This window comes from Artibeus jamaicensis, unplaced genomic scaffold (genome assembly GCF_021234435.1).
Source record: "Artibeus jamaicensis isolate MK-2021 breed Jamaican fruit bat unplaced genomic scaffold, CSHL_Jam_final contig_519, whole genome shotgun sequence".
Classification (NCBI taxonomy): Eukaryota; Metazoa; Chordata; class Mammalia; order Chiroptera; family Phyllostomidae; genus Artibeus; species Artibeus jamaicensis.
Window position 1 is genome coordinate 12,827,120 of NW_026521871.1, and position 565,779 is coordinate 13,392,898.

Genomic DNA, 565,779 nt, shown 5'->3' on the forward strand with positions numbered 1-565,779 from the left:
TCAGATGTTGACACCAGAGAGCATGGGTTCAAATCCCAGCTCTGCCACTTACAAGAGGGGCGATTTTGGACAAATTATCTAACCGCAGTTTCCTTAGTTGTAAACGGGCGTGACAGAAGTCTCCCCTGGCGCCGCTGGAAGCGTACATTTACTTCGTTCAACTAAGGCCCTGAGAACAATGGCTACAAGAAGCACTGAGTCAGCTGTGGCTGCTGCTGGTCACCCCTGTGCATGCTGCGAGAGTGTCCTCTGGTCCCCGAACCTGTGGGAGGAGCTGTGTGGGGGTGCATTCAGGGCATTCAGAAGGCAGGGGCAGGCAGCAGCAGAGAACAGGGTGGGGGCGGGCGAACTGATGGGGGCTTCCTCCTGGCCTCCAGGTCTGCTCTGACTCCTGAGCCACTGTGAGGGGCAGTATCTCTCTAGGGTTGCCTCCCCGCCGCCCGCCCTTCCAAAGAGCAGCCAGCCTGGGAGGGACATAGCCTGTCTTTAATGAAAGTCTTCGGTGCTTTGACACAGGCGACCTCTTGGACAGAAAGGTGTGGCCTGGGCGGCAGGTCAGGATGCTGTCCTCCGAGGCGGGATAGGTACGCTACGGGTCTCAGAAGATGTCGGGGACAATATAGTCAGTGTGAACACCATCAATCAGTCCAGCCCCATTGTTGTGGACGAACCAGCAGGTCACCTCAACTCCATGCCGGGGATCCTTGCTGTAGTCTTTTTGCAAGCCTCTGGGGAGAGACGAGTCAGCTGGGGTCACCTTTTGGACCCAGCAGGGTACACCTCCCAGGAAGCCCATCCCACCCTTGTGATACCAGGAGGAAGGCCTGGATCAGCGAGAGGCAATGCCAAGGACAGAGATGCTAGGAGAGCGGCCCACCCACCTGGTGACCGTAAACTGATGGTTCTTCACCACCATTGTGGCATCTGTCTTTGTGGGGTCGGAGCCTGGGTGGAGGTTGGACACTTTATAATCAAAGGGGTGAAAGAATTGTCCTGCAAAGGCACGTTGGAGGCAGCAGTTACCAGGGGGCAGTGGGGGAGGGACGAGCCTTGCTCATGTGTTGCACTTAGTAGGTGCTCACTGGAGGTTTAGAGTCACTTGAACTTTTTTTCCCAAGGGCTTGACTGTTTCTGATAAATTTTGGCATCGAAGCCACTCGTTTAGTTCACCTGCTATAGAGAAGCAGATAATATTGTCAGGTGGTTGGTTATACCTCCTGTCGTTTGGGCCAATTTCAAGGGAGTGCGGCGGGGGGGGGGGGAGTTGGACGGGCAGGGCACGCAGAGAACAGCCTCGCGGGAGGCCGCGCAGAGAAGCGGAGTGGCGGTGACCACGCCCCCAGGAGTCCCGCGGGAGCCCGCTGGCTGGGCCTTTCTGTTTGCTCACAGGCTCACTCACACTTCGGTTTCACTGTGGTCTGACCGCAGCCTTTTTGAGGGACAAGACCCTTGCCAGGACAAGCCCTCTTTGGATCGCTACATCTTGGAGACCATGTTGGGGGTGGGCCTGTCGGGGCGCCCAGCCTGGCCAGTCCAGTGGCTTGGGTGCCCCACCCCCACAGCTCTGCCCGCCTGATGGGCCGTACCCAGCAGACCGTGTGTCCGTGCCGACATCCGGTGGCTTTCCAGCACGTAGAAGCCTAGGAAGTCCTGCTGGATGGAACTCCCCCTCCACACTCGGTGCAGGACCACCTCGAAGGTGCCTCCATCCTCCACAGTCACCACTAGGTTCCTCTTTCTGTTGATGGTCACCACCACCCTGCAGGGGCAGGTGGCCATGGGGACACGTGTGGCTGCAGGGCACCCCTCTTCATTTAGGTGCTCTTGTCCTCTGGGACCCAGCTCTCACGATCCCCTCGCCCTCACACCCAGATGATTGGGTGTTACCTGCTCTAAGCTCCTTCCCACAAGTTGCTACCACATTTGCAGCCCTCACAGTGTGCTAGGACCTGCACAAAGCCTTCCACGAAAACTGCATCATTCAGCACTCACTCTGATCCTGTGAGGACCAAGGCTCAGAGAGGTGAAGTAACTTGCTCTAGGTCACACAGCTATCAGCAGCAGAGCCAGGACTTGGACTCCAGCCTGTGTAATGCCAGGGTCTGTGTTCTCTGACTCCTCACATCACCTATGTCCTCCACACCAGACTCTGCCTACCTCTTCCAAAGCTCTGCTGCCCAGCACTGGGCTCTGCCGCTCAGAGGAGCTTGTTGAATGAGTGAAGGAGCCAATGAAAGAACAAAGACAAGGCATGCTAGGACAGGTGCTGAAAGAGAAGGCCAAGGAACTCCAGCATTCAGCAGAGAAAGAGACCAGGAGGGCTTCGTTTGGTGGAGGAGGGGGGGACTGTACAGGCGTCCAGAACATGTGTCCAGAAATGGAGGGAAATGGGACGGTCTGCAGAATTCTAAAAGTCTGCGCAGCCTAGCTGGACGCCACATTAACATCACTCGCTGACGTGGCTCAGGGTACCAGGGCCCAGCAGGCACAGGCAGCAGGGCTGGCTCTGGGGCTCTGTCTCGGCCCCCACCACACCTCCCCCTGCCTCCCTGCCCGGCCCCAGTCCCAGCCCAGCTACTCGTCCTGCCGCAGTGAAGCCTGGTCCTTCCAGGAGAACACGGGCCCGCCGGAGCCAGGGTTCAGCGTGATGTTCTGGGGAGTCACTTCCAGCTGAAAGTCTGTTGCGGGGTTTGCGATCCCCAGGCGCCCAAAGTATGTGCCCTCGTGTTGGCCAGGGCTCCTGGCCCGGTTGCCAATGAGCTGCCCATTCACCGAGAAGCCTGCAGTGGGGCGAGGGGCCGTCCAGGTCAGGGAGGGGCAGCTCTCGCTAGACACCCAGACTGACTTTGCTCAAGCCCCCTGCCCGGGAGATCCCCGCACCCCACACATGGCAGACCACCTTTAAGGGTCTTACCTCCCGAGGGGAGCCTTTGGGACTGGTTCAGGCCATGCACAACCCACCCTCCTCTGCCCCCCCACCACCCTGACCCGGACACGCTACCTCCCCAGTATGTAGCCCTCTGGTCTGGGCTCTGAAAGAGGCTTTGCAGGACTTGGCCCGCTCCCTCTCTGTGACCCCAGTCCCTGACACAGGGCAGCGCACAGTAGGTGCTGTAGACACATTTGTGAGGCCTCTTCCTAGAGGCCTCCTCAGACCTGAGCAGCCAGAAAGCCCTTCCTCATCTTCACCGTCCTAACTCAGCTGGTCTCATGTTCGGAAATTGTCATCTAAGAATTCAGTCACCTGTTTGTCTCCTCTAAACCCCATGAGGGCAGGGCCCTTGTCTCGGCTCCCTCTGCATCCCTGCCCCTGGCCTGTACTCGGCGAACTCTTGCAGCTGGGCTGACTGGGCTGGGAGGACAGAGTGACCGAGATGCAAAGGAAGCCTGGGTCTCCCATCGCCTGGGCTTTGCTGGGGAGACAAACTCTGGGCTCCGTCAGCCATGCTGGGGAGACAGGCAGGGCAGGACGGCTATATAATCTGTAGGACTCAGTACAAAATAAAAATGTTTAAAAATTGTTAAGAATGTTGGCCCTGGCCAGGTGGCTCAGTTGGTTAGAGTGTTGCTGCCATATGTCAAAACTGTGGGCTTGATCCCCCATCAGGGCAAATACAAGAAGCAATAAGCGAAGGTATAAGTAAGTGGAACAACAAATCAATGTCTTTCTCTCTCTCTCTTTCTCCCTCTCTCCCCCCTCTTCTCTCTCTCTTTCAAATCAATTAAAAAGTAGTTAATCAAGAAAAATTGTTAAGAATTTCAAGACAGCAACAAGGGACCATCAGACCGAGCAGGAGCCCTGCCCATGAAGCAGGCCCTGCACCCGGCCTCCGCAGGTGGGTGGAGCAAGAAAAAGGCAAGTCGAGGCCAGCCAGGAGACCTCGGGGGCACGGGGTGTAGGCAGTGGAGGCCCCAGCCACTGTCCTGTCCATGGCAGAATGTAGAGGGCAGGCAAGCCCAGGCCCTGCCCTGTCTGGCAGGTGGTGTGATGTCGCCGTACCTGTGTCGGGGTCCTGCACCAGACTCAGGACCACCCCAGGCTCTTCGTTGATGTTGAAGCACAGGGCGTCCTCTTGCTGGGGCACGTGGATGATGAAGTGGGGGTCATTGTCCACTGGCGGGACAGCATGGCATCCGTTAGACTGGGCATTGGGCAGATGGAGCCAGCCAGGGGCAGAGGTGCAGTGGGCAGCGGTGACCCTCAGACCCTCCCCAGGACTCACCACTGGTTATTGGTCTCTTCCGAGTACTGGAGTTGGTGTGAGTCGCATGGAGTGGCTGCTGCTCAGTCGACAGCACGAACGCTGGCCCACAAGAGCGAATGGCATTTAGAAGGAAGGTAGCTGGGCTTCCCTGGAGCAACTGGCTCCTTTTCCTGGGCCCCTCCCACCCCGAGGCCATGGGAGGGAGCGGAAATGGACACAGAACCCTTGATGCCTCTCGGGAGATGGAAAGAGACATTCGGCCCAGTGCAGTGAGCCGACCTGCTCTGTCTCCCTCCATGGGAACCTGGTTGGGCTGGTGGTAAAAGTGTCAGGGAGGCCAGGCCCACGTCAGGGTTCTGCCTGAGGAGTCCCACTGAGAGGCAGTGAGGAGAGCTGGGGCAGAGGAAGGAAGCCCTGGGCTGTCGTTTCCTCAACAGGCAAAACCTAAGGGCTTTGCTCCAGACTGAAGGCACTGCCTGAGGGACAGCGACACGTAGAGCAGAGAGGCAGAGATGTGTTCATCGAGATGGCTGCCACTTACACTGTCTTCTTCCCAGCATCTCTGTGGAGGACAACGACAGTGTCATCCTTGCCACCCCACACGAAAGGCACGTGCACCTCATTGTCCAAGTGCATCCCAGGTCCCCAGGTCTATCAGACCTGGGTCAGCCCTCTGCCTGGGGTCCCCGCCCACCCAGGGGCCTAGGCCTCCTCACAGACAGGTACTCACACAAGGGTCCCACTGGAGGCCAGTGTGAGGTTCAGGATGTGCAGGTTCCCTGCGCCCCCCCCCCCCCCCCCCCACACGAGGCAGCAACTAGTTTGTGGTGAAGTGGGCAAGGGCATCTTGGGGAAGGAGAGCCATGAGGGCCAGAGGCAGGGAGATGGGTGTGGGGAGTTGCTAGCTGGAGCACATGCCACTTGTTTAGCCACTAAAATCCCCATGAGAAAACCAACTTGATTTAAAAACTCACCCAAGGGCAGAGACTCTGGAGGGAGAGAAAGGAAGGAGAATTAAAGCCCAGGAGGCGTTCGGCCCTCAGAAGCCTCCCCTAGGCCCACAGCCTCCCCCTCTGCAGAGGCCATACCCTCTGGTGGCTTGTCAATGATGGGCCCCAGGCCGTCCTGGTCTGTCAGGCCCTTCACGGTCATGGAAGTCAGGGGAGTCACAAACTGATAGTTCAGTGCCATCTTCAGGGCCTTGGCTGACAGGTTGGCCTTCTCTTGCCCCTCCAACTTCGCCCTAGGAGACAGACGCCTGCTCCAAGCTCCGTGGCTTGGTGACAATGGGCTTGTACCCCCTCATCCTTTCACTCATTTGTTCACTCACTCATTCATCAAACATGTATTGAACAGCTGCAGTGTCCTTGTTCTGGGGCTGTCATCAAGAACCTCATGACTTAAAGACCTCCCACATAGAAAACCTGGAGATTGGGCAGGGTTGGGGGAGTTGCCTCAGAAATCACAGAGAATTTAACAGCTATGAAATTCTGGGCAAGGGGTCTCACCTCTCTGAGCCTCAGTTTGTTCATCTGTTAAATGGGGATAATGAGGATACCCCCCCCCCCGGATGTTGTGAGGATTAAATGAGCGAATATGGACACAGCAGCCCCACAGTAAAGGGTAGCCTCCCCCACGGCAGCTCAGCAGGGGCAGAGTGTGCTGTCCTATGGCCCCTGTGGGCCCTGCCCACACTATTGACGGACAGGTTGATACGAACTCAGTGAGCAAAGCAGGAGAGTGAATCTGAGGCTGAGGGGTACTCTGGGGTGGACAGTGCCTGCCGGGCGGCCACAGGGGTCAGTCATACCACTTGGCCAGCAGCTCCTGGATGGTGAGATAGGCCCAGAGACGTTCAACGTGGTTCTCCAGCATGTGGCCCCGCTCTTGGAGCAGTTTCTTCATCTCTTCCTCATCCACCAGGCAAGTTGTTTTGAATTCTTGGCCCCCCTGCCGGTTGTGATGGGAAGACAGACTGTGAGCTGTGCGGGGCACAACCGCTGGCTGGTGCTCCAGGCTCCAAGGGGCCCCACTCTTCTCTGGTCTCTGCAGCTTCCTTCTCAACAGCCCCCTTTCCTAAGCCTGCTCTCATCATCCTCATCCACCCATTCTTTCCACAAAAGCTTGCTGAACATCCTCTGTGAGCCAAGTCGGCCTAGGCCCTGGGGCATCCCAGAGATAGGAGAACCAGGCCCTGATCTCATGGACTCACTCTCCTTCAGGGATGCCAGCAAGCACTGGGCTGCTTCTGCCGTGTAGCTGTTTCCTCCAGGCCCTGCTTCTCCAAACACCTGCTATGTTCCCGGTGGGCTGCACCATTCATACTGCCACAGCACACAGATGTGCCTTCTCTCCCCAGCTACCCAGCTTCCTAAGGGCGTCCCATGTACCGGCCACTGCATAACCTCATTATGTGGATTATTTCACTTATTCCACATAGCTCTTCAATGTAGTATTACCCCCATGGTACAGAAAGGAAGCAGACCTAGAGAGCTGGACCCATTTGTTCAAGGTCACCCAGCTGGTCAGGGTGGAACCAGGGTCCAGCTCAGCTCTGCTCGCTCAAAGCCTGAGCTCTGCGCCCTCAACAACACTGCAGGGATGGAGTCCACGCCCTGTAGGGAAGGGGCCTGGTCTCACACACCCCGACCCCCAACACGCATAGGAACACATGGCATAAAGCCGAGTGCACAGGTGTTCCGCGAATGGTGTTCAAGTAAGAAGAAAGGGGCTTGGCCCCTTGCTCTCTCATGCCTTGAGGGGAATGGTGTGAGGAGTAACAGGTGGTCCATTTGGGGCCAAGGGACTACAATTAATCAAGGCCCTGTTCACTCCACCCCACCCTGTCCCTGAACACCTGTGCAGAGCAATGTCCTGGCCTGGGGTATGTGTGGCACAATGCAGGGGTGGGGACACTGCTCTGGGGCAAGAGGGGCCCCTTGGTGGGGCAGGAATGGGGAACAGTGTGGTTTTGGAGCCCTGGCTACTACACACCCTCTCCCACCCTACGCCCCCCACCATTTACCCCGTGGGCCCGCACGTCAGCCTTGAAGCTGCTCAGTTTGTGGTCGGCGACGCGTCCAGCTACCACAATCTCCGAACCTTCGTAGTACTGTTTATGTCTGTGCTGGGTCAGGGCAGAGACGGCGTCCTTGGGGTATTGCAACTCCACGTCCACCAGCAGGGGTTTGGCTACCTGGTCATAGAAACCCTGCAGGGGCACGAGATGCAGCTTCAGAACTCATGGGTTACCCTGGGCACCCAGTGGGAAACCCACTCACAGAGTAGGGTGTTGGGATCCACGCTTTATAGAAGGAATCATAGGCTCAGAAGGATTAAGTAACTGGTTCGAGGCACATACCTAATTTGAACCTATGCCACAGTTTTATCTACTCTAGGCTAATGGGCAGATGGCTGCCAAGGCAGGGCTCCTCATGGGCTGCCATTGGTGGTGCACTGGGGGATGGGGTGGGGTGGGGGAAGGAGGAGACCTGCAGCTGCTGGGTGGCATCGTGGTCCTCATAGATTCTCTGGGCCCGTCCATTGTTCTCCATGGACATGAGCTCTAGGAAGCTGAAGTCCACATTACGGCCAAAGCCCAAACTGTAGAGTGGGAACTTGCCCCGGATGGCGTCACGGACATTCTTGAGGATCTGGGAACGGTCCGTCACCCCTGCAGCCACATACCCGGGCAATGAGTGGATACTAGCTCACAAGCATGTGCAGCACCAGGGCACTTTGAGCACACTCCCCGGAGGCCAAGCCTCGAATCTTGGGCTCAACTTCCCACAGGCATCTTGCAGCAACGCCTCCTGCTGGCTAATCTGGCTTAGCAGTTGTTGCATAACAGCTCCTTGCCTATACATGGAGCCATCACGAGGAGATCTGATTCTCCTCTAAACCCTCCCATGGCTTCTTGCTGTGGCCTGTGAGGCCCTGCTCACCTTTCCACCCTTGTTTCCCCTATTCTGCATATGTCCGCAGTTCCTGGCAGGCCCTGCCAACGCACACATCATGTTTTCCTTAAGCCGCCCCCTCTCCCAGGGATCTCTTCCTGCTTCTCCTCTCCATCTGGACTGAGCTCAGCAGTCACCTCCTCCAGGAGGCTTTCTCAGAACGTTTCTGGGCCGGGTACTCCTCATCTGTGGTCCTGCAGCCTCCTGGCACCCTGTTTTTTCAGGGTCCTCGACAAAGCTCCTGTCCCTGAGTCTGCCCATGGACCCTGGGATCCCAAGGACAGAGACATGTCTTATTCTCTTGGTATTTCTACTTGGTCCCTAGCCCTGTACTTGGCACACAGTTGGTGCTGCATATATGCTTCATTCAACTCAACCCAGGAAGCCTGCCCATCCTCCTGGGCCCTGTGCAATGCTATGTCAGGGAGAGACTTCCCCAGTCTTTCAGCTCCAGACAGAAGTGTGCCTTGGAGCTCCGCCAGACTCTACGTACGGTGTGAACTCTGTTTCCAGATCAGTGTTTGTCTCTGCCCTTAGCCTTTCTGACCCCCCAGCAGTCCGCCCAACGCTTGGCTTTCCAAGTGCAGCTCAAACGCCTTCAGTAATGAAGAGATCAGTGCCTCCCGAGGTGGCCCTTGAGGTGCTCACCCTCCGTGGGCTCGCCATCTGTCAACATGATGAGAATCGGGGCGTGGTTGGTGAGTCCTGGCACGCTCCTCTGAGCTCCGTTCAAGATCTCAATTCCCCGGAGCAAACCTCCATTCAGGTTTGTGGCTGCAGAGGAGAGAAGGCAGACCAGCGTATGCTCTCATTCTTAGGGGAGAGAGACAACACCAAGGTGGCTGAGAACCTGCCCTTACACCCAGCGAGATGAAAGCGCCGCACGAAGTCCTGAGCTGCCTGCAGATTGGCGGCAGACGCCGGCACCAGTGAGCCACTCCACGACTGCACTTCAGACCCAAAAAGGACCAGGTCAAAGTAGTCCCCTGGCCGCATGTCCCCCAGGATTTTAAGGAGTGCCTCCTTGGTCTGCAAAGACAGGTCAGTCAGTGGAGGGACAGAGCCCCAGGACAGCGTTTTCTGTCAGCTCCAGATACCCATTTCAAAGGTCCCCAGAGGAGAGGTACATGGTGGACAAGCAGCAGGGGATGACCAGGTGGTGCCAGGAGAGGAATATTCTGCAGGGCCCTGGGGCTGTTTAGGTGAAGAGAGAATGGTACCAGGGTGGGAAGAAGAAATGACCGGGCGTTCGAGGGGGTTGGGATTCAGAAAGAGAACCCAGGGGGCTGAGTTCCTAAAACTCTGCTCATCCATCCCTGGCTGGGTAACTCAGTTGGTTAGAGAGTTGTCCTGATGTGCCAAGGTTGCAGGTTTGGTCTCTGGTCAGGGTACATACAAGAAGAAACCAACAAATGCATAAATAAGTAGAATAACAAATTGATGTTTCTCTCTCTAAAAATCAGTTTAAAAAAAAAACCTCTTCTTGCCTGACTATGGCTCTGCTGCACCACAAACGAGACACTTTAGAGCACAGCGAGCTGCGGCTGAGGCCCTGCTGCAAGATGCCTCCCCACGGGCCCCCTAATTACCCCCAGGTCCCATCTCCCAAGCTCCTCCTCACTGATAACAATGATGATGCCGTGGCCACTATTATTCCATTTTGCCACTGAGGAGAAGTGAATGCACTTGCCCACAGTTGCACAGGGAGGAAGTGGTTCATTCCAGAACCCCCAACCACTAGACTTCCCCGTTAAGTCACCTGCCTCTGATCAGGAGCAGAAGTCCCAACCCCAGATACCGGCGAAACCAGCACGATGTAGGTGACAGGGCTGAAGAAGCTTCCGATGGGTGAATTGCTTAAAGGCACGGTTTACCTGCTTCATTTTCTCGCCTTCCATGGAGGTGCTGATGTCAATCACAAAAACCAGGTTCTTGTTCATGTTTGTCAAGTTTTGGGGGGCAAAAAAGTGGGCAAAGTGGTTATTGGCGACCTGAAACACAAAGGAACAAGTGAGGCCTCTCTCACAAGCGCCCTCCCTGCCCACCCACTGAGTTTTGGGCCAGAAGCACCAGGCTCACCAGGAGGTCGCAGGACTTGTCTCGATTGACATCGTAGTTCACCCTGAATTCCCCATCCATCAAGGTAGTGGAGCATGTAGGGCAGGATTGCTGCTGGCCCACAGTGGGGCGGAAGAGCACCTGACCCTGGAATCATAAAGGTGTGCGGCATTACTGGTTTGTGCAGGTGCAAATAGGATGTTTGCAAAGATGACAACATGAGGAGTGTGTGTGTTACATGGGCATAGAAATGAGTTGGGTGGGCCTCACCCAGCTGCTGAGAGTAACACCTATGGATAGAAATAGAAAACAATTTCTTTGCTTATATGCTTCTGAATCTTTGGGATTTTCTTTAATGAGCATCACCACTTTGGGTACAAAACAATAGCAGAATGACAGTACGAGAGCATCAGTCCATTCAAACTACAGAGTGAAGAGGCAAGGCTATAGCAGTGTTCCTGGAAAATAGAACCAGTGGGGGAGTCAGAGAGCAGAGGGTGGGAGGAAGGACCGAGAGCAGGAGCCGAGGTCTGAACTGATTTCGTGTGGATGCCCAGGGAAATGAGGGATGGCTTTTACTTAATACTTCTCTATATTTCTGTACTTCACACATTTTCTTTAAGACTTTTTATTTTTAGTTTTTGTCTGTTTGTAAAAAAAAAAGATATGCTCTTCAAAAAAACTTGAGAAGAATTGTTAGGAAGACAAAGCCCCACCCTTTCACCCTCTGCTAAAAGCAAGCATGTTTGCTGAACCTCCCCCCCAAAACTGTAAGAAATGTTTCTTTTAAATGAATTACTATGAGTCACTATGAATGCTAGTTGAGAACTAAAGGGTTGGCTCCTGGCTTTAGCTGAGGGCAAGTTAGGAAGCAGGGCACTAACCGGGTATCACCCACCCATACGCCATGCTCCTCCAGGGCTGGGGAGGGCACAAGCAGCAGGCTTCTTCTATTCCTGCAAGTGGGTGATGAGTGACAAGTGGCAAGCGGCTGGGTGGGCCGAAGGCTGTTCAAACCTAATCGTGTTTCCAAGAACACTGGAGTTTGGAATCCTAACCTCGACAGCATCTGACGTTTGCTCATGTGCCCTGAATGCTTGCCTATGGGTGTGAGACAGGCAAAGAGGAAACAGCCTCAAGAAAGCCAGAAACTCACCCCAGACCACCCAGCCAACGTGGACGCCTTCCTTAACCCCAGCATGCAATTTTTTGCTAAGTTGCTCTGAACACCAGGAATGCCAAGTTCCCCTGAGATGCCAACCGGAAAACACCTGCCTCTCTCACCCCGATGAAAGCCTGAAGCCCCTCTCTGGGTCCCGGGCCAAGCTCGGATACTCCATAAGGGGTTGAGCCAGGCCGAGATGTCCTGGAGGGCCTGCCACCGCCCCCAGCCATTTCACACACCTTTTTGCCTGAGAAGGACTTCTTGATGAGTTGAGTCGCTATTTCCTTGGGTAGGAAGGAGGCCTGGGCATCCAGCTTGCTGATCCCTTGGGGCTCAAAAATGTCCACGTCGATCTGCAGCATTGAAGCAATTCCTGCGCCAAGGCTCCCATTTGGGCCATGATCAAGAGCCAAGAGCTCTCTCAACCAAGAGCCAACATGTGTCCTGGCCACCTACTGTGCGCAGTGTCCACCCAGCCCTCAGCAAAGGGCCTGGTTAAGTCATAGGCACTCAAAAAATATTCTCCATCGTGGTTCAATTCCCAGTCAGGGCACATGCCTGGGTTGCAGGCCAGTTCCCAGCAAGGGACACAAGAGAGGCAACCACACATTGATATTTCCCTCCCTCTTCCCTTCCCCTCTAAAGATAAATTTTTTAAAAATTAAAAAAAATTCTCCTAATGAAGATGTGCATGCTTGCACCCCTTAACTCAGCCACCACTGAGGTGCCAGAGACAATCAGAGTCCCTGAGGCTGCCCAGGACTCTCTGATTTACAGACTACCTGGACATTTATCATCTCTTGTGATCCTTGTGGCAGTCTTGGCACACACAGGAACCCCCGTTAACAGAGAAGCAAGCTGAGGCTCAGAGAGGAGGAGGTTAGAAGGTTCAGGAAGCCTCCTGTCCATGGAGAGACCATCAGAGCCCCCCCAAGGAGCCAGTCCCCTGCCCTGTATGCTCAGGTCCGGGATGGCACATGACGGGTTTCGAGCCAATGCTAGAGCCACAGTGAGGGGTAGGCAGGAGCTCTGCTCCCAAGACCATGCCCCTGAGTCTGTGGTCACCAGCAGTGTACCTCAAAATGATGCACCAGCTGCTTGGGCTTGACTTTGATGATGATGTCATACTGCATGAGCTTTCGCTTCAGCACCTCCTCATAGGTCAGCCGGAACATGGCCTTGCTCTGGGGTCCAATGGTGATGCGGATGGCGAACTGCTCCATCGTTCTCCCCGAGGCCCTGTTCATATCACCACAGGCAACAATGCAGACAAATATAAGTGACACGTGGGTCCTTGTCACCTAAAGTATGGGCCTCAGTATCAGTTTCCCTTATTTTAGTGCTTTTCTCCAGTATCTTTGGCCCTCACCCTAATCTTAGCTGGCAGGTCAGAGTGAGGGCCCCAAGGACAGGGCCCGAGGACAGGGCCCCACTTCTCCTGCAGGCTGGTCTGGGAGATAAGCAAGTCAACACCAGCCTTGTCCAGCACCCCCGTGCTGACGTTTGGGTCTGGGCAGTTTGCTCACTTCCCGTCGAGCTGGGGCTGCCCTCTACGGGAGGCCGCCTCGCAGCCCTCAGATCTGCGCTGAGCTCAGGACGCACCGGACAAGGCCAGCATTCTCTCCTGAGATGGCTGCTTTCCGGTACTGCTTCCACGCAATCGCTTTGTCCTTTATGTCTCCGATAAATGCTTTTCCGTTTGTTGTGCTGCAGGGAGGAAGAAGCCCTCAGGGGAAGTGCCCTTCCCTGATGACACAGGTCCTTCATATTGGAGGTGCTCCCAGCCCAGACCCTGAGAAAGCACTGTCCAGGTGAGCGCTCATGGGAGGGTGTCTCCTGCTGGTCTCCTTCTGCCCACAGAGTTGTTTGGAGGCCCCTTAGCAGTGAGGCAGGCAGCTATAGTCAGAGTCCAGCAAAAGCCGCGGGTGCTGGCCTTTGCTCCTTGGGCCCCAGGCTGAAAGCCTGGTCAGAGGTCCCAGTCTGCTGTCCACAATGGGAGCCCAGGACAAACCTACAGGACTAGTCCTCCCTCCAGAGCTAAAGTGGCCTGTGGCCCTTTGGGAAATGAGAAGATGGTCTACACTGTCCAGCCGCTCTGAGCTGTGGTCTTGCCTGGGCCCGGAGAATGGACAGTTCTGGGTGTGGGAGTCAGGCAGGGCACGCACATGGCAAAGTCACTGATGAAGGCTGTCTTGGGGATCTCCACATCGAAGCCCACTTCCTTGGCTTTGTCGGCAGTGTTGACCACTTGGCTGGTGATGACATAGTGGGCGAAGCGCGAGGTCACTTTGCAGTTGACTTTCAGACTCTGGATGATCACATCGTTGACAGTCTAAGGTGAGACGTGAGGGCGCTGTGGCCTGTGATGGGGACCTCTGAGCCACTGAAAGACCTTGTGTCATATTCGCGTCAGCACCCAGTCTCACTGGCACAAGGTACCTGAGGAACAGACCAGACCTCCCAGGGAGACCCATTGGTTCTCTCGGCCTGAGACTGAGCAATAGAGATGAGGTCAGGCAGGAGAGTCCCCACTTCCAGGACACAGGAGTCCCTCTACCCACAGCACTAACAGAAGGGCACCCCGCCCCGGGGGACAGGGAAAACGAGGCTGTAATGATGGCCCCACCACAGACTCCTTTGTGGAGACTCACTCACTGTGTCTACAGCCTGTCGCTTCTGTAAAACAAACCAGAGTCAATGTGAGTGTGAGTGCTCAGGGGACCACGGCTTTTTGTCAAGGGATAGGAGTGGAACACAGCCTGTGTCCTCTGCCCCTTGGCCCTGCTCTCCAGTCAGAGTTGGTCAAGGTGGGTGGAGGTGGCCTCAGCCCCCGACTTGAGGGTCTTGTGTCCCCCTCCCAGGCCTTGTCCAGGCCCAGCTGCCTGTTTCTGCCCGAGGGTTTATCCACATACCTCGCTACTTTTTGGCCTTTTGGGTGCACCCTGAGCGGGCATGGCCTGCAGGGTGAGGAGGGACACCAGGGACAAACGCAGCAGCACCCGCATCCCCATGGCACCGTCCATGGTCTCAAGGTTCCTGCTGACTTGTCACTTCACTCCAACCATCAGTCAATAAAGTGCTGGACAAACATGGATTAAACATTAGACAAGATGAGGGCAAATATAATTTGGGGGATCCGGAACTGACAGCGGGGGAGTCCCAGCTGAGCAAACTCCTGACGGACTCCAACTGTGCCCCTCTGCCTAGGACTGCGCTCAGACCGTGTGAATTGTGAAGACCCTGCTGCCCGTCTGAGCCTGAACATTGCACAGGGCAACCAACACCCATGACACGGTGACATGTGTCGAGAAATCACAGTTAAAATGCATTTCTAAACTTTCTTACATGTTACTTTAAAAAGTCTTCAAGCACCAAGAAACTTTTCAGACAGCCACACTTCAGCCCCGGAGGCCTGTGGCCTAGACAGCGTGTCTGCCCAGCCCCATTTCTGACGGCACCACCCCAGCAGTTCAGCCGGGGGCAGGCTGGGCAGTCGCTGGGGTGCGGAATGGGTGACCCACGCTTCAGGACAGTTGCTTCATCTCTCCAGTCCTTCTCGCTCAGATTTGGAAAGAAGAACAGAAGTAGCCCCATCATTACTCTTTCTGGGCAGGAGGTGACAATGAACACCACCTCTTCATAATGGAAGGCTGGTTATGTGCCAAGCAGTCCTCCAGCCCCTTTACTGTCTAACTCGATCCTCTTGGCATCCCCAAATGTTCCTGGTGTGGGGGCCTCTGAGCCTGGGAGAGACTTCCGTGTTGCACTGGGGCTCAGCACGGAGCTCTGCTGCAGGAGGCCAGCAAGTGACAGAGCAGGCATTCAAACCAAGATCTTTCAGACTCCAAAACCCAAGCCTATCAGGTGATAACAGAAATGTCCTCTGTGTTATTAGAAAGAAGGGAGAAGCAGAGTCAAAGACCCTTCCTTTACTTGCAATTTCTTAATTTTCATGCCCAAACACTTCTTGTCTCTTACAAGCCACAGCGCACTGCGCAGACATGACCCCTGGTCAGTCTATCCCAGGGCCCTGGGTGGAAAGTACTGGCTGCTGTGACCCTGATGTGGTGAGTGGGCCCAGGGGCCTCTTTGATCTCTATTTGCTTGGCCTGGACTTTGTGTCACAGAGCAGCTTCTGGGGAAGTGTTTATTGCACTCCAGCCGGAATGACCTTCTAGCCTGTTTTCCCGCCTTTGTAAAAGATAAGGTGGACCAACACTAAACGGCACATTTGAGGTTCTGTCTTCCTGTACCAGTATAGACTGAGCCCTGTGGTAGGTTGGGCACAGTGCCAAGCAGTGGGGCACCGCAATGCTGAAACTCAAGTGCCTCACTATGTCCAGGGAGCTGATGCTTTGGGAAAGGAGTCAGACAAGTCAGAGGAAGCCCAGTGAATCCAAGAGTGGTCAGAAGCTAAAGAGGAACATGGAGGACCAATGGAAATCTGGAAAGAGTGGAACTCATCTTCCACAGGGCTTAGGAGAAGGCTCCTGGAGGAGGTGTCCAGGAAATAGAGTGGCACTCAGGAAGAAGTAGATGGGAAGGGGGGGAGAGAAAAGTGGGTGGGTAAGTGTGAGGCATGCTCGGAGAAGGTGCAGCTGCCTATGTGATGGGAGCAGAGCCTGATGGGGCGGGTGGGGAAGAAGGGAGGGAGGTGGTCTGAGACCACCTGGTGCAGGGGTCTGAAAGTGGCCAGCCTTTTGGATGGGAAACACTAAAGTTACTTGAGCAGGGGTGTGGCAAGATCAAGATTGGGCTGTTGAGAGATGGACAGCACTGAGCCTGGTCCATGGAAGGTGCTGGAAACATGTTTGCGTGGACTGGGGAGGATACGGGATAGGAGGAGAGCTAACAGCGACTAGTGCCTGGCCGACTCCTCAGTCCTAATTCATTTACTGCTCATGACTACCTCCTAAGAAATAGATACTGTTATTATTTTCATGTTAGAGGAAAGGTTGACCTAAGCTGTAGATGTGGTTGGTGAGGAGAGGGGTGGACAGAAAGCAGCTGAGTTTGCTGAGGACTGAACCTGAGCACAGCAGCACAGCTACCCTCTCAGGGACTCACTCACTGTGTCTATAGGCAGTCACTTCTGTAAAGCAAACCAGTCAATGTGAGTGTGAGTGCTCAGGGGACCACGGCTTTTTGTCAAGGGATAGGAGTGGGACACAGCCTGTGTCCTCTGCCCCTTGGCCCTGCTCTCCAGTCAGAGTTGGTCAGGGTGGTTGGGGTTGGCCTCAGCCCCCGACTTGAGGGTCTTGTGTCCCCCTCCCAGGCCTTGTCCAGGCCCAGCTGCCTGTTTCTGCCCGAGGGTTTATCCACATACCTCGCTACTTTTTGGCCTTTTGGGTGCACCCTGAGCGGGCATGGCCTGCAGGGTGAGGAGGGACACCAGGGACAAACGCAGCAGCACCCGCATCCCCATGGCACCGTCCATGGTCTCAAGGTTCCTGCTGACTTGTCACTTCACTCCAACCATCAGTCAATAAAGTGCTGGACAAACATGGATTAAACATTAGACAAGATGAGGGCAAATGTTGTAATTTGGGGGATCTGGAACTGACAGTGGGGGATTCCCAGCTGAGCAATACTTCAGGACCCTCTCAGGTAGCTGTGCCACTGGTGCAACAGGACAGCACCCAGGACCAGACCTGCTCTCAGCTCTGCCCATATGGCCAACTGCCTGCTCGGTTTTCACAGAACCCCTCAATCTGAAATCATGCCCTTTCTCTCTCCTTCCTGCACCCCCACCACCGAGCCTGGTCTTGCCCCTCTTGCTGTCCACCCCAGTGAAGGCCACCACCATCCTTCCAGGTCTCCAAGTCAGAAAGCTTGGTGTAATTCTGATGCCGCCCTCCCCTAGACCCCCTACCCCAACCCTCCAAATATTTTTCTAGTCCACTTACTTCTCTTCAAATCTCCAGTTACCACTGAGTCTAAGCCACCCTTGTCTATCACCTAGAGATCTGTCCCTCCTACTTCCATTCTGCTCCGACAGACTATTCTATAGCAGCGATCAGAATCATCATTTAAAAAGCCAAACTGCTCTAGGCCTTTCCTTGTCTAACGCACTTCCAGGTCTTGAGTAGTCTGGCCCTGCTGACCCCTCCATGTCAACCCAGCCATCACCCCTCTAGTCCTCTCAGCTTCAACCATAGAAACTTCTTCCTGATCCATGTAGGCAGGTGCTTTTCTACCCATTCATTTATGAACCCTCAGTTTATCCACTCATATCGACTAGGTGCCAACCCCTGGATTTGGGGCATTGAAGCAGGTAGGCTGACTCAGTGTTCAGGGAGTTCACACTGAGGTGTGGAGGTGGAAACACAAAAGAAGTCCACTGGGCCTTAGCACAGGGTGCTCACTCTGACCGAAAAAGTTTTCCTTCAAACTTAAGCCCAAGCAATGCTTGTTTGGGGGGCAACCTCCTCCCCATGCCTAGGCTGGGCCCAGTGACCTTTCTGCACAGCATTGACCTCATTTAGCAAGAATAACTTGTTAGCATGCCTCACTGGTTAATGGCCATCTCCCTCTTTGACTGTACACCCCACAGGGGCAGGACTTTATCTTGCTCACTTTGTGCTTCCAGGGCAGGGCGCCAGCCTTACAAACATGTGGGTCCATACTAAATGTCTACAGAATGAATGATAGATTTTTTAAAAACATTTTATTTATTTATTTATTTATTTATTTATTTATTTATTTATTTATTTATTTTTTAGAGAGAGGGGAAGGGAAGGAGAAAGAGGAGAGAAGCATCAATGTGTGGTTGCCTCCCACATGCCCCCTACTGGGGACCTCACTGGCAGTCCAGGCATGTGCCCTGACTGGGAATCAGACCTGCAACCCTTTGATTTGCAGGCCTGCACTCAATCCACTGAGCCACACCAACCAGGTGAATGATAGACTTGATGAAGAGTGAGTTGGGGGAGGTAAAAAGCAGAGGGCAGAGCACAGATCTTGAGAAACTTCAAAATCTGAGGCCAATATGAGAAGTCAAAAGAGAATAGACGAGGCCCTGGCTGGTGTGGCTCAGTGGGTTGAGTGCCGAACTGAGAACCTAAAAGTCACCTGTTTGATTCCCAGTCAAGAGCACATGCTTGGGTTGGGGTTGCTGGTCAGCCCCCACTTGGGGGCGTATGAGAGGCAGCTGATAGATGTTTCTCTCCCTCTTCCTCCCTCCCTTCCCCTCTCTCTAAAAAATAATATAAATACAATTTAATGAGAGAGAAAGAGAGAGAGAGAGTAGAAGTGTATAAAGGGAGCATGAGAGCCAGGAAAATTCTAGAAACCAAGAAACAAGAGGATTCCCCAGAGGGGCAATGACTGCTGGGGGGAAGAGGATTGGATGAGGACTAAAATAAACTTCTAGACAATCTGAGTCATTCTCTGGGAAGCTTTCTTGGGGGCAGATGAGGCCAAGTGACTATGAGGGCTGGGGGACTTAGGAGCAAGCAAGCCCTAGAGCTTCTAAAATATTGTTTTGAGCTTAACTTCCCAGGGACTTGTTTTCTTTAACTGTAAAGTGAGGATGATATGAGCAACAGCCACACAGGGTTGATGTAAGCATTTAATGAACTAATGTACTTGCCTCCAGGAGGAGGCTGAGGATTAACTGGAACAGAGCATGAATTAACTTTCCTGGGTAATAGTATGCTCAATATTATATATTTTCAACAGGGTGATATTGCCCCCAACTGGAAAAAATTGGTTGTCAGATGTAGGCAGAAGAAATCTTATATTTCAAAGAGATGAAGTCAGGTCCTTGAGAAATACACTCCTGGATCCTACAACATAATATATCCCCATCAAAAGGACATAGGAAGGCTTTAACAATCGCAAGATTTGGAGGGGTGGGGAGGGGTGATGGTAAATGCTTCAGAAGGAGGCGTTGGCTGGAGCAAACAGTAAATTCTTGTGGCAGCTTTGAGGTTTCATAGGCAGGCCTTTAAGGGAGGGCCGGGGTCCTCCCAGGGACACTGCCTTAGGCTGTTAGAAGCCGTGCCAGAATTTGGTCAAGTCCCTTAGTGCAGGGGAATAGATGGAGTCATTACGCAGTTCTTCACATTTTGCAATACAAAAACTGAAGTGCAAAGTGAATTGGATACATTTGATTTACTTCGAAATGAGTGAAAAATAAGATGGGTTGCTGGATGCGCAGATAGACGTGTGACAAAGGGGTAAACAAACCAAATGTTACTTGTAATACAGAGTCTAGAGTCTGTCGCTACCTCCCACCCTCACTAGAATGTGAGCTCCAGGAGAGCAATGAGTTTGTCGACCTGGTACATGGTAGACAGCCAATACATATTTGTAAAGCGAATGGCGAATACTCATAAAGCGTTTAAAACAAGTACTCAATAAGCGGAAGCCTCCGTGCCCTTACTTATTTTGCCAGGAACCCGGAGGTTCGCGGCGGTGGAGCTGAGCCTGAGAGTGCACGCAGGGGCCAGTGGGGCCGCTCTGGCCGCCCCGTGCCTCTCTCTATGGCAGGTCCTCTGGAGGCAGCGGAACCACTCAGTGGAGCCTCCGGGACCTCCAGAGCATGCGCGGAGCTGCGCCGGCTGGGATCGCTATGGCAGCGGCGCCGCCTTGGGCCGAGTGTTCGCGCTCCAGCGCGGGCCAGGCCGTCTTTGCAGCCCGGGACACGGCTGCTTATCGGGCATGAACTGGGCCCCTCACTGTGGCCTGCTGCCCTGCCTTCCGCCGCCTTCGTTGCCGCACCCCGACTGTTGCCCCGCGCCGGGAACATGCCCCTGGACACCTACAGCTACCTGCAGGTCGTGGGCAGGGGCAGCTACGGGGAGGTGACGCTCGTGAGGCACCGGCGGGACGGCAGGCAGGTCGGCTGAGTTTAGGGGTCCATCTGGGGGCGTGGGGCACGTAGGGGTTCACCGAGGGTGCCATCCAAATGTTAGGCCCTGTGGTGGCTGAAGTGGGTTCACCTCGTATGACACTTCCTTTGGGCCAGTGTCCCACACCACCAAGACCAGGCCCTACCTTCCTGTAATATGCACCCTGGATGAATACCCTGTAGTTTTTCTTTGTAGTTTTATTGCTGTGCTTGATCTACGCTTTCTCCCTCACTCAGCGATCTCTTGAGATCATGCATTCCCAGGACCTAACACAGCGCCTGGCAAATACTACTACTTTAACAACAGGCCCCTCACTTGTGGCCTCAAGGCTATGGACTTCACTTAAAACTCAACTCCTCACCTTCCCCGCCAAACCTCTCAAGATCCTTATTTCAGGTAGTAGCACCACTAACCAGTTGCCCATGTTGGACACCTGGGGGTCATTCCTGACTCTCCTCTTACCCCCACTCCCATTCACCTGTCTACTCAGCTAGCAGGCTCTTCTCCCCCTCCACCGGTACTACCCCAAACCAGGACATCATTATCCCTAGAGAAACTATTGTCCAGGCTTCCCATTGGTCCTCCCTGGCACTAGACTCGCTCTTCTCCAATCCATCCCTTTCAGTGAAGTCTTAGGGATTGTTCTAAAACTTTTTATTTAATGTCACTCCTTTGCTTAAAGCACTTTATCCCAACCTCAGGATAATGAGCTAGTTCTTTAATGTAGTTTATAAATAGGGAGACTAATGTACTGTACAAACTGGGACAAGTTTGCAACTAAAAGGAGGTGCCATTAATTATGACACCAGTAGAGGGTCTGCTGCAGACAAGCTTAGAGATGTCTCCTTAAATTTAAGGCTTTCTCACCTATTCTGCCTTATTTCCTGTGCTGGTTTTTTAGAGTTGATTATGGGGTTCTAGCTGTAATAATAGCCCCTCACATTTCAGCAGTAGTTTACACTTTACAATGCATGTTTATATATGTGTTTGTTAAGTAATGAGTTGTATGGTCTTTTGATTGGTTGAGGGCATTGTATTAGGTATGAGAGGATATTGATAAAAGTAGGAATAATTTTGTATGTTGAGGATCAGTGAGTTTTAACCTTATTGGGCTATGGATCCCTTTGAGTACTTAATGCAACTCATGGATCTATTCTGTCTGTAGGAATTTTTGGTGACAGCCCCCCCACACCCTTCGCTCTAAGTCTAACCTGTAAAAAGCACTGTTAGTGATAACAAATGATTTTTTTACAATTTTGTGCTTTGTGAATAACAAAATGACTAGGTTATCGGACAGGTTCCAGAAGATTAGTTTTGAGGACAGTCAGGAGAACCCTAAATCCTTCCGAACCTATAGAACTGTATGTCTATTTGTGCATTGTAAAAATATGTGTTTTCTTTGTAGTATGTCATCAAAAAACTGAACCTCCGAAATGCCTCCAGCCGAGAGCGGCAAGCTGCTGAACAGGAAGCCCAGCTCTTGTCTCAGCTGAAACACCCCAATATTGTCACCTACAAGGAGTCATGGGAGGGAGGGGACGGTCTGCTGTACATTGTCATGGGCTTCTGCGAAGGAGGCGACCTGTACCGAAAGCTCAAGGAGCAGAAAGGGCAGCTTCTGCCTGAAAGTCAGGTGGTGGAGTGGTTCGTTCAGATTGCCATGGCTCTGCAGGTACTGTCCCCACTCTTAGCATCCTCCTGGTTCTGAGGGGGCGGGGATGGCAGGTGGGTTTTATGGAAATTCTGCCCCAAATGTGTATATGAAAAAAATGTGTTTTTTTAAAGTCATTTGTGAAGTAGACCCAGTCACCCATGTTGTATCATTGGAATGTTTCTGAATAAGGGATATGAAGTAGACATGGATTTCATGTCTAATTAGAGGGAAAGCCAGTTCTCTATTCTTTTTTCGTTTTTTTTTTTGTTTGATTTTTTAGATTTCATTTATTTATCTTTAGACAGAAGGGAAGAGAGGGAGAAAGAGAGGGAAACATCAATGTGTGGTTGTCTCTTGTGTGACCCCTATGGGGACCTGGCCCAAAACCTGGGCATGTGCCCTGACTGGAATCGAACTGATGACCCTTTGGTTCACAGGCTGGCACTCGATCCATTGAGTCACACCAGCCAGGGCTATCTTCTTTTTAGTATTTAAACCAAAGTTCATTTGAAGGGCCCTGAGTCTACAGAGAACAAAGAATGACCATGTTTGTTATTAGCCAGTCAGCTGTTTCAAACTGAAAGGTGGTTGGGCTAATTAGTATGCCTCAACTGTAGGGGTTTAGGCTTTAAACCTGTGGCATAGTGAGTGGAAATGCAAAACATGTTTGGGGTTAAATATACAGATATTCAAGAGTGAGACTGTTTATGAAATACTCTAGAACTGGGCAGATTTGTCCAGAATTAATTGACCTTGTAGTTTAAATTCTAGGATACTCTCTCTAAGTAAAAGTGAACTTGATATATTTGAAAATATTAATAAGCTGAAGATTTTATGAATCTGAGAGGAATGTGCACCTGACCTTGTGTAAGTTGTTTTCTCCTACCTTCAGGGGCAATTTGTAAGCATGTTTTTAAACTGGATCCATATAACAGTAAGTGGTATAATGGTCAGTGAACAATTGTGAAGGAAGCTGGGCAAATTAGTGCATGGAACTTAATTTTTTTAAATCTTTTTTAAAATCAGTGTCCACCTTTAACACCTGCTGTAGTCACAAGTGTTTGTTGGGGAGCTGCTGAGCACTTGGGGAACCCCAGGTGCTTAGGGTCTGTCTATGCTTAGTATTCTGTGGAATTGTCATGGGCCTATAAGTGAACTTTAGAGAGCTCGGGGGTGGCAGGGGAGCTGGTGGGGGTTGGGGTCAGGTGCACCCAGTCAGGCCACAGGGCAGCGTGTGGCTTTCTCTGGGTTTTCAGATAAGGCAGTTCTCTTAGTGGACATTGTGGTGATGTCCTTCAGGACTTGCAGGTGGGAGCATGGGTCACTGAGTACAGATACGGCAGCATCTGGGGAATGGGCGCCTGCCCCGGGCCCGGCGGGGTGGACTTCCACATCTTGGACTTGAACAGTGTATTCACCATTGTGGACTTGCCCAGCCCACTCTGCCCAGCACTGCCCACTCTACTCCCATCACTGCCGTCATGGTTGCCATTGCTGCCATTTGCTTGTATTTTTTTTAATGTTTGAAAATTTTATATTTACTGATTGATTTTAGAGAGAAAGGCAGGGGGAGAGAGATAGAGAAACACTGATTTGTTGTTCCATTTATTTATGCATTCATTGGTTCATTCCTGTATGTGCCCAGACCAGGGATTAAACCTGCAACCTTGACATACCTGGTAAGACGGTCTAACCAACTGAACTACCCAGCCAGGGCAATTTTTTTTTTAAGTTATTTATTTGAGAGAGAGGAAGGTAGGGAGAAAGAGAGGGAGAGAAACATCAATGTGAGAGAGAAATATCAGTCAGTGTCCCAGCTGGAGGGACAGACCACCTCTTAGACATGTGCCCTGACTGGAAATCCAACCAGCAGCCTTTCACTTTGCAGAACGATGCCCAAGCACCTGAGCCACACTGGTCAAGGAGGGGCAGTTTTTTTACTTTGGAAAGTTGTAAATTAGACTTTTTATTTACAGACTGTAAAACTGTAGTGTTTGATATGTAGGTAACTGAGCCTGTTTAACTCATGCAATTATTGATGGTATATAAGAAGTCAGGAATAAATGAGTAAGTAAGCATATTTATACTTAACGAAATTTTCTTTCTTTTTTCAGTATTTACATGAAAAACACATCCTTCACCGAGATCTAAAAACTCAAAATGTCTTCCTAACAAGAACAAACATCATCAAAGTGGGTGACCTAGGAATTGCCCGAGTGTTAGAGAGCCACTGTGACATGGCCAGCACCCTCATCGGCACACCCTACTACATGAGCCCTGAACTGTTCTCGAACAAACCCTACAACTATAAGGTAGGATTGGGCTGTGTGCCCAGCTCACCTGCTGTTGACAACAGGATTCATAATTTCAAAGCTCCTCAGAATAGTTATGTCAAAGAATTCTCTGTGAATTGGCTTAAGGAAAATGTCTTTTCTTTTTTAAGAGGAAAAATGTAAATAAGGTGTCCTGATATATAACCATTTACTATTTTTCTTTTCTAGTCTGATGTTTGGGCTCTGGGATGCTGTGTTTATGAAATGGCCACCCTGAAGCACGCTTTCAATGCAAAAGACATGAATTCTCTAGTTTACCGGATTATTGAAGGAAAGGTAAAGAATATTCTGAAACTAATTGTTTTTAATATTTGGACCAAGGTTAATTCAATGCAGCTTTGTAAGTAGCTGCTGGTAAAAGAGTAATCGTTGGTGTTGGGTGGACAATTAAAAATGCTGGGTCTACAAGGAGGAACACACCAAGGCACATCATCATTACATTAGCCAAGATTAAAATGAAGGAGAGAATCATAGAAGGAGCAAGAGATAAGGAGACAGTCACCTACAAAGGAGTTCCCATCAGACTGTCAGCGGATTTCTCAAAAATGACTTTACAGGCAAGAAGGGGCTGCAAAGAAGTATTCCAAGTCATGAATGCAAGGACCTACATCCAAGATTACTTTATCCAGCAAAGCTTTCATTTAGAATGGAAGGGCAGATAAAGTGCTTCCCAGATAAGGTCAAGTTAAAGGAGTTCATCATCACCACACCCTTATTATATGAAATGTTAAAGGGACTTATCTAAGAAAAAAAAGATAAAAAACATGTATAGTAAAATGACAGCAAACTCACAATTATTAACAACCACACCTAATACAAAAATAAAAACAGACTAAGCAAACAACTAGAACAGGACACAGAACCACAGAAATGGAGATTGCATGGAGAGTTATCAACAGGGAAGTGGGAGGAGGAGAGAGGGGGAAAAGGTACAGAGAATAAGTAGCATAGATGGTAGGTAGAAAATAGACAAGGGGAGGTTAAGAATAGTATAGGAAATGTAGAAGCCAAAGAACTTATATATACCACCCATGGACATGAACTAAAGGAGGGGAATGTGGGTGGGAGGGGGTGTGCAGGGTGGAAGGGAATGAAGGGGGGAAAATGGGACAACTGTAATAGCATAATCAATAAAATATTTTTTAAAAAGACAAAAAAATGCTGGGTCCCTTCTGTGGGTAAGGTAGAACTAGAGGAGAAAGGATTGATAATTTCTTAATATTAATTTATAAAAGTGGCTTAATGGCTCCAAAGGATTGGCTTTTTGAAAACCACTGCCTGTAGCCATAGGACTTGCAGGTGCCCTGAGAGATTATTGGTAGCTTTTCCTAAGCAGCTATGTTTCAATGAGCCCCACTTAAAATGTGTTCACTCTGGCTCTGTCTGGTGTGGCTCAGTTGACTGGGCACTGTTCAGCAAAGTGAAAGGTCACTGGTTTGATTCCTGGTCAGGACACATGGCTTTGGTTGTCTGTTTGGTCCCTGGTCAGGGCAAGGGGCAACCAACTGATGTTTCTCTTTCACATTGATGTGTCTTTCCCTTTCTTCCTCCCTTCCCCTCTCTCTAAAAATAAATAAATAAAAATCTTTAAAAAGATGAGTTCACTCTGTTGGAACTTGTTCCTTTGATAATCATCACAGTCACTAGTAACCAGTTAAGAACCGCAAAAAGCCCTGTGTGTAATATAGATGCCAGCGTGACCGAGTTTTTGCATTAGTTCCACGATGTTAGTTGCCTTCTGCAGTGTAAGGCGTCCACACACCAAGTCGGAGGCTATGAATCATCTACAGATTCTATTATTACACAAAGACTCGTTTAATTTTTTAGTTTGAGAAATACTGGAAAATATAAAAAGTAAAATTTGGCCGTGATTCTGTTTAAAGAATCAAACAAGAAATGAGTGAAATTCCCCTCTCCTATTCATTTTAATCCCTAGGAGATAACCATAGCTAACAATTTGGGGCATGGTATTCCCGGATTTTTCCTGTCTTATGCATGTATAGCTCTAGGTGAAGTAACTGAAATGGAATCAGACTGTACCCATTGTTAGACAACTCACTTTTTTGACTTAATGTATGAGGGACATCTTTCCAGGTTGCCACACAGCCTTTATTGTTTGAAGAGGCTGCCTAGTGTTTTATTAGGAAGCTATACCACAGTTTCCTACGAGTCCCCTGTGGGTGGACATTTAAGTTGTTTCTAGTTTTTCACTACTGTAAGAACAGTATTGCAATGAATATCCTGTTACATAACTCTTTAGGAACTTATACCCTTATTTTCTTTTTAAAAATCATTTAAAAAAATTTGTTTCCAATTACAGTTGACATACATTATATATTACTTTGAGGGGTACACCCCTGTTATTAGACATTACATAACTTACTAAGTTATCATCCTAATAAATCTCATACCCATCTGACATTGTACATAGTTATTAGAATAGTATTGACTATATTTCCTGTGCTGTACTTTACATCCCCATGACTATTCTGTAACTACCAATTTGTACTTCTTAAATCCCTTCATCTTTTCACCCATTCTGCCAATCTCCCTCCCATCTGGCAACTGTCAAAATATTCTCTGTATGTATGAGTCTGTTTCTGTTCTGCTTGTTGGTTTACTTTGTTTTTTAGATTTAACTGTTGATATGTATTTATTGCCATTTTATTGTTCATACTTTTTATATTTCTTCTTCTTAAAGAGACCCTTTAACATCTCATGTAATACTAGTTTGCTGGTGATGAACTCTTTTACTGTCTGGGAAGTTCTTTATAGGTACTTCTATTTTTTTTTTTTATTTTTAATTTTTAAAAGATTTTGTTTTTTTTTAGAGAGAGGAGAAGGGAGAGAGAACAAGAGGGAGAGAAACACGGAGGTGCAAGAGATACATCAATCAGTTGCCTCTTGCATGCCCCCAATGTGGGACCTGGCCCACACCCCAGGCATTTGCCCTGACTGGGAATTGAACCAGTGACCTTTCGGTCCACGGGCACTCAGTCCACTGAGCCACACCAGCCAGGGCTGTCCTTCTATGGTAAATTATGGCTTTGCAGGGTAGAGTAATCTTGGTTGTAGGTCTTTGCTTTTCATCACTTGGAATATTTCTTGGAATCTTGGCCTGCAAAGTGTCTGTTGAGAAATCAGCTCAACAGACACTTCAAACTGATGTGTCTAATGGGAGCTCCCTTGTGGATAACTAACTGCTTTTCTCTTGCTGCTTTTAAGATTCTCTCTTTATCTTTACCCTTTGGCATTTAAATTATGATGTGTCTTGGTGTGGACCTCTTTGAGTTCATCTTGTTTGGGACTTTCTGTGCTTCTTGGACTTGTATGATCATTTCCTTTACCAGGTTAGGGAAGTTTTCTGTCATTTTTTCAAATAGGTTTTAAATTTCTCTCTCTTCTCCTTTCAGCACCTCATGATGGGAATGTTGGTATGCTTGCAGTTGTCCCAGATGCTCCTTATACTGTCCTCATTTAAAAATATTTTTTTCTTTTTGCTGTTCTGATTGAGTACTTTTTGTTTCCTTATAGTCCAAATTGCTGATTTGATTCTCAGCTTCACTTACTCTACTGTTGATTCCCTATAAATTAGTCTTTATTTTAGTTAGTATATCCTTTTCTGACTGGTCCTTTATGTTGCTGAAGTTCTCACTAAGTTCATTGAGCATTGTTACAACCAGTGTTTTGAATTCTGCTTCTAGGAGATTGCTTGTCTCCATTTTGTTTAGTTCTATTTCTGGCGATTGGTTCTGCTCTTCCGTTTGGGACCATGTTTCTTTATCTCTACATTTTGGCAGCCTCCCTGTGTCTGTTTCTATGTGTTAGGTGGAGCTGCCCAGGCTTGGTAGAGTGGCCTAATGTATTGGGTTGGCCAAAAGGTCCGTTTAGTTTTTAGTTTTTTCCCTAAAATAAAAGACTTTTTTTTTTCATTTTCACCAGTAACTTTATTGATTTGGATGTTTCGAGTATGTTGGTTATCTCCTGCGTTGTATAACGTCGATTGTTCTCAATTAATGTTTCAATTTGATTGCTATGAATTCCTACTAGTCTGCTCAATCCTGGAGCATCATCCAGAGAGGATCTCCAGCATGAAACTTCACAAACCACTTTTGAGATGTTCAGTCAGTCACAGCACCTTCTCCATACACCGTACAAATCCTTTTTTGTGTTTCAGTTGTGCTTTTACCTTTTTTGAAATAATAAAGCATAATATGCTGAAATTTTAGCATGTTTTCTTCCATCTTCAGTATTAAAATGACTACACAAAAATCCATCAATTTTCATTTTTTAAAAATGCGTGCCACTATGACAGCTTTCACAATACAATCTAATAAAATTGTTTTAAATGCAGTTAAAGGCAACTAAATGCTACCGGAGCCACCTTACAGAAAAAACCAAGTGGATTTTTGGCCAGCCCAATAGTAGGTGTTCTGTAGTACGGTCCAGTGGCGTAGTCTCCTCGACCACCAAAGATGGGCACTTGAGGTGCACTCCCATGTGGGCTGTGTACACCCTTCTGTTGTAGTTGAGCATTGATTGCTGTTGGCAAGTCAGTGGGAGAGATTTACGCCCAGGGTGATCAGCTGCAGGGACTGGCTGTGACTGAGGACCTCTGACCACAGTGGATAGTCAGCTATGCAGGGGCCCACTCTACACAGCAGGACTTACTGCAGCAGGGCTCTGGTGCCCACTGAGTCTACCCTTGAGTGTGTCACTTGTGGAGGTGGTTGGGTGGTGTGCTTCAACTTGGTCTGAAGCTGTCCACTTGGTGCACTGGGTCTGGGGCCTCCTGGGAGATTCAGGCCAAGGTCAGCCGCCACCTCAGTTCTGCCCTGGTCCACGTGGCATGAGCTACAAAATGATGTTCAGATGAATGCTACTTGTTCTGGGCCTGGAGGTGCCCAGGCGAGGTCAAGCTGTGAACCAAGGTTGGCTGTTCCTAGTGCCAGGCCCGGGGGCACTCACTTATCGAGAGGTACAAGGCTTGCTGAGACCAGATGCTGCTTTTAAGAGATTTTAGGAAAATCTGAAGTATGAGCCAAGACAAGCAATTGGTATGGAAAAGCCACTGGAAACAACTTGGGTGGGCCCAAATATTGGGTGGGTGGGCCTCGGAATCACCAGGGTGGGGAAAACAATGTGGTCCAGGTTGATGGAGTCTAAAGTGGGGCTGCCTGCTGGCTCTGTGGCTCCGTGGAGTGAGGGCTCAGAAAATGGCCTCAGGCAGCACTTCTGTCCGGGGGAAAGCTGCACCCCCTAGCTCTTGCCCTGGTGCCAGACAATTCAGTTCCTCCTTGTTTGTCCCTGGTGCCTTTCATTCTGCTGCCCTGATGCTGGAGCTCAGAAGGAATTGCTTGGGACACTATTTCCCTCAGCCTCAATCCCCTCTTGTTGTTATAGCCAGAAGTTACCGGGACTTCTCTTCCTTGTACTGGAATCCTGGGCTTGGGTACTTGGGTGCAAGGGGGCTGGGACCCCTTGCTCCTTGGTTGGGTCCTCTGCTGCTGAGCCATCCCTCCTAATTTTAAACTGCCACACGTGGGTGGGGGACCAGGCTGCTCTGCATCTTTGCCCCTCCTATCAGTCTTGATGTGGCTTCTTTAATTCTCTAGTCCTGGAACTTCAATTCAGCCAGATTTGTGGGAGGAGGTGAGTATCGCCTTTATCATCTTGATCAGAACTCTCATGCCCTTATTTCTGAAGGAGGGAGTCATCAAATTGGGACTGCTGGTTTGAAGGATATACTTTCACAATCTGACAACGTGCTATTGTACCCAGACATCAGTATGCTTCCTGTAGACTAATGTACTGGTTATTTTATGCTCATGTGGATAAGGACTAAATACTAGAAAACTCTACCTTCATTTACTTTGCTTCACAAGACCATTAGTCTTAGTTGTGGTGTTATTTCTCTTTGTAGCTGCCACCAATGCCAAAAGATTATAGCCCAGAGCTGGCAGACATAATAAGAACAATGCTGAGCAAAAGGCCTGAAGAAAGACCCTCTGTGAGGAGCATCCTGAGGCAGCCTTACATAAAGCGCCAAATATCCTTATTTCTGGAGGCCACAAAGGCGTAAGATACTTCCCTTGCAAATAGCTGGGCTATGTAGATGGAATAAAAGAGGGTGGCTTTTGTAATTTTAATGTGCAAAATTTATGGTGAGTTTCTTTTACACATGAAGTGAAATTGCATGATTAGAACACAGACTGGGATTTGCTTAATTGCTAAAATCAGAAATGGAGAGAACCATTTAGAAAATCAGAGGGTGTCAAGGCATATTGAGTATGATTCACATGTGTTTTAGAAATCATATTAAAATGAAGGATCATCTAAGAAACCTATTATATTATTTACTATGTAATAGTCACATCTAAAATATAGTGCTCAGATATCTGAGGCCCTCATAAGCTCTTCTCTTTACTTACAACTTCTCAAGAGAAAAAATTCCTTTCTTTGACTTGGCAGGTCTTACCTTCACTAAACGGCTATCCAGAACCTAAGACTAAGGGCTAGACAAGGCCTTCATGCTCTCTGCCTTGTGACACGTAAAGTTGGGAGGCCGTGCTAAGGCCCCAGGGGATAGAGGACCATCTTTTTGTTTACTTGTCTCTAATTTTCCACCAAACAGAACTTGGGCCTTTCATCCACAGTGCTGGGCTTCACGCTTCTTTAGAATTTCCCAGAGGTTTAGCCCAGTTGTGGAAACGTCATACCAAAACAGTTGGGGATATTATTTCTATATACATTTATTCTGCGAGTCAAAATTGAATATACCAATCATTTTTACTCTCAGACTGAGCAAAGCAGTTGTGGTAATATTACAAACATTTGAAATTTGAGGGAAAAAAATTATCCTGGGCCCTGGCTGATACGGCTCAGTTGGTTTGCAGCATTGTCCATACACCAAAAGCTTGGGGGTTCAATTCCCAGTCAGGGCACACTTAGGTTGTAGGTTCAATCCATGTTCGGGGTGCATATGGGAGGCAACCAATCGATGTTTCTCACATCGATGCTTCTGTCTGTCTGTCTGTCTTTCCCTTCCTCTCTAAAATCAGTATACATGCTTGAAAAAAAGAAAATTATCCTTTCAAAATTATAATTTTAAAAGAAAAATGATCTCTTTTACCTTTAAAAGGAAAAGAAAATTGTCACTCTGTATGTAAGGCAATTTCTCACAGAGTCATATTTTGGGATAATTTTGTATGTATAGCAAAGCTGCAGAGATAGCGCAGCGACTTTCTGTATTCCCACCACCCAGTTCCTCCTACCACTACTGTGGTACATGTGTTGCTGCTAAGAACCCCACCCACATCATCAGTGCCTTACTGTTGACTAAGCTCCACCCTTACTCAGCTTGCCCTAGTTTTTCCACTAATGCCCTTTTTCTGTTCCAGGATTCAATCCAGGCTGTCATGTTACATTCGGTCCGCACGTCTCCTTACTCAGGTTGGGTCTGAGACAGCTTTAACGTTCTTTGTTTCTCATGACCTTGACTGTTTTTGAAGAGTGCTGGTCGAATGCTTTGTAGAGTGCCCCCTGGTTTTTGGAAGACTGTTCTCTATAAATGAAGCAGTTCTGTAAGGGGATGTTGTACATACGCGCATTTCCTCGTACACCTTTCATCTCCATTATATTGGTGATATAAAGATAAAAAGTTTCACTGTGTTCTTCATTATGTTGATAATATATTTGTCTTTTCTTCCTCATAAAGAAAAACCTCCAAAAATAATATGAAAAATGGTGACTCTAAATCCAGGCCTTTTTCTTCAGTGGTTTCTGGAAAGGCCGAAACAAACCATGGAGTAGTTGCCCACCAACCACACTCTTCTGAAGGCTCCAACACGTATGTAATGGTATGTTCCTTTTGAAAGCGTATGTGTTCTAGAAACTGCGTTAGAATGATAAATTATTTAAACAAGTTATTTTCTGTGAAATGATTAGGCTTTACTGGAGATTTTGTTGTGTAGTTAACTGTGTATCGCAGTGGGTGAAGGCGATTTCATTTATCCTACTTTATCCAAAGTGGGCTGTCAAACTGTTTGTGAAGTCAGAGCTGTAATAACTCTTGTAAGCATTTTTGTTACTGAGGTGAAATATTTGTAACAAAGTTAACCATTTTAAAGTGAACAGGCAGTTGCATTCCGCACATTCACAGTGTTGTGCACCTATCACCTCTACCTAGTGCCAAAACACTTTCACGTTCCCCAAGGGAAACCCCATACCCACTAAGGAGTCATCCTCGTTCCCATCCAGCCCCTGAAAACCAGCGCCAGTGGGTTACCTGTCTCTTATGGATTGGATTGGCCTATTTTAGATATTTCGTATACATGGAATCATGCAATGTGTGACATTTTGTGTCTTGGCTTTTTGCACTTATCCACATAACATGTGGCAATACTTCATTTATTTTATAAAGTATTGTGAATAATATATCATTGTAGGTGTATAACAGTTTGCTTATCCATTCATTTACTGGTGTATTTTGGGTGGTTTTTACTTTTTGGCTATTGCTATGAATATTTGTGTATAATTAATTTGTTTAAGCGCCTGTTTCAATTCTTTTGGGTATACAGCTAGGACTGGAAATGCTGTTCATATAGTAATTCTATTTTTAACTTTTTAAGGAACTACCACACTTTTGCATCTCAGTTTCTTTATTTTACATTCCCACTAGCAATCCACTAGAGTTGCATTTCCTCCATGACCTTGCCAACTCCTGTTACTCTTGTTTTTTGATTTAGCTCTCCTAGTGGATGTGAAGTGGTATCTCGTTGTAGTTTTGATTTGCAGTTTCCTGATGACTGATGACATAGAGTGTCTTTTTGCAAGCTTGTTGGCCTTCGTATGCCATCTCTAGGAAATGTCTACTAAGTCCTTTGTCCATTTTTAATTGAGTTTTTTGTTTTTTTTGTCATTAAGTTCTTAGAGTTCTTTCTCTGTTCTGGATACTAGACCCTTATAATGTACAAACATTAACTCCCATTCCATAGGTTACCTTTTCATTTTCTTGATAATGCCCTCTTATGCACAGAAGTTTTTTTTAAATTTTTATGAAGCCCAGTTTATCTCTTTTTCTCTTTTGTTGCATGAGCTTTTGGTGTCATCTCTAAGAGTTATTGCTGAATCCAAAGTCATGAACATGTATGGCTGTGTTTCCTTCTGGGAGTTTTACTTTTGGCTCTTATATTTAGGTTGTTGGTCTATTGTTAATTTTTTATTGTGTTAGAATATATATAACATAAAATTTGCCATTTTGAATCATTTTGAGTGTACAATTTAGTAGCCTTAATTATATTCCCAGTGTTGTGCAACCCATCATCGCTGTCTTCCAAAAACCCTTTTATCACTGCAAACAAAAACTCTGTGCCCATTAAGCAATAACTCTCCATTTTCCTACTCTCAGGCCTCATTAATCTCTGAATTTGCCTGTTCTGGTATCTTATATAAGTAGAACTATACAATATTTATTCTTTTGTGTCTGGCTCATTTCACTTAGTATGTTTTCAAGGTCTGTACATGTTGTAGCATGTATCAGAATCATTCCTTTCTATGTCTTTATAGCGTTCCACCGTATGTATACCACATTTTGTTTATCCATTCATCTGCTAACAGACATCTGGGTCCTTTCCTCCTTTTGGTCATTGCGAATAATGCTGCTATAAACACTGGTGCACAAATACGTGTTTGAGTCCCTGTTTTCAGTTCTTTGGGATATATACCTAGGATTGGGATTGCTGAGTCATATGGTAATTTTATGTTTAACTTTGTGAGGAACTTTTTGTTCCATTTTGAGCTCATTCTTTTCATGGTGTGAGGAGTGCTGTAATAACTTGGAAACATTTCACTCAGGTGGAAGACAAAGGCTTATCCCAGGAGAGACACATAGTCATTGGCCCCTTGAAGACACCTGCAAATCTGAAAGGCCACACCTGCAAACCAGACATGAGCAGTACCACAGAATCACTAGCTACAATCAGCAGAGTGAACATTGACATCTTACCTGCAGAAAGAGACCTGAGTGATGGGTTAGTTCAAGAGAATCAGCTAAGACACTTGGATGCCTCTAAGGAGCTAGAAGGTAAATGCAGTATTTCTCAAGTGAAGGAGAGGCTGCAGGATAACACTAAGTCCAGCACTCAGTCCGTAAACCTAATTCCTACATGCTCCTCTGATGATGTCACTGGGGAAAGAAAAGAAAAGCCTCTGCAGCCCCTAAACAAAGACCAAAAGCCAAAGGACCAGGTGAGTGACATGCATGAGGTGTTGGTTTCAGAGAGAAGACTGGAAAGTGCAGTTACGAAGGTGTGGGTTGTGTTGTTTGGCCGTGTTCTAGTTGTTGTTTTAGGAAAATCAGCTATTTAGTGTACCAGTTTGTTTATGTATGTATGTATGTATTTAAAATATTTACTTAGTTTTAGAGCGAGGGGAAGGGAAGGAGAAAGAGAGAGAGAAATTACTGATATGCTGTTGCCTCTCACACGCCCCGAGCTGGGGACCTGGCCTGCAACCCAGGCGTGTGTCCTGCCTGGGAATCGAACCGGCAACTTTTCAATTCACAGGCTGGCACTCAATCCCTTGAGCCACACCAGGCAGGGCAAGTGTACCAGTTTAAACATATCAGCAACCACAGGATAAGACCCGAGGTACTTGGTGGAAGCATGCCACCTGTGTGTTTGTTTCTTATTTCAGTATTGCCCTTCCTTAGTCCTCCTCGTGGAGGGGTAGTTCCAACAATTAGATAATATCTTCACTATTATTATTGTTATTATATATTGTTATTATTATATATTGTTATCTATCTAACAGATAGATAGCATTCCTTCTTGCTTTTGAAAAGTTGGATTGTTCTAATTTCTTAAGGAATTAAAAAAATATTTTATGTTTTGGAACCAAAGGGGAGGAAGAAGAGAAGAAGATAAGCAAAAGAACAAAAGGCTTTTGATATTGACACTATTCTGAGTAAATTTAATGGTTATCTTCTACCTGACTTCGGAGAGAAACCTAAATCAATTGAAGCATGGTAATAGCTGAGGATTAAAAAGAAAAACAGAAAATTTGATTAACTTTACCTTTTTATGTGTAAAATGTTTTAAAAATAGAGTTAATGATTTAATAGGTATATTGACTATATTTTTATGATCTAGGCTATATATATTTTTGAATTTGATATTGATACATATATTTAATGTAGCATCATTTATATAAACATTAAAACTTTTATTCATTTATATTCAAAATTTTTTTAATCCTCGGCTATTTATTTATTTATATCCTGAGGATATATTTATTGATTTTTTTTTTTTTTAGAGAGAGAGGAAGAGAGTGAGAGAGAAGGAAACATCGATGTGAGAGAGTAACATCAATTGACTTGTCTTTTGCATGTGCCCCAAATGGGTATGTGCCCTGACCAGGAATTGAACTGGTGACCTTTTGGTTTGCATGAGCCATACTGGTTGGGGCTAGTTTATCTTCTTATTGTTCAGTTATAAGAGTTCTTTATTCTAGATATCAGCCCCTCGTAAAATAAAAGATTTGAAAATATTCTTTTCACTTTCTTGATAGTGTTCTTTGAAGCACAAAAGTTTTTAATTTTTTTAATAATTGATTGAAGACCCATGAGGTTGAAATTTGAGGGAAGGAGAAATTTGGCTAGAAAATCCATGCTTGTTTTAATAGCCATGTAATCAGAATCTATGCAGAGGACATTTTCTGAAATAGTCTAATATAATCTGTATTTCATTATATGGTAGTGTCCTTAGGACAAAGTCTTGCCACCGAATGTTCTCTGCATCTGCAATTAAGCAAAGGGACAAATTGTATTTAAAGATCTGAAGGATATCAACACCACTATTTTTCTAACACAGAATTTTTTTCCCATAATGCCTGTGACCATTCTTTTTTCACTCAGTAGTACTTGAATTGCAAATAAATTCTTAAAAGAGGGAGAGTCCTTACCACAGAGTTTTAGTTATATCTTTGGAATGTGTCTCAGGTCCCTAAATACCATCTTCCTTCACTAACTGTTCTGAGATTTTAACCATGTGTTCTATTCTTTCTACCTAAGGCTTTGCTATAAATTAAGCAGAAATTCCTGGATAGATGTAACTCACATCTTTCTTTCTTCCTCCTTCTCTTATTTCTCTTCTATCCCTTTGTACCTCTGTTCCTGTCTCCTTCCCACCCAAAATATCAATAGGCTTCAGCATTTCTGGTTGAAGTGGGGACGGGGAACTTGAGGCACCTTTGGCATCCTTGCTCGTCCCTTGCCTACTCAAAGCCAGCAAAGCACCTATAAACTCAGGACAGCTCTGGGGCTCCCACTTGCCTACACAGGCATGGCGGGCAGGAGTCTTCCTCAGCTCTGCACAGTGCATGGAACACTGCCTGCTGCCTTCTAATTGCTCCCACAATGAGTTAAATCTAGACCTGCTGCCTGAGAATTATGGAATTTGAATCTCCTCCAACTGTGTTGAGCTGGCTAATGAGGAAGTAGTAATTCAAGTGGGAATAAACTTTTACTTTTAATAGTATGATGAAAAGTGCTGGACAGACATGGGTTCAAATCCTGACTTTGATTTCAGAGCTGTGGTGGGACTTTGGTCAAATCATCTGTCATAGCCTTAGTGACTTTATCTTAAAATAGGAATAATATTTCATTGGATTGCTGGGAGGAAAACATTTTTTAATCGTGATGAAATCCAATTTTGTCCATTTTGTTGTTGTTTCTTGTGCTTTTGATATCATGAATATTTATCCCTATGTTGTCTTCTATGAGTTTATAGTCTTAGTTCTGACATTAGGTCTGTGATTCATTTTGAGTTAATTTTTGTGTATGGTGTGAAGAAGGGATCCAACTGTGTTCTTTTGAATGCAAATATCCAAGTATCCTAGCACCATTTGTTCAAAGGTTATTCTTTCCCTATATCTTGGCACTTGGTGAAAATCAGTAGACCATAAATGTAATGGTTTGTTTCTAGACTGTCAGTTGTTTTTCACTGATTTGTATGTCTATCCTTAGGTCAGTAAAACACTGTCCTAAAATATTGCAACTTTGTAGAAAGTTTTGAAATTGAGAAGTTTGAGTCTTCCAATCTTATTCACATTTTTTTAGTATTGTTTTGGCTTTTTGGGGGATCCTTTGCATTTCTATATAAATTTTAAGATTAATTTGTCAATTTCAAAAAAAGGCTGGGATTTAATTGAATCTGAGCTTCTTTTGCAGAATATTGCTATCTTAATATACAGGGTAGGGCAAAATAGTTTTATAGTTGTGAGTATGGGAAACACAGTTTATTCTTATTAGTATTATGATTAGTATTTATTATTGTATTATGTTTCACATTGTACAAACAACTGTAAACCTACTTTTGCCCCACCCTGTATGTCTTCGAACACATTGGACATGGGATGTCTTTGAATTAACTGATTTATTTCTGTGTATTCTATTCCATTCGATAGTCTTATAAATGGAATTGTTTTCTTAAATTCATTTTCATGGAGTTCATTGCTTATGTATAAAAACACACTCAATTTTTGGATATTAACCTTGTGTCGTACTGTCTTACTGAACCCATTTATTGGTTCTAATAATTTTTTATAATGGACTCCTTACGATTTTTTTTTAAATATATTTTATTGATTATACCATTACAGTTGTTCTGTTTCCCCCCTTCATTCCCCTCTACCCTGCACACCTCCTCCCCTACCATTCCCCCCCTTTAGTTTATGACCACATGTCTCAAGTTCTTTAGATTCTGTATTTCCCATACTATTCTTGCCCTCCCCCTATCTATTTTCTACCTACGGTCTATGCTACTTATTTTCTGTACCTTCTCCCCCCTTCTCCTCCTCCCACTCCCCTGTTGCTAACCCTCCATGTGATCTTCATTTCTATGTTTCTGCTCCTGATCTAGCTGTCCTCTTAGTTTGCTTTTGTTTTAGGTGTGGTTATTAATAACTGTGAGTTTGCTGTCCTTTCACTGTTCATCTTTTTTATCTTATTTTTCTTAGGTAAGTCCCTTTAACATTTTATATAATAAGGGCTTGGTGATGATGAACTCCTTGAATTTGATCTTATCTGAGAAGCACTTAGGATTTTCTCAATATAAGATCATATCATCTGTGAATAGAGATAGTTTTGCTTTTTCCTTTCCAATCTGGATTGCTTTTATTTATTTTTCTTGCCTAATTGCTCTAGCTAGCACTGCTAGTACAGTGTTGAATAGGTGAGAGTGACATCCTTCTTTTGTTCCTGATCAAATTCATGTCATACATACATTAAGCTTTTAGAGCAGATTTTTTTGTCTGATAGAATTCTATGTCCAGCATTTCCTCTTTTGGTGTTATTGTTTTTAACAGTAGAGGAACTTTTTTTCAGGGCCAGTTGGATTTTACGGAGAAATTCTCTAAATCATTTGTTCTGTCACTCTTGTACTTGTATAAGCTTTATTTTGAACAGCCTGTGCTTATTCAGTAGAGAAATATTTACTTCACTCTTTAGAATTATGTCAGTCATTGTATTATCTTGGTATCCTTGTTCAGCTTGTTCATTATGCATCAATATTGTAAAATTTTAATCCTTTACTGTATGTTCTACGTAACATTAGGTATACTCTTAGAAGAATAAATTTAACTTTTTTTTTTTTTTTACCTATAGAAGCCAGAGGATTTGGATGACAGATGACGTATTTTTTTTTTAATTGTAAAAATCTTTAATTTAATGATATGTATGAGACCAAGCATCCCTGGCTGCTACAGGAGTGTAGTAAACAGGTATATTTAAGAAACAATTTTATTTTGAGCAGGGGCAGATCACATCTTAATGATAATGACAGTGACTCTTAGAAGCAATTTCACCCATATTAAAACCACATTGTTTGTTTTCCTTTCTAAAATGTACCGCATAGGCCCTGGCTGGTGTAGCTCAGTGGATTGAGCACAGGCCTGCAAACCAAAGGGTCACCAGTTCAATTCCCAGTCAGGGCACATGCCTGGGTTGTGGGCCAGGCTCCCAGTAGGGAGTGTGTGAGAGGCAACCATACATTTATGTTTCTCTCCCTCTATTTCTCCTTTCCTTCCCCTCTCTCTAAAAATAAAATAAATAAATAAATAAAAATTAAAAAGTAATTCAGACATCAGTAGTTTCAAGTTAATAAATGAGTAATTTTATTAAAATAATTCTATTTTTAATTCGGGAAAAGAAAAAAAGCCAGAAAATATGAATAACTAATTGATATTAAATTAAAATTTGTCCACACTGCAAATAAGCATTTACTTTGAGAATGGCAACTTTTTAAAATTTTCATTTATAATTTTAATAGTAGGTATGAAGGGTTCGGCTGTTTGGAAATTCAAAAGATTATTTTATTACTTTACATTATTGTATTTTTTAAAGGATCAAGTTGCTGGTGAATGTATTACTGAAAAAGAGGACAAAACCCACCCAGGTTTACCCGCAGTCAGCCCTGGGTCTGAAACTTCCCTGTCTCGGCAGCGACGGCAGAAGAAGAGAGAGCAGACTGAGCACAGTGGGGAACAGAGACAGGTTGGATGAGATCTCTTTGGAATAAGTCATTGTGCTGCTATTTGGGAAGTATACTTCAAGACACTTAATTCTGTTTAGAATGATTAACAGTTGCCAAAGAGGCAAACGAGCAATGCAGGGAACATTTAGAGAAGGATAATAATGGCAAGATAACTAGTTTTCATATGTCAGTGAGTTGGAAGCAGAGTAAGGATTTTGTCTTCCCCTGCGAAGATGGGCAGATCATTGTGAGAGTTAAAGGAATAGGGTAATGAGTAAGTATCTGATCCTCCCTCTTGTATTGATGAACAGTTTCTCCTTTATCATCTGCATAAAATCATGTTGACACTTCATTTCTTTTTTCCTTAAATGGAATATTACACTATTTCTTGAAGTAACTTTCATAGGCACCCTGTCATATGCTTCACTTTTGGCAGTTTCTTTTCCCCAAAGTGCAGCGTTTTGAAGTTTCTGAGAGCAAATCACTGTTGAATATGTAGGAAACATAATGATGGGGGGAACTTTGCAGGTGGGTTATCATTATCATGTGGAATTGATAATCTCCCCCTTTTAAAAATTATTTAAGTTCCAGGAGGCTCCACATCCACTTTTGCCTTCTCTTCCCACTGTTGGAAAAGTACACGTCACACCACCCGAAAAGGAGGCTGAAAACCAAAGTAGGGCAGCCACTGAGTCTGTGAGCAGTTCCAGAAGCAGTGAGATGTCATCATCAAAGGTTTGTGGGGGATACACATTGGCATTTTAAAAATCTTATAAAGCTTTTTTGGTTATAAATCCTGCATACATTGTGAAGTTTGATATTAAAGCATCTTTGCCCTGCTTTTTGCCAAACACTGGAAGGGATAGATTTGCGAATCTTAGCAGAAGTGCTGATTGAAATGGACAGATTCTAAAGTTCCAGAAATGGTCACTAGTGGTTAACCATGGAGACCAAGTAGATTCTAAATGGAGGAAATGCAAAATTCTCCAATTGCCCTTCCAAAAATGAATATGGTACTTCCCAGAAATGGGGCTGCTGTGATTGACCCTAGGTAGAAGCTATAACCCTGATGCAGACTGGTTTCAAATGGACACCCCTTTAAGACCCACGCAAGGCCTTTCCTATCGTGCTGGATGATACGTCCCACCTTGTAGGTGTTGTGAGCATAGTGAGTGGAAGTGGAAATAACTCTTGACTTTCTTTAAAAGGATCGACCATTATCAGCAAGAGAAAGGAGGCGACTAAAGCAGTCACAGGAAGCGGTGTTCCCCTCAGGTAAAGTTGTTCTCTTTTCTTCATCCACTGGAAGTTTTACTCATGGACATAAGCATTGGTTCTGACTGTGAGGTGCTAAGAATTTTCAAGCAATAGTAATACATTTGGGAAACCATTTTGGAAGAAATTTTGAAATTTCTTAGTCACTTAACTGCTTTAAAAACCAATCAGCATAGACTCTTGGATCTGGAACTTGTATTATCAGTGGAAGAGGATTTTAATAAGTGAGCAAGAGGGCTTTAAGTGACAGTAACTCCTGGGAAATTTCAGACAGGAAATCAAGTGTTTAATTTGTTTCCATTTCAGAGTCTGCTGGTAAAAGAAGCACTGTTTCTCAGGAACAGGGAGGGGAAGCTGGGAGAATGGTGGTGCCCAGGGCTGAGTGCTATGATCATTCCTATTACTGTTATCTAAAGGCAGTACTAGCAGTTTCCATTAATTGAACCTTTCTATGCCTCACGCACTGTGGTAAGCATTTCAAGGGCATTATCTGATTTTATATTTATAGTAACAGAGACAGGCAGCATTATCCCCATTTTGCAGCCCAGGGAACTGAAGCTCAGAGTAGTTAAGTATCTTATCTTGCTCCAGCTCACAGAGCGGGTAGCCCTAGAGCCAGGTTTGAAGTGAAGTGTCGGGGTACCAGAGTGATGATGATATGCTCTCTGAGTTACTGCTAGGCTGGCCCTTGCTGGTGTGTCTTCCATACCCAGTACAAAGCCCTCTTCTGTTGAGACCAGCCCACCTCAATCAAACCACTGCTGGCCTGGTCCCTCTTTCAGGCCCTTCAGTGAGGAGCACTTCTCCTAGTGCAGCGGGGCCAGGAAAGCCACAAGAAGAAAGCCAGCCCGCTTCTGCTCTATTGTTGTCTTCTGACCGATGCTTTGCTCAGGTACATCACTTAGTTCTAAGGGAAAAGGTGGACGTGTCTGCATCTGGCACATGTAATACAGTAAACCTTACAAATGCCAGCTCCAGTTATTTCCGGGATGGTGCTGGTGTAAGTTACCCTTTTTCACTCTTGGTAAGGGAAAGAGCTGGTCAGTAATTTAAAAAGATTATGTTTGCTTTGTTAAGGGAATTAATTTTTCAGGCACTCTTGTGAACAATTGGTAGCCTAGTTAAATATCTTTTTCAGGTAGTCTTTAAAACAAGACTTCCAAAGGGCTTCCACTAGGCAACACATTGCTGATTCTGCTGTTACTAATACACCCGCCTACCCGGCCACATCTTACTCTCACTTGGTTGTGTCCTGTTTGTCACAAAGATCTTACCTTCTCACCTAGGGATGATATGGGGGTCCCTTTGGTGGGTAAATGGGTAACTGCAAGGTATCCAACCATGCTCACCTTTCTATGTAATAATATCCTGGAGATAATTATCCATCTTTCTGTATTCTAGTTACTGACATTATTTCTAGGAACATATTGTTATTTAAAAAAAAAAAAAAAACCAACCCAGAAATTTCGCCCTGGCTGGTGTAGCTCAGTGGATTGAGCACAGGCCTTCGAACCAAAAGATCACAGTTCGATTCCCCGTCAGGGCACATGCCTGGGTTGCAGGCCAGTTCCCAGCAGGGGATGCACCAGAAGCAACCATACACTGATATTTCTCTCCTTCTCTCCTTTCCTTCCCTTCTGAAGATAAATAAAATTTTTTAAAAATAGAAATTTCCTGTCCTTGAAAGAAATGAAGATTTGTTTCTTTAACAGTATTTTATGATTTAGTTGCTGCATTAATCTTTTACCAAAGTTGTAGGTTTTTGCATAGTTATACCAAGTAATCCTTTAAGGCAGTTTAACAAAGAATCTCACATATCAACAAATTGAGGTTGCTTTTATTGAGGTGGCATTCTATTTAGTTTAAAATGCCAATATTTCTTATGGTACTAGCTGTCTGCCTAGGCATTGAAATACCAGGTTTGTTTACTCTTCTGTGGAAAGAAAATTTCTTAATAGTTGAGACTTTCCAGGGCCCTTGTAAAACTTCATCTTGATGTTCCTCAACCCTTGATGTTCCTTCACCTTGATGTTCCTTCACCTTGATGTTCATCAAGTTCAGGCTTGTGAACTTGATGGGTGAACTGGGATATCATTTGGGTAAAGTAACTTCAATTTGTATATCCATTGGCTTCTCCTTTAAATTGTTAAGTACACATTGTAGCTGGACATGGTATCTAAGGACTGTATCATGTATTGCATTCTGGTTGTGTGGTCATGTGGGATTGTTGTTTTTCCAAATATTACTAGAAAAGAAAACTCACCCGGTGTTTCTCTGAGGAGGAGTTAAGTTCCTCTACAAGTTCAACTGATAAGTCAGATGGGGATTCCAGAGAAGGGTGAGTTCTGTTTTCCTGTTTCCCTTCGTAAACTGTTTCTGTTTGGACTGATCATGAATGTGTGTCTATAGTAGCATTCAGACCTGCAGTGTTGGCATCAGTAACATTATAAAAGTGTTTGATATATGCTAGTGCTAAAGATATCTCTTCTAATGAACACATCTGATTTTCATTTAGGATTTTTATGAATGTCTTCCTTAGATTTTGGGGTTTATAGTTTTCCTCAGAATTGGAAGGATTTTTGACCACTAATTCTACAGATATTTTTGGGATCCCCCACCCCGCTTTCTTGAGGATTCAAATAACCTGTTTATTAGTTACTTAAAGTGGTCCCACAGCTCAGCAGTGGTATTATGTTTTTTATACTTTGTTTGATTTTTTTTCATAGATTCTGTTGCTATGTCTTTGAGTTTACTAATCTTCTGTGATGTCTAACCTGTTAATCCTATCCAGTGTGTTTAACACATTGTACTTTCCATTTCTAGAAGTTCAGTTTGGGCCTTTTTAATACCTTCCATGCCTCTCCTTAATATTTAATGCTCTTTTCTACTTTGGACATATGGAATATATTTATAATTTTATAATTATTATTTATAATAGCTTTAATGTCTTCATCTTCTAATTCTATTGTGTCACTTCTGGGTCTGTTTCTTTTACTTGCTTTTTTTTTCTCTTCACAAATGCGTGCTATTTTCCTGCTTCTTTGCATGTTTGGTATTTTTTTCTGGATTCCAGACATTGTCAATTTTCTCTTATTAGGAGGTGGTATTTTTTTTTTTATCCTCATCCAAGGACATGTTTTTTCATCGCTTTTAGAGAGAGAGGAAGGGGGAGAGGCTAGAAGAGAGGAAGGGGGAGAGAGAAACATCAAGTTGTTGCCTCCTGTACATTCCCAGATTGGGATTGGTAGGCGCCCAGACTGGGAATTGGACCTGCAACCTAGGTATGTGCTCTGACCGGGAATTAAACTGGCAACTTTCTGGTAATGGGATGACGCTCCAACCAACTGAGCTACACTGGCCAGGGCAGTATTTTTATACTTTAAAAAATATTCTTCAGCTTTGTAATTAATACAATATAATCGAATCACTTAGAAATAGCTGGGCAGAATTTATACCCAGAATTTGGGGCTTCCTCTTTCTGGCTCTCCCCTTTCCAAGATTCCTCCCTCATTTTCTAGTGGCAGTGGTTGTCTAGAAATGCGTCCTTTGGGTCTGAAGGCCAGAAAGACTGTGTTTTCTGTTGTACTTTAGTACTTATGGCCTTTCTTTAGGGTAAAAGGTGTTGACTTCCCTCCAGAATCTGCTTGCAGATCCTGTACACTCTCCAGTGCCTTCACATAGTTGATTTTTGTGTTATGTTCGGCATTTATATTTCTTACTTGTGGAAGGGTCTGTCTGCCAGAGATGACTTGGCCATTTGGAAGTAGAATTTCCTAGAGGTTATTTGATCATTTGGCATCTAATTTTTTTTATGAAGCCAATTAAATAACAAGGGGATTTTTTTTTTCCAGGAAAGGTCATTTGAGTGAAATAAGTGACTTGGTACAATTGATGACTCAGACCCTAAAGTTGGACTCCAAAGAGAGCTGTGAGGATCTCCCAGTACCAGATCCAGTGTCAGAATTTAAACTTCATCGGAAGTACCGGGACACATTGATACTTCATGGGAAAGTTGCAGAACAGGCAGAGGACCTCCGTTTTAAAGAGCTACCTTTCGGTGATCAGTTTATTCTTTTCTAGCAAACTGGAGAGCATGGGTTTATTGGCGAAATGTATCACACCAAGGAGCAGCTAATACTTGCCAATTTTTTATCTTTTTATTATTTAATTTGGAAATCTCCATAAAAGGTATATCTTGTTTTATGTAACAGTTGTGATCCTGAAAAGTTCCATTAAGTTGGTTTTTAAAAATAAATGTAAATAAATACATGTTTGGAATTTTTTACGTGGATTTTCCTCAAATTAGACAGTTTTGTTTTTTAGGTTTAGGAGGTGGTAATAAGACATAAAGCATAAAGTCATATACAGCCATACCTTGTTTTATTGTGCTTCACTTTATTGCACTTTGCAGATGTTGTATTTTTTATAAATTGAAGGCTTGTGGCAACCCTGCATTGAACAAGTCTATTGGTGCCATTTTTCCAACAGGCTTAGATGATGGTTAGCGTTTTTTAGCAATAAAGTATTTTTAATTAAGGTATATACATTGTTTTTTAAAGCATAATGCTATTTGCTTTAAATAGCACACTCAGTTGACCACAGTATAGTGTAAACAACTTTTATATGCCCTTGGAAACCCCCAAATTTGTGTGACTCACTTATTGTGGTAGTCTGGAACCAAACCTGCAATATCTCTGAGGTGTACTTGTATACATTTTAGTCATTAAAAATACATGACATCATTAAACTGAACTCTTGTCAAAGTTAAAAGGATCTTAACATGACAAGATTTTTTAAAAATTGCATTCTTCTTGCTGCAGTGCTGAAAGAATTCATTCTTTCCTGTCTTTGTTATTACTTTCTAGCTATCGTGCCAGGTTCTGAAAAGATCAGAAGAATAGTTGAAGTCTTGAGAGCTGATGTAGTCCAGGGCCTGGGGATTCAGCTTCTAGAGCAGGTGTATGAGCTTTTGGAAGAAGAGGATGAGTTGGAGAGAGAGGTGAGTGTCCTATTAGCTTTGTCTGTGGCTTATGCTATAGAATTTTTTAACAGCCTTTTGAAATATAATTAACATACCCTACATTTTACCCATTTAAAATTTGTAATTCAAAAAAATTTTAAAAATGACATATGGTACAAAAAAAAACCCCAAAATTAAAAATAAAGTGTACAATCCATTGGGTTTTAGTATATTCAAAGTTGTACCGCTGTCACCACAACCAATGTTAGAACATTTAATTACCCCCAAAAGAAACCTTGTACCCATTGGCAGTTGTTCCCTGTTATCCCCAAAGCCCTCCACCCCTAAGTAACCACTAATATTTCTGTCTCCATAGATTTACCTGTTCTGGATATTTCACTTAAATCAAATCATATAAAATATGTGGTCTTTTATGAATAGATTCTAGCATAATATATAATGCATGCATCATATACTTACTTCATTCTTTTATATAACCAAAAATAGTCCATTGCATGGCTATACCATGTTTTGTTTATCTGTTTGTCAGCTTATGGACATTTAGATTGCTTCTACTTTTTGGCTATTATGTCTAATGCTGCTTTGAACATTCATGTATAAATTTTTGTGTGGACATGTTTTCATTTTCCTTGGGTATGTACCTAGGATGGAAATTACTGTATCATATGGAAAGTCTATATTTAACATTTTGAAGAAGGGTCAGACTGTTTTCTGAAGTGGCTTTACCATTTTACATTCCCACTAGTAATAGGTGAGGGTTCTAATCCCTGTCAACGCTTGTTATTGTCATCATTTTGATTGTAGCCATTCTAGTGGGTGAGCTAATTCCTGATTGTGATGATCAGTCATAGCTCACAATATGCCAGTTACTCCCCACTAATCATTCGCATTATGTCGCGTCTGCTTTATGAAACTTTCAGAGTGGTAGAAGTGCCTGAACAAACATATTTTGACCATTTACTCTTTTTGGATATTTATGTTTCAGTTTTTTGACAGTAATAATAATAACAATAACAACAATAAAGTTGTAAATTCCTAGAAATATAGTTGCTTCTCTACCAATTTAATAATAACTAATATCTAACTGTTATTTTGACTTTTTCTTTTAACGTAATTTTAGACTAACAAAAAGAGTCATAAATATATTTTAGAATTTCCTTAATACTTCTTATCTATATTCCCCACTGTTACTATTCTACTACTTTTGCCTGTCATTCTCTTTCTCCATATTTATAATGACTTCTTTATCCATTTGTAAGGAAGTAGTGACATGATGTCCTTTTACTCATAAATTCTTTGGTGTGTTTCTTAAAAACAAGAATACTTCCTTGCATCACCACAGTAGATTATCAGGTTCTGATAATTAACATCAGCACAATACTATGATCTAATCTAAGTCTGTAGACCTTATTTGTTTTTTAAATTTTTATTTATTTTTAGAAAGAGGGGGAAGGAGGGAAAAAGAGAGGAAGAGAAATATTGATGTGTGAGAGAAGCATCAGTTGGTTGCCTCTTCACGCCCCCAGCTGGGGATGGGGCGGCAGGCAACCCAGACAGATGCTGACCGGAAATTGAACCAGTATTCTTTTTTTCAATGGATGGCACCCAGTCCACCGAGCCACACCAGTCAGGACTGTAGATGTTATTTAAATTTCACTAATTGTTACACTGATATCCTTTATAGCAAAAGAAAAAATATTTATTCTGGGATTTAATCAATTCAACTCAATCAGTATTCAATTCAACCAAGATTATACACTTTAAAAACCTTATTGAGATATAATTCATATACCGTACAATTCACCCATTTAAAGTATATATAAAGTGGTTTTTAGTTTATTCACAAATATATGCAACTATCACTATGGTTAATTTTAAATATTTTCATCTCATTACCAAGAAGCCTTAGCCTTGGCTGGTGTGGATCCATGGACTGAACACTGGACTGTGAACCAAAAGGTTGCCAGTTCCATTCCTACTCAGGGCACATGCCTGGGTTGTGGGCCAGGTCCCTGGTTGGGAGCGTTCGAGAGGCAACTGATCAATGTTTCTCTTGCACATGGATGTTTCTCTCCCTTTCTCCCTCCCTTCTCCTCTCTCTAAAAAATAAATAAAATCTTTAAAAAAAAAAAGAAAAAAGAAGCCTTATACCTTTAACTATAGGCCCTCTATTCTCTCTTCTCTCCAGACCTAAAGAACCACTATCCACTTCATGTCTCTATAGATTTGCATACTCTGGATGTTTCATTTAATGGAATCATACAAAACATAGGGTATTTTGTGACTGTCTACTTTCACTTAGCATAAGATTTTCAAGCTTTATCTGTGTGGTAGTATATGTCAGTTCTTCATTCCCTTTTATAGCTGAAAAGTATTCCATTGTATGGTGTCTCTCCTCATTCATGGTTTCATTTTCTGTGGTTTTAGTTACCCATGGTCAACTGTGGTCCTAAAATATTAAATGAAGAATTCCAGAAATAAATAATGCATACGTTTTAAATTGCACGCCATTCTGAATATTGTGATGAAATCTCACGCTGCCCTGCTCCCTTCCACCATAGATGTGAACCATCTCTTTGTCTAGCATATACACGCTTTACATACAGTACAATAAAATATTTTGAGAGAGATCACATTCATATAACTTTTATTACAGTATAGTTATTTTATTAGTTATCTAATTTTTTGTTAATCTCTTACTGTGCTTGATTTATAAGTTAAACTTTATTGTAAGTATGTATGTATAGGAAAAAACAGTATACATAGGGTTTGGTACTGTCTATGGTTTCAGACATCCACTGGGAGTCTTGGAACATATCCCTGGCAGATAAGGAGGTACTACTTTATCACATTTCATCTGTTCCTCAGTTGACAGACATTTGGTTTTCTACCTTCTGCCTATTATAAATAACGCTGGTATAAGCTTTTGTGTGGATTCATCTCTCTTGGATGCATAACTAGGAGTGGAACGCTGCATAATATGATAACTCGACATTAAATGTTTGAGAACCTTCCAGACTTGTTTCCAGAGCAGCTGCACCATTTCACATTTCTACCAGCAACATAAGAGGATTCCAGTTTCTCACATCCTGGCCAACACTTGTTGTTGTCTGACTTTCTGATAGCCATCTTAGTGGGTATTCATCATGGTTTTGATTTGCATTTTCAGGATGACTGATGATGTTGAGCATTGTTTCATGTACCACTTATTCATGTGTTTTCTTAGAGATAGGTATACTCAAATTCTTTGACCTTTTTTTAAAGGTTTTATTTATTTATTTTTTAGAAAGAGGGGACGGAAAGAAGAAAGAGGGAGAAACGTCGGTGTGTGGTTACCTCTTTCATGCCCCCTACTGGGAACCTGGCCAGCAGCCCAGGCATGTGCCCTGACAGAAACTGGCAATCCAGCCCTGGCTGGTGTAGCTCAGTGGATTGAGCACGGGCCTGTGAACCAGACAATCGCGGTTCGATTCCCAGTCAGGGCACATTCCTGGGTTGCAGACCGGTTCCCTGCAGGCCAGTTCCCAGCAGGGGATGCACGAAAGGCAACCATACATTGATGTTTCTCTCCCTCTCCTTCCCTTTCCCTCTAAAGATAAATAAATAAAATATTAAAAAAAAAAAAAGAAACTGGCAATCCTTTGGTTCACAGGCTCCATGCTCAATCCACTGAACTACACCAGCCAGGGCTGTCCTTTTAAATTGACTTATTTATCTTTTAATTATTGAGTTTTAAGAGTTCTATATATGTATTCTGGATACAGATCTCTTACCAAATATATGATTTGCAAATATTTTCTCTTATTTTGTGGGAATTGCAGAATGTCTTTTTATTTTCTTGATAATGTTCTTGGAAGCAAAAAGAATTTTTTTAATGAAGTCCAATTTATTTTCTTTTTCGTGTTCTTTCTTTCTGTGTGCTTTTGGTATCATCTAAGAATCCATTGCCTAACCCAAGGTCATGCTGTGTTAACACTATGTTTTCTTTCTAAAAGGTTAATAGTTTTAGACCTCATATATAGATCTTTGATGTATTTTGATGTGTTATGAAGTAAAGGTCCATCTTTATTGTTGTGCATATGGTTGTCCTACTATCTCACTGCCATTTGGCAAAAAGACTGTTCTGTGACATTGTCAAAGAAATTTATAGACACATGGGTTTAATTTTGGACACCCAATTCTGTTCCATTAATCTATATGTCATCCTTAAGTACCATACTGTATTGTTTACTATTGCTCAGTAGCAAGATTTGAAATTGGGATAGGTGAGTCCTCCAATTGTGTTACTGTTTTTTTAAGATTCTTTTGAGTATTCTGAGTCCCTTGCACTTCTATGAGTTTTGGAATTTGCTTGTCAAATTCTGCAAATAAGTCAGCTGGAATTCTCATAGAGGTTGTGTTGAATCTGCAGATCAATATTAAGACTTCTAGTCAAAGGGGGGGTGGGAAAAAATTAAAAAAAAAAGACTTCTGATCCATGAAAATGAAATAATTTCCCACTTATTTAGACCCTAAATGTCTTAAAACAATGTTTTGTTGTTTTTGGAGTGTAAGTTCTGCACATCTTTTGTTAAATTGGTTCCTAAGTATTTTATTCTGTTTGATGTTTTTGCATTTAGAATTATAGTCATTTGGGATTTTCACTGCAAATGCATAGAAATAAATTTGATTTTAAAAATAACAACCACGGTATCCTGCAATCTTGCTGAACTTGTTTATTAGGTCTAATAGCCTTTTTTTTTTTTTTGGTGTGAAGATATATGACCTTAGATTTCTAAACATAAGATAATGTTATCAGCAAATAGAGTTACTTTTACTTCTAATCTGGATGCCTTTAACTTTTTTTCTTGTGTAAGTGCCATGGCCAAAACCCCTAGTACAAAGTTGAATAGAAGTGGTGAGAGCAGACATCCTTGTCTTGTTCCTGATCTTAGAAGGAAGGCATCCTATCTTTCACCATTCAGTATGATGTTAACTGTGGGTTTCATGGATGCCCTTTATCAGGCTGAAGAATGTCCTTTCTATTCCTGGTTTGTTGAGTGTTCTTTATTATGAAAAGGTGTTGGGTTTGTCAAATACGTTCTCTCTATTTAGATAATCACGTGGTTTTTGTTTTTTATTCTATGGTGTGTTACATTAATTGGTTTTTGGATATTAAACCAGCCTTTCATTCCAGAGATATTGTGCATGGTCATTGCATATACTGCTTTTTATTTATTGTTTCTAGTATTCTGTTGAGGATTTTTGTGTCTGTATTCATAAGAAATGTTGGTCTTTAGGTTTTTGGGGGATATCTTTGAATGGTTTTGTTTGTCTCATGTCTTTTTTTCCTGTATTCCTTCTTTATTGCTTTTTTCCCTTTATGTGAATATTTTCTAATGTAGCATTTTAATTGCTGTTAAGATTTTTTTCACTAGGTATTTTTTAGTGCTTAGTGGATGCTCTAATGCTTATCATATACATCTTAAATGATCAGAATCAGCTTTATACTGACTTAATTCTACTGAGATATAAAAATGTTACTCCTTTCCTTCCCCTTTATTGTGATATTATGCATATCACACCTATATATTACAAATCCAACATTACCTTGTTATAATTATTACTTTATGTAACTATATGTCTCCTGAAGTCAAGAGAAGAAAGAAGGTATATATTTGTAGCTATTGTTACAATAACCTTTTTATTTATTATTCCCAGATCTCCTCATTTATTCCTATGGATTCAAGTTACTATCTGGAGTCATTTCCTTAAGTCTAATACATCTTTGCTCCCACTTAGCTTCTTTATGCTGTTATTAGCAAATATATTACATTTTATAGGTTGTAGACTTAACAATATATAATACACAAATTGTTTTTTTAATTGTAGTAAAATACATTCAACTTTTAATTTACTGTTTTAACCATTTGGTTTAGTGACATTAAATACATTCACATTGTTGTACAAATATATTACCATCATCCATCTCCAGAACTTTCATTTTGCAAAACTGAAATTCTGTACCCATTATTTTTATTTATCTTTTTCAAAATGGCTTTTATTTTTTAATCTTTTAAAACTTTTTTTATGCTATTATAGTTGTCCAGTATTTCCCCCTTTGCTCCTGTCTTCTTAGCCCGCCCCCCTCACTCCTACAGGCAATCCCCACACCATTGTTCATGTCTGTGGGTCACACATACGTGTTTTATTTAATCCCATCACCTTTCAACCAGTGCCCACCTCCCCCTCTCCTCCGACAGCTGTCTGTTCCATGTTTCCATGCCTCTGATTTTATCTTGCTCAATAGTTTATTTAGTTCATTAGATTCCAGTTATAAGTGAGATGATTTGGTATTTGTCTTTTATTGACAGGCTTATTTCACTTAGCTACTAGTGAAACTGTACCCATTAAAGAATTAACTCCCCATTTCCTCCTTGAGCTAGCCTCTGGCAACTACCATTCTAATTTCTGCCTCTGTGAATTTGATGCTCTAAGCATTGATGCAAAGTCTAAGCATAAAGACCAGAAAGGCCTGGATGGCTTTGCTGGTGAATTTTTCCAACCATCTAAGGAAAAAAATTACACAAATCCTATATAAATTCTTCCAGAAAATAGAAAAAGATGGGACATTTCCCAACTTGCCCCATAAGACCAGAGCAACCCTAAACCAAAACCCACCCAGCAAGGACACTACATGAAAAAACATAAGACAAATTATTCCTCGTGGATACCCCAGTCATGGAGTATTTTGTTGGAAGATTTTTGCATCCTTGGGTTTAAGGGATATTTGTCTGTTATTTTTCTTTTCCTACAGTGTCCCTGTCTGCCCTCCCTGCCAGGGCAGTGCTGGCCCCTGCCAGTAAATGAGCCAGGAAATGCTTCTTGCTTCTTAACCCTGAAAAGTTTGAGAAGGATTGGCATGAGCTCCCCTCCAAATGTTTGACAGAATTTACCAGCAAAGATCCAGGGCCTGGCCCTGTCAGTCTTCTTACTGGTTATGGGTGTATTCAGATTTTTTTATTCATAATCTATTCTTGGTAGGGTCTGTGTTTCTAAGAATCTCCTCATTTCATCTAGGTTATAAAATTTGTTAGCATACAATTGTTCACAGTACTCTTTTAAAATCCTTTTATTTCTGTGGCAGTAATGTCCCACTTCAATCTCAGATTTTAGTATAGTTGACACTCTGTATCCATAGGTTCTGCATCCACAGATGCAACTAATGTCAGATATAATATTAAAAAAGAGGTCACGTTACTGCTGATATGTACTATGTACAGACATTTTTCTTGTCATCATTCCCTAAACAATATAGTATAATAACGCTTTACATAGCATTTACTTTGTATTAAGTATTATAAGTAATCTAGAGATGATTAAAATATACAGGCAGATGTGTATAGGTTATATGCAAATACTACGTCATTTTATATGGGCCATGGATTTTGGTGTTCTTGGGGTCCTACTGAGGAAGGACTAATTTGAGTCTTTTTCTTAGTTTTGTCAATTTTGTTAATCTTTTTAAAGAACTTTTAGTTTTATTGATTTTTCTCTATTTTTCTATTTTTTATTTTATTTACCTGAGATCTAATTTTAATTGTTGCTTCCTTTTGGGTTTAGTTTTGTCTTTGTTTTTTACTTCTTGAGTTGTAATGTTAGGTTCTTGACTTGTGATTCTTTTCCTTCTTTAACATGTATTTACTGGTTTAAAAATTACCCGCTTAGCACTGTTTTTGCTGCATCTCTTAGTTTTGATATATTGTGTTGTCATTTGTATATATCTCTAAATGTTTTCTAGTTTTCCCCGTGATTTCTTTTCGATGTGTTGATTATTTGAATGTGTCGTTTTGTTTCCATAAGTTTGAATTTTTCAGTTTTCTTCCGTTACTGATTTCTCACTTCATTCTGTTCTGGTTGGAGAAGATACTTTGTATGATATCTTCCTTTTTAATCTATTTAGACTTAATTTGTGACCTAACATATATGGTCTCTCCTGGAAAATGTCCTATGTGCACTTGAGAAGAATGTGTACCCTGTTGTTGGATAGAGTGTTCTGTGTGTGTCTGTTAGAACTACAGTTGGCCCTTGAACAATAAGGTTAGGGACACTGAACCTCTCCCCCACAACACAAGCACAGGTACAAAAATTCATATGGACCTTTTGACTCCCACTAAACTTAAGTATAGTTGCCTCTTAGTTTCTACAGAGGACCAGTTCCAGGACCCCTCACAGATACTAAAATCTGAGGATGCTCAAGTCCCTTATATAAAATGGCATAGAACAATGCATACAGTTGGCCCTCCACATCCATGGATTCCCAACTGAGGATCGAAAATACTGTTTTTGATTCTCTTATGGTTGATTCTAAGAATGCAGAGGGCCCTGGGAATACAGAAGGCCAAATGTGTACTTATTTTTTTTTAAGTATATTTCATTGATTATATTATGGTTGTCTTGATTTTTACTCTCCTTTGTCCCCTCTACCCAGTACCCCCTTCATTCCACTAGTCTGCTCCCTTAGCTCATGTCCATGAGGTCATGCATGTAAGTTCTTTGGCTTCTCCATTTCCTATACTTTTCTGAACATCCCCCTGTCTATTTTGTACTAATTATGCTTCTTAATCCCTGTATCCTTGCCCTCCCCCCTCTCCACTGATAACCTTCTAAATGATCTCCATATCTATGATTCTGTTCTTGTTCTAGCTGTTTGCCTGGTCTGTTTTTGTTTTTGTTTTTTTAAATTCAATTGTTGTTAGTTTGTGAGTTGTCATTTTAATGTTCATAGTTTTGACTTTCTTCCTTTTCTTAAGTCCTTTTAACATTTCATATAATAAGGGCTTGGTGATGATGAACTCCTTTAGCTTTACCTTGTCTGGGAAGCACTTTATCTGCTCTTCAATTCTAAATGATAGCTTTGCTGGATAGAGTAATCTAGGTTGTAGGTCCTTGCTTTTCATCACTTTGAATACTTCTTGCCTGCAGAGTTTCTTGAGAAATCAGCTGATAGTCTTATGGGAACTCCTTTGTAGGTAACTGCCTTTCTCTTGTTGCTTCTAAGATTTTCTCTCTATCTTTAACCTTTGGCATTTTAATTATGATGTGTCTTTGTGTGGTCCTCTTTGGTACAAGTTTTTGGGACTCTGTGCTTCCTGGACTTTTATGTGTATTTCCTTCACCAAATTAGGGAAATTTTCTTTCATTATTTTTTCAAATAAGCTTTCAATTTCTTGCACTTCCTCTTCTTCTGGCATCCCTATGATTCAGATGTTGGCACTTTTGGAGATGTTCCAGAGCCTTCTTATTCTTTCCTTGTTTTTTTGAATTCTTGTTTCTTCATTCTGTTCTGGTTGATTGTTTATTCCTTCCTTATGTTCCAAATCATTGACTTGAACCCCAGCTTCTTTACTTCACTGTTGGTTCCCCGTGGATTTTTCTTTGCTCTTTAAAAAAACCTTTTAATTGTTGTTGCTTAATTACAATTGTTTCCATTTTACCCCATTGCTCTCCCCTGCCCTGTCCATCCTCCCCACTCCCTCAGTCAATCCCTACCCTGTTGTCCAGGTCCATGGGTCATTGATACTTGCTCTTTAACTATGCCCTTCTCCTTCTTCCTTCCCTTATTCCCCGTCCCATCCTCCCCTCTGGTTCCTGTCAGTTTGTTCCTTGTTTCCATGCCTGTGGTTCTGTTGTGTTCTTTTGTTTGTTTTGTTCAGTAGGTTTCCTGTTTTAGGAGACATCATATGGTATTTGTCTTTTGCTGTCTCGCTTATTTCACCTAGCATAATGCTCTCCAGTTCCACCCATGCTGTTGCAAAAGGTAGGAGTTCCCTCTTTCTTTCTGCTGTGCAGTATTCCATTGTGTAACTATACCACAGGTTTGTTGCCTGCCTTTCTGTCTGCACCTCTATGAAGAGGAGCAGCAAACAGCTATCTGTATACTGATCCCCGGTACTTGGAGGACAGAGTTCTAATTGCCTGGCTCCTACAGGCTGTGTGCAAAGTGCTCCGGGAACACTGCACAGCTTCCTGCTATCAGGGTGGAGGGTACTAAGAGCTGAAATTAATCACCATCACACCTTCCCCTGAATGCTGTAAGCCTTTCAGAGACTCTCCAGAGTTCAAAAATAGTTACATCAAGTAAATTCTGCTAGTACAATTTTTGCTATTTGAGATGTATTCCTATTACTTTCTCCTCTGCCATCTTCTACACATCTTACAGTGTACAGTTGCTTTTAAAATCAGTTTAGGGAAAAACAGAGAAGCAATATATGAATGGTTTGTGTGACATCAATGTAACCTGGCAGCCAAGGAGAGTGGACTGGAATGTGCATGTGTGAACAATGATGACTTCACTGTACTAGTCAGTGGGGGCAGTAGACACCTTTGAGTGATCATGGGTACTCTCTGGTTGTCTACCTTCAAAATGGCCGAGTGAGTAGAACAATGAATCTGTATCAATTTTGCATTAAGTTTGAACATTCCTCCACAGAAACTATGTGGATGATTCAGAAGGCAGCAGCTGTGGGCAGCTGGTGATTGGCAGCTTCATCATGAAAATATGCCCACTCATGCATAAAATCTCATGTATAGAGTTTTTTGGCAAAACATCAAATCATCCAGGTGACTCAGCCCCACTACAGTCCAGATTTGGCACCCTGTGACTTCTGGCTTTTCCCAAAATGAAAATCACCTTTGAAAAGGAAGAGATTTCAGAATGTCAGTGAGATTCAGGAAAATGTGATGGGGCAGCTGATGGAGATTGGGAGAACTGTGTGAGGTCCCAAGGTGCCTGCTTTGAAGGAGCCTGAGGCATCATTGTCCTATGTACAATGTTTCTTGTATCTTGTTATCTTCTTCAATAAATGTCTGTTTTTCATATTACATGGCTGGGTACCTTCTGGGCTGACCTTGTACATGTATATGTTTTTTTTTTTAAGATTTTATTTATTTGTCTTTAGAGGGGAAGGGAAGGAGAGAGGGAGAGAAATATCAATGTATGGTTGCCTCTTGTGGGTCCCCTGCTGGGAACTGGCCTGCAACCCAGGAATGTGCCCTGACTGGGAATCGAACTGCGATACTCTGGTTCGCAGGCCCGCACTCAATCCACTGAGCTACACTACATGTATATGGTTTTTTATTTACATAATTACCTTCATCGGTGCTGTTTGTCTTTTCATGTAATTTGAATTACTGCCTGGGGTGTCTTGCTTTCAGCTTGATGAACTGCTAGTAGTGCTCGTAAGGAGGGGCTGCTAGCCACAAATTACGTTTTTGTTTATCTGGAAATGTGTTTCGCCTTCATTTTGGCAAGATAGCTTTACTGGATATTTGATTGTTGGTTAACAGTTTTTTCTCTGAGCATTTCGAATGTTGTCCCACTGCCTTCTGACCTTCATTGTCTGTGATAAGTCAGCCGTGACTGTTATTTGGGTTCCCTTGGAAGTGATGTCATTTTCCTCTGTTTTCAAGATTTTCTCCTTGTCTTGGGCCTTTTGCTCTTTTGCTTTAATATGTGTGTGTGGGGGTCTCTTTGAGCTGATCCTGCTTGGAGTTCACGAGCTTCCTGGGGATTTAATGTATTTTCAGTAAGTTTAGATTTTCAGTGATCACCCTTTTAAATGTTTTTCTGCGCGTGTCTCTCCTCTCCCTGTGGAACTCCCATCACACGTGTTGGTGTGCTTAAAATGGTGTCACACATTTCTCTGGGGCTGTTTATTTTCTGCATTTTCTTCAGTCTGTTCTTTGCATTATATAATCTCTATTGGTCTATTTCTAAGTTTGCTTATTCTTCTTCATCAGTTCAAATATACTTTTGAGCCCCTCTGGTGAATCTTTTATTTGTTATTGCACTTTTTAACTGCAGAATTTCCATTTGGTTCTTATTATACTTTCTCTTCATCAGTAATCTTTATCTGACAGGACATTGTCATCATGTCTTTCTTTACTTCTATAATCGTGTTTTCTTAAGTTTTTGTGAACATGTTTATAATAGCTACTTTGTTGTCTTTTTCTGTTGAATCCAGCATCTGGTCGTTTTCACAGGCAGTTTCCCTTGGCCTACTTTTCCCCCCAGTGTGTGTATGGTGCTGTCTTGTTTCTTTGCATGTCTCAACTTTTTATTGAAAACTGGAAATTTGAGATATGTTTTTACAACTCTGAATACCTGCCTCCCTGGGAGTGAGGGTTGTTATTGTTACTTGTTTGTTTAGTGATTGGCTGGGTTATTTTAGTGCAATATATTTTCCCCTTCCCCCACCATGAAGCCTCTGATGTTGCCCCTCAGTAGGTGCAGCCTTGGGCATGTCCACAGGAACCTTGGAATGGCAGTGGGTTTGGGAGAGCTTTCTTTCTTTTCTTTTTTAAGAATTTATTTATTTATTTTTAGAGGGGAAGGAGAGATGGGGAGAAATATCAATGTATGTTTGCCTCTTGTGTGTCCCCTGCTGGGAACTGGCCTGCAACCCAGCCATGTGTCCTGACTAGGAATCGAACCGCATCTTTTGGTTCACAGGCCCGCACTCAATCCACTGAGCTGCGCCAGCCAGGACTGGGTTTGGGAGAGCTTTCTTGATACATTCCCTTTCTCTGACCTCATCCAGCTGTTAAGTTTTCTTAGTTACCAGCTGATTGCTCAGCCTTTTTCAACAATGCTCTGGGGGAGACATTGTGCTACAGACTGATCTGATCAAATTCAGGTTCTTTTGAAGGGATGTTTGAGATTTGTTCCGACCCCAGGAAGGCTCCTCCCAACTTCTTGTTTCTTTCTGTTAAAGTAGCCTACCATTTAACCGAGGTATCCAGTGAATGTACTCATCTCCCAGTTGCCATTCAGCACTACCTGTGCTTTTTGTTGTTGTTTTTGAGAGTACTTTTAGGCTTGAATTTTTGCGTCATCTGTTACAAATGAAGTCAGTTCATTTAGGAAAAGATTCCCCAGACAAAATCTCTGAGCAAACCTCTGAAGCTGGTGTGTGAGGGCAGTTACCAGGCTTGTTTCCAATAGATACCCTCACTTTAAAAGCTCAGGTGGGTGAAGGGGCTGGATTCCCTGGTCTTCAAAGTATGCTTCACCCAGCATGGAATCTTCACTTTTTGGTCTGGGGCAATTTTCTTGGAAAAAAAGTGGCTTTATTTGCTGTATGCCCACAGGACCATTTCCATAGACTTTAAATGGTTGGTTTTTAATCTTTTTCTTTTTTAAGAAGACTTCATTTATTTATTTTTAGAGAAGGGAAGGGAGGGTGAAAGAGAGGGAGAGAATTGTCTGCCTCTTGTATGCCTGCCCCCAACCCGGGGCCCAGCCAGCAACCCAGCATGTCCCCTGACTAGGAATCGAATCCACGGCCTTTTGATCTGCAGGACGATGCCCAACACAGTCAGGGTAAATGGTCGGTCTTAAAAATAAATTTCTTGTTTCACTGAGGGGTCTGCAGATCTCCGCATGCTGTCATGCCACATGTGGAACCAATTCGCTGTTATCTCCTTTAATCTGAAACAGTTGCTTAGTCTTTGTTTTTTATGACCTTGACTTTTTTTGACCATGACTTTTTATGACCTGAGGATGTGTTTATTGCCTTTAGAGAGGAAGAGAGATAGAAACATCAATGTGAGAAACATCAACCACCTCCGGGCCAGGGATTGAACCTTGCAACCTAGTTATGTGCTAATTGGGAATCAAACCCACAAACTTCTGGTTTGTGGGACAATGCTCCAACGAAGCCACCTAGCCAGGGCAGATCTTGACATTTTTAAAGAGTATAGACCATGTGCTTTATAAAATGCCTCTTAGTTTTGATTTGTCTGACCTCATGTAGATAACAGATTATGCATTTTTGACAGGAGCACCTCAGAACTGATATTATGTCCTTAGTACATTGTATGAGGAGATCCATAACATCTCTTGAGCTCATCTGTTAATTTCAGGCATTTCTTTTAACATAGTATCACATAGTAAATTTTCTTGATTTCGTCAAATTGAATTTTCTGTTAATTGGTTATTTATATTATTCTGTAAATACCTTTGCTGAATTATGTGTGCTTTTGTTTTATAAATTCTGATGTTCTAGTATTTTATTGATTCTAAGAGCTCTTTATATATTAATGGTATTCCTTCACATGTATGTTAAAAATATTTTCTCATTTGTTTGCTCTTTAATTTCTTAAAACTACATTTTAATATCTTGAAGTTCAAATTCTTATGTAAGTATACTATTAGTATTTACCCATATGATTTCTACCTTTGGTATCATGCTTAGGACAGCTATTCTAAGATTACATAAATCTTCTTTCTACTACATACTTTTCTTTTTGTTTTCCAAATAGGTACGTTTGCGGGAGCACATGGGTGAAAAGTATGCAACTTACAGTGTGAAAGCTCGCCAACTGAAATTTTTTGAAGAAAATGTGAATTTCTGAGAATTTATTATAATACACTGCCAGAACTGAAGACCTATATTCAAAGGTGTTTGGCTTAAACAAAAACAAACTTATAATGATGGCTGGAGGCTATTCACCAGCCTTGTATCTCTTTGGGTTTTTTTATTACTAGAAAAATAATGGGACAGAACAAATATGAAGCAAGCTCACAAAAGAAACTTTGGCTGTCTTGATCTTTTTGTGAGAAAAAATCCAAGACTTTGGTTGCTGTTTACTGAGCCTTAAACCACCAACTTTATATCTAGAACTTTATTTTTTTAAGGTACTAATTAGCTTGAATACTGGACCATATAGCATTGGATTGGAAGTTTTATATTCTACTGTAGTGATCAAAGCAACAGGAGAAATAAATGAAAGAATATGTTCAGTGATACTACTTGTCATTGTTAATAACTTTTAAGTAGTAGTTGGTAAATTATTTTGTAAAAAGTCAATTCAAGATCCTGGGATTAAATTTAAAGAATATGAACTTGTATCTAGTACTTGAGCAACTGAATTCCCTCTTTACATATTGAACATTTTATTTCCATGTAATATGCATGTCTTTGGGTATACTAATAGATATTTTGACTTTGTATTTACATGTTGGTTTTTTTTAGACTTATTTTTCCATCATTGAAAACATTTCTTAAATACTTATTCCTTTTCCAGTTAAGCAATTTGTATATAAAATCCAGCTCCTTTTAGTTATGTTGGACATATTTGTCTCCTGAAGTTTGTCTTCTTGTACATCAAGATACCAAGCTGTTTTTCCATGTTTTAAATGTATGCTTATATATTATTTATTTTACTAGTTGTTTATATAAGGGGTATTGCCCACCTAGGAAATAGTTTTTACAAAATAAGTCTTGAGTAGTCAATTTTCACTTGTGTATTCAAGGGGCTCTAAAAGTGAATTCTGCTCCAGACATGTTTTGTTTTTATAATTAAAAATGTATCTTCTTTGGAAATATATACACACATAAAATACTTTAATGAAATGTTCCCTCTCCGGTCACTTTCCTGAAGCTGGGAATATAGTGATGAATAAATTATTATTCCCTGCCCTTACCATGCTCATGGCCTAGTTTCTGAGACCTCTTATTTTTATTTTGAAAGGTTTGTTAGAATTCAACTATAAAACCATCTAGTCCTAATGCCCGCTTGGGGGTAGATCTTTGGCCAACTGTTTGTCTTCCTGAGCTATTCACCATTTCTTGCACATTTCAGAAATCAACATCTTTCTGGAAAGTCACTGATTTACTTAAGTTTCCTAACTTATTGGTATAAAGATTTACATATATTTTCTTAGAATGAAAAGATCTCCTGCATACTTTACTATTCCAATTTTATATATTTTTATTGTTTAAATATTCACTCAGTTTTCATCCTATTTTTTTTTGTTATTTTGTGGTTCTTTTTTCTTAAATACTTGATAATTTTTCAACTTTCTTATTTAATTATGAAACACATTTTTAAGACTGAATTTTCTTCTCAATATACCTTTGGCCACATTTCAGACTTAGATGACATTCTTGTCGTCATTAGTTTCTAAATAATTCTGGCTTTGACTTCTTAAATAAGTTTCTTAATTTCCACGTGTTCAGAGAACCAAGGAAATTCTGTCTCCTCACTCCAGCTACATTGCAGTTTTGTTACTGAATGAGCTGCAAGACCTCTTTCCTAAAATTGTTTTTCCTTGGGGCTCAGTGCATGTTCCATTACTGGAATAGCCAATAATGTGAGCATTCAATAGAGGTGAATTCCATTATGCACAATCACTATTAAATATTATACAAGTTTGTGTAAGGTGTGCTCAATAACATTTTATGATGGAAATGTTCTGTATCTGTGCTGTCTTAATATGGTAACCACCAGTCATACATAGCTTTTGAGCCCTTGAAATGTGACTAGTTTGAGGAACTCAATTTTTTAGTTTCAATTAAATGTAAATAGGCACATGTGACTAGTGGCACCACACTGGACAGTGTAGCTTTGTATCATTCATTCAGTAAATATTTGTTGTACACCTATGATGTGTCACATACTCTTGTAGGCACTGTGCAAATAGCAGTGAGTAAAACAAGCCCATGGAGCTTCATCTGTGGAGGACAATTAACAAATAAATACATGTTATGAAAAATAGAGCAAGCTAAATGGATATAGAATGATGGGGCATACCACTTTATCTTGATAGGATAGCAGGAAATTCTTCATTATATTGACATTTGGGTAGAGACCTGAACGAATGGAGAAAACAAGTCATGCACCTGAGGGAATGTTCCAAGTGCTGGGAACAAGTGCAAAAGTATTCCTATCAATCACCTGTCCACTTGATCTATCAAAATCTGAGAAGTATTGGTCTCCTATCAAAAGAGTGTAGCTTGACCCTGCATGTGGGGACATTCACAGCTCTTAGCACCTGGCCCAGCTTCTTTCAAAATGTCTACTGTTCATGAAATTCTGTGCAAGCTCAACTTGGAGGGTGATCACTCTACACCCCCAAATGCATACGATAGAGGTCAGTCAAAGCCTATACCAGCTTTGATGCTAACCAGGATGCTTTGAACATTGAAATGGCCATCAAGACCAAAGGTGTGGTTGAGCTCACCATTATCAACATTCTGAGTGACTGCAGCAATGAACAGAGACAGGATACTGCCTTCGCCTGCCAGAGAAGGACTGAAAAGGAACTGCATCTGTGCTGCTGTCAGCTTTGTCCAGCTACCTGGAAACAGTGATTTTGGGCCTATTAAAAACACCTGCACAGTATGATGTTTCCAAGCTGAGGACCCCCATGTAGGGGCTGGGGACTAATGAAGACTCTCATTGAGATCATCTGCTCAGACCAACCAGGAGCTACAGGAAATTAACAGTTTACAAGAAAATGTACAAGACTGACATGGAGAAGGACATTGTTTCCGACACATCTGGTGACTTCTGCAAGTTAATGGTTGTCCTTGGGAAGGGTAAAAGGGCCAAAGATGGCTCTGTCATTGATCATGAACTGATTTACCAAGATGCCTGGGATCTCCATGATGCTGGAGTAAACAGGAAAAGAACTGATGTTCCCAAGTGGATCAGCATCACGACTGAGTGGAGCATGTCACCTCCAGATAGTATTTGAAAGGTACGAGAACTACAGTCCTTATAACATGTTGGAGAGCATCAAGAAGGAAGTCAAGAGAGACCTGGAAAATGCTTTCCTGAACCTGGTCCAGGGCATCCAGAACAAGCCCATATTTTGTGACAGACTGTATGACTCTACGAAGGGCAAGGGGACATTCGATAAGATCTTGACCAGAATCATGATCTCCTACAGTGGACACGTTGAGAATCAGGTCCGAATTCAAGAAGTATGGCAAGTCCCTGTAGTATTACATCCAGCAAGACACCAAGGGTGACTACCAGAAAGTGCTGCCATACCTTTGTGATAGGGATGACTGAAGCCTGGAGTGGTGCTACTGTGCTTCCAGCTAACGATTCTAGAAAATCATTTTGTGCCTAACAGACCCTGTGCCTATCTCTGTGAGGATGATGTTAGTTAGCATTGCTCCTGTCCAGACCTTACTTCAGTTACCCCAGCATCGCTTGGCTTTCCCATCTAGTATCTCCTTTTAGCCAAAGAAATGAACCTTCCAAGGAGCTGGAAGTGAAATCCATGATGTGAAACATTTTGCCTCTTGTGTACTGTGTTGTAAACAAATGAATAAACTGAATTTTTACTTTTGAAACAAAAAGTGTAGCCTTGCCAAACTTTTATCAATAACATTCTTTGCTTTATGCATTTCACATCTTATTCAGTGCACGATTTACAACAGTGACATCTTGGCAGCTATGAAATGTTCCTCTTTGCCACATTCAATGCTTTCTGATACTAAATATAATTTTTTTCACTATTACCCCTCCTTTCTGCTTGCATTTGCCTAGTATCTTTGTCCTGTTTTCAACCACTGGATGTCATTTGAGAACATGAGGTAGCCTGATTTTCAACCCTACTTGGGAGCTCCTAACTGTTAAATTACCTTGTATTTATTGACATACTTGGTCTACATATTTGTCTTCTTACTTTTTCTTTTTTTAACTTTCCTGATTTTTGCCCTGGGTACATTTTAGTGGAGCACCATACCATACACCAAAAGGCTGCAGGTTCAGTGCCTAGTCAGGGCATATACCTAGGTTGCAGGTTCAGTCCCTGGTCAGGGTGCACATAGGAATCAACCTATCAATGTTTCTCCCTTCCTCTATCTCTATAAAAATAAAAATAAAAATAAATAAAAACTCATTTTCCAGTATGGATTAAGAAATAAACTTCCTGACTTGCTGTATTAATGTCTGCTCCCTTTTTTTTAAAACTACAGTTTGGAAGTCCTACACCCTGTTATTGAGAAATAGAATATTATCTGTAATAACCCTCCCATCCCTCACATAAAACCTTTAGATTGTTTTCTTTTCAGCCCTCTGGAAAACTTAAAAGGAATGTATAGCTTCATAGATTTTCACTTTAGTCCATCTTGGGTAAAGCATAATTAAATGATTCCTGCTTAAGAATAGACTTATTTTAGTCTGTTGTTAAACAGACTGTAGTATAGTTAAACAGACTACTAAATAGGATTTTACTACTAATACTGTAGTATTTGTAGTAAAAATACTACTTTATCACAAATTCACATTAGTAAATTTTTTCATTAGGTACTCGTTGTTAAGTAAGAATTGTATTAGGAACTGGAAGTTACCAAAAATATAAATGAGGCTTACTGACACTTTCAGAACCATGAACTTCTAGCTTCTGCTTTTACTAGCAGTCTTGCTCGCAAAATAATGAATAAGACTTTAGACATAGACTTGCACTATGAGTTTTAATTGAAAATATTAAAACAGCTTAACAAAATGAACTATAAAACTTTGATAATTAAATTTTACTATCATTTGAGTCATATGTTCATTACTTCTGTAGACCTGAAAGAAACTTTGCATATTTGTATTTTCTGTTTTCTATTTCAAACAAAGATTATGAAAGAGGTCTAAAATATATGTATGCCAAAGCTCAACTGAGAAGTGAAATATAAAGAGAACAAAATCTTTACACAGCTATACCATAGGTGGTTTTTTGGGTGTGAAAACTTAGCTCATCTCACACAATACAAAAGCAGGTGCAATAGTAAAGCTGAATCATTAAAACTCCCGGTCAATTATTTTTAGCATGCCTCTTAATTTTTCTTTCCCCTGGTTTCTTGTCTTCTGCACTTGAGTCTTGAACAGGTAACCACTTGAGGGGGTGCCGGCGATAAATGGGCCATGGAGGAAGTGTCAGCTGGGCCAGAACACAGAAAATGGACCAATTATAGCCATTGAACATTATGTATAATGCCTGGTTCCCAAATGACTTCTATACTAAAGGTAAAAACAACACACATTCCTATGAAAACTTGATGCCAATGCCCAGACAAGACACTTTAAGTGACAGGAACAAGCCTCACTGTTTGGACATACGGCTTTAAGAGCTAAAACAGTAGTAAGCATGGAGCAAAATCCTGCTAACTTTAACCCTGGGGTTGCTGCTTGTGGCAGCTGCCAAAAAATTAGTTGTATCCTTTTATACAGCTTACTTCAGCTAACACTATCAGGCATTCTACTTCTCCAGGATTAGCAAGGGGAAACTGATGGAAAGGATGAGTGAAAAGCTTGTGCTGGTTTTCATTAACAGGTGCAATCAAAACAATCCAATTCAGACAACCCAAGTTGCCACTAACATTCAAACACCCACAAACGTCTTACCAAACATGAAAAAGCAAATCCAGCCATAACTATATAGACAGTCCATCCGAACTGTTCTGCCACGTACCCGTAGATAAATCCAACTATCTAGAAACAAAATATAATAAATACAGTCAGGCTGGGGGTCGAGAGGAAGAAAACAGGTAAAGATCATGCAAAGCCAATACTTACTGCTGAAAAAAGAATAATTCCCTGAAACATCTGTTCAGCTAGCTTCTGGCCCTTGTAATCCTAGAGGTGAAGGAGAGCAAAGCAGGAATTGGTTCCACTACCGAAGAGATACAATTCCTGCCCTAGCCTCACAGGCTAGGCACAGGTCAATCCCGTCATCAGGGGATCCCCCAAGGACCTGGGCATGAAATGAAATGCTGGGTTTCCTGGGGGAACTGAAGCATCCTAATGTAGTACTGGCAGGGGGGATTCTCGCGGAGGAAGGGAGGAGAGACCCAGGAGACACAAACCGGGGACCAGTGCAAGATAAACTTTTGGGCCAGGAACCGCAACGGAGCTGGTCGGTCTCGACGCACGAGGGCTGCTAGGTGAGCGGCGCGCGAATGTTAGGACCAAGGTGAGCCGCACCCTCACCATTTGCGTGGGCAGCGAGCTCAGATGTTCCAACATGACTGGCCGAGAAGGTGGGCAGCGGAGGGCTGGCGTCCGGGAACGAGGCGAGGGCGACCGCGACTCAGAGTTTGGCGAGCGGTCCCGGGTACAGCTGGACGAGCCTGCCTTGCAGGGTAGTGCGAAGGCCGCAGCCCCGGAAACGGATGTCTCAGGCGGACCCGGATGGCCCAAGGCCCCGCCCCGCTCCATCGCTAGGTGCCCTGCGCTTACGGAGCCGGGTGGAGCCCGTCGCACTGCCCGCGGAGGCTGAAGTGGTGACCGCGGCGGCCGAGTCGAGGCATTGCGCGCCGGGGAAGAGTTCGCCGTCTGTGCTGTTGGGTGCTGTGAGCCGCACCCCAGGCTCCTCAAACTGTCCTAGACTGGGCCTCAGGGACTTAACGGCCATCGGCGCGTGCCCCGTCTCCATGGTGACGGGCTTTTTTTTGCGAGGACCCTGGCAGTGGGGCTGCCCCGTGGCGCCTGCTAGGTGTGACGCTGTAGATGCAGCTGGTGGGCTGAGGCTTGCGGAACTGCGTGGCTGCAGGGGACCCAGCGTGTTGGCCCGACTAGTCCGAAGAACAGGAAACGCGGGTGGCCCGGCGGCAGATTGGGCCTCGGGGCCTGCGGTCCCGGCGCTGAGCTGGCGGGGCGGAGCCGGCCGGGGCGCGGGTGGCGGCTCCTCCTCCGATTGCAGGTAAGGGAAGGAGCGGGGAGCGTCCTAAGGTCTACGGCTTGCCGGTACCCCGAGTCTCTCTGGGGCAGAGGGGAACCCTGGGAGCGTGACAGCCCCCGGTACCCCTAAGCGTAAGAGGGCCTTATTGACTCCTAGAATTTAGAAGGGACTACCCCAGGCCGTGTCCTCGAGAGAAAAGAATCCCCTCGGTCCTTGGCCATCCCTTGCTCCGGTGCGGCGAAAGTTCCCACCTCGAAGTCTCCAAGTTGGCCACCAGCATGTTCAAGCTGACTTCACTGGACCCTCCTGGTAGAAACCAGCCAAAAAGGTTGTGTCTGTCTCTCAGGGCCGGTCTCTGTGTCAAAAACATAGGCCCCTCCCCCGTTACTCTGAACGAAGGGGCTGCCCTTGTTTCGAAGAGAAACCATTCTGGAGAACCCCGGCCTGTGCGTCCCAGGAGGCTCTCTGACCTCTATGCGATGTGGTACGTAGGGTCAAAGACGGTAGGACTCAAGGTACCCCCAGGGTGCGTGAGTACATCAAATATCTGCTGGGATTGTGTTTTTCTTGTGTCTGGCTAACTGGAATAGCACAAACACATGTGCCTCTCGATTCACATACTACCTGTAAGTAATTGTTACTGGACATTGTTAACCTAAAACACTGCCCCTTCTACCATGAACTTAATGAGATTTACTTGAGTGAAGTAGTTTTCTCCAGTCTTGGTGGAAGTTGGCTACGAGCAGGCAGACGTTACAGCTTTGTCTGAGCACCTCCCAGTCTGCCAGCTTGCATAGATAAGGCTCAGCCCACAAATGCGATAGAAGCACCTGCTTTACAGTATATATTTGAGAGGAAGTTCATTGATATAATGCACTTTATATATCCTGCTGTAGAAGGAAAGATACAAAGAGTTAGATTATTCCTGGGGAGTCTGAATCATCTCCAAAATTTGTAATCTGACCTGTGATCCCCAGATTTTTAAACAATCCTTCAGTATATTTCTCCTGTTTTCAAAGACCTTGAGACATCAAGGAACTGATATGCACACTTAAAGGTGAAATTAATTTACTTTGATTTGAGAAATATGCTATATTCAAAAATGCTTTGTTAAATTTATAGCTTTTTGTAAATGTTAGGTTCTCTCATGGGAGAAGATGAAGTAAAAAAGAGTAAAAGTCTCAAATGTAGGATCACAGTAACCTGGTTGTTTAATATCTATTTTTAAGGAAGAGTTACCTAGAGATTATCATAGATTTCTAATAGTTTTAGTACCACCTACAGTTCTTGTTTCCATTGAGTTAATGAGATGAGTTGGGGAGCATAAAGCTGCAGAGAAGCAGCTATTTTTTTTCTTTTAGATTTTAATTTTTTAAGAATAGTACTCTAAAGCCCTGGCTGGTGTAGCTCAGTGGATTGAGCACGGGCCTGTGAACCAGAGGATCGCAGTTCGATTCCCAGTCAGGGCACATGCCTGGGTTGCAGGCAGGTTCCCTGCAGGCCAGTTCTCTGCAGGGGATGCACTAGAGGCAATCATACATTGATGTTTCTTTCCCTCTCTCCTTCCCCTCTAAAGATAAATAAATAAAAATTAAAAAAAAGAAGTGCATCCATCATAAAAAAAATAGTACTCTAAACTTTGTTGTTGTTTTAATATTTTTTGCATTCTAAACATTTGATAGCAAAATTGGATTTTGTTAATTTTTGTCATTGTTTCTTTGCTATAGTTTTAAATGAATGAGGAAAATGTTCTTATCCCCCCTTTCTTCCAGTTAAACGTGAATGAGACAACTCAGAACATGGATGCTTTGTACCAGTGAGGCCGACCTCACATTACTCTAATAGACAACTGACTACCTAATTTAACAAGCAGTTTTAAGTAGAAATTTATACTATACCCTCCACAGAGGCTAGACCCTAGGTAGAATTTCTTTTGCTTGTCGTCTAGAGGTGTATAATATATAAAGTTATCTTTTTTTTCAAGTTATTTGGAAGTATTTTATTATCATAGCTACCATAAAAAAATCAGGTTCCAAATTGGGTTCTTAGAAACTGTTAATTCAAAACAAGTTTTTGCAGAAAGTATGCACTTACTGTTTCTACCTGAATAAAAGTGTTTAGGTATTTTGTATTTACTGACTTTGGGGGCTTGATTTTGTTTTGTAGGCTTCATAACTAGTATTTACGTAAGACAGAAGAGAAAGATGTCATTCCGTAAAGGTAAGCTTTTTCCTCAAGTTATGTTTTTATTCCTGGCCAAAAAGTACAGAGATATAATTCAGGCTTTCCCCTCTGTGTTTCAGTTAACATCGTCATCCTGGTCCTGGCTGTTGTTTTCTTACTGGTTTTGCACCGTAACTTCCTTGGCCTGAGCAGTTTGCTAAAGAATGAGGTTTCAGGTATGTGAACGCTTGACATCTGTTGATGTGGGAGTTCCCGGTGTCCCACATCCTGAGTTGTATCACTAGGATAAAGGAAAAGAAAGCTTTCTTCTTGGCCTTACAAAAGCTCCTAATGGCTCTGGGATAAAGCATGGCGGTTCTCACTATCCTTTTGCAGCTTTCCCACTCCTGCCTCTTCTCCCTTCTGTGCAGTTGTTTGCTAAGGGTTTGATCTGACAGAAGATGCTTCATGAAATCAGAGGCCAGAGAGAAGCCTCCGTGAGCTACTGCTATTTGCTCACATTGCAGCAGCGCAGGGCTTCAGAAGGTGGGAACAGTTGAGTGTCACTGGTGTTTGATGCCTGCTGCGTTCACTAGAGGGTCAGTCTGGTTAATTTCCTTCACCTGTTACTTTCCTATAACCTGTGGAAGTGCATCAGCAGCACTCAAGTGTATATAGTAAAACAAAACCATAAAGCCTTGTCAACTAATGTTTTTTAAAGTTGTTTTATTATATAATTCCATTGCTAGTTATTTAAAATTATTTGTTCATACTGCTCCACATTGGTATTGAGGGATGTTTGAGGCTTCAGCATGTTTGTTAAAAATCATTTTTGGTTTGCCACACATCATAGTTGACCATAGCAAGAAAAAACTAATAGCTTCCCCTGACTTTTCCTGAGTGCTTTGATAGCGTATTTTACAGTGTAACAGTTTGTATATGTATGTGTGTGTATTTGTACATATGTATGTATATATATGAGGTGGGCAAAAGTAGGTTTAGAGTTGTGAGTACACAAGACACAAAAGTTTACTTTCATATTACTTATTGTTGTATTATTTTCCATATGAATGCCTACTTTTGCCTGCCCTTGTATGTACGTAAAGTAATACCTGCCCCTGGTAGGAATGTTTATTAGAAAAGATAGCACTCAAGCTCCATAAGGACATTTTGTTTACTGCTTTATCTCCTGTGCTTCTGAGTGGTGGCTGGTACATAGGAAGTGCTCAATAAAATATACACTGAATAAAATGATTATTGCTTAGAGATAACCATTATTAAAATTTTGACTTTAGTACCTTCCATTTCTTTTCCCTGTCTATGCTTTTTCTATAGTTGAAATTATACTATGTATAAACTGCACATATGACATGTTTTAAGTAGGTCACCATGACAGTAGAAACTCTTCATATGTAACTTGAATGCCACGTAGTTTGTTTCTACGGAAAAAAAGTCTTTTTGTACAATGACTTTTTGACCTTTTCATGGTAACCCCACAATAAGAAATGCATTACATACAGCATACAGATACATGTGTATGTGCTGCCTCTCTGCCTTTCACGGTGATGATTCATCTGTTTTATTCATGGCTATAATCCACTACTATTGCCTGGCACATAGCAGGCGCTCAGCGTTTAATGAATGATTGAATGAGTAAATGGACATATTATAAAAGGGAAAAATGGTTTACAAAGCAATATGTGTAGTTGCTGTGTGTAATGCATTCTGATATTTTCTAATTTAATGTTCTGTTTCAATTCAGGAACTCTTTCTACATAAATTCTGATCATGATGTTTTCATGTCTACTTATTGGACATTATTCATAGTCTGAAAAACTTTTTAGTTTGTTTCTAGGTGTTCACAATTGTAAATAAAATTGTAGCTTTTGATTCTCAGATTTTGTCCGTAAGAGAAGCAAGAGAAATTATTGGTCAAAGGCCATGTACCTGTTTAATGCTCTTGGTGCAAATTGCCAAAAATTGCTAGAAAGGTTCTGTTATATTCCTATCAGTAGTGTATGAAAATTTTGTTGACCTGTTTTTTTAAATTTATTAATTATTTTTTATTTTAAATGCTGCTTCTGCTTTTCCAAAAGCCTATAAAACATGATTTCTGGGCCCTATACTTCACATTGTAATGGGGGGAAGGATGACGTAGATCAGCATCATAATCATCACCTCTTTTCTAGTCTGGTGCTCTGTGTCGATGCCTTATAAGATTGTGTTTGTATCACAATACCTTTCTTATGTGTGCTCTTTGCAGATTCAGGAATTGTGGGGCTTCAGCCCATAGACTTTATCCCAAATGCTCCCCATCATGTGGTAGATTGGAGACAAGAGGAGATTCCTGTGGTTATTGCTGCATCTGAAGATAGGCTCGGGGGGACCATTGCAGCCATAAACAGCATTCAGCACAACACTCGCTCCAATGTCATTTTCTACATTGTTACACTCAACGGCACAGCAGACCATCTCCGGTGAGCTCTGCTTGCCTGATGCTTTTTCTAGAGGTTGCTCTTTAATATGTATTTTCTCTATACAGTTGAGATTATACCACATACAAACTGCACATGACATGTTTTTCCATGTTACTGTATTGGAAGCATGTCCCCACAATAACAGAAATGATACAAGGAACTTAAGATGTAAGTCAACTGGGTCACCACGTACACTGCTAACTCAAACTGGTAATTTTTTTTAGTAGTAAGGTTTTTTTCAATGAAAGAAGCAATATGTTGATTTACATCCTGTTACAAGTTTCTGTCTCATGAGTAGCTCTTGTCTAGAGTGGGAAGGGATGTGGGAACAATGGCAAGGTAGTGTGAAGACCTGGGCACAGACACTGATCCAGATTCTGGATGGAAGAACATTACTTAACTCTTCGGAGCCCTCATCTGTAAGTATGGGGTGAAGTGCCCAACTTAGAGGATTATTGTGTCAACTAAGTGAGAAAATATATTTTAAAATAACACTTAGTATATAATCCCTCACTAAATGGTTTTTACTGTTACAGTGATTAATAATAGAAACCTAATCTGAGGGACAGTCTCATCCATGCTTTAAAAATGCTTTAAGGTTTACGGTTTATTCCAAGAAACATCTTGTGTAACAGGTTAATAGTTGTCAAAGTTCTAAAACATTTCTGTCCTTGTGACTTTGTTTTGTGAGTTATTTTTTCATATTTTAAAAACAGTGCTGGCTGGTGTGGCTCAGTGGATTGAGAGCCAGCCTGCAAACCAAATGGTAACTGGTTCAGTTCCTGGTCAGAGCACATGCCTGGGTTGCAGGCCAGGTTCCCAGTTGGGGGTTTGAGAGGCAACCAATTCATGTTTGTCTCCCCTTCCTTCTTTTCCCTTCCCTTCTCTCTAAAAATAAGTAAATAACATCTTTTTTAAAACCCCACAAAACTTAGAAACGACCTAAAATAAATGACTACACAAATAACTGTCCATGAAGTGACTTGAAATGGACCTACAGAAAATGTACTTTAGGAAACAACTTTTGTTACAGGCAGTACATTAGACTTCGGTACAATAATTATTTGTCACAGTGGATTATGCTGTGGGTTAACTACCAGCTTTGTTGATAACTAGCTTTCACTACCATCCTACTTTGACTTTTCTTCACCCAAGTATTTGGAGGGTAAGAGTTGAATGGTATGCGTGGACACTGGAGTGAGTTTTTCTACAAGTTTAGTATCAGAAGAGTGATCAAAAGTGTGAGCCTGAGGGAAGTAGTACCTGCTACCATAGAATCTTGGCTCTGGGAGTACTCTCTTCAGATGTGGAAACCAAGGCTCAGAGAAGTGAAGGGGCTTGAACATACATATTTTCGTCCCTAGGGTTTCTCTTAGGAGGCATGAAAAATAAGGCTGTCGTTTTAGGACATGATTATTTAAAACTGAAATGTTTTATTTTCATTAGGTCTTGGCTCAGCAGCAGTACCCTGAAAAGCATCAGGTATAAAATTGTGATTTTTGACACTAAACTTTTGGAAGGGAAAGTAAAGGAGGATCCTGACCAGGGGGAATCCATAAAACCAGTGAGTTCCATGCATCCTTGTTTGTATGTGGGAGTGTTAGGAAATGACTGAGTATCTGGGTAACTGGGTACAGTGCAAGCAGTTTCCTGGGACCAAGCCTGGGCAATTTTAAGTGATCTTTGTCTGTCTTCTCCTGTGTGAGTACTGAGAGCATTCTGGGAGTTTCTAGTAAATACGAACAGAGAAGGTTGAATCCTCTGCCAATCCCTCTTTCTTTTTCTTGCAGTTAACCTTTGCAAGGTTCTACTTGCCTATTCTGGTTCCCAGTGCAAAGAAAGCCATATATATGGATGATGACATAATTGTGCAAGGTATCTAAGAATGTCATTCATTAACAGCGTTCTCTGTCTTGTGTGAGCTGTAGTGGTTGTCTTATTTATGGTATCCTGCAAAAGGTCATCCTAGGAATGAGTTGGAGGAATAAGGGATCTTGAGGCAAATGAAAACGTAAATCTTCTACCCTTTCAGGTGATATTCTTGCCCTCTACAATACACCACTGAAGCCAGGACATGCAGCTGCATTTTCAGAAGATTGTGATTCAGCCTCTACTAAAGTTATCATCCGTGGAGCTGGAAACCAGGTAAATTCCTTATTAGAGCCCTGTAGACACTCCCCTCCCTATAGAGCACATTAATGTGGAGAGGCAGCAAAATTGGGGGATTCTTTTTCTGAGGATTTGAGAGAGGAGAGGGAGAGAAACATACTGAGCCACAGCAGGCGAGGTAGGGAACTTCTTTTATGCTGCATTCCAGTCCTCAATTATTTCACCCCAAACCTTAAGCCCGTCTTCTAGAAGTTTTCTATTCTGCCTAACTTGGAATCCCAAATGTCACTTTTATTTGCTTTATATGTAGAGCCCTTCACTAATAATCAGGTAAGTCATAGTTTTTAATAACAGCTCTTTTCTTTACTGGCTGTCACATTAGAGCCATGTGCTGCATAACTGCTTCACATACCCATTGGTGGTCCTGTAAGATTATAATGGAACTGTACAGTGAGCACATAGTCATCTTAATGTCGAAGCATGACGTGTAACTCCTGAGTTCGTGATTAATGCTGGGTATAAACAAACTTACTGTGCACATTTAGGTACAGCATATACAATTATGAACAGTACATAGTACTGGATAATAACCATTACTGGTTTATGGACTTACCATGTGTATCATTAATAAAGTGTATTTTTACTTTTTGGGTATGCCTTTACAACCACAGCAGCCGCATACACCTGTTTACTGCACTCTTTATCACTTTCTCTTGTGCTTGATGTAATCATGTGTTTTTTAGTACAGTAACCTGCTCTGTAGGCTTCTAGGAGCAATAGGCTATATACACAGACTAGTTGTGTAGTAGGCCACTTCATCTAAGTGCATGCTGTAATGTTTGCACAATGCAATTGCCCAAAGATGTATTTCTCAGAGCATCTCCGTTAAGCGGTGCATGGCTGCATGTACCTATTCTGTTTGAAGCAGTGGACATACTACATATCCCATTTGTGTTTTTAGTACAATTATATTGGATACCTTGACTATAAAAAGGAAAGAATTCGTAAGCTTTCCATGAAAGCCAGCACCTGCTCATTTAATCCTGGAGTTTTTGTTGCCAACTTGACAGAATGGAAAAGACAGAATGTAACTAACCAGCTGGAAAAATGGATGAGACTCAACATAGAGTAAGTATAAAAGTGCCCTAGCTGTATTTCAACAGGAATTAGTCATGATTCTTCATTAACAGCTTGCATTTGTTATCTGTTCCAAGAGAGGGACTGTACAGCAGAACACTTGCTGGCAGCATCACAACACCCCCCCTGTTGATTGTATTTTATCAGCAGCACTCCACCATTGACCCAATGTGGAATGTCCGCCACCTTGGTAAGCAGAAGTAATTAACCAAAGGCGTAAGCTTAATAAAAGACTATCCTCAGGGTATATAATTTCCTTTTAAGTTTTCTTCACTTTGATGTTGCATTGTTGTGTCTGACTGGTACATCATTTGAGTCTCTTTCTTTCAATATAAGGCTCCAGTGCCGGAAAACGATATTCACCCCAGTTTGTAAAAGCTGCCAAATTACTCCATTGGAATGGACACTTTAAGCCATGGGGAAGAACTGCTTCATATACTGATGTCTGGGAGAAATGGTACATTCCTGACCCAACAGGCAAGTTTAGCCTAATCCGAAGACATATGGAAATTTCAGATACAAAGTAAAATATAATTTATGCTATAAGCCTTTCTCAGGAAATCCTGGAAGATAGTACGTGTGAGAAGTAGCAGGTGTGGCAACCCATGGAAAAAGGGACATTTCAACAGTATAAAGAGGACAAGTAGCACTGCCTGGCAGTCAGCTTCCGTGCTGGACTACGTCTGTCTCTAGTGTTTGCTTACTGCAGTGCTGAATGACCAGAGGTGATGAACTGATAAGGCTGGTACAGCCAGTTCAATACTGCTGCTTGATTTTAAGTTTGTAACCTGTGGCCCGATCTATAATAAAATGAAACCTACATTTTTCAATAGGTACCTGATTTATTTTTTGTGTCCAGGTAAATTACGTATTTCATGATATACATACTTACAAAATTTACACAGCTTTACAATAGAAACAGATGGTGTATCAAACACATAGAACAGTTTAAGCAGACTATTCAAGATGTTAAAAAGAAACCAAACCTAGCAGGACAAAGTTTCATTAGACATAGTCTGTATTGAAGTTATAAGCATCATCTTCCTCTTCAGGCACTCTATCCAAGACGTACGACTGCTCAGACTGTTCATCTATATTGGAGGAAAGAAAAGTGGGTGGTTTTTTTTGTTTTGTTTTTGGTTCTTTTTTAAGTAAGAACAATTCCATATCACACTGATTTGTTAGAGGACCCCTCCACCCAACTCACCTGCTTGAGCCTCCTCAGGCAGTGCTTCCCAGGCCTCTTTTGGAGGGGACATGTCTGAGCTCTTTTCCTGTATGACAATGAGAAAGTACTATATTAGTAGCCCTTGTGTCTGCTCATTAATCCAAATAATTATGTAAATGAAAAGGCCTCTGAAGATACACATAATGGAATTAAAAATAAAACTATGGAAGGCTTACATATCAAAATTGTTATGGAACTTTTTGTAATCTATTCTGAAATGTTTAATTTCTACCTTTACCCCCTTCTCATTTGTTGTACATTATAATATTGGAAAACTTAATTCAGTGTAAACAACTCAGAGACATCATACTTACATCAGCTTCTTCAACACTTTCCTGGTCATTGTTGATGTTTTCATAGTCTTCTCTGCCTTGCTGCTTCCTCTCTCTCTGTTTCGGCAATTCTTCAGGTATGTCCTTTTCCTCTATTATTCCATTTGTCAGACCAGAAGACTGGAAAAGGATGCTACTGGCTAAACAAGGGCTTCTGATGGCTAGGAAAGGAATACAGCACAAGTAAACAGACCTTAATAGGTCTGTCAACTGACGAAGACAGCAAACATAAGCCTTGCTTACCTTGTATACTGTGCACATTGTTCTTTTCCAGTTCTTCCAGATTAAAGCCCCATTTCATGTCTGCCACAACGTTTTCATTAAAGTGTGGAGAAAGAGTCCAAGATGTAGGGGGATGGCAATAGTAGCCTAAACAGCCACTGATATTAAAAACATGATTTGTCAAAAATCAGTTCCTTTATTTTCTGTGGTCATCAAATGCCAAGAGAAAGGAGCATTTGTCCACTTACCCTGTCCACTCTGACCACAGCAGTTTGGCAGCACCTTCCACATTTGGAGTTCCGCCTTTTTGGTGCAGTCCTCTTCTCTGAGCAAGCGAAGTAAAAAATTCTAAAGAGTTCTTAAAATCTGGGACAGTGAATTTCAGTACTACCTTAAAAGGAAAAAAGACAACTGTCATTCACCTGATGTGTTGTGGCTAAAAAATTGAAAATATTCTACTTAAAATGCTCACAATGAAAAAGAAAATGGGGTTCTCATGATAAGGAGGGTTCTTTTACCTGTCTAGTGTCAGCTTGGGACAGGATTGCGCTGGCAGCCTCCACTGGTTTTAGTACTTCAATACTTGCTGGACTTCTCAGAGCCAGTGCAGTGGGAGAGTTAAGTGGAGACACAATGAAACTTGGACTGTCTATGATTGTGATTTGTTTGTCCAGGGGGACAACCTGCATGCTCCTGGAACAAGATGGTAATTGGTGAGGGTGTCTACTTGCACAGAGGACGAGGGACAGAACATGAAGCTCAGGGTTGGATTGAACAAACTCAGCATAGTCTGTCAGATCCAGTTTATCATCATTTGCTTCATGTTTATCTAAAACCAGTAATCCCTCCCCTTCTATATACAAACATGTTACAGCTTACATACTACTGAACACATGCTGCTTCCTCTGCCAAATATACCTTCTCTTTTTTTAGAGAGAGGGGAAGGGAAGGAGAAAGGGAGAGAAACCTCAGTGTATGGTTGCTTCTCACATGGCAACCATACATTGGCTCACAATCCAGGCATGTACCCTGACTAAGAAACTGGCAACCCTCTGGCTCAGAGCCCATGCTCAATGCACTGAGTCACTCCAGCCAGGGCCAAAAACATCCTCTTGCAGCTGGCAGAATTCTGTTCATTTTAAAACCAGGTTCAAGCATTATTTCCTCTGAGGACGTTCCCCCTCTCTGAATCCATTTGCTTGTTTTTCAAACCAAACTGTGAGCAGCTATTCCAATCCCAGTTCTTTCCAAGCCTAGAATTGGCTTAACCTCTTCCTTTCACTAACACCTCTAAAGAAAAAATGGGAAATTGTCTTCCTTAATATCTCCAAAACAAAATCTCATCTGGGATGAAATATTACAATTATGGAACAACTCAGTTTACCTTGTAAGCCCCATGGATACACCTACATTACACATCCGTTCTTGTTTTAAGCTATTGATGATGCTGCTTTTCCCCACATTTGGGAAACCTACAAATGGTAAATTCACAGATAAAAAGAAAATTGTGGTTAGTGTTGGTTATTATTACATTTCCACTGGTTTTTTTTTTTTTTTACACTTGCCTGATGTTTAGAGCAAGATCAGAGTTGGATCTGAGTGTCTTCACTTTAACACTAAGACCAATCTTAGTATTCTCCTCATTTCTTGCACAAATAATGAGGTCAGGAAAAGATGATTAACTCAAATAAACCAAGAGCTTTAAGAAGCCAACTTCCTACAGAGCCCAGCTGGCACCCCCCCAAAAGGGGGGGTGCAATTATGTACAATTTGTGTTTACATTGTGTGTGTGTGCTTGGTAACATGGGCAAGAAAGCTAATATTTAAAACTAGTCATTTATTTAATCTTTCTTTTTGGTAAAGATTTTATTTGTGTTTAGAGAGGGGAAGGGAGAAAGAGAAACATCACTGTGGGATTGCCTCTCACACACCCCCCACCAGGGACCTGGCCTACAACCTAGCAATGTGCCGACTGGGAATCAAATAAGCGACACTGTGATTCACAGGCTGGAACTCAATCCACTGAGTCATACCAGTTAGGGGACAAGTCACTCATTTATTAACTACCCCATATATTTTCTTCTTTAAATTTTTTAAAATTGTTACTGATTTTAGAGAAAGGAATGGAGAAAGAAACATTGATTAATTGCCTTCTGCACTGACCCCAACTGGAGCCTGAACCTCCAACCCTTTGGTGCTCAGCATGATGCTCCAACCTACAGAGCCGCATCAGCCAGGGCAACCCCATACAACCGTTAACAGAAAAACTCTTGGCATATAAGAGATTAAGACATAAAATTGTGTTAAACTGAAACTCACCAATTACTCCAACGTGAATAGCTTTGCCACATGTCTCTTGAAAACCTCCAAGAAGTTTCCGAAGACCATCTTTCCCAACGCAGACTTCACTTCTGAATGGAGCTTTTCTCCTTATCTTCTTCACATTAAAATTACAAACAGTTTAACTACTTCTGACAACCCAACATACAATACTCAAGCATCTGGCTCCAAAGCCCAGCTATTTAAATGACCACACAACCACCTTTCAGATTATTTCTGGATGACATGAGAGTTGGAAGCTTATACACTCCCACTTTATAAACCAAGGTTTTGTGTAATTCATCATATTTCAGCCATCCAAAATCTGAAAGAAGCAAATTTCCCACAATGATAGTAAAGGGTACCTTGATTGTTTTCCCTTTGTTCTTCAGACTTGTTGAGGCTCTGAACACAACTGTTGGCAATTCCCTCTTCAAATAATTTAGCCAGTTCTCCAAATTCTCCTTTGGTACCAAATCTGATAGGGATTAGAAATAAAACACACATGTTCTAATTTGGTCATTCTATTGAGATGAATCCGCACATTTAATGAAACTATGGATTTTACCCTGGTTTGCTTTTTGTTTTTTTTTTTCCCCAAAAGGATTTATGTGGATGATAGAAAGTAAGCAAGCTCTTTACTACACTTAAGGGTTCAGTATGTATACTTCCATATTTTTTCAATCCCCTGTCCTGTTTATGCTTTCAGGACAAAGTCAAACTCTAGATTATTGCCTTAAGCCTTTACTTCCAGTATCTGCCGTTAGGTAGCAGCCATGTTTACTGACCACACAGTAATTATATATCCCATTGTTATTCTGCTTCGCAGGTCTCTATTCTGGGTTTTCCCATTCCTGCTGCTTAAACCCAGACATATTTAACTATGCATTTCATCTAAATATTGTCACATATCAACATTGTTCAGGTGGAGAACATTAGTCATCACTTATATGTAAAATGCAGGGTCTGTCACAAATAATACCCCCTTGTTATTAAAAAATCATAAGCATGTAATTCTGCAACATAGTATCACACTCAAGCGCACCTCAGGACATTTTAGGTGACATGTTCAAATTGCTATCCATCTCGAGCAAGACATCACGTACCCTTACCAACCACACTCAAACAGGCATTACTTCTGCTGCACCATGTATTTTGTACAGTTAAGCTATGAAAACTTACGTTCTTAAATAAGGTGCTAGGCATGGAATGCCAAAAACCTCCACCCCTCTGCCCAGCTGTCTCTGGAAAGAAGACAGCAAATGCACTGGCTTTATTGAGGTCAGAGTTGGATCTCTCAGTCTTCAGCGACAATCAGACTGTTCAGATGTTTTCCTCATACCTCACCAGTGCGCATGAAATACGAAGAGCATCCCTTTTGCTCACCTGACTTATTTAATACAAGTACCAGCTTTTTCTGTCCACTCAAGACAATGGCCTCTTCCACCTGAGGACACCTGCAACCAAGAGGATCTCTGGCATCCAATACTTCCAGCACAACATCTGAGGCTTCAATCACCTGCCAAAGTAAAACTATCAGGGAACTATCTTAGGACACCCTCCATACAAGTATACTGCTATTATCCACTTTGTAACAGGGTGAACTCAGAGTTGGATCTCACTTCTTCACTTTGGTATGAAGAATGTTCACATTCATCATTTCTCACAGCAAAGTAAAACACAGGTGTGCTCAGCAGTTCTCTGGCTGCTCATTAACACAGATTTCAAAAGTGTAAACACCCCCACTGTCTGAATATAAAACCCTCCCAGTGAATTAGGACCTGCCAAGAGCTGCTGAGAAGCATGGTCAAGTTCTATTCACAGGGGAGAGTGAGCTTGGGAAAACAGGTGCTGGGGTGGAAGTGCTGGGGATTAACTACACCAAGACATCCCCTTGAGTTCCTACCAAATACTTTACAGCAGGTACAGTACTGTTAAGAACAGACTGCACAGCACAAGGTGAGCAGCAGGCAAGTTAGCTGTTTCTCCTCTCTTCCATCTGTGGAAAAACTGTTTTCCACCAAATGGGTACCTGGTGCCAGAAAGGCTGGGGACTGCTGCTTTTGCGACCCTTATTTTAATTTACTTTCCTCTCTTAACAACCACTGGGTCAACATGTTACTTTAACACAAAGCATCACTTTTATAAATGATGTTTATGGGTTATTGTTCCTGTGTAAAAAGAAAAAGAAATAATAAGATTTTCTTCAGCCAAACAACAGAAAGGCTCTCAATAGAATAAACCTACTTGCTTAGCTCTTATGAATGGCTTTTTCCAGCTCAAATGAACTCTTCTTCATCTTTTGGTGTCAGAAAAAAGGACTCTCATCTTTTACTCCACTGAGCCAAATCAGCCAGGGCTAGGACTCTAGTCTTTTAAATATCACTATTACTTTTAGAAAACCTAGACTAAAATACCTTTTTAAGTTCCTGACAATACAACTTCTTCGGATTCTGTTTGCCAGGCTTGGCTTTGTTCTTAGCTGTGCATTGCTCAAATTCCTAAAGGATAAAGGTAAAGAAAAAAAGGACAAAATTACAAATTCAGCAGTTGTAGCCACTTTCTCCATTTTCCATGGCTGATTAGGGGTACTGCAATGGATATTTAAATAGCATCTGAACTCAATCCTTTTCTTCCCAAGAGGCACAGCATTCCTGCCCTGTTTATGAGCTTTTCTTCTACATTAGAATTCAATCTCTCAATCATACCTCCTTCACAGGCTCCATATTAGATGGCTCAACAACAGAGTTAGTTTTAAGTTTTCTTTTATTTTCCTGTTCCTTGTGCCTGTCAAGTTTCTGCTGCTGTTTTAGTTCTTCAAGCTGTATCCAAATCATAAGAGAAATGGGTGAGCCAAAGTGACTTAGTATTGTTATGTTAACTCACTTCAAAAAAAAACCCCCCCACACATCACTTGTTGAAAATTTCAGCTATTGTAGCTTACCCTCTGTTTCCTTAGTTCAGCTTCCCGAAGAAGAGCTTCCTTAAAGGGAGCACTGTTTGGAACTCCCAGGTCTTTCCTCCGTTTCTTGTGACCCCGTTTCTTAGCCTCCTTCCTCAATTTTCGATGGTGCTCCCGAACCTATTGTAATAGAAAGTTTTTTTTTTAAATCAGTTTACAAAAATACTAAACAGAATCTTTGTAAGAAATCAATCTGGCTGCAATTTTGTTATATGGGCAAAATGACCTAAAAAAATGGAACTTTAATTGTAATCACACAGATGCCTATTTATGTAAAAGACAGCAAGAAATGTTACTGGGAGACTCTTTTTGCAAAGCTTGTGAACATGATGATCAAAGTTTACATACTTTATTTCTGAATTACTCAGTTTTCCACACTGCACTCTTGATGACCAAGAGATGGTGCTGTCCCAGCCAGGTAAACTCAGTTGGTTAGTGTTATCTGGATATGCCAAGACTGTGGGTTTCATCCCTGGTCGTGGCACATCTAAGAATCAACCAATGACAAATTGATGTTTCTCTCTCTCTCTCCAATCAATTTTTAAAAAAAGAAAAGAGTTTGCACCACGGTCAGTATATGCAACCCCCATTTCCTGACATGAACTACAAGAATCCACACCACCTGTGGGAGGACATCAGTTTAGCATTATATTTGGTAGAGTTCTCCCAAGCACGAGGCTTACCTTTTTTTGGATTTTATACCGCTTATGGCAGGTCATGCGTTTACTTGCTTTCTTTAACTCTACAAGGAAACACATCACAAGAATAGACACAAATTCAGTTTAGTTGTTGGTGACTTTGCTCTAGAGTAAGGTCCCTTTTTAAGTAGTTATAAGCTCTCAAACATAATTTAATAATTTTGTGGGGAGCATAACAGAAATACACTCGCTACTCTCAAATCAGAGTTTGACTCAATAGATGGGAGAGTAGAGCCCAACCACCCTCCCTAACTCTTCCAATATCAGACTGGGATCGTACTCCGGAGTGCAAGAGACCCAAGACGACAGCCACTCCCTGTCAACCGCGAATCACGAGCGAAAAGTGGGTTTGAGAAGTGACTTTCAGGCCTCACTGGGGCCGGCCTAAACGTGGCCACATAACGGAAAAAAGGCGACCCTAAATCTACCAGACGCTGTTTCATCGCGAACTTTGGGGTCCCAATATTACCTTCTGTACCAGGGGCCCGCCATTAACATTGGGCCTTCCAACTCTCAGTTCTACGCGGGACCAGAACAATGGCTGACTGCTTACACGCAGGCCCCCATTACTTCAGAGCCCAAGCCTCGGCAGAATTCTCTGATGGGAAGCCCGTCCACCCCCAACTCCAGACACCACTCACTCGGCCGCTTCATAATGGAGGTGAGCCTAGCAGTTGCAGCAAGATCAGTGGATACGACCCCTCTCAGCCAGGACCACGTGTGAACTGAGGCCACCAGCGAGCGTCAGGCACTCACGCTGCCGCCGTAAAGCGCGCCGCCGTCGGCCCGCGTGCACGGGCACGCAGTGTCGCGCGGACCCGGGATCGCTTGGCGGCTCTAGGGTTGGTTTTGCGGCGGCACCGGGAGGGGTGAGGGAGGTGAGGGCGGCGAGGGCGGCGGGTGCTGGAGCGACGGCAGCGGTCGCGGCCGGAGGAGCAATAGCAGCAGCCGTGGCGGCCACAGGGCGGGGCGTGGCGGTCGGGGACCGCGGCCGGGGCTGCAGGCGGCGGAGCGGCTGGGTAAGGCCGGGCCTGGGACGGGCGGGGCCGTTCCTCTTCGGCCGGCTCCCGGGCCTTTGTGTGGGCCCGGGCGGGCGGGAGCAGCGGCGGAGGCCCCGCCCCGACTGTGGAGACGCGCCGGTCAGGCGAGGCGCGCGGGGCGGGGCAAGGCGGCGGGCGTCTCGACCGGCCCGGCTGCTTTGCCGCACCTGTCGGACGGGACAAAGGCGCGCCGCGGCCCGGAAACTCCCCGCGCCCCTCTTTCCCGCCTGGGGCGGCTGGCAGATTGCTCCTAGCTGGCAGCTGCAAAGCTGTCAGCGTTTCCCTTAGTTGCCTCCCCGCCCCTATACCAGTGACAGGTCGGGAAAGGAGGTCAGGGCCTTCTTTTTTGTTGTTGTTTCTTGATGGTTCAGACACAAACTCTAGTAGTGATTTTTTTAAAAACGTTTTCCGGATGACTGTTCAGAGCGAGTATTTTTATCAATGGGACTTGTAGTTATAGTAGACGCCAGGTAAATTTAAGTTTCTTATTTGCAGCACCACAAAGAGTTGAAGTTTTTAAACTGTACTTTTCTGGTTTTTTTAGTATTTTCCATCTCAAAGTTCTTTTACTTAAAGAAAAGCATAGTTTTGTCATTATAGGGTAAGTATTGGTGACTTAAAGGTGAAGAAAGATTGACAAAAATGTAAAAACCTGAAAAACAAGTGACACACAGTATAGTGGGTATAGAGAATATTAAAATAGCTAGAGAAACATGGTGGAGTAAAACATTTTTGTTAACTTATTTTAAAGTAGGTCTCAAAAATGATTTTTAGGGTTTTGTTTATTTAGAAGTGCACTCTTTCCCAAATATCAGTCAGAAGCAAACTGAATTCAATACAAATATGAGCGTAGTATATTTGCTTTATTACTTGTAAAACAGATAGTTCATATTTTATGATTCGAAAGAAGGTTGGAAAATATCTTTTGAAGGAGTGTTTCAAATTAAAACAGAAACGTGTGTGGGTAAATTGAAGTGTCTTGACCACATTCTTTGGCTTTGAGAGTGTCCAGAATACCTCAGATATTAATATTCTACCCAAATCCCCAGGATTAGTAAATTTTGGTGTAGCTATACGTTAGGCAATTATCAAGCCATCAAGCATTGTATGGAAAAATGTTGACTTGGAATAATCTTCCCTAAGTTAAAACACAGGCTGCAATACACACAGTTTGCTAAAGCTTTTGTTTTTTTTTTTTAAAAAAAAAAGGGCAACCGAGGCATAGAATAAATACTGAAAGTTGTGAAAGGCAATGTTAAGGGTGGTTTTTCTCTGGGAAGTAGGACTACAAGTGATTTTTTTCCTTTGAATCGTGTTTTCCATGGTTTTTGTTTTAAGCATGTATTACAGTATTAAGTGCCACTAGTAATACAGGAGAGTACTTAAAATTTATCAGTTGTCGAAATATAAGGGTTGGCTATACTGAGGAAATATTTTTCCGCTTAGGAGTTACAAAGTTATTCTTTACTGTAATTGATCATTGGTCACCAGACTTTTAAACATGTAACCATGTCTAAAATGTTAATTCAGCTTTGGAATCTACTTTCCTCTTTGTGGAAAAAGAGTTGCTGAAGGATGCTCATAGACTTTTTAAATTACACAAAACTTTTTAAAGTGTCCCATTATGTGCTCTTTTAATATATTTATTAAAAACATAAATTGATCACCCATACTATACCAAATATTATTCTATAAGTGAAAGCTACAAAATGAATAAAAACCTGTTACTGTGCCCAGGGAGCATGCAATTCTAAAATCAAAACTTAATATTTTTGTTGTGCTTTGAAGATTCAAAGTGATTTCACATAAATTTCACTGTCATAATAATCCAAGGGAGATATGTACACTTTATTGTGCTCATTTTAGAAATGAAGAAATGGATCTGAGAGGTCGTGACTCAAGCAATATCAAATAGATAATAGAACTGAGACTCTTGTCTGCTGAGCTCATGTTCTGTTACTGTTCCCACCCACCTGGCTACATTGCTTTTCTTGCCAAACTTCCAAATACATTTTTAAATGTGTTCTTTGGAATAAGAAAACATTAAAAGTTATCATTAAGTTGCATCTTTTTCTTACCAAAGTAAGTTAATGATTCAAGAAATTTGGATATTGCATGATCTAAGCTATGCACTTCTTCCAAATGATTTATTTTTTTTGTCATTTCTTTTTGAGTGGATTATTTATTAATGTAATTTTGACCTCTTGCCAAAATGGTTGAAGGCTTTTTTTTTTTTAACCTTTCTAAACCTGTGTATGGGATCTGCCCAATGCTGATAGGACTTTTGGAAAGAAATGTTGGGGGGAAAGGAGTTTTCCATACTTTGCTCACATGAGCCATTCTTGGTTTGTTCTAGCTTGCCAACACTTGGTGTCACATGTGAGCCCTCCACATGTGTTCACTCTCCATTCCAGCTCTGTGATTGAACTCTGCTCTCATTGACTGGGGGGCATTTGGGCAGGCATGCTTCATTCCTGGAATTGACAGTCATTCCATGTGAGTAAAGGGGAACCTCAGTGAGACATCTTTAAGCACGTGAAAAGCATTTGGTTTTAAAAGGGAAGAAATGTCAGGTGCTTTAAAGGCCTGAGCCTTTGTAGCCATTAGTTTCATTGGCACAAGAAAACATGGCTATTTTCTCCAGTTCTCTTGTCTTTCTTTAGCAGTTCTCCTTGAATGTTTTCTTTTAGTCTCCATATTTACTTCTGACCCTTCTTTTTCCCCCCCTTTCTCTGTCTTGTTCTTCTCTTTCAGTTTTGAATGTATTAACACTGAATCAGCACTTTTAAAGCCCTGCCTTCTCCCACTGGCTTCACTTGGCCTTCAGACATAATGAGGAGACTGGCTTTTCGAGGCGCTGGTTGTGCTCTGGTAAAGCTGGTAAATTACTGATCATCTACACCCTTTCCCTGTTCTGTTCTTCCTTGTCTTTTCCCTTCCGCCTTTCTCAAATTTTATTATCCTTTTCATAAAGACCCCCTCCTCATGTTTATCAAATTCACTTGTGTCTTTGTCGTAGGTTGTTTACAAAGGGTTGGTCCTTAGTTTGTTCACCTTAATGATAAACTGAGGACAGTTTATCAGCCTTTTATAAAACAAAAATCAACTAAACCTGGTTGTCCTTGGCCTAAGCCCTTTGACCTTTCAGCCAGTTGTAGCTGATTGCAAACGAATGCACTGTGTAACAATTAAAGTCTGGAGGAAGGAACATCTTCATGGTGGGCTATGTTTTCAAATACCATATAGACTGTTGAAAGAAGAGAGAGATAGGAGACTTGTTTTTTAGTTGCTTACCAGGATCATTTATTTGTTGGTATGTTTTGTTCCTACTTTCATTCCCTGGAGATCCCTAGTTTTCCTCTCCATACTATTGACAACCCATTTTTTGAGCTGCAGTGCCTTAGCTTCTGAAATTGAATGTTGGTGAGTGAAACTGGGATCAATATTTTCTTTTAGTGTTAGAGAAAGACCTTTAAAATCACAACATACTATTTGATACTGTTGTTAAAATGTGTACCCATTATAGGACCTTCCTAGTATATACCTTCCCCTGTAGATGTAGCAAATCATTCCAGTGATAACTTTTCTTATGTAATAGTCAAATGTATATATTTGTAAAGTTGTGCTAAGATTAGTTACTTAGCAACCTGCCTGAAACTGAAGGCAAATTTAGAAAGGTGAAGCAGGATCTAAACATTCACCTCTGAGGTGCTCTTCCAGATTATCTACTAAAAATTAAAGCTATGATTTCACAATTCGCAGGGATAGAATAACCTCATATAACTGAAAAGGAGGTTAGTCTGGAGTGACAGAAAAGTTGCAAAGCACAGTTTTGCTACTTTGGCACAGGTATGGCAAGTAACTTTAAGCGTTTTCCAGGAGTATGTCCTGTGAGTTCCTCTTTAATGAATGGAGAAAAGTCATTCTCAGTGTATTAATTTTAGGGTGCATCTAAAATGTTAGAAAGTTAATTGTCCTCTCCCCCTAAATTTTTGCACTACTCATTTGCCTCAGGCACAGATTCCTATTTTTCACTTCCTGGCCCACCTGGAAAATTATCGTAATTATAAGACACACTGGGGAAAACAGATAAGGCTGCTTACTCCAGAGGTGACTTCCTTGAGGCTTCTGTTCCCAAGGTTTGCCTAGCTTTCGCAGGGGCTGAGGGGTCAAAACTTCCAGTACACTGTTGTACAACTGCATGTGGGATTTCAAACTCCAGTCTAGACTAATTTTGAGGCCAGAACTGTTTGAATCATTTGAAATTGGTGGTATACAAATGAGAACACGTTTGCTGAATTTCTCCTATCCAAGTTGAAAGTTTAACATTTTGGTAAATGAAGGGACTAAAACAACAAGGTCTAGGACTTTCATTGAAAAATCTTCCAGTTAGTCAAGCTTCTTTGCCACAGTTAAACTATCTTCCTGAATGAACCAGAACCTTGGTAATTAGGTGGCCAGCTGAGGGCTTGGTGACAGAGTGTATAAATTTAAATATAAAAACATTGATAATTATTTCTTATAGAAGAAGTTGGATTCCATGGGTTCCAAAAGAAGAAGAGCAACCTCCCCTTCCAGTAGTGTCAGCGGGGACTTTGATGATGGGCACCATTCCGTGTCTACACCAGGCCCAAGCAGGAAAAGGAGGAGACTTTCCAATCTTCCAACTGTAGATCCTGTGAGTAACTTGGATCACACAGTTTCTGCCTTCTTTTCCTAGGATTCTGTATTCTGCTTTTAATGATAAGTGGTTAAAATGCAAGCTCTCTCTATTTCTTTTTCCTGTGGCTTGATGTTATTAACCTTGAAAAGTATATATTTACCTAGAAATCTTACAGTAATAGTATACTTTAATGTTATGAAATAATAAAGAATATCAGTATGTGCCATTATATAGTCACTTAAATAACTGTGCTTGTCCTGTACTGAGTACTGAAGGTTATTAGGATATGGCCATGTGTAAGACAAGCCAATTTTTCACATGGAACTAAGATTCTAGTATAGGGAAAGCAGAACGTAAACAGGTGAAGGAATAAATAATAAAATACCCTCAGCTAGTGATAAGAAAAGTTTGGGTGATTTGGGCTGTTTTGGCCCAAACTTCTAGGTTTCTCTGTGATGAGAAGGCACTGGCTCTGTGGAGCTCTGGGGAAGAATGTTCCAAGCAGGGGGACTGGGTCATGAATGAGTTTGGTGTGTTACGATTATAGAGAGATGGTCGAGAGGGAGGAGACTAGTAAAATATGCTGAGCCAGGGGGTGTGTAGTATATTCTACATACTCTGTGGGCAGTGTTAGAATTTATTTATTTATTTTAAGATCATATTTATTTTTAGAGAGAGGGGAAGGGAGGGAGAAAGAGAGGGAGAGAAATATCAATGTGTGGTTGCCTCTTACATGGCCCCCACTGGGGACCTGGCCCCCAACCCAGGCATGTGTCCTGACTGGAATTGAACTGGCAACCCTTTGGCTTGCAGCCCACACTCAGTCCACTGAGCTACAGCAGCCAGGGCAGTGTTAGAGTTTAGATTTTATTTTCTGAGTAGTGAGAAGCTTCAGTATTAGATGATTTTAAGCAAGAGAATAATATCACCTGATTTAGTTTAAACAAAAAAAGGAAAGAAAAAGTCACTAGTTGCATAAATCTGATAAAAGATACCAGGACATATATCAGTTAAATTTTATTTTTTATTTATTTTTTAATCCTCACCTGAAGATATGTTTGTTGCTTTTAGAGAGAGAGGAAGGGGGTGTTGAGAAAAAGGGGGAGAGAGAAACATCGATTGATTGCCTCCTGTATCTGTCCTGACTAGGGATTGAACCCACAACTTATGTTCTGGACCAGGAATTGAACTTTCAACTTTTTATTACTGGACAGTGCTCCAACCAGCTCAGCCACCCAGCCAGGGCAGTTAAATTATTTTAAATAAAGATACTGTCAGCATATTTCAGACTTGGGTTCCCAGTGGTAATTGGGGGCCTGGTCCTTTTACTTACCTACTGGCTTTTTATGAATATGTTTTTATTAAAGATTATGTAATATGCCTGCACTGGCTTTCTGCTCACTTTTCTTGTGATATTTCTCTTTTCCAATGTGTAGATTGCTGTGTGTCATGAACTCTACAACACCATCCGGGACTACAAAGATGAACAGGGCAGGCTTCTCTGTGAACTCTTCATTAGGGCACCAAAGCGAAGGTGAGTTGGAAGGTGAGTGGGAGGAATATAGTCTTGGGTCAGTGTTTTAAAGTATTTGATAATTGATTGTTTTTGAAAGGAAGGCTTAAATGACGGGTCAGATTTGTTTTAGTTGCCAAGATGTAGTAAGCATATTTAAATTTTTTCTTAAATTGTGGTTAAAAAATACACAATGTAAAATTTACAGTCTTAGCCATTTTAAGAATACAGTTCAATAAGTGTTAAGTATATTCACATTGTTGTACATATTGTAAAATTGAAACACTATACGCATCAAATAGCTCCCCATTTCTCTTCCTCCTACCCCCTTGCAACCACCATTGTACTTTTCTGTTTCCATAAATTTGACTACTTTCGAGTTCTCATATAAGTGGAATCATAAGTATAAGTATTTGCCTTTTGTGACTGGCTTATTTCACTTAGCATAATGCCCTCAAGATTCATCCATGTGACAGGAGTGCCCTCCTTTTTTTTAGGCTGAATAATATTCCATTATTTGGTTTATCCATTCATATGTTGATAAACACTTGAGTTGCATCTACCTCTTGGCTATTGTGAATAATGCTGCAGTGAACATGGATGTGTAAATACCTCTTCGAAATGCTGTTTTCAGTCCTTTCGGATATACTGTAGTATACCCAGAATTAGGATTGCTAGATCTATAGTAATTCTGTTTTTTGAGAACTCACCATACTCTTTTCCATAATTGTACCATTTTACATTCCCACCAGTAGTCTACAGGGCTGTAATTACTCTACATCTTTGCTACACTTGCAGTTTTATAGTCAGTTTGGAAATTAAAAAGTGTGAGTCCTTTGTGATGGTTAATTTATGTGTGAACTTGACCAGTCTTCCAACTTTGTTCTTTTTCAAGACAGTTTTGGCTATTTGGAGCTCTCCATGTGAATTTCAGGATTGATTTTTATTTTGTATCAGCAAAAAATGCTATTGGAATTTTGATAAGGATTGTGTTGAATCTGTAGATTGCTTTAGATAGTATCGGTGTCTTAACAGTATTTTCAATACATGAACGTGAGATATTTTTCCATTTATAGGTGTTTTATTTAATTTCTTACAGAAATGTAGTTTTTGGTGAATAAGTCACCTACTTAGGTTTATTCCTGAGTATTTTATTTTTTTTGATGCTGTTATAAATGGAATTATTTTCTTAATTTCTGTTTTGGATTGTTCATTATTAGTCTATAGAAATGCAACTGATTTTTTTATATATTGATTTTGTATACTGCTGACTTTGCTTATTCTAATGTGTGTGTGTGATCTTTAGAATTTTGCAGATAAGACCCTATCATCTGTAAACAGATAATTTTACTTCACAATTTGGTAGATGCTTATAATTTCTTTTCATTACATAATTGTTCTGACTGGGACTTCCACTATTATGTTGCAAGGAAATGTCAAGAGCAAGCATCCTAGACCAGTTCCTGACCTTAGAGGAAAAGTTTTCTGTCTTGCACCATTTTGAGAATGATTGATTGTAGCTATGGGTTTTTCAAATAAGGACTTTACTATATTGAGGTGGTTTTCATGGATATGTAATTTGTTGAGTGTTTTTATGGTGAAATGGTATTGAATTTTGTCAGATACTTTCTCTGTATTAATTGAGACCATCATGTCATTCATTATTTTCCTTCATTCTGTTAATAGATGCATTACTTTTATGAATTTGCATAGATTGAACCACGCTTGCATTGCAGGAATAAATCCCTCTTGGTCACAGTATACAACCCTTTTAATATGCTACTGAATTTATTTTGCTAATATTTTGAAGAGGATTTTTGCATCAATGTTCATAGGGATATTGATCTGTAATTTTCTTGTAGTGTCTTGATCTGGCTTTGATATCAGGGCATTGTTGGCCTCATGTAATAAGTAACTTTTCCCTCTTAAAATTTTTGAAAAAGTTTGAGATGGGTAGATTCTTCTTTAAACGTTTGGTGCAGTTCATTTGTAAAGTCATTACATCCAGGGATTTTCTTTGATTACTGATGCAATCTCCATACTAGTTATAGGTCTGCTCAGGTTTTCTGTTTCTTATAATCAGTTTTGGTAGGTTGTATGTTTGTAGGAATTTATTAATTTCTTATAGGTTATCCAATTTATTGGTATACAGTTGTTCATAATATTCTCTTATAATCCTTTTTATTTTTGTAGCATTGGTTGCAATGGTCCCTCTTTCTTTTCTGATTTTATTTTGCCTGGTTAGTCTCACTAAGGATATGTCAATTTTGTTTATCTTTTCAATACAACTGTCAGCTTAGCTGGCTTTTAAAATTCTTTTTCTATTCTCTGTTTCATTTATCTCTGCTTTTTATATTATTTCCTTACTCTCTCTTTGGGTTTATTTTGTTCTTTCTCTATTTCCTTCAAAGGAAAGCATAATTTTAAAAAATTAGCAGCTTTTCTACAGATTTAAAGAAACCACATGCATTCAGACTGGTAGGAGGGGTGGAGACATGAAATGGACTAGTTCCACATCCATATGTAGTAGATAAAAATTTGGGAGGGATATCTCTAGAGTGAGTAGTCCCAGCCCCATCCCAGGCCTCCCAGCCCAGGAAACCAGTGCCAGGAAGATAAGTCCCCATAACTTCTGGCCACAAAAACCAGTGGGGATTGAGTTGGTGGAAGAAACTTCTGGAGTCCCAAGCAGTTCAGACTTACCCTCTCTTAGGTCCAGCACCAGGGTAACAACTTGAAAGGCACCAGTGGCATAAAAGGAGAAACTAAAGTACCTATCATCAAGGCATGAGCTTGAGGACAGCTCTCTCCCAGACAGAAATGCAGACAGACTTCTCACTTTTCTGAGCCCTCCACCAAAAGAGCCACAAACCCAGCAAAAGGGTGCCATATCCGAGACTCCATCAACCTAAGTAAGCTCTGCCCTGGAGATCTGCTAAGACTCCATTTTACCCAATTTAGGGGCCCACCCAAGCTGTTATCAGTGACTTTTACTTATGAATGACTGGTCTTGGCTCTTGCTTCACAACTTCTGAATCCTCTTAAATAAGCAATAGCCAGCCTTGGTGACCCCTTAGACCTTATACCTCTTGCTAAGTGGCCCCAGGCCAGGCACTAGCAGCAGTTAGCCTATATTCACAGCTTGGCTTTCCTTGGGAACCTCCAAGTCAAGCACAAGTAGCAGCCATCTCACATTGCTTTATAACTCAGGCATGGTGGTCCTAGGCACAACAAAGGTGGAGGCTGATCTTAGCCTGTACCACTTGGAAGATCCCAGAACCTGTACACCAAGTACAAGCTACAGAACACATCAGAGCAATACCACCCTACCCTTGCACACCTGATCCTCCATGGTGGGCAGAGGTTGGTGGTCAGTGGACACAGACAGTCCTTGCAGCTGACTGGCCTGGGTAAATCCCTCTCTTTGAATTGCCAGCAACAATCAAGACTCAACTACAAAAGGAGGATGTACTCAGCATACACAAAGGGTATACCTATACTACCCAGCTTGGCTGATGGGGGAGACTGTGCCAACAGCCTTTACAGGACACTTAACTACATTAGGCCACACTACCAAGAGAGGGAGTCATAGTAGCTCTATCTCATACATAGAAACAAACCCAGGGAAGCTGCCAAAATGAGGAAACAAAGAACTATTGTCCAAATGAAAGAACAGATCAAAATTCCAGAAAAACACTTAAACAAAATGGAGACAAACCTATCAAATGCAGAGTTCAAAACACTGGTTATTAGCATGGTTAAGGAAATTAGTGAGGACCTAAACAGCATAAAAAATACTCAGTCAGAAACGAAGTATACACTGATTGAAGTAAAGAACAATTTACAGGTAAATAGCAGTAGAGTATATTAAGCTGAGAATCACATCAATGATTTGCAACATAAGGAAGCGAAAAACAACCAATCAGAGCAACAAGAAGAAGAAAGAATCCCAAACACAAGGATATTGTAAGCAGTCTCTGGGAAAACTTCAAGCTTTCCAACATTCACATCATATGGGTGCCATATGGAGAAGAGAAAGAGCAAGAAATTGGAAATCTATTTGAAAAAAATAATGAAAGGAAACTTCCTAATTTGGTGTAGGAAATAGACATGCAAGTCCGGGAAGCACAGAGAATCCCAAACAAGATGGATTCAAAGAGGCCCACTCCAAGACACATCATAATTAAAATTCCAAAGGTTAAAGAGAGACACTTAGAAGTAGTAAGAGAAAAGCAGTTAGTTATCTAAAGGAGAGTTCCCATAAGACTGTCAGCTGATTTCTCAAAAACTGCAGTCTAGAGGGGACTGGCAAGACATTCAAAGTCAAAAAAAGCAGGATCTACAGCCAAGATTGTTCTACCCAAAAAAGCTATCATTTAGAATTGAAGGGCAGATAAAGAGTTTCCCAAACAAAAAACTAAGGGACTTTGTCATCACCAAGCCATTATTATCTGAAATGTTAAATGGACTTATTTATGAAAAAAATGATCAAAACTATGAACAATAAAATGGCATTAAGTATGTATGTATAAACAATTGAATCTAAAAAACAAACTTAGCAAACAACAACAAAACAGAATCATGGATACGGAGAGTGTTTTGATGGTTGCCAGATGGTAGGGTGGTGTGGGGGAATGGATGAAGAGGTGAGGGAATTAGTAAGTACAAATAGGTAGTTACAGAACAGCCCTGGGGGTGTAAAGTACTGTGTAGGAAATGGAGTAGCCAAAGATCTTATACCCAGGGACATGAATGGTGATGGGATTGCCTGAGGGAATGGGGGTGCTTGGTGAAGAAGGACAAAGGGGGGAAAAATTGGAACAACTGTAATAGCATAATCAGTAAAATATAACTTAAAAATAGTCATCTCTAAGGTACCAGCATTGAAGTTGTAGCTATCATAATTAAGAGGGATTGATTTTTCAAAATGTGCAGAAAGGCCACAATGATTATTTTCACTTTCTTTTCCCCTTCTCTGTCTCTTCCCCGTCTCCGTCCCCTTCCCCTTCCTCTCTAAGAATCATTTAAAAACAATATATAAAAGAAAACGTACATGCATGTTATAGACAGAGTAGTGGCCCCCAAATATGTCCATGTTTTACGCCCCGGAACCTGTGAATATGTTGAATTACACTGCAAAAATAAATTGTTAATCAATTTACTTTTTAAAAATTTTATTATGCTATTATAGTAGTCCTGATTTTCCCCCTTGCTCCCCTTCACCCAGGCCACCTACTCCCTCAAGCAGTCCCCCAACCATTTTTCATGTCCATGGGTCATGTGTATAAGTTCTCTGGTTACTTTATTTCCTATACTGTACTTTATATCTCCATGGCTATGCTGTAACCACCTGTTTGTACTTCTTAATCTCCTCACCTCTTATCCTACTCCCTGCTATCTATCAACCATCTGGTAAGTAACTGCTTTTCTCTTGCTGCTTCTAAGTCTCTTTTTAACCTTTGGTGTCTTGGGGTGGACCTCTTTGCATCCGTCATAATTGGGCCTCTCTGTGCTTCCTGGGCTTGCATATCTGTTATTTCCTTCACCAAATTAGGGACATTTTCTTTCATTGTTTTTTTGTTTTTTTTTTTCAGATAGATTTTTATTTTCTTGCTCTCTCCTCCTTCTGGCACCCCTATGATTTGAGTGTTGGACCTCTTGACATTGTCCCAGAGGCTGTTTATACTATCCTTATTTTGGGGGATTCTTTTTTTTAATGTATTTTATTGACTATGCCATTATAGTTGTCCCATTTTCTCCCTTCATTCCCCTCCCCCCACATTCTCCCCTTTAGTTCATGTCCATGTGTCACCAGTTCTTTACATTTCCTACACTACTCTTGCCCTCCCCCTGTCTATTTTCTCCCCACCATCTATGCTACTTATTCTCTGTACCTTCTTCCCCCCTCTCCCCCACTCCCCTGTTGCTAACCCTCTATGTAATCTCCATTTCTGTGGCTGTGCTCCTGATCTAGCTGTCCTCTTAGTTTGCTTTTGTTTTAGGTGTGGTTATTAATAATTGCAAGTTTGCTGTCATTTTACTATACATGTTTTTTATCTTCTTTTTCTTAGATAAGTCCCTTTAACATTTCATATAATAAGGGCTTGGTGATGATGAACTCCTTGAACTTGACCTTATCTGGGAAGCCCTTTATCTGTCCTTCCATTCTAAATGAAAGCTTTGCTGGATAGATCAATCTTGGATGTAGGTCTTTGGATTTCATGACTTGGAATACTTCTTTCCAGCCCCTTGCCTGCAAGGTCTCTTTTGAGAAATCAGCTGTCAGTCTGATGGGAACTCCTTTGTAGGTGACTATCCTCTTATCTCTTGCTGCTTCTAGAATTTTTTCCTTCATTTTAATCTTGGGTAATGTAATTATGATGTGCCTTGGTGTGTTCCTCTTTGGGTCCACCTTCTTTGGGACTCTGAGCTTTCTGGATTTCCTGGAAGTCTATTTCCTTTGCCAGATTGGGGAAGTTCTCCTTTATTATTTGTTCAAATAAGTTTTCCACTTGTTGCTCTTCCCCTTCTGGTGCCCCTATAATTTGGATGTTGGAACATTTAAAGATGTCCTGGAGGTTCCTAATTTTTTTTGAATTCTTGTTTCTTCATTCTTTTCTGTTTGGTTGTTTCTTTCTTCCTCTGGTCCACTCCTTTGATTTTAGTCCCAGTTTTCTTCCCATCACTATTGGTTCCCTGTGCATTTTGCTTCATTTCACTTAGTGTTGCCTTTATTTTTTCATCTAATTTGCGACCAAAATCAACCAGTTCTATGAGCATCCTGATGACCGGTATTCTGAACTGTGTGTCCGATAGGTTGGCTATCTCTTTGTCACTTAGAAGTATTGGCTCTGGGGCTTTGAGCTGTTCTTCTGTTTGAGCCGTAACGTTTTGGTCTGTTTGTGCCTGTTATGTATGAGGGGCGGAGCCTAGGTATTCACCAGGGCAGGGTAATTTGGTGGCTGGGTTGTGACCCTGTATGTGTAGGTGGGGTCAGAGAGGGAGAGATGGCGTTTGTTGGGCTCTCTCTCGGATTTTTGGGCCTTCTCGGATTTCAGTCCCCTCTGCCGCTTTGCAGAAGCACATTGGGCCCTTCTGGTGCTGATTCCTGGGTGGGTGGGCTTGTGTTTGTTCTAGGACCCTGTGGGTCTCTCCAACGAACTCTTCTGTGAGGCTTCTGTGAGTCTCTCCCAGCACCTCAACCCCTGCAAGTTTTTTCAGTTGGTGCTTTTAAGCTTTATTTCCGGGTGCTGGGGCCCTGGGTTGCACAATCTGTCTCACAGCACGGTTTATCTGTGCGTGAATGTGTGTCCTCGGTCAGCCAACCACCTTGTGCACCTCACTGGGTTTGCTGGTTTCCTCCCTGCTCCTGAGTCCACTAACCACCGCCTTTTCCTGCCGGGACCCCTGTCTGCCAGCCTCGTATTCCACCCCTCTTACTGGTTTGGATGAATGGTTCATTGTTGTCGGACTCCAGTTCAATTTTTTGTCTGTTCTGGTTGTGTTTTTGTTTCTAAAAATTTGTTGTCCTTAAATTTGGTTGTGCAAGGAGGTAGAGTGTTTCCACCTATGCCTCCATCTTGGCCAGAAGTCTGGATTCTTTTTTCTTATTGTTCTGGTTGGTTGTTTTTTGCTTCCTTATGTTCCAAATCATTGATTTGATTCTTGGCTTCATCTACTCTACTGTTGTTTTCCTGAGAGTGTAAATTGTTCTTTATTTTAATTAGTGTCTCCTTTGTTCTGATTGGGTCTTTTTTATATTGCTGAGGTCCTCACTGAGTTTCTTGAGCATCCTTATAAACAGTGTCTTGAACTCTGCATCTGATAGATTGCTTATTTTCATTTTGTTTAGCTCTTTCTGGAGTTTTGATCTGTTCTTTCATTTGAGCCATATTTCTATGTCTCCTCGTTTTCACAGCCTCCCTGTGTTTGTTTCTATGTATTAGATAGAGCTGCTTTAACTCTGTGTCTTGGTAGTGTGGCATAATGTATGTAGTAGATATCCTGTAGAGTCCAGTGATACTGCCTCCCCTATCACCCAAGCAGGGTACTTGAGTGTGCTTCATGTGGGCTCAATACATTCTCCTCTTGTAGTTGAGCCTTGTTTGCTGTTGGCAGATCAATGGGAGGGATTTACCCAGGCCAGTCAGCTGCAAGGACTGGCTGTAACCACTGACTACCAACCTCTCTATACCCTCTCTTAAGGATCAGCTGTGTGGGCGCAGTGTGGTGGTGCTCTGAAGTGATCTGTAGCTGTCCACTGGGTGCACTGGCCCTCAGGTGTCCTAGGTGGTGCAGCCCAAGGTTTGCCCCCACCTGTGGTTTGTCTGGGTGCCCTGCCTGAGCTGTAAAGCAATCTAAGATAGCTGCTACTTATGCTGGGCTTGGAGATTTCTAGGGGAAGCCAAGCTATGAATCTAATCTGGCTGCCTCTAGGGCTCACTGAGGCCAACTTTTACTTGTTTGCTAGGATTTAGGAGCCAAGACAAGTCATTCTTATGTAAAAGCAGTTTGGGTAGTCCCATAAGTTGGGTGGGGCAGAGCCTCTGGGGATCCCCAAGGCTGGTCAAACAGTGTTAGCTAGGTTGATACGAATCTCAGATATGTTACCAGTTGTGTAGGGGGAGGGCTTAGTAAAGGGGCAGTGGCCTCTGCTCCCCTTGATTTCATGTATTTCAGTTTTTCCCTGTATACCACTGGTGCCTTTCAACCTGCTACCCCTGTCCTGGAGATCAGGAGTGAGTGTGAATAGGTGAGTCCATGTGTGTCTTCTTTAAGAGGAACTGCTTGGGGCTCCAGCAGTGTCTTCCACCGATTTTTGATTTTGCAGCCCAAAGTTGTGGAGACTTATCTTTCTGGTACTGGAACTGTGGGCCAGGGGGCCTGGTGTGAGTATCACAGACTCCTCACTCCTGAGCTATACCATGCAAATGTGGGATCAGCCCGTTCTATGTCTGTCCCTGTGGATAGATGTGATACCTTTAATTATATGTAGTTGTCAGACTTCCATTCAGCTTGATTTCTGACTTTCCTGAGTGATGGTTGTTCAATATTTTAGTTGTAATTTTGATGTGGTTGTGCAAAGAGCTGAGCCATATCTGCCTATTCTGCCATCCTGACTAGAAGTCTCCAAAATCCGGTTAATCAATTTACTTTGAATTGGAGAGATTATCTGGATTATCTAGATGGGCCTAATGTAATCACTAGAGTCCTTAAATAGGGAAGAGGGAAGCAGATGAGTTAAAGAGAGATTTGAAGATGCTATACTCCTGGCTTTGAAGATTAAGGAAGGGGCTACAAACCCAAGAATGTAGGCGGTCACTAGAAGCTAGAAGAAGCTAGACAATGGATTCTTCCATAGACCCTCTAGAAGAAATGCCAACACCTTGCTTTTTAGCCCAGTGACATCCATTTTGGACTTCTGTAGGATTAGTTTGTGTTGTTTTAGACCATTAGGTTTGTGGTCATTTTTTTTTTCACAGCAGCTATTGGAAACTAATAAAGTGAGCTAATTAAAAAATTAGTTCCATTTGTGATTGTTGATGCCATAGTGGGTAGCAAACAAGCTGCAGGTTGGGCTGAAGGCAAACTGCTCCCTTCAAAGAGCAGAACCACCAAGGATGTAATGTCACCATTCTGAATTAGAAGAAAGAGCCCTGTGACTTAATGATGGCCATAAATGAGGGACTTTTTAAAACATGAGGTAGCTATTTCCAGATTTCAGTTGGTTTATTATTAATAGTCTTTTAAAAGTTGTAATTTATTTAGCATATGATACTAAAAGGCTGTTATTGCTTAGCACATACTAGGCATAGTGCCAAGCACTTTTAGATGTTAATATTGTTTTAACTTGTATTATCACAGTTTATAGGTGAGAACTTGCTGAAGTTTTCAGAACCACTAAAAGATACCCAGAATTCAGACTCAAGTTTTTCTGATTCCGAAGCCTATGTCCTTAACCAATATGTTATATAGAGGAGCAACATCATACTAGAGTATGCAGAAACCCTCACAGACAGACTATCCCTCTGCTGCCTGCTTTCTGCCAGTAGGCTAGTGCTGGGGGGCAGAGGATACAAGTCTTAGGTGCTGGAATACTGTCTTCCAGTCTCCACGGTATAATGCCTATTAGCATGGCTGCCTTCTCCCAGTGCTGTGCTTCTGTAGAATCTCTGCCCTTCTGTGGAATGTGTGTGCTTTCTCATAGTATATGGGAAGTAGTGTTGCTCTGAGCTACACAATTTGAATCTCAGTTTGAAACTGCTTTTTGTTTTGTTTTGTTTTAATTTTATTTCTTTCTATTTCCTAGAGGGGAAAAGAAGGAGAGAGGGAGAGAAATATCAATGTATTTGATATTTCTCGTGCGTTCCCTGCTGGGAACTGGCCTGCAGCCCAGGCATGTGCCCTGACTGGGAATTGAACCACGATCCTTTGGTTCGCAGGCCTGCACTCAATCCACTGAACTACACCGGCCAGAGTGGAAGATTCATCTTTTTAAAAATTATTTATTGATTTGATTTTAGAGGAGAGGGAGAGAAACATCAATTGGCTGCTTTCTGTAAGGGACCTGACTGGGGACTGAACCTATAACCCAAGCCTGTGTCCTAACCAGGAATTGAACTGGCATCCTTCCAGTTTGTGGGACAATGCCCAACCAACTGAGCCACACCGGCTTGGGTTAGAAGATTCATTGTTACTGCAGATCTTTGCATCCTTAGCATATGATTCTTTTTTTCTTACTAAGTTGAGAATTTTTACCTTTTCACTTAAAAGAAGCACTTTACAGCTTCTTTCTGGTATATACCATTTGCTAGCATCACTACTCTTTAGCTTTGGAGCCATTAAGTAAAGTAAAGGTTACTTGACCGCAAGCACTATAATACTGCCGTAGTCTGTCTGATGGTAACTACATTGGGTACTAAGATGGAGCAGGGTGGCATGAACAGCATGCAACTTGAAACTTATTTCTGGAATTTTCCATTTAATATTTTCAGACTATGGTTTACCATGGTTAACTGAAACCGTGGGAAGCAAAACTGCAAATAAAGGACTACAGTACGTGCCCTACTTGGGTTCTCACTTGTCTACAGATAGTCACTCAAGCCTGAGAGGCTGTGGAGGTAAATGGTATTTAAAAACCAGGCCTTGGCAGGGAGCAGTGGACTGTGGCCCATCAGGCCCAGGTGGAGAGAACTATATTGGATATCAAATTAACAAGGTCCTAGTGCTCACTTTGAGAAGGTCTCTTGACGTCTTTGTTGGGTACTCACAGAGACCTTTATGTTCTTACAGGTTTTCTGAATAACAGATTGAGTACTCCTTTTATCCCCTCATACTTAATTTTATAGTTTATTCAAATTGTAAGTAGTTGATAAGGGTTTTAAAAAACTCAGTTTATTCTTCCTCTTCCTTCGGTAGACATGAGTACACCTGGTACCTTGGTCTTTCAATACTATTTACCATTAAAATAAACCATAGTTATTTGGGGAAATTTCTGATTTCAAGGGCAAATAGAGTAAAAGATGAGCTTGTAAGATCTTATGGTGCCAGAAAATAAGCAAGTGCTCCAAGGTTGATGGTAGCATGTGAAAAGGACATAGAATATAAAAGCCATGTTGAAAGGATTCCTACTGGCCAAAGCTGGAGCAGTTTGAGCATCAAAATAATTAATTATAGACTTCCGCCAAGATGGAGGCATAGGTGGATGTGCCGTGCCTTCTCACACAACCAAGTTTAGAGACAACTAAATATTAGCAACAGAAAACACAGCCAGAACACGGAAAATTGAACTTTTCGGAAGTCCGTTAACAACAAATTCTTCAGCCTGACCGGTAAGGGGCAAAACCAGCGGCTGGTGAAGTGGGGTTGCGCAGGAAAACTCGGTCAGACGGACTCAGACGAGCGGAATGCAGGCGCAGGGTTGGACCTAGTGAGCGACTGAGCGAGCAACCAGGCGAGCGACCACGGGGAAACAGAGGGGGAGCGGTGCTGCGTGTTGACTGTGGTCGCGCATTTGTGTGCGGGTGGACAGGCGAGGGAGTGGGCGGTTGGACCGGACCCAGGCGGGTCCCCGTGGCCAGCAGCAGTGGAGGGCGCTGCCATTTCCCTGCTCTGACCCCACCTCCACATACAGCGTCATAACCCAGTGACTCTGAGTGGCCCGGCCCTGGTGAACCACCTAAGGCGCTCCTCCTCACCCAGCTGTGAGAAACAGCAGAGGGGGTCGCCATTTCCCCACTCTGACCACGCCCCCACATATAGCGTCACAACCCAGCGACCTGGGAATCCAAGGCGCTGCTTCTCACACTTAAAGGGCCAGAACAGTCCAAAAATGGCTCAAGAAGATCTCAAAGCCCCAGAACCTATAGATCTAAGCGATGAAGAAATAGCAAAACTCTCAGACGCACAGTTTAAAACACTGGTCATCAGGATCCTCACAGAACTGGTTGATTATAGCCACAAATTAGACAAATATATGAAGGCGAAACTAATTGAAATGAATGGAATTGCACAGGACACCAATAGCAATGAAAAGGAAACTGGGACTCAAATCAATGGAATGGACCAGAAGAAAGCAAATAATGGCCAAACAGAAAAGAGTGAAGAAGCAAGAATTCAAAGAAATGAGGAGAGTCTTAGGAACCTCCAGGACATCTTTAAACGCTCCAACATCCGAATTATAGGGGTACCAGAAGGAGGAAAGGAACAGCCATGAGTGGAAAACTTATTTGAACAAATAATAAAGGAGAATTTCCCCAATCTGGCAGAGGAAATAGACTTCCAGGAAATCCAGGAAGCTCAGAGAGTCCCAAAGAAGTTGGACCCGAGAAGGAACACACCAAGGCACATCATCATTACATTAGCCAAGATTAAAATGAAGGAGAGAATCCTACAAGCAGCAAGAGATGAGGGGACAGTCACCTACAAAGGAGTTCCCATCAGACTGTCAGCTGATTTCTCAAAAGAGACCTTACAGGCAAGAAGGGGCTGGAAAGAGGTATTCCAAGTCATGAAATCCAAAGACCTACAACCAAGATTGCTCTATCCAGCAAAACTTTCATTTAGAATGGAAGGACAGATCTTATCTGCTTCTCAGATAAGATCAAATTCAAGGAGTTCATCATCACCAAGCCCTTATTATATGAAATGTTAAAGGGACTTACCTAAGAAAAAGAAGTTAAAGAAACATGAACAGTGAAAGGACAACAAACTCACAGTTATTAACAACCACACCTAAAACGAAAACAAACTAAAAGGACAGCTAGATCAGGAGTGGAAACATAGAAATGAAGATCTCAAGGAGGGTTAGCAACAGGGGAGTGGGAGGAGGAGATGGGGGGGAGAAGGTACAGAAAATAAGTAGCATAGACGGTAGATAGAAAATAGATGGGGGGGCAAGAATAGCATGGGAAATATAGAATCTAAAGGACTTGAGACACATGGTCATAAACTAAAGGGGGGGTAATGGTGGGGACAGGGGGGAGGGGGGAGGGGAATGAAGGGGGGAATAGAACAACTGTAACAGCATAATCAATAAAAAAAATTTAAAAAAAAATTCAAAATATAGAAATGAATAAAATACAAAAAAAAATGAACTATGAAAGGACAGCCAACTCACAGTTATTAACAACCATACCTACAACGAAAGCAAACTAAGAGGACAGCTAGATCAGGAGCGGAACCACGGAAATGGAGATCACGTGGAGAGTTAGCAACAGGGGAGTGGGAGAAGGAGAAGCGGGGAGAAGGTACAGAAAATAAGTAGCATAGACAGTAGATAGAAGATAGAAGGGGGGGCAAGAATAGCATGGGAAATATAGAATCTAAAGGACTTGAGACACATGGTCATAAACTAAAGGGGGGTAATGGTGGGGATGGGGGGGTAGGGTGGAGGGGAATGAAAGGGGGAATAGAACAACTGTAACAGCATAATCAATTAAAAAAATAAAAAATAATAATTATAGTAATGGTTTTTAACCCACTGAGTAAAACAGGAATCCATATTAATATAAATAAATGAATGAATTGATGAGGAATGGTCTTTTACATAGCCTGGAGGTATCTATCTGTAAAGTTCAAGGAGTAAAAGAGTAACTTGGTCAGTTGAGAAGCTGGCAAACAACACAATATTCATGTGATCAAAAGCAGCTTGAGAGCATATGCCACCTGAGAGGATACAGTGAGACAAATACCCCGTCATTTTTGTCATAATGCTGCCAAAGAAGCATAACATTAACTTGTCAGGAAATAAACCCTAATTAAGGGACATTCTGCATAATAACTGGCCTGTAATCTTCAAAAGTATTAAGATCATGAAAGTCGAGGAAAGACTAAGGAATTGTTTCAGAATGAAGGAAACTAAAGAAATATAACTAAATGCAACATGTGAGTTGAACTTTTTGCTATAAAGGACAATTTTGGAACAGTTGGAAACATGAGTGGAGTCTGCGGATTAGATGGTGGTTCTATATCAAAGTTAATTTCCTGATGTTGATAGTTGAACTGTGATCCTTGTGGAAAATATACATTAAACTACAGAAAAGAAGCATTCTTTGTACTAGTCTGCAACTTTTATGTCAGAATCAAAAGTTTTTAAAAATTAAATATGCATGTATGGCTATGATATGGTAGCCAAGATCCCAAGAGAGATTAAAGCCTTCATGACCATGACATTCTTTGTAAGTAATCTTTCTCTTTCACATTTAGAATGGAGTTAACTACCTATCCCCAAGGAAGAATTGAGAAAAATAGTCACTAGATCATTTTTTAGAAGGTCTGCTTGTATCATGGAACTTTGTTTGAAAAAAGCCAAAAAGGATAAAAATAAACATCCACGAACCCCAAACCCCACTTAAATTATTACTGTAACTACTGTTGAAGTTTTCTGTGTGTCCCTCACTGTTTCTCCCTTCCAGTCTGTGATCACTCTGCTGAATTTTGTGCTTATCATTCCCAAGGTGTTTTGTTTTTTTAATTTGGTCGTGTTTGGATATGTCTAATGTCCTTTTATCTGTGGTAAACTGCTTGTGCCAAGGGCCTCAGCTTTCTCTTTTGTAACTGTAGTAATTGATATTAAAGCAGTGTAGTATGTATTAGGCACTTGATAGTAGTTGGCAGAAAAAGTTCTTTGGTCACTAACTAAAGAGGCAGTTGATTTTGTAAGCTGGTAAAGAGCTTTGAAATACCTGTTTTCAGCCACTACTGAACAGCATGAAGTACAAATTTTTATTTGCAGAAGATACCTTGGACACAGTTTTAGTATGGGTGCCCCAAATCTTAAATATTTAGCATGTCAGAGACTATCACATATGTTAATTTAGGTTTTTATATCACTAACATATTTTGAAAAGAGTATGCACATGCATCTTGCTTTTGTTATTCCCTTCTAGTTTTATTAATAGCACTAAGTCTAGTGTGTTCTATCACTTGAAATATTGATATTACCACAGGTAATTTGAAATATCTTTTTATAGGCTTTGTATTAATACCTTTTTAAAAAATACATTACATTATAACAGAAATCAACCAGACTATTATGAAGTGGTTGCTCAGCCCATTGACTTGATGAAAATCCAACAGAAACTAAAAATGGAAGAGTATGATGATGTTAATCTGCTGACTGCTGACTTCCAGCTACTTTTTAACAATGCAAAGGCATATTATAAGGTAAGAAGGCATCAAATTTGGAAGGTGTCCAATTCGATAATTGTCTTTATCAACTTTGAAGGTAAGTAGTGGTTTCTCATTTGGTATGAATTTGCATTTCTTTTATTAGTAAAGAGACTGAACATTCATACGATTATGAACTATTCTTATTCTGTGTCTACTCAAACTTTTGTCTGTTTCTTTCTTGGGATTTTTCCCTTTTTTTTTTTAAAGATTTTACTTATTTATTTTTAGAGAGAGGGTAAGGAAGGGAGAAAGAAAGGGAGAGAAACATCAGTGAAACATCAATCAGTTGCCTCCCTATCACACTCCTAACTGGGGACCCAGCCCACACAACCCAGGCATGTGTCTGACAGGAAATCTTACTGGGAACCCCTCTGTGTGCAAGCGAGAACTCGGTAACTGAGCCACATCATCCAGCGCTCTTGGTTGCTCTTGGGCTGTTTTTCATTTTCATATTTCTAGGAATTTCTGGATTAGGTAGCGATCTTTTTGTTGTTGTCATTTTGTTATATATATGGCAAGTATCTTCTGCTGTGTCTTTTTACAGTACTTTTGGTGAAGAGAAGGTTTTTTTTCCCCTTGAGATTTTCTTTTCCTTCCCTTCCCTTCCCTTCCCTTCCCTTCCCTTCCCTTCCCTTCCCTTCCCTTCCCTTCCCCTTCCCTTCCCCTTCCCTTCCCCTTCCCTCCCTTCCCCTTCCTTCCTTCCCTTCCTTCCCTTCCCTTCCTTCCTTCCTTCCCTTCCCTTCCCTTCCCTTCCCCTTCCCTTCCCTTCCTTCCCTTCCCTTCCCTTCCCTTCCCTTCCCTTCCCTTCCTTCCCTTCCTTCCCTTCCCTTCCCTTCCCCTTCTCCCTTCCCTTCCCTTCCCTTCCCTCCCCTTCCCCTTCCCCTTCTCCCTTCCCCTTCCCTTCCCCTTCCTTCCCTTCCCCTTCCCCTTCCCTTCCCTTCCCTTCCCTCCCTCCCCTTCCCTTCCCTTCCCTTCCCTTCCCTTCCCCTTCCCTTCCCTTCCCTTCCCCTTCCCCTTCTCCTTCCCTTCCCCTTCCCCTCCCTTCCCCTTCCTTCCCCTTCCCTTTCCCTTTCCCTTCCTTTCCTTTTCTTTCCTTACATAGGGGAAGAGAGGGAGAGAAACATCAATGTGTGGTTGTCTCTTGTGCACCTCCTACTGGGAACCTGGCTCACAACCCAGGTGTGTGCCCCATCCAGGAATCAAACTGACGACCCTCTGGTTTGAAGGCTGATTCTCAGTCCACTAAGCCACACAAACCAGGGCAAGAGTTTTTTATTTTTTACTTTTATTTTATTTTGTACTTTTATTTTATTTTTTTTAAGATTTTATTTATTTATCTTTACAGGGGAAGGGAAGGAGAGAGGGAGAGAAATATCAATGTATGGTTGCCTCTTGTGTGTCCCCTGCTGGGAACTGGCCTGCAACCCAGGCATGTGCCCTGACTGGGAATCGAACCTTGGTTGCTTGGTTCCCAGGCCCGCACTCAATCCACTGAGCTACACCAGCCAGGGCAAGTTTTTTATTTTAACATACTCAAATGTATCAGACTTTAACTTTTTGCTTTATCCTTCTTTGTGTTTTGTTTTAGAAATTCGTCTTGCCCAAAGATTATAAAAATATATTTTCTTCTGAAAGTTTAATAATTTTGTCATTTACATCTAAGCCTTTAAAGCAACTGGCAGTGGTTTTTGTGTGTTCAATGATGTAGAGATACTATGTTTTTCACAGGTATAAGCAGTGCCTTGAAATGGCCATCTCCTCCACATTTGTCTACAATATTGGTGCCGTCATCATTTCCATGTGCTCATGGCTCTTTCTGACCTTTTTTCCTATTCCTTTTGTTCTGGCTAATTTATTGCTGGGCTGTTCTATCCCTACATCAATTACTATGGCTTTGTAATTCTTTATCTGTTAAGGAAAGCATGTTAGCTATTCCTGGCACTTTCCTTACACATTTTTGTTTTGGCCTTCTCTCTTTTACATTTTAATATTAGTGTTAAGTGAACAAGCTCAAAAAATTGCTGGAATTCTTACTGGAATTACATTGACTCTCTCTAGATCATATTTTTGAGAATTGATATAATCCTGATATAGATTATTCATCTATGAATTTTGTGTCTTCATTTATTTTTCTTTATTTTAGCAAAGCTTTAAATCTTCTTTCATAAAGATTCTTCAAAAATGTTAGCTTTATCCTTAAGACTGTGTTGTATACATAATTTTTATTTTATTTTTATTTTTTAAATTTAATTATTGTTCGAGTACATTTTTCTGTCTTTTACTCCTATCCCAGCCGACCCCCACATAATTTTTCTTTGAGATATAATTCATAAACTCTTTTAAAATCGAGAATTCAGGGGGTTTTAGTATAGTCACAAAGTCATGCAGCTGTTACCACTATCTAACCTCAGAGTATTTTCATTATCCCCAAAAGAAAACCATACCTATTAACAGGCACTTTCTATTGTCCCTCCTCCCAGAGGTGTCTTGCAACCATCAGTCTACTTTCTGTATGTATTTGCCTCTTCAGGACATTGGGTATGAAAGGGATCGTACACTGCTATATGGCCTTTGGTGACTAGCTTCTTTAGCTGAGCATAATATCTTTAAGATTCAACCATGTTGTAACATATACAGGGTGGGGCAAAAGTAAGTTGTGAGTACACAAAACACAGGATTTATTTTTGTGTCATTTATTAGTTATTATATTTTTTCCATTGGAACAAACTATAAACCTACTCTTTCCCCACCCTGTATTAGTACTTCATTACTTTTACTGACTGAATAATATTCTATTATATGGATATACCACATTTTGTTTATTCTTTTCCCAGTTAATAGACATTTGAATTTTTTCTACTTTTAGCTATAATGAATAGTGCTGCTATAAATGTTGTGAATATATAAAGAGTGCTATTCATTGGTATATTTAGCTTGTTAATTATGTTGCTAAACTTTTATATCCTAACTGATTTATCTGCATGAACTACTTACCAAGTGAGGTGTTTTAAAATCTCTCATTATAATGATGGGTTTGTCTGTTGATTTTTTTGCTTTATATATTTTAACACTGTGCAAACAGGAACATACAAGTTTAAAATTATGTTGCCTAGTAAGTGGGATTTTTTTAAGGCTCTATTTATTTATTTACTTTAGAGAGGGGGGCAGGGAGGGAGAAAGAGCAGGAGAGAAATATTGACACACAAAAGAAACATTGATGGGTTGCCTCTCACATGCCCCCAACCAGGGACCTGGCCCACAACACAGGCGTGTGTCCTGACTGGGAATCAGACTGAAGTGGCAACATTTTGGTTTGTGGGACAAGGCCCAACCCATTGATCCATACCAGTTGGGGTGTAAATGGGATTTTTTTGCATTATGTATTAGCTCTCTTTGTTTCTACTAATATCTTCTATTTGAGGTATGTTTTATCTGGTGTTAATATAGTTATACTAGCTTTATTTTTGTGTTTACCTAGTTTTTCCATTCTTTCAGCCTATTCATGTCCTTTTAATGCTGATATGTGTCTTGTAAACAGCATATATCTGAATTTCTATTAATCAGTTAATGATCTTTACTTTTGAACTGGACCTTTTCATGATCTCTTTATAGTTTTAGTGATGGCCATTATGTTTGAATGTATTCCTAACCATCTAAATTTCAACTATTTATCTCACTTTGTAACTTACTGTATTTTCTGTCTTGTTTTGGTTTCACTTTGGTTTCTTTTGTTTGTTTTTTTTCAAGTACATTTTGTTGATTAGACTATTACAGTTGTCCCATTCTATTTTCCCACTTTTATCCACCTCCACCTAGTACCCCATTTCTTCCAGCTTTGCCCCCCCACCTTAGTTTATGTCCATGGATCATATGTATAAGTTGTTTGGCTTTTCCATTTTCTATACTATTCTTAACCTCCTCCTGTCTATTTTGTACCTACCAATTAATTATACTTTTTATTCCCCCATTCTTCCCCTTCCCCCTCCCTATTTATCTCCCTCCCTATAATTTCCACTTCTGTGATTCTGTTCCTGTCCTACTGGTTTGCTTGGTTTGTTTGGTTTGTTTTTGGTTTTTTGGTTCAGTTTTTGATAGTTGTAAGTTTGTTGTCATTTTACTGTTCATAGTTTTGTTTTCTTTTTCTCATATAGTTCCCTTTAACATTTCATATAATAAGGGTTTGGTGATGGCGAACTCTGTTAACTTCACCTTACCTGGGAAGCACTTTTTCTGCCTTTCCATTCTAAATGATAGCTTTGCTGGATAGAGTAATCTTGGATGTAGGTCCTTGCCTTTCATGGCTCGGAACACTTCTTTCCAGCCCCTTCTTGCCTTCAAGGTTACTTTTGAGAAATAAGCCGATAGTCTTACGGGAACTCCTTTGTAGGTAACTCTCTGCTTTTCCCTTGCTGCTTTTAAAATTCTCTATCTTTAACCTTTGGCATTTTAGTTATGATGTGTCTTGGTGTGGTCCTCTTTGTGTCCATTTTTTGGGGGATGTGATCTGCTTTGTGTCCATCTCTGTGTTTCCTGGACTTCCATGTCTATTTTCTTCACCAAATTAGGGAAGTTTTTTCCTTATTTTTTCAAATAAGTTGTTAATTTCTTTCTCTTTGTCTTCTGGAACACCTGTGCTTCGAATGTTATTTCTTCTTGCTGCTCAGATTGAATGTTTTTTTCCTTCCTTATGTTCCAAATCTTTAATTTGATTCTTGACTTCAGCCACTCCACTATTGGTTACCCGTAAATTTTTCTTTATTTCACTTAGTGTAACCTTCATTTCTGCCAGTGTCTTTTTTATGCTATTTAAGTTCTCAGTGAGTTCCTCGAGTATCCTAATAACCAGTGTTTTGAACTCTTTATCTGATAGATGGCTTATCTTATCTTCATTTAGTTCTTTTTCTGGAGTTTTGATCTGTTCTTTCATTGGGTCATATTTCTTTGTCTCTTCATTTTGGCAGCCTCCCTGTGTTTGTTTCTATGTATTAGGTAGAGCTGCTTTGACTCCTTATCTTAGTAGATATTGTAGCCTTAGATACTTAGACTATCGTAGAAGGGCAACATCAGTTAGCTGGATGAGGCAGAGCCTTAGGTAATCCCCAGGGTGAGACAACCCATGTGAACAAGTTTGATGGAGTCTCCAATATGGTGTCTGTGCTCTGTGGCTCCATGTGGCAAAGGGCTCAGAAAGGAGATAATGCAGCTGCCTGGCCTCTGGAGTTTTGTCCAGGAGGAAGCTGTCCCCTGACAGTTGCCCTGATGCCAGATACTTCAATTTCTCCCTATATGACACTAGTGCCCTTCCAGCTGCTGCCCCAATGCTGGAGCCCGGAGGGAGTGAATTTGCATACATCCTAAGTCTGTTGTGACCTCTTTAAGAGGAGACACCCTAGAATCCTGCAGTTTCTTCCACCACTCCAACCCCCACTGGTTGTTACAACCAGAAATTATAGGGACTTATCTCCTGGTACTAGAATCCTGGGCTGGATGGTCTGGTATGGGATTAGAATTCCTCTCTCCCGAGGTATTCCTCCTGATTTTTATCTACCACACATGGGTGTGGGGCTGCCTATTCACATCTTTGTGTCTCCGCCCTTCCTACCTGTCTGGGCAAAGGTGATTTTAATTCCTTGGTTGTCAGACTTCATTCAAGTCAATTTTTTGGTGGTTCTGGGTGGTACTTGTTTGCATTTCAGCTGTAATTTTTGCTGTGGTTTTACGAGGAGGCGAGCCATGTTTACTTATGCCTTCATCTTGATGGAAAGTCCTTAAATACTTTTAAAAATCTTAGAAGTGATTATCAGAATAATCATTAGCTTTTATGTTTTTGACTTCTGTCCTTTAAATTGGGTCTTATCCTTTATTTTTAGTTGGTATACAATATAATATTTGTTTCAGGTGTACAATATAGTGATATCTCCATACCTTATAATGTGAGCACCCCACTAATTCTATTAATCTTCTGTCATTGTACAAACTTACCATAATATTACTGACTGTATTCCCCTTTACCTTTTCAGCAAATCCCCCATCCTCTCATCTTCTCCTCTGGTAACCATCCCTTTGACCTGTGTTTCTATGAGTTTGTTTTGTTTTTTAGATTCTACATATAAAAGAAACCATACAGCATTTGTCTTTGACTTGTTTTGCTTAGCAGAATACCCTCTAGGGCCCGTTGCAAATGTCAGTGGTTTCTTCCTTTTCATTGCTGTGTAATATTCCACTTTGTGTATACACCCACACATATTCCTCTAGGTTGCTTCCATATCTTGACTATTCTGAATAATGCTGAAATGAACATAGGGATGGATATATTTTCTTAAATTAGTGTTTTTGTTTTCTATGAATAAATAGAAGTGGAATTTTTGGGTTGTAGGTTAGATAAATTTTTAGGGTTTTTTAAAATTTTTTTGAGGAATCTCTATACGTTTTTTCATAGTGGCTACATCAGGTCTTACTCTTTGAATTATCTTTCTTAGTAATAATTAGTCTTAATTTAGCAAATTACTTTTCTCCTGTATAAGTCTTTCTGTATAAGATAAGGCATAGATAAATTAATATGATTTTAAAATGCCTTTAAAACATACAGTATTTCTTTTTTTTATCCTCACCCAGGGGCTTTTTTTTATTGCTTTTTTAGAGAGAGAGGAAGGGAAAGAAACATCAGTCTGAGACAGAAACACCCAATTTGCTGCTCCCTGTACGCAACCAGATTGGGGATGATACATGCCTAAACTGGGAAGTAAACTTGCAGCCCTTCATTTATGAGACAATGCTCCAACAACGGAGCCACATTGGTCAGGGCTACACTTAGTTCTTGAGACTAGTAAGTTGAGGCTCATGTATCTTTTAATCATAGGAAGTTTAAAATTTGTAAGATTTTTTGAAGTTGTCTTAGAATACCAGTCTTTGCTGGAATAAAATTTGATTTACAATAAAATAATAAAGTGATATTTTTTCCTCTTGTCTTTGCTAATGTACAGCCAGATTCTCCTGAATATAAAGCTGCTTGCAAACTATGGGATTTGTATCTTCGAACAAGAAATGAATTTGTTCAGAAAGGAGAAGCAGATGATGAAGATGATGATGAAGATGGGCAGGACAATCAAGGCACAGTGACTGAAGGAGTAAGTGTGCAGCTGGAACGAGTGATAGAGGTTTCCTCTGAGCTGTTACAGGCTTTCTTTATAATTGTGTTAGTAACTGGTAAGGAAAAGGGGCATAATATAGCTAAAGAGCCTCATGCAATTACAAGGACTCCTAAGAAATCCTGGACAGTGTGTCCCATGCGTAGTTGTTTTTATGAATTGCTCTTACATTAATGCATATATTTTGCTCAGTTTCTTTACAATTTTATTTTACTTTTTATTATTTTTTATAGATTTTATTTATCCATCTTTAGAGAGAGGGTAAGGGAGGGAGAGAAATATCAATGTGTGGTTGCCTCTGGAGCGCCCCCTACTAAGGACCTGGCCTGCAACCCAGGCATGTGTCCTGACCAGGAATTGAACCAATGACTTTGGTTCTCAGACCATCACTCAATCCACTGAGCTACACCAGCCAGAGTTAGTGTGCTCAGTTTTAAAGAGAGTGTCCATATCTTTAAGGACAGATTCAGTGTTCCTAGACTGATGTTACATGTAAGTGTAGTCTGTGTTGTGATTAAAAGTTGAAGAGTCAGTGGAATTACATTAGTTAGGTGTTTCTATTTTCGTAGGTTAAACTGAGTGCTGTTCTTAGAATGTGCCAATTGTGTTCCTGCCTCTGGAATTTTCCAATTGCTCTTGCTTCTGCTTAGAATGTGTTTCCTTTCACTTTTGCTGTCACTGGCTCTTTTTCATTATACTAATATCACTTAATGTCAGCCAGGAGAGGACTTTCTGGACCACTCTAAATTGTTTGCTCCCCACTCCTCGAAAAGAAGGTCCGTCTTTTGTGTTCTATGATCTTCTCTCTTCTATGATCTTCAGTCTTTACCACTGTATAACTTGGTGAAATAACCTGTTTATTGCAGTAGATTGCATGTTTACTTTCTGTCTTCCTCCATGTAGAATTATAGTTCACAAAAGATATCTTGTTCAGCTATTCCTGGCATTTAGACTATGCCTGACTTGTACATACTGATAAATTCTTGCAGAATAAACACATATGCTTGAAAAGAGGAAAAAGAATAATAAAGGGAATTATATATTTTTTCTTGCAGCTAAATAGTAAGATACCCAAAGCAGAGCATTTGCTCAGAGCATTTTCAGGAAAGAAAATTCAACACAGACGTGGTGGGTGAATTTCTCAAAACAAAACATAAGCTATTTAATATCAGCATTTATTTTTGGATTTCTCTCAAAATCTAGCTCCCAGGGAACTTGTCAATTTCTTTCTAGAAATTAAATGATTGGAATCAGATAGAAGGCAATTAACTAAGTATTCCTTGAAATTTTACTTTCTGATATTAATGTAGGAGCAGCAACTTAACCCATGCTTTCTTAGGCAGAACACTCCTTTCCTACAGGGGCTCAGGCTTATTATAGGCCTCCAGAGTTCTGTCAAAAATGAAAATGCCTACATCTAGGAATTGCCTGTGTTTCTTTTAGTAGGAAATTGGAATGATTTTGCACATACATATTTATATCTCCCAAGCTTCTTTCTAGCCTTAAGGTTCTCAAGAAGAAAGAAGGAATTTTCAAATTTCTCGTTTTTAGATTAAGAATGATGTCCTTGGAGTTTTCCCAATTGTGGGAATAGATTGTATGACCTCATTTATATACTCTGCTTCCTTTGTCGCCTGCAACACAAAGTAACTGATACAACTGGGAGGAGAGGAATCTTGGCTATAGAATATACCTCTCCTCTTTCTGAAGCTAACTCTGTGGTACCATGTTTAGCCAGGAAGTAAATGACTGAAACATGGCTATTTTAGTCTGCCTTCATCAGTGTTATGTTGGTTCTCTAAGCTTATGTGGTTGAGGACTCTCAACTAATCACATGTCTTATATGTTAAATATTTACTGTGTGCCCTTTTTTTGCCATACACTGTGGTAGGCCCAAGAGATTTGTTAAAGCCCTCCCTCTCTGTGGCATTAGTTTGGACCTTACTAGTGAGACTGTACTAAATAAAAAGAACTTCTGTTGAATTAGGACAAAAATAGTCATGCTTTTATGATTTAATACCTTAATCTTTATTTTATATGCACAAAACATGGTTTGGACTTGAAGTACCATTTAATATAAATTGACTGAGTCATCCCATTGCTAACTGCAGAGACTGGGCACCTTCTTTTTTGGGTATATACTTTCCCCATGTTAGCCATAGTGACTAAGGGAGGAATAAGGCAGTCATCAGGAGAGCAAGTGATGTACATCAGTTGACTTAATCTCCATTCACTTCTTTTTGTTTTTTATTTTTTATTTTATTTTTATTTTTTAGACAGAGGGGAAGGGAGGGAGAAAAAGAGGGGGAGAAACATCAGTGTGTGGCTGCCTCCCGTGCGCTCACATTGGGGAACTTGGCCTGCAACCCAGGCATGCGCCCCAACTGGGAATCGAACCAGCATCCCCTTGGTTTGCAGGCCAGTGCTCACCCCACTGAGCCACACCAGCCAGGGCTCCATTCAATTTTGATATAACTTTAATTCTGTTGTTAGGTCTGGCAGAGCACCATATGGTGAAAGTATGTGTTTCTCACTTTACATATGTAGTTTATTCTACCAGAATATGAAGACTTTAGTAGATGTGAACAACATATATAGAAATGACTGGGTATCATGGGCATGTTTTTCTGTCTCAGTTGCTCAGACTCTAAAAAGTTATACATATGGCCCTGGCTGGTGTAGCTCGGTGGATTGAGCTCGGGCTTGTGAACCAAAGGATTGCGGTTTGATTCCCAGTCAGGGCACATGCCTGGGTTGCAGGCCAGTTCCCAGCAGGGGACGCATGAGAGGCAACCATACATTAATATTTCTTTCTCTCCTTCCCTTCCCCTCTAAAGATAAATAAATAAAATCTGTAAAAAAAAAAGTTATACATGTGGCACTTGAACTTCACTGTTACAATATTTACTATGGATTAGAGTTTACTAAAAGGACCTGGTCCAAAGGATTTAATTACTGAAATTATATAAGGAGCCTCATTGGTTTCATATATGCCATTCTGAGAGTATAATCGCCACATTCAGCATCAGAGCATTTCTGCGGTGTTCTTAATACTCGTAGTTAAAATAAGTACTGTTTAGAAGTTGCTCTTTTGAGTTGGCTTTCAAATTTTAGAAACTATTTAATATCAGTGTTTATTTTTGGATTGCTTTCACAAAAGTACTTATTACTCCTCTTTCTTCTTGCTCCCAATTCCCTCTTCCCAGTCTTCTCCAAGTTACTTGAAGGAGATCCTGGAGCAGCTTCTTGAAGCCATAGTTGTAGCCACAAATCCATCAGGACATCTCATTAGTGAACTTTTTCAGAAACTGCCTTCTAAAGTGGTAAGTGATACAATTAAAGACAGTTGAATTAGTGTGATATTTTTTTTAAGTACTTCAAAAATTTTATTCTTAGTAAATACGGTACAGTTAATGGGAGGCATTGGAAGTAGCTGAGAGATCCTCCATGTGGTCCCCGCAGCACACGCATAGGATATGTTCTGTCATTTTACAGCCAGAGCATTATAGGTTTTGAAAAGTTTTTGAGTTTTAGTTTTTTGATTGGTAATTCTTTTTGTTTATTTTTATTGTCATGAAATATACATAACATAATATTACTATTTAACCATTTTAAGTGTACAGTTCAGTGGTATTAGGTACCTACATATTATTGTGCAGCCACTACCACCATCCGTCTTAAGAACTTTTCACCTTCCTATACCATAACGCTGTACCCATTAAAATATAACTCTGTTTCCCCCTCCCCGCCAATCTCTGCCACCAGTGTTCTGTTTTCTCTCTGAGTTTGACTGAGTACCTGATATAAGAGGAATCGCACAGTATATATCCTTTTGTGTCTGGCTTATTTCACTTAATGTAATGTTTCCAGGGTTCCTCCATGTTGTAGCATGTATCAGAATTTTTTTCCTTTATAAGGCTGAATAATACTATATTGTATGTACATTGTATATACAGTTCTTTTAAACCACATTTTGTTTATCCATTCATCTGTTGATGGACTTTTGGGTTGTTTCTAAAATGGGTGTTTCTAAATAATAAAATAAACACCTAAACTAAACCTTTTATTTATGAGACTAGAAACATCTTTGCTCAGGAGACAGAATGAGAAGAAGATAAATGAAGTCTTCCTCTCTTAGTTCTCCTTGAGTGTCTAGTGATGGAGAAGAGAGAGAGATCTAGTAAGAGAGATCTAGTAGGAGCATTTCTACCCCAAGGAGGAAGAGTTTTTCTAGATAGGTAAGACCCTTTAAAAGTGTTAGGGTCCCTTGTGGCTTTATACCCAAGAGGTAATTAACATATGAGCCTGTGGAATTGGAAAATTCCCACTTTTAAAAGTACTCCACTGTAGTGCTCATTTACTTTTGTGTATACCTCCCTACCCAGGACCTGAATTTCTTTTGTTTTATTTTTTTGTTGTTTTTTAAAAATTTTATTTATTTATCTTTAAAGAGGAAGGGAAAGAGAGAGGGAGAGAGAAACATCAATGTATGGTTGCCTCTCATGTGCCCCGTACTGGGAACTGGCCTGCAACCAAGGCATGTGCCCTGACTGGGAATCAAACCATCAACCCTTTGCTTCACAGGCCCATGCTCAATCTACTGAGCTAACTCCACCCAGGCTGAATTTCTTACACACAAGGAGAATGCCATGTTTTCTTTTGTGTCCCTGCCATGTAGTTGGAAACCAGCATGCCGTAAATGTGCAAGAAGTGCTTGTTGACCGACAAGTGGCATGCAGTTTTCCCCACTAGTCATCAACAAGACTTGTTATAAAGGTATGTCTTGAGTAGTTATAGGACAGTTATGGCATTAGATATAAACCATATGTAACCACCACTGCCCTAAGTGTGGATCTGATTAGAAAAATATAATGTTATATTGGACATAAGTTTAAAATTTCAAGAAAAGGGGAAAACTGTAAAACAATTCTTCAAAAAAATTAAAACACAGAATTACCATATGAGCCAGTAATTCTACTTGAGGTGTATGCCCAAAAGAAGTGAAGACAGGGTTTCAAAGAGGTATTTGAATGCCTATGTTCGTAGCAGTATTATTCACTCTAGCTAAAACATGGAAGAAGCTAAGTGTTCCTCAACAAATGACTGGATAAATAAAATGTGGTATACACACACAATGGAGTATTATTTGGACTTTTAAAGTTTTAAATGAAATTCTGATATGTACTAAAATAAGAAAGAACCCTAAATGCATTATGGTAAGTGAAATAAGGCAGACACAAAAGGACAAATATTGTATGATTCCTCTTAGAAGAGGTATTTAGGGTAGTCAAATTCATAGAGACAGAAAATAGAACTGCAATTTCCAGAGTCTGGCAGGAGGGGGGAAGTGGAGAGTTATTATTTAATGGGTGTGGATGTTCAGTTTGGGAAGATGAAAAGTTCTGGAGATGGATGATGGTGATGATTGTACCATAATGTGAATGTACTTAATGCCACTGAATGATTAAATGGTAAATCTTATATATATTTTACTATAATAAAAAAATCGTGAGAAATGAGTACAGTCTTTATTCAAGGTTTATTCTTACTCTGTAGGAGGGAATCAGTATATACTAGTCAAGCCACCAAGGGTGATTTGGAACAATAAAAATAGTACTGAGTTGACCAAAATATCCATTTAGTTTTTTCTATAAAATAAAAGACATTTTTCACTTTCACTAATAACTTCATTGATTTGGATATTTTGGGCATGTTGGCTATCTCCTGCATGGTACAGCATTGATTGTTCTCAGTTAATGTCTCAATTTGATCACTCTCAACTTCAGCTGTTCTACTTGACCATGGAGCATCATCCAGTGAGAAATCTCCAGCATGAAATTTCGCAGACCACTTTGACACATTCAGTCAGTCACAGTACCTTCTCCATACACTGTACAAGTATCTTCTGTGTTTCAGTTGAAGTTTTACCTTTCTTTAAATAGTAAAGCATAATATGCTGAAAATGTTGTTTTCCACCTTCAATATTAAAATGTCTACACAAAAATTCACTGATCTTTTAACATGCATGTTGATATGACAGCTATCACAATACAATCTAACAAAATTATTTCAAAGGAAGTTAAAGACAACTATGCACTACTAGAGCCATTTTACGGAAAAAAACAAATGAACTTCTTGGCCAACCCAGCAGTACCTGGTTGCCCCATTCCAGGAAAGCTTTCTGGGACATCATGCAGCAGCAGATGGTTGGGGAAAGCAGGTTCTCAATGGTCCCTCAGGGTGTAACATTTTGAAACACAACAAGGAGGGGAGGGCAGTTTTTACCTTTCCTTTGTAAGTTCCTCCAAGCCTGACAGGTGGGTTGGGAATATGTGGGCCAGCAGCTTGGATTACATTGTATCTAGCTTGGGTGGCTGTGCCATAATTTGTCTTCTACACTTTCTGAGAAGTAGAATATGAAGAGAGTGGATAGGAAAGGGGTTTGATCAGTGCAAAGAAAGGAATAATGAGGTTAAGAAAATAGAAGGGTAAGCCAAGGGATCAGATAAGGTGAAGCATCACAGAGATCATCCCTTCAGCCTGATTAATTGAGTGAAAACTGTGCCCTTCTGCTTTTTTGTCATTGTTGTTTGAGCTCCATGATTTGAACAGGCAGGAAGAACCTGGAGAACACAATCTGACTTTCTGTGACACCTCTCCCACCGGAGGAGACCAGCTTTTCTGGCCAACTGCAATTATTTCTTCCAGCGAACAAAAACTGTAGGAAAGGCTGAGGGAAATGCGTGCCCTTCAGCCTTCATGAAACTCTTCAAGGATATTCCTCTGACATGTTTAACTTTAAATATTGTGATAAGCTAATATTTTATAAGGAAAAAAAACTTTGTTTCTTAAACATAGTTTCGTTTAAAATTTGTAAGTGTTAAGTTAAACATGAAACTAACAAATCTTGCAACATAAGGTACTTAAAGGTACCTCAGAATTTTATTTGAAAGAGGATATAATAGTATTAGTTATATTGCAAAATTAAGAAAACTTCCAATAAATCTTTCAAAAAACATTCCTCTACTTCATTTCTAGGCATAGATATCTTAAGGACCTTTAATTTGTGCTCTGTGAATTTAGAATTTTTTAAAACATAAAGTGGTGCTTTATTAGTTGTATAATGATAGTTACCTAATCAATACTAACTATAAACTCCTACAACATGCTGTTGGGTAGTTCATGAAGCTAGTTAAACTCAAATTCTTTCTGCTTTAAATGTAACAAACAATATGCCGGTACAGCTGTATCTGTAGTTTCGAATCCCGCAAAGCTGCTTTAATTGATTAAGATTGTCAATGTCAGTGTGCTTCCTTGTTTTCTCATTAGCTGTTTTGTTGTCTTTTAGCAATATCCAGACTATTATGCAATAATTAAGGAACCTATAGATCTCAAGACCATTGCCCAGAGGATACAGGTATGAAGATGACCATATGTGATCACAGTGGTTTAGGGTAAATTGGCCTATAGCCTTTCCTAAGGGCTTTTAAAAAACAGAGGAACAGATGTCTCTGTAAGGGATTATTACATTAACATAATGTAAACAAATAAGAGTGGAATTACTGATTATAGCTTTGGAGGCAACAGCATAGCATTCCTTTTGCATGTTTTCTGTAGGGAAGAAAGTAAACTTTCATTGGCATGTTATATCTTGTTCTATTAGGACAGTAATTAAAAAACATTGATGGCGGACATTTTTAATTATGAAAAGTATATTGGCATTAAAGGCTTTGTTGCTTATTTTTATCTGCTTCCAAATAGTTTTAGGATATCTCAGAATAAAAAGTACCTACAACAGATAAAGCATTAGCTAAGTCAGGAACTCAACTCTTCAAGTGCCCCTACCTGTATTTCCAGCAATAACAGGCACCTGGACCTGCTAGATGCTTGCTCTGTTTTATATGCTTTATATATATCAGTTAATTAATCTTACAACTCCATGAGGTAGATATTATTATTCCCATTTCAGAGATGAGAAAACTGAAGCACAGAGATGGTAAGTCCCTTGCCCGAGTCATCAGCTAGTAACAAGAAGAGTTGGGATTTGAATTCAGGCAGTCTGACTAGTCTGTGCTCTTGACCCCTACACTGTTACCTCCTCTCCACAGAGTAGGTGCTCAGTAAATATTAACTGAGCAAATGAAAATGTATGAGAATTAAATATTGAATGTAAGGGGTTAAGGAAGGTATCGGAAGAATGAGCTAAATTATACCAAAAATCCAGTTTTTAGAGTTTGGTCTGGCATGGGCTATTTTCCTAGCTCTGCTTCTTATTAGCTATGTCAGTTTGGTTTGGCAACCTGCCTGCTTCCTCTGCTGTACACTGAGTGTAATATTACTGCTTCACAGAGTTGTAGAAGTTGGTGATAAGGTATGTGAAGCATTCCCAGAGCACCTATGGGCTATGGCCTTGGTCATTGTGAGTGACTGGTCCTCCTGGAGAATTTTGGGGGGCTCCTAGCAGATAAAGCAAAGAAGAAAATATTATGTTATGTAGTCTTACGGAGAATTGAGCCTGAAAGCACAGTGGTTCGCTAGGGGGAAGAAGCTTCCTTGGCAAGAAGCTTCTCTTATAAATTCTAAGAGAGTAGAAAATACTGACAACTGGAAGCATAGAAACATTTACACTGACTTATAATACAAATTCCCCAATGTATCACCTGTTTTTTTCAGGCAACTTAGTAGGTGCTACTAGGAGTGACTTAGTCTCCCAAACCTAAATCTCTGGCATTCGTAACATCTATCTCAGGGGAAGGTGTTTTCATAATACTGAAAATCAAATTGAATCTTTAAATACCTCTACCTCAACCCCATTCTTCTCTCTGTGACCTCTCACCTTATCTTGTTCTTTTTCCCTTTTGAAAGCCCCACAGAAGCAGCTCCTTTCACCATCAGCCTAACCAAGATCCTTGGTCTTTTATGCCTGAACAATTATAGTAGTCTTTCCTCCCTCTCTAGTGAGGCTTTCTAGTCCTTTCCTCATATTGCTTCCTAACCCTAGGTTTCTTCCTGTTATTCCACTACCCAGAGTCTCGTCATTAGCTTTCCTTTTTTGTCACTGGTTTTCTAATGCCTGCTTATGCAACTCACAGCTCCTTGAACCAGTTCACCAAAAACCAACTCTGCCTAATTTAAACAGAAAGGGAGTCCTTGAAAAGGGTATTAGATAGCTCATGGAATCATGGGCAAAGAAGGTGGGAGAGCTATGGGTAATAGAACTCAGGGCCATTATGGCACGGCTAAGGTCATATACAGTCTCTTTGTGTTATCATTGCTGTTACCACTGTCATTTGCCACTGTGGGCCCTGGATACCCACTGCTCTACTTCTAGACTCTCATCCAGGAATTAGGAATGCATTCCTTCCATTCCCTTGCTGTTATCTTTAGTCCTTCCAGACTCAGGCATGAATTCTTTCCCCTTGACCTGGCTGCCAGGCTGCTGGCAAACCCTCTGCTCACTTCTACCCTCTTTGTGGACGGTAGGTCCTTCCCTACTACTAGCTGGGATTTCCTCTAAATAAAAAGGATGCTCAGATGTTGAGTCCTTCATGTAAAATAACCAGTTCCTCTGTTTTTCCTGGCTTTCTGGATTCTGCCTCATTTTTCCCACCATACCTACGCAGCCTATGCTCATGATTCTACCCTTCCCCACCCTCTGACCCTCCTTTATCCTGTATTTGGTTTCTTTAGTCTTTCTAGAACCTGTTCATTTCTGTCTCCTTTTCAAGTGCACCTTTTTTTTGTTTGTTTGTTTTTTCAAGATTTTATTTTTAGAGAAGGGGAAGGGAGGGAGAAAGAGAGAAACATATATGTGAGAGAGAAACATATATGTGAGAGAGAAACATACATCTATCAGTCGCCTCTCTCACGGCTCCACCTGGAGACCCAGCCCGCAAACTATGCATGTGCCCTGACTGGGGATCGAACCAGCCATCTCTTAGTTCAGAGGCTAGTGCTCAGTCCACTGAGCCGCACCAGCCAGGACTCAGCCAGGGCTCAGCCAGGGCTCAGCCGGGGCTGATATGCACCTTTTGACTAGAGTGTCTTCTTCCTTCCTTTCCTTTGTAAATTGAGGCAATTATTAGTCTCCTGGTTTATTTTGTATTGAATAAGCTTTAAGATGTGGGTACGCACAAAATAATAACTTCGTTGCTAGACTGACTTTTTATTTTATTTGAAGTAGTCCATAAAATTAGAGGAGTTTTACTTCACACTATTAAGTCCACTTTAGTGAATTGATATTAATGAAGCACTTAAAACAGTGCTTGGCACCAGAGTAGATACTTTGTGTTTGCTAAGTAAAACAACCTTTACCTTATTTGATTTTCTTAAGAATTGTAAATTGTTCTCATGAAAATAATTTAGCTCTGGCTTTGTTATTTACCTCAAAAATTTGTTTGTAAATGGGCAATATTAATAGATTATAAAAGAGAAAATGACTTTACATGTTTGTTGTTCACATGTACTTTCCAATAAAATCTTGGAACATGTTGATAATTTAAACATATGCGGAATTCTTTCTTTTTAAATGTCATATTGGCCAACTTTCAGTAAGAGGAACTTGTGTATTTTGTTGTTTACTATAGAATGGAAGCTACAAGAGTATTCATGCAATGGCCAAAGATATAGATCTCCTAGCAAAAAATGCCAAAACTTATAATGAGCCTGGTTCTCAAGTATTCAAGGTTAGTTTCTTTATTATTGTTGTTTCATTGATAAGAGTAGATATCTTAATTTTTTTTTTTTTAAGATTTCATTTATTTATTTTTAGAGGGGAAGGGGAGAGGGTGAGAAACATCAATGTATGGTTGCCTCTCGTGCGTCCCCTGCTGGAAACTGGCCTGCAACCCAGGCATGTGCCCTGACTGGGAATCAAACCATCGACCCTTTGCTTCACAGGCCCGTGCTCAATCCACTGAGCTACACCAGCCAGAGCTAGATACCTTAATTTTTATATAACAACTTTATTGAGATAAAATTCATATACTGTACATTTCAGCCAAAGAATACAATTTAATGGCTTTTAGTATATTCACAGAGTTGTATAGCCATCACCACAAATTAGTGGTCAATCTTCATTTCCCCTCAAACTTCTCAGCCCTAGACAACCACCAATCTACTTTTGTCAATGAAAATTTTCTGATTCTGGACATTGCATGTAAATGGAATCATAATATGTGGTCCTTTGTGACTCTCTTGTTTTACTTATAATGTTTTCAAGGTATACATGTTGTAGCATGTGTCAGTACATCATTCTTTTCATTGTTGAGTAATATCCTATTATATGTATATGCCATGTTTATTTACCCATTCATCAGTTGCTAGAGATTTGAGTCGTTTCTACTTTTTGGCTATTATAAATAATGCTGCTATGAACATTCATGTATGATGTTTTATGGGGATATATTTTCGTTTTTTCATGATTACATACTTAGAATGGAATTGTTGAGCTACATGGTAACTATAGGAGGAACAGTTTTCCAAAGCAGCTGCGCCATTTTACATTCCCCCTAGTAATGTGGAAGTATAATTTTTCCACATCCTCACTAACACTTGTTTTCCATTTTTGTTTTATTTATTATAGCCATCCTTGTGGGTATGAAGTAGTGTCTCATTGTGGGTTTGATTAGCATTTCCTTAACAATTGCTGATGTGGACATCTTTTCATGTGCCATTTATATATCTTTGAAAAATGTCTACTCCGATCCTTAGCCTTTTTTTAATTGGGCTACCTTTGTTTTTATTATTGAGTTGTTAGAATTTTTTAGACAGTATGGACTAGTTACCGATATATGACAGACAAATATTTTCTCCCACTGCATGGATTTTCTTTTCACTTTTATGATAGTGTCCTTTAACACACAAGCATTCTAGGTTTTTTAATTTTGGTAGTTCAGTTTGTTTTTTTCTTTCTTTGGTTATTTGTGTTTTTAGTGCCCTATGAAGAAATCATTACCAATGTTGTAATAACTATGTATTACCTAGTTATTGGGAGGAATACTTTGTAAAGTATATGATTGTCTAACCACTATGCTGTACGTCTGAAACTAATACAAAATAATATTAAGGAAGAAAATTAAGTTGGTCTGGGATAAAAAAGAAAAAAAGAAACCATTACCTCAGCCAAGATGGCAAAGATGAACTTCTTTATAGTTTTAGTTTTACATTTAAGTCTTCAGTGAAATTTTAATTAATTTTTGAAACACACGGTAGGAGTTCACATTTATTCTTTTGCAGGGAATATTTGTTTGTCCTTACATCTTATGTTGAAAAGACTATTCTTTCCCCCATTGAACTGGTAGGGATTTATTTCTGGATTCAGTTCTCTTCCATTCATGTATATGTATATCTTTATGCTAGACAAGGGTTGGTTTCGATCCACTTTTTAGTTAAATATTCATTTAGTCCCTACATCTTTAAACCTCATAAACATAAAAAAGCAATCTGTGTAGTATAATGCACAATGTAAAATGACTGTTTCATTGCTTTGCAATTCCCTCATAGTTTTATAGTCTTATAATAAAATTTGTTGTATTAGAAATTTCTTGAATTAATAATACGAGGTCTGTCCAGAAGGTATCCAGCCGTATAATATAAAAAATAGAGATGTTTGTGGAAGAAGATACAAGATACAAGAAAAATTGTACCTAGGGCAATGATGCTTCAGTCCCTTACAAAGTAGGCACCTTGGGACTTCACACAGTTTTCCCAGTTGTCACCAGCTGCCCTATCATATTTCCCTGAATCTCATCCATAGTCTGAAATCTCTCTTTTCAAAAGGGGATTTTAGTTTTAGGAAAAGCCAGAAGTCACAGGACACCAAATCTGGGCTATAGAGTGGCAGAGTCATCTGGGTGATTTAATGTTTTGGCAAAAAATGCTGCAGAAGACATAATGCATGAGCAGATGTGTTGTTGTGATAAAGTTACCAGTCACCAGTTGCCCATAGCTGTGGCCTTCTAAATCATCTAAATCACAGGTGGCAAACACAAGGCCCGAGGCTGAATATGGCCCTCCACCTTGTTTTATCTGGCTCAGCACCTTGTTTCTACCTGGTGTCAGTGCCAAGCTCTCCCTTAACTACTGTTAGGGAATAGTTACATTTGTAAACTCCTAAAGTTACATTTGGCCTTTTGAAGGCAACCGCAAAGCTGATATGGCTTCTGGTAAAAATGAGTTTGACACCCCTGATCTAAATAGTTTCTGGAGGAATGTTCAAGCTCAATGCAAAATTAATGGAGATTTGTTGCTCTACTCGCTTAGTCATTTTGAATGTGACAGCCACACAGTACACATGCTCTCTCAACAGCTACTGCCACCACTGACTAGTACAGTGATGTTATCATTGTTCACTTATGCCCACTCCAATCCACTCTCCTTGGATGTCAGGTTACAGTGATGTTGCGTGAACTGTTCTCATTACATTAATAGTGGCTGGGCTTTTTCCAGGCAGACCTCATATACTCTCCATTTGATGCAGTATACCTATGGAGATGTTTTTCTCCACCGCTCAAAACAGTTTCTGAACTTATAAATTTTAATACCTTTAACTGTTTCTGCCTTTTTGTTTGTTTCATCTATTCCACATTAGCAAAACATTTCCCTTTGAGGATTTTTTTTACCTGGGGAAACAAAAAAATTCCTTTGGGGTGAGATTGGGTGAATAGGGAGGATGAGCCATGGAAGTCTTGCCATTTTTGATTAAAACCTGCTGAACACCCAGGTGGTATTGGCAGATGTATTCGTAAATCACCTATCAGGAAATGGGCAAAAGCTTTGAAAGAATCTTCCAAAAAAATTTCACTGAAGCCAAAATCAGCCTCTCACAGCAACACCAGCTGGTAGGTATACTGCTACAGATGGGTTCCCAGAACACTGATCTAGCAGGGGAAGCCTGTATTACAGTGGGCCTGCCCTCCAGAAGATAATTCTAGGGTTTTTTTGGGTCCCCCTTCTAGTATCATTGGGAATTTAGCACAGTGTTCAGAAAATCTTTTGGGAGTATAATATTTAGACTTCAGAATGTTGATTCAGATACAGTTGCTTTTGATTGTTAATTTTAACATTTATTTTTTCATCTTTTAAGAAACATTGAGTGAAAACAGGAATGAACTATGAAGTCCTTGTATTCTTAGTCCTTAATAGGACATTTTAGTGTGTAGTACCAATTGTTGTTGCAGTTAAGAACTTTGCTTTTTGGTGTGATTGTTTTCCCTAAACTAAATTATAAGAGAAAGAAAACTTTGGGTTTGATATATTAGTAAGCTGTTAATTTAAGCAAGTATATTCATTGTTAGTTTAAGTGAATAGTCTTTAATCTTAGAAGTGTATCATTGTTTCAATTTTAAGGCTAGTGTACACAGGTAGTGTTCATTGTATTTTCACCACTGTTTTTCCTTATTCATCACTAAATTTTTGTTTGTGTTTCTTGACTGCTTGTTAAAAAACTAGGCTTTTTAACTTTAATTATGTAGATGTTTTGGAAGCTTGTGGAAAGGTTAGAGAATGAAGCTTCATGGCTATTGAACAAAATGCTACTCCAAATGGAAGAACTACTGTAGAAAGTGCCCAGTGCATGATTGAGAGCATTTAAACTGTCCTTTTTTCTATACTTTTCATAAGCCAAGTAATTTTGTCTTGACAGGATGCAAATTCTATTAAAAAAATATTTTATATGAAAAAAGCAGAAATTGAACATGAAATGGCTAGGTCAAGCCTTCGAATGAGGTATGTTTAAAAATGTCTAAGATCCTTGTGCTTTTATTATTTGCCAAGTTTTCTAGCTAGTGAAATCATTGCAGTGGAAAACAAGAAATAGTTGCATTTCAAGATTATATTTACATTGATAATGTGAATCTGAAGAGAGTATGGATAACTCTTACCCAGAACCTTCATTGCAACTGAATGGCTTTATTTAAAAAGAAATAATTTTTAAGACTTAGCATCACTATATGTTCTTATTCCTTTTGATATGTTATATATAGTTGTATTTATATATGTTACACATAATCTATACAGTATATAATAAAGGCAATTTTATGATATTTATATATAATATGTAGTAATATATATTTATATTTACAGTAAGAATATTTAGCAAGGTGTCAGAAGGTCTGAAATCTTACCCTGGCTTTCCTTGTGCTTGGGCTATGACTGACTTCTAGGATTCTGTTTCCTCCTACCTGATATGGAAAGGTTGAATGGCTACTTTCAAAGCTCTCTTCTGACCCTGACATTTGCCTTGATGACCATAAGCTCTCTAGTACTAGCTGTGGTCCATTCTCTAAGTTTTGGAGCAAAGCCTGTTGCACAGTAGAGGCTCAGAAGTATTTGAGCATTTCTGTTTACGAAAGAAGAAAATGGTTGTTTCCTTTTTGTTTACCTGGCATTCTGATTTTAGCTGTCAGTTTTCTAAAGTTTTTTTAATCTTATGTCTGTGTAGGACTCCATCAAATTTGACTGCAGCCAGGCTGACAGGTTCCACGCATAGTAAAGGAAGCCTTGGTGAAGAGAGAAATCCCACTAGCAAGTATTACCGGTGAGAGAGAATGAATGTGTTTAGTCTGAGAGCTGACCAGTGTTTACAGGATAGGCATACTAGTATTTGATGGCTCTCTTGAGGTAATATTTTTGGGCACAGTTGGGTTATTATGAGAGTTTGTTATCAAAACCTTATTTAAATACCTCACTTAAAAGGTTGAAGTACTGCCCTGACTGGTAGCTCAGTTGGTTAGAGCATCGTCCCAATATGCCGTGGTTGCTTTTTTGATTCCTGGTCAGGGCCCATGCAAGAATCAACTGATGAATGCATGAATAAGTGGAACAACGAGTCATTGTCTCTGTTTCTCTTTCTCTCTCCCCCGCACCCCCCTCTCCCTTCTCTCTTTTTCTCTCTCCCCCTTCTCCTCTCTCCCCCTTCTGCTCTCTAAAATCAATAAAGAAAAGTTGAGGTACTATAGTAGGCCTGACCTCACCACTTAGAAAATGCTTAAGTGAAGTTGTTTGTTGGGTATGTTGAATATTACCAGTAAAACATGGTAAAATTTAAAAGGTTTTTTGCTCCTCATGGAATTTGTGTTCATTGTAAAATATGAGCATCTAAGAAGAGAATTAACCAGTAATTATGAATGAATCTTTATATTTCATAAAAGGAGGTAGTAGTGTTGCATTTATGTTAAAAACAAATTCCAAGTAGCCTACACTAGGCTTTCTAACACCACTCCTTTTCTAAGAGAAAAAAATTGGTACTGGATAAAAGTGATTATGGGGAATATAAAAGTACAACAATAAATTGAGAAGGCAGTTGAATACAGGTTCTTTTTTTTTTTTAATGCTTTGTTATCAGTTCCTATTTCCTATAAACTAACCTTATTATATCTTTCCATGTCTTCTAATTGTATGTTTTTCTTTATAGTAATAAAAGAGCAGTCCAAGGGGGTCGTTTATCAGCAATTACCATGGCACTTCAGTATGGCTCAGAAAGTGAAGAGGATGCTGCTTTAGCTGGTAGGCTTTAGGTTGAGACTACTTTCATGCTTTCTCAGTGGGTCCTTCTGATTAATGAAAATTGCAGTGACTTTGGTCTGGCTGGGAGTTTGTCGGTTTTTAGAGTACATGCTATTTTGTTGCATTTTGATTTTACTCTTTGGTTGGCATACTTATTAAAAGCTTATTGCTTTATTTTGTGTTAAAGTTTGTATTTGAGAAAATAAATACTTCTTTCAAAATAATTCGTTTGACAGCCTTAGCAGATCTTGGTTTCAAACCTCTCTGATAGTAAGACTAGTGATAACATCAGGAAACCCCAGAAGACATTCACATCATCTTAGATTTTCAGGCTTTTGACTTATAAGCTACAGCTTATGATTTAAAGGTAGGTGTAGATTATAATTAGAGCAGCATGGTAAATTATCACTTAAACAAGGGCATTGAGCACTAAAAATCCATGTAAAAATACACAGTTCGTTAAATAGCAACCTAAAGAATAGCTATATATATTTGATTTCATTGTCTGTCTTTTTCTTAAATGTGACAGAATTTTAAAATTTTACAGTAGGTTTATGTTTATATGTAGAGATAAAATTTGTTGAAATTATTCTGGTATATCTTTTCATTTTAATAATCAAGTGATCAACAGATTTTTTTCCAGCTGTATGTTATTTTGTACTAAACCTTCTATAGAAATTTCATAATTTACTATAGATTACTTAGCAGAGTATGAATTTAATTTTTCTATGCTTAACAACAAAATTAACTTTTTAATTTAAATTAGGCCTGGTATCAAAAATTTAAAAGAAGTATCTTATTATTACCTTTGTTTTTTGTTGATTATAAAAGTGACATGTTTAGGTTTCCTTCTAACAAGTGGTTACTTTATTAACCTTATAGTAACATAAGTAGAAGGAAAGCCATACCTTTTACAAAATTCCTTAAAAAGTATTTATTGACTTTTTCTAATAAATAGTACTGTTGTCACAAAAGGATTATTATTTAGTCACTTTAGCTATTAAGAAAAAGCCACCTAGCTGGGCGACTCAGTTGGTTAGAGTGTTGTCACAATGTGCCAAAGTTTCAGGTTCTGGTCAGGGCACATACAAAAATTAACCGATGAATGCATAAATAAGTGGAACAACAAATCTTTGTTTCTCTCTCCCCCCTCCTCTAAAATCAATAAATTTAAAAAAAAAAAGAAAAAGTAGATGCCAATCAATTACCTAATCCAAAGCCACAAAGATTTACACTTACTTTTTCTTCTAAGAATTTTATAATTTTAGATTTTATTTTTAGTTCTGAGAACTGTGCAAGGCTACCTGTTCTTTTGTTGGCCCAAGGCGTCTGTGAAAAGGCACAATTTAGTAAGAGAAATTATTCTGTAACCTTTTAAAAACTGTATAACTTACTATGTAACAGTTCTACTCTATTTCTTATATAACATTTCTCTAAGTAAACATACAATTATATTAAACGTTACTAACATCATCTTTAGTGAAGACTAGAGATTATTCTTTTTAAATAAGTCTTCTCAAACCTATAGTTTAACCTGGAAGGTTGTTAAAGAGCTTTTCACAATATTGTTCTTTTCCTTATAAATACCTTTTTTGTCTTCCTAGCTGCACGCTATGAAGAAGGAGAGTCGGAAGCAGAGAGCATTACTTCATTTATGGATGTTTCAAATCCTTTATATCAGCTTTATGACACAGTTAGGAGCTGTCGGAATAACCAAGGACAGCTAATAGCAGAACCTTTTTTCCATTTGCCTTCAAAGAAAAAATACCCTGATTATTATCAGCAAATTAAAATGCCCATATCACTACAACAGATCAGGTAAGACATCTTCTACATTACTTGCTATAAATCCATTTTCTTATGGTTGAGCCTGCACATGTATTTTCCTTCCTAAAATTGAAAAGGATATCAAAAGTAAAAATGTTGTAACACATATCTAGAGTACGCTTAAATATCACTCCTGTTGTGAAATAGAAAAATTTTAAATATGACAATTAGTCTTTTTTAAAAGGTTGTGTGTTTGTATGTATGCGTGTATGTATGTATGTATTAAAGAGAGGGGAAGGGGGGGAGAAAGAAAGGGAGAGACACCAGGTACCAAACCTGCAACCCAGGCATGTGACCTGAATGAGAATTGAACTCATGTCCTTTTGCTTTGCAAGACAATACCCAACCAACTGAGCCAAATCACTCAAACTGTGAGATACAAATTTGACTAAACACAAATGATATTCTTTGTGCTGCAAAGTGAAGAGGCAAATTGATGACAGGTGTTCTAGTTAGGCATTTTTGGGTCCGATTATGTATTATAAAAAGTCATCCAGCTCAAAATTTAACTGTTCATTTTTTTATAACTCAACTAAGCACAGAAATTTTTCTATGCCTTTTATTGATATTTTAATTACAATAATTTACCTGTGTTTAAAGTTTGTATCTGTAGTTGAACTCCCCTCTTCCCAGAACAATTTTAAACTGCTTTTGGAGAATTCATTAGCTGAAACAGTAACTGAAAGATGGTTCATCTCAGTTTTCCTTTTCTGTTTAGACAATGTTAAAGTGATTATTGGGAATTCAGCCAGACAATACTTAAACTACCACAGTATCATTAAAATAATAAGAAAGAAACCATGGCTGGTATGGTTTGGTGCATTGAGCATCAGCCTGCAAACCAAAGGGTTGCCAGTTCAATTCCTAGTTGGGCACATGCCTGGGTTGCAGGCCAGGTTCCCTGGTGTGGGACGTGCGAGAGGCAACCACACAGTGATATTTCTCTCCCTCTCTTTCACCCTTCCTTACCCTCTGTCTAAAAATAAATAAATAAAATGTTTTTAAAATACCAAGAAATAAGTAATCTTATAAAATATGTTTTGGAACTCCCACATGTGGGTTGGATTTAAGGAAGGTAAACATATCTTAATTGGGCATGATCAGATTAAGCTGGTATTTACATGATGTTTTCATGGCAGATAATTAAGCTTCCAACAGTAAGAATTAAAATTCTTGTATTTGCTGTATTCTAAGAAACAAGATTGTTTAAACAATGTATGTTTTACAGTTTTGGTTTTATAACTTCTGTTTTTATCATTTGATCAGTAAGATTTGTGGTGTTTTTATTTATTGCAAACTTCTGAGGTTTTCTACACAAGTAGGATATTAGAAAATCAGCTAATTTGGCCCTCTTAAAATAACATGGAAATTGAGGCTGTCATTCATAAGTAAATAGCCTAAAAATTTGTCTTTTATACTCTTCACCTTAGAAAAAAATAATGACAGTCTTGTAGATGTTGAGAGGTTCTTTTTTAAGTGAACATTTTCTGTGATTTGTATCTTTTCTCCCACTGTTTTTTTTTAATTCTAACAGTCTAATTAATTTAGTTCAGAAGAAGACAAATCCTCAGACTGCTCATTCACCTGCCTACAACTTTCTTTCAAGTTAGAATTTTCTAATATAAACCTTACTTTGTCAAGTCAGTAGTCCTGTACCTCTCCCAGTTTTTGAACTTTACTCTTACAGTTATCTGACACACAGGTAAGGGAGTACGAAGAATAGAAAAGTGGCTGAGGCTTAACTGATAGCACACTAGGGCTATGAAGGGTCAGCTTTTAGGATGTCTGATCTACCTTTTTTTCCAAGGACATATGCTGGGCTAGTGGTGCCTTACAGGAGCTGGGCTACCTTACATTGTGCTGTATAATGACCAGCAGGGAAATCTGGAACTGTGTTGTCTATAATGGTAGCCACTAGTTACATGTGACTGTTGAGCACTTGTAATATGAGTAGTAGAACTAAGGAATTAGATTTTAAATTTTATTTAGCTTTGATTTAAATAGCCACATATGGCTAATGGCTATTTGTGTTGTACCATAGAAGATGATCTTCCTGTACCAGGAAGATTTGTTGGCAGAAAGAAGATAGTTGAGTGTCACCAAAAACAACAAAAATGGAAGAGTGAGCATAAGCTGGACAGTGTGGCTCCATCTTTTATTTCCCATTCTGTTCTTCCCTTGACCCACTGTCCTGTCTGTTCTTTGTGTGTGTGACAACATCCAGCACATTACCCTTGGAAATGATAGAAATAAGTCTGAGGCTATAATTTAAACTGAGGGTGCTAGCTACATAAGCTGGTACTGAGAGGTGAGTTTGTGCTTAGTTGTTTTTTGCTTCAACCCAAAGACGTTCTATACTATAACATTCGTATCTCTTTAAGCGCTACATGGAATCTGCATATGACTTTGGTAAATTTTAAGTAAAACTTTACATGCAGAATGGATGATGTCATTCTAAAAAACAAGTTCAGAATTTCTGCATTTATTCTGTGAAGCTGTTTCAACATATTGTGGTTCTTAATAATGTCTTTGTGACTTGGATGAATAGTGTACAAGTGCTTTAATCAAAAGATTTAAAAATCTATCCTGTCTAAATTCATACAGAATTAGAGCAGACCAGGATTCTTTACTTGGTACAAAGTGTATAGGGATTTCATGAGAGTTGGTATTAGCAATAACAATAGTGTCTGAGAGAAATATCAGAATTTTTAATACTTTTAAGTAAAATAATGAAAAACTTCACTTGTAATTAGTTACAAATATTTGTATTGGAAGATTTCTTTCTTTCATTCACCATCCTTAGACCATTCTTTATTGTCCATATATAATACCACTGGTGGGGTGGGGGTATAAATAGTTTATTCTAAATGCTCCTTCATGGAATTGCCAGTACTACCTCTTTTCTTTAACTCTCATGAACTGGGATGGTCGCTGATTTTCAAAAATAAGTAGATTGTTGTGATCTTCGTTAAGGTAGTTTTAACCTTCCTGATTTTTGTCTCTTCGTAGGGTTTGCATGTTAGTCATTGACAGGATTTTCCCATTGGGTTTTTGCTAGTATATTTGCTTTGTAATTGACCACCTTATTAATAGGTCCTCTTATTACTTCTTACAGTGTTTTGTTTGTTCTTTTGGGTTTTTAGTTAAACTATCGTATTCCCTAAATATAACATTACTTTTGCTTTCTCACTTTGTATCTTGAAAATGTCACTTCCAGACCTCTAATCAGTACCACTAATGAAGATACCATACGTTGCTTATCAGGATTTTGGCACTGAACTTTGAGGAAGGGTGTTTATAATTTTCAAATGGGAAATTCTAGCCATATGTATGTCTTTCACAGAACAAAACTAAAGAACCAAGAATATGAAACTTTGGATCATTTGGAGTGTGATCTGAATTTAATGTTTGAAAATGCCAAACGCTATAATGTTCCCAATTCAGCCATATACAAGCGAGTTCTAAAATTGCAGCAAGTCATGCAGGTATGATATCTTGGTTTTGCTAAGTTGTCGTATGTATAACAAATAATTTTACACATTTTAAGAATATTTTTTAAGATGTATGATTTTCCCCAGCAGGATCATATCATTTATTTCAACCATAAGGACTGCTGAATATTTTTTAGAGTCATCAGGGCCCTGTAAAGTAGAAATACTTTAGCTTGGACCAGGTTAGCTTTGTGAGTGGAAGAAGCAGGGATTTGTCTCCAGGAAGTAATTTTAGTGTCCGTTGGAAATTTCCCTTCCATCATAGGCGATAATCTATTATTTAGGTTTTATTTTTTTGATTCTGCACTTTATCTCTATTGGGGTATCATTGGTTCTTGGAAAAGGGCATCTTAAGGCAAAATAATCATTGTACAGTGTCCCTGAGTTTATCAGATCCTTTCCAAGACCACACCTTGGAGGATATCTGAGGTCACAAGTCACTCAGGGGTTTTTAGACAAAAAGGCGTAAGATATGAAGTTAAAACTGTGTCTCTTGTCATTTTTGGTAGAGTCTTTCTGGAAAGTGAGTCTCAAAACAAGGAAGCAGCAAAAGCAATTTTAGATAACCCATAGACTCTTCACTTATTACAGTCAACATTATGATCAGTGTTGTGGATTTTAAGTATTTCCTTTTCAGTACTTTATATGTATTCCTGAAGTTTCCTGTGGTGTGCTTTCAGCTGTGTTTGGCAGAGGTCTTTAAAAATTCATGTGTTCAAAAGTAGATCTATGTTCACCTCTCATATTAAACTTTCTTTTAGCCACACTATTTCTTAAGAAGTCAAAGATAACAAACACCATCTTTGAGTTAGCTTTACTTAAATTAAATATGGCCACCAAAGTAGGATGCCCCTACCTACAACGTAACTTCCCTCAGTGTTTTTAACAAGTTGATGCTCTTTGTAGTACTTGATTCAGTTTGGCTAGTGTTGATTCCTCAATTCTCTGGATCCATTTTAAAAAAATATATTTTATTGATTATGTTATTACAGTTGCCCCACTTTTCCCCCTTTGTCCCCTTCCACCTGGTATCCCCCTTCCCTCCAGAAATCCCCCCCTTAGTTCATGTCCATGGGTTGTACATATAAGTTTTTTGGCTTCTCCATTTCCTATACTACTCTTAACATCCCCTGGTCTGTCTTGTACCTATAAATTATGGCATACTTTTTAATCCCTGCATCTTTTCTCCTATTCTCCCCTTTTCCCTTCCAGCTGATAACCCTCCAAATGATCTCCATACCTGTGATTCTGTTCCTTTTCTGTTTGTTTGCTTAGTAGTTGTTTTTTAGTCATTGATGTTGTTGTTTAAGATTCAGTTGTTAATAGTTGTGAATTTGTTGCCTATTACTGTTCATAGTTTTGATCTTCTTTTTCTTAGATAAGTCCCTTTGATGTTTCATATAATAAGGGCTCGGTGATGAGCTCCTTTAACTTGGCCTTATCTGGAAAGCACTTATTCTGCCCTTCCATTCTAAATAATAGCTTTGCTGGGTAGAATGGATCTAGGTTGTAGGTCCTTGCTTTTTATCACTTTGAATACTTCTTGCCATTCCCTTCTTGCCTGCAAAGTTCTTTCAAGAAATTAGCTGATAGTTTTATGGGTACTCCTTTGTAAGTAACTTTCTGCTTTTGCTGCTTTTAAAATTTATCTTTTACCTTTGGCATTTTAATTATGATGTGTCTTGGTGTGTTCCTTTTTGGGTCCAACTTGTTTGTAACTCTCAGTGTTTCCTGGTCTTGAATATCTATTTCCTTTATCAAATTAGGGAAGTTTTCTTTCATTATTTTTTCAAATAAGTTTTCAATTTCTTGGTCGTCTTCTTCTCCTTCTGGCATCCCTATGATTCAGATGTTGGCACATTTGGAGATGTCCCAGAGACTTATTCTATCCTCTTTTATTTGAATTCTTGTTTCTTCTTTCTGTTCTGGTTGAATGTTCACTTCTTTCTCATGTTCCATAACTTTGATTTGAATCCTGACTTCCTTCCCTTCACTGTTCATTTTCTGTAGATTTTTCTTTATTTCACGTAGTATAACTTTCAATTCTACCTTTATGTTGTTGCTATACTCAATGAGTTCTTTGAGCATCCTGATCACCATTGTTTTGAACTCTGCATCTGGAAGGTTGGCTATCTACATTTCATTTAGTTCTTTTTATGGAGTTTTGTTCTGTTCTTTCATTTGGGCAATATTTCTTTGTCTCCTCAATTTGGCAGCCTCCCTGTGTTTATTTCTGTGTATTAGGTAGAGCTGTTTTGAGTAGCTATAAAAGGTATCTGTAAATTATGTGGGGCAGAGCCTTAGGTAGTCACCAGGGTGGGGCAACCAGCTTCACTACTTTGTGACTCTTTGTGAGGGGGGAAGGCTGGTAGAGGGGACTCTGCTGCTGCCTGACTTCTGGGAGTTTGCCCAGCATTTGCCCCATTTCCAGTCTCTTAACTTACTCCCTTGTATGTGACTGATGACCTTCTAGCTATTGCCTCTGAATCCCAGACTGGGTGGGTTATGTATGTTTTAAGACAGTGTGGGTTCTTTAAGTGAAATTTTCTGAAAATCAGGCAGTTTCTTTTGCCGCTGATTTTTACAGCCAGAAATTATGGGGATTTACTCCCAGGCACTGGACTTCTGGGCTGTGCAGTCTGGCCTGGGGCTGGAATTGCTGGCTACCAAAGTATCCCTCCTGCTTTTTATCCACCTAGGGTATCCTTCCTGATTTTTATCCGCTACACATGTATGTAGGACCACCCATGTCCATTCCGCTGCCTCTGCACACCACACTGGGTCTCCTTGCCTCTCTGCCCCATCTCCGGCACTCCTACCTGTCTGGATGAATGTGGCATCTTTAAATCCTTGCTTGTCAGACTCTGATACAGTTCAATTTTCTGACAGTTCTGGGTGTTACTTGTTTTGGTGTTTAGTTGTGGTTCCTTTCTATAGTTGTATGAGGAGGCAAAGCATGTCTACACCTCCATCTTGACCACAAGTGGATCTGGTTTTTTAACTTACTTTTTTGTCGTTCAGGCTTTTGTTAAATTGTGTCATTTAAAATGTTTAATGGCTTTAATTTTTATAGGTCCTACATATTGTTGTATCTCTCTGTGTGAATTTGATATGTCTGCCTCTTAATATTCATATATTCTAGGAGTACTCAGAAAAGTGAACTTGACTCCCAGGATCTGCTCTGTTTTAGGCAAAGAAGAAGGAGCTTGCCAGAAGAGACGACATTGAGGATGGAGACAGCATGATTTCTTCAGCCACTTCTGATACTGGTAGTGCCAAAAGAAAAAGGTATGTGCTCTTCTCATAACTGGAGGTCATCTTCTCAGTGTTTCTTTATTTTGTTTTAAGTAAGTACAAAAAATGTTTTTTAATATACCAAGTATGAATTCTTTTATAAGCTTCAAATATTTGATAACATGCCTTTCAGATTTATTTGTAAACTACATTAATACTTTTTTATGCAAGTACCATACTGCTTTTGGAAGATACAGTTAAAAATGACAACTACTTACATAGGTTGGCAAAACATGTTCTTTTTTGTTGTCCTGGTTATTTTGTTTTAATGTGGTATTTTAATTAGTGCTACTTATATTTAATTTAGGTAATTTTTCATGGTGAATTATAAAAAATTTAGTACTCTTACTACAGTGAAGTAAGTCATTACTCTTACTCTTTGGTTTTTGCTTATTAATCTGATCTTTATTTGCCATTTTAAGGATGTCAGATTCTAAAATACCAAGTCATAACTTCTTGTGGTTCATAAAATGTTAAAGTAGATATTTGGTTTCCTTTGCTTTCTAATCTTTCCCTCAACTTCCCTAACCTTTTCTTCCTCTGATGAGTTTTATGGAAGGGGACTTTACTGTGAGATTCTGAAGCTGGACTTTCTATAAAGAATTATGCAAGACCATCTCTTTTGTCTGTGCCTTCCACATGGAATTTCTCTGGCTTGGTCTTTGTGGAACACTGTATTCTTCCTCATTCTTAACTTTCTCACCATCTTTTTAGCAGTAGTCAATCCGGGGGACATATTTTAGACAAGGAATAAGCTAATCATTAATAGCAGAGCTTGACAGATTGAAAGTTGAACGAAGAAGTCCTTAGTAATTATTGATACAATTCTATTCATGCATTAATAGGTCTACTAAGATGAGAGGATTAAAAAAGTGGTTTAGAAAAGAGATGCTGTCCTGTCTTACCCTCTTATAAATAGCATTTGGGGAAACATTTTTAGTTTTGAAAATAACCTTGTTTACTCTTTTATGTCTTGGTAACTAAATTGATTGGTGTACCCTGAGATGTGAGTCTCCTCCGTTACTGGTCTATGAATGTCATCCTTCCAAGTTCTTAATTCCTTGTTATACCAGGGACAACGGAGGAAAAAGTGAAAGCAGATCAGAGACATCAAATCAAGAACATCTTTGAGTGTAATTATATAACTCTACTACAGCATCACCTGTGTTTTCCAGATCAGTCACCAACAAAGATAAAAACTTCTCAGGCAAAAGAAGGTAATGGAGGCAAAAGTGATGGTACAATTAGTGCCAACACTGAATGAACAGAGAGATCTTACACTAGTTAAGTGTTTAAAAAAACAAACAGTTCCAAGGATGCATTAGCCCAAGCCAGATACTTTAAAATTACCTATCTCTGGCATGTTGTTTGTGGGAAAACCCAAGTAGATTAAACAAAAGCTATTACTCTAAAACCTACCATAAAAAGAAAACAGAGCATTAAATTCTTGAAATAATGAAATGCCACTTCAGACCTAATCTTTATGAACAGATTTCCTAGGAAGTATTTTGTATAACAAAGTAAAAAACAGGCATAAGAGAAGAACAAATACAGATCATAGCTAAAGCAGTAAAAGAACATATCCAGCTTTGAAATACAGGCATGAGTGGATGTTAAAGGGTTGAGAGAAGTCCTGTACTTTGGACTATGACAAAGGAAATAACATAATGAGCCTTTTAGAAGGTAGTTTAGAACTTTTGGTAATAAGAAATAGACTTCTCCAAAATTCAAGTAAACACAGAAGCCTAGTAAGTTAAGCTTGTCCATAGAAGTCAGGGCCAAGTTTTCCAAGTAATCACTTGACTTTACTCCTAAGTACTGTGTATGATTCTATCTTTGCTGTATTTTTTAACATTTAAGAGTCTGAGAGAAATTAATGTTGGTATGTTCTCTTCATTGTGGGAGTGCATTCTTCTCCCTCATTCCTCTACCCCCAAATCTACTTGCTGTCTTCCATGTTGAAATGTTCCAAGCATTCTTAATATCTTTTATCCTTTGGATTGAATAATCCTTTTTTTCTTGACCATATTTGGTTTATATATGACTCTCCAATGTTGCTTATTTTGTTTCTCTTCACATGTAATGTTTGTTTCTACTTTCCCAGGAACACTGTTGACAGTGAGATGTTGGGTCTCAGGAGGCTATCCAGGTGTGCAGTCCTTTTTTATGCATTAACATTTTTTAAAGTGTAAGCTTCTGTGGCATGGTCAGTAGTGCTGATTAGGTAGGTGACCAGTAAAGCCATAAGCATGTGAAATAATGGTTTTTATTTGAGTGCTAGTTGATTTTATGAATAAAGAAAGCAGTATAGTTTAGAAATATAGTTAGTGAAATAAAGTCAGTATTAGCCAAAATTTGTTACTAGATTGGCTGGGGGCAACAAGCCCCCTCACAAATCATTGTAGCTGTGCTTCTGCAGCAAAAGGTAGAAGGTGAGAATATGGTGGCATCGCCAGCATCCAGGGGCTAGTGGGTGTTGATCCCTTTCGGGGTGCCTTTTACAGATTAGGGTGGTGGAGGGATTAAAGTCAATGTTGACAATCCAAGTGATGTCTGTCTGTGTCGGCACCTATGATTGGGTTAGTGCTTCTTGAGCATGAACACATTTTCTCAGTATCTGATTTTGTTCATGTTTTATTTCTTTAAAAGCATCCATTATTTTGCATGTTACATATGATTTTAAAAACAGCTTATGAGTTGTCACGTTATAGTCCTGGTAATCATTGTGTGGTGCTTTATTTTTACCTTTGCTGTCTGGCATTCATGAAGTGTCAGTTGTTTGCAGAACACCAGACTCTGTTCGTATAGGTCATAAAGGAGAACTTTAGTCATCACCTGTACCTGCCAGGAACTTACTATCCAGGGAAAAAAAGCAGGCTGGTTGAAAATAAATGAAACTATGTGGAAACAATGTACTAAAACTAATTACATAAGATACACAATTGTGTTGTTGTATAGAAATGTATCATGCTCATGATTGCCCAAACAGCTTTAGGAAATACCATTTCTTTACCATGTTTTTCCTTGAAAGTTAGGTATTCTTAACGTATTTACATGTTATTACCATATGTAGTCCATCCTACAAAATTAGTTATCTTCTTTCTAATATTTTCCTTTAGAAAAGTTTTTCTGGTATTTTTTAAAGACCATCAGTTGTATTTCTTTTATATTCCTCATAGTGTATGGTACTAGCTTGGAGTAGTAATAGAAATAGAAACATGAGGCATCATGGAGTAGTATTATAACCCCAAGTTCTAGAACTTTACTGCACAGACTCAAATTACAGTTTTGGGGGGGGGGGGTTGCTTTGTTTTGCTTTGGTTTTAAGTCCTTACCCAAGAACATTTTTTCATTGCTTTGAATAAGAGAGAGAGAGAAATACAAACATCGATGCAAGAGAGAAGCATTGGTTGGTTACCTCACACACACCCGGACCGGGAATTGTACATGCTCAGACCAGGGATGAACTTGTAACCTTGGCATGTGCCCTGACCGGGAATCAAGCACACAACCCTTCAGTTATGGGACAGTGCTCCAACCAACTGAGCCACACAGGCCAGGGCCAAAGCCCAGTTCTTTTTAACTCTGATATGAGCCTCATCTCAATTTCCTCATCTGAACAAGGCGTTGATGACAGTACCTACCTAGAATTGCTACGAGGACCTGATTGGTTAATATGTTTAAAGTCCTTAGAACTGAGCTTGAATGCAGTAAGTACTCAATAGATGTAGCTCTGATTATTTTGTGGAAGTAGTTTCTGTTAACATCAGAATTTGAAATCAGTAGATTTTGTTTTTAGTTAGATGCTACTAGTCTGGGAAAACATGTTAGAAAAGATGAGTAAAGAAGTTTTATTTCTTGAAGTCTTGAAAATTAAATGTAGCAAGCTTCATAAAAGAAAGAACCATTGTATTAGCTTAACAGCAGTCACCACTGAAGCTCTAGGACCAAGGAGTTCAGTGGTGGGCTACCTTGAAGTCTATGAACAGAGTTGATTTTGATGAGAGAGGTTGTTGGTAAGCATTAACTTGGAGAAGAGAAGGGAGTGATAAAAGCAGCCTGGTGATTATCAGTTGATTCAAGCCTCAGTATTGATTACTCACTTTTTGTCCTTAGGTATTCTATACTTGACCTGTCTAAGCCTCTGTTTTTACATATGAAAAGTTGGGATAATAACTGTATCTGATTATCAAAGTTGTAGGATCAAATGAGAATGTGTAGATAGTTCCTAGCACAGTCACTGGCATGAGGTAGACGTGTTAGCTGTAACTGTAAATAGGACATGACACGTCTGTATGTATTGTATACAGATACATATATAATAAGTAATAGCTTTAGAGGAAGGATAACTAAGGACATTTGAGGAAGTGGTCAGCCACAAGGTGTGAGGGTCAGGAATAACACTATGGCATGAAAAAATGGAAAGTTCAGATCTAGAAGAGCTATGGAGGTTCTCTAAAACTTGGTGATAAACTAAGAGAAGCAAAAAATGGCAGTGATTCCAGTGTTTCTGGCTGGTTTTAAGGACCAGGAGGGTGGTGGTGGTGGTCTTGGAAAAACAGGGATTCACAACAGAGCCTCTGCTAGCTTATACTCTTTGTGCAAATTAGAAAAGCACCTGCATGTCAAGATACTTGACTTTTATTTGTTGGGAAATTGCTGTAATATACTGATACTAATACAGGACTGTTTGTGGCCCATCTCCTGTACAATTCTATAATTGTGTGTGTATTATAACATTTATGATCTGAATTGGCATCTCCTGAAGTGCACAATGATAAACAGCCCTCTTTTTGAACTCCCGTAAGATTTATTTTACTTTACTGTGGTCCAAGGTAGTGATAAAGATAAGGAGAATGAGTATCCCAGTTACAAAGTCTGGGATTTCATTTTATGCACCTTTCCCAAAATGAGGAAAATAAACAGTTTAGTTAATGACGTGAGAGGGAAGAATGGTAGGATGCATAGAGGGGTTCTAAAAAGACTTACCTGAAAAGCAAAGTGACATTGAAAACAGTAGCTAGAAAATATCAAGTAGGGAATATAATAGTTGTCTTTTTGTAACATAGTCTCATTTCAAAATGTATTTGAAGTTACTTTCAAAAGTCATGGATATAATAAAGTTTGGCATCTATATTGGGAAAGCATAAAGCAAATAAACCAACCACCTAATGTAATACGGTTGGTATAAGAGTAGAAATTTAGCTCTTCGTTTTTTCTGACAACCAGATTTAAAAGTAATGGCCCACTAGTCTCAATCTCAAAGGCCATTAAAGGATCTGGGAAAATGTAAACAAAATAATAGAACTGGATTTGTTCAGAAAAGATCCTAAGTGACCTTAGTAACAAAAGTTTTGTTTGCCTTAAGCACAATTAGATTTTACATTTTGAGTATGTTCCATTCAAAGCTGCCCAGTGTCAAGAGTTACTTGAGTTGGAAGACTAGACCACTTGCCATTCTGTTACTTTTTAGCATTTCCCCTAAAATTTAGTTAAAAGCTTTTTCCTTCTCTTTAAGAAATATCATAAAAATCTGCCCTGGACTCACTCAGATTAAAGTATTTGTAGTTTTATACTGAAAAGCCTAATGGTAACTTGGAATACTGTGCTGGAACTAGGAAGTGAACAGAGTTGATCTCCTTTTGGTCCAGGTAAGGGCCTCGATTGAATTCTGCTTGATATTCCTGTGAGGAGGGATTTCATTCTGAGTTGGTTATAGCTCAGATGTTGAAAACTGAATTCTTGAGTCTTCCTTTTGAAGTTCACCCACAAGTGAGACCTAAAGAAAACATATCTGACTTTAGTAGTTTTAAGTATTCCGTGATATCAAATTCAGGTTCTAAAATTTTTCTTTAGAGCCTTCCTGAAGGTTAAATTCATCTGTGTTATAATCTCTCCCTAGATGTGGAGCCCTGTGGTATTGGACCTTTACCCCGAGTTCCCCTTCATTTACCCACTTGCTAAGTCCTGACTGAGGGAATTCTTCCTCTCATGTCACTGCCCCACCATGCCTCTTTGGAGAAATAGTGTCCACTAAATAATTGCTATCGTGTAACAATCACTTTTTGACATAGAGACACAAAATATTGAGAAGAGGAAATGGCAGGAATGATCCGAAGTCACTAAAGGAAATGAACAGTCTGAGTTGGAGACACAGGTTTTGAGGATGATCTCAACCCTAGGAAACAGAGGTCCTTTTTCTCTTTTAATAGCACCATGATGCTAGAAAGATACACATTTCTGAAACAGTTTAAATTTTGACTTATGTATAAATATTTCTTTTCACATCTGTTAATTATTCAAGTTTTGTTTCTTTTCTTTTTTAAGCATATTTTGAACCTTGGAGAGAAAGTATCTGGCCTTTGGCTTCTCCATGACCCAGCAGTAGAGAGTGGTTGGAGGACCAGAGAGTGGATTAGGAGACCCATTGAACTATATAGTTTGCTTTAAGAGTGAACTTCCTTTCATTTATAATATAGGAAACAGATAAAAACTATTTATCTCTAAGTGCTATAGTATAGGCTCTTCGTGTCTCTCAAGAAAGTAAATTGTAAGTCATTTATTTTTATTACCTATCTGCCTGTTTACTTGTAGACTGCTGGTTTGAGTCTGGCTAGAATTTCTTTATCAGTGTCCTGAAGACATACATTGGGCCAGAAATCATATTGGTAGATTATCTCTTCTAATAATTCACTGGACAACTCACCTTGGGCAGGTCATTTAGCCTCTCTAAGCCAGCTTCCTTAACAATTAGGAGACTACCACATATGTCTTCTGGGCCCCTTTTTAAGTCAGGTTCTAGTTTGTGGTCCATTGTACTTTGTTCCATACTACTCGTTTCTGTTTCTTAGCATCATATCTTAATAGGGGGTTTTGGAGAACAAGATAGGGAATCACACTTGGAGATGAAAATTTACTCGAGCTCAGATGAACCACAGATCATTTATTCTTTAAGCTGGGTTGAGATTGTGGAATAATGCTGATGGAGGGAGGAAGTAGGGACTGACCCTGACAGGGTAAATGCAAGAGACTTGTACCTACTATAGATACTAGTCTGGCAGGAGCGTCACTTTGTTTTCTGGTAAACAGCATATACAGGTGTTCAGGATGGTCACCTTAAGAGATAGAACTCTTGCGTGTGTGCATTTGTTGGGGGTTTTGTTTGTTTTTCTTTTGTTTTTATTGAGGACTGTTTATAACAGTAGGGAATCCATAGTTTTATTTCAGTTTTGCTCTATTCTTAAAAACAAAAAGTATATTCACTTGATAATGAGATTTCATTTTTTTCTTTACCTGTCAGACAAGATCTTTTTTTAAGCATTGCACTTCATAAATATTCTAAACAGGTTTGTCTGGTGTTCATTGGCTGCTCCCACCATAGTCACCATGTTTGAATGATTTTGGAAATTTTCCTAATGTTTGCTTATGGCTTCCAGCATGTTAACTGTGTTTGTGGCATATGTAATCAATAAATTATAATCACTATGAAGCATCTGCTCACAAGCATAATTTGCTTCATTTCATGTTCATCCATGTGTTAAAAAAACTGAATCTGTTCTAATTTTTCTCCTTTTCTACCTCCACCCTCAACAGTAAAAAGAACATAAGAAAGCAGCGAATGAAAATCTTATTCAATGTCGTTCTTGAAGCTCGTGAGCCAGGTTCAGGCAGAAGACTTTGTGATCTATTTATGGTTAAACCATCTAAAAAGGACTATCCTGATTATTATAAAATCATTTTGGAGCCAATGGACTTGAAAATAATTGAGCATAACATCCGCAATGACAAATATGCAGGGGAAGAGGGAATGATAGAAGACATGAAGTTGATGTTCCGGAATGCCAGGCACTATAATGAGGAGGGCTCCCAGGTAAGGACATATAAGAATGCTGGGGTACACACAGCTTCTTTTGGGTGTTTGTGGAATAATGGATTTTGAGAGACCAGACCTAGAGATCTAACTTAGGTTATTCTTCTCAGTGACTAGCTTAATACTTTGTCATTTCTTAATTGTTGAAAATGGGAGAGAGTACATTATAAAGGTTAAAAGTTCATACTCTATAATCTGACATCCTAGATTTGAATTCTGCTCTGCCAATCCCGTGTAAGTAATTTATCTTTTTCTAAATTGAATATTTCTCATCAGTAAGTTTGGGGATAATAATAGTAACTACGTGCATCAGGATTGTTGTGGTATTTAAATGAGATAGTATATACAGAACATTGGGCCATTTGAATAAGCACTCATGAAAGCCAATGGTGTTAAAATATTATTATTATTATTATTATTATTACTATTCTCAGTAGCCATACATTTTCGAGGATAGATCTTAAAATGTTAGCATATATAAGAATGAGAATAGTCCCATATATATATACCTATAAATAATTGATTTTGTTAAGAAGTATCTTGATTTTCAGGATTTTTTTAATTTTGAAAATTTTTATTTTTTAAAGTATATTTTATTGATTATGCTAGTACAGTTGTCCCATTTTTTCCCTCTCCTTTATTCCACTCTGGCCTGCACCCCCTCTCTCACCAGCATTTCCCCACCTTAGTTCATGTCCACGGGTCATACATATAAGTTCTTTGGCTTCTCCATTTTCTGTACTATTCTTAACCTCCCCTTCTCTATTTTGTACATACTGTTTATGCTTCTCATTCGCTGTACCTTTTCCCCCATTCTCTCTCCCCTATAGATAACCCTCCCTGTGATGTCCATTTCTGTGATTCTGTTCCTGTTCTAGTTGTTTGCTTCATTTGTTCTTGTTTTTGCTTTAGGTGTGGTTGTTAATAATTGTGAATTTGCTCTCATTTTACTATACATGTTTTTTTATCTTCTTTTTCTTAGATAAGTCCCTTTAACATTTCATATAATAAGGGTTTGGTGATGATGAACTCATTTAATTTGACCTTATCTGGGAAGCACTTTATCTGCCCTTCCATTCTAAATGATAGTTTTGCTGGATAGAGCAATCTTGGATGTAGGTCTGTGGATTTCATGACTTGGAATACTTCTTTCCAGACCCTTCTTTCCTGCAAGGTTTCTTTTGAGAAATCAGCCAATAGTCTTTTATGGGAACTTCTTTGTAAGTAACTGTCTCCTTTTCTTTTGCTTCTTTTAAGATTCTCTCCTTGCCCTGGCTGGTGTAGTTCAGTGGATTGAGTGTGGGCCTGTGAAGCAAGCGGTCACTGGTTCAATTCCCAGTCAGGGCACATGCCTGAGTTGTAGGCCAGGTCCCCAGTAGGAACACATGACAGGCAACCACACATGATGATTCTCTCCCTCTCTTCCTTCTTCCCTTCTTTCTAAAAATAAATAAATGCAATCTTTAAAAAGGAAAAAAAGATTCTCTCCTTATCTTTAATCTTGTGTAATATAATTATGACATGCCTTGGTGTATGCTTCCTTGGGTCCAACTTCTTTGGGGCTCTGAGCTTCCTGGACTTCCTGGGAGTCTATTTTCTTTGCCAGATTGGGGAAGTTCTTCTTCATTTTTTTTCCAGGTAAGTTTTCAATTTGTTGCTCTTCCTCTTTCCCTTCTGACACCCCTATGATTCAGATATTGGCATGTTTAAAGTTGTCCCAGAGATTCCTAAGCCTGTCCTCACTTTTTTTTGAATTCTTGTTTTTTCATTCTCTTCTGGTTGAATGTCTATTTCTTCCTTCTGGTCCAAACTGTTGATTTCAGTTTTGATTTCCTTCCCTTCACTGTTGTAAAAATAAAGAAAAATATTCTTTATAAGATAAAGAAAATATATTCTTCTTTTTCTTTAAAATATTCTTTTAAAAATAAAGAATTTTTTCCTTCATTTCACATTGCATTACCTTCACTTTTTTCCTCTATTTTGAGACTGTACTCAACCATTTCTGTGAGCATCTTGATTACCAGTGTTTTGAACTCTGCATCTGATAGGTTGGCTATTTCTTCATCACTTAGTTCTGTTTGTAGAGTTTTGAACTGTTCTTTCATTTGGGCCATATTAATTTGTCTCAGCACACCTTTTAACATTGTAAGGGTGGAACCTGAGGTATTCACCAGGGCAGGGCAACCCATGTCTCTGCGTTGTGGCGATGTAGGTGGGGAAGGGGTCTGAAAGGGAACAGTGCTGCTTGCTTGGTTCTCAGCCAACTTTCAGTCACTTCCCTTGCTACTCACAGCAAATTGGACCCTTCTGGTGCTGATCCCCCAGTGGGTGGGGTTGTGTATGTCCTAGGACACTTTGGGTCTCTCCAACAAACTCTCCTGTGAGGCTGGGAGTTTCTCCCACTGCTGCAACCCCTACAGATTTTTTTCAGTCAGAGGTTTTGAGGCTTTATTTCCCTGCGTTGGAACCCTGGGTTGTGTGGTCTGTCTTGCTCCCCAGTGGTTCCTCCTGGTTTATCTGCACACAAATATGGGACTGCTAGTGCCGCCTTGCCTGCCCGGTCTTCTAGCTGCCGCCTTGCCATGTCCACCTGCCCATCTTTTCCCTTCCTACCTGCCTGGATGAATGTTCTTCTTTAATTCCTTGGTTGTGGGGCTTCCATACAGTTTGATTTTCTGGCATTTCTGCTTAATTTTTGTTTTTAAATTTATTGTTCTTCTGTAGGTTGTGTGAGGAGGCAAAGTGTATCTATCTACGCCTCCATCTTGGCTGGAAGTCTTGATTTCAGTTTTTTATCAGTATAGCTAAGATACATCCTTCTTTCTTTGATATTCTTCTGTTTCAAATCCCTTATCTACTTAATTTTTTTAATTGATGCATAATTGATATATAACATTGTATTAGTTTCAGGTTTATGTAACATAATGATCTGATATTTTTATGTATTGCAAAATGATTACTGCAGTAAATCTAGTTAACACTTGTTATCGTACATAGTTTCAATTTTCTTTTCTTGTGATGAGGACTTTTAAGATCTGTTCTCTAAGCAGCATTCAAATATGCAGTGTAGCATCATTAACTGTAGTCTCCATGCTATACATTACATCCTCATGACTTAACTTATTTTTTACCTGGAAGTTTGTTCCATTTCATCCCCTTCACCCATTTCACCTATCCCCACCTCTAGCAACCACCAGTCCATTCTCGGTATCTTATGAGTTTCTTTTTGCTGTGTGGTGTTGTTGTTTTTTTTTTAGATTACGCATGTAAGTGAAATCATACAGAATTTGTCTTTCTCTCTGACTTAATTTACTTAGCATAATGCCCTGAAGGTCCATCTATGCTGTCACAAATGGCAAGAACAGTACTCCTCTGTGTGTTTGTACACCACATTTTCTTTTTCCATTTATCTTTTGATGTACACTTAGGTTGTTTCCATATTTCGGCTGTTGTAAATAATGCTGTAGTTAACATGGATGGGAGTGCAAATATCTTTTCAAGTTTATCTACTTTAAATCTCCCAGAAATAAAATAACATTTTCAAATCATATTTTCTTTCTTCCACTATTACATTTGAATGTAAAATAAAGTAGGATGTTTGTGAGCAAAGAAATACTTATCTGTTTAAAGTTGATTTATACTGTCCTCAGTACCATTGGCTAGTGTGCTGTTTTCGCCACTTGGGAAAAAAGCCACCCTTAGGGGCAGGCAAAGAAAAGAGATCACATTCCCTCAGCCCTTCTGCTCTGGCAACAGACAGGAAAGACAGAGCCTCTGCTGGGGGAATGGGAGGCCATTAGGTATGTAACCTTGGTCTTGGCTACATATGCTACTCTGGAATCATTCATTCTTTAGAGAGAGCTCCTAAGCAGGAATTGTTGCTTTTCACAGATCAGATTCCTGACTGAATTCAGACTGATGCTAAATCCCATTTCATATGGGATTTGAGAACAATGTTTGAGGTATTGTTCTCCAATTATCAAATATTTTTTATTTTAATTGTTACTAACTGTGCTACTTTGAGGATCCAGTAAAATATTTATGAAGAAAAAACACATGTTAATGTTTTAAAACTTCTGTAGACACTTGGAATGATTCTGCTATAATAGTTCTCAAACTTTAACATGCATGTCAGCACATTAAAATCACTTGGAAAGCTTAAACAACAAACCAGTTGAGGCCTAGGCCCACCCCACAAAGATGTGATTTTGTTGCTTTTTAATGATCTCAAGGTTTATTTCCTTAGTACTATTCCAACCTGTGTTTTTAAAACTTTGTGACTGTGTACTATATTTAAATAGGAAGTATTTTAGAAAATAATTTTAAATATATTTATGGAATATAGGTGTACAATGATGCGCACATCCTGGAGAAGTTACTCAAGGATAAAAGGAAAGAACTGGGCCCACTGCCTGACGATGATGACATGGCTTCTCCCAAACTCAAACTGAGTAAGGCAGCTTCACAGTTCATTCTTCCATTTAGTGTATAAAGGATAGATTACTGATTTACTGAAATAATATTTAATTAATTGGTGAATATGTTTGAACTTGCACTCCAGCATCAAGTTTCTTCCCTCTCAATCATTCTCTTCCATATTTTAAGTAGTTAAACTGTGGAAAAGCATGTGGGAATAGAACATAATGTCAGCAGTTTTGTTTGCCTTCTTGAATGTAGTGGACATTTTGTAAATGTTATGACATAGGAATAGACAGAATAAAAATTTTTTTCCTACATATGATGCCTGGAAGATGCAGTGGCAGACTTGTTTGTGTATGTTTGCTCTTACTAGAATTCAAAACAAATCCCAGCAGCTTCTCCTAGACAGAATTTGAGAATGTAGAGATGTCCAGCCACTGTATTGCACTCAGCTGTCTTGAGTGTTGTGTGTGGATGGTGGTTTTGTTTAAAAATGTACAGGAAAAGAAAAAAGCAAAAATAATTACTACCATTGGACCAAACAAGGGGTTCCTGCCATGTTAAATCGTATAATAAACAAAGTAAATACCCAAAAATGATAGTGGTATTGTCAAATATTTTTTACAGCCATATTTACCAAAAAGGGGAAAAGAGATTCTACTTTTTATGTGAAATGACTATAAACTAAATTTTATAATAGCTGTGCGTATGACTGCTAAGTGATGAATTTTTTTTAGTTAAGGTATTTATCTTCTCATGGAATAGTAGTAAAAGCATACAGAAGGTTTGCAGAAAAGAAAATATTTTTTCTACTTTTTAGGGACACAGTGCCTTTTAAAACTAGAACTGGCCATGGCAGGGTAGCTTGGTTAGTTAGAGTGTCATCCCAATATACCGCAGTTGCTGGTTCGATCCGCTGTCAGGGCACATACAAGAATCAACCAATGAATATAAATAAGTGGAACAACAAATTGATGTTTCTTTCTCCTTTCTGTCTGTCTGTCTCTGTCTCCCTCCCTGTGTCCCTCTCTCTACCCCCCTTTCTCTCTAAAATCAATCAATAAAAATTTAAAACTAGAACAAATTCTTGAGTTAGAAACCTAAATATTATACTTTTTTATTACTGTATTTATCCTCACCTAAGGACCTGCTTACTGATTTTAGAGAGGGGGGAAGGGAGACAGAAAGGGAGAGAAACTTTAATGATAGAGAGGAACATTGATTATTGTATGCTCCTCAACCAGGACAGAACTTGCAACCTAGGCATGTGCCCTGACTTGGGTGTCAAACGCACAACCTTTCAGTTTGTGGGTTGACACTCAGTCAACTGAGCCACACTGGCCAGGGTGAAGTGTGGGGAAAGGAGATTTTAATGTTTAATCTTAACTTCCTTTTCATTTCTCCATTTTATATTTAAAAAATTTCAAACATAAACAAATAAGTAAAGAATGGTACAATGAACCCCTGCGTGCTATACCTGTTGCTCAGCATTATCAAGATTGTGTCATAACTTATTTCCTATATCCCACTTTTTCTCATTTTTAAATTCTAAATTACTTTAAAGAAAATCCAATTGTCATTTTATTTCTATGTAGTTCAGTTTGCATCTATAAAATATACAAATACAGTTGACCATTGGACAGCTTGAGGCTTGGGACACGTGCCTAAAATCCCCATTTAATTTAATTGAGCCCTCATATACAGATTCCCACTGCAGGATCAAAAATACTGTTTTTAATCTGGGGTTTGTTGAATCTGCAGACTTGAAACCTAGTGATACAGCCAGACAACACTGTTTATGGAAAAAAGTTTGTGTGTAAGTGGACCCTTGCAGTTCAAACTCATGTTGTTCAAGAGTCAACTGAATTTTCTTAAATAACCATGAAGTCATTATCACACCTAAGAAAATTAGCAGTTTCTTAGTTTCTGGGTCTCATCTAATAATCTGACAAATTTGTAAGACCGATTGTGTTACAAATATTATTTTTATGTTTGGTTTCTTCAGGTCAGAATCTAATTAAGTTCCTCAGACTATATTTGATAGTTATGCCTCTAAACTCATGATCTAGAGTAGTGCCCCTCCTTTTTTAATCGTCATGCCATTGATTCTTTAGGAACCAGGTCATTTTTTTCTACAGTTCCAAATTCTAGATTAGTCATTTTACTTCCTTGTGATTTTAGTTAACTTTTTCCTTTATTCCCCTTAGTTCTTATAAATGAAAGTTAATTCTAGCCCTGGCTGATGTGGTTCAGTGGATTGAGCACCAGCCTGTGAACCAAAGGGTCTCTGCTTTGATTCCTGGTCAGGGCACATGACTGGGTTGCAGGCTGGATCTCCAGTTGGGGGCGCATGAGAGGCAACCACACATTGATATTTCTCTTCCCTTCCCCTTTATTTATTTATAAAATAAAATATCTTAATTATTTATTAAGATAAATAAATAAATAAATTTTTTAAAAAAAAGAAAGAAAGTTAATTCTAAAGGCTTGACTGGATTCTGCTTTGGCTTGGCAAGGATTCTTTGTAATAGGTTTTCTACACTTATGTTGCATCACATCTTAGGGCATTGTCTGGTTGAGGTAGAATCCAAAGAAAGTTCACACATTGTATTTGAATGATACTTCTTTTTCTATAAATTCCCCTCCATCTCTCTTTTTATTTTTCCTTTGCAGTTTATTTATTGAAGAATGTAGGTTTGTACTGTAGTTTACCACAGTCTAGGTTTTGCTAATCGCATCCCTTTGCTGTATTTAACATGTTCTTTTCGATTTTTTATTTTCTGTAATTGGCGCAGGAGACTTGATCAGATTTAGATTTGATCCATGTCTCCTACCTTTGGCACACAACCCAACTTCAGAGGTGATACATTCATCCATCAGTTGGCACAGAATATCTGGTTGTTTCTATCCATTATGTTAACAGTTAACTGATGCTCAGCTATGGATTCATTAAAGATGTACAAAAATAGTGATGGTTACAGTATGTTAACATTCCCTGCTTAGTTACCAGCTGGAATACTTATATAGAGAAACTTTGCCTCATCCAATATTTGACTACCTGGCAATACAGTTTTTGGTTTGTTCGTTTGTTCTGGTTTTGGTGTTTTGTTTTGTTTTTGAAGGGATAAAAGCTAGATTTTGTTTCCTTTTATTTACCAGTTTTCAGAATGCAGCATTGTTTTACTAACATCTCCAACATTTACCCAATTGTTTGTTCATTTTTATTTATTATTAAGGACTACTAGATTTAAACATATTGCTTAATTTTAACCCATTGTAGTTGTTGTCCTTACTGTTTTTCATGTTGTCCCAGGCTGGCTGCTGTGTTCTTTTTTTTTTTTTTAAGATTTTATTTATTTATCTTTAGAGGGGAAGGGAAGGAGAGAGGGAGAGAAATATCAATGTATGGTTGCCTCTCGTGTGTCCCCTGCTGGGAACTGGCCTGCAACCCAGGCATGTGCCCTGACTGGGAATCAAACCGTGGTTGCTTGGTTCCCAGGCCCGCACTCAATCCACTGAGCTACACCGGCCAGGGCTATGCTGTGTTCTTTTGACATGACCATGTTAAGAAGTCATTGAAAGATTTTTGCATTGTCTAGTGTTTTAAGATATTCCAGGCTTGCCCTGACTGGTGAGGCTCAGTGGATTGAGTACCAGCCTGCAAACCACAGGGTCACTGGTTCGATTCCCAGTATGGCATATGCCTGGGTTGTGGGCCAGGCAGGGGGGCACGTAAGAGGCAACCACACATTGATGTTTCTCTCCCTCTCTTTCTCCCTCCCTTCCTCTCTCTCTAAAAATAAAATCTTAAAAAAATATATAAAAGATATTCTAGGCTCATCTTGTGCAGACTGGGAATCAGCCATTTTCCAAGGAGTTATTGACATTATTAGTATTTGAAATCAGTGTTTCAAAACTACAGTCTGTATAGTCAGAACTATTTAGGGATATACTGCTACTGGGTTGGTCATTGTTTCTAGGCTTTTCAATGGACTGACCTAGGAAAGTACGTGTACATATGCTTTATATTTAAAGATAAAACACATTATAAGTTCATACTGATACTCTCAGTTGAGACTTAAGGCTTAGATTATTAAGGCTACAAGGTTTTTTGTTTTGTTTGTTTGTTTTTAAAGATTTTATTTATTTATTTTTAGAGAGGGGAAGGAGAAAGAGGGAGAGAAGCATCAATGTGTGGTTGCCTCTCGAGTGCCCCCTACTGGGGACCTGGCCTGCAACCCAGGCATGTGCTCTGACTGGGTATAAAACCAGCGATCCTTTGGTTCTCAGTCTGGTGCTCACACTGAGCCACATCAGCCAGGGCAAGGCTTCAAGGTTTTGTTTTTGTTTTTTTCTTCAGTGTCCTCTCTTTTAACATTGGTATCTCTTTTTTCACACATGATGAAACTCCGTTCTCCAGAATACCACAGGTGATAGAATTAGAATGTCACATAAATAACTCATTTGCTTTATTCTACCTTATTCACAACTATCTCAACAGTACTTACCCTCTAACCAAAAATATGATTACTGACAGACAACAGCTTAAATCTTTTCCCAGTTCTTCTTTGTCAATAGGAAATATAAATTTAGGTTCATTTATTTCATTTTATTCGACTAACATTAAATCTCTTTTTTTTAGGTAGGAAAAGTGGTGTTTCTCCTAAAAAGTCAAAATACATGACTCCAATGCAGCAGAAACTAAATGAAGTCTATGAAGCTGTAAAGAACTATACAGATAAGAGGGGCCGCCGCCTCAGTGCCATATTTCTGAGACTTCCCTCCAGATCTGAGCTGCCGGACTATTATCTGACCATTAAAAAGCCTATGGACATGGAAAAAATTCGAAGTCATATGATGGCCAACAAATACCAAGACATAGACTCCATGGTTGAGGACTTTGTCATGATGTTTAATAATGCCTGTACATACAATGAGCCTGAGTCTTTGATCTACAAAGATGCCCTTGTCCTACACAAAGTCCTGCTTGAAACTCGGAGAGATCTGGAGGGAGATGAGGACTCTCATGTTCCAAATGTGACCATGCTGATTCAAGAGCTTATCCACAATCTTTTTGTGTCTGTCATGAGTCATCAGGATGATGAGGGAAGATGCTACAGTGATTCATTAGCAGAAATTCCTGCTGTGGACCCCAGCTTTCCAAACAGACCTCCTCTCACTTTTGACATAATTAGAAAGAATGTTGAAAATAATCGCTACCGGCGGCTTGATTTATTTCAAGAGCATATGTTTGAAGTATTAGAAAGGGCAAGAAGGATGAATCGGTAAGTTTTCAAAGCCATTTCTTTTTTTATGAACTGTGATATTTGATGTGAAGCATAAGAAAGAATTCTACTTTGGTGTACTATTTCAGCTTAGATACATATATGACTGCAGTTGGTGGAGTGCTACTTTGAATTCTAATTAACCAGAACTTCTAGAGAGAAAGCATCTAAATTATAAATTAGGAGTAATAAGAAGGAGTAAGACAAAATTGAAGATCTGTTGAAAAGAATAACTTAAAATACAGCCTTTCACAAAAGACTTTTTTAAAGGATAAAGTTTATAGTTACAAATAGTAACATGATTTCCCTTTGAAGGTTGAGTTCAGTTCAAGCATACTTTAGATAAATTAAAATAGTTCTAAGTTATTGATATTTTGAGATTAAACTGATTTAAATTTGGTCACCATTTCAGTGTACCTAAAAGCACTTTCTTATATGAAATTTCTCATTTTAAGTGCCTTCTGCAGACATTAAATGTTCTAAAAGAAGTAATCAAAGTTAAATTTCTATCAAGCTTAAATTCCCTTGTAATTTAGATTGTTGTATATCTTTGCCATACAACAGTAGTATACTCAGCTGTTAAAACAGTTTCAGTTCAGCAATTGCAGTTCTTCTTTGTGCTCTTGGAGTCACTTAGGGAAAAAATTAAAGATACAGACTCAACCTTCTTGAAGCTTAAAATCATCATGCTGAGAGCTAGACCTTCAGGCATTTGGCATGGGGTTATTCCATCTGGGGAGTCTGTGAAGCCTCCATTTGCTCTGGATCATGAAAAAAAATTAATAGTAATGTTTTCTGTTTCTCATAATCACGTGCTCTTTGTAAATCACCATGCTAAGCACTTCACATAGATAATCTCTGATCCTTGTAATAGCCAATCTAGGAAGTAATAATCTTCCCAGGTTGCATGTGAAGAAGTGCACAGAGAGAAGTTGCCCAGAGTCACACAAGTAGTAAGTGCGGTGGCTTATTTTGTTCCCCACTTGTAGAGGGGCTAGGACTGAGATAGTCACCAAGATATCAGTCATGGAGCACAGCCATGGATGATAAGGCTTGAGTTTGTGCTCTAAAAGCTTTAAGTCTGACAACTGGGATAGGACCTGTGCTTAAGGAAAAATACTACCAGTCATGAGACAACACATAGCAACTAGATATTAAGTAAAGATGTTGGAGGAAGGCACTCCACACTAGAGTTCTAAAAAGGCTTCAGGTATCAGGGAAAATAAGGAATGGGTGGGATTCACATAAGACAAGTGGTATGAGTAAAGGCATAGGGTCAGGAAATGAATATAATGTGTTCAAGGGACACACTAGGGAGGCCCTTGAATGACATATTTAGGAAATGGTCTCTTTATTCTTCAACAGTGGGAATAGATAAAGAGAAAGATGGATGGTGGAGAACATCTTGTAGTCAAAATCTGCATTCAGGCCTTGTCTGGTTTGGCTCAGTGTATTGAGTGCCAGCCTGTGAACCAAAGGGTCGCAGGTTTGATTCCCAGTCAGTGTACATACCTTGGTTGAAGGCCAGGTCCCCAGTAGGGGGTACATGAGAAGCAACCACACATCGATGTTTCTCTCCCTCCCTTCTCCCTTCCTTCCTCTTTCTAAAAACAAATAAATAAAAAAAATTTAAACACCCGCATTCATTGTATTTATTCAACAAATGTTTATTGAGCTGTCAGTTATGAGTATTATCTGGATGCATGAGATACACCAGTAGACAATATGGGTAGACCCTGATTTCAAGGAGCTTACACTTCTGTTCTTCTCAGTTTACTTAAAGACTGTTTAAGTCTAAAGTCACTTCCTGACCCATCCCCATTACATTTTGGTATTAGCTTTGTGAGTCTTCCAAAGTACATTTGTCTCTTAGATTATTAGCAGCTTTGTTTATTTGAAGATAGATTACATTTTTATTTTTAGAATTAACCAGACTTTTGCCCTCATTGGTGTGGCTCAGTGGATTGAGCACAGGCCTGTGAAGCAAAGGGTCACTGATTCGGTTCTTGGTCAGGACACTTTGCCTGGGTTGCAGGCCGGGTTCCAGGTGCTGGGCGAGTAAGAGGCAACCATGCATTAATGTTTCTTTCCCTTTCTTTTTCCTTCCCTTCCCCTCTCTCTAAAACTAGATAAACAAATTTTTTAAAAAGAATTAACCAGAGTTGTATACCTAGAAAATGAGCTTCTTTTTTCATTCTCCCATTGTTGACATGACTGGTGTTTGCTTTTGAGGCCTGGGAGATAGAGTGCAAAGCTTATTCATAGGAAATAGTGATTAGTTTCAGTCTCATGCCCACAGCTTTGTTGCAGAACATAAGGGAAGCCATTTTTTGTGAATGAATATCATACACAATAATTAAGAATAACCCATACGGCTGAGATGGAGATGCATCAGTTGAGTGAATGATAACCATGGCTTTATTTACTTTATTGCCAGTAATTTACTATATTGACAGCAGATGTCCCAAAAATACTAAGTTCATGCATTCCATGAAGTCCATACACAATACATTTTCACATTGATCTCTTAACAGTGTTCATGCTTCTTCACAACTTACCCCTACCCACCACTGCTTACCCATCATCACCTAGGACTTCATCACCTGAAATAGAAGGGATCTGAACAGTGAGGCATAGAAGAGAAAAGTTCACTCAGTTGATAGTGGTTTTTCTGTCAGTAGTATTCATTAATAGCACAGTGCTGACTCCTACCAGTTGACCTCTAGCTTTCCTAAGGTGTTGACAGTATTACTGGACTAAGTGTAAGTGCTATGACTCCCTTGCAGGTAAGGGGAAGCATAGGACAAAAAGGACAAGAGAAGCACTGATAGTTCTCCAGTAATCTTAGTTATTTTCTCCTGCTGAATGTCTGACTTATATGTAAGGATTACCCGCCAATTAAGGGGAATAAGAGTTATTTCTTTTTCCATCTTGAGTTTTTGTTCTTGCACAAGCAGGGAACACCTAGTCTCTTAGATTAACAAGTCCTTTGTATTACTTTGTTTAAAGAAACAAAACAGAAAGGATATGTGTGTCACATGTTTAACGCCTCTGTAAGAAACATCCATTACTGAACCACATAACATGATGGAATTCTAAATCTGCCCCCCTTTTTTTTCACTGTACCCTTGATTACCAAGAGTATGTTTTTACTTTTAATTTTGTATATAAAGTTGTAAGCTATTACAAAATGAGGTTTTCTTCTTTTTCTTTTTTAAATTTTATTGATTATGCCATTACAGTTGTTCTGTTCCCCCCTTCATTCCCCTCCATCCTGCACCCCCGCCCCCACCATTCCCCCTTTAGTTTATGACCATGTGTCTCAAGTTCTGTAGATTCTATATTTCCCATACTATTCTTGCCCTCCCCCATCTATTTTCTACCTACCATCTATGCTACTTATTTTCTGTACCTTCTCCCCCCTTCTCTTTCTCCCACTCCCCTGTTGCTAACCCTTCATGTGATCTTCATTTCTATGTTTCTGCTCCTGATCTAGCTGTCCTCTTAGTATGCTTTTGTTTTAGGTGTGGTTGTTAATAACTGTGAGTTTGCTGTCCTTTCACTGTTCATGTTTCTTTAACTTCTTTTTCTTAGATAAGTCCCTTTAACATTTCATATAATAAGGGCTTGGTGAGGATGAACTCCTTGAATTTGATCTTATCTGAGAAGCACTTTATCTGCCCTTCCATTCTAAATGAAAGCTTTTCTGGATAGATCAATCTTGGATGTAGGTCTTTGGATTTCATGACTTGGAATACTTCTTTCCAGCCCCTTCTTGCCTGTAAGGTCTCTTTTGAGAAATCCGCTGACAGTCTGATGGGAACTCCTTTGTAGGTGGCTGTCCCCTTATCTCTTGCTGCTTCTAGGATTCTCTCCTTCATTTTAATCTTGGCTAATGTAATGATGATGTGCTTTGGTGTGTTCCTTCTTGGGCCCAACTTCTTTGGGACTCTCTGAGCTTCCTGGATTTCCTGGAAGTCTATTTCCTTTGCCAGATTGGGGAAGTTCTCCTTCATTATTTGTTCAAATAAGCTTTCCACTTGTGGCTGTTCCTCTTCCCTTTCTGGTACCCCCTATAATTCGGATGTTGGAACGTTTAAAGATGTCCTGGAAGTTCCTAAGCCTCTCCTCATTTTTTTTTTTTTGAATTCTTGTTTCTTCATCTTTTTCTGTTTGGCCATTTTTTCTTCCTTCTGGTCCACTCCATTGATTTGAGTCCCAGTTTCCTTTTCATCACTATTGGTTTCCTGTGTATTTCCCTTCATTTCAATCAGTTTAGCCTTCATGTGTTCCTCTAATTTGTGGCTAAAATCAACCAGTTCTGTGAGCATCCTGATCACCAGTGTTTTGAACTGTGCATCTGAAAGTTTGGCAATTTCTTGTTCGCTTAGAGTTATGGGCTCTGGGACTTTGAGATCTTCTTGAGCCATTCTTGGTTTGTTCGTGCTCGTTAAGTATTAGGAGCAGAGCCTTAGGTGTTCACCAGGGCGGGGCCACCCAGGTTGCTGGGTTGTGATGCTGTATGTCGGGGTGGGGTCAAAGTGGGGAAATGGCAGCCTCCTCTGTTGCCTCTCGCCGCTGGGGCCTGCTTGGTCCCGTCTCACCACCCACTCCCTCACTGGTCTATCTGCGCACAAATGCGCGACCACAGTCAACCTGCCGCCCTGCGCCCTCACTGGTTCCACTGGTCGCTCACTGGGTCCGCCCGTTGCAATCCCACACCTGGGATCCACGCGCCTGAGTCCATCTGACCGAGTTTTCTTGTGCAGCCTCACTCCGCCTGCTGCTGGCTTTGCCCCTCTTACCGGCCAGGCTGAAGAATTTGTTGTTATCAGACTTCTGAAAAGTTCAATTTTCTGTGTTTCGGCTGTGTTTTCTGTGACTAATATTTTGTTGTCTCTAAACTTGGTTGTGAGAGAAAGCACGGCGTCTCCACCTATGCCGCCTCTATCTTGGCGGAAGTACAAAATGAGTTTTAATTTCTAGTGAACAGTCTTAAGATATTTCTGTTCATAAAACAGGCATCAAAATCGTGTTATTGGGATTTCTTCCCTTGGCCCGTTTTATTTTTATTGGTTTCCTACAAGTATTAGCATTTCTGTAACCTGCAAAGATTTTTAAAACCTTTCCAGAAACATCCATTTTAGTTGCTTTGGCAGTATTTTTAGATTTTCTTGCTAGTTTACCTTTGCTGATGAGGGGGAGCATTCTGGAGGCTTTCCCAAAGTCTATTGCTCTATAGTGGTGAGTATCAGCAGGTGCTGACTGGGCTTGCTCTGCCTGCCACACTCCCCCAACCAGAATGTCTGTGGAACTGCTGCTAGACTTTATCTGTGGTTACCTTTGTGAATAATTTTTCAGACCCTGGTGTTCTTAGTTAATAGAATTATATTTAAGCCTTCCTAAGACCACAGTGGATTGAGGTAGTAATAAAATTTCTACCAGTCCAGATTCTGAGGTTATTTTGTCCAGTCCTCTCATATAAAAAAAAAACTTTTAAAAGTTTTCAGTGTGACAGAGATAATTCTTTTCCATCTCTCTCTACGTTGCTCTCCATGGTTCCCCAGAATTACGAGGTTGTTTCTGGGAAACTAAAATGAGCAATAACCTGTAACCATTAGAGGATCCCTCGTGACTTGGCACTTTAGGTCAAATATTCTGAGTCCTACCAGCCTAGACAGCGATGATATACAAATCAAAAAAGAAGAAAAGGGACATTGCCTAAATCTTTTGTTAACTTTATATCAGGGGTCTCCAACCTCATGGCTATGGACCATATAGGTCCGTGGTCTGTTAGGAACCAAAGGTGAACTGGGAAGGAGCGGGGTAGGTGGTGAGTGAGCGAAGCTTTGCTCAAATTACTGCCTGAGTTCCACCTCTCCCCCACACCTGCCTTCACAGTCTGTGGGAAAATTTTCTCCCACAAAACCAGTCCCTGGTGCCAAAAAGGTTGGGGACCCCTGCTTTATATAATGTGTTGGTCCCTCAATTAAGAGAAAGTAAAAATCCAAAGATTAGATACAAGTAAGTATTGCAATTAGTATGGAGCTTTAGTATAGTCTTTGGTTCTAGTAGCCCCCTTCACTTGTGAAAATCAACCATTTCTCCCCTAGAAACTATATGAGACCTTTCTTTTAGATACATGAACTATAGAAGGAGCAAGTCTTCATGAAAATGAAACTGGTGGGCATGAGTCTTACCAAGAAAGAATGACTACAGATTCTGTTCTAAGGAATTTTAAAGAGATACCCTTCTTGGCACTGTGCAGAAGTAACATTGTATCAGTCAACATTAAAGGAGTATTGGGTAGAATTTAACATGTAATTGAAATGTTTAAAAGAAGCAATTTGTGCCATCTTGCAAAGTGACAGGTCACAGGTTCGATTCCTAGTTAAGGTACTTGCCTAGGTTGTGGATTTAGTCTGTGGTTGGGGCATGTATGAGAAGCAGCTGATCACTCTTTTTTTTTGAATTTCTTTCAAACACCAGTGTTTCTCTCCTTCTCTTTCTCACTCTCTTCCCCTCTATAAACAAATAAATAAAAATTTTTAATTTTCAAAAAGGAAGCAGCTCGTGTGTCTGATACTCTTGATGTTGTTATAGGACAGATTCTGAAATATATGAAGATGCGGTAGAACTTCAGCAGTTTTTTATTAAAATTCGTGATGAACTCTGCAAAAATGGAGAGATCCTTCTTTCACCAGCACTCAGCTATACAACAAAACATTTGCATAATGATGTGGAGAAAGAGAAAAAGGAAAAATTGCCAAAAGAAATAGAGGAAGATAAACTAAAACGAGAAGAAGAAAAAAGAGGTAGGTTTCTTTTCATTTTACTAAATATAAAGAAATATACTATACTCTTTTATAGCTAGCTTGTCTTATAATTAGCTGTGGAGAAGAATCTTTTTACAAATGAGGACTCAGAGTGTTGATGCTTTCAAAACAGACATGGTAAGATGTAAACTTTTTTTAAATCATTATCAGTTTGATCATCAGACTGGAAAAGACTGGAAGTTACATCTAACACAGCAGTTATTCTAATATTTCAGGAGCAGAGTTGGTTAATTCACAAGTGTGGGAGATTAATACTATGGGTAGATAAAAATCTAAGGGGCCCAGCTGAGGCTAGAAACCAGTCTCAGCTGTGATGCATCAAGGTTCTGCCCCCTTGTTCAGCAGCATGGCTCTCCTTATACAGACTGTAGGCCAGATAAGTAGATAATATTTTGGCTGAACCTGATAACTAGAAGGACATTTCTTTAAATTTTTAATTGTATCAATCTAAAATTTTTACTTTTTGTCATTTGTCAGAAGTTAGAAATACTTTGACAGTGGGGACTTTTATTAGAAATTTGGTCATTTCTGATAAAGTTCATATATATACCTAGAATATATGGCTTTTTTATAAGAGTTATACTAGTCTTCAGCATCGAATATGCTCCTTAGGGATTTTTTTTCCTTTAAGAAAAAAATTAATTTGAAACAAATTTTCTTAAGTAATGGCATATGCAAAAAAGAGGAGAAAGGAACCTGGTTGGTGAGAATAATAATTTTACCAGCATAGGGCTAGCTACAAAAACCAGCAGCTTTGTTCACAGAGGAGATATACTCATTCAGGATGGTGATGGGGGGGGCGGGGAGGAGGGTCTCTGTCTTTGCCAGTGAAAAGTGATCGATGTAGAAATGAATGGTGTAAACCTGCAGCTTAACTAGCCCAACGTGATAGTGAGGTGAGGTTGAGGAGTATCCTGAAACGTAACTGTAGAAGTGGTAAAATAAGCTGTCCACATAGTCTTAAGTGATTGGAAAACTATATATGTGCGAGGGAAATATGAGAACTGAATGAAAGATGAAACGCAAGGGATACTCAACAGTTGGTTACAACTTTGAATGCATTCCCCAAGCCACATACAAATTAATCATCAGAGGGTGATTTCTTGTAGATTTGAGGCACCTGAGTAGTCATCACCTAAATCATCTGTTAACCCTTAAGTATGCAGACTTAGGAGCAGCCCTTCATGTCATGTGGCTTAGTATACTTACAATGGAAGTCTCAAAGGAGAGAAGAGAAAGAAAAGGGGAGATAAGTATTTGAACATATAATGGCTGAAAACATCCCAAATTTCTTGAAAAGCATTAATCTTCAGCTCTAGGAACACCATTTAAGAAAACACAAAGAGAACCACATCTAAATACATTAAAATCAAACTGCTGAAAGAGAAAATTTCGAAAGCAGCAAAACAACTCATCATGTCTAAGAAAATAATAATAATATAGTAATGGCTCATAAGAAATAGTAGAAGCAAGAAAGCAGTGAATATTCAAAGCGCTGAAAAGTGAAAAAAACAGATCCAAAAATTGTCTATCCAGCAAAACTATTCTTCAGAAATTAAAGTGGAATAAGACATTTCTAGATAAACAAAAACAGAGAATTCACTGATGGCAGATCTTCCCTAAGAAATAATAAAGGAATAGCTTTGGGATAAAAGAAAATGCCCCCAGATGATAACGTGAATCCATAAGAAGTACTGAACTGTATTGGAAATGCCGAATATGTGGGTAAATAAATATAAAAGACTGTGTCTCCATTTTTCTACTTAATTTCTTTTAAAAACGTTAGATCATTTAAAACATTAGATTGTCTATGAACCAGAAAGTGGGCTCTCAACAATTATACTATTGTTTATAGCATTATAGCAGGTCCTCAAATAACACAATGTTAAATGTCATTTCATTACAATGCTGATGAGATAAAATAGGAATTTAACTCTTTATGTCAATTAGCCAATAGTGAAAATTTGTTATACATCATTTTGCTTAAAGTTGGTATCACCAATGCTGAGGACTTAATGTACGTGACAGTAACAGCACAAAGAGGTGGAGCTATATTGGATCCAAGTTTCAGTATTTAAGTAAGTCAATATTGACCTTAAGTAGATGGTCATAAGTTAAGGATGCATATTGTAATGTCATTAAAAAGTGTTAGCAGAGACTTCCGCCAAGATGGAGGCGTAGGTGGAAGCACTGTACCTTCTCACATGACCAAGTTTAAAAACAATAAAGTTTTAGTAACAAAAACACAGCCAAACCACAGAAAATTGAACTACATGGAAGTCTGACAACAATGACCCCCTCAGCCAAACCAGTAAGAGGGGCAGAGCCAGCAGCAGCACAGGGTCAGCAGGAAAGATCCACCGGACTGACCCGGGCGTGCGACCCAGGTGCATCAGCAGTTGTGGGCAGATCCCAGGTGTGGAGTAATGGGCAGACCCACTGAGGGCTAATAGTGGTCACACAGCAGATGGGCTGGTGAAGGAGCTAGCTAGCGGTAAGATGGACCACCCAGGCCTCAGCGGCAAGAAGCGGCAGAGGGAACCGCCATTGCCCCTCTCTGACCCCGCCCCCACATACAGCATCACAATCCAACAACCTGGGTGACCCCACCCTGGTAGACAACTAAGGCTCCGCTCCTCATACATAACAGGCAGAACAGATCAAAATATGGCTCAAGAACAACTCAGAGCCCCAGAGCCCATAAATTTAAGCAATAAAAAAATAGCCAAACTTTCAGAGGCACACTTCAAAACACTAATGATCAGGATGCTCACAGAACTGGTTGATTTTACTCACAAATTATAGAGTAACATATGAAGGCTAAACTAATTGAAATGAAGGGAAATACACAGGAAACCAATAGTAATGGAAAGGAAACTGGGACTCAAATCAATGGAGTGCACCAGAAGGAGGCAAAAATGGCCAAACAGAAAAAGATGAAGAAACAAGAATTCAAAAAAAAAAAATGAGGAGAGGCTTAGGAACTTCCAGGACATCTTTAAACGTTCCAACATCCGAATTATAGGGGGTACCAGAAAGGGAAGAGGAACAGCCACAAGTGGAAAGCTTATTTGAACAAATAATAAAGGAGAACTTCCCCAGTCTGGCAAAGGAAATAGACTTCCAGGAAATCCAGGAAGCTCAGAGAGTCCCAAAGAAGTTGGGCCCAAGAAGGAACACACCAAAGCACATCATCATTACATTAGCCAAGATTAAAATGAAGGAGAGAATCCTAGAAGCAGCAAGAGATAAGGGGACAGCCACCTACAAAGGAGTTCCCATCAGACTGTCAGCGGATTTCTCAAAAGAGACCTTACAGGCAAGAAGGGGCTGGAAAGAAGTATTCCAAGTCATGAAATCCAAAGACCTACATCCAAGATTGATCTATCCAGAAAAGCTTTCATTTAGAATGGAAGGGCAGATAAAGTGCTTCTCAGATAAGATCAAATTCAAGGAGTTCATCCTCACCAAGCCCTTATTATATGAAATGTTAAAGGGACTTATCTAAGAAAAAGAAGTTAAAGAAACATGAACAGTGAAAGGACAGCAAACTCACAGTTATTAACAACCACACCTAAAACAAAAGCATACTAAGAGGACAGCTAGATCAGGAGCAGAAACATAGAAATGAAGATCACATGGAGGGTTAGCAACAGGGGAGTGGGAGAAAGAGAAGGGGGGAGAAGGTACAGAAAATAAGTAGCATAGATGGTAGGTAGAAAATAGATGGGGGAGGGCAAGAATAGTATGGGAAATATAGAATCTAAAGAACTTGAGACACGTGTTCATAAACTAAAGGGGGAATGGTGGGGCAGGGAGTATGCAAGGTAGAGGGGAATGAAGGGGGATAAATTGAACAACTGTAATGGCAAAATTAATAAAATATATTTTTGAAAAAAGTGTTAGCAGAGAAAGTTAACACAGGAAATAAAATGATGCTCCAGAAATGTTGCTTAACATAAATGAAAGCAGTGAAGGAGGAAAAGAGCAAAAAGACAAAAGATATACTAAAACAAATAGCAAAATCGCATGCATTAATTCAGTCATATCAATAAATACCTTACATATTGTGAATAGGCTAAACACATCATTCAAAATGCATAGATAGACTATTAGACTATATTTTAAAAGATCCAACTATATGCTGTTTATCAAATTTTTTAAAGATTTTATTAGCCCTGGCTGGTGTAGCTCAGTGGATTGAGTGTGGGCCTGTGAATAAAAGGATTGCGGTTCAAATCCCAGTCAGGGCACATGCCTTGTTTGCCGGCCAGTTCCCAAAAAGGGGATGTGCAAGAGGCAACCATACATTGATATTTCTCTCCCTCTCTCTTTCCCTTCCCCTCTAAAGATAAATAAATAAAATCTTTAAAAAAAGATTTTATTAATTTATTTTTAGAAAGAAGGGTTGGATGGGAGAAAGAGAGAGGAACAGCAATGTGCAAGAGACCTCGTACACATCCCAGCCTGGGGACCTGGCCCACAGCCGAGGCTTGTACCCTGACTGGGAATCAAACCACTGACCTTTCAGTTCACAGGCTGGCACTCAATACACTGAGCCACACTAGCAAGGGCAAGAATCATTTTTGATTCAAAGATATAAATAGGTTTAAAGGAAAAGGAGGGGAAAAATACACCATGAAAATAGTGCCCACAGTGAATTTGAGTGGCTATATTGATATCAGAGAAATAGACTTTAAAAGAAGAAATATTACTAGAGATGAAGAGGGGCATTTCATAATGTTAAAAGGGTCAGACATTGGAGCATACAATATTTATAAATGTATATACACAGTGAAGGAGCTCAAAAGTACATGAAGCAAAAACTGACGGAATTGAAAAGAAAAATAGTTCAACAATTATAGGCCTGACTCCTTTCTCAGCAATCCATATACCAACTACACCAAAAATCAGCAAAAATATAGAAGATTGAATAGCATTGCTACAGATCAAATGTTTATGTACCTTGCTTCCCCCACCCCCAAATTCATGTTATAGCCTAATCTCCAGTGTTATGGTATTTGGAAGTATAGCTTTTAAGAGTTAATTAGGTTTGGATGTGGTCATGGGAACAGAGCCACCACAGTGGGATTAGTGCCGGTATAAAGGGATGATAAACAAGAATATAGCTGTTTATGAACCAGAAAGTGGGCTCTCAACACTTACCAAATCTACTGGAACCTTGATCTTAGATTTTCCAGCCTCCAGATCTTTAAAAAATGAATGTTTGTTGTTTAAATCACTCAGTATATGATGGATTCTTTTTTAGCAGCCTCAGTTGACTAAGACAAGGACTAGCAACCAGCTTGAGCTAACTGAAATGTAAAACACTGCACCCGGTGACTGCAGTGTACACATCATATCAAGCAGCATGACAAGTATTTAGGATAAATCATGTGCTAGGTCATAAAAGAAGTTTCAAAAAATTTAAAAAGATTGAAAGTATACCAGGTTTCTCCTCTGGACACTGTTGGATTGGATCAGAAATCAGCAACAGAAAAAATCTGGAAAATTCCCATATATATGGAAATTAAGTACACTTCTAAATAACACGTGAATGAAAGAAGACACCACAAGAGCAATTTTAAAAACCTTGAACTGAATGAAAATGAAACACCATGTTAAAATTTATGAGATATAGCTAAAGCAGTTCTTAGAAAAAGTTTATAGGTTGAAACACATGTATTAGAAAGAATAAAAATCTAAAATCTATGTTTCCACCTCAAGAAGTCAGAAGATTAAGAGCGAACCAAACCTGGAGAAAACAATAAAGATAAAAGGGGAAATTAATGAAAGAAAAAGAAAATGCTATTGCTGTAAAAGGCGTGACATTTAAAACCACCCATGTTCTTTCTACTGACAAAATTTTATATAGATATTCTTGGAATCCTGGCCAAGATGGAAGCATAGGTAGATAGATACACTGTGCCCCCTCATACAACCAAAAGAAGGACAAGAACAAATTTGAAAACAAAAAGCCAGAACTTCCAGAAAATCAAACTGTATGGAAGTCTGGCAACCAAGGAGTTAAAGAAACAATATTCATCGAGACCAGGAGGGGTGGAGATGGGCAGCTGAGGTGGAAAGGATGCATGGTAAGGCACTTGCTGGCAGACTGGGCAGTCCCTCATTTGCATGCTGACAAACCAGGAGGAACCACTGGGGAGCAAGATAGACCACACAACCCCAGGTTCCAATGCAGAGAAATAAAGCCTCAAACCCTCAGACTGAAAAAACCTATGGGAGTTGCAGCAGTGGGAGAAACTCCCACCCTCACAGGAGAGTTTGCTGGAGAGACCCAAAGTGTCCTAGAATATACACAAACCCACCTACCCGGGAATTGGCACCAGCCCAATTTGCTTGTGGGTAGCAGGGGAAATGGCTAAAGCAGGGTGAGAACTGAGCAAGCATCATCGTTCCCACTCTGACCCCTTTCCCATATACAGGGCCACAACACAGCCACATGGGTTGCCCTGCCCTGGTTAATACCTAAGGTTCCACCCCTTACTATGTAACAGGAGTGTGAGGACAAAAATATATATATATCAAATAAAATATATATTATATATAATATATAAATAATATAATATATATATGTAAATAAATATATATATATGGCTCAAATAAAAGAACAGACAAGAGCTCTAGAAAAAATACAACTACCATATTTTTAAGACCTTAAGACGCACCTAGAATTTAGAGGAGGAAAATAGGGGAGAATATTTGAAGCAAAAAATGTGGCAAAATATTTAATAACAAATAACATAATAGTTCACCAGTGTAAATGTAAACAGTATCAACATTAGCAACAATGATTTCTCCCAAATAGGGGGAGGGGTGTGTCTTATAGTCAGAAAAATGCATAAGTGGTGAAGAGATAGCCAACCTATCAGATGGAAAATTCAAAACTGGTAATCAGGAGGCTCACAGAAATGGTTGAATATGAGCACAAAATGGAGGGAAAAAGTGAAGGCTATGAAAAGTGAAATAAGGGAAAATATACAGGGAACCAACAGTGAAGAGAAGGAAATCAGGACTCAAATCAATGGTTTGAACCAGAAGAAAGAAATATTCATTCATCCAGAACAGAATGAAGAAACAATTCAAAAAAATGGAAAGGCTTAGGATAAACCTCTGGGACAACTTTAAACATTCCAACATCCTAATGATAGGAGAGCCAGAAGGAGAAGAGGAAAAGCAACAAATTGAAAACTTACTTGGAAAAATAATGAAGGAAAACTTTCCCAACAGGGCTAAGGAAATAGACATGCAAGTCCAGGAAGCACAGAGAATCCCAAACAAGTTGGACCACAAAAGCACACACCAAGGCACATCATAATTTCATTACCCAAGATTAAAGAGAAAGAGAAAATCTCAAAAGTAGCAAAAGAAAAGGAGATGGTTACCTACAAAGGTATTCCCATAAGACTGTCAGCTGATTTCTCAAAGGAAAACTTACAGGCAAGAAGGGGCTGGAAAGAAGTATTCCAAGTCATGAAAGGCAAGGACCTATGTTGAAGATTATGTTATCCAGCAAAGCTATCACTTAGAATGGAAGGAATGGAAGGGCAAATAAAGTGTTTCCCAGAGAAGGTCAAGTTAAAGGAGTCCATCATCACCAAACCCTTATTACATGAAATGTTAAAGGGACTTAAAAAAAAGAAGATTGAACCTGAACAGTAAAATGATAATGAGCTCACAACTATCAAAACTAAACCCCAAAAAACTAAGCAAACAACTAAAACAGGAACAGAGCCACATAAATGGAGATCATGTGGAGGGCTATCAATTGGGAGAAGGAGGAAGAATGGAGGAAAAGGTACAAGGAATAAGAAGCATAAAGGGTAGGTATAAAATAGACAGGTGGTTAAGAATAGTAAAGGAAATGGAGAAGCCAAAGAACTTACATGTATAACCCATGAACATTAACTGAGGGGAAGGGATTCTGTTGGGAGGATGGGTGAAGGGGGAGTGGGATCAAGGGGAGAAAAAATGAGACAGCGATTATAGCATAACCAATAAAATATACTTAAATAAAATATAGTGTTGAGGGCTAAATGTTTTCAATTGTAGCAAAAAGGAAACAGAGAAAGATTAGAAGACAAAGTTGAAGAAGTCTCTGAAGGAATAAAACAACAACAAATGGAAATAAAGAAAGGAAAAGATAACTAAAAGATTGTCCCAGGAGGCCCAGAATCCAAATAACTGCAGGACACAGTTGTGCTAAGTTTTCTGCCACTATACATATAAGAAGGGATCCCCTTTCTTCCACTTTCTAGTAACATTTTCTCTTTCTTCTGAGCCTTCAACTACAAAGTTGTTGATGTCCATTTCTCAATGAACAGTCTGTTTAAGGCATTGTAGGCTAATTTTTTTATCATGCTTCTCATAATTCTTTCAGTCTCTGCTTACTACCTAATTCCAAAGTCACTTCCATGTTTTTTAGATACTTGTTAAAATAAGATTACCAGATACCCAAATTTCATCTAAATATTAGCTCAAAAGTCCCACATCTCATTATTTGAATTATGTATGTGAGGCTCTGAGTGTGATCCATCCTGGGATACAATTCCTCTCTATTTGTGGACCTAAGAAACAAACAAAAGAGTAAGACTTGGGGACTTCCGCCAAGATGGAGGTTTAGCTGGATGTGCCTGCCTCCTCACACAACCAAGTTTAGGGACAACTAAATATTAGCATCACAAAACACAACCAGAACACGGAAAACTGAACTTTTCGGAAGTCCGCTAACAACAAATTCTTCAGCCTGACCGGTAAGGGGCGAAACCAGTGTCCGGTGAGGACTTACAAAGGAGGGCTCGGTCGGACCGGCGCGCGAATCCAGTCACGCGGGTTCCAAACCCAGGATTGGACCTGGTGAGCCGCCGAGCAGCCCACCGGGGGAGCGACACAGTGGGGAGGCGGTGGCCTGGTTGCGCGCGAGTGAGGGAGTGAGCGGTTGAACCAGCCCGGCGGCGGCAGCGGAGGCGGCGGCGGGGCGCCATTTCCCGCTCTGACCACGCCCCCACATACAGCGTCACAACCCAGCGACCTGGGACTCCAAGGCGCCGCTTGTCCCACTTAAAGGGCCAGAACAGACCAAAAATGTCGCAGGCAGAACTCAAAGCCCCAGAGATAAATCTAAATGACGAAGAAATAGCAAAACTCTCAGACGCACAGTTTAAAACACTGGTCATCACCTTTCTCACAGATTTGGTGGATTACAGCCACAAATTAGAGAAACATATGGAGGCTAAATTAAGGGAAATGAATGGAATTCCACAGGAATCCCATAGAGATGAAAAGGAAACTGGGACTCAAATCAATGCAATGGTCCAGAAGAAAGCAAATAATGGACAAGCAGAAAAGAGTCAAGGAGCAAGAATTCAAAGAAATGAGGAGAGTCTTAGGAACCTCCAGGACATCTTTAAACGCTCCAATATCCGAATTATAGGGGTACCAGAAGGGGGAAAGACACAACCACCAGTGGAAAAACTATTTGAACAAATAATAAAAGAAAATTTCCCCAATCTGGCAAAGGAAATAGACTTCCAAGAAATCCAAGAAGCCCAGAGAGTACCAAAAAAGTTGGACTCAAGAAGAAACACACCAAGGCATATTATAATTACATTAGCCAAAATTAAAATGAAGGAAAGAATCCTGGAAGCAGCAAGAGCTAAGGGGACAATCACCTACAAAGGAGTCCCCATCAGGCTGTCAGCAGATTTCTCAAAAGAGACCTTACAGGCAAGAAGGGGCTGGAAAGAAATATTCCAAGTCATGAAATCTAAAAACCTACAACCAAGATTGCTCTACCCAGCAAAACTTTCATTTAGAACGGAAGGACAGATAAGGTGCTTCTCAGATAAGACCAAATTCAAGGAGTTCATCATCACCAAGCCCTTATTATATGAAATGTTAAAGGGACTTATCTAAGAAAAAGAAGATAAAGAAACATGAACAGTGAAAGGACAACAAACCCACAGTTATTAACAACCACACCTAAAACGAAAGCAAACTAAAAGGACAGCTAGAGCAGGAGTGGAAACATAGAAATGAAGATCTCAAGGAGGGTTAGCAACAGGGGAATGGGAGGAGGAGATGGGGGGAGAAGGTACAGAAAACAGGTAGCATAGACAGTAGATAGAAAATAGATGGGGGGGGGGGCGAGAATAGTTTGGGAAATATAGAACCTAAAGGACTTGAGACGCATGGACATAAACTAAAGGGGGGTAATGGAGGGGTTGGGGGGGTAGGGTGGAGGGAAATGGAGGGGGGAATAGAACAACTGTAACAGCATAATCAATTCAAAAAAATAAATAAATTTAATTAAAAAAAAAAAAAGAAACAAACAAAAAAACAAGTTCTGTGCTCCAAAATACAGTGATGGGATATGCATAGGCTAAGGGAGACATTCCCATTCAAAAAGAGAAGTGAGGGACTTCCACCCAAGAGGGAGGCATAGGTAGACACACTGTTCCTCCTCCCACAACCAAAAGAAATATGACAATTTAAAACCAAAAAACAACCAGACTGACAGAAAATGGAATTGTATGGAAATCCAACAGCCAAGGAGTTAAAGAAGGTACATTCATCCAAACTGGTAGGAGGGGCTGGGTTGGGCAGCCAGGGCGGAGTTAGGCAGTCTGGGCAGAGAGGATGCGGGGCAAGGCAGGGGGGATGATGGACCTATCGGACCCATCAAGGTGGCAGATTGTGGAGCGGGGCAGGAAAGGCTGCAGCTGGAAGACAAGGTGGCCCCACATTCATGCATAGATAAACCAGGCAAAACAAAGGGGGAGCAGGAACTTCCAACCTCACAAGAAAGTTTGTTGGGGAGACCCACAGGGTCCTAGAACGTACACAAACCCACCCACCTGGGACTCAGCACCAGAAGGTCCCAATTTGCTTGGGGGGGGGGGAGTGGGGGAAGAGACTGAAATCGGGCAGAGAGCAGAGCAAGTGCCATTGTTCCCTCTTGGATCCCTTCCCCACATATAGCATCACAACCCAGCCACCAGATTACCCTGCCCTGGTGAATACCTAAGGTTCCGCCCCTTACTTCGGAAGAGGTGCATCAAGACAAAAAAAAAAGACCCAAATGAAAGAATAGATCAAAGCTCCAGAAAAAAATATAACTAAGTAATGAAGGGATAGCCAGCCTATCAGATGCACAGTTCAAAACACTAGTAATCAGAATGCTCACAGAATTGGTTGAGTAGGGGCACAAAATAGAGGGAAAAGTGAAGGTTATGAAAAGTGAAATAAAGGAAAATATACAGGGAATCAACAGGAAAGGGAAGGAAACTGGGACTCAAATGAATGGTGTGGACCAGAAGAAAGAAAGAAACATCCAATCAGAAAAAAATGAAGAAACAAGAATTCAAAAAAATGAGTGACTTGGCACCCTCCAGGACATCTTTATATGTTCCAACACCTGAATTAGAGGGGTGCCAGAAGAAGAGGAAGAACAGCAAATTGAAAACTTTTTGGGAAACATAATGAAGGAGAACTTCCCCAGTCTGGCAAAGGAAATAGACTTCCAGGAAATCCAGGAAGCTCAGAGAGTCCCAAAGAAGTTGGACCCAAGAAGGAACACACCAAGGCACATCATCATTACATTAGCCAAGATTAAAATGAAGGAGAGAATCCTAGAAGCAGCAACAGATAAGGGGACAGCCACCTACAAAGGAGTTCCCTTCAGACTGTCAGCTGATTTCTCAAAAGAGACCTTACAGGCAAGAAGGGGCTGGAAAGAAGTATTCCAAGTCATGAAATCCAAAGACCTACATCCAAGATTGCTCTATCCAGCAAAGCTTTCATTTAGAATGGAAGGGCAGATAAAGTGCTCCTTAGATAAGATCAAATTCAAGGAGTTCATCATCACCAGACCCTTATGATATGAAATGTTAAAGGAATTTATCCAAGAAAAAGAAGATAAAAAATATGTACAATGAAATGACCACAAATTCACAATTATTAACACCCACACCTAAAACAAAAGCAAACTAAGCAAACAACTAGAACAAGAACAGAATCACAGAAATGGAGATCACATGGAGAGTTAGCAACAGGGGAGGGAGAGAGAGGGGGGAAAGCATTTTCTATGCTACAGAAAATAAGTAGCATAGATGGTAGATAGAAAATAGACAGCGGGAGGGCAAGAATAGTATAGGAAATGTAGAAGCTAAAGAACTTAAGACACATGGACATGAACAAAAGTGGGAGAATGTGGGTGGGAGGGGTGTGCAGGGTGGAAGAGCATGAAGGGGGGCAATGGGACAACTGTAATAGCATAATCTAAGAAAAATGGAAGGGAAAAAGAGTGATCAATGGCAAGCAATTTTGAAATCTAGCCAGGTGGACTTCATTAGGTTTCAAAGCCTGGAAAATAGTCTTCTGTAGTTTAATACTCTGCAATCTGAATAATCCTTTTTCTTTAAAGATTGCATGTGTTTACAGCTGAGTTGTTTTATCAGCCCGTGTTCCTGCCTTAGAATTTGAGAAAGTTTAATTGCCCTCTTTCATTTTGTACTCTCTGTTCCCTTTCAGCTCAGTTAACAGTATTCCTACTGGCATAAAATTTTAAAGAACCTTGTAAATATGCTGCATATGTCAGAGGGATTCAGTTGATTAATCAACTACTAGATAACTTTTCCCCCCCAAAATTGAAAGCTTTAATAAAAGTATAAGGATCTGGTATACCAATGTTAGTGAGGGAATGGAGAAACTACCCCTTTCAATAAAATTGTGAGAGGCTTAAATCAGTATAGACTTTTAGGGGTCAATTTGTAATATACATTTAAAAAAAAATTTAAAATGCTTATTTTCAACTGTTCCATCCATGAAAAATTATCCTAAGTAAGTAGTCAAAGATGTGGGCAGAGCTTTTATTCTCAGAGAAAATGTTCATGATATATTAAGTGTATATGTATATAGTTTATTGTATATTATGTAATATATTTCCTCAGTTTTTAAGAGTCCATTAATTATGTCATATCCAGGTAATAACTATTAGGGAAAATTTTCAGCAACATTAAGATGAAGATAAAGTACATATGAGATTATCTCTAGGATTACATGGTTTACAAGTGACCTATTCTTTATACTTTATCATCCAGAATGACTATATTGAACATATATTACTATTATAATTTTTATTTTGTAGATTCTTTATTTAATGTGTTTACTTAAATTAATGGCAGTTAGTTGTAATAGACAACTTCCAGTAGAGGCTACTGGGAATGTGGATATTACACTATTTGTTTTTAATCCTGCCTTTAAGTGTCTGGAAAAGAATTAAATGTATTAGTATATATTGTTTGAATTCTCCATATGATTCCAGCATTCCTTTAATGAGAACCTCTTTGTCTTTTTACTTAAGAGGCTGAAAAGAGTGAAGATTCCTCAGGTGCTTCAGGCCTCTCAGGCTTAAATCGCACATACAGCCAGGACTGCAGCTTTAAGAACAGCATGTACCATGTTGGAGATTATGTCTATGTAGAGCCCGCAGAGGCCAACCTACAACCTCATATAGTCTGTATTGAGAGACTGTGGGAAGATTCTGCTGGTAAGTTCATATTAAATCAAAGGGCAGATTTGTGAGATGTGACTTTTATTCCTTGGCCCTCAGGGAAAAAAATTATAATTCATACATTTTACATCTTCTAACAATAATTGTTCTACAATATATAAAATAAGCACCCACTACATGAAAAACATAGGATCTATAGCACTATGGAGCATTGGCACAGTTTAGTCAAAAGAAATGCAACTTCTTAAAGTCTAGTTGATATTTATTCATTCAATATTTATTAAACACATGCCATAAGCCAAACTCTGTAGGTAGCAGAGAGTCAGAAAAACAAGACTCATGTTTTGCGCCTGGCAAAACTACTCCAATAAAAATCACAAATAAAAGATTATTATAGGGAGACATTTGCCCTGACTTAGAATTTTATTTCAAAAAGCTTCCTGGCCCTTGCTAGTATGGCTCAGTGAGTACCAGCCTGTGAACTAAAGGGTCACTGGTTCAATTCCCAGTCAGAGCACATGCCTTGGTTGCAGGCCAGGTCCCCAGTGGAGGGGCTAGGGAGAAGCAACCACACATTGATGTTTCTCTCCCTCTCTTTCTCACTCCTTTCCCCTCTCTCTAAAAATACATAAAATCTTTAAAACAAACAAAAAAAAGGTTTCCTAGAACAATTTCCTTTAACTTGAGACATGGACAATGAATAGAAATTAATGCAGCCCAAAGCAGGCAGAAATGTGATCCAGGCAATGCAGTTCTTTCAGCTGTTCATATTGGTAGGTTCAGGCCTTTTGCAAAGAATATGCGATTTCTGTTAATGATAATTCTTTCTCTCTCTTTCTTTATTTTTGAGGGGAAAAATGGTTATATGGCTGTTGGTTTTATCGGCCAAATGAAACATTCCATTTGGCTACACGAAAATTCCTAGAAAAAGAAGTTTTTAAGAGCGACTATTACAACAAAGTTCCTGTTAGTAAAATTCTAGGAAAATGTGTGGTCATGTTTGTCAAGGTAAGCAACTTATTAGTCCCAAGTATAAATCATTCCATGGGAATAAAATTTATAAACACACACAAAAAATATTTATAAAATTGGGAGCTCTGTTTTAAACTGTTTGGAAAAAATATTTTTAAAAGCTGTATATGAAGATTTAGGAAGAACTAGCCCTGGCTGGTGTAGCTCAGTGGATTGAGCACAGGCCTGTGAATAAAAGGATCACGGTTAGATTCCCAGTCAGGGCACATGCCTGGGTTGCAGGCCAGTTCCCAGCAGGGGATATATGAGAGGCAACCATACTTTGATGTTTCTCTCCCTCTCTCCTTACCTTCCCCTCTAAAGATAAATAAATAAAATCTTTAAAAATAAAAAATAAAGATTTAGGAAGAAATAAACTTGGAACATGAGGGTGAAAAACCATTTGCTGCCTATACAATGTAGCTATATGCAGTCAGCTTAATTTTTTTATATTTCCAGGGTAATTTTTAAAGATGACATTTTCTGAAAGGTCATTATAACTTGCTAGTGTGGTTTTCAGGTAATAAGTTGTGCTTTTGTGTATTTATCAGATGTAAGGACAGGAGCCCTGCCCATAGCTTTAAGGAACATTATAGCTATATGAAATGCTAATATATGTTCAAAGGGGCAATTGTTAGGTTAAATAAGTTAAATAGTATGTATTTAATAGAGTCATTCTGAATCAGAGAACTACTGCTAGATCTCTAGCCATTTACCATTTGTTGTTAACTGTTAGAAAGTCTAAACAGTTTAACTTTTATTTAGTTGGTGTTTATTTTTGGAATTTTCTTTTTTGTTCATTGATTTTCAGAAAATGCACCTAATTAATCTCATCATTATATCCCCCAGGAATACTTTAAATTATGTCCAGAAAACTTTCGAGATGAAGATGTTTTTGTCTGTGAATCACGGTATTCTGCCAAAACCAAATCTTTTAAGAAAATTAAACTGTGGACCATGCCCATCAGTTCGGTTAGGTTTGTCCCTCGGGATGTACCCTTGCCAGTGGTCCGAGTGGCCTCTGTATTTGCAAATGCAGATAAAGGGGATGATGAAAAGAACACAGACAACTCAGAAGACAATCGAACTGAAGACAATTTTAACTTGGAAAAGGTATGTAGATAGTAGCCACACAAAATAATTTTACATTTCAAAATAAATAATATAAAACCTTGGTCAAACAGAAAGAAGGGAACTATAAAGGAGAGACAAAATTTAATACTTGGTGTTAACTGGTGAGGCTCAGTAGGTTAGGCATCATCCTGCAAACTGCAAAGTTGCTGGTTTCATTCCCGGTCAGGGCACATGCCTGGGGTGCAGGGGAGGTCCCCGGAGCGGGGCATGTCAGAGGCAACCCATCAATGTTTCTTTCTCCCTTCGGCTCTCTCTAAAAATAAATAAATAAAATCTTATTTAAAAATTATGAAATAAAAAGAAATTATTATTTAGACAACAGAACAGTAGAATTTAAAAGTAAATCCAAGTGCTAATCCTCCGACAAGTCTAATGAAATAAATTACCAACCATTCTAATACAGAAAAAAGAAGGGAATTAAGCTCAGACATTTAAAATGTGTAAGAAATTAAAGACTTCTGTGTTTTTGTTAATAAATTTGAAAGTGTGAATAAAGTGAATAATTTTGTAAGATAATGCAAATTATTAAAGTAGAATCAGGAAGAGATATAACACATAAGTGGACAAGAACATGAAGAAATATTTTTAAATATCAAAGAGCTAACCCCAAAGAGGACTCAGACAAGATAATTTCATAGGTGGATTCTTTTAACCCTTTAAGGACCTATAATTATAATGCTTAAATTATTTCAGAGCATGGAAAACAAAGAAAACTTAAGTTTGTTTTACAAAGCCAGAATAATCTTGATTCCAAAGGCTAACAAAATAAAGAGCTACAGTTCAGTCTCACAAATACTGATGGAAAAAAAAAACTTGGGGAGAAAAATGTTTTTACAAGTGAAATCAAATTACCAAGTGCAGTTTATTCTCAGAAAGCAAGGAATTTTCAAAATTAGGACAACTCACTAATTTTATTATAGTAATAGATTAAAAGAGAAGTTTTTTAGCCCTGGCTGGCGTAGCTCAGTGGATTGAGCACGGGCCTGTGAACCAGAGTATCACGGTTCGAGTCCCAGTCAGGGCACATGCCTGGGTTGCAGGCCAGTTCCCAGCAGGGAACTCACAAGAGGCAACCACACATTGATGTTTCTCTCCCACTCTTTCCCCTTCCCTTCCCCTCTCTCTAAAAATAAATAAATAAAATACTTTAAAAAAAAGAGAAATTTTTTGATGAAGTACATTATGTGTTTAACATTTTAGATGTGTATTTCCTCAAACTGATTTTTTATTATATTTAATCTCTATTGTATTTTTCCCATTACCCTTTAGTCCCCTTACATCCCCCGGTCCCCCACAATTACCATACTATTGTCCATGCCCATGAGTCCTTTTTCCTTTTTGCTCAGTCAAGGAATATACATGAGTAAGGAGCTTGCTGTATATTTTTCTGAATGTAACAATGTAGTTAAAACAACAAAAGTAGTGAAAATATTGACAGAGGCAAGATTTTTTTTTTTTTGCAGATAATGGGGAGAAGATCTATTTATAAATCAGTAGCTTTCTTATGTAAACATAATCCATAAGCCTTTTAAAGGGAAAATGAAAACCATCAGTCTACTAAAGGACATAAAAGATGAATAGATTATTTTTGGAATGGACAAAATTATTCTAATGTTCTTATGAAAGAATAAATATGTATGTGACAGTCACCAGAAGAATAAAAGAAAATAATCTAAAAGCTTGACAGCATCTGAACTCTTGCTCCCCTGTATATGTCATTTAAAAAAATGTATGCTTTGCTGTGACAGATGTTACATTTTACAAAACTATACTTAAAAAATTGAGATACTAGCTCAGGACTGGTCAGTGAAAGAAATAAGCTTTTCACAATTAAATCCAGAATATAAACGTAGTATTTTAAACCAGCAGGAATGGATGGAATCAGATGATAGTAGAAAAGTTGGTAGCCATTTGGAAAAGAAAAGGGGGGGGAACCCATGTTCACTCTTCATATCCAAAATAACATATAAACATAAGAAAGAAACAGTACTAACTAAAAAGAAAGAGTACTAGTTTCTGACATAAGTATATTTATTGTGTTTACCTATAATTTTTTATTCATTTACAAGCTTTAGAATGGGTTCTTTCTATGCTATATGATATGAAACCCAGGAGCTATATAAGGAAAAAAGTTATTCTATTGATTTATAATTGAATATGTCAATTAGCTTAATAAAACAGTCTAAGGACTTCTATTTCTAATGTACAAAGATTTCTTTAGAGTCTAAGAAAAAAATAACACTAAAACAATGGTGACCAAGTAGATCACTTTTAGAAGGAAAGCAGCCAAAACACATAACAAAATGTGTTAATCTACTAGTTTTCAAAATGCCTAAGAGAGATTGGCAAGAATTCTAAAGAAATGAAGCCTGGTATGGGGCAATACACTCTCATCTTCCTTGATGACATTGCCTTTGACCCTGCAGTTTGATGACAGGGAATGTGCTTCCACATAGTACTCATAGGTATGCCAAAGGATTCTCTACAGGGAGTGACATTAGTCTAGTTGTAAAAGCAAAAGCCCTAGGCCAAACCCATGGTGCTCAATGAATAGGAATAAACCCAATAGTGTCCAAAGCCCATGGGCACTATTCAAGTGCCCATGAATAGGAATTAAGTTGTTGTACATCTATATAATGCAGGTTATAGCTGATGACGGGAATAAAGTAGGTCTATTGTAGTAACACTGAAAAATTTTCAAGTTAGTGAAGAAAGGTATTACAAACAGATTGCAGCATGAGACGTTCATTACTCAAGAAAACAAAAATGTGTGTTTATATATATTGCTATCTCAGGTTAGATCACAAAAGACTTTTGTTTTCTAAGTTTTACATGTGCTAATGTTTAAATTATTTCCAACAAATATATAATCAAGAAAGACAAAGTTTTAAAATTGATAATGTAAAAACTGGAAAAAATTGAATTCTTAGTGTTTTAGGAAAGAATGTCCATTTTCATGTGCTAATACTTGAATTTCTTACATTTTACCAATATATGTGAGAATCATAGAGACACTAATTTTAAAAGACGAAGAAATATCAGGGGAAGCTAATGTGAAATTAACTTAGATTTGTTATTTTTATTATTAGAATTTATAAGTCCCCAGGGTCCTCTCAGTATGAGTTACTGTTTTGTCTCATTATTTTGATATTGGATGACCAAGACAAGTCATTCTAGAAACCTTTTTAAAGACTAACTTTAGAAAACAACCCATTCCTAAAGTAAAAAGGAATTCTTTTGACTGTAGTTCATATACAATATTATATTGGTTTAAAGTGGGCAATATAGTGATTCAGCACTTACATAACTTGTTACTGTACAAAGTTACTATAATACTGTTGTATTTTCTATGCTGTACATTACATCCCATGGCTTGTTTATTTTACAACTGGAAGTTTGTACCTCTTAATCCCCTCATCTCTTCTTGCATCCCCTCTGGCAACTATCAGTTTGTCCTCTATGTCTGTGAGTCTGTTAGATTACACATGTAAGTGAAATCATGTGGTACATTTTTCTGTCTGACTTATTTAACTTAGCATAATACTCTCTAGGTCTATCCATGTTGTTGCAAATGACAAGTTTCCTTTTCTTATGGCTCAGTAGTATTCCTCTGTGTGTGCGTGTCATGTCTTCATTCATGTTTGGGTGGATACCTAGGTTGCTTTCGTATCTTGGCCATTGTAAATAATGCCTCAGTGAACACAGGGGTATGTGTTTCTTTCATATTAGTGTTTTTATTTGGACAGATATCCCGAAGTGGAGAATTGTTAGATTGTATGATATTTTTAAGTTTTAGAGAAACCTAAATACTGTTTTCCATAGCAGCTGCACCAATGTACAGCCCTACTAACAGTGCACAAGGTTTCTTTTTCTCCAACTCCTTGCTAATACTTGTTATTTGTTGTCTTTTTTATAGCTGTTCTAACAGGTGCGAGGTGATATCTCATTGTGGTTTTGATTTGCATTTCCTTTATGATAGTTGAGCATCTTTTTGTCTGTCTGCTGGCCATCTATATTTCTTCTTTGGAGAGATGTCTGTTCAGGTCTTCTGCTCCCTCCCCCTTTTTAAAATTTTCACCTGATAATAGAGAGGAAGGGGAGAGAGAGAGAGCAAGAGAGTAATATCAATTGATTGCTTCCTGTGGGCTCCCTGACCAGGGACTTGAACCTGCAACCTGGGTACGTGCCCTGAACAGGAATTGAACCCGCAACTCTTCTGTGTATGTGATGACACTCCAACCAGCTGAGCCACACTGACCAGGGCCTCTGCCCATTTTTTATTTGGATTGTTTGTTTTTATGTTGAGTTGTATGAGTTCTTTATAAATTTTGGATATTAACTTACCATATCACTTGCAAATATCTTTTCCCATTCATTAGGTTGCCTTCTTGTTTTGTGGTTTCCTTTGCAGCGTAAAGCCTTTTTGCTTTAATGTAGTCCCATTTGTTTATATTTGCTTTCATTGCCCCTTGCCCAAGGAGACACATAAGAAAAGTTATTGCTAAGAACGTTAAAGAGTTTACTTCCTATGTTTTCTTCTAGAAGTTTTATGGTTTCAAGTCTTACATTTCAGTCTTTACTCCATTTCCAGTTTATTTTTGTGTATGGTATATAGAAGTGGTCCAGTTTTATTTTTTACTTGTAGCTGTCTATTTTTTCCAACACATTTATTGAACAGACTGTTTTTTCCCCATTGTATATTCTTGGCCTCCTTTGTTGTAGATTAATTGACCAGAAAACGGTATTCTTAATCTCAGGGGTTACTTTCTGTACAGCTTCCATTCCTTCAAGTGCCCCTTCACTAGCATTTATATGGCACCTCTTTCATTTTTAAGGATTCCCCCCCCAAGACTATTTTAATATCATATTTCAAGTCTTTAAGATCAAAACATCGGGTTATTTGGTCATTCTAAAAAAGATTTTCTCTTTTTTTGAAGTTTCAAGTTTTCTCGGAGAGACAGGAAGATGCAGTAGAATATTTTGTGGTTCTAGAGTTTCCTGAGCTTTTAAAACACCTAGCACACTATGTTCATTATTTGCTAGGTTCTCAGTAAATGATCTTTTTTATTTTCATTAGTCCAAACTTTCTCTGTTTTGTTGCCCAGACTATAAAACAACAATGCGTAGAATTTGCTCCTTATATTCTATGATAGTGTGTGAATGAGGCTGCTTCTGAATGCTAAGTCTTCTCCAGTGTTTTTTTGCTAAAGGCTATGGGAATAGAGGGAGGAGAAAGAGGGGAAAATAGCATCCTAAAATAACATTTTATGAAAATTAACTAGAAATTTAAAATAGATACAATTACCATATGATTTCATTTATATATGGAATCTAATGAACAAACTGAACTAACAAGCAAATAAAGAGAAACTCAGAGAACAGGCTGAGAACTCTGGGGTGGGGGTTAGTTACTGGGTGGAAGGATTTAGCAAAAAGGGAAAAGAACTCATGGACATGGACAACAGTATAATAATTACGGGGGTAGAGGGTATAGTAGTATAAATGATAATGAAAAAATATAATAAAAAATAAAAGATATAATATTTGATAAGACTCAGTTTGATTTCAGTAGCCTAATCTTTTGTTTTTTCTTCATCAAAGCTTCTATTGTTATTTATTTCTTGTAAGTTAATATGAAGGAAAGTCTGTTTTTCTTTCTTACTTTTTCTGTCTACTCCTCGATTGTCAACTCTGTACCTTCAACCAGTTTCCTTTACAACAGGAGAAGGAAGATGTCCCTGTGGAAATGTCCAATGGGGAACCAGGTTGCCACTACTTTGAGCAGCTCCGTTATAATGACATGTGGCTGAAGGTTGGCGACTGTGTCTTCATTAAGTCCCATGGCCTTGTGCGTCCTCGTGTGGGCAGGTGAGTGTTATTGAAGTAGCGGGAATAAAGTTGGTTCTGAGAGATGTGGAGCCAGTAAAAAAAAATTCATCCCTCCCTGGCTGGTGTACCTCAGTGGATTGAGCATTGGTCAGCAAACCAAAGGGTTGCCAGTTCGATTCCCAGTGTAGGACACATGTCTGGGTTGCAGGCCAGGTCCCCAGTACAGGACGCATGAGAGGTAACCACACATTGATGGTTCTCTCTCTCTCTCTCTTTCCCCTCCTTTCCCCTCTCTTAAAAATAAATAATATCTTTTAAAAAATTCATCTCTCTTTAGAAGGAAGACAAAAAGTCTCTCCCCAGGTAACTTACCCAGCTTTCTCTCACACCCTAATTCCCCTGCTTTTGCGTCTAGTGATACTTCCTTCTTTATATTCCTTCACAAAATCTTTTTTTCTCTTCTCCTACCAATTACTGAACTCTCAACCCTGAAATCTCCCTGCCCACTTCATATGGTAAACTCCTTTAGCTTAAATTTGAAATGGTACGTCCCTAAGGGGAAACCTTCCATCCCCTCCAGGCTGGGTTAGGTCCCCCTGTTACACTCAGAACACCATGTATTTTCTTCTCCTTGGAGCACATATCACATTATCATATTCTCAGGTTCTGTATTGGACTGCAAATGCCCAAAGAGTAGAGACCCTCCCTTTTTGCTCTCCTTTGTATCCTCTATTTCAAACATAGTACCTGAAATATAGTAAGGGCTCAGATACTTGAATGAACAAATAAATGGATAGAAGTATGGCTGGATGACATAAAACAACAGTAAAGGAGTCAAAGACAGCACTGGGCAGTGCTTAGGAAGAGTAGTTGGTTATAAGAGATCTTGGTTTAAGTCCCAGCCCTGCTAGTTTCAAATTACTTGCAAATGATTTACCTCTTTGAGTCAGTTTCCTTGTATTTGTTTCAGCATTCACTAATCATTTATTATACACCTCCCATTTGTCAGAGTCTAAGGATACATAGTAAATAAAAGAGACAAATATCTTAGTCCCATTGATGTTTGTACTAGTAGGAAGATAAGGCTAAACATCATGAATAAGTAAAGTATATAATATATATCATGTTAAAATAATTTTTCCCTCAAATGAATAGCCAAATGTTCATTTCTCTTTTTCCAAGTCTCTTCTCATGTGCTTAAAGGGAGAAAAAAATCAAGGAAATTGTTTTTATCAAAACAACCAGTGAAACTCCTCTGTTTGTTAAGTTTTGGGATAATAGAATTTTTGTTAGATTAATCCTTCAAGAATGAAGCTCATTAAAATGTTATTTTAATGGAATTTCTCTCTTTTTTCCCCTCCTAAGAATTGAAAAGGTATGGGTCCGAGATGGAGCTGCATATTTTTATGGCCCCATCTTTATTCACCCAGAAGAGACAGAACATGAGCCCACAAAAATGTTCTACAAAAAAGAAGTGTTTCTAAGTAATCTAGAAGAAACCTGTCCCATGACATGTATTCTGGGTAGGTATTTATGCCATTTCATTTAATCACATTCATTCTACCACAGTTGATTAAATACTTCTGGGCTAGGCACTGTTGTAGATGCTAGGTATGCAGCAATAAACAAACTAAAGTCTCTACTCTTTTAGAGACTTCTAATGGGGTAGATGTTGGGGAGTCAGTAAATTAAAGTGAAATATATAGAACATCAGGTAGTAATTAGGACTATGAATGAGAATAAAGCAGAGGAAGGAGGATAGAGATTAATGTTGAGAGAAGATCTTGTTTTAGGTAGTGTACAGCCACCAAAAGTCTTTCTGATAGATGACATCTAAATAGAGCCCTAAAGGGTGTGAGGAAGAAAACCTTTTGAGTACCTGAGATTTCGCTCCTTTTAGGCACAATAAACACCAAATGCAAAGACTTTAAGGAAGAGTATCTGGGCATGTTTGAGACACAGTAAGCAAGCTGGGTAGCTGGAGCAAGGCAGGGGTGTGTGGGAGGGAATGAGCCTTCTGAGGTAGCTAAGCACCCAGTCATGGTAGGTCCTATAGACTGTAGAAATTGAGTTTAGAGAAGATAGGAAGTCCTGTGAGGGTCTGAGCAGAGAGGTGATGTGATCCCACATATGCATTAGAGGAATCACTATGGCTACAATTTGAGAATACGTCGTAAGAAGAGTGCCTCGGCCCGCGAGGCAGTCAACGGGGTCCGCCGATATACCTGTAACGGATGAAGGGGGATGGGACAGGAGGCGCGAAGAATGGCAGCAAGACAAAGGATTCTGATCAAGCTGCAAATTTTATTTCAAAATGGAGGGAGTTATATAGAGGAGGGCAGTGGAGGAAGTGCAGTGGATAGGTGGCTTCAAAGCGTGCTCTAGCCTGCAATTGGCCGGGGGGTGCATGGCGGGCGCGTGATCAAGGCACTGATTGGTGTGCCACCCGCATGTCCAGGAGGGGGAGTTCTATGGCTCCTAACCACAGCATCCTGTTATTCAGGTGCAACCTTCAGGTCGGATTGTATCAGCCTGTTTCAGGCTTATCCCAGCCCCCAACATCTCCTCCCTTATTTTTATTTTTAAGGTGAGGAGTGGACTTTAACCGGCTAGGGGAGGCAGAGGTCTGGCTCCTCCTGAGCTCGTCCCGAGCTCTGAAGCACCTTTTTCGGAGGAGAGGGTTGGGGTGCTGACCTCTATGCAAGCCGACTTGCCTTTTTATTGCTTTGAGGGCGAGGGAGAATGTAGATAGGGTAGACTTTAACCAGCTGGGGGAGGCAGAGGCCTGACTCCTCCTGGGCTCATTCTGAGCTTTAGGGTACCTTTTGGGAGGAGAGGAGTTGGGTACCAACCTCTTTGCAAGTCAGCTTACCTCTCAGGAGACTCGAAGTGGCCGTATGTACAGGCCTCTCCTTGCAGTGCTTTGCCTTGCACCCAGCGGTGTCTATCACAGCTACTTGGCTGTGAAGCATACCTTCGAGGGTTATGCTGCTCCCGCAGGAGGGGAACCTGGCAGGAATCGTGGGCTAGCACCCCAGCAGCTGTACGGCTCAGAGTCCGCTCCATGTTCTAGCATTTCTAATTGTTGATAGTGTACCTGAATAGGTCTTCCTAGTACACTGTTAAGTTGGTCTTTGATTAAGTTGGTTATACGTCTAAGAATCCAGGGAGCAAAGGAGAGGATGAGGGTGATTGAAACTAAAGGTCCTAAGAGGGGAAGGGGGTAGGGGAGAATTCCGTTAAGTCCACCCCAAAGGGTGTGTTCGGAAAGTTCTTTTCCTTTACAGACGCAGGGTTGTCCAAATAGGGCGAGGCAGGGGTTTTGGGGTGGTCCTTCTCGTCCTCCGTCTGTCTTTAGGTATGGGAGTGTTCCGAGTAGTATAATGATGTTTATTCGGTGCGTTCTGTTTCCTGTAATAGAAAGGAGAGAGAAGTCCCTCAGGGAGTATGGCTTATCCCTGGGCTTGATTAGATGCCGGAGCAGAGGCGAACATAGTCACAGAGCTCTCCTTGGCGATAGGGGCGGATGGCATTTTGGCAAGCGGGGTTGGCATTTTCATAAGCTAAGTGTTTAACGAAAGCGTTTTTTACTTTCGCCCGCGCCAAAGAGCCTCTCAGCTAATTCCTGTAAACGACTTATAAAATCACTGTATGGCTCATCTGGGCCTTGTCTTATTTTTTGCAAGAGAAGTGGTTGCGGTACCTTTTTGTGGAAGGTGCCTCCATGCTTTAAGACCCGCGGACTGGATTTGGGTTAAAAGTCCGGGGGGAAATTGAGCTTGTCTCTCATTGTTTTGATAGGGGGCGGAGCCAAGAAACTTAAGGATGCTCCAATTTTTAGAGGAGGATTTTCGCATATTGCGCTGGACAAACTGTTTAGCGGTGTCTTCATATTCGCTTTTCCAAAGAATAAAGTCACCTCCGCTCAGCGCTGCCTTTGCTAGAAAGAACCAATCATTGGGCGTGAGCCAGCGCTCACTAAGATTTTCAATTAGGGCAAGGGAAAAGGGAGCTGTGGGCCCATAGTGTGTTACAGCAGCTTTGACTTTTTCTAGTGTTTTAAGACTAAGTTTTTTATACGTGTGAAAATAAGCTTGGGGGGTCGTAGTGTCTCTTATACTGGGCTGTGCTTCATCTATATCAGAAGGGGAGCTGTCAGAGTCTTCGGGGTCATCACTGTCAGGAAGGGGGGTAGCTGCAGCCGCAGCTGAACTATCTACGTTCTCGGTCTTATCTGGGCGAGTCTGGGATCTAGTAACAGGGAATGCTAAAGTTTCGTGGGGAGGGGGACTGATCGTAAGAGCGGAGAGTTCATTGGCAATGGTTTTGATATCTCGGATGAAAGAGAGGGTTTCCTGAAGGAAAGGCTTTGGAAACGGAGTGAGTGCGGCGGTGGCCGCCAGCGGCAAAGCAGTGGGTGCCTTGCACGCCGCGGGCTGAATGGCGGAAGCGCTATGCACCGGAGGCGAAATGGCGGCGGCGGGTGCGTGAGAGGTACTATAAGGAGGCGGTTTGAATGGTGGAAGGACTGCCGCTACGAGCGGCGGCCAGTCGGGATTATTGTAGCGAGCGGCCTCGTACTCTAACTCTGCCTGTTCAGAGGGGTCTAACTGGTCGCCGGGGTCCTGGGAATTGGGGGGTGGAGCAGAGGAATAGAACTCCTGAAGGGGAGGGTACAGAGAAGGGACTTGAGGGTCTGCATCTATTCGGATGGAAACAGAAGGACAGTTTGAAGGCGCTCGTGAGGGAGGTCGCGAAAGCGAGTCAGCACGATCGGGAAGGCCGTGGACTGAGGGGGCTTTGGAGGGGGCCGGGGAGTGACTGCGGAGAATTTCTTGCCCCTCTTTGCAAAGGCGCTGTATGTCAGGGGAATTATTGTGGTTTTTAAGGATGTCTGTTATGAGGTTATAATAGTCAAAGGCAGTTATAGGGATAGTCTCGGGGCCAAAAACCTTATAATAATCATTTAGACAGTTGCCTACACGGCGCCAGACGCGGGAGTCAATGCTACCCTCCTGAGGAAACCATGGGCAGATTTTAAAAACGAAAGTGAAAAAGGAATTCAAATCTTTTTTACGAACTCTTATCTTGCGCACCTTGAGAGACTCTTTTAATTGAGCGACGAACAAATCACGTTGTGAGCATGCCTGTCCCATGGCTGGGTCTTACCTTTGAAATGCCGCTGTCGGGGAACGGGGGTCGTCAGGGAATGCCGGCGCGCGGTTGAGTAGTCGCGTGAGCCGGGCGAAAACGCTGCGATCGAAGGGGACAGCGGTCCGCACAGGCGATCAGCGGGGCCCCACGTTGGGCGCCAGTTGCCTCGGCCCGCGAGGCAGTCAACGGGGTCCGCCAACGGGGTCCGCCGATATACCTGTAACGGATGAAGGGGGATGGGACAGGAGGCGCGAAGAATGGCAGCAAGACAAAGGATTCTGATCAAGCTGCAAATTTTATTTCAAAATGGAGGGAGTTATATAGAGGAGGGCAGTGGAGGAAGTGCAGTGGATAGGTGGCTTCAAAGCGTGCTCTAGCCTGCAATTGGCCGGGGGGGTGCATGGCGGGCGCGTGATCAAGGCACTGATTGGTGTGCCACCCGCATGTCCAGGAGGGGGAGTTCTATGGCTCCTAACCACAGCATCCTGTTATTCAGGTGCAACCTTCAGGTCGGATTGTATCAGCCTGTTTCAGGCTTATCCCAGCCCCCAACAGAAGAGCAGTTAAAAGACTTTTATATTTTATAGTCTTTGTTGGACTCTTAACCCTAGTAATGTTATTGTCTCATTTCCAGAAATGTGAAGGACTCAAGTTTTGGTTTGTGTTCCATCTTCCTTGGTATTATAGTCACATTCTTTCTGCTTCTCAGATGTAGATGTATGCATCATACACTACCATCATTTTCAGCCTAGATTGTTTTTGGTGCTGTGAATTTTTTCAGACTTAGATGTGGTAAAAATGTCTGAATGGCCTGGTAGTTCAACACATTTTCTTCCTCCCACCCTGCAGAGAGGGAGCAAAGGCTAGTGAAATTAAAACCTTGAGATTTCTGCAGCAGAGAATATCTCCCTGGTAACTTGTGATTCATGTTAAAGCAGTGTCCTAGAGCCTTAACCAGCCTCTCCTTTGGTTAGAGCAACCATATCACTTAGTGCTTTTCAGTTTTTTTCTTAGTGGCTAATCTAGAGATTAGGTCTTACATTTATGACAATCTAGTTTGAATTAATACTAATTTAGCTTCATTAGTATACAGACAGTCTTCTCTACAGCTCCATTTCTCCTGCTTTGTGTTGTCAGGAATTACCTCTCTATAGGTTGTGTGCCCATTTACATAGATTTATATTGTAAGTATATCTACTTTATTTTTATTTTTTATTTTTCAGTTAGAGTTGATATACAATATTATGTTAGTTTCAGGTGTGCATCCCAGGGATCAGACATTATATAACGTACTAAGTGATCATCCCCAATAAATCTCATACCCATCGGACACCGTACATAGGTACTAGAATATTATTGACTGTATTCCCTATGGTATACTTTACATCCCCATGGCTGTTTCATAACTACCAATTCGTACATCTTAATCCCTTCATCTTTTTTACCTATTCCCCAAACCCCCCTACCATCTGGCAACCATTAAAATGTTCTCTTTATCTGTTTCTGTTCTGCTTGTTCATTTATTTTGTCTTTTAGATTCAGTTGTTGATAGATACATATTTATTGCCTTTTTATTGTTTATATTTTTCTTCTTCTTGAAGAAAACTCTTAAACATTTATGTCATACTGGTGTGATGGGGATGAACTCCTTTAACTTTTTCCTGTCTGGGAAGTTCTTCAAATGTCCTTCCATTCTAAATTATAGCTTTGCTGAGTAGAGTATTCTTGGTTGTAGATCCTTGCCTTTCATCACTTTGAATATTTCTTGGTACTCCTCTGGCCTGCAGAGTTTCTGCTTTGTTTGTTTTTTATATTTTATTGATTATGCTATTACAGTTGTACCATTTCCTCCCCTTCGTTCCCCCCAACCCTGCACACCCACTCACCCCCTCCCCCCTTTAGTCCACGTCAATGTGTCACAAGTTCTTTAGATTCTATATTTCCCATACTATTCTTGTCCACCCCCTGTCTATTTTCTACCTACCGTCTATGCTACTTATTGTCTGTACCTTCTACCCTCCCCCACTCCCCTGTTGCTAACTCTCCATGTGATCTCTATTTCTATGGTTCTGCTCCTGATCTAGCTGTCCTCTTAGTATGCTTTTGTTTTAGGTGTGGTTGTTAATAACTGTGAGTTTGCTGTCCTTTCACTGTTCATGTTTCTTTAACTTCTTTTTCTTAGATAAGTCCCTTTAACATTTCATATAATAAGGGCTTGGTGAGGATGAACTCCTTGAATTTGATCTTATCTGAGAAGCACTTTATCTGCCCTTCCATTCTAAATGAAAGCTTTTCTGGATAGATCAATCTTGGATGTAGGTCTTTGGATTTCATGACTTGGAATACTTCTTTCCAGCCCCTTCTTGCCTGTAAGGTCTCTTTTGAGAAATCTGCTGACAGTCTGATGGGAACTGCTTTGTAGGTGACTGTCCCCTTATCTCTTGCTGCTTGTAGGATTCTCTCCATTTTAATCTTGGCTAATGTGATTACGATGTACCTTGGTGTGTTCTTCCTTGGGTCCAACTTCTTTGGGACTCTCTCAGCTTCCTGGACTTCCTAGAAGTCTATTTCCTTTGCCAGATTGGGGGAGTTCTCCTTTATTATTTGTTGAAATAAGTTTTCCACTTGTGGCTGGTCTTCTTTCCCTTCTGGTACCCCTATAATTCAGATTTTGGAACATTTAAAGATGTCCTGGAGGTTCCTAAGCTTCTCCTCATTTTTTTGTTGTTCTTGTTTCTTCATTCTTTTTTGTTTGGTCGTTTTTTTGTTTCCTTCTGGTCCACTCCATTGAATTTAGTCCCAGTTTCCTTTCCATCACTGTTCGTTCCCTTCCCATCACTATTGGTTCCCTGTACATTTCCCTTCCTTTCACTTAGTGTAGCCTTCATTTGTTCATCTAATTTGTGACTAAAATCAACCAGTTCTGTGAGCATCCTGATCACCAGTGTTTTGAACTGTGCATCTGATAGATTGGCTATCTCTTGGTCACTTAGAAGTATTGGCTCTAGGGCTTTGAGCTGTTCTTTTTCTTGAACCATAATCTTTTGGTCCGTTTGTGCCTGTTATGTATGAGGGGCGGAGCCTTACGTGTTCACCAGGGCAGGGTGACCCAGTCGCTGGGTTGTGATGCTGTATGTGGGGGCGGGGTCAGAGAGGGGCAATGGCAGTTTTTTCTGCTCTGTCTTGGATTTTGATCCTCTCTGCTGCTTCCCTCAAGCAAATTGGGTCCTTCTGATTCTGTTTCCCAGATGTGTGGGCTTGTGCACCCTCCAGAACCCTTTGGGTCTCTCCAACAAGCTCTCTGTGAGCCTGGGAGCCTCTCCCAGTACCTCAGCCCCCAAAAGTTTTTCCAGTTGGTGCTTTTAGTCTTTATTTCCTGGCGCTGGGGCCCTGGGTTGCGTGGTCTATCTCACTGCTTGCTCCTTTGCCTGGTTTATCTGCGCACGAATGTGTGACTGCAGTCAGCCAGCCGCCTTGTGCCCTCACTGGGTCTGCCTGTTGCCACCCCATGCCTGGTATCTGCCAACTGCCGCCTTTGCTCCTGGGTCAGTCCGCCTGCTTTTTCCTGTGCAACTCCTCTCCGCCAGCTGCTGACTCTGCTGCTTTTACCAGTCTGGATGAATGGTTCATTGTTCTCAGACTTCGATACAGTTTAATTTTCTCTCTGTTTTGGTTGTGTTCTGGTTTTTAAATATTTGTTGTTCATAAACTTGGTTGTGTGAGGAGGTAGTGTTTCCACCTATGCCTCCATCTTGGCCAAAGTGTCTGTTGACAAATCAGCTAGCTGACTGTATTATGAAAGCTTCCTCGTAGGTAACTTAACTGCTTTTTTCTTGCTGCTTTTAAGATTCTCTCTTAAGTCTTTAACCTTTTGCATTTTAATTATGAGGTGTCTTGGTGTGGGCCTCTTTGGGTTCATTTTATTTGGAACTCTCTGCACTTTCTGGACTTTTATGTCTATTTCCCTCACTAGGTTAGGGAACTTCTCTGTCATTTTTTTTTTTTTTCAAATAGGTTTTCAGGTTTTTTCTCTCTTCTCTTCCCAGGACCCCTATGACACAAATGTTGGTATGCTTGAAGTTGTACCAGAGGCTCCTTATACGATCCTTATTTTTTTTGGAATTTTTTCTTTTTGCTGTTCTGATTGGGTGTTTTTGCTTCCTTATATTCCCAATCACTGTTTTGATTCTCAGCCTCATCCCCTTTGATGTTGATTGCCTTTAAGTTATTCTTCATTTAAGTTAGTGCATCCTTTATTTCTGACTGGTTCTTTTTTATTGATTCTATTTCCTTTTTTATGCTGTTGAAGTTCTAAGTTCATCTCTTCCCCTAAGTTTATTGAGCATCCTCATAACCAGTATTTTGAACTCTGCATCTGGTAGATTACTTGTCTCCATTTTGTTTAGTTCTTTGTCTGGAGTTTTGTTCTGTTCTTTCATTTTGGCCATGTTTCTTTCTCTCCTCATTTTGGCAGCCTCTTGTGTTTGTTTCTATGTAGTAGGTAGAGTTGTTGCATCTTTCAGGCTTGGCAGAGTGGACTTAGGTAGTAGGTGTCCTATGTGGGCTGCATACACCCTCCTGTGTAAATGAGCCTATCAGTGGGAGGGATTTACCCCCAGGCTGATCAGCTGCAAGGACTGGCTTTGACCACCATGGAGGATCAGCTGTGCAGGGGCCCACCCTAGGAAGCAGGACTTACTTCAGTGGGGCTCTGGTGCCTGCTGAGTCTGCTCCTTGACTGTGCTTCAGTGTGGTCTGATACTGTCTGCAGGGTGCTACTGGCTCTGGTGCTACTGGCTCTGGGGCTCCTGGGAGGGTTAGGCCAAAGTCAGCTGCAGCTTATGTTCTTCCTGGGCCTACCTGGCATGAGCTGCAAAGCAGTCTGCAGATGACTGATACTTGTGCTGGGCTCGGAAGTATCTGGGAGAGGCTGCAAACCAAGGCAGGATGCTGCTAGTGCTTGGCCTGGAGCCAGTAGCTGTTTGTTTGAGAGATTTTAGGAAAGTCTGAAGCATGAGCCAAGACAGGCCATTTTCATATGGAAAATACTGGAAACAACTTGGATGGGCCTGAAAGTTGAGTGGCGTGAAGTCTCAGGGAATCACCATAGCAGGGTGAACAGTGATAGCCAGGTTGGTAGAGGCTCAGATATGGTGCCCGCCTGCAGGTTCTGTGGGGGAAAGGTTCAAAAAAGAAAAAATGGCCTCTGCCAGCACTTCTGTTTGGAGAAAGCTGCTCCCCCAGCTCTTGCCTTGATACCAGACAATTCAGTTCCTTCCTGTATGTCTCTGGTGCCTTTGGAGCTCCTGCCCCAGCACTGAAACTCAGAGGGAGTTTGTCCAACTCTAAGTCCACACAGGTTCTTCAGCAGGACCTGCTTGGTACTCCAGAAGCTCTTCATCTCATTCAGCCACAGTCCCACTGGTTTTATAGCCAGAAGTTATGGGGACTTCTCTTCCTGACACTAAAACCGTGGACAAGGAGGCCTGGTATGAGGCAGGGACCCCTGACTCCTCAAGCGGTACTTGACAACTGAGACAACCCTCTCAATTTTTATCCATCACAGATGGATGTGGGACCAGGCCATTCCTCGTCTCCACCCCTCCTACCAGTCTTGATGTGGCTGCTGCTTTATATTCTCAGTTGTAGGACTTACTCCATCTAGATTTTGGGTAGTTCTGAATGATGGCAGTTCTGTAGCTTAGTTGTAATTTTGATGTGGTTGTTGGAAGATGAAAGTACTGCATTTACCTATGCTACCATCTTTATTGGAAAACCCATAAATTTCTAATTACTACTTTATGCATTTGTCTTTAAAATCATATTGGAGAATAAAAGAAGTTATAAATAAAAATATAACATTGGCTTTTATATTAACCTGTATAGTTACCTTTACTGGTGTTTTGAATTTTTTTTGTATGGCTTCAAGTTATTATCTAATGTTCTTTCATTTCAGCCTGAAGGACTCCCTTTAGCATTTCTTGTAAAGCAGCAAATATCTTCATATTTTGTTTATCTGGAAATGTCTTGATTCCTTTTTCATTTATGAAGAATACTTTTCCTGGATAAAGAATTCTTCATTGGCATTTTTTTTGTTTGAGGTTTTTTTTTCCATGTCTTTCATTAATTTTGAGGAGTTTTTACCACTGTTTCTTCAAATATTTTTTCTGCCTCTTTCTCTCCCTTTTCTCCTTCCAGGACTCTCATAGACTATTCATTTTTCTTTATTCTTCTTTCTGTCTCTCAGACTGGTAATTTCAGTTGACCTGTTTCAAGTTCACTGATTCTCCTGCCTATTCAAATCTGTTGAACCCCTCTAATTAATATTTCATTTTAGTTGTTGTACTTTTCAGCTCCAGAATTTCTATTTAGTGTTTACAGTTTCTGTTTCTTTATTGATATTATGTTTGGTAAGATATCATTCTGGGTTTCTTATTATCCTTGTTCTGGTTTTCTTTACCTCTTTGATATATTAAAATAAGTTGATCTAAAGTTTTTGTCTAGTAAGTCCAGTGTATGGACTTCCTTATGTAGAGTATCTGTTCATTTCTTTTTATCCTGTGAATAAACCATACTTTCTTCTTTCTTATTTTTTTTGTTAACTGAACAGTTCAAATATTATAATGCGATAACTCTAGAAATTAGATTCTTCCCCCTCCTCATGCTTTGTTAATACTACTTATTGTTGGTTATAGTTGCTTATTTAGTGACATGTAGTACAGGAGCCCCAAAACAGGGAGCCGCATAAATGTTTGTGATATTCCAAAAAAAACCCCAGTGGACATGCCATTTATTACTCATGTTACAGGGAAGTGCATCAATGGCAGTGGGTCAGTGTAAGAGAGACTGTACTTCCTCCAGTCTGAGGCTTTTTATAAGGGGTCCCAGATTAACAAGGCACATGTCCTACATGTGACTCTAAGCTGTATTACCTCATTGTATACTGGTAGAAGGAAAAGATCAAGAAGCAGTCACACGACAAGAAGCTGCTCCCAAATGAGATAAGGAGGGAGTTACAGTCCATTCCCAAAACAATACACATTCCTTCTGGCTCTGGGCCCCCTGGCCTGCCCTCATAATGGGTAGTGGGAGAACTACGTATTGACCCAGAAGTGACTTTCTAAACTATTTTTTTAAGATTACATGTATATATATATTTTTTAGAGAGGAGAGGGAAGAAGAAAGAAAGGGAAAGAAACATCAAAATGTGTGAGAGAAACATCGACTGGTTGCCTCTTCCGTGCCCCCATCTGAGGACCTGGCCCAAAGCCCAGTCATGTGCCCTAACCAGGAATCAAACCAGCAGCCTTTCCATTTGCAGGCCAATTGCTCAATCCACTGAGCCACATCAGCCATGGCTAAACTAGTTAAGACCATGTTCTTTGTTGTGTGTGGTCACTAAAGTCCTTGTTCTGCTAGCTTAGTGGCCAGCTAGTAATTTAACAGAGATTTTCTTAAATGTTTGGATAAAAACAAAAACAAAGACAAACAAAAAACCTAAACATTCCCTGTCTTTGCAACTGCATACTGTGTCTATGTTGCAGCACACCTTCAACACTCAGTGAAGGAGTTTACAACTCTGCCTTTGCCTTTACTTCCTACTTCCATGGGGCTTGACAGTCAGCCAAATCAAGAGTTTAGAGCCTTCTGAGGTCTTTTCTGAGCATGCACCCTGACTGTGACATGAGCATGGCTTTCTAGATTCTCAGGAATATTATGGAAGCTTTTCAAAACTCACTCCCCAGCTTTTTCTTCCCAGGCTTTCAGCATGTCTGCTCTTTGCCCCAACTGAAATTCTTTGCCACAGCTGATAGCAGCTGGTTCATTTGCTTTAAATGCTTTCAACAAAAGTACCAAAGTCACTTCTCTGTGTTTTGGAATTCCAAAAAGGAGAGAATTCCATGTCTGGCGAAATGAAGGCAAGCCTTCTGTGTTAATTCTTCAGGAAGCCACCCAAAAAGTCAAAACTTACAACCATAATACTTTGAGAACAAGAACTACCCTGCTCCTTCCAGCACCAGAAACACACTACGAACGCAGCTGCCATCTTCAAGAAGTCAGCTTGCCACTAAGCCAGAAAGGGACTGGGGTGCAGGTGTGGGCTGGTTAATATGCCACAAAGCTCTTGTGCTGGGTTTCGTTCACTTTTCTTCTCAAGCATTCATTTGATTGCTGTAAATTTTTGGCTATTTTCCAGAGTTTTGATAATGTTGATTCTATAGTTTCCACTAGCTTTTCTCAGCATTTCTGTGAAGGGATGTCCCTTGGATCTTCCTACTCCACAATTTTCACTTACATCACTTAGAGTAATTTCTTTTTTGTAGAATGTGTAGAATTTCTTTGTATTAGAATGTATTGCATTCTATAACTTGTCAATTAGTTTTATATCCAGGACTTCTTTCTCACCATGACACTACAAAAATGCTAATATATTCAGAAAGGTGATGTTACTCTTTAAGAAATTGGCCAGAACTAAAAAACTAGGTCTTCTCACTTCTACTTCTATACTGTAATTTGGACAGTTTTGAGTGTGAAAGTAGGTGCCAATAATACTAGTCAGGACAAGAGGCATACAGCGAGATCTGTGGTTACTTCATCTTGAGGTAACCCCCCAAAAAATGTACCTAGTAATTACAAAATGGGATTTTATCCCAATTTGGGGATTTCAGTATCCACTTCTCAAGGAAGGAAAAGATGTTTGGCACATTTTACTTTGACTTTTAAATGCAAAGAAACAGATTTTGTTTTAAATTTCTGTAGAAAAGAATAATTTTAAGTGTTTAAACTTTGAGGATTTATAATTTTGCTGTTAACTATGCACTGCTGAACGTAAATCTCATTTTTGTCTCTGAAACAAAAGCTTTAAAGATAATTAGGGAAGGTATAATTGTTTCATCTATGATATAGATCTGGTGGGTCTACTTCACTTAGGAGATTATCCTGTTTTTTTTTTTAACTGTTCTACATATGCTCTTTCTTAGTTCTGTTTATAGAGTTGTCTTCAGTAACTTAAATGGTAATCAAACGGCCAAAGAGAAGTTTCTTTTGGGAATGAACATGACCACACCTAGCAGAGTGCTTCTACCTTTAGGCATTTTGATGATAAAAATTTCCAGGAACTTGAGCTCCTGAAACATATAACTTCTCATATATTTGCAGATTCTGCTTTCTTCATAGTAGATTTATTTGATGCTCTGTTAACTGAAAAACTGCTATTAGTAAAGTGAGAAAAAAAAGATTTTTAAATATTAGGGAAAATAAAATTAATTTTTGCAAAGACATTTTAGGTACATAGAAGATCCAAGAGACATTCATATAAACTATTAGAATTAATAAATGAAAATGTCAAAATAATTTGTATTTCTATTTACATAGTTAGAAAGTTAAAATTAAAAAATATGCCATTTACGTTATATACCTAGTAATAAGTCTTTAAAAAGATGTATAAGACTCCTACACACACACAAGTGTAAGAAAATTATTGAGAGAAATTTAAGAATACCTAAAAATGAAGTGATCCATCATGTTTATAGCTGGAAGACTTTTTATGAAAATGTCAGTTCTCCCCAAATTTATCTATAGATTCATTGCAGTTTTCAGTCCAAATCTAGCAGGTTTTTATAATTTTTTATGCTTTAATTAAATGATGCTTTCTAAACTATTATCTCTCTCTGTCTTTTGAGGGCCAGTCAGGGCAGAGACACCACATCCATTCTGAGTCCACCAGTCATTTTTACTCTTTAGATGAGAGAATTTTTACTCTTTCTAAATCTTTATTTTTCCTTCTGTGAAATAATAGAAAATAGTAACCCTTCCTTCTCTGAATTGAAAAGCCTTTGGATTATGTTAGTAAAGTATTCTATAGGCCAAGGCAGTGATAGTAACTAGCAATTTTAAGCTTGTTCTGACCTGTTTTTACATGTTTTACGAGTTTTGCTAAAGTGTTAGTTGTAAACACTCCTATTAAGGGTCAAGAACAAACTAGGGATATCCTTATCACTCTTACTAACATTGTTCTGGAGGTACTAGTCTGTGCAGTTAGAAGTAAGAAAGAGAATTCTAAAATAAGTAAATTATTTATTTTTTTATCCTTACTCAAGGGCATGCCCATTGATTTTAGAGAGGGGAAGGAAGAAAGAGATGGAGAGGTGGGGTGAGAGAAACATTTATGTGAGAGAGAAAAACATCAATTGGTTTCCTCTCACACATAGCCTGACCAGGACTGAACCTGCAACCTATGCATGTACTCTGACTGGAAATCAAACCTCTGATCCTTCAGTCTATGGGAGGGTGCTCCAACCAACTGAGCCACATTGGCCAGGGCAGAAATTAAGTTGATGAAAATATAAAGGAATCAATTATGAAACCATGAATACGTAATAAAAGAAATAAGATGGTTGAGTATAAAAGTAATAATAGATCAATTTCCTTAAAAGATTCAATAATAATACCTTGAGATAAATTTAACAGTATCTGTGTTATATCTGTATAAAGAATGTTTTAAAATGCTACTTTTAATGTCTTTAAATGGGATCACTTGAACAAATTGAGAAGCATGCCATGTGCTTGACTAAGAAGTCTCAACATCATAGAGAGATTCATTCTCCCTAAATTAATTTTTAATGTAATCCCAATAGATAAACCAATGGGAATTTTCTTGTAATCAAGTTGGGATTAAGTAAACTGATTTTTTAAATCATATCAAAAAATAAAATAAAAATAATTATAGGTTGCGGGCTCGGTCCTATTCAGGATGTGAGAGTAAACCAGTATTTTTCTCACCTCAGTGTTTCTCTCACTGCTCCCTACTCTCTCTTCCTTCCCCTCTCTAAAATCAATGGGCATACCCTTGAGTGAGGATAAAAAAAAAAATTATGAAAAGCATAATGAATTGGGGGCGGTCCTATCCTTACCAGATAAGGTTATAAAACATTATAACACCATAATAATTAAAATTTATATGATATATGGGTAAACAGATTATTTGAACAGAATGGGAAGTTTAGCAGTAGATTCAGGTATAATTTAATTTATGATAAAGGTGGCATCCCAGATAAGTGGGAAAAGATAGAAAAAATAGCCATTTGGAAAAAATAAAATTGTATCCATTCCTTCCATCAACTTTAAAATATACTGAGATGAATTACAGGTTTAAATGAACATAAAATGAAGCAACAAAGATATCAAAGAAATAATGGGAAAGAAATTTTGATAACCTTTGACCTAAAACCCAGAACCCATACAAGACGTATAAATTCAATTACATAAAAGTTAAAATGTTTGCATAACCAAAACTGGCAGAAGCAAAGATGAATGACAGCTTTTTGTCTTTGAGAAAATATTTGCAGTGTATTTTATAGACAAGTACCAGATTTCCCTTGTATGTGAAGAGCTTTTATGAAACAATTAGTCTTGGCCAGTGTGGCTCAATTGGTTGAGTATCATCCTGTGAAGCAAAAGGTTGCTGGTTCAATTCCTGGTCAGGGCACATAGCTGGGTTGCAGGTTCTGTCCCCGGTTGGGGCATGTTTGAGAGGCAGCCAACAGATGTGTCTCTCTCACATGGATATTTTTCTCCCTCTCTTTATGCCTCCCTTACCCTTTCTCTAAAAAATAAGTAAAATATGGGGATGGTTACAGGGTGGAGGGGAATAAAAGGGAGAAAAAATGGGACAATTTTAATAGCAAAATCAATAAAATATATTAAAAATAATAAGACAAAATTAAAAATAAAATCTTTTTAAAAATTTACTTAGCAAATTGTCAAGGAGTCAGATTTCTGTTACTAGGTAACAAAAACATACAGAAACAACATTTACCCACTTTGTGTTGGGTTTATGCTATGGAAGGTAATTTGGTAATAATGACTATAAGAATTAGTGTTCATACCCTTTGACCCAGCTTTTGTACTTTTAGAAATGTACACCTCACATGTATTCCCCCATGTGCAGGTTAATATATGTCTTAAATTATTTAGATTAGCATTGTTTTGCTACAGTGGGAAAGCAAAAATTGGAAAACAACCTAAATATTCATCGGTAGGGAACTAGTTGGAACAATAATGTATTAATACCACTAGTCCTCAAGATATATTATTTGGCAACAAACTTAGGTGCAAAATAATATAAACAATATGCTGCCACTTGTAAGTTTTTTATTGTGATAAAATGCACATAACATAAACACATTAACTATTTTTTAGTGTACAATTCAGTGACATTAAATCCATTGACAGCAGTGTGTAACCACCATCACTATCCATTTCTAGAATTCATCATCATCCCAGATAGAAACTCTGAACCCATTAAGCAAAGACTACCCATTTCTCCTTCTCCCAACCCCTGGTAATATGTGTTCTACTTTTTGTGTCTATGAATTTTGCCTATTCTAGGTACCTCATATAAGTGGAATCATGAAATAGTTGTCCTTTTGTATCTGGCTTATTTCACTTAGCATAGCATTCTCAAGGTTAATTTATAGTATAGCATGTATCAGAATTTTATTCCTTTTTAAGGCCAATTATATTACGTGTATAATGTTTGATTAACTTATTCATCTGTTGGTGGACATATGGGTGATTTCTATCTCTTGGTCATTGTGAATAGTTCTGCTGTGGAGATTGGTGTAAATGTGTCTATATAAGTCCCTGCTTTCAGTTCATTTGGGTATTTATCTAGAAGTAGAATTGCTGAATTATATATACAACTGTGTTTAACTTTTTGAGAAATTGCCAAGCTGTTTTCCACAGCAGCTATACTATTTCACATTCCTACCAGGGTTCCAACTACTCCATGTCTTTGGCAACCCTTACTATTTTTCTTTCTTTTTAATGTAATGGCCATCCTGACAGGTTTGAAGTAGTATCTCACTGTGGTTTTCATTTGAATTTCCTTTATGATGAATGGTGTTGAGCATCTTTTTATGTGCTTATTGGCCATTTGGTTATCTTCTTCGGAGAAATGTCTATTCAAATTCTTTGCCTATTTTTTAATTAGGTTATTTGTCTTATTATCATTGAGTTGTAGGAGTTCTTTATATATTCTTGGTACTAAACTATTACCAGAGATACGATTTGCAAATATTTTATTCTATGTGTTGTCTTTTCACTTTCTTGATAGTTTCTTTTGAAGCACAGAGGTTTTTAATTTTGATAAAGTCCAGTTTATCCTTATTTGGTTGCTTGTGATTTTAATGTCACATCTGTGAAACCATTACCTAATAAAAGGTCACAAAGATTTACATCTTTGTTTTCTTTTAAGAGTTTTATAGTTGTAGCTTTTACATTTAGATCTTTGATCTATTTTGAGTTAACTTTTATATATGGTGTGAGGTAGGTTTCCAACTGTGTTCTTTTGCATGTGAGGTCCAGTTGTCCTGGCACTATCTGTTGACATTATTCTTTCCTCATTGAATTGTCTTGGTACCATTGTTGATCAATTGCCCACGAAAACACCATCATTTCAGTTTATTTCTATACTTTCAATTGTGTTCCATTGGCATTTATGTTTATCCTTATGCTTGTGTACACCCTTTAAATCTTCTGACTTTTGAATCAGGTGATTGTATTAATTTAAAAATAGTAAAAATTTTTAATAGTAAAAATAATTGCTAGCTATGACCACAGTTTGCTCTGACTTCTCTCCAATTTGCTCTTTCAGGAAAGTGTGCTGTGTTGTCATTCAAGGACTACCTCTCCTGCAGGCCAACTGAAATACCAGAAAATGATGTTCTGCTTTGTGAGAGCCGCTACAATGAGAGTGACAAGCAAATGAAGAAGTTCAAGGGACTGAAGAGGTTTTCACTCTCTGCTAAAGTAGTAGATGATGAAATTTATTACTTCAGGTAAAGCTTGAAAAACTTAGAAAGAAAGACCACTTAGCTCTTAATAGCAAAACTGATACCAAAATAGTATAGTGCAGGGTGGTTTTTTTTTTTGGGGGGGGGTGTCTATTTTTAATTAGGCTTTAAACTAGAGCAGTGCATTTTAAATAGAAAATATTGATTAATTTAGGTAAAGGTTAAAAGAAATCCTCATAATCTGCTGAGTTGTAGTAACTGCTGTCACGGTGTTATTGACATAGACTCCAGTAATTGTAATGTGGAGTCAGAAATCTTTGGTTCTGGTTCTTAGTCTATCTGTAAAGAAGAGATTGCACAGTTCCACAGATTATGGAAATTCTTTACACTGTATAGACAATTAGATCCCAACTTTCGACTGAGTACTTTTGTGGTTATCCAGCAGAATCCTTTAAAAAACAAGCATCTGTAAAAAGGTGACTTATAAATGTGACTTTATAAGTACATATTTAAGGTTTTTTCCTTCCTGACTTAGAGCGTACATTGCAGATTACAGGCAGTCATTTCTAGACATTAGGGCAGAACAGTGCTTTCTGACCAATCCTGGAGTAGTGTTAGGTGACTTTTTTTTTATGTCACTTCTTTTAGAAAACCAATTGTTCCTCAGAAGGAGCCCTCACCTTTGTTGGAAAAGAAGATCCAGTTACTAGAAGCTAAATTTGCTGAGCTAGAAGGTGGAGAGGATGATATTGAAGAGATGGGAGAGGAGGATAGTGAGGTCATTGAGCCTCCTTCTCTACCTCAACTTCAGACTCCCTTGGCCAGTGAGCTGGATCTCATGCCCTACACACCCCCACAGGTGAAGGTGACAAGTTTCTGTTACTTGTCTAATTCCTGGCTTTGGTTTGCAGCAGTCTTAAACCAAAGTAAGGAGACATCTCGCTACTACGTATGTGAGTTTCAACTTAGAATTCTGCAGGAAGGAACAGATTTTTTTTTTCTTGATGCCATTAATTATTTAAGATTTAATATGTTTTTTAAATTTCATAGATTGTTGTTTTTATTGGCAAATTTAGTTAAAATGCTCTCCTTGCCTTGTATTGAAGAAAAGCCATGAGGAACAGTATTGTTCTGTTACTCTATTTTTTATTTCCCCTATCTTTTTAGACTCTCGGTTTTTTTTTGAGAGGAGAATTTTTTTTTTTTAAGATTTTATTTATTTATCTTTAGAGGGGAAGGGAAGGAGAGAGGGAGAGAAACATCAATGTATGGTTGCCTTTCGTGCATCCCCTGCTGGGAACTGGCCTGCAGGGAACCGGCCTGCAACCCAGGCATGTGCCCTGACTGGGAATTGAACCGCGATTGTGTGGTTCGCAGGCCCGCACTCAATCCACTGAGCTACACCAGCCGGGGCATAGTCTCTCCTTCTTTAGAATCTTATTTTTGGTTGAGGTGATCCCTGTTGGTATTTTTTTCTCATTCAGAATTTTCTCAAGACTTAATTGTGAGGTCACCATTCAGATTACAGTCATGGAATTCGGTGAACTTCCTTTTTTTTTTTTTATATGGTAAGAAGCAAGGAAGAGCTTTATTTTAACCAATAAAATGACCACCTATAAACTGAACATGTCTATAAAACAGTAACTAGTGAATCAAATGTTCCTGGCTTCCAGGAACTTTGAGCAGTTAATCAAATACTATGTTCTGATGCACTCTAAGAACTTTCTGTCTTACAGTCTACCCCAAAGTCTGCCAAAGGCAGTGCAAAGAAGGAAGGCTCTAAGAGGAAAATTAACATGAGTGGCTACATCCTGTTCAGCAGTGAGATGAGAGCTGTGATTAAGGCCCAGCACCCAGACTACTCTTTTGGGGAGCTCAGCCGACTGGTGGGGACAGAATGGAGAAACCTTGAGACAGCCAAGAAAGCAGAATATGAAGGTAAATAGACTAGACACAACCATCTCAGCTTTCTAAGCAATGGGATGTTTTTAGGAATGCACGTGCACAGACAGGTTTTACTCTCTTTATTCTTACCACTTGCACATGAACTTTTGTTGGCGACTGTCTCAAATGTCTCCCATCCAGAAGTTTAAATACCAGCCTTGTCCTGACTGAGCAAGTGCTGCCCCTGACTTGGCCTCTAATCCTGGTGTGGGTTTTTCCCCCACCAAAAAAATATCTCTCAAACAAATATTTTGCTATTAAAAATTGCATGATTTTCTTCTTTCATTGAGTCGTGTAAGCTACCTGTGTTGAGCTGGAGAATGATTGTACTCGGATGTCAAATATCATTTTGGTTAAAATTCATCTGATGAGCCATAACAGGTCTTCTGTTATGGCTCTTGATAAGCCATATGTTTAAACTTCAGGCTGAAGCTTGGCTGAAGCACTTGGTTTCCTAGGCCAGTCCTGGCCTTTGCTGTATCTGCATTTACAGCTACTGTTAAGGCACTTGGGGGTCTCTTTTATGAAGCTCGACTGCCTTCATTTTCCTTTTACTCTGTAATTAAGTCATTTTGGGCCATGAGCTATATCATTCAAGGATTTGGTGATTCTTAGCCATTAGGGACAAATACTGGAGAGAGATTTCTTTTTGTTTGTTTGATTGTTTGTTTGTTTGTTTGTTTGTTTTTGCTGTCATTCATGGCTTTAATAAAAATAAGTAGTAAACATTAGATTAGTCAGGACTATTGCTTTGCAGCTGGGTTTTTCTTCCCATTTGGAATTGTATGTAATGGTTTATTTTGCCAGGTCAGAGCCATCTTTCAGTGATTGACCACAATGGCCAGCCATTACTCTTCTTGGCTGATTCCACATTCATCATTTCCCATCAAACATAAATTAATTGTTAAGGCTGCCTCCTTTATTAAAGTTCATGGAGTTTCAAAAAAACATGTTTTTTAAAAATTTCACTCTTTTTAATTATTATAATAGTTGATCATTATACAGTTATCTGATGGTTTTCCCCAAGGATTTTCTGCAGAACCCTAATCCTAAAAGATGCTCAACCAAAAAGCACTTGTGGCAAAATTAGTTTGAGAAGCACTTCAGACATTCTTTCTCTCGGAAACTTATAGTGCATATTTTTATATTAAAGTCTTTAAGACGTACAGTAAAGAACCTGTTTTTTTTTCACCTGGCATTTCCTAAAACATGACCAAGTATTCTTGTTAATACCTGTTAATATCCTAAAGAACCAAATTTTGCAGAACATACTTTGAGAAACCCTGGTCAGTTTCGTAAGAACCTAGAACATGGGAGAGCTTAAGTATTTCTGACCTTAATGAATGTTAAAACCAAATATATCACTCAGTTGGATAAGTGCTGGAAATGAAGTTTGCATGGGTCAGCATAAAACCTGGTCCAGAATAGGTAAAGCTAATACTACATAACTGGTTATTGAAAGTGTGGACAAGAGAGAAAAAAGTGTCTGGAGATAATGTAAAAGTAAAAATGTTGGAGCAGGGCTGAAGAGAGGGAGAAATGATGGCTTCTGGAAAATTCTCCCAAATTCAAAGGGGAGGCTGAAATTCAGTGAGAATGAGTTAATACGATTCAGTAGTGTCTGTCTGAGATACAAAATCTGAACTTTTGTTTTGACCCATTGAATTCAAAACCTGAAGTTTAAAGTTTGGCTGGTTTCATTTAATAATTTTCTTTTCCAAGACAGCCCAAGTGAACTCCCCAAGAAAGAGCTAACAGTAGCCAGTCCAGTAGTCAATTCATAGGTCTGAATTTTTCTATTTTCAACTCCTTTTTTTCCTCTCCCATTTTGCTGTGTCATTTGTGTGATGAAAATACTAGAATTTAATGTGGGGTGGGGTGGTCTAGATCACTGCTATCTCAAGGAAATAAATAGGTTGTTTAAATGGCTTTTAAGTAGGAACATGAGGAACACAGTCCCTCATGTTCATCGTACAGAGGATCTGTAAACTGGGACAGTGTTAGTGAGTGATGACAGGTCTTTGCAGGCAACTGTGTCGCAGCCAAAGATTTGACTTGACTTGAACATTCTTACATAAAGGAGGACTGGAGCTGTTGCTTCTTGATTCTCTTTAAAGCCATGTGACCTTGAGCTATTTTCCCCTTCTTAGATCAGCCAGTGATAGTTTGGAATTCTATGTTGGAGGGTCAATGTGTGGCATTTGGAGTGTGATACCAGGACAGGTTGCTGGTTCTCTCTGTATTCTTGGACAAGTCACTGCCTGTCTCCCAGCCTCAGTTTGCCCAGATGAAGAGTTGGAAGAATTTCCTATTTATGAATGGTGAAGCAAAATAAACTCTGTATTGTGGGAACTTTGGGAATACACATTTATAGAGTTCTCTAGTAAGGGTCCAGCCTGCCAGCTATCAAAAAGACTGGGAATGTGATCGTTGGGGCCACTGGCTATGGAGATGTAGGCAGAGTAGCTCTAAGGAGTGAGGGGTATAGCAAAGTGTGTTCCACAGCCCAGAACTGGCACAAGCAAATACTCCTCTTGTATTTCAAATGAAATAATAGTGAATTCTGGAATTTCCACTGATTTAGGGTGATTTATGGTTAGTATTGAACTGCTCAGCTTCAGGAAACCTGGTTCTGTCAGTACCTTGTCCATTGCTTCATATGCGTATATATAATTCCCTTATTTCAATGACTGTAGCCTGGAGTACCATGCATTTTTGCCCTTGGGGTTTATTAAACATGACCTCTTTGCTTCATTAGAATGTAGAAATTAGCATTTAATGTCCCTGAAATCTTGTGGAGGAGGCAGTGAGCTGCTTTTCCCTTACAGAGTTAATTTTCTTCAGCTGCTAAAACCCATGATACTGATAACAAGAGTCCTCATAGTTTAGTTAAATTGGGTGCAAGGAATCAGGAAAATATAGTAAGTAACAATTGTGCCAAAAAATTATAATGGGCCATGGAATTGCTTCACATTGAAATTATAAATAATTTGCAATGCTTTTAATACTAGAATGATGGTAGCGCTTCTCATCTTCAGGGTGCCTTGTGAGATTAACCATGTTGGTTATGCTGGTGACGTGTTTAAATAAAACCTGTGCTTTCTGAATGTGTGTTGCAGTCTTAACATTCTTGAAATCTTTGCAGACCAGTTCTCAAGATGGGATAGGAAAGCTGGACTCTAGTTTACCAAGTGAAATCAGCCCGACTCCTCCTGTGTTGAGACTAGTCATCTACTGTTCCTTCCATTGAGACAGAACTGTTGCCTGTGTTTTTTTTACTAGTCCTGTTGAATGCAATGGATGGTATTTTGAATTCCTGGGTTAAAAACAGAATTGAAAATCTGAAATGCCTTTACAGAGCGGGCAGCTAAAGTTGCTGAGCAGCAGGAGAGAGAGCGAGCAGCACAGCAACAGCAGCCGAGTGCTTCTCCCCGAGCAGGCACCCCTGTGGGGGCTCTCATGGGGGTGGTGCCACCACCAACACCAATGGGGATGCTCAATCAGCAGTTGACACCTGTTGCAGGTAAAAACAGGAGCTAAGACCATTTTTTTCCACTTTAAGAAATTCCTTCATTTTTTTTTTTCTCCAATGAGGAGTAGGCCACAGTCTCTAGGCTTTTCTATGACAGAGTCAAAGTTTGAAGTCATCCATGTTGTCCTTACATTGCCTTTCCCATATGGGCAATGCGTCCCCTCTGCCCCGGAAATGGGCATTGGGCCCAGTCCTGGGAATTGGTAGGGAACAGCTCTTCCCTAGCTGTGGGCATGGTCTAGTGCTGTTCTCAACCCCAGATTGCTCTTGATAGAGCATTACAGCAGAAAATATAAAGAGACCCTGAATTCTCTTCTGGAGAGACTTCCAAGAGAAAATACAAAACCTAGTTTTAGCTGATACTGATTTTCCCGTCTCATTCCAGTATTCAGTTTGCCTTGTTCTGCTGCAGCCATCCTTAAAAGACTGACCATTTAAAAGGATTTTTGACAATGAATTTCAAATCCTTTCTTGGTCACCAGTGTGCATGACTGCTAAGTTGAATACAAGTCCTTGTTCAATTCATTGTGCCCACTCTGTAATGCTTTTCTATTTAATTACATTAAACTGCATTTTCTGTTAGTATCCCAGTCACATATTTTTAAAAAAGAAAGAAAGAAAATGATGAATGTGGTTTGCTTGTGTATGTTGTCTCTGGTTCTGTTAGCCATACCAAACTTGGCTCTTCTCAAATCGGATATCATTGTCTGACATGTCTCCAGTGTGAAGCCTGCAGACCACTTCTCAGGTCCCTCCTTTGTGATTTCTCTAAGCCTGGGGAGGTTGATACAAGCCCCCTTCTTAAGCAAAAGCAGTCTGACCTTTTCGCAGGTAGTCTAACACTGTGTTGTTCAACGCAGGCTCATTGGGATGCTGTTTCTGTTTTTGCTTTTTTTGTATTTGCTTTTCGAGGAAGAGTAGCATAGAATAACTTTTGAATTGTCGCTCCTACCTTTCACGATGGCAAGATCTCAAACGCACTCACTGTCGCTGAACTTAGCAGTTGCACTCGCCAAAGCACATCTGAATCATGGCTTTTCAGTACTTTCAGTGTAACTGATGCTGATCTAACCAATCTCATAATCGCCTGCTGTATTCCATGGCCCATTTTGGTTAACAGTGTTCCATCCAAAGGTTTTTAGAAATCAGGCCTTGAACATGGGGACTTTGAAAGTTAGAATTCCCTTGTTGACATCCTGCTTTGTTGTATTTGATGCGTGATATTGTAGCACTGTGCCCTTGACTAAAAAGCCCAGGGACACATTAACAAAATGAATTCAAACAGCTAAAAACATAAAAAAGAGAAAAAAACAGCAGCTGCAGCATTTTAGCTCCCTGTTGGGAAATAACATCATAGAGCTCTGATGGGTGAGGAGGAAGGGACTCCCTTTTAGAAAGCCCCTGTTCCATTATTGTGTGCCGTCCAGACTTCTGGGCCATGGGAGTGAAGGGCAAGCATTCCCTGTAGTAACCAGTTCACAGTGGGAACGTGGTAGCTAACAGGGTGATTTTTTCATGGGTTGCACAGCCTTAGCCTTGTTACTGTCTGAGACCAGCTTTGCTTACAAGCATTGAAGCTCATTTGAACACATGTGACTGGGATAATAAATGACAAAGTACAGTTTAATGAAGACAAGTGTCATGTCTTTCAGTTCTTAATAATTTCCTAAACCACAGCCCGTGAAGGGTGCGTTCAGATGGGCTTTTGTAATTGAAAGCAAAGTCTTCTAACATTCTTAAATTCCCACATACTTATCCCTAAAAGCTATATCTGGTGGCGTGGTTAAAAGGCAGTTTGGCAACATTGGATCTCCTCATGTTCAAAGTGATGGTGTCTGTTCAAAAGTAGTTTTTACTCTCTGAAGTCTCGTTTGTGTGTGTGTGTGTGTGTTTTAATGAAATTCATAAACCTATTTCATGTATAGAGGTATTACTCTTTAAAATTTGTTTTATTGGTTTGTGTAATGGGAAGTTTTTCAGTCAGATGTGACTAATGAAGCTGAATCAACCGCAGAATTATCAACAATTGTGTAGCTTTAAGAGACTGAACTTTTATAAATATATACCTTTCAAATAAATCTTTAGGGAAAGGCAAAGAGTAAAATTCTTAGAATCTGGAGTTTTTCACTATTTCCCTGAGACCTTCTACAAGGTTTCCCCTCTTCTTCTACAAGAAGAAATATTTCTTCTACAAAGAATATTTTATAAAAATGGGGTTTGGCACCAGTCCCTCAACCCTCCCTTTGTGCAAGAAGTAGTGACCAAAGTGATTGCATTTTGGGGGGAGATCTTATGTTTTGTTCATTGTGATCATTTCAAATCCTAGAAAAGTCAAGTTGTTTTTCTTGATTAAAAAAATGTCCTGTGGCTTCAAAGGTCTTTTGATAGGTGAGTCTTTGACATTTTGAAATTATTTTCTTCTTCTCACTTCTCTTGCCAGAAATACTTGTTTCTTTAAACTCTTAACTAGCAGGCAGAAAATATTTTGTCATGTGAAGATGCACTTTGAAAATAAAGTAATAAAAGCCTCTGTTCACAGAAGTTCTGTACCTCATTTTAAATGCTCCCTGGTAAATGAAGGTTTATGTGAGGACATTTGTGAGCGTGGAGACAGTAGTGCCAATTGGCATTTTCTCATGTTACCAGAGCCTGATTCTCCAGCTGTTCTTCCCTAAGGTCTGTGTGCAAGCTATGAGTGACCTGGGCTTAGGTTTTCTTGGGAGGGTTTAGGTTTTTATATGTATTTTAACTTGTTTTCAGATCTAAAGATGAAACATCATACATTGTGATGCCTCTTAGTGGTTCGCCAGCTTAAGCTCGAGCACGATCCATTCTTACCAGCAGTGGTCGGGGCTAGAAGGGAGGAGGAGTGGCTGTAAAAGTCTTGAAAAATTCTTGCTGTCCTCCCCCAAGCTGGAGAAGCATGCTTTGTGATCCGGGCTGTGCGCCTCATTTCCCTCCATTCCAGTTTCCCCTCATGTGTATGCATGACAGGCATATGAGTGTGGGCAGAGTGGAATGATGGGGCTGTTGCTGTTTGATTAGAATCGCAGTCGCAGAACTGGTCACTCTGAACAGCTTGCAATAATTATGACATTGGGAAGACTGTTACTGGAACTGTTTATTTTTAACTGAAAACATGCAGCATATTTATCCCAGGGAAAATAACTACAAATAATAATTACTAAGTACTAATTCATCCAGAAATGTTGGGTTTCATATTTGTAACGTTTTATTTTGTTCATTATTGCAACAAAATAATTGCACTAATTGCCGTTATATCATGCAATACTAAGGGCGCTTTATTCATTAGTAATGCATGTGGGAGGTTTGTTATTACTTAGCTCATGTTGCATGTTAATGATGCATGTCTGAAATTTGTTGTGTCCTTCAAGGCATGATGGGTGGCTATCCGCCAGGCCTTCCACCTTTGCAGGGCCCAGTTGATGGCCTTGTTAGCATGGGCAGCATGCAGCCACTTCACCCTGGGGGGCCTCCACCCCACCATCTTCCGCCAGGTGTGCCCGGCCTCTCGGGCATCCCACCACCGGGTAAGAACTTCATCCTCATTCACTCATTAATCTCATCTTTGTGTTCTCTTTTTCCTCCCTCAGCCAGTTGTTCTAGGAGGCACTTGCTGCCCATTGTGGGCAGGTCTCCCTTCTCTGAGAATCCCAGGGATGGCAGCAACAGGGCCTGTCTTTTGTGTAGAGCAGGTGGCTCAGTATCTGTGCCCTTGGGCAACCAGCTGCCTAGCAGCAACACAGGACATGTGGCAGAGACCAGAGTTAGGAGACCAAGAGGCAGGAGGCATACTCTTAAAATCACAATTTGACATGTGCTAGAAAAGTCAGACACACACTAGAAAGTCACACCCTCTTTATCATTGAATAGATTTTCCCATTCACATGTAAAAGCACTTTCTGCTCCTGAGTATAGTGCTTCCTCTAATTCAATTCTCACCTCACAGAGTCCCCTGTATAGAGTCCCTACTCTATCTCCTGCTTCTGAAACAGCACTTCTGAGAGCATTGCAGAGTCACTAATGTAGAACTCTTTAGAAATCCTTCAGTCAGTCCTTCTAGGAACAAAAAGGAGGGAGCAAACAAATTCACACTGAACTTGTTTTCTATATATGAGTCCCCTAAGAAACATGACACAACATTTTAAAGAGCAGTATAGCCCACCCTACTAACTGTAGACACCTCTGTCTGTACAGAAGCTCAAAAGTTATTTCATATAGAAACATAGAGTCCAGAAATAGCTACCGTGTTACTTTATAATTAATTAGCAAGTTGAAAGATGGTTATGAAAGGAAAATAAAAAGTTTCCATATTAATTGCCATCATATTCAAAAGAACTAACCCTTAGCTGTAATCTAGTTGGAGGGAATGTGACCTTAAGACAACTTGGAATTGCATTTGGTCCATTATCCAAAATATCAGGTAAGACCCAGCCCAGATGATAAAATATAGCAACATTAGATTTGCTTACACCAGTATTGGACCTACTGATCCTAGGGTTATACAGAGTTCCAAACGATGCTTCAGAGTGTGCAGGGTGAGCAAACATGGTGTCTTGGCCTAGAGCCTCCACCCGCACTTTGTGAGAATTACTGGAGAGTGTTCGTAACTCCACAGAAGTGTTTGATCCAGTTGTGTATCCAGAGGGAATGTTTGTGGGAATATGTGCTTCATCATGGAAATGGTGGCATGTGTGAGTTACTGTTGCAACAAAAATCAGTCATAAAATGGGTGAGCTGGTGCGACAGATAGAATTGGCCTTGTTCTGTGTCTTCTCACTTTGGCATAGGGTGTCTGACTGAGTCAGCCAGACCAGGTTGGAGCTGACTTTTAGGCGCACGTAGGATTCAATGGGAGCCACATCTAAGGCCAGTATTCTCTAGGTAGCTGATATCTTTGGCAGGTTTTGGGGCACCACTGCTTGCCTTCCCCCCTTCAGATTTTAAATTACATTTGAAGGAAACAACACACCTGATTACAGTCAGGGAAATAGGGAAGAACCCATCTTAGTGTCTATACACACATTTCTGGTTAGGCTTTGAGGAGCAGAGAATTCAGTGAACTCCTCTGTTGAACTCTGGCCCACAGTCTCACCTGCTGCCCCCCAGCATGACATTTGTAAATAGAGGAGCAGAGAGCATCGCTGATTTGTTTGTGCTGCTCTACACAGATTGATACAGACAGGTCAGGGAGGCCCACTTTGTTGTGGAATCTAAGGCTGGTGAGTGAGTGGGAGGCGTAACAAATATCTAAAACTTCCTAGAAATAGCATTTATTAGTTTTGAACTTTAGAATAGTGGGCTGGTCCTACCTGGCAAAACATTAACATTTTGAATCTAGAGGAACTATAGAATCAGGTTAGCTCTTCTTGATCCTTTTATGCAGCCAGCAGGATTTGTTTAAAGTTTAAACAACAACTCACTAGGAATGGTTGTAGTTTGTTTGTTTTTGATGAACTGGATTTCTTGCCTCTTTCTTTGTTTTGAGAATAGTAAATGGATGGTCCTGAGGTTAAAATAACCCTAGATACTAAATTTAGGACACTTGGCCTATTCTCAGCTCGTACCAGTGAGACAGAAATTGTTTATGAGGCATCATAAACAATTAGAGAAGTTTATAAAATTATCATCAGATACATAAATACAGTAGGATCATAAAATCTTTTTCTTTCCCCTTGTCATTTTGTATTTGAAGTGATAGCAATGAGACCACTCTGCTTCCGATGTTCCCTTTTCAAAGTGCTGCTCTATCAGATGGAAGGGGCCTCTGTCAGTCAACATTAGTGACTCCAGTCAGAACCAGAGGTGCTGGTGGCCTGTGAGGGGACAGGAGACAGCAAGGATGTGCCTCCAGCCTCCACAAAGCTTATGTAACTGTGCACTTGCACAACCTCTCCCATGTCCTTAACTATCCTAGCACACTGCATACTACTGAGCCTGATTGAACACCATTACTGCTGAAGTTAAATACAGGCTTCAGTTACAGCAAAATGTGTTGTCAGAAGAAAAATACCTTGAAAATATAGGTGTATTCTGACTAAAGCTTACCTAGGGAGATAACAGAAGTTTTGCAGAGTTCAGATAATTTCCAAGCCCTGAATAATTAATGCACATCTCACAAGTTGCACTAGCATTATAAATTACCTAGAAAACAAAAGAATAGGGATTTTCTGTTTAAATGCTACATCCTTTTTAGAGTGTGTAGAGTTCCTATCCACAAAGACTCAAAGACAGAGGTCCATAGGCTTGCATTATAAATGGCATCATTTCTTATCAGACAGTAGTTTTTCAGCCATGTCAACCAGAGCCTCTAATTGAGACATTGCATTCTAAATTACAGGTGTGATGAATCAAGGGGTGACCCCTATGGTAGGGACTCCAGCACCAGGTGGAAGTTCATATGGACAGCAGGTGAGTCTCCCAGTTGGATTTTCTAGGACTGGACATTATCCTCTTTCTCAAAACATGTGCCAAGTATTTTTTCCCCTCACTATGTGGTCTGTGCTCTTTCAGGTAGGAGTTTTGGGGCCTCCAGGGCAACAGGCACCACCTCCATACCCTGGTCCACATCCAACCAGCCCCTCTGTCATACAGCAGCCAACAACGCCTATGTTTGTGGCTCCTCCACCCAAGACCCAACGGCTTCTCCACTCAGAGGCCTACCTGAAATACATTGAAGGACTCAGTGCTGAGTCCAACAGCATTAGCAAGTGGGACCAGACTCTGGCAGGTAAGGAGAATCCTTCTCAATAAGCCTTTACAAAATCCATGCTTTGTTGGGGTCCTCATGCAGCTATTGGCATATTTATAGCAGAGGGCAAATACCCATTTTTCTTACACAAGTTAAAATAAATGGTATGTTTAATAGAAGGGTTTGGAGCTTCTTTGTATATTAACATCACAGTTTGAAATGTATATTTGCTGCCCTGACCCATGTGGCTCAGTTGGACATTGTCCCTCAAAGCAAAAGGTCACCAGTTCAATACCCAGTCAGGGCACAGGCCTGGGTTGCTGGTTCAGTCTAAGGTCGAGATGTGTATGAGAGGCCAGTGATTATTGTTTCTTTCACATCGATGTTTCTCTCCCTTTCTTTCTGTCTCGCTCCCCCTCTCTAAAAAATAAATAAAACCTTTTTAAAATTTTTCTTCATGCCTTTAAATTTTAAAAAAAGAAAAAATTTTTTTGCTGAATTTCAAAGCTTAGTTTTTATAAACATCACCGTCATCTTTTTAAGTATATTCTGAATTTTTTTCAATTATTTTTTTAGGCAGGTTTGCACTAGCATAGATGTATTTGAATAAATTAAAAGTTACTTCACCTCAGTTTTTATTAACAGTATTAGAAAATATGTTTCTATTAAGCTATCAAGTTACTCATTCACTTCAACAGACAATATATTTTCAGCACAAACTAAAATAATTTGCTAAGTTTCTACTGATTTTTAATTTCTAAACCTAATTTGATTTCTTTTAAGAGTAGTACTTATGGGCCCTGGCTGGTGTAGCTCAGTGGATTGAGTGCGGGCCTGCAAACCATGCAATCGAGGTTCGATTCCCAGTCAGGGCACATGCCTGGGTTGCAGACCAGTTCCCTGCAGGCGAGTTCCCAGCAGGGGATGCACGAAAGGCAACCATACATTGATGTTTCTCTCCCTCTCTCCTTCCCTTCCCCTCTAAAGATAAATAAATAAAAATATTTTTTAAAAAAAGAGTAGTACTTATGTTTCCCCCTTTACCTTTTTAGGAATTTTTGTTAACATGGAAATAATCATTAAATATCAGGAGTACCTACAACAAAATATTAATGACCTAATCCTTTAGCTATTAAGCTCTTGTGTCCCCTTTGTAGAGAACTACATTATATTATGCAGTTCTTTTGTGAAGTCATTGTTATAAATTAGATGTCAGAAATAGAAAGCATCGCCCTGGCTGGTGTAGCTCAGTGGATTGAGCATGGGCCTGCAAACCAAAAGATTGCAGTTCAATTCCCTGTCGGGGCACATGCCTGGGTTGCAGGCCAGTTCCCAGCAGGGGCCATTTCCCAGCAGGGGATGCACCAGAAGCAACCATACATTGAAAGAAAAAAGAAAGAAATAGAAAGCATAAAACAAGACATCCTTGACTAAGTAGTTTCATACCAAAGTAAAATAGTTTTCTAAAAACCAAAATGTCTAATAAAATGATGTAAGAGATTTGCTTGGAAATATTCTGCAGTTAAAATTTATAATGTTTAATAAATAATAATAAATGTTTTTATGTTCTAATAAATCTATCAGATCTTAGGACTGAGGGGAAATTTGTTATTTTAAATTTCTGTTTATATTTCTTTGTCTGCACTTTTAATTTTCAGCTCGAAGACGTGATGTCCATTTGTCAAAAGAACAAGAGAGCCGCCTTCCCTGTCACTGGCTGAAAAGTAAAGGGGCCCACACCACCATGGCAGATGCCCTCTGGCGCCTTCGGGATTTGATGCTCCGAGACACTCTCAACATTCGCCAAGCATACAATCTAGAAAACCTTTAATCACATCTATTATATTTCTTTTATAGAAGCATAAAGAGTTTTGTGGAAGAGTAGCCATTTTAGTTACTAGGGGTCGGGGGAGGAACAAAGGATAATTTTTATTCCATTTTACTGTACATCACAAGGCCATTTTTATATAAGGACACTTTTAATAAGCTATTTCAATTTGTTTTTGTTATATTAAGTTGACTTTATCAAATACACAAAGATTTTTTGCATATGTTTCCTTTGTTTAAAACCAGTTTCATAATTGGTTGTATATGTACACTTGCAGTTTTATCTTTTTACTTGTTGCTGTGGAACTGAAACCATCAAAGGTTTTGTCTTGGATTGGGGTTTTTGGTTTTTGTTTTTATAAAAGAACAGTGATAAAAATACACACACACACACACGAGTTTACAGATTAGTTTAAGTTGACAATGAAATGTGAAGTTGGTCCTAGTTTACATCTTAGAGAGGGGAGTGTACTTGTCTGTTTCATGTGCCTGAATATATTAAGCCACTTGGGCAAAAAGTGAAGTGAAAGGTTGTTATTTAGGTTATTCGTGTTTGGCAGTCACGCACGTTTGCTGTTAACTCCAAGGCTCGCTGCAGAAATCGGAAGTCAGTGCTGTGCATCCTTCTGCAGCTGGTGCATCTCCCGGACCCTTGGAGGGAGAGAGTGCTTTTTCTTGTGCTGAGTTAGATTATCTATGGTGTCAGTTATTTTTACAGAAATGTGCACAACCCTGAATTATATTTAGTATTGGCAGGTAAGTTTTAAGGGTACTTTTGATCCATTGATAATAATATACGTTAGATGATTTAAAATTTTAAATCTCTTCCACTGAAAAACATTGAAGTTCATCTTGAAGAAAGTACTGAGGTGTCCATGGAGGTGATTTATTTTTAAACATAACACCTAACTAACATAGGGAAGGGAGTGCATAACCACATAGGAGCTGCATCAGAAGCATAATTGGAAAAGGGTAGATCGCCTGCATTTGCAAATGTTTTAGTATGCTTTGTTTCCTCGTCAGATGTGGCTGTTTTTTCTTCTAAGTTTCATCATTGTAATTTTCAACCAGAAATTTAAGACTTTCTAAAATATTTAAAATTTAGCTTATGGTTTTGAATTTCAAGAGAAAGGAATCATAATCTAAGAAAGTGCTCATGAAAAAGACCATTACAGATCCCAGACAGTTGTGTTTGATGACCCAGTCTTTCTTATATGACCCTAAAATAAAACATTTGGAGGCAGTGTGTGATGCTCAGTCAGGTAAAAATACTGTTCCATCAAACATGGAACAGTATTTTCTAGGCATGTTGGAAGCCCGCTTTATTGATTGTAACAAGGTGGTTACCATTGTGGACCTTCCAGTACTGTTTATAAGCTGAAAGAGTGACTCTCAGAGAATACCATTTTTCTTTTAGTCTGGTGTGAATCAATACCTGAATAGTTAATTACCATTCTTACTAAATCATGGGGGAAGAAGTGTAGAATGGAAAAAAATCTCTTGTATCTAGAGAGAAGGCCCTCGTAACTGAAAATTGCCTATAGTCAACCACTGGATCTCAGTTTGCATCAAGTATTTTAAATAATTCTGAATTTTTAAAAATGTATTGCAATAGTATGTCAGTACCTTATTGTTAAACTGAATCAGATAAATCTTCAGTTCCTGGTTATTTGGGCCATCGAATCATCATGAACTGTATAATACAATCAGATTATTTTATTTCTAGACATCCTTGAAATACACCAAAGAACCTGAAATTTAATTTTGGTTAAGTTATTTATTTATTTCATGCACCCATTTGATTTCCCTTTATAAGGTCTGGATGAGACTTCTTGGGAAGCCTCTAAAAACTTCACTGTGGGCCACGTGGGGCATCAGAAGCCAGAGCACTCCTCCTCCGGGCTCCTTCCCAGTGTCTAGACGTGCCGTAGAGACCGTAGAGCCAGCCAGGAGCCTCCCTAAGGCGGTGCGGAGCCGGGCCAGAGGGCCCCTGGGCGGGCCCTAATTAAGTTTTTCTTTAAAAAATAAAACTATTTATTTTAGAATCATGTCTTTCTGTATATTAACTTGGAGAATATTGATTAGTATTTAGGATATAAGATTTGAGGTCAGCCATCTTCCAAAAAAGAAAAACCAAAAAAAAAAAAGTCCTGATTTAAGAAAGTACAAGTTAACTGTTCTTTTTTTCATGAGTTTAGGAATTCTAGTGATATGGCTTAGAAAGCATAATGGCCTAAATATTTTGAAAACTAAGTTCATGTGGAAAAGAATTGTTTATGTTTGAGGGAAAAACCTAGAGGTTTAAAATAATATGTCAGACAACCGATTTAAAAGGCCTTGTTTTGTTTTTGAAACCCCCTTTCTCTTCCTATGAGGAAGAATTGAGAGGGGACAATTTGTTGTGTAAAATCTACATATTGGTGGCGTTAATTTTGGAGCTTGAACATTTTCAGACCTGATTAAAACTTGGCTTATTCTAATTTCTGTATCAAAAGAGTTTTAAGTGGTAACTAGTCTTATAACATGTATGTATCATATGTTTGTTCATCAAAAGCTTTTTAATCCAAATAAAAATGGAGTTTGCAAAGTGATTTGGATTAACCAGGTTTGGTTGTTCTGTTAAAGCTTGTGTCAGATACTAGTTTCAGGCAGGTTGAATTCCTGCAAGCTTTGATTTTATGCTGACAGTGATACAGCTGCTAACGTAGGGGAAGAGAGCTCCAGTGGAGAAGTCATTGATCCAGACACTGCTTCAGGGCTCAGGCTGCATTAACACAGAAGCTGAATGTAGTCACACTGCAATCTGACGTGCTCTGTGCCAAACCTGTCGGGCTGGCAGTCAAAGCAATTCCTAACATGTCCTCAGCATGGTCAGAAATGCAGGTTTAAGTTAAAATTGAAATTACCGATAGCAGAAGGTAATAAAAGCATGTCCTAGGCATAAAACAGTGTAACCAGTTTCAAATAGTCAGCTGTCTGGCCAGAAGAGGCAAGTGGCCCACGTATATCTTTAACATGCTTATAACGACCACACTTTTAATAGAGAGAGTTGGTAAAATCAACCAGCTGTTTTCCTCTAACATCACTTTGCAAATCCCTGTGGTTCTGTTCTCCTAAGAGTTTAGGGCTATACTACCATCTAGGCTCATGAGTATGTTTTGAATGATCACTGATGTATAAACATTCCAGCTAAACACTATGAGCAAACAAATACCTACTCCTAAGTATTACTGTGTTCTTAGGTCTGTGCTAGGTCAGCTGAAGGAAAGTTCAGAACCAGACTGTTTCTGTCTCCAAAATAGATGTGTTCATTGGACTGCATATAAAAATGGCAAATTTCACACATGTGTGAAGATTAAAGATGGATAATGTTCTAATAAGAAATTATATTGGAAAACAGTGTTCCAGGTGTTTTTTTTTTTCTTTAAAGAGGTTACTCAGTGTGGAAAAAAATTACAAAAAGATTAATGTGATTAAGTTTCAACGTCAGAGATTTAGACAAAGCTTCCAAAATAGGAAACTAGATGAACAAAATTATGTATGCCATTTAGGTACTTTATAAGCTCAGATTATCAAGTGAAGCTTCAAAGCCCACATTCTTTCCCCAACACTACAGTAAGGGTAGATTTCTAGCAAGCAATGCTAATCAGGCTTTTGTCATTCTAGACATTGGGGGGGGTTAAATTCTGAGTTATTAAATTTTTTGCCTTGACACTAGGAGGCACTGCAGTTTTATAATCCATGTATATACTAAGAGGAAGGACCTTTAAATTATTGAAGTTCCCAACTTAAATTGCTGTAGTGTTGGGTAGAGTAGAGTCATATTCCTTAGAAGGGCTAACAAGTTTTGTTTTGTTTTGTGGCAAACTTAAAAAGCTTGCAATTTAGCTAACAAAGATTAGTTCTTACAGCATCCAAACTAATGTGCTCTGAAAGTGTCTTCAACTTAGGACAGTAATTGCTTTGCTAGTCTCCTTGCCTTGAAGTCAGAAATTGCCCTGTCATCTTCAGAGGTTTGTTGTTCTTCAATAAATCAACACACTAATATATATTAAGAAGAAAACTCAGGGAAGGTTAACACAAATTTCAAGCTAGTGATTCTCTAGGATGGAGTCAAAAAGGTGGGCCAGGGAAGAAACCCACAGCAGACATAGAAGTTAGCTGCTGATTTTATTAACATTTAAAACTATTCTTTGTAAAAGGTGTGTATGTTAATAAATATTCTCTGTGGTATCATTATTAAACTTCTAGAACTGGGGAAGGGGGCACACGGAATAAGGCCATCTAATTAAGAGAATCATAGCACAATTTTAATTTCTTATGGAGCAGTCTAATCAGTAAAATGCCTGAGTTTTGGGGTTCCCCAGCAACTCCTGAGGTGATGGCAAGTGCACACGAAAACCACCTTCCTTTCCCTGGTGCTGTCTGTTGGTTATCACTGGTCTTCATACTCAGTCCAACTCTGGGGTGTGCCTCTGAGCTTGCTGTAGGTGGTGCTTTAGTGAGCTAGAGTAATCAGCGGCTCTTTATACTGAGTTGCTTCTAACATAAATGGACTAGCTTAAATTGGGGGTTGGGGGGAAGCCCCTGCAAAATTTAGGAAGAGATGTGATTGTGACAGATTGTTACTGGATAGGGGGCCTGGCCCCAAGTGGGTCAGCCTAGGGTCAGCCAGTAGTGTGTGGGTTCTTGACTTCATGTAGGAAGATTTCATGAGTCCAGGTGACTGTGAGGGTACATTTCTTACAGCTGGGAAGAGTGAAATAAGGGAGGACTTAGCATAGAAGCAACAGGACTCACTGGGAAATCAGAAAAGGAGGCCTTGGAGATGGGATTAGCCTGGGATGGGCTGCTGCTGCCCATTGCTCCCCTGGTTACCAGTCTCATCTCATGGGGACCCTTAGAATTTAGGAGATACATGCCTGCAGGGAAAGGAGAGGGAGAATGGAATGGCATGTGTTGCTCCCCAGAGTAAGAGCTGGTGCTGGGTCCTTTGTCTTCAGGGTTGTATTTCTCTTGTAGGCAGGAGAGACCTCTCTTTAGGGGAGGTCTTGGGGAGGTTTCAGCAGGATATCATCAGTCTTCCAGGTGTGCTGTTTCAGGGTCATGGTCTCCAGTGATTGGTCACTTCAGGGCAGTTTATTAGTCATTGCAGCTGGTCCTGGCATTGCACACCTGTTTGCTGCTTTTCTGGTCCTGGAGTTGACCTGTATCTGTAAATTGCTTGGCCATCTTGTTAAGCTATCTTTCTGCTTTACTGTTCCAGTTGTCCTGGCTTACTAGCCTATCTCAAGATAATTTGTTTCTTATTCATGAGAAGTAGAAACTATTTTGAAACTACTGTTCTTTAATATGTAGCTATTTTCTTACTTGAAGAAATGTAGGATTGGTTATCAAAGCATAGGAAGATGGCTTTGCTTTTTCTACCAGCTGACTCAAACTTATTCTGGGTCAAATTGGAAAATCTCTGCCAGTAGACTGAGCCTCTGATTTAGCGTAAATCTATAGTTGCTTTACACAGCGGAGTTTCAATTTCTTAGGCAAGGAGCAGTGTCTTTGTATTATGTAGCAGCTGTTTGAAACAAGGTCCTTCTCACACACGGGTGTGAAGCCTGTTGCCACCCCCCACCCAAAGGACGCCTAACCCTTGTATGTTAATGGAGCCAGTCAAGGGAAGGGACTGTAACTTTTTAAGAACTTGTAACTGTGATTAATGTCAGTCAGGAATTCCCATCACCCTAGTTTACAAAGTGGCTGCCGGCAGAAATGTCATCTGCATAATTATCCTGGTTACAATGATTCTGTCTCCAACAAAGTAAGATTTCTACTTAGATCTTTTAGATCCATGATTAAATCTGAATTCTGCAAAAAGTAAAAAACTAAATTACAAACAATTCAGACTGCACTTCAGAGCATCCTGATTGATCCTTGAATTGTTTGGAAAATAGTTCCTGGACTAGATTCAATGGGTAGGTATTTTTAGGAGGAAATAGTTTTTCCACAGGTGCTATTCCACAGTGACCTTGGAAATAAGTATTCAAAGTAGAGTTAGGAAAACTACAAAATTTCTTTGTTAGACAGCAGTTCTTTTTTGTTGTTGTTACAGCAGTTCTGTGTAAGAACAAAAGATCTGAAAAGTACATTATTTGTATTTTACAAATTGAGATTTTATTCTTGAAAAACTGCTCAAACTTTGGTTGAGAACAGAGGAGAGTTCATGACCTTTTTGCCCGGGGCTGCTTTCATTCCATGGAATGGTCTCAAAAAACAGCAGCTTTCCTAACGGAGAGGAAGTGGCATCAATTTGGGGGGTAGGAGAAAGTCTGTGACTTTATCTACTGAAGGTGGCCAAGATGGAGGGAAATGAACTAGGAAAACCTGCAACTTTACTAACCTGATGTTGCAGTCCTAGTTTGGACAACCAGCAGATCAGTCAGATTTAACTGGGAGAACCTAAAAATGAGGAAACCGTAGAAAGGCAACATAAGTCTCCCCCACATAGCTTGCTGCTGGAGAGCTACCAACACTCGTGGGGGAGAACCAAGCAATCAGGGCAGTGACAGATTGCAAATGGGCAAAGGAACTTTCCGAGATGAGAGTAGTTTCCTAAAACTAGATTTGAGTTTGAATTGGAACATTTACAATGACTGAATTTTGTACCTCAATGGAGCTGTTTAAAAAGTATCTTTGCTTATTAGAAAAAAACTACCATTAGTAGAATCAGAAGACAAACTATTCCTATATATTTGTTTTATATTATCACAAAATAATACTCAACACTTACTGAAGACCATTTTTAAAGATTTTTTGGGACTTACTGATTTGAGTCCTGGCTGGTGTGGCTCAGTGGATTGAGCGCTGACCTGCAAACCCAGGGGTTGCTGGTTCAATTCCCAGTTGGGGCAGCTGGGTTGTAGGCCAAGTCCCCAGTAGGGGGCACTTGAGAGACAACCACACATTAATGCTTCTCTCCCTTCCTTCCCCTCTGTCTGAAAATAATTTAAAAAATATTTGATTTGAGAGAGAGATGTTTATTTGTTGTTCCACTTATTTATGCATTCATTGGTTGATTCCTGTGTGTACCCTGACCAGAGACAGTACTTACAACCTTGGCATATCAGGACAGTGCTCTAACCAACTGAACTACCCAGCCAGGACCTGAAGATCATTATTAACCAAATATGTACTTTACTAGTTATTCTAGGTAGGATATTGGCTATTACATAATTATATTTTTCTTTTTGTAAGATCTGATTGTTGTATTCAACCATTAAAATGATACATCGTCTTTTATGAAAGACTGTCCATTTTTAAAACTTTCTATACACCAGAATGAATTTCAGTAAATTACAAGTTGTTGAATTACTTTTTAGCTGTCAAGCGTAATAGATGATCAAAAACAAATAAGAGCTAATAGCTGTGGGAATTAATAAATGTAAAGCTGTCTCTATGGCTAATATTTCACCTTTTATTGAAGGTAGTCAGAATCAAATTAACCTCAGATCAGGTCTTTGTATCAGACACAACTCTGGATCCCTCTCCTTGCCACATGTACAGAAATGCCATTTGCTGGCAACTACTGAATGCAAATCCCTGACTGATTAAATTGCTTAGAACTTATGCTGTTTCAAGTTTCTTTCTCTCCTAAGAATGTAGAGCACAAATTGCTGTAGTTCAGATAGACAACTGACAGAGATGTCACTTAAGTAGAAGACATGGGATGTAGTTTTCCAAGCAGGTTCACCTTCTCCAGCGCAAACCTGATAGACAGGTGAGTGCCATCCATCATCAGTGAATGGGAAAGGAGGGATTCGCTGGAATGTTAGCAGTGTGCTTTTTGGTGGTTGTGTAAATCACAGTTTACATTCAATGTTGTTTTGTATTAGTTTCAGGTGTATAGCACAGTGGCTGATCACACACTTCACGAAGTGCTCCCCCTGACAAGAAAATGAGTGTATTTTTTAATGAATGTATATTTTTAAAGAAGTTGAAACCAGTAAAATTTCACATTCACTTTATTGATTGCTGGCGTCCAGTCTCCGATGCACCTTCCAGCCTTCTCTGATGCTGCCTTTCTGATGCTTTTCGACGGTAGACGTCATCTGTATGCAACAAAAATTTACTTAGATTTTTAAGAAACTGAGGAATTAAAAATACTCAGAGCTGAGTAATTTAACCAATAGTCTAGGTCAGTCACTCTATTTGAATCTCAGTGGTAATGTTTAATTCAATAAACAGTTTAAAACGTGAGTTAAATAAGGCTGTTAATGGAGTTCTGGACTGCAATAGCAGGTGAGAGTCTTCAAAAATAGGATCATGTCCTAGCACATCTCTTGGCAATGTTTTAAGATTTTAAGGCTTCTCTTACCTCCTTATCCCCCACAATTTCTATTCTGAAATCATCCTTCCTAACTGAAACCTGGAGCTTAAAGGCACTTCCTGATCCGTGGCTCTCCACTGCTCCCTGCCCCACACCTGGGAACTCACAGTAGGGAGCTGAGGGCCGGTTCCTTGTTCTCTGCTGCTGCTTTTCCAGACTGCTGATTTGCCATTCTCCTCCTCTGGGGCTTATGCCATTTGCCATCTTCTCTGCACTGGCACCTGCTCTCCATCACTCCCTTTCAATCACTGAAAAGAGCATCTAGCTCAGGCTCCTTGACCCTGTCCTGTGCCACTGTCCCAGGCATCACCACCTCCCACAGGGATAGAGCACTAGCATCCTTCACCTCCCTGCCTCCTCCACACAACTTCCGCCACCCCCTGGGGGTCTGCCTCTGAAGTAATAGGTTCAATCTGCTCTGACCACACCCTCTAGTACCTTTCTAGCCCTCTGTCTTGGACCTTTACCAACTTCTTCCCCAGGCCTTGAGGACCCCCTAAGCCCCCTCTCCTCCTCTTCCTGCCCAAACCAGCTGAAATTCCCTCTCTGATCAATGTCAGCTTCTTGACACACCTTCAAAACCCCAACTACAGAATAACCTAACTTCCTTTTCCAAGCCTCACTGTTTTGCTTTGCACTGTGGGGCCAATGATGTGTCTGACTGGGTCCACTATGATACCAGACCATCCTGTTTCCTCTGCCCGGACCCTGACCCTTTCTTAACCACCCCCAAATGGCCATGAACCCTTACCTCCAGAGAAAAATCATCAGAAAAGTACTCTCCCGGCTAACTGCCAAGGGCTATTACGATTGCCATCCTCTGATCCCATTCTTTCCCATGCTCCCAAGGGCCAAGGTATGTCCAGCCTCCCTCCACCCTCTCTTTCCTGATCAGATTTGCCTATCTTCAAGTCTCTCCCCTGGTAGGGGAGAGGGGACTTACCTCCCATCTGCAGTCAGCTTTCTGAAATGCCTGTCTTCTGAGATAAACCCTCCTGGTTCCCCGGCTTGCCTCTCTCGATCACCCTTAAAATGCTGGGGTTTGACTGACTTTCATCCTCGTCTGCTTGTGAATGACCCACAAACCCAAATCTGTGGCCCAAATCTGCCTCCTCAGCTTCAGATCTGTATAATCGTCTCCACGTGCAAACCATCTGATCAGCACATCCAAATGGAGCCCGGGATGGTCCTACCCGTGTTTCCCCTGCCCCAGCTATCCTACCACTTGAAGCCTCCAATCCTTGTCTCCTGAGTCCACTCCATCACTGAGCCCTCCCTGTCAGGACGACCTCTTGGGTGTCTCTCAGCTCCATTGTTTCTTGGCATCCCTTCTGTCCCCACCAAAGACCAGGCCACCATCTCAAACCTGAGCAAACACACAGCCTGTGTTCCTGCTGGTCTCCTCTCCACGAGAAGCCATTCCCTACCTGTGTTAATCCACTGCCGCTTAAAACCTTTCAGTCCTTTGGGATTCATCCTCGGTTCTCCATTCTCTTTTGGACCTGCCCAGGCACCTTTCTAACCACTTCATCCCTCCCTCTGCTCACCTGTTTCAGCCCCTCAGACAGCAGCATACTTTCACACCCATGCCCCCATGTCTGCTCTTACCACTGGCATGAGGCACTTTCAACTTCACAAACATTCCCCTCATCTGACTGACACCACTCAATCTTCAGGGCCTACCTGACATGGTCACTCCTGGAAGCCTTCCCTGCACCATCTAGTCCAATTGAAGTGCCTCACCCAAGACTCCCACGTTCCCCCCACTTTCTCCTCAGAGCAACGGCCACACTCAATAGTAACTGTCTTCATGATCTGTCTCTCCTGTTAAGAGTTCTGGAGTGGAGGACCCTCTGCCTTGTTCATTATATCCTCTCATCAGTGCTCATTAAAAATTGATAAATGGATGAGCCTGGCGGGTGTGGCTCAGTGGATTGAGAGCCAGCCTGCAAACCAAAAGGTCGCTGGTTTGATTCCCTGTCAGGCCACACACATGCCTGGGTTGCAGGCCAGGTCCCCAGTTGGGGCATACAAGACAACCGGTTGATGTATATCTCATGATCAATGTTTCTCTCACACATTGATGTTTTTCTCCCTCTCTACCTACCTTCCTCTCTCTTTAAAAATAAAATCTTTGTAAAAGTTGATGACTGGATGGAGAGAAGGAATAAATATCTAAAGAGAGCACTAAGATAACTTTTTAAATGAGGGTTGGTAATTCACAAGTGATAGTGTTTCTGGAGGGACAAAGGCAGAAAGGGTCTAGGGGTTGGGGAAGTCTTCCCAGAAGACAAACTAGCCTGTCCAGAGCTAGTGCTCAGCAAAGCAATGTCAGGCATTCTGTTCACAGTGCTGGGCCCTGGTGCCAATGACTCTGCCTGTAAAGACTGTAGTAACTGGCTAAGTCAGGCAGACCAGCCCCCTCCAAGGGTTTGGACTGAAGAGTCCCAACAGGGAACTAGCCAGTTAACAGGAGTTTCCATGAATCCTCGGGATCCCACCCGCTTCTACCCTGCTGTGAGCAAGTCTGTTCCTTAGGCCCAATGTCCCCGGCAAGCTTGAGAGGAGCATGTCCTGAGTGAAGTCACTTGCCCTCCCCTCAACGTGTAGACAAGGTCTCAAGGTTGGACACCAAAGTGCCTTTGTTGCCCCGCCTACAAGAGAGCCCGGTAGGGCTTCAAGGGCCCGCCCAGTGAACAGAACCGCATTTGCCCTGCTGACCAGGTTGAAAGCAGTTCAGCGCTCTGAGTGGAATGAGTGGTCTGCAACTAGGAACGAGTGTCTGCCAGGAAAATAGGTCTTATGCCGCCTCTTGCCTTCCTGCAATGAAATGAGGCTGCTGCATCCCTACTTACAGAAGGTCTCCTGGCCCACGCGCACTTTAATCATGATCCACTCCATCGTTCCTCCCAGGACAAAAAAGAAGGGCAGAAACCTGTAGACGCCGAATCGCTGCTTTCCGGGCACCCGCTGCAAAATCCGCCTCACCTGGGCCCTGGAAAACATGCCCGACCGAGGTCGAGGAAAGGAGTCCGGCAGAACTAGGAACAACGGGAGCTGCCTCGGCTCCAGGACTGAGGCGCCCGGGTGGAGCCGAGACGTCCTGCCCGTCCTAGCCCAGCCCGGCGGTGGGACTTGCAGAGCGTTCGCCGACCTGCCAAAACGCCAGCGGGAAAGAGCTTCACAAGCAGCTAGCAGCTAGAGTGGCTCCACCAATCAGATCACGGTAGGGCATTAGGATTCGCCAGTAGCCAGCGGTGGAATGCGCGTGCTCTGTGAGACCCAGCCCGGCTTAGCTCGCGCACGCGCCTGGGCTGTGGAGGCCGGGCGGTGCAAGGGGGCGGGGCACCGACGTGGCGTTGCCCCGCGGGGTACCGTTGTCCGCCCCCTGTGCTGTTAGTTGCCGCGAGTTGGAAGCGGCCCCCCTTGCTCCGCCACCGCCATCTTTTTTCTTTAAGTCCCTCTAGAAGTGAGGGCCCTCTCCGATGGACTAAACCTGCACTGCACTATAATATAAACTGCAATTACGCAACTCCTTGTAGTTTTTTGAGGTCTTATTTCTAAAAATAAGAATTTGATATGCCATGTTGAAAGCTGAACCTTACCATTTTTACAACAAAAGTCTAGGTAAGCATCTGGAGACAACCCTAAAATTAATGTAAGGTATCCTGTATGGGGCACTTACCGTTATGCAAGGACTTGTACATGCTTTTTATGCATCATCTCATTCAATAATCACAAGAGCAGAATGATTTAAGAACGTGGCTCTTACCAAACCATATCCCTCCTCCACATATATTCCCTTAGTCTGTGCCTCAATTGCTACACAATATGGGGACCTTCCTGTGATACTGTTAGGATTTAGAGATAATAAAAATAAAGCACTTGACACAATGTCTGAACCATAGTAACTAATCAATTAAGATTAGCTGTAGCCCTGGCTGCTGTGGTTCAGTTAGTTGGAGCATTGGCCCATAACTGAAAGGCTACAGGTTCCATTCAATTCTGGTCACGACATATACCTAGGTTGCTGTTTTGAGCCCTGGTCAGGTGTTTATGATACCTGGTACCCACGCACCAACGCACACAGGAGGCAACCGATCCATGCTTCTCTCTTTCCCATCCTCTCTAAAAGCATTGAAAAAAATGTCCTCGAGTGAGGATTTTTTTAAAGGTCTAGCCATAATATGATGATGATGATGTATTGAGCCCTAGCTCTTTATATGTATTCCATAGCTTACTGAACCTTGCCTCTTTTTCATCATCTCCTTTTCTAATTAGAGAAGCTGAGATTAAGCCAGGTAGAAGCAGAAATCTCACTTGAGAGCCTTTGCTTTTGCTGAGTTGTGCTTGCTGATGTCTTTAATGGGCTGTCACCCCATTGCCTATGAGAAGGAAGACAACTATTAGACAATCTAAGAAAATCAAACTAAGAACCAATAAGAGTTTGACGACATGGACACAAAATCTACAAAAATAAGCTGGAAAATAATAGTGTAAGTATGGCCTTGGGAAATGGTCGTAGAGTCTGCAGCTGAGCAGCCCTGCCTGAGATGCTGCTCTGATAACCTGCCTCCTTGGAGGCCATCACATCCAACCCATTCACACACATCCATTTAGTGATCATTCCCATCTCTCTTGGTGACTTTGGGGGCCAGATACCACAATGCCCATCTCCTGCCCAGTTGAATTTTACGTATGGCTAGTTCCCCAGTTCCCACCTAGCTCAGGCCTTCAGGTAGACACATCCACCCACCCACCCACGGGCCCACCTTTGGGTTTCCACCCTGCATCAGCACCTGGCCCAGGGTTTTGCACATTGTAGGTCTTCATCCAGGGTACAGTGGATACTCCAATGTCCCATACCCTTAGGAAACAAAGTGTCCAGATGGCCAGCTCCCCATTAACAGGGCCCATCCGGGTTGATTAGGCCTCAGGGCCCAGTGGATGAACTGATACACATGCAGACTCAGAAAACGGATCTGAATAGAAGAAACAAAGGTGGAGAGTGGTTTAAAGCGTGAAAGACAAGTTTCGTTGGAAACTCTAGCGACGTTGCTTGAAGAGACGAAGGATGTCAAGAGAGGACCTGCAGGAGGAAGCCAAGATTGGGGCGAGTCGGTGCAGCCATTTGCTAAGGCCGGAACCTGGCAGGCTCATTGCCTCCTGACCCACCGCCCTAGAGCGCAAAGCCTAGTCTTCAGGCGCGGAGTTAAAACGGGTCATCTGGGTGAAGTACAGGGCGGAGACTGCCTCAGGGTCGCCGGTGCTGCGGGTCTCACCTCACGTGAGATGGCACCTGGGAGCGTGCAGTAAGGGCTCTTTATTCGCTGACCGCGTGGAATGGATCAGCTTCTGGTCTGCGGGCAGAGCTAGTCAGGGGCCGGAGGAGGGGAAAAGGACCCCACAGCATAGCTGGGGGAGGGGCGGAGGAGCTAAGGTCAGGAGGACTAGAGGTGGAGGAGGGGCGGAAAGACCCGGGCAAGGACGGGAAGAAAGTGGAATGGGGGCCGGGGTGAGCCCGCAGCGCCTCAGCCGTCTGGACCCTCGCCGGGACGGCCGTTCTTACACCCTCCGACCTCCCGGGAGCGGGACAGAAGGAGTCTCCATCGCCACCGTGGCGAGTAAAGGGGGCGCAGAGGACTCCGCCGAGAAGACTCGGGGGAGGGGGGAGCTGGGGAGCCCGTTCAGCCCAGTCTCGGGACCTCCCGCCCCCCCGGGCCAAGGGGCGCGCCCATTGGCCGACCGGGCTCCGCGCGCCGCGCCCATTGGCTAGCCGTGGTGAAGAGCACGCGGCCACCGTGGCGGGCTTGCAGTCGGAGGGTGGTGGACGGGCTGACCGGCCGAGGGCTCGGCGGGCGGCGCGCGGGCATGGTGGGTGCGGGGCTGCGGGCGGCCGCTCGGCGCTGGCTGCCGAGCCCAGGCCACGGTGGGCCGCGAGCCGCCTCGTCCTCGTCCTCCTGCTCTGGCTGCGGCCCCCCAGGTCCCGGCGCCCACTGCCCGGGCGCTCCACGCTCTGCGCCCGCCCTGGCACCCGCCTGTGGCGCCGAGCTCAGCTCGCACCTGTGGGCTCGTTACCAAGACATGCGGAGACTGGTGCACGGTGGGTGAGCCCGAGTGGGGCGGGCTCCGGGGGGGGAGGTGTCCCGCAAGGCAACCGACGCGCGCCCAGACGGTGGACAGAGACCTAGCGCCAGGGCACCGCCCCCGAGCGGTCCGGGTGCCGCTCTTCGGGGGTAGCGCCCCAGTGGGTCTCGCTGAGGCTCCGAAGGCCAGACGGCTCTCCGGGGGAGATTCCTTTGGATTATGAGCGGGAGGCCTCTGGGGACGCCCCGACGCCCGGAGCAGGAGAACGGGTGGTTTGTTCCCTGGCTCCGTCTACAGGAGCTGGGGGTTCCTGAAGCAGACGCCAGAATATGGGGCTCCCGCTGTCTTTCCTCGGGGTCTGGATCTCCGTGAAGTCGCGGTGGAAACGCCCCCAACCCCTTGTTCTCCTAGAGACCCTTAATTGGTGTGGTAATAATCAGGGACAAAGCTAGCTAGAAGCACTGGCCAGAACAGACCCCTGAGGACTGGCCTACGTTGGAGGACTCCGACTAGATTTCCAAGACACCTCTCGATTACTAAGCCCTGGAGGCAAGGAGCACTCCGACCTAGAGGGGAAGGAAAAGGGAGACCAAATAGCTCCAGCCCAGAAGGATTGCTGCATCCTTGGCCAGGGCATTCACTAAACCTCTTATAGCCTCTTTCCGTCTGCAAAATGGGCTGAGGAGGCCTAAAGCCTCCTCTCAGAGGGGCCAGGCTGAGGCAGAAGTATCTGCAGAAAACAGATGTGGTTGGGTCTTGGCCCTATCACTCTCCAGCTTGGTGTAGTGTCCAGCAAACCACACCTCAGACCCTCAGTGTGTTAGGGCAGCGATTTTCAACTGGCGCTCTGCAAGAATTTTTAAAGTATTTAATACCTGACTATTTAGTCTTGGGCACTGACCCCCTTTCCTTTAGATTGTCAAATTAAATGACAATAGCCATCTAGTGTCAATGAATCAAAATTGTACTTTTTTTTGAATTGATCAACAAAATTATTTTTTGGTGTGCCACAGAATTTTAGTAATTAGCTTATGTGTGCTGTGAGACAAAAAAAAAAAAGGTTGAAAATTGCTGCCGTAGAGTGTAAGACACGATCCTGGGGCTTCTGCTACAGGGTTGTGGAGATGACTCAGAAATACCCAGGCCTAGGAGGGTCAGAGGAGCTTGGGGGGGGGGGGAGTAACAGCTTTCATTGATGAGACAAAGTAGCCGGCTGGTCTGCAGTATCCGAGTGGACTGAACTGGAAACTCCATGCTAACTGTAGAAACCTGGGACTGGGAGGTGGACTGGACTTACCTCTTGAGGCTCTGAAGGCAAAATGGTTAAGACGCCTGAGGAATGATGATTTTGAAGCCTATGGGCCTCTGTCAGGATGTCACCACCTCACCCTCAGCAGAAAGGGTAGGCCTGGGATGCTGTTTAAGGAGATGTCTTTGCTTTGGACCTGGTTAAGACCCTCTGTGGAGCAGCTTGAGAAGCCTACCTAGTAGGTGTTGGGGGGAGGGATCTAGTGAGTTCTATTGGGCTTTCTCTCTCAGGGCCCACGTGGGTCTTCAGATATTCAAGAAGCCCCCCAAGCTCCTCTTGATGTGAAAAGGTCAAGGTCGTTTCCAGAATGCCAGGGTGAGTTCCAGAATGAGCCATCCTTCCTGGACCCTCTAACCCCAGCCAGCCTAACTCCTGTTCTGAAGGGAGGAGTGGGATTCTGGGCATTAAGGTGTGCTTTGAGCTAACACCTTTAGGCAAAACTTTGCTAGGGAAACAGGCCTTAAGCCAGCCCCTACCTGCCCCTCAGCAGAAGACTAGACTGAAAGACAAGTGGGGTGACCGAATTAAAATCTCACCTCCACTGCCTACTGTTGGATGGTTTGGAGCAAGTGACTTTACCTCCCTGAGCCCCAGTTTCTTCCTCTGTATGATAGAGGAGTAAGTGTGACCACTTCACAGGACTGGAGTAAGGACTGAACAAGATGAGCCTCTTAGGCACCTAGCAGCAGCTAGGAGGGTGGCACCCTCAAGTCAGCCTCATGGCTGTCATGGGAGGGGTTGGCCTTGGTTGCTGAAACTGGGGGCTAAGGAGGAGAAAGGAGGAGCGGGGGCTGGGCATTGAGACCAGTGAACTTGGAAGGCCAGTGTGGGTAAGGCGCGTTTTGCTCACCTGGCCCTGTGCACCACAACAGCCCTATAGAAGGGTGTGGGACCTTGAGGCCCCAGAGCTATGTTTCCTTTTCTTTTTTTTTTTTTTTTTTTCAGTCCAGAAGTGGGTTCAGGAGGCCAGGCCCTGTGGGCTGCTTCCTCATCCTGCTTTGTTCCTAGGAGAATTGTCCATCCCTGGGAACATCCTCAAGGGCAGAGGTGAAAGCCTGGACTTGGCCAGAACTCTGCCCCCAAGGAGCTGTATTGCCAAGCCAACCCCTCCCCTCCTGGGAACTACTGGATATGGCACCAAGAGTCACAGCTGATACCCAGGGACTCAGGACCATTTGGTGGGGAGGTGGGGGGAGAGCAAGGCCCAGCATCATATTGATCTCAGAAGCAGCTTCCTAAAAGGCTGAAGTCAGCTGTATCTCACGTGCATCCAAAGTGAGAAGTGTTTGCACCCAGGAATTGTCTTCAAAGCAGCTGCTTTGTGCTGCACCAGTGGAACCAGTCATACCTGTTCCCCCACCTACACCCTGCACTTGGCTCCAAAAGAAAGGGGGTAGGGGCAGAGCCTGGGAGCTCATCAGCAAGGGTCTGCCTCTGAGCACAGGCTGCCAGGTCTGACTGCATGGCCAAGGGCTTCTGCTTGGAGAACATGACAGACTGGCTGAAACAGGAATTCCCTAGAGGCTTGGGCTTCAGCCACAGGCTAGAGGTCTCAGGAACGGCGCCCAGGCTAGGCAGTGCCCTATTCACCTTGTCTTGCCTGCTCCCTGCTCCCTGCTCCCTGAGTGATGCAGAGAAATCAGAACATGGAAGAGACAGGCTCCAGAGGTGCATTGCCCTTTTAATCCTGCATTTGCCACAGGTGCAGAGTGGCAAGCTGCACAGAGCACAAGCCATAGGACCCTCTTAGTAATTCTGTAGGTTGGTACAATTATTATTCCCCCTTTAGGGACAAGGAAACAGGTGCAAAAGGTGAGGTGGCTTTCCTAAAGTCATGGCCATGAAAAGGGAAAAGGAGAGCTTGGTCTGGTCTCTCCGACTTAAAAACCTATGCCCTTTTCCCACCCACCTCCCCCACTGTACAGATGAGGAAACTAAGGCAGAAGAACTTGGCATCCCAGAGCCCACTCTGCACAGTCTCCCACTTGGCCCCTGTGGAACAGACAGGGGCTTAGAGCAATTACGACTGCATCCTCAGAAGGGAGCAGCCTGGGTAATGGCCCAAGACCCGACATCACACGTCCTGCCTGTCGTAATTAGCAATGTTCCCTGGCTAGAGGCAGCAAATGTCATTATGTGGGCTGGCAGGCAGCTTAAATCCTATTAGGCCTTGCTTCTAAGGCTGGCAGGTGCTCAAGAGCTGGGAGCATGAGTGGCAGAGGGCCTACCCAATACCTCCCACTTCATTAATGTTCCTGAGCCCAACCACAGCTTCAGGCAAAGAGGAAGGGGTCAGTACCTAGCCATGTAGCTGATGGGGCTTATGAGAGCCTGGAGGAGACACAGGCTTGGTGCACCTGGTAGGCTGCAAGTGATGGTGTATGTAACCCAGGGCCCCACAGGTCATTCCAGCCATTGCCAGCCCTGCCTAACCCCAACCATGTGACCCTGGGCAGATGACTTTTTTCTGAGCCTCTGCATTTGATTACATGAAGCATTGGGCTAAGAGTACCACGCTAGGGTGTTTTATGAGGCTCCCAGAGCTGGGCACCTGGAAAGTGCTCAGCAGCCATTTGTGGCTTCTGCGATCATCACCCTCACACTCACATCTTTCTGTAGATCTCCTGCCCCCCGAGGTGTGCAGTCTCCTGAACCCAGCAGCCATCTATGCCAACAATGAGATCAGCCTGCATGATGTCGAGGTCTACGGCTTCGACTATGACTACACACTGGCCCAGTATGCAGACTCACTGCACCCAGAGATCTTCAGTGCTGCCCGCGACATCCTGATTGAGCACTACAAGGTGAGGCTAGCCAGACTGGGTCCCCAGGCCCTGGGGGGCAGGTGGCTGAATTGATCCCTTGAGGCAGTTGCCCAGCCTGCAGGTGTGGCAGTGCGACTGGTTCAGGCCTGGTCTGCTTTCCCCCAACAGTACCCAGAGGGTATTCGGAAGTATGACTACAACCCCAGCTTTGCCATCCGTGGCCTCCACTATGACATTCAGAAGGTGAGTGGCTAGACCACCAACTTCCCCTGACCCCTTCTTACTGGTTGTGTATCAGCCCTTTTCTCAGTCCCCCATCACCAGTGGAGTGGTGGCCTCTCTCACCCTTGGCCTCTTAGCTGTAGCTTCTTGGCATGTAGATGATCCCCTCGATGCCTCCCATTTGGGGCTTTGGGATTGGAAGGTGGAAGAGGCTGCTCACGGTTGATGGCATACCCCTTCCTCACCGCCCATCCGCTCCCCTCGTGCCCCCAGAGTCTTCTGATGAAGATTGATGCCTTCCATTATGTGCAGCTGGGAACAGCCTACAGGTCAGTGCTGACTCTGCCCTGACCCCACTGTAGTCCACTCCTCCGGGTCTCCCCTCTCTTCCTCACCCTGCGCTTCAGCCTACGCTCAGGAACACTTTGGACTGATGACATCTGTGTGCCCATGCAGGGGCCTGCAGCCTGTGCCAGATGAGGAGGTGATCGACCTGTACGGGGGAACCCAGCACATCCCACTGTACCAAATGAGTGGCTTCTATGGCAAGGTACTCACTCTGCTATTGCCCAGGGCAGCCCACTCAGTGATCTCACTGTGGATGCTAGACACCTGGGAGGCCATGACCACACCTCTCGGCACAGGCTGCACCCCTCCACCAGTGTCCCAAGGCAGAGTCAGAGCCACCGGCCTCCAGAGCTGGGGTTCGTGGGGCTGGAAGGGTTGCTGAAGCAGTCACCCCCTCCCCAGGGTCCCTCCATCAAGCAGTTCATGGACATCTTCTCGCTGCCAGAGATGGCACTGCTGTCCTGCGTGGTGGATCACTTCTTGGGCCACGGCCTGGAGTTTGACCAAGCGCATCTCTACAAGGACGTAACGGTGAGGATGCTGGGCCTGCTTAGGGTGGCAGGGAAGGGGAAGTCCAGCGACATCAGGGCAGGCCCTCCTGGTTCCCACTGCACCCTCACTGTCCCTCCACCACCCTCAGGATGCCATTCGAGACGTGCACGTGAAGGGCCTTATGTACCAGTGGATCGAGCGGGACATGGGTAAGGGTGGACAGTAGCTACCTCAGCCTGCCCGGGCAGGATGCAGGACTGGCTCTCACAAACGCATCTCCCCCTGTCAGAGAAGTACATCCTGAGAGGGGAGGAGACGTATGCTGTCCTGAGCCGCCTGGTGGACCATGGGAAACAGCTGTTCCTCATCACCAACAGTCCTTTCAGTTTTGTGTGAGCCCCACCCCACCATGGGAGGAGGGAGTGGGGTGGGCACCAGGTAGGGGCAGGCTGGCCCCCCTCAGACCACCTGTCCTACCTCTGTCCCCTTTCTCCCCAGGGACAAGGGGATGCGGCACATGGTGGGTCCTGACTGGCGCCAGCTCTTTGATGTGGTCATCGTCCAGGCGGACAAGCCCAGCTTCTTCACTGACCCCCGCAAGTATGGGCCTGGCAAGGGCGATGGGGTCAGGGGTGGAGAATAGCCTCTGCTCACTGCCCTGTGTGCTTGGGGTGGGGGGTGCCCTCTTTCTGGCACGTGTCCCATGTGAGCAGGTGGGCCTTTGCAGAGTGGGATGGTACCCAGTTCATGGTCTTGCTGCAGGCTGGAAATCAAGCCCTTTATCCCCCACCCTAGGCCTTTCAGAAAACTTGACGAGAAGGGGTCGCTTCATTGGGACCGTATCACTCGCCTGGAAAAGGGCAAGATCTATCGGCAGGTGAGTGCCATCTGGGTGGGATTAGCACCGGAGTGGGTGGGGGGCACACAGTTAACCGAAGCCCCAGGGGGCAGCAGCGCACTTCCAGTGCACATCTGCTGTGAGTCTGTTCCCTCGGGCCGTGGGCCTGTGTCTGGGGCGCCAGGGAAGGACACAGGGCCCAGGCAGTGTCGAGGACTTGGCCTGTGGGTCAGGATGCCTGCATCTGAATTCTCACTCTACTCCTGGTTGGCAGAGGGAGCCTTGCCGAATTACTTAAAAGAGATAAATAACTTGAGCTGTCAGGGTCTTAGACTGGCCAGGCATTCACTAAGTGTCCGATAAATAGCAGTTATTACTTGAGGTTGAGCACTGCTGCAGCCAGACAAGCCTGTCTGGGGTCCCTGAGCTGAGCTGGGCGGCTGGCAGGAGTGGCTCGTGGGCCTCTAAGGAGACCTCTCCTGCTGGCCTGCTCGGAAGATGCGAAGGGGCGTGGTGGGCAGTCGCAGAGGTGGCTTTCAGCTAGAGGTGATTAGGCATTTGGCTCTGGACGGAATGCGGAAATCCCGGCTGAGCTGGTGAGCAAGGCATCTTGGGGGTAGGGCATCCAGAAGTGGGGGGAGGGAGGAAGCCAGCAGTTGGGCCAGTGGCTCAGCCACAGGGAGCAGCCTCAAGGTACCCCGTTGGGAGGCCTGCCCTGCAGGCAGTGCTTCCACCCCTGTACACTGCTCTGTCACCCACCCTGCTGCCCCCGAGGGCACAGACTCTTTCCCTTAGCTCTGAGGGTCACATTCTCCCTTGTCCTAGCATCTTGCCTGAGCCTGAGGAAGGTCATGCACCTTTGTGGGGAGCATGTGACTTCCTTTGGCAGCTTTCAGACTTTCCTTTGTGCCTGATATTCTGAAGGGTGTGTGTGTTTTCGGTCTCACTGGGTGCTTGTCTGTCTGCTCTCCCCCTTCTCCCCTCCCTTTCTGTGTCTCCTGTTGCTGGAACCTCATACTCCGTCCTTCCTGACTCAGCACCTGTACCTCAAGAATCTTTCTCTTGGTTCATTCAGGGCACATCCACTCTGCCTGTCATAACCTCCCTCTTCTGCAGGGCCCCCTGAACCTCAGCCTCTCCACCTGACCTAATTTCAACAACGAAGTCTCTCACAGCCGCCTGTGCCCCCACGGCTTTCATCTCCCTGGGCCTCTTGTGCACAGACTGCTGTAGTAACTCCTTTTTGCTGGATATCAGTTCTCCCCTGGGGTGTGGGCTCCTGTCCCAAAGCTGCTACACCTCCTGCTCTGAAACCAACCCACCCCCTACCCTGCCCCAAGTTTCTGCTTGCCTGGGAGCTTCCTCTGTTGTGTTTGAGCCTGGCTGAGTTTTTTTTCCTCCAGCTTTGGAGCAGGAGAAGCAGATTGCCTCGCAGTGAGGTCTGCCATTGGTCTGTTGGGTCCTTCTGGGCTCAGGCCAGGGAGGCCAGGAGGACCTCAGGGCCATGGGGTTGCTGCTGCAATTTGTTTTCCACAAAGAGTGGACATGGTTCCTAGCTTGGGGTGTGTATGAGCACACACAGGGAGCAGGGAGTGGAGACCCTAGAAGCACAGGGCACCGTGCCAGGCCTATAGGAGACCTTCCTGCAGCAGGCAGACCCCCTTTCTGAGAGTGAGGCAGAGGTAGCAAGGGCCAGAGCCCAGAGGGGACAGTGAGGCCACAGGAAAGGGCAGCCAGCATCCGGCCGAAAAGGCCTCACTCTTGGAATTGGGGAGAATGGGTAGGGAGCCAGGCACGCTTCTGGCAGCATGGGAACCCCCCCGGCACACGGGCTCAGTGGTGTCCCCCGCCTCCCCCAGGGAAACCTGTTTGACTTCCTGCGTCTGACAGAATGGCGCGGCCCCCGCGTGCTCTACTTCGGAGACCACCTCTACAGTGACCTGGCGGTAAGCAAGCACAAGACTGGGCCGTGGGGGGCCAAGCGGGGCCCCAGCTGGTGCTGAGCCTTGCCCCCCCCGCCCACCAGGACCTCATGCTGCGGCATGGCTGGCGCACAGGTGCCATCATCCCAGAGCTGGAGCGTGAGATCCGCATCATCAACACAGAGCAGTACATGCACTCGCTGACGTGGCAGCAGGCGCTCACGGGGCTGCTGGAGCGCATGCAGGTGCGGGGCTGGCCAAGATGTCCCCGGGGAGGGACCGGGCACCACCTGGGCATGCACATCCAGAGCACACCTTGTTTCCCCCAGACCTACCAGGATGCCGAGTCACGGCAGGTGCTGGCTGCCTGGATGAAGGAGCGGCAGGAGTTGAGGTGAGCAGTGTGAGGCCAGGGCAGGAGTTTCCCCCTCCGGCCCCGTCCTGTGTGGCCCCTCACGTGCCCCATGTCTCCCTCCCCAGGTGTATCACCAAGGCCCTGTTCAACGCACAGTTTGGGAGCATCTTCCGCACCTTCCACAACCCCACCTACTTCTCGAGGCGCCTTGTGCGCTTCTCCGACCTGTACATGGCATCCCTCAGCTGCCTGCTCAACTACCGCGTGGACTTCACCTTCTACCCACGCCGCACACCCCTGCAGCACGAGGCACCGCTCTGGATGGACCAGCTCTGCACCGGCTGCATGAAGACCCCCTTCCTTAGTGACATGGCCCACATCCGCTGAGGGCACCTTTATTGTCCAGGACAGGCCCCAGTCCCTCTTGCCCCGCCCACTCTGGGCATTTGTCCAAATGAGCAATAAAGTGGTCCTCCCCTGCTTCTGTCTTCCATGTGTCACTTGACTGCAAGGATCCTCTGGGTGTCAGGGAAGTCCTCCTCCAGTAGGGAGTCCTGCAGGGAGGACCATGTGTGGCTGGGTTGAGACCAGGCTGAGGACCCACTTCCCCATTCCCCCAACCCCTGCACTCACGTCAAAGGGCTCACAAAAGGCATCATGAGTGCCAAAGACTGGGTTGGGGACAGAGACCAGGGTTGGGCTGGTCCCTTCCTGCCATGGGGAGAAGTCATCATCTGCATCATCTTCTGCCTGAGAAGACAGGTGAGTGGTGAGCGACCTTGAGGAAGATCTGTGGACACCAGCCCCCAACCCGGCCCTACCTGGAAGACGGAGAAGCCGAAGCCAGTGGCCTTGCTGCGCGCTCGGAGGTACACGGCTCCAGCCACCAGACCCAGCAGTGCTCCAGCAGCTACCACACCTCCCACACCAGCTGCCACAGGTGGGGCCTCAGGTGCCACCACTGACCCCTGCAAACAAAGAACATCGAGGCCTAGTCAGGCCACCTCCTTGCCCCTTGTAGCTCTGCCTGCCTCCCCATCACCAACTCACGTGTTGTGGGGGTGCCAGGAGGGGGCTGGCCAGAGCATGGATGATGCCGTTGAAGGCCATGATGTCCCACACGACAACATGGCTAACCACAACTGTCCATGGAGCCTGTGGAGAAACCAGAGTCAGGCCGAGTGGGTGAGTGGGGCCAGAGTCAGTGGGGAGGGGCAACGGCCAGGCCTACCACAGGGGCTTGAGAACTGTTGTCAGGGCCCACATCACTGAAGACAAGGCTGAGGCCCAAGTGGGAAGGGAACGAGGTACTGTGGCTGGCATTGGCACTAAAGAAGGTAGTATTGGAGGCATGCAGTTCCAGGTCTGGGCCACTCAGTGTCTGTAGGTAAAGCAAAGGCTGCTCAGCCTGTTGGCCTGGGCCAGCCAGAGGGGAGCAGGCCATACCCACTGCTGGTTACCATGTTGTCCACAAAGCCTTCATTGACAGGGACAAAGAGTGTCTTGTAGGTGAGCTCATCATCCAGGAAGACCAGGAAGTCGAGACCTCGAGGAGTGGCGTTAGCATAGTCCAGCAGCATCTGGGAAGGTGGGAAGGCAGGGCAGTGAGCAGGCTCCCTCCCCAGAGGGAGCCACCACCTACCCTGTACCTTCTGGGCCCCTGCACACCCCGTAGAAGATGGAGAAGTTGGCTGTGGCAGCCAGTACATCAAGCAGCTTTCCATTGCATGTGCTGGTCCCATCGCCCACAAAGCCATCACGGCATCGGCAGGCCACATCTGCAGAAAAGGGGGTCCAGTGGGTTGGCGGGTCAGTGGGAAGGGGCGGAGCTGGAGAGTGAGGCATGTTGGGGGTGGCTGCACCTTGCATACGGTAGCAATAGGCATCCCAGCGCTGCGACAGGTTCTCCTGGGTGCCCAGGCTGACTACGCCCACCTGACCAGCACCACAGTCTGCCTCAGGGAAAACGACGGGGTGGGCAGCCGAGCCGTTGGCCAGCCAGCCCACAAGGCACCGGTGGAAGCCCAGCTGTAGGAGCAGGAGGGGATGTTGAGACCCAAGGCCCAAGTCAAGGGGTTCCCACAGGCCTGACTCCATGTTTCTGGGCCCCACACACCTGCTGGGCAGCAGAGAGCTGAGGAAGAGAAGCAAGGACAGCTCCCTGGGCCCCACATGCTGCCTCAGCCTCTGAGAAGTTCAGACCATAAGGGCCACTGGTGGCCTGGAGGTGGAAGACACCAGCCCGTTTCTCTGCAGAAAGGAGGGATGCACAGTCACTTGGGGACACTGAGGTAAGACAATGGGCACTGGGGCCAGGAAGGGAAGCGCACCCTGGAAGTGCAGGTCAGTGCACACGGCGTCCACATGACACGGTGGGGGCTGGCTCAGGCAGCGGTCCACTGGAGGCTCGGGCTCCTCCAGACAATGCAGCCCATCACCCACATAGCCAGCATGGCACACACAGCGCCGTGCATTCTGGGGCAAAAGAGCAGGTGGGTGCCCTTCAGTGACGGGGGATCCACTTTGTGGGACCTCCCCACCCAGCTGCTTGGCTCCCCTCCTGCTCACTGGGCCGGTGCTCAGGCAGTCAGCATGCTCACTGCAGCCCCCTCGGTGGCCATCTTCACAGGGGTTGCGGGCCCGGCAGGTCCAGCCATCACCCTCGTAGTCTGGCAGGCAGGCACAGGCAACCACAGTGCCTACCTGGCTGCAGTTGGCATGCTCACTGCAGCCGCCATGCCCTTTCCGGCACAGGTCCGCCACTGGGGCAGGGAGAGAGTGGTTGGACCAGGTGACAGGAGGGGAACGGGGTCTCCCACCTCATGTCCTCACCCACCTGCTCACCTGTACATGTGCGGCCATCCCCTTCATAGCCCAGGCTGCATTCACAGCTGTTGCCTGTGTGGCATACTGCCTGGGGTGCGCAGGCTGGGGCACACACAGGTTGCAGCTCTGCCCCCCACATATCAAGATTAGTAGCTGCCCTCCTGGATGCCCCCAGATCCCCTCCCACCCACCCTCAGTGCCTCCACCTGACACACAGGTGGGCCACGCACTGGTGTGTGCAGGGTGGGCATGAGCCCCAGGGTCACTCACCCAGCTGCACCTCACAGCGTGGCCCAGTCCAGCCTTCCTCACAGAAGCAGGAGCCAGAGCCCCCAAGGCCCTCATCACAGTGGCCATGAGAGGTACAGCGACAGGCTACAGAAAGGGACAAATTGGAGGATGGAGTTGGCACGTGGGCCAAGGGAGGCAGGGGGCAGGGCCAGGTGGGGTACAATTCACCTTGACAATGGGGCCCAAAGGCCCCTGGGGCACAGAGTTCACATGCTGTCCCAGCAAAGCCTGGATGACACCAACACTGCCCGTTGCCGCTCATGCCGTCCATGCACACGCCATGGTCATTACAGGGGTGGCTGGCACCCCCAGGGCACGCTAGGGGGGAGGGTGGGAGAAGTGAAGTTGGTCCAGGGGCTCTCAGCAGGGTCCCCCCACGCTCACTGGCACCCCCTCTTCCAAAAGCAGCAACACCCCCCAGTTCCCCATGCTGCTGAGGATCCTCTAGGGCCCCGTGCTCTGGAGAACACACAAATCCCACCACCCCGGGTTCTGTACCATCTCCACATGCACCCCACCTCTTAGAGCACTCTGTCCTAATGCTCTACCCTACCCCAGACCTGCCCAGCCCCTGCCCACCCATGACCTCTCGGAAACAATAGCCAGAGCTGTGCCCACAGTGGCCAGAGGAGCTAATCAGCAGTGTCTGCAACCTCAGGACGCTCACCTCGGCACTCACTGCCATAGTGACCTGGGCAGCAGCTGGGCTTCCAGGTGGTAGTGACACAGTTGCGGTGGCAGCCCCTGGCCCGACGTTGGGGATGGGCCCAGATGCTGCGCAGTCCCAAGGGGTACAATGTAGGGGACGTCCAGTACTTTGTGAGGTAGCGCCAGCACAACTGGGGGCTGCCCTGAGCCAAGAAGAGTTAGGCTACAAACAGCCTGAGCTTGGTGGACCCTGGGCCCTGCCCAAAGCCCACTCAGCTCTCAGACCCTTACCTGCTCACGTGAGCCCTCAGGACAGGGTGGCTCCCGGCCACAGATGCTGCAAATCTCCTGGAAGGAATGGAGGCCAATACAGCAAGTTCAAGTGTCTGAACAGTACAGACGGGCTCGGGCCCTTACCCTTGCACCTCTGACCTCCCTTACCAGCCACAGTCGCTGAGTCTCAAAGATGTCACAGCGGGCACCAAGGCCAGGTGGTTCCAGCAGCTGGTCAATGCCATAGGCCAGGCCACCCACGAAGGGCAAGTGCCGCTGCACAATTCGGGCATCATCCTCACCCACTGTGAGCTCACCCTATAGGCAGAGGATGTGGGATAAATGGGAATCACAGTTGCATAGAGCCCACCCCCCAGTGCCAGGGCCCCTGCCTCCTCCCCTCATTCACGCCTCCTCCCGGGACTCACCGGCCGGGCACGACTGCAGGAAAAGGAGATGGGGGTCCCATACATGGTGCGGAGTTGGCCCAGGTTGGGCAAGTCGGACGCCAGGGCCTGAGCAGACGAAGCCATGGTTGGAGCTGGATGGGCAGGTTGGGTGGCCATCAGTGGGGACCAGGGACTGGGGCACACCCACCTCTATGTTACGGATTATATGGCCCCGAAGAATGGCTGCTAGCTTGTCACGGTGGTCCTCATGATAGAGCCAGGCCTGGCGGTCAGGCGAAAGTGCTTGCAGGGCGGAGTCTGTGGGCCACAGCATTGTGAAGGGCCTGTGGGACGCATCTTGTAGCAGGGGCAGGAGACCAGCCGCCTGGTGTGGAGGAGCAGAGGCGGGGCAATCTCAGCCCAGTCGGACTGATGGGCAGGAAGGGGCTCCAGGGTCCAACCCAGGCAGCCTTCCCACCAGCTACACTCCTCTGTACCCATCCCAGGCAGCTGTGTGTGAACATGCATGCAGGGATAAACTTGCACACATCTTGAGTATTGTCAAGTATGTGGGCACAGATAGCACGCTCATCCTTGTGCTCACACTGGGAAGCCCATGCACACAAACATGGCCTGTGCCCACAGACGTGCACACTCACACAAGGGACAGGCTTGCGCAAGGGACAGGGTGTGCACAGACAGGTGAGTGTACACACAGTCCTACACACTCGTGCACATAGGCACACACACCACATAGGTTCACACGTGGGGGCAGTACCGTCAAAAGACTGCTGAAAATCTTGTAACCGAAGCTCTCTGCTGCGGCAGTGACGTTTCTCTAGGGAAAGGCACTGGTGAGCTGTGAGTTCAGATTGGGAGGGAGAATGTCAAGCCCCCGGCTTCCGCCTTCCAGGTCCTACCCGCGGGGTCTGGGCAGCGTCAGGCTCCCAGTGTAGCACGTCGGGCGGGAGCAGGACACGGTCAATGAAGTGCAGGATGCCGTTCACTGCCTGGTGGTCACTGCTCACCACGCGTGCGAAGTCATTGAGGTAGATGCTGCCCTGGGGGCGGGACATGGACGCATGGGGGCGGGGCCGAAAGTGAAGGAAACCAATTGGTGGCTGGTGAACTGTGGGTGGGACCTGAGGCAGGGGTGGAACTTTGATTGGGCAAGTCTGGGAACAGAAGGTGGGGCGGGGGGCATTTTTCTCTGTCTCTGCCTCAGTCTCTCCCTCCTTCCCTTTCCCTCACTCTCTTTCTCTGCAAGAAGCGGAGCACGTGCACATGCACGGGCCAGGAAGTCTTGAGCAGGGGAACAGGTCCATGGTAGTGCGCAGGGTTTAGGGCTGCACTCAACTCTGACTCGCCAAAGCCCGCCACCCCCAGGGGAAGTGAGAGGGTCTTAAATGCGTGGGGACAGGACACAGGCTTGCAGGGGAGGGAGTCGGGGCGGCGGGGGCTTGAGTCTGTGGGCCACTCATGTCCTCGCCAGGGCCTGGGCTCACCTCCCTTTCACTGAAGCGAAGAGGGTGCCCGGAAAGCGTGGTGACATAGCCTTCTTCTAGCAGATCCTGACTCCGCAGCTGCCGACAGCCGACCACGTGGTAGCGGAACACCAGCTGTTGATTGGCATGGATCCGGCCCAATTCATCCTGGAATGGAAGTCAGAAGTGTGGAGGGGGAGCCCCAACTGCCACTTCTGCTCACACAGTATCCATCCCTTCCAAGCCTTGTCCCTGGGGCCAGTTACCTGTGACAGGTTGGTCATTAGATCTGCATGCGGCACAAAGACTGTGAAAGGCCCATCTCCCTTGAGCTCACTGTATTTCTGGGGGAGAGGGGAAACGGCTGGAGTGGAAGAGGGGCAACCTGGGACAAACTTGTGGCATTAACAGATCTTCCAGGGAAGACCTGGATTCTGAGAAGTCCACACCAACCCCTGACCAAATAAGAGCACCAAGGCTAGGAGACAGGTGGAGCCTGCAGGCAGAGAGGCCCCGGGCTAGATAGACCAGGGAAATAGAGGCCAGCTGGCCACTCACCAGGAGGTGAACATTGAAGAATGAGGCATGCTTGTCCTGAAGAAGCTCCTGGGGGACGGGGGAATGAGGCTCAGCTCAGATTTGGGGTTGCCCCCATTCAGGGCCTGGTGCCTTTCCCAGCATCTGTGGCTCAAGGTCTGGCCAAGGCAGAGATGATGAAAGGAAAGCCAGGGGCATCTGAGCTAGGGTTAGGATTAGTGTCATGGATCATAGCTGGGTCAGGCCCTGGTGGAGTCAGGAGTCAGTCTCAGGGTCATGGTCAGGGCCAGGACCAGACTCAAACCTGGGGTCTTAACCAATATCATGTGTCAGACCCAAGCAGGGCATAGCCACGGTTGGGTCAGGGCTCCCACTGGGGTATCATTACCATGTTGACTCGGGCATGGCAGGTGAAACCATCACCCATGGTGTAGGCTGCATCACAGGTGCACGTCCTCTGGCCATCCCCTGTGCTTTTGCACACAGCGTGGCGGCTGCAGCCTCCATTATTCTGAGGCAGGGACAGGAGAGGGAGGCCTCAGTGGCACCCAGAACTCCTCTGCCCCAACCAACCCTATGGGAAGGGCCAGGAAGATCCCTGTCCAACCCCCAAAGCCCTGTTTTCTACTGATCAGCTATGCTTAAGCTTGTGGGGAGAGTGGCTCGCCCTTCAGAGGCTCTTAGAACCCTGCTAGGGACAAGGAAGGCTGGTACCTGCCTCAGTCTCCTCCCCCTGTGAAATGGAGTGGGGCTTGGGGCCTGACCTGGGAGCAGGGGTCCAGGAGCTCACAGGTCCGGATGCCATCCCCGCTGTAACCCTCACGGCAGCTGCAGGAGACCTGTTCCAAATCCTGATCAGTGGGGCTGCTGTGCACCGGAGTCCTGGACGGAAGGGGCACCCCTCCCAGGCCCGGTCACCCCCCTGCCCATGGGGGAATGGTACAGCCCCAGGATCCAACCCTGTTGCGCTGACCTGCTGGGGACCTGTGGGAATACATTCAGCGTGCACATGGCAGCCCCCGTGGTGGATAAGACAGCCGTTGGCTTCTGGGGCAAGAGACACTGGGATGAGGGGGGCCTAGGTAGCGCCTCCATTCACCTGTCCACCCAGGTGTTCACCCCCTACCCTCAGTGCCCTCAGGCTCTGCACCCCTGTGTGCCCCTCAGCCCTTCCTGGTCTGACTCAGGCCACTGAAATCAGACTCCTAGTCCCACATACACGGGGGGGGGGGACCCCAGCCTCACCCTGGCACAGCTCCCCATCACCCATGTAGCCATCCTGGCAGGTGCATGTCCGCTGCCCTGGCGCCACCTTGGTGCAGTTGGCATGGGGGGAGCAGCCCCCGTGGTCATGGGCACAAGGGTCCACCTCTAGGCAGACGATCCCAGAGAGTTGAAAGGAAAAGGTAAGGGAGAGAGTGGGGATGGGAGGAGGGCACGAAAGAGGAAAAGGTGAGAGGGAGGGCTTGGGCCCAGACTAGAACAGGGGTAAGGAGGGCTCTGTGGGACCTGGAGGGGTAAGGAGGGCTCTGTGGGAAAGCCACCCCAAAATGTCACGGGGAGCTCAGGGGATCTGTGGCTGGACCTGTGCAGTAGGTGCCGTTGCCTGAGTACCCTGCAGCACAGACGCAGGCCGGGGCTGCCGCTGAGTCCCCTACACAGCTGGGAGGGGTGACAGCAGTCAGCCGTGCCCATCCAGCCCTGCCCGCAACCCAGGCCCCCGCCCACTTGCCCACCTGCTCTAGGCTAAGCTCACTCACTTGGCATTAGGGTCACACTTCTTTGGGCAGTGAGGGCCAGCAATTTCTGGAGATGGGAGGATGGGATGGTTCAGGTCATTCAGACCCAGGAACTGCAGCCCCTGGGGTCACCTGCCTCCCCTTTGGGGCCACTCACTCTGGTCACAGTGTCGGCCCTGCCAGCCCACATTACAGACACAGCTTCCATCCCCTTGCAGCCCCTCTTGGCACAGCCCGTGGGCACAGTCACACACTGAGAGTGGACAAAGGAAGACAGGAGTTACCCATTGCCTCCGTCTTGCCCCCCGCTGTGGTGCCTCCATGACTGCCATCTGCGGCCAGGACGCCCGCCATTCCTGCTCCCTCCCCAGTCCTCACCTCCAGTGCAGTTGGGCCCGTAGCGGCCCAGCTCACACATCTCACAGGCCGTTCCGTGGAAGCCCTCGTGGCAGCGGCACTCCCCACTACCCAGGAGCCTGTCCTGGCACTGTCCGTGGCCCGAGCACGCCCCGCCCAGCCGCCCCGGGCACGGCTCACACAGCGTGCCGAAGAAGCCTGGGCAGCAGTCAGGCACCTGCGGGGAGGGGTTGCGAGGAGAGGCCCGCACAGGCCGGGACAAGCAAAATGTTGGCAGTGGGCAGGATATCTTGGGGCCACAAAGCCAAAGGATGAAGTGAGTTGGATTCAGGGAAAAGGAGACCACCGTCTACAACACTCTCCATGGCAGAGGTGAAACTCAAGCAGGGAAGGGCTGTGCCAGATCCCAGAGCAAGGCGTAGAGCTGGACACTGTTGCTGCCCCTGGGGCTCAGTGGATGGTGCCAGCTCTGGGCCTTTCTCCTTTTCCTGTTCCCCTCCCTGGGGGCATAACCACAGGAACCAACACTGGCCCCTCTGACCTCTGACCTCTGACCTTCCTCTTTTTCAGGACTTGCCCTAGTCCCAGCCTTGCCTCTGTCCTTGAAATCTAATCTGGGATCTCCCCAGGTCCCCCACTCCCACAGCCTTCATTCCGGTCAAAGAGTGGGGCGTAGAGACTCAGGGCAAACCTGGATCTTCTTGGCACACGTGTAAGAACAGCCCCGGGAAAAGGAATAGCCTGAGCTGTAGAGGCAGCTCTTCTTGGGTGTGTCCTGGAGATGGGAACAGGCGGGAGGGCTTAGCCAGGGGCTTGGGTGGGGCAGAGCAGTGACTGGGGAGACAGACAGACAGACTAGAGATTCCCGTGGGTAAGACTTGAGCAGGAGAGCAGATGGAGCAAGCTGGATGGAGACAGATAGACCAAGGAGGAGGGGTGGGCAGGACCCAGGCTTGGGCCACAGGGTTGCAGGCCTCCAAGCGCAAGTCTGAGTGAGGCCTGATGTGGGCAGACCTGGGCTCAGGCCTCCTGGCAACTACCAGGGATGTCAAGAGGCCTGCACCATTGCAGTTCCCCGTGCCTCGGCGGGCAGGGCCGGCCCGGAGGGTTGGACGTGTGGGGAGCAGTGAGGGCAGGAGAAGCAGAGGTGGAATTGTTCCAAGCCCAGCCTCACCTCCAGCTGGAAGCCCTGAGGGCAGCGGAATTTCCTGGTGCAGTTTACACATTTCTCCTGGGGGGGAGAGAGGACAGAGCGTCAGGTGGTCCTGGGAAGGAGTCCCCCAAACCCATCTTCCTTCAGGGCAGGCTGACAGCTCTCCTATCCCTGACCGAGTGCCCGTCCCACCCTCCCACACCTCCAAGGTCTGAACAGCCCGGCTGCCCTCCTCTGGCCCCAGTATCTCACCCTCAGGGCCTCAGCGTGGCTGTACAGGCAGCGGCTGGAGCCCACCGTCAGGACTCCGGACAGCCCGAGTAGTATGCGGCCAGGTGCCTCCAGCACTGGGCCTTCCAGTGGCACGTGGTTCACCTCAGGCTGGGAAGTGGGGCAGGAGGGTGAACCCAGCCCAGGCCACCCCACCCTCACCTCAGGGCTATCCCCCAGGGCTGGGGCTCGCTCCACAAATGGGGGCCTCCCCGGGGGCCAGTTCCTGGAGCAGAGGTTGGAGTCTCCAGGTGGAGGACAAGCGGCCTGCGAGAGCAGAGTGCCTGGGGGTGGGTCTCCTTGTCGTCACAAACCTGGCCACTATGGTTGTAGAAGACCAGCCAATGAGTGGGGCCCAGGAGGGAGTTTCGGTGTCCCCCCCTCCACAGGGCTTCCAAGGAGAGCGCCTCCCCCAGGATCACATGGTGTCGCACTGTGTCCTCATCCTGAGGGGAAGGAGAAGCTCAGGGGACTCCAGGTCTACCCAGAGCCCTGAACAGTGGCATTCTGCCCGCTGTGGCCCTTTGCACCCACCCTGCCCCTGCCCTGTCCCAGTGACCTCACCAGGCTGCTGCTGTTGCCCTGGGCCTCCAGAGAGCGATTTGTGGGCACAAAGATGGTATAGGCAGTGGCAGCCTCAATCTGGGACACCAGACCATGGTGCTAGGGACAGGGGGTCAGGGTCAGGGAAAGGCATAATTGCCCCCAGTCCTGACGCCGCCCTCTACTCTTGGGGAAGGGCGCCCCTGACCATGAACCTCTCCTCATGCCCTCACTTGCAGCAGCTCCCGAAAGAGGCGAAAGGCAGGCACCGAGTCCAGCTGCTGCAGCAGCCCCTGCCTGCCTGACGTGTCCTTCCTTGGAGGCAGTAGGACCTGTCACAGAGCATGATGGGGCCAGTCAGTACGTCACTGCCTCTTGTTCTGCTTAGAAGTTTTTCTGAGCACACTCCCCTCCAGCCTTACCTGGCTGAGGATATGTAGGACACCGTTGGTGGCGGGAAGGTCAGTCACGTCCAAGCTGGCGTTCTGCACCCAGATCCTCTGGAAGGCAGCAGGCAGAGCTCAGCCACAAGTGGACACAGGTAGACAATTAAAAGTGGGTGTGGCATCCACAGAGAGCCTGCTGGGCACACAGGCACCCACAGGTGGCCCCCAGCCTGGCCCAGACGCCCTCAGACTTGGGACTAACCAGACGGGCACACGGTCTCTCAGCAGGGCCCATGCGTGAGAAGGACAGTGTATGTGCACAGACAAAGAGGTGCAAGCAGCTCCTAGCAGGGAAGTCACCGCTGGTACAATGTCAGTGTCCAGCCCAGCAGCAAAACTGTCCCTGGCACATTCTCTGAGCCCAGCCCTGGACAGGACGAGGGGATCCCAATCTCACCCCCTGGAGTCCCCAGTCCAGGAAGCCTGCAGTCACTCAAGTTCCCTCCCATGCTCTGCATGGTCCACTCTGCTGTCCAGAGCTTGCCACATACCCCACTGATGTTGTGGATCTCCCAGCGTGTGGTGGGGCTCAGGGTGGCCACCTCCTGCCCGACCAGCCGGGCCAGGTCCTCCTCAGAGAAGGCGCCCTGGAGAAAATGGGCCCTGAGGGCACAGTTGGGGAGGTACCATGGGACCAGGTTAGTGTAACCTACAGAGACCCCTGGGTTGGGGCTCTACCCCCGGGTCGGACAAATGCCAGCTGGGAGCCTCTGGGGAGGGGCTAGACCTCTCACGGAAGCCCCCTCCCAGGGCCCCACCTGGGCTGCCCACCTGAGCAGTTGTGGCAACATCCTTGGCTGCAGCCAGAAGGCCTGGTCCTCGGGGCTCATCCTGCGGACAGCAGACTCGGAGGGCACCAGGGCTGTGACTCGGCTGTCGGCAGGAAGTCTGATGTCAGCTATCTGTGCACATGGTGTGTAGAGGGACAGGAGGAGGATGAAGGTAGCCATTATCCTGAGGTCATCTGCCCCCATCATCTCCAGCTCACGGAGATGTTCTGTGGCACCCCTGTGTCCAGGGAGGCCTCCTGGATTTGAGTCCTACCTTGATCCACTGGTAGAAGACAAAGAAGTGGGCATTTGCCCCCAACTCCTAAGGGGAGGGAAAGAGCTGAGGTCATGGGCTTTGGGACAAACCTGAACCTCCCTCCCCCCAGCCCTCAGCACTGCCTCTTCCCACCTGAGTTTCCCAAGCACAGGGAACCACTCACCTGGAAGATGTCTCCGTAGCAACTGAAGCCATCACCCTCATAGCCAGGGAGGCATGTGCAGACCCGCCGACCTCCCCCCACAGCCTGGCAGTTGGCCTGCAGTGGGGGTAGGGCAGAGAGACAGGGCCCTCCATTCAGCACCCATGTGGCAAGCTACATGGCACCCATCCTCCATCTCCCTTGTCACCTAGTGCCACGTCCTCTTCCAACCACGCTGTCTGACAAAGTCCGGGCATGGAGGATTCGAGTTCAAAGAATTCATCTCCCCAGAAGAGAACGTGGCATCCAAAATGGGTTAACAATTGGCTGTTTTATTTTAATTATTTTACTCTTGCTACTGAGTATGGACATTGTACTGTACTTACTTATTCCTGTGAACATCACCAAAGAGGAGGGAACAGTTTAGGGGAAAACATTAGCATTCCCCACGAAACTGCCTGAAAGGATGGAAAAATCTCCACAAATTTCCCTCTCCCTTATACAGGGGTACAACAGCCAGGGTAATATAATTATTAATCATAAGGGAAAACATGTCAAGTTGTATAAATTACCCTGGTTTGAGCAACTTAAGGCTATCAGGACCGCCATAGTGTACCAGAAATAAGAAAAACAAGTTATATATTTGTTTGGGTAATCAAAAGGTGGTGGAACTGTTCGACATTTATATTTCAGGTTCATTGATTCGCATAATTCCAATGAAGTTGTACAAAAGAATTTCTTGACCAGAGAACAAAGTTCCCTCTAATGAAATAGCCCCTAAATGTTTAGAAGTTGTTGGAGTAACAGCCCCTCCTTTACCTTGAACAGGAATATATATTAATTAGAATTTAGTAGACACAGAAACAGGGGAAGCTTGTCAGATACTATAAACTGAGCACGTAGATACAATTACCAAGGAGTTAGAGTCCGCAGTACATAGAGAAACATTTTAGACAGAAAGATAAATATAGCTTAGACATCACAAAGGCCTTATAATAAATTTCCTAACCTCTGCTCGGTCTAGCGTACCTTTTGCCCCATGCCAAATTTTAGACCTTTAATAAACAATAAAATATTCAAACTCTGTACATAGAGTTATTTCAAATTGTCTGATTAATAGTTCTCCTAGTCAAAACAATTTTTATATAATATAATTGAAACTATGGAAATTCTTGTACTTTTCCTGGTTACCAAAACTATGAAAATTCTTGTACTTTTCCTGGTTACCATTGTATTGATTTTTTCTGCTTAACTGATCATGCTATACACCTGCAAATGTTAATCACTACCTAAAATGAAAATATAAAAACCTGCTTGTACTTGCAATAAGCGGAACAGAGCTTCACTGTCCTTTGAGGCGTGTTGTCGTCTGTTACCCAGCGCCGACGCCTACCCTCACCTGTGGGACCCCTTGACCCGCTGCGGCCGGACCGTGGCAACCTAGCCTCCTGCTGCCTGGCTTTCCAACCACCTGTGCCCACCATCCGTCTCCATCCATCCAGTCTGCACTCACGTTGCCCCTTTGGAGTGCCCGGCCCTACTCTCCAGGATCACAGTGCATTTGACACTGGTCACCCACCCCACCGTGACAGATGGGTCACAGAAGTCCGAGTCTGTGGGAGCACCTAGGAGGCCCTGTACTCTCGGGAGAGGTCTGAGCTGAGAATGAGGAGCTAACCAGGGCAAAGGTGTGGCTCGGGGAAGCCTTCCAGAATACGCTGGTAGAGTGAGATCAGGGGACAGCAAGGAACTCAGAATGACTTTGCAGAGGAGCGTGGAGTGGGGGCGGTGGGGGCCAGGGCAGAAGAGGAGGCTGAGTGGGGGCTGGGCCTTAATATGAGTGAAAGCTCTATCCTGTGGGCAAGGGGTGGCATAGTTAGGATTTGGGGTTTAGAAAGAAGTCGCTCCTGACCAGAGACAGGGACACCCAGGAGGCACAGCCGAGGCCCACCCCAGACAGTCTTCCCAGGCTCTGAGCCCTCTCACCAGGTCGTGGCAGCCACCGTTGCCTGCCCGGCAGGGGTCGATGGGGCTGCACACATAGCCGTCCCCGGCAAATCCCAGCTTGCAGGTGCACCGGCTCTGAAAGGGTTGGGAGTGGAAGACTTCATCTCACAAGAAGCACCCATCACTTTCCTCCTCCACCCTCAGCTCTTGCTGGGCGCTGTCCCCTGGGGAAGCCTGCTCACACCCAGGGGAGCTCCTCCCAGCCCCAGCTTCAGAGAGCTGGTTCCAGATGGGGAGAGTGAGGCCGAGGGGCTCTTGGGGTGAGCCTGAGAGTGATGGTATCAGCAGGGATGCAACCAGGGAGAGTCTGCGTCCCTCTGCTCTCAGGCCTGGACCCTGCCAGGACTGCCGGTGTCAGTGGTGAGTGAGTGGTAAGTGGGCCAGTGTTTGCCAGGGGCAGCCCCAGGGATAGTAGCTCAGTCCCACTCTGACCCACTCAGTCCCACTCTGACCCACTCAGTCCCACTCTGACTCTTACATAGTTAGGATTTGGGGTTTGACTGACCCGGCTACCCTGCTTAGCAGCTCTGGTCCTTCCCCAATGTCCTTGGGCTTGGAGCCACTGCAGACAAGTGGCTGGTGAAATTCCCCAGATCTCAGCGCCCTTGTTTGCAAGTTGGGGGCATCCCGACCTGCTAACTCCAGTCCTCAGTTCTGAACTTGAAAGCTCCCAGTGGGGTTTGGAGCTCCAGCCCTCATGTCCATCTGAGCTCTCACTGCTAAGGCCCCAGGGGCTGGGGGCTCAGGCCATTGTGCGGTGGGAGGACTGGGAGCCCCAGGGGTTACTGCCCAGGCCTGGGCCATGAAGGAGCTGGTCCCGAAGCAGTGTGGCTTGGCCTCCCGATGGGCATATTAGATATTTTTAAATGCCAGCCAGTCCTCAGGGCTGAACATCTTATCACAGAAGTCTCCGGGTTCTGAGACCCTGTGACTGGCCTGAGAACTGCAACGTTCTAGAGCTGGAGTCTGGGAGTCTAAAGATTTTGAGATGCCACTGCCCTCTGGGGAGGGGTCTCTTCCTGCTTTGCCCAGCGGCAAATCCCTAACTCTAGGAGAAACTAGAATGGAACAGGTGCCTGGTAATACATAGGAAACCAAGGAGTGAATGGATGAACCAAGTGTCCGCAGACGATGGCCCAGTTAGAGCAAAGAACACATTGATTTGGTTACGAGAGTCCTTCATCCTGAGAGATGGGGGTCCCAGCCTCCTGACTTGAAAAAAGTGCTGCCTGGACTGGCCCTGGAGGGCGCTCTCCATGAAAGCTCCCGGGGCCTTCGCATGGCTTCCAGCACGTCTGGTGCTTCCAGGTTGTAGGGCTCAGCATTGCAGAACTGGATTCTCATTGGTGTCTGAGCATTCAGACCCCGAGCTTGAGTTCTCAGAGTGGACATTCCTGGAGTCGAGAGTAGCCCAGAATGGATGTTCCCCACCCACTGTCCCCAGGCCTGCTGCACCTTACCTGCCCAGGCCCCACATAGCTGCAGAGGGCATCAGCGTGGCAGCCACCTCGCCCATCCAGCTCACACTCATCAATGGCTATGCAGACACGGCCGTCTCCACTCCAGCCCTTATGGCATGTGCAGTTGTGGGTGCCCAGGGCCCCAGGGACACACTCGGCCTGTGGGAGCCACAGATCAATGGGTCAGGGCTGCAGGGTAGTGGGCAGAGGGCGGCGGGCAAAGAAGTCCCACCTCCCACCCCTGAGTCAGGACTTCAGGGAAGAGACAATGAGACTGACATTCTCTGAGCAGCCACCACGGTCTGGGTTGGAGCAGGGGTTGCTGGCTGTGCAGGAGAAGCCATCGCCCTTGAAGCCATCGAGACAGATACACCTGGGGGTCAGTGAAGGAGGGGCCTCCAGTGAACCTCTGGATAAGGCCAGAGGCTGAGCGGCGAGGTCACGGACAGCCAGAGAGGAAGCTTGAGCCCTCACCTGGTGATGTCCCCCTGGCTCACACAGCGGGCGTGCAGGTGGCAGTTCTGGGCCTGCTCTGTGGGCCCACAGCTCCCTGTGGACTCGTTGCAGAAGCGGCCGCTGAAGCCCGGGGCACATGTGCCGCTCTGGCACACCCCACCACTGCCTGGACGATTGTCACATAGACCGTGGACACAGCCGCAGTCTGTAGGGAGGAGGAGAGGGCAGGGAGACTCAGGCAGGGGCAGAGCTGGTTGGGAGCCAGGATGCAGCTGGGGCAGTGCTGGGCATGGGGCGGCCAGCAAGGGTTTGGCTTCAGGGTCACAAAATCAGAGGTCGTCCCAGACTCAATAGGCAGGCAGAGGAAATGAGAGGGGGACATTCGTTGCTTTCGGCCACCCCAGTCTAGCTGCCCCGCCCCCAAATCCACCATCAGGAAGTTCTCCGGTCTGTCTGACCTAATCCTGAATGCTTTAGATTAAACCACAGTTCTCTTCCCGGAATGGGTAAAGGAGACATCTATTTCTGTTCCCAGATTTTCATCCACTCCTGGGGTTTAACCCTTCCTCCTGGGGCTCTGCACCCCTTCCTCAGAGTCCCCAACCCCCTTTCCAAGCAGAACCTTCTTCCTCCCTGGCCGGGAGCCTGGGCCAAGACCACCCACCTTCCTGGCACTTGTCTCCGTGCTTGTTTGGGTTGGAGCAGATGTGGCAGGCAATGCCCTTGTAGCCTGGGAAGCAGAGGCAGGCCCCATTGCCTAGGACCCCGTCGCTGCACTGGCGATGGGCAGGAGGCAGGGTCAGTCGTGGGGCGGGGACTCTCCCCATCTCCTCCCCTAACACCCTGCTTAGGGAGGGGCTGACTGAGCTGCTCCCACCGCCTGGAAGAGCTCACCCTGGATCTTCCAAATCACCGATGCTGTCAAAACCTAGCCCCTCAAAGGGCATCCAGCCCTGGAGGCCTCAAGGGTGACTCCTGCTCAACCTAGAAACACACGACCCCTCTGGCCTTCCTCAGCCAGGCCCGGAATTAACCTTGATGTTAGAGTGGCAAAAGCTGACCACAAAAGAAAACTACTCATAAATAGCCCTTACAAAAGTAGATATAAAAACCTATGTAATTAATTATTTCTAACTAAAAGCAAAAATAATATGACCCAACTTCCACTGCCTGGATATGAGAAACCCGAGGCCGGACAGAGGCGGGCCTGGCTCACACACACAGCCAGTAGCTGGCCAGTTCGGGAGAAGTCCATCTCCCCCGCATCTCGCCCCAGGGCAGGAGGGCACTCACGTTGCCTTTGCCATAGCAGGGGTTGGAAAAGCCCCCAGGACACTGTGCGCAGTCGGGCCCAAAGAACCCTTTGCAGCAGTCGGGTTTCTGCAAGAGACAGAATGTGTCCGCAGGTCCATCTGGCACCACGTCACCCCACCACCCCAGCGCTCCCACTCCCTGGTCCCTTCTCAGGAGCAAGGGGGAGGGGGAGCCCCCTGGGGGATGCCTTTGCCACCATTAGGATGTGGGACTGCTCTCTGAGGCAGGCAGCCTGTTCAGCCCCAGCCTGGGGACCCAAAGGAGAAAGAAGTAGGTGCCCAGGTCATTGGGGACAGAGAGGCCTGTGCCCGGGCTCACCAGGAAGGTCTGGTTGCAGTAGTGAGCGCAGCCTTTCTTCAGGACGTTGAGCCCCGTAGGGTCATGGGTGTAGACACACTCCTCAGGAGAGATGTCCTGGGGTGGGCCGTGCCAAGCTGGTCAGCAGGTGCGGGGCCTGGGCTGACCCCCTTTGCCAGGCAGCCTTGGCCAAGGGTCCTCAGCCCCTTGGGTCCAGCACTCCCACCCTCAGCGGGACTGAGGGGTGCTGGACCTCCAGGTCCAACCTCGCCTCTCAGCCTCCCCCCACCCCAGTCCCATCCTGACCCCAGGCAGTCAGGGGTCAGCACTGAGGGCTGGGCCCAGGGACACTCACCAGCTTCACACTGTTGGAAGGGCAGGTGTTGGTGGTATTCAGGGCTTGGCAGTCCGCACAGGAGCCCTGCGCAGGGCATGGGGGTGGGGAGGGTGATCAGTACCAGTTTATTTATGCAGCCAGCCCTAAGAAATTGGCATGGAGCCAAGAGCGAGCTGGGGTCTGAGAGAGCATCAACAACAGGAGGGTCAGGAGATGGTGGCAGCAGAGAGAAGAGTGAGAACAAAGGCCCCGTGGTGGGAAGGAGCTTAATGTGAGAGTGTGAAAGTCCCAAGCCTGGGCAGGGAGGCTGCGGACAGGGCAGGCGGAAGATGCAAGAATATCTGGCAGGGAGATCAGCAGGGAAAGGATGTTGGCAAGTCCAGGCGGGTCTGTGGGGTCTGTGCCTGGGCTGCCAGCAGCCCACCCCCGGAAGATGACTCCTACGTGAGCAGCCCCAGGGGCTCAGGGAGGCCCAGGTGTGTGGCACGTGCTCACCACCACGATCTGGTGCTGCTCCTGGCTGCAGTGCTTGGGCAGGATGGGCAGGATGGTGGGGGGCAGCAGGATGCCCTCCAGCATGTGGATGACGCCATTGGCAGCCAGCACATCCATTCTGCGCAGCGGGACCCCCTCCGTTCCCAGCAGGATGCGCCCCTGTGTGTACAATCCACGCAGCCTGGCAGGCTCGGGCTGGCCCTGCCACCCCCTCCTCCACAGCTGGGAGACTCGAAGGGCTGGCCTACCCTGGACGTCCCCCCTCCTCTCCTCAGTGGCACTTCCTGCTCTGGCAGCACAGCTATAGCCTCCTGCCCTGACCCACATGCTTCCCCCACGTGGACCACTCCAGCCCTTGTGCTCTCCCTCCTCCCCCCCTGGGGCCCTCCCAGCCTTTCAGCCTCCAGGAGGATTTGATCTGTGCCTGCCTCCCGTATGACCCCGCCCTCCCAGGGCCTCCTTGCCACAGGGCTTGGAACTCGAAGGCAGGTCTGAAAGAGGCTGAATGCCTGACCACTCATTACTGCCCCTCCATAGGCCCATCCATTCCAGATGTTTCTGTATCTCACCTCCTCGGAGATATTCACAGCCAGGACCTGGTTTGCCATGGTGACAACCCGACCCTTGGAGATGAGTTTCTCAATGGTCAGCTGGGACAGAGGAGGGGTTGGCCTTAGGCTGGGCACCAGCCACACACCTTGGGGTACACCCAGTCCTGTCAGGTGATCCACAGCTACCGCCTACACCCCCAGGCTCTCTCATCTGGCTATAACAGTCCAGATGGGTGAGGAGAGAAGGAGCCTCTGGGCAGGCCGGTACCCACAGACAAAGCCCTCGTGCAAGCCGGCCCACTCTGGGAGGAAGGCCTCTCACCTGGCCATGGCCGTAGATGTGGTGCCGCACCAGCTCCTGCAGTTTGGACAGACCCTGGTGGGGAGAGAGAGCTTGGCTGCTGGAAGCCTGGTAGGGGAGGTGGAAGCCCTGGGCCCCCATGTCTCCAGCCCCTGCTGTCTGCCCACTTACTGTTGTGAAGAGGTAGATCAGGCGGCCGTCGCGCAAGTGGTCAACAGCCTCATTGCTTGGAGCGAAGACTGTGAAGGGCCCGGGCCCGTCCAGGATGGAGGGTAGCCCGCAGTTCTGTGGTGGTGGAAGGGGAGCTCAGGTCCACTCTGTGGCCAGCCCAAACCTGTAAGTGCTACCTGGGCCCTGCCGCCCCCCAGCCCGCAGGGAACCCCCACCTGGAATAGATGGTAGACATCAACACTGAACCTCAGGATGGTGATGGGCAAGTTCTATAATCGGAGCATAAGCCTGTGCTACTCCAAACCTCACATCATCATGGGACAGATTCTGGTTAATGGGGGGGTCCTGGCCCAAAAGATCAGATAGGCTGGGACCTTTCCCCCAAACTCACCTCCAGGATGGTTTCAAATCGGCTAAAGGCCTCTGTGGAGGCCAGGATCTGGCCGATGGTTTTCTGTAAAATGGGACAAGCAGTAGGACACAGAGAAGAGTCGGAGATGAGGCTGCTTCAGCTCCAGAGGGGGAAAGCTGTGGTCCAGCCCTGCCCAGAGCTACCCTTGCCACCCCTCTAAAGCCTGCAGGGTAAGAGGTCACCCAGTGGCACAGGGCGGAGGGAGAGGAGGACACGGTCTTACCTTGGGGTCACCAGGTAGAGCCGATGGGGGCTGCCACCGCAGGGCAGTCACCATGTGGAAGACACCGTTCGTTGCCGGGTAGTTGGTCTTTTGGATGGTGAATGTTTGCTGGGGCAGGTCTTTGTATTTGTAGGAGTACTTCTGCTGAGAAACGAGACCTCTGGCTCAGATTCTACGTGCCAGCCCCTACCCTGGAGCTGGGTCCGCCACGACTCCTTCAGCCCCCACAGTGAAGTTTCCCCCCTTTACCATGAAACGGTTGAAAGTGACCACGATCTCCTGCCCAGCCAGCGTCCACCACTTGCGTGTTTGCTGCGGGGCCACCAAGTCCTCCAGGAGGTGCTGCCCTGCAATGATGTGCTGTCTGCAGAGCTGCTGGGCAAGGGACGCCTGTGGGCACAAGGAGACCAGGTGCTGGGGGCCCCGGGCAGGTGGTCCTCCTCACGCCACCCTGCCCAAGCAACAGAGGGGACGAGACGCTCCCAAGCCGCAGCTGCCTGGAATGTCCACTGGGGACTCTCTCAGGCCCTGAAGCCCGGGGCAGGGTCCAGAAAGGAGGCAAAGCCTGCAGCCAGCTCCTCGGTGGGGCTGGGGGCTCACATTCATGGTCCAGGAGGTCCTGGAGGAGAGGGATGGCACCAGCACAGTGAACGGGCCCGACGTGGTGAGGATCTCCCGGCAGCCCTGGTCTGGGGGGACAGGAGAGGGTGCATCAGAATGGGTCTGGGGAGACCCTAAGGCATCGATCAGTCTTTGGGTTTGGAGAGTCATGCCGGGGAACCCTGGGCCCGGGTCTATGGCCCACCTCAGGGTCTGGGGCGCTAGCTCCCACCTCCACCATGCACCCCACCTCAGCCCACTCTGCTTGCATAACACCTGGGCAGAGAAAGAAGGTATCTCTGCAGAGTCCACCCCTCCCTCCCTGGTGGCAGTGCTGGGATCGAGGGGTAAGGTCACACACCCAGCATGGCGAGGGCGACTCTCAGTCCCAGCAGCACTGCCCTTATCGGGCTGGCCTTCTGTACCTCGTGGAGCAGGTGTCCGTAGCAGGCACGCCCATCCCCCACCTGGCCCTCCTTGCACACACAGCTGAGGGATGGGGAGAACTGGTTAGGGCAGGGGTGGGGCCAGTCTCTCCTCTCGGCCCACCCCACCTGCCTCTCATGGCCTTGAGCTGAAGGTGCACACGTGTGCACAACTGCCCCTGTCCAGTCTACCCTCTGCTCTGCCTCTGGTGCCCACTCCAAGGCTCAAGTGCCCACCTGGTCTTTCTGTCGGGGGTCACCTGGCAGGTGGCTGAGCGGTCACAGGAGAAGGGGAAGCAGTAGGCGATGCAGCCTGCAGAGGCGTTGCCGTTGATGCTGACCAGGCCTGGCTTACACGTGCAGGAGGCCTGGGCAGGGCCGGGAGGGTGACATCGTGTCTGTGAGGACTGCTGGGGTCCGCCACAGCCACAGAGCCCAGCTTGGCCCCCGCCACTGCCCTCAAGGAGAGGATGTCATTCTCTTCCCATTTTACAAATGGGGCAGCTGAAGCTCCCCGAAGGCCCTTGATTTGCCCAGGGTCCCAAGCCCATGTGGGTAGGTGGATGGAGGGGCGGGCCTGGCGCAGGCCCTGGCTCACCTTGCCCGGCCCCTGGTACAGACATACGGTGGAGTTGCTGGGGCAGCCGCCGTTGTTGGTGTTGCATGGGTCCCGGGGCAGACACACTGTCCCATCACCATGATAGTTCTCGGGGCAGCGGCACTGTGCCTTCCCCGTGGGGCTCACTGCGCACTGGGCCAGTGGGGAGCAGGGTGATGACCGGCAGGGGTCAGGGGCTGGCAGAGCAGAGAGAGAAAGCCCAAGTGAGCTTGGCTCCCGAGAGTCTGTCTTCTCCCCAGCTTCCATCAGAATGGCCCAAAGATGGGTGAGCGGGTTGATTTAGACCTTGGAGATGGGACCCTTCGCCTCCCTCAGGAACAGTTCTTCTTCCCTCTGAATGGCCAGATTGAACCTGACAGTTTAAAAGGACATCATCCCAGTACCTGTTTGCCCTGAGCTGGGTTCCCATCCTCTAGGGCACAGACTTACCTTGGCATGTGCTGCCCTGCTGGGTGTAGTGAGGCAGGCATCTGCAGGCGGGGTCTTCTGCGGAGCACTGGGAGTTGTGAGGACAGTGCAGGACCTGGCACGCAGGCAGCTCTGAGGGGAGAGGGGAGAGCACTGCAGTGGCAGAAGCCCTAGGTCACAAAGGGACACAGGAGCACAGATGCTTTGCCCAATTTGCTACGTGTATCTGGACAGGGCCTGGCCTTTGCTGGGCCTCTGGGCAGTGAAGGTCTCACATGAGACCTCTCCCTCCCTCTGACCAGCTGGGTGCCTCTCCTATTTGGAAGGAAGTCAGGCCCTGGCTGGTGTGACTCAGTGGATTGAGCACCAGACTGTGAACTGAATAGTCGCCAGATTAATCCCTGGTCAGGGCACGTGCCTGGGTTGCAGGCTAGGTTCCCAGTTGGGAGCACGTGAGAGGCAACAGATCGAAGTATTTCTCTCACATGGATGTTTTTCTCCCTCTCTTTCTCCCTACCTCCCCCTCTCTCTAAAAACAAATAAATAAAATCTTTAAGAGAAAAAGAAATTAGACGGCAGGCTGAGGTCTTGCTGAACCTACTGCCCAGGCTGCCCCCACAGCCCCGCTCACCTTGGTCACAGTGAGGTCCAGTGTACCCAGCAAAGCACTGGCAGCTTCCGTCCCCGAGTGGCCCGTGTCTGCACACACCATGCACACAACTGCACACTGGGAAGGATGCACAGGGACAGGTGAGACAGTAGCCTCACCCAGGGACCCATGGGGGTGAGTCCCTGCTCTCTACATTTCCAGAACTCAGCTCCAGCAGGCACAGCTTCAAGACCGCTGAGTGTGATGCAGGACTACAGGGGTTGCGGGGAGCCTGGGGAGGCCCCTGGCCCAGCTGAGGTGCAGTGGGGGCTGGAAGGCCCCCCATGAAGCCTCCTAGAACAGCAAGTGTAAGAGCTGGAGGTGTGATGAACAAAAGTCTGTGTCTCTAGAGGAGAAATGGAAGGCCGAGTGGCTTGGGAGAGCCTGGTGGGTGTTGGCTGCAGGGGGACACTTGCTCTGTCCTCCTGCCTGCTAGTGCTCACCTGACTGACAGTCGGGCCCGAACCGGTTGGGATCTTGGCACTCCTGGCAGGCTGAGCCACTGAAGTTTTCCTGGTGGAGGGACACACCCAGTCAGTGTGGTCCCTCTACTGTCCCCCTCCCTGGCCCTCCCCAGCCTACCTAGCTCTTACCTGGCACACGCAGGTCCCGTTCCTGTCTATGCCGTCCAAGCATGTCCCATGGCCGTTGCACGGGGTCTCTGCCCCTCCAGGGCACTCTGTGGATCCCCCAGAACTCAGCTGTGGTCTAAGAACTCCTGATTCATGCCTGACCCAGCAGCCCTGAGCAGCCCCAGAGGCAGCCCCTCCCCAGGGCAGCCAGAGCCAGGCAGCCAGCTGTGCTGGCTCTCAGTCAGTGCTCGCTAAGTGAAGAAGGTAAATGGCAATGTCGGCAGGTGCTGCAGAAGGGGAGCCCAGGGCTGTGGTTTGAGGAGCTAAGCAGGGACTCCCTCCCCCCTACCATAGCACTGGGACCCCCAGTAGCCAGGGCAGCAAGCCTTCTCCACCACGTCCTTCCAGCACTCCAGGCTGCAGCCCCTCATGGACATCAGAGAGTCCCCTAGCTGCACCTCGTAGCTGGGGATAAAGGATGGAAAGGGTGATGGGCAGGGTGACAGGCAGGGCTCCCACCCTGCAAACCCCACCCCAGCCTCCTGATGGGGGGTTCCAGGGTTCTCACTGCACCTCCCATCTATGTGCCAGGCCCAGAGTTGAGCACAGGGCCTGGCCATCGCAGCTGTTCAATAAACTCCAGCGGCCCCACCCCCTGCCCGTCCTCTGCCTGCCCTGCTGGAGGAGCCAACAGATGTGTGGAGAAGTGAGACCCTGCCCTCCCTGCCAGGCCAGCCAGGCTCTTCCTGGTCGCCTGACACCCCAGGGGATGCTCCTGGAAATGGGCAAAGATGGGGGTGGGGATCCACACCGGCAGTCCTCTATCTTCTCCGGGAACTCACGAAGCCAGCCCGAGGGACACACCCGCTTCTTGATGGCAGGGCACATGGTGCAGGGTGTGTGAGTGATAAACTTGGTTTTCACATCACAGCGTCTGGACCGCACCTGGGCCATGGACGGGGTTTGGAGTGAGGGGCCTGGGCCCTGTACCAACCCTGCCTCCGTCCTGATCACTGTAGGGCCTCTTGTCCCTCTCAGGCTTTGGGCTCCACCGGTCAGTGGGGATGTGATGAGGAAAGGAAGGCCCCCACATGGGGGAGAACTGTCTGCCACCAGCTGTGAATACCATGGCACGTACCTGTGTCCAGGGCCACACACCTTTGCCCAGGGCCCCACAGGCATGCCCAGAAATCTCAGAGCCTATGCTTCTGACACAAAGTGAATCCAGCCATTTTGTTCCACGTCAGCCGTTTCAGATGAGGAAACTGAACTCCCAGTGGGCAGCCCTTGCTCAGGGCTACCTGGTGACAGTGTGTGAACCCAGACCCTCCACCTAGAGCTCATTCTCATCTTTCATTTAAAAATAAACAGTAAATGGGCTTCTGGCCAAGATGGAGGTATAGGTAGAAACACTGTACCTCCTCACACAACCAAATTTAAAGACAACAAAGTTTTAGTAACAAAAACACAACCAAAACACAGAAAATTGAACTGTACAGAAGTCCAACAACAACGAACCATTCATTCAGACTGGTAAGAGGGGCGGAGTCAGTGGGTCTCTGAGGAAAAAGCAGCCAGACGACAGGTGCGTAGGCAGCGGTTGGCAGATCCCAGGCATGGGTGACACCGGGCAGACCCAGTGAGGGTGCAAGGAGGCTGGCTGACCCAGGTCACACATTTGCGCACAGATAAACCAGGCAAAAAAAAACCGAGCAGTGAGACAGACCACACGAATCAGGGCCCCCGTGCCGGCAATTAAGGCCTAAAAGCACCAATTGAAAAACCTTTCTGGGGTCTAGGTGCTGGGAGAGGCTCCCAGGCTCACAGAGAGTTCGTTGGAGAGACCCAAAGGGTTCTGGAGGGTGCACAAGCCCACACACCTGGGAACCAGCACCAGAAAGCCCCAATTTGCTTACAGAAAGCAGTGGAGGGGACCAAAATCCGAGAGAGATTGTGGAACAAGCACGATTACCCCTCTCTGACCCTGCCCCCACATACAGCATCACAACCCAGCGACTGGGTCGCCCTGCCCTGGTGAATATCTAAGGCTCTGTCCCTCAAACGTAACAGGTGCAGACAGACCAAGACATCATGGCTCAAGGAACAGCTCAAAGCCCCAGAGCCAATACTTCTGAGTGACTAGGAGATAGCCAACCTATCAGATGCACAGTTCAAAACACTGGTGATCAGAGACTTCCGCCAAGATGGAGGCATAGGTGGAGAAGCTGTGCTTTCTCTCACAACCAAGTTTAGAGACAACTAAATATTAGCAACAGAAAACGCAGCCAGAACACAGAAAATTGAACTTTTCGGAAGTCTGATAACAACAATTCTTCAGCCTGACCGGTAAGAGGGGCGAAATCAGCATCTGTCGGAGCCAGGTTGCACAGAAAAACTCGTCAGACGGACTCAGGCGCGTAGAACCCAGGCACAGGGTTGGACCTAGTAAGCGACTCAGTGAGCGACCTCGGGGAAACAGCGAGGGAGCAGGGCTGCCGGTTGACTGTAGTCACGCTTTCATGCGCAGATAGACAAGCGAGGGAGTGGGTGGTGAGACTACGAGACTGAGCAGGCTCCACGGCGAGCGGCAGCAGAGGGTACCGCCATTTCCCCGCTCTGACCCCACCTCCACATACAGCGTCATAACCCAGCCACTCTGAGTGGCCCCGCCCTGGTGAACCACCTAAGGCTCTGCTCCTCACCCAGCAGTGCAAAACAGCAGAGGGGGTCGCCATTTCCCCGCTCTGACCACGCCCCCACATACAGCGTCACAACCCAGCGACCTGAGAGTCCAAGGCTCCGCTACTCATACTTACGGAGTGAGAACAGACCAAAAATGGCTCAAGAAGATCTCAAAGCCCCAGAGCCTATAAATCTAAGCGATGAAGAAATAGCAAAACTCTCAGATGCACAGTTTAAAGAACTGGTGATCAGGATCCTCACAGAACTGGTTGATAATAGCCACAAGTTAGACAAACATATGAAGGCGAAACTAATTGAAATGAATGGAATTGCACAGGAAACCGATAGCGATGAAAAGGAAACTGGGACTCAAATCAATGGAGTGGACCAGAAGAAAGCAAATAATGGCCAAACAGAAAAGAGTGAAGAAGCAAGAATTCAAAGAAATGAGGAGAGTCTTAGGAACCTCCAGGACATCTTTAAACGCTCCAACATCCGAATTATAGGGGTACCAGAAGGAGGAAAGGAACAGCCATGAGTGGAAAACTTATTTGAACAAATAATAAAGGAGAATTTCCCCAATCTGGCAGAGGAAATAGACTTCCAGGAAATCCAGGAAGCTCAGAGAGTCCCAAAGAAGTTGGACCCGAGAAGGAACACACCAAGGCACATCATCATTACATTAGCCAAGATTAAAATGAAGGAGAGAATCCTACAAGCAGCAAGAGATGAGGGGACAGTCACCTACAAAGGAATTCCCATCAGACTGTCAGCAGATTTCTCAAAAGAGAACTTACAGGCAAGAAGGGGCTGGAAAGAGGTATTCCAAGTCATGAAATCCAAAGACCTACAACCAAGATTGCTCTATCCAGCAAAACTTTCATTTAGAATGGAAGGACAGATAAAGTGCTTCTCAGATAAGATCAAATTCAAGGAGTTCATCATCACCAAGCCCTTATTATATGAAATGTTAAAGGGACTTACCTAAGAAAAAGAAGTTAAAGAAACATGAACAGTGAAAGGACAACAAACTCACAGTTATTAACAACCACACCTAAAACGAAAACAAACTAAAAGGACAGCTAGATCAGGAGTGGAAACATAGAAATGAAGATCTCAAGGAGGGTTAGCAACAGGGGAGTGGGAGGAGGAGATGGGGGGAGAAGGTACAGAAAATAAGTAGCATAGACGGTAGATAGAAAATAGAAGGGGGGGCAAGAATAGCATGGGAAATATAGAATCTAAAGGACTTGAGACACATGGTCATAAACTAAAGGGGGGGTAATGGTGGGGACAGGGGGAGGGGGAGGGGAATGAAGGGGGGAATAGAACAACTGTAACAGCATAATCAATAAAAAATTTTAAAAAAGAAAAAAATTCAAAATATAGAAATGAATAAAATACAAAAAAAAAATGAACTATGAAAGGACAGCCAACTCACAGTTATTAACAACCATACCTACAACGAAAGCAAACTAAGAGGACAGCTAGATCAGGAGTGGAACCACGGAAATGGAGATCACGTGGAGAGTTAGCAACAGGGGAGTGGGAGAAGGAGAAGCGGGGAGAAGGTACAGAAAATAAGTAGCATAGACGGTAGGTAGAAAATAGATGGGGGGAGGGCAAGAATAGTATGGGAAATATAGAATCTAAAGAACTTGAGATGTCATAAACTAAAGGGGGGGAATGGTGGAGGTGGGGTGTGGAGGGGAAAGAAGGGAGAAATAGAGCAACTGTAATGGCATAATCAATAAAATATATTTTAAAAAATAAATAAAATAAAAATAAACAGTAAACAATGTGGCTGACACTGGGAGGGGCACATACCTGTGCCTACTCTGCTGAGCACATCTGCACTCTGCTGCCAAATGGCCCTCTCTGCAAGCCCAAGGGACCCAAGAGCCTGCCCCAGACCTGAAAGGCTGGCCCACACAGTCAGGAGCGTGTGAGGGTGTCTGCATGAGTTTGGGCCAAGCAGTCCTGTTCCTGGAGACCTGACCCCAGGCCTGGTGCACTGCCCCACTGGTTGGGACCCAGGGATCCACTGCTCATCATCAGATGGGCAGTGCTAGGATCTCGGGAGCTGAGAGGACCCAGGCTTGAGGCCTGGGCAACTTCCTGCAAGGGGTGACAGTTGAGTTGGGGCCTAAAGGACGCAGGAGACTTGGCTGGGACAGTGATCCTGGCCGAGGGGTCAGGAGAGGCAAATGGTGGGAAGGGGGAAGGAGCAAACGAACACATGTAACAAGACAGAGCAGCCAAGGAGAGGCTAGAGAGGGGCTGCTGACCAGGCCATGGAGTGAGGTAGAGCAGCCCTGTGAGACTCAGTTTGTGTTTTAAATGGGCCCTCTGGCTGCTGCTGAAGAAGAGAGATTGGGGTGAAGGAAGAGGTTGTCACCTGAGGATGCCAAGAAAGCCCTACCATCCCATTCACTGGCCTGCCATAGCTCCCACAAGTCCACTGGGACTACTTCTACAGCAACAAAGTCCCAATACCCTACAGCACTGTACCTTGGACAGACAGGAGCAAAACTCTTGGTTGTGGGTCGGGGGAAGGGCCATGGGAAGAAGGTGCATTTAATGGAGGAGAAGTACTTGGGGCATGGCCTAGAGAGCTAAGATGTTGTTATCTAGAGAATGCCGACCACACTGGTCCGAAGGGAGGGAGCCCAGGACACCTCTTTCCTAGAACCCAATATATGTGTGGCCTCTCAGCAGAAGGGGAGAAACGGTCTCTCGGCTGCTGTGATTTGGCCTTTTCCGCTCATGCCTCTGCGGTCTGCAGAGGGAAGTTGCTGTGAGCAGCCTCAGGCCAAGCTGTGGGCTACGAGTGTGGTCTCATTCTTCATCAGAGGCTCCGTCTTTGCTGAGCCAGGGAGCGGCTAGGAAGTTGGGCAACTCCAGGGTCAGGCAGCTGCTGGCTCAGGGCAGAGGCTCCGTGGGCGATGGGCTGCCCTGAGGGCCACCTGGCCAGCTAGCTGGGCACAGCTGCCAGCATAGTCACCACTGGCCCAGAGACCAGCTCTTAGAGGAATGCTGGTCAGCCCTGGAGAGGGGCTCAGGGGCTGTGAGAACGCACTCTCCTTACTCTTTTGATAGAGTGGTGGGCGAATTCCAGGCACAGGAGGAGGCCGGAGCCTTGTGTCCCATGGTGGACACTCATTCCTGGAGCATCTCTTTTATAAATGTGTGTGAAGTGGTGATGATTGGATGAGCCAGTAGGCAGTTCTGGGGCCACCCTACAGAACTCGGGCTCCCTCTGTGCGGCAGCCTATTCCCAGTCTCACTGCTGGGCCCACTGGGCAGGGTGCAGCTGGACCATGTCCAAGTGCTGAATCAGATTCCCTTTTTCTTGGGGGCACCTCAGGATCTGCCCGAGCCAGGCAGGTGCTGACCCCTCCCTGCCCAAATCCAGAGCTGATTTTGCACTGTCTGCTTCCCACGGAAATGCTGCTGGGGAAGTTGAGGAGATACGAGGCATTGGATCTGTTGTGAGAAGGTGGAAGGAATTCCCCCAAGCTGGGGTTCAGGGCCCAGAGCCTGAACTCCCTCAGAGGAAGGGACCCTCCTACTCGATTCCCTGCCCTAGATCAATGCCCCGCTGCCTTCAGGCCCCCGCTGGAGACCGAGGCTCTGTCGGCACAAGAGCACCCCTATCACAAAGGACGTGCTTGGTTAGACTATTGAATGGACAGGTGCTAAGACTCTCCTCTTCCAGGAAGCCTTCCATGCCTCTAGTGCCTGAATTTACCTGTGTTTCAGTCCAGCATCTGCCTGCCACTGGCCATGTGAACCAGAGGTTATCCCTTCCCCTTAGAGCCTCAGTTTCCTAACATTTACTGTGGTCCTCACACAACGTGGGGTGCTGCTAGGGTCGAGTGACTGAGAGTGTGTGCAAGGAGGCCAGCAGTAGGGTATCCCTGCCAATGAGAACCCCTGGGCCCCTCTCCCCGGGCCCAGGCTGGCTGAGCCCGAGCCCCAGCCCCAGAATGCAGGCTTAGAGATGGGCAGAACCATGGGGCTCTGACAAGGGAAACGTCGCTCCCAAAGCCCCTCCCTGACCCCTGTTTCCAGAACACTTGGAGGGAGCAAGTCTGAAATTCCCGTACACATGGGCAAACTGAAGCGGGGAGGGAGCAGGAACACGCCTGCAGGATCAGCTTGTAACCCTCTGCTACCAGTAACGCCGTCACTGTCACCTTTTCAAATACAGATCTGCCGCTCCCCAACCCCGACCTGGCCCTGAGCATGGCATGGTCTCTTTCCTTCCTCTTGGTCTCCAAGAGATCTCCAAGGGACCACAAGGAGTACAAGAGAAAAAGACCGAAGGTGGCAGGGTGCCCAGGGCCTGTCCTGGTTTTGCTTGGCAGTGGAATCCTAGGCAAACCCTTTCTCTCTTGGACCTGTCTGCCTGTTAGTGATATGGGGCAGCAGCAGTTACCCCAAGAATCAGGTGAACTTGGCCTCACAGGCGAGGGCACCCCGACCTGGAGACAGGCTCCAGCCGGGTGACTCCATCTCCATACTTAGGGTGGAAGGCTTTTCCAGACACTCCAGTGGGGACATCATCCCTTCTGTGGGGCCTGCAGAGGGGCAGCCTGGAGGGGCGCGCATGGACCTGCAGGCCCCACACCAGGACCCTCCTGCTGCTGGATGGAGTCGCAGGTGGTGACTGGAGCACCGCTCTGGAGCTGGACTGACCTGTTCTCAACATCCTGGGGCCTTGTCCTCCGGTGGAGAACCACAGGACCCACTGCCCAGGGGCTGAGGGCTGGAGGGGGCTCATACTGAGTGTACCAGGGCTGTGGGCTCAATAAATGGCAGTTCTTAGGGGTAAGGTTATTATCATTGGTGGCTGTCTACCCGGGGAAACTGGGGTCAGTAGACCTCATTCTGCCTCTGGGCACTCTTGGGGTTGGGCACAGGCACACACACCCTAGCACGTATAAGCCTGCGCCACGGGAGTCCCAGTTTGTCAGCCCTTCAAGGGTTGGAGGTGATCATACCTCTAATCCCCAGTCCAGGACCACATAGAAATCGGGCCTCGGTCTGGGCTGGGCAGCGGGATGGGCCCGGCTCAGTGCCGCTCACTCTCAGGTGGGGAGGCCTGAGGACGGCTGCCCACACCACGCCGCACCGCACTGCACCACACAGCACTGCGCGGCCTACCGCCTGGGTACAGTTAGAGGAGGGCAGGCTGCCACCCCTGCCACCCCAAGCAGCCATACACCGACCTCGGCCTAGGGAGATGGACACGACAGCCGGGTCCTCCGGACTGCTCAGGGAGGGTTAGACGTACCACGTGTCCCCAGAGCTGTGCCCGATCTGTGGACACTCCCTCCCTGCTCCCACCACTGGCCAGCAGGGCCTGAACACTTGGATAACCCCCTGCGACTGGCTCACACTCACCTTCTGCCCCCCGACGGTGCTGGAGCCTGCTAGGCAGAAGGCCAGGAGGCAGAGCAGGAGGAGGCCTGGGGACCCTGCCATGACTAGCGGCAGCTGGCGGGCGCACTGTCCAGCACGGAGCTGGGGCAGCCTGAGAGGGGAATGAGCTCCGGGAGGCAGGCACAGGGCGGGCAAGTGCGATGGGGGCGGGCACTTGCTTTAAAAGCAGCCTGGAGGCCCCGCCAGCTCACCCCACAGGAACCCGCCAGGATTTCCTCCTGCCTATCAGCAGCCTGCAGGCGGAAGGGAAGGTGCTGGCTACTGACCCCTGCATGGATGGCCTATGCCCTGCTTGGGGCTTCCTGACCCCAGGACCCTTCTCCTGGCATCACAGTCTCCAAGTCCACCATTAGCCACAAACCTGGGGTCTATCAGAGGTTGGGAAAAAATTCAAATGCAAATGCACACAACTCCCTTCCCCAAACCTCTGCAGAGGCTAATTGGGGACCGGGGAGGGGGTGCTCAGCCCCTGAATCAGGTCTGTCTGCTTCAAACTCCCACTGCTGAGGGCAAGACCAGGCCTCTGACTCTCTGCTGGGCTCTGTGCTGAGTGGACAGCAGACTGCTCCTCCTCTCACATGCCCCAGTTACCCCTCTGACTAGTCCGGCCCCAACCTTGTCTCTACATCTCCCTTCTCCGCCCCCGCCCACCCCAGGGCCTTCTCGGTGCTCTGCCTCCTGACCCATCTGCTCTCCACTCAGGAGCCCTGTGCACAGCTGTCCACACGAGGCCGGCCTCCGGCCTTCGCTGTCTCCCTCACTCTGCCCCAGCCACGTCAAGCAGCCACCCCTCCAGACTTTCTCTCAGGGACTGACCTCAAGGTCCAGTCTCGGGCCAAAGGTCATTAGCCTTCATCTCATCATAGTAGCACTGGCCACAAGCTGACCCTAGTTTATTTAATTTTCTGTCACCTGCTAGAATGTCAACTATGAGAGAACAGGGACAGTGTCTGTCCAGCACACACAGTAGATGCTCAATGCAGATTTGTGGAACAAATGAATGAAAGGGGGAATGTGGCTACTTTTACGACCTCTCTGTTACTGGTGGGCAAATGGGCCTGGAGCGGGTAGGTAACTTGTCTAAGGTTGCTCAGCTAAGCATCGTGAAGATCCAGTCCCAAGACTGCTGCCTGCAGAGTGCTCCGCCAACACCGCACAGCCCCTCCGCAACAGGTCAAGTCCTCACTGGACCCAGGCTGGGTGGACTGTTGACATGCTGGGCTGTGGGGCTGTATAGCCCAGGTGGCGAGGCCTGTGTGTGCCCTGCCTGGGTACGGTGCACCTGCCTCTGGTTGTCACTGTCCTGTTTACAGAGGGCCGAGGTAGATGGCCATTTGTAAGTGCCTTTGATAATGGCCTGACTGGGGGAAGCCTTGTCACATGCCCCCTCCTACATATCCTCAGCAGGCTCCCATTCCCCTTACCAGTTGGTGGGGCCACTGGGCTGGTCTGTCATCTGGCTAACGGGTTCAGTGGAGAGACCCTCTCTTTAGGGGCCCCCATAGCCCCAGTCTTCTAGAGGGTGATGGGCCCTCTAGGCCGAAATCCCCACCCAGCTGGCACCCAGGGAAAACTGAGAGCAGAAGCGGGCCTGGGAGCCGGCTTGGTCACTCCCCACTCACCTCCTCCCTAATCCTGCCCACAAGCCCTACACCTTGGGGACCTACGCCTTGGGGATGGAGGATCCTGACTGGACCAGGATGAGAGAAGGAGGCAGGAAGGGCTTAAGAACCCTGTTCTTGGGTTAGGAATGGGTTAAGTAAGGGTGGGCACAGCGTCTGGGTCCCAAGGAAGTCTTAGCTACATCAGCAGGGCTTCCTGAAGCAATCCCCACCTCCTAGGACATGAGCAAGCACAGGTGGGCACGGCCCTCCTCTCCACGATCCACACCTCAGGCCACTCCCCACTGGCTGCCCCCTGCAGCCATCTTGAAGAGACCCCCAAGACCCATGCGGCAAAGAATCTGAGACTCTAGGCCCTACCCTCACAACAGACTGCAGCCTTTGGTGGGGCTGGACCCAGGGGTGACGCCCGACCGGAGGCGGAGGGCGGTGAGCCTGTGTGCCAGGTGTGCCCAGAGGCTTGTGCTTTAGCTGCAGCCCCGCACGGCCCTGTCCAAAGGGCCTCACTCACACCTGCCCCCACCCCTCAGGTTCTAGTGCCACCCGCCCAACTTCTGGCCCTGGGAGAGACACTTCCTTTGCCTTCCATCCCCTCTGCCGCTCCCCTGACCCTTTCCCCTAACACCTCACCTTCCTGTGTCTCTCTACTTCAGGCCCCAGAGGATGCTGAATAAAAGACTCAGACTGTGCCAAACTCTACTTTATTGGAACGCGTAAAATAGGCAACAGAATTCATACCAGTGCTGGCAGCTCTAGGTCCCCAGGCCTGGGGGGCTCCTGCCCCCCCCAAAGCTCTCCCACTTGTCTGGACCAGAAGCCTCCACTCTGGAAAACTGCACAGGGTGGAAACTTCCAATGTGCATTTTGCTGCCAGCTTCATGGTTAGCAGCAAACACCCACAACAGCAACATCAATTAAGACTGGGCTTGACGTTTCAGGAAAAAACATGTGCAAGAGTAAACAGGACCCATGACACCATGTGCTGACAACAGTCCTAGACAGAAGATACGACACTGCTGTGCCTGGCCACACACCACCACGGGTAGACGACAGATCCACAGGAGGCCAGGGGCACATGGAGGGCCCTGAGGAGCCGGCCTTTTCACTCCTGGGACTAGAAAGAATCAACTGAACACGGACGTTCACATTCTCTGGGAGGACGGTCAAATGAAGATACAATGAGGAGGAGAAATCGCTTTTAAAAGAAGAGAGCAAGCCTGCTTTCCTGCGCTGAGTGGATGCCAGGCTGGCCACGGCGGGCAGCAAGAGCCAGCTGCAACCTGGGCTAGCCAGTGAGCTCAACAGGCAGCTCCCGGCCACACAAGGCTTCCCACTGGCGGGCCAAGAGTGAGATGAGCTTCTCACGGCTCTCGGCGCTGGGGACAAACACCTGCCACTGGACCTCATGGCCCTGGCCGGCTCTGGCCAGGCCGCCCGGCACCTCCCCGAAGTGGTCCAGGGTGACGCTGCCCATGAGATCATGGCCTTGCACATCATCAAAAACGAGGGTGAGAGCCTGCGGGTAGGTCTGGTAGCCCATGAGCACGCGGTCCAGGTCCCGGACGCGGCGGCCATCATCTAGCCGGTATCGGTCCTTCTGTGGCGGCTCTTTGGCAAACTCAGGCAGTGGGTAGTGGATGAAGTCCTCGTCCAGAAGGAAGATCTCGGTGCTGGTGAGCAGGAGCGTTTTGGGGCGCAGCATGCCCCTGCAGCGCCCAGGTGGTGGTGTGCCCACCTGGAAGGCCTGCACATACAGCAGGATGCTGAGTGCTGGTGCCTTCTCTGGGTCAGCCATCTTCTGGGCCACAGTGAACGTCAGGTCCCCGATCTCCTCCTCGCTGGGGTAGGTGAACTTGACACGGCTGGAGTGGATCAGCTCATAGTTCTCCATCTTCCCTGCAGAGAGAGATGCCACTAGGGCTGCAGCCTGGAACTGGTCTGTGGGGGGCTGGGAGTATCAGCAGCCCCGTGCCGCCCAGAGGCAGTGGCATGAGGTGCCGCCCGTCACAGGAGGGCGAGAGCACTGCAAGCTCCATGCCCAGCTGCAGACACACAGCCCTGCAGCCCAGAGCAGGGCAGACACTTGGGCTGCGTCTACCAGACGGTAGAGGGTTTGCTGGGATAGAGACTTTGCCATGGAAAACCCTAGCTGGTTAAGCCCGAGAGAGGAAAAAGTGAGAAAGAGAAGCAGAGAGGCACTCTAGGTGAGTTGCAGCCCTTGGGGTTGACGAGAAGGCCGATGGCCTGTCTACAGCCTGAGCCGGGCAAGGGTACCTGTGGTCTTGTTCCCAAACTCAGAGTAGAAGTCCTTGTCGACAGGCTCAGGTGAGGGCGTGCGTTCCAGGGAGGAAAGCACCGCCATGAGGTGCTGAAGGAAGCAGTGTGTCAGGTAACTGTCCCGAGTCAAGCAAGTCACCACTTGCATGGGGGAAGAACCTGTAGAAGGGGCTGGTCAGGGTTGCAGGCAGCTGCCCCCTCAAACCCTGCCCCTGAAGCTATCTCCAGTCTCTAGCAGGTCAACGTGGAGCTGAAGGCCACAGAGCCAGGGCCAGGAAGGCCCATGTGGGAAAGCAACACAGGGCCTGAGGATGTAGCCATCTCTCAGGCGGAAGGGCTGTGACATTTTTCTGGAAGGGGATACGGAGACATTAGAGAAAGAGCTTAGCTTTCTCTCTTCAGGAAGTGTGAGTCAGAAACATCCTGCCCTTGAGCACAGGGCCTGAGCTGCCTGTGCCCCTCCCACTCTGAGCCCCGGTGGTGGGTGAGTCCTGCACTCTCAGCAGTTCCTGAAGCTGCTTCCTCCCACAGTGAAATGGCTTGTGAGCACAGAGATAGCCCTGCCTGTGATAGTGCACCCACGCATGGAGGGTAGAAGCCCACTGGTACTGGCCTCCACCTAAAATAGGACGAAGCAGTGGTCACTCACCTGTCAACCGGAAATACTGGTCAAAAAGCCCAACGTTGACTGTCTGCAGGTCACTGAGTTTTAAAACAAAGCACTGGGAGATGTGGAAGGGACTGTTGTCGTAGTCAGTGTTTTTCTGATGCCAGAAATCTGTGGTGGAGAGAAGGGCAGTGATGGCCGTGCCAGGCGAGCATGAAGAGCCTGGGTGCACAGCTGAGTCCAGCAGAAATGGGTCCCCTTGGCTGGCCAGCTGCCGTGGAGCCACCACCACCCTCCACGCACACAAGGCCTCATGGGCAATGTATTCTAGGGTCTGAGCAGTGCCTGGCTCAGAAAGTCACCAAGGGCCTTCCACTGAGGCCCCAAGGAGCAGAGGCTGCTCAATACCTCCTCACGGCTTAGTGCCCAGGTGCCTGCTGGGCCCTGGTTGGCCTTAGGCCCCTCACAACAGAGCGGGGTGGGGGGAAGTGCTGTTTCACCCCTCCGACCCCATAAGATTCTCAGTTCTGTGCAGCTGAGTCACCGCTTCCTGAGGCCTCATGACTGGCTGTACGACGGAGCCCCTCTCAGGAGTGGGTTCCCAGCTCCCTGGACGGCAGCAGGCCCCGGTGCCTACCCTGCAGTGGCTCAGAGAAGTAGCGGCGGAGGCCGTCATGCAGCACAAAATACACGGCCTTGGTGGAGAGCAGCACACAAGCGGTCACCTCGAGCCCTGGGGTTTGGTAGAATACCACTGATGACCACATGAGGTGCCTCAGCTCCTCGTTCTCCACCTGGACACAAAGGGGCTGGGTTTGGGCCTGCAGGAAAGCAGGGCCAGGCAGAACATGCAGTTCTCTTCCAGACTGTGCCTGATAACAGACCTTTGGGCAGGGCACCCTGTTAGCTCCACCACCCTGGTGACATGCCCAGAGCCTGGGAAGGGAGACTTAGGACCATCACTGCATCTTGTCAATGGACTGACTTGGAAGCAGAGAGGACTTGAGGGGTGAAAGATGGGTGTGCAGTGGGGCCTGCCAGGGGCCCAAGGAGAGGAGTGGCGTGATAGGACAACTGACGAGAGGGCAGTCCAGGACCTCCCAACTAGGGCCCTCAAAGTTCTGAATAGCTGAAGCTGGCGGGGGGAAAGCTGGTACACGGAGGTCAGAGAATTGGAGGCTGCCCCCAATGTGAGCTCTGCCACACCCCCAGGACCAACTGTGCTACCTCTCCACACCAGCACCACCCAGCAAGACCCGCACCCAGGCCACTACCTCAGCAACGCTGCTGTGGAAGAACTCAATGATGGCGCTCCCGCGCAGGCTGGCAATGTGCCGGAGCGATGGGCAGGCAGGCAGGTGGGAGGGGATCTGATTCTCCTCTGAGGTGGCCTGGATCAGGTGCTCGCTTGGGTACTGCGCAGGGGCCTCAGCTTGTGCCAAGGCCTCCGCCGGGGCTGAGGCCTCCACTAAGGCTGGAGCCGGGGTCTCTGCTGGGGTCTCCTCTGAGCCTGAGGCCTCTGCCTGGGCCAGAGCTGGGACCTCCACTGGGGCCGGGACTGGCACCTCCTCTGGGCCTGGGGCTGGAGCTACAGCCTCTGCCCGAGTGTCCGGCGGACGCTGGTCACTGCTGCATCTCCCAATGCCCCAAGAAACACTACATTAAGATGTGGACCCAAATGGAGACTCATCATACGTGCAACTGCTGAGTGTGAGGAAAATGTGTGTCCCACACTCCACTTCTGGGGTCTCCTGGGATTTCATCATCTAGTTCTCAAAGGGAAGGGAAAACAGCAGGAAAAAAGTACTCAGGGCCTTTCTCTTGGGAGGGAGATGGGCAGATGGGAGCAAGATAGGCCATCTGGCACCTGAGGCTAGGAAGGTGGTAGCAGTGTTAGAAATGCCACTCGAGTCCAGAGCACGACCCCAGGTGCCCAGGGCTGGGGCCTGGGCACACTCAGGTCTGAGAATCAAAAGCTCAAATTGCCCCTCTGCCTTTGGGTCCTCCTCAGGTGGCTCAGGCTCCCCCTCCCCCTCCCCCCCCCAACCTGGCCATAAAGGCACATGGTCACGCTAAGTTTTCACTGGTCTGTTCTAAGCCCTAGATCAAAAATGCTCAGAACCCTTAAAGCCTGTGGATACTGTCTTATCAATTAGTCAGTCCAGCTATCAAGTCCGATGCCTGGGGCTCTGACCTTGCACTGGGCCACATGTCCCTGAGAAGCCTCTGGGCTGTCCTCCTGCTGGCACAGGGCAGATGTGTCTGTGAGAACAAAGCAAGGGCCTCTTTCTGCAGAGTCCCCACTGAGGGCAGGTTCCAGCCAGGCTTTGGGGTGGCAGGGAAATGTCACCAAAGCCGTAGCACAGGGGCAGGGAGATGAAGAGATGGCTGTGCAGGGCCACCTTGGGCACAAGCTGTTCTCCAGCACCTAGATATCCGGGGTTTCTGGAGGACATGGGATTTGAGCTGGGCACAAGAGGGGCACCCGATTCAGCCAAGAAGAGGTTGGAAGGCATCGGCTGGGGGGTGCAGGTGGGAGTGAGGGGCCGGGCTGAGAACACGGCCTCCACCGTCCACTAGCATGGAAGAGACGGTGAGCTGGGCTGTGTTTGGGGACAGAAGGGAGACAAATAAAAGGAAACACGGGTGCCCTTAAGGGCACAGGTCCCTCAAGCCCCAGGTGGAGGTGAGCTGTGGGTGTGACCGTGCCCCCAGGCTCCCTCCGCCCCAGCCCCAGGCAGCCCACAGGAAATCCCAGGGAGGAAGCCCAAGGAGAGCGAGGCTCAGGGAGCAGAAGTAGGGTAGAGAGGACAGTGAAAATGAACAGGACGGGGCTGCCAGCTGGCACTCCTTCCCTCTTGGTGCCTCCGTATCCCTCAGAAGAAATGGAGCTTTGCACAAGGTCACCACCCCTCCCACACACTCAGACCTCACCGCTCTAAGCCAACAGGTTCCTTCGGAAGGGACTCCCCAAACTACATGCAGAAAGAGGGCCCATCAGCAACCCAGGTCTTCCTGAAAAGGGCTGTGTGGCTCTCAACAGGGTCAGCCTTGGAGCTGGGTGTCAGGCAGGGGGCACCTAAAGCAGCCCCTGGGCCAGAGAGGGGTGGGTGGCTCGGCTCCTAGAGACTGTGCCGAGGCCTGGCGGAGCAGAGCTGAGGAGGCCGTACACGGTCAGGGGCCACCTCCCCAGCCTGTGCTGCATTGGTGGCAGGAGCCCAGGAACCCAGATTCAGCCACGCAGACCTAAGAGTGGCAAGGGACTCGGCCAGACTGTCCTTGTGAAAGGACAGCTTTCTTAGGCCTCTTCTGAAACCCTGGGAGAGGAGAAGCAGCCCAGTGCCAAGCCCAAGAGAGACAGGGACACTCTGAGGGTGGTCAGGAACTGAGAGGCAGCTGAGAAGCCGGGCTCACCCTGGGCCCACTCACACACTGCAGGTGCTCATGACGCGGTTTGGGGCGAGTGGTCTCAGACACAGCGATGTGGACTCCCTGGGCACATAGCAGCCTCATGCCCCTGGCCCCAAAACCTGTGTTCAGTCTCACCTGACCATGCCCTCAGAGGACTGGCCCCCAGTTGCAGGGGTCTTGGCGATGACCACGGTCTTCAAGTCCTGCAGCGAGGCCCGCAGCTGGTTGTAGATGCGTAGGAAGTGGAACTTCTCGTGGGGCAGCACGAAGATGGCGGTAACGAAGCGGTAGCCCACAAGCAGCTCCAGCACGTGGCCATCGGCAAAGGCACCCCGAGGCTGGGTGCAGCTGCGGGTGGGGTCCAGCAGCACCGTGGAGAGTGGTACTCGGCTGAGCTTGAAGCTGTTGCGGTTGCGACAGTTGTGCGTCCCGCGGTTGGGCATGGGGTTGAAGTCAGCCTTGATGACGTTGAGGTGCTGGGGTGTGAGCAGCAGCCAGTAGGGGATGGCAGCAGATTTGACGGCCTCAGAGGGTGCACAGCAGGAGCGTCGCACAGCTGAGCACAGCGTGCAGCTGGCCCACTCGATGTTGCCTGAGTAGTCCCCGGCAGCTGTCTGCACCATGCGCTTGTCACTGTAGACCAGGTAGACAGGGAAGCAGCCCTGGCTGCGCTCCTGGCAGCCGCCCGCCACCTTGTAGAAGGTGAGTAGCTGGCGGAGAAACTCCTGTAGGCTGGTGTGGCTGCCATAGAGCACGGGGCTACACAGCATGGCCATGTGCTGTGGGGCGAAGCATGAGCGCAAGTCAGCGTGGAACTCGTGCAGGTTGGCGGCATCCGAGATAATGAAGAGTGTGTTCTCGCTGTGCCGCACCTTGAGCACTAGACACAGCTCTGGCATGAGAAAGCCAAACTCAGTGAGGTCACCATGTGGAAAGCAGAAGACGAAGCGCAAGGATGAGAGGATGTGTTGGCTGCTGCCCCTTGACTCCTGGTGTGGGATCTCGAAAACAGCGATGCCGAAGTCGGTGAGCACGAGGCAGGCCGCAAACTGGCGGATGCTGCCCTGCACGTGGATCAGGAAGCACCAGAGCACCTTGAGGATGCGGATGTGCTCCAGTAGGAAGTCCTCGTCTGCACCCAGGGCCCACTCCAGGGCCAGGCGCTCCTCCTCACCCTCCTCTTCCTCTTCTTCCTCCTCTTCTTCCTCTCCCCGGCCTCCCTCGTTCTCTTCCTCCAGGTCCGGAGGCCCCATTTCAAAGTAGCGGTTCTCGGCAACATCCTCTTCTTCATTGTCGTCATCCTCGCCCTGCTCGCCCTGGCCCTCCTCCCGCTGGTTGGCTGCTTCAATCCAGGCAGGTAGCTGCCTCTCAATGGCCTGCCGGATGAGTGTGCTGAGGCGCTGGATGAAGTCCTGGTTGGTGGCTGTGTAGCCAATGCAGGTGAAGGGCAGAAAGATGATTTGGCCGGACCCAGGCACCACCTGGACCTCTGGCTCTGTGTGTTCCGGGCTGTGTGAGGAGAAGTCAGGTCAGTGACACGCTAGGCTGGACGTCCCACCTCTCAAGTTCGGGCCTACTGCTGCACCTGGTCCCAAACAACCAACTCATGGGTCTCCCAGGCCTGCTAAATAGCTGACCCTACTCCCAGGACAAGTGCCTCACTAGGGAACCGAAGTGCCTGAAGGCGAGGACCACCAGTTTCTTCAGAGTCCACATGCCCAAGTCTCAGATGACAGGTGTCCAGCGCAGTCCTGCCCACATCACACAGGTTCCCCAACAAAAGCACCACAAAACACTAGCCATCCCGCGCTGGCCCTGAGCCCCAGAGGCAGTGGGTGCTCCAGGGCATGCACTCGCCTGAGGACAACAGCTCCTGTTAGGGGCAGCAGCTCTTGGACCTTCGTATTTAAATTCGGGCTCCTCGCCCTGGCTGCTGTGGCTGAGTGGATTGAGTGCCAGTTTGTGAACCAAAGGGCCACTGGTTTGATTCCCAGTCAGGGCACATGCCTGGGTTACAGGCTGGGCCCCCAGTATGGGGCGCGTGAGAGGCAACCACACACTGATGTTTCCTTCTCTTCCTCTCTCCTTTCCCATCTCTCTAAAAACAAAATAAACTCGAGCTCCTCTTGGCCACTGCTGCCCTCATGAAAGTGTGTGCACTGGGGCTGGGAAACCTCCTGCCCAAAGGTTCAGAGTAAGCACTTCGGGCTCTGGGGGCAACCCATCCACATCATCTTTTTTTCCTATTTTTAAACAGCCCTTTAAGAATGAAACAATCATTCTTAGCTCCCATGCTGTGGACCAAACCAGCCTTGATCTGCCAACTCCTTGTGTAAGATAACTTATGTCAGGCAAAGTTCAGGGATTCGAATTTAGATGTGGGCCAGGACTCATCTCATCTGCGCTTAATTTAAAGGAAGAGATAGTTCTGCTGGACTTCTGTGAACAGATTTTTAACAAAATTCAACCGGTTACCACTAGCCCACACCCAAGTATATCAGAAGATCCAGATGGCCTTCTTAATCTCTTCCTTACCCGGTACCGCCAACTGCTCCAGGTATATCCCTGAAATCTTCAGAGGGTGCCTGATAGAGAAGGAAATATGGTCAGCCATTTCCTGGCAGCCATTCCCTGGCATTTATTGGTGATGGGCCCTGACCCAGGTACCCTGTTCTCCACCCCCCCCCCCCCGCCCCGCAAAAAGTTCTTCGCCATACCATGCTCCACTTTGGGGCAGATTCTGGGCCCCGAAGGCAGAGACGCCCAGTTATGCCACAAGTGAACAGCAGGGCTGATACTCCACTGGGTCTGTCTGCCCCTAGCCCACACTCCCAACTCCTAGGCCAAAGCCTCTTGTCACTCTGCAGCTCAGCTTCTGCCTCTAGGTCTGGCATCTGAGCGCTCCCTGTGCCACCCCACAGGGTCCACAGGAACAGCATGTCGACTGGGTAACTGGCTAGCAGAAGTCACAATAAACAGGGACTGCGCAGCTCCTAGCAAGGCCTTCCCAGAGATCTCTGAGCAACTGGGAGACCTAGGGCTAGGGAACGTCTTTCCTACTATGTGACCCCAGGGAGGGTGAAGGGAGAGAGTGCCAAGGAGTGCTGGGACAGGGCAAGGACTCTGCAAACTACTCAGGGTCACTGGCCATAACTCTGTTGCTGAACAGAGACAGGGCTGGAAAGAGGCCTAGGCAGCAAGCATGCTTCCCACACACATGGCAAATGAGCCACTCACAACACACTCGCCTTTCTCCTTTCTTCCCAGGACATGTGAAGAAGCTCCTGAACCCCCATCAATAGTCACAGAGAAGGTGCTGGAATTATACCGTGTCCCAAACTATCAGGGTAACATGCAGAAATGGGCAGAATGGCCCTGGGGTGCCAGGCAGCAGGGGAGAAACTCTTCCTGCTGGGTTTGGAATTCAAACGAGCCCCGTCCCCCTCGTCCCAGGACCTTCTGAACTGCCTTCCCTAGGGGAGTCCCTAGGACTAAAGGTCATCTGGTTTGGGCCCCCAGGGCCCACTGAAAGAGAACTGCCTATTCCCATTAATGGCGGGGGGGGGGGGGGGGGAGGCAGAGGGGGAGAGGGAGGGAGAGAGGGAAGAGGAGGGAGGGAGCAGGAGGCTGAACTGAACACAGATCCTTAACCACAAAGCAGAGTACACCAGGCACCGGCAGCATCTGCTACAACTCTAGCCAGGCCACCGCCTACTTCCATACAGCCTTAAAGAGCCGGCACAGAGGTAAGCAACCCATAGCAGTAGGGGGCAGGCATTACCTGTCCTGCAGGGATGGACTCCAAGGAATCAGAGCATCCCCTGGCAATGGACCGGTCCTCAGGAGTAAGACTGTCAGTGGACGAGAGGCTGCTGGCCAGGGCCTCCTCTTGTACAAACATGATTCCTGGAGAGACCAGGGGCAGGCGGGTGGGACAGCGGGGCAAGGAGAGCAGCCATTCAACAAACGGGGCTGGGCCCTCAGGATTCCAGCACGGTGGGGGCTAGTCAGACCCCTGAACCCAGCCACATGGATTACAGAATGAAATGTTAAAACTGAAACCTTAAACTAATTTGAAGAACAAATGACTGCTTATCTAATCTCAGGGTAGAGAGAGAGACTTACTGAACCTAAATTCCAAGGAAGAATTTGAAGTGTGATTACGTATAAACTAAACTTTTATAAGTAAAAAGAGAAACCTAAGATAAATCAAAATCAAATGAAATGAGAAAAAGTACCTGCAACATTTGACAAACATTTATATTTAATCTGTGAAACTCTGCTACAGATGACAAACACGGGGAGGGGTAAAGCTAAAAATCCCATTAGGAGACAGTGAAGCGGCAGACACATTCCACAGAAGAATGGCCAAGAGATACCAGAGGAGACAATGTTCACCCTCCTTCACAAATAATCACAGAAGCTGCCTGCAAGCTAGAGTAAGACACCAGTTTTGTCTCTCACTTTGGCAAAGTTGAGACTGACTGCATTGCCTGGACCTGGCCTAATTGGGTAGAGGCGGGCACTGGGGTGTGAGCTGGCCCACCTGTCGGGAGAGCAGTCTGGCAATATGTCCATCAAGAGCCTTAAATGTGTTCATTCCTAGAGCGTCTTCATAGCAAAATGACTAAATGCAGCCCTAGCCCACTCTGACATCTCCGCAGAGCTTCAGACACACAGGGCAGAGGGCCTCCAGGACAACCCATACCCAGTCCCTGTGGCCTGCTTGCCACAGGACACGTCCCACCGACCCTCCCCTGAACAGCACACATTGACATATGCACCCTGGAAACACAGGGTGTTTTAAACCCCTGCTGAAGCCGTTTTATGAATATAGTGTGTCTGGGCTCATTTCACAGAAACCTGGAGAAACCCAGGGCTCCCCTCCACAGCCTGGCTTTATCACATCGCCCCAGGTCCAGTGAAATGACTCAGAGCCCCCAGAGGTCAGACCCTAGTCTGGCTCAGCTGTTGCCTGGGAACAAGACGACTCATGTGGCCCAGGTCTTCTGCCCATGGGGTAGGCCGGCCAACAGCCCAAGCCCAGACCCCATTCCCCAGCACAAGTGAAGCAGCAAGGACTCTGCACAGGCAGGAAGGACAGCAAGCACACAGCAATGCATCAGCGAATTGTGCTCTCCGAGAAGCCTCCCCCTCCCTCACATGCTCAGATCCTACCCATCCTTTGAGGACTCCCTCGCACACCACCTCCGCTGCAAATTCCTCTAGATACACCTCTTCCTCTACAAAATGCCCCAGATCATTCTGCCCTGTTCGCCCTTGGGTATAGACCTCACTCCCCAAGAGGCTTCAAGTTCCTCAGGGGCACTGCCTTGGTCATCTTGAGACCTCTAGTAAGGACATGGGAGAGGGAAGCCCTTACTGCCCGCTCCCGATGAGCCAGGGACAGTGCCCAGTGCTTCCCCGGTGTGAGCTCATGTATGCCTCTACTATTTACCACAGTTCATCACGTCTAAGATGCGTAGAAATGGTGCCCTCTTGGTCTTAGCAGGTGTCCACGAAAGGTTTTCACATGACTCCATCACGAATACCAGCTGGCTGACAGCAACTGTGAGACACCACTGACTAAAGACTCATCTCAACTTCAGGGAAGTAACAAAGCAGAAATGTGTGCATCTTAGAACTGATGAAACGGTGTATACGCTTTATAATCGAGAAAACAGAGCTTCAGAGAGGCTGCAAGTTGCTTGAGGGAACACAGCCAAGGAAGCTGGGATGTAAACTTAGCTGGCTGACCCCCAGGAGCCCCTAATCACTAGTTTACAGCCCCCATCAGCTCCGCACCCTGCTTAGAGCCCGCCCTGGAATTTTACACATCAGCCCCTATCGGTCACAATCCTCCATGGTTCCAACAAGCTAACAACTCCCGAGACGACCACAGGCCTGGTGTTCACTGGACAGTTCCCTTTCAAGCAGCCCCTGACTGTCCAGTTTATTCACAAATACAGGCACCTTTAGGGAATCAGGCTGGGAGCAAAGCTGCTCCTACGCGGGAGAAATCCATGGCCATCTGGGCAAATCCAGCAGTACAGGACTAAAAACAAATATCTGTGGATTCCTCTATATTAGAGAGAAAGAAAAGCAACATTTTCTTGCCATTACCCCCCCCCCCCTGGGGTTGGAGCTGAGGCAATAAGGATAGGGATCGTCTTTCTGCCTCCTTCCTAGACTACAGTCAGTACAAAACAGAGGCACTCAAAGGATGGGGTAGGGGATACCAGGAAAGTGCTTACTCGGGGCCCAATCTTTGTTTCGCACAAAAAGGAAAGAGATGTGCACACAAATACATCCACTGCAGTTTTATTTATAAGAGGTGCAAATCTGTAGACAACATCTAAATGTCCAGAAGCTGGGAAAGAGGAACAGACTACAGTAAGCCACTTGGTGGTGTGTCCCCAGAAGTGGGGGGCAGTGAGGAAGTGAGGCTGAGGCCTGGGTCTGGCTGGTGCAAAGACTTCACCATCAAAGGGGTGGCGGCTGGGCGGGGGGTGCTGCCTGCAGCTGTAGCCCTGGGGGCAGATGCCTCACTACTCTGCCTGAGGTCTGTTCTTTACCAGCTTATTCTCTGCTTGCTGGCTCACTCACACAATCAATTCCATAAAGGCTGACTGAGACCCAGCTGGGCCCTGGCCTAGAGGACTTTGACCCCAGGGCAGGATATGGGGTCAGGGAAGCGTCTTCAGTGGGATACAAACTTCTCGCCCCCTTTATGTAAAAAAATAAAAATTTCTCGGTCAAGTGTTACAAAAACAAACTGACAACCCCTCTGGCCCCTAGCATCACTGCCCTTCTCAGGAGCGCTCTCCCACACCTCTCTTGTGGCCTTGGTGCACGGCCCTGCCCCTTCTTCCTACCCAGCCTTCCTCTCTTATGTGGTGGCTGCAGTGTTTTGCACCACAGCTTAATCTCCCTCTCATCCTCTGACGTTCGTCACATCCCCTGCTTTGCTAGCATAAATAACGCTGCAGTGAGCACTGATCTCCCCTTCCCATTGTCTTATCCCACCAAGATAAAATCCCTACCAATGGGGTTACCAGGTCAAGGTGTGGGAACGTTTTTGTGGCTCTTGAAACATAGGGTCAAACTGTTTTCCCAAGACCTCACACCAAGTTCTGCGTCTCCAGGAGCCCGGGTGGGCGGGCGGCGTTCCTTCCTGTGTGTCCCAAGCCTCGGCTCCACTTGGGACGGCACACCCTCCCCTCTTCTGTGGGGGCCAGGCCAGCAGACACTCTCATGGGACCTGCTTCACTCACTCATCTCCGAGGATGCCTGGGTTCAGAGGTGAAAGCCCTTTGAAAACTCTAAGACAGTGGGCGGGTGAAAGGGAGTGGTCTTCCATGGGTCCTGGGCAGCCTGTCCGGGTGCCACAAACAGTGTTTTGGGGCTGAGCCACAGAGATGAAGCGATGACAAAAGCACACTCCCCGTGCAGGGATCAGGGCAGCCAGCTCAGGAAAAGTAACAAGGCCTGGCTTCCCGTTAATAAGGAGCCAATCCACCCACACTGCCTGCAGGGGAGTGGGGTCCTAATGAGCCAGCAGCCCTGAGCCTGTTCAGAGAGCAGCCTCAGGGCCCCATTCCATACCCCGTGGCATCCTGAAGAAACTGGATGTGGGTGTCAGAATAATGGGGAGGGAGGCCCTACACTAAACAAACAGAGCGAAATCAGGCCAGGCACCCCCACCACGTACCACCCAGAGAGGAGCTGGCTTGCAGGCTACACACACCTTCCCTGAGTTTGAACCCTGTTGGGAGCAGGTGCCAGCATCTCCCCCCAACCCCAGCCCAGCCAGGGGGTCCAACAGGGCCTGTATGGCTCTGCTAGGCAGAAAGCCACATGTTTGATTACCTTGGTTGGAGAGGATGGGCTGGGGCAGGGAGGCGGAGGCGGGAGCCATGGTGGGAGGGGAGCTGCTGGGTCTGACGCAGGGGGCAGCAGAGAGCCGGCAGTCCTCACCAACCTAAGAGGGGTACTCAAGTCAGCCCAGGAGAGAAGGATCGAGAAGAACAGAACTTGACAAGCCAAGGATGAGGAGAAACCCAGAGGTTCTCACAAACACTGGGGATGGTGAGTCAGTCTCACCTAGTCCTTACAACTCTGTGTGGCAGGCACTATCACCACCACCACCTTACAGATGAGCACAGACAGGTGTGACTTGCCCAAGGTCATGCAGCCAGGGCTCAGTGGCTCTATGTACACCCACAGCCCAGGCCCACCGGAGCCAGCTGCTTCCTTGTTGGCTCTTTACCACTCCTCCCAACTCCCACACAAAGACCCACCTTCTTCTCTGGGTGGCCCAGCTTGGACTTGACCTCCTTGGCTTTCTGAATTGCTTTTAGCACTTCTACAGTATCCAGCTCCTTCTCTGTGGTCACTGTGTTGTCCAGACAGACCTACAGAGTTGAGAAATAGCTATGAGCCCAGGGGCTGGCCAGCATGGTGAGAGCAGACTGGCAGGAGTCCCGCCGGAGTGTGGGCCAGGCCCCCTAAGGCTCAACCCACTGGGAGGTGAACTCCTCAGCCCTGAAGGAAGTGACCGGGAGCTCCTCAGAGTGGCCCAGGCAAGCTCCACGCTGCCCGCTGGTTGCTGGGAATCCCTTTCCAAAAAAGTAAAGCAGAGCACAGGGCCCACTGAGGGGGCTGGGATGGGGGAAAGTAGGGACTTGAACAAACCCACCAATGACAGCAGAACTCAGATCAATGAAGAGCAACAGAGAAGGCCTTCTGGGTGAGGGAACCGGAGGACAAAGGCATGAGAAGTGGCACCCCTATCTGCAAATGTAGGAGGGGCTGTGGGCTGGCAGGCAGCATGGGACAGGCAGTGTGGTCAAATGAGGGAAGGTCCCAAGGGCCTGGAGCAAGGAGGGGAAGAGATGCCATCTTGTGAACACTGTCTTGGTGACACTCGGGGACAAAGAAATGGGGAGCAGGGAGGATGAGAGAAGAATGGAAACTTCCAGGTACCTTCTGGCCCAGGATTTGGGAGAATGGGGAAGAGGCCTGCTTGAGGCTGAGGAGACAGGTAAAACTGGCTAAAGACCCGTCTGGCTGGCATGGTGGCAGCTGGCCAGACGTGCTCAGCAGGCAGCAGATACTGGGCTAGGCTATTACGGCAAAGGTGGGTGCGCCCTTCGGGTTCATAGTCAGATTTCATGCCCAGCAGTTGTCTAGGAAACATGATTATTTTAAATTATTTCTGATCCTTGTCTACAATAATCAGTGTTATTTTAACAAGCTGAAGGTAGTCCCTCCACACTTAGTCTGTGCCTTCAAGACTCTTGGGGAGCCCTCCTGGGCCGCAGCTCTGACAGAGCAATGTGAGGGAATCTGATGGGGATCCATGGTGGCCTTGGGCCACTGGCAGGACAGGCTGCAGGGAGGGTGGGGGCGTTTTTTTCCTGGGGAGGCAGCAGACTTCCCAGAACTGAAAGGCATTTAGGGTGAGGAAGTTCCTCTGAGGCAGGCAAGGACTGGACATCACCCCTCGTTCTGCCTGTGAAGATGTGGATTTAGTTCAGACTGTCTCTTCGACCAAGCTAACACCCACCTCACCTTCGCCCCGGCAGCCTACCTCGGATGCTCGCTCTCCGAACTGAGCCAGCACCTTGGTCCGGTAGTCGGGGATGATGCTCAGAGGGTTGTTCAGCAGAGCCACGTGCTCCAGACACGGCAGGCTGCCTATGCTCCTGACCTCCTCCATCTGCAAAGCACGAATTCCATTCCCCGTCACTTCTTTTAACACTTCGGCAACATGACGACACATTTGATGGCCTCTTTGAGATCAAAGAATGCTTACCATTCTTTAAAGTGATAAACACCAAGGCACAGCCATCCCACAACCCTGAGGTCCTTTTGGAACATGGCTCACCTGTTCGATTCTGTTGTCGCTGAGATCCAGATTGACCAAGGAGTAGAGCTTGTGCAGGCCACTCAGACTCTCCAGAAGGTTACCTGCCAGGTTCAGAGTCTTGACGTTCCCTAGTTTAGTATGTACCCCTTCCAAGGAGGACAGCTTGTTGTAGGACAGGTCAAGGTGCACGAGGTTGTACAGGTGCTGTGGCAGCATTGAGAACAGGGTAGAGTATTTCAGGTCAAGGCTCCAAAGAAAGGGGACCGACATTAATGATATGATGGGCCTCCAACCTAAAATGGTCAGTTCCACAGGCCAGACCCACGGCCTCTGTCCATTATTGGGGGGGGACTCCCTCTTTCCACCTGCACTTGCCACAGCCCAGTGGCATCCCCTGCAGAGGCAGCGTAGACAACTGGGTAGGTGCGAAGTTTGAAAATGAGACTTGCATCTTCATGATGGAGGTGCATCATCTTCATCTCGCTTGCTTTGTATTTATGCATCTTTTCTAATTCTGGGGAACTACATCAACAATCACTCAGAGTGTCTCTGGGACCCTAAAGAAATAGCAGCAGCCCCTGCTCCTACAAACCTCAGTGACACCCAGATACCTTTCAAGTGACTATGAGAGAAAACTCCAGCGTATGGCCCGACTCCCAAGACTGAGTCAGCTTCCTGGACTCTCAGGGACCTGTAAGAAGGCCATAAGTGGTGATGGTCTCCAAAGACATTAATTACCTGCAGGTTGTCCACGGCTAGCACTCCATTGTGACTCAGGTCCAGGAACTCAAGCTTTGGAATCAGTTTCTTGCGGAAAAACAAGAACAAACCAACACTCGACATTATTCTAGGAAGCTGGACTCTACGCACCCCTGCACGTGGTGGACAGATACCCTGGGAATCTTCCTTCTGACCCTGGACTCCTGGGCTGGCCAACTCTGCAGGGCCACTGATGTGGCCCCTCCCAGCACCTACCCAGCAGCATGTCTACAGGAACACAAAGGGACTCCAGTGATGAGCACACACACCCATTTTTACGGAGTACTTGGCTTAGGAAGATGACAAATGGCAAGGTCCCAGAAAAGGAAGTCTGCTCACCTTTCTTCTCCCACCCTGCCCACCAAGAGGCACAAATACAGGAATCACACTACTTCCCAAATGTCATCTAGATGTCATTCTTCCAGGAGCACATGTGAACCTGTGGAGTGATTTTTCTACTTCACTCCTTGAGTGTGAATTTCATTATTCATTGTGTTTTTATATCAAATTTACATACAATTAATAGGCACTGTTTGATTCTAAGCACTATCTCACTTATTTTAAATAATCCCATTTTGAAATCAATTAAAAAATTGCAGGCAATGCACACAGCCCAGGTTTTCTGTGGTTCTTCCAGAAAAGCCAAGTTAAATACCCAACCTCAGCATTCAGAGAAGACCCTAGAGCCCCCTGCTGACAGCATACCACAGACTCATCAATCTTGGAGATGCTGTTGTGGCTCAGGTCTAGAGTGGTCAGTGCTTGCCACGTGGGGATGATGGCAGTCACGGGGCCTTCCAGGGCTCTGCCTTCTGGCTCCCACTCATCAAATTCCGAGGCTTCAGGAACGAGGACTTCCTGTGGAGGAACATCTGTTGAGCGCACTTGGGCCCTCACGCAACACTCACTGGGAATGCAATCATTGCAAAATTTCAGGAAGGGCTTGAGCATATTTAGCATGTGGAAGTGAACTTGCATTAAAGTTGGGCTTCAGCTCATATGCCTTTAAACAATTGTGAAATAACTGAAAAGCTTAGCAACATAACAGCTATTTGGTATATGTTACAGTCCTGCTTCACAAGCAAATACTTTCCAAGCTCACAAGGGCCTTTTGCCATCTATATGATGATGCCTTTTCTGGCTTAAATCTCAGAGGATAAAGGTCAGAATTCATGGTATTTCCAGGCAACTGTGCTTTCCAAGCTGGTGCTGTGGTCCTCACTGTGCCCTTTCAACTGTTACTTCACAGGGTTCAAACCCCACAGTCCTGAGGCAGCAGCACTAAGCACAGGGAAGGAATGCAGGTGTCCTCATTTTGACTTTCCACACCCACAAGACTTCTCTTGGTGGGTCATTTTTGTCCCCATGAGCCAGGCAGCATAAAGTGCTTCGGAGGGGCAAAGTTGCCTGGCACCCTTGCTCTTGAAACAAGCCTCTTTCTTTTAGCCAGTAAGCCTCAAATTTCACCAAGTCCAAATACTGATAAGACACCCTAAGCCACCAATTTTTAAAACATGCAGTACCTATTTAGTCAGGGGCAATGAACTCTTTTCCCTTAGATTGTCATTAAAAAGAAAAAAATGACAACAGCCAGCACAACGACAGTCGTCCAGTGTGAATGAATCAAAATGATACCTTTTGGGGGGGCAGAAAAATATTTTGTGGTGTCCTACAGAATTTCAGTGATTTGTTTATGTGTGCTATGAAATGAAAAGGTTGAAAAATCACTGGTCTAAGTTATAGAAGTAGCCACTATTTTTCTATAGAAGGGTTTTTTAAAAGAAAATTTTATTTATTTTTAGAGAGAGGAGAAAGGAAGAAGAAAGAGAGGGAGAGGAACATCAGTGTGTGGCTGCCTCTCATGCATCCCCAACTGGGAACCCAGCCCACAACCCAGGCATGTGCCCTGAATGGGAATTGAACCGGCGACCCTGTGGTTCACAGGCAGGCTCTCAATTTGCTGAGCCACACCAGCCAGGGCTGGAGAGGATTTTAATGTTACTAAGATGCATCCCAAACAGAAAAGACACCTTATGTTCTCCATTCGAATATTTCTGTTGCTCACATACAAACAACAGGGCCTAACACATCCACAACTTCATCTGTCTCATTCAAGTTCACTAAGAACGAGACATAAACAAGTGCTGAGTCAGGGTTTTTTAAGCTTAAAGAAACATTTATCCCAAACTAGCTAATAAATGTCCTGCCACTTGCCACTACTTAACAATTCATTCGTCAAATACCAGTGACTTTTCTTTTCAGGGGAGGGAACCCAGTTCCTTAAAATACCTTGTTTAATGTCATGGCTTTTGATGATGATGTAGAGACTAAAGCGTCCCAGGCGCTGCTAAGAGCTGGGGGGTCTCACATGAGTGTGTGGCTTCCCAGGCCCAGGCAACATCCAGCTTCTGCTTTCCGATATTGGCAGTACTCATACCCACCCTCGCCGGGGAGACCACCGCACAGGACCCTGCCCCACAGACAGTGTCCAGGCAAGAAACGGGGTGCTCACCTCCATTGAGGTTGCTGAGAAGCGGACACTCATTGTGGCTAAGGTGGGCTTTGATGCGACCAGTCCCCGGATGTGCTTGGCATCACAGTGGCTTATCTAGAACAAGGAACAGCTGTGTCTCAGGGCTGAACACAAAGGCCATGCTTGAGAAACAGATGCTGTAACAACATTTTTTATTATCCGTTATGGAGTCCCCTTTCATTTTTAAAATGGTAACAAAATTGGCATCACAAACCCAAGAGTTCAATGGTGAGTAATGCACAATATTCCCTGTTATGTGTGGGCATGCCAAGGGCAGAGAACTCTCAAAGCCCTCAGTCAGCCTGCCTTGGGAAAGACATCCAACTGGTTCTGCCCAACCCTTGGGATGACTTTTCACACTTCAACTCGAGCAACGAGGAGACCCAGAAGGGGCCAGGCACTGGTGCTCCATCCTGTTCACGACAAATGCTGCCCATGACAGGGGCAGAGACCTGCAGACCAGCCAAGAGCAGCAGTGGCCCCTCTTTCTCTGCCTTCAGGCTGGCCTTACTTACCTAGATGAAATCTGCCACTTACTGACAAACACAAAAGTAACAACATCTTACAATCAAGTCCAGGCACCCAACATCAGAAACACTTCTAGCTGCATGGTCACAAGCAAGATGATGCTTGTGCAGGACTCAGCCTTGCACTCCAGGGGCCCCGGGCCTTACTTCCACCTGATGAAGAGACTTGAATATTGACAGATCAAAAGGCAGCAGCTGCTCCTGAATGTTGCTGGTCCCAAAAGGTCCTTCTGTGCCAGAAACCTGCAGCCACAGATATGGCTTGATTCAGGGATGCTGTCACATGGCTCCACATCCATGTCACGGGGCAGCGCTACAGCAACTGCTACCCAACAAAGCTCTGCCTGGCTGTATGGCAGGATGGGCACTTACCCGGTCAACAAAGCAGGCTAAAGCCGAGGTATAGAGCAAAGGACACTGGGTCATGACTGCCCCCTAGTGCTCACAGCCAAGAACACCACAGCTGGCCTTCCTTGCTGGGATGGCCCAGCCAGCCAGTGAGCTGTTAGGTCCCATGCCCACAAATGAGCTGCCGCAGCTTTACCTTAAGGTACTTAAGGCGACAGGTGAAGTCCAGGATGTGCCCAAGGTCAGTCTTGGCGTCCCCGCTGGCACACGTGGGCTTTCCCTGCTGCAGCTGTTCGGTGACTGCATAGAGCTGCAGGGGCCTGATGGCAAAGACCTCACCGGCCCCCAGGAGCTGTTCTCCTGCAATAGCCATGCCCCACATGGAGGGTGAGTGTCCACCTCCAGCCCAGTCCCAGTCAAGTGGCCAGGGCATCTGCCCACCTGGCTAAGACTTAACAGGTACTTGGCAAATACCTGCTATGTGTGCTGCACTGCACCAGGACAAAACCACAGTCCTGGGCACACAGGAACAGTCGCCCTCCTGAACTCGCGGTGGGCTTAGGGCACACCCAGAACATGCGATTACAAAGGAGGGAAGGGCCATGGGAATGTGCAACTGGGGAGCCTCCCTGAAGTGAGTCTGTTAAAACCTGAAGTACTGAACAAAGATAAAGCTGATGCAAGGCAGCATTGTGGGCAACAGACCCATGATGCAACCTCCAATATGCAAATGTCTTAAGTTAGGTGGGGCCTAAGTTGCCAGCACACTGCAGGGCCTGGGAACAGGCAGAGGTTCTGAGCCAGGAAGATTGGCATTTGGTCCTCAATCTGCTCCTTTCAGCCATGTGCCCTCAAGCACATCATCCGGCTTCTCATCCTCAGTATCCTCACTGGCACCCCCTGGGTTGGGAGGTAGGCGGTAAGATGTTGAACACTTACAGAAAACACGTTACATGTTAGCTACTGTAACTATGCTCTCTGGCAGGGCTATGACCTATGCTCAGCTCCTGTTTGTCATCTGAACTCTTTCAGGTAAGGATAAACCAGATGCAAGAGGACATGATGCCATATACCTTCAAGAACTCTACCACAGGGCTTTGAACTAGATCCTGAGCTTGGGGTTAGCCCTCGAGATAGGAATCAGGGAGCCCTGTGGTGAAGTACCACAGCTCCTCAGACCTGGCTGCCTGCAGGGCAGGGGGCCGGACAGGCTTAGCTGTGGACCAGATCCAGGGCCTTGGGCAACCGTAGGGAGGTGAGTCCCAGCATTCATTTGGCACAGACCAACCGATGGAGTTCTGTGCCACCCTGTACCCCTGGCTCCCTAATAGGGTGGGCAAGTTGCACCCAGTATTTTGGGGACCCCTGACCACATACCTTTTTCGAAGAGCTCCTCAGCCAGAGCTGCAGTAATACCATTTATCTCCTGCAGAGAAAACAAAACCCAGTTAGGAAGTCCTCCTGTCCCATCACTGGGACTAGCGCACTCCCTATTTACCCCCTCTGCTATTGCAACACCAGCTCTCCATAAAGTTAGACAGAATAAAGGAGACAGTAAACCTGTAATGAAGTGCATAGAAAGGGAAATTAAATATTTCCAGTTATATAAACATTGAAAACGTCTCCTCAAAAGCAGAACAGAAACCAGACTAACACTGCAACTTTTAAGCTCACACGGGCGCTGGCTGACAGCACGAGACCCAGGAGGCTGGCAAAGTGCGGCTGTCAAGCATGGAAGCCAGCAGCTCCCAAAACTGGCCCTGGGAGAGCCTGGAGAGGGCATCATGGGAAGAAAGTCCTGTTTCTTCTGGAAAAGGGGCTCCCATGACCTTTGTGAGATAAAAGGCCTCCCAAAGCCCACCCTCCCTGACAGTGACCATTGCTACTTTCTTTCATGCTTCAAAGGCGTCTTAGGAGAGTGAGCACTTGCTTTCTTCCAGTGTTCAGTCCTTCAAGCCTTGCAACAGTGCCACATGGCCCCAGGGTCACGAGAAAGAGGGAGGAAAAGAGCTCTCTTTCAAATGTTATGATGGAAGAGGCACGACAAGGACAAGTCTTCAGTCAAGTTCTGAGGTCCTAATTCATGATGGGCAATGGCCTGAGTATTCTTGATGTGGTGGCTCACTCAATCTTATCAACACCCTATATGAGAAGACATCATTTGGGAACCTGTTTCTCAGATGAGTAAACTGAGCTGAGAGGTATTGTAACTCTCCAGTTCTGTGTAGCTAGAAACTAGCAAAGCCACACACCCAAGAACTTGGTCATGAAGCCTCTTCGTACACAACCAACAGCTGCAGCACTTTAGTGGCATAACCGTGAGGCTGGCAGGGCCCCTGGGTCCTCAGCCCCATATCCCGCAGGTAAGAATTTTAACTGACAGATGGCAGCCATCAGGACTTTTTATAAACAGGTCCAGATGGAGGTTGCACAATTGCCTTCCTAACTCTCTGCCACCAGGATATGCAAGTCACGTGTTTACAAGACTCGAAAAGCACCAGGTTACAGGAGACAGGGTGTCCCTCTCCTGTTTTTTCCTTCTCTTTGGCTTGTCTCTTTCTTACTTTGTATACATGTGCTGCAAATATCTTCCCCCTGTCTGCGTATGACTTTTCCTTTTGCTCATGGTGGTTCACTTTTGTGTTGTTTAATCTATGACTTTTTTCTTTGTAAATTCTGGGTTCTCTTCCCACGCCCAAAGATTATACAATAGTTTTCTAAAGTTTTCTTTTAGTACTTTATGATATCTTCTAAAAATGTGTTTATTTTTTTAATCTGCATGAAATGCAGTTCATATATAATGCGAGAATAACTTTGACATCCACTCATCCTCTCCAACAAATAGACAAAAAGCCAAAGAATGAGAAAACACAGCCCCAGCATCAGGGGGCTCACAGTCTGGAAAGATGCAGGGCCGAATGTGAAAGAGCCATCAGGGGGCCAGGGGCAGGCTGCAAGCCGGAGTGCCCCAGCTAGAGAGGGGAGGCTATCAGTTCACACTGGAGTTCAACTTTAGTTTCTTGCAACAACTTAAACTCAATTACATCTTTACATTTTCCTAGGCTGCTGTGAAGAACTGAAGACTAGGAAGAGCTTGAATCCAAAGGCTCCTTTCTCTTCCAACAGTTGAGAACCAAGCCCTGTCTCCAGATCTGCACCTACCCATTCCCCCTGCAGCCTGGAGAGCCTTGAGTCCTGAGCAGCTCCAAGCCCATCCCCACTGTTACTCATTCTGGGGCTCCTAGGTGGTCTCCCAGGGGCAAAGGATTCCCTGTCCCACATGCCCACTCACCCTGTGCTGGAGGGACTGAAAGTGCTTCAGGGTGCCACAAATGTCTGAATTGAAGTGTATATTTTTAAAGACACTCTTTCTACCTCAATGAAATTTTTATTAAAAAATATTATTAGCTGTGTTTAAAAACTATAACCCCCCCCAGCCAAATGTATCATAGACCAATTTGATCAGGTTCCTGCCAAGACCACGTGTTCTTGTGCAGCCTCAGGCAGCAGTGTGAGCTGCACGCAAACATGCCATGGACTAGTGGGGCTGTGGCTCTACGGCTACCGCGCTGATGAGCACATCTGTGCACACAGGATCCCCATAACCAGCCGCACCCTACTGCACACACGCTTGTACTCAAAGCATACCTCCAGGCTGGCCTGATGCCTCTACTTGGCACATGCTTTAGCCATGCACTCAATGGGGCGTAACAAAGGGCTCAGTTACACATCACTGTGTGGTTCTCTCTCACTCACACACACACACTGTACCCCTGTCTACGATGAGGCATTCTAGCAGGAATGAGGTAGTAAAAATTCCCCATTGAGGGATTCAAGCCTAAACTGACTGAAGAGAGCTCCAAGACTATGTAGCAAAGAAATGTTACCATTTACAGCCTTAGTACTTTACAACCAAAACAAACGATGGATGAGAATGCTAAGGGCTGATGCAAAGATAATAGTTCCATCGTAGCTCCTGATTTCAATTTTCAAAAAGTGTTTTTGTTCTAGCCAACTGGCTTTAAAATAAGAAAATTTAGGTGCCACCACTGAAAGGAACGGAGGCCCTTTCCTTACTAGGACAGGCTGTACTGGCTGGCACCTGCCACAGGTCATCAGTCTTTCAGGCCCTCTACCTTCACTGTGCCATCTCCTAAAATTCTCAAGAGCCAGGGTCATTACTCTCCAATTTACAAAAGAGGAACTGGGACACAGAGAGGTTAGATGCCTGACTTGGGAGCAGCTGGACTGTGAGAGAAACTTTGCTCTGCCTGCCTCTCAAGTCCACAGTTAGAAAGTCTCCCCCAAAATGGAGTGCTGGAATTCTCCCCAGGATTCTACTTTACTGAATTTGAAAACCTCTGCTCTATAGGGTTCTGGGATGAGTCTGGGGAAACAGCTATCTGAAGAGAAAGCACAGCAACAGGCCCAGTGCCCTCTCACTGCAACCCAGGACCGCACCAGACCCAGATTCTCCATCTCAGTCAGAACTGGCTGGGAAAGCAGAAGTGCTTTCTTTCCTTACCATTAAAATCCATAATACGAAAGAATGAAGTTGGACTCCTACCCCACACCATATACTACTCACAATGGATCAAAGACCTAAACATGAAAGCTAAAACAATACAATTCGTAGTAGTTGTATATCTTTGTAACCTTGGATTAAGTAAGGTATGATTACCAATGGGAAAAAAAAAGATAAAATAAACTTTACCAAAATCTAAAACTTTTGTTTCAAATAACACTATCAAGAAAATGAAAAGACAATCTACATAATGGAAGAAAATGTGTATCACATTTCTCGTAAGGGTCTACTATCCAAAATATATAAAGAATTACAGCCTGCCCTGGGTAGTGTGGATCAGTGGGTAGAGTGTCATTCTGCAAATAGAAAGGCTGCCGGTTTGATTCCCAGTCAGGGCACATGCCTGGGTTGTGTATTTAGTACCCAGTTGGGGGAATGTGAGAGGCAATGAATCAATGTTTCTCTCACAAATCAATGTTTCTTCCCCTCTCTTTCTCCCTCCCTTCAACTCTCTCTAAAAATAAATCAATAAAATATTTTAAAAAAAGAATTATAACACAACAACAAAAAAGACAGATAACCTGACTTTTAGAAGTGCAGAGGATTTGAATACATTTTTCCAAAGATATGTTAATGATCAATAAATACATGAAGGCTCAACATCATCAGTCATTAGGCAAGCAAAAATCAAAACCACAATGAGATAACACTTCATACCCACTAGGATGGCTATTAAAAAAATGAACAGTAACAGCATTGGCAAAGATGTGGAGTGATTCAGAACGTATACATTGCTGGTGAGAATGTAAAATGATGCCGCTGCTATGAAAAAAAATTGGCAGTTCCTCAAAAAATTAAAGTTGCCATATGGGTCAGTAATTCTACTTTCAACAGAAATGAAAACATGTCCGCACAAAAACTTCTCTATGGTCATAGCAACATTATTCATAATAGCCCCAAAGTGAAAATAATCCATTTACCAACTGATGAGTGGATAAACAAAATGTGATATATCCAAACAATAGACTACTCAGTCTAAAAAGGACCAAAGTACTGATTTGTGCTACAATATGAAAAGATTTTGAAAACATCACACTAAGTGAAAGAAGCCAGTCACAAAGGCCATATACTGTATGATTCCATTGATATGAAACCATGGAGATAGAAAGTAGGTTAGTGATTGCTAGGAGCAGGGCAGGATGGAAAATGACTGCTAATGGTACAAGGTTCCTTTCTGGGGGGATGACTGTTCTGGAATTAATGGTGATAGATGCACAACTTGTGAATATACTAAAAAAACCAGGGATCTGTACACTTTAAAAGAGTGAACTTTTTTTGGTATGTGAATTATAACTAAAAAAAAAAAAAGAAACCCACACCTCAGCCAAGTAAGAGTTCCCTGGGTCCACCCTGTCCAATGTCAGCCCCACGAGAGGTAGAGCATGTTGGGAACGATTTCAGAGAGGAGTCAGATGGGACAGAGGTTAAAAGAAACATTCTCTAAGTGCTCCCAGTCTATAGCAAAGGCTGACAAATCTTTAGGCCCTGTTTGTTCAAACTCATTTGAGGATCTTATCTAGTGGTTCCAGATCTGGTGCAATTTTGCCCTTCAGGCAGATATGTGGCAAAGTCTGCAGACATTTTTTGGTTGTGATTAACTGGATGGGTAAGGTGCTACTGGCATCTAGTGGGTAGAGGCCAGAGATGCTGTGATACAATGCATAGAACAGCCCCCACGACAATTACCCAGCCCTAAATGTCAACGGTGCCAAGGGAGAGAAACCTTGATTTAATTCAATGAAGGCTCAATTACTCTTTTAACTTCTTGGATTTATATAACCCAGGGGCCTGTGTGATAACAGTAATTTTAAGTATGTCCATATTACTCCAAGCATGAACAAAACCACAATCACACATGTGGGTCAACCCCAAGAACATCTCAGGCAAACATATCTCCAAAGAGAAATGCAGGTCTCTCCATGCTCAGAAATGAGAAAACCTGAGGCATCTGGAGAGACTACCTCCTCAAAGACCCAGGTCATAATTCAAAAGGGCTGCTTAGCAAGTTTTATCCTTAAATAGCTAATCAAAGCTTCATAAAGTGCAGTATTTCTATTTAAAGTATATTTTATTGACTATACTATTACTGTTCTAATTTTCCCCTTTGGCCCCTTCCACCTGATTCCCCCCTTCCCTCCCGCAATCCTCCCTAGTTCATGTCCATGGGTTTTGCATGTAAGTTTTTTTGCTTCTCCACTGTCTATACTTTCTTAACATCCCTCTACTTTGAACCTACCAATTATGCTTCTAAGTGCCTATACCTTTCACCCCATTCTCTCCCTCCCCTCTCCTAGCTGATAATCTTCCAAGTGATCTTCATGTCTATGATTCTATTTCTAGTCTAGTTGTTTGCTTAGTCTGTTTTTAGATTCAGTTGTTTGCCATTTTAACGTTCACAGTTTTGATCTTCTTTTTCCTAAATAAGTTCTTTTAACATTTCAATAAAAGGGCTTAGTGATGGCCCTGGCTGGTGTAGCTCAGTGGATTGAGCGCGGGCCTGCGAACCAGACAATCGTGGTTCGATTCCCAGTCAGGGCACATGCCAGGGTTGCAGGCCGGTTCCCTGCAGGCCAGTTCCCAGCAGGGGATGCACAAAAGGCAACCGTACATTGATGTTTCTCTCCCTCTCTCCATCCCTTCCCCTCTAAAGATAAATAAATAAAATCTTAAAAAAAAAAAAAAAAAAGGGCTTAGTGACAGTGAACTCCTTTAACTTTACCTTATCTGGGAAGCACCTTATCTGCCCTTCCATTCTAAATGAATGCTTTGCTGGATAGAGTAATCTAGGTTGTAGGTCCTTGCTTTTCAACACTTTGACTATTTCTTGCCATTCCCTTCTTGCCCGCAGTTTCTTTTGAGAATTCAACTGACAGTCTGATGAGAACTCCTTTGTAGATAACTGCCTTTCTCTTGCTTTCAAGATTCTTTTATCTTTAACCTTTGGAATTTTTCTTATGCGTCTTGGTGTGTTCCTCTTTGGGTCCAACTGTTTGGGACTCTAAGCTTCCTGGATTTGCCTATCTCTTTTGTCATATTGGGGAAGTTTTCTTTCATTATGTTTTCAAATTAAGTTTTCGATTTCTTGCTCTTTCTCTTCTCCTTCTGGTATCCCTATGATTCAGATGTTGGCCCTTTTGGAGATGCCCCAGAATCTTCTTAAATTCTCCTGTTTTTAAAAAATTGTTTCTTCATTTTGTTCTGGTTGAATGTTTATTTCCTTCTTACGTTCCACATTACTGATTTGGATCCTGGCTTCCTTCCCTTCACCGTTGGTTTCCTGTAAAATTTTTTTATTTCCCCTAGTAGAGCCTTCATTTCTTCCCTTGTGCTTGTGCCGTATTTAATTAGACCTTTGGGCATCCTGGTTAGCAATGTTTTGAACTCTGTGTCTGATAGGTTGGCTGTCTCCAAATCTCTTAGTTCTTTTTCTGGGGTTCTGCTCTATTCCTTCATTTGAGCCATATTTCTTTGTCTTCTGATTTTGGCATCCTCCGAATCTGTGTACTAGGTAGAGTCACTTAGATTACATTTTAGTGCACCTGTTAAGTTGTATGGGGCAGAGCCTTGGGTATTTGCCAGAGCAGGGCCACCATGGCTCCATGTGTGTGTGGGAAGAGTCAAAGAGGGGACAATGCAGCTGCTGGCTGCTGACTGACTTCTGGGGGCTTGCCTGGCTCTTGCCTCGTTTCTAGTCACTTCACCCACTTCCCATGTGTGACTGGCATCCCTTCAACTGCTGTCCTGATTGTAATCCCCAGGGTGGGTGGGTTTACATACACTCTGGATTCACCTGAGAAATCAGCAATTTCTTTTGCCACCCCAACCTCCACTGGGTTTATAGCTGGAAGTTATGAGGCTTTCTTTTCCCAGTGCTGGATCCCTGGGCTGAGTGGTCTGGCCTGGGGCAGGGCTCGCTCGCTCACAAGGTGTTTTCCTGATTTTTATCCACTACACATGAATGTGGGGCTGCCTGTTCCACTGGCCACCTCTCCTGCCCTGGCTTGCTCCACTACCCAAGTCCTCTCCACCCTGACTCCATGTTTCTACTCCACCTCCTTGTCTGGATGAATATAGCTTATTTAAATTCCTGGTTGTCAGGCTTTTATACAATTCTAGATGTGTTTCTGGGTGATTTTTCTGGCAGTTGTGGGTATTTCCATTTTTAAGTTAGTTATGTTCCTTCTTATGGTTGTGCCCATAAAGTACAGTATTTCCTAAAATACTAACCTGTAAAGTTTATCTGTAAGACTTGTGCATTTTTTCTTACATAAGTAAACGCAAAAAAATATCTACACCAGGAAACTGCTGCTAATCACATACACTTCTGGTACATGCTAAGTAAAATCCAAATCATATATACATATCCCATCTGTCACTGCCATCCTTTCCCCCACATGACCCCTTCAAGCTCAGTGTCCCAACACTAATGCTATTACCAAATGTCCAGGCTCAATCTAGCATTCCAAGAAAGGTTCAGCTGTCTTATTCTGAAAATACTTCAAGAAAAGTTGTATTTTAAACATGTTTGGACCTTTAAGAATACAACCCCATAAGTCCCTTCCTACAAAGTGAGCCTGAAAAAGGAGCGGATTCTTTCCTATCTTTATCACATAAAGAGTAAATAATTTTAAAAAATCTATTACCCTGCCCTGGCCAGTGTAGCTCAGCTGGTTGGGATGTTGGCTGGTACACTGAAAGGTCATGGGTTCCATTCCCAGTCAGGACACAGGCCTGGGTTGCAGGTTCAGTCCTGGGTCAGGGCACATGTGAGAGGCAACCAATCAGTGTTTTTCTCCCTTTCTCTCTCCCTCCCTTCCCCTCTCTCTAAAATCAATAAGCATGTCCTCAGATGAGAATGAAAAATAATCATCATAATAAAAAAACCTATCACCAAAAGATAACTACTACTACTATTTTGGTGTATAACCTAGAATTTTCCTAGACAAACATAAAATCTTTGTTAATACAATGGGACCATACTCTGTATCAGGGGTGTCCAACCTGCAGCCCATGGGCCACATGTGGTTCGGGATGGCTATGAATGTGGTCCAATGCAAAACTGTACGTTTACTTAAAATGTTTTTTAAAAATATTTATTTTTAGAGAGAAGGGATGGGAAGGAGAAAGAGTGGGAGAGAAACATCAATGTGTGGTTGCCTCTCATGTGCCCCCTACTGGGGACCTGTCCTGCAACCCAGGCATGCACCCTGGCTGGTAATCGAACCGGTGGCCCTTTGCTTCACAGGCTTGTGCTCAATCCACTGAGCTGCACCAGCCAGGGCTTAAAACATTTTGTGTGTGTGTGTGTGTGTGTGTGTGTGTGAATACATGTTGCAATGTATTTAATGTGTAGCCCAAGACAACTCTTCTTCCAGTATGGCCCCCAAATGCCAAAAGGTTGGACACCCCTGCTCTACATATTGTTTTATAGGTTGCTCTTCTTATATAGTAATATATTTATTTTCCTATGTCAACAAATTCATTGCCACACCATCATTTTTCTAGCAGAATATCCAAAGATCTGGTTGTACTTCTTTCTTTCTTTTTTTAATCACATCATGTTGGACTTTTATTTTTCAGTATCTTGCTATAATCCTGGAATGACTACCTAAATCCTTTCTACAGTTTCCTAACTATTTTCCTAAGAATAAATTCTAAGAAGTGAAATTGTGTCCTGGTGGGGTAGTTCAGTTGGTTGGAACATTGTCCTGATACATCAATAATGCAGTTCAATCCCCAGTCAAGGCACATACAAAAATCAACCAATGATGCAGAGATAAGTGGAGCAACAGATTGGTGCCCCCCTTTTCCTCTCTCTCTAAAATCAATTTTAAAAAGTGGAATGGTTGTTGTGAATGTTTTGGTTTCACACTGCCAAACTTCCCTCCTTGAAGCCTGCCAGCTCACCCTGTCACCGGCAGCTTCTGAAAGCTGCTCCTTTATCCAGAAACGAGTGCAGAGTTGCTCCACTACGTACACCCTCATCAAAGTTATCCACCCTCACTCACACCCTATACCCCAACAATGCCCCAAGATGGCAATTCTGCCAATACAAACTAATCTCTGAGTCTTGAGCTGTGAACCAACAACTCAACACTAGTTCATGTCAGGTGTTAGCTGTTTCTAATCTACCCCATCCATTTGGATGGAAACCCAGCTTAAACACCCATGGGCCATTTTTGCTAACCAAAATGCCTTATGGTGGAAGAAAGCCTCTCTGTAGTTGTAGTCCCTCTAATGTAAGGCAAATCTGCCAATAAACATGCTACTGCCCACACCCCATCCCCACCAGCATGATGTTCCTCTATCTTCCAACCTCAGGATCAAACTCCAGCCCACCTTTCCTTCAAGATAAGGTCTATAGTGGTTTGCTACCTTGAGCTTGGGTGGTTGTGGGATTGCAGGCAAAAGAGAAGACCTGAGAGGAACTTACATAGAACTGAAAATGCAAGAAGTGGGCCAGCACTCTGGGGGCCACACCAGGGAAGGTGGCCAGGAGTGTCTGGAGGTAGACCTCCAAATCCTTCTCCCTCTTTTCCACCAAGCTTCTTGAGTTTTTCCCAATTATCTTTTTGGGTGGAAGCAGATTTTTATCAATCTTCTTCTCTGCAACAAGCTGTGAAAACATACGCAAGTTAACCACAGACCAAGAGGCTTTGTGACTGTGCCAGACCAAGGCAAGCACCTGATGCCTGACATGACTTCCTCAGCTGCTTGTGGCAGCTGTACCAGGATTAATGATCAAACCCGTGCATCTGGGCTTGGCCTTATCAAGTTCAGTCAGTATTAGAAACACCAACACGATTTCCATCTGCAAGCTCCATCTGAAGACATTTAGAAAAGGAGACCTCTAGGTATCTAAAAATCACCATTTTCTCCACACAAGAAGGGAAACCACTCAGGGCAGTGGCCTAAAACACTCCGGCTGCAAATGACCCAGAAAAAGGCATCTCTTTCTAAAAGCAAAGAAAGAAATGGAATCACAGCCAGTTTTAAAGTATAAGCTATGGAATAGCTACAGGCAGGGTGACCAAGTTCAAATCCGTTCCCTCCTCAGGAAAGTGTCCCAGCATCTCATATCCAAGCTAGAACTGGCAATCTTAAAACTGAAGTTCAGCCCTGGCTGGTTTGGCTCAGTAAACTGAGTGCCAGTCTGAAAACCCACTGGTTTGATTCCCAGTCAGGGCACATGCCTGGGTTGCAGGACAGGCCCCCATTTGGGGCTGTGCAAGAGGCAATCTCTTGAAGTATCTCTCATATACTGATATTTCTCTTCCTCTCTTTAAAATGAAATAAAAAACAAAAAACTGAAGTTCAAATATGTTCCTTGTGCATTATCTCATGCTAGGGCTAAACTCTCAGGAGCCACCAGTTTTTTTTTGCTAGTTAAATGAATAAACTGGTTTATTGGAGAACACTACAGGTATGGAGTCTGTTTTGTTCTAAAACTAATACACGGCACAATGAGAACTTGGCCTAAAAGCCCCCAAGCCCTGAGACACAGGTCCCCCAGCTCTCATTACCTTTTCATGCAGGTCATGGAAATCGCTGTAGCGGTGCTTGACTGTCCATTCATGGTTGCCATCAGTGACCTGGATGATATAAACCTAAAAGGGAAAATAATCAGTCCTTGCCTAGTCAGTAACAAGAAGAGCCCCACTCCAACCCTAGCAATAGCTGTAGGACGCCCAGACCATCTCAACCCTAGGCCAAAGTTAGGCTGCTCTTGCCCACCAGCCTCTGCACCTGACTCCTGCTGTGCAGCAGGGCACTCTCTCGGCCTCCTGCATGGCCTACCCATTGGATGTGGCAGGTACACGAGATAAGTCTGTGGTTCTGTCCAACAGTGAGGAACAAAAAAGGTGACTATTATGACAAGGCATCTCTTTGGTTTTTTGCTTCCATTCTCCAGATAACCCAAAGCCCAATCCAACCAGAGCTTCAGGTAAGCTTGACTTCCGAGGGAGGCAGAAGAGGGCTAGGTCTAGCAGTGCCACCTTTTCTGCTATTTTTCCTCAGGGACCCTGCCTATATCCTGGAAACAGGCCTTTTTCCAACCCTTTCAGCTGGTTAATAGCTGTGATTTCTGTTGCTGAGCCAAGAGTCAAAGCACTAAAAAGCCAATGGGGAAGAGGTGGGGGGAGGGGAGAGTGGTGACGGACTATCAAGGCAAAATGGCTTAGAGGTTAGGGGACTGGGCCTTGGAGTTAAGGAAAACCTAGGTTCAAAACCTGGCTCTTGAAATTTACTGGCTGTGTCTTGGGTATGAATCACTTATATAAGTAACTGGGAGCTTAAGTTCTCACTGAGCCTCAGTTCCTCCATCATAAAATCTGATAGGTTTAAGAATGAAATAAAGTAATGCATACAAAATGCTTTGTGCAGGGCCTGACATGTGGCAAGTGTCCAATGAAAAGGGAGGTGTGTTAATAATACTCAACTCAACACACCCAGAAACAAAATGGTAGGGTAGGCCTGGGATCACTCACCTCCTCTTTCCCATTCAGAGGAGGGGCTCAGCACTGTGGAGTAAAGACAGCTCTTTTGAGCTGACCATCCAGCTCAACGCAGCTTGTGGTTGATGGCCAGCCGAGCATTGGCTTAGAGAACTCAACCCTCACCTAGAGGAGGACCCCTGGTCCTAGTGCCCCACCCCTTTCTGCAGCAAGCAGGGGAGAGGAGAAAATAATCAACCGAGCTGATGCCTCCACAGAGAAGCAGCCATTTCTCCAGGGCTGGCCTGTTGCTCCAGGATCCTCCCTCAGACCCTCTTCACAGCCTGGTAGCTTCCCTCCCCCTTCCCCCTTCATCCACCTTAAGAAAGAAGAAATGACTCTCTTGAGGAGGGTTAGGATGAGAGCCTAAGTAATAGGGCAAAGGCAGTCTAAAGGCTCCCACCCTCTAGGAACAAAGGACAGGTTGCTGGGAGATGCTCAGTAAGCCCCCACCTCAGGCAGCCTATCAGGCCTAGGCCTGGCATCCAACTCCATCACAGTCGGGAATAACACCCCCCCTCCCCGCCAACCATTCCTATCCACCATCTCTCCCAGTCTTGAATAATGCGTTTATGTGTGTGTGTGTGTGGGGGGGGGGGGGGTTGTAGCCTCAACATGCTCCCAAAGCCAATGCAGACCCTTCAGATTCCTGGGTCTTGCATTTTCAGCCCTGAGGGACCCCCCCCCCCCCCGCATATGAGATACATCCCTCTTCTTTTCTTGTCTCTGCCTGATCCCCAGGACCTCAGGACCCCAAATCCGCCCTCGTTTCTGGAGCAAATCTCAACTGCGACCCCAAGCTCCCCAGATCAAAACCCTGCTCCCTCTCCTACATGGACTGCAGGGTTCTTCGAATTCCATTCATCAGACACCCCTTCCCTAATGCCCTCCTCCTGGACCCCCTGTCTTATCCTCCCAGGCTGGCGCCCCTCTCGGCCTAAAAAATCTAGAGGCGCCTCCTCCACATCTAAACCTCCCTCCTCCCCAACCTTACCCTGCTTTCCTGAACAAGTACCCCTTCCCCAAACCTCTCCCGTGGGGTTCTTCCCGGACCTACGCCGCCAACATCCCCCTCCCAGACACTCCTATCCAAACAAAATCGCGGGCCCGTTACCCATACCTCCCTGGTCATGGAGCCCACACCTCCCCAACCCCCATGACTCGGATTCCGGGTTCCGGCCACCACGCCCGGTTAGGGCATCCGCGCCCTCAGCACACCGTATATGTATCCACGAGCTCAGAACCCACGACGCGCGCCTCCTTCGCCGGCTCAGCCTCCCGCTCGGGCCCGAAGCTGCGGGACATAGTCGCCATATTCCGGGCTCCAAAGCTGCCCGGCGCAGACAACTAGCAGCAGGGGGCGGGGTCAGCGTCCCACCGCCCCTAGGTCCCCACGGTCTCCCGGCCCCACCTCCGTCGCGCGCCCCACCGCCATCTTGGCCCCACCGCTTCCTCGCGCCTTCGCCCCGCCCCTCGCGCGTATATTGACAGCAACTATTCTTGGTGCGCGTGCGCAAACTGCGCAGGCCTTGCCGCTTGCGTAGTCTGTACCTGGTGTGCGTAGCCTGCTGCAGTCTGCAGCTAGGGAGAAACTGAGGCCTTTGGCGGGTAGTTTTGGGCAACACCATTTGGTACCTGGGAGGGAGGACAGAAGGCCTGGCACCTTCCTGGCTGCTTGCAGCAAGTCGCTGCTCCGTCCGGCCTCAGTGTCCTCCTCTGAAAAAAGAGGAAATAATGACCCCTCAGTTGGCTCTTGGGCTCATTCTCTTTCCGTAGGTCGAGAGGGTTGAAGAAGATACCAGGCATGCTTACATCTCAGAGCAGCTCTGGCCAGTTGTTAACCTTTCCAAGACTCGATATCCTCTGTCATGTGGGCCGCTGGACAGTTGAGTGGGTTAGTTCAAGAAGTGTCCTGCCTTGCAAGTCAGGGGGCTATTATAGTTCTCTAGAGAAAAGTCAGTGTAGGGCAGCAGGATGAAGATGGAAGGAAGGCCACATTGGGTACAAGGATCCCAGATGGTGTCCTACTAGAGCTTGAAATGGGGGAGGCGACAGACTGTCCCCAAACCCAGGAACTATAGTGTTGGAATAAGAAGCATAGGCATAGAGACAGCCCTAACCCAGGGGAAGACCCAGACCTAGAAAAAGGTGGTGGTAACTCAGCTGGATGAGAAGGGGAGAATCTGGCATAGGTGGGGCATTTGTAGATGTGTTTGCTGGATGATTGAATGCAGCTGGCCGAAGTCCAGAGCTAGTACTGCTTGGATGAGATGAGAAGTCTGGGGTGTACTTCCTGTAGCACCTCTGGCTGAAGGAACCAGACCATTCTGTCCTAAGGGGGGCCAGTGACTTCTCCACCAGTTCCACAGCACTGTACTCTGAACTTAGCATTAGAGGCTTCTCTTAGCAGGGCACTATACTCCCAAGCCTCTCCTTGCATACGATCGCCCCCTACTGCAGAGAAATTAAGTTGAGGTAGGGGCTGCCAAGTCAGCCAGACTTTGGGCAAGTCACCACCCCTCCAGAATCCTCAGTTTTCTTATCGGAAAAATGGGAGTATCACCCACTTCCCTGATCGGATGGGAGGTTAAGCAGCTGTGTGTAGGAACCTGGCCTGGATCCCACTACTTTGCAGTTTCTGTCCTAGGTTCATGTTTTCATTCATTGAAGAAAACGTTCCCCCTGAGAAACAGGGGGAAACAGAGGGAAAGAGACCTGGTCCTTACAGCTCTACATCTTCCTGCCCTGGACAGAGGACACAGGGACTCAGGCCAGCCTGGGATCGCCAGTGCTGGGGGAGGGGGTGGAGGATGCTACACGCAGGGGTGGGCTGGGCCCGGAATGCAGCTGGGCAGGGCTATTTAAGCCCAGGGCCTCCTGGCAACTTCAGCAGACTGCCCTCTGAGCCGACAGCATGGATGACATCTACAAGGCTGCGGTGAGGGACTGGGATTGGTGGGCCCACTGGGGAGTCATTCAACTCAGGATGGGGGTGGGCAGGTCACCCCAGGGAAGTGGTGGGGACCCAGGAGAGGCGCTCAGGGGGATGGTGGGCAGTGGGTCTGGCGTTCTGGGGTATAGATTGGAGAGGAGCTGTCAGAGTGGGTAGAGGAGGAAGTCGCACCTTTCGACATCATGTCTGCCTCTGTCTCCAAGTGTCTGTAGTCTGTGTCACTGTCTCTCAGCCCTACCTCTCTGCATTTGTGTCTTTGGTCTCTGGACCTGTGCCTTTCTTGGTGTCTTTCCATCGTTTTGTTCTGAGCTGTCTCTGAGTCTGTCACTGTCTCCTTGTTCCCACACCCATTTCTGCCCCTCAAATTCTGCTTCTCACACACTCACAATCCCCTCAGCCCTCTCCAGCCCCTGAGCTGGCTGAGGATGTGGAGGGGGTAATAAGGGGTTGTGAGGAGGAGGCTGCAGAGCCAAATCCTGAGCTGGGTAAGGGGCTTTGAAGTCTGAGGCAGGCAGGGAAGGACTGGGCGTGGGGGAGGGCCAGGAAGGAGGCACAGAGGCCGAAACTCCCATCTGGCATGGGGGGCTCAGGGCTCAGTGGCTTAGCTGGGGGTTATGGCTGGGGAGTGGTCACCTCAAGTCCCTGTAGCCTACTGGGGTCACCGAGGGGCTTCATAGGCTATGCCATCTCAGGGAGGGTTAGTTTGCTGACCTCCCCATGCCCCACAGATAAGGACATCTGGCACAGACAGCTGTTCCCAAAGGAACCCCTCTCTCAGCCCCGGGATTGCGGTCCCAGTGCTGGCTCTGGGGTGCCTGTCCTGCAGACATCCACAGAGCTGGGGGAGCAGCCCTCTGCCCGTGTCCATACAAGGCCTGTCAGGCCTGGGGACTAATTTTGGCTCCTGAGGCACGGGCAGGCCAGGGGGCCAGATAACACTGCCCCACCCCCTGCATGCCAGAGTCCCCAGAACAATCACCAGGTTTAACTTTGTCCCCCGTTAAAAATAGCCCAGTGTCCACCCTGGTCAGGTTACAGTGAGTGGCTTTACCTACCCCCACACTGGTTTTATTGTCCCAACCTGAGGGACAGCTGTCCCTCAGACTACCCAGCTTGGGTTTCAGCAGGGCAGCCGGTAGGGCATTGAGTGGTCACTGACTATTGTTACTCAGGGTCACCTTAGTCCTGGAGTGGGTGCCCACCTGTCACCCCGGCCCTGAGCCCAGTCTCAGTGAGGCCAGCTGGGTCACAGAAGGGCTTTGAGGACAGGAAGGGAGGACCGAGGCCTCTGCTCCATGACCTGGAAATGGTCTGCCTCTTCCTGGGTTCAGTCGTCCTACCTGTGGAACGGGTTGGTTTCCTCAACAGCAGCTGGAGCCTGAGTCCTGAGACCTTGTTTCCTCTCTAGGTAGAGCAGCTGACAGAAGAGCAGAAAAATGGTGAGTGCCCCAACACACAGGGTGCGGCTGGGGGAGCATGAGGACCCTGGGCTGGAGACCAGAGCCTGGGGTCTCCCTTGCTGTGACCATAGAGGTCTCAGAGGGAAGTGGGCAGGTTGGTAGGCGGCCCCAGGGTTCTAGCCTTCTGGGGTTCTGGCTGCTGAGCCCTGGCCACTCTGCTCCCCTGCCCCTGTTGGACACAGAGTTCAAAGCAGCCTTTGACATCTTCGTGCTGGGCGCCGAGGATGGCTGCATCAGCACCAAGGAACTGGGCAAGGTGATGAGGATGCTGGGCCAGAACCCCACACCTGAAGAGCTGCAGGAGATGATCGACGAGGTGGATGAGGATGGTAAGCCCCTCTACCCCGCCAGGCCCCAGGCCCATAGCACCCCAGGTCACTGGGGACCCGAATCCTGACTCTGCCAGTTTTTACTCTGTGCTCTTGAAGTAGCTGTTGAGTCTCTCTGAGCCTCGATCGTCTCATACATAAAATGGGTAAAACAACCACCTTGCCTCAGGGAATTGGTGTGTAGTTGCAGTGAGAATATCCAGGCCTAGGGTCAAGGCAGGTGCCGGCCTTTCCGACCCTCCCTCTCCAGTGGCCGTGCCCTCTAACCCCCAGGCAGCGGCACCGTGGACTTTGATGAGTTCCTGGTCATGATGGTTCGGTGCATGAAGGATGACAGTAAAGGGAAATCTGAGGAGGAGCTGTCTGACCTCTTTCGCATGTTTGACAAGTGAGTGGGTGACCCCTGACCTCTGACCCAAAGTCTAGCAGAGCTGGGGAAAGGGACAGTCTTATGACCTCCAAGCCTCAGTTTTCTGTTCTGTGCAGTGGAGGAGTGGGATGCCTCATCTCTCAGCGGCTCTTCCCTGCCCCCGGGTCATGGGTGGGGCTGGCTCTTCTTCCCCCTGGCACCCACCCCTCTGAGATAGGCTCTGAGACCTCTCTTGCCCCCACACAGAAATGCTGATGGCTATATTGACCTGGAGGAGCTGAAGGTGATGCTTGAGGCTACAGGTGAGACAATCACGGAGGACGATATTGAGGAGCTCATGAAGGATGGTGACAAGAACAACGATGGCCGCATCGACTATGATGGTGAGGGATGGTGCACTGGATCTCCTGCTGCCCGTGCCCTGCAAGTTCTGACCCAGCTCTGACCCACGCTTGCCCTTCTCTCCACAGAATTCCTGGAGTTCATGAAGGGGGTGGAGTAGGTGCCGACCTTTGACCTTCCCCCAGAGCTGCGTGTGCTACCTTCCAACTCCAGCTGGGCCTTGGGGTGGGGCAGGGGGCCTGGGCTCCAGGTTGGGATGCTGGGCATATCCTTGACCAAGGGCCCTCTCTGACTCTCTCCTCAGCCTTGTCCTAGGAAATGCAAATAAAGCTCTGTTCCCTGGAGGCCTGGTGTCTTGATTTCCTTCCAGGTTGGGGCGGGGGGAGCTGTAGACATTTCACCAGCTAGTGTTCACTCCTTCCGTAAGGACCACTTCCTTCCCTGTCCCAGAGCCCTTGCTCTGACCAGCCCTGCAATCCACCTTCCGCAGGAAGAGTTAGGTTAGATCAGAGACTACCACAATGCATACCCAACTGCTTCCTTTCTATAACAGCTGATGCCCAGGCCCTATCTCCAGCAATTCAGCATTCAGCCTTTGTGGTGGCTCAGGAATCTGCATTTCACAAGCTCCTGGGGGCCATGGCTTTGGTCAGCTAGTTGGCAGCCGGAGGGTCTCGTACTTGAAGGGAGGAATAACTACAGCACCCAACTAGGCCCTGGATGCCCCTTGGCATAGCAGCCCCAGCTCCCTGTCGGCTCTTGTTGGGGAGAAGCAGAGCACTGTGGGGCCCAGTGGGCCCGCAGCTCTAGTCCACCTGCCACTCACCTGGATTTCCCTTTGGTAACATTGACTCCCAGGGATCCAGGGGTATATCATCTACTCTATCTTCCCTCACTCATGTGACAAGTGAGGACCCTGGGGCCCAGAGAGGCACAGGGACCTGTAAAGGTCATCCAGCGAGTCTGGGGGAAAGCAGAGCCACGTGGCTCCCAGTGAGGGCTCTGTCTGATGGAGCAGGTCCGGCAACCCACTTTCCCTCCCTGACAGGGAATGGAGGCTCAAAGCCTGGTGACTCTCAACTTAGTCGGGCTATCCAGGCTGGAGCTGCAGCCAGAAGAGTGATGCTGGTCTGGGGGAGGAGGGGATGCTGCAAGGAAGTGGAGGTGTGAGCTGTTGTGCTCACAGAAGGGACAGCTGCCATCATGTCTAGGCTCCAGCCAGAATGCCGGCAGCTGTCCTTGCTCCACCCGGCCACTCCACAGCCTCCCCACCTGTGCCCCAGCTTTGGCATTCCCCAGACAGGCCCAACATTCCAGAGATGGTCTGAGAATTCTGGAGATGCCTCCAGTGGAGGCCAGAGCTGGCAGAAGAGCACAGAGGGACCTGTGGGGAGAAGAGACGGATCCCATCAGGCCTGCCCTTGGGAGCTGGAGGACTCAAGGCCCTACATGTGTACCCAGGAATGGTGATATCTCAGGAGAGGAGGCAGGGCTACAGCGGGCAGCACCACTGACCAGTGCGCTGTTTCATGGCTTAGTCACCCCTACTATGTGCGTGGCACTGGTTGGATGCTGGGACCCTTCAGAGAGAGGCCCAGTTCTGAATTTTGTGAAATTTATAGTCACCTCAGAAAAGACAGAGAGGGAGGCGAGTTCAGTGAGGAAACCGGCACAGCGCAGGAATAGGAACTGTAGAGGCGTGGGGGCCCTGGGGCAGGGCAGTCTGGGAAGGCTTCCTGGAGGAGGTGGCACTGAGCCTGAGGCCTGAAGAACCATAGGGAACCAGCCATGGGAGGGCATAGGGAAAGAGACTGGAGCATTTCAGGAGCAGAAAGGCAGCCTCAGCAGCCTCAGAGTGAGAAGGTCTGGTGGCTCTCAGCACAGTGGGGCAGGAAGGGTGGGGCGACAAGGGTGGAGGAAGGTGCCTGGTTTCAGGGAATATTTGGAACTAGAAGGATTGAATGTGAGGTGTGAGAAAGTAGGGAGTCAAAGATGACCTTTCATATCAAGGATGAAGCTGCTGTTTCCTGATGCATAGAAGCCTGGAGGAGACACAGGTTCTTGGTGGTGGGGTATTAGAAAGTGGAGGTTTCCTTTACATTTAAACAAAGTTTTAAACTTTTCTTTAGTTTTTAAAAAATTATTGATTTTATTTTTTTAGAGAGGAGAAGGGGAGAGAGAGTGAGAGAGAGAAAAACATAGCTTCGTCATTCCACTTATTCATGCATTCATCTGTTGTTTCGTCTGTGTGCCCTGAAGGGACTGAACCTGTAGCCTTGGCGTATCAGGACATCGCTCTAACCAGCCGAGCTGCTGGCCAGGGCCTACATTCTTTCCTTTTTCATTTTGAAATTCCAAAGTTGCAAAAATAGTATGAAGAACTCCCATGTGCACTTCACCCAGCCGGTTATTTTGTAGCATCTCACGTGATTTGGGCTTGCCTAGGATTTCCTCAGGACTAGGTTCGGTTGTGCATTTCTGGCAGGACCATCACAGGGGAAAAGGAGAGTCCCTGGTCCTCGTCAAAGTCGAGATGCCTCTGGAAGAGGATGCGGGGATGTCAAAGCGGCACTGGAGACAAGAAGAGAGCGGAAGGAGAGCTATAAACTCAGGTGTCCTCAGAGTAAGAAACGCTTTCCCAGCCCTGGTCCTGCATGATACCCCAGGGAGAGGCTGTGTGTAGAGAGGTGGCCCGGGACTGTGTGCCGGGCATCCCACAGGGGCGGTCTCAGGGAAGAGACGTGGTCGATAAAGTGGGAGAGACCCTGGTGAGTGAGGGGCCTCAAGAGCCGGGAGAAGGAAAGAGGCATGAGAGACAGAGGATGGTCCTGGCCTTAGGGAACTTGGAGGCCCCCGAAGCCTTGGCCACTCAGACATAAGGGTTTCACTGAAGCAGCGGGAAGGAAACCTGGCTGGAGAGGACCAGAGAACTGAGCAAGGTAAAGGGGAGAGGGAGAGTGTGGACAATACTGGTGAAGTTTTGCAAATGCTCAGGAGACAGAGAAATGGATGGGAGCTGAAGGGAGATGGGAGTCCAGGGAAGCTCGTTTAAGGAGGGGAATCAGGGAATGGCCTGTATGCTGATAGGAATAACCCAGTGAAACTGAAAAGGGGCGATCCAAGATGAAGGGCAGAGCTGTGGAGGGTGAGCAGAACAAGCTTCTGGGAGTGTTTTAAGGGTTTGGGTATTGCACTGAGCCTTGACCCAGGCTGGGCAAAGAGAAAGGGGGCTCAAGGCACTGAGGGAAGAATTGTGTGAGTGGGAATCCTGAGTGTAGGAGGCGAGTTCAGATGAAGGGATGTTCTGAATGGAGATGTAAAAGGTCACATCCTTATTGGTGGTGACTTGCAAAGTGGGTGGCCGAGGTGGGGAGAAGAGAAGGACAAGGACCTAAGAGTCCAGGGAACAACCAAACTGTTGGGATGCTGATAGAACAGGGGGAGAAGAAGAGCTCTCTGTGAATGGAACAGGAGGATAACGGCCAGCTACAAAGAGGGTGCATGGGCAGGTTGGGGAGTGGGCTGGCCAGTGCCCTAAAGAAGAGGTCCACAGGGAGGGAGCCTTATGGGATTGTCCCAATATCTCTGTTCTAGAATGAGGTTGGTGGGGGAAGGGCTGGGGCATCCTTCCTTCTGAGCATTCTCCTCCCCTCCCCCACCCCCCAGAATGGGAGAGGCAGGGCTGTGACACTCCACATATGTGCCTGGTAGCATCGGATGCATGAACACACATCACACAAGCTCCCATCAGCACATGGCATTGAGCTATCATCTAGTTCCTACGGTTTGGCTTCCTTCACTTTTCTCCATTTGTTCTGGGCTCTGTCATCCTTTGCGTGGATATGCTTCCTTCATGAAGCCCCCCCTAGGTTTCCTCCAGCATCTCCTGAAATGTCTCTGACTGGAACCTCTCTCACTGCATCTGCCTCTTCATATTATGATTGCCTGGTTATTGCCTGCTGCCCCAAGAGACTGCAGTTTCTCCAGGGTGGCCCTGCTGACCTGCAAAGGGCCTGACAGAGCCTACGACTTTGGGACCTCCCGCAGTTCCCACTTTGTCCATTAGATGGCACAAGATGCATGTAGCAGGGTCCATGGATTCTTGGGCACCTCTAAGTCTATTTTCCATCAGCAGCCTGCAAACAGGACATTTACAAAAGATCCTTTACTTTCTTCCCAGACTGGAAAACTGAGGCCCAAAGAAGGAGAGGACCTGCCTGAGGCTGCATAACAAGTTAACCTTAGATTTTTGGCTCCCAGCCCCTGGTTCAGGCTGTGTGGCGGGGGCTGCTCCCACATCCTGCTCCAGTAGATCCAGGCCTCCCCTGCAGCCTCAGCTGGGCATCTGGCTGAGCCGAGACCCTTATGGTGAGCTGGCAGGCTGAGAGTTGGGCCTCTGCCCAGAGCCTGTGGCTACATGCTGGCTGGGGAGCTGGCTGTCCAGCTTAATCTCCAGGCAGATATTGTCCCCCATCCCAGGCTATTTCCCGAAACATGTCTCCAGGGAGTCGGAAGCAGAGGGGTGTCACCCCTCTGTGGGACCAGGATATAGTCACCAACATGGCAGTCCCTCCTCAAGCACCAATTTATACAGTTCGTTAAACCCAGGGTGACTGGTCCCTGGCCCTGGATGGAGATGGAGATCCAGAGAGGGAGGAAGGGCTTTGGCCAAACTTACCCAGTGGAGTAAGAGACATGTGGTCTGAGGTTTGTCACTGGCCTCCCTGAGTGACACCTTGTGCAATTCCATGTCAGAGCGCCTCCTGGGAGGAGCCATGTGTATGTCAGGGGGATGTGGGGGCAAGGAGACAGGGTTCAAGATTCCTGGGTCCCTCTCATGCTTACTCAAGGGGCAGACCTCTTTACCTTCCAGGGATGAGATGGGGAGGAGAGGTGGGGTCCAAGTATCAACCCCAAGGGCCTCAAAGCAAAAAAGAATCCCAGGAAAGGGCAGGGTGGATGGGGCCTGTTTTCTGCCTGCTGTGTTGCCTGGGGCTAGTTCCTTCCCTCTCTGAGCTCTCAATCTGAGACCACAATTGGAGGGCTTGGGCTGGTCATTAGGGAGAATTACTTTGCAGGAGTTTCTAGATTTCTGGGAGTTCCAACTCCGGCTCAAGGTTGAAAACTTCTTTGCTCCCAGGGCCTCAGATTCCAAGTGTAGGGGCCTGGAGGTGGGGTGGAGTGGCAGCTGTGGGGGGACACAGACAAGAATTGCCGTAGGATAGGGGGCTCTCAATAGACCCTGGACTGCCTCACTGCAGCCCTTCAGTCTCCTCTCCTCCCTGTTCCTCTCTGTGGTTTTCTTGCCCCCTGGATCTGAGCTCAGGGAGGAGGGAATGGGGATGTGAGCACACCAGCTTCATCCTCACTCTGGAGGGATTGTAAGTATAGGGTTTATGGGGGAGATTCTAGGAAGAACTGACCACTCCCTGAGTGACACCCTGAGCCCTGAGTCTCAAGAAGGAACTGAATGGATGAGAGAGGCAGAACAATGGGAGGGTACCCTGCCCAGTGGGCTAGGATGGGGCCTGGAGACTAGACATTCATCTCTTGCCCATCTCAGATCTGTGAAGTGTGGCAAACCTCAAGCCTCCATCCAAAACATGGAGCTCCCTTGGCTGGAATGACCAGCCCCTCTTGTGTCTTCTCTGCCCCCCCCACACACACACACACACACACACACACACACACACACACACACACACCCTGCAGGGAAGCTGGGGAGCCAACCCAAGGCCTCAAAGGGCTGGACCTTGCTGAAATCAGAGACTGGGGTTTAGAGTGAGTTTGTGTGTGTGGTGGGGGTGGGGGGGTGGAGGGATGTTTCTGTCACAGCACTGGAAGGGCAGAGAGCAAAGGAGAGCCCAGCCAGACCCTCACCCAGCCCTATAACCTCTGATCTCTGACTTCTGACCTCTCTTCCAGGTTATCTTCCCCTTGACATTTTGCTAGAGCCTGGAGACTTGGGTTTGTGGACACCTCTGTGTAAACTACTCACAGGGCAGCTGGGAGTCTCCCCGATGGAGGACCCGGGAACCGGGCACCAGCCAATCAGAGGCGTCAACCAGGCCGTCGGGATGAAGAGAATCAGTGCAGGTGCAAAACGGGCTCTCGCCCTTTCCTCCTCCTCCGTCTTCCTGGCCCTGGACGGGGCGGAGCCATTGCCTTATAAGTGGCAAGACCAGCGGCAAGAGAGCAAACTTCAACCAGCGGTGGGACCAGAGGGTAGCTCCACGGGCAGTGTGGTGTCCTCAGTCCCCCAGCATGAGCCCCTCGGCCTGGGCCATCTGCTGCCTTTTGGGGGTCCTCCTGCTCCGTGGGAGCCGATCCAGTCCCGGTGCCAGCGTGCCCCGCCTGCGGCTCTCTTACCGAGGTACGGACGATGTGCCCTATTCCTTTGCGGGTCTGCGAGAATCTGGGTTCCTGCAGCACCCTCAGCTGTGGGGGCCCCAACCACCTGGGCAGTCTGTTTTGCCAGCTGGAGGGATGTGGCCATTCCCTGCACAGCCCGTGGGAGGGATTTCCCCGTCATTCTCAGGGGATGGTGTTCCTCTGGCTGCGGCCAGAGGCAACGCGCTGGGGAGGAGGCAAGGGACAGCTCCTGGAGGCATGGCCAGGGTGGGGGTGGCAGAGGCAGAGACACACAGAGGAAAACCTGAGGGGCTGTTGAGAAAAGGAGGGAGACCAGTGGAGATCCTGAGCTACCTCGGCAGAGATGGGCAGAGACAGATGGGGCTGGGCAGGCAGGGCAGGTCTGAAGGGGCTGTCTATACTCGGGGAGGGCTCCTTGCCCAGGGCAGAGAGTCGGGGAGCAGGAGCCTGACCCTCTCCTCCTTACTCTGCAATGGGGCCCCTCAGCCTGTCCCCACAGCCTCCTCCTCCCACCCGCCTGCCTCTTTGCAGCCCTCTGGTCCCAATGCTGGCCTTACTCCTCCCTCTCCATCCCAGCCCAGAAGTTCCTCTGCAGATCTAACCTGATGTGTTGTGCTGCAGTGGGCACAGACCTCCTCTAAATCTGTAGAGACAGGACACAGGAAAAGGCCCCTGAGACACAGGCTTTCCACAGATTCTTCTTAGGGAGGCCGGAGGGGTGATCGCGTTTCCCTGGGAACCCTCGTGTAAGGGGGGAGACCCAGGCTCTGGAGAGTATGAGGGGTGAGATAGGGCTCCACTCTGGAGAGTCTGAAAATGGTATCTGGTGCGGGGGAGAATGTGGTCCTGCCCTTGGAGCTCTGGTTTTGGAGGGAACTCAGGCTATAAGAAAACGCCTACATAGGACAAATCCCTTCTAAAGGACTATCAGCCATGGAGGACTTCCTGGAAGAGACTATTGACGAATTTGGGGATGGAGTGGGTGCTGGGCCGAGCGTGACCCTTGGGGAGGCGTGGGATACTTGGCCTCCCCAAGGGTGGCCAAGGTCCCTTCTCACCCTTCTGGCTGTCTGCCCCCTTGCCCACCCAGTACCCCCGACTCCCTAGCCCCACCCCAAGGATTTATTTCAGGATCCTGACTCCTACAACCAGTACCCCCAGAGAGCCACCCTCCATCCCTAGGGCCTGGGTGGGGAGGGTCTATGGGGGAGAAAGTTCTCTTTAGCCACATCCTTGGACCAGAGCCAGGGGCTTGGCCTGGTCATACCTAGCCTCTCTCATGCCCAGGCCTTTTCCAGGTGCTCCCTCTGCGGGGAACCCTTTTCCCTGCCTGCCGGCTTGCACAGTGCTCAGGCTCAGCCGCCCTCCCCCAGCCTGCTGCCATAATTTCTGCCGGGGGAGCCGTCTTCCCTGGAGGTTGTGTAGAGCACACATGGGCCACTGGGAAGGAGATGTGAACCGAAAGATCGAGGGCCAAGGGATTGGGGGATAGAAGTTGGCCCCTGGGTGGGCTGTTCTGGGTGGGGGCTCAGAGCCCCTATCCCACCCACCCCCAGGAGCCATTTCCCAGAAGCCCTCCAGCAGCCCTGTGGATGGAAACACTTTCCAGATGTGAGCGTGTGTGGGGTGAATGCACAGCTGGGACCCTCCCACTTCCACACCTTGGCTGAGGGGCCCTAACCCCTCCCTTGCTCCCTGTAGACCTCCTGTCTGCCAACCGCTCTTCCGTCTTTCTGGGTCCCCGGGGCTCCCTGGACCTTCGGGCTATGCACCTGGATGAGTACCGGGACCGCCTCTTTCTGGGGGGTCGTGATGCCATCTACTCTCTGCAGCTGGACCAGGCATGGACAGACCCCAGGGAGGTGAGCTGGGATAACTGGAGAGCGGGTCTGTCTGTCTGAGAGCTGGGCAACTCTGGATGGGGGGCTGGATGGGGAAACTGAGGCTGTGAGGTCAGGGGTCAGCTGGGCTGTGTTTCAGGTCCTGTGGCCGCCGCAGCCAGGACAGAGGGAGGAGTGTGTTCGAAAGGGAAGAGACCCTTTGGTGAGTGCTCTCGGGAGTGAAGGTCCCCAACCCTGACCAGCACCCCGGGACAGCCTGTGGCCAGCTATGCCTCCAGCCGCCTGGACTGGGCTCATTTGAAACAGACACGGAGGGCTCTTGAAGGTCCATGAGGGATGTCACCCTAGACCCCCATGGCTGGGCTGAGCTCCTGAGCCCCTGACCCCGGCCAGGCAGGGCTGAGCCTGGGAACCTGAGGAGATGGTGGGCAGCCCCTCACTCCGCCCCTCTCCCCACCAGATGGAGTGTGCCAACTTCGTGCGGGTGTTACAGCCTCACAACAGAACCCACCTGCTGGCTTGTGGCACTGGGGCCTTCCATCCCACTTGTGCCCTCATCGTGGTTGGGCACCGTGGGGAGGTGAGCCTGGGGCGGGCCCCAGAACGGACTGGGAAGCAGTGGCATTTCCTCTAGGCTGCCTGAACACTCCCCATTGAGCCTGGGTTGGGGCAGAGGTTTCAGGGGCCTGAAAGGCGCCTTTGTGCCAGAGAGCTGACCCTACTGGCCTGGCCTGGAGTCAAGGGTGCCTTCACCCACCCCCACTTTCCAGCTGCACGCAACGGCCACTACGGGGGGGGGGGTGTCTAGCACTACTTTCCCAGGTGAGACCTCCCTCCCTCTCCCCCAGCACGTGCTCCACCTGGAGTCCCGCAGTGTTGAAAGTGGGCGGGGACGCTGCCCTCATGAGCCGAGTCGTCCTTTCGCCAGCACCTATGTAGGTAGGTGATGCCCGGGTACCGGGAGGGTGGGAGCTGGCTGATGCCATTGGGGAGGGAGGTGGCGGGGCCCTCCTCCCCTAACTCTGCTTTCCAGGCGGGGAGCTGTACACTGGCCTCACTGCCGACTTCCTGGGGCGAGAGGCCATGATCTTCCGGAGTGGGGGTCCCCGGCCGGCCTTGCGCTCTGACTCCGACCAGAGCCTCCTGCACGGTGAGTCCAGGGGCCTGCTGAGAGCGAGGCTGACTGGGGCCTGCCTGCATTGGCAGGAGGCAGGAGGCAGAAGGGACAGCCCATTCCCACGCCACCCCTCAGGACTCCAGCCTCCACTGGGGGACCCCCATACCTCTTCCCCATCCCCATTTTGTTCAGCCATATGTCCCCCTGGAAGGGTCCCCCACCAGCTTCATCCTATCACCTCCCCCCACCCAGACCCTCGGTTTGTGATGGCTGCCCGGATCGCTGACAACTCCGACCAGAATGATGACAAGGTGTACTTCTTCTTCTCGGAGACTGTCCCCTCACCAGATGGTGGCCCAGGCCATGTCACTGTCAGCCGTGTGGGTCGTGTCTGCGTGGTGAGAGCTGGGAAGGGGCAGTGAGGGTCTTCAGTCCTTGTGGTGCTCCTCTCTCACAACCTGTCCCCACCCTCAGCAGTAGGGAAGCTGAGGTGAGAGAGCCAATGTCTGTGCCTCTCCACCAAAGGGTGAGGGTGCAGGAGCCGGAGGAGGGGCCTGCCTGTCCTTTGGGACTGAAGGCTGACCCTGAGCCCCCAACCCACAGAATGACGCTGGTGGCCAGAGGGTGCTGGTGAACAAATGGAGCACTTTCCTCAAGGCGAGGCTGGTCTGCTCAGTGCCGGGTCCTGGTGGTGCAGAGACCCACTTTGACCAGCTGGGTAAGGGGCAGGGCCAAGGGCAGGCCTGGGAGCGGGAGGCAGGGGGGCTTTAGGCCTGTGAGTGGGGGACATCGGCAGTGGTCTTCTGTCTCCCAGAGGACGTGTTCCTGCTGTGGCCCAAGGCAGGGAAGAACCTCGAGGTGTACGCACTTTTCAGCACGGTCAGGTGGGCACATCGGCCTCCCCCTCCCTGACCCAGGCCAGGCCTCGGCCCCCGGTTCCTCTGTTGAGCCTCTGCCTTCAAACCCCAGCCTTGCCCTGGGTCCCCGTCTCTGTCCCTGACTCTGTGGCTCTATTTTCTGTCTCCCTCTGTTTACCATTGCCTGGGTGTCTTTGTTTTCAGCTTCTGCTGACAGCAGGCACTGTCGCCCTCTGCCCTGCCCAAAGAGCCAGACCGCCCCCGTCCCGCCTGTGACGGCCACCCGGGCCTGACTGTCCTCTCTGCCCTCTGCAGTGCTGTGTTCCAGGGCTTTGCAGTCTGCTTGTATCACATGGCGGACATCTGGGAGGTCTTCAAAGGTCCCTTTGCCCACCAAGATGGTCTCCAGCACCAGTGGGGGCCATATGGGGGCAAGGTGCCCTTCCCCCGCCCTGGCGTGGTGAGTATCCCGCTCGGCCGGGGAAGACAGCGGACCAGATGCCAGGAGGGCTGTACGTTGGGACATCATTGTGTCTGCTGCGTGCAGCTCCACAGCAGCTCTGAGCTAGGGGGCAGGGGGCAGAGAGGCACCGCACCGAGCACTGACCACATTGAGGAGCCTCTCACCCACTGAGAGCGGTCCCTCCAAGGGTGACATGCCCAGACGGCGGGGCGTGGAAACAGGCTGGGGTGGGGAACATGTGACCCCAGGGCCCAGGTGCTTCCTTTGCCTCTGCCACAGTGCCCCAGTAAGATGACTGCACAGCCCGGACGGCCCTTCGGCAGCACCAAGGACTACCCAGATGAGGTGCTGCAGTTTGCCCGAGCCCACCCACTCATGTTTCGGTCTGTGCGGCCTCGGCAGGGCCGCCCTGTCCTCGTCAAAACCCACCTGGCCCAGCAGCTGCGCCAGATCGTGGTGGACCGCGTGGAGGCTGAGGACGGGACCTATGACGTCATCTTCCTGGGGACTGGTGGGTGGGCTGAGTAAGGTGGCTGGAATGGGGAGGTGTGCTGGCCCCCAGGCTGCTCTTTCCTCTCCTACTGACTCCTTCTCCCCTGTCTCAGACTCAGGTTCAGTGCTCAAGGTCATGGCCCTTCAGTCTGGGGGCTCGGCTGAGCCTGAGGAGGTAGTTCTGGAGGAGCTCCAGGTGTTTAAGGTGAGCAAAGGAGGGGGGCTGATGGGAGGGGTCCCCTCAAGCCCCATTCCTGGGTCTAGCCCTGGCTATAGGGAGGCAGGAGCAAAGCACAGGAATAAAGGCAGGAGGGGCCTGTCTTTCCTGAACTTGCAGCCAGTGGGGGATGAAAGTGAGCACACTTTCCTCTGCAGAGGGCTTGCTGATGCCTCTAATAGACTGAGGGGCCTTCAGAGAAGTCTGTGGCTGAAAGCTGGGGGAACTAAGGGAGGGATGGCCAAGGTGAGCACCCCCTGGACAAGGCCCTGATAAGCACAGCTCCCTGCGAGGGGGTGGCTCAGAGCCCAAGTGCCCAAGGGGTTCACGGGCCACGGGCCCCTCTATAGAGTCAGACAGGTGGTGTGTCTGGGGGACTGTCACGCCTCCCAACCTGGGTTGGGTGATGCGAGACAGCTGCTTCTTTGCCGGGGAACAGGCTGTGTGGGGGGACACTGGAGATTTGTGCTTCTAGCCAAGCCTCCTGCTTGGAGGCCAGCCAGGGTGAGGGGACCTTTCTTGTAACCTGACCTCTGGGAAAGACTGTCCAGCCATAGTTGCACTGACCCAGGCTGGGAGCTGGGTGGCCCTGGGGGCTGAAGGAGGCTGAAGGCAGGGGTGCAGTGGAGACCTTTCCAACACCTCCCTCCTGATACCCTGCTCCTTCCCCAGGTGCCAACAGCCATCACTGAGATGGAGATCTCCGTCAAAAGGGTAAGAGCAGCTGCACCCTCCTGGTGCCACTGCCCCCCCCTCCCCTGGCTGGAAGCCTGCTGAGCACTGCCAGTGTCTGCTGGAAAGCCCCTGCAGCAGGCTCTGAGCTGCCTGACTAGACCCTGCAAAGAGGGCTGAGGTTCCCGTGCAGGAAACTGGTGGGCAGTGGAAGGCCCTGAGCAAGTGAGGTTGTGTTCAGACTTAGGGAGATCCACAACAGGCCTGTTCCTTAGGGGAGGCAACAGTGCTGGAGAACAAAATCCAGGTTTGAAATCAAACAAGGGAGTCACTTCTTGGAGGCCTGCTATGTCCTTTTGAAAGGGCCAAATACTATCTTCCCAAGTTTATCTGCCTCAGTTTATCATTGGGTAAATCCAGACTTTGGTACTGGGATTGCTTAAAGCAGAGTGCACCTAAGGTCAGAGGCAAGTCAGGATAAAGGCCATTGGGGTGGGCGAGCCTGGGGCCAGTCCAAGCCCCTCAGAGAGAAGGCCCCAGGCCTGCCCCATCCCCTACACGTCCTAGCCCAGGATCACTGGTACAGCCTGTGGATGGTAAACATTTTGTTTCTGTGACTGCACCCAAGAGGCTCTGGAAGACTGCTTAAAAGTGGCAGGGATCTCAGAAAACCCAAGGAGGCTGAGTGACTGGCTGCTTCTGGGGAAGCCCAGGCTCACTGTGGGCTCCACCTGGGTCTCTCTCCAGCAAATGCTGTACGTGGGCTCCAGGCTGGGCGTGGCCCGGCTGCGGCTGCACCAGTGTGAGACTTACGGCAGTGCCTGCGCAGAGTGCTGCCTGGCCCGGGACCCATACTGTGCCTGGGATGGCGCTTCCTGTACCCGCTACCGGCCTGGCACCAGCAAGCGCAGGTTCCGCCGGCAGGACATCCGTCATGGCAACCCTGCCCTGCAGTGCCTGGGCCAGAGCCAGGAAGGTGAGTGGTGGCCACTGGGCGTCGGCTGGGCTCGCACAAGGGTCCCACTCACCCAATGGCCTGGGCTCAACCCCTGCGAAGTGAGGCCTCAGACTTGTCCTGTTGTAAACTTGTCCTCAGTGTCCCTATCCATGTGGCTTCTGTCAGTATATAGGTGCAGGGTCTTTGGACAGAGTGACTGGTTTAGGGACTGATGGACACTGAGGTCCCTAAACACTGCTGGGGGCTCCTGGACTGTGGGAGTCAGGGGTCCCATGTGGAGTTCCTGCGCTGAGCCCACCTCTGCCTCCCTGCAGAGGAGGCTGCAGGACTCGTGGCGACCGCCACGGTCTATGGCACGGAGCACAACAGCACCTTCCTGGAGTGTCTGCCCAAGTCTCCCCAGGCGACCGTGCGCTGGCTCTTGCAGAGGCCGGGGGACCAGGGGCCCGACCAGGTGAGTGAGGACCCTGCCTCTAGTTTGTATTGGACTTGCCCTAAGGTCCTATCCCTCCCTGAACCCCAAGTCCTGAGTCCTAGAAAGGGGCTCTGAGGGGAACCTGCCAAGTTCAACGGAAGAAAACTGTGCCGTAGGCCCCTCGGGTACCTGGAAAGAGGTGCCCCCCTCTTGCTGTTTGCTTGGAACTCCTCCAGTGACAGGGAGCCCACCAACTCTCCAGGGACCGGGCGGAGCTCTGGGAGGTGGGTGGCGGAGACAGAAGAGGAGGGAGGGGTCTGTGCCGTCAGGGAGCCCCCGTGCCCACACACAAGGCTCGCCTTTGCAGGGACCTTTCCCCAGGGGTTCTCAGTCCTCCTCTGCCTCAGGCTTGTGCCCCTGGCCAGTGGTCATCACCTCCCACCCCCTCACTGCCCAGCCTCACACTTCTTCCCTGGAGTCCAACTGTTTGCCCAGGCCTTCCTACCCCGTCTAGAAAGGCTGTCAGCCCCAGAGATGGCTTCTGACTGGGGCCTGAGGATGGGCGTGGGTGGGGCAGGGTGAGAAACCATTCTCAAGAGCTCCCACAGGCAGGGGAGGGAGGGAGTGGGTTGATTACAGGAGGGGCTCTCCTTCCTGCTTGGGAACTGGGGGAGGCCAGCCTTGGGCCAGCTGCTGGGCTAGGCACTGAGAGACTCCCCCTGGGGCCAGGGGCAGGGGAAGCAATGGGATGAAATTACACAGCACTCACTGCCCCAGCAGGCCAGCTTCAACATACAGACATGTAGACTAAAGCCCAGACAGCTACTGGGCCAGAGTCAGAACAGCACTCTTACCTCCCACACTGTGAAGGGCACTTAGCCCACCCCCTGCTGGGGCTGCAGGCCCCTCGCTGTGGGGGAAGTGATCAATGCAGACCATATAGAGTGAGGGAATTCTAGTCCTGGGGCTGGGGTTACAGATCCCCCTGAGTAAAAGCCCATAAATACCCTCTTAACCCCTTGGTTCAGTGGGATATGTGCTGGGACTCCCGAAAGCCAAGACGGGTGTCCCAGAGCTTTGACTAGGGGAGAAACCAGTCAAATTTTTGAAAAGCCTTCTTTTCAGGCCATGTCCTGGGTAATGGGCAGTTGAAACCCTGCCTGCAATCAGCTTAGTCTCATGGAGGCTAAGCCTACCAAGCTGCTGGTCCCTTCCCGGGAAGGATAATGGGCAAGTACTGGGCCCTGCGGTGACACATTTGGAAAAGCAGGGTGCAGAGAAGGTGATGGTGTATGCCTCGCTCCACCTGCCCCTCATGCCCTCCTGGTACCCGGCAGGTGAAGACAGATGAGCGAATACGGCAAACAGAGCAGGGGCTGCTGTTCCACAGGCTCAGCCGCCTGGATGAGGGCACCTACACCTGTACTACACTGGAGCACGGCTTCTCCCAGACTGTGGCCCGCCTGGCTCTGGAGGTGATTGTGGCTGCACAGCTCAAGAGCCTGCTCCATAGGGAGCAGAGGCCAGGGGAGCCCCCTGCCCGGGGAAGCCTGGCCTCCACCCCGCCCAAGGCCTGGTACAAAGACATCCTGCAGCTCATTGGCTTCGCCAACTTGCCCCGGGTGGATGAGTACTGTGAGCGCATGTGGTGCTCCTCTCGGAGCCGGGGCAAACAGGCCAAGGGCAAGAGCTGGGCAGGGCTGGAGCTGGGCAAGAAGGTGAAGAGCCGGGTGCAGGCCGAGCGAAATCGGACACCCCGGGAGGTGGAGGCCACATAGAAAGTGAAGGAGGGGGTGGTTGGGATGGGCCCAGTGGCCCAGTATCAGCTCCTAGTGTCTCCCACCCACCCAACTAGGCAGAGGGGGCCAGCAGGCTTGATCACCTCTTAGAGATGGGAGTCTCTGCCCCTAAACCCCTACTAGGCCACTACAGGAAAGGCTGGGGGCCTGATGGAGGGACCCTGTGCCTGTTCCTTGCACCTTCTGCTCTTAGTTTCAGATGGAGCCAGCACCCCCTGGACACTGGCGATATCAGTGGGCCTGCTATGCATTCTCAGAGGTGGTCCCCAGAGCACATTTCTGGTTGTGCCTAGAGGCAAGAGGACTGGGAAGTTATTTCCCAGCTGCAGAGTGGTGGCCATTCTGAGCGCCCCTTAGAGTGGCTTGCGGTTGCCTCTGATGAGGCGTGGCACAGGCCCTTAGACAGCCAGAGGGGGGTGGGGTTGTCTCTGAGCTAGCCAGCCCCGGTGAAGAAGACCTTCACTGACTGAGCCGGGGAGGGAAGAGCAGGTGCTGAGCAGGTAGACCCCTTGCCCCGCACTTTGTGCCCTGATATCTTGGTGGTCACCTGCCATTGTCCACTGCCTATTCTCCATCTTGGAATCACAGAAGCATAGACGCTAGAGTTCCCTGCAACCTGGGGTCGAGCTGGGCCTCAGGCCCTACGTCTTAAACCAGAGGGGCCTCACAGCCTGGCTCCCCTTCCCCAGGCCCCTGAGCTGTCAGGCCATGTTTCCTGGGATGCCTATCCCTCCTGATAATATCCCCCCTCCCCACCATCGGGGTCTCCGTGCTGATGAGCAGGGTAAGGATGGGTTCTAGGAGAATGTCAGCTCCATCTCTGTGGACTAGAGATGGGGAGAGGGGAGCTGGGGAGGAGTGGGCTGTCATTCCCAGGGCAATGAGAGCACACCCACAGCTTGGGGGGTGGGAATGTGGCAGCTCTGAGAACAAGCTGCAGCTGGTGGGCAGCACCCGGGAGGGGTGGGGTAGGGCTACACCCTGGGACACAGAGGATTGAGAGGCTTTGGCGGTGGGGAGAGGGTGGGAGACCCCAGGCTGGGCTCTGGGGCCCAGGAGCAGGCATGCTTAAGGACTCAAGATGGCATCAATTAGCTCAGGAACCCCCGGGAAGGCCAGATGTTTTCCATCCCGGAATCGTTGGTTTCTGCTAAATAAGGGTTGTTTGTGGATGGTTCATGTATGAAGCCTTTTTTTTCTTTTAAGGGGAAAAAGCTGCTAAGAACTCTGAGCCATGCTGGTTGTTGGGGCTGAGGTTCAGGTGGCCAGGACGGAGGCGTTCTGTCTGTGCGTGTAGGCAGGTGTACTGCCATCAGCGGTAATGCCTTCCTGCACTGGGGAGCACAGCAGAGGGGGAAGGACTGAATGAAAAGTTGTTCCCATCCTGCCTGGGAACACGTTAGTGACACACAAAACCAACAGGAGAGAGACAGGAGCATCCGGTTCAAGAGTCCCTCCACTAAAAATCCAAGATGAATAAAGGAGGGAAAAGTCGATGGAAGGAAAGACAGGGCTTCCTGTCCCACTGAACTCAAACCCAGACTGTGCTGCCTTGGATTCCATCTGGGCCGGCCCCCTCACCCCCAGCTGGAATCTGAAATGGGCCCTCCTTCCACCCTCTGCACAGTCCGTGAGCCGGAAGTGCTGAGACGAACCTGACAGCACTTTGGGAAGCCGTGGCCTGGGTTGCTATGGCTGGGCTGTGAGCAGGTAAAAGCAGAGGAGAGGAGGACTGTGGGCAGGGGGGCTGGAGAAGAGGAGCGGGGGAGAGGCCACGGAGGAGGGGGAGGGGAGTGCACAGAGCCCCAGAAGCGGTGTCAAAGCTGCAGCCAGCACGACCCCTCTCCCCAGGGAAGCCAGGAAGAAGCAGCCGGGCCCTCGGGGGTCTGTAGTCTGGACCCAGGTGTGGCTGGCTCTGGGTAGGGTCCTTCAGGGAAGCTACTCTGAAAGACGGAGGGAGGAGCTGAAAATCCTGAACAGCAAATACCTGCGCTTGGAAAGTTATGGACAGATTCTACCAACTCCCAACCCCCATGGTACTATGTGTTATAACTCCTGGAGATGCCTCTATGTGTGAATTCTATTTTTGTATTTGTACACTGAGATGGGCTTTGTGGTTTCTCTGTCTTCAGAACATACTTCCTCTAATTACTATTGTTACTTTGTCGTGACCACCCCTGAGCTCCAGTGAGGGCAGCACAGTGGTCTACCACACAGAACCTACGGGGAAGTGAATGAAGTTAATATTTACATCACATACTTATGTTATTGTATCTGTGTATTTCTGTACTAAATTGACTGATACCGTCTGTGCGAACTGGAAATGAAGAGCCTTCCCCATCCGTTCCACGAGGGAGAAGGTCTCCCTAGGTGGTATTTTCCAGAAGGGAGGGTGGGTATGAAGGGAAGGAAGGAGTCAGAGGGCATTGTCTATGACGCTGAGATCGCTTATTAAATTAGGAAGATCCTGCCCTTCGGGCTTCTGAGACTGACCTTCTTGGAACTTCAGGAAGATCTTGAGCCAGAAAAAAACTGCTGGCAAAGGGCAGCTGGGCACGTAGGCAGCTCTGCTTCTTTTTCACAATAACACTTGACATTTGTGACAGCAGCCCTTGGCCTGGTGCCTGTCTTCATCCCAAACTACATACCAGCGTTTATTAAGGTCATTGCGCTCTTGTCTGGGGGGCCAGGCTGTGCTGCGGGGGCTGCGGTTTCTGGGAAGGAGGGGAGGCCCCAGTAGTCTGGCCTACTGGGTGTGCTGCAGAAGGCTCCCACCCCTTTGTGACACTAAGCTGGCGCCCAAAGAGCGGCCTGCACTGGTGATGGAGGGAGGTGAGGAAAGGTGGGCTGGACATTGCCCCTCCTCAGCAGAGAGACTAGTCTATTGCTTGGATGGGCCCCTCACTCCATGTGATAGACTAGGGGGGCTTAATAGGTCAGTCACCAGTCCCATATTGCAGTATGGGACCCCTAGATTTGTCCCCTAGTTTCTGCACAAACACCCAGACCTGACTAGATCTGCAACTTGGTCCCACCACCCCAAGCCATCACCACCACCACCAACGCAGGAGCGTCATCTGGGCGCCCACTTGGCACAGCGCTGGGCTGGGAGGGGCGTGTGAATGTGACTGCCACGGCCCCCTTCGCCCCTCACACACGGTTCTCCCTGGGGCACACACAGCACCTCTGCTCCCACCGTCACTGCCCTGCCCCCCACCCCCACTGCCCTGTGCCTTGCAGACCCCTAGGGGACATGTGCTTCTCCCTGGCCCCCATCCTCCTCCCTCCTCCCATCTTCAGCCCTATTTCCTGCCTCAGGGATTTCACTCTATCTTCCTCTGCCAGCTTTTTCCTCTGAGTCTCATACTTCCCCTGGTCTTCGGGTCCCTGTTTTATGATTTCCCAAACACATTTAGAACTGGAAAGGTCTTTGTTAAAGGCGGTAGTCAAGTGTTTTTCAGAATAGGGTTCCATGGAACAATTATCCTGCAAAAATAGTCAAATAAACCCAGGGATTTCTGCCTCTTTAGCCTCACGGGGCTGTGCACTGCCTGCTTGCCCGCCCAGTGACATCCCTGAGAAGCCCATGCTGATCTCTTTTTAATTTGCCCGCCTACTGTGTGCTACGCAGTTCTCCAACACATTTGGTCCCCCAACCCTCTTCCCCACAGAGCACTACCATCTCACGTTTCTAGTGGTTTGAAGAGTGTGCTTTGGGAAGCTGCTGCTCAGATTCCTCCCCGTAAGGTGTGAGATTACTCATCTCTGCCTTCGAAGCCTGTGAACTTTGGAGGACTTGGCTTCCCGTGGCCCGCGCCAGAATGGGACCTGCCACCCAGGGCCAGGCTGCCAGGCTGCTGACCCTTGGGCCTGGACAGTGCCCTCCACCCCTGACCTGCATCCCCAGCTCACTGCCTGCTGCCCCTGTGTCTGGCATGGCCCTCCACAGGGCCCACGACTGTCCTGCAGTCCACAGACTAGTTTCTGAGAAAGGGCGGGCGGGCACGGAGAAGGCAGAGTAGTGGAGGGAAACAGCCCTTTTCTCTTTCTCAAATGGCTTCTGTGCTTCCCTTTCACTCAGCTAAGCCCAGTTCAGGTCCAGACACACTTGGAGTTGGAGGAGCGGGCGGGCGGGCAGCAGCCATCAGGAGCCTGGCCTGCCCCTTGCCAGGCTATCCTCTCCAGATGGCAGAGGCCCCAGATGTAGTGAGAGATGTACTGGGTAGACCATGGAAAACTTGCTTGCATGCTTCTGCTAGCCCAGCAAATTGAACCTTCTTCAGCCAGCCAAATCTCCTTTTTAGAACTAGGAAACACTCCAATTTCCATCTGAGTTAAGGATCCACCCCATCCCTACCCAAGTCCTGGTCTGCAGGGGCTCCTGCAAGGAGAAAGTTCAACACACACTGAGATCAAATCCCCAGGGTTTCCTGAGACTTGGCCCTGGCACAGGAGAGAGAATGAATGGGTGGGGCTAGGTTCAGACATAATACCTGATAAGGGATCAGGGACTGTTGGGCCCCCCACCCTGGCTCCTCTTCCGGACTCACCCACACGGCTGGCACAGAGGAGGCCATGGCTGCTGTGGCCCTGTGCCCACTTCCCACTGCCCAGCCCCTGCCACCTTTGCCATGGGCACCACTGCTGGGCCCCTGTCCCTTAGAGATTACGTCCTAATAGGCCTTTCACTTTCCATGTTGGATTTTCATTAAGGAAACTCCTGGTTCTATAATGCAGCCTTAAAAAAAATCATTTTTCCACTGAGGATGGGAAACACTGCAGTCTCCAGGGAGGGGGCCTCTCAAAGGATGCCTGTCCTCATCCTCACGCCAGGCCACCAGCAGCCAGCCAGTAGCTTGTACTCAGGACTCTGTTGGCGAGAGGCACTCTGGTGACTGACCAATCTGGACTTCTTTCCCCCGGGGAGGAAGATGACTAAAGTGTATCCTAATCCATACCAACGAGGTATGTTTCACTGTGACGAGCAGCCCACTGGGCAGAGAGGGAAGACCAGGGCAAGGGGCAGTCGTGGTCTGGTAAGGATTCCAAAGTGAAGCGGAGCTCAGGTCTCTTCAGTCAAATGGAGGGGACCGTGCTAAGGCCACTCAAAGCCCAGACTGTCCTGTTAGGAGGACACGGGCGACAGGCTCTGCTCCACTCTCACAGATAAAGGTACAGTAGAATGATATGGCAGACCAGCAGCTCGCTTTATGGACATGACCTCATCTGTTCAATCTGCTTGCCCCACCCCCCCACCAGCTGATAAGAATCTGGTGCTGTTTCCTGTAGTCCAAGGGTCTCAGACAATTGTGTGAACGGCTGGCCCTACTGGAAAGGACATTGTTCAAGGAAGAAAAAAAAATAACACACCAGCACAAAGCCAGGGCAGGACCTATCTAAATGTAAGAGACTGTTTACAAATCTATGATTTCCAAGAGGGAAACACAATAGGGAATTGTTTTCGGTGAGGCTGGAGTCCCCTCCAGAATGACTCTGGAAGCAGGGGATGGCTTTGATGGCTCAGACAGGTCTCAGATGCTCTGAGAGGGATGGATACTGATAGCGAGATGTCTTCCTGTTTGTCAGGAGGACGTACAGGGCAGGATCAAGGCACATGTTTCACTACAGATAAGGAGAAGAGTTCCTAGGCCTCACTCCCTCCATCTGGGCCTCACACTGTCTCATTGCTCAGGGACCCCAGGGCTGGAGGGGTTTTGCTAGGGAAAAGGGAGGGCAAGGTTTTTTTATTTCTTGAAAACATAAACTCTTTCCTTTATGGCCTCAAATTTTCACGTTGCTTTTTGGGGAAAAAAAAAAAAAAGATGTACAAGGCATGAGACCTTTGCAAATAGCCGACCAACTTCTCTGGAATGGAGCTCCCTGGCTTACGGACCCTTCTCACACCGGGGGGCCCACGGTGCTGCAACTCACCTCCAGCCAGCCTGGGAACACACAGGGTGCTGCTGCAGTGACCCTGAGGCCAGTGCAGGTGCTGTTTCTCTTAACAGCCTCCCATCCTGCTCACAGACCATTAAAGCTGTTAAACCACCACCCAGCCCTGGCGTTGTCCCAGAAGACCAAGGTTGCGGGTTTGATCCCTGGCCTGGGCACCTACAAGAATCAACCAATGAATGCATAAATAAGTGGAACAACAAATCAATGGGTTTCTCCCTATCTCTCTAAACAAACAAACAAACAAACAAACAACCCATCCCTCAGTGGCCGCAGTGTTGGTGTGTGTGTGTGTGTGTGTGGTAGGAGGAGGGCAACTGGGGTGGGAAGGGCTGCTTTGGGTATGGAGAGACCATGAAGGCAATCCTGTCTGAGGATCTGACCTGCCATGGAAGTGTCATTAGTGAATCTCATACTAATCTCTAAACCCAACAGGAGCACAATTCATGAATAAACTCAATAGGATGTGTTTAGAACAAGTGAAGAGCAGTAAATCCTGTGCATCTCAAATCAGAAGCAAGCTTTTCATTAGCGGTTCTCAACCTTCCAGGTCTAAAGGATTATAATCTTCCTCCTCAACATGCTAACAGTGCCCTCTGGTGTTTGAGAGCAAAACAACAGGCATATGAATACACAGGGCACAAGCACGTCTGTCAATTTAGCAGATATCAAACTGCCTCTGAATGTGGTGTCCTGAGCCAGACATCACGAGAAGAAGGTTAATAAGACAAACAGGACCCTGTCTATAAGGGGCTTCCAATCTAATGGGAGAGACATATCTACAACTGTAGGACCAGATGGAGAATAGACTATGAGCAGAGTCCAGTGAGAATACCTAGGAATGAAGAAGTGGGCCTTACGGTAGGTTCAGAAGGCTGAGGACAGAGATTAGGGCTCTTCAGACTGTGCGCCCCATGCCGAGGGCCCTGTACTCCCGGGTAGCCAGGGCAGAGTGCCCAGGGGTGGGGTGTCCTGGGAGATGCAGCTGTATGGGACCACATCTGTGGAAGGCCTTGGATGCCAATCTCAGCAGGGGCCATCCTCAGTAAAGGGCTAACAGATGTTTTATGACAATTAGCATAAGGGAAAGGGGTGGGTGTGTCAGCAAAGCAAGTGGACACAGGCAGCAACCAACCACGCAGACAGAAGGCCTTTGCTGCTGTCTTGCAAGAGGCACAGGCATCTGAGCTGAGCACTGGCAATGGAACAAGGGAGCAGGCAAACATTTGAAAAACAGTCAAGTTGATAAGAAAGAGTGTGGCTGAGCACTAAAGGAAGCAGAAGGAGATTCTGAGGTTCCTGGCTCTAGTTTATAGTTCCTACGAAGGTAAGAACTATAGAAGGAAGAACAGGGACGTCAGGAAATTTTTATTAACATCTATTTCCTTCCCCCAAGTGAACTATTTGTTTTAGGCATTAAGCTATAAAACAGTAATTCATTGTAATAGATATGGCATTTGTGAAAACAGGTATTTAAAATATACAAGATGAGGACTTCCGCCAAGATGGAGGCGTAGATGCAAGCACTGTGTCTCCTCACACAACCAAGTTTAAAAACAACAAAGGTTTAGCAACAAAAACGCAGCCAAAACCACAGAAAATTTAACTATATGGAAGTCTGACAACAATAAACCCTTCAGCCAAACCGGTAAGAGGGGCAGAGCCAGCAGCAGAGAAGGGTCGGGAAGAAAAAATCCACCAGACCCACCCGGGCGCGCAACCCAGGCACGAAGGCAGCTGTGGGAGGATCCCAGGTGTGGAGAAGCGGGCGGACCCACGGAGGGCGCAAGGCGGTGGACTCACGGAGGGTTGACCAAAGTCACACAGTTGAGCGCAGATAAACCGGTGAAGGAGCGAGCTGTGAGACAGACCGTGTAGGCCCCAGTGACAGGAAGCAGCATAGGGGACCGCCATTGTCCCTCTCTGACCCCGCCCCCACACATAGCGTTACAAACCAGCGACCTGGGTGGCCCCGCCCTGGTGAACATCTAAGGCTCTGCTCCTCATACCTAACAGGCACAAACAGATCAAAACATGGCTCAAGAACAACTCAGAGCCCCAGAGCTGATAAATCTAAACAATGAAGAAATAGCCAAACTTTCAGATGCACAGTTCAAAACACTGGTGATCAGGATGCTCACAGAACTGGTTGATTTTAGTCACAAATTAGAGGAACAAATGAAGGCTAAACTAACTAAAATGAATGGAAATGCACAGGAAACCAATAGTAATGGAAAGGAAACTGGGACTCAAATCAAAGGAGTGGACCAGAAAGAGGAAAAAAATGACCAAAGAGAAAAGAATGAAGAAACAAAAATTCAAAAAAATGAGGAGAGGCTTAGGAACCTTCAGGACATCTTTAAACGTTCCAACATCTGAATTATAGGGGTACCAGAAGGGGAAGAGGAACAGCCACCAGTGGAAAACTTATTTGAACAAACAATAAAGGAGAATTTTCCCAATCTGGCAAAGGAAATAGACTTCCAGGAAATCCAGGAAGCTCAGAGAGTCCCAAAGAAGTTGGACCCAAGAAGGAACACACCAAGGCACATCATCATTACATTAGCCAAGATTAAAATGAAGGAGAGAATCCTAGAAGCAGCAAGAGATAAGGGGACAGTCACCTACAAAGGAGTGTCCATCAGACTGTCAGCGGATTTCTCAAAAGAGATTTTACAGGCAAGAAGGGGCTGGAAAGAAGTATTCCAAGTCATGAAATCCAAAGACCTACAACCAAGATTGCTCTATCCAGCAAAGCTTTCATTTAGAATGGAAGGGCAGATAAAGTGCTTCTCAGATAAGATCAAATTCAAGGAGTTCATCACCACCAAGCCCTTATTATATGAAATATTAAAGGGACTTACCTAAGAAAAAGAAGATAAAAAAATGAACAGTGAAAGGACAGCAAACTCACAGTTATTAAGAACCACACCTAAAACAAAAGCAAGCTAAAAGGACAGCTAGGTCAGGAGCAGAACCATAGAAATGAAGATCACATGGAGAGTTAGCAACAGGGGAGTGGGAGAAGGAGAAGGGGGGAGAAGATACAGGAAATAAGTAGCATAGATGGTAGGTAGAAAATAGCGGGGAGGGCAAGAATAGTAGGAGAAATATAGAATCTAAAGAACTTGAGACACATGGTCATAAACTAAAGGGGGGGAACGGTGAGGGAGGGGTGTGCAGGGTGGAGAGGAATGAAGGGGGAAATAGAACAACTGTAATGGCATAATCAATAAAACATATTAAAAAATTTTTAAAAAATATACAAGATGAGCCTGGGGCATCCTGAAGTGCCAAAAAGTACAGAAGTACTCAAAAACCAAAACTAAAACCAAATGCATAATAATGAGAATATGTAGAGAGGACACATGAACTCCTAATGGTCAATGCTAGAACAATTTGAGCAATAAAATAAAAAAAAGTAGTATTGAGTTATAACTCAGAGCACGTTATACATATCCACGAGTCTATACTGATATAAACTAATAATTAAAAAAATAACTGGGAGAGAATAGGTAAGTCTCTTATGCAGAAACATTCCAAATAATCTATGTAGATGCTCTGCCCTCAAGGAAGGAAGGGGAATTCATTCATTGTGGGCTACATAGAGTAACTTCCTCCCAAAAGGCACAGCACAGAAGCGGGAAGTGGAGCAGTGTCCTAGCGAAGAAGCCTCACAAACACTGCTTTGGCCAGATGTTCGAGATCAGCCTCAATGGCCATGAGTCCCGTTGCTAGTGTGTAACTTCAATACGATGTGATGAAAGCGGCACTTTACCGTGTGGTCTGTCTCCCCAAAATCATTACCTGAGTCTAATCATAAGAAAAACACCACACAAACCTAACTGAGAGGCACACTACAAAATACCTGACCAGTACTCCTCACAACTGCCAAGGTCATCGAAACCCAGAAAGATCTGACAGACTGTTAGAGCCAAGAGGAACTTAAGGAGATATGACAGCTGAACCCGGTGTGGTGTCCTGGATGGGATACTAGAACAGAAAAAAGACATTGGGTAAAAACTGAGGAGGTCTGTATAAAGTATGGGCTTTAGTTAAAAACAATGTATCAATATTGGGTCACTGACTGTGACAAATGTTCCACACTAATATAAGACGTTACTTATAGGGGAAACTGGGGAGCCCTGGCTGGTGTAGCTCAGTGGATTGAGCACGGGCCTGTGAACTAGACAATCTCGATTCAATTCCCAGTCAGAGCACATACAGGGGTTGCAGGCCGGTTCCCTAAAGGCCAGTTCCCAGCAGGGGATGCACGAAAGGCAACCATAGATTGATATTTCTCTCCCTCTCTCCTTCCCTTCCCCTCTAAAGATAAATGAAAAAAAAAAAAAAAAAAAAAAAAAAAGAAACTGGGCTTGGGATATATAAGGATCTACTGTGCTACTTTCACATTTTTTCTGTAAATCTAAAACTATCCCAAATTAAAAGTTTATTTCAGAAAAAATCCCAATGATTTAGTAGAGAAAGATTGGTTATACTTAGGCCTAGATGAAGAACAGAACATTTCAAAATTGGACTTTCAAGCCTATAAAAATGAGGTTGGCCATTAACATCAATGGAGAGTAAAGGTGTAAGATTAAGAAATACCAGGGTTTGGCTGAGGTAATGCCTGTTTGAGTGTGGTTGGTAGGGTAATAATATGGGTGTAATAGTTTATAATTTTAATTTGAACATTTTGCCTAAAATGTCACGTGGTGTGTTTGAGTGTGATATTGTTATACTACAGAATGACATGCTTATGATTTTGTAATAAAAGATTTTATAATAAAAAGGGGGTGTTATTTGTGTTGGGCCCTGTAGTTAGTAGGTGTGTGTAGGTGTCTATGAGAATCAAATGCACATGGAGGTTGGGCAGCTGCAGGTCTGGGTGACAAAAGCCTCTCTTATCCCCAAACTCCTGCCACAAACTCTATCTCCTACCCACTGCAGCTGGAGTCCAGAAAAAACTGCTAGGGACTATCACTTTCAGTTAAGATGATGTTTCTCACACTTCCGTATACCAAATAACTCTTTTAAAAGGAAAAGATACCACTCCATATGTCTGAAAATATGCCTGAAGACCCAAGTTATAGAAACTCTAGATGAAGAAACAAGCCTTTTCTGCCTGGTGTGCCTCAGTGGACTGAGCACTGGCCTGTGAACCAAAGGGCTGCTGGTTCGATTCCCAGTCAGGGCATATGCCTAGGTTGCAGACCATGTCCCCAGTAGTGTGTGAGAGGCAACCACACATTGATCTTTCTCTCTCTTCCCCTCTCTCTAAAAATAAATAAATAAAATCTTTAAAAAAATTAATAAAAAACCCTAAAGCCTTAATATTAAAAATGTTTTTCAGTTATAAATGATTACTACAGGAATTGTTTCTTTAGGATAAATAAAATATAATTTGTGAAATGAAAATCCACAATTAAAAACTATTAGCCCTGGTAGGTGTGGCTCTATGGACTGAGTGCCAGCCTGAGAACTCAAAGATTGCCAGTTAGATTCCCAGTAGGGCACATGCCTGAGTTACACACCAGGTCCCCAGTAGAGGGTGTGTGAGAAGCAACCAATTGATGTATCTCTTGCATATTGATATTGCTTCCCCTCTCTTTCTCCCTCCCATCCCCTCTCTCTAAAAATAAATAAATAAAATCTTTTTAAAAACCTATCAGAGTTCTGGCCAAGATGGAGGCATGGGTAGAAACACTTTGCTTCCTTGAACAATCAAAAGAAGGATAACAACCAATTTAAAAACAAAAAACAACCAGAACTGCCTCAAAATCAAAGTGATACCCACAAAGGAAGTCCAACAATCAAGAAGTTAAAGAAACATTTATCTAGATTGGTAGAAGGGGCAGCAATGGGGCCAGGACACACAGCAAGGCAAGGAGGCAGACTGGATATTTACATTCATGCACAGATAAGCTGGGAAGAACAAATGGGGAGCAAGACAGAGCACAAAACCCAGGGTTCCAGTGTGGGGAACTAAAGATTTAAAACTCTGGCTGTAAATATCCATAGGGGTTGCAGCAGTAGGAGAAACTCCCACAAGAGTCTCACAAGAGAGTCCATTGGAGAGACCAACAGTATCCTAGAACATATACAAACCCACCCACCTGGGAATTAGCACCTGAAAGGGCACAATCCACTTGTGGAAAGTGGGGGAAGTGAAGGAAAGAAGGGCAAGAGTCAAGCAAGCAGCACTTTTCCCTCTGACCCCTACTCCACAGACAGTGTCACAAACAGCTACATGGGCTGCTCTGCCCTAGTGAATACCTAAGGCTCTGCCCCTTACAATGTAACAGGTGTGCCAAGACAAAAAAAAATATGGCCCAAATGAAAGAACAGATCAAAAGTCTAGAACACAGGTGGCAAACACAAGGCCTGCGGGCCAAATCCAGCCCTTCACCTTGTTTTATCTGACCCAGCACCTTGTTTCTACCTGGCAGCGGTGCTGAGATCCTTGCTCCTAGTTAAGGAGTATTTACATTTACACAGTCCTAAAATTATATTCAGCCCTTTGAAGGCAACCAAGAGTGAAACCCCCGGTGAAAATGAGTTTGACACCCCTGCTCTAGAAGAAGAACTAAGCGATGAGGGGATAGACAACCTATCAGATGCAAAGTTCAAAACACTAGTAATCAGGATGCTCACAGAAATGACTGAGCTGGGTTGCAAAATGAAGGAAAAGGTGAAGGCTGTACAAAGTGAAATAAAGGAAAATATACAGGGAACCAATGGTGAAAGGAAGGAAACCGGGACTCAGACCAACAATTTGGAACAAAAGGAAGAAATAAACATTCAACCAGAATACAATCAAGAAACAAGAAGTCAAAAAAATGAAGATAAGCTTAGGAACCTCCAGGACATCTTTAAACGTTCCAACATCTGAATCATAGGAGTGCCAGAGGGAGAAGAGGAAACGCAAGAAATTGAAAATGTATTTGAAAACATAATGAAGGAGAACTTCCCCAATCTGGCAAAGGAAATAAACTTCAAGGAAATCCAGGAAGCCCAGAGAGTCCCAAAGAACTTGGACCCAAGAAGGAACACACCATAGCATGTCATAATTAAATTACCCAAGATTAAAGATAAGGAAAGAATCTTAAAAGCAGCAAGAGAAAAGGAGACAGTTACCTACAAAGGAGTTCCCATAAGACTGTCAGCTTATTTCTCAAAAGAAACCTTAGAGGGCAAGATGGGGCTGGAAAGAAGTATTTGAAGTTATGAAAGGCAAGGTTACTCAAGATTACTCCAAGATTACTCAATCCAGCAAAGCTATCACTTAGAATGGACAGGCAGATAAAGCGATTCCCAGATAAGGTCAAGTTAAAGGAGCTCATCATCATCAAGCCCTTGTTATATGAAACATTAAAGGAACTTATTTAAGAAAAAGAAAATGATAAAAAAAAGAACAGTAAAATGACAACAAACTTACCACTATCAACAACTGAACCTAAAAAACAAAAGCAAAAACTTAGCAAACAACTAGAACAGGAACAGAATCACAGAAATGGAGATCACATGCAGGTTTATCAGTGGGGAGGGGAAGGGGGAGGATGGATCAAAAAGGTACAGGGAATAAGAAGCATAATTGGCAGGTACAAAACAGACAGGGGGGTTGTTAAGAATAGTATAGGAAATGGAGAAGCCAAAGAACTTATATGTATAACCCATAAACGTGAACTTAGAAGGGGGCGATGCTATAGGGTGGGGGGATGCTGGGAGGAGGAGGATAAAGGGGGGAAAAATTGGAACAACTGTAATAGCATAATCAATAAAATATACTTTTAAAACTATATTTAAAAAAGCTATCATCACTTGCAGAGCTTTGACAAATTGTCCTTGGATGCCCATGTTAGGAAGCGTAGCACTGAGTCATCAAACTCAAGAGAGAGAATATTAAGAACAAAGACAAAAAAAAAGAACAAAGGCATAGTCATGGGGAAGCCTAGGATGATATTTGTGTGGTAGGCCCAGGAAGCAGCCAGCTCAGAAGGAGTAAGCTCTTGGAGGCAGATCTTCCAGGAAAGAAGTACAGCTGATGGTGATCTGATTGATGCTTGTACTTTGAAGCAATTGACCATGTGGAACATTTCGGAAGAATTATTCATTGTTATATAGCAGGGGTGTCAAACTCATTTTCACTGGGGGCCATATCAGCCTCACAGCTGCCTTCAAAGGGCCGAATGTAATTTCAACTTCTTATCAGTTAAGGAGTAGTTACATTTATACAGTCCTAAAATTATTTCAGCCCTTTGAAGGCACTCACAAGGCTGATGTAGCCCCTGGTGAAAATGAGTTTGACACTCCTGTTATATAGCAAATAAAAAACAGTAAATATTCATTTCACTTTAAAAAATTGTACAGGGGAGACTTCTAGCCAAGATGGAGGCATAAGTAAACACACTTCAACTCTGCACACAACTATAGTGAAAATTACACCTAGATTTATCAGAAAATTGAGCTGTATGGAAGTCTGACAACCAAGAATTTAAAGAAGTCACATTCATCCAGATGGGTAGGAAGGGTGGAAGCAGAAGCACAGAGAGGAGTGGAAAGGAGGTGGAATAGGCGATGTCACATTCAAGTATGGTAGATAAAAATCAGGAGGGATAGCCTTGGCTGGTATGGCTCAGTGGGTTTAGTGCTGGCCTGTGAACCAAAGGGTTACCAGTTTGATTCCCATTCAGGGCACATGCCTGGGCTTCAGGAGTGAGGGATCCCAGACTACCCATCCAGCCCAGGTTTCCAGCTCCAGGAAGATAGTACCCCTATACTTATGGCTGCATACACAAGTGAAGGTCAGGGAGGAAGAAGAAACTGTGGGATTCTCTCTCTTAAAGGGCCCTCAATGGACTTAGGACTCATGTAGACCCACCCCCACTTGGATTTAGCACAAGAGCAACAGCTGGAAGGGCACAAGTGGCATACAGGAAGAGGGGAGAAAGTAAAGTGATTGGCAAGGGGGCGAGTGCCAGGGAGACAGCTTCCTCTCTGGAATCTCCAGAGGCTAGGCAGCAGCGTTGTCCCTTCTCTGAGCCTTACTCCACACAGAGCCACAAAGTGGTGAAATGGGTTGCCCCACACTGGCAACTACCTAAAACTCTGGCCCACACAATTTATAGGTGACTTTTCTATAATAGGCCATGTTACTAAGACAGGGAGTCAAAGCAGCACTATCTAAACAAACACAGGGAGGCTGCCAAATATTGAGGAGACAGGGAAATATGGCCTAAATGAAAAAACAGAACAAAACTTCAGGAAAAGAACTAAACGAAATGGAGATAAACAATCTATCAGATGCAGAATTCAAAACACTGGTTATCAGGATGCTCAAAGAAATCACTGGGTATTGCAACAGCATAAAAAAGACCCAGGCAGAAATGAAGGTTGCATTAAGTGAAATAAAGAAAAATCCACAGGGAACCAACAGTGGAGGGGATGAAGCCAAGATTCAAATCAATAATTTGGAAGATAAGAAATAAGCATTTAATCAGAACAGCAAGAAGAAAAAAAGAATAAAAAAGAATAGAATAAGGAGTCTCTTGGACATCCCCAAACATACCAACATCTGAATCATAGAGGTTCCAGAGTAGAAGAGAAAGAGCAAGAAATTGAAAACTTACTTGAAAAAATAATGAACGAAAACTTCCCTAATTTGGTGAAGGAAATAAACATACAAGTCCAGGAAGCACAGAGAGTCCCAAACAAGTTGGACATGAAGAGGAACATACCAAGACACATCATAATTAAAATGTCAAAGATTAAAGATAAGAGAGAATATTAAAAGCAGAAAGAGAAAAGTAGAGAGTTACCTATAAGGGAATCCCATAAGACTGTCAGCTGATTTCTCAAGAGTATTTTGCAGGCAGGAAGGGATTGGAAAGAAGTATTCAAAGTGATGAAAAGCAAGCACCTACAACCTAGATTACTCTATCCAGCAAAACTACCATTTAGAATGGAAGGACAGATAAAGTGCTTTCCAGACAAGATGAAACTAAAGGAGTTATCATCACCAAGCTCTTATTATATGAAATATTAAAGGAAATTATGTAAGAAAAAGAAGATCAAAATTATGGACATTAAAATGGCAACAAATGCACAACTATCAACAACTGAATACAAAAAACAAATGAATCAAACAAGCAGAACAGGGACAGAATCATAGATGTGGAGATCATTTGGAGGGTTATCAGCTGGGAGGAGTAAGAGGGAGAATGAGGGGAAAGATTCAAGGATTAAGAAGTACTAACTAGTAGGTACAAAATAGACGGGGGGATGTTAAGAACAGTATAGCAAATGGAGTAGCCAAAGAACTTACATGCATGACCAATGGGCATGAATTTAGGGGGGATTGCTAGAGAGAAGGAGGGTACCAGGCAGAGGGGGGCAAAGGGGGGAAATTGGCTAACTGTATTAAGCTAGCTGTAATAGCTTAATCAATAAAATATATTTAAAAATGTACATGGGAGAAAAAAAATTGTGGTATCCTGCCTGGCTTAAAAATTGTGATGCAATTTTTAAAAGAGAATAAAAATGAGAAGGCTTAAAAGTGCTAGATTTTTATGTAACAGGAAGTCAATAATGTCTAAGATTAAGAAATCAAGACATGGCTTAAAAAAAGTGAGAAGGAGAAGTTTTTGTCTTTAAGGAGTAGGACTGGGAGTGAGGAGGGCTAAGTCAAGAGACTTTTTCATTATAATCCTTTCAGTGCTTCTTAAGATTTTTTAAAAAGTCTGTATCACTTTGCCTATATACTTTAATATGAAAAGACACAATTTATAACCCCTTACTCCTGCTGTGTGATTCCAAGTGAAACCATTCAAATTTGAAGGCGAGCACCACATACAAGTTGACATGTCTCCGGGGGTTAGCAATATTTGAACCAAGAACCCCATCCTCTGCCATTAGTGGCCATGACCCAGTGAAACCCTGAGAATTCAGTTTCTGGCAATGGTCCTGAATTTGTCCCACTAATCCAAGTCCCACAAAATCACGGGAGAAACCCCCCACATGTGAGATAGGTTGTATTCCATTTCTCCCAAGGTCTTCAGCTGCTTCTCACCCTAGCTGCCTTACTTAAGGTAACTGTCCTGGCTGGACACCTTTACCTGCCTGAAGTGCCTGAGCCACCAGGCTGAGAGGGTTTGTGTGGAGGTGTGTCTTCACTCATGCTGTGGGAGTTAGTGGAGTCCCTTCCACTTCACGTAAGCATGGGAGTCCCTGGCCTGTTTGAGTCTGGGGCCCCAAGCCTTGCAACAGGGGCCTCTTTTCAGTCCAGTGTGGGCTTCTCTGCTGGCTCACCTCCCTAATGAGAACCTGTGTGTTTATTTGCACAATAATGAACTCTCTGTACCTGTAAAGTTGATTTTCCTGCACACTGCTTCCCTCCAAAGCAACATATCTATATTCTAAATGGAAAGTCCCCTCCAAAGCAACATTTAAGTCACTGAATTTTATAGTTTTTCTGTTTTCTCACTTCACCCTCCGGATTCCTTACTGTGCTAGATAAAATCCAGAGTGAATTTCTAAGGAGACATCGATGGAGAGAAAGCCTTTATTTGGATTACAAACATGGGTGATGTAAGAAGGGGCACATGGGAACCATGTTAGAGTGGAAGAATCTTGGGGGAAGAAGAGAGAAAGGGCCCCCTGGGAATCAGGCCAAAAGAGCAGAGACGCTAGCTGTCACAGCCACATACACGTTCTGCGGCTGGCATGGGGACTGCGCAGTTCTCACGCCTCTGGGACTTCTCTTTCTTTGGTCCATAGTCTCACTGGTGGCCCCCTTTCCTGGTCTCACAGTCCTAAAGTGGTCTCTCCCCAGACTTGTTGGAGGAAGTTTTGTACCCAAATGTGCTTGGTAGCAACTACTTAGAAGCCACTATTTGTACTTTTTGCAGTTTTTAGTTATTTTGACACCCTTGGACCACCAGAAGTGGCCCCTCCTACTGCCAGAGGACCCTGATTTCTTTAATAAGGAAGGTCCTGGGCAATCAGTTCGAGAAGGGCCCAGATTCTCTTCCAGGTTGGTGTCTCTGCAGTAATGCTCGCCCCCGCCCCTCCCCCTTCCCAGAGTAGAAGGTGCTGCTGCAGCAGGGGATGTCACCTGAGTTTTCAGTCTGTGTTGAAAAAAAGGTGGGAGAGGACAACTCAACCCTCCGTCTCTCCCATGTACTGGTTCTTAAGCCCCTCCATAGCCACTTTAATTCCCAAACTGGAGGCACCACTGTGAACTCCCCATCTAGTGGCGTACCCTCCTCCTTTCCCAGCACCATGGTTCCTCCACCCCGTCCCCAGTTTTAAGACCAGACCATCCCTCGGCCTCACCTGTGACTTCAGGCGAAGGTGCACACTCCTCACACTCCCACTTCTTACTGTTGGATCTAAGAGAAGAGCAATCCCTATGGGTTCCGTGGGACCCGCATGTAGCACACAGAATGAGGCTCCACCTCCTGCAGGAAGACAAGGAAGGGTTGTGGGCACACACACATACAGCACTAACTACCACTCTTGGGATGTTCATTACAGGACAGGCCTTTGCTGAGGTTTCCCAGGCATTTTTCACTGTACGTTTTACCACGATGGACATGTAGCTGTTTGCTGATACAGGAAGCTGCAGTTAGGCACAGATTCTTGAAGGGTGGATTTGGAGAGGAACTGGCCCTCAGTGCCTCTCCACTGGGCACAAGGAGAAGCAGATCCTGCAGAGAGACCTGCTCACATGCATGTGAGTCCTAGGCTGCTCAAGAATGGGACTTAGCAATTGTGTTCATCCTGAGGTCTGCAGACAAAAATGGATTTTTGCTCTTAATAACTGTGCCAAGGTCTAACTCTGAGATGGCACTGATGAGAGGTCTTTCAAGCCAGAAGCCTTTCCCTACCCTTCATCCTCAAAGATGTCTCTGCCTTGTTTATACAAACAGATGGGGGCATCACAGTGCTGATAGCGCTGATACAAGTCTGAGAAAGCCCCTGGCTCCAGTTCCCAGGCAGCATCTCTGCAGTGAGAGAAGAAACAGTGAGTAAGGGACACATAAACTGGTGGGTGAAACCATTGTCCACCTGGGAGGAACTAGGAAGAACTCAAACTAGCCCAGCAAGAGAGTCCAACAGGCCGCCTGAATAACACCTATCTTCCAACCCTCACGTGCCACCCCCCTCCTTTTCTTTTGATACTTGGAAAGCTCTCCTTCCGCCCCTCCCCTCTTCACCATGTACTTACTTCCTCTGGAAATCTAGGCAACCACTCCCTGGCTCAATTCTTGCTTCAGAGTTTCCCCTACCTGTCTGGAATATGAATTCCCATTCTCAGCATTTCTTGAGGAAACTCTTCTCGATTGTTACAATGTGGACATTTGAAGAAATGCTTTGCTGATGTGTGGGCATATTTCTGTAAGAGAAACATGGAAAAACTTTCTGTTTACAAAAAGTCTTTGATCACCTCATTTCCACTTCACCTTCATCTCACAAAGAGGATGTTCCTAAGAAAGCTTGACTGGGGCTTCCAGGAAAAGGAGTTTGGGGGTGGTTAGGGTGAGGGCTGCAAATTCCAGTGCCAGACCAGAAACCAAAAGCTCAAGAGAGTTTCCAGAAATACCTTAGTTGTCACTTCTGGCCATGGGGCTTGGCAGTGCTGACCTAGTAAGACTCTGGTACCTGGATACATGTTTCCCTTTCCTTCCATCTGAGGAAGCAATGCTGATTGGGAGGCTACTTAACTTATTCTAGGATGAGCTCATTTGCTCTAGCTATGCTGAGGATTTTGCAGTCTAAATCTTATCTGTGAATGAGGTCCTACAGGTCAAGGGTGACCTGGGAATGAGCTGACTTTCATCTGAACCCCTGGGACCAGCCCCGAGTGCAGACCTCCAGTCAAGATTCCCTAAGCATTCCCAGGGTGCTGGAACTAGGGCAATCGTGGAAGGTCCCCACAGCCGAGGGAGCCCCACCTGTATGCACTTGCGGTGGTAGATAGTTTGGCTACAGCATGGACTCTGGATGTTTTCAACACTTGCTTGGGATAAGTCTTCACAACACAAGACGCAGCCTTCCTCCCCAACATTCTCCCACTGGATGTCCTGTGTTGGGCGATGTTTTTCACAAAATGATCTGTGACACAGTAAATAGACTTGGTTTTGATTTGTCATTAATGGAATTTTCCAGCTGCCTGGCCTAAGGAGGGAAATCAGCTGCCCAGGCTAGTGCCCAGCTAACCTCAGTGCTGTGGGGTGGGAGGAGGGGAGGAGGAGGAGGAGGGTGAAAAACAGCTTTCTCACAGCTGCTCTCCCACTCAGCAAAGCTCCTGGGACTATCTCTACAGCCTTTCTCATTCCTGAAAGCCCCACTACGTTCTGAGCAGCTGTCTAAGAACCTCAGCTGTTTGTAATTTCAGAAGGGGACAGGAAGCAAGAAGTAACCCTTGTGGAACTGCCAAGTCAAGACACTCTCATTAACTGAATGGAGGGACAGATTTACTGGTGAATCAAAACAGGCCGGTGGAAGCCGAACTCTGATTTGATTAATGGCTAATTAATAGCAAGTTTCAAAAGGGCAACCCGACTTTTCCCCTTCATCACCCACTTGTACTCTCCAAAAAATTGTGAAAGGCAACCCCTTTCTTGGCCACAAGGAAGGTGGAAGTTTCTGACGCAATGATCCTTCTGGCAGTTGATGGCAGCTCCCTTTTTCTTGCACACAAAGCAGATCTGCAAATGAGATCCCAGGCAGTGCTTAGGACCCGCAAAAAGACAAACAACATTCTGTGGCACATCATTCTCTGGACTGGAAATTTTGAGAAGCAACAGCCTTTCCCTTTCCTCAGTGGACCTGAAAGCTCTGCAGCTTCAGGCAAGACTGAATTCTTTTTTGTTTTCTCCGGATGTTACTCCCTCTCCTTACTTAGAATACTACGCCTTAAAGAAGCATGGAACTTAAGGAGCAGTTGGGAAATCCAGGAGTCCTCTGACTTCTAAATTAGCTACTAGGAAAAAGAACGGAAGCAGGGATGATCAGGGAGGTGTGAAAGGAGGTCTTGCCCAAGGCCCACATTCCAGGGGGATTCTAACCTTCCTAGAAGCCCGGGCTGCCTCCTTTTTGATATCTTCAGGCAGGAATCCATGGAAACCTCTGTTAGACTGTCCCCGCTGAGGCAGCTTGCTAGACAGAATCTGTGGGGAGGGGTGTGCACAGAACCAGGCTGTCAACATTGATGATCGGTGAAAAAGTGCAGTGGGTTGGAGAGGACAGGATAGAAATAGAGCCTGTTGGAATATATATGCATTAACAGGGTAATTTACTTAACAAAGGCTTACACAGTATCAACTATATGTGGATGCTCTAAGTCCTTTTCAAATATAAACTCATTTAACCCTCATAACAACCTTAAGATATAGGTACTATCATCATCTCCATTTTATAGGAGACATTATGTGACCTGCTCAAGCCTGCAGAAATGCAGAACCTCGGCTCTTAACTGCCTTTGTGCTTTACTGCGTCTCACTTACTGAGGGCTGCTTTTGAGTGCTGGGGAGACACTCCCCGTGTATGATCTCATTGTATGTTCACCATGACCTTGTGATACAGATGCTATTGTGATCCTCACCTCACAAAGGAGACCACTGAACTGCAGCATGGTAAGCATGGCTGGGTTCTCAAGGGCACAGTTGCAGGCCCCCAGAACCCACGCTCTTACCCCTTCTGCTGTACTGCCCCCCTGGCACAGAATAAATACTCTTCTCAGAGTGTGTTCTCTACAGGAAGGGAAACAAAGCTCTAAATTATTTTCACTGTAGACATTCTGCCTTCGAGTGAAAGGAGAGAAACTGAACTTTTTAAAAACACATTTTAGCTCTGACCACCCTAACACAGTAGGAAGAATGTCAGCACCTGAGCCCCGACTCCAGGAATCTTCCAAATATACTGGGGAGAGTGCTCAACTTCCTGCAGTAATGACACGTGATGTGAAAGGGGACTCGGGTTATTTTATTTTAACATGATAGAGAAGGTGACCCTACAAGGTTAGACAACTTGAGGGCACTTAAATGATAAACATATGTTCCCAACTAGGGTTAAAACTCTAAATTTATTTTAAAACTAATTATCTCAGGGCTTTAGGACTACATGAGCAATTTCTCTTTTATTTATATTTTTAAGTATTATTGTTTTCTACAGTGAGCATATATTATTTCTATAAACAGAAACATTAATAGTGAAAGACTAGAAATAATCTAAATGTCCTTTAAAAGGGATTTGTTTTAATACTTTTTGGCATACCCATACTATGGAATACTGATTAGCTCTTAAACAGAAAAAACCAGATCATATGAAATGGCCATTAAAAAAGCAAAATACAAATAAAAACACTGTGTACAGTGTTTATTTTTATGTTGAAAGTGTATATGCTTATACATGCATTGAAATTAACCAAGTACTGACACCAAAACCAGACAGGACTTAAAAGAGAAGAAAATTACAGACCAATTGTTCTTATGAGCATAGATGTAAAAATAAAACAAAATATTAACAATTGAGTCCAGCACCATATAAAAGGGATAAAACATCACGACTAAGCAGAGTTTATATCAGAAATGCAAAGTTAGTTTAACATTAAAGATTTCAATTGATATAACAAGTCACATTAACAAATTAAGGGAAAAAATGATCATCTCAATAGATACAGAAAAAATATTTGACAAAATTCAATATACATTCCTAATACCCTTCAGCAAACTAGATATAAAAGGGAACCTCTTCAATCTAATGAAAAGAACCCATGAAAAACCTACAGTTAGCATATTTTAATGGTGAAAAATTGGATACTGTCCTTTGATGTTGAATACAAGGACACTCATCACATAACTTCTGCTGAACACTAGACTGAAGGCCCTAGCTAGTACAGAAAGTTAACAAGAATAAAAAACATAAAGGTTGGAAAGGAAGTAGTAGAACTGTCTTTATTCACACAGAACATAGTTTTGTGTACATAGGGAACCCTAAAGCATTTACAAAAGAAAAATACCAAAAACTACTGAATTAGTATGTGAATTTAAACAAGACTGAAGGATATAAAATCAATTTACAAATATAAACTGCCTTTCTATATACCAACAACAAACTTGAAAACTTTAAAAATAGAATTTAAAATAGCATAAAAATCACAAAATATTTAGGAATATATTGAAAAGATGTGCAAGTGTTCACTAAAAACAAACAAACACACACACAAACATTGCTAAGATATATTTTAAAGGACCCACGTAAATGTTGAACTGTATCACATCCCTGGAGTGGGAGACTCAATATTGTTTGTTACTCTTCAGGGCATTCCACATCTCAACCTGCACCACAATCCCAAAAAGCTTTCTTTTTAAAAAAATTTTTAAAATTGATTATGCTGTTACAGTTGTTCTATTCCCCCCTTCATTCCCCTCCACCCTACCCCCCATCCCCACCATTACCCCCCTTTAGTTTATGACCATGTGTCTCAAGTCCTTTAGATTCTATATTTCCCATGCTATTCTTGCCCCCCTATCTATTTTCTATCTACTGTCTATGCTACTTATTTTCTGTACCTTCTCCCCCCATCTCCTCCTCCCACTCCCCTGTTGCTAACCCTCCTTGAGATCTTCATTTCTATGTTACCACTCCTGATCTAGCGTCCTTTTAGTTTGCTTTTGTTTTAGGTGTGGTTGTTAATAACTGTGAGTTTGTTGTCCTTTCACTGTTCATGTTTCTTTAACTTCTTTTTCTTAGATAAGTCCCTTTAACATTTCATATAATAAGGGCTTGGTGATGATGAACTCCTTGAATTTGATCTTATCTGAGAAGCACCTTATCTGTCCTTCCATTCTAAATGAAAGTTTTGCTGGATAGAGCAATCTTGGTTGTAGGTCTTTGGATTTCATGACTTGGAATACCTCTTTCCAGCCCCTTCTTGCCTGTAAGGTCTCTTTTGAGAAATCTGCTGACAGTCTGATGGGGACTCCTTTGTAGGTGACTGTCCCCTCAGCTCTTGCTGCTTCTAGGATTCTCTCCTTCATTTTAATTTTGGCTAATGTAATTATGATGTGCCTTGGTGTGTTCCTTCTTGGGTCCAACTTCTTTGGTACTCTCTGAGCTTCCTGGATTTCCTGGAAGTCTATTTCCCTTTGCCAGACTGGGGAAATTCTCCTTTATTATTTGTTCAAATAAGTTTTCCACTGGTGGCTGTGCCTTTCCCCCTTCTGGTACCCCTATAATTCGGATGTTGGAGCGTTTAAAGATGTCCTGGAGGTTTCTAAGACTCTCCTCATTTCTTTGAATTCTTGCTTCTTGACTCTTTTCTGTTTGGCCATTATTTGCTTTCTTCTGGTCCACACCATTGATTTGAGTCTCAGTTTCCTTTTCATCGCTATCGGTTTCCTGTGCAATTCCATTCATTTCAATTAGTTTCGCCTTCATATGTTTCTCTAATTTGTGGCTATAATCAACCAGTTCTGTGAGGGTCCTGATGACCAGTGTTTTAAACTGTGCGTCTGAGAGTTTTGCTATTTCTTCATCGCTTAGATCTATGGGCTCTGGGACTTTGAGAACTTGCGACATTTTTGGTCTGTTCTGGCCCTTTAAGTGTGAGAAGCGGTGCCTTGGACTCCCAGGTCGCTGCGTTGTGACGCTGTATGTGGGGGCGTGGTCAGAGCGGGGGAAATGGTAGCGCCGTCCACTGCCACTTGCCGCGGGGACGCCGGCCCGGTCCCACCGCCCACTCCCTCGTCTGTCCGCTCATGCACAAATAGGCGACCACAGTCAATACGCAGCACTGCTTCCCCGCTGTCTCCTCCGCAGTCGCTCACCTAGTGGCTTGCTCGGTTGCTCACTAGGCCCAACCCTGCGCCTGGATTCCGCGCATCTGGATTCCGCGCATCTGGATTCCGCGCATCTGGATTCCGCGCCTGAGTCCGCCTGACCGAGTCCTCCTGTGCAACCCCTCACCAGCTGCTGGTTTCGCCCCTTACCGGTCAGGCTGAAGAATTTGTTGTTAACGGACTTCTGAAAAGTTCAATTTTCCGTGTTCTGGCTGTGTTTTCTGTTGCTAATATTTAGTTGTCCCTAAACTTGGTTGTGTGAGAAGGCACGGCACATCCACCTATACCTCCATCTTGGCGGAAGTCCTCTTTTTTTTTAATTTAAAGAAAAATTAAAAGTTAACTATAAAATTCATATGGAAAAGGACCCAAGAGTCAAAGCAATCTTGGAAAATACCGCAAAACTTACAAAATCCTTAATTTCAAGACACTATAATGCCACAAAAATCAAGACAGTGTTGTACTGGTATAAGGAGCGATAGATCAATAACATAAAATAGGTCATTTAGATACACGGATATATGGATGGTCAATTAATTTTGAAAACGGCACCAAGATAATTCAATGCGTAGGTAAAGATTTCTTGGGAGACACACATAAAAAAACCCACTAATGATAAATGAAAAAATTGATAAACTGGACTTCAATATTAAAAACTTTTTTTGAAAGACATCATTAAAAAAATGAAAAGGCAACCCAACAGGGAGAAAATAGTCACAATATACATATCTGAAAAAAGATTTGTATCCAGAATATACATAAAGAACTCTTACAATTAATTCAATCAAAAGAACCCAGCTTTTAAAATGGACAAATCCACCCTGACTGGTGTGGGTTGGTGGGCTGGGTGTCACTCCATTGATCTGAAGGTTGTGGGTTTGATTCTTGGTCAGGGTACCTGCCTGGGTTGCAGGCCTGGTCCCTGGTTGGGGACCTGCAGGAGGCAACTGATTGATATTTACCTCGCACATCAATGTCTCTCTCCCTTTCTTTCTCCCTCCCTTCCCCCTCTCTAAAAATAAGTACGTGAAGTTAAAAAGACAAACAGACACTTCATAAAAGAAAATATGTAAATGGCCAATAGGCACATGAAAAGAAGCTCAGCATCTTAAGACATCAGAAAAACCCAATTTAAAACTACAGAGCAATACCAACACACACCTAATAGAATGGCTAAAATTAAAAAGACTGAAAATATGCCCTGGCTGGTGTGGTCAGTGGACTGAATGCCCACCTGTGAACCAAAGGGTCTCCAGTTCGATTCCCAATCAGGGCACATGCCTGGGCTGCCCGTCAGGTCCCCATCTGGGGGCATGAGAGAGGCAACGACACATTGCTGTTTGCCTCTCCCTTCCCCTCTCTCTAGAAATAAATAAAACCTTAAAACAAAACAAAAAAGACTGACAATATGAAGTTCTAGCAAAAATACTGTGCAACTGGGGCTTCATAAATTGCCAGTGGTATAACTGGTGTATAACTGGTAGAGTGCAAACTGGTATCACTTTGGAAAGTGATTTGGCAACTTCACAAAAAGTTAAACATATAGTTGGCATACAATCAGTAATTCTACTCCTAGGTATTTGCACAAGAAAAGTGAAAATGTGTTCACAAAAAGACTTGTACATGAATGTTCACAGCAGCTTTATTGATAATAATCCCCAAATGGAAACAATTCGAATATCCCTCAACAGGTGGCTAAGCAAATTGAAATATATGCATACCACAGAACACCTACTGGGGAATGAAAAGGTACAAGCTACTAATGCATTTAACAACCTGAATCAATCTAAAAAAATCTTCACTGCGTTGACTGAAAGAAGTGAGATGGAAACGAGTACAAACTATATGATCCTATTTATATGAGCATATGAATAGGCAAAAGTAATCTATAGATCAGTGATTATCTCTGAAGGGATTGACTGGAAGAGGGCAGGAGGGAACTATCTAGGGTAATGGGAGTATTTATTTTCATTCAGACAGTATTTACATGGAGATACACATTATATATAACATGAGTGCTTTCTGTAGTAAGTTTTATCTAATTAAAAAATTGGGAAAAAATCACTTAAAGGACTGTTGCTAGCATTTGCTTCTAGGAAGAGTGAGAAATATGAGACATACTGTTTTGGGAAGAGACTTTTAATTGTACATACTTTATACTGTTAGGGTTTTATACCTGGTATGTCTATTGCTATTTAAAAATTAGATTTTAAAAGAAAAAAGCTATTAAGGAAAACAAATGGTTATGGATCTGAGGCTGGATGCAAAAACAGAGAACAGACTGTAGAGCAAAAGCCAGGAGACATTCAAAGGGAGACTTGTACTCACAAGACAGAAATAGTGCATGCTGAGATTGTCTTTTTGAAGAAATTCCCCTAATTTTTCGGGATCCCCAGGTTCTTGAAGGCATAGCAGGCATACTGGAATAGAGAATGTTAAGAATTCACTTTGGGAATGTAACCACCTCTCTAAGTACCAGGAGTAGAGTATTGGAAACAGGTCATTTTGACAAGGAGGAAGGTTGGGTTGAAGTGTTATTTGGTATCAGTTTTAGGTCTTTATATAATTTTGGCCACATTTGAAGGACTTGGTTACAACTACTCACTTCACATTTTTTTGTCTTAAGTGGACTTAATTAACTTGTTTCTTGAACTTTGGACGTGACATTAAAAAACTATAGACCCTGAGTTCTTCAGAATTTTAGAGAATCTGGGAAGTAGAACTGGCAGTGAGAGGAGCACCTTTGCTGCCCTACGCAGGTGGTCTTCACTGTGGTTGGGAGGCAGAAGCTGAATAAAACCTCCAATCTTTCTTACCAGGCCCTGAAGATGGCTTCCTCTGGGTCACCCCTCTCATCTTGGCAGATTTTCTATATGAGAAGGAAGAAGGATCCTGTCAACATCCTTTGTAACATTTCCCTCAAAATGCCATCCATGGGTCTGATGAAGTACCAGAATACTTAAAGGTTAAGATATCAGTTTTTCTATTTTACATTTTTTGAAAATACAAAGCATACCTACTGAATTGTCTGAATTATGTAAGACAGTAACCATCTTTCTGTTCCTGGTGCCTGTGTTGACTAAATGAATGCAGGAGCAAACATCCTTTTACTATTTCTCCTGTCATCTACTCTGAATCTCAGGTGCTATCACATTCACAAAGCATAATAAAATGATATTAAGAATTTCATATTGCTAGAAATTATTCTTGGCTCTTTACATGTTTAGCTCAGTGAATCTACAGAATGTTTTAAAAAGTGGGTGCTATTATTATGCATGATAATAATAATAATTTCTAGATGAGGAAACAGAAGCATAAAGAAATGAAGTAACCTTTCCCAGGTCACTTGTTAGCAAGTGTTACACCCAGGATATGAACCTAGGAAGTAGGGTTCAAGAGCCAGTGCTTTGCTACCACAGAAAAGTCCTGGGAGGGCAGGTTACTGGGCAGCTTCCAGACTATCAGTGGTGTGTGCTTACACATTACCCAACCCTAGCCCCCAACACCATGCAAAGGAGGAAAAAAGTACAGCATATACCACAGGCCATTGAATAATTTATCCCAAACTTCCTTATGTCACCTACTCTACCTCAATCTTTGACATTCCTTCTTCTTTTCTTTTATAGTCTTCATTCGCTGCAACCTCTCTCCCCTATCTTAAATTCTTCTATATTATTATGAGGATGATACAGGTTCTTCTAGCTATAAAAATAAACAGGGCTTGGTCAACAATTTTATGCTACAGTTGGTTATCACATTCCACAGGGTCAAAGCAATAGGGCACTTCACCTCCCAACCTATATGACAGAATATAAGGGACCCACTCAGTGTTAATGCTAGTAATAGCCAATAATTATTAAATTGTGCCAATAATTGTTCTAGAAATTTTTTAAAAAATTTATTTATTTCTAGAAACGGAGGATGGGAAGGAGAAAAAGATGGAAAGAAACAGCAATGTGTTCTCAATCAGTTCCCTCTCACACCCCTCCCCTAACCTGGAACCTGGCCCACAGCCCAGGCATGTGCCCTGCCAGGAATCAAACTGGCAACCTTTTACTTTGTGAGAAGATGCCACGCTGGTGAGGGATGTGGCAGACATTTTACATGTGTTAACTCACAAAACTCACACAACAGGTGCCATTATTATCCCCATTTTCCAGATGAGGAGACTGAAGCACAGAGGTCACAGAGAGGCACTTGCCTATGGTCAGAGGTACTCCCCTCACACAGCAGTATAACTTGGAATGACTGCTTGAACTGGTAAATGTTTTTTTTTTTCTTTGTGCCTGCTAAATCCATGAGGTGGCACGCAGGAAAAAAAGGCTCCTTTTGTCCCCAAGTACGGGTACCTTAATTTTGCCCAGTAAAAGCTAGATTAGCTAGTTCTTTCCCAGGAGGAGCTTGTGGGATTTCATCTGTCTAAAGCGTTAACTCCCTCTAGTGACAGACAAGAGATAACACTGACAAAACTACCCTTTGGCTCCTGCCACTTTTCACCAGGCTCAGGTGGCCATTGAGATTTGGCCTATTCTCAACCTTTGTCTAGCTCTGAGCCAAGAGTAAAATGCCTAACTGTGGAGAAGACACCTGCCACTACTCCCCCCACCAATGTCGGCCGACTGCAAATTGAGTTTTCATTGGCCAGGGGGAATCCCTGAAAGCAAAGGGGGGCAAATTAAGTAAAATCCACTCCTATGAAGGAAGACCTGTTTAGTCAGGGGAGAAGAGGACCGTATTTCCTAGGAGAACTGAGTGAATGAAGTCACTCCAGGGATACACACTCCAGCACCCATGTCCTCACTGTACAGCTGGGGAGCCCTGAACAACTTCAAGTGCCTGTAGAATACAACCAGTAAGGCAACTACTAAGGCTACACCCCCTTTCTCTCTTTGGGTTTGCTCCAGTCCTCTTCTAACCCGTGAATTGCACCTGCAGAAGCAGTGACATTGGATGACTTCTTACTCAACAAAAGCACTTGGACAGGCTGGAAGAGGAGAGAAGAGGGTAACATTAGGGGATCCACTTGAGGTGACTACTGAACGGTTCCGAGTTGTGGGGAGGGACCCCGATTGTCTAGCAATAGACACAAAACCTTGAAACTTCAGTTCTTTGCATCGCTGGACCAAGACGTTCCTGGAATGGGTTCTGGGCACACTGGTAGTTATGGGAAGACGCAACAATCCTCAAAGTACGGAAGGAGGGTCGATGCGAGGGAGCGCTTACACAAGCGGCTCAGTCCGAGATTTCCTATCCGCGTGATGCTCCTTTGAAACGATTACCAAGTTGTTTCGCGGGACAAAGGCTGGGTAAGAGCTTGTTGAGAAAATTAAAAATAAATAAGCGTGTTCGGCGCCGCCGCCACAAGAATAAACAATGATTGGTTTGGAAAATACGTGTTGGTGTGGCCACAACCGTCCCCAGGAGGTAACAGCCAGCCAAAGGGCTCAAGGAGCATCCCGCGGAAGCCAGACCAGGATCATGTCGCGCCTGCGGGGAGGCTGGTGCGGGGCCGGGCAAGAGGTCGCCTCCGCCGCTGACTCCTCAAGGTACCACACGGGCCGCAGGTCCCGGCCGGGGCCGCCAGCTCAGTTGTGGCCGAGGGCGCCTCTGTCCCGGAGCTTTATTCGTTGTGTATACCTCACGGGCGGCCGCCCCGCGCGGTGACTGCGCCGGCGAAGGGGGCGAGCGCGCAAACGGGGCCCGGGTCATGCGGACTACGACCCAGGGAGATTGCGGCCCCGAGGACTACGGCTACACGGACCGTTGCCTGAGCAGAACCGCTAACGGCCGAACGCTAACGACCGAGCACCAGCCCCTCCGTATACTTTTTCCCCTTCCCTCGCGCCAGACTTGCTCGCCCCGCCCTTCCTCTGGCCACGCCCCCTACCTCGCTTTGGGACCAGCTCACCAGCTGGTGGAGTCAACGCGCGGAAGAGGAACTCAGAGGCGGGGCGAAGACCGTCGCTCTGTTATGACGTAAGCCATCGGCGCCGGGGGGTGACGCAAACGGGCCCGTTGTCTGTGTGTGGGGCTAGGGGCCCCGGGGGCGTCGGGGGCGTCTGGGGCTCCCGGCGGGGGCGGCGGTGGGTCGGAAGGGCCTGGACATGGCGCTGAGGGGCCGCCCCGTGGGAAGATGAATAAGGGCTGGCTGGAGTTGGAGAGCGACCCTGGTGAGGAGGGGGCCGGCTGGCCGGGCTCTGGGGAGGCCGGGGTGGGCCCGGGAGGCGCCTTCCTGACCACTACTTGCTCTTCTTGTCGTCCTACCAGGCCTCTTCACCCTCCTGGTGGAAGATTTCGGTAAGAGTCCTTGCTCCCCTCCGGACCCAGGCTGTGGGGGCCCACGCCTGCGCCCTCGCCGCACGGCCAGGAGCTGCCTTTCCTGACTTCTTTCCTTCCCTGATCGCAGGTGTCAAAGGGGTGCAAGTGGAGGAGATCTATGACCTTCAGAGCAAGTGCCAGGGGTGAGTGGCTTGGCGTCGGGACCTCCCTTTACACCTCGAAGGCTCCGAAAGGGTCTGGGGAAGAGTTCCTCTCAAGGGGGATAGTATCAGGAACCCTAAGCTGTAAAAGTTAATGTAAGGAAGCATCCCTCCTGATGAAATTACTTTGTTTTCTCCCAGTCTTCCCTCAGCACTTCCCTTTATGTAGTAGCACCTCTCCCCGCACCCCTACAAATTCTAACCGTCCTTTGGAGCACAGTTCAGCTGCTTTTTCTGGTCTTGGAGCAGGGAGCCAGGCTCTTCTCTATACGCAGACGCCACAGTGCCTTTTGTGCTGCTGTAATTTATTAACTACTGCTTGAGTGTGCCTGTGTACTAGTGCCTTTAATGTCCACACAAGGGTCTTGTATTGATTGGTTTGTGTGTAGCATCTACAAGGCCCCTCCTGGACGGCCAACCGCAGCAGGGTCTTGTTTTGGTGGTCCTGCAGAATAGAGGTGTGGAAAACTGCTACAGTGACTGAACTGAGAGTCTGCTTTTATTTCCCAGGAAAGAAGGCACTGATATGGGTGTTCATTTTCTTCCTTGGCTGCAATGGGGCTCAGGCCTTGGGGTCCCCAAGTGAGAATTAGTGTTTAAATTCCTCATCAGATTTTTTTGTTCTTGCCTTACCTTCTGTTCCTACCCTGTCCTGGGCCATTGGCTTCAGATTTTCTTCTCTTATTGCAGAACCATGTACTTCATAAGGATACTGAGTGGACACTTGGAGAACCACAGCCAGAAGCTGATGTTTAGACAGCTTGTGGCAGGCTTCGGGTTGTCAGGGCTCAGGGGCACTTTGGGCAGTGTTGGGCAGAAACCAGGGGAGAGCTGGGATTACAGGAAGGGCACCTGAGTGGTAACACAGTGTGGAGGTGACTTTCCTGGCAAGTCCCTCCAGCTGCCATGGATGAGAGTAATCATGTCTTGAGACATGATGTGATCTGGTTGGGGAGGAGAAGTGGCCATTTTCCCAGAGGAAAAGGGCCTTGAGTAGTGGCCAGTTTCTCAGGGGAAAAAGGTGTTGAGCCCCCTTCTCTGGGGACTTTTATTGGGTTGTAATACACAGGAATACAGGGCAGCAAGGATCAAACAGTAGATAACATTTCAAAGAAATCTGAGGGCTTAGTATGAGTCACAGTCTGTCAGGAACAGAGTTTTAGGGTTTCCTGCTGGAACCCTTAACATATGAATGAAAGCACTCTTAGTAGAGCAGATTTCACAGGTTTATCAGGAAGTCTTTGCGATGGCAGATTTTCCCCCAGGACACGCTCTAGCAAGGCATGGAGCTGCACCTCTCCCCATCAGGTATTCAGGCTTAAGGGGATTAGAGCCAGGAAGTGTTTCTCCCAGAGAACATGGGGACTGGGGCTTTGACAAAGCCCAGTGGAGAGAGTCCATTGCTCTTTGTTGCAGCCACCCCCCCCCCATCCTTCCATGAAGGCCTCCCAAGTGATCCAGTCTGGCTTAGGTTGCCCCCCTCACCACTGTGAGGGGTCTTACCCCCCCCCCCCCACATTGACTTCCAACCAAGGTTTGGGGGCAGTGAGAGGAAACTGAGGCAGCGTTTGCTACCAGAGACAAGCTTTGCTGCCGCTCTCATTCCAAAGGTCATCCCTCACCCTTCCCCACAAGGGGTCAAGATACAATTCCTAGAACCAGGCAGAGTGGTCTATAACAACACAGTGCAGAGGAATAGGGGGAGGGAAAAAAGGGAATATTGGTTGCCTTCCTCCACTTGGCTGGTTTAGTTCTGTTTCTTGTTTTCCTCAGCCCTGTGTATGGATTCATTTTCCTGTTCAAATGGATCGAAGAGCGCCGGTCCCGTCGCAAGGTCTCTACCTTGGTGGATGATACATCTGTGATAGATGACGATATTGTGAATAATATGTTCTTTGCCCACCAGGTCTGCTGGGCTTTGTGTTCTTTCTGGAGGGTGGGGTGCTGCCATTTTCTTTGCTTGGAGAGTGGAAGTGGGAGAAGGCAGGAAGAGGAGATAGGCAGAGACCAAGGATGGTGGTTGTAGAATTCCCTTGCCAGAAGGAATTGAGCTCTTATTCATTAAAAAAGGGAGACTCTTTTAGAGCAGTTTGGGATCTGAATTCGCTCTCCATGTCCCCAGACATTGGATATTTAGTTAAATAGACAAATACTGGGCAAAGATTTGGGTGGTTGTCCAGATATGACTGTCCCTCTCTGTGTCCCCATTCCTGATGAATGTGGGCTTCAGTTGAGGATGCTGTATATGGGTGATTGTTCTTGGTTTCACAGCTGATACCCAACTCTTGTGCTACTCATGCCCTGCTGAGTGTGCTCCTGAACTGCAGCAATGTGGACCTGGGGCCCACCCTGAGTCGTATGAAGGACTTCACCAAAGGCTTCAGCCCTGAGGTAGGCCACAGTGCCTTAATTCTGGGTCACCGCTGGCTGGGCAGATCTGGCCTCTAGGGCCACCGATGCTGTCCTATGACATTTGGCACTGTGAGGCTTTTCATTTTTTATGTGAATGTTTACGTTACATTGACTTTCAATTGTGTAAGGCAATTGGTTCTAGTACCATTGTAAGGAAAAGAGACAAACCTAGGGAAGGAAGGAACATTGCTTAATCGATATCATTTTAGGACTTTGTCAGCACTTTACAGGTCACATTGCTCCCAGTATCTGCTGATTACTGTGCCAGGACATTAGAGCTCATCTATTTAGGGCTCCAGAGTTCTCTTCTACCTTTAGGAGAGTCCACCTGTGCTTCTGTAGGTTCCTGGAACACCTCCAGGCCTGCTCTCCTGAGCTTTGTTTCCCACTCAGGGGCTCACCTGAGAAGTTCTGATCTGGCTTATTTTCTTCCCTCTAGAGCAAAGGATATGCGATTGGCAATGCCCCCGAGTTGGCCAAGGCACATAATAGCCATGCCAGGTGTGTGGGAGCTGATGGGGGCGGGGGTAAGGAAGGGCTGTCCCATTCTGGGTCCTGACTCTGTCCTTCCCCAGACCCGAGCCACGCCACCTTCCGGAGAAGCAGAATGGCCTTAGTGCAGTGCGGACCATGGAGGCATTCCACTTTGTCAGCTATGTGCCTATCACAGGCCGGCTTTTTGAGCTGGATGGGCTCAAGGTCTACCCCATTGACCATGGTAGGCACTCTGAGCTGGGGGCCATTTGGGTTTCTCTGCTTAACTCTTAAAGACCGGGGTCCTATGTCCTCAGGTGCTTGGGACTCAGTGGTGGGGGATGGGTGATGGGTGTTTAGGACATCTGGCTTTGGCCAGATGGCACCCTGCACGGCATTGCCTGACTAGCCTCTGACTCCCTGGCTCAACTACTCTCCATCCTCTTGTTCACTCTTGGCTTGCTCAAACTCAGAGCTTCCCACTTGCTGACTCCTCATCTTGGTGTTCCTTAGGGCCCTGGGGGGAGGATGAGGAGTGGACAGACAAGGCCCGGCGGGTCATCATGGAACGTATTGGCCTTGCCACTGCAGGGTAAGGGCCCTGTGCCTCCCCTATCCTCTGGACCTGTGTCCCCATTGGGAGGGATACAGAAAAGGGAACCAAGGCAGAGAGAAGCCTTGTGCAAGGCCACATGGCGAATCTGAAAAGGTCAGACTTAGATCTTGACTCCCAACTCATTGCCGTGTTTCCCGCCCAGGCTGCCTATGGCCTGCTTTGGGGACGGGGAACCTTGGTGGAGACCTGGGTGGCCCAGGTATGCTGGCTCACTTCTTGCCAGACCCCTCACATAGTTCATTGGAAGTTACCAGTTCAGGAGGCTGGTGTGCATGGTTAACTGCTGCCTGCCTACCATGGGGCCTGTGCCTATATGGCGGTAGGAGTGACTTTAGGAAGCCCTGACAGGATATCTACTCAACTTGATGGTGGGGCTTGGGCGGGAGCTGCTCTCACAGCTGCAGCTGTGACTGCAGGGAGCCGTACCATGATATCCGCTTCAACCTGATGGCGGTGGTGCCTGACCGCAGGATCAAGTATGAGGCTAGGCTGCATGTGCTGAAGGTGAATCGTCAGACAGTACTGGAGGCCCTGCAGCAGGTGGGTACCCTCCTGCCTGGTCCCTTCCCAGCCATCTTCTCCTCCTCACTGGGGCCTCTGTTTCTCCAAATCACCCTCGTGGATCTGGGCTTCAACCAACCACTACTTCTTTTGCACCATTTTTGGGAAAGGTGGGACTTGAGGTGGGGAGGGAAAGTCATTTTCCTAAAGGAGATTTGGGTTTCACCATTGTATTTCTTTGCAAGGGAGTGGGTAGAGCCAAGGCTCTTAAGCTGTCTGAGGTAGAGGCTGGGGCTGCCTTCTCTCTTCTGAGCCTTGGATTCTGTTTTTAGTTGATCAGGGTAACACAACCAGAGCTGATTCAGACCCACAAGGCACAAGAGTCACAGCTGCCTGAGGAGACCAAACCAGTCAGTGGCAAGTCCCCTGTGGCTCTGGAGGCAAGCAGGGCCCCAGTGGCCACTGAGGGCACCCACACAGGTACTTGGGGTCTTAGGGCCTCTTGTGGGCCTTACTGCTTGACCTGGGAGACCCAAACAGAGCAAGTCTTTTCCTGTGGAGGCACATGGGCAGTGCTTCATGGGCTCCTACAGAAGGCCTGAAGCCTCAATGCTTGTATCCCTCTCCCTTCCAAACATGGAGAGCAGTTTTTTCCCTAAAGAAATGCAACTGTAAAGGGCCGCCATTACCAAAGGCCCATGAGCCTTTTCTGTAATGCATATCCCTTTCTGGTTTTCTTAGAGGCTTTTAAAAAATTTTCTGCTTCCCTCTCTTTTTCCAATTTACTCTTCTCCTGTCTCGGTGTGGGCCCATAAATGACTTCCATCCCACCAGCTTGCTTGGCTGTTCCCTGGGAAGGGAGGGGGAGCAATGCAGTGTCACAGGAGAGGGGAGACAGTGGGCTGGGGACAGCTTTTCTTGAGAAGCCGGCTGAAAGTCCTGCTTGTGCTCCTTCTCTCAGATGGTGTGGAGGAGGTGGCTGGTACATGCCCACAAGCTCTGACCCACAGTCCTCCCAGCAAACCCAAGCTGGTGGTGAAACCTTCAGGGAGCAGCCTCAATGGCGTTCCCCCCAATCCCGCTCCCATTGTCCAGCGGCTGCCAGCTTTCCTCGACAATCACAACTATGCTAAGTCCCCCATGCAGGTGAGCTGGGAGTGCCCCCACAGGACTCCCTCCAGGATTCTTTTGAAAGGCTGCCACAGGCATTCGATGTTCATTATCCTGGTTCCTCTGACAGTTGGAAGCACCTGACAAGGCAGGGGGCTTAGGGAGGCAAAGAGAGCTCCTCTGACTTCAAGTCAGACATGGCTATGGGCCTAAATGGTGAGGTCATGTTCCTTGGTACAACTCTTATCAGTTGGATTCTGCTGGCCAAGTGAAGGCACGTGTTTTAGGGCCCTCTTTCTCTCAGAAGCCCTGTGTAGGCCGGTGGTGTGGGTAGGTGGTAGCTTTCCTACAAGCCCAGGGTGGACTCTGGAATACCTAGAGGGTTCTGTGGACTTGACCTGAGAGCCATGTTGGCTTCCTGTCTGGCTATGACTGCTTTGTCCAACCTGGGCTGACTGACCCCTGCTGATGGGCTGCCCTGGGTTTCTACCCCAGGAGGAAGAAGACTTGGCAGCAGGTGTGGGCCGCAGCCGAGTTCCAGTCCGCCCACCCCAGCAGTACTCAGACGATGAGGATGACTATGAGGATGATGAAGAGGACGATGTGCAGAACACCAACTCCGCCATTAGGTCAGCCTCAGCTCTGTAAGGCTGGAAGCTCTGAGTGCTACAGACCCTATCTCGAATATTCTAGCTTGTGTCTGAGTACCCTTCAGTAGATAGATAATGCTGAGTACCTGCTGAGTACAGGCTCCTGGTAGATAGATAATGCTGAGCACCTGCTGAGTACAGGCTCCTGGGGGAGGCTGGCATGAAGGAGGCTGACTCCAGGTCCCAAGAAACTTTTGAAGAGCTGGGGTGGGTGGGGAGGGAGCTGAGCACATTTAACCAGACATCAAAACATGTCCTGTTGGGAGGTTGCCTTTTGGCTAGGCCTTGTAAGAACTGGATGAAGCAGGGAAGGAGGAGATAGGGCAGGGATACTTTGCTAGAAGACATAGTATTGGCAAAAGGCTAGCAGCTAGAATAGAGGTGTCCTTTGAGGATACCTGGCTGTAGCTGTCAGAGCTTAGGGTGCCAGGCTTGGCATGGCTGGGGCAGGCAGCTGGACTGAGAGAGGAGCTGCAGGGTCAGTCCCTGGATGTTAGGGTGTTGTTTAATAGACAGTTCTAGGCATTGCTGGGTGTGTGGTCACCTGGCCCACTCCTTTGGCTCACCTCTCCTTGGGCCCCACAGGTACAGGCGAAAGGGGCCAGGGAAGCCAGTGCCATCGAGTGGCTCTGGGGATGGGCAGCTGTCAGTGTTGCAGCCCAACACTATCAACGTCTTGGCTGAGAAGCTCAAAGAGTCCCAGAAAGACCTCTCGATTCCCCTGTCCATCAAGACCAGCAGTGGTGCTGGGAGTCCGGCAGTGGCAGCACCCACGCACTCGCAGCCCTCACCCACCCCCAGCAATGAGAGCACAGACACAGCCTCCGAGATCGGCAGCGCTTTCAACTCACCACTGCGCTCGCCTATCCGCTCAGCCAACCCCACGCGGCCCTCCAGCCCTGTCACCTCCCACATCTCCAAGGTGCTTTTTGGAGAGGATGAAAGCCTGCTACGTGTTGACTGTATACGCTACAATCGTGCTGTACGTGACCTGGGTCCTGTCATCAGCACAGGTCTGCTACACTTGGCTGAGGATGGTGTGCTGAGTCCCCTGGCACTGACAGGTGGGCCTTGGGCTGGCTCACTGGCCACTTGGTGTATCAAGGATGGAGGAGGGAGGTAGCCAAGTGAGCACCAAGTGTCCTGCACTCTGATGGGTCTTCTCCTGCCTTCTTTTCCCAGAGGGTGGGAAGGGTTCCTCGCCCTCAATCAGACCAAGCCTGGGCAGCCAGGGGGCTGGCAGCCCAGAGCAGAAGGAAGTGGTGGAAGCTGTAGATGGCAGAGAGAAGTCTGGGCTGGTCAGGCCCAGTGAGCCCTTGAGTGGGGAGAAGTACTCACCCAAGGTGAGCTCCTGTGGGTTTCTCGTCTCATCCTAGCAGGGGGAAGGACTGGGTTCTTGACGAGTTTCGGTGGGAAGGTTGGTGGCTATGAAGCCTGTCTGGGTTGGGTAGTGGAAGAGGCCTCAGTAAGCTCCAGGCACTCTGGCTGCTTATCTGCCTCTCCCTGCTTCCTGGTACTATGGCTTTGGTGCTGGCCAGTCCCCCCCACGGGTACAACATTGGGTTTTGGCAGGAACTTTTGGCACTGTTGAAGTGTGTGGAGGCCGAGATTGCAAACTATGAGGCCTGCCTCAAGGAAGAGGTAGAGAAGAGGAAGAAATTCAAGGTGGGTTATCTCTCCCACTGCCTGGTCCTTTGCCTATGACTGCCTTCCCAGAGGTGCGACCTCTCAAGGTCAGCTGGTGGCAGCTCTCTGGAGATCGGCTGCAGTGCCCTCATTCCTTTTCCCCACAGATTGATGATCAGAGAAGGACCCACAACTATGATGAGTTCATCTGCACATTTATCTCCATGCTGGCTCAGGAAGGTGAGGGTCCTCACTGCGTGTTACCTGGCATGCCCTCCTGAGGGCCATGCTCCTCAGGTTGCTGCTCTGTCAGGCATCTGCTAGGGATTGAACAGACTGCGGAGCTCAGGGAGGCTTGGGAGACCCCTCAGCTCTTGGCCTGTCTGCGGCCTATTGAGCAGGTGGCTGCTGGGCATCCAGGTACCTGCTCAAGGGCCTCTGTCTCTCTGCAGGCATGTTGGCCAACCTGGTGGAGCAGAACATCTCAGTGCGGCGGCGCCAAGGGGTCAGCATTGGCCGGCTCCACAAGCAGCGGAAGCCTGACCGGCGGAAACGCTCACGCCCCTACAAGGCCAAGCGTCAGTGAGGGCTACTGGCCCTGACTCTGCAGCCTGCTCTTGCCTTGTGGCCCTCACCAGGGCCCCTTCTCTGCCCTACTCTCCACTTCCCAGTATTACCGAATAGTTCCAGCCAGAGAGCTTAGACCCTGGAAATGGAAGCCAGACCAGGATTTCCTGCAATTTAGCCCCTGGGGTCTGGTGGGGCAGGTCAAGCCCATAGTGCTCAGAAAGCAGCAGCTGGAGCTAGGGCACAGTAAGGTGCTGCGGCTTCCTCCACAGCTGGCTGTGGATCTGCAGGACTTGGCCTTTCTGCCTGGGTAGCAGAATATATATTTTACCTACAGAGACGTCTATTTTTCTGGGCTCTGGCCCATCTTGCCACCACTGTGTTGACATAGCCGGCTTCCTGACTATGCGTTCTCTGAACAGTTGTCCTGGTGGGACCTGGGTGAGCATGGGCCTGTTGCTGTAGCCCCAGCCACCATTGTCTCTGTTGTGAGGAAGCCAGGTCTGCTCTTTTTTCCTTCTGGGAGAGCTCCAAACTCAGGAACCTGGATTCTGGGCTGGGTTGGGAGTGGGGGGGTCCCAGTGCGGGTGGGGTGAGAAACCTGCTGTAGTCCCAGGCTTGAGCAGAAAGGAGTGTTTGAGCTGCTTGGTGGCCTGTAAACTCCATTGCTAGCTCCAGTCAGGCTTGTCAAGCCTGCTTTCCCCTTGAGCAAGGCTCTGGGGCTCTTTGCCTTCAGTGTTGTGGCTCTGGCAGTGGGCTTGCCTTGGGCTCCTGGACTCTGTCCCTGGAGCCTGGGGCTCAGAGGAGCCTCTGCCCATCCCCTCAGTATTACCATGTCTCCCTTCCCTTAGGGGTAGCAGAGACAGGGCTGCTTGCAGGAAACTGGCACCACTCAGCTCTCCCTGCCACGCCAGCTTCCTCAGCCTTTGCAAGGCACTCAGGGTGGGGGACTGCAGGACCAAGATGACCAGTTGGAGTCCCCATGTTCCCAGAGGGCCTGATGCCAAGGAGTAATGGGCCTAGCACTGCCTTTGGAGCTCGGCCCCCAAATATAGGCCTATGGCCTCTGCTAGATGGCTTAGAAGGAGATCTAAGGAGGCCCCTTATCTGTACATAGTGACCTGGGAGGGGGTTGGGGAACAGTTGGCAGGCATGGCAGTTGCCTCTGCATGGAGCACAGCCCGACTCCTCGACCCCCTGTAAATATTGGATCAATAAGTGAATAAAACTCTCCTAAAAAAAACCCTCCTGTTGTTGCTGGCCTGAGGTTTGTACTCTAGGCTGAGATGGGAGTGAGGATCTAACTAGGCCTGGGCCTAAGGCCCAGTGACCAGAAATGAGAAGTATGCATTCTTGAGTATTTAGCCTTCTGGGGAAGAGATTCTTGGGACCCTAGGCCTGGGATTTAGGATCTGAGCTGAGGAAGGACTTTGGGTGGGCTGTGGATTCTGAAGAGTTGTGTACAAGGTGCAGTTTGGGAGGAGAGGGCCATGGCTTTGACCAGATCTGATAGCTTTGCAACCTGGAGTGATGTTGGGGCTCTGCGTTGAGGCAGGGCCGCCTCTAGTCCTGCCTGGTGTCCTTTCCCTCGAGGGGTGCTGGGACCTTGGAGGGTTCACCTCTCCTCTTGTACCTGCTCAGGTCCAGCAGGTTAAAGGTGCTACCTGTCACCTCTTCCTCCTCACTAGCCACATTTTCTCTTGGGGCCGCTCTAGCCCCTCACCCTCACTGTTTCCCTGGCAGTGCATTGTATGGAAGTGGCCTTATGTAAGCAGGTAAGGCTCAGCTGGACTGCTTAGAAAACTCAACTTTAATGGCTCCCTCCCTTCTGTCCACGTCTAGTAGTCCAGGGCACAGATGAGGGCCACACCGCGTTTTATCCAGTGTCTCTGGGGCTGGTCAGAGGGGATTTCCACAGCAATGATGTAGTTGGTGGAGTGGCCTGTGGTTGATAGTGTCCCTGGAAGAAACAACAAAGGGAGGGGGTTAAGTTGCCACAACTAGAGAAGGACAGGGTAAAGGCAATGGATTTGGCAGATTTGGGGACAAGGAGGGAGTCTTGGGGACAAGTGGACTGAAGAGGAAGCCCACTTGTTGAGTGGGTCTGGCCAAGGCTCAGGCCTGCCTAGGGTTAATGCACTGACTGAGGACAGGCAGCAATGGGACAGTTGTACCACTCACGTCCTGTTGGACCCAGGCTAGGCCCACCCCCTCTCTAGGCCTCAGTCACCCACATTGAACGTTACCAGGCTGGGGCTCCCAGGACCCAAGGTGGATCTGCTGAAGGGGGCAGCAAGGTGGTGAGCTCAGGGGCCACTCTGTAGATAAGCCCTGCCTGCTGCTGCCAGGTTCTGTCCTTGACTTGTTGGTCCAAGGACTGCTGACCAACCTCTGTTGGCCATCTTGTTCAGCTAACCTGGGTCAGCCTATCTGGCCTGGGCTGGCCCAGTCTTGGGCCCCCATCTGTGGTGTAGGCTCCCTTCCCCGGACATCGTACCAGAGCGGGTCAGCGTCTTATAGATGGGACACAGGTAGAAGGCCTGGTCCTGAATCTTGCGGTTGGGTGTTGGCAGGAGCCAGATAACAGCCATTTCCGTGTATAGCTCCTTGGGCCGAGACTCGGCCAGCTGGAACGCCATGGGGTCCCAGCGGGCACCTTCCAGGAACAGCCCATGGATGTAGCACCCCAATTCAGGCCTTTTCTTGAGCTCTGACACTGACTGGTGCATCACCTGTGGTGGGCGCAGACATGCCCCACACACATCAGTACCCAGAATCTGGGTTAGAGTTCTGGTTCTGAAGCACAAACTCCCTCCTGAGAGTTCTGCCTGCCTTCCCGCCACTCATTATTTTAGCTAGTAGCTTGCTGTCTATACCCTGCCCTCGGGATTTCCGTGGGGCTCATGGCCTCTTCTGGGCTGGCTCTCCTTTTCCCCCACCCCTGCTTAAGGGTCCCATGACCACCAGACAGGTGTGGCCTCAGAAGTAAGTGATCAGGCTATACTCCACAGCCTGTCACCTGACCTGGCCCTGGCTGTGTCCAGACCTTGAAATCAAAGGAGATGGTGTCAATGGAGATGACAGACTTGCGGGCAAAGTTCTGCAGGGTGCCTGTCAGGAAAGCCTGGGGGAAGAAGAATCCACTGATCCAGAAAACAGCTGGGATGCCCCCTTTGATCCAGGTCTGCACGAAGTCCAGGCGTTGTAGCAGATCCATGACCCATGAGGACAGTGGCTTAAGTGATGGGTAGGCCTTGGCGTTCCAGAGCTCAGGCACAGCATTGTTGTATAGGCTGGCAGCCATCAGCTCCAACTGGGAGGACATCACCACCAGCCCCTTGAGCGCCTTGAGCAGGTCTCGCAGCATCTGTGTGATCACCTGCAGCAGCCGGTTGTACCTATGGGGCCAGGGCTGTGTAGCAGTACCTACAATCTGTAGTTGTAGGCCATAGACAAGAAAGCAGTGGTCTAACGGGCTAGAACACAGCTGCTTGGACAGCCTGGGCACCAATCCCAGCTCTGGCCTTTAGCAAATGTGTGACCTTAGTTCACTTAATCTTTTTGGGCCTTGGTTTACCTATCTGTAAAGTGGGAATAATAAAAATGTGGCTGGATTTAGAGGATGGATTTTAGCACTTGGTATGGCACCCGTACCATAGTACCTCTTGCTATCATTTCTCTACAGCTCTGGTTCTTTGACTCTGGGCTGGTGGTGGTGAGGGGTGTCTGGGATAGGGGGATTACCGAATGACCTCCTGTATGAGCACTGTGTTCATCGACTCCTCATACAGCACAGGGTACTTGCTTATCACCAGCTGCAAGTTCACGGGCTCAGGCACCTGGAGTAGAATGTTGTGGGCCACATCTTCCACTATCTGTAGGCACAAAGGGATACTGGGGGTCAGGGCTGGCCTCCACAACCCTCATAGGATCTCACATGCACAGAATTTTTTCCCACAAGGGAGCAGGCAGGATAGTAGGTGGGAGGTTAGCCCTGACCAACCCTTGGGTCCCTTCCCCTGGTTGTGCCCCACCTCCTCCCTGCTCTGGCCGCCCACAGAGGACGATTTTGGTTGCAGCTGTATTATAGCATTGAGCAGAGAGTAAGTCTCATTCTGGGCGAAGGTGATGTTGGCATTGTCGTGCAGGCCAAAGATCTCCGGCATGTCGTTGAGTGGGAGGCCCTTGATGTAGGAGAGGTAGCCCTGTGGGTAGGGAGGCACAGCTGAAGCCCCTGTCTGGCTCTATCCCCAGCCTGTGGGTGGCCTTTCAATTAAGCACATCCCCCACCCATCACCCTGGTTGTAACCCCATTGTTCTTGGGACTCCATGGCCCCTGAGGCATGATGAGGGTGGCTTCTGCCTCCCTCCCAGCCCCCTTCTCAGTGCCATCCAGCTCCCTGCCCCTTCACTGCACTGCTCAAACCTGCCACACTCCCTTGTTTCCACACTCTGGAATGCCTGACCCAGCCCCTGACCGCTCCTCACACATCGTAGCTGAAGCAGAGCTTCTTCAGGGTGGACCCCTGACTATGTGGGCTGGGTCTGGTTGCTCCTTCCTTCCCCCTGCCTCACTGAGTGCCCTCAGGTAGCAGTGACTGTCTTTTCGGGGTGGATTAATCAATGAGAAGGAGCTGCTGCAGGGCAGGGGCCACATCTCCTCTTCACCCAGCACTAGGTGGTTCTCAGTACCCTAGAACCCAGGCTGTGCTCACGTTGAGATCATAGGTGGGTTGGATCTGGTGGTAGATGCCTGAAGTGCTGTAGCTGTGCTCAGGGAGGAGCACTTCGGGGCTGTAGAAGTCCTCCAGGATGTTCATGATGCAGCGGCGGTCCCAGTCATCGGTGACACGGCCCCCATAGTTGATCTCCCCCGCCGTGTACTTGAGGACCTATGTGGCAGGTGGGTAAGGGCCCCACAAGTGCCGAGTTCCCCACCCTCAGCCTGTCCCCAGCCCACCTTGTAGGGGATGTCATCATACTCATCCAGGAACATCTTGAGCTGACTGATGCAGATGCGTAGGTCCCCATCTGTGAACTCGTAGGGGATGTTGAAGCCCAGGGGCCCAAACTTTCGGCGCTCCAGTGCATTCCCATGGAACAGGCACAGAGACAGCAGCAGGGACTTGAACTCTGTCACCTGTGAGAGGTGAGGGACAGGAGACATGAGGGGCAAGGATGGGGAGCAGGTAGGGCAGGGCACTACCAAGTGTACCTCACCTTGCGACAGGAGTTGAGGAAGTCATCACTGAGGCTGTTGTAGGACTTGAGCAGGTTGGCCTTGACACCACGTGGTGGCTCAATGGTCATCTTGGAGCCATTCTGCAGGATGGACACTGGGAACTTGTTGCTGGGCAGGCTGGTGAGCCAAAGGCGGAAGTCCCGGTGCACCTGGCAGCCATGTTCCATGTGAGCATCGGGACCCATACCTGGTGGTGTCCCCAGTACCAGGCTCCCTCCTACCCAGGGACCCTGGGCCATCCTCAGCCTGACTCTACCCCTGGGGGGCCCAGACCAGGCTGCATGGACCACTGATTAAAGGTACAGGCTTTGCACCCTGACTGGTGTGGTAATGTGACTTGGGTGCACTGAGAAGATTACTGCAGTTGAGGCAAGTTCCTGAGCACTTCCTGTGCTGGGCTAAGCACTTTGCAAAACCATCTTGTTTAGCTCACGGTTCTGGGTGGACACATTAGTACTCCCTTTGGCAGAGGGAGCTGGTGCACCTTGTCGGGATTGATGTGCTCAATGAGGTGCTCTAGGGCTGGCATCCAGCTTGGGGCCAGGTGGCAGTTCTGGAAGAAGACCCACTTGCCCCTCTCTATGGAGCTGCGCATCATGGCTTCCGCCCGTGGGCCCTGTGGGAGTTTAAGTGAGGAGTGGTAGGATCAGCTGGTCTAGCTGGCCATCACCCTCCTGGCCCCACCCTTACCTGGCCCTGGCCCAGGGAGATGGCAGAGAGCTTCTTGGAGAACTTCATTTCTTCAGCAAACTTGTATAGGTCGGCAGCAGGGTCAGTGCCCGGCGACAGCACAAAGATGAGAGGTGTCGTGGAGTTGGAGTCTTTAAACACCACTGACAAGTTGGCTGTCTGCAGGGCAGAGAGACATGCTGGGGCCACATGGGGCTGAGGAGGCACAGGGACCTGGGCAAGGGACGGCAATCTGGGGGCTCCCAGAGCCTTTGGGGGGTGGGCTAGGAGTCCTGGCCTGATGAAAGCTGCAAAGTGGTCTGTCCAGGTGCAGTCAGGCCCTTGGCACCCACGTGGGGATTAGCAGGTGGCACTGGCTAGCAGCACTTGCCTGGGGCTCAATGAAGCGTGGCTCCAGGTTGGTGGCCACAAAGTCTTGCATGGCATTGGTAACCTTGTCTCCACGTAGGCAGCGCAGGACCAGCAGCTTCTGGAACTGGTCCAGGTACTGATCCCAGATGCCAGGCAAGGGTTCCCTGTAATAGTGCCCATGTCTCCCTGAAAGCTGACTTATGGGAAGGCATCAGCCACAGGGATTCTGCTGGCTGGATGGCAAAGGAGAATGGAGTGTCTGGAGGTGTGTGGCTGGGAGCATGGAAGAGATGTGGCCACAACTGCAGGGCAGTCCAGGTGGCCTCTCAGAAGGCTCCTGTGTCTGGGTTTCACCCCCCGCAATGTACCCACTCTGACACGCCTTGGGGCCCAGCTCACCGGTGGGGCTCTGGGCTGTCAAAGATAGCCCGGAATTCTGAGAGGTGTTTCACAAAGTCAGCAGCGAAGGAGTAGAAGGCTGGCAGGTTTGAGAGTGCCAGGATGTCTCGCCAGGCCCGGTCTGACAGCCAGTCCACTGCAGGGTTCTCAGTCATCACCTGGACGGAGCCCCCAGACAGGAGGTAGCGCCACTCACTCTAGCAGGGGACAGAAGGAGGCTAGTGCCAGGCCCTATGTGCCTGTGAGCCTACCCAGTACACAGTGAGGTGGTGGCTGTCACTCTTGCTACCTTGGCAGTGCTTTCCAACACACTATAAAATACCTGGGGCTCATGAGAATGTGAGCTGGGAGGCTCAGGCCAGCCTCTGTGCCCACTGGCTCACTCGAACTTCTGAGAAGGCCTGTACTCATAGGACTGCTTGGGTCACTACTAACCCAGGGTCTCCTGGCTGTTTTTAAGCAAGGAACTGTGTTTCCTTAGGCCTTTGCCCCTTTGCTCTTGCTGTGTCTTCTTGCCTGGCCTTTCCTTCCACCCTGTTCTCCCAGGCCCTGCAACAGGACAACTGCTCTGGCAGTCTGTCCTGGACCACTGTCCCACCTGGATGCCTCTCTACTCATGCACCTGGTTGATCTTGTCCTCATTCATCATGATGCGGACACATAGCAGGAAGGCGAACATCAACTTGTGCTTCTCAAAGAGGCTGCGGCAGACGTTACTGTAGAGGCTGTAGGTCAGGTAGCGATTGATGTTGGCGATGCGCTTCTTCAGATTGTCTGCAGGAAGGGAGGTGATGCAGCACATGGGAAGAGAGGGAGAAAGCAAGAGCCCTGGGGTCCAGCCCAGCCTGTTCCCACAGCAGCCACAGGGGGGCTGGGCTTCCCTGTGGGGCACCTGGAGTTCCCAGTGAAAGGGCTCCGAGGAAGATAGGGAGGAGTGTGTGTGTTCTTGTGTAGAGTGTATCTGAGATGTGAGCATGTGCAAGTGACTATGGGTGTCAGTTTGTGCACATGCCCACGTGAAAACATGTTCATGTGTCCCATATGTGTTAGGGTGGGAGCCTGGCATTTGTGCCCACATGTGCATGTGTGCCAGGACTACCTGCCCTCTCTGAGTTGGCGATGCCTGAGAGGAAGATGTTGAGAAACCACTCGAGGGAGTACTGGTACATGGGGTCCACATTGGCCAGGTCTGACACACAGAAGAATAGGATTTGGGTACGGACGGCCACAGGTATGTACTCCATGCGCGTGAGGTCAATGTCCTTCTCCGTTTGCTCTGCAATCCTGACCTTGGCCTGGGGGTGTAGTGGAGGAGAAGTGGTCAGGCCTAGGTAGGCTGGCAAAGAGCAGCTGGTAGAAAGGGGTGGGGCAGGGGGCAGGCCTGGGGCAGGTGGGGAGAGGCAAGAAGTTGCTGACCTGGATCTCCGCAGCCTTCATTTTGGAAGCCTCCAGCACTTTGATGAGTTCCACGTCATCCACGGGGTTGCCCTCAGAGGAGCTGAGCCGGTACAGGATCTGGTCTTCAATGTCCTTTAGCTCCTGGCGCATCTTAGCATTACTGACAATCAGCTGGTTCTTGGCTTCCTCCAGGTCAGGCCGTTCCTCAGCCACTACCTGGCCTAGCAGCTGGTCCTCTAGGCCACTGCCAGGGACAGGGAACACACTGTCTGTAATACCTGGTGGGCCCTGAGGGCCAGCCCCTGCAATTATCTGTGCTCCTGGGGCTCCTGCGGGTATTGGCCTGGGAAGCCTAGCCTATTTCAAGCCGAAGGGGTAACGCAGAGCCTGCTTTCAGAGTGACTGGTTCTCAGTGAGACCTTGGGTAGCAGCCTGAAATCCCAGTTAGGGACAGGCAGTTGGATGTGTGAGCTTCTGGGGTGTCTGAAAAAACTCCCTCTCAGCAAGAGGGAACTGTGGGTGACAGGGAGGGACAGGCCTTAAGGATGTTTCCACCCCCCTGTTCTGTGGAGAGGTTCATAGTGGCCACTGGCATGGACCAGGCTTCTGGGATCTGCAACGGCCAGCAAAAGCTGGGGTTCACAGCAGCAAGGGTAGGAAACAGGGCTGAGGAGCAGTGCCCCAGAGTGCACCTGACTCGGGGCTCCAGGACAGCTCTGAGGGTGGGTGAGTGCACAAGGGCCTGAAAAGGGAGAGCTGCAGAGGAAGGGACAAGGCGGGGCTAATGCTCTCAAGGGAGGCTGGGGCAGGGGAGGGGATTTGACAAGGGACTGGGATGAGTTGGGGATGGGGGTTTTAGGTGGAAATAGTGCAAGTGATGGGAAACTGGTGGAAGGGCCGGAAGGTGGCAACATGAGTGGGAGGAAGCTGGCAGAGCCTCTGAGTGGGGGAAAGGCCCACTGAGTCCTGGCCTGGGGATAGGAGAGGCGCGGCTGGACAGGCCAAGGCAGAGCTGATACTTGGAATCCTGGGGGCTGGGGGCTGGGGGCTAGGGGCTTACCTGGGCGACAGGGTGAAGTTGATGAGCGTGAGTTTGGTGGAGATCTCAGGTGTGTAGTGTGGGTTGGGCAGCTTGGTAGTTATGTACATCCTGAAGTCCTCGTGGTAGGGGATCACTGTGTCCCCTAGCTTCAGCACTGTGTTCCCCTGTTGCTTGTATGTCTGTGGTGGGTGGGATGGTCAAGCACTGTGGCCTGGGTTTCTCCAGTGTGGTAAGAGAGGAAGGCTCTCCTTCTCCCTGTCCAGGCCCACAGTCCACTCCCCATACACCCACGGCTGCAGACTTACCTGCTTGAGTAGCACGGGCTCCAGAGCTGGATCCAGCTCCTCACCCACATTTTCCAGAAGACAGGGCTTGCCAAAGCGGATGGCATTCTCCATGCTGCGCAGGAAGTCACGATCACTCAGCTTGAGCACATCTAGCCCATTTTCCTTCTCCTGTGGGAGTAGGGGCAGGTAGGGGGTGTGGGGTGTGGGCTGAGAGCCACCCTGAGGCTTGGCTACTCCTCTTGTGCCTCCTAAGCCCACTGGGTGGGGTGGTCCACCCACCCCACGTCCTAAGCCCACCTGGCAGGTGGGCTTACCATGTTCTTGATCCATTTGTTGGCCTGGCCCTGAGGGTCAATGAAGTGGGTCCAGCGCTGGGAGAACTGGTTGATGACCCCATTCTCCACTGACAGTGTGTCGTTGGGGAGGCCAGCAATCTGTGGGGCACCAGACACCACACGAACAGTGTTAGCAGTGGCATCAGCCACTCCGGACCTCATGCTTTGGCTGTGTCTCTCCCCTCTATGTTGTGTCCTCTTGGAGTTAGGGGACAAGTGACAGTGTGCTCCTGGGCTGGCTCCCAACACTCCCCTTCACTGGGCTTCTCTGTCCTTTTGCCTACTGAATCCTCACTCATTTAGACCGTCTCCACGGGGCCCACAGCCCATCAGCCCTCCCGGACTATGCGCACCTTTTGCTTCTGCCTACTGCCTCTTGGTTCTCCTTCTGTATCAACTCTACCTGTCCTTCAGGGTCTAGCTGAGGCACCACTTCTTTTAGGAACCTTTCTTAACCCTCCCTCTGAACACTGCTTCCCCAGCATCACCCCCACTCTTCAAGCACCCCTTGAATTCTCCACCCACAATTAGCTAACGTCTGAGCCACACTGTGCTCAGCTTCCTCCTCCTACCCACAACCCTCTTGCTGGGTCTGGGTGGGTTCAGAGGAGACATTACCGAGCACACGTAGGACAGAGGGTGGGAGAGAGACAGGGGGATCTTGGTTCAGCTTGCATGATGCCACAGGCCCAGGCCAGTTGTCCCAAGTCCCCAGGACAGGCACCTGCCAAGAGCGGATCTTCACGGGGTTCCCCAGTGTCCCAATTAGTGTGGGCTCAGACGTATGTGGGACATGGTGGATCACGAGCTGCTTGACCCAGTGGTTGTAGAGCGCTGTGCGGTACTGGCCCTGGGGAGACGCCAGACTCAGGTCCACTCCAACGCCACCCCTGTGACACCCTCCCACCTCCCTCTGTACCCCATTACTTGGCGGTTGTACACAGAGGTCAGAGCTCAGACATGGAGCTGGACACCTGTGCTCTCATCCTACTTTGGGTGACTTCCTTGGCTTCCATAAACCTCAGTGCCTCACGTGTGAAGCAGGGGTAATCTTAACAATGCCCATCTGTCAGGGCACCTGTGAGAATTGAATGGCATGCACCCAGCCAGCCTGGAAGTGTGAGGTCACATTTCCCACTAGGAGGCCGGCCCCACCAGGGGGTGGTTTCTGACTGTTTCACGCACTGCTGTACCCCCGTGCCTTGCGCAGCGCCTGGCTCAGACAGGGTGCCTGGTAAGTGCTTGTTACTTTATTTAGTTTCTCACCCTAGGACTTTTTTCTTCATTGCTTTTAGAGAGAGAGAAAGGGAGAGAGAGAGAGAGAAGGGCAAAAACGTCAATGAGAGAGAGAGAAACCAGTCCAGGATTGAACCCAAAACCTACGTAGTGCCCTGATAGTGCCTTGACCGAGAATTGAATCCACAACCTTTCGGTGTACAGGATGCCACTCCAACCAACCCAGACATACTGACCAGCCCTGATAAGTGCTTGTTGAATGAGTAAGGGAGAGCCACCCCACAGGCTGCCCCTTGGGAGGTGAGGCCTTAAGGCAGGGCCCCTTTGTGAAGTGAGGCTGTCCCAGACAGGGCTGGAGGCTCCTTACCGTGAAGGGACCCAGGTAGGCCACGAAGCCAGCAGCTACCAGCACATCTCCAGAGATGTTTTCAAGCATGTGCTCCAGGTTCTCCACTGTCTCCTGCCAACGCACCCTCTCATCCGATAGACCACTGATGAGCTGCAGAGGAAGCCCTGTGGGGTGGGCTCTGGGAGGCCTGGGTGGCCCTGTCTGGTGCAGTCCCCAGGCTTCCAGGGAGGGGCTGCAGACAGCCACTCCAGGACCCCAGCACCACCTAGCCCCTTCTAGCCTCTCTATCCCTTCTAGCCCCTGTCTGGGGCAGGCCATGCCCACCGGCCGTCTCCGGAGGGGTGTGTGTACCTTGTCAGCTCGGCCCAGCCGATGTTCACACTGCTCACACTTCAGCTCCAGCTCCTCCTTCTTGGCGATGCATTCTCGGTACCTGGCCTGCATCACCGAGATGCCATCCTCCACCTCCTGCAGGCGCTGCTTTGCCTCGTCCAGGATCTTCTGTGTCACTTCCAGGTCGTCCTGGGCCTCCCGCAGGGCTTGCTGCAGGCAAAGGAGGCAGGGCCAGCTTGCTGAATGCCCTGGGGAGCCTTCGCCCCTCTCCTTCACCCCACAGCTATACCCAGCCCTCACCCGCTTAGGTTCCACAGCCTTGGCCACGAAGTGGTACTTGTGCATGGCGCGCACCCACTGGCAGATGGAGGTACAGGCTTTGGACACCTTGGCAATGGCGGCTGGCTGGAACTCTTCATTGTCGATGTACGGCTGAATGGCTTTGATCACTGCCTCCCCAATGTTGTCCTGGACATGGGAACAATGGAGTTCAAGGGGCCACTTCTCGGGGAGGACGGGGTAGTAGGGATAAGGGATACACTGATCCTGTTCTGTGTCCCATGCCCTGTACAGACCATAGTAGATAGAGGTGCCTCCTTAGGGAATAAACATGACCCAAAAAGACTGGCCAGAGGAGAAACTTCTATGTTCTAGGATTTCAGATAATGTGACTGGAGATTTCTTGAGAAATGATGTAGCCTCAAGATCCGAAAATAAACAGGCCCCATTTAAAGTTCACTTACAGACAAGGGCTGCTTCCTCGCAGGTGTGGAGACAAATCATGTCAAGGATAATAAATCCCCACCCCAAGAGCCAACCACACCCCTGGGACTCCTGTCCCACCCTGGAGACTCTAGTCCTGTCCTTCTGGATGGGCCCAGGAAGATGCATTGTACACGAACTCCCAGAACTCAGAGCCTGGGACCAGGGGAGCCTGAGCACTGACCCTGAGCACTCCTCATTTGGGCTTAATTAGGCCTGTGGGGCCTCTGGTTTCCAGGCTGATGGGAAAGGAGGAAGAGAGATGGGGAACTCATAGGGGGTGTAGCTACTTTCCAGTGCAGCCTGGGAAAGTGCCTGCAGTCCCAACATCAACACAAGCTGGTAGTGGGTGGCCCTCATGGGGCAGAGAGTTGCCCCCTAGCCAACTTCTGGGTGGAAGAGAGGCCCTCTGGAAGGGCTGTGAGCTCCAGGCTGACCTAACCTTGAATAGCTCCTAAGAGAGCATATGCCCATAGACAATGAGAGGCCCAGATAGACAGGGGGAGAAACACAAAGACAAACAGGGGAAGCTTAATCTCAGGTGCTGAAGCTGGGAGAGAGGCAATGGTCAAGCAGATGGTGAAGGTCTAGGGCAAGGCCATGGGAGTCACAGGGTGAAAAGGGCATGAGAATCTCCAGGCTTCAGAGGCTCGTGGTAAGTGAGGGTGACATTCTAGGGCACAAAAGACTGTCCGCATCCTGATTTCTTCAATAATCATCTGTTGGTGAGTATGTCTGTCACCCCACCCTGTCAAAGAGTCCTTCCAGGCCAGGATCTGCTTCCTGTCAGCTCTGTGGCCACAGGACTGTGTGTCTGCAGGTGGAGGGAGACAGGACAGAGATTCCAGTGCTGTGCTGGGGCAGACTCCTCTCCCGCTTCCCTGTCTGGCTAGGTGCCCTCACTCACTGGCTGGCCAGGTGTCTGGCATGCTCACCTTGTCAAACTTGAAGAGGCTCTCGAGGAAGCGGCCGGGGTCCTGCAGCAGCCCCTTGCCAGGCTCCCAGTAGTCATCTACCTTGGTGCCAGGCTTCTCTCCAGGAACCTTCTTAGGCCTGATGCCCTTCAGGATACACACAGCTTCTATGACCAGCTTCACACCTGGGGGCGGCCGTTGCATAGCACGTACCTATGAGCCAGGTCAAGAGTGAAAAAGGGAAATCTATCGCTGTTGGGTATCTCTGGGTAGAGACAGCTGCTGGACAGGGTGGGCCCCACCAACCAAGCCTCCACCGCCACAGACAAAGGGCATGCTCAGAGAGACCTCGAGGACAGCCTCAGCCCACTGCTCCCCTGTGTACCCAGGCCTAGCCACAAAGTCCTGGATGCTCACCTCTCAGGGCCCAAAGCCCTCCCTTGTACTTGCCTGGGCCCTGGGTCTGGTACAAGGAGTTAAGGGCAGGTAGCTGGGTTCAAGCCCTATTTCTACACTCACCTTTTGGCACAGGATCCCCAAGGGTTGTTTAGAGGGAGGGCCTGGGCATCGGGACCCGAGGCACTGGAAAGAAAGGCCTGGGGGGGGGCTCTGAGAGATGCCTGGCTGCCCACCTCGGTCACATCATTTTTGTTGAGATTGCGCAGGCTGGCCAGGGCTGCATCCAGGGCAGGCAGTGCCTCATCCAGATCCTTCTGGGCATCATCGGCAATAATTTGTGCCTTTCTGGCCTTCTCATTGGCATTGATCTCCTCTGCCTGCACTGATTTCCGGGTCTCCTCGGCAATGTTCGTGTCCACCTGGGGGACCAGAGTCAGGGAGGGCCCAGCTGGTGGCCAGTGTGAGGGTTAGGTGTGCCCTCCTCCCTTCTCTCCTCTTTGCCTCTCAGTCTCCTCCGGTGGAAGGAAATGGGGGTTGGGATGCCCTGTTCTCCAGGAGCCATGGCTATGATAAGCCCTGGAGATCGGGAATGCTAAGAGCCCCTTCTACTCCTGAGTGCTCACTGCGGGCCTGGCACGGGGCTCTGGCTTTACACACTTCAGCAGAATCGCCCTACTGGGCAGGGGACCCTAAGCCCACAGGGCACCTCCATGTAAGACAGAGAAAGGTGCTCCTCCCCAAATGCCCTGTCTTTCCATCTGCTGGAAAAAGTTTTAATATACTGACTTTGTAGAGCAGAACTACTTCTGCCAGGAAGCTGTCATAATGCAAATGCAAATCTGTGATGCCTGCAGGAGGTGGGGCTCGGAGGCTCTCAGAGACAGACTAGGCAGATTCTGCACAGCTGCCTGGGGCAGCCCTGCCACTTACTCCATGTTGTGATTATTGGGGTTCAGACTTGTTTGTCTTGCTCTTCGCTGTATCCCCTGCCCAGGGCAATGCCTGACTACTGAATGAGAAAATGGCACAGACAAGTTAATCAAGCTGAAGAAGTCCTGACTTCTAGTGATCTTGTGGTTGCATGGGGATGTTGAGCATACTAAGTGTCAGACATCAATCAGGGACTGACTGAGAACAGCTCCCCCACCTTGATCTGCTCCATGGTGAGCACAGTGTCCTTGGCAGCCTCCTCCAGCAGAGGGCGCATACTCTCCAGCTCCTCTTGCATCCTGGCCACATCCTCAGAAGTTCGGAGCAGCTGGGGATAGGGGGTGCACAAAGAAGAAAACAGGTGTGACAGGTGGCCAGACAGAGCCTGGAGCGGGCTAATGAGAGAGCCCTGCAGGGGCTGCCCTCACTATGAGTGAGAGGCTGTGGCCAACAGCTTCAGTGGCCCCCAGGTTACCCAGTGGACACAGAAGAAGGGAGCAGTTCCCTGAGAATCTGAGGAGTAATCTGCGTTGGCCTTGCCTTTTGCCTGGCAGCTCTTGCTCTTTTGATGAGAGAGGAAGCTGCCCATTTAAACGCTGTGGGCCGCTGTCTGGAAGGCTAGGCTGGGCTACAGGATCAGGGCTCAGGAGAGAGCAGGCAGAACCACACCCCGCCCCAGCTCACCTTGTCGAGGCCGCTCTTCATGCGGTTCTTGGCTGTTTTAAGCTCCTGTTTCTTCTGTCCGATGAGGATGGAGAAAATATTGAGCACCTCCAGGTAGCTCTTGGGTGTCACATAGTTGTGGCGGGCCAGCTCGGCCAGGTACTCGACACACTTCTTGGCCACCGACTGGTGGATATGCACGCAAACCTGGATCTGTGGGATGGAAGACCACTGATGGCAGCCTTGTAGAGCCCCCAGCAAAGAGAGGTACCAGGGTGCCCTCGAAGCCACTCTCAGGGGTGTCCAACTTGCTGCCTGTGAGCCACATGCAGCTCAGGGTGGCTATGAATGAGGCCCAACACAAAATTGTAAACTAACTTAAAACATTATGAAATTTTTTTGTGATTATGTGTCACAATGTATTTAAGATGTGGCCCAACAGGATCCTTCATCTCCCACTATGGCCCAGAAACCCCAACCTGGTCCTAAGGAGGGATCCATATGCAGGAACCTTGATGCCCCTCACACTCACTCTCTCCTATGACCTCACAGCTCCCAGGACAAGGTCACCTATTCTGCACATGAAAAACCCATGACCCAGAGAAGTTAAGGGGCTTGTTCAAAGCAGAGCTGTGAAAGCAGAGCTGGCTTTGAATGTGGACCCAGGCATCTCCCAGCTCTTAGCCCAGCCATAGCTCCCATGATGTGCATGCCTTTCTTTGAGGGCCCTAAGGTGATACCCCATTACCTTAGGCTGGATCTGAGCTAAGGGAGGGCCCAAGGCTGAGGGGAAATGGAAAATGGGCTCACCCTATGTCTTGGCTCTCAGGTGGCCATTACTCTTTTAGGTTGGACCAGACAATTCTAGTTCCCCATCTGTGGTCTCTGGGTAGTGACAGAGAGTTCTTTGAGGAAAGCTGCCACAAAGCCCTCAGGGAATAAGATACACAGTAACTATAACTGTGTACTCAACCTCCTACACCACTGTGATGACCTCATGGCACTCCCATTATAGAGATGAAGAAACTGAGGCTTAGACAGGTAAAGCCATTTACCTAAAGGTTTACCGTCAGTGGTGGGCCCGGGACTCTTACCCAGGCCTCGGTGACCCCAATCCCAAACCTAAACAGTCCCCCTGATTGTTTCTAACCAAGACACTTACCAGTCCTTCAATTACTTCAGGGGTAGCTTCCAGTTCTGGGATTTCATTCAGGAATATGGTGGCCACAGACTCCAGGGCCTCTGCCGGCCACTCATTAAACCAGTCAATGGTACAGCAGTTGACCAGGGAAGGGAACTGCCTCAGACGAGCTCGGAAGACCTCTCCGATGGGGCTGGAGGGCCAGGAGTCCAAATGAGGTCCTGAGGCCCTGACATTCCCAGGAACCCAGGGCCCTGGCATAGTCCTATGGCACGGCAGCCAGGATGCAACACAGAGTAGTCTGGACCCAATGGCATGGTGGCAAGGCCCAGGCCATTTCTCCTCACAGTAGGCCCAAGTGCACCCCCACCCAGCCCTGCTGTCCCTGTGTGGCTGTGATGGCTCCCCATACCTCATACATAGCACCACGTGGATGTTGCTGCGCACGCGCCCAGTATAGGCAGCCATGAGATTGGCCTTGGTGGGTGGAAGACCCTGCTCCTGGACATAGGGACGCATGGTGGTGACAATCTGGTCCTGCTCATCCGGGGTATAGAGGTTGGGAATGTCACCTGAGTTCAGGACGTTGTTAATGTCCTCCAGGAAGGACTCGTTCTTGATCTGGGGAGGCATAGGGGTAAAGGGGCTGAGCCTTGGAGATGGCTCCTGGATGTTAGACTCCACAGTTATGGTCTCACTGGACTTTCACAGCAGCCCCATTTTATAGGCCATAGCACCAAGTCTCAGAGAAGCCCAGAGTCACAAGTCACGGTCTAGGACTGGCATCCAGGCCTGCCCTACGGCAGAGACCCTGAACATCACCGGTGTGTGGTGGAGGGGCCCTGAATCCTGGGTGGGAGTGGTGGCATCCTCCTCTTCACTTTTCTGGCCTCTCCATGCTGTTTACTCACAGGAAGAAACCAGGCTACAGGTAGAAATGGGTGCTTGCCCAACTCATATGGGCAGGGCCTGGGCAGTGCCAGAGCACACTCTACCTTGGCTGACTCTGTGCATGGAGCCCAGGGGTAGGAGCAGAGGGGCCCTTGCTAGGTTGGGTCACATCCTGGGCCTGTAGCCATGGCCCAACCTTGACCACCAGCCAGATTTAATCACTGTTCCATTTGTCTTGAGGCCCCAAAACAACCACCTCACCTTCTCCCAGAGTCATGGGAGTGGCCTCACACACAGGGAGCTCTAGAGGGAACAGCCCCCAAGAGGGCAGCCAGGGGCACAGTGACTTGGGCACAAGTTGAGTGGTCCTTGAGGTGGGAAGTGTTGGCCAAGTGAGTGTGTGCTGCTTGTGGTCAGCCATTGTGCCAGGGCCTCTGTATACTTGGGGAACAATAATGATTTATGCCTCACACTCCTGACCCACCCATTGGTGGCTCCCCCTTGTCCTGACTGTCCCTCCTAGGGTCCACCCCACTGACAGTGACCTGGGCATAAAGGATTGACCTCCTTTCAGGATGCCATACTGAATGGGGTTGTAACCAGCCCACCTTGGACCCTGCCCACTGCCCATGGTGGTGGCACCTGGGTGTCTGAGAATAGGAAGGTGATGGGCAGGCTCTGCAGGCCAGCCTTGAACAAGACTTTCTTAATATCTTCTCTCCACTCAGTCATGCCATAGTTCTTGGAGAGCTCAATCTGGAAGCACTCGTACTCGGCCCTGGAGATGAGTTGAGAAGAGGGGTGACAACACTTGGGGCCGATGCTGAGGTGCTCATAGGTGCCCACACACCACCCTGGCCATTCAGAGTCTTGCTCCCATCTCGGACACATCTGCAGATTCTTCAGGCCCTGGCCTGCTCTCTGACCTCCAAACCTTTGTGTGAGCTATTCCCTTGATCCAAAATGCCCTTCCCTTCCATCCTCCCAGCTCTGGTTCTGAGAGCAAGCCCATGGCCACCACCTACAGGAATCCCTGCTGGATGACTGCATGTATACCCCCTTTCCACAGCAGTACAGGGCACTGTTGCTGCCTCTTCTTGGACCCCAGGTCCTGTTCCCAGAAGCCCATGGGCTGGGGGGGTCTGGCTCAGAGCTGCCCTCTGTTCCCAGCACTGTGGAATAACATGGATAGAAGCAACACTGCCACCAACTGCCCCCTGCCCACCATGCCTAGGGCCCTCACATGTGCGAGGTGAGCCGTGTGAGGGAGCTGCGGCCACTGCCGCCCACGCCCAGCAGGAGTGCGTTGCCCAGGGCCTGGCGCAGGGTGCGGCTGATGCGGCAAATGTGGCTCAGAGCGTCCAAGAAGAGGACCAGCTTTAGCTTGGCCGTGTTGATCTGGTTGTAGTCCTCCATGTACTCCTCAATCACCTTCATCATCTGGGGGGAGGGGGAGAACTGGGTCCTCCGTCTGTCCCTGCACACCTGGACCCCCGATGGGAGGCATACCCCTGTCCATGGCCTGCCTGCTCCTCTGTGCGTGGAAGGGTGCTGGGCTTTAAGAAGCCAGGTCTGCCTGAATGAAGCTTGACGTGTTGGACATATTGAGTCCTGAAGGTTAGGGTCAGAGCCCTGCCTTCTTCCTCTGGGGCTCACCAGGATGTATTGACCTGGGGCCCTGGTGGGAGCTCCTGGGAGCAAGGAAAGATGTGTGGAGAGAAACCATCAGGAGGCTCTCCAGCCACACAGCTCCGTGATCCTGACCCAGGCCTCTTTTGTCTCCTTGGGGTCCTGACTCAAGACTTTTGACCTTGGGGTTCTGTTGGCCCTCTGAGAGTGGGACGAGGGCCCTCAAAACAGGGAGAGCATGTCCCTGCTCACAGAGCCTGTCTCAGTTGAACCACAAAGACTTGTTCTCAGAGATGGGTCAAGCAGGGCCAGCTGTACCTATTTGACAGGTGAGGAAATGGGACTCGGAGAAGTAAATGGGGGCCTGCAGTCCCAGAGCCAGCCTTCTAACCTGAGTATCTTGATGCTCAGTCTGTTATCGGTGGCTGCAGAGGGCTCAGGTCCCCGGGGGTGGAGAGTGAAGAGGCCCCCACCAGGGACAGAGGACCGACCAGCTGGGCCCCTTTACCTTCTTCTCGCTGGTGATGAGCTCATAGGACTTGATGTCAGAGCCTGGTGACATGAAGTCTCCATAAAGGATGGGCTGGAAGGGGCAGACCTCACTGAAGGCTACCTCCCATCCCTCCATGGGGCTTTCCAGGAGCTTGTCGAACCAGCTGCGGTCCTCCTCATTCACCAGGCGGTCACGGAACACGCGGCAGTTCTCGTGGTACCACAGTCGCAGCAGCTGCACTTTGTCCTGTGGCCATCCCAGCATCAGTGCCCGCCCTCAGCCCTGGGCCTCAGCCACCTTCCAAACTACCAGGAGTCAGAGGGTGCGTGGGAGCCACAGCTCTTTGGCCCAGCTGTGTCCAGGAGCGGCTTGGAGGCACATCTGCTGGGGGCTGAGCCCTGCAGAGCACTGCCGGGCGCCTCCACTCCAAGCTCCAGGCCCTGTGCCTGCTGGACGCCCAGTGCCAGTAGCTGGTCATTGCTTCTCCCCTCTAATGACTCCCATGGCTCCCCAAACTCTACGCCTGGAAGGAATGCCTGATTCTTTCTACACCCCACATCTAACCACTCAGCACATTCCACTGACCTGGCCCTCAAAGACCCTCTGGTTCTGCCCCCATCTTCATCACTGCTGCCACTTCTATCCCTGCTTCCCCACCTCCCTCTGGGTGACTAGACCACCCTCAGGGAGCCCCCAGCCTCTTCTCTCAACAGCTTTGGTTGTAGCTTGGCAAGGTCAGGGCGGCTTTTCTCTTGTTCACTTTCTCTCCCTGACCAGTCAATTCTAGTCCACACACACTGACCAGCCAATTCTCCATTATGCAGATTCCTATCCATCCCCTGGCTCCACTGTTCCCCCTGGCAGCTCACAGGGTGTGCCTGAGCCTGTCCAGCACACGTGACACCCGGCTCCCCACTGTACTTCCTGCTCCTCTCACCCAGGTGCCTTTCATTCCCTGGAAGGCATCCCTCGCACCCTCCCCGCAAATCTTCGCACACCCAGGGCCTCCACCAGGAGCCCTCTTCCTTCCCGGCCTTGCTCTGGCTCCCTCTTCTGTGTGGTCCTGTCACCACTGCCATTCTAGGCATGGGCTTCACCTGTGAGGTGGAGCTCAGCTGCAGGAAGGCAGGGCTCCTGGGTGCCTGGCACTCACTGTGTCCCCAGCTCCCTCTAGGCCTGGCTGCATCAAGACTGGGGAGGAGTAGGGGCAGGGAAACCTGAAACTGGGAGCCAGGGAGGACAGTGAGGGCAGAGTGGGCACTTCCCTCCTGGACACCGGGGAGGGGTCTGCCAGATTCTCACCTCAACCTTGGCTGGGTCGGCCATGAGCATGCCCTGGAAGACCTTGGAGAGGTCCCTCAGGTTGAAGGTGTAGTGGGACTTGGCTGGGGTGGGCAGCAGCTGGGAGGTGATGGTGGAGTACACCATGATGGTAGCTTCCACCAGGGGATCCGTGAGGTGGGCAATGTTGGGGGCCCCAGCTGTGGAAACAGGAGGGAGCCTGGGTCACACAGGCAGGAGCTCCCTGTGCAGCCTCTGAAGATCCTGGCCCCTGTCCTCGCTGGTGCTGTGTTCTCCAGACACCCTCCCTTTCTCCAGGAGGCATGCTTGGGTTCTACCTACCCTTCAGCCCCTCTCCTCCACCAGGACTTCCTGATGTCCCCACCTCAGAGTCAGGAATCTCCTGCTCTGAGCTTCCCCCTTTTACATCCTTATTACTGACATAGGCCGTTCACACACGGGGCACTGGGATGCATTCAGTGCTGCATGGGCCATTACTCTCTTGCCTTATGGGGCTGTGTTCCAGACTTGGAACATGCCGGCTCTGAGCCATGCACGGGGAGGGTCGCACGGTCCCCACGGACTCAGGGCGTCACAGTGAATGTAGTGGGGCTGGAGCTCAGCCGGGACCCTCAGGCTCACCTCGGAGCTGCCGTGCCGCCCCAGCCGGCCTATTCACTGCTAACAACGTACTTGCTTGTTTTTTTGAAAACTATGTAATTCTTTTCTGGGAACCCCAATTCTGTCAGCAGGACCCCGGGGCAGAGCGAGCCCCTAGAAGTGGGAAAATGTCAAGATGGGTAGGAGGGCTCCTGCTCTCCGAAGGTGGCTCTTCCGCACACGCAGGCGCTGCTCCCGGTTCTGGGCCCAGACACTCCTCACCTCAACAAGAGAACATGCTTGTGGGGCAAGAGACTCCGACACCCACAAGCAATGTGGACAGGAAACAGGTGACAGAAAGTGCCAGGGAGAGACTGGTAACAGGAAAGGTTAGGGAGAGCCAGGGCTGGAGGTTCTGACATAAGGCCTCAGTAAGGGGGGCACTCGAGCGGAAACATGAAGAAGTGAGGTGCAGGCAGGCCCCGAACTGGAGACAGTGCTCCAGAGATGGAACTGTGAGGCTGGGGCCCTGAAGTGGGCACTGCAGGGGTGTTAAGGACCAGCGGGAGGAGGTGAGTGCAGGGGCCAATTGGGGCAGCTTTGCCTGCTGCTGTTGGGGCTTGGGGCCTGCCTGCATGGGGGTGGGTGGGGAGGGAGGGGGAGGAGAATGTGATCTGATTTAATATTTGAATAGGTCCCTCTGGCTGCCGATAGAGAGTGGACAGACAGAAGATAGATGAATGGATGCACGGGGTGGAGGCAGGAGCAGGGACACCAGGGTGAGTGAGGATGGGCAGCGGCTGGGGGTTGGTTCTGGAGGGAGAGTCAGCAGGACCCCCTGATGGATGTGGGTGTCAGAGAGAGAGGAGTCTGGATGGCACTAAGGCTCTTGTCCTGAATGACTGAAAGGACAGAGCTGCTGTAACTTAGGAATGCCCAGTGGAGAATATGTGAGAGAAGATGTGGGCTCAGGGGTTCGGGAGTAAGGTCTGGACGGAAGACGCACGCTTGGACACTCGGGCGTCCTAGCACTAGATGGGCTTTCTTGCTGGGGCAGGCCGAGAATGCCCTGGGAGAGTGTGGTTAGAGGGAGAGGCTGGGGAGCCAGCCCCAGTCAATCTAGGAAGGGGTGGCTGTGAAAAGGGGGACCTGAGAGACGGGTGGGACATGTTTGGTCAACACTGCCAACTACCAGGGTAGGTGAGGACTGAGAGGTGGCCACACGAGGCCCCTGGTGACAAGAGCACTCCTTGGGCGAGTGGTGGGGTTCAAGGGAAGGAGGAGGAGAGGGCTGGTGCCAGCAGGAGATGCTTTTCAGGAGTTCTGTAGTCAAGGTGAGCAGAGGAATGGAGTACTGATGGCCCAGGGTAGGTGGGAAGGGGCCAAGGGAGGTGCTTTGTGTTGCATTGTAAAGATGGGAGAAATCGAGACATGCTTGCCTGAGGGATTACTGGTGTTGGGGTGGAGGTGGGGCCACATCCTCAAGCAGACAACAGGGGATGAGATTCAGGCCTAAAGAAGGGCTTGCCCTCAATGGGAATCAGGAAAGTTGGTCCCATACAATAGGTGAGAACGCAGGAGAGGATACCAAGGGAAGCCTGGGTGCAGGTAAGCAGTGGATGTGGAGGACTAGAGAGGGCTCTGTCTTCTGATGGCCTATTTTAGCTGAGGGGGGTGGAGAGGGGGGACATGAGATAGGGAAAGAGTTCCGGAGTGTCCACACTCATGCTGCAATGACCAACAGACCTGCCCTGTGTGAGGCTGCCTCATGAGGGCTGCCAGATCCCGGCTGCAGATCACCCCTGGCTCTCAGGGTCATGCCAGCTCCTTGGAGAAGCCAGCTCTCTTCGGAGCCTTGTCTTCTTCACACAGGGTGGAAGATTGTTGGATTTCTTTATTCATTCATTCATTCAACTCTCATTCACTTGGCTTCTACTATGGGCCAGACGCTAACCCAGTGTCAGGCACTGAAGGACTGATGGCTAGACGAAGGGGTGAACGAGCCTAGGAAGGCAGTCAATGGTGCTAATCTTTGCTCTAGCAAAAACCCAAGGTTCCCACATGATCCTGAGGATGGTTCACTGTGGCCCCTGGTCCCCAGCCTCAGCCACAGCCACAGCCAACCGGAGCTCAGGGCTACCCTGGAATCAGAGCCCCTTCCCATCTAGGCCTGTACTTACGCACGGGATCCCGGTAACTTTTTTCTCCAAGGAGTCCATCTGGAAGGTTGAGGGAGAGATATGGGGCTGAGAGTTAGGTGGGCCCCTTGCTACCCACACCTTGGCTAACTGTTCCCAGAGTAGCTCACCGACCCCCAGTCAAGAGCAATATGGTCCCCATCTCTAAGCTGGGCATACAGGCATATCTGGCCTATAGCACCTGGGTGCAGAGTAGGCAAGGCCAGTGAGGGAAGGCCTGAGGAAGTCTTAACTCCTATCTTGCATAACCTGGCATAGCGCCAAGTGGAATTCACAGGTCAGAGTATGCGTTAGGTGGGAGGGGGGATGGTGGGGGAAAATTCCATCCTGGGGTGGACTTTCCCCCAAGCCCCATGAAGCATCGGGGCAATTTTGTCTATTCTTTCCTCATGGATTTTCCCCAGTTCCAAAAATAACATCCTTCCACCCGAGAGTTTCTGGGCAAGTATTCATAGATACATGGGTACTTATACAGGTAAATGCATATGTGTACATATGTATATATCATATTCAGCAGTCACCACTGGCCAGGCTTCATGCAATGTATTACTTAACCTTCAGGACTTGGGGTAGTAGGCACTAACATTATTGCCCATTTTACAGATGAAGAAACTGAGGCTCAGAGGGGTTCATGAGTTTTACAAAGGTAACATAGCCAAGTAAGGCATGGAGCCGGGTCAGTGGCCCAGCACTCTACCCTGTCCAGTGGCTGCCCAGCTGTCCTTGGTGTAGCTTACCTGGGCTGGGTTTCTGCCTTTGCCATGGCCTCCCCCACTGCTGCCCCATGCTCACCCATCCAACTGCCCAGGATGGTGGAGAAGATGCGCTTCTTGCTGACCTCATCCATCTCAACAAAGGATAAGTAATTGAAGTGGCGTGTTAGCCGAGGAGTGATGGCATTCCTGCCTCCGCCTGGGGGGCCCATGGCGCAGACAAAGTTGATGTCCACCAGTTTCTTGAAGGCTCCTGGAGTGGGTGCAGGAGGTCAGGAGGGGCCCTGCCCAGAGCTGCAGTATGACTTCTGCGGGCCCTGGGCGTTTTCATCTTTATGGGCTTCCCCCTCCATTAAAAGATATTTAAAATGATAATTTTCAACAGTATCAGTATAAAGATAAATATATTAATATACATTATTTTTTTCTTTGAGCTAAAAGTTCACCCCCCCCCAGTTTTAAAATAAATTAAAACATTTCTGAGGACCCTCTAAAAGTATCATGTCATGAGCCCTCGGCCCTGCGCCTACACTGCCCAGTGGAAGAGTGCCCTGCCCTGCCCAGCATGCCCTGCTCGCGCCCTGCCACCCCAGCCGGCTGGCACGCACCGATGATCTTGCGGTCATACCAGCCGCCATGGTCCATCCACTGGCGCAATAGCTCGATCGGTGGCTGGGCACCATATGTTTCCAAGGCTGGCATGTTCAGGTCATCGATGAAGAAGATGAAGTTACGCCCCAGGGGCGGTCCAAACACACCCTTCCGCCTATACAGAAGGGCTAAGTGAGCCCAGCACCCATGGGCACCAGGTCCTCTGGGAATCCAGGGGCAGCCTCTGGGAAGCCCTCACTAACTTCAGCCTCATCTAGATTGCTGGACCTCTTGAGCAGTCCCTTGTCCCATGCCAAGTGTCCTAGATCATCACACTGTGCTAAGTCTGGTCTCCCTCAGGGTGAGTCTTGCCTCCCAGGCATGTGGATAACAGGCCTTGCCCAAGAGCCCATGGAAGGGCCCAGTAAAAACTTCTGATGGAAGAAGGCTCCAGAACAGTCTTCAAGGGAGCCCTGCCTACCCCTGCCTACCCCTGCCCACCTCTGCAGAAGGTTTCTGGCAAACCCAGAAGCATTATTTGGTGGAGAGGTTGGTTCAACCAGGCTAAGGGGACACTGGAGTCTAGAAAGGACTGAAGCGTGCCCACCTCTTGTCCAGCTTGCTGTCAATGAGGTCCTGAGTTTGGTTGGCTGAGGTGCGGGCTGAGAAGGTGAGGAAGTGGCTGATATATTCCAGTGGCAAGTTCTTTAGGAGCTTGTTGGCTATGGTGAGGGTCTTTCCTGTGCCTGTTGGTCCGATGCACAGCACCTGGGAGAATGGGGGTCATGTACACAGAGCTCTCTCACAGAGCTCAGTGCACAGGAGGAGCCAGCCACCCTGACCTGGGCCTTGGTGCGGGGTGAGGCAGGGCATGACGGGGCACTCACAGGCTTGTGGTTGGTGAGTAGCATGCCCAGCAAGTAGGACATCTGCACGGTATCCATGGTGGGCACAATGATGTTGCAGTAGTTGGTGTCTGGCATCATGGTGAATGGAGCTGAAGAGTCCATCCACTTCACCCAGGCAACCTGGAACCACTAGTGGCTCAGGGGTGGGCCTCAAACTCCTCTCCACCCTACCCCTAGCCAAGTGCACCAGGAGGGCCAGGAGCTATACTGCAGGGCCTTGGCAAGAAGGACCAGTGAGGGGCCGCTTCTGACAGAAATTGGAAGTCCCGTGCCCCACCCTCTGACTGGGTAGGGGACTTCCAGAACTAATCACCAGGAATAGCAGGGGTGGGGGTTCTGCACACAGCGGCCTCCAGTGGTAGGTTCCCTAGGGACTGCTAGTCCCTAGGTCTCTACATGAAGGAGGCACTCTGGGAATTGGACAACCCAGCATGAAAAGGTCTTTGCTATTTAGTAGCATCCTGTCCAAGAACGTGGGGGCCAGAACCATGGGCCCTGGCATCACCTGAACGCTCAGAGGTCACCTGGCCCAGTCTCCCCCACCATCCCTACCTGTGTTACTCCCTTCACCTACAGCCATGACCCAGCTGGCAGACCTCCCTTGATGGGGGTGTTCACTATGGTCAAACCAACGTGTAAATTGGGGACAGCTCTGACTGTTAGATCCAAATGTGCCCCATGAGGTTCCCAGTGGGACTCTGCCCTGTGACCACCTCTACAGACACCTCTGTGCCCTTCCTCCCTCTGAGCTGGGGTCCTAATGCTGGAATGAGGTAAGAGGGCTCACCGAGTCCTCACTGGCTTATAGGAGGGATCAGAACACTGAGGCAGGCCATGGAGACTCACTTTCCCTCTTTTAGGGAGCCCAGGCCCTGGACAAACTCGGCTTTTAAGTAAAATGGAAGCGGCCAATCTCTAGGCTCAACATCAACATGGAGGAGACAGTGTGTATGGTTGAGAAGGAAGATACTCTAACCTCTTCTAGATCCAGACTGAAGTCCACCTCTGCAACGACTAGCTGGGTATGACCATTCTGAGCCTTAGCCTCCGTGTTTGGGAAATAACCACACCATGGGCCTCAGGTGATGTACACCTATATCCAGCCTGAGCCCCATGGCTGTCAACATGGTCTGCTCTCTCCAGTCATTATTCATCAGGGGGTAGAGCCACCCACCCAGCAGGACCCTCCCTGTCCTGGTCCCTCAGGAAAGGCCTGCAGTCACCTGCTTGCCCTCCTCCTCTTCGTCCTCATCATTGACATTGCTGATGCCAGCATCCTCCAGCCTGTAATCGAACACCAGCCCCTCCTCTGGGAAGTGCATGGTAAGCTGTGGAACCAGGAGGAGAACCTGTGAGGCCTAGTAGTTTGTGTGGCTACTTGTCACTGGGGGCCTGGGCCTGGGGGACAGCCCCAGAACACCCAGCATTCAGCATGTGTGTCCCACGCCTGGGAGTTCATCCTGGGGGCTGCCACATCTCACGTTTTCTACTGTCATCTTGATCCTGAGCCAGTGGCTGAAGTTGCTGCGGCTAGCACTGTCCCCTGTGGCACCCACACTCCAGACCAGGGAGAAGATGAACCATGGCTCAATCAGCTCTGGGATTCGACTCAGCTTCTCAGGGGGTATTTTCTTGAGGCCCTGGGGACAGAGGGAACAGCATCAGGCTACAATAGAAATAGTACTGAGTGACCTGAGGAAGGTGGCAGGGGTGGGACATCCCTTGGTCTCCACTGCACAGTTTTGTGTCTACAGCAGAATGGACTGGGCATTCCTGTGACCCAGGAGAGCCAATCCAGTTCTCTCTTTCAGGAAGCTGGGCTTGGGATTCGGGGCCCTCAAGCAGCTCGGGCGAGGAGGACAGGGGCCCGGCAAGCAGGCACGCAGCCCGCTGCGCACAGCCATACCTCTTTAGGCACAAAGGGCTTGAAGAAGCAGTCCAGCAGCTTGAGGAGGCTCGTGGTTAGGTTGCCATTGGTTGAGATGATCACCTCCTTCACCGAAGACCGGACGAAAGCGATGGTGTCCTGCAGGGGATGATACCCAGCTCCTGTGACTGGTGGACACTGTACCCTCCTGCCACACCTGGGCCTGGCACACTGTGGCCTCACCTACCTCCAGGAAGCTGACAAAGAGGGCCTTGAAGTGTTCCTGGTAGGGCTTGAATAAGGGAGGGAGCCTCTTCATCCAGCACTCGACATAGGGCATGAGTCCCAGGATGCTGGGCTCCAGGTACACCATGCCGCAGCGGGACACTGTGGCTGGTGAGGCCACTGCCAGGTCCTGCACCTCAAACATCATGGTCATCTCCTGGAACAAAGATGCTCTGTGTGAGTGGGCCAGATGCCAGTCCCTAGGGCCAGGAAAGGGCTGAAGGGCCATGGGGAGGGGTGCTTATCCTGTAGCTGTGGCCTGGGGCCAGCTGTGGGCAGGGAACAGTTCTGGGTTGGGGGCTGCTGCAGGAATCCCTTGGTCCTCAGCTGATAATGTGGCCTTCCCTTGATTCCTGAGGAGGAACATGAGTCCTCCCTCTCCTGGGAGCTCTCTGGGCAGCCTGGGGTCAGGGCATTTGGGGGTCCTTGGAGCCCTGAGGAAATCTAATAGGAGCCGTGTGCTCTGCTACAGAGTCTATACTTGTGTACATGGACATAAGTTCACATTGACCTCTAGATGTTTTCAGAACGGCTCAAAGATTGGCTCAGTGTAGGTATAGTGAACTGCTTTTACTCCTGGGTGATGCACCTCACACACCAGGGGGGTATTCCTGTGGTCAGGTCTGTACCCTAGCCTCTGGACACACTGCTAGAACGGTGACCTAGACTGGGCCAATATGGTTGAAAGCGGCCCGGGAGGTACAAGGCAGCAGCAGCTGGGAGTGGTGTGTGGCCGTCCTGGCCTTGGGCTCAGAACATCACAGAAGGTGGGTCTGCGGAAAGGGCAGCACTGAGCAGCTGTGCAGGACATGGCTGAGGGGCGGGAGCTCGGGGACTGGGAGGGTGCTAGGAGCCAAGGCCTAGGTGGGTTGTGGTGACTGCCTGAGATGCAGCTGTGGCCTGAGAGGGAGAGGTAGAGGGGGACAAGGTTTGGCCAGCATAGTATGGCCTCCAGGCCCACCGGCTGCAGAGGAGAGCAGGTGAGGGGACGGGTGGACATACCTCTGTAAGTTTGATGATCTCCCCCGAGCTGAGGCACAGCTTCTTGTTGTCATCTAGCACCGTGTTCATGTTCTCAATCCAGACAGCGTCCACTGGCCCATCAAACATGTACCACTTCTTGTTAGTGTCGGAGGCGGTGGCCCCCGCCCGGATTAGGGAGGAGAAAATCCCATCTGTCCTGCAGCCACCAGGGAGGGGAGGGTTGTAGGTGCCAAGGAGGCAAGGCCAAGAGCACAGCTGGCTCCTAAGGAACCCTGGCTGCTAGGCTGACCCTGCTCTGCTGGTCTTTTTTTCTCTTCATTCTTCAATATCTTCATTCATTTAAAAAATTTGATAGGGAAAATAGGACTTTTTGGTGTAACAAAAATGTGTGTTTATGTTCCCTCTGCTGAATCCCCACTAAAGTTGTATTAAAGGAAGATTAAAGATGATATCCAGAAAAGAAAAAGGCAGTAAGAGAGAGGCAACAGCAGAAATGGAGTCCCACACAGTTTTGGAGGGTGGAAAGAGATGAGGAAGGGGGGAAATGACTAAGCAGAGAAAGCAGGTGATGGGTTGTGAGATGATGTACCTAGTTCCTGCCTCGGAACCAGGAAAGCTCAGGTCAGAGGCACCAGGTGCCCCGGGAGGGGTTTCGGGGGAATCTCCTGGTCTGATTCCCCAGGCCCTCCATCCACCCACACAGGAGCCTGGAGTGGGTGTGGATGAGACCCTTCACGGGAAATAAGGGAAACAGGACAGGTCTGCATTCAGGAAGACAGGTGACTCCCTCTCCAGTACCCAACCCCCACTGCATTCCCACAGCACTAGAGCCAGGCAACACCCTCAGCAGGAGACTGGAGGCTTCTGTGGAGATACAGAATTACCCCAAAGAAAAGACCCTGAGGTGCTGATGTTTGGAGGGTCTCAGCCCAGTTGCCCTTTCCCCAGCTCAGCACACTTCCTTTAAAATGCATGCCTCTTCCTGGGAAAAGAGGTTGAGAGGGACCCCAGCCTCCCTTGGGGAAAGGATAGAAGTCAACATTCACCGAGCACCTGGTCACCTGGTGTGTGCCACAACATCCAGGCATCTTTCATGTGTTAAAACAAATTTTCTCCTTACTATAATAATGGTGCCAGTTTTACCTTCACTTTGCAGGTGAAGGCACCAAGGCCCAGGAGGCCAGGAAGGTCACTCAGCCAGGAAGTGCAGTGGTGGGTAGAGTCCCTGGTTTTGAGCTCCAGAGCCTGAGCTACAGACCTTCCACTGGACTAGGGGCAGAAGAGGGGCCCATTGCCCAAAGTCTCCAGAGATCTTGGAGCAGGACTGTCACTGGAGTGGGGGTCAGGAGTCACTCACCACTCATGGGTGAGCAGGTCAAACTCCCCGTACAGCTGGCCCATTGTGATGGACTTCGGGTTGAGCACATAATAAGTGACAGCCTCATATACACCACCACTGATGGATGGCTGCCCTTTCAGCAACATCATGGCAGCTGCTAGGATTCTGTAACACTGGGAAGACAGGCACCCAAGAGTGAGCCTCTTGGTCCCCTGGAGAGCAGGGCTGGAGTGGGCTGCAGGCCCCAGGGGATAGGAGGTTTTCTAAAAACCAAGACGTGTAAATGGGGACCAAGATCTTGCTGAGGCTGCACTGCCCTCAGGCCCACTGTCTGGGCACTGGGCTGCCTCGCTTTGCTGCACTTACTTGACTCTTGCCGGAGCCTGTTGGCCCAACGAGCATAAGGCCGTGCCTCACCACTGTGGTCTCGTAGAGTTGGATGCACTTGGTCAAGAAGCCTGGGGGGACATGAAAGAGAAACCCAGGGATCAGAGAACAGGCTTAGGTCCTGTCTCTGCTGATAGCTTACTGTGTGCCCTCAGATGGTCACCTTACTCTCTGAGCCTCAGTTTCCTCATCTGTAAAATGAGGCCCCATAGTTCTCATGGGCAAGGGCGGTGAAACCCTAAGCATGAGCCTGGTGGAGAGCAGGAACTCTCTACTTGAAGCCAGTCATTGTTTCCACTGAAACTACTGCTCCCTAACATGCACTGGTCAGGGGGCAGACGACGTGAGCCTGCCCAGTGTCAGCTGTCACAGGCCCACAGTCAACTCCAGCACCAGGGCAACTGCCCAGCTGGCCTGCTGAGAGCATTGCCTGGAGTAAGTACTGGCCAACACAAAGCAAAATCCCAGGGTCAGTCGGGAGCTTTAACTGACAAGCCCAGGTCTACAGAAACAGCTGCCGACTGTAGGTGGAAGGCCAGATCCACTCGGGTAGGAAATGAGAGCATCACTTGGACCCAAAAGTGGGTATGTGGGGAGAGCTGCGGCACTGCAGGTTGGGCATCCTTGCCAAAAGGACAAGGGCTCATTGTTCAGTGATGGCAAAGCTGACCCAAGACCATCACGGAGAGAAGAGTTTAAGGCTTCATTCAAAGAGCCTGCTGGGGCCTGGAGAGCAGGAGGTATCAGAGCCATCTGTGGAAGGAACAATGGAGGGCAGGAGGAACAGGCTGGCCACGTGAGCATATCCGGCCATAGAGGAGGGACGCGCATGCTTACAATGGCCAGTGTGACTTCCTGGGGGAGCATCATTCTCCCTGGGAGGGTCTGTGAGGAGGAGAGGGCCTCCAAGCTTGGGGCTGTGGGGACAAGAGCTGCATGCTCACATGCTAGCAGGGCTGAAGCCCCCAGTTTCTATCAGGGAAGGGTGTTTGGGTCACAGGAAGTCTAATTGAGGGCGGCGTGCCCCCCAGCCCTTCCAGCTGCATGGTGGCCTTTGTAACAAGCCAGTTCAGAAGCACCCAGTGCTCCTATGACCCCAGGGCTAGAGTTCCACAAGGGAAATGGGCAAGTCCCACAGGAGGGAGCAACATGCTTTGCTTGTGGAAGGAGTCCTTTTCTAGGAATCTTCTTTTATAATGGTTAGTCTTTGACCCTGGTTCCTGAGATGGAGCTCCTAGACCTTGGCATTTCCTGAGTGCTGGGAATTCTTGGTCTAACGAGGCAACTCAGTGCCAAGCTCCTGGGAGGGGGCTAGTCACCAGAACAACCGAACCTTGATTAAAAACTTGGGACTTACATGCCCACCCCCATTCTCCAGAAAGGGGAGAGGAGCTGGAAATGGAGTTAATAATTGATCATGACTATATGATGAAGTCTCCATAAAAAATCCCTAAAATACAGGGTTTGGGGAGCTTCCAGGTTAGTGAGCACACCCTAGATGCTGAAGGTGATGCACCCCAACTCTGTGGGGTCAGATCTCACCCTAAGTATTTCCTCATCTGTATCCTTTACCATGTCCTTTATTATATAATAAACCAGTAAACTTGAGTAAGTGTTTCCCTGAGTTCTGTGAGCTGTTCTAGCCAATGTTCAAACTTGAGGAAGGGTCATGGGAACTTCTGATTTGTAGCCAAGTCAGGCAGAAGTTGTGGGCAACTTGGGGACCTACTACATGCAAGTGGTGCCCGAAGTGGGGACAGTCTTTGGAACTGAGACCTTAACCTGTGGAGTCTATGCTAACTCTGATGAGTGTCAGAATTGAATTTTAAGATACCCAGCTGGTGTCAGAATTGGTTGGTGTAGGAAAATCCCACACATCTGGTGTCAGAAGTATAGTGTGAGAGTGAAGCGTTTTCTTCTAGGTAGCTATCACCTGAAGGGTCCAGCAGAGCCAGGGTTAGGGGCCTTGCCCCGCCCATGGACTGCCTGACAGAGAGCCCCAGCCAGCAGCACACTTGGCCAGGTGTGAGGGAGGGGACCTGAGGGTGACTGCCTGTCTCTGTTCCTCTGCTTGGGATCCCAGGGAGGCTGGAACCAGTGTCTCCTCAGACACCCAGGGGCCAGGGGCTCACCATCTACATCCTTGAGGTTCTCCTTCTCACAGGCCCTGCGGATGGCCATGTCCAGGATGCCATAGTCAGTGTCCTCTTCCTTGATGGTTGGGAACAGATCAGAAACAATCCCAGAGAAGAGCTTGAGGTCCTCCTGCAGGAACTTGGGCACATTCACGTCACGGATGGCCCGGAGGCAGATCAGCTCCTGTAGCAGAGGCCAGGGAGCCTTCAGGGTGGCCCAGGCCAGGTGCCCCTCCAGCTGCTCTGGAGCCCTCCCAGAGCCCTCACCCAGGCACCCCTCTGGATGGCACTTACCTCGTTCATGCTGGGGTTCTCTCGCTTGAGGTTCCCAGCTGCTGAGATCACAGTTTTCACAGCTCTCATCCCAAAGTCATAGTGATCCTGTTGCCATCAGACAGGAGGAGGGATGGGTGGGCAACTGTCCCTTTTTGGGGCTTCTGCCTGGAACACTCTGTCTCCCACCTGGTACCTGGCCTATTGCCCAGCTGGTAGCTAAAATGTCACTACCCCTGCAGGTCATCTATGACCACCTGCCCACCCCAGCCTGGGCCAGGTGCCCTCCACTGGGCCCCTCTGCCACCTTCTACTTCATCATCCCAGTGGCCCTCTCCTTTTACCAGGTTACTTATTCTGTGTGCCCTGCTTGACTCTTGGCCCTGAGGGTAAGGACTCTGCCTTGGTTGCAACTAAATTCCTGCAGTCCCAGCATGGTGCCAAGGGCAGGAAGGTGATCAAGTTTGATTCACAGAGTGAACAAAGGAGTTTCCCAGATGTGTCATGGATGAGGTGGCCTCATGGCCTTTGAGCTTCCTCCCAAGATTCTCTCGTAACCTCTCTCCAGACCCACCTTTTCAGTCACACTACCATTTTCCCCACTGGTCCTGTTTCTCCATTGTAGAACAGATATTGGGAATAAGTTTATCAGACTGCCCCACGGTGCCAGACCCTGAGAATACATCTGGACCCAGAGAGCAGCGCATTTCCTGGAAATTTTGGACTTGGGTGAAGAGACTGGGCTTGACTTTGGGTCACTGTCATTTGAGAAGGGGTTGAGGTTATTTACAGAACCATGTGGAAATATCTGCTCTAATAAAGAGAAAAGCATTTTTGCAAGTGCCTGGTTAGAAGGAAGGGTGTGTGGAGGTGTGGGCACCGAGGATACACTGTGGTGGGCAGTTTTTTTTTTCCCCAGTAACAGACTGCATCTCCTCCAGCCCATGGGTTGTTTGGGGTTCCACCTGGCCAAAGGCAGTATGGCTTCCCCTTAGCCACAATGATTGGTGTTCGTGCATGAATAGGCCACCCAGAGAGGGCCCATTAGGGTGATACCAGGGATATTATCTGGAACTATTAGGAAAGAGAAACTAAGCTGCTAGCATGTGGGCCCAGACACAGCTGAGGCTCATCTCTGCCACTGCAAAGGGCAACACGGTGAGGATGGCAGGGCTGACTGAGAATGGAGCCAAACAGGAAAGCTTGTTCACCAGCGCTAGTGCCTAGACCAAGGCTATCTGTCCCTGGAACCTGGGCTCAGCATGCTCCCATGGCTGGGAGGCCCAGGTTGGGGGATGGCTATGCCATACTGCCTGCATGAGACCCAGGTGCACTTAATCTACAGACTTGGGTTTTGTAGCTCTTGGCCTCCTAATGGTTGAGCCTCCTCTGCATCTGAACTAGCTGGAGTGGGCATCCCTTCCCGGCTCCTGTTCCAGCTCTCCTGTGCACTGTGTGAGCCTGGCCAACTAGTTGCTTAGGGTCTCAGTGTCCTCAGATGAGAAATGGGGATGTAATTCCTATTTCATGAGATTACATGAGATAGGAGTGCTGGGGGCAGCAGTGGTCCTTAGACCCCAGAACCTGATTGGGGCACGCCCTCACCTGGGAACTGAGCTGCTCAGAGGACAGCTTGAAGGTAGTTGTGATCTTCTTGGCCAGCACATTGGCCTCGTTGAAGCCAAAGGAGTAGAGGGAGATCTCAGCGATCATGGCGTAATCTGGAACCATCATGGCCACAGGCCGGAAGAGTGCCTGGGGCCCATGGTGCACATGTGAACTGAGGGGCAGACCTCTGCCCATAGAACACTATCTGCTTTATGGGCTGTCTAGTCTCAGGAGGCAGCTTCACAGCCTTTTTCCCTTGCGGATGCTTGGATCCCTCTCCGTAGCATGCCCACCACAGCTGAGTCTTATAGTCCCCTGTGGCTTAACCACTCTACCCATTAGAAACTGGCCTTTTGTGTTGACCTGAACCAGCTGGCAAGCTTGGAGACAGGACTGGGGCTTCCTTTCCATGGCTGGGGATGGGCCTCATGGCCCTTGGGCAGGAAGGATGCTATGGGGAATCACATCTCCTGATGACCAGCGGCTATGTGCTTTGAGTGAGTTCTTTTTTAAAAATTTTAATGTTTTATTTTTATCCACCCAAGGACATGCTTAGACAGAGGAAGGGGGAGAGAGAGAAAGAGAGAGAGAGAGAGAGACATCAATGTATGAGAGAAACATCGATCAGTTGCCTCTTGCTCATGCCTTGGCCAGGGACCAAATCTGCAGCCTAGGCATGTGCCCTGAACCCAAGACCTTTTGATTTATAGGAGGATGCTCCGCCCAACTGAGCTACACCAGCCAGGGCACCTTGTGTGAGTTTTTTAGCATCTCTGAGCCCAGGCCACATGTTCCAGTGTCTCTCAGTGCCCTGGGTGGCCTTCCAGGCCTGAACCCACCTTCAGGTTATCGGGTAGCTCGGTGCGGCCTGCGTATCCTGGGTTCATAGTGATGAACACCGCACAGGATGGCACGAGCGGGATCTCGACACCCTCAAACATGAAGCGTTCCACCTACAGGATGGCAGGGGTTGATTCACCTGCCTCTTCTCTGGATGGGCCCCTCATCCCCTGCTGATGCCTCTGTCCTGACCATAGCTGGTCAGCCCAGAATGGATCCCTGATCATGAGCTGGCCCTTCTCTCAGAATTTGGCCTGAGACCTTTGGTCCCACTGGCTACCCCTGGCCTCCTAGGTCCTGGTTGCCTGAAGTCTTTATGAATCTGCTATCTCCCACACCTAGTTCCTTATACTGATTCTCTTCAAACTTGAGCAAACTTGGCTTTGTCTGGAACCAGGGCCCCCTACTTGAGTGGCTTTGGGTACCTGCCAACCTCCTAGCTCTTGTTCCCAGAAGACTGCTGGCCACTCTGAATGAGGCTAAAAGAAGGACAGATGTCCTTCCTGTGGGAGGGACCCCTTCATCTGCCGTAGCTTGGGCTGGGAGCTACCCCCAGAGTGTAATAGGGTTTTGGGGCTCCCTGAAAGGCTACAAAAGCCCCCAGGAGAGCTCCAAAATGGGGGAGGAAGAAGTGCCCTGTCCCCTGTAAGATGAGAAAGCCTAGCCTCAGGGCAGGCTCAGTGTCTGGCTACTCATCTGCAGGGTGCGGAGTCATGTAAAGGCATGGGTATGGTGGGTATAGATGAAGACATGAGGTGGTGACTTGGGGAAGCGTGGAGGGGGATGGCTCACCCGCTGTTGCTGAGCCTTCTGGATGGTGGTGATCTGCTGAGCCACCACAGACAGCACCTCAATGTCGATGCGATTGAACTCATCAAAGCAGGCCCAGGCCCCAGAACTAAATGGCGTGAGAACACAAGGTAGATGTGAGTTCAGAGCCCACCTGGCATCTCCAAGGGCCTCTCTGACTCCACTGGGGAGAAAGCAGTCAATAGTAACCCCTATCAACTCAGCCACAACCCCAGCTGCCCATCACCCCTCCCCACTGCCCACAGGGGCACTACCTTTGACTCCTGTTATCCCCCTCCTGCCCCTTCCACCATTCTGTAAGGTTCCTCTCATGCAGTGTCCCCAGGAGAACTCAGCCTTCCTACCCTGTCCTGTGCCACCCTCATACCCAGCCTCACCTGGCCAGGCCCTTGAAGAACTTGCCCATGGCCATGAAGTCAAGCTGATCAGAGCAGTTGAATACAACAGTCTGGATAGCCAAGGCCTTGCCCAGGTCTTTGGTAGTTTCCGTTTTCCCTGTGCCAGCTGGGCCAGCTGGTGCGCCCCCAAACTTGAGATGCAAGGCACCAGTCAGGGTCAGATAGCACCTGCGGGAGTGAGAGGAGGTAGCATGGTCCGTGCAACTTCTTCAGGATTCCCGCAGGCACCAGGAGAGAGAGCCTCCCCATCGTGTTTCCCGATGGTGAGCGGCTGTTGTTCCTCCTTCCTCTCAGGGCTCCAGGTAGTCTCGGTCCTGGCTACTGGGGTCAGAATTGCAGCCTTTGCCCAGTGCTTCCCCACCCCACCCTGTGGCTATGCAGAGCCCTCTTCAGAAACCCACTGAGAAGCCTGATCTGTGGCCACACTTCAATTTCCTTACTCAAAACCCAACTTGAAAATCTGCTACTAAATATAGTTGGCAAAAGGAAATGACTGATTGCTTTAGAAGAGAACTGTTCACTTTATAAAGGAATTTGCCCATTATTTCTCTCAAGATCAATTCTTCTGGCACATTGAAAGGAGGATTTGACTGAAAAAAATTTACAAAACTCAAACCCATTAATGTTTCCTGAGCTATGAGCTTTATGTATCAGCTCATGAAATTCTCATAACCACCCTAAAGAAGGCACAGAGAAAACTAAGGCATAGAGGGGTTGAGGCACCTGCCCAAGGTCACTCAGCTTGTGACAGTCAGAACTGGTTTTAAACCCGAAGCCCATCTTCTACACCCTGTGTGCTCTGATAGACTGGCTCTGCCTTTGGTCCTTGCTCTTCTGGGCCAGCCAGAGGTGGAGGAAGGGTCCCAGTGGGGGTAGGCCTGTGGGAAGGGGGACTCTTACCTGTCGGTGAGGGGTGTGATCACCAGCCTCCCGCTGTTGCCTAGGTACTCATAGCCATAGATGAACTCGGCATTTACAGCTTGAATGTACAGGTTGTTATTTGTCCAGTAGTACCTAGAATTGCAGGGTGATGGGTTCCTGGCCCAGGGGACCAAGAGCCACTGGGCAGGGCATGCAGCCGAGTAAAGGTGGTTCTTTCGGTGAAAAAGGGCATCGGGTACCTCTGCCCAGTTTGTCTCAGAGCCTTCAGGGACAGGAACAATAACTATTGATTGATTCTCTACCCGCCCCTGGCCCCAGGGGCGCTGCTCCGACCCTGAGTGTGGCTGGGCCAGGGGCCCCATCTCCTTACCTCAGCTGTGAGATCCATTCAAAGTCATTCACACTGACCACGTTCTCCTGGATCAGCTTGGCCACCACATCCTTGGCGTGGACCTCAATGACGATTAGTGCTGAAAGCACTGCCCGTTGCATGCGGGACAGCTTCCCCCGAACCAGAGCCACGAGGTCACTGAGCTGCAGGAGTTGGGAGACATTGTCAGCGGGCACAGTCACGCTAGGGGTAGGCTCTCCTTTGCACAGAGGGTGGGTTTTGGCCAGGTACAACCCCTCTATTCTGGGGACTTCTGATAGTCCTGGATGAGAGGAGTACAGGGAGGGCATTGGTCACATGAGAAGTCTGGCAGGGAAATAAATAAGAATGGATGCATGCACATGGCATCTGTCTTCCCGCAGTGTACAGTGCTCCCTGAGCCTTCAGTGGCCAGGTGGTAGAGTCTGGTGAGGAGCCAGTGCACAGGGCTGGGATGGTGGCAGGATATGGCTCCCTCAGTGACTAGCAGGACAGGGGCACCTGTCTGGCCTCAGGCTCTCCTCCTATTGGTGGCTGGTCATGAGACACTCATTTCTGGGGTGTCTGACCTTCTGCTCTTTGGATTCAACCCAAGGCCTCTTTCAAGGAAATACAGGGAAACACTCCCACAGAACCTGGGCTCTCCCTGGTGTGGTGGGTGTGTGTGTGTGGAGTAATGACGACCCCTGGACTCTCACCTGCAGGGCAAGCTGGGGGAACAGCTGGCTCTTGAGGTTACTGGCCTCCAGGGCCTCCGCCACTTCCATAGTCCAGTAGGTCTGGCACCCGGCAATAGTCACCTGGCCAGGCCAGTTCAGGACCCACTGGGTCCTGGGCATCTGGGAAGATCACACAGGCTGGGCTGACCCAAGCAGTGGCCAGCCTCAACCCTGCACACTTTTTCCCTTAAACATGACCTGTGCTTTGGCCTTTTGAGCTCTGGGCTCAAGTTGTTAATGCTGCCTCAAAAGCAGAGAAGCCACTAAGCTCTGGGCATCTCTGGGGTGGGCAGAGTCATCACTTCCTCAGAAGAGATCTTGAAGCAGAGGGTTGGGAGCCCAGGATCAGAGACATATAGCCCTGGGTTCAAACCGTGGCTCATGCCTATGGGCATAAAATATCTCTGAACCGACTGTGTTGGATAAGGGTTAACCTCCAGCCCCACTCTTGACTGTGGGTCTGGAAGGCATAATGTGGGTGAAGTCCCAGGTCAGGCCTGGCCACACTGAGCACTTGAATCATAACAGTGACTATTATTAGGAGTAAGTCTCATTTTCTGCAGCGTATTTTCAGATTCCTCCCTGGGCAAGCCTCAAGGACCCCCTGTCCCTGCAGATCCCCTGGCTGACTGAGAGCAGCATCAGTCAAGTCTAAAGCTTGAGGATGAGGCAGGCAGGCAGCCCAGCTACCACACACGGGCAAAGACCACTGAGAGAGGAGCAAATGCAAGGAGTACTAGGCTGGGAGGCTATGCTGGGGTGGGAGGCATGACTCACGGTCGGGTAGGCCTTGATGGCCCTCTCAATGATGTCCCGTATGCTGGTCTTCATGCTGCGTTCCACCTCCCGCAGCCAATCCTCCACATTGCTGGACGGGTAGATGGAGAAAGACAACTGCACCTCCTCACCCTCTGCCGAGTACATGTGTGTGATCTCCAGGTCCTCTTGGAATAGCAGCTGTGGGCAGGGTGGGTAAGAGTGGGGATTCTACTAAGTGTGTCCAGAGGCTCCACCCTCCACAGCCCCAGGGATGAACTGCCTATGCTCTTCACCTTCAGAAGAGAGCTCTGTCTCACGGAGCACCACCTGAACATCTATCTGGCTGGGACTTCTCTGACTGTGTATTCAGGCAGGATGGGTCTGCCTTGTCCCTGGCTGTGGCCCAGCTGGCCCACTTGGTGAAAGAGGCTAACCCTGCTTGTGAGTCCCCACTCTGTACAGGCCTGTGCAGCCTACCTTTTAGACAATAATAAGGACAAGGAGAGTCAGGAGCCCCTGGCCTCATGGGTTTATCAACCCAGCCAGCACCTCAGTGTATTGTGGGGACAGGGCTCCCCTGGATGAATTGAGAGCCAGCCTCCCACCGTTAGACCCTGAGCTGGGGTTTTTTCAGCTGACCTTTTTCCTACAGGCCCCAGGTGCATCTCTAAGGGCCAGCCTCATTTCCTTCTCATTGCCACCTCATTGCCACCTCATTTCCTTCTAGGAGGACTTAGGGCTAGAGAAGAGCTATTCTCCTATGGAAGGAGCCCCAGTGCTCCTAGTCCTGAGCCCCAGGCCCAGTCACCTACCCGGGCAATGTTCTCGAAGCACTTGCGCAGGTGGGGCTGCACCGCAGTGGGGTCCTTTGTCTGGGACAAGATCTCAAGTAGTTCATCATCTGACAGGAAATAGAATCTGACAAGGGAACAAGGGTAAAGGAGTGGGTCAGGGACCCCTTGGGGTCCAGCTGCCCCAGTACCACTGATACTACTGCACCCAGCCTGGGTGGGGTCCTGGGTGCCCCAGCCTCATGGACAGGCACTGACAGAGTGGGCATGGACCAGGTGGTGCATACCTGGGGAAGGCGCTCCTCTTGGTCTCCAAGTACTCACTGAGTCCCTTTTGGACCGTGTCTAGTAGCTTGTTACAATCCCTCAGGCTGTCCAGCAGCCTCTGGTCAGAGCACACATTGATCACCTGCATGGCCCGAGCCAGAGAGAAATTGCAAGTGAGAATGGTCCAACTGGGAGAAAGCAGGGTGGGTTCAAAGAACACCTGCATGGGCAAGAGACTCTTAGTGGGGCCTGGGAAGGAACAGGGGCAGGAAAATGGCCCTGAGCTAAGGGTTGCATCCATCATTCCTGTCAGTCCCCCAGGAAAATGTCCATTGTCAAAAAAAATTAGGATTAAACAAAGCCAAGGTGTTTGATTTGCTGCAGAACTTATCAGGGCCTTTAAAATGCTAATGTGAACTGCAAATTTCTGCAAAGAAAATCATCAACTCTTGTGTTTCCAAGGAGTGTCTCATGATTGGAGAGCTCACTTTGGAACACAGGCATAGACCAAAGCCTTGAACTTGCTCTATAACCTTTCTTGTTCAGGGAGAGATGAGACCAGGAGTCTCCCAACAACGTGACTAGGGCCATTGGTGGTCCCTGCTTCCCCACTGCATCTCTGTGTGAGCTTGCCTCCCGGTTCTCATAGGCATTCTTCATGATCTTCCTCCAGATCCGCTCCATCGTCTGGTAGCGCTTGCTCTCCACGGGCAGCTGCCGGTTGATGTCTTCAGAGGTAAAGATGGGCTCCAGGTACAGCCAGGACCTCTGACAGTTTAGCCACTCCTCTAGCACTTCCTGGGCAAGGCACAGACTATTAGAACCCAGCATCCAAGTTGGGGGTTCTGTCCCCATGACTTAGACATTTTCTCCATACCAGAGTGCTGGGCAGAGACTGGGCATCAGAAATTTCCCCGTTGTCTGTGGGGAAATTTCTAGCTGGTGCTGTCAGCCACAGTACTATGCCTGCACTCCAGAGAAACCCCAAGTCCCCCCCCCAGGATGCCCACACTTCTAACAGAGCTGGGGAGCCACCCTTCCCAAGAAGGGAACCACTTCCAAACCAGTAAACTCTGAAGTAACAGAGTAAAAAGCCCCAGTGCGTGAAAGTTCAAACCAGCATCCTTGCCTGGCCAGACTTGGGGTCCAAGACCCCAGAATTCTCTGAGGTATACTGGGACTTGAACTTAAGATCTCTAAAATACTTTGAAACATCAGTCCAAGAATGAGATTTCTTTAAAACAGGCTACTTTTTTTCAAATTCTGCCTTCAAATTTCCCTTTCAGGATTTATCTCTTGTCTTTTGCTATCAATGCAAACTTATTCATTCACCCATTTTTTTCATTCATTATCTTCCTCTTGAGATGTGTGTATGGCCAGCTCTGTGTGAGGCCTATGTGGGCACCAGGAGAAACAGAGAGGAACAGGATGTGGTCCCTGCCCTCAAGGAGCCCACAGTCCACTAAATGGCCAGTTCTTTCTTTGAATCACCAAAGGCCTGGCATGAATGATGGACTCTAACAGGTACTGACCAATGCTGTGGTGGGAACACCTTGCAGGCAGGTGTTGGGGAATCAGGGAGGGCTGCCTTGGAGATGAAAGGTAGGGATGAAACTCCAGGTGTAGGGGAAACCCAGGGACTATGATGACCACCTCAGGAATCTTTGGATAGTCCAAGGAGTACACACACAAGCCCTCCTCTCTTAGACTCTGGCCTTCACTGGAGGTTTCCGAACAGCTTCCAGGAGGCTCCGGGGAAGGGACTTTTGGAATCACACAACTAAACCTGGCCTCAGGACAGTCCTCTAGGGCTTTGTAGACAGCTCCTGCCTCTGGTCTGAAAGCTCTGAAGAGGGACACTCCCCAGTGCCCTTGTGACCTCAACCCAAGCAAGCTCCAAATGAGACAGGAATGGGAGGCTTAAGATAGAGTGAGAGAGATCACTGAGGAACCTCAGGGCCTCATGGTGTCCAGTCCATAAAGTTCTGAGACTGGAGGTTCTAGCTGCCCCAAGTCCAGGCAGTCCTTCAGAGCTCTGCTGGTAGCTTTCATGCCCTTCCTAGCCACAGCTCCTGCAGCCCACTCCCACATCCTGAATTGTCTTCAGCAGACACACCTCAGAGATGGAGAGCCCCATTGTAGTTGCTCTCCTCTGCATGAGGGTCCTGTCAGAGAGCTGGGGGCTGAGCAAACCTGGGTAAGGCTCCTCACTGCTTCAAACCTCACCCAGACACCATAGAGAGCCACTTAGGAGACAGGGGGCTGGAAGGGTGGGGTATGAATAAAGGAAGGTCATGGAGGGCCCACCTGAGTCAGCTTCAACTTGGTCTCCCAGGAGTTGATGCGTTGCTCAAAGGGCTTCTTGTAGGGTGAGAAGGACATGCTCTGCGTCATGACAATGTGGTCATCGAGCAGCTGTGATGCCTCATCTGGACTCTTGAGAATGTAGGTCTCTGTCTCCTTATAGGGCATCACGTTGAACAGGATGGTTGACCACTCCTTCTCCATCTTGTCCAGTGCCTGGGGTGGGTGCAAGTCAGGCTGGGTCCTAGGAAGTACCTGGCCCACATTCTCTGTGACCAGCACTGGGCAGGGAAAAGCAGGATCTGCCTGGCCATGACCTTCACCTAGGCCCCCCTCGTCACCAAATTCCCCAGTCACCCTCATCAGAATTCAAGGCCAAATGGCTCTCATACATGTTTTGCATGTGTATAATATGCATGTACATGCATGTTGAGAGACACTTAAGGTGCTAGTTAGTTCTGGTCCCAGTTGTAGCCCTTACTGGCTATGGCACCCTAACCGCTTGCTGAAACTCTCTGAGTCCTAATTTATTCATCTGTTAACTGAGGGTACTGCTATCAACTCAATCCTGGGAGAGGAAGTAAATTGAGAGTATCAACTGAGCAATAACTAGGATGGTGGACCCTGTGCCAAGCTCTTCACATACATTATTAACTCACTTATCGGAATACACCTCAACCCCCAGACCTGGTGAAGGAGCCTGGGAATGGGGCCAAGTACTGTCATTCTCCTATGCCATTGGGTAGGGCCTGGGTGGGGCAGGGTGAGCCTGCTGGCTGCCCACCTGCTCAATGGCGTACTCCTTGCCGGCCACCTCAGCCACCTTGCTGATGCTCTCGATGTGGTCCTGTAGGTTCATCTCAAGGCAGCGGGCAAAGGTCAGGTTGGCCTTGGGCCTGACATTAATATTGATCTCATTGGACAGAACCTCCCAGTGCCTGGGCCTCATTCCAGGGTTTCGCAGACCCTGGATCAGTGGGATGTATGGCTTGAACTCCTCAATGCGGGTCCGGATGTCCAAGGCCACCTCCTGGCAGGCTGTGGGGTAGGGCAGGTGGGTGTGAGAAGCAGTCAGCACAGCAAGGAAGCAGGAGATGGGCTGGCTTAGTCACCTACCTGGGATGTCCTTGAACTGCTTCACACACTTGTGCATGGTCTTAAAGGACTCAATGACATTCTTCTCCAGTTGCTCAGCATCAATGGCTGATAGGGGGTCGTTCATCCAGCTCTCAGACCAGCGCAGCCAGTCGGAGGCTGTGGTCCAGAGGTCTAGATAGGGCTGGAAATCCTTCACCATCCTGGACAGTTTGTCATACTGCAGGGGCAGAAGAACCGGGGATGCCTTGGGGTGCTCCTAAGTTTTTCTCTATGCTGCTCACTAATGGGCCAGGTCCTCTTCCCCTCTTTGCTCCTGGCTGCCGCCCTAATCCTGTCCCTGGGGACTTGGCTCTGTCCTCCCTATTTCTGGTCCCAAAGGCTCTGGGCTATGAGTAGCTGAGCAAGGCCTGCACTGACCCTCAGGCCTCTTGCCTGGTTCCAGCCAGTCTCCTTGCCCTGAGGATGGGTTATCTCCTCTCTGCAGCCTACTTGGTCCTGCCCTCCAAATGCCAGGCCCTGCCAGCTGGCAGCTGGGTTCTGATTGGGCCACAAATACCATGGCTCTGTCTCAAACCCTGGTGGTTAAGGGATGGGGTGGCTGCAGGAGACCTACGTTGGTGATGGGCAAGCCGAAGATGCGTTCACGGTTGTTGTAGAGCATGGCCAGCTGCTGGCAGTCCTTCAGCTGCTTCTTGACCCGCCGCACCTCATTGGCGATCTCATGTGCTCGTGCAATCTCCACATGGGTAGAGAAGCCAGCTATCACCAGCTGTGGGCCAAGGAGCAAGGAATCAGAGGCCTCTGTGGCTCCACGCATACCCACATGCATCCAGGGAGCCCGAGGTCCCCAGGCATCAGCATCTCCCAGTTCTGAGGGCACTTTCTTCTCTGGGAATAAGCAGATTCCTGGCCCATCAAAGGCAGCTGACCACGCTGTGGTAACATAGCAAAATCAGAGAAGAACCCAGTGCCCTGAATACTGTGCTCATTGCCCACTGGGACAAAACAGAAGAGCTGGGGCTCTTTGATACTCTGAATTCTTTTGGAGCTTGCTGCCCAGGCACCCCTCTGGCTTTTCAGTTCATTTGGCCTGACCCTGGAGAAGTGTCCTGTGTGTGTGTGTGTGTCGGGGGGGAGCCAGTCCCAGCAGAACCTCGGCCAAACCCTACCTGCAGCCCTTCCAGCTTCTCCTGGAAGTTGTTCTGATCCATAACATGGATTTTGTGGAACTTCTCCTCATCTTCAAAGTGCTGCTGTCGCACTATTTCTATCTGTCCGAGGATCTTGGAAGGCCAGTTGTTGGCGGCCCATCTGGATGGGGTAGGGGTGGAGATTGAGGGGGATGTCACAGCTGAAAGGATGGGGTGGGCAGGCCAGGCAGGGGCACCTAGAGACCCCACCCTAGGTGACACTCCACCCCTGCAGTGACAGGGTGAAGGGGAGAATGGGGGATCCAGGTGGCAGCTGAAGCTAGACAGGGCTGGACAACTGGGAAGGAGAAGTGAGGTGGGAGGCAGCCACTTTGTGGGGTATGCGCGTGCCAGGCAGGGGAAACAGTCCCTGCCCTGGGACTGTGGTCTGGGAGCTGCGGTCAGCATCCAGGGAGATGCAGATCCAGTGTGCCCAGTGCAGTGAGGGGCAACGGGGTGGCAATAGTGTCAAAGTAACAGCCTCTAGCCTGCATTTCCTTGGTGACCAACCAGGGCCACCAGGCCAGCTTCCTTCATATCAGACCAACTCTCTTTGTCCACCTGACATAGGATTCAGGGATTCTGCCTGCAGCTGGCCTAGAGGTGTCGACCCTGGGGAGGCCCATCCTGAGCACCAGGATATCCTGTAAAATCAGAGTCTTGAAGCTCCTGGCAGGGCTCCCAGGAGAGAATGTCAATCTCCTCTAACCCCCAAAGTCCTACAGGGATCCCCAGTCTGTGAGGCAGGGTGGGTAAGGGGTTTCTAGCGGCCTTGGTAAGGCAGTTCCAGCCTGAGGCCATTTCCCATGAGCTGGGTGGGGACGAGTGCTCTTTTCCAAAGAATGCCCACCTTGGGAAAACCCTTGGAAAAGGGTTTAGCTTCCTTTTCCCAAAAAAACAAAGGGCTCCAACTATAAACAAGAGACCCTGCTGAGGGGATAGAGAATGGAGACAGGGCTGGGGGCAGCATGGTCTCTAGGCCAAGAGCTCAAATGATTTCCTTCTGCCCCATTGGCCACCTGACACTGACCCTGGCCCTGGTCCCGCCTGGACCATGTGGGCCCCATGGCCTCTGGCATTTGAGCAGGGCATTTGCAGTGTGACTGCACAGCTGTGGCCACAGGATATTTGAGAGCCACTGCAGCTTGGCACCTTCTTCACTATCTCCTGTCCACCACCCACCTAGGGTGGAAACCAAGCTCCCACTCACTTGTCATTGAAGTCATCTGTGCTGAGGTTGTAAAGGAATTCATCCATGATCTGGTAGTCATCCATGACCTTCACAATCCGCTCCTGCAGTGACAAGTGGTGGTGAGAATGCATGTGTGCCTGGTATGGGGGTTGCCACTGGTGAAACTGGGCTCCCCAAGGTGGTTGGGTGCTGGGGAGAGACTGCTCTCTTCCAGAGAGGAGAGGCCTGGGGTGGGGAAGGAGGTGTGGGATGCAAGACTAGCATTGAGATAAGAGCTCCAAGGGCCATGGCCACCATACCTCCAATCTTCAGCCCCTGACCCACATATTTCATCCTTCTGACCTCCCAAAAGCATAGCTCTGCACCTCCATTGGGCACCCAACCTCACAGATCCCCTGGGCCCCACCTGTCCTCTGTATCTACCTCACCTGTGGTTTCCTATTTCCTGACCTCCCAGCTCCCCAGTGTCCAGGGTGCCACCTGACTTCTAGGATCCCAATCCAGGACACCAGCCCCCACTCCCTGGCTCCCATGCATGCACCTCACCTCCAGCCCCGCCAGCTTTTCAGGGATGCCCTTCATCCAATCACGAAGCTCAGCCAGCTCCTCTATGCTGTTGGGCTTCTCATAGATCTTGCGGCTGATGCTGCGAAATTCCTCACAGATCTGGCAGTGAGAGGAGGGCACCAGGGAGGCCAAGTGTCTCTCCCTTGCCTTCCACAGGACCTGCACCTCCTTCTTGATCCCCAGTGTCTACAGAAAGGCAATTGCCCCCACCCTACCACATCCTGCAGTCAGTTCCCTGGGGAGCTGAGGCCTTGTAGTGGGGCAAGGGTGTCACCAAGCACACTTCACCTTCCCTAGCCACCTATGCCACAACACACACATGCACACACATGCACACGGCATTTCTGAGGCCTGAACCTGCACACCCTCAGCCCTGTGAGATGGTCCATCTCAGAATGTCCTTATGAGGGGTTTCCAGGCCTCTATAAGACTAGAGAAAGAGGTAGCAGCAGCCCTTTCCTGGGACCTTCCATATGGGACAGCTCCCTACAGAGTGGCAGGATCAAGGCAGGATTACTTTCAGATCCTTTCACTGGGCTGGGTGTCTGCAAACACTCATGACCTTGGCTGGGGGAATCTTGCTCATGGGAGTTTACCATCTACCCAAGGATACATGTGCTACTGTGGTCACTGGGGCTGGGTGGGTGGGCACTTACATCGTTCACCTCCTTGTGCAGGTTCTTGGCCAGGATGTCCAGCATGGAAGTGGCCAGGGCCTTGCGCTTCTTGGACAGGCTCTGCTTGACATTGTCCACATTGATGTAGAAGGGCCCAATGACAATGCTGCTGGGCAGCGAGTTGTCCAGAATCTCTTTCTCTTGTAGGTGGGTAAGCACCACCTTACGTACCTCCTCAGCTGATGGGCAGTGCTCCTGGTAGGCCCTGTGGATGGCAGGCACAGGGGGCCAAAGGGTGGTGAGGGTGTGGGTGCCAATCACACAGACACACAGATAGACTTAAGACACACAAACGCACTTGAGGAATGTAGCAATATCACTGTTGTTCAGCTCCAGGTACTTTTTATACTCCTTGGCATAGGCCTGCAATGGGATCAAGGCCTTTTGCACAGCATTGACAATGGTGGCCCTCAGCTCCTCCACCAGGGGCTCATGAAGCCCCACTGACTCTAGCAGGGGATCACCGCTGATAAAGATGTCCTCCATCACCAGCTGTGGAATAGGGGTAGGGGCACAGAACTGGATGAGCAATGAGGCCGGTAGGCAGAGGAGTTGGAAATGTGATACAAAGATTGAGTGGGCAGCAGTATGGCCTAGCACAGACAGCATGGTGGGGGTGGGGGCAGGGTTGGGGCTGTGGACCAATACAAGGCTAGACGCCCCATGAGATCCATCAAGAGGCAACGTCTTCTTCTGTCTGTGCCTGACTCAGCTCATTGCCAAGGAAAGAAACACATAGGAAAACCAGGTCACTGATGGCTCTGACTGACCAGCAAGGAAGACAAAAGGGGACTGGAGTTACAGAGGCTGTTAGACCAAGGGTGTGGGCTCTGCAAAGATCTGGTAATGAAACGGGAACTTTTGACTTGAGTGTGGAGGTGAGTCTGTGTCCATGTCTTAGCTGAAGACAGAGGTCAGAGCTAGGTGGGATCAAGAGGGTGGGATCTGGGTCAGACATGGCTGTGGCAGGAGTGGATGACTAAGCCCAATTAGCATCTCAGGTCTGATATTCAGCAGCTATATGACCTGAGGCTAAACTTCTCTGAGTCTCATGACAAAATGTGGATATTGATGGTTCCCAATTCAGCCTATAGTGAGGATGAAATGAGCTACTCAAGAATTAAAGGGTGAGCACACTGCAGCCAAGTGGGAGGCTCAAGATAAAGCTGAACTGCTCTAATATTCAGGGCAGCACCCTGAGGCTATGGTAGCCCCTAGCAGCAAAGCAACTGGTGTCCTGGGCCTTGACTTGTGGGTTGTGTGTACCTTCTCCAGCTGGGGCACTGCATGGGTGGCCAGAATGCCCTTGTCGAAGAGGTTGAGCAGAGATGTCTCGAACTGCTCTAGCGGTGTACTGTAATGCACCCCTGAGCTGTCCAGCACCAGGTCCATAATGAATAGGGGATTCTTCCGAGGCCTGTGGGGCAATGGCCAGGCTGATCATGGGCAGTTGCCCAGCTCTCTGTCCCTACTGCTATTATGATGAATCTTGAGCTTTCCATACTTGAGACTTCCCTCCATCCTCCTCCCAGAAACCTCCAAGTTACTAGAGGGAAAAACCCAGACCAGCCAAACAAGCTCTGCTCATCCTGCCACTTGCCCAGAGTTCCATGGGCACCAGGGAAAGGGAAACTCCCACCTCCCACCCCCCATGTGGTCTTGAAGTTATCAGGACAGGTTGCCATACCCTGGGCACTTTTGACTCTCCACTGTCCCTGGGAGCCCACTATCCTTGGCTTCAGATACCCACTACATGACAACGATCCTCAAACCTGGATCCTAGCTGGGCCTCTCCTCTGCACCCTGGATTGTCATCCACCCATCTGGGCCTCTAATGCCATCATAAGCATCCTGTGTCCCCTGACTCCTACCAGTTACCTCCAGGGTTTGGTCCTAGGGATAAACCCCAGAGTCGGCCTTGTCTCCTCTCTATCTTCTCCCCCTGCACATCCTGCTGTGGCCAGGCCCACAGCACTGCTGCCCAGGCTCTCGCTGCCCCAGATTGGTCCCACCAAGTCCCACTCTGTCACCCCTTGCCTAGACAATGGCAAAAGCCTTGGTATGACTTCTCTTTCTGTCTCAGTTGTCCCCACAAGTCCAGAGCATCATTTTGGAATATAAATCAGGTCCTTTTTCCCCTCTGATAGCTGCTGACCACACTTAGAATAAACCCAGCCCCTGACCATGACCCCAGGATGCTCTGTGTGATCTGGCCTGGTCCCTGCCACCTTATCCAAGCCACCTGACCATCCTCCTTTGCCCTCCCCATACCAGCCATAGCTGCTGGCCCTTTCTTCCTTGACTCTCCAAGTTCTTTCTCCCCTCCATGCTTCTGCACGTGTTGGTCCCTCCATCGTTCCCACAACTCACAGATGGTTCCTCACAGTCTCAAGTCTTGGTTCAGATGTAACTTCCTACCTGACCCCCTGGCAAAGCCCCTTTCTCCCCCGGGTCTGTCACAGGCCCTGCCAAGATTGGCAATGAATGCATCTGTTAATTTTCCTGCTGTCTGTCCCCCTTGTGAGAACAAGGGCCATGCCTCTTTTGGTCCCCTGAAGCCCTGCCTGGTTCATGGCTCAAAGAATGTTTCTTGAACTAGTAAGTCAATAACTGACTGAGAGAATGAAAGTCACAGAAGAAATGTAAGCCAGGGCTGGGGGCATGTTCTCTAGAAACCAGGGCGGGAGCCAGGCTCTCCCATGCTGTCCAGGACAGCAGTCCTGGCAGTCCTGCTGTGCTGGCAGTGATGGGCACCCTAACCCTGGCCATCTCAGTCCCCCCCCACCCTGCATGACCATAGCCACTGGGGCCTCACAAGGAATAGTCAAACAGGTGCCTCAGCCCAACCAGGCCCCACCTGTAGGGGCTGTTTATGAGATCTTCGCCCCAGACCATGTCATCAGTACAGTCAACTACACTGTAGCAGGCGTCACTGATGAACTGAGAGAAGCTGGCCAGCGAGTCCTGCACCAGGAAGCGCAGTGTGTCCTGCAGCATATACTTGATCAGCTCCATCAGCTTGCGCAGCTTTGACATGAGATACACCTCCCAGTTGGTCTCGTAGAGGTTGTACCAGCCCTTGCTCATGTCCCGCAGGCTGCTGCGCATGGCCACCTTGAGCGTACTGATCCAGCTGTCCTTGAGGAACATCTGCACCTGAAGTGACCACAGACAGCATCACTCAGCCACCCCAGGGAATCGCTGTCCACAGCTGCCATACTCAGGGACTCTAGGCACTAGGGTGCTTGGGCAGCTTCAGGACTCAGGTGACCATAGAGGAATCTCCCCCAACCCCAACTTACTGTCAATCTCCGCCAACCAACACCCTCCTGTGACCCCAGGAACCAGGGCTGCTCAGTGGGGAAGGAGGGAGAAAGGGGAAATGAAGCAGGGCTTTCCTTATCGCCAAGGGAGAGAGATACTAGGAATGAGGCAGAGAGAGAGACAGAATGGAGCAGAGGGAAGCAGAAAGGGGGAGCTTTTCTTCTACGCCATCTGGCAGCTGTCTCCCATGAGGCTGAAGCCCTTCTCTCTCATACCCAAACCTCAGGGAGAGACAGGGGTGCATAGGGTTCCTGCTTCTGCTTCAGAGGCCACCAGGGTCTAGTGATAGAAAGTGATGGGTTCTCCTTTTCTCTCCAAAGTAAGCCACACCCCCTTGGTACCCACCCCAGCCTCCCACAGGTCTAGGAAGAGGCGAGGCCTGGTTTTAAGGAAAGCAGGGGCTCATAGCCTCACCACTGGCCCATCAACCCCAGGCTTCTCCAGGAGCCCCTGGTCTGTGCCTGCATGCCACTACTCTGTGCCCACATACCTGGGAGAAGGTTTGTGACTGGATCTGCTCAAATTCTTCCAGGCGGCTATACTTAGAGAGGGTCGAATGGAACAGGGACATGGTGGTCACCTTGTTGCACTCAGCCCGCACCTTGCTGAGGGCTGTGATGACCTCTGGCCGTGTGAGCAGGGACACAAAGGTGAAGTCCTCCTTCTGTTCCCGGAAAGGGTACTTGGGGACACTCACCAGCCCTGTGGGGTTGGGGGCCAAGGGCCAGTGTCAGATGGGCCTAGGACATACCAGGGGTCAAGACAGACGGAGGAGGAACAGCTTCTCTCCTGCCTCCTCCCTGGAAGAGACACACATGTTCCCAGAATCTCTCTTTTCCCACAGACCTTGCCTCCTGGGGACTTTACACATGCAGAAGCTGGGTCCAAGAAGAAAATTAGCAGGGATTGGAGAATTCAAAGCAAGAAGGGCTTGGGGGCATCTGGCATCCTACTCTTTGACTCAGCCTGCCACCTGCCCGGTGGGGCCCCAACAATGCTAACCTACTCTTGCTATTGGAGGAAGAAAGAAACATATGTCCTAGATCAGACCATTACAGCCCTTTTTATCCACTTCTGAATGATTGTTTTCCTGGTACACATTCACCTTGCTATTTCTGCACTATTCAGACTACTATTTTAAAAATACCCCCAGCTCTCTAGGCAGTTAGGAAGAGGAGGGAAATGAATGCTGGGGACAGGATAAGTGCCTGTGAGTGTTGGGTTTATAGAGATCCTAGAGGGAGGGTTAGGAGGGGCTCTGGCTGAGTGGGTGGCCCTAAGACCACTTTTACCCGATACCCTCACCTTGTTTGGGGACCTTCTCCTCCTCCTTCTTAGGCAGGGTCACGTAGGAGAATGTGTCAGGCTTGGAGGAGACAATTTGGTCAAAGTTGATCTTGTTCATGCTGCGCTCGTAGTCTAGATTCACTTCCCTGGAGAGAGTGCTGAGCTGCTCCAGAACCCTGTGCATGGGGACCGGAGAGACAGGAGTCAGGGGGCTCTATGCCCTGTTACTCCCACCTGGAATCTGGGCCACTGACCTCCATTACCCTTGTCAGCTGCCACTTTCATGCCACCCTGCCCCCCATATCAGGCCCCAACTCCGCCAATTTTGCTTCTTACTTCTCAATGACAACCAGTGCAGGCCACCCTCCCTGCCTGGCTGCCCCATTCCCACCCCTGCCCATTCCAATCTATTCCCCACAAAACTCAAATCTGATCACATTCCTTAAAATCCACCCCTAGGTCCCCTGGATCCTAGGATAAGGCCAAACCTCTTCCTGGAACCTAAGAGGCCCTTCTAGCTGGCTCTGTCCCCCCTTCCTTACAGGACACTTTCTCTTTTCCCACCCAGTCCAGTCACAGGCAGCCCCTCTGAGTTCCTGGAAGCACCGAGCTCTCAGGCACCTCAGAGCCTCTGCATACACTGTTCCCTCTGGCAGCCAAGCCTGATCAACTCAGCCCCAACTTTGCCTGACCAGCTTTCCTTCTCCCTTGGGGTTTCTGTCCTGAGCATATCTGCCCTCTCTGGATGAGGGCTGGCCCCATTTATGCTCCCAAAGCACATCCCCTGTCTTGACACTCCTGATCCCCTCTGGCCAGTGAGCAGAGGGTGAAGGACAGTATGTGCATGGGGCTATGTCGAGCTTATGGTCATTTCTGCAGAGTCTTGAATGGGGCCTGACATTTTCAGGGCTCCTAGTATACAGGTGTTGAGTACACACATAAAGAAATGAATGAAAGCATGTGTATGGCTCAGAGCTCCATGTGACATGCAGTAAAGGCTCAGGTGGGAGATGGCCCATGACATCCAGTAGCCCTCCTCTTGTCCAGGAACATACTTCACTTAGTCCCTGGTCTGCAGCTCTCTCTCTGTGCTTCTCTGCTTCCCAGCCCAGCAGGCTAAGCTCAAGTGCTGCTTCCTCCAATGATCAGTAACTATTGCAAACATATAAAATCAAGCCTCCTTGTCCTGTCTCCCTCAGGGTAAATTCTGTGGTGTCATCTGTTCTCCAGAATTCCCCATGGAATGAGAGGCTAGATTCCTTCTAAATCTACATCTTTGCCTAGTTGCTTCCTCTACCATATCTTGCCTCCTTCTCTCCATTCCAGATTTCTCCTAAGAAGATTTTATCAATAAATCAATCACTTATACAAAAGTCCCCAAATCATACTTTGCTTCTAGGGAATTTGACCTATGGCAGGACTTATGAACCTTGAACCTGTGCTTCTGAAACTGCTGCTGCCATCCTGCCTGAAGATGAAGCCAGCATACACTAGAGACACACTGAGCCCCAACATACCAATCCTGAAGCCATCCTGCATCAGGTTTCTTGTTACATATAAAGTAGTGCATATTTCCCCGATGTCTACGCCAACTGAGCCCAGCGTCTTAGCTATGTGAAGCCAAAAGTGTTCTAAATAATCTAACACTCAAGAAATGGAACTCTGGGCAACCAAGGTATATCAGTTCAATTCTCCTAATACACTCTCAAAAATACATACATACATACAAGGACAAAAAACACCTTTAGCACAACTAGAATAGGAAGAATGCTCAAACTTTTCATTATCTATAAGTAGAAAAATAAATATCAAGCCCCAGTGACATAGTGCTCACACTCCTGCTACAAGCTTTCATAGACAACAAGGAAAGACTGAGAAAAACTGTGCAAAGAGGAAAGAGTGGTAGCCCTAAGACTGATCTAAAGTCCTGCCAGAAAGAACAAGTTCATCCCACCTGCAGAAATACCGAACAAGAGTGCTGGCAAATCAGAGCACTGACTCCAAGGGAGAAACTAATGTGCATACAGTCAAGGTAGCTTCTTTGAAAGGTATGACTTATAAGGGGAAAGGTAACAGGAAAAAGGAGTCATTTGGAGATTGGAAGGTGAATGGAAAAGAAGTAAAAGGAAAAATGAGAGTCCTAAAAGAAAACAAAAAACTTGGAGGACCCAATTCTTTTTGCGAACACACACACAGAGCCATCCATTAAAAAACAAAAAACAAAACTAGTTTGTTACACTAACAGAGGAGGGCACCCTGTGAACTAGGAATCTTGTAAAAAAAAACCAAAACCCAGAACTTCTGGCCAAGATGGAGGTGTAGGTAGACACACTGTGCCTCCTCACACAACCAAAATAAGGACAACAATTTATAAATAAAAAACAGCTGTACTGACAGAAAACTGAACTATATGGAAGTCCAACAACCAAGGAATTAAAGTAGACATATTCATCCATACCAGTAGGAGGGGCAGAGTTGGGCAGCCAGGCAGAGAGGGGTCCCAGAAAAGCAGTGGCTGGCGGACCCTGGGAGCACAAGGAAACAGCTGATGGACTCAGTGAGGTAGTGGATTGTGAAGGGGCACGGCACACAAGGCGGCTAGTGGACCACATGGTCCCACATTCACTCACAGATAAACCAGGAGAAACTGGGCAGTGAGACAGACCGCACAACCCAGGGCTCCAGTGAGGGGAAATAAAGCCTCAAAACACCACTGAAAACACCTGTGGAGGTTGAGGTGCTGGGAGAAACTCCCAGCCTCACAGGAGAGTTCACTGGAGAGACCCACAGGGTCCTAGAATGCACACAAACCCACCCAAAGGGAAATCAGCACCAGAAGGGCCCAATTTCCTTGTGGGAAGTGGGGGAAGTGACTGAAATCCAGCACAGAGCGGAGCAAGCACTACTGTTCCCAATTGGACCCTGCCCCATAAACAGCATCACAACCCAGCGACTTCACCTGTTCACCTGTTGCCATGAACAGGTGAACACCTAAGCGGCACGAAAAAAAAAAAAAAAAAAAAAAAAAAAATAAAAAAAAAAAAAAAAAAAAAAAAAAAAAAACAAAAAAAAAAAAAAAGAAAAAAAAAAAAAAAAAAGTTCATCATCACCAAACCCTTATTATTTAAAATGCTATAGGGATTTATCTCAGAAAAAGAAGATGATCAAAAATATGAACAGTAAAATGACAACAAACTCATAACTATCAACAATTGAACCTAAAAACAAAAACAAAAGCAAACGACTAGAACAGCAACAGAATCACAGAAATGGAGATCACATGGAGGGTTAGCAACAGGAGAGTGGGAGGAGGAGAGAGAGGGAAAAGGTACAGAGAATAAGTAGCATAAACGGTAGGTAGGAAATAAACAGGAGGAGGGTAAGAATAGTATGGGAAATGTAGAAGCTAAAGAACTTATAAGTATGACCCATGGACATGAACTAAAGGGGAGACTGTGGGTGAGAGGGGGTGTGCAGGGTGGAGGAAAGTGAAGGGGGAAAATGGGACAACTGTAATAGCATAATAAATAAAATATATTAAAAGCCCCAAATCCATGAAATTAATAGGTGAAAGTAAATATATTTATATAAAGCTACTATAATAAAAAGAGAGAGAACACTTAAGCTGATGAAAAGTCTCACCTACCCCTGAAAAAGAAAGACAAAACAGCAGAAAACTAACACAACACTTCAAACTGAACTAAAAATCTTCAAGTAAGTAATTGGGCATATGGAAAAAAACACCTTGAATCAGAAAATCAAAAATAAAACACAGAAATAGGAAAACAGAAAGAAAAGATATTTGAACTCAGGAAAAAATGGAAAAAACAAAATTATCTCAGGAAGGAAGGCTAAATTACAAGGTGCCCAAGGAAGAATAGAGTCAAATTAAAAATGTAATAAAGTACACTGAAGAAATACAGGAATATAACCAAGAGAATAATGATACAAAGAAAGAACTAAGGACTTCCGCCAAGATGGAGGCATAGGTGGATATCTGTGCTTTCTCACACAACCAAGTTTAGAGAAAACTAAATATTAGCAACAGAAAACACAGCCAGAACACAGAAAATTGAACTTTTTGGAAGTCTGTTAACAACAAATTCTTCAGTCTGACCGGTAAGGGGCGAAACAAGCAGCTGGTGGAGCGGGGTTGAACAGGAGGGCTCGGTCAGATGGACTCAGGCGCGCGGAATCCAGGCGCAGGGTTGGACCTAGTGAGCATCTGAGCGAGCGACCAAGCGAGCGACCGAGGGGAGGCAACGAGGACGCAGGGCTGCGGGTTGACTGTGCTCGCACATTTGTGCGCAGATAGACAGGCGGGGGAGTGGGCGATTGGACCCGGGACCCAGCGGGTCCCGGTCCCCTTGGCAAGTGGCAGGGAGGGCGCCGCCATTTCCCTGCTCTGACCCCACCTCCACATACAGCGTCATAACTCAGCGACTCTGAGTGGCCCGGCCCTGGTGAACCACCTAAGGCTCTACCCAGCGGTGCAAAACAGCAGAGGGTGCCGCCATTTCCCCGCTCTGACCACGCCCCCACATACAGCGTCACAACCCAGCGACCTGGGAGTCCAAGGCTCCGTTCCTCACACTTAAAGGGCCAGAACAGACCAAAAATGGCTCAAGAAAAGCTCAAAGGCCCGGAACCTATAAATCTAAGCGATGAAGAAATAGCAAAACTCTCAGACACACAGTTTAAAGAACTGGTGATCAGGATCCTCACAGAACTGGTTGATTATACCCACAAATTAGACAAATATATGAAGGCAAAACTAATTGAAATGAATGGAATTGCACAGGACACCAATAGCAATGAAAAGGAAACTGGGACTCAAATCAATGGAGTGGACCAGAAGAAAGCAAATAATGGCCAAACAGAAAAGAGTCAAGAAGCAAGAATTCAAAGAAATGAGGAGAGTCTTAGGAACCTCCAGGACATCTTTAAACACTCCAACATCCGAATTATAGGGGTACCAGAAGGGGGAAAGGCACAGCCACCAGTGGAAAACTTATTTGCACAAATAATAAAGGAGAATTTCCCCAATCTGGCAAAGGAAATAGACTTCCAGGAAATCCAGGAAGCTCAGAGAGTCCCAAAGAAGTTGGACCCAAGAAGGAACACACCAAGGCACATCATAATTACATTAGCCAAAATTAAAATGAAGGAGAGAAGCCTAGAAGCAGCAAGAGATAAGGGGACAGTCACCTACAAAGGAGTCCCCATCAGACTGTCAGCAGATTTCTCAAAAGAGACCTTACAGGCAAGAAGGGGCTGGAAAGAGGTATTCCAAGTCATGAAATCCAAAGACCTACAACCAAGATTGCTCTATCCAGCAAAACTTTCATTTAGAATGGAAGGACAGATAAAGTGCTTCTCAGATAAGATCAAATTCAAGGAGTTCATCATCACCAAGCCCTTATTATATGAAATGTTAAAGGGACTTATCTAAGAAAAAGAAGTTAAAGAAACATGAACAGTGAAAGGAACAAAATCACAGTTATTAACAACCATACCTAAAACAAAAGCAAAGTAAAAGGACAGCTAGATCAGGAGTGGAAACATAGAAATGAAGATCTCAAGGAGAGTTAGCAACAGGGGAGTGGGAGGAGGAGAAGGGGGAGAAGGTACAGAAAATAAGTAGCATAGATGGTAGATAGAAAATAGATGGGGGGGCAAGAATAGCATGGGAAATATAGAATCTAAAGAACTTGAGACACATGGTTATAAACTAAAGGGGGGGTAATGGGGATGGGGAGGTAGGGTGGAGGGGAATGAAGGGGGGGAATAGAACAACTGTAACAGCATAATCAATAAAAAATTTAAAAAAAGAAAGAACTAAAAAGGAGCATAAGTGGCTGAATTACAAACTGGCAAGGAAGAAGCAAGACAGATAGACAGACAGATAGATATAGATATATAGTGGAATCTCTGATTAAAAACAAAACCATGGAACAGAACTAATATTTAAAACTATAAATCAGGGGAAAGGGGTAGACAATGGCAGGCAGCTGGAGAATTGGGGGTGACTGAGTCATCTGTTCAGACATACCAACAAACCTTGTCAAACTAGCCCCTATTTTCCCAGTTACTTCTTCACCATGAACTACCCACCCCTATTCCCCCTGTCTTTCCAGCCATCACAACTGTATTCTGTTTAAAAGGTATAAACAAAAAGCTTCCTACTCTGGAAAAAAACTATAATTAAAAAACTTCCAGAAATAAAAGAATATCTGCTCTCTATATTGAGAAGGCCAATTGTATATTTGAGAAAACTGACCCAGAATCACCAACTCTGAGGCATACTTTAGTAAAATGATTGGGCTTTAAAGATTAAAAAAAATCCCCAATGACTCAAAACAAACAAACAAACAAAAACAAACAAAAAATCAAACAATTTACAAGGGACAGAGCATTGGATTGCCTTGATTCTTTTTTATTTTATTTTATTTATTTATTTTTTAAAGAGAGGAGACGGGAAGGAAAAAGAGAGGGAGAGAAACATCAATGTGTGGTTGCCTCTCATGCATCCCTCATTGGGGACCTGGCCTGCAATCCAGGCATGTGCCCTGACTAGGAATTGAACCAGCAATCCTTTTGTTCACAGCCCATGCTCAATCCACAGAGGTATACCAGCTAGACAGATTGGCATGGTTCTTCAAAAGAAACATGTGAAGCAAGGCAACAAGAGTACCATCAAAAACAAGCAACAACAACAAAAAACAATCCTCTAGGCCTCTAGGAATAAAAGTGTGAACTAAGAATTTTATACCCAGTCAAGTTGTCCTTCAAGTTTTAAATGTACAGGAACTCTAGGAACACTATACCCTTGAGTCTTTTATAGGGAACATACTAGAAGAGGAGCTTCACCTGAGCAAGAGATTGATGGGGTGCCAGACACATTATACCAAAATATGGCATGCTGGCATATTGAATTATTTAAGTTGAAGAGAACTTGAGAAATGGCAGCTGCAGGAAGGACCTCTAACCTTTTCCTGAATCAGGTCATAAGACCCTCTCATTAGAGGTGCCCTCCCTATACCTTGGAGGAAATGGGCATCCTTAGCTCCAAGATGGAGCTATACCAAGAGAAATCTAAAGGAACAGGCTTTGATAAGTTTTCCCCAGTTTATTACTCTTAGCTCATATCTGCTTATTTTATTACATTTTCCTACATCTTTCTACTCCTCAACAAGTCTAGCATAAAAATGCTCAGGTTTAACCTCTTCAGGTTTTCATTTCCTTATGAAGGGTACCAAGTGAACTAAAACATATTAAACATTCTTCTCTTGTTAATCTATCTGTCTTTTATCACAGAGCCCCAGCCAAGAACCTAGAAGGGCATAAGGAGAAATGACTTTCTTCCTCCCCTACAAGATGATAGGGATACTTTAGAAAAACTTCAGGAAAAAAAGACTACTAAATTTATTTAATTGTAGATTTAGGGCTAAAACACAGGTAGAGATGAGAGTGAAAAAATATCATGTTATCCCTGACTGTTGTCCCACAAAATGAGAGGCTGGTTTGATTCTGGGTCAAGGCACACGCCTGGGTTTCAGGCCTGGTCCCAGGTCTGGGCAGATGTGACAGGTGACAAATTGATGTTTCTCTCTCATGTTGATATTTTTTTTCTCTCTTTATCCTTCCCTTCCCCCCTCTCTAGAAGTGAATAAATAAAATAGTTTCAAAATATATCATGTTAAACTATTAAGTAGAAAAAAGCAACTAAAAATGGGAGGACAAAGGAATGAGAAAAACAGAATGAAATTGAGGATCATTGCTTAGGAAATAGAAGGGAGTTATAAGATTCATTAAAAATTGACAAATCAGATGTTAAAAGCTTAAATAGGAAGGCAGAGAATTACGAGCATTATAAAGGGGGTAAGTACAAAAGAAACAACTGAAATAAAGGTGCAAGCCTTCCTAAACACCATGATAAATTTAAAAAGTGAAAGAACAAATAAAATACATTATGTAGAGAAACACTGCATTGTGTTATAATAGTTGTATTAATTATAACATGAGATAATATGATAAAATTGAGATCAAATGTATCAGCTCATCACTTATTACAAGAAAAAGATTTTCAATTTGACTCACAAAGACACAATATACTAATAACAAGAGACCTATTTAAAACAAAGCAATTCAAAAAGACTGAAAATAGGGGATGGCCAAAGAAGCATCAGGAAGATAGAAACAAGAAAAAAGCTAGGTTATAATTCTGATAACAAACAAAGTAAAATTCAAGTAAAAAGCATTAGACCTGATCAAGGTCACTTTTTTAATGCTAAAAGCTGCAATTTGTATATATAACACACTACTCTGACTGGACAAAAATGAGGATATAGAAGATAAAAATAATACAATCAATAAGGTAAATTTTATGGAATATATGCATATATGAAACTTTTATTTTTTAAAGTATATTTTATTGATTATGCTAGTACAGTTGTCCCATTTTTTCTCCCCTTTATTCCCCTCTGCCCTGCAGCCACCCTCCTACTAGCATCCTCCCCTTCTAAGTTCATGTCCATGGGTTGTATATATAAGTTCTTTGGCTTCTCCATTTCCTGTACTATTTTTAACCTCCCCCTGTCTATTATGTACCTACCATTTATGCTTCTTATTCCCGGTACTTTTTCCCCCATTCCCCCCCTTCCCCTCCCCTTTGATAACCCTCCCTGTAATCTCCATTTCTGTGATTCTGTTCCTGTTCTAGTCGTTTGCTTAGTTTGTTTTTGTTTTTAGGTTCAATTGTTGATAGTTATGAGTTTGTTGTCATTTTACTGTTCATATTTTTGATCATCTTCTTTTTCTGAGATAAATCCCTATAGCATTTTAAATAATAAGGGCTTGATGATGATGAACTTTTTTAACTTGACCTTACCTGAGAAGCACTTTATCTGCCATTCCATTCTAAATGATAGCTTTGCTGGATAGAGTAAACTTGGGTGTAGGTCCTTGCCTTTCATGACTTGGAATACTTCTTTCCAGCCCCTTCTTGCCTACAAGGTTTCTTTTGAGAAATCAGCTGACAGTCTTATGGGAACTCCTTTGTAGGTAACTGTTTTCTTTCCTCTTGCTTCTTTTAGGATTCTCTCTTTATACTTAATCTTGGATAACTTAATGATGATGTGCCTTGGTGTGTTCCTCCTTGGATCCAACTTCTTTGGGATTCTCTGGGCTTCCTGGAACTTTATTTCCTTTGCCAGAATGGGGAAGTTCTCCTTTATTATTTGTTCAAATAAGTTTTCAATTTCTTGCTGTTGTTCTTCTCTTTCTGGCATTCCTCTAATTTAGATATAGGAATGTTTCACGTTGTCCCATAGGTTCCTCAGCCTCTCTTCATTTTTTTGAATTCTTGTTTCTTCATTCTGTTCTGTTGGATGTTTATTTCTTTCTTTTGTTCCAAATCGTTGATTTGAGTCCTGGTTTCCTTCTTGTCACTGTTGGTTCCTTGAATATTTTGCTTTATTTCATTTTGGGTATCTTTCATTTGTTCTTTCATTTTTTGACCAAGCTCAATCAGTTCTGTGAGCATTTTGATTACCAGGGCTTTAAATTCTCCACAAGACAGGTTGGCTACCTTCTCATTGCTTAGCTCTCTTCTGAAGTTTTACTCTGTTCTTTCATTTTGGCCCTATTTCTTTGTTCGAGGCACCTGTTAAGTTGTAAGGGGGCAGGGCCTTAGATATTCACCTGTGCAGGGCAACCCTCCTTGCTGTTCTGTGACGCTGCTTGTGGAGGAGGGGCCAGAGAAGGAATGATACAGCTCCCCTGCTCACCTCTAGCTCACTTTTCAGTGAACTCTCAAGCTCTCATGTGAGACTGGGAGTTTCTCCCATGGCAGCCACTGCCGTATTCCACAGCCAGTTCTGAGTCTCACTTTTCTGTTCAGTCAGCCCAGTCCGCATGGTCTCATTTTAATATTAAAGATGGAAGAAAATACACAGCATTTTCAGTATATTATGCTGTATTATTTCAAGAAAAGTAAAAATGTAACTGAAACACACAAAAAAGACAATGCTTTGCCTTGGGTTCTCCCTGTCCGCCGCCTTACCAATCTGGTTGTTCTGTTTGACTGTTTCTTTAATTCCAGGGTTGTTGGAGTTCCATGCTGTCTGATTTTCTAGCACTTCTGGTTGTTTATTGATTTTAGATTGGTTGTTATTCTCCTTTTGGTTGTGTGAGGAAGCAAAGGGTTTCCACCTACGCTTCCATCTTGGTCAGAACTCCCAATAAATTTTCTTAATGACCAGAGCATTTCTTTTCCCATCTGCTTATTATAATAGCCTATAATATTGGGTTGGCGTAAAATCTGTTATGTTTTTTCCATAAAATAATAGACACATTTTTTCATTTTCACCAATAACTTTATTGATTTGGATATTCTGAGTATGTTGGGCTATTTCCTGTTATTGGCTCCTAATAGGTAGAGGCCAGGGGTGCTGCTAAACATCTTCCAGTGTATAACACAGCCCCACAGCCAAGAAGTGTTTGGCCAAAATGTGAATAGTACCAAGAAACTTCACAAATCACTTTCTACATGTTCAATTAGTCATAGCACCTTCTCCATACACTGCACAAATCTTTTTTGTGTGTTTCAGTTACATTTTTACTTTTCTTGAAATAATAAAGCATAATATACTGAAAATGTTGTGTATTTTCTTCCATCTTCAATATTAAAATGTCTGCACCAATTTTTTAAAGACTTTATTTATTTATTTTTAGAGAGAAAGGAAGGGAGGGAGAGAAAGAGAAGAAAAGAAACATCAATGTGTAGTTGCCTCTCATGCGTTCCCCACTGGGGAACCAGGACTTGCAATCCTGGCATGTGCCCTATCTGGGAATTGAACTGGTGACCCTTTGGTTCACAGGCCTGCACTCAGTCCACTAAGCTATATTAACCAGGTCAAAAATTCTTTTTCACCAATTTTGATAAGCCTTTTTAAAACGCATGCTGTGACAGCTGCCACAAAACAACTCAACAAAATGATTTCAAATGAAATTAAAGACAACTAAAGACTACTACAACCATCATACAGAAAAAACATAATGGACTTTTTAGCCAACCCAATACATGTGGTCTTGCTGCCATTCTTTCAGTTCCACATTTTCTGTATCCACCTCTAGGACTAGCTGGATTGCACAATTAACTTTATGATTATAAATAAAAACTCAATAAACAACAAATACAATTACCATGTGATCTAGCAGTTCTACTTCTGGGTTTATACATACCCAAAAGAATAAATAGCAGTAACATGAAGAGACATTTGTACGTCCATGTTCATGGCAGCATTATGCAAAATAGCCAGAAGGTAGAAGCAACACAAGTGCCCACTGGCATATAAATGCATAAACAAAATGTGGTCTATACATACACTGGAATATTAGTCAGCCTTAAAAAAAGAAGGAAAATTTGACACATGCTGGAAGACATTATGCTATGCGAAATAAGCCAGTCACGAAAGGGCAAACACTGTATGATTCTAGTCACATAGGGTGTTTAGAGTAGTCGAATTCACAGAGAAAGAAAGTAGAATAGTGTTTGCCAAGGTCTGGAAGGAGAAGGGAATGGGGAGTTATTATATAACTGATACTGAGTTATACTTTTGTAGAATGAACAAAGTTCTGTGGATGGATGCTGGTAACAGTGCACAACAATGTGAATGTGTTTACTACCACTGAGATATACATTTAGAAATGATTAAAATGGTAAGTTTTATGTATATTTTACCACAATTTAAACAAGTAAAAAAATTAAAGCAAACAAACATGCAAGAATAGCTAGGAATGAAGTTAAAGCTACATTTAGCTTTAACTGAAAGGGAAAAGCTACAAAGGAGGACTGGTCCTATAAGAAATTAGAACATACTATAAAATATCTATAATTAAAACTACAATAAATAGTCCAGGTGGCAGCATAGGCAGACATGGCTCTCCTCTTCTCACAGCCATGTCAAAATTACAACTAAAAGACAGAACCACCATCACTCAGAACTGTCAGAAATCGAGTTGAATAGAAGTCTAACAACTATGGAATTAAAGAAACCACATCCATCCAGACTCATGGGATAGGGGTGGACACAGAATGGGCTGGTCCCTAACCTATATGTGGTGGATCAAAATTTGAGAGGGATCTTGGGAGTGAGAAGTCCCTGCCCCACCCCAGGTCCCACAACTCAGGGTTCAAGTACCAGGAAGATAAGTCCTCACAACTTCTGGCTACAAAACCCAGCAGAGATTGAGTCAGTGCAAGAAACTTCTAGAACCCCAAGCAGCTCCTCTTAAAGAATATACACATGGACTCATCTACTCTGATTCACTCCCTCTGAGCTCTGGCATCAGGGTAGCAGCTTGAAAGCAGCTAGTGATATACAGGGAGAAACTGAAGGGTCTGCAATCAAGGCCAGCAGAGGCCATTGTCCCTTTTCTAAAACCTCCCCGTACAGAGCTGGACAGTTGGTGCCATATCTGAGACTCTATCAACCTGGCTAACATTGTGTGACCCCCCTTGGAGATCTCCAGAGTCTCCTCACCACATAACCTATGGCCCACCTAAGCTGCTTTTTCATGTGAATGGCTGGTTTGGTTTATGCTTCAGAACTTCCTAAATCCTCTCAAAGAAGCACCAGCTAGTGGCCTCAGTGAGCCCCAGGCCCAGCACTAGCAGCAGCCAGGCTAGATTCACAGCTTGGCTTCCACTGAGAATCTCCAAGCCCAGCACAGGTAGCAGCCACCTCAGACTGCTTTATAGCTCAGGGAGGGTGATCCCAGGCAAAACACAGGTGGGTGCTGACTTTGGTCTGCATCATCAGGGAAACCACAGGGTCAGTGCACCCAGTAGACAGCTACAAACCACCCCACCCCAGGTCCCACAACTCAGGGTTCAAGTACCAGGAAGATAAGTCCTCACATTAAAGTACCACCACCCTGCCCCTGCAGAGCTGATCCTCCACAGAGGGCTGAGGTTGGTGGTCAGTGGTCACAGCCAGTCCTTGCAGCTGACTGTCCTGGGTAAACCCCTCCCATTGAACTGCCAACAACAACCAAGGCTCAACTACAAAAAGAGGGCACACTCAGCCCACAGAAAGGGCATACCTCGATTACCTAGCTTGGGTGATAGAGGAGGCTGTGTCACTGGACCCTACAGAACACCTACTGCATTAGGCCACACTACCAAGACAGGGAGTCATAGCAGCTCTTCCTAATACATAGAAACAAACAGAGGGAGGCTGCTACCAGGAGGAGACAAAGAAATGTGGATCAAATGAAATAACAGATCAAAACTCCAGAAAAAGAGCCAGACAAAATGGAGGTGAGCAATCTATCAGATGCAGAGCTCAAAACACTGGTTATAAGGATGCTCAAGGAACTTAGTGAGGACCTCAACAGCATCAAAAACATCCAGTAATAAACAAAGGATACACTAATTGAAATAAAGAATCATTTATAGGAAACAACAATAGAGTGGATGAGGCCAAGAATCAAATCAATGATATGGGACATAAAGAAGTGAAAGAAACACAATCAGAACAACAAGAAGAAAAAAGAATCCAAAAAATGAGGGTAGTGTAAGCAGCCTCTGGGACAACCTTAAGAGGTCCAAAATTCACACCATAGCGGTGCCAGAAAGAGAAGAGAAAGAGCAAGAAATTGGAAATCTATTTGAAAAAAATAATGAAAAATTACTTCCCTGATTTGGTGAAGGAAACAGACATGTAAGCCCAGGAAGAAGAGAGAGTCCCCAGCAAGATGCATGCAAAGGGGCCCATTCCAAGGCACATCATAATTAAAATGCCACAGGTTAAAGAGAGAACCTTAAAAACAGCAAGAGAAAAGCACCTACAGGGGAATTCCCATAAGACTGTTGGCTGATTTTTCAACAGAAACTTTGTAGGCTCGAAAGGACTGGCAAGAAGTATTCAAAGCCATGAAAAGCAGGGACCTACAGCCAAGATTGCTCTACCCAGCAAAACGATCATTTAGAATCGAAGAGCAGATAAAGAGCTTCCTAGACAAGAAAACACTTAAAGGGGTTCATCATCACCAAACCATTATTATATGAAATGCTAAAGGGACTTATTTAAGAAAAAAAAGATCAAAACTATGAATAATAAAATGGCAATAAATACAAATCTATCAACAATTGACTCTAAAAAATAAACTTAGCAAACAACAAGCAGAATCATGGATACGGAGAGTTTTTTGATGATTGCCAGAAGGGAGAGGGAGTGTGGGGGAATGGGTGAAGAGGTGAGGGGATTAAGAAGTACAAGTAGGTAGTTACAGAATAGCCATGGGGATGTAAAGTACAGTACAGGAAATGAAGTAGCCAAAGGACTTATACACATGATCCATAGACATGAACAATGGTGTGGAGATTGCCTGAGGGAGTGGAGGGTGCTGTCTGGAGGAGGGCAAAGGGGGAAAATCAGGACAACTGTAATAGCATAATCAATAAAATATAGTTAAAATATAAAACCATAATACACTTGAAACCTATATAATTTTATTAACCACTGTCACCTCAATAAATTTACCAGAAAAGGAAAAAAACCTAAGTAAAGTGCATAAAAAAACAAACAAAACAACAGAATAGAACAGAAAGTCCAGAAATAGACCCAAGTAAATATGGAAACTAGCATATAATAAAGGTGGCATCTCAGGTCACTGCACCAAAGATGGAGGTTTCAATAAATGCTGATCAGCATTTAATAAATGCTAGTTACTCCTTTGGGAAAAGGTAACTTTAGATCCATACCACACACCATACATAAGGATGAATCAAGGAACTAAAAAACAAAGGCATAAAACCATACAAGTATTAGAAGAAAACCTCGATATAGAGAAAAGCTTTCTATGACTCAAAATCTGATGCAACAGAAGAAATTATTAATAAAGCTGTTTACATAAGTATTTTAAAGTCACATTGCAAAAATCACCATAAGCAAAGTCAATATACCACTGAAAAACTAGGAGAAAATATTTACAACTGTATCACAGATAAAGGTTCAATATTCCTAATATACACAGAAGTCTTAATATTAGAGCAGAGAAAAAAAGCCCAAAAACTTGTGAGGAAAAGAAATGGCAAAAGACATGAATAGAAGAGCTGCAAAACTATATAAAAATTACCCTTAATCATATGACAATCATGGAAAAGATGTTTAACCTCACTTATAATACTTACAGACTTATTTACCTTTCCTTCAGACTGGCCAAAAATTAAATAGCATAACAATACACTCAGCAAAGTTCTGGGTGGTATTGCTAGTTGGCATGCAAAATGGCACAACAATTATGGAGGGAAATTTGGCAATATCTAACAAAGCTACCTATGTAGCAATACTTATCTCTTGACCTAGCAATCCCACTTCTCACAGTTTACCCTACAGCTACACATCACATCCATATTAACATACAAATGTACAAGGTTATTCATTGGAGTATTGTTTGTAATTGCAAAATACTGGAAATGACCTAAATGCCTGTATATTAGAGAATGGATGAATAAACCATGGTACATGGTACATCCACACAATAGATTACTAAGCAGCTGTAAAAAAGAATGAAAGACATCTCAGTGAACTGATATGGATTGATTTCTAGGATATACTGTAAGTGAAAAAGGCAAGGTGTAAAAGAACATCTATAGTGTGCTACTCTTCATGTAAGAAGGAAGGGGGTATAGGAAAATATACATGTCTGCTCATTTGTGCAAAAAGAAATACAGAAAGGATAAATCAGAAACTAGTGATATCATTACCTATGAACATGTGGTGGGAACAGGGTGGAAAATAAGGGAGATGTGAATAGGATATAATGAATAGGTGTGGAGAGTGACAAATCTCTGAGTGCACCTTTTTGATACACACACACACATCTATATACACATAGAGGTATATACTAAAATATATGCATTATTTATAATATATATTCTCCCACTATATATATATGTATACATATATGGATGTATGTGTGTATAAACATACACACAATGGACCAAGTTATATTTCATTACAGGAACATATCCTACTAAAGGGAGTGGGAAGAACTAAACTAAGTAACTTTTGAACACAGTATTTAGACTCTATGCTCCCAGGCTAAAGAGAAAAAAAATACTGAACAAATTTCAAAGTCTACTTAGTAGGAGTTTTCTTTTAAAGGATATGGATTAGCAATTTGAAAATACTTTGTGTGTATTCTAAGATTGAGCAAATAAGGAAATACATTATGAACAACAAGAGACATTTTTCTTCAGAAGAAATAAGTAACAAATACGTACAAGTGAGAATGAGACCTGTGGTACTGGGGTGAATTTTAAAGTATCGATATGAACTCATGTTTTTTTTAAATTTATTTTTATTTTTAAAATTTAAATTATTTTATTGTTTTTTTAAAGATTTTATTTATTTATCTTTAGAGGGGAAGGGAAGGAGAGAGGGAGAGAAACATCAATGTATGGTTGCCTTTCGCGCGTCCCCTGCTGGGAAGTGGCCTGCAACCCCGGTATGTGCCCTGACTGGGAATCGAACCATGATTGTCTGGTTTGCAGGCCCGTGCTCAATCCACTGAGCTACACCAGCCAGGGCTATTTTATTGTTTTTCAATTATAGTTGTCTATATTTTCTCCCCACACCTCCCCCCCCACTTCCTCCAAACCCACTTCCCTCCCTTGTTTCCGCCCTCCGCCTTGGTTTTGTCCATGTGTCCTTTACAGCCATTCCTGAAAATGCTTCTCCCCACTGTCCCCTCCCCCCTGGTTATTGTTAGATTGTTCTTAATTTCAATGACTCTGGTTATATTTTGTTCGCTTTGTTCTTTTGTTGATTATGTTCCAGTTAAAGTTGAGATCATATGGTATTTGTTCCTCACTGCCTGGCTTATTTCACTTAGCATAATGTTCTCCAGTTCCATCCATGCTGTTGCAAAGGGTAGAAGGTCCTTCTTTCTCTCTGCTGCATAGAATTCCATTGTGTAACTGTACCATAGTTTTTTGACCCACTCATTTCCTGATGGGTACTTAGGTTGCTTCCAGCACTTGGCTATTGTAAATTGTGCTGCTATAAACAGTGGGGTGCATAGGTTCTTTTGGATTGGTGTTTTAGGGCTTTTGGGTATACTACCAGCAGTGGAATTGCTGGGTGAAAAGGCAGCTCCATTTTTAGTTTGCTGAGGAAATTCCATACTGTTTTCCACAGTGTCTGCACCAGTCTGCATTCCCGCCAACAGTGCATTAGGGTCCCCTTTTCTCCATATCCTCAACCAGCACTTGCTGTTTATTGATTTATTAATGATAGCCATTTTGACAGGTGTGAGGTGGTATCTCATTGTAGTTTTAATTTGCGTCTCTCTGATGGCTAGTGATGCTGAGCATCTTTTCCTGTGTCTCTGGGCCCTCTGTATGTCCTCCTTAGGGAAGTGTATGTTCAAGTCTTTTGCCCATTTTTTATTTTTATTTTTTGTTTTCCTGGAGTGGAGTTGTGTGAGTTCTTTTGGAGATCAAGCCCTTGTCCGAGGTGTCATTGGCAAATATGTTTTCCCATACGGTTGGCTCTCTTTTCATTTTAATGCTGTTCCCTTCAGCCATGCAGAGGCTTTTTAATTTGAAGAGGTCCCATTCGTTTATGCTTTCCTTTATGTCCCTTGCTCTAGGGGACATATCCATGAAGATGTTACTGTGTGGAATGTCTGAGATTTTCCTGCCAATGTTTTCCTCTAGGACTTTTATAGTGTTATGACTTATATTTAAGTCCTTTATCCACCTTGAATTTATTTTTGTGCATGGTGTAAGTTGGTGCTCGAATTTCATTTTTTTGTACGTAGCTGTCCAGTTCTCCCAACACCATTTGTCGAAGAGGCTATTTTTGCTCCATTTTATGTTGCTGCCCCCTTTGTCGAATACAAATTGACCACAGAGACTTGGGTTGATTTCTGGGCTCTCTGTTCTGTTCCATTGGTCTATGTGCCTGTTTTTATGCCAGTACCAGGCTGTTTTGATTACAGTGGCCTTGTAATACAGTTTGCTATCAGGGATTGTGATCCCTCCTGCTTTGTTCTTATTTTTCAGAATTGTTGCAGCTATTTGGGGTTGTTTACAGTTCCATATAAATTTCTGAAATGTTTTGAAGTCATGGTTTTTAACAGATCAATAGATAGATATAAAGACAGAAATGTTTGTGGAAACTATATACATAATGTAGTGAAATATAATAATGTGATATTTTATATATATATATATTTCCCAGATTTGTTTAGTCTAAGACCCTCAAAGCAATGATTTTCCAATAGCAACGAGCACATCTAATGCCTAGATGTTGGCTTCTAAATACTATTCCCCACTAAATGGAACCAGGGCTCCTTGGAGAAATAGCTGATTTCAGGGCTAGGTCTGGGAAAGTACAAGATGAGCCCAGAATTTCTTGCTGTGCCAGGAAGTCAAAACATGCTCAGAGAACAGTACGAACACATCAGAAGGACAGAGGAACCACCTTCAAGGGGATCCTACTGGACAAATCTGGGACAATTGGAACACTAAATAAAAGATGGTAGCAACAGATTATAACTCTTTGAATAAAGTAAGAGCCCATCAGTTCATATTGATAATGAAAGATCTAAAGGTGAACAGGAAATTATCTGAAGTCCAAGAAGTCCATAGCACAGTGGCCAAGATAGCCACAAACAGACAAGCATGAAGGTAGCTCTACCCCATGGTAGTGCTTCCTGGAAGCTGTAATGTTTGGGAATGGGGAAAGGTCTGGCAGGTACTCACGAGGGCCCTTTGCGCATCCGGGGCGTGCTCATGGCCCACTCCTTGATTCTGCTTAGGCTTTGCTCATTGAGGAGCCGCTGGCCCTCGGTGGGCATGCAGTCCACATAGAGGTTGTACAGCAGCAGTGCCTCTGTGTTCTTGCGCAGGGCATTGGCCTGGACCACACGCTGTGTGAACACACGTGGGTCCTCAGCACAGAAGAGAAGCTGGATCCGTGGCACCCAATATTGGCAGATCAGGAGGGGTGGTCTTCCTGGTGCCAGGCAGGTGCAAGAGAGAAGGGAATAGTCAGTCAGGCTCTCTGGGTTGGAACACAGGGTGTCAGCCTGGCTCTGCTGCTGATGCATGGTAGTGCTGAGCAAGGGGTTTCCCTTTTCTGAAGCCCATCACATCTGTGAAATAGGTATGTTAGTACTGCCTGCACTGCCTACCTCACAGGTTGTCATGGATGGATGTGAGAGTGCTCTGAAAACTGTTAAGAGCTTTGCACAAACAAGGAGCTATACAGCGCTGATTGTTTACATGCCCATTCCTTGACACCACACCAGAGTGGACATCCCTAATTAATGGGCCTCAGGCTCCTTCTCGCCATCATGCTGAGTTGGTATACCAGTACCAGCTGCTCAGAGTTGGTATATCAAATAATGCCCATTTGCCCTTCCTGAGGTCTCTGGGTGGGTCCTCTGGTTCTCACTGGTTAGGGACAGATAGCCACAGGACAAACAAAACAAGGGAAAATTCCAAATGAGCAGGCTGTGCCCTAAGTGAGGGGTTGGCTTTAGTTACAGTCCAGGTCCAGCCTGAGCTGGGGGTCTGCCTGGATTGGGGGCAGAAAGCTCATACCTTCAGCAGCGACCCCTCCGTTCAGAATGGGCTTCCCCATGTCATCTCGCACCAAGCCCTTCTTGTCTGTCTTGTGTACCAGGTACAGCTTCTTCTCCTTGTCATAGTCCAGGACACCAACATTGAACCATTGATACTTCAGATCCCGACTTTTGGGGTCCTCTGAAACAGGAGGGAAACCCGCCAGCATTCCCTGTCATGGGGTGAGTGGGGCCTCTCAGTGTGGGCAGCAGGTGCTGGGACCCGGTCTCAGAGGTCACTAGTCTGGCCTTACTCCCACCAGGAGGGTAACCTCTGGATCCAGCAGAGTGGGGGCTCAGCTTCCACCTAGCTGAGCTGGACTCTGGGGAAGCCCTAGCAGCGGGAGGAGTCACAAGGAGTAGCCCTCTCTGCCTTTGTACTCTGCATGACCCCACTGGGGGAGAGAGAGAGAAAGAGAAAGAGAGAGAAGGTAGCAGGACTGAGAGAGGAAGCAGGAAAGCCCCAAGCGAGCAGAGACCTATTGAGTTGTAAAGGTCACCGTGTCTGAGCTCTTAGACCCCTTTAAACTGACCAAGTCCAGGGTGACTTATATCCTTCCCATAGGCTGCCTGTGGCAGTTGAGCCCCTTGACCCCTCTTATCAGGACAGGTTAGGGCAGGGAAGAAAACTGCTGTCCTGCAATGACCTCCAAGGGGGCCTCAGTGCCTGTTTGGTCTGGATGGGCCTCCCACCACTGAAAGTCTACTTCTCCAGCTCACCTACTGCCACTGCACCCCACACTATTTCTCTCCAGCCACACTGGATGTCTGGCTATTCTTGAGACTTTAGAGCTTGCTTTTGCATTTGCTTTGGCTGTGCCCCCTGCCTGGAACAGTCTTCATTCAAGTCACCTCATTAATGGTTAGTTCCCTGCTCAAGTGGTCTCTCATTGGAGAATAATCCTGCCTAAAGTAGTGTCTTTGCTCCAGGCACCCTCTGACCCATTACCCCGCTTGTGTCCCTCAAAGAGTTTAAATCATGTTGTGTATGTATCCTCTCCTGGTCCTGGTCAACCTTCTCACACTAGTGTCAGCTCTCCAAGGGTAGGAGCCACTTGGTCCCATCTTGATCATAGCTGCATCCCTGTACCTAGAATGCAAACTGGTATGTGTAGTAGGTGCTCAATAAACTTTTGTAGAAGTTAGACACATATGGCACAGTGGCAGGCAGAGAAGGCCTCAATACATAGTGGCTTAAAACAAATGTGGGCACCTGGCCCCCACACTCGGAGGGTGGGTAGCCAAAGACCCTATGCATGACCCATGGACATAAACAATGGTGTGGGAATTGCTTGAGGGAGTGGGGAGTGCTGGGTGGAGGAGGACATAGGGAGAAAAACTGTGACAACTGTAATAGCATAATCAATAAAAATAACTAAAAAATAAATGTGGGCAATACAGAGTGAACCAAGGAAGGAAGAAGGGCTGAATACCCAGAAAACATTCCCTGGAGGTCGATGCCGGACAGATGAGTAAAGGAGGTTGCTATGGTATATCTCACTGGCTTTGGTTCTGTTTTTGCTTTTCCCTCCCTTCCTAGTAAGTTTCCTTTTTGAAAATACTGACCTTGTCTTGGCTCAGCTTAAAGAAAAAGATGTCATAAGAAACCCTCAGCAGAAAACGCGAGTTCTCTGCAGACATGCTCCCTGCGAGCCCCGCCCCCTGCCTCAAAGGCCAGGAACTGTGTGAAGGGCTGCAAACAGAAGCACTCTGGGGAAGCCAGTACTAGGTGCATTTAAGGTTAATGCAGCCCCAAACATTCTGGTTTTATCACCAGGAATTGGTGATCTGGGTACAATTGAGTTAAATTATTTTTGTAATTAAGGAAAAATAAAGGGAACATTCTGGGCTTCTTGTCTAGTTCGGAGAAATTGATTCCAGCATTAACCTGATTTTAAATCGAAACATAAAGTTAACAGCATGCTCAATGGACTCATTGAGGGCCCCCTGGACGCTGAGAAGTCTTAAAACCAACGTGGCTCTTATACTCCTACCTGCCACCGGGCCCACTCTTCACTCTATAGTGGCTTGTCCACCCATTGGCAGGAAGCAAAGCAGCCCTCAGCCCTGCACACACGCATGGCTACTTCCAACCTCCAACCCCATGATCCAGGCCTTTCTAGGCCACCTGCACAGAACCAGCCACACAGGCCAGGGGAGAGGCTGTGGAAGCTTACCCTGGTATTGTTTCCAACAGCAGTCAGCTGGAGAGAGCCTCCACAGCCCACAAGGCAGACCCAGGGTCAATGGAGGGGGCCAAAACACACAAGGTAGAGCAAATCTGGGCACCAGTGTGTGTATGTGTGTGTGGGTTTGATAGTGGTTGCAAATGGATGATGGTATGTGAGCATGTGTTGGTAAAAATATGCATATGAATGTGCCTGCATGTGTTTGTGAGTGTGTGGGATGGGGTGTGCAACAGTGAGCATGCTTGTGAACATGTGTGATGGTGTGTCTGTGTGTTTGCAAGTGTGCGTGTGTTGCTACAGAGAGGTGGCAGGCACCAGTTAGAACTGGAGCAATAGTGATTTCTCGGTGGTGAGATGGAAGGGCTTGAACTGTGCCCCTTATGCATGTGCATGTTTTTTATTACCATTAAGTCAGTTGTTTTGTGTTGTTTTTAACACTACACACCATCCAGCTGTCCCTTCCCCAGCCCTCCCACTAATGTCATCCCTGGCCCCTGCATTTCCTGCCTCTGTGTGACCAGCCCCTTGGCCAGGATCCTAGCTGGGATGTCTTAAAAGGTGGGGCTCTCATCTCCCAGGGCTGCTAAGCCCCAGGGCAGCCCAGGAATCCTGGCAGAGCTGGGAGGATGGGAGGCTACAGACCAGGATCCTGCCCCCCAACCAGGCTGGTCTTGCTCACCGTGCCCCAGGAAGTCATTGGTGGGCAGGAGGGCTTTTCCGGGGACTGGTTTCCTGTCCTGAGACCCTGGCTCCAAGCCCAGGTCGAGCCATTCACTGGGAGTCCGGCAGTCAAACTCCTCATTGTCGAACACCTGAAAGAAAGCAGCTGCCATCAGGAGGAGGCAGACCAACCCAGTGGGGCCTGAGTAGTCTGGGCATGTCAGCATATCGTGGTGCCTACATGGGCTCCTCCCCAGGTGCAGGTGCTGCAGACTGGGAACCAGAGAGCTGAGCCCCTCCTCTGCTGCTCGCAGGTGCCCATGAGTTCTGGCGCTATGAAACCCAGGATCCTTGTCCAGCCAAGTCACCCTACGGTTCAGGCAGAAGGGTAGGTACCTGGGGACATATAGTGGGATATGGGTTCTCTTTCCCACTGTCCAGAGTCATCCAGCTCAGGCCCAAGGTAAGAGATGACCCTTGGATTTTCCTGAGCACCCCAAGACTTGGAAATGATGGAGATTTAGGGTTGTCAGGAGACTACCTTCAGCAGGGCGACTGTGCATATGGATTCGCTCCAGATGCCTCCCTGCAAGACACATTTAGGGCCACGGAGAGGAAGGGGGAGGGGAGGGTGAAAGCCAGAGCAGGCTATCCTCCCCCTTTCTCCTCCTGGGACTCAGTGTGCTTGTCAGTACCCAAAAGGGGCTGCAATGATGCCTTCCTCCACTCCTGGTCTCCCTCTTTTGGTGAGCCCAGAGCAGTGGTCAGGGAGGCCTGCACATATTCCACAGTCCAGCTGGGATGCTTCTTGGTACCTGTGGATTGGGTGGGGGAAGGAGCATATAGGCTACCAAGGTTCCCAGGGAAACAGTGGAGAATCAGCCTCCCACGGGTCTTGGGGCCCCTCTGTCTCAGGCTAGGATGTTTGAGACCCCTGCGGGGCTCCAATTATGCAGTTGCCCTGTTTGGCAAGTAAGCACTTGTGATTGCCATACCACCCCCTTTCTGGTTTGGCCCCTCAGCCGAGGGGCCTCCAGCCCTCCATGGAAGCTGTGCTCACCTTCAGTGGGAGATAAATGGGGAAGAGCGGGTCATTGCCCTGCTCTATGGTCTGGGGGTGGGAGGGGTCTGGGTGCCTGGGCATGAGCTTGTTGGAGTCGATGCCCTCTCTGGCCAGCAACTGCTCAATGTCCAGGCTCAGGTACAGCCTCTTCCTCCTGGTGGAGGAAGACAGGGAATCTCATGACTGCTTGTGTGAGGTGGCTGGCTTGGTAGGTGTTAGCAAAAGCCCACAGGGTAGAGGTGGTAAGGATGTGGCCCAGGGACCCCTTCAGGGCAACTTGCGACTCTGGGACTCATCAGGGAGTAGTGTGATGGCTGGAACTGGTATACTGGGCTCCAACTGCCCTTCTGTCCTGCCTGGGAGTTCTACCACATTGACCCAAATATCACCCCCCCCCAGTTCCATGGCATGAAAAGCAATTTGTTCGTATCAAGAGACCAAAGGACTAGTGGGTTTGATTTGAACACTTGCACACAGGCTCATTTTAGTGACCTCTGGTGTGGGAATGGTCACTGAACTGCCTGCTATCCCTTGCCCTGAGTTGGGCAGACACAGCCTTCTGAAGACAGGCCCTCCTCCCACCCACCCAGCCATACCTCTCAATCTCAGTCTTGCGGGGGCACTGGCCCGGCAGCACCAGGAAGGGCACCTGCACCTTGGGCTCAAAGGCCTGCAGTGGGAAGTCAGCCTGGGTGAGCAACTGGGTGGTGGGCCCGATACGCTGCCGCTCCAGGCGCTCCTTGAAGTCCTTGGGAACCTCAAAGGTTGTGACTATAGGTAGAGGAAGGGGCAGGAGCTGCAGAGACTCAGACTGGGGCCCAATACCCCTGCTCTAAGACAAAGCACTAGGCAGGGATTAGGCATATACACTACTTTGGGGCATGGGAGTCTCAGAGCTAGCCTACGGTCAGGCAGTGGCAGGGGAAGCCAGACAGAGCACCAGGCACCCAAGGGAGTACAAGCCTGAGGGATGAGGGCCTCCAGAAGGTCTGTTAGGTCCTGTTCTAAGCTCAGAGGCATCACGCTGCCCATGACCCCAGCACCAGTGGCCACTGCTCAAGCCAGATGCTAAATCAAACCACAAATGAAGATTACAACTAGACAGGAAGGCCAAGCGGTAGCTCCTGCATATTTGGGATCTGTTCCTGCTACCCCTGCCCTAGAGGCCCCCCAAAGCATATGAGTCTGAACACCATTCACTCCCTGGGACCATTTCTTGACTCCAGGCATCCTGGATAGTGTAGGGTAGGGGCACCCCAATCTGGACCCTGGGGGACCTTCAAGTCGAAAAGTGGACACCCTACTGAGACAACCAGGACGGGCAGAGGCTTCCACTCCAGGTCTCAGGGGAGGGGAGCTGGTGGACGCAGGCCTACTAATAGGGTGACCATTCCAGTTTGCCTGGGACTGAGGTGTGGTTCAGGCTGTTTAGTGGAAAGTTCCAGAAAAACTGAGACTGTAGAGATGGGAAATGAGGTATGGGAATATGCTTCAGGAGATAAGCCACCTTCCCCAGGTGACTGGCTGGGCTCAGGACAGCTAGGTGATGACTCCCGTCCACTCTCCTGGGAGGCCCTGGTGACCCTCCTTGGACCAGATCATTTCTGAGGCTCAGCAGAGAACACTTGCCTTCAGATGTAGTCCATCTTTCACCAGAGCTGTCAGGTCCTCAGGGAAACCTCACTGCCTCACAGCACCAAAAAGTCCTGGCCAAGAGGGCTGTTCTCAGACCCCCAACCACCTGCTCTTGAGCCTGTGGGTCTGTGAGACCATTCCACTCCCAGAATCATGGGTTCCTGGCCCTGAATCTCAGGGGCCAAGAAGAAGCCAGGGTGAGAACAACAAAGCGTGGCCTCTGGCCCCTGCTGCATCCATGAGTCTGAGGTAGGCTTCTTCAACATTCCCCTTTTTGTCACATGGTTGGGGGCGAAGAGCTGCTGACCACCCCCACCTTACCCTGCCATGGGTGGTAGAAGCATCATTCCCTATTCCCAGTAACCCCACAGCTCTTACATCTGTGGTTTGTAACAATTTTCTGGGCCACGTATACTTGTGACTCTGGATCCTCAGATCACAGCACGAATGCTTATGCATGTGACGTCTCCTGTGCCACTTTGGGAGGTTCACTAACCCCATAGGGCCCATGGGCCCCTACAGTACTAATCTGGGTAGTGCCAGCAAGGAGCTAGGCCTCTGCTAGGGTTGGAGAGGACTGGCAGACAGCTGGGACCGTGGGGCACCTGTGCCTGATCTAAGGGGGCAGGCATCCTGTCTGCCGGCCTGTTGGGAGAACCCCACCTAATTCCTGACTGTCACTCAGGGCCCCGCCTTGCTCGTTGTCTCTCCTAGAGCCACCCTATTCTTCCCTCTGCCAAGGGGGACTGCCCCCACCTCCCCACTCCCTGCAGATCTGTACCAGTCCTTACAAAACTCATCAGAGAGAAGAGTCTTTTTTTCCTCCAGGAAACACCTCCAGGACACGTTCCCGTGTCAGGCCCTCTTCTAGAGGCTGAGGCCCTAGTGGGGAACAGCTCAGACACAGTTTTGGCCTTCTCCAAGCCCCGTTCCAGGGGAGGCAGAAAATACACATGTAGATGCCCTACCCCCACCTCCAGCTGGGTGGAGGGAACTGGACCCGTGGCTCTCAGCAACCCCAGTCCCCCAAGGCCCTAGTCACAGCTCTGCTAAGAGGAAAGCACTCAGTGAGCCCCCAGTTCAGCGAGCTGGGCCCTCGCAAAGCACCTCATCTCTTGTCATCCTCATTTTACATTTGAGGAAACTGAGACTTTCAGCCTGAGGCTAGAGGCCCTGCTTCTAACTGGACCTGCTCACCCAGCTCTCCAGGGCACTGACCTCTTGGGGAGAACTTGTCCAGGTCGGCCTGCCGTAGGAGGTTCTGGTTCATGCAGGGGCCACGGCATACTTCCTAGAACCAAACCCCAGAACCCCAAGGCAGAATGAGCATCCTGGGGACAGGCAGGACCTGGGAGGCACCCCAAGGCCAGGTGTCTTCCCCAAGTCCACTAGGGAGCACCACGGGGGTATGGGGGTAGGGCAGAAACAGTGAGTTTGTACAATTCCTTATTCAGAGGCTACAGTGGACTGCAAGTTGTCACCACCCAGGTCACCCCTGGCCCTACCTTGTTCTGGTCCTCTACTGCCCACTCTGAGAACACTGTTGGTGCGTGTTCAGGAACTGAGTCACAGGACAGAGGTACTGCATGGTCAGCTGGGGTCTCTGTGTGGACCTCCCCTCTCAAGGGCCACTCTGGCACCCCAGGCGGTGTGGGTATCAGTGGGTCCTTGTCCTATCTCTCTTGGCCCCTCTCCCCCACCTAAAGCCTTCCTAATGCTGTCTGATGCCTGTGGGGCTCCATGAACTCTTCTCAGCCACCCCCTCTCTGTTCTGTCCCTGCCCCAAGCCTCTATCTCTCCCCTTACAGTACACCCTCCTCCCCCACATGGCCACTGGCTCTGTCAGGGACCCCAAGCCTTTGTACCTTCTGCCTGGACACTGCCCCCCAGCTTCTTTCTTACCATCTCTTAGATCTCAGCAGTATGCCACCTCATCCAAGGACCCCTCCCAAACCAGAGCTGGGGTGGGGAGGTAACTCCCCGCTAAAGCCATAGCCCCATGACAATAGAGACATGGATATCTCATCTTCACTGTCTCCAGTGCTCAGTTCAGGGCCTGTCACACAGTAGGTGCTCAGTAATGAATTGCTGAGTGAGTGAACAGATGAACAGATGAACAGAAGGATGAATGAAAGGGTGGTGGATGGGTGGGTGCGGGGGTGGATGATGGACAGATTGACAGATGGATGGATGGATAGATAAGGGAACAAATGAACTGATGAATAGATGGGTGGATGGACAGATGGAAGGATGGGCAAATGGAACCCACAAGGGGGGCTCAGGCTGGGTAGGGGACAGTTGCCACACTCACCCCAAGTTGATCCAAGGTTCCAGGGCTGAGGATGTCAGAGTAGAATCCACGCTGCTTCATCAGTGGATACTTCTTTTCAGTGCTTTTCAGGGAGGGTAAAGGTGGGTGGTCGGGGTAAGGGCTTAGAGGTTTCTCTGACCCGGAATCTGGTTCCGGGTTATGTTCTAGGCCTGCATGATTCCTCCTTGGACTATACTTTTGGCTGTCAGGAATACTGCTGCACTCTGGGTCCTGAGGGGTCCTTCCAGGGCTGCAGCCTCCTATGTTAGGCTGTTCCATGCTGTTTCTCAGGGCGATGGCCCAGCCAGAGATCCTAAGAGAAGATATTGGCATCATCGGGCCTTTGCCAGCCTCTTGTCAGTCCCTAGGGACACCACAACACAGGATGCTTTGCTTGCTGCCTGAATCAAGCCCATCTTATGCATGGAAAGAGAAGAGGGAACATGGAGGGAGTGGTCTCTGCCTGATCTGGAACGGCGCACAGTGCAGGGAAGTTCCCACTGGAGACAGGCCTTCCCTGCATGCTGCCTGTGAGAAGTGAGACACAGTCAGGGCTGGTGAGGAGAGTCTGGGAAGCTCTGCAAATGTCCCTACCCCAGTGCATCCTTCTGCACTTGCCCACCTGCTCTCCCCCATGTTACAGAGCAAGGCCTGGCTTCTCACAAGGGGAGACAAAGAGGACAGCCCAGAGCTCACTCACTCAAAGAAGGGCCCTGTTTGGTTCCCCCCAAGTGACTTTTACCCACAGTAGCCCCAGTGTCCAAATAGAGCAGCCCAGCCCTGCTGGTTGCCCTTCCTCTCCCCATGTGGGGATGGGGCTGTGCCCTGCCTCCCCCATCCATTCCTGCCACCCAACCATACCCCAGGATCCAGAGGACTAAACGACCTCCACAGAGGGACCCTGACCTTCCATGGGCCATAGATCCCGCTGCCAGAAACTTTGCTCAGGGTCAGGTCTGTTTAGAAAACATATACCCTCCTCTCTCCCCAAAAGGAGTATCAAATGTGCCACTGGGTTATATAATCATCCACCACCCCAAGGTCAAGGGTGTGCAGAGTTTTCATGGTTGGGTGAACAAGTCCTTGCCAAGCGTCTGTTGCTTTTGGCTGCTTCAGAATGCATCATGGGAGAACTCCTTGGTCAGGGGAGCATTACAAGAAATGGAACAAGGATATGGGGAAAGAAAGGTTTTCATATAATACCGACGCAAAAACAAAAGTGAGTGCGCCTACAATGATCTCAATAAAGATTTAACTAAGGGGAGCAACTTAACTACAGGAAATAGGGACCTGGTCCAAGTAACACCCCTTCCTCCTTTCACATTCCATTTCCCACCCTCTGCACATGAGGAGGAGGCAGCCAGGCGCCTGCAGTACAGGCTGCTCTCTGGGCTTGGTGTTCCGTGCTCTGTCATGTCCATTGTAACCGTCACTGGGACTGGCTGGTGTAGGTTTCCTGTCGGGTCGTGGCAGGGGCATCTTGCCTGGACTGACCTGACCGGTGGGTGGGCAGCTGGGAATGTTTGGAGCAAGCTCCCCAGTAAATGCTGAAGCAGCCTGCAGCTGCTGAGTCCATTTCTAAGAAGGGGGTGGTGAGTTGGCAAGACCACTTGAGGGACTGTGGAGGGCAGATGGGGCTCTGGTTTCTATCCAGCCAGCCGTATCCCACCAAAACTCTGCTCTCTGAATTCACTCCCTGGTGGCCAGCGGCTTCCTAGGGCAGGTGCTGAAAAGAATGCTAAGTTTGGTCTGCTTGTCTGACAATAACCGGCCCTTCCCAGAGCACCCTGAAAAACAGAGGAGCCCCTGGGGATCAGCCCCATCATGGCTGCAAACCTACAGATGTCTGCCTCATCTTTGAACAAATAGAGAAGGCCTTGGAGAGACGAGGGTCCCTGCTCCACAGAAAAGCGTTCCATTTCTGTTCCCCCAGCTCCCAAACAAGCTTGAATATGCTCAGCTGCTTCACTGGTATGTTATAAGGGTTGACAGAGATAGATGCAAAAAATGTCCAGGAAACCAGTGTCACTGATGGCAAAAGGAGTCTGTGATGGGGGGATTTGCTGCCCCTTTGAAACATTTCCCTCTGAGCAGGTGGGCAGTGTCCAGGCAGGTCCTGAGAAGGAAGGTGGAAGTGTGAGCTGCAAACCCAGAGTCCTGTCTCCTCTCTGTCCCTCAGCCCTTCACAAGGATCAACAGCTGCCTTCCAGTCCCCCTCCTCCAGCTCTGGGGACTTGTACATTGCCGGTGGCCACAGGACCTGTGACACACAGACAGGTGGAGAGACAGAAACACCTCTCTCTTCTGTCACAGCCCCGTGGGTGATGGCAGCCTCTGCATGGGAATGGGCATGGCTGGCAAGAGGGTTCCCATTCAGACCATTTGTGTGCGGAAGTTGGCCAGTAAGGTGCCATGGGTGATCCAGTGTTGGGAATGGTAAATATTATCTAGAGGCTTGGATATAGTTCATGCATCATCTCATTTAAAACTCTGAGGTAGAAACAGAGACTATCTTCACTGCTCAGAGGTGGGAAAAACAAGGCTCAGAGAGGTTAAATAACCTATGCAAGGTCACACAGCCAGCAAGAGGCACAGTCGGAATATGAAACCAAGTTATTCCCCCCCCCCCCGTCAGATCAACTAGCCCTAGTTGGAGCCCTATTGTCTGGAGCTAGAAGAAGCTTCAGGTTGGACTCAATGACATTCAACACCATGTGGCCAACCACCTGCCAGGCACTGCACTGGATGGCCATGATGAACCAGGGTATTCAATCCTCACAACAGGTTTTGTTTTTTGTTTTGTTTTTTTTTTACCACCAGTCCACAAGCAAGGAAACTAAGGTTTATTGAAGTAAGAAACTTACGAAGGACACATAACCAGTATGGAAACTGAAGTTTTCCTCTCTGGCTGACGTAAAGGTCCATGTCCCTAGCACCACCACACAGTGGTTCTCAAACTGTGTACCAAGGAACCCTGAGGTTCTGCAAAGTGTGTACCTGTGGGGAGAAGGGCCTAAGCAGCAGGGCCTCTAAGCCACCCACCCCGATTCAACAAGGACCTTGTTCCCTCATGATTCAGGTCCCAGGGTCCTGTGTAGGATTTTATTTGACAAGTAGATCTGTGGCTTAAGGGTTTTTGAAAGTCTGTGTCCTTGTGGGGCCACCTGCAAATGATACTGTGGATGCTAATAACCCCACAGACCTGGGCTCTCTCCGCCTTTTTGGAGCACTCACCTGACGTGACCTGATCTGTGTCCATCCCTCCCCCACTGTCTGAGACTCCTTCCTCCGGTGAACATCTCCCCTTATTATAAATGCAAACATCGGTCTCACCTGCCTGCTGAGCATAAGGGCTGAAAATGCAGAAAATTTCCAGTAACATTGATCTTTAGAACCTTTGTACTTAGCACAAGGCTGACACGGCCTTCGTATATATAGAGTAGGTGCCAGGAAAGTGTTTGCCTAGTTACTGAATGAACGAAGTGCGTAAAGGGAGGCGGTTGAGCTCTGTAACAACTGGTGAGATAGGTGGCATAATACTCTGCCAATTTAGAGATGGGGACACAGAGGACTAAGGAGACTGGATGTGGTCACAATCAGGAGAGAAAGCGGGTGGCTGACTAATAAGGACCAGAATCTCGGCTCCTTCCCTGCCAGGGTCTTCCATAGGAGGAAGGGGGCGAGGAGCAGGGTCCCCAAAACGGGTCCGGTAAATACAGGACTTTATCTCCAAGGCTGTTTTAAAATGCGCCCACCCCTTTCTCACTTGCCAAGGCTCAGGAAACTGCGCTCAGATTCGGGGGGCAGGGATGTGGAACCGGGGCTGGGAGGATGTCCTCCTTACTGTCATGTCTATTCACCCTCTGCGCCTTTTGGGGTCCCCCTGCCCGTGCTCGCCCTGCCAAACCTCCGGCCCACAGACCTACCCGCTGCACCAAGCAACGTCGCGTCTGGTGGCCGTTCTCTAGGAAGGTAGGTTGGGCCGTTGCTAAGGGGCTGGACCATCTGGCTCTGTGGGGCCGGAGCTTCCGTAGGAACCTCCCAAGCCTGCACCAGCCTCCCCCGCACCCTCCGACACTTGGTTCCTCCCCCCCCCCCCCCCCACTACTTGTTGCTTCCCCTTCCTGGACCTGGGCCACTTCGGAGGAGCGGGAAAGTGTCAGCCCTCTAGGTTGTCAGGTCCAGGCCCCACAGTCCCTCTTCCCTCCCAGACTCTTTTAAAATAACAGACAAGAGAACTAAATGCAGTGAGAGAACTTTGAGTGAATCCTGTTTTTTTTTTTTTTTTAGCTTTGTAAATACTTTGGGGAGAATAATAGGGGAAATTTACAAACTGGAAGTTTGCATTTAAGCCACAGCTGCAGGACCAGTGGCTAGGTTGTTGCTGAAAGGGTGGCTTCTGGTTCTCTCCAGGGGTGCTCAGTGGAACAGCCACCGGTGGCAACTCCTCTCCTGTGCCTCCTCAAGGTGGGCGGTGGGTGCACCTGCACCCCCTCCCTAGTTTCAGGCATCCCATTGCTCCAGTGACTGCATGGGTTCAGGCTGTTATACTCCTGCCTGTCCTGTATATTAAATTATATTTAATTCTCTTAGATGTGATCATGGTATTACGGTTATATAGGAGGCTGTCCTTGTCTTAGCTGATGTGGACTGAAAATTTTCAGGACAAATGTCACAATGTCTTCTGCTGCAACTTCCCTTTCAAGCACTTCTGCAAAATTGATATATAGGTAAGTATAGGTAGCTCCTGGCCACGTAGCTCACTTGGTGACAAAATCATCCAGATATGCCAAGGTTGGGGGTTTGATTCCTGGTCAGGGCACATACAAGAATGAATGCATAAAGTGGAACAATAAATCAGTGTATCTCTCTCTCTCTCTCTCAAATCAATAAAAAATTTTTTAAAAGTATAGTTAGGAGATAAAGCAAAAGTGGTCCAACAATTAGGGGTTCTGAAGGCTTACAGATGTCTACCCTATCGGTCTTTAAATTTCTCTGTAAGAAAAAGAGATGGGTTACAAACCAAAAGACAATTTAAAAATCACCCCACCTTAACCTGAGAACCCCTGCCCAGAACCTTCTCAGAATTGGCCCCATTTTATAGGTGGGGAAACTGAGGCTTGGTAAGACAGGTTGGTATTAGAGGAGGTAGTAGGACCTCGCTCATTACATAAATGTCCTATTTTATTTGACATTTTAGTAATGCTGGCTTGGTGCCAGGCCTGTGCTGGCCACTAAGTGTCCAGACTTGAGTTGGACCCTGTCCCTACCATAAAATGTCTGTTCAGTTGGAGAGCCAGAGAGGCCAGGCATCAGGAACTCAGAGGGAGATGGTGATTCAGCCTTTGCACAGGCTTCTGCTTCCTCTGTCCAGAGCGTCTCAACTCCTACTCCTGGCCAACTCCTTTCCATCCTTCAGGACCCTATGCTGGTGCAACCTTTCCTGACCCCCAACCATGGTTTTATTTGCTTTTCTTGCTGGCATTCACATGATAGGTACTCAGTGCATACTGTGGGAAGAAGGAAGGAGGGTGAAGAGGATTGGAAGCAAGGGTGGCTATAGCTCTTGGACCCCCCCAAAGCCCTGTTTTGGGCAGCCTGACTCCTCTGTGGATTTGGGGATAGGCTGTGTACCCCACTTAACCTGTGGAGAGGCACTTGCTTCCCTGCTTTTGTCTGACACTTCCCATACTGGGTATAGCTGTCCAAAAAGCTGCAGTACCCATCCAGTTGCCAGGGCAACATCAGCCCATGGTGGGACGTCAGGGATGACAGGGGCAGAGTGCTGATTCTGAAAAGTTGCCAAGCAACACAGTGGGTTGGTGACATCATGCGGGCCATGGCTGTTGGACACATAAACAGGCCACTGCAGACAGAAACCACTCTCAAGAGGTTCAGCTCACAGGGTCACTCACCCTCTACTGTGCAGTGGTCGCTGTTATGCCTCTGAGCTGGCAAGTGGACTTGAGTAGTGGGGACCGGGGAGGGGCTGCTTTTCCCAGCAGCCCTGGCAGCTCTACCTTGTACCTCCACCTGTGTGGACAATGGGTGTGACTGCCTCCCTCCCTCCCTGGCAGGAGACTGTGGCTCAGTCTGGGTCTCAGGTGCCCACCCTTTAAAGCCCCCATCTTCTTCAACGGTTGGGCATAGGATCAGGCTCTGGTGTCCCTGCCCTGCCTGGAGGCCACCATATTTACTTGTTCCCTGGGAGAGGAACAAGGAGCTGAGCCATGAGACCAGCCTGAGCTCCTTGCCCCTCCTGTGATGGGAGGGCAGTTTCTTGCCCTATATGAGCTAAAAGGAGGTCAGATTTGCTCTTGTTGAAATGAGGGGAGACCAGGTTTCTGCCAGTGCTTGTAGGGGGGCAGTTCTCTGTCCACCTCTGGTGGCCTGGAAGCTCAGGGCTTTGGCAGACAGACTGCTTAGGGTGCCCTGCCCCAGACCATGCCTTTCAGGCAAGGGGTGTGAGGGCATCACAGACCCGTGCTCCCCTTCCTCGTGCCTTCTTGCTGGCAATGCTGAGGCAGAAGCACTGCTTCACTGGCTGCAGAGATGAAAGGTCCCAAGTGAATGGGAGACAGAACAGACCCTTCACGTGGCTGGCCCACTGGACAGAGAGCAACAGACATCCAGGTGAGGTGGCTGGAGCTACCTGCTCTCTGCCTGCCCCCAGCCAGCCTGTTGGGCCCCCAGGATCTCTCTCTGAGTTGCTAGGCCAGGGGCTCTGAGCTGCCGCCAAGTGAAACCAAGTCATAGGCATGAGGGGTGTCAGAGAGGGCAGTGTGAGGTCAGGAATTCACCCTCTCCCCTGACCCTCCCTCACGCTGCCATTGGCCAACTGGCCTCAGCAGCTCTGGCCAGAATTTTTCTTGATGAATAAAAATGGAGACAATTGGCCTGCTTTGATCCATGTGGCCTGCTCGACAGCCCAGATCACAAGGAGGAGGAGGATTGAGAAGCACTGGCCCGTGGATGCCCAGTTCTCATGCCGGTCCCCAGCCAAAGCCCATTCCCACATGTACTCATGTTCAGCTTCCCAGCTGGAATCTTCTCTCTTTTTCAGTTTTTCTACAACTTTCCATCCCATCTCAGGCTACACCTCTTCAGGAAGCCTTCCCTCAGCCCACAGAACACATTCACATTCTCCGCAGGGGTCCCAGAGGACTATGGTTATTAGCACTTGGTAGGCAACCATACAGCGGTCACTGTTGTGTCCTCCAACGGGAGGGTAGACTTGAGCAATAGGACCAGGGGTTACTGCTTTTCCCAGCAGCCCTGCCAATCCATCAGTCCTAGAAAGACCCTCAGGAAATGACCAGGAGGCAGAGCACCCACATTGCAGCCACCACCTGGAGATGGTGTCTGCTGCACACGGCCCCTCTTCCCCAGTCCACCTCCCTCTGACCTGTAATTCCAGACCATGCCAGGGGACAGGGCCCAGGATGCTGAGGCTCTGCTCTCCAGAAGCAGCTGCCAGGAAAGGTTTTCCACCAGCCCCTACCTACTTGGGCCAAAGCTCCAGATGACGTCTTCCAAAAGACATTTCCATGGGGCCTTGAGAAGCTGCACGGAGAGTTGTTCATCATAATGAGGCTCTAAGTGCCTTTGATTTCCCTTCAATCCCAAGGAGCTTGGGGAGCACTGGCTGAGTGGTCTCTTGGTAGTGAGTGGCCTCATCCCTGCCCCACCAAGTGCCTCCACCCCTGCACTCCAGGGATCCTAAGTTAATTGGGTCTGGGGGCCAAACTGCCATTCTGACCTTTGGCCCACCCCTAGAAAGGTCCATGACAAGGCAGGAGGCATGGGCCCTGCTGCCAACTTACTGGGCAAGCCTCTTGCTAGGCCTCAGTTTTCCATCTGTGTACAGTGGGGAATACAAATCTTGCCCAGCCCTGTACTGGGGCCACCTGTACAGAGTGACCTGAGGGCACCAGGACTGTTACCCTGCCCCGAATACCTCTGTATCTAGCAAAAAGCATTGCCCTCGCCAGATCTCTGTGATGGAGTGTGGTTTGTTCAAGAGAAGGAATTCCTCATTATCAGAGGCAAGGCAGCTGCAGTGGCCCACGTGCACTAGTCAGGGGCATTCCAACCACTAGGGTGGCGTCAGAGCTGTCAGTCTCCTTGACAATCTGCTCCCTCACTCCAGGTCAGCAACCTGAGGTGGTGAGAATGGAGGGCGCTCACCAAGTTTGCAGCAGAGTAATACGGGAATGTGGGGCTGTTCTGCAGGGTTTAGGAAGCAGCTTGAATGTGGCCCAGGAGAAAAGACCAGTTGCCATTGGAATCTCCTTCCCATTCTAGGAGGATGGCATCTGCCAGGGCCTCCCGTTTCTCCTGCCCGTCTGTTTCTTCCCCGTCTGGTGGGCGGTGTCAGAGAGCCAGACCCCGAGAGTTCCCAGATCAGTTTCCCCTCCTGAACTGGACTGTCGGATCGCCAGAGGTCCCTCCAGGCCACCCTTTCACAGCACTCACTCTCCCTGTGGAAGGGTGGGCGGTGTCCCTGCCCTGGTGTCCTGTTCTTTCCCCCATAGCTTCCCTCAAGAACCTGGCACTGATGGGACCCCCGTACCGTGCCTCTATACACTGAAGGGGCCTATAGAAAATGTCATCTCTACCTCCAAGCTGTGACTTTTAATTGTGCGGGAGGGCATCAGGTTTCCAGGTGGTCTAAGAGCGGGGCCTGAGACAACCCCTTCCCTCTTCTCTTCACAACCTACCTGCCCACCCTAAACCAGCTCTGGGGACATCCCAAGTAAAGGGAAACTTAGTCTTGGAGGCCCCAGGGGAGGGAATGGCTGCTCCCACCTTAGAGGTCAGGAGACTGAGGCCCTGAAGTACAGACCTTGTCGAGGACACACATACTGCTGGCCAGGCAGAGCTGGCTTGGCAGCTGGATCCTCTGCTCTGGACCGGGGTCCTCCCCAGCTACCTCTCCTGGTTCCACAGCCCCTCTTGGCTGGCCTTTAAAGCAGGCAGCTGGGCCCGAGGATGGGCAGGGATTGCCTCGGGGAGGGTGCCTGGGCAGGGGAGCAGGTGTGGGGTGTGGGGGATAGCAGGTGCAGGATAATGGGGCCGCCAGGGAGGCCCAGGGAGCAGGTGCTGCCGTGGAGGGGGTGAAGTTGTCATTGTATGCCCAGCTCTGGAGGGGGACCCCTATGAGCCCCTGGGCCACCCTGGCTGAGGCTCAAAGGTCGTCCAGATGCCTGGGCTCAGGCACACAGCCAAGCCCCTCCCCTGGGTCCCAGCAACCGCCAGGTTGTCATGACAACAAGCACTTTCATCCCTGTCCCTTTGTCTGGTCATGGTCCAGCTTTTGTGGACCAGACATAGTTGGGGGGTACAGAAAAGGGGGCCTTGCCTCAGGACACACTCAGCTGGGGCGGAGCTGTGAGCTGCAGCAGAGGGGGCCAGCGGGCAGGTGAAAGAAAACTGGAGAGACCAAAAAGGCTTGGCTTTGCTAGCCACTGACCCCTGCAGTCTCCTCTTCCAGTGGCTGACCACAGCCTCAGGGCTGGGTCTGCGGGCCTGGGAGTGGCCTGGGGCCCAGGCTGTCCTGTCCTTTCTGAATCTCATTTTTCCTCCTGTGAGTGGATCTGTGGACAGCCCCTCTCCCCTGGTGCCCTGTGGCTCTGAGATGTGAAAGAGCATGGTCCAAACTGGAGTTTGATAACTCTCCTGTACAACAGGGGAAACTGAGGCACAGAGCAAATCTAGGCCTTGGCCGAGATTACACCACAGTAAACAAGTGGCAGAGCCAGGCCTGCAGGGGACCCAGGACCTCAAGGCATCTGACCCTCAAAGCAAATGCAAATCTAGCCCCAAGGTCATCCCTCCTTCTGACACCCGCACTTGGGGGAACCTAGCCTGTTCTGAGTGAGCTTCAGCAAGGTCTGCCATCATCCATGGGATCTGGGGCTCTGCAGGCCCCTCCCACTCAGGACAGACTCCCACCTCACGGACAGACCACAGAGATGGCGGGCTCTGGTGACAGGCCCCAGAGGTGCCTCAGGCAGACAGTTCAGTAAGGGTGGGTTTGCATCCCCCCCCTTCTCAGCCACCACTGGTCCCTCTGAATGAGACCTGAGGAGCAGGGGGCCACAGGGAGGGTCTGGGGCTGCACCTGTAACTTCAGGGAATGGTGAGCCCAGAACAAATTTAAACAACAGGGCAGGCCCCACATTGAAACACAGCTTGGCCATCTCAAGAAAATGTCACTTCCTCTTCCTCACAAACATCTCCCTCTGGGATTAGCTCTGCACCTGTGCTGGATGTCAGAGGGGGAAGCATTGGGGTCTGGTACATGAGGCCAACAGATGGATGCAGGGTCTGGGCTGAGGCTGCACCACTGGACAGCTCATGCCAGGAGAAGGACAGTGTCCACCTCTGTAGTTATTCATTCTTGTTATGGGTGAATAACCCATAACTGAGGAGTTAGCCTGTGCTCATGAGGTTTATACACATCATGTCATTTAATCCTCGCACCAGCCCAGACAGGTTAAGCTGTCTTGGGAAAGGAGATCAGCAGACTGACCCGAGGGGTAGGGGAGGGTAAGAGGCAGAGCTGAGGCCACTGATAGGCTCAGGGGATTTTAGCTGCGGGGAAAAGTTTTTATAAAGACCCAAGTGAAGGCTTCACAGGTGGCAGGGAACTCTCTGTTATGAGAGACATGCAAGCTGGCTGGGGTGCCTATCATTCAAACACCCGAATGGAAATGGAGTACTTGTCCAGAGCATGTAAGACCTAAGGTATCGATCCCAGCCCCTGTCCAGTCCTGGACGGTACAGAGAATGCAGCACCCTCCCCCCTGGTCAGGAAGGGGCTGAAGGACAGAGCAGGGACACTCTGCCCAGAACTATCACCTTATTATCCCGTCTCCAGGGGTGGCTTTCACTTTCTGACATGTCTCAGTGACAAGTCTGAGGAATGGGGCTGGAGCACAGGTGGGAACACAAGGCTGGGAGTAAGCACCCCAAATTTTGCATCCTAGGCACTTCACTCCCCTCACCCTGGTCCCAGCCCTGGGGAATGTCTCAGAGCCCAGCTGCACTCCCAAGGCCGCCCCCTAGGGGGCTGCCATCAGCTCTGCCTGCGTCCCCCACACTCAGCCGCTCCTCTCCAGATCCGCAGCCGCAGCCCTGGCCTCTAAGCTGCCAGTCACCAGGACATTCTCCACCCAGCAGCCCTGCTTAGGCTCTTCCTGGCCCCTCAGTCCTGCCTGATTTGGCTTCTCATTTCTCCCACTTGGCACCTCATGCTGTCCCTCTGGCCAGAGGGAGGCCCACTTAGTTCCTGTCACATACCAGGGGCTCGCTCCTCCTCTCTTGGATCGTATCCGCTGGAGCCCAGAGACAGCTTTTCTCTCGGGTCTGGGTTAAGCACCCCTGTGCTCCCATAGCCATGACAAAACCGTGTGTCTGCCTCCTCAGAGAGACCAAAGGCACCATGGGGCAGGGTCCAACCTGTTTCGCCCAGTCTTGTGTCCCCAGCCCTGGTCCTGGCCTGGCACGGAGGAGATGCTCAGTGAGTGACAGCTGAATGGATGAATGGATGAATGAATGGGAGTGTGACCAAGGCAGGGAAGACTGTCCCACACCCTGAAGTCAGCTGGGTGCAGAAGCTAAGATAGGAAAGCTGGGGCAAGAGACTGACTGGGCCAGCAGGTCCTCTGTAGTGGCCTGGGGCATGTGAGGTCTCAACTCATCCACTGCCTCTAAGTCACATATTTCCTTTCAGCAAAGTCCTTTTACAGTCTTTCTGAGGACTGCCATGTGATATGAAGGCATTAAAAGTTTCAGCCATGGTGTGCCCACCCTGCTCAGCCAGAGGGGAAAGACGCCTGTTGGTGGCTTTGTACACCCCACACTCCTGCCCCTGACACCCGGCCAGAGAGGGAACGCATTTGAGAGTGCAGTAGGTTTTCCTGGGCCTGACTGACCTTGAACCTTCAGCTACTGTTCACTCTCCATGGGTGGTCCTTGGCCTGCTTGGCTGCTGCATCCCCCGCCCAGCTGAGTGGCAGTCTCCTGAACTCCCTGGCAGGCTTCCAGACCTCGGGGGAAGCCACCGCCTTTTCCACCACCATTACTGTCTCCGCCACCACGGCTTCTGTGAAAATGCAATTACAGCAAACAGCCGCTGCCTCACTTGAGCCGCGCCATTCACACCTGGAACTAATTAACTTAATTAGGTCTTAATGAGCTACACTGGTTAGAAGGCCTATTTTTACTTAATTATCCCCTAATGTGCTTGCATGGAGGAGCGTGGGTCCTGGAGGACGGCTTGGCGGTGGCCCTGGCAGCCATCTCCTCTCCCTGCAGAAAGGATCCCCAGGACTGATGCCTGTCTGCCAGGAAGGAGCAGGCCCCAGAGAGCTGAGAGCCTTGGAGTGGGGGGGGAGGCCAGAGCCAAGGGCCATGCCTGTGGGAACAGCATCCCCCCACCCCAGCCAGCCCCGTCACTCTGGCTGCCGTGCTGAGAGTGTGGCGGCTGGCTTTGCATTCACAGACCTCTCCCAGGGGAGGGCTGGGCTCAGAGAGTCATTCCTGCTGCTGTCTCTGATGGGGAGCCAGGCTCAGAGAAGTAAGGTGCTTGCCTGAGAACACACAGCTAACTGGTAGTGATGGAGGTCCTCAGACTCTGTGAAGGAGACTTTGAAGCCGATAGGGTCCTGTAAGGATGGGGTCTAGCCCTCTCCAACACTGGGCTGGGTTAGGGTGGGCAGAGGATCATCTGGACTGCTGGCCTCCAGGATTTCCATGACAACACATTCCACCCCTGGTTGGGCCTTGGCTGAGAAAAGCCGTTTGTCTAATCAACTTTCTAGCTTTGGGGCAGGATGAGGTGGTCTTGGCTCACTCAGCAGATATGAGGGAGGCATTGTGACCGGGTCCTTTCTGATTGGCCCCTGCCTTGGCCCTGCTGGGGGGAGCCGTCCTTATTTATTTATTTGATTTAATCTTTATTGTGTTTTTCCCCCCATTACCAGTTAGTGCCCTTAAAAGCCTCCCCCTCACCCCAGCTGCTGGGGGCCTTTAGATGATCTGGCTTCTTTGATCTCTGGGTTCCTGGGACTGGAGGGACACTTTGGCTCTTGTGTGTATTTTAAAGATGGAGCAGCCCCCTCTTGGAAACTCCAGGCTTAAATCTGACAACTGTTCCCTTGGTTCCTCCAGCCCAGTCTGGCTCTCAATTTCCTTCTCATCAGCCAGCCATCCCCTGCATTCTCCTCTTCTGAAAATAGCCACACCATTCACTGATACGCTTAAGCCAGGAACTGAAGAGCCACTCTCGACAACGCTCTCTTACACCCCACAGCCAACCATCAGGAGTCCTGATGGTGCTGCTTCCAAACAGCATCCCCAGATGCCAACCTCCCACCACCTCTCAGCGAGCACCCCAGTTGCGGCCACCATCATCTCCCATTCGGACAGCCCTGCCCTTGGTCTTCCAGCCTCCACAATCCAGTCTCCACCCAGCGGCCACAGTGGTTTCTAAAAATCACTCCCAGTTCAAAACCTTCCAATGTCTTCCTGTCCCATACAGAATAAGGCCCACGGGCCTTGCCTGACCTACAGTGCCTGCCTGCCTGCCTCTCTGGTCCCATCCGCTCCTTTCTCTTCTGTTGTGCCACTCACATGGCTGCTCTTCAGTGCCCCTAAGGCTTCAGGAATTTTGTACTTGCTCCTTCTGCCTAGTATGCTCTTCCCCTGACCTCTAGCTCCCTCGGATCTCGGCTTAAATGTCATCGCAGACTTCCCGGGCCCCATGGCTTAGTCTCCTTGCATGTCACCCTGTGAAGATCTTCTGCATGGCACCTGCATGACATTGTTCTTGTTTTCCTGTCTCTCTCGTCTACAGAATAGGCAACATCGGGCCACGGATTCATCTGTCCTGGCCGCTACGGAATCCCTAGCCTAGGACACCATATGCCTGACACACAATAGGGACTTTTTGTTGAATTGATATTGAGGGAATGCCTTGACCCCCCCCCCCCCATCAAACAGCCAGAGTCCCTGCCCCTTCCTCGTGTTCCCCAGGGCCCACTCAAACACCTCACATTTGAGCGTGGTATCCCCACGTCCTGCCCTGGCCTCCCGGCCTCTGCTCACACTCTCCTACCACCTGAAGTGCTCCTTTCCCCAACAGCTCTGGGCTGAAACCCCTGCCTTGCCAGGCCCTGCGGTGCTGATTCTGACCAATGAGGGAGAGGGTGGGGACCTCTGCCTGTTTGGACTTGTGTGCTTGGCTTGGCTGTTGGCCTTGGCTCTTCCTGGCACCTATCTCTGCCTATCCTTTGGAGGAGACTCCTTGAGCACTAGTCTGTCTGGACCCTGAGGCCATAGGCCTCTGAAGGGAATGCCAGGCTTAAATCTGACAACTGTTTCCTGGGTTCCTCCAGCCCAATCTGGCCCTCGATTTCCTTCTCACCAGCCAGCCATCCCAGCATTCTCCTCTTCTGAAAATAGCCACGCCATTCACTGGAGGCAGTGACCCTCATCTCTGCTTGCCTATCACGCCCCGTTTCTGATCCAGCAGCCAGGCCCAAGGCAGCTGGCCCATAGTCAGTGATTAGCAAACAAGTCAGCCTATTCTGACCACGTGGCTCTAGACCTGAAGAAGGGCTCAGAGAAGAGTGGGGTCCAGCTAGCTGGGGGGTATGGAGTATGAGATGGAGCACTACTGAGTAGGAAGGTCAGAGCCCAGGCCTCCCAGACAGGAGACAGGGGTTACCCAGTTCAGAAGGGCAAGGGACCCAGACTGGGGCACACAGAATTGCCAGTCAGAGCTACCTTCCCCTCACCCCCAGGGAGGGCACAAGTGAGACACAGAAGTGATGGATAGCTCTGGCCAGTGTGTCTCACTTGATTGGAGCATCATCCCAGAAACTGAAAGGTCAAAGGTCCTATTCCTGGTCAGGGCACGTGCCTCGTTGCGGGTTCAGTCTCTGGTTGGGGCCTGGTCGGGGCGCGTGCGAGAGGCAGCTGATCGATGTTTCTTGCATCGATGTTTCTCTCCCCCTCTTCCTCCCTCTCTCTTAAAAATCAATATGCATGTCCTTGGGTGAGGATAATAAAAAATTTTTTTAAAGGATGGATATCTATAATAATATAATTTGGAGGAAGGGAAGATAGATGTCCAGTTCTTTGGGTCCCATTTCTATGGGCTCTGGATGGACCCAGGACATCGGAGACTATGGATCATAAACTCTCTTTTCACAGAGGAAAACCGAGGTCTGCGGGAAGGGATCTGCCCCGGGACCCAGCCAGGCAGGGAGCGGCGTTGCTGAGGGTTGATACCAGTTTTAACACACCTCTTAGAGGCCTTGGTGCCTCAGTTTCCCCACCTGCACAATAGTGGCAGTGACTCCCATCTTTCAATCCCTGCACCCATTTCCCTCAAAGCTGTGAGGTTCACTGACGGGAAGGCTGTGGATGGTCTCCAAGGGTCAGGGCCCTGCCTTCAGCTTTGCTGAAACTGGTAAGAAGAAGGGTAGAGAAGGCCGAGTGCGCAGGGATCTGGAGACCACCCTGCCTCCTCCCCACAGTCATCCCAAAGGCAGTCTGCTCCCTCCGTGGGGGCAGGAGACTCCCCCAAAGCTGAGGGAGACTTGCCTGGGCTTGAGGCATCTCTTGCCACGTTGGGCTGACTGTTAGGGTCAGCACTACCATTCTATCACTTTTCTTTCCCAGAGCCTCAGTTTCCCCACTAGTCCAATAAGTAGTCATCCAAAACCTTCCAGTCTGTGGCCTCGTAAGGCCACCATGAAGGGCCAGTGACTCCTGAAGAGACAGCCTGCTAATGGGGGCAGAGGACCTAGAGAACTCAGGCCCCCAGCCTCAGCCACCCGAGCTAAGCCAGGGCCGCTGCCCTGCTCCGGGGTCATGGGGTGTGGCGATGCCCATATGTGATGGGAGAAGCTTCGTCAGGGACTCCATCAGCCCTGCAAACTGCCTTTCTGTCCCCAGTGACTCCCCCGTCCTAGACGGGCTGTCGGCTGCCAGCAGTCACCCCACTTACACGCACACACAGCGGCTGCTGCTGCCTCCCTCCTAACAGAGGCAGCTGCTGCAGCCTCCGTGCTGGAACCAAAATTGAATGGGCATTTTCACAATGTCGCCTCCCACTGATGGCTCCTAATTGCATGTTGAAGCCGCGTGATGGAGCCCACGTTACACTAATTATGTCATTACCCTAATCAAGTAAATACCGTATGTGCTAATTGGCTGAAATCTGTTCAAGGGGATGGGCAGGGGGAGAGGATGCCAGTGTCCCCTGGGTTGTCACAGGGGTGGGCTGGGGTAGCAGAGGGAGGGAGGGAGGATGCAGAAGGGTTAAGCGGGACTTCTTTAGTTCAGCAGGTCCTGTGGTCACCCAAGTGAGCACCCTTGGCCACTGGCCTGGACAGGGGAGAAAGTGGCTGAAGTGCCAAGGTGGTCAGACACCCAAGTTGGAGGCCTGCCTTTGCCCTGACAGACTTGTGGTCTTCAACAAGCCTTTCCTCTCTCAAGTGGGTCCCCTTGCTCCCCTCCCCTCCCCCGACCTCAGCCAGCCCAGAACCAATGGACTCTCAGACACACTGGGCACGGCAGCATCAGAGGGATTCAGTGTTCTGGCAGGACTAATTGAGCCACTGTCATTCATCTATGGAACATCAGTGACATATCCCGCTCAGGGGGGTAGGAGGGGAAAAGGCTGAGGACTCTGGCAAAGCCCTAGGGCCTGGGGGCAGCATCAGTGTGAACCAGCAAAAGAGACAAGCAGGGCTGGTACTGCCCAGAAGCCATGTGAGGTGGGATGATCAGAGGAAGTCTGGAGGACTTCCTGGAGCAGGAGACTTCACCTAGAGGGAAAGAGGAGATCAGGGCTTCAGAGCTCAGGTCATCATTCCAGGTGTGATTTTTAAATGAAAAACTTTTAACCATCATCTTCAGGTGGGGGTCAGAAAACATAAGGATGCTGCCTTCTGCAGGACAGGATCCAGATGGGGTTCCAACCCATTTGGGGGAACTGGAGGACACAGAGGAATGCCAGCCCTGTGTCAGGAAATCTTCTATAAGCTGCAGTATGACTAGAGCCTCCATCCTGCCCTCTCTGAGCTGATCAGCATGGACCAGCTGTCAAGCAGCAACCCCCCATCCCTGCCCTGTCCCTCACTGGTTTGTGGGAAGGGTCCCAAACATAAGAAGTCCAGTCCTTGGCACTGTGACTGGGGACTCTAGGAACTGGGTCTTCTGACGCCCATTCTCCCGAGTGCGTCCAAGGGCCACCGCGTAGGCATTTCTGCTCTCTCAGCTCCATCTGCTGCTATCTCTGCAGACATATGCTGCAGCTCCACACCCGGCAAACACCACATGCTCACTTAGGTGGGCACCAGCTCCCTGCCTCCCAGGCTGCGGGACCTAGATCTAAACCGGCCCAACTTCCTAGGTGGCCTTGGCCAAGCCCCTCCAATGCCCAGGCCTCAGGCTCCCAATAGATGATGTGCACTCATTCATTGCCTGTCCCAGGCCTTCATTCATTCCACACCACGTGGTCTGGGCTCCCGTAGGCTGGCTCCAGGACATGGAAACAGATAAGAAACTGTCTTCAGCTGTGATGTCTGCAACTTACCCTCAAATGGCTCAGGAAAAAAATTGTGTATGACTATACACACACACCACACAGCAAATTCGTGTGTGTTTGCAGAGAGAGAAAGCAAGTGAGGCAAAATATTGATAGTTGAATATGGCTAACAGGTATATTGAGAGTCATCCTATTCTTATTCTGACAACTTGCCTGTAAGTTTAAAATTATTTCTAAATAGAAGTAGAAAAAGGAAGGAAGGAAAGAAGGGAGGAAAGCCCTTTGCTTTCATAGGTTTCTGGGCCACAGAGGAGGCAGCCGGCCCTGTGGCAGCTGGGTTGCTGTGTTCCCGCTTGGTAGGCCCGGAGGGCTTCCCTGAGGAGGTGGTAGGGAATTGGGCTAGGCAGAGTCCAAGGAGAATACAGCAGGGTGGGATGGGGCTGACTTTCTCCCCTGTCCCTGTCACCGCTCCAGGCTCCACCCACGGCTCACACCCCTTCTCCTGCTCTCCAGAGACTACAGGTGCTCTGGGGTTTCTGGGAGGAGTCTCCAGTGGGGCAGTACGAGAACTTGTCTTAGTCAGAGGCTTAGGAAGTCCTCCTGCGCCTCTGAGCATGAGATGAGACTGGACTAGCTCAGGGCCACTGCGCCCCAGAGTAGAAAGGGATGAGGCAGCTATGGGCAAGGCCACCCCACCTCCTCTGCCCCCACCAGCGCTAACACAGACCTGTGCCCGGCTGCCCAGGCTGACTGATCCGGTGCCTTTGCCTGTCACAGCAGTGCCCAGCAGCAGGAGGGCAGCTGTGGGGAAGGGGTTCATTATCCCATCCTTCATTAGGTCTGCACTCGGCAGCCCGAGCATTGTGTGGTGTGTGTTTGGGGGCTTTGCTTTAGATGGGCTTGTTAAGGGGATGCAGCTGGGGTCCACCCCTTGCAGCCTCCTTTCCACCTCATTCTCTCCCTATGCCCTGCTTCCTTACTCCTTTCATTCTCCTCTCCTTGCCCATGGCACTCACCAGCCTTCCCTACTCCGCTGGGGCATCAGATGCTCTTCCCTAGAAGGGGAGTTCCCGTCCCCATTTCTCAGTCCAGCTTCAGACCCCATGAACCAAGCCCTCCCCCAAGAAGGCAGCATCCTGATGTGTGGTCACGCATGACGTGTTCCCAGCTCTCACAGAATGAAGGAGATCCCTGCCCCTCTCACAGCTCAGTCCCTGTCCCCTTGACCGTAGGCTGCCACTTCGGAGCCTGGACTGCTCCAGAGCGGACCTGCCCTCCATTCAGGAGACTGTCTAGGATGCTCCAGGCTTCGGTACCCAGAGGTCAGCGGAGGCCAGCAGAGGCCGATTCCTCCATTCAGACACCTTTGTTCTTCTCTTGCCTTTGTCCCTCGCCTCTGTCCTTCCAGCTGGCCCACCAGCCCAGTGCCTTACTGCTGGCCTGGCTGCTCACCTCCCTCTGCCATTCCCTTTCATGGTCTTTTGTCCACTCAAGTTCCAGAGCCTGGCATGGGACAGTGGTGGGGTGGCTCTGCCCAACCAGCCCAGCCCAGCCCCCAGCCCAACTGCCTGCCCCCTGCAGTCCTGCCTCTCTCCCCTCCCTCTCCCGCCCACGCCCCTCACTTGCTCTGGGTCTGCCCCTCTAACAACCTCTCCTCTCTGGGTCTGGCCCCTCACCTCCTGCCCTCTCTCCCCATTGCCTCATCCCTCTGTTCTTGGCCCCTCTGTCCCTGGGAGTCAGGCTTTATCTCTTGCACACGTTCTCCGCCCCTCCCTCTTCTCTCTCATCCTCTCCTGCCTCTCCCCCTGCAGCCTCCACTCCTTCGCCTGCTCACTCACCCTCTCCCTCTCCCGCTGCCCCCCTCTTTCTCCCCCACCTCTTTGTTTCAGCTGAGAACCAGCTCCTCGGGACAGTTCCCACACCGCAGTGCCTCTGGTGAGGACAGAGCGCCACCGAGGTGAGCCAGGGGATCGGGACGCCAGGCGGGGCAGCCGGAGCTCTGGGGGGCAGGCAGGTGGGGAGAGTGGGCAGTCCAGCTGAGACGCTTCTCTGCCCAGGGCAATGGGAGCCGCAGTCAGAGTGCCAGCTGCAGATGCCCCAGTGGTCAGCAGGAGAGGAGGGCAGAGAGGTGGCCAGTTGGCCTGGGGTGGGGGGCTGGTGGGTGGGCAGAGCTCCTGGGGAGCTACCAGGCTCTGTCCCTGCCCTGGTGCCTGGCTTCCGTGGGTGGTCCTGGGCTGAGGGAGACCCTCGGAGGGAACTGATGGGGTGGGCGGGGGCTGCGCTGCCTGGAACAGCTATTCCTCAAGGTTTGGGTCTATGCCCTGTCCTAGAGTCTGGAGCCCTGAACACTGCCTCTGGCTGGGCTGTGGCGCTGTCAGCTGGGCTGTGCCCCTACAGGTGCTTGTCCCTCACTGAGGTTTTTGTTGCTGAACAGGGAGGTGCTGGGCTGCCCCCGCTGCCCAGGTGGTGGGTGTGGGCAGAAGAGAGATCTGCCCCTGCCACAGGCTGGCTGCTTTCACCTCAGGCTACTGTCTACCAGACCCACAGAGCCACGTGAGGGGAGGGGAACTCCTCCCTCCCCTGGGGGTCTCCGATCAGCTTCCCCAGACAGGGTCCCCAGGACAGCTTTACCCAGATTGTGAAACCGTAGGGATTCAGGCCAGAGTCGGAGTATTCTGGAGGTCAGTTTGCTGGGGCGAACTGAACTGGACAGGTGGGAATGGTTGTAGGCTGGGGGACAGGTGGGGACAGAGCCCCGGCTCTGAGGCTGCGAGCGCAGCCTCTGTAGAGTGAGGCGACAAGTGTGATTGTTGGAGACATCCCAGGGCTGGGAGGAGAGCCGGAGACCTGGAAGCTGGGACAGGTGAGTGGGAAGGGGCTGCAGCCACTGCCAGGAGCCCCGCCCTCCTCTGGGGATGCAGCAGTGGAGCTAGGAGAGGACAGAGTACGTGAGTTGCTCACCTTTCCTCAGAGAAGTGAACAGAATGGCTCTACTGGCTGCCAGAGAAAAGCCAGGGTGTGGGGTGGGACAAGGCATAACTTCCCAATGGGTACATCTTGGGGGGCCAGCCCCTGGCTATCTTTCAGGGCAGAACTAGGTCCCACAGTTCCCCAACCCTTAGGGAGTCAGCAGTGGACAAGCTCATAGTAGGTAGTGATCCCATGAGGTAGAGCTGCTAAGGGCATTTGCTCCCCTAGGACTTGGGGCCTAACTCTCCCTCACCTTCTTCCCTGGCCAGAGCCTTCTCATCTGAGCAGGCAGCAACCCGTCCCAGGTGGAGGGAGAATCAGAGCTGTGGGCATCGAGTTGCAAGGGCCAAGGTGGTCCATCCCTGTCTCTCACGTGGCAGCCTGCCTAAGCTATTGGCTTCCCCACCACTTAAGGTGTGTCAGCATCCCCCGACCCCCATACAACCCGTTTTCTCCTAGCACACCCCAAATCCTCTCACCCCAAAGATTCCTGGCCTGGAGTCAAGCCAGGTCTCCCTACCTGAGTCACGTTCCTCTCACGACCCATATTCAGGAGGATCACACTGCCCTATTTTCCTGAGGCACAACAGGGGCTCTCTCCCAGACTGGGTCAACTTACTCTAGTCCCAACTGACCCCCAGTGGCTCTGTGACCTCCCAGGGTGCTGTGCACCCCAGAAGCCAATAAAGACTCAAATACCACGCCCTGCTAGTGCCAGACCAGTACGGAAGGGCAGTGGTCACTCGCTTGGCCTCAGTCAATCGAACCAGGCCTTACTGGCTCTAAGCCTGGCCTTGCCTGGACGAGGGAAGCTTCTCTGAGCTGAGAGCTCCCTGAGCTTTTCCATGGAAGAGGTCAGTCTCTCTCCCTTCATTTCATCCCTCCGAGTGCCTTCCTGGCACAGGTTTCTTACCCAGATTTACTGGCTGCTGACACCTCTCCAGAAAGGAAAGCAGGATAAGGATGTTGTTCCCATTAGACAGAGGAGAAAACCAAGGCCAGGATAAGGGCCAGTCCTAAAAGACCTAGAACTTCTGACACCCTAGTGAGTGACTAGAGGAGGACAAGGTACCTATGCTCACAGAAGTGTCCACCAGTTGCCCAGCTTCTCTGCCCCCCAAATCCTCCAGACTCTAACTGCATTCCCAAGGACAGAGGGGCTGGGTTACTCTGGGGTGGGGGTGTTGAGCCAGAGCTTCCAGCCTTGCTCCCAAAGTGAGCATTTAAAGGGCTGCCTAGGCTGGCTGAAGGCTGCTAGGATGAAGCTGCAGAGGGGAGGTAGGAGGGGGTTCCTGAGCCCGATGTACCTCTTTCCCACCTGTGACACCTTCCTCACCTCCTCGCATGCCCTGACCTCTACCCCTGCAGTAAGGAGGCCCTTGGCATCAAAGTCCTAAAACAGCCTTCTGGCATCATGCCTTGATAAAAACCCTCAAGAGGCTTGTCACCACTGTCAACGTGAGGTCCTATCCCCCTGGCCAGACACACAAGGCCCTTTACCAATTGGCCTCTGCCAACCTTTATGGCCTCCTGGCTCAACTTGGTTCACCTTGTCCCCAACATGCCAAACTGTGTGTCCCTGTGCTGGGATGGAGCAGAGCACAGCGGAGAGGCTGGCGCAGCGCCTGCATTTGGGTCCCCCTGCCCACACAGACGCAGACACATGTATTTGTGAATAAGCCCACTACCCACCAGCATGTGGCTTCCCACCAAATCACATGCACAATGGAGATGTGAAGTCTGAGCTGAGAAAGGTCTGACGAATCTGATTTATGGATCCCTAGAGACACCAAGTGTGGCCATGTCACCATCCTCAGGCCTGGGAGGAGCAGCAGGGAGACAGGAGTGGATCCCTGGTTCTGGCTAAGCCCTCACTCGGCCCCAGGGTCTCCAAGCCCCAGCAGGTGGGTAGAGGATGGTCAAATAGGCCCCAACCAGGTTCTAATTCTGGTTCTGTGGCAGACTTGCTGGTAGCCTCAGACCAACCATCTTCTCTGTTTCTTCAGCTATAAAACAAAGGATTAGCTGATACCTAAGGGCTATCCAGGCTCACTGTTCAGCTGCTCTCAGTTCATGCCAATTTCACAGAATGGAAGGGCTTGTGAGAGCAGCAGCAGCAGTCAAGGGCGCCAGGTACCCTACAAAAGCTCCAGTTGGGCCAGGAAGAGTCAGGAAAGGGAGGTGAGGTGGGCAGCAGGAATCTGAACCGGGAGACAGAAGCCAAGAGCCACGAGATGGGAGCAATTATTATGACCCATACTTGACATTTACCGAGCAAATGACTCCTATTGAACTCTCACCATGCAGGTTTTAGCTCATATTTTCATCTAGATTGAGGCCAAATATATTCTCTGTCATCTTCGGGGTACAAATGAGCAAATCTAATGGGTTAGCCTCAATCCAGCCCCTGGCCTCCCAGCCCCCACAAACGGACACAGGGCAGAGGCCAAGGTGGCACAGGGGAAGCCTCTGGCAAGACCCCACCCCCACCCACCCCCTCAGCAGGTGTGTAAACAGGCATGTGCACAAGCAGCAGCTTATCTCCTGAGTGGAGCACTTACGTGTACACAAACGTGCATCCCCCGTCGGTGGTATGCCGGCACCAACACCCACACATATACACATGCTGGGACACGGCAGACAGGTCCTCTGCCCCAGCCCTCAGGTCCTGCTCTTGCCTGGACCTTGACCCCCAGTGCTAATACGTGTGCTCCTGAGCAAGGACTGAAGCAGGCACAGGGCATATCTAGATGTTGCCTAAGGAGCACCAGGATACGGGCACTGCCATGTGGGGACAATATCCCCTAACACCATGAGCCCCCCAACCCTGGTCAGCTTTGACTATATGCAGAAGGAACTGGTGCCTCAGCAGGGTGTCATCTCCCCTATTCCCTAAACCTCCTTGGCCTCAGAGACCAGCTCACTTTGCTCACCTCCCTCTCAATGCCCAGCCTGCCTGATGTGACATCTTCAGTTCACGAACCACCTGCGAGCTGGGCTGTCAGGGCCCAAGTGGGGGAGGGAGTCTGTTCCTAGAGGGAGGGCATGCCAGCTCTGGCCCAGAGCCCCTCACACCTTCAGTAGGAGGGGCTGGGAGATGGCTGGGGTGGCCAGCAGAAGCAGCCCCAGGCCTCGCTGTTCTCTATGGCTTTTTATTCCTATGTGATTCTACTGCTCACTCATATAGGGATTGGAGCCGTGGCGCACGGCGGGGGCGGCCAGCGGAGGGCTTGGACACTGAGCATGGGGCCCAAGGAGAGTGGGGACAGTGACCCATCCCTCTCTCAGCACAGACTGCTGGCCTCCTTTGTTGCTTTTCCCCTCACTGGCCCTTTCCCTGCCATCTTTAATAGGGAGAGGCAGGGGCTGCTGGACCCTATCACTGCTCTGGCCCACCATCGCAGCAGTGGAGACCCCCATGACAAGGTTGGTACCAGGAACACAACGGTATCCCGAGTAGTGGCTGAAGGAAGTGGGGGTATTCAGACTAGGAAAAGAGCTGGCACAAGGAAACAAGGTCCAGTGTCCTATGTAGCTAGGGTGGCCCCTAGATAGAGGGCAGCCCAGCCACAAAAGCTGTGTCTGTGGCTTAGGACTACCCAAGGCAGGAGGGGTGTCCCTGGTGAGAGGTAGAAAGCAGGGCCCAGCGAGGCATATGGCAGAGGCTGGAGACCAGGGCAGGGATGCCACTGGGGAGTCATTGTTAGATGGGTGGCCAGTCCCCCCCAGACCCCACAGAGAGCAGTCCTTACGCCTGTCCTCCCTGGGCTCTCTGCTCACCTTCACTGAGTGTGTTGGGAGCCAGGCTCAACCCTCCCAGGCTCCTGCTGAAATGAAACAAGTGCCAAGTGTGTTGTGGAGAGAGGGTGTGGGGAACTCCTACTGGGTCCAGGTGCTGTGGTGCAGCGCCCCCTCCCCCTCCCCAGCAGCTCCCGCAGGTCCTTGCTCTGAAGGAGGATGCACTGAGACCCCGCCGAGTGGTCTTTTTTATTTCCAGTCCTTCTTGCCTCACCCCACAGAAAAAAGCAGTCTCAGGAGCTCAGCAGTGGTGCTGCCCAGGGGAATAGCGAACTGGCCAAGAGATCTGTCCTGGTCCTCAGGACACCTTGCTGCCGTGGACCTGAGGCACCTGCTGCCACAGCTGAAAGTAGAGGTGGAAGAGATCCACCATCCTGCCAGTTTGATCTGAGGAACAGACATGAAGCAGAGGCCCTGGGGTGGGAGGTATAAGAGCCAACCATGCAGCAGGGGCCAAGGAGGGGCCTTAAGGCCTGGTGAGACCCTGGGGACCAACCCTGGTCTGCCCCAGGACCCTACCCTGTAGGCTGCCTCTGGACTCCCAAAACATGACCTATGTCATCACCGTGGCTTCAGGAACAGGAAGTGGACATCCATGACATTGGTTCCTGTCAGCCCTGTGTACAGCAGATGGGTCCCACCTTGGAAGCGGTGGAAGAAGGTATGTGAGTCATTGTGGGCTAGAAAGGTGGCCACATCCAGGCCCTCAGCGGCGGCCTGGTGGGCAAGCTCGGGCATAATCCAGGCCCCAGCTGCCTCTGTGGGCCCATCCCTCCCATCGGTGCCACCACTCAAAAACAGCACATCAACAGGCCCCAGTGGCCGTCGTCCCAGCTCTGCTGCGACACGGAGGGCCAGTTCCTGGTTCCGGCCACCCTTGCCAGAGCCCTGCAATTGCACTGTGGGCTCGCCACCAGCCAGCATGCAGACGGGGCCCTCAGCCCCTACCACGACCTCCAGGGCCTCCTTTAGTTGCAGGTCTGGGAGCTGAAGCTCAGCCGCCAGCTCATGGAGTTGTTCACCCTCCTCCACGGGGGCTCCAGTGCTGGGCAAAGTGAGGTGGGCTCCAGCTACTTGGGCCAGCAGCCCGTAGAAGTGGGCCACACTTTTTACGTTGCCCTGCATGGCTGCACTCAGCACCACGGCCCGGTATCCCAGTGCCTCAGCCTGCCTCTGGGCCTCAGCCAGTGCAAGTGCATTGGAGCCAATAATCACATTGAGGACATGACCACAGGTGTGTGGCCCACGAGGGTCAGAGTCAGCCTGAGCCAGCACAGTTTTCACGGAACGCGGCAGGGCAGCACGGAGGCCATAGCGATTAAGGATGTGCAGGCAATCTTGTACGTTGTGAACACTGGCCACAGTGGGGCCGCTGGCAATCACATCCACAGGGTCTCCCACCACATCTGATAGAATCAGGCTTATCACCTGGGAAAGGGTCAAAGACGCAAGGCTCAGTTCTTCCTGATCCTCATCCCAGAGCTATGAGGACAAACTGCACCCTAATCCTGTGTATCCACACACCCTACGCCATCCACTACATTTCCTTGCCCATCTGTAACCCTTCTCAAGTGGACGTGCGGACTCCCCCTTACCCTCTCTGATAGCCCTGTGACTTCCCATACCAGGCCCCCGACAGTCTGCACGCTCTTTTAGGGTTTCATCTGCCCAGCACACATGGGTCCGGGTAAGAGGTGACTCACACACCTGGGCAGGGTAGGCAGCCTGGGCCAGCCCCCCACCCTTGAGCTGGGACAGGGCTTTCCGGATGGTGTTCAGTTCCTGGATGGTGGCTCCTCGGGCCGCCAGCAGCTTGGTGAGTGTCTGTTTCTCCTCCAGTGTGACGGGTGGGATGGGGGCAGGCAGAAGGGCTGAGCCCCCACCTGCAGAGACAGTGATGACTTCAGGCAGAGGAGACAACCGAGAACCTTCCCCACCCAGGCACACAAGGGGGCACTGCACACATTAGGGAAGGAGTTGGGGGTTGGAAAGGTGGGGTTAGGGTGCCCCTGTACGGACATGCATTGAATGTGTGAACAGTCGCCACACCCTGGGCACCAGAGATCTTGGGTCAGCCCAGGTCCCAGCAGGTACTGGCAAAACTGCTCCGTAAGAGCTTGAAATAAAAGGCAGGTGGAAGGGTGGACAGCGGACCAAAGAGAGGGCGCCGGGGGCTGGAGACTCGGGTCCTGGGCCCAGGTGATACCAAACAGCAGCAACAACAGTGACATTTTCCTTGCGAGACTCTAAGTCAGGTGCTGTTTGCCCTCTCATGGGTCTGCCAACAAGTTAGTTGAAGGGAGGACCTCACAGCTCAGGGGAGGCCAGATAACTGGCACAGGGCCATCTAGGAGTCAGCCATCCAGGCTCCTCATTGCCTCAATTGCCCTGCGACTCGGGGCTTAGACCAGTGGTTTTTCACAGACCTGATAGTCCCCACTGAACTGTCCTGAGCCAACCTGGCACCCACACCTGAGATGAGCACGAGCAGCAGGTCATCAGCTGTCAGACTTTCAGCCAGCTGCTGAATAGCAAACGCAGCCCGAAGTGCATCATGGTCCGGCAGGTTGTCCTCTGCACCCTCAAAGACCTGGACATGGCTGTGTGACTTCAGTAGCATTTCCCTGACGGCAAAGAGAACAGAGAGTAAGGATGGCATGGGCTCTTCTCCCATCTAATTTCCTAACTGTACAGGTGATGGGCATGAACAAGGATGCCTGCTGACACCCATCCTGGAACCAGGCCAGACCTAGGAGAAAAGGGAAGCTGGTGAGGAAGGGAGGCCCAATCCAGTCTGAGTCTGGGCCCAGGTTCCCCTCCACATGGACAGTGGGGAGCAGCCCCCCAAACTCCTTACTGCTTGCCGGTGTACTCCATGGCAGCACGGATCCCCTTGGGAACGCTGATCACTCCCTGCACCAGATGCTTCCCCAGTAGCTCTTCAGCTGCAGCTGCCATGCCCAGCACAGCCTTGCCAAAGCCCACCAGGTAGAGGTTTTGCCGCAGCTGAAAGCTCCGATCCCGAATCTTCAGCTGTCCACTGCCAGGGTCCAAGGACAGTGCCCGGCGCATCATGGGGCCCGGCAGAACAGCAGCAATAGTGCTCTCAAACAGCTTCTGAGCATGCTCTGCCAAGGCCATGCCACTGGCCAGCCGTGCCCCTGGGCGCCCCCAGAGGAGTGGGAGTAATGGGGCTCGGGTCAAGCAGGGTAAGACCTGCAGGGCTGCAGCCATGCCCCACTGCTTTCAGCTCCACCTGGCATCCATAGCCACCTAGGGGAAAGAAAGCACTAGTGAGGCAGTCGCAAGGCTAGAGACACGAGCACCTGAGGCATTAGGGCCAGTGGACCCCACAGCTGCTGCAAAAATGGACCATCTGCCAGTCCCAGGAGACTTCCTGAGGCCCACAGCTGCCGGATCTCACTCCAGTCCTTGGAGCCCAGGCTTGCCACCCAGACAGTCCGTCTCTTCTGTAGGCCACACACTGGCCCTCTGGATACTGGCCCCCTGGAGTCCAAAGGTCCTGGTAGCTGAGCCCTCCTCTAACGTCACCCACTTCAGCTGAGAGTTAATCATTAACAGAGTGAGCAATTCCTATCAGTGGGTTCCAGTCCCGCCCCTTCACCACCCCTGCACACTCAGGCCTCACCCAGGGGCAACACCCCTTTCTGGCACTACTTCCTTGCCTCTTCTGTTGTTGCCAGGAGGCTGCTGGCTCTCCTACCAACGGACTCAAGCCCGTTGACCTCCAGCTCTATTTTATTAGCTTATGGATCTGTGTTGGGAGACTGCAGGCTTGGCAGGGCACTGACCAGCCGAGAACACATCCTCCTCAAGGCACACAGCCTGAAGAATTCCAGCACTCAGGACTAGTCCAACAAGAGGTTAAATTTCAAATCAGAAGTGGCAGCAAAGTCTGGCTCATGGTGAAACCTCAGAGAAGTCCCTAGATGCCACATGAGGCCATGCATCAGGGGACTCAAACTGCAGGACGGAAAAAGACACCCTTCCTCCTACATGGTGGGCCAGACCTACCCTTGCCAATAGCATGCCTTTTGGCTCCCACATAGCAAGACAAGTCTTGCGCCACCCACAGGGGTGAGAGCCAAGTGGCTAGATCAGGCAAAGGCCAGGCTCCCACAGGAGGGCCCAAATAATCATTTTCTCCACTGGGCAAGGTAAAGGCTAAAAAAGCCTTAAGGTGAAGGCCATTAGCCTGTAAAAGTGTTTAGGGACAACTCCCCCCAAATACCTATCTCTAAAAAGGCATCTATTTTAATAAATGCCTGCCATAGTGCTGCCAGTTTACTGCAGCAGCCAGTGTGGCCAGAGCAGGGGCAGGGGGCTGGGAGTCAGGCTCCAGCTCTACTACAGGTTTTTCAGTGCCTGTGAAGGCTCCATTCCTCTCATGGGGCCTCATCTGCAAAATGAGAAGTGGGATGAGATTAAACTAATGCTTTTCCTTGACATCTCCGGGCTCTCCGAAGCTGTCCACTGTTAACACAGAAGACCTGGACCCTAAACACTAAATTATCCCACACTCAAAAAATTTGGCAACTTCTAACCCTTGGCCACTTAGCCTGCTGTTCTTCAGCTATCCCATGAGACCAACCCTGTTCAACCCCAGTTGTGAAAGGGAACACTGCGCCCACCACCACGGGGATTCCGCAAATAGGCTCAACTTTTGCCAGGGGACTCCTGGGGTTGGCCCCCATTAGGATCGGAGCTAAAAGTATCTCAGCACCTAGCAATAGCTGATTTCTACAGCCTGGGTGAACGCTGTACTTATTTCCCAGATGGATACAGGCCTAGAGGATCCCAGCCTTGCTGCTGGATACCAGAGCCCAGAGCAGAAGGACGCTCAAGGTTAAGATTGCCAGAGAAAATACAGGATGTCCAGTTAAACTTGAATTTCACATACACAAGGAATTTCTTCTTAACAAACATTTAACAATGTTGTATTAGTTTTAGGTGTACAACAGCAATTAGAAATTGCTTTAAATAAGTATGTTCCATAGAAAATTTGGGACATACCTATACTGAAATATTATTTGTTATTTATCTGAGACTCCAATTTAACCCGCCGTCCTGTACTTTTTTCGCTAAACCCAGCAACGCTAGTCAGAATACTTCTCTCAAACTGAGGCACTACAGCACAAAACCTGGAGATTTCGAGAAGATCCGCCTTGACTCCTCCCCACCGACAGATGGAGCTAGAGCCATCTCCAGCCCTCCACGGCTCGCAGAGGGCCCGGAAGTGACGTCATTCTAAGTCGGGGCCTCTGGCCTCTTCGAGGGAAACGGGTGCAGCGTAATCATCGGTACTGACACGGAAATAAGGGTCCGCTGTCGCCTGGACCTGTTGTGGCGTTGCCCAAGGATTGCTCCTGCCGGCTCTGGCAGCGCAGACTTACCTCCCCACAGCTCCCGGCTGCGGCTTCCTGCGCTGGACACCGGAAGTATTCGCGAGCGGGGCGTAGTAGAATCCGGAAGTGTGGCGTGGGGGGGCGGAGTTGGGGTACCGGAAGTGAATTGCATAGGTAGCGACGCTGGGTTAGCCAGAGCGAGTATTAAGGCTTTGGATCCACTCAGACTGCCGGGAGACATGTAGGAAGTTACTTTGTGTCTTGGTTTCTTCATCTGTACAATGGGGGTTAGTAATTCCCGCATCACTGATTGCAATAATCTGTACTCTCTTTTCTCCTCTACGATCAGTCATCCGTTCCAAGCTCCAGTTGGGCGACTGGCACTGGAATGAATAAACGGGTTGAGAATCACTACTTCCCCATAACCCAGCCAGCTCTTCTGGATCCAGATTAAGTCATCCCCTCCTCTCCCCACCGCTGTAGTCCCACGTAACTCATTGGTGTCCCCTCCCTCTTACCTTTGGGCAACCAAATAAGGGCTCTGACTCAGCACGAGAGTTCACTTCCGTGATCCTCGAACATGCAAGCTGCGTGTAAGTACGAACGATCCTGAGCCTCCCTCACAGCCCCTGCCATCATCCTGTGTTGACACGGAACAGGGCTTGATGTTTTACACATTCAAAAGATACAAAAGAGTACACTGTTTTTACTTATGTTATCTTGGGGAGATAGAGGAGGCAGTTACATGACAAATCACAGAACAGAGTTCCTAAAAATCTTCAAACATATTTTTCACACCTATTCCCTATAGTAACTGCCACACTTCTCCGTAAGTCTCCAGACCATGCTCTGCTTTTGTCACGTACTCCTTCCCACTTCCTAGCTGTCTCCCCGGATTCTTCTTTTCCTTTATACTAGAAGACCTTTTATTCCCTATCGATTGCTCCTAAACGCTTCACCCCATCATTCAAACAAAGGCACCTTCAGAAGATCTGCCTTCTTTATTATTTTTAAATTTTATTGTTAGCCCTGGCCATTGTGGCTATGTTGGTTGGAGTGTTGTCCCAAAAACCAAAAGGTTGTGGGTTTGATTCCAGTCTGGGCACGTGCCTGGGTGTGGGTTTGGTCCTGGTCAGGGTACATGGGGGAGGCAACCAATCCATGTTTCTCACACTGATGTTTCTTTCCCTCTCGTCTCCTCTCTGTTAAGATAAGTGGGTATGTTTTCAGGTCAGGGCAGAAATATTTTTTTTGAGTGCTGCTCCATGGTGGGTGCCATGGTCCCTTTGGCCAAGGGGGGTTTGGGGTAGTGGTGATGAATGGGGGCAGGGCAGCGGAGTCTGATGCCTAGACCCCAGAAGCAGGTGGCCCTGCAGGGGCCTGCAGCAGCTAATGGGATCAGTGTTCTGACCGAAGCCCTTGTTCATTGATGACAGAGATGGAGCCAGAAAAGGTCAATGTGAGAAATGGGCTGAATGCAGACACATCCTACCACTGCACTGCACGTGTTGTAAGGATGAGGACATGGTGCTGGGCCACCCCATCTGCAGTAGGCCCAAGTCCCGCACTCTGTCTGCCACGCCCGCCAAGGCAAGCACAAAGGAATTCTGAAGGACCTGCTCTCTGCAGGGTCCATGCCCAGTGACTTCTTTTGGACCAAAGGCCTCAGTGCTGCAGAACCCCCAGATCATCATGCACACCCAGGACCCTGCCAGCCAGCAGTTGACATGGTCCCCAAAGAGTGTTCTTATTATCAAGATCCAGGTCACCAGCCTGCCGTAGCCCTTCAAGGAGCTCTGCGTGTAACTGATGGAGAAGAACATGATTGTGTGTTGAGAAGAAAGATCTAGAAGACTCCTCTAGAAGGAGGAGGAGGAGGAGGGATAACTGCACACCTGTTGCACTCAGTGTTGTCCATGGTCACACATCCATGTGGGCATCACTTCTATCTGTAGCCAGAGAAGGAGCCCAGAATCTGCCTTTTGCCGGCCAGATTAGCTGTTTTTTCATATTTTGTATCTGGCCTTATTTTTCATTTCTAAATAAGCCAAGTAAGCAATAGCCAGAGCTCTGAGAGCAATACCGCACACATGTGTTGTCCACCAGAGCCCGTCGCCAGAGACCTTGAGCCGCCCTGGCTCTTCATAATTCCTTGTCAGGAAACTTCCATACATCAGTCTATTACATTGAGAAGGGGATCAGAGTGGATGATCTATCCTTTGGTGTTGAAATAAATGTCTCACAGTCAAAAGTCTTCCTTCAGCCACAAGCTTTCCCTAATCCTGCACCTTCCTCTAAATCCCTTCTAAGGGAACATGTGGAAAGTGATTGCAGGCTGGCAGGTGGATGGGTCTCCTCCCTCCCCTGTGGTCCCCAGGCCTTGTCTCCTGTCTCTGCTTTGGTGCGACAGGTGCTGCAGAGTGTCACACGGTGGCCCATGAGCCTGGTGGTGGCTAGGTGAGAGGTCAGCCCACACACGCTTCTCACAAATCAGAGCTGCACCCCCTACAGACTGGAAGGCATTTTCAATCCTGTGTATTATTTTAGAGATTCAAACTCTGTTGTGCTGAGTCTACATTCTCTCATGTACAGTTGGAAAATGATTTCAGAGGGAAGGGTTTGTATGGGCATGAAATTGAGCCTTGTTCTGTGTTTGTATATTCTGTGTGATGTGTGTGGGACCGTCTGTCCAGTCTGGAGTGGTAGCCATGGGATCTCTTGGTTAGGAAGCCATGTGGCTTTGAGATTGTCACAAGAAGGCTGGGGCAAACCAGTTAATGCAGAGAGGAGGGTGGTGGTGTTTCATATTGGTCCTGGGTTAGAAGGGCAACCAGTTCACGCTGTTGCCCCTGCTCAACCAGCCAGCTGGGACATGTGCAAGCATGTGCACATGGGACCAGAGCTGGTGTAGAGTCCAAGACTGGAGCTGAGGCTCAGTTTACATGTGGCCTTGGCCCCCTCGCCCAGCAGGTCTCCTAAATCCAGGCCTGTTTCCAGTAATTTATGTCTCTTTGAGTGGCATGTTCATTTGCTAGATTGGGGCAATAGGGAATGGCTGAGTGCCTTCCCTATCGCCCAATCAATCACATTCAGAGTGACAAGTGGGGCTGTACCTTACTCACTTGGAGAGACATACACTCCAATCTTGTGCTTGTAAGAAGATGTCCAGGCTATATGCATGGCCACCCCTGGATGGGTCACTAAAGAGCTGGCCCTGGAGCCTGAGCACTGTCCCTGCTGTCCATGTGTGTGTTGACATGTGTTGATCCCGTGCTGTCTCCCCACTCTTATCCCTGTTGAGGCACCTCAGTGCCTGGACCTCAGTGGTGACTGGCACTTGGCCTGGTGCTGGACATGGTGGTGGATTTTCACTGAGACCCTCACACCCGCCCAGCGGGCTGGCCACCTGCAGGCTGAGGGAGCCAAACCCAAAACCCCGGCTTTAGGTGCAGAAGTGCAGCATTCGAAATTGGATCACTTATTTAGACAGAATAGCAAGTGTTAATCCAAGCCTGAAGCAGCATGGTGGTAGGGTGGTCGAGAAAGCTTTGAATTTTTTTGAAGTAAATTCTTAATGTTCCATATTGTTAATATTCTTTAAACTTATTAAGTCATTGAAAGCCTTATTACTATCTTCAGGTCTTTTCAATAAACAGACTTGTTTTGAGTTGGGTTGAGTGGCAAAAAAGAACATATATACCTATGTTTTTTATTTTCCAATTACAGTTTATATTCCATATTATTTTGTATTAGTTTCAGGTGTACAGAATAGTGGTTACACAATCATACTTTACAAACTGTTCCCCTGTTATTTCCAGTATCCACCTGGCACCATACATAGCTATTACAATATTACTGACTATATTCCCTATGCTATAGTTTACATCCTTGGACCTGTCTTCTTTAGATGTGGAGAAATTGTAAATACTTAAAATTTCAGTTTGTCCTTTGCTTACAGTAAGCTGTCTTCATTCATCCATGCATTTATTCACTACTCCATCAGTTAACAGGCATTTTCCTGAGTGTTTTCTATGCGGGCCAAATGCTGTAGCTGCTGTGATGAGTAAGAAGTGGTTCTTTCTGGTGGGAAACTTACTCTGCTTTTGTAATTACATTCCCACATGTTGAGAGGAGTGTAAATTTGAGGACCTCTCTAATTACGTAGTGCCAGAGACTCATCAACAGATACCATTTCTGTGTCAGTGCTCTTCTGTCAAACTGTAAGAAGGGGACTAGTTGTACCCATTTTTTTAACCTCCCACCACATCCCACAGCTACTCACAAGATACATTTAACAAAAGCAAAGTTTAGATGCTCAATGGACTGTGAGCTTCTGGAATGTGATGAGTTGGTCTAATTCCTATTTGTACTTGTACTGCTTTGAATAGGGCCAGGCAAAAATAGAAACTGGAATTTTCTTTTGTCTTTATTTCATCTTTTAATCCTCACCTTAGGACATGCATATTGAGGGGAAGGGAGGGAAAGAGAGAAGAGGGACATCAATTGATTGGCTGCCTCTTGTACGTGCCCCAACCACGGTGGGCAGAACACAAAACCTAGGCATGTGCTCTGACTGGGAATGAAATCTGTGACCTTTCAGTTTATGGGATGATGCCCCAATGAACTGAGCCCACTGGCCAGGGCTCTACTTCTCTTCACCCTACTCCCTCTCCTCCCTCTCCTCCTTCTCCTCTGCCTTCTCTTCTTCCTCATTGTCTTCTGATGATTTAAAACAGCAGTGAAGTGCTTAGCTACAAACTGCTGTGGACTCTGTGGAAAGACCCTTTTCTTTTCACAAAAGTAAAAGAGATGGTGTGAGTAGAAGTAGAAGGCTTCATGAAGTGGTGGGGTTTAGGTCTAAGAAAACAATGGTGCTCATCAGAATGATAACAAATAACTGGACAGTGGGTATGCATATACGTACAGTCTCTTAAAGTGTACTTTAGCAATAAATATCAACACCAAGAATGTGATACGTACAGTCTTTTAAAGTGTACTTTAGCAATAAATATCAACACCAAGAATGTGACATGGAATTTAGGTCCAGGGAAATAATTGGATATGTGGACAAAGATGGTGTAGGACAGGGAAAGCTTCTTCCTTTACAATGTCAGACTCAGTGGTTGAGACCATACAAATGAAACTGACAGAAAATAGATTAACAGTAGAAAATAGTTTATTTTATTATTATTTTTGTTTTTAAATATATTTTATTGATTATGCTATTACAGTTGTCCCAAGTTTTCCTCCTTTGTCTTCCTCTGCATAGGACTCCCCTTCCTCCAGCAATCCCCCCTTAGTTCATGTCCATGGGTCATGCATATAACTTTTTCGGCTTCTCCATTTCCTATACTATTATTAACACCCCGTCTATTTTGTACCTACCAATTATGCTTCTTAATCCCTGACCTTTTTACCCCATTTTTCCCCTTCCTCTTCCTAGCTGATAACCCTCCAAATGAACTCAATGTCTATTATTTTGTTTCTGTTTTGGTTGTTTGCTTAGTTTTTTTATTCAATTGTTGATAGTTGTGCATTTGTTGTCATTTTAATGTTGATAGTTTTGATCTTCTTTTTCTTAAATAAGTCACTTTAACATTTCATGTCATAATGACTTTGTGATGATGAACTCCTTTAACTTTACCTTGTTGTGAAGCACTTTATCTGCCCTTCCATTCTAAGTGATAGATTTGCTGGATAGAATAATCTTGGATGTAAGTCCTTGCTTTTCATCACTTTGAATACTTCTTGCCAGGTTCTTCTTGCCTGCAAAGTTTCTTTTGAGAAATCAGCTGACAGTCTTATGGGAACTCCTTTCTAGGTAACTATTTGCTTTTCTCTTGCTGATTCTCTCTTTATCTTTAAACTTTGGCATTTTAATTATGATATGTCTTGGTGTGGTCCTCTTTGGGTCCAACTTGTTTGGAACTCTGTGTTTTCTGGACTTGTAGGTCTATTTCCTTCACCAAATTAGGAAACTTCTCTTTCAATGTTTTTTCAAATAAGTTTTCAATTTCTTGCTTTTCCTCTTCTTCTGGCATCCGTATGATTTGGTGTTGGTACATTTGGAGATGTCCCAGAAGCTCCTTATATTATCCTTGTTTTTTGAGTTCTCATTTCTTCTTGCTGTTCTGGTTGAATGCTTATTTCTTACTTTTGTTCCAAATTGTTGATTTGAATCCTGGCTTCCTCCCCTCCACTGGTAGTTCCCTGTAGATTTTTCTTCATTTCACTCAGTGTAACCTTCATTTCTTCCTTTATGTTGTTGCCATACTCAATGAGTTCTTTGAGCATGCTCATCACCAGTGTTTTGAACTCTGCATCTGATAGGTTGGCTATCTCTGTTTCATTTAGTTCTTTTTCTGGGGTATTGTTCTCTTCTTTCATTTGGGCCATATTTCTTTTTCTCCTCGATTTGACTGCCTCCCAGTGTTTACTTCTGTGTATTAGATAGAGCTACTTTGACTGCCTGTCTTAGTAGCTTGGACCATTGTAGAAAAGGCACCTATAAATTATGTGGGGTGGAGCTTGTAATTGCCAGGGTGGGGCAACGTGCTTCACTGCTTTGTGGCTCTGTGCGGTAGGAGGGATCAGAGAGGGCACAGTGCCACTGCCTGGCTTCTGGATGTTTGCTCGGAACTTGTTTCTAGTCGCTTCACCCACTTCCTGTATGTGGTGCCCTTCCAGCTCTTGCCATGGTGATGGATCCCAGAGTGGGTGGGTTGCTTACATTCTAAGTCCGTGTGGGCCCTTTAAGCAGAGTCTCCCGACAATCCAACAGTTTCTTCTGCTGCCCTAACCTCTACTGGTTTTTGCAGAGAGAAGTTATGGATATTTATCTTGCCAGGCTGTGCAGTATGGCCTGGGGCTAGGATCGCTCACTCATATGGTATCCTCCTGATTTTCATCCCCCATATGTGAATGTGGGATCAGCTGTTCTGCCACCACCTCTCCATGACTCTTCCCCTCCAACCCGTCTGGATGAATGTGGCTTCTTTAAATCCTTGGTTGTCAGACTTCCATACAGCTCAATATTCTGATGGTTCTGTGTGTTATTTGTTTTGAGATGTAGTTGTAATTCTTTACATGGTTGCGCAAGGAGGTGAAGTGTGTCTACCTATGCCTCCATCTTGACTGGAAGTCTAAAAAAGGTTTATTTTACATGCATATGGGGGGAGGGCTCACAGAAATGAAGTTAGAACTCCTAAGAAGCCATTAGGCTTGAAAGCTTATATACCATTTTTTAGCAAGGGGCAATAAATTATGGAGACAGGACAAGACAGAGGGTGTTGAAGTATCTAGGGGCAGTAAACTGTGGGAAATGAAATGTGGAAAACGGAAGGAAGATTAGAGTTGTTGTATTAAGATTTGTTTGCACACACACACAAAAAGATTTGTTTGCACAGATTCACCTTGGCATTGGCTCCCTGTCTCCTGGTACCAGGATGGGAAACTTTCTCATGGAAAATTCATGTTCTGCTTTTAGGTAGAAAGGAGAAGGGCAGGAAGCCCTTTGTGCGTCTGCTGCTTCCCAGATGCCTTCAGCTTAAAATAACCCTTTTGCCAGAGTGGCTTATTTTGGGTGACATACTCTGATCCCCTTCAGTGGATATGGAGAGATATCCCTGAGATTTTCTGAGTATAAAGCATTTTAAATATTCACTGATAGAATTTTTACAAGTAAGTTTATAGTTTTTCTAAGCAATAATACAATTCTAATATTATTAAAGCTACACATGTGGCATTTTTACATTCATGTTACTCTTTGAGATGCTATTTTATGACTTAAGACCACTTAAGTAGATTATAAGCTTTCCCCATTCAAGCAAGCTGAATTACACATACCCTTTGGTTTAAGACCTTCAGCAGAGGGTTTATTGAATTAATTTAAATGTTCCCTTTTAGAGCAAAGGAAGAGGTTGTTGCTGGGTGACGTCGCATAGTCAGTGGCCAGGGAAAGGTAGCAAGAGTGGCACCCATTTCCACTAACAGTGCTGAAGCTCAGGGATTTATTATGGATAAAGTCCTTGGTCCCTGTAAATCTGAAATCCACCCACCCTTTTAGCTCAAGGGGGTCATCGAGGTAGTAAATGGGGTACAGCCTTGGGCTTTTGGACCTGGAGCTTTGCTGTAAATAAATCCTGCTTGTCGAACGGAAGCTGATCGCAGATGATGTAGAGCCATTCAAGGTGTCAGATTCTGAGGAGGTTTGAGATGTCAGTTTGCATCGTTCCCACAGCAGAGCCAGCAGTCATGCTCTTAAAGAACCCGCTCCATGGACTTTCATCCTGTTGTCCCTCTGAAGTCCAGGTCTCTAGCACTTCCTGGCCCCCTTGTGGTTGAGTGCAGTCAGTTGACTAGTTCTGGCCACTGAGTTGTGAGTAGAAGTGATGGGGGTCATTTCTGGGCATTTAACTGACTGTGAGACTTCCCTGAGCATTTTTTCCTTTGGACCTGGCAACTGGCAACATTCAAGATATGGCTTCTCTGCCAACCTGGGACCCCGAGTGACTCTGCTAGGAAGAGCCCCCTGCCAATCCATAGTGGACATGTACTGAAAGCAGAAAATAAACATTTGATTTTTAAATATAAGATGTGGGGGTTTGTGTTATTGTGCCATAACCTAGCCCATCCTGGTTCACATGCTCACTTTATTTTGTTGAAACTTAGTTTCAGAAATGAAGACCTGCATCTCAGAAGAGACTCTTGTTGATGTCAGATCATCCAGAAAATGTTCGTTCTCATGGCATTGCCAGAGGCACCACCATGCTTCAGGTCACCCGCTGTCCGTGCTTGCACACTTTTCCATGAGGCGTATAACAACAATGAAGAGATCAAGAACATTTTGCTGTGTCTGCACAAACTCGGAAGAGTCTTGTGCACTAATACAACGGTCAGTTAAATGCCCAGAAATGACCCACATCACTTCCATGCACAACTCATTGGCCAGAGCTAGTCAACTAACTGCACTCAACCACCAGGGGGCCAAGAAATGCTGGAAGGGGAGAGACATGGCCTTCGGAGGATAACAGGATGAAAGTCCATAGAGGAGCCAGCGCCTTAGGAGCATGACTGATACCATGAAGCAGGGGCATAAAGTGGAAAGGAGCTTCCACGAAGAAAAATTCTTTGCATCAGTCTCAGGTTCCTATGACAGCGCAGATTTTTATTCCACTAGTTCCTGTAGCTTCTGTCCTCCCCGCCCCTTTAATTGCACCTTAATTGTGTCTGGAAAGAGATAAATGATCACAAGAATTCAAAAGCAGCAGGAAATGTAGGATTGATTTAGAACCAGAAATAAAAATAGTGAATACAAATGTGTTCAGTCTTTTCTCCAATGAGGTGACTCATTTTAGTTACTTCGGCCCTGAAAAGTATTGTGAATTTTTATAGTGCATCCATAGAGAACCTGTAAAAAGTTCTGCCATCTTAAAATCCACTGTAAAAATATCACCTGAGGATATGTTTACTGATTTTAGAGAGACAGGACGGTGGGAAGGAGGGAGAGAGAAACATCGATCAGTTGCTTCCCCTACACTCCCCAACTGAAGATCAAACCCATAACCTAGGTATGTCTCCTGACCAGGGATCGAACCCACAATCTTTTTGGTGTATGGGATGATGCTCAACCAACTGAGCCATGCTGGCCAGGGCAGCAATGATGCAGTGATCTTTTTTTAAATGTATGCAAAACCTGAGATAAGTCAGAGGGTGTCAGTCATCAACTCTAAACTGGAGGCAGCTGCCTTCTCAGGGCGGCATTCCTGGCCTTCACGGCCTGCCTCCACTTGTCCTTGACATCCTGGACAACATTGCGATTCAGCCCCCTGTTCCTGAGCATCCAACCCCTAATGCCTCACAAGAGTCTGCACCAAGGGATAGAAAAGCTCTATAGTGAGCTTTCAGGATCTCCCTCTGCCACCCCTGCCTTGGGCTCTGCACTGCGGGACACTGCGGTCCAGGGCTGACCCAAAGCTCTAGCTCTAGAGTGGTATTGGGAAGGGTTGGTCAGTGGGAGGGAGAGGGTCAGGTAGTGCTGGAAGCAGGATAGAATAAAGCTGTTTTAAGTCAGAAAGGGTAGTTAAAAGCCTTTTTAAACAGTTGTATACTTTTAGAGACAAGAGATTCTGGGGCTCTAGGCAGCTCTTCCTGGCTCTGGGCAGTCTAGGGACACTTATCTGGGAAGATCCCATCCCTTCCTTCCACAACAAGAAGGCATTGTTTAGCTACAATGGACTCTGTTAAATGTGAACAATTACCTACTCTTTGCCCTGGAAGCAGGGCTGGAGAGTTCCAGTCCAGAAGCAGAGTGCGAATCCAGACTCCAGGTTTTACTGGCTGTGTGACCTTGGAAAAGTTACTTAACCTCACAAGACCCCAGGTGTCAAGAGCATTAAAAAATGTATTTAGAGTGCAAATAGAAAGGCTTGAGTTGTGGCTGTACTGTTTGTGAACTGGGCCAGTGTGCATTACACAGGGAACCAAAGCCAGAAGTGTCCCACACTTGGTTTAATATTCTGCTGTTTGTGTCTTGCAATTCTTAACAGTTTTTTTGAGGAGCACCTCATATTTTTATTTTGCACTGGGGCCTGCAAATTATGTAATTGGTCCTACTACCAGTAGAAGATGACCTCCTTTCATCTAGGCCCTAGTCCTGGAGTATCCAGGACCTGTCTGAGGAAGTCATTAGTGGGTACACGGTAGGAGTGCCTGGGTGAGACAGATGTGGCATTGTGTCTCCCGGGCAGTACTGAGGCTGTAAAGACAAAGTCTGACCTCCCCTGCTATGACAAGCATGTCCTGGCCACCGGGCCCGGAAGAGCTGTTTAAACAAGAGGGCTAGAAACCCCAGGCTTGGCTCACTCAGTAGCTGAAGGCCACACTGAGTCTCCCACAGTTGATTCCTTGGGAAAACTAAGCACAGCATGTAACTCAGGAGTGGCACAAGCTATATGAATTATACGAAGTCAGCCACAGTTTCCTTGCCCCTCCCCAAAAATGCTTTAAAAAAACATTGCTGAGGTTGCCTTTGACTCCACAAAAGGGATCTGTAATTTTCATTTCATATAAAATGTTACCTGCAGTCATGGTCATGATAGAACATTTATTTCCTCTTGGTGGTAAGTGAAATGATGTATTCATTTAGCAAAGCAAGCAATTTGTCAGGTAAGGAGCAGTTATATGTGACTGTGTATGACAACTGAAACATACTGTTCAAAAATTACCATGGGTTGCAATTGTGTTCCAACATTCTGTCTTTCTTCTTTGATAATTAAGCTTACACACACACTCACATATACACACAGAGCCTCCCCAGAGAGATACCTGAATCTAGTTGTTGTGAAGGCATGTGTAAAAAGTTGAGGGGGAGAATAAGCCACCCCAAAATGTGCCACTTTGTCTTGTGGGTTGCTTTGTCTTGAGGCAATTAAGAGCTAGCAGAGTTGGGGAAAGCTTTTTCTCCGTTAACTGCCTCAAAGAACTTAGACAGGGGGCCTATGCCAGGAAGAGAGCTGTCCCAGAGATAAGTTTGTGTGTCAGAAACACGTACCTGCAGGTGTGGCAAACATTTGTTTACCAAAGTTTTGCTTTTCTCATCTTCTTGTGAATTGTCTTCCTCCCCTTTGAAACTCCAGGCTAGTGCCCCGTTTTCCTTAGCTCAGGATGGGATAAAAGCCTCAGCGGCCTGACTGCCTTGGAGTCTGTCTTTGTGGTGCTCCTGTACCTGCAGGGTGGGCCAAGAGTGGGTTTACAGTGGGGAGTATGTGAAATGCAGAGTTTATTCTTGGATTGTCATTTTATTAATTATTGTATTTTTTATACAAACAACTGGAAAACTCCTTTTGCCCCACCATGGATGTACATAATTAAACTTTTTATCTTGGTAATCTGTCTTATGTCAATTTAATTGTTAGATCAGCCAACTAACCTAGAAGGTAAGAAGAAAAAAATTTTCCTCACAAACAAATTGAGTCGAGTTCCAGAGAAGTCCCACTGGGCACACTAACTGAATTTTTCTCTCAAAGAATTGGAATTTGTAAGGAGCCATCATTTTTGGAAAGAAGGTATATGGTTTAGGACAGATTCCACTTTCAGCTGTGTATGATGAAATATAAAAATTTAATGAATGGGCCAGTCCTAACCCTACTGTAATCATTTCACAATATGTAAGTATATCAAATCATCACATTGTTCACTGTTAAAGAAAACAAAACAGGCAGCTAAAGGCTGTTCTGAAAGTAAGTATTTACTGAGCCGTATGATAGCTCCAAAAGGAACCAGGTCCTGGGACGTGCAATCTAAACCACCTGTGGCAGCGATAGATGGGGAACAAAAACACGCCTGTTGTCCTGGAGCTGACTGAGTCTGGAAGAAAGATGTACATTGTTTTAAAAGAACTTACATTGGCTATAAATAAGGGGGTGGGGTAAGGTGAGGAGGTGCTGGTTCTGGGACAGGTGCATAGTTGGTAAGGAAGAAGTGTTTGTTCTTTTGGATTGGTACTGGGCAAGAGTCCAGAAAATTCAACCATAAGGAGAAAGCTGTGGTATCTGGTGGCCAGCTTTTCTTGAGATAATCATGAAAATAACCACCTGGAAGTTAATTCGAAGTTTCAACATACATTCAGGAATGTTGGCAGTCTTGCTGGTTTTTGGCCTGTAGCTGTTAACGGATTAACCTCCCTTGTTTCTTCCTCCCGCCCTCCGGCCAGCTGTTAATTTAATTTAGGAAACCACAGAATTTTCTCTTTGTCAATACCTTAAACTTACACAATGTTATGTATCAGTGATATTACAATAAATCTGGAGAAATAACAAAAACAACCCTACCCAACTAGCTTAAACAATAAGAAAAATTTGTTATTTAACATAAGTAATCTCAAGGTGAGAGGGCCACAGGCGGGTGCATAGGTCTCGAGAGTTCTGTGTTAGCTTCCTAAGGGTGCTACAAGAAAGTCACGCGTAGACTGGGCAGCCTAAAACAACAGGATTTTATTGTCTCACGGTTCTGGAGGCTAGTGGTCCGAAATCAAGCAGGGCCAGACACCATGATCTCTGATTCCATTGTCATGTGAGCCTCTTTCTGTGCTTCTCTTCTTAGGAGGATACCAGTCATACTGGATTTTGGGCCCACCCACTCCGGTATGACCTTATCTAACTAATTACATCTGCCACCCTTTTTCTAAATATGATCACATTCTGGGGTACTAGAGGTGAGGGTGTAGATATATCTTTTGGGAGGACATAGTTCAGCCCACAACAGACCCTTTCCATCCTTCTGCTTTGCTATTCTCAACCTCTGGCTTGCCTTTAGGCTGCTCTCCTAACGGTAAAACCTGGCTACAGAAGTCTCAGGCATCACATCCAACGGTGTCCATCAGAGGGATCGTCTCTTCCTTGTATCTCTTTTAGAAGCAAAGAGATGTTTCTAAGACTTCCTCCTGCAGCAGACTTCTCACTTATCCTTTTGTTGATGGTTTCCTTTGCTGTGCAAAACCCTTTTTACTTTGATGCAGTCCCGTTTATTTATTTTTTTCTTTTGATGGTTTCCTTTGCTGGTGGAGATATATCCCCACAAATGTTACTAAGAGTGCAATCAGAGAATTTATTTCCTATGTTTTCTTCTAGGAGTTTTATGGTTTGGAGTCTTACATTTAAGTCTTTAATTCATTTTGAGTTTATTCTTGTATATGGTGTAAGAAAGTGGTCTAGTTCCATTTTTTTTTTGCATGCATTGGTCCAATTTTTCCAATACTACTTATCGAAGAGACTGTCTTTACCACATTGTATATCTTTGTCAACTTTGTCATGGATTTACTGATCATGTACATGTGGGTTTATTTGTGGGCTATTCTCTTCCATTGATCTATGTGGCTATTTTTATGCCAGTACTATGCCGTTTTGATTACTAGAGCCTTGTACAGTTTGGTATCAAGTAGCATGAATTCTCCAACTTTGTTCTTCATTCTCAAGTTGCTGAGGCTTTTCTGGGTCTTTTGTGGTTCCATATACATTTTAGGGTTATTTGTTCTAGTTCTGTGAAAAATGCCATTTGTATTTTCATAGGGATTGCATTGAATCTTTAGATTGCTTTGGGTAGTATGGACATTTTAACGATGCTAATTCTTCCTGTACATGAACATGGTATATGCTTCAATTTATTTGTATTTTCTTCAGTATCTTATAATTTTCTTAGCACAGATCCTTTACCTCCTTGGTTAAATTTATTCCTACATATTTGATGCACTTGCAAATAGGGTTGGTTTCTTAATTTCTCTCTCTCTTTTTTGTACTTATTGATTTTTAGAGAGAGATGGACTTGTTCTTCTACTTATTTATGGATTCATTGGTTGATTCCTGTATGTTCCTTGACTGGGGATTGAACCCACAACCTTGCCATATACAGATGACACTCTAACAAACTAAGTTACCCAGCCAGGGTTTAGTTTCTCTTTTTTATAATTTGTTATTGGTGTATAAAAATACAGTTGATTTCTGAATAGTAATTTTGTATCCTGCTACTTTAATAAATTCATTTATCAGTTCTAGTAGTTTTTTGATGGACTCTTTAGGCTTTTCTATATAGTAACATGTCACCCGGCCATTTTTATTTTATTAGAGGTGTTTTATCCAAGTACAATAGGAGGTCTTAAGAATAGATCCAACCTCACATATTTCTGCTAGGATGTGGTCAAGAGCAATTCTGTTGTATAATATAATTTGTGCAAGGGAATTAAAAGATTTTTCCTGATTGGCTGTTGCAGTGATGGTCATTGTAATAACTGCCCAAGGGAAAACTATTCTTTTATTTATTTTTATTTTATTTTAGTTCAAGTACAGTTTTCTGTCTTTTACTCCATCCCAGCCCACCCCCCTCAGTGCTCCCCACCTCCCTCTCATTTCCACCCCCCTTAGTTGTGGTCCATGTGTCCTTTATACTAGTTCCTGTAAATCCTTCCCCTATTCCCCTGAAATTCCCTTCCCTCTGGTCACTGTCCCCCTGTTCTCTATTTCAGTGTCTTTGTTTATATTTTGCTTGCTTGTTTGTTTTGTTGTTTAGCTTCCTGTTAAAGGTGAGATCATATGGTATTTGTCTTTCACTGCCTGGCTTATTTCACTCAGCATAATGCTTTCCAGTTCCATCCAAGCTGTTGCAAAGGGTAGGAGCTCCTTCTTTCTTTCTGCTGCATAGAATTCCATCGTGTAACTGTACCATAGATTTTGGATCCATTCATTTACTGATGGGCACCTAGGTTGCTTCCAGCTCTTGGCTATTATAAATTGTGCTGCTATGAACATTGGGGTGCATAGGTTCTTTTGGGCTAGTGTTTTAGGGTTCTTAGGATATAATCCTAGCAGTGGAATTGCTGGGTCAAAAGGCAGGTCCATTTTTAGTTTTCTGAGGAAATTCCGTACTGCTTTCCACAGTGGTTGTACCAGTCTGCAATCCCACCAATAATGGATTAGAGTCCCCTTTTCTCCACAACCTCTCCAACACTTGTTTGTTGCTTCATTTATGATGGCCATTCTGACCAGTGTAAAGTGGTATCTCATTGTGGTTTTAATTTGCATCTCTCTGATAGCTAGTGATACTGAGCATCTTTTCATGTGTCTCTGGAACTTCTGTATGTCCTCCTTGGAGAAATGTCTGTTCAAGTCCTTTGCCCACTTTTTAATTGGGTTGCTTGTCTTCTTAGAGTGGAGTCATGTAAGTTCTTTATCTATTTTGGAGATTAAACCCTTGTCTGAAGTATCATTGACAAATATGTTTTCCCATACAGTTGGTTCTCTTTTTATTTTAGTGCTGTTTTCTTTAGCCGTGCAAAAGCTTTTAATTTTGATGAGATCCCATTTGTTTATTTTTTCCTTTATGTCCCTTGCTCTAGGGGACATGACAGTAAAAAATGTTGCTGCATGAAATATCTGAGATTTTCTTGCCAATATTCTCCTCTAGGACTTTAATGGTGTCACAGCTTATATTTAAATCTTTTGAATTTATTTTGGTGTATGGTGTAAGTTGGTGCTCAAGTTTCATTTTTTTGCACATAGCTGTCCAGTTCTCCCAACACCATTTGTTGAAGAGGCTTTTAGTCCATTTTATGTTGCTGCCCCCTTTGTTGAATATTAATTGACTGTAGAGACTTGGGTTTATTTCTGGGCTCTCTGTTCTGTTCCATTGGTCTATATGCCTGTTTTTATGCCAGTACCAGGCTGTTTTGATTACAGTGGCCTTGTAATACAGTTTGGTATTAGGGATTGTGATCCCTCCTACTTTGTTCTTCTTTCTCAAAATTGCAGCTGCTATTTGGGCTCGTTTATGATTCCATATAAATTTTCGAAGTGTTTGTTCTATGTCTGTGAAATATGTCATTGGTACTTTAATAGGTATTGCATTGAATCTGTAAATTGCTTTGGGTAGTATGGACATTTTGATGATGTTAATTCTTCCAATCCATGAACATGGTATATGTTTCCATTTGTTTGTGTCTTCCTTGATTTCTTTCTTCAGTGCTGTGTAGTTTTCTGCATACAGGTCTTTTATCTCCTTGGTTAGGTTTATTCCTAGGTATTTTACTTTTCTTTGTGCTGTATTGAATGGGATTTTTTTTCTTGATTTCTGCTTCTGCTGTTTCATTGTTGGTATACAAAAATGCCTTTGATTTCTGGATATTGACTTTGTATCCTGAGGTTTTGCCAAATTCATTTATTAGGTTGACTAGTTTTTGGGTAGTGTCTATAAGATTTTCCATGTACACTATCATGTCATCTGCAAACAGTGACAGTTTTGTTAAAACTATTCTTTTAAATCTGGTAAGTTTACTGGGGTTGATATGTCCAGGCATTAAACATCCTTGATAATGTATGTAACCAGTTGCATGTTTTGACCTATGAAATAGGTTTAGCCCTGGCTGGGTGGCTCAGTTAGTTGGAGTGTTGTCCTGTGTACCAAAAGGCTGCATTCTTCTTCCCTGATCTGGGAGCGTACGGGAGACAACCGATCCATGTTTCACTCTCACATTGATATTTCTCTTTCTCCTCTCTCTCTCTTCCCCACTTCCTCTCTATGTGAAATTAATAAACATAGCCTCTGGTGAGGATTAAAAATATAGGTTTAATGATGTCTGATGTTATCTTTCCAGTCAGAAATTAAGGGGAAAAAAAGTTAACAGTAACTATTACAGAGAGTGCTTGGCCTCTTGTATTATTTGTGAGATGGGAAGAAACTGAAGTTAGGAAAGAAGGAAAAATGAAGGTATGGATTATACAGGCCTGGTCCAGAGTCTTGGGTTAGTTGTCCATAACAGATATTGTCTGCTTTATTTCTTAGCAATTTAAAATTTTAAATCTTCTGTTGGTCAAGCAGTTCAGTTAGGTGTAAGAGCTTTCTTTAAATTGAAAAACATGGCCCTAGCTGGTGTAGTTCAGTGGTCTGAGCGTGGGCTTGTAAACCAAAGGGTCAATGGTTTGATTCCCATTTGGGGCATATGCCTGGGTTGCATGCAAGCCAGGTCCCTAGCTGGGGGCACGTGAGGAGCAACCACACATTCATGTTTTTATCCCTCTTTTTCTCGCTAAAAAAATAAATAAATTGGAAAACATGAATTCAAGAGTCAACAACTATAAATTTAGCCATACGTGGTTTAGTTAAGAGTACCTGAAATTTTGGAGAGATGAGGTAGGGGAGAAAAGATACGTTTTAATTTTGTTTGTAAAGGTATAATTTACTGAATTGATATAGGCCATAGGTAACTTAGGAGAAAAAATGTTTTTTTAAATTGTATTTTATTGATTATGCTATTACAGTTGTTCCAATTTTATCCCCTTTGCCCCTCCTCCACTGAGCACACCTCACTCCCTCAGGCAATCCCCACACCTTCATTTGTGTCCATGAGTTATGTGTAAAAGTTTTTTGGCTATGCTGTTTCCTATGCTGTACTTTATATCCCCATGGCTGCTCTGTAACTACCTATTTGTACTTCTTAATCCCCTCACCTCTTCTTCCATTCCCCCAAGGCCTTTCCCATTTGGAAACCATCCAAATACTCTCTTGTATATTTTGGAGATTAAACCCTTGTCTGAGGTATCACTGGCAAATATGTTTTCCCATACAGTTGGTTCTCTTTTTATTTTAGTACTGTTTTCTTTAGCCGTGCAAAAGCTTTTAATTTTGATGAGATCCCATCTGTTTATTCTTTCCTTTATGTCCCTTGCTCTAGGGGACATATCAGTAAAAATGTTGCTGCATGAAATATCTGAGATTTTCTTGCCAATGTTCTCCTCTAGGACTTTAATGGTGAATTGATATTTTCTTCCTAATTATCTCATTAATTTTAGTCATCCAACTTGGTGACTTTTTTAAACCCCCAATAAAGCGCTTATTATAGTACAAAAAACCCCAAAAAACTAAAAAACTTCTCTCTGTATCCACGATTCTGTGTCCTTCTTGTTTGCTTAGTTTTTTAGATTCAATTGTTGATAGATTTATATTTTTTGCCATTTTATTGTTCGTAGTTTTGATCTTTTTCTTAAGTCCCTTTAACATTTCATATAGTAATGGTTTGGTGATGATGAACTCCTTTAGTTATTTTTGTCCGAGAAGCTCTTTATCTGCCAGTTTAATGTTATGGTTTTAAAATGATCAGAAACCTGTAGTTTAGAGTAGTTGTCAGGTATTTTTAAAGAATCTCTTTGGAGATAAAACATGTTTATAAAAACATTTTTTCCCAAGCATCAGAATAAAACAATAATTGTCTATAAATGATAACAGACTTAAAATGGCCATGGTTAAAAATCTGATGAGAGTTTACATATATACACATATAAATAATACAGTTGACTTAGCTATCCATTCCAGTCTAGTTAGCTTGACCACACTCAGGATGGGGGAAAAAGTAGTTTCACTTGGGAAGGGGTGTGGTGAGGGGGGATGGTTTCGGGGTGATTCAAGAACATTACATGCAGGCTCGCCGTGTGCTGTTTCTATAAAAATAATACAATAATTAATAAATAATAACACAAGAATAAATTCTGTGCTTTGCATACTGACGACTGTAAACCTACTTTTGCCCAACCCTGAATAAAATTCTCAAGACCCCTTTTACCATGAATCTTCTATAATTTCTATAAACTATTTACAACATCCATAATGCTTTTGTAACACTTGTACATTTTTCTGCCTTTTTTCCTATCTTTTTCTTCCTAATTTTGAAACAATTTTTAGGACAATTTTTTTTTAACCTAAACCAAAACCAAAGCCAAAAAACCCCTAACCAAGCTAACAAATAAACTAATGTCCTTTATAACTTTCCTTATCCAAAAAATATATTTTGTTTTCCTTTAATAAAAGTGTACCTCTATGCTTTATATATTTTTAAATTGAAAACATATATCTTATTTTTCATATCTAGTCATTTTGTTTTATCCTTATTATTTTCTAGTAGATTTACAAAATACTCCCATAGTTCTGTGTTTTAAAAAGGCCTCTTTTTTCCCCAACTCAGTTTCTATGAACAATGTTTTGGTTAGTTCCTGGATGCTTACAGTTTAAAGGCATAATAAGATTTACAACTTTCATAAACAGAGAAAAAAATGTTAAGTTTTTTAGCATTATACCAGGACTTGTCGGAATTTTAGGAACTTTACATAACTTCTACAAAAATTATATTAATAATAATATGTATAAATATAATAAAAGGTTTAATAATATTTATTTGACAGTGCTTAACATGTAATTTAAAATACTAAATAATTCTAACTTTGTTAATATTTTTCTTTTATAAAGAGGAAGAACAAATCCTTTGAGGTGTTTCAGGGCCCTCTGGAATACTCCAAAGTTATTCTTAGGTCATTAAAACTTTATTTAAAATCTTATTTTGGGAAGTTTGTTAAATATATTAAGAGTTTAAAAATACTTGATCAAAAAGATCACAGATCATTAGGAAGTAATATTTAATTATCTTCTTAATCAAATGATAATAAAAGATTTTAAAGACAAGTAGATTACAATTGTAAACAATTTTAGTTCTTATTATTGAGAAGATTCTGTTTTCTTAAGGACCTGATTACAAAAATACAGACCTTTGTTTTTTATGCAACAAACTTTATAAAATCTTATCAGGAACAGACCAATGACATAGGAAAACTGTCCTTTTAGTAGATGAAAGAACTTAAGTTTTAGCTTTATATAAACACACCATTGATAGTAAAGATTAATTAATTTTTTAAAATCCTCATAATAATAACAATGTTAGCCAGCTTAATTATAAAAAATAGTGTTTTCTCATCCTGTCTTCCCGTTCTGAAATTACCAAGACAAAATTATTTTTATTTATCTTAAGGAAAACATATCTCCATACCTTATACCATCTTTTATTAAAAACATTAATTTCTTCTATATTAACTATAATTTTTAACCCACAAAATCTTAATTTTAGTGAGAACTAAAAACAAGCCATTTGCATTCTTTAGATTCATAAATTTATGAATAAATTTCATTCCAAATGATTATATAGCTCTGTATTATTGACCTGGAAGATGTTCATAGGAGTACATAAAAAGGGTAGGTTGTAAATCATATTATATTATGAAACCATTAAAAATATTTTAGGAGAAAAATCTCAAAAGTTCCACATCAAAATGATAAAAGTTATGTCATATATATTTTACCATAATAAAAACAACTGTAACAGTAGCTACTTCTGGATGCTATTTTTTAAAATTACTTACTTGTATTTTTTTAAGTTTTCTGGAATGGATGTATATTTCTTATGTGAAAACTAAGCAAATAAATGAAATAATGATGTAAATGAATAGGAAGAAAATTAAGTCTGGTGTTCTTTAAGGCAATCTGGTTCACTTCTGACTGCAAGCTTTCCCCTTTATACCACCCCCCCCCACCAGAAAGCTGGCCTTTCTGAGTCAGCTTATAAAACCCAACCTTTTCTGCACCAGGGACCAGTTTTGTGGAAGACCTGGGGAGGGGGGGATGACCTGTGGCATGGGGGAGATGGTTTCGGGGCAATTCAAGTGCAAGCTCACCTCGTGCTGTATAGCTCGGTCCCCAAGGGTATCTACCGGTCAGCTGCTCTGAGGTTGGGGACCTCTGCTTTAAGGCACCCTTGGACTGGAAGCCAGGAGAGCCAAACTCTACTAGGGCTGAGAGCCAGGCTAGGAATGTAAAACAGGCTGAACCATTTCAAGACACTCTTAAAACATGAAAAAATGACCTTTATCATTCCAGAAATAATTCAGGAAATCAAGTCTTGGAAGAAAGCTTTAGTCTTAACAACGAAATCTGTGAAAGGTATAGGAAGTACAAAACTTGAAAGGTATCCTGCAAAGATTTCTTTTGGCTGACAACATTCAGTAGATTACTACGGCTGTTTCTGTGGTTATTTTTGTAGGTTAAGAGGAACCAAAAAAACGTTTCTCAGTGGGTGTGTTCATTTCCCAGCATTTATGGGACATGGCACCAGATTTGTCCTTGTTGCCATCTAACAATTCAAAGCCAACTCTACATCAGCCTTTCTAGCCTGTGAAATAAAGAAGCAGGGATTGCAGGGAAGTGAGTGCTCTGGGCCACGCAGGGCTTTTCTTCCATTGCTTTGAAGCTTGGAAAGTTGCCATCCATTTGTGTTTCACTCAAACAGGCTTTTTCCAGACCTCAGAACAAATTATAGCCAGAAGCTTTGCTCTTTGTCAAGGAGGCAAATTGTAGCCCAGACTGTGCCAGAATCTTCCCTTCTCCCCTCAGAGAACAACAACCTTTCTTTATGTGTAGGAATCCTGGCTCTTCCCTACCTAGGGGATGGGACACAGTCCCAAGTTCTTTCCAAAAAGACCCCAATTGTCCCAGGGTTTCTGTAGTGTTTTTACTGTTGTCTAGGTTATATCTGGATCTCTGGATAACACATCTTCCTAATATCAGTGATTTCAGTGTTTCATTCTTTCCTCTTCAGCCACTGCAGTTTAGTGAAAGACCGTATTTTGCAGAGTATAATGCACATCCACGTTTTTGGCCCAAACTTTCAGGGAAAAAAAATCTTTTGATTTTTTAATTCAATATTTTATTTATTTACATTTAGAAACAAAGCCAATTATTGTATTCCAGAATATTATTTTACATACAGATAGTGTATTTGCTTTCTAGAGTTACACTTTTAATGCATAAGCATAAATAAAAAGAATTAAAAACATTTATATAGATACTGAAGTAGTACTACCTATGTACAATGTTATCCTTATTTTTTCTTCAGAAATTTGGGCAGAAAAAGTGTGCATTATATTCAGCAAATTATGGTGAAATAAATTGGCTCCATCTCCATTGTTGGAGACCCCAGACAATTAACCATTTGAGAAACTGAGCATAAGTTAAACATCTGTGAACCCTCACGGGCTGCACCAAGTTTAACCCCCTGCGCAGAAAGTTAAAACCAGAGTTGGTGGTACCTATTTTGTGATTAGATATACTTTCCTTTGTTAAGGGTCAACTTTTTCTCCTTTTAAGGCAAAGAATCCCTTTTAGGAACCATTGGAACAATCCTGTTGACTACAAAGAGGGTAATTCTATTATTGTTCAGTATCTTGAATGTGGTGGTGGTTGCGCAATTCTATATGGGTGTTAAAACTATCAATGGAAAAGTTTGATTTTTACTGTACATAAATTATACCTTGATTAAGAACATAATCAACAATTAGTCAACAATTGATTAAGAACATAATCAATAATTAGGTTACATGAAAAATGTAACCATATTTCATTGTGGTTTTAATTTGCACGTCTCTGACAATGAGTGACATTGAGCATCTTTTCATATGTCTACTGGCTATCTATCTGTATGTCCTCTTTGGAGAAGGGTCTGCTGAGGTCCTTTGCCCACTTTTAAATTGAATTGTGTGTTTTTTTGGTGTTGACTTGTATAAGTTCTTTATGAATTTGGGATATTAACCCCTTATCAGATGTATCATTGACGAATATGTTCTCCCATTCAGTGGGATATTTTTACATTTTGTTTATGGTTTCCTTTGCTGTGCAAAACCTTTTTACTTTAATGTAGTCCTATTTTAAAAAGTTTTTCCCTTTGTTTCCCTTGCCTGAGGAGATATATCAGAAAATATATTACCATAAAGTATGTCTGGGCTCTGGCTGGTATGGTTCAGTGGATTGAGCGCCAGCCTGCAAACCAAAGGATAGCCAGTTCAATTCCCAGTCAGGGCACATGCCTTGGTTGCAGGCTAGGTACTCAGTGAGGGGTGCGCAAGAAACCACTTACTAATGTTTCTCTCCCTTGCTTCTTCTCTTCCCCTTTCTTTAAAAATAAATTTTAAAACAAACTTTAAAAAAAAGGTATGTCTGAAATTTTACTGTCTATGATTTCTTTTCGGATTTTTTTATGGCTTTGAGTGTAACATTTAAGTCTTTCATAAATTTTGAGTTTATTCTTGTGTATGGTTTAAGAAGGTGGTCTAGTTTCATTTTTTTGGCACATACCCGTCCAATTTTCCCACACCACTTATTGAACATACTGTTTTAACCTCATTGTATGTTCTTGCTTCCTTTGTCAAATATTAATTCACTATAAAGGTGTGGGCTTATTTCTGGGCTCTCTATTCTGTTCCATTAATGTATGTTTTTATGCCAGTATCATGCTGTTTGATTATTACAGCCTTGTAGCGTAGTTTGATATCAGCATGATTTTTCAACTTTGTTCTTCTTTCTCAAGCTTGCTGAGGCTATCCCAGGCCTTTTGTGGTTTCATGTATGTTTTTGGAATATTCTAATTCTGTGAAATATGCCATTGATATCTTGATAGGTATTGTGTTGACTCTTTAGATGGCTTTGGGTAGTATGGACATTTTAATGATGTTAATTTTTCCTGTCCATGAACATGGTATATGCTTCCACTTATTTGTGTCTTTTTCAGTTTAATTCTTTAGTGTCTTACAATTTTCTGAATACATATCTTTTACATCCTTGGTGCTTTTATTTTTTGATGCAATTATGAATGAGATTATTTTCTTAGCTTCCCTTTCTGATGGTTATTAGTTTAAAAAATGCAACTGATTTCTGGATATTTATTTTGTATCCTGCTACTTTACTGAATTCGTTTTTCAGTTTTCATAGTTTACTGGTGGAATATTTACAGTTCTCTGTAGAATAGCATGTCATCTGCTTTTTTAAAGTTAGATGAGTATTTATTAAAATTTGTGGATCTGTACACTCAAAATTAGTTCACTTTGTGCACTTTTATACACTTAAGTTTTAAAAGAAGGCTTAAAGTTCTGGCTGGTGGTCATAAGAGTGTATACTCAAATTAAAAAATACTCGTCCACTAAAATTTTGTGCAGTCTTCCATATGTTATACCTTAATAAGAAAAATATATAAACTGAAAGTCTGTGCTGGCTCTGTCCTGGACTAGCAGGTAGAGCGGGCCCGGATCTGTTCACTGACCCCAGAAAGGCTCTTAGGGCCACAGCAGATCCTCACAGGACCTGCTTCCCTATGGCCTGCGGTCGGGGCGCCTACGACCCTCTTCCCGGGTTTTAAGATCCTGAACTAAGGCCCATAGCTTTCTTAGGCACTAGAGGTCTTCCAGCCCATGGGAGTGAGCCATTGGCAACTCCACTTCTCCGGCCGCACAATCAGGTGAAAAAGCAGGGCCCGGAGCCATCCCGCTACTCTACTCCTCCCGGGCCGCACTGACGTTGCCGCCCCGCCTTCCGGCCTCGCGCCGCTGGTCCCGCCCCGCCCCTTTTCCCGGCATGCACCGCAGTGAAGTCCCTCGCCTTCGGCTTGTGCCTGTCGCCCCAAGATGGCGGACACAATGAGGCGATACCGCGCCGGTTGCTGGTGAGCCTACCGTGAGGAGAAACGGTCGGCAAGGCCTTCACAGTCTAGGCAGGAGAACGTTGCACGAACAAGAGGCGGGAGAGGAGAAGGCGGCCCAACTGTCTGCCGCTCTCTCGTTCGCCGCCAGTGCGGCACCCGCTCCTTCTAGGTCGGCCCCTCGGCAGCCCGCCCGCTCGCCCGCTCTTCGCGGGGCTCCGCCCCGGCCCTGCTCCGCTGCTGCCTCCTCCAGCAGCCGCCGCCATGAAGCTGACAGACGGCGTGCTGCGGAGCTTCCGCGTCGCCAAGGTGTTCCGTGAGAACTCGGACAAGATTAACTGCTTCGACTTCAGCCCTAACGGCGAGACGGTCATCTCAAGCAGCGACGACGACTCCATCGTGCTCTATGATTGCCAGGAGGGCAAGTGAGTGCGGCGGTGGCCCTGGGCCCGGATCTGAGTTCCTCCCTCCCTCTCGTGGTTCGCCCCGCTGCCGGCTCCCCGCCTCGACTCCTGCCCCCGCCTTTTTGGCGCTGGCTCCTGCCAAGGCCGCTTCCACTCCAAAGCCGTCTCGGAGACCTTTTCTTTTCTTTTTTAAAGTACAGTAATGACAGCATTATTATTTAGTATGTCTTCGGTCTTTCCAGAGAGCGCTTGTACATCTCTTGCGAAACCCCACCTTGACCTTGACCTTTAAGCGTCGGGTTTGCCCACCCCCTCCCCAGGAGGTAGCTTTTCCGCCCCTCGTACTCCTCTGAGGTGCCCGTGGGCAGTGCCTCTAGCGCTGAAGCGCAGAGCCTGCGCTCCTGCCTCCTGCAGCAGCTCCCCGTGCCCTGTCGTAGGTGACCTCGATTCAGCCCTGGCGCCCTGCCCATCCCCTGTCCCTCTCAGCTTCCCACGGCCTTTCTGCCGGAGGGCCGCGTGGGTTGCAGTTCTTAGGATTTATCTGTTGTGTTTCTTTGGGCCCCGTGTCCTTTCGTTTCTGTTCCAAATCATGTTCTTATTCCTGAGGACGCGACGGACCCCACTTATAAGTGAACTTTTTAGCAACATCTGAAACTTTTCCTTTTTGCCAGACAAAAACGAATTTGTCTGTCCCATCCCGACCTGAATGTGAACCTCCCATTAGAACAAAGAAAACACCGTATAACAATTTTATGTTTCCTCTTATGCTTAAAAAAATTACACTTGTTGGTCTACTTGGAATTATCAAAATTCCGAGTCTAGTCTGATCGTGAATTTTCTACGTTGTCCCAAGTCCTCTGGAGACGCACCAAACTTGCATCTCTGCAAAATCTTGTAAGCACAGCATTTTTCACCTTTTTCCCTGGGGATCTTGTCAGCTTCACCTCACTCCTGCAGACTTGCTTTCTTTAAACCCTTGCTGAATTGTGAGTTTCTTTGGAGCAGAAACTGGATTACGCTAAATTTGATTTCCCTCCAGCCACCTTTTCCAAGCAGCCTTGCAGATGTTAGGTTTTGTCAGACTTCATTTTGTTGCCTAGTTCCAGATCTTATTTTTTTGAATCTTTGTGTTTTTCCTCTATCTGCTCCAGCTGTCCTTTTTGCGTTAAAAAAAGGCGATGTCTTCTATAAACTTTCTTTTGGAACTGTTCTAGTTGTTTGTGAGTTTAGTTATCTAAAGTAATTCTGTTTTGGGCTGAGCCATAATGTTCTCATTTTTTTCCCCACTGGGGCTATGAAAGAGTATTATGTAACTGGCTCTGGATCTGCCTGCAGTATGTGGGAGGGTTGCCTGTAGTGTAGTGGTGGTCCCTGGGGGAAGAGAGAATTTGTTGGTTGGATCGATGCTGAGTTACTTGAGTCAATTTAATTCATCTAGTGTATGGTTTGCTCTCCACATCTGGTTACTTTAATCAGCTTAGAAGAGAGTGAGGTATCAAGCTCTGAGTGAGGGTCAGTTGTGGGGCTCTGGAACTAGAAGTAATTTGAGGCTGGCTTACTTGAAATGTTTAGTGCTTGTGCACAGATTAGAAACTCTCCCTGGAACCTGAGGATGGAGATGTAAAGCCTCATTTAAAGGAAATAAGGTTGTTATAGTATTTCTTTCTGATTTGTCTCGTAATTTCCACTTATTGAAAGGGATGACAGTGAATTTAAATCCTGTCTTGTTAAAAGTAAAATGTTAATTTTATGACATACTATCGTCATTCATTCACTTATGTAGCATTGTTACATAATTATAAATTTACAGGAAAGTTTAGTGTTCCAAAAAACTCCCATATGATCAAATAATTGGCTATATTTTGCCCCATTTGCTTATTCTATATGTACATATTTATACATATGCATTTGTTCTATTTTTTTATATACACATTTTTTTCTAAAAGTTGGAGATATCAGGCCCCTTTATCCCTAAACATAGATCCCTACAACGTGGTTTTCTTACGCACAACGACATTCTCTTACATGAGTATAACCAGAACACAGTTATCCAAGGTAGGAAATTTAATTTTTATATGATAATTTAGGGCATGCTTTAAATGTTTTTTATCAGGTAATTTTGATCTTGTTATATTGTGATCTGTGGCAGGAGAGTGGTCTCATAGTTAGGAGACCTTAGTTCTAGTTTGGTCTTGTGACCAGGTGTGTGACATTGGTCAGATCACTTCTCTGGATATTAGATGACCTCATATCCTCTAGGAGTCCATGGTCCTAAGTGGTAATGTGAAGAAAAAATTTGCCACTGGTGTAAGTCAAACCAATATTGGAAGAAAAGTTATTTCCTCGTAAGGCAAAGTATCTTTATTAGCTGGTACTAATGATAGAATTTGGAAGTTTGAAAATGGCTAAAATAATATTCTTAATGTTTTCTAGTTTACTATTCACTTAAACTTTCTTTATAATGGAGTTCATCCACTGAGTGATTTTTCAACTTGGTAATATGAAGGATATTATCTGTGGTAGGTGATGCAAATTATTCCAAGAAAAGGCTTTAATATTATTTATTCATACTTGATTACCAGAATCATAGTTGGTGGCGAGAAGCTTATTAAAATATTTGTGAAAAAATGTTCTAGGGCTTTGCAAAGATCCTCTGAAATGGATGCAATACATTAGAAACTTGCTTTCAAACTAGGAAATGATATGTAGTAAAAGATCCTTTTTATTAACAAAAACCCAGGTTAGTGTTACTGATAAATTTGAGAAAATAGACTATATCTAAGTGGAGCTGAAAATTTTCCGTACACCACACACTGAAATACTGGAATAAGTAAGCTTCTCCTTTCACTGGTAGAGACAAAGTTAATTTGAGAGGAAGCATATATACATGCTCATACTCATTTACTTACTCACTGGTTTCAACCATACAGTAGGTAACCCCAATGCACAACCCTGGTCAGAGGACTCTACTAGGTAACCTCTGAGCTGAACTGTTTAGTAGTAATGGTAAGAGCGTGGAAAATCCAGTGCATTTGGAATGAGAAGTCTTGTTTGGAAATAGGTTTTATGTAGGAAAACCCTTAACCTCACTGACATTAACAAATACTGAAAATGCAAATGATTGAATTCTTAAAGTATTAGAGTCATCTGATTGTTTGGTATCTACATGCCAAGATGATTTTGCATTGATGACGCAGTGAACTTCATAAATTAGAACTCTTGGCAAATACTGGTAAAGAATTTATGAAATCCGCCTACACCTAAGTAAGTGTAGAACAGGGTGTCAAACTCATTTTCATCAGGGGCTACATCAGCTTCACAGTTGCTTTCAAAGGGCTGAGATAATTTTAGGACTATATAAATGTAACTCCTTCACTATTAAGGAGTTGAAATTACATTTGGCTCTTTAAAGACATCCGTGGCTGATGTGGCCCCTAGTGAAAATGAGTTTGACACCTCTGGTGTAGAACATTATGAAATTTTTGGTTAATGATTTTGCTGAGTTAGGTTTGAGCTCGATCTTCAAGCTTCTATAGAGGAAGACATTTAAAGAACTTCAACGAATGGATTGATGTCCTCTAGCTTGGAAATATGTGATTTTTACATTAAAAAGAAAGCCGATGACTAGTTTTGTTAGGGAGAGTTAGGCTTGCCTTTCAAAAGGGTCAGTAATTGCTTTTGACCTGTAGAATAGGGAGAATGGATAGCTTCTGCAACAGCAGGTTATATTAGGAATGGTTAATCAGTAAGTTCTGGTCTCACTGGTTTGCTATATTTCCATATCCCTCTTTGTCATCAGGATGACTTGTGTTGTTTTGTGTGCCTTTTTTCTCAAATGGATGTACTTTTTCTCAAAGCTGACTTTTGAACATTGTCGTAAAGACTGAATCAAGCCCTCAAATTTATTCTACATCCTAACCATGGCATGTGGTGTTCAGAGGTTAAAGGCTGTTGCACTTAAATGATTCCATTTGTCTTCTTCCCTTTTGGAAGAAATTCTGGTGTTTGTTTGTTTGTTTGTTTGTTTTCAGTGTTAGAGCATACCAAGAATCCTCACCCTTGCCACTTCATTCAAATGCTTTTCTCTTTATGAAAATTCCAGATTTTTCTGATGGAGGATTTTGATGGTTTTCTTTCTTTGTCCATTTCCTTGTCAGACCAAAGAGAACCCTATACAGTAAGAAATATGGCGTGGACCTCATCAGATACACTCATGCAGCAAACACAGTTGTTTACAGCTCTAACAAAATAGACGGTAAGCAAGCCCTCTTTTTAGGAGTTATAGTCATGGTTTCCTTCGTTGAATAATAGTTAACAGAATCTTTGTGACTACTTCTGTTTTGGTTATAATTACTTTAAGTTAAATATTTTCCTATGATGTTAGCAATGCTAACATTGTTATGACTGCAAAGATGCTGGAGGCAAGCCATTAATGCCTTTGAAGGATGTGAAACTGAGTATGAAAGGTCTTCTTCAGTTTAGAGTGGAAAGTGAAAATGGGAAGCAACAAATATGTATTTATGGTTTGTATTTCTTGAAACTTAAAAGAGTACTTTCAGAACAAATAAAAGGAAAGAATATTTGATGCACAGCAAGAGGTAAACAATAATATCTCCTGTTCAAAATAATTGAGGTTTGAGAAAAGTTTTCACAAACACTTGAGCTGTGATAGTTTAGGGGGTGTTAGAAGAGTTTTGGTGTATGCCAATCTTTTATGATCTGTGTTATAAAGGACAGTGTACTGGCCTTGGTTATCTTTGATTATGGGGACATTTTTTAATCTGAATTTTATCCTTTTTTCTTTTAAGGAAAGCTAATGTTTTTGAAGAGTAAGGAGTTATTTTTAGAAATTAAACTTGTGAATTTTTTTCTCTAATAAATGGTCTCTGTTTTTAACCTGCATTTCACCTGGGATAAAACAGTCACACTTATTTTCATGTTAGAACTCCTTTTTAAAAAAATTTAACTTAATCTCACTGATTTATTGTTTCGCTTTTTTTGCGGTAAGATTTTTCTAATGTCATTCAACAAAGATTGCTTAGACTGCTATTTCGGCTATGCCTGACTCAGCTGATGGGCAGGAATTTTTTTTTAATGAGACTTTTCTGCCTGTACTTGACTTTGAGTAAGTATATTAATTCTACTTTTCATGCCTCTGTTTCAAAAGTGGTTTTCTAAGTTACCATGCATTTGATGCTTTTGGACAAGAACATAAAACGCTAGGTTCCTGAGGAACCATATCTGTTTGAGCATCTGCATGACTGGTATATTTCTTTTGTTGGGGTGTTTATTGGGTGATTGAGGATTGTCCAAATATGGTTCAAGAAGAGGCAGTTGTGTGGCACTTGCAGCTTTGCTGCCAGGCCTCTGCTGTGAGGATGTTGCCTTTCCTGTCTCGAGTGCATCCTGAAGAGTTCTTCCAACGCTTCGTTTCCTTTTGCCTGATTCCAGGCTGAGGTAGTAGTTTGTACAGTTTGAGGGTCTATGATACCACCCGGTACAGGAGATAACTGTACAGGCCACTGCCTTGCCAGGAACAGCGCGCCAGCTACTGAGTGGGGCGGAGAGGATGGCGACGCCCTGCTCATCTCTGGGAAACCAGGTAATGGGGAGGAAGCCTTTTTGCTGCTTAGGGCAGGTGAGTAGCTCCTAGCAATGGAACAAGTAGAAAGATTTTGTAGTTGTCATTTGAGAACTCTGAAGATGTATTCAAGGAACACCATGCAGAGTTCAGTTTTGGAACAACCTTCTCCCAGGTTAAATGCCCTCTCATTAGAAAGTAAACTGCTGGGGTGACTTGGTGCTTCAGTTTCTTTGTTCTTATGTTCTTTTTGACTCCATAATGTTCTTTATGCTTTCCTTTTTGTGTTTTGTCAACATTTCCTATTACCCCTTTCTCAACAGTTGTTCCTTGTTCATAGTGTTTTTTGGGGCATTGTACTTTCCACTTCTGTTCTTTATGGCATTTCATTTTCTTCACACCAGTATTTTTTTTTTTCAGATGGAATCATTTGGTTTTTAAGAGTCTCTTATTTTACCCAAGCACAAATCTCTACAATTATTCCTTTCCTCAATATAGTCAAAATGTCGCTGTTAATGATTGTTGGTATAGTTCATGAGTTTTGTTTTGAAATCTCTTGAAATTTTTTGTAAAAGATTTTATTTATTTATTTTTAGAGAGAGGGAAGGGAAGGAGAAAGTGAGAGAGAAATATCAATGTGTGGTTGCCTCTCACGTGCCCCCTATTGGGGACCTGGCTTACAACCCAGGCCTGTGCCTTGACTGGGAATTGAACCTGTGACCCTTTAGTTCTTCAACTGAGCCATTCCAGCCTGGGTTGTTGAGATCTTTTAAACCCAAATTTTCCTACTTCTTTTGGCCACATTATTTTTTAACTTACTGCTCTGATGCACAAGGAACCAGTGGGTAGTTGATTAGTTAGAAAGGAAGAAGAATATTCTCTTTCCATTTTGTTTAGTTTTAGTGTAAATTGTATATCCAGTTAACATTCAGGTGAGGTTATTAGTCTATAGGCTGCCAACTTAAGAACTCTGCTGTTGAATTATGTCAAATTTGTAGTATCCTCTCTTCACCTGTGGAAGGAATCATTCACTATTTATTCACACTTTGCTTGGGTTATGGACAACAATGAATTCTTTGACCTTATCTTTTCAAGATGAAAATGCAAAGTAAATTTCTTTGAAAAGAGTGGGGTATCATCATGCCTTATTTGTCTTCTTACAGATACTATTCGTTACCTGTCCTTGCATGACAACAAATATATCAGATATTTTCCTGGACATAGCAAAAGGTAAGACACAAGTGTTACAGAAGTAGATAGTTCTTTTATCCCCAAGGTTCCAGACAATAGAAGAATGGAGAGATTTTATCAACGAACTAAAGCATTCCTCACTGCTGTTTTGCATTCCTCTTAGTCTTTTGTTAATCCCCACCCAGTCAGCTCTTGATTAACAGGTTGTAGAGGCAGGGGTAGGACTTTATACATAAACTGAAACCACAATTAAAACATAATTAGGAAAAAAGGTTGATTTAAGATATTCAATGGAAACCTATGTAGTAAAAAAAATACAATTAGCATTTAGGAACCCTAAATATCAGCTGTCTCTTAATGAAAGGCTCTTGTTATGATATGTGAGGTCTTCTGGTATAGGTGGCCCCTATTTCTTCATGTTCCTGCTCTGCACAAACATACTCTATGTGAGGATCATAATGATGATGCAAAAAAAATGGATGATTGTCCTTTGTGACTTTTGAAAGTCAAGAAGCTTGTTTACTTACTCTATTTTGTAATGTAGGTTGCTTCTCCCTGTCTCCTACCCCAATTTCCACATTATTTTTTCTCTGTAGTTTTTTAAGTTTTGTTTGAAAGTTAAACACATTTTCCCTTGGATGATATATTAATCACTGGGAGGGGGAATGTCTTCCTGCTTTTATTTGCAAGTGTACAGAAAGCAAGTAAGGCTTGGAGTGGTAGAGAACCCTGACAGGAGGTGGACCGACAGCCAGGCTGTATTTCTAATTGGTCAGGGTCTTTCTATGTTGCTAAAGGTAAGAGGTGGCAGCTATTGGTTACTGTATTTTCAGACAAAGAATGGCGTGTGACAGGAAGATGTTTTTTGCTTGCTTGTAATCAAATTAATGTTCACAAATATACTGTCTATAATTAAGAGTTTAGTGGAGTCAAAATTCATGCCAGTCTTCCCAATTATCCAACCTCTTGACCTGCTGATTCTTAGTAGATGACTTTACCCCACTTTTTTTAAAAGATCTTATTTATTTATTTTATAGAGAAGGGAAGGGAGGGAGAAAGAGGGAGAGAATATGTGTGGTTGCCTCTTGTGCACCCTACACTGGGGATCTGGCCTGCAACTCAGGCATGTGCCCTAACTGGGAACCAAACCAGCGACCCTTTGGTTTGCAGTTTGGGGCCGAATCCACTGAGCCATACTAGCCAGGGCTTTTTTTTTTTTTTTGACAAAATCAAGGCCATCCAAATGAGTTCTTTACAAATTCTCTTCCACCTAAATTCCTTTCTTCCTTGGAACTCTTTTCTTGAGAAAGAAATAACCTTACTTCCTTGACAGAACCAACCTTCTTTTTGCTTTCATGTCAACTGGACTTTTCCTTGCTGTCTATAAACTTACTTGGTCTTCCTCATCTTAAATGTATTTCTTGAGCCTATCACCCACTCTTTTTTTTACTGTCAAACATGAGTAATGTCAGTACTCCCATCTTCACCTTTTCACAGTTATTCACAGTTTAAATTGCTCTCAGTCTAGTTCCAAAGTCATTTCTAGGGATTTTTTTCAAGTTGTTTTACTTCCTTTTCACTTTTTGCTTTTTTTAGGGGGTGCTCATCTTCTCACTAAAACATTTTTTTTTCCTTTGGCAGCTGACTTCCCATCTTGGTTCTATTCTTGCTGTTCTTGGCTTCTCGCTCTCCTTTTAATTCTGAAATAAACAAGGTTTTGTTCTAGCCTTTTCCCCTTCTTGGTGTTTTTACAAATTATGCCACTGATTTCATTCATTTGTACTCAGGTGGCTTCGCAAATCAGTATTTTTAGCTCATGTTTGTGTTGATTTCTAGACTTAACTTCCACCTACAGGTTTTACACACATCTACACAGATGTCTCTTCTGTGCCCCCACCTGACAGGTCTAGTACTCCATCTATCATTGTTCTATTCCTTGGGCCATTTCCTGTCTACCTGATGTTTCTTCATCTCTGTGCCTTTCAGTTCTCTGGACTCACAGCCTCTGTCTTTTCACTCCCTTTCCCTTCCCTTCACATCCAGTGAGATGTTAAATCCTATTGATTCTACTAAGCTTTAACCTCCTGTGTCTTTCTCCTCCCAACTCCTTTCTTTGGTCTGTCCCGGCGTGTGCCCTGTCAGGGTGAATTATTGTTATCCTGATTAACCTCCCCATCCCTCATCTTCCTGCTTCAGCACCCTGTATTACAGTTTTGACCACTTCACAGCTCCCTCAGGAAACCTCAGATTCTCCACATCTGCCTGTTCCTTTCCCTTGAAGTCCAGTTCTCCTCTCTCTGGTTCTGACCTGTTTTCCAGCATTATCTCCCAGTTGAGGTGAACTGAACATGTGCCTCATGTCTCCCTAGTTGGCACCTTCTGGAAAAGCATCTCCCATTGAAACCCTGGTTACCACAGGCACTGCTTTTTTCCAGAAAGCTGCCTCTGCCACTGTTTTGGTGTTGTCTGGACTAGATAGTTAGGCTTCCACAGAGTCGAAGTATTATTCCTCTTTGTATCCCCTCTTCCTTTCAGTGTAGAGTCTTGTACCAAGATAGACTTACCCTGGGTTATTGACCTGAATAACATGGCATAAAATTACACGTGTATATGCATTTTGCTCACTGTGTTTTAATATTACCTCAGCATTCCCGGGAAATTTTGGGCTTACAGTATATTTTAAATTTTTAGGTTGGGGAGCTAATGTAAATATTAGTTGAATTATATGGGAAGAATTATTTTTTTGGAAAGAATTCTTTAAGGAAAAAATACAGTAAATTTGAAGAAAAGTAAAATTTTCTCATTCTCTATTCACAGCATAGATTTAATTCTTTCTAGTGGAACCAAAATCTGAACCCCTTTCAGTACCATGCGAATCTTGAACTTCCTCTTTTTCTAGATTTTAAAACAAAAATCCATTCACAAATGAGTTTTGCAACTCAGTCACTTTTTTTACTTCAAAATTTTTTTTGTCAAAGTGAAACAGTACAACATGCACATTTGCTCTGCAATCTTTTTTTAAAAATTATTTATTTTTAGAGAGAGAGAGACAGACAGACATCAGTTCATTGTTCCACTTATGTGTGGGTTCATTGGTTGCTTCTTGTATGTCCCCTGAATGGAGAGTGAACTCACAACCTTGGCATTGTGGGATGATACTCTAACCAGCTGAGCTACCTGGCCAGGGCTCCTCTATAATCTTGATCTGTGATACCAGCTGCCATATCTGTGAAATGTTTTGCCACCAAGCCAGAATGTGGAACTACTTATTCATAACACCCAGAAGGAAGAGCCATCTGAATGTCCATTTCATAAGGGCTTTCTCCATAGGTGGTACTGTAGAGTCACAGGCACTGTATAGGTTTGTACCTCACTCCTCAAGGACCCCATGGTTGGGACCATAGCATGCTCTGTGGTCCCTCTCTGTAGGCCAGTGCTGGAGCGGTAGAGGGCGTCTTCAGAGCAGGGCATAGCAGAGCGAGGACATCGGCAAAGGGAATGAGAGCTCAGGATGAGCATTTGGAAGAAATGTTTTTGTTTTTTTTAAATGGTGTTTTCTTTTTTTTAAAAAATATTTTATTTATTTATTTTTCGAGAGAGGGGAAGGGAAGGAGAAAGAGTGGGAGAGAAATATCAATGTATGGTTGCCTCTTATTCGTCCCCTGCTGGGAACTGGCCTGCAACCCAGGCATGTGCCCTGACTGGGAATCGAACCGCGATACTCTGGTTCACGGGCCCGCGCTCAATCCACTGAGCTACGTCAGGCAGGGCGGAAGAAATGTTTTTATGTGAGTGATTCTTAATGGTAAAACCATAAAAAGGGACCCGTGTCAGAAATACAGTTGCTGTTAGCATATGCCTGTGGCTTTGTAATTTTAATGCTCAAACCAGCAGTTTTTGCCATCACCTACGAGTTTGTTAGAAATGCAGACCCTATTGCAGGGGTGTCAAACTCATTTTCACCAGGGGCCACATTAGCCTTGAAGTTGCCTTCAAAGGGCCGAATGTAATTTTAGAACTGTATAAATGTCACTACTCCTTGACAGTTAAGCAAAGGCTCGGCTCTGCCACCAGGTAGAACCAAGGCGGAGGGCCGGATTCAGCTCTCGGGCCTTGTGTTTGCCACCTGTGCCCTGTTGGACTAGTTCTGGGAGAGGATCCCAGCAATCTTTGTTTTAATCCATCCTCCAGGTGATGCTGATGCCGCTCAGGTTTAGAATATTTAGTCCACAAACCTGTAGTTAAGTTATCAAGCTTTAAAAAAAATTACATATAGGTGAATACCAACAGGGTCAGTACCCTTTTAAAGTATACAGTTCAGTGGTTTTTAATTATTTACAAAGTTGGGCAGCCATCACCACTGTCTCATTCTAGAACATTTTCATCACCTCAAAGAGAAATCTTTTACCCATTAGCAGTCAATTTCCAGTCTCTGGCAGCTGCTAATCTACTTTCTGTCTCCATAGGTTTACCTGTTACAGGCATTTTGTATAAATGGAATCAGACAATGTGTGGGCTTTTGTGTTTGTCACTACGTTTCCGGAGTTCATACATATTGTGATGTGAATCAGTACTTCATTTTTTAATGCTGAATGATATGGCATTGTATGGAATAGAGGACATTTTCCATATCCATCCATTCATTAGTTGATGGACATTCGGGTTTCCAGTTTTTGGCTATTATGAATAATGAGGCTGTTGGTGTATGTGTAGTTTTTTTGTGTGGACATATATTTTTATTGTAATTTCTGGGTCATATAGCAACTCTAATTTTTTGAGGAACTGTGAAACTGTTCCAAAGGAACTGTGCCATTTTACATTCCTACCAGCAATGTGTGAAGGTTCCAACTTTTCCATATCCTTACCAGCACTTGTCATCTCTCATCTCTCTTTTTACAGCTGTGCTAGTGTTGTGAAGTGGTATATCATTGTGGTTTTGATTTGCATTGGAATCATATATTTTTGTGCTATAGCTTTAAGTTGCTTTTTTTCATTATGCTAGTTGCCTTTGATTATTCCAGATTGCTTATGTGGTGTGTTCCTTAAAGTGGAAGTTTGGGGAGAGCAGGTATAGGTAGGTCGGTAGAGTGGTTTAGGGTTCACATAAATTTTTCTTTAATCCTTGCTTGAGAATATGTTCATTGATTTTAGACAGAGAGGAAAGGGAGATAGAGAAATATCAATCGTTTGCCTCCCATGCATGCCCCAGCCAGGGATTGAACCCGTAACCTAGGTATGTGCCCTGACTGCAGGTGAAACCTGCAACCTTTTGGTACAGGGGACAATGCTCCAGTCAACTGATCCACCTGGCTAGGGCCACGTCCAGTTTTTGCAAATATTTTGCTTCAACTCCTATTTATCTCTGTGCATTTCAGGGTGGTGGCCTTGTCCATGTCACCTGTGGATGACACTTTCATCTCTGGGTCTCTTGATAAGACTATTCGACTCTGGGATCTCCGGTCTCCTAACTGCCAGGTAATGGTACCTAACAGTTACACAGTGTTTTATATGATAGGCACTATCATCAACGCCCTCTCAAGGAAGGGGAAAAGCAGTGGTTCCATTCTGGAATCCCAGTCTTTTAAAACTTTGGAGAAAATCAGATTTCCTGGTAGGTAGCTGGTAATTAAGCAAATGCCCTTAATTCATTGTATGTTGCATATTGCTCTGTGGCTTATTGCTATAAAAAAACAGTTTTCTGAGAGCTTTTTAGGCTCAAGGGATTTTTTAAATTAGAATTCATTATCTATAAAATTGTACAGTTGGGGTTGATCTGAAATCAGTTGTATGGAGATGGTTTTTAAAAGCTTCATTTTAGTTTTACTTTTTCAGTCTTGTATGTAGGCTGGTGTCTGTGTCCCTTAGTTTTCTCTGGGAAAAGTAAATTTTGTAGGTGTAGGATCCTAGGTTCATTAACTTTTTTTCTTATGTCTTTTTCCTTAGGGCCTCATGCATCTACAAGGCAAACCGGTTTGTTCTTTTGATCCAGAAGGGTTAATTTTTGCTGCAGGTGTCAATTCTGAAATGGTCAAACTTTATGACCTTCGCTCTTTTGATAAGGTGAATTTTTGAATTTTTAAGCTATCTTGATATGGAAGTTTTGAAGGGTGAGATGAACATTTAAAAACCTTTTCTATGGTAGAAGAGATATGTGGTAGATATTGAAAAGCGTCCTATCAGTAGTTAATCTTCTGTTTTCCCTAGTGAAAAAGGAATCTAAAGGGATGGAATAAGAATTGACTCTGGTAGAAGGAATTATTGATGTGCCTTGGGCCTGGGGTTGCTACATTTATCTTTTGCAGGGGCCATTTGCAACATTTAAGATGCAGTATGATCGGACTTGTGAGTGGACAGGACTTAAGTTCAGCAATGATGGCAAACTCATCCTCATCTCCACCAATGGCAGCTTTATCCGTCTCATCGATGCATTTAAGGGAGTGGTGATGCACACGTTTGGGGTGAGCTGACAGCCTTTCAGCATGGCTGTTTCCATGTTCCTACCTCATGTGTTGAGAATTGTGTTACCTGGTTAGTGGAGATGAGCAGTGTTATCCTTGACTCACTGATCAAGACATGGGCTTGCATTTTCTTCCTGCACGTGAACATATTTCTCTTGGATTCTAAGACATTCACTTTCCTACCCAGTGACCCAAGTTTTTAGATGTAAAATAATTCCTGATCATAAATGTTTTCTCGCCCTCTTGAATATGGAGTTGGGGGTATGGAGTAAATTGTATAAGGTGGTGGCAAAGTCTAAAACCTTGGTAGCACTGTGCATGAGGAAAGGGCTTCATGGAAATGGAAGTGATGAGTCCGTTTGGTCAGTGTTTCTAGGCAGTTATTTTTTAGTAATGACCGTTTGACAAGGGAACTGTTCTCATTCTTTTAGGGTTATGCCAACAGCAAAGCTGTCACATTGGAGGCCTCATTTACACCAGACTCACAGTTTATTATGATTGGTAAGTGTCCTTTATCCCCCTTGGGGGTTATTTTTCTGATACTGAGATTTTATTTATATTATTTTTGTTAGTTTTTTTTTCTCCCCCCATTATTTATTTATTATTTAGAGAGGGGAAGGGAGGGAGAAAGAGAGGGAGAGAAACATCAGTGTGTGGTTGCATCCCATGCACCCCTTACTGGGGACTTGGCCTACAACCCAGGCATGTGCCCTAGATGGGGAATTGAACCTGCAACCTTTTGAATCACAGGCCTACACTCAATCCACTGAGCCACACCAGATGGGTCTATTTTTGTTAGTTTTAACTAAGCTATTATTTACTATCCTTTTGTTAGATATTCTTAGATTACTTTGTAGCACAATATGCTAAAAGTACAGTGTCTAAACTATTGTGATTTTGCAGTTCTTTACTGGGAACTGGCATTAATGTTGGTCTTTCCTGGACTAGCTTTAGAGTTAAAACTGTACGAGCACTATCTTACTACTAATACTAACTTCCTGATATCCTGCTTTCAGTCATCTTGAAGGCTACATGTTGGTAGTGTAATGATATTCAGCCCTCATTTCCAATGAGAAAACTGAAGTCAGAGGGCAAGTGACTTGTTTAGGAACAAATAACTAGGGTCAAGATCATTCCCCAAGTGCTTTTTTTTTTTTTTTCCACTGCCTTTTCTTCCTCTCAATTTCTGCTAAGGATTGGGTTCTGAAACATAGCCTCTTTCCAGATGCTATGTCTTCCAGAAGTCTTTGTCTTCTTCCCTCTTGTCTTTGCATTGTGTCTTGAGCTGTTGTGTGTTCCTTGATCATTCTCTTCAGGTTCAGAGGATGGCAAGATCCATGTCTGGAATGGAGAGAGTGGTATAAAAGTAGCTGTGTTGGATGGCAAGCATACAGGCCCCATTACCTGTTTACAGTTCAACCCCAAGTTCATGACCTTTGCCAGTGCATGTTCCAACATGGTATGTGAACAGTGGGAGATTTCCTTCATTTGGGTAGTGGGTGTTTCAATGAGCACAGCAAGCTATGTTCTAAATAGGTATGTTATAAGCATCCAAGTTCATGTTTCTCAACTGGTTGCTTCAATGTTTTACCTCTTATTCTCTGATTTCTGGTTGGGCTGGCCTTTCACTTTTACTCTTAGATCTGAGATCACCTCTGAACTTCTGGGAGATCATAGGCCAATTTTAGCTCTGGCTTCTGGTTTTATGCCCAAACTACATATGGGCTATGGTTGACAGCTTTTTGGCTTCTTAAAATACTTTGAATAAGCCTTTTGTGGCTGTAACCTTTCAGTTTTCCATTTTGTCAGTTTATGTTGAATTCCTCAGACTTTTTTATGGTTGATCATAACTCACTGCTTAGAATTTTCTCCAGGCCTGGTCTCTTTCTTAGATAGCACTAGGAGAACAAAGCATCATGAGTCTCAGCTTCCAGTTTCCTCTTGGCATCTTCTAAACCTACATGGGTATTTGAAGATGAGGCATTTTACAACTAGCCTACCCAGAACGCATCTCCCCTTCCCCTTCTACCTTTAACTAGGAAAAGTGTCAGAAAAAAATGCAGCAAAACCATTCATTCCAATTCCTTTCATTTTTTTACAGCTTAGGAAGGTGAGGGCCTGTTTGAGGTCCCCTGATATATTAGCATTGAGGCCAGGTTATGCACACCTCCAGCTCCTGGACAGCACTCCTTTTTTTCCTTTACCACTGGGCCCTGTGGTGGAAAGTAGACAGTATTGGATGGAAACAGAACTAGTTTGCTTTTACAGGAAGCAGTGTTTCTCTATGGATTGCCTGAGTCAGGCAGTCTGTTGGTTGGTTGGCAGGGAGGGCAGCCAGCTATAATTGTTCCACCATTGGGGTTGGGCACCTTGATGCTGTGAGAAGGGGTAAAGAATCCTCAGCAGTTAAGAGAGAGGCTTGGCTAAAGTTGACTTGTCTTGTTCTTTTTCCAGGCCTTCTGGTTGCCCACCATTGATGACTGACCCCGATGCTGTTCGGCTGTTCCTGTATAGTGAGGGTGGCCAGCAGGAAAAGAACCAGACTGAGATAATAGTGCTGTTGGATTATTTCACTGGGCTGGAGAGCATCCTTCCACATGGCCTTCCCATGGATGTGCTGTACCTCGGCTCAAAAGAAAAAATACTTTGCCAAGCTTCTTCAAAAGGATTCTTGGTGCAGCAGATTCAATTGGGACAGATTTTCTAGTTGTTAACTGCACCGGGCTCCTTCAGAGGAATGACCAGACTCATAATTAGGGTATAGTGAGGCCTTTAAGGCACCTTCAGTTTTGAATGTATTTGTTGCTGAGGAGCCGGTAAAGTTATTAATTCTGCACATCCCTTCTCCCACCCCTGTAAATGCATGGGAAGCCACAGTTTTGGTTTTAAAATGCTAGAGCAGCTCGATGCCCCTTGTTCTCACCCTGCATGTCTTGTTCCTGGGTTTCCCTGTGTCACTGTGGCATAATCCACAACCATCCTGTTACTTAGGTGCCAAACATTTACAGAAGTAAGTTTTCATGTATCTTGGGGTCAGAAAGGGACAGATGCAGAAAGATCTTGCTTGCCAGGAAGACTTGCAAGTTAGTCATTTGAGTGTGGGTGATCGAGACATGCCTCAGGCTCTGGGTTTTGGGTGGGAAAAGGCTCAAGAGCTTGAAAGGGAGGGACAAATAGCAGGTGAGTTCCTAGGGCTGGGGTGTTTAGCAGTAACCTAGTGTGGTCCCTTTTCATCAAGACAAATCGATGGTCCTGGGTGCCTACCCAGTATGGTGGTGTACAAAAGCAAGGTGGAGTGGGAGTCTATTTTTGTACGAGATACATCACACTTTCCTGTGGGCCAGTATTGTGGAGTGAGTCCGAGTTGTTTACACTGATGCCTTCCCTGCCCACCACAAATTGTGTACATAGTCTCCTGATGATACTACCCCCTTCCCCAGCTCCCATCCATGAGCTGGCTCTAGGCCTGTGTTATATGTTATATTTAGTCTTTTTATATATGACCTGGGATTTCTGTTGTTTGTATTTTAGCACAGTGTGTATGCCTTCATTTAAATATATCTGTGTATGTGCATACATATATATATGTGTGTGTGTATGCGTATATATATATATATATATATATATATATATATATATATATATGAAATACCTGTTGTTTTCAGAGTTTAGCTGAAGGACATGGAGTTCTGCAGCCTGGGGGAAAGAGTGCATTCTTGCTAATAGTGTTTGCCACAAGTGTTAGTAAGTCTTCCCTATTACATTTTTTTTCCTTCAGGAGACTGAATGAAGCAAAGCTTCAAGTGTTTGCTAATCCCATGGCAGCTAAGTGAGGGTCTTGGGATGACTCTCGTATTCCTCAAGCCGCACTTTGGGGCCCTCTCTGCAGTATTAGCCCCCTTTTTTGCCTGGTTATGCTCTGTCTGCACCTATATATGTGTGACAGTCACTTTTGCATGCCTTCTGTGTCTGGCTTACAGTATTTGGGGACAGAATGCTGGAGCCAGGCCATTTTCAGTTTGAGGCTTCTTTACCAATTATAGGTCACTGCTGTTTACCTCTTATGTCTTCTTTCTTCTTTTCCTTGCCTCCTCTTGGGAGAGGGATGGGTCCTGATCAGGGTTGAGTTGAGTTGCAGCTGGCTTACGGCCTTTTCCTCCCCTGCATGGCCTTCTTAGAATAGGACGAATCACATGTCTTTCTACTAAATTCCAAAATGTTTAAGCAGGTGCCCCGCACATCCAGAAACAGCCTAAACAAGGTTATAACTTGTCTAAGAGGACTTGCCCAAGTGCATAGCTGCTAGGGGGAAAGCAAGGCTTTACTGCCTCTGTTCAGCAGCAGAAATAGGCCATTGACTGCAAGCAATTTGTTTTAGTAATTACTTTTTATTTTTAATTCTCACCCAAGGAAATGTTTATTGATTTTAGAGAGAGGAAGGAAGAAAGAGAAACATTGATTTGTTGCCTTTTGTAGGTGCCCTAACTGGGGATCAAACCTGCAATCTTTTGGTGTACAGGATGATGCTGCAACCAACTTGAGCCACCTGGCAAAGGCAGCAATTATTTTTTGACCTCTTCCTCAAACTTGAAGGTCAAGGGGCATGCATGCATCTTTCCCAACATGACTAGAACCTGTAGCTTCTGTGATATCCACAGTTTATAGCTCTGCCATCTCAGAATAATGGAACTTGTAGAAAACAACTGGCCTGAGCTGTTATTCCCACTCCTGGCTTTCCAGGGTAGAAAATTCATCGTAGGAAAATTGTTTAGAGTACTCGGAACTGAATTAACAAGAAAACCTGCCTAATTAACGTCTGTAACGAGGGCTGCCACCAAGCATGACTTGTCTGTTAGCAAGAAAATGATCTGTATTGAGATGTGTGTCCAAAGCTGAGATACCATGTCCTTTAAAAATATGCACTGCATGACCTCTGTTTATGGGGACCCGTGGCTGCAGAGTTGGAAAGGGAAAAGATGTCACTGGAAGTGACTGGAGATGATGTGATGGTGGGAATAAGTCAGAATAAAGGGAGAAAAAAGGCTGTGGGCCAGAGAGGCTGAGGGCTGGGGCTGCAGGGATGCTCTCAGTGGGAGCCAGAGGTGCTTAAGTGCTCGGTGGGGAGGAGCTCACCACTCCAGTCAGGGCCAAAGCCACTGACTTGTATGTGACAGTAACACTGCACTACTCAGCCACCAGCCAGTGGGTTATTTTTTTAAGGAAAAACTTCCTTGTTGCAATTATAATTAATGCTTATTAAAGAAAATTTGAGAATTTAAAAAGAATCAGTTTGCCACCCAAACGCTACCACTGTTAATCTTTTGGCGTTAAATGTTCCTCTTGACATTTCTGTGTGTAGATTTTTGGTGTGTTTACATAGTTGTTACTCTACTGTATATACAATTTTATGTTCCTTTTGTACTTAACATAAACATTTTTTCCATGTTACCTGTCTTAAACAGAATTTTATGGCTGCAGCCTCTTCCATTGAGTTTCTGTAGCATTGTTTGCTTGGTTCCAAGAGTTGGAGGGAAAGGTGGGTTGTCTCATGGCTCACCCTGGGACTTGTAATGCTGTGTGGGTGGATGTTGGGATCCCTGGGACTGTTACTGACTCACCCATGACTAAGGTTTATGGGCTGGTGGGAGAAACCCCTAGACTCACCTCAATGCCTAGCAGCCTGGGTCACCTCAACCCCAGCCTCCAATAAGCAACCATATAGCCAGAAATGAATGACTGGGAAACGCCAGCCTGAGCCAACCTTGATACTCAAAGATGGTACCTGGCAGGTACCTGAGGCCTCCTTTCATCCTCACTGTTACCTCAGCCCTTGATCAGATTGGCAGCCTCTAGCTGGGATAAGTAAGAGTTGCCCTAGGCCCTGGCTTCTAGGGGGACAAGGATAGTGGTACCTCTTTTAGGCTCCCATGCCAGTTCTGGCAGAAGGTCCAGCCAGTTTTTTGGTTGCCCATTGCCTGGCTTGTGAGTTGGTAACTCCTAAACCCTATGATCTAGCTCTGTCCCGAAAGCTACAAGGACCTGATATCTGCCCCATTCCTGGCTTTGGGCCCATCACTTTGTCCACTGTCACTGGAGGTTGGCCAAGGGCTCTGAAGGGCAGCAGAGGGAACATGCCAGCTTGTGAGTGGTAGACCATGCATAGGCTCTCCTGACATACTGTTCGAGGAGGAAGAGACCTCACAGCCTGGTGGTAGGGCTGCCACAGCACTTGGCTCTGCTGAGACTTGAATACGTAGGTGAGTGTAGCTGTCCCTGCCAGTTTGGCTTGGTTGCAGTTGAGAGACCTGCACCCACTCACTAGGCTTCACCCTTTGTTATGAGGAGCAAACTCTCTGGGGATGAACTGGCTCAGCTGTGAATGTGGTTGAGGGGCAGGTACAGGATGCTGCCCATGCTTTTGGGGGAGGTGTGGGGAGACTGCTGAGGAAAGAGGAAGTGAAACCCCTGCAGGCTGTTTAGGCATACTCCTGTATTTGCCAGTTGCCTAACCAGAGGAGTCCTGGGTAGGCTGTCCATGGCTGCTGGGGCTGACCATAGTTTGTCAGGATCCAGCTGTGGACAGGTCCAGTAGTGCTGGGCTGTGGAATGTGATTGAAAAATGAGAAATTGTAGCTTTTTTCTATCTCTTTGCTAAAGAATGTACAGAGTAAAATTAAGGGTAGGAAAGGGCACCTGAGAGTCTCAATGAGTTTACCATCAATTCTGGGGCCTGTTGGCCCTTGTCTTTCCTAGCTGCAATCTAGGACTGTCAGTTGCCTGGTAAGAACCCATCTCAACGGTAAACTAAAGTAGTGAATCAGAGAGAAATTGAGTAAGGCTGAGGTCATGAAAGTGATTGCTTTGTAAATGAATAAACCCTTTCCAAGCACTTGAGTCTTGGCAAGTGCTAGATGGTGAAATAGTCTTGTGGGGAAGGTGAGGAACTAAGCTGCTCATCAAAATGCAAGCCCTGGAGCTTTGCATTCAAAAACAAGTTAAAGGGCAGTTCTTTTGGCACCTCAAGCCCAGAACTCAGAGAGGGCTGTGGAGACCTTTCTGTTCCCCAGGAAACAATCTTCTCATTGGTGCTCACCCCAAGCCAGGAACTAGGGAGGCCACAGAAAAAACACGGTGCTGACTATAAGCTTGCAAGGTGGAGCTAAGACTGAGACTGATTCTGTGCAAGGCAGAAGAGCAAACAGTATACTGTAATGCCAGGCTGTACAGCAACTCACGATTCACAAGGGCTTTTCTGCACACAAACATTTAATCAATCATAGGGAAGAGATAGGGAGCAACAGAACAAAGGTATTATTAGGGCATCAACCTAGTGTGGAGCTAGGGCCTGGAAGGAGCAATTGGGATGCAAGTCCAGAAGCAGGAGCATCAACTGTAGGGAATTCCCCACTCAGCCAACTGGGGCTCCTCTTGCCCCTTTTCTCCAACTTTAGTCTCAGGGCCTGCTTCAGGATGTCTTTTCAGCAGATGAGGCTGCCCACAACTTCCCATGTTTCCCTGGATGAGTTTTGGCATTGTTAAGTAGCTACTCTGACATTCGTGGAATGGAGACTTGGATCTGAACACAGGCTATCTGACCCTCCCAGCATCCTTGGCCAATGCCCTTAGTCTAGCTGCCCCCACTTGGGAATGGTATATTGGACTGCGAAGGATCCTCTCTGAAGAGCCTCCTGTGGATGTTCTAAGTTACAAACTGCCTGTCAGAGGGACATTATTGACATAAGCACTTTCCCTGCCTGCCAAAGGAGGAACCTGGGGAGCTGGGTTCTCTGCACTCATCAGCTCTGACTGCCGGGTATAAATGTTCCCCTTGAAACGGGTTGGGATGTAGGACAAGAGCTGTGGGCTGTGTCTGGTGACAGGGCAGGCAGGCCTGCTATTGTCCACAGTGGAGAGATGCCCAGACTGCACCTGGTCCTGACTGGTTCAGGGATGTGGTGTCAGAATCTTCAGGGGCCACTGTTTCTTTGGCCCTGGCCATTCAGAGGAATCACGAACACAGAGATGTCATCGTAGGACACCTGCCCTTCCGCTGTGAGACCGTTGTCCTTCCCCTGTGTGCTGTGTATCAGCATTTGGGCCAGCTCTGAGAACCTGCGGGGACCATCCTGCAGATGTACTCCCAGGGCCACAGCAAAGAGGCAAGGCCAGCCCTTGGAGAACTCAGTACTGGGCTAGACACTTGGGAACCCAAGCAGTTCAACTGTGGGGCCAGGCAAACCACAAGCCTGGGAGGGCCAAAGAGTGCATCACAGGAGTCTGGACCCAGAGATTTATGGGACCCACGATCATGCCCACCCCAGGAACCTTGAAAGCACACTAATCCTGACCACCTGCCCTTAGCTGAGCTCGTCATCAGCGCAATGAGCCATCGTCATAGCCATAACTATGACTTGGTGTTGCTGCTGGCACCCACACCCAGACAGGTCCCCAGAAGTTACAGTACCTGTGTGGGTCCTCTCGATTGCCAGGGAGGAAGCTCCGCACTATTCGTGCCACCTGCTCATTGGACAGGACATCCCAGAGCCCATCAGTTGCCATGACAACCACATCCTCCTCCTGCAACTCCAACTGGTCCATGTCCAGCACTGTCACCTGTAAAATTAAGTCTGAGGACCCCTCAGTGTTCCCTTTCCAGCTCCCACCAGCCTCACTACCTTTCTGGGCAGATGGAAGCTGGGGTGGGCTTTTGCCCTCTCACCTGTGGGACAGAGAGCAAGAAGGGCTTGAGCTGAATGTTTGTGTCCAAGACTCTGAGCTGATGGTCTCCCAGGCCCCGGGAGACAGCCAGTGTTCCCAATAACCGAGCCTGGGGACAAAGGAGATGCGAGAGCAAATAACCCCAGCAAATGCACAAGTAAAGCATAGAGGTGGACTGTGGCCCTCAAGCACCCTGGGCCTTGGAGCAATCCCCAGGACACCAGCCACAGCCACAAGACACAAAGGAGCTCCTACCTCTGCAGGGGGCAACTGAAGAGGGATTACTGAAGGGGGGCCATTCACTGACCTGCCTGCCCTGTCCGTGAATCAGTGGGTACTTGAGATCCGACTTCTCCACGCACTTGTAGCTCCTACCAGGAGCAGACTCAGCATCAACTCAGGCCCTACTTTCCACTTCATTTCCCCTCAACACAGGGCCCACCCTGCTCAGGCAGAAGGGGACTGTCCCAGGCCACACAGATGGGCTTGTGCCTCATGGTTCTCCCCACTGTATCCCTCCACCCCCACCTTGCTCACCAGCCACTCATGTGGTGATCCCTGAACAAAACCTTCTGCCCCAAGTCATCCCCCTTCAGTCGCCGAGGGAACTCCAGTCGGGTGAATTCACCAGCCAGAAGCTCAGGGTAGACAAAGGCCTAGGATAGGGATGCCATACTCAGATCAGGTTCTCTCTGGTGGCCCTGGACCAGGGAGTTGGGGCTCCACAGCCTCTGCCAACAGCACCTACCAGCTGCTGGATCCGCTGTCGCTCAGTCTCTGGGGTGAACTCAGAGCTCAAAGGCCGTACTTCATCTCTCTGCACCAAGATAGCCCTGGATGGGATTGTGGAGGAGAGGGAGAAGTCTGTGGTGTGGCCTCTCTCTTGCTGGTCCCTCCTCCAACCACCGGATGCCAGCTCTGCCCATGTCAATCCCTTGTTCAAAGCCCTCCATTACTGTCTGCAGGGTAAAGGCTCCATCCCTTCAGCTTGTGCCCTCCCTGGCATCTGCTGTCCACTCAATACTCTGTACATGCCAGGTATACAAATAACTCAGCCGGTCAAGCCTCCCCATTTCCATCCTTCCACTTACAGCCCCTTTCACAGTCCCCACTGCCTCTGGTGCCTGCCTGCCCACCTGCCCAACTCTCCAAATCTCACTCACCTGCTATCTCCGGCATTGGCCACATACAGCTTTCCCTGCAGGGACACAGCCACCAGGGCTGTGCAGCCGCCCACCTGGCCTGAGGCCTCCAGCTCCCGCCCGATCACCTCATCCTGGAGCAAACCGAGGTCACTTTAGCTGCTGCTTTTGCTGCCACAATATCACTCTGTCCCCAATCCCCATGCTGTAGTTCATTTCCCCACCAACAAGCCTGGCAGTCCCAGCCCAAAGTCTAGCTATGACTTCAGGACCCAATGATCAAATCTGGATGTAACCTTTGGGAGGGAGGGAAGTCCTTTTCAAAACAGTGAGGAAGGGGAACCAGCCCCTGCACCAAGGAACGACAGGGTGTGCAATGAGACAATACAGGTAAAAGCACATAGCGCATAGTAGGCACTGGATAAATGAGAGGGTTTATGATGACAATGATGGTTGTTAGTAAAGAACAAACCAACCCAATCTTGTCTTGCCATTTCAAACATCAAGGGTGACCACCACTGTGTACAGGAATGCCCCACAACCCAGAATCCCTCAGGGCCCTGGGGACAAAAACCTTCATTCCTTCCCCGAAGGCCACACTTAACTTACACATTCCTGGAAGGCACTCTCCAGAGCCCCAATCACCAAGTCTTCTGTCCTAATGCCCTTTTCCTCCACAAACTGGGGATCGCTGGGACAGACACAGTGGCCACTGAGGTGCATGGGGGGCTGAGTGGCCGCCAAGCCCTCTGCTATGGCCTCCAACTGCCGCCGCAGGCAGGAGTGCAGGGTGTTGGCAGCCAGGATGGCTGCAGCTGGTCCGCCGTGCCCATCAAACAGTGCCCAGTAATGACCAGTCAGGACCTGTACAGGAAAGGGTTGGTGTCGGGTACATCCTGGCTTCCCCAGCATAGGGCACTAGGGCAAGAACTTCAGCCTGAAGTCCCCGGCCCCAGTTCTGGCCTGTAAGAGCGGCTGAGACCCAGTTGTGCTTACCTCTTCTGGGCACAAGGTCACCCACTCCTGGTCCTCTTCAGCCCCAAACTCACATCGCCGGATGCACAGCTTCCCACAGGCGGCCTGATCCTCATTGAATTCAGATTTCTCTGCGTTGATGATCCTGAGGCCAGGAAGTGATCAGTGACCCTTCAGGGACACACCCATGTCCCTATGGGCACAGAGACCAGAGCTGGTGCACAGGAGGAGGAGCCCTCCTTCTGGGGCAATAGCCTCCACACTCCTTATACCTGGACAAAGATGGTGAAGTTTCCTAACTGTTCAGTGACCTCCTGGCCTTCTGGGCCTTGAGGCAGTGGGATTTGTTATTTCCTATTTTCTCCTTTCTCTGAAGGCAAAACTCAGGGCTCAGCCCCTCTGGAGCCTGCCTGCCTGCCGACCTGGACTGGAAAGTCAGAGTGGGGCTGCCTGGGGAGATCTGGGGCTTTCTTGCCTATTCCCCAAGCATCCCTGTCCCATACTGCATAGGCCATACACACGGAGAGGGGGGAAGGGGTAGTGTGCGTGTATGTGTGTGTATGGTGGAGTGGGGGTGGGTGGGCAGTGGAGTGGGGGATGTGGTGGTTATCTCCAAAGCCCAGAATTCTGGCACTGTACCCAGTGTCCGGGTCTCACGCTGGAAGCTCTCGGGGTGTAGGTCCTCCCCAACTTGCAATTCTCTCTAAGGGAGGCTGGAGTACCAAAGAAAAGTCAGAAGTGGGATAGGGGGACTCTGTCAAGAATTCAGAGTTGACAACAAGGAGTTTTCCATGAGGTGGGGGAGAGTGATCACTCACTCAGTTTAACCCGTTTTCTAGCTCCGCGCAGTTCCCCAGGCTGGATCAACAAGGGTCCGGGGTCTGGAGTTGGAGTCCCGGTACAAGGGTCGCGGGAGTGGGGAATGTCGGAGGAGGATCGCTGTCGGGGTGTGGGGGGCGGACACTCACTCTGCATAGCCTGCGTTCCAGGGCAGCTCGCGGCCCCGCGCTGGGCAGCGCACCGGTCGGACTTCCGGGCGGCGTGGGGCGTCGGTTGTGCCGGGGCAGGAGACCGAGCCGCGCAGGAAGCGGGGCCGCCGGTAGGGCACGGGGCTGGCGCGCGGCCTGGGGGGCCGCGGCGCGGGGAATGGACCTCCCGGCAGGAAGCGGCGCCGGAACCAGCCGGCGGACATGGCGCGGTGGCAGGGGGCTGCCCGCAGTGGGCTGGGTGAGAGAGCCGGACCGGACACCACCCGACTGCCGGCCCCTGGGGGAGGAAGCGTGCCACTGGGCGGGGCGGACAGGGGCGGGGCGGCGATTCCCCCAAACCCCGGCCTCTGCTGAGTGCGCGCGCGCGGCCGGGTGCCGTCGGACTTATCCAGCCTCCTAACAACCGTAAGAAGCAAAAGCCGTTACCAGTCCCACTTTACAAGCCAGAAAATTGTAGCCTAGAGAGGAAAGTCGCTTGCCCCATGTCACCCAGTATCCTGAGCAGGCTGATCGTTCACCCACATGTGTGCGGCATTAGCCTCCGAGAGGGAAACGTCCCCCCTCCCCACCCAAGGAGGCCCAGTAGGGGTCAGAGCACACCTTGGGCCTCCTGGGTGGGTCAGTGTCTACAGCAGAGCATCATCAGGCCCTCTCCTGCCGGGCCCGGACCTTACGCAAGGGTAAGATGAGAACAGGATGTTCTTAGAGGTGTGGGACTGGCCATTGAGTAAGAGTCTCAGAGCCCAGTGTTCCCCTCAGGTGGCCTCAATTCTTCGCCCATTCAGCCCAGCAACTCTCCACCTTCGGATGGCTTTATTCATCCTGACACGCCGCTCACACCCTTAGGCCAGTCTGTCCTCTCTGGGCAGAAAGCAGGATCCTCACTAGAGTGTCAGTGACTGACAGGCAGTAGTAATCCGTGGTCCCCAAAAGGCTCCAATTGGTCAGAGTTCAGACCTGGGACTAAAGTAAGTGAAAGAATTCCATCTGGGCTGGAGGCAAGATGTTGCAGTCTGAGCCCCTGGCTAGCTGTCGTTGTAGGGTTTGTGGCAGTGTCCCCGTTCACATCTGCATATTAACAATGCTTTGTCACCCTCTGTCACTTAAGCCCGACTCCCTGTGCAGGACTTTTATTTCCATCTCATAACGGGAGCTCTGAGGCCTATGCAGAGGAAGTATCCTGATGTCCAATGCTGTGCTGTTTCCATTATGACAGTGCAATTGACTAAAAACCCACTCCCCAGGGGATTTCTCTTCCCCTTTCCTCCTCCAGGAAGGCAGGGTAGTGAACTGAAAGCCGGGAGGCCCACTGCCCAGGGCCTCCAGGCAGGGCTACAGGAAGAGTCTCTACCTCTGCTCCTAAACCCAGCACATACTCACTAGGCCTTACTTCCTCCAGGTTGGCCAGCCCTGCCCCATCGGGAGTTCCTCCTACCCCAAAAGGAAGATTCTTGGGGCATGGAACTGTGCCTGATACCTCCTTCCTCTGATGATTCAGTTCCAGAGAGCCTAGGGGCTAATTTACTGAGCCCACTGTATCCGCTAGGCCCCATGCTGGGTGCAGGAGTGCAGATGGCATTAAAGGACAGGAGGTCCCCTGCAGTGATGGAGAAGTCCTGGTAGATGGTGCTTGTTGCAGCTGGCAAGGGGGGTAGCAGTAGGAGAAAGCTTCCCAAAGGTTATCTAAGCCTGTTATTGGACAGAACTGGACCAGGGACCCAGAGTTGGGCAGACCCAATTCAGTCTCCGGGGTTACCTCATCTCCACCAGCCAATGGCTCAGAGATTTTTAAAGTCTAAAATTAGAGGAAATAACACAGACACAGTTTATTCCTCCAGCCCACTGTCTGGACTCTCCTTGGTGGGATGAAGCTCCTGTTCTCTAAGGTGTATTCAGAACAGCTGGCCAGATGTCACAGGTAGTTTGTTAACCAGCTAAGATATTTTAAGTTTCCAAAGGCATGTGAAGCCCTGTGACAATCCCATTCTCCCTGTTCCAACACGTCCTGAATGTTCCTTCAGTGACACCCAGGATCCTCTGGATCCCTAGGCTCTTCTTTTTGCCTGGATCCCAAGCCTGTATCTCTTGGTTTATTCCCTCATTTTGATGAAGCACATCCTCTAACAACTTTCCAAGAAAGGATGACTGGAAGGTAATTTTCTGGGTCCTTGCAAGTCTGAAAAAGTTTGTATTCTGCCTTTGCTGCTGCTTCTTTTTAAAAAATCCTCACCTGAAGAAATGCTTATTGATTTTAGAGAGAGAGGAAGGGAGGGAGAAAAAGACACACACACACATTGATGTGAGAGAGAAACATTGATCAGTTGCTTCTTGTATGTGCCCGTACCGGGGCTTGAACCTCCAACCCAGGTGTGTGCCCTGTCCCACAACCTTTTGGTGCTTGGGACAATGCGTAACAAATTGAGCCACCAGATCAGGGCTGTGCCTTTGCTTTTGGCTCAGAATTCTGACTGCTCTGTTTATTAACTTTTGCTGTTGCTGCTGCTGAAATCCAGTGTCCATCTTATTCCCAGACCTTTGGATTGGTTTGTCATTGCCTTTTTCTCTCTTCAGAAACTTTCTGGTTCTTCTGTTTCTGGTGTCTGAAATTGGAGGTGAGGGGGTGGGTCTGTCTCGTTCCTGGGCTGGCTCTCCCTCCAGGTCATTCAATTCCTCACTCCCCAGTGACAGCCCTTTCCAGCTGCTTGAATGTACTCAAATCAAGTGCGCCCTCTCCTGGTGGGAGGCCTTTCCTCAGCTAACAGCTAGCATGTGAAGGACGGAGGTTGGGAAAGGAACAGGCTTAGAAAAAAAGAGGAAAGTTTTTATGCTACATTTTTTTTTCACTCAATGAAAATGGCTTTTGTTGAGTCCCCCATCTGTCCTTAGCAAAATTTAATTTTTAAAATTTACTACTTTCACATAATTCCAAATGAAAAGAGTATAATAGTGTATTTAATGACACTCCTTCACAACTCCTTCCACTGGCCACCCAGTTTCCCTCCCTGGAGGCACCCAATATTACTAATTTCTTGTGGATAGGGTTCCAGTGAGTTGGAGGGACATCTCCATCTTAGAGACGTCGAGGAATTCCATGGAAATTCAAGCAAAAATTGCACATAAGACAAGAAATAACAAGCGCTGGTGAGGATGTGGAGAAGAGGAAACTGTTGTGCACTGTTGGTGGGAATGTAAATTGGTGCAGTCACTGTGGAGAGCAGGATGGAGACTGCTGAAAAAAGTAAGGGGATTAGAGTACTAGCAGAGAGTTGGAAAGAAGTGGCTGGATTTGGGTAGGAAGTGACACTGAGGGCTGGAGAAATTAACTAACTTGACCAAAGTCATATAGTGACTACTTAAGTTTATATTTATTAAAATGACATAAAATTAAACATTCCACTTTCCACTGGCATGAGCCACATTACAAGTGCTCAGTAGACGCATATAGCTACCTTACTGAGCAGGCTGACTATGTAACATTTCCATTGTTGCAGAAAGTGCAGTCGGACAGCACTCACTTAGAATCTGGGTCTCCTAAGGCTCAGGCAGATTCCCTGCTCAGTTTGGAGTCTCTGAGTGTTTGGGGGCTGAGGTCAGCAACTGTAGATTGTGCTTGACCTGGAGGTGCTCCCCAGCCCTTACAAAAGAGCTGAGTTCAGAGCAGCAGAATTATTCCTGCCCCTTTACTACAATACAAGGTAGTGACTGAGAAGTAGAAAGCAGCCATCATTAATGTGTTCATGTGAATTTGATCACAGGGCCCCCGGGACTGCCTGGACACTCAGGGACCAAGTGCAGACCCTTCTTCATGCGTGACTGTGTGGAACACTCAGGGACTTGCCCAGCTTCTGGAAATATTGGCCCACAGCATGGACACTTCACGGCTGGAATTGCACATTTCTGAATTAGATGCCTGAAGAATAATAGTTACTTTTGGTGAGTACATATTATCTGGAATGAAATAAAGTGGGGATTGCAGCAACTACAACTCAGTCTTCCATATCAGAGGTTTATTGGCTTGAATTCCACTAGAAACAGGAGTAGGATCTGAGAGTGTAATAAAACGGACTCGTTTTTCATCATTTTTCCTCTACAAAATTTTTTCTAAAAATGAGCACTTGTTTACATTTTTCCCTGCTAATTTGTTATTTTTGTGGTGACTCTGGTCCTGTTGTTTCAGATGGTGGCTTCCACCTCGGCCGAGTCCAGAGCCAGGACAGCACGTCTGTGCGTGGGTCTTCGCCCTCTCCCTTGCAGATGCCACCATGCCATCATCAGTTACTGAACTCTTTCCCAAAACTCCAGATATGGCCTTAGGACCCTTCTCTGCCCAGGAGTCCAAGTCAAGGAGAGAATAGGTTAGAAGCCTAGTCGTTATCCTTGGATTAGGGACAGGCATTTTATCTGAAGTGGAACAAGATACAATTCAGTTCTCAGAACAGCAATAGGAAATTGTTCAGAGCTGTCTACTTCTGGGAAAAAGCAGAACATTCTTGCTATTTGGGGCTATTGAGGAGAAATGGTTTACCTAGTCAGCCTGGCAGTGGCTAAATGGTGGGTGTAGCATCACAGCGATAATAGGAACCCTCAGCATGATGATGAAAGTATTTCTCAGCGTGTCTAGCAGGCCTTTTTTGTTGTTGTTGTTGTTCCGACTGATGAGACCTGGGGCTGCCCCTGAGCCAAATTTGGCAGAAGCACGTTGTGTCAGATCCGGCTCTGGCTTCGTTGGCCCTTTTGTACACCACTTCGCAGATGTCCCCCTCAGACAGGTGGACTGACTGAGGCGGAATGAAAGAGTTCTGGAACTCTGGGAGTTCAAGAGAACGTGCGTTAGTGAATGAGTAAATGAACATAGCCTGGTATTCCCTAAAATGGGTTCCATGGAACCCTCCTCCAAGTGTTAGTAGAAATTGTGGGTTAAAAGGGTTTCACGGTCAACCGCACTTTGGAAATGCTGGGTTCAAACAAGCTTCTTTAACGCAGGACTTCTCTGTGTGACACTACATCTTGCGATTCTCCAAAAGGGTCATTTAATATACTACGTGTTTCAAACTTATTTGATGACAGGATATTTTACTTTTTTTTTAAATCTATGAAATGTCTTGCAAAATTAGTATTATAAGAAACATTTTGGGAAACACTATGATGGTCTAAACTCCTCATTTTGTAGGTGACAAGAAATGAGTCCCAAAGAGGTTAGCATAACTCTTTCAAGGTCTTGTAGGAAGGTCGTTCAGCTGGGATTCAAACTGGTCTGTGGCCAGTGCTTGGGCCTCTACATCAGGTCACTTACTGGAGAACTGGAGGTACCTTACAGGTCTTCCTTTCACAAGAGATCCTGGGTTAATGCTGTCCCTTCTGGGCAGACTCTTTAGTGTGTAATAAGTAGCGCTGGCTGAAGTGAAGTCTCAGGAACATGCCCCCAGGTCCGTTTGGCTTATGGTGGTCACCAACAGGGGCTCCAGGTGAGAGGTCTTTGTTGTCCTTGCTAGTTTCACTATGGAAAATGAGCATCATTGTTTTTGTTTCTAAATAACAGTGCACAAACTCTTCAACTGATCCAAAACTTTTCCATGGATCCTGGTTATTCTCCTTCTTGGTGACAAGGAATGTCTTAAATTGTGAGTTCCATGAAGGCACAGAGGTGATTTGGGACATCCTCTTGGACCTAATAAAATTATTGCAGATGCTTATTTAAACTATTCATATATGCAAGTGTTGTGGGAGCCCCTCAGAAAAGTCCCTTACCTAGACCTCAAGACCCCTGACGACACTGTGTAATGGCTTTGTCATGTCTTGGGCAATTGATTGAAATAATGAACTGGAGCTAGTTTCTGATATTCATTTTGTGGGGTCCTCTAAATTTTCTGAGTTTTTTTTCAAAGTAGACTCCTTATCTATTTGCTTAAAGTAAGAGAATTTTTAGTGTTTGCAAACCCTCTGCTGAACACTCCTTCATTTAAAAATCACCTTTCTTGTTATGCTTATTCTTAGACAAGCTCTCATTCATATTAGATGGGGGGAGGCTTTTATTATGTATTTCAAAAAGGGCCCAAGAGAATTGGGTTTAGGATAGCACCACAACCCCACAATTTCTTTCTGGGGAAAAGCATTGAAGGGCATCAGCCTACCCTTCTCCTTGGGGAATAATGGCCCATTTTTGCTGAGACCCAGGGATGTTCAGACTATGGAAGGAACCAGACTTTCCCACAGGATAGAAGCAGTGTGGGAAAACCTGGATATGGCTTAGCATGGGGGCTAGCAGGCCATAATGAGAGAGGGAATGTCATTTTTGCTGGTTGTCGGTTCTTTGTGTCTGCAATTTCTGTCTTGGTGTGATCAAGTGGGGTTGAATTACTGTTTAGACCAGAGAGGGAAGCAGCCCAAGTCTGGTTGATTTCAGGACAGTGCAGTTGGCCTTGCTCACATCTTTTCGTTCTCCAGGCCTTGATAGAAATTGTTGGGCTCTCACCAGTTTCATAGGTCAGGTGGCATTCTGTTCTCTTGCTCCAGGTATAATGGCTGTGTAACAAATTACCACAACACAGAATGCGTTATACCCATGGATTTTGTGGGTCAGGAAATCAGTCAGAGCATGGTGGGGATTGCATATCAGTGTTCTAGGATGTCAGAGTCACAGGTGGGGGAGACTCAAAATTTGGTGGTGATATAATAGCAGGGAACTGGAATCTCTTGAAGGTTTATTCCTACACATATCTGGTACTTGGACTATGAAGACCCAGAGTCATCTGGCCTCTCCATTCAGCAGGGTTACCTCACAGCAGGGTCACCTCAGGGTAGTTAGACTTGAGGTAAGAGCTGCCTCACCTGTTATAACCCAGCCTCCAAAGCTGGTTGCCTCAACTCTGCCCTTCTGCACTGGCTGAATCACCTGCCACCCTGCCTGGTTTCTAGGTTGGAGAATCATGTAGTAGTAGAGCATATGGAAGACATTTTTGGCAAACACAGGACTCCGCCTCTCTCAGGAGTTCAGTGTGAGAAAGGCCAAGCCAAAGAGGGGGTGTCAGCTTCCAGGCTATGCGCTGGACAAGAGCCTGTGACATCTGCCAGTGCTCTCAGTTTCCTGGAGTGGTGTTCTTTCTGTCACAGGGAGCTCTCTGTGAGGCGCACTTGTTAGCATGTAACATTTTTTCCCTAAATGCCAACCCTTTGAGGCAGCCATAGCCTGTAGGGGACCTTTATATAAATTAGATAAAGATGCCCTGTGGACATGAGGGAGTGGCAAGCAGAGGGAAGTCCCTCCCTGCTTGGATGAGCCCCCCTTTTAGGGCATATATTGCACAATGAAATGTAGCAATCCTAGTATCTATTATTGTTGTAATTGGTTTTACCATTAAAAAAATCAAAGCATTTGGCAGTTCTCATGCCTCGGGCCCTCCTGGTTGCCTTCTACAGGGTCCATTCCTAAGTGCCCTGTTCACTGGACCCATGTTCTTTCCTTTTCTTAAACTCCCACTTTTTTCCAGAAACATGATGCTCTCATGAACTTGGTGACAAGGGGCACATTTCCAGGAATGCTGATGGCTTAGCAGGATTACATATGCATTTAAAATATTTCTGAGCAGTTTTTAAACTTCTAACTTCAAATGTAATGCATATGTATTATAAAATTCAAGCTGGCGACATAGAAAGGTAAAAAAAAAAAAAGATAGTGACTCAGAACTTTCTTTACCTATGGGGATTTTTAGCAATATGGTTGCTCTGTGTGAATGTAGGGTAGAGGGGTGTGTGAGACAGGCAGGCAGGCAGGGAGGGTGGGAGGAGGGAACACGCAGTTTTTGCCAAATGACGCTGCTTCTGTATTGACATTAGGCATAGGGAATTTTGATTGGTGGAATGAATTCTTCCAAAAATAAAAATTTATGGAGAAAGAAACCATGGGGTGGAAGAAAAGTAGCCTTTGATTCTTTGAGTTCAAAGTTCTTGAGGTTAAAAGTTCTTGTAGATTTTTCTCTATGGCTTGCCCTTCAAAAAGACCAATTCAAAACAACCCAATTGTGGTTACTCATAAGAAAGTTAACCCTGTGAATATAGTAAAAAACCATTGAATTATATACTTTGGGTGAATTGTATGGCATGTGAGTTATACCTCGACAAAGCTGTTACACATAAATAAAATTTTGAAAGGCCTAAATTACATAAGTACTCAGTTTTCTGTGAACCAAGTCACTTTCCTGGGAAATTAACAGATAAATCTTAGGGCAATTCATCTTGCGGACTTCCTGAGGAAGATTTTGTAATCGGAGTACATGATAAAATTTTGTAAAAGGCAACAAGATGAATCATACTATATAAAATACTAAAAGGTAGATTTTTAAGACAGCATTAATAGTGAAGACATGTTAAGTTGTTCATTATCTTTCTTTTGTTATCTACATTTAATTTATTACATGCTGCTCATTTGAGCTTGGTGGGTAGGGGCAGGGGTGGTTAGGAATGAAAAATATTGGCCAGTTGGCTTCTGTTAAATTTACATAAATCTCATCAACTGAAATCTATAATTTGAACATGGCTCTTCTTTGAAATGCTCTAGAGTTCAGTTTCTTTTTTTAAAATAGATTTTATTGATTATGCCATTACAGTTGTTCTATTCCTCCCCCTTCATTCCCCTCCACTCTGCACACCCCCTCCCCCACCATTCCCCCCTTTAGTTTATGACCACATGTCTCAAGTTCTTTAGATTCTATATTTCCCCTTCTATTCTTGCCCTCTCCCGTATCTGTGCTACCTACAGTCTATGCTACTTATTTTCTGTACCTTCTCCCCCCTTCTCCTTCTCCTACTCCCCTGTTGCTAACCCTCCATGTGATCTTCATTTCTATGGTTTTGCTCCTGATCTAGCTGTCCTCCTAGTTTGCTTTTGTTTTAGGTGTGGTTCTTAAAAACTGTGAGTTTGCTGTCCTTTCACTGTTCATGTTTCTTTAACTTCTTTTTCTTAGGTAAGTCCCTTTAACATTTCATATAATAAGGACTTGGTGATGATGAACTCCTTGAATTTGACCTTATCTGAGAAGCACTTTATCTGTCCTTCCATTCTAAATGAAAGCTTTGTTGGATAGATCAATCTTGGATGTAGGTCTTTGGATTTCATGACTTGGAATACTTCTTTCCAGCCCCTTCTTGCCTGTAAGGTCTCTTTTGAGAGATCCACTGACAGTCTGATGGGGACTCCTTTGTAGGTGACTGTCCCCTTATCTCTTGCTGCTTGTAGGATTCTCTCCTTCATTTGAATCTTGGCTAATGTAATGATGATGTGCCTTGGTGTGTTCCTTCTTGGGTCCAACTTCTTTGGGACTCTCTGAGCTTCCTGGATTTCCTGGAGGTCTATTTCCTTTGCCAGATTGGGGAGGTTCTCCTTCATTATTTGTTCAAATAAGTTTTCCACTTGTTGCTGTTCCTCTTCCCCTTCTGGAACCCCTATAATTCGGATGTTGGAACGTTTAAAGGTGTCCTGGAGGTTCCTAAGCCTCTCCTCATTTTCTTGAATTCTTGTTTCTTCATCCTTTTCTGTTTAGTAATTTTTTTCCTCCTTCTGGTCCACTCCTTTGATTTGAGTCCCAGTTTCCTTTCCATTACTATTGGTTTCCTGTGTATTTCCTTTCATTTCAATTAGTTTAGCCTTTATATGTTCCTCTAATTTGTGATAATCATATCACAACAGTGGGAGCCACTGAAAAAGAGACCTGGGCTACAGAAAACTATACACATTCTCTTTCACAGGGTCCCAAACAGGGATTTCGATGTCTCCTTCACTGAACCTTATCTACTAACTGTTGTAGACCACTCTGCCTGGTTCTAGGAACTGTATCTCGACCCCTTGTGGCTAAGGGCAAGGGACAACCTTTGGAATGCAAGCCACAGGAGACAAAGCTTGTCTCTGGTAGCAAAGGCTGCCTCAGTTTTCTCTCCCTGCCCCCAAAGCTTGGTCAGAAGTCAATAATGGGTAAGACCCCTCATAGCGAGGGACAACCTAAGCCAGACTCGATCATTTGGGAGGGCCTTTATGGAAGGACTCAGGAGGCTGCAACAAAGAGAGAGCAATGGACCCTTGTCCCCTAGCTATGTAACATAGCCCGAGTCCCCATGTTCTCTGTGAGAAGCGCTTTCTGGCTCTAATCCCCTTAAGCCTGAATACCTGATGGGAAGGGGTGCAGCTCCTTGCATTGCTAGAGCAAGTCCTGGGGGAAAAATCTGGTACCACAAAGACTTCCTGATAAACCTGTGAAATCTGCTCTGCTAAGAGTGCTTTCATTCATATGTTAAGGTTTGAGCAGGAAACCCTAAAACTCTGTTCCTGACAGACTGTGACTCATACTAAGCCCTCAGATTTCTTTGAAATGTTATCTACTGTTTGATCCTTGCTGCCCTGTATTCCTGTGTATTACAACCCAATAAAAGCCCCTGGAGAAGGGAGCTCAACGCCTTTTTCCCCTGAGAAACCGGCCCACTGCTCATGGCTTTTTTCCTCTGGGCATATGGCCACTTCTCCTCCCCAAGCAGATCACATCATATCTCTGTCATGTTTACTGTCATCCATAGCGGCTGGGGGCACTTGGGAGGAAAGTTGCCCCCACAACTAACATTGCACCTCTGAGTGACTTGGGGAGGGAAATAAAATGTGTTTTTAAATGAGAAAAAAGAAAGTCAGAAATCATTGTTGTTAGATGAACAACCTCCCCCAAATCAAGATCTCAACAGCACCTGATGAAATGCAAATTATTATTCACATTGGTTGCTTTTTCTCCCCCTTTTCAAGTGATGTATTATCCTTTGAAGTTGCATTCAGTTAGCTATCTTGCCACAGCATAAATATTTGATCTTGGTATAATGCTTTTTACAACTACTTTTTGCTACAGCCAGACATTTTAATTTTTTTTGTTCCATCTTTCCTTTATCAAAGTGAGGAGGCAAATACAAGTAGTAGGTGAGCGAAGAGAATAGAAAACATTGACCTGTAAATTATCCAAGCGAGGGAAAGCTCTAGGGGATAAATAAAATTTTGGTAGGGAGGAAGTCTACAACTGCATTTCCTGGGGGCCACATTTGGCTTCTCGTCTTTCAGTTTGTTTTGTGTTTACTTGCAGGGGACAGTCAGGACACTGTGGAATTCATTTTGCTTTCAAACCAGTCTTTTTGCTCTTTAATTATTATTAAAGTGAACTGTACAAGAAGAGGGGCTGGCTTTTTAGATAGTCCTTTTACATGTCAAAATTCAGTCGAGTAGCATTGCTAGGACAGAGCAAGCATTTAGTTGCCTTGTGGTACATGCATCCCATGTAGAATTTCTCCAGAAAACGGTGCCTCTGTGAGAATTTAGAAGCAGCATTTCCAACAACTTGGGTTTGCTAGGTTAGTCTAGTAAGGGGGATCTGGGTGGGCTGAACCTCTACTACAGCCATTGATTTGAGTTCTGCTTTTTTTCTTAATTTTTAAATTATATTTGATTGATTATGCTATTATAGGTATCCCAATATTTCCCCTTTGCCCCACTGAACCCAGCACCCCAACTCTCTCAGGCAATCCCCACACCCTTGTTCATGTCCTTAGGTCATGTGTATGTTCTTTGGCTACTCCATTTTCTACACTGTACTTTACATCCCCATGGCTATTCTGTAACTACCTATTTGTACTTCTTAATCCCCTCACCTCTTCTCTCATTCCCCTATGCCACCTGGCAACCATCGGAAAGCTCTCGGTATCCATGATTCTGTCTCTGTTCTTGTTTGCTTAGATTGTTTTTTAGATTCAACTGTTAATAGATATGTATTTGTTGCCACTTTATTGTTCATAGTTTGGATCTTCCTCTTCCAAATTTCATATAATAATGACTTGGTGATGATGAATTTCTGAAGTTTTTTTCTTCCCTGGGGAGTTCTTTATCTGCCCTTCGATTCTAAATGATCGCTTTGCTGGGAAGAGCAATCTTGGCTGTAGGTCCCTGATTTTCATGACTCTGAATATTTCTTGCCAATTCCTTCTAGCCTGAAAAGTTTCTTTTGAGAAATCAGCGAATAATCTTATGGGAACTCCCCTGTAGGTAACTAACTTCTTTTCTTTTGCTACTTTTAGAATTCTCTCTTTATCTTTACTCTTTGTCATTTTAATTATGATGTGCCTTGGAGTGGGCCTCTTTGCATTCATCTGTTTGGGACTCTCTGTGCTCCGTGGACTTGCATGTATATTTTCTTACCAACTTAGGTAAGTTTTCTTTCACTATTTTTTCAAGTATATTTCCAATTTCTTGCTCTTTCTCTTCTCCTTCTAGCACCCCTATGATGTGAATGTTAGACCTCTTGAAGTTGTTCCAGAGGCTCCTTCTACTATCCTCATTTTTTGGATTATTTTTCTTCTTATTGTTCTGATTGGTTGTTTTTTTGCTTCCTTATGTTCCACTTCATTGATTTGATTCTCATCTTCGTGCACTTTACTGTTTTTCCCCTGTAAATTGTTCTTTATTCCAAATAGTGTATCCTTTGTTTCTGACTAGATCTTATTTATACTGTGGAGGTCCTCACTAAGTTTCTGGAGCATCCTAATAATCAGAGTTTTAAACTCTGCATCTGATAGATTGCAGAGCTTACCTCCATTTTGTTTAGTTCTTTTTCTAGAATTTTTTTTTTTCATTTGGGCCATGTTTCTTTGTCTTTTCATTTTGGCAGCTTCCCTGTGCTTGTTTCTATCAATGAGGTAGAGCTGCTTTGACTTCCTGTCTTGGTAGTGTGGCCTAATGCAGTAGGGGTTCTGCAGGGTCCAGTGGCACAACCTCCCCTATCACCTAAACTGGGTACTTAAGGAGTGCCCTTTGTGTAGTCTAAGTACATCCTCCTCTTGTAGTTGAGCCTTGATTATGATTGGAAGGTGAATGGGAGGGATTTACTCAGGCCAATCAGCTGCAAACACTGGCCGTGATTATTGACCACCAACTTTTGCTTCTGTGGAGGATCAGCTGTGCAGCGGCTGGGGGTTGGTGCTTCATTGTGGTCTATAGTTGCCCACTGGTGAAAAGGCTCTGGGGTGTCCCTGGTGGTGCAGCCCAAGGTCAGCCCCCACCTGTATTCTGCCTGGGTCACCCTGCATGACCTATACAGCAATCGGAGTTGGCTGCTACTTGTGCTAGGCTTGGAGAGTTCCAGGTGAATCAAAGTTGTGAATCTGGGCTAGTTCTTGCTAGTGCCATGCCTGGGGCCCCTTAGCAATAGGTACGGAGGTTTGGGTGTTCTCTGAGGCTATATGTTACTTGTTTGAAAGGATTTATGAAGTTATGAAGCAAGAGCCAAGACCAGCCATTCATATGGAAAAACTACCTTGGGTGGGCCTGTATGTTGTTTGAGATGGAGTGTCTGGGGATCTCCAGGTAAGGGCAAACAGTGGAGCCAGGTTGATGGAGCTTCAGATATGGCACCAGACTGCCAGCTGGTGGCTCATATTCCAAAGGTCGTCCCTTGCCCTTGGCCACAGGGGGTAGAGTTATAATTCCTGAAACCAGGCAGAGCGGTCCACAACAGTTGTGCAAGGAGGTGAGCTGTGTTTACCTGTGCTGCCATCTTTAGCAGAAGTCTGTGTTCTGCTTTCTAAGATGAACAAATCTAGTCCAGCTTCAGTAACAGATTACCTTCTAAATCCAGTGTCATTTATGGCTCTCTGTTACACCCTTCTCCAGGTTAACATTGCTGTTTTTTAAATTTTTTAAAATTAAATTTATGGGGGGTGACATTTGTTTATAAGATTATATAAGTTTCAAGTGTACAGTTCCATGACACATTGTATTATATATTGCAATTTGTATATTGCATTGTATGCCCACCACCCAAATTCATTAGTAAAGATATGTATACTCTGATGTTCACTGAAGCATTATTCATGGTGGCCAAGACATGGAAACCCTGAAGTGTCCTTTGATAGAGGGTTGGATAAAGAAGATACGGTACATTTATGCACTGGAATGGTACTGAGCCATAAAGAAAAGATGAAATATTGCCATTTGTGAAAACATGAATGGATCTTGAAAACATCATGCTAAGTAAAATAAGTCAGACAGAAAAAGTTAAGAATCATATGATTTCACTTATATGTAGGATAATAAACTAAAAGCAAGAAATGAACAAACAAAAAAAAACAAAAACTCATAGACACAGTTTAACTTTGTTTTAAATAATGCTTGTATGGCATAGTTCAAAAACTCACAGTTCCCTTCATCACTTGTCCTTGGAGTCAGTGTGCCAGATTGAAGTCTTGGCTTTTGCTTGGGTTTGTGTGTGACCTAGCAGTAGGAAGAAGTGAGTGTGGAGAGGGGTGGTAGGTCCCTTTCTTTCTCTATAAAACAGGGAAGGTGGTGCTTCTTACCTCGTACAGTGTTGGGAGGGGGACGTGAGTGATGCTAGGGCTTATAACCATGCCTGGCTCAAGACCATCACTCAGAACATGGTGGCTCTTGGCCTACCGCCAGTCTGAAAGCCGTGTGTGTGTATGTGTGTGTGTGTTCTTACTGGTTTTGATCAATTTCCTTTCTCTGGCCATGAGTTTCTGAAACATGCATGCTGATGTGGCCCAGGATTAGTGTTGCCACTTGCCTGGGGAGATTTACTTGAGCTCTCCAAGCCTCAGTTAACTCCTGAAAAAATAGCTCCTTCCGCACAGAGTTGAGGGTTCAAAGGGATGACCTGCAAATGGGCTGGCATACAGCAGCTTGAAACATGGGAAAGGATTACTATTATTTTCCCTACCATTGATTCTTTTTCTGCCTTACTTCCATTTTTTGTTGGTTTGTTTATCCTCATTTGCTTCAAATCTCAGTTGAAGGAAGTCTTCTTTGATCACTCTGTCTGAAAGAGATTATTTCCTGTTATTCATACCACCTTTTAGATTGTAGTGATTTATTTACATTGTACACATAGTCATTATCTGTCTTCCCTACCGGACTGTTAAGATGCTTGAGGGCTGGCACTTTGCTTTTTCAGTGTATCTAGTGCCTTGTACAGAGTACAAGGCAGGGCTAAAGTGAATTTACCATCACCGGAATTTTCACATACAGTATGCTCCTCCTTAAATGGCTTTAATCAAACTTCCAAGTGCCACATTCTATGTTTCTGTGACCACAAGTCTGAATCAATGCTCATGAAATGGAGTCCATGGCACAGTGACTTTTGCGTGTAAACAGGGTTCTGGCATTCTTTTTCCACATTTGGACATTGTCTCCTTTCCTACCAGTACACCCCTCTGAGTTTCATCTTTACCTTTTTCCACCCATCCACCAGCTTTCCTACTAAAAATGTTGACATTTGTTCAGCACTTATCATGTGCCAACTATGCACACAGTGCTTTAAGTGTATTGTCTTCCAAATCATTACTATCACCCTTTGTGATCAAATCACAAATATTCCTAGTTTACAGAATTCCTAAGTTACAGTTTATTCCAAGAGCATTGGGCTCTGACCATGGATTTTTTTAATGTATTAATTTTTAGAGAGAGAGAGTGAGAGAAAGTGGGGGAGAGAGGAGCGGGAGACAGAGAGACAGAGAGAAAGATTTGTTTGCTATTCCACCTATTTATGCATTCATTGGTTGATTCTTGTATGTGCCCTGACCAGGGACTGAACCTATAACCTTGATGTATTGGGACAATGCTCTAACTACCTGAGCTACCTGATCATGGCCTGACTGTGGATTTTGACAAGAGAGAGCAGGAAGCCAGTAGACAGCAAATATGGGCAAGGATGGAACTGGAAGATAGGAATCCCCCCAAACTGGCAGTTGGGCTAAAACTGATCAGAAACCAACCAAGAAAGTATGTCGCCAATCCCAAATTCCGGAAGCTCAGCCTGCTACAGGAGGTCACCATTCCCAGGCAGCAGACAATCAGAGAACCACTGGTCCACACAGTGGACACTCGAAGGCATCTTCCATAAGCACCATGTGACACGGAGATCTTGGTGGCTTCCTGCCGGGGCACCCTCCTACAACCAGGGCCCCCTGGCATGTCCTGCCTCTGGTTCTCAGGTAAAAGTGAGGGTGGGGAACACCTGTTTTGGGGAAGTCAGGTAGAGGATATGAGCAGATTCTGCCTGGGTGTGTGTGTGGGTTGGTAAAGGCATTGCAGATACAAAAGACATTTTTAGAGGCATGTTCATCCGGACTGTTTTTTGAAAATGGGACAGAAACCTCTTAAATGTCAGGGGATAGGGTTTTTGCCAAGGCAACAGAATACTAAGGACTACAAGGAAAGATTCTTATTACATAAAGGTACTACATTCTGAGGTGTTTCTGACTTGGTGTGTGTGGGGGGGCTCTGGTCTCTCTCTCTGTTGCTATTATTATCTCACGGGTATACAGTTAATTTTTTCCTACGAAGGGTTTCCTTAGTCATCTTTTCAATCCTTTAGCTCCCTCTGAGAGGCAGTTTCTGGCAAATCACTCAATTGCCAACAAAAGCCGTGTCTGAATTGCTGACTACTAGCAGTCATTTCCTGGCCATGGCCAATCATCAAGTTTAGTCACACATTAATCATTTGCCCAGATGGCATGGGGCAAGCTTTAGATATTCCTAATGCTGCGTCTGTTGGCAAGGATGTGGAGAAAAGGGAACCTTTTTGCACTGTTGGTGGGAATGCAGACTGGTGCAGCCATCATGGAAAATAGTCTAGAGTTTCCTCAAAAAATTAAAAATGGAACTGTCCTTTGACCCAGCATTTCCACTTCTGGGAATATATCCAGAGAAACCTGAAACATTAATTTGAAAGGATATGCACACCCCTATGTTCACTGCAGTACTATTTACAATAGCCAAGATTTGGAAGCAGCCCACCAAGGACCCATCAGCAGATGAGTGGATCAAAAAGCTGTGGTATATTTACACAGTGGAATACTACTTGGCTGCAAAAAAGAAGGACATCTTACCTTTTGTAGCAGCATGGATGGACCTAGAGAGTATTATGATAAGTGAAATAAACCAGTCAGAGAAAGACAAATACCATATGAGTTCACTTATATGTGGAATCTAATGAACAAAATAAAGAACAAAATAGAAACAGACTGAGAGCTGTCAGAGGGGTGGGGTGCTAGGGGGCTCGGTGAAAAAGGTGAATAGATTAAGCAAAAAAACCCCCCACAAAAAACAAAACAACAAAACTCATAGGCAGACAACGGTATGGTGATTACCAGAGGAAAAGGGAGGTGAGGGGAGGTAGAAGCTAAAGGGGGGGTAAATGGTGACAGGAGACTTGACTTTGCGTGGTGAACACACAGTACAACACACTGATGATGTGTTATAGAACTGTACATCTGAAACTGTGTAATTTTATTAATGTCACTCTAATAAAATTCGATTAAAATAAATTACTAAGTTATTTTAAAAAAACCCACCAACTAAAAAAATAAACAATAAAAGAGGATTTATTTGCCAGTACCACTGGAGGTCATTGGGAATCCTATCAGTGAAGTTGCTTTCTCAAGCATTGCTGAGCTCTCAGGAGCAAGTCAAGGCCATGTTTGCTCTGCTCAGACCTTCCAGGGGTGTCCTGTCTCATTCATTGGAAATTCAGTGGCCTGACCAAGGTGCAGAAACCATTGCATTTTCTGGTTTGGGGCTAGTTCTCAGATGTTATCTTCTCAAAAACTCCCCTTACTTCTCTCCTGCCAGCTTTATCTTCCTGTTATTTCTATTCGTATTCTGTTGCTACATAATAAATTACTGTGTAGCAGCTCAAACCGCCCCCACTCTGTTTTATGATTATGACCCACAGTTTTGTAGGTCAGAAGTATGGGATGGCTTAGCCGTGTTTTCTGCTTAGGCCAACATCAGCTTTCTGTGGGACTGGATGCTTGTCTGGGGGCTCTGGAAAAAAGTCTACCCCCAGATTCATTCAGGTTGTTGATAGAACTCCGTTCCTTGTTTTTGTAAGACTGACTCTTGTTTCCTTGCTGGCCGTCAGCTGAGTGCTACTCTCTGTTCCTGGAGGCCACCCACATTCTTTGCCATCAGGTCTCCCCCATCTCCAAGTTCACAGGTTGTACTGGATCCTTATCATGCTTTGAATTTCTTTGAGTTCCCCTTTTGCAGCTAGCCAGAGAAAACTTTTTGCTTATAAAGGATTCATGTGATTGGTTAGGCCCATCTGGATAATATTCCTATCTAAAGGTCAACTGATTAGTCATCTTAATCACAACAGCATAATTCCTTTAACATACCATAATCATGGGAGTTCATGGGACCCCTCATAGAATTGTCTCCCACACTATTCCTCAGACGTGCTGTGGTCAGTCTTACCTCAGGGCCTTTGCACTTGCAGTTCCCTCTGTCCGGGACTCCTCCCCAGACACTCACATGATTTGAACAATTGACATATTATGTGTACTTACATGTTTATTATTTCTTTTTCCTCAGTGGAATAGAGGACCCCTAAAGATGGGGGCATTGCCTGCTTTATTTATGACTGCATCCTCAGCTCCTAAAATAACTCCTGACACATAGCAGATGCCCTACCTCTGTAATTTTTAACTGGTGTGCCACCAGAATTTTTAAAACATACAATACCTGACTATTTAGTCAGGGGCACTGACCCCTTTTCTCTTAGGTTGTCAAAAAAATGGCAACAGTCAACACAACAATAGCCATATGGTGTGAATGAATCAAAATTATACCTATTTTTTGTCAGATTGGCAAAAAATATATTTTTTGGTGTGCCACAGAATTTTAGTGATTAGTTTATGTGTGCCAGGAGGTGAAAAAGGCTGAAAATCACTGCTCTCCATGTACAAATCAGTGCATGCATAAATGAATCTTTACCCGTCTCACTCCTTCCTTCTGTTTCCCACTAAGACGTCTCTGAGAATTCCCATAAAATGATCATTATAAATGGGCTTCCCTCTCTGAATACAAGCTCGAGTGATAGGAGTCAGGAACCTCTGCTTTTCCAGCAAATCTAAACAGGTACAGATTTTACGGAGGAAGGCTCCTTTATCTGTGTCAGTCTTACCTCTGACACCTTTGTCTCTTCTTTGCCTGGCATGTACCTCATGCATTCCTATTTTTATGCCTCAGGGTTGGAAAAGCCTTGAATATGTTTGATTGTAATTTCCCGTTCGATGAGTGACTCTTGTAAACTGGAATGTTCTCCCTCTCCTTGTCAAGGATATTTCCCACTTTTTAAGGTCCAGCTCAGTATTCATGGATTATGTGGCATTCTTGGATTGGTAGAGTAAGTTCACAAGGAGATCTTTCCCTTTTGAATTAATTTACCATCTGAGCCAGAGGCCCTGAGGCACATGTGTTAGATTAAGTGCACTGGTCTATTTTTAGGTTTGTATAGTCATTTTTAAATATTGGTCTTCATTTAAAGATCACAGTAAAAAACTTAGAATTCTCATTTCCCTAAAAATAGAAACTTTGGAAACACCTGTTCTCATTTCCATGTTATGATGGGAAGTCATGTTCTAAGGCCTGTATGATAGAGTAATCTGTACCTTGAATGAGCCCTGTCCATTATTATTATTTTTAAATTAAATTTTATTGATTATGCTATTACAGTTGTCCCAGTTTCTCCTCCTTTCCCTCCATCCCCCCAGTACCCCCCACTCCCTCAGGCAGTCCCCACACCATTGTCCATGTCCATGGGTCATGCATATATGTTCTTTGGCTACTCTGTTTTCTATGCTGTACTTTATTTTTTCTCTCTTTTTAAAATATATTTTATTAATTATGCCATTACAGTTATCCTATTTGCCCCTTTCATTCCCTTCTACCCTGCACACCCCTCCCCCACCATTCCCCCCTTCTTTAGTTTATGACCACGTGTCTCAAGTTCTTTAGAATCTATGTCTCCTCTACTATTCTCGCCCTCCCCCATCTATTTTCTATCTACCATCTATGCTACTTATTTTCTGTACTTTCCCCCCCTTCTTCCACTCCCCTGTTGCTAACCCTCCATGTGATCATTTCTATGGTTCTGCTCCTGATCTAGCTGTCCTCTTAGTTTGCTTTTGTTTTAGGTGTGGTTGTTAATAACTGTGTTTGCTGTACTTTACATCCCCATGACTCTTCTGTAACTACCAATTTGTAGTTCTTAATTCCTTCACCGTTTTTGCTCATTCTCTTGACCCCTCTCCTATATAGCAACCATGAAAACATCCTTTGTATCTATGATTCTGTTTCTGTTCTGCTTGTTTGTGTATTTTGTTTTTTAGATTCCATTATTGAGAGATATGCATTTATTGCCATTTTGTTGTTCATATTTTTTATCTTTTTCTTATGGAACACCCTGTAACATTTTATATAATAATGGTTTGGTGATGTTGAACTCCTTTGGCTTTTTCTTATCTGGGAAGCTCTTTATCTGTCCTATTCTAAATGATAGCTTTGCTGGTTAGAGTCATCTTGGTTGTAGGCCCTTGCTTTTCAACAATTCGAGTATTTCTGGCCTATCCCTTGTAACCTGCAAAGTTTTCTTTTGAGAATCAGCTGACAGTGTTATGGGAATTCCCCTGTAAGTAAGTAACTTCTTTTCTCTTGCTGCTTTTAAGATTCTCTCTTTGTCTTTAACCTTTGGCATTTTAATTATGATGTGCTTTAGAGTTGGGCCTCTGGGTTCAACTAGTTTGGAACTCTCTGTGCTTCCTGGACTTGCATGTCTATTCCCTTCAAGTTAGGGAAGTTTTGTCATTATTTTTTCAAACAGATTTCCCTATTTGTCTCTCTTCTCCTTCTGGTACCACCATGATGCAAATGTTGTTTTGTTAGAAGTTGTCCTAGAGGCTCCTTACTGTGTCCTTATTGGTTTGGATTCTTTTTTATTCTTGCTGTCCTGGTCGATTATTTTTGCTTGCTTACATTTCAGATTGCCTATATTCCAGATTTGATTCTTGGCTTCATCCACTCTACTGTTAATTCCCTGTAATTGTCCTTTATTTTAATTAGAGTATTTTTCATTTCTGATTGGGTCCTTTTTTATGCTGTTGAAGTTCTCACTAAGTTCTTTGAGCATCTTTATAACAGTGTTTTGAACTCTGCATCTAGTAGCTTGCTTGTCTCCATTTTCTTTAGTTCTTCTTCTGGAGTTTTGATCTGTTCTTTCATTTGGACCATGTTTCTATGTCTACTCATTTTGGCCTCCTCCTGTGTTTGTTTCTATGTATAGGTAGAGCTGCTATGTTTCCCAAGCTTGGTAGTATGGCCTAATGTAGTAGGTGTCCTACAGGGTCCAGTGGCACAGCCTTTCCTTCCACCAAAGCTGGGTTCTTGAGGTGTACTGTGCAGGCTGTGTATACTCTCCTTCTGTAGTTGAGACTTGACAGCTGTTGGCATGTCCAAGGTCAGCCACCACCACACAGCATAAGCTACAAAGTAATCTGCAGATGGCTGCTACTTGTGCTGGGCTTGGAAGTGCTCAGGTGAGGCCAAACTGTGAACCTAGGCTGACTGCTGCTAGTTTTAAGCCTGGGGACTCTTATAGAAAAGTATGAGGCTTGCTGAAGCCAGATGCTATTTGTTTGAAAGAATTTACAAAAATATGAAGCATGGGCCAAGACAAACCATTTGTATGGAAAAGCCACTACAGGCTGGAAATAGCTTGAGTGGACCCAAAAGTTGGGTGGAGCAGGGCCTCAGGGAATCCAGAGCACACAGTGTGAGTCAGGTTGAGCACACAGTGTGAGATGTAGTTTCAGATATGGCACCCACCTGCCAGCTCTGTGGCTCTGTGGGGAAGGGATGAGAATAGAAACAGTGGCCTCTGCCAGCACTTCTGTCTGGGAGAAAGCTGCTCCCCAGCTCTCACTCTGATGTCGGACAACTGAGTTCCTCCCTAAATCTCTGGTGCCTTTTAAGTCTGCACCCAGACACTGGAGCTCAGAGGGAGTGATTCTGAGTAAGTCTGTGTATGGTCCTTTAAGAGGAACTGCCAAGGAGTCCAGCAGTTCTTGTCTTCCACAGCCTCTACCCCTGCTGATTTTTATAGCCAGATGGATGGCAACTTCTCTTTATGGCACTGAAACCCTGGGCTGGGGGTTCTGGTGTGGGGCTGGAACTCTTCACTCCTGAGATATCCCTCCTGATTTTTATCCACCACACATGGGTGTGGGACCAGTCCTATCTGAATCTTCACCCCTCCTAGCAGTCTTGATGTAGTTTCTTCTTCTTCGTCTTCTTTTTTTATTGTTGTTCCAGTACAGTTGTGTTTATTTTCATCACACCATGCTCCGGTCCCCCATCCCTGCCTCCCACCCTTGAACCTACCCCCTTGGGCTTTGTCCATGTGTCCTTTATACACATTCCTTGATGGTCCTTCCCCTATTATCCCCCATTATCCCTCTCACCCCTCCTCTCTGGTTACTGCCAGTTTGTTCTCTATTCCAATGTCTCTGGTTATATTTTGCTTGCTTGTTTGTTTTGTTGATTAGGTTCCATTTATAGGTGAGATTACATGGTATTTGTCTTTCACTGCCTGGCTTATTTCACTAGCATAATATTCTCCAGTTCCATCCATGCTGTCATGAAGGGTAGGAGAGCCTTCTTTCTTTCTGTTGTGTAGCATCCCATTGTGTAGATGTACCACAGTTTTTTTACCCAGTTTTTGCTGGGCACATAGGTTGCTTCCAGCACTTGGATATCACAAATTGTGCTGCTATGAACATTGGGGTACATAGGTTCTTTTGAATTAGTATTTCAGGATTCTTAGGGAATAATCCCAGCAGTGGAATTGCTGGGTCAAAAGGCAGGTCCATTTTTAGTTTGCTGAGGAAATTCCATACTGTTTTCTATAGTGGTTGTACCAGTCTGTAATCCCACCAACAGTGAACTAGGGTTCCCTTTTCTCTACAACTTTGCCAGCACTCATTGTTCATTGATTTGGTTATGATGGCAATTCTGACCGGTGTGAAGTGGTATCTCATTGTGGTTTTAATTTGCATCTCTCTGGTGGCTAGTGATGCTGAGCATCTTTTCATGTCTCTGGACCCTCTCTATGTCCTCTTTGGAGAAGTGTCTGTTCAGGCCCTTTAACCATTTTTCAGTTGGGTTGTTTGTCTTCCTGGAGCAGAGTCATGTGAGTTCTTTATATAGTTTGGAGATCAAACTCTTGTTTGTCTGAGGTATCATTTGCAAATATGTTTTCCAATATGATTGGTTCTCTTTTCATTTTAATGCTCTTTTCTTTAGCAGTGCAGAAGCTTTTTATTTGGATGAAGTCCCATTTGTTTATTCTTTTCTTTATGTCCATTGATCTGGGGGACATATCAGTAAAAATATTGCTGTGTGGAATATCTGAGATATTCCTTTCTGTGTTCTAGGAGTTTTATGCTGTCACGACTTACATTCAAGTCTTTTATCCACCTTGAATTTATTTTTGTGTATGGTGTGAGTTGGTGATTAAGTTTCATTTTTTTGCATGTAGCTATCCAGATCTCCCAATTTGTTGAAGAAGCTATTTTTACTCCATTTTATGCTTCTGCCCCCTTTGTTGAATATTAATTGACCAAAGACTTGGGTTTATTTCTCGGTTCTCTATTTTGCTCCATTGTTCCATTGGTCCATATGTTTGTTTTTATGCCAGTACCAGACTGTTTTGATTACAGTGGCCTTGTAATACAGTTTGATATCAGGTATTGTGATTCCCCCTACTTTGATCTTCTTTTTCAAAATTGCTGTGGCTATTTGGGGTTGTTTGCAGTTCCATGTAAATTTTTGAAATGTTTGTTCTATATCTGTGAAATATGTCACTGGTGTTTTAATAGGGATTACATTGAATCTATAAATTACTTTGGGTAGTATGGACATTTTGATAATGTTAATTCTTCCAATCCATAGCACTCTTTCTTATGCCTGATTTACCCTGTATACCACTCTAGCAAGGCAAGGAGCTGTACCACCTCCCCATCAGGTATTCAATCTTAAGGAGATTAGTGCCAGGAGGCACTTCCCCCAGAGATGTGGGACTTGGGCTTTGTCAAAGACAGGGGTGAGAGTCCATTGCTCCCTCTTTGTCACAGCCCTCCCCGCCCCCCCCCCACAAGTCCTTCCAAGATGGCCTCTCACGTGATCAAGTCTGGCTTAGGTTGCCCCCCGCTGTGAAGGGTATTACTCATCATTGACTTCTGACCAAGCTTTGGGGACAGAGAGAGGAAATCGAGGCAGCCTTTGCTACCAGATACAAACTTTGTCTCCTGTGGCTTGCATTCCAAAGGTCGCTGGCTCCCCCTTAGCCACAGGAGGTAGAGTTACAATTCCTAGAACCAGGTAGAGTGGTCCACAACAGGTCCTTTGTCTTTTTTTCTTAATGAGCCTGCTGAAAGGCTTGTTGATGTTTTTTATCTTTTCAAAGAACCAGCTCCTGGATTTATTGATTCTTTGGATTGTTGTTTTATTCTCTGTGTCATTAGTTCTGCTCTAATCTTTGTTATTTCGTTCCCTTCTACTCCCTGTAGGCTTTGTTTGTTGTTGTTCCTCCAGTTCTTTCAGAGGTAGGGTTGTTGTTGATTTGAACTGTTTCTATCCATTTTAGGTAGGCCTGTATCACTATGAACTTCCCTTTCAGGACTGCCTTTGCTGTGTTCCATAAGTTTTGGACTGTTATGTATTCATTTTTATTTGTTTCCAGAAACTTTTTGATTTCTTCCTTGATCTCATTATTAACCAATTCATTATTTATAGCATGCTATTCAATCTCCATGAATTTGGGTATTTTTTAATTTTTACCTTGAGGTTGATTTCTAGTTTTAGTCCCTTTTGGTCTGAGAAAATGCTTGAGTTGATTTCAATTTTCTTGAATTTGTTGAGGCTTGTTTTGTATTCTAGTATGTGGTCTATCTTTAAAAATGTTCCATGTGCTTTTGAAAAGAATATATACTTTGCTTCTTTGGAATGAAAGGTTCTATGTATATATATCTGTTAAGTCCATTTTATCTAGGGCATTGTTCAATGCCGCAATATCCTTGCTGATATTTTCTTTGGAAGATCTATCCATTTTTATCAGTGGGTTGTTAAAAATCTCATAGTACTAGTGTGTTGCTGTCTATATCCCTCTTGAAGTCCTCCAAGATTTTCCTTATGTATTTGGGTGCTCCTATGTTGGGTGCATATATGTTTACAGTCTGTATGTCTTCTTGATGGATTTTTTCCTTGAGTATTATGAAGTGTCCTTCAGTGTCTTTCCTTACGGCTTTTGTTTTGAAGTCTATTTTGTCTGATATAAGTATTGCTTCCCCAGCTTTTTTTTTCTTGTCTATTTGGAATATTTTTTTCCAACACTTTAAGTTTGTGTAGGTCTTGTTTCTGAGGTGGGTCTCTTGTAGGCAGCATATATGTGGATTATGTTTTCTTATCCATTCAGCTACCCTATGTCTTTTGATTGAAACATTTAATACATTAACATTTAAGGTTATTATTGACAGGTACTTACTCCTTTTCCCCCCTTTGTAGTATCCTCATTTGTGTTCTCTTTCTTACTCTTTTTCTTCCTCTTCTTATAGCAGTCCCTTTAGCATCTCTTTCAGAGCTGGTTTGGTGGAGGAGTATTCTTTTGGCCTTCTTTTGTCTAGGAAGCTCTCTATTTTGTCTTCCATTTTAATTGAGAGTCTCACTGGGTAGAGTAGTCTTGGTTGCAAGCCTTTGCTTTTCATTGCTTAGAATATTGATTGCCATTCTCTCCTGACCTGTAGTGTGTCTGTGGAAAAATCACCTGCTAGTCTTATCAAAGGTCCTTTGTATGTTACTTCTTGTTTCTCACTGCTTTTAAGATTCTTTCTTTGTCTTTAAAACTTGGTATTTTAATTATCATGTTGTAGGGGACTGGTTTGTCTTGGCCTGGCAAATGTGACTCACCTCTGTATGGAAAACCTACAGATGCGAAGTGGTGGGCAGGAGCCAGACCTTCAAACTGAGTTTTCCCATGGGAATCAGGCCTAGAAAATACTTACGGACTGTTATGGCTTGCTCTTGCTAAAACTCCCTCACCCTGGTCTAAAGCAACAAATGTATATTGTTTATCCTCAAAGTAACTTCCAAAGCCTATGTGAGTTCACCCAAGGACAGAGCTAATGAGCTCATAGCCATCCCCCTCTGAATGTTATTTTTATTTCCTCGATTGTACCTAGAATGTAGACAGTAATGTTCTATGTGATAGATAATAAATCTTTCTATGATGTAAGACCCCAGGAAAACAATAAAAGCCTGTCTAGGCAAGGGTCTGGGCGTTCCCCTCTTGAGGGAGTGGCTGAGGCACCATAGGCACTCTCCCCTTGAGAGAGTAGTTGTGCCTGTTCCCTTTTCCCACACAGGATTGTTGTCGCCTATGCATTGATTCTCATTGTCAATCACAACAGGCAGACTCTTCTGGACAGGGTCTGCAACATCATGTGTCTTGGAGTGGGCCTGTTTGGGTTCATCTTGATTGGGACCCTTTGTTCTTCCTGAACTTGCATTGTTTTTTTCCCTCCAGGTTTGGAAAGTGTTCTGTCATAATTTTTTCAAACAGGGTTTTCTATTCCTTGCTTCTTTTCTTCTCCTTCTGGTATTCCTGTGATTTGAATGTTGTTGCATCTTATGTTGTCTTCAGTTTCCTTAAGCTATCTTCATATCTTTCGAGTGTTTTTTTTTGTGCTGCTGCTCTACCTGGTTATTACTTTCTACTTTGTCTTCCAGCTCAGTAATTTGGGCCTCTGCTTCATCCAGCCTGCTTGTAATTCCTCCTAGTGTGTTTTCTATTTCATTAATTGCATTCTTCATTTCTCCATGGTTCTTGTTTATAGTTTCTATTTCCTTTTTCATACTGTTGTAGTTCTCACTCAGTAGCCTGTGGTTGTCTGTGAGTTCCTTGAGCATCCTTATAACCTTTCTTTTGAATTCTATATCTAACAGCTTGCTTGCCTCCATTTCATTTAGCTCTTTTAGTGGGGATTCTTCCACTCCTTTCGGTTGCAGGTTCTTTCTTCATCTTCCCATTTTAGGTGACTCTTTTTGTTTGTTTCTGTGCTTCCTGATGCTCTGCTTTGCTAGCTGTCTTTGTAAGGTGAACTTCTGTGGTAGGAGTTCTGTGGGATTCAGTGGTGTGGTCTCTTTGTTCTCCTTGAATAAATGCTCTAGGGTTGCCATTTTTTCCATTTGTGTGGGCTCTCTTGTTGTACTTGGGCTTTACCTGTTGGTGGTTCCTCTGTCAGTGGGTTCTCTCTTCCAGTGGCTTTGCTGATGTTCACAACTCCCATCTTGTACGTGATCTGTGATAGGGTAAAGGCAACATGGAATAAGACAGTAGGAGAGTATTCTATGGGGTTTATAGTACCAACAAGTAGAGACCAGGTAGGAGATCCTTTGGAGAAGTATAGTGATAACCACGATATAGCTATCACCCAACTACCCACTTTTTATAAAAAGTGAAAAAGAGATAAGGCTCTTATTGGGGGGAGAAAGAATGTGAGCTGAATCCAGAGGACAGAGGGCTTGTGCAAGGTTAGATGGTGAGATGCAGTGACAGGATGGGATAGAAGTTAGGCATAGTGTGCGAGAGAATAGAGTTAAGCACAACAGTAATAAAGCTCAGGGAGATAGTGAAGTGGGCCAAGACCAGGGAGTGGTACTGTGTAGTATTTACAATAATATGGAACAGCAGTTATTTACAGTAATACTGGGACAACAATAATGTGACAAAACATATGATCTGAATAAGAAAATGAAAAGTAAAAGACTAAGAGTAGCGTGTTATTGTGAGAGAAGAAAAAGGAGAAGTGAGAGAAGAAAAATTAAAATGCAGCGTGAAAGGGAGAACAAAGACCAAACAATGCAATCAAACAAACCAACAAAACAAAGAAAACTAAACAGAAAGAAGAGAAATAAAAAAATAACAAAAGAAAAGAAATGAAAATAATGAAAGAAATAATAAAATACAAGTTCTGTAGGATAGCAAAGTAAAACTTGTCTCAGTTTCTCAGTTGGCATTAGCCTTCTGATCTCTGGATCATGGTCCTTCTGATCTTTGGTCCTTTCACAGCTCTGGGTCTTATTGTCTCACACTTGGGGGAGAAAAAACCCTCCTGCTGGCTTTAAACCTGCCAAGCAATTTCTGCTGGTCTTCCTGGATGCTGCAGGCAGAGCAAGGCTGGGCTTCATTTTTTTCCTTTCCTGGGGTTTTGGCTAGTCTGGGCTGTAATATTCACAGGTGCCCAGCCTCCAGCCCAAGCCCTCAGAGTCCTGTGCTGTACCCATTGTCCATCTGAGCCAGGCCAGTGCCTTTAATCCACCAAGTTGTGCAGCGTGTGAGGTGCATTGATTAGGAGCAACTCATACCCCTTCTTCTCCCTCTTTGCTGGCCTGGGTGCTGTGGGCTCTCAAAGTCCCTTCCCCTATTAAATTAAGTCTCTCTGGGGACTGCTATCTCTCTGAACTCTTGCTACCCTCTTCTAATTAGTATGTGGGGCGCCCCTCGGCCCCTCCCTTTTCTTTGGCCTGGCTACTTTGTGGTAGAGATCCTTGCACATGGCTGTGCACTTTTTTTGGGGGGGGGGGCGGTTGTGAATTTCCCTTGGTTGCAGTCTGCCTTTCTTAACAAGGGCTTGGCTTTTTATACAGCCCAACTCTGACCAGCCCTAAAACTCTCTGGGTGATGGTCAGTCACAGCCCAACTCTTCTCCCATCTTCAGGTGTCTCTCTGATCCCTGATTTCTCTGGTACTGTTCCAGCCAGCCACCACAGTCCAAGGTAGGGAACAGCCCCTGCTGTGTGTCTCCCACTGCATCTTTATCCCCCTCAACAACTTCAAGCATCCAGATCTCTCCTAGGCAGGACTGGCTTCCCTGCTCTGGGAGGGGAGGGAGCTGTGAAGTTAGAATCGCTGCCCTGGCTCTCCCCCGAAGGTCCCAAGGGCTGCAGCTGCTGTGCTGTGGTTCCAGGCACAGGGCCTGGTGACCTTCCCGTCTGCCTACAAATTTTCCTTACTGTCCGTTTTTATTGTCCTCTGCAACCTTTGACTTCCAAACTTCGTATAAGCTGGAATTCCATTTGCTGCTCACTCCGTTCTTCAGAAGATCAGCTAGGTGTCCCAGCTGGGTGCATGAGCAAGTGGGTTCAGCTCTCACCTACCTCGCCACCATCTTCCAACCTCAATGTGGTTTCTTTAATTCTGTAGTTGTAGGACTTCCATTCTGTTTGATATCTGACGGTTCTGAGTGATGATTGTTTGATAGTTTAGTTGTAATTTTGGTGTGGTTGTGTGAGGAGGTGAGCTGTGTTTACCTATGCTGCCATCTTGACCAGAAGTTCCCGTCCATTATTTGTGTGCATCTAGAATAACGTACTTACAATGCTGAATGATCTCTTCTTCAGACCTCCAAAAATAACAAGGCGAGACAGCTCCGGCGTTCCTCATTGTTATCTTTCGCCCGCACAGCCCTGTAAACCATGTGTGTTAGATGTTAACTCTCCTACATCCACCAATATGAAAGAAACATGTATTTCTTCTATTTTACTTTTTCCACTTTGTTTTCTCCCACATCCTTAATCTGCCACCAATGGATTTCATGCAACTTGTTTTACATCTTCTCCTTTGATGTTAATGTATAAAACAAACTGCAAAACTGCTATTTCCCAGAGTATTATCTCAATTCCTTGAGTTTTTGCCTTTGGGACTAACCCCCAAATCCCTGGCTCATAATACACTTTTAAACCTTTCTTCGGGTTTGAAATTTCTTTCATGCACATTTACTGTGGCAACTTTGGACTCCAAAGAAGCCTACCCAAGACAACAACTCTGCTGGGTGCCAGCAGGGACCTTGTCCCCCAATGGCTCCCCGCTTTGCACTGGGTGAACTTGGGTGAGTTTGTGCTTGGAATTCCATATCTTCGTATTTTGTTGAAGATCTTGACTTTATTTGATCTGTTCTTAGAAAACCCTCAAGGTGGCACCAAAGGATAAGGAAAAGGAGAAAAAGGCAGCTGTTTTGTTTTATTTTTTATTATTTGGTCTTTGAATTGCAGCTGTGCTCCAACCTTTAGTTCCCAGGTCAACACTGACATCAGTCAGTAAGGTTGTTTCTTTTACCACACTCTTCAGGGTGAAAAGGGAAGATGTACAGTAAGTGCTAATGAGTCAGAACAGCTATTGTTTTTAAACTTTAATGAGGTACCAGACAAGAAAGGCAGTGGATTTCTACCTAGCGACCTGTGTGTTCCTTGGAGTCATGCTTTTACTGAGCAGGGCTGTTGGTGTTGTCTGGCCACATGCCCAGCAAAAAGCCACTGCCTCGATTCTGGGCAGCAGAAAGACATGGTTACATAGTCATTTTATAGCACTCAATTTCTAAACTATGGGAAAAGAATAGGAAAAACACAATGACTTATTTATTATTATTTTTAACAGGAGAAAAGTCAAAATTTTAGTATGTATGCACAGTTAATTCACATAAGCATGGAAATTCCCCAATGCTTTTGTTTTAAGCCTACAGGACCCAGCATTCCGAGGCAGTCTCCCATCCAACTACGAACCTGGCCTGGCCCTGCTTAGCTTCTGAGATCAGATGAGATTGGGTTCAGGGTAGTGTGGCTGTAGACCCAATTATTCACTTTTAAAGAGAAATAAAATTGGGTAAAGCCAATCATATGGAACTTGGATATGAACAATAAATATGCAAGCATGTTATAGGTTTCTTACACAGTTGTCTAGGGAAAAACCCTAGATCACCTTTCTGATTAGTGGCCCATTGTGGAAGGACACTAATATCTACTATAATTTCTTTAATGCCATCAGTTATCCTGGGCATCAAAAAATAATTTTTTATTGGCTATATATAATAAAATATACTAGGTAACTAACTCTAGATGATGAAACTTTTAAACAACTGTGACTTTTGGAAAAATGAAGCAGGATGGTACACAGGCTGCCACCCCTAATGGTACTACTGAGCAGACATTACTAATTGATTGCTGCACATTTCCCATCATCTCCAGACATGACCTCAAAATTGTTTTCAACACTGTGGTTCAGATAGAACTACCACCCAACTGGAGTTGTCATGTGAGATGAAGCCTTTTGCCATCCGTGATCTAGATTATAAGACAAAGTTATCTTTCTTATGTTTTCTTGCTGAGTTTTTTTTTTTAAACCTTGTGGAAAAGTTTATGGATAAACAGCTTGGGCTTTGTATTTCCAGCTGAATCACTAAATGGCTCATTGATTGTTATGTCACTTTGAAAAGTGGGCCATTTTAGAAGTTCCACTGGAGAATTTGACAGAATTGCTGAGGCAAGGCTTCATTTGATTTTTTGAGCTTTTTATTCCATGCCAGACATTGATGGGAGCCAGCTCCTGGAACAGATGGGAAATTGTGTATTTCAGGAGGGGAAGCAAATGGGTTGTACCAAGTGTGAATCCAGTGCTTTAGGGTAAGAAGGTTTTCTCTGATGGCAAGTCAATACCAAATGACCCTGAATGTTCATGTCTATATACTTGATTTCTTTCTTCCCTGTATCTTGAAGTTGCCAGCAGAGGCAGGCAAATGACTACCCTAAACAAAATAATGTGATAGGAAGGAACACTTAGGCTATAGTTTTCAAACTTGAGAAGTAAAATGGTTTCATTAAAAATGCATTAGACACAGAATGAAAAAGCAAAGCCCTCATCTTTGGTTGGCACATAATTATTAGACTCTTTAGGATTACATGAATTTGTTTTGCAACTTATACAACACAAATGACATCAGAACTTTTTGAATCAAGGAAGTAATTTCAAAACTCAATATTTCAGGAAAGGAAAACAAATAGGCCCTGTCTGTTAGTATACAGTGGCCCTAAAATACACATTTGCAATTTCATGGCTGACCTGTGTTGTAATGTACTCCTAGTGGTTCACTTACTGAAATTTTAATTCCTGGCACTCTACTTTTGGCCCAAAATGATGGAGATGTAAAAACCATTACATAGCCTTTCTCAGTAAGGAAAAGTAAGGCAAGGTGATTGGCATAACTTTAATTTTTATGGTGTATCTCAGGAGAGAAAAGGCTATAGAGTGCTTGAATCCTGGCTGTGCAGCTTTGGACAAGGCTTGAGTATTTCTCTGACCTTTAGTTTCTTCATCTGCAACTGGAGGAATCACATATGTCTCAGACTTTTACGAGGAGAGATGAGTTAGTACATATGGAGTGTCTAGCACAGGTGTCGAAATATTATTGAATGGTCTCAGTATGTTTTATTTGTTATTTTTTTATTGCTCTGAATGGCAGTGTTCTTTCTGGTTTATATAGTCCTTAGGAAAAATAATCTTGGGGTTATGAAATGGAAAAGGTTCCAAAATAATTTTCCTGTGTTTGGATTCTAAACTTCTACCCGTAGCACTTTTTGTTCATACTTCTTATGGTAGATTATAAAAATGGCCAAATTCTTTCTCCCTTCCTCTCCACACCATTTCCCATGAGACTTGAATCTCCTGCCATCAAGAAGGAGCTCTATTTGTTTTTCCCTTCTTTCTGAATTTATCATGTGGTTTTCTTTGGCCAATGAAATGTTAGCAGACATCATACCAAGAAAAGCTTGACAAAATCATTGAATGTTTCTATTGGTTCTGACTCATTTTACACTGAAATTCAGGATTCTTTACATACTTGTTAGGATTCCTTTAAAGGTCATTTCCAGTTGGTGAAAATTTCATAAAGTCCAGCATAGCAGTGAGTTACCTTTCAAGTTGTCTCTTGCTGTATCTGCAGCCTGCCCTGGGCTTCAAAGCCAAGGACATCACCAAGAAATGTTGCTGAGTGAAGAAGCAGGGTATCACAGTTCATACATTGTAAAACAAACCTGAGTCACAAGACAGATGTTGTTCCTTTTACCTTTCTGCAGAATTTCATTATTTCCTTGGGGAAATGGTTTTACCTTATCAAGAGAAAAACTAAATGTAAGCATTCCATAGTAAAAATGTGACTCATCTGCCATCACCATGAGAATTCCCAGAGCAGTGTGATGGAGGATAAAGACTCACAGAGATGAGCCAGTCATTCCAGCCAAGAGCACGTAGCTTCCAGTCAGCTCCCAGGTATTGATCAAGTCCAGTGAAGAACAGCAAAGTAACTTAGATGACCACCCTGGATTCATGAACAAGTGATGACTGTAGCATGACACTGAGGTTCTGTGGTTGTTTGTTATGCAGCATTATTAAAGCAATAGATAATGGTTACACTTCTATAATAGCTCACATTCTCCTGTGTTGCAGTTATGGCTTATTTATCAGGCTTTCCAGATGTATTAGAAAGAAAAAATAGGGATGGTATCTTATTTACCTTGTATCCACAGGCCCCAACACAGTACCTGATGGGCAATAAATGTTTATTAGCTGAAGTTCATTGGTTTATTTGTTTTTACTTTGGTAGTTTCATTATTGAATGCCTACTACACGCTAGACACCATGCTGGGTGCTAGAATTACAAATGTGAGTGAAAGTGACATTAGAAGAGTCCCATAATTAGGAATGAAAACTCCGTCAGCATACATAATTTCAAATGTGAATGAATGAATAGATAGATAAAACAATTACCAAATTTCTGTTGAGAGAAGCTAAGGAGGAAAGATCTATTAGAGAGTTAATGAAAGTCGAATGGAAAGGGTAAGGCTGGGGAGTAGTGGGATAAAATTTTAAAATACATTTCTGGAGGGCTTAGCTGATCGCCTAAGGGGCTTTGATTAGAGTTGAAAGCTGGAATATTTACATAGGCCAGGAAAGTAATGTACATAAGTCAAGAAGACCAGATGCGAAGGTAGACTGGTGGGGACCATACAAATTTGGAGAGCACATGTCTGTCTAAAGGCCTTGTCTAGATATGACTCGGTGATTCTTAGACTTGCAGGTACATGGGGATCACCTGAGCACCTGTCTCTCGCGCTTCAGGTTCAGGAGAGGGTGGTGAGGGCTGAGAGTCCATATTTCTAACAGTCTCTGAGGTGATGATATGCTCCTGGTTTCCTCATCCACTGTCTGAGAAGTAGAAATCTAGTTGATTGTCGCCATGTGACAATATAGGTCTAGGTTTGCCAGTTCATTGGACCTTTTCAAGAAAACCCTTACATCTCTGTTTTATCTAAAACTCCCTGATTTTTCATAGTAGTAACTAATGTTTGTAAAGATACCTATAAAATGGGAAACCTCTCTGACTACTTCATGGCTTTATGAATGTGAGCTATTCTCATTCTAAATGCTGAGACATCATCCCTACTGATTTCACCATACTTTGGACTTTTCATTTCGTGGGTTTGCCCTGGTGGTTATATTTTACATTTCTCTAAAAAAATTTTAAGCTTTTTAGGAGCATGAATCTTCTTAAAATTTTTAAGAATTAGGATCTTCTTAAATTTTTTTTTATCTGCTAAAATAGGTGGCTGAATGTTTCATACCAAGTGGGAGGTCAATAGATACTAGTAAACTAACTAATGGAGATAAATGGGTATTTCATAAAGTTGGAATGGATTTTCATATATTATCAATAGGAGTTTTATTTTGTTGTGGTCAAGTGGAAAGAATTGCTTAATTTTACTAATCACCTTCATTTTAGAGAAAACATTAACAGTGTTAGGAAGTTTTGGTCTGCATGGGAAACATTTACCAGACCAAGGTGGTTATGATGGCATCACAGTGGGCTGTACTCTCATTGTTGAGTAGTTAAAACACAAATGAAAGTCAATACAGGAAAGGGCTCAATATTCTTAAGAATTTGGGAGCCACTACTGAAGTAGAGATGTGCAAAATTTCTCCACAAACCTAAAGAGTTTGGAGATGACATGGTGGAGCAGAATTCATGGGGTCAAACGCATTTTACTTCAGGTTTCTGGGTATTGACCAATAATCTTAGACACCAAGAAGCCAAAGCTGTTAGGATCATATTCATAGGTAAGACTGTCTGTCTATTTAGGGGCCCATTCATATTGGATATTGCAAATTCAGCTTTGAGATGTTTTAAAGTCACACTTTGGACATATCTGAGTTCTGAGTTGGCAGGCATTGATGGACAAGGAAACTGTGGGAGGTTTATAGGTCTAGGCCAGCGATTTTCAAATGGTGTGCCACAAGAATTTTTAAAACATGCAATAACTGACCATTTAGTCATGGGCACTGACCTCTTTTCCCTTAGATTATCAAATGAAAAATTAACAACAGACAACATAACAATAGCTGCCTGGTGTGAATGCTGTGTCTTGAAACATACATATGTAGGTCATGTAGTAGAGTTACATAGTATTGGTCACATCACATAAGAAGGTTGTGTCTGGTTAATTCTTGGTACCAGATATCCTTATGTACAAATATAGGCACCTGATTTTTTAAAAAGTCACTTTGGAGCAAAAAGGGTAGGTAATTACTACCCACTATTATTATTTGTTGTAAGTAAATCAAAATTATACCTATTTTTTGTCAGGTTGGCAAAAATATATTTTTTGGTGTGTTGCAGAATTTTAGAAATTAGTTTATGTGTGCCATGAGACGAAAAAGGTTGAAAACTGCTGGTCTAGGCCAACTTCTGAGGCAACTTGTGGGGACTAGAGAGTCACTTATTGGGAGTTATGGGTTCTCCTCTCTGGCTACCCCCCCAACAGCCAGACCTAGTGGCCACACACCTTTGATTTTCCCACTTCTCTCTTGACTTCTGAGGTTGAGGCAAACATGACACCGCAGTGTGTGAGCTCTTGAGATATAAGGAAGTAGTCAGATGATACAATCCAGGGGAGTAGAGGAGTTACTGCCTAAGGAGAGAATGCTGGTTATCCAAGTAGGGACAACATAAGTAAATTTTCTTTCCTTCTTTCTTCCTACGGAAGGCTTAAAGCGTAGTTTGTTCACAGAGTTTGTCTGAAGATGTCCTGAACTGTTGAGTGACAGGCTTTTCGTATATCATTGTGAAGTGGTGAGCAGTGCGGCAGTGCATCACTTTGCTGTTTTTTACATCCTTCCTTAGCTCTCACATCCTTTTGCCTCACTCACTGTTTTGGGATTGCACCTGCAAATAACCAGCAGCACTTAATCCTTGCCTCAGGCTCTGTTTCCTGGAGCACTCAGGTGAGCGCAGGAGTTCCTTCAGGTGTTCTTTCTTAAAACTGCAGGCTTTAATGGCCCTTTTGATTTTAAGCAACACAAAAGAGAAAACCACAAATGAGAAACAATCTACAATCTTAACACCTAAAATCTGCTGCAAGAAAGGCTGGGAAATGTAATCTTTATTTTGGGTGGCCATGTCCTAAGAATTCTGTTTCTTTTGAAGAAAGAGAAAAGGAGTATTCAGAAACAACTAGAAGTTTGCTGCATACATCTGTATCGGTTCCGATCTTTTGTCCTACCTCTCTAGGATCTATTTGACAGTGGCGGGTGTTTTCAGAAGATGGTGTACAGGATACAAGTTAGGACAGATGGTACGAGAGCGATATGTGTTGTGTAGAAACCATCCTTGGAATTTTGATCTTTTTCTGGGCTAACAATAGGCACTACAATACTCTTGTGATGCCGGGCAGTGGCAGTGAAATTATTTTGCCCAACAGTAGGCTAATGTTAAGTAATCTTGGTATATTAAGTGCATTTTAAGTTATGATAAGTCAAGGAGCATCTGTGTTTTCTAATTTTAAAAAGTTTCCTTTGCAATGTACCATCACCCACCATTTAAAAAAATGTCCATTTATAAAAGCGAATTTAAAATGGGATGGGAAAAAGGGTCACATCATCTCATTTGCATTTGCTTCTCAATTTATTTTTATTAATATTGTGAGCTTTTTTGATTTATGTGACTAATGTTCCTCACATGGCTGGGAAATGTATCAATTATGGGGTTAATTAATGTTGATGTTTAAACTCAGAATGGGTTCATAGTAATCGAATGCTTCTATTTGATGGGGGTTAATTAATTAGGTTTGGAAAACCTCTTCTGATAAATTTCACTGCATGCTAATGAACCCCATGCATCACCTTATTAAGTGCTAACTGTTGCTCTTTTTTCCCTGCACTATTAAGTCACGTTTAATTTGTTCCCACTGTCAATAACAAGGCTGTTATTTTTACATCATGTAATTGGGGTTAGGAATATATACTTTAATTCAGTGCTGTGCTTGCATAATGCATGTTATGGAAAAAGATACTTAGCTGAGAGTTTTTAAGCACTAAAAGAAAAATAATCAAATTGGCAGTAATGAAGTGTGGGAATAATGTAAAGCTAAATGGCATTTATGAAAAGAGTCAATAAAGCTTTCATTTAAAAAATGTTTGCTATAAAGTAGCACAAATATAGAAAATACGAGTTTTAAATGGTATTTATGTATTCTTCTGTATTTAAAAAACTTAGTATGTATTTCTTTATTGGGATTTAACTGACATACAGTAAAATTTATAGATCTTACGTGCACAGTTTCATGGGATTTGAAAAATGTTGTGTCCAGATAATCATGGCTCCAGTCAATATAGAGAACATTTCCAAAACTGCAGAATATTTGGAATCCTAGAGAATGTACTTTGTTTTTCTGATTTCCTGGATTCAACATGTTTCTGAGATTCGTTCCTATATAATTTATTAGTAGGTCTATTTTCTTTGCTAAGTAGTAATCTGTTGCATTCATATGCCACAGTTTGCTTATCTATTCTCTTATTGATGGACATTTAGATTGTCCCCCTACTCTATCCACAACTTTTATAAATAAAATTGCTATGAACATTCTTGTATAAATCTTTTTGTGGGTATATACCTAGGAGTGAAATTGCTAGGTCATAGTGTAGGTGTATAGTTAACATTATAAAAAAATGTTCAACAACCTGGTAAATTTTAGCCATCCAAGTAGGTATGTAGTGGTATCTCACAGTATTTTTACTTTTTTGTTTTTCTAATGACTAATGATGAACACTTTTTTTTTGCTTATTGGCCATTTGCACATATTCCTTTGTGATGAGCTTGTTCAGCTCTCCTCCTCCCCTTCATTCTTTGCTGGAAGAAAAAAAAATCTTTCAGATACAGTTTTTCTAGCCTGCATCCAGGGAAATCAGAGTATAGATTTGTTGTAGCCACTAACTGCAGTGGGCTGGGATTTACAAAACGGCTCTTCGTACAGGTTTAGAGTTAGGAGAACACAGCAGAGAGTTGGTTTATTATCTTCCTGTTTAAACAAGGAGCAATAACACCTAATGTGAAAACTCATTTGGCATGCTAGTCACCAGGCCTGCCTTTGTCCTGTGCTTATGTGCTAGTCTGATGTAAATCTATGGTTTCTCTTAGCTTTTCAGTATGTACTATAATGTAATTCTCTCTCAGTTTTAATTTTATGAAATAATGGAGCGGAAGAAGATATAGTGAGGCTATTAAGTTCTTCTCCAGCCTTGAGATAGTCTTAATTCTTACTCTTCTTAACTCATCAGAGTGATTTAGCTGTGATTTCCCAGATAATTCAGGCAAAATACCTATTCTCTTGCTTTCACTGTAAAGTCCTGCCTATGGACTTTTTAATGAAAGGCAGTTAGGTTTAATGATTCCATTAAATTTAACACCTTATAAAACACACAAGACTTGGGAGGCATGAGTATTTAATAACAGGAACTAAGGCTTTATGGCATTTTACAGTTTATAAAGCACTTTTTATTTATTATCTTATTTAAGCTTTGTGAGATTGGTGACATATCCATTTTAAAGATGAAATAAGTGAGGGTCAGAGTAGTTGGTTGGACATCTAATAGGTATTACCATCTATGATGACAGAGGCAGTTAATGCTAAAGCCAGGACTTGGACCTAATCCTCCTCTTTTCTTTTATGTAGTGTAGGTTCTTTTAATCCTAGAAGTTAAAAGCAAGGACCATGGGTATCTGATTTGTTCCAGCTGTGGAATTTAAAATCTGGCTGGGACCTTACGGATCATGTAGTTGTATCACTTCATTTTATATAATAAGATAGGAGATAATATTGTTTCCCACAGTCCTTTGAGAACTCCAGGCTTAGTAAGGGAGACCCCACCTTACAAAGACAAAAGCTCCAGCCTCTTTTACAGGGAGATGAAGATGCTGGAGTTCAGAGAATGTAAGAGACTTGCTCAAGGTCATACAGCTAGCTGGCTTGTGGTAGAGCTGGGAGTTTGGGTCCAGATCTCATAACACCTAGTCCCATGCCTTGTCAAATTTTTTTACTTAGGGAGAATATAACTTACCAGTTTATTATAGTATTCATACAAGTTTTGCAAAAGAGACATTTTTAAAAATGCTGATTAAAAAGCAAGAGTAGGCATGAATTTCTCTACAACTCATGGAGTGATCCCCAGAACTATGAAGTCGTATCATCTGTGATTCTCTCAGAAGTAATTAGAGAGATGTATAAATACTTGATATCATATCCACTGACACAGAGACTCTCAATGAAGTCTTGAAACTAGAAATAGGTTAGGTAATATTTTCTGAAAAATAAACCTAGAAAAAATGAATAAATAGACTTCTGGCCAAGAAGGAGGTGTAGGTAGATATACTTCGCCTCCCCACACAACCAAAAGAAGGACAACAACAGATTTAAAAACAAAAAATAACCAGAACTGCCAGAAAATTGAACTGTATGAAAGTCTGACAACCAAGGAGTTAAAGAAGAAACATTCATCTAGACTGGTAGGAGGGGCAGAGATAGGCAACTGGGGTGGAGAGGATGCACTGCAAGGTGGTGGCTGGAGGACCAGGAGGTCCACATTTGTGTGTAGGAGGAACAACTGGGGAGCAAGACAGACCATACAACCCAGGGTTCTAGTGTGGGGAAATAAAGCCTCAAAACCTCTTACTGTAAAAATCTGTGGAGGTTCTATGGTGGGAGAGACTCCCAGCTTCACAGGAGAG

The 565,779-nt window shown here is 46.1% G+C and overlaps 18 protein-coding genes, 4 non-coding genes and 1 pseudogene across 62 annotated transcripts; 9 read left to right on the plus strand and 14 right to left on the minus strand.

Annotated features, from left to right (window-relative positions):
- Positions 1 to 467: 467 nt before the first annotated feature.
- ITIH1 (inter-alpha-trypsin inhibitor heavy chain 1) lies at positions 468 to 16,857 on the minus strand. The gene is made up of 23 exons (XM_037134719.2): positions 16,711 to 16,857; positions 14,297 to 14,463; positions 14,040 to 14,060; positions 13,550 to 13,716; positions 12,987 to 13,091; positions 12,461 to 12,623; positions 11,624 to 11,737; positions 10,241 to 10,366; positions 10,036 to 10,152; positions 9,022 to 9,190; positions 8,810 to 8,935; positions 7,697 to 7,878; positions 7,231 to 7,416; positions 6,016 to 6,155; positions 5,294 to 5,448; positions 5,180 to 5,194; positions 4,747 to 4,767; positions 4,224 to 4,304; positions 4,001 to 4,114; positions 2,579 to 2,780; positions 1,587 to 1,759; positions 882 to 993; positions 468 to 728 (listed from the first exon to the last, which is right to left on the minus strand). Exons 2-23 carry the CDS (start codon positions 14,405 to 14,407, stop codon positions 599 to 601), a joined length of 2,730 nt encoding a protein of 909 aa, XP_036990614.2. The 5' UTR covers positions 14,408 to 14,463; positions 16,711 to 16,857; the 3' UTR covers positions 468 to 598.
- NEK4 (NIMA related kinase 4) lies at positions 13,088 to 63,865 on the plus strand. 4 transcript variants are annotated; one of them, XM_053669367.1, is made up of 15 exons: positions 13,088 to 13,195; positions 21,645 to 21,911; positions 24,008 to 24,205; positions 24,395 to 24,502; positions 30,150 to 30,304; positions 31,944 to 32,085; positions 34,082 to 34,474; positions 39,627 to 39,776; positions 40,342 to 40,491; positions 40,965 to 41,031; positions 41,814 to 41,923; positions 43,281 to 43,369; positions 44,883 to 45,088; positions 45,897 to 46,030; positions 60,317 to 62,211. In XM_053669367.1, exons 2-15 carry the CDS (start codon positions 21,798 to 21,800, stop codon positions 60,407 to 60,409), a joined length of 2,109 nt encoding a protein of 702 aa, XP_053525342.1. In that variant the 5' UTR covers positions 13,088 to 13,195; positions 21,645 to 21,797; the 3' UTR covers positions 60,410 to 62,211. The 4 variants fall into 4 exon arrangements, with proteins under 4 accessions (XP_053525342.1, XP_053525341.1, XP_036990578.2 ...); XM_053669366.1 differs by lacking the exons at positions 13,088 to 13,195; positions 60,317 to 62,211 and adding exons at positions 19,920 to 20,227; positions 62,607 to 63,865; XM_037134683.2 differs by lacking the exon at positions 13,088 to 13,195 and adding an exon at positions 19,920 to 20,227.
- LOC119041418 (annexin A2-like) lies at positions 62,804 to 63,856 on the plus strand (annotated as a pseudogene).
- Positions 63,866 to 65,249: 1,384 nt separating the features above from the next.
- SPCS1 (signal peptidase complex subunit 1) lies at positions 65,250 to 67,891 on the minus strand. Its single transcript, XM_037134714.2, has 6 exons — positions 67,766 to 67,891; positions 67,358 to 67,588; positions 66,773 to 67,165; positions 66,359 to 66,418; positions 66,188 to 66,274; positions 65,250 to 65,723 (listed from the first exon to the last, which is right to left on the minus strand). The coding sequence occupies exons 1-6, from the start codon at positions 67,889 to 67,891 to the stop codon at positions 65,598 to 65,600; spliced, it is 1,023 nt and encodes a 340-aa protein (XP_036990609.2). The 3' UTR covers positions 65,250 to 65,597.
- GLT8D1 (glycosyltransferase 8 domain containing 1) lies at positions 67,152 to 76,179 on the plus strand. 3 transcript variants are annotated; one of them, XM_037134710.2, is made up of 10 exons: positions 67,152 to 67,484; positions 69,630 to 69,683; positions 69,767 to 69,862; positions 71,890 to 72,103; positions 73,550 to 73,667; positions 73,894 to 73,978; positions 74,136 to 74,248; positions 75,174 to 75,340; positions 75,427 to 75,539; positions 75,686 to 76,179. In XM_037134710.2, exons 2-10 carry the CDS (start codon positions 69,668 to 69,670, stop codon positions 75,874 to 75,876), a joined length of 1,113 nt encoding a protein of 370 aa, XP_036990605.1. In that variant the 5' UTR covers positions 67,152 to 67,484; positions 69,630 to 69,667; the 3' UTR covers positions 75,877 to 76,179. The 3 variants fall into 3 exon arrangements, with proteins under 3 accessions (XP_036990605.1, XP_036990608.1, XP_036990604.1); XM_037134709.2 differs by lacking the exon at positions 67,152 to 67,484 and adding an exon at positions 67,513 to 67,947; XM_037134713.2 differs by lacking the exons at positions 67,152 to 67,484; positions 75,427 to 75,539 and adding an exon at positions 67,510 to 67,947 and having other exon boundaries at positions 75,686 to 75,854.
- Positions 76,180 to 76,205: 26 nt separating this feature from the next.
- On the minus strand, positions 76,206 to 83,999 carry GNL3 (G protein nucleolar 3). Of its 2 annotated transcripts, none has more exons than XM_037134708.2 (15): positions 83,752 to 83,999; positions 83,096 to 83,154; positions 82,395 to 82,532; positions 82,159 to 82,272; positions 81,868 to 81,951; positions 80,837 to 80,969; positions 79,816 to 79,928; positions 79,451 to 79,565; positions 78,516 to 78,603; positions 77,650 to 77,824; positions 77,380 to 77,522; positions 77,153 to 77,289; positions 76,892 to 77,070; positions 76,557 to 76,623; positions 76,206 to 76,440 (listed from the first exon to the last, which is right to left on the minus strand). In XM_037134708.2, the coding sequence occupies exons 1-15, from the start codon at positions 83,762 to 83,764 to the stop codon at positions 76,355 to 76,357; spliced, it is 1,644 nt and encodes a 547-aa protein (XP_036990603.2). In that variant the 5' UTR covers positions 83,765 to 83,999; the 3' UTR covers positions 76,206 to 76,354. The 2 variants fall into 2 exon arrangements, with proteins under 2 accessions (XP_036990603.2, XP_036990602.2); XM_037134707.2 differs by having other exon boundaries at positions 76,207 to 76,440; positions 79,451 to 79,568.
- LOC119041492 (small nucleolar RNA SNORD69) lies at positions 77,881 to 77,957 on the minus strand. The gene has a single exon (XR_005081050.1). It is a non-coding gene; the product is annotated as a small nucleolar RNA SNORD69 (small nucleolar RNA).
- Positions 78,702 to 78,780, minus strand: LOC119041491 (small nucleolar RNA SNORD19). The gene has a single exon (XR_005081049.1). It is a non-coding gene; the product is annotated as a small nucleolar RNA SNORD19 (small nucleolar RNA).
- Positions 79,686 to 79,770, minus strand: LOC119041493 (small nucleolar RNA SNORD19B). The gene has a single exon (XR_005081051.2). It is a non-coding gene; the product is annotated as a small nucleolar RNA SNORD19B (small nucleolar RNA).
- On the minus strand, positions 80,720 to 80,795 carry LOC119041490 (small nucleolar RNA SNORD19). The gene has a single exon (XR_005081048.1). It is a non-coding gene; the product is annotated as a small nucleolar RNA SNORD19 (small nucleolar RNA).
- PBRM1 (polybromo 1) lies at positions 83,931 to 219,738 on the plus strand. 26 transcript variants are annotated; one of them, XM_053669360.1, is made up of 34 exons: positions 83,931 to 83,952; positions 86,507 to 86,646; positions 86,905 to 87,030; positions 88,676 to 88,828; positions 90,250 to 90,347; positions 105,845 to 105,992; positions 112,982 to 113,125; positions 116,353 to 116,469; positions 120,495 to 120,563; positions 123,733 to 123,831; positions 127,791 to 127,873; positions 128,589 to 128,684; positions 129,561 to 129,652; positions 131,257 to 131,470; positions 134,823 to 134,964; positions 138,161 to 138,258; positions 140,369 to 140,413; positions 145,858 to 146,134; positions 150,480 to 150,585; positions 155,196 to 155,838; positions 162,442 to 162,653; positions 176,059 to 176,244; positions 177,059 to 177,216; positions 178,069 to 178,332; positions 184,061 to 184,221; positions 185,548 to 185,705; positions 202,994 to 203,177; positions 203,781 to 203,991; positions 204,869 to 205,070; positions 208,435 to 208,599; positions 212,004 to 212,159; positions 214,970 to 215,040; positions 215,143 to 215,359; positions 216,979 to 219,738. In XM_053669360.1, exons 3-34 carry the CDS (start codon positions 86,983 to 86,985, stop codon positions 217,149 to 217,151), a joined length of 5,190 nt encoding a protein of 1,729 aa, XP_053525335.1. In that variant the 5' UTR covers positions 83,931 to 83,952; positions 86,507 to 86,646; positions 86,905 to 86,982; the 3' UTR covers positions 217,152 to 219,738. The 26 variants fall into 26 exon arrangements, with proteins under 26 accessions (XP_053525335.1, XP_036990591.2, XP_036990589.2 ...); XM_037134686.2 differs by lacking the exon at positions 83,931 to 83,952 and adding an exon at positions 84,033 to 84,129; XM_037134689.2 differs by lacking the exon at positions 83,931 to 83,952 and adding an exon at positions 84,033 to 84,129 and having other exon boundaries at positions 184,076 to 184,221.
- A 5,406-nt stretch (positions 219,739 to 225,144) lies between these two features.
- Positions 225,145 to 228,734, minus strand: LOC119041425 (small integral membrane protein 4). The gene is made up of 2 exons (XM_037134715.2): positions 228,383 to 228,734; positions 225,145 to 225,249 (listed from the first exon to the last, which is right to left on the minus strand). The coding sequence occupies exons 1-2, from the start codon at positions 228,531 to 228,533 to the stop codon at positions 225,158 to 225,160; spliced, it is 243 nt and encodes an 80-aa protein (XP_036990610.1). The 5' UTR covers positions 228,534 to 228,734; the 3' UTR covers positions 225,145 to 225,157.
- A 2,620-nt stretch (positions 228,735 to 231,354) lies between these two features.
- On the plus strand, positions 231,355 to 240,345 carry NT5DC2 (5'-nucleotidase domain containing 2). The gene is made up of 14 exons (XM_037134799.2): positions 231,355 to 231,630; positions 235,543 to 235,727; positions 235,857 to 235,931; positions 236,184 to 236,239; positions 236,367 to 236,460; positions 236,661 to 236,789; positions 236,899 to 236,959; positions 237,040 to 237,142; positions 237,249 to 237,350; positions 237,546 to 237,627; positions 239,448 to 239,534; positions 239,615 to 239,755; positions 239,840 to 239,904; positions 239,991 to 240,345. The coding sequence occupies exons 1-14, from the start codon at positions 231,399 to 231,401 to the stop codon at positions 240,250 to 240,252; spliced, it is 1,674 nt and encodes a 557-aa protein (XP_036990694.1). The 5' UTR covers positions 231,355 to 231,398; the 3' UTR covers positions 240,253 to 240,345.
- STAB1 (stabilin 1) lies at positions 240,227 to 271,558 on the minus strand. 4 transcript variants are annotated; one of them, XM_037134801.2, is made up of 69 exons: positions 271,399 to 271,558; positions 264,119 to 264,252; positions 263,657 to 263,772; positions 263,329 to 263,414; positions 263,179 to 263,248; positions 262,718 to 262,813; positions 262,108 to 262,218; positions 261,658 to 261,854; positions 261,297 to 261,427; positions 260,996 to 261,123; positions 260,635 to 260,723; positions 260,284 to 260,424; positions 260,035 to 260,175; positions 259,791 to 259,853; positions 259,400 to 259,513; positions 259,250 to 259,303; positions 258,946 to 259,026; positions 258,377 to 258,535; positions 257,900 to 257,965; positions 257,566 to 257,661; positions 257,227 to 257,313; positions 256,598 to 256,709; positions 255,952 to 256,138; positions 255,757 to 255,850; positions 255,478 to 255,636; positions 253,997 to 254,092; positions 252,032 to 252,127; positions 251,866 to 251,913; positions 251,593 to 251,723; positions 251,313 to 251,424; positions 250,798 to 250,875; positions 250,609 to 250,707; positions 250,397 to 250,495; positions 250,147 to 250,278; positions 249,815 to 249,943; positions 249,584 to 249,640; positions 249,101 to 249,184; positions 248,431 to 248,626; positions 248,210 to 248,305; positions 248,074 to 248,119; positions 247,899 to 247,975; positions 247,559 to 247,684; positions 247,287 to 247,360; positions 247,078 to 247,152; positions 246,702 to 246,824; positions 246,335 to 246,382; positions 246,043 to 246,120; positions 245,798 to 245,944; positions 245,213 to 245,353; positions 245,071 to 245,130; positions 244,501 to 244,677; positions 244,332 to 244,418; positions 244,072 to 244,221; positions 243,922 to 243,978; positions 243,650 to 243,833; positions 243,151 to 243,300; positions 242,962 to 243,066; positions 242,710 to 242,817; positions 242,434 to 242,627; positions 242,196 to 242,340; positions 241,982 to 242,115; positions 241,728 to 241,893; positions 241,534 to 241,643; positions 241,326 to 241,445; positions 241,097 to 241,246; positions 240,916 to 241,020; positions 240,687 to 240,833; positions 240,499 to 240,615; positions 240,227 to 240,419 (listed from the first exon to the last, which is right to left on the minus strand). In XM_037134801.2, the coding sequence occupies exons 1-69, from the start codon at positions 271,477 to 271,479 to the stop codon at positions 240,363 to 240,365; spliced, it is 7,704 nt and encodes a 2,567-aa protein (XP_036990696.2). In that variant the 5' UTR covers positions 271,480 to 271,558; the 3' UTR covers positions 240,227 to 240,362. The 4 variants fall into 4 exon arrangements, with proteins under 4 accessions (XP_036990696.2, XP_053525183.1, XP_053525182.1 ...); XM_053669208.1 differs by having other exon boundaries at positions 247,287 to 247,357; positions 260,035 to 260,178; XM_053669207.1 differs by having other exon boundaries at positions 260,035 to 260,178.
- A 2,186-nt stretch (positions 271,559 to 273,744) lies between these two features.
- On the minus strand, positions 273,745 to 307,913 carry NISCH (nischarin). Of its 5 annotated transcripts, XM_053669269.1 has the most exons (23): positions 307,691 to 307,913; positions 305,501 to 305,584; positions 304,411 to 304,593; positions 294,770 to 294,818; positions 293,589 to 293,752; positions 293,192 to 293,287; positions 292,497 to 292,592; positions 290,690 to 290,842; positions 289,964 to 290,032; positions 289,244 to 289,429; positions 288,947 to 289,075; positions 287,655 to 287,768; positions 287,224 to 287,335; positions 283,136 to 283,260; positions 282,592 to 282,693; positions 281,890 to 281,939; positions 279,490 to 280,863; positions 278,514 to 278,519; positions 277,218 to 277,599; positions 276,581 to 276,737; positions 275,986 to 276,114; positions 275,334 to 275,495; positions 273,745 to 274,955 (listed from the first exon to the last, which is right to left on the minus strand). In XM_053669269.1, exons 1-23 carry the CDS (start codon positions 307,784 to 307,786, stop codon positions 274,345 to 274,347), a joined length of 4,629 nt encoding a protein of 1,542 aa, XP_053525244.1. In that variant the 5' UTR covers positions 307,787 to 307,913; the 3' UTR covers positions 273,745 to 274,344. The 5 variants fall into 5 exon arrangements, with proteins under 5 accessions (XP_053525244.1, XP_036990567.2, XP_053525242.1 ...); XM_037134672.2 differs by lacking the exons at positions 278,514 to 278,519; positions 282,592 to 282,693 and having other exon boundaries at positions 277,218 to 277,572; XM_053669267.1 differs by lacking the exons at positions 275,334 to 275,495; positions 278,514 to 278,519; positions 282,592 to 282,693 and having other exon boundaries at positions 277,218 to 277,572.
- Positions 307,914 to 309,331: 1,418 nt separating this feature from the next.
- Positions 309,332 to 312,270, plus strand: TNNC1 (troponin C1, slow skeletal and cardiac type). Its single transcript, XM_037134751.2, has 6 exons — positions 309,332 to 309,410; positions 310,834 to 310,864; positions 311,068 to 311,214; positions 311,488 to 311,602; positions 311,831 to 311,967; positions 312,055 to 312,270. The coding sequence occupies exons 1-6, from the start codon at positions 309,387 to 309,389 to the stop codon at positions 312,084 to 312,086; spliced, it is 486 nt and encodes a 161-aa protein (XP_036990646.1). The 5' UTR covers positions 309,332 to 309,386; the 3' UTR covers positions 312,087 to 312,270.
- Positions 312,271 to 318,110: 5,840 nt separating this feature from the next.
- Positions 318,111 to 329,388, plus strand: SEMA3G (semaphorin 3G). The gene is made up of 16 exons (XM_037134770.2): positions 318,111 to 318,299; positions 320,000 to 320,160; positions 320,279 to 320,341; positions 320,600 to 320,719; positions 320,988 to 321,078; positions 321,173 to 321,289; positions 321,509 to 321,654; positions 321,860 to 321,974; positions 322,071 to 322,140; positions 322,429 to 322,573; positions 322,856 to 323,087; positions 323,182 to 323,273; positions 323,958 to 323,999; positions 324,705 to 324,933; positions 325,230 to 325,369; positions 326,668 to 329,388. The coding sequence occupies exons 1-16, from the start codon at positions 318,191 to 318,193 to the stop codon at positions 327,106 to 327,108; spliced, it is 2,313 nt and encodes a 770-aa protein (XP_036990665.2). The 5' UTR covers positions 318,111 to 318,190; the 3' UTR covers positions 327,109 to 329,388.
- Positions 329,389 to 344,645: 15,257 nt separating this feature from the next.
- Positions 344,646 to 357,871, minus strand: PHF7 (PHD finger protein 7). The gene is given in 11 exon segments (XM_053668962.1): positions 344,646 to 345,139; positions 345,141 to 345,206; positions 345,422 to 345,539; positions 345,969 to 346,085; positions 346,371 to 346,477; positions 347,037 to 347,196; positions 347,668 to 347,792; positions 348,153 to 348,254; positions 354,255 to 354,346; positions 354,743 to 354,795; positions 355,516 to 357,871. Coding segments are annotated over 11 exon segments (1,155 nt in total). The 5' UTR covers positions 355,560 to 357,871; the 3' UTR covers positions 344,646 to 344,968.
- A 51-nt stretch (positions 357,872 to 357,922) lies between these two features.
- Positions 357,923 to 367,601, plus strand: BAP1 (BRCA1 associated protein 1). 2 transcript variants are annotated; one of them, XM_037134744.2, is made up of 18 exons: positions 357,923 to 358,096; positions 358,194 to 358,223; positions 358,333 to 358,387; positions 359,671 to 359,713; positions 360,179 to 360,311; positions 360,677 to 360,796; positions 361,257 to 361,318; positions 361,393 to 361,535; positions 361,805 to 361,883; positions 362,324 to 362,447; positions 362,741 to 362,888; positions 363,370 to 363,554; positions 364,014 to 364,147; positions 364,754 to 365,232; positions 365,351 to 365,511; positions 365,741 to 365,833; positions 365,962 to 366,034; positions 366,247 to 367,601. In XM_037134744.2, the coding sequence occupies exons 3-18, from the start codon at positions 358,363 to 358,365 to the stop codon at positions 366,378 to 366,380; spliced, it is 2,136 nt and encodes a 711-aa protein (XP_036990639.2). In that variant the 5' UTR covers positions 357,923 to 358,096; positions 358,194 to 358,223; positions 358,333 to 358,362; the 3' UTR covers positions 366,381 to 367,601. The 2 variants fall into 2 exon arrangements, with proteins under 2 accessions (XP_036990639.2, XP_036990638.2); XM_037134743.2 differs by lacking the exon at positions 359,671 to 359,713 and having other exon boundaries at positions 357,924 to 358,096.
- A 558-nt stretch (positions 367,602 to 368,159) lies between these two features.
- Positions 368,160 to 446,315, minus strand: DNAH1 (dynein axonemal heavy chain 1). Its single transcript, XM_037134776.2, has 77 exons — positions 445,992 to 446,315; positions 444,899 to 444,971; positions 442,642 to 442,816; positions 442,043 to 442,199; positions 441,002 to 441,134; positions 438,114 to 438,275; positions 437,271 to 437,523; positions 418,508 to 418,665; positions 417,693 to 417,904; positions 416,736 to 417,034; positions 415,145 to 415,295; positions 414,177 to 414,370; positions 413,858 to 414,083; positions 413,181 to 413,300; positions 412,653 to 412,735; positions 411,422 to 411,563; positions 410,866 to 411,021; positions 410,271 to 410,469; positions 409,939 to 410,192; positions 409,158 to 409,370; positions 407,484 to 407,648; positions 406,871 to 406,992; positions 406,605 to 406,710; positions 405,811 to 405,990; positions 405,013 to 405,153; positions 404,315 to 404,478; positions 403,963 to 404,076; positions 403,042 to 403,230; positions 402,647 to 402,752; positions 401,854 to 401,967; positions 401,012 to 401,161; positions 399,428 to 399,514; positions 399,131 to 399,317; positions 396,978 to 397,069; positions 396,630 to 396,784; positions 395,291 to 395,468; positions 394,251 to 394,445; positions 394,043 to 394,162; positions 393,618 to 393,776; positions 393,360 to 393,464; positions 392,116 to 392,256; positions 391,836 to 391,996; positions 391,246 to 391,403; positions 390,717 to 390,890; positions 389,907 to 389,945; positions 387,148 to 387,326; positions 385,861 to 386,091; positions 384,967 to 385,163; positions 384,366 to 384,501; positions 383,245 to 383,453; positions 382,854 to 383,025; positions 381,713 to 381,904; positions 381,246 to 381,356; positions 380,332 to 380,517; positions 379,721 to 379,912; positions 378,324 to 378,491; positions 378,042 to 378,233; positions 377,709 to 377,840; positions 376,830 to 376,955; positions 376,085 to 376,204; positions 375,789 to 375,938; positions 375,502 to 375,662; positions 374,460 to 374,685; positions 374,143 to 374,338; positions 373,666 to 373,817; positions 373,044 to 373,240; positions 372,664 to 372,808; positions 372,294 to 372,452; positions 372,088 to 372,219; positions 371,582 to 371,752; positions 371,322 to 371,501; positions 371,077 to 371,253; positions 370,396 to 370,566; positions 370,106 to 370,236; positions 369,408 to 369,759; positions 368,859 to 369,093; positions 368,160 to 368,321 (listed from the first exon to the last, which is right to left on the minus strand). The coding sequence occupies exons 1-77, from the start codon at positions 446,268 to 446,270 to the stop codon at positions 368,200 to 368,202; spliced, it is 12,741 nt and encodes a 4,246-aa protein (XP_036990671.2). The 5' UTR covers positions 446,271 to 446,315; the 3' UTR covers positions 368,160 to 368,199.
- Positions 446,316 to 469,047: 22,732 nt separating this feature from the next.
- GLYCTK (glycerate kinase) lies at positions 469,048 to 475,805 on the minus strand. 2 transcript variants are annotated; one of them, XM_037134728.2, is made up of 5 exons: positions 475,740 to 475,805; positions 473,183 to 473,598; positions 472,798 to 472,949; positions 472,033 to 472,208; positions 469,048 to 471,753 (listed from the first exon to the last, which is right to left on the minus strand). In XM_037134728.2, exons 2-5 carry the CDS (start codon positions 473,557 to 473,559, stop codon positions 470,887 to 470,889), a joined length of 1,572 nt encoding a protein of 523 aa, XP_036990623.2. In that variant the 5' UTR covers positions 473,560 to 473,598; positions 475,740 to 475,805; the 3' UTR covers positions 469,048 to 470,886. The 2 variants fall into 2 exon arrangements, with proteins under 2 accessions (XP_036990623.2, XP_036990622.2); XM_037134727.2 differs by lacking the exon at positions 475,740 to 475,805 and having other exon boundaries at positions 473,183 to 473,836.
- A 24,660-nt stretch (positions 475,806 to 500,465) lies between these two features.
- Positions 500,466 to 519,642, plus strand: WDR82 (WD repeat domain 82). The gene is made up of 9 exons (XM_037134664.2): positions 500,466 to 500,942; positions 505,079 to 505,176; positions 507,666 to 507,732; positions 513,069 to 513,168; positions 513,637 to 513,753; positions 513,996 to 514,151; positions 514,583 to 514,652; positions 515,468 to 515,610; positions 516,606 to 519,642. Exons 1-9 carry the CDS (start codon positions 500,782 to 500,784, stop codon positions 516,633 to 516,635), a joined length of 942 nt encoding a protein of 313 aa, XP_036990559.1. The 5' UTR covers positions 500,466 to 500,781; the 3' UTR covers positions 516,636 to 519,642.
- A 1,732-nt stretch (positions 519,643 to 521,374) lies between these two features.
- Positions 521,375 to 526,277, minus strand: PPM1M (protein phosphatase, Mg2+/Mn2+ dependent 1M). Its single transcript, XM_037134665.2, has 10 exons — positions 525,955 to 526,277; positions 525,008 to 525,131; positions 524,621 to 524,875; positions 524,033 to 524,145; positions 523,618 to 523,702; positions 523,407 to 523,525; positions 523,177 to 523,240; positions 522,871 to 522,978; positions 522,616 to 522,764; positions 521,375 to 522,263 (listed from the first exon to the last, which is right to left on the minus strand). The coding sequence occupies exons 1-10, from the start codon at positions 526,176 to 526,178 to the stop codon at positions 522,119 to 522,121; spliced, it is 1,386 nt and encodes a 461-aa protein (XP_036990560.2). The 5' UTR covers positions 526,179 to 526,277; the 3' UTR covers positions 521,375 to 522,118.
- Positions 526,278 to 565,779: the final 39,502 nt, after the last annotated feature.

Bases quoted from the DNA above. Each gene is read 5' to 3' on its own strand.
- TNNC1 (XM_037134751.2), top strand. From the start codon at position 309,387: ATGGATGACATCTACAAGGCTGCG. The intron at 309,411-310,833 runs GTGAGGGACTGG...TTTCCTCTCTAG, and splicing joins ATGACATCTACAAGGCTGCG to GTAGAGCAGCTGACAGAAGA. The intron at 311,215-311,487 runs GTAAGCCCCTCT...TCTAACCCCCAG, and splicing joins CGACGAGGTGGATGAGGATG to GCAGCGGCACCGTGGACTTT.
- NEK4 (XM_037134683.2), top strand. From the start codon at position 20,135: ATGCCCCTGGACACCTACAGCTACCTGCAGGTCGTGGGCAGGGGCAGC. The intron at 21,912-24,007 runs GTACTGTCCCCA...TTCTTTTTTCAG, and splicing joins AGATTGCCATGGCTCTGCAG to TATTTACATGAAAAACACAT. The intron at 24,503-30,149 runs GTAAAGAATATT...TTCTCTTTGTAG, and splicing joins ACCGGATTATTGAAGGAAAG to CTGCCACCAATGCCAAAAGA.
- GNL3 (XM_037134707.2), bottom strand. The intron at 78,604-79,450 runs GTGAGTTTCAGT...TACCATTTGTAG, and splicing joins TATTCACGTTGGAGTAATTG to GTTTCCCAAATGTGGGGAAA. The intron at 77,071-77,152 runs GTAAGCAAGGCT...TTCCTTTCCTAG, and splicing joins CAATGTGCACAGTATACAAG to CCATCAGAAGCCCTTGTTTA.
- SEMA3G (XM_037134770.2), top strand. From the start codon at position 318,191: ATGAGCCCCTCGGCCTGGGCCATCTGCTGCCTTTTGGGGGTCCTCCTG. The intron at 320,161-320,278 runs GTGAGCTGGGAT...GCTGTGTTTCAG, and splicing joins CATGGACAGACCCCAGGGAG to GTCCTGTGGCCGCCGCAGCC. The intron at 321,655-321,859 runs GTGAGAGCTGGG...CCCAACCCACAG, and splicing joins GTGTGGGTCGTGTCTGCGTG to AATGACGCTGGTGGCCAGAG.
- PBRM1 (XM_053669360.1), top strand. From the start codon at position 86,983: ATGAGGAGACTGGCTTTTCGAGGCGCTGGTTGTGCTCTGGTAAAGCTG. The intron at 162,654-176,058 runs GTAGGTTTCTTT...TTTTTACTTAAG, and splicing joins ACGAGAAGAAGAAAAAAGAG to AGGCTGAAAAGAGTGAAGAT. The intron at 208,600-212,003 runs GTAAAAACAGGA...GTGTCCTTCAAG, and splicing joins GCAGTTGACACCTGTTGCAG to GCATGATGGGTGGCTATCCG.
- GLYCTK (XM_037134728.2), bottom strand. From the start codon at position 473,559: ATGGCTGCAGCCCTGCAGGTCTTACCCTGCTTGACCCGAGCCCCATTA. The intron at 472,950-473,182 runs GTAAGGAGTTTG...CTTTGCCGTCAG, and splicing joins ATGGAGTACACCGGCAAGCA to GGAAATGCTACTGAAGTCAC. The intron at 472,209-472,797 runs GTGTGGGTGCCA...CTGTCTCTGCAG, and splicing joins GCTGCTCGTGCTCATCTCAG to GTGGGGGCTCAGCCCTTCTG.
- SPCS1 (XM_037134714.2), bottom strand. From the start codon at position 67,891: ATGGTTTCTCTTCGAAACAAGGGCAGCCCCTTCGTTCAGAGTAACGGG. The intron at 67,589-67,765 runs GTCCAGTGAAGT...TCTTACGCTTAG, and splicing joins GGCTGGTTTCTACCAGGAGG to GGGTACCGGGGGCTGTCACG. The intron at 66,419-66,772 runs GTGAGGGTGCGG...CTTCACCTCTAG, and splicing joins GCTCGCTGCCCACGCAAATG to GATTACAAGGGCCAGAAGCT.
- ITIH1 (XM_037134719.2), bottom strand. From the start codon at position 14,407: ATGGACGGTGCCATGGGGATGCGGGTGCTGCTGCGTTTGTCCCTGGTG. The intron at 5,449-6,015 runs GTATGACTGACC...TCTGTCTCCTAG, and splicing joins CAGGAGCTGCTGGCCAAGTG to GGCGAAGTTGGAGGGGCAAG. The intron at 4,305-4,746 runs GTAAGTGGCAGC...CTTGTGGGCCAG, and splicing joins GATGCTGGGAAGAAGACAGT to CGTTCGTGCTGTCGACTGAG.
- NISCH (XM_053669269.1), bottom strand. From the start codon at position 307,786: ATGGCGACTATGTCCCGCAGCTTCGGGCCCGAGCGGGAGGCTGAGCCG. The intron at 304,594-305,500 runs GTAATGAGAGCT...ATGTTTTCACAG, and splicing joins TCCATGACCTGCATGAAAAG to CTTGTTGCAGAGAAGAAGAT. The intron at 280,864-281,889 runs GTAAGGAAGAGA...CTCCTCACACAG, and splicing joins GGAGCAGTTGGCGGTACCGG to CCCGGAACACACAGAGCCAG.
- WDR82 (XM_037134664.2), top strand. From the start codon at position 500,782: ATGAAGCTGACAGACGGCGTGCTGCGGAGCTTCCGCGTCGCCAAGGTG. The intron at 505,177-507,665 runs GTAAGCAAGCCC...GTCTTCTTACAG, and splicing joins CAGCTCTAACAAAATAGACG to ATACTATTCGTTACCTGTCC. The intron at 507,733-513,068 runs GTAAGACACAAG...TGTGCATTTCAG, and splicing joins TTTCCTGGACATAGCAAAAG to GGTGGTGGCCTTGTCCATGT.
- GLT8D1 (XM_037134709.2), top strand. The intron at 69,684-69,766 runs GTAAGCTTTTTC...TCTGTGTTTCAG, and splicing joins AAAGATGTCATTCCGTAAAG to TTAACATCGTCATCCTGGTC. The intron at 73,668-73,893 runs GTGAGTTCCATG...TTTTTCTTGCAG, and splicing joins AGGGGGAATCCATAAAACCA to TTAACCTTTGCAAGGTTCTA.
- LOC119041425 (XM_037134715.2), bottom strand. From the start codon at position 228,533: ATGTTTTCCAGGGCCCAGGTGAGGCGGATTTTGCAGCGGGTGCCCGGA. The intron at 225,250-228,382 runs GTAAGTAGGGAT...TGTTGCATACAG, and splicing joins CGTGGGCCAGGAGACCTTCT to ATGACGTCTACCGTCGAAAA.
- STAB1 (XM_053669207.1), bottom strand. From the start codon at position 271,479: ATGGCAGGGTCCCCAGGCCTCCTCCTGCTCTGCCTCCTGGCCTTCTGC. The intron at 247,361-247,558 runs GTGAGGCTGGGG...CTCTTGCCCCAG, and splicing joins TGATGGGGAGCTGTGCCAGG to AAGCCAACGGCTGTCTTATC. The intron at 241,021-241,096 runs GTAGGCCTGGCC...GTTTCTCCACAG, and splicing joins ACAGTTCTCAAGCCCCTGTG to GCTCCATGGACAGTTGTGGT.
- PPM1M (XM_037134665.2), bottom strand. From the start codon at position 526,178: ATGTCCGCCGGCTGGTTCCGGCGCCGCTTCCTGCCGGGAGGTCCATTC. The intron at 524,876-525,007 runs GTAAGCACAACT...TTTCCTGTACAG, and splicing joins TGACCTTGTGCCCAGAAGAG to GTCCTGACTGGTCATTACTG. The intron at 522,765-522,870 runs GTGAGAGGGCAA...TTAATTTTACAG, and splicing joins TCTTGCTCTCTGTCCCACAG to GTGACAGTGCTGGACATGGA.
- DNAH1 (XM_037134776.2), bottom strand. From the start codon at position 446,270: ATGGAACAGCCTAACATAGGAGGCTGCAGCCCTGGAAGGACCCCTCAG. The intron at 407,649-409,157 runs GTGGGCCCTCCA...TGCCTTGCCCAG, and splicing joins CCAAGTTGAAGCTGACTCAG to GAAGTGCTAGAGGAGTGGCT. The intron at 370,567-371,076 runs GTGAGCACAGCC...CCCTACCCACAG, and splicing joins AACCCACCTATGATCTCAAC to GGCTACCTCTCCTACATCAA.
- BAP1 (XM_037134743.2), top strand. From the start codon at position 358,060: ATGAATAAGGGCTGGCTGGAGTTGGAGAGCGACCCTG. The intron at 361,536-361,804 runs GTAGGCACTCTG...GGTGTTCCTTAG, and splicing joins GGTCTACCCCATTGACCATG to GGCCCTGGGGGGAGGATGAG. The intron at 363,555-364,013 runs GTGAGCTGGGAG...TTTCTACCCCAG, and splicing joins ATGCTAAGTCCCCCATGCAG to GAGGAAGAAGACTTGGCAGC.
- NT5DC2 (XM_037134799.2), top strand. From the start codon at position 231,399: ATGGTGGGTGCGGGGCTGCGGGCGGCCGCTCGGCGCTGGCTGCCGAGC. The intron at 236,790-236,898 runs GTGAGGATGCTG...CACCACCCTCAG, and splicing joins ATCTCTACAAGGACGTAACG to GATGCCATTCGAGACGTGCA. The intron at 239,905-239,990 runs GTGAGCAGTGTG...CTCCCTCCCCAG, and splicing joins AAGGAGCGGCAGGAGTTGAG to GTGTATCACCAAGGCCCTGT.